The sequence below is a fragment of the Pseudorca crassidens genome, chromosome 3 (assembly GCF_039906515.1).
Source record: "Pseudorca crassidens isolate mPseCra1 chromosome 3, mPseCra1.hap1, whole genome shotgun sequence".
Taxonomy (NCBI): Eukaryota; Metazoa; Chordata; class Mammalia; order Artiodactyla; family Delphinidae; genus Pseudorca; species Pseudorca crassidens.
The window spans coordinates 120,647,957-121,224,672 of record NC_090298.1 but is presented as its reverse complement, the minus strand read 5'-3'; the positions used below and the strand labels follow the sequence as shown (position 1 = coordinate 121,224,672).

The 576,716-nt window shown below is 39.5% G+C and overlaps 2 protein-coding genes, 1 non-coding gene and 1 pseudogene across 6 annotated transcripts; 3 read left to right on the top strand and 1 right to left on the bottom strand.

Annotated features, from left to right (window-relative positions):
• Positions 1–199,413: 199,413 nt before the first annotated feature.
• Positions 199,414–477,914, bottom strand: KCTD16 (potassium channel tetramerization domain containing 16). Of its 2 annotated transcripts, XR_010942156.1 has the most exons (4): positions 477,208–477,914; positions 475,686–476,825; positions 208,747–211,882; positions 199,414–208,215 (listed from the first exon to the last, which is right to left on the bottom strand). XR_010942156.1 is itself a non-coding variant. In XM_067732138.1 (3 exons), the coding sequence occupies exons 2-3, from the start codon at positions 476,515–476,517 to the stop codon at positions 211,428–211,430; spliced, it is 1,287 nt and encodes a 428-aa protein (XP_067588239.1). In that variant the 5' UTR covers positions 476,518–476,825; positions 477,208–477,914; the 3' UTR covers positions 199,414–211,427. The 2 variants fall into 2 exon arrangements, 1 of the variants encoding a protein (XP_067588239.1); XM_067732138.1 differs by having other exon boundaries at positions 199,414–211,882.
• Positions 477,915–508,187: 30,273 nt separating this feature from the next.
• Positions 508,188–522,690, top strand: YIPF5 (Yip1 domain family member 5). Of its 3 annotated transcripts, none has more exons than XM_067732134.1 (6): positions 508,188–508,406; positions 508,925–509,044; positions 516,903–517,075; positions 517,929–518,074; positions 519,847–520,028; positions 521,768–522,690. In XM_067732134.1, the coding sequence occupies exons 2-6, from the start codon at positions 508,935–508,937 to the stop codon at positions 521,928–521,930; spliced, it is 774 nt and encodes a 257-aa protein (XP_067588235.1). In that variant the 5' UTR covers positions 508,188–508,406; positions 508,925–508,934; the 3' UTR covers positions 521,931–522,690. The 3 variants fall into 3 exon arrangements, with proteins under 3 accessions (XP_067588235.1, XP_067588236.1, XP_067588238.1); XM_067732135.1 differs by lacking the exon at positions 508,188–508,406 and adding an exon at positions 508,470–508,622; XM_067732137.1 differs by lacking the exon at positions 508,188–508,406 and having other exon boundaries at positions 508,925–509,040.
• On the top strand, positions 509,052–516,896 carry LOC137221827 (low molecular weight phosphotyrosine protein phosphatase pseudogene; annotated as a pseudogene).
• A 3,444-nt stretch (positions 522,691–526,134) lies between the features above and the next one.
• Positions 526,135–526,238, top strand: LOC137222822 (U6 spliceosomal RNA). The gene has a single exon (XR_010942613.1). It is a non-coding gene; the product is annotated as a U6 spliceosomal RNA (small nuclear RNA).
• The last annotated feature ends 50,478 nt before the right edge of the window (positions 526,239–576,716 follow it).

The window sequence follows — 576,716 nt, the reverse complement described above, 5'->3', positions numbered from 1 at the left end:
GTTTTAATTAACAGATTGATACCCAATGTGATAGGCCTCACATTAATGAAAAGACTGATGTCCAAGGAGATAAGGGCAAGGATGCACACAAGCTATTCAGTGAGAATGGAAAGAACGTAGGTAAAAAAAAAAACAAAAAAAGATGGCAGAAATTGCAAAATAAGTAACATTTATAATGCTAGTTAAGAACATCAGTCATTTCTTAGTTTCAAAATTTTTCACTCTCTGTGTATATTCTTGTACCCTTTCCCAAATGGGTGCTTATCAATGTAGAAAGAATAACTGAGATAGTATTAATGGCATTCTGTTCCAGCGCCTCCTTGGGAGCAGGAAGAGGACAGGGAGGCATTGCATTAATAATGTGGGAGAAGAAATGGGAAAGAGGAAGGAGGTAAAGGCTGTTCCCTGGGGTAGCCTTCCATCTCCTGTACCTGCTGTCTGCATCTAGGACACAGGAAATCCACAGGAATCTCCTGATAATGCCATTACTCTCGGCACTCTACAAACATTATTATTATGGGGGAAAATGACTCTCCTTGGGGGAGTTATTTTTGTCCATTCATTGAGCGTGACTAACAGAAGAGTTACAGAAAGAATACCATCAACTAAACTGAAGCTGCTCAATTCTCTTTGGCCATTAGACAGACATCTTCCTTTTTTGGCACAGAATAATCTGCTAATAGATGGAAAGTACATTACTCTTTGAAGGGGGGGTATGCCTTTCAGGTATGTCTTTCAGATTTTCCCATTATAAAAACATAATGTAGCACTCTGTACAAAGTAGCTGCTAAAAATTAATACTAAAAAAAAAACTGAACATGTCAAGAGCTATAAGACCCACATCAGAAATTCTAAGAAATCTGCTTCAGTCACAACATAGGATTATAGCTTATATTTCATCATATTTGTGACCTTGACCATCATTATGTAACCAAAGGAGGTAGTTAATATTATTTTCCCCATTTTACATATGAGTACACTAGGCCATCCAGGTCATAAGCTGTGGAGCCAGGATCTGAATTTGATTCCACTGTCCAAGTCCTTAAACACTATGCAGGAACATAGGCTTCATGATCAAGAAAAGTTTTTTCAAGTCACTACTTGGGACCAAGATGGCTTTGAATACCAAAATAAGGAGTGGGTGCTTTATTCTCCAAGCATTTGGGAATCACTGAAGGTATTCAGCAAAGATGTGACATCATTAGACTGATGCTCTAAAAGGATTAATGTGAGTACAGTATACAGAATACACTGAAGGGAGAAAGAAGAGATATTCAAAAAAAGTATGAAATCTACCATTTATTGAGCACCTTTTAAGTGCCCGGCACATGCTATCTAATTTAATGAAAGATATAAGGGCCTGGCATAGAGCAAAAGCAGTGGGATTCAGGCTAAGTGGACAAGCATACAGAATATACAGTAAGTAAAATCAGCAGGATTAGCAATGAGAATCAGCATTTGACACCCAGAAACTTCTCAAACAGATTTGCAGTAGCTCATTTCTCTTACCTATAACATGAAGAAAGGGTGATAGTGGCAAGATTCAAAGGCACTGGGGAAACAGGACACCGTGCTGTGAACTAATCAGCCCTATTGCTGACAAAAGCTGTCATGAAATGAAACTAGTGTTGTGGGTCAGCCTTGGCCAGGCTCGGTCTGCTTCAATCACAGCCTAGGATTATAGCTTGTCTTTCATCAATCAGTAAACAGCATTTATTGGGAATTCACAATATGTATAGCGCTGAACCTGCTGTATATCTCTTCTAATAAGATACTCAGAAAGTGGCAAGTAGCACATATTTATTGTGAGACATATATATATATATATTTAATAATGTATATAGCTCCACAAGGATATCTATATAAAACTTCAGAGCTCACCTCAAATTCCCTCAAAGAGATCCTTTTTGCTTGGATCTGCACATGAATTTTGCAGCATGGGGGCTTTGAACAAAATGTTCAAAATTCCAAAACTTCATGAATAACTTTGATGTAAAAGATTTTTGAAGCTCACTGAGCTGAACACATTAGAAGATTTCATTTACTATTTCCATTTTAGGGTTGATCCTAATTTACTAGAAATGCTGGCACAATGTCAGTCAGTCTCTAGAAATTAAGCTAAATTCTCCTCTGATGGTTTCTGTTGCCCACAAGATCCCCAGTACCAGCTCTTTCCAGCGTAGTACAACTTCTCCCTTCCACAACGTTTTCTAAGGACTGAAAGTGTAGAAAGCAAGATGCATTTCAAGTAGAAAATTCAAATGTGAGCTAAGTTCTAAAAGAACAGGTGTCTTAGATGAAAGATAAGGGGTTGGACTGGGTATGGGAAGAAGTGAGTCACTGGGTTTGATTAGAGAGGAGAACAACAGAAAAATGGCACAAAAAAGGAAATTTTCTTTTTAGTAACTATGTATTTTATTTATTAACTGTGCTCCAGGGGTGAACACTTAATGCTTATATATTACTTCCAGGGCCTCCGTGACCTGTTATTTGGAAGACATCAAAAAGCTGGTTCTGCAACACAATGGCCTTTCCAAGGTTACAGGAGTTAGTTTTACATGGGCCAAAGATCAGGTGAGAAAATGCAAAACATGTAGAGAATATTAAAATGCTTAATAAATGAGTCTGACACTTAACAGAATTTAAATGTCCTGTGTGTATCATCTATCACCTTTCATGAGAGAAAGTTGCAGGTGTGCTAAGTACTGGATATACAAACTCAAATTAGAAAAGTCATTTCTTTCAAGGGGCTTATGGTTTTATGTACGGATAGCAAGTTGTGGAATGGACAATAAATAAATCTCTTTAACTTACTATTATATAGAGGTACGTGCTAGAGGAGCACACAGAAAGGATATAACATAACATTCAGGAGATCAGGGATGCTTCCCAGAAGAGATGAAATTCAGTCTGAGTCCAACCAAAGTGATTAAAGAACTGGGGAGAGTCATGCAAGATAGAAGGAGCTTCCCAATTTTGATAACTATTGATATCCTGGAACAAAATAAACCCAGCGATGCGAAGGCTTTCTAAACTCTAAAAATGATGCTCATTTTGATGGCTTTCAGTTCCACGACCTTCAAGAGAATTCAAGCATGCTCCTAAAAATACTTGTGTCATACAAAGAAGATCTCCTTACTACCCAATGTAAAGGAAACATACCTCTATCACAGTCACCTTCTATTAACCTTTCCCATTTAATTTTCTTTACAGCTGATATCACTTTCTGTAGGTCCTTTAGCTATTTACTGTCTAACTACACTCACTTGAACTCAAGTCCAAGGGAGCAAGGATCTTGCATAACTTGTTCACCCCTCTAATCGCAGTGTCTGGAACAGTCCTGGTCATATAGAAGTTGCTCAATAGATGCTGGTCAGATGAATGAATGGTTGCCTTCTGCACCAGCTGGAACAAAGGTTTAGAGCATCTGGTGTACTTGTGCCCTGGCATTTCTAGCAGCATATAAATAGACCACATTTCTGGATTTTAGGGAAAACTGAGTCTTAAAGCAACATCAAATTATCTATTCTGTCACATTAGAACTTTTTTTTTTACATCTTTATTGGAGTAAAAATGCTTTACAATGGTGTGCTAGTTTCTGCTTTATAACAAAGTGAATCAGCTATACATATACGTATGTTCCCGTATCTCTTCCCTCTTGCGTCTCCCTCCCTCCCACCCTCCCTATCCCACCCCTCTAGGCGGTCACAAAGCACCAAGTTAATCTCCCTGTGCTATGCCGCTGCTTCCCACTAGCTATCTATTTTACATTTGGTAGTGTATATATGTCCATGCCACTCTCTCGCTTTGTCACAGCTTCCCCTTCCCCTTCCACATATCCTCAAGTCTATTCTCTAGTAGGTATGTGTCTTTATTCCTGTCTTACCCCTAAGTTCTTCATGACATTTTTTTTCTTAAATTCTATATATATGTGTTAGCATACGGTATTTGTCTTTCTCTTTCTGACTTACTTCACTCTGTATGACAGACTCTAGGTCCATCCACCTCATTACAAATAGCTCAATTTCGTTTCTTTTTATGGATGAGTAATATTCCATTGTATATATGTGCCACATCTTCTTTATCCATTCATCCGATGATGGACACTTAGGTTATTTCCATCTCCTGGCTATTGTAAATAGAGCTGCAATGAAGATTTTGGTACATGACTCTTTTTGAATTATGGTTTTCTCAGGGTATATGCCCAGTAGTGGGATTGCTGGGTCATATGGTAGTTCTATTTGTAGCTTTTTAAGGAACCTCCATACTGTTCTCCATAGTGGCTGTACCAATTCACAGTCCCACCAGCAGTGCAAGAGTGTTCCCTTTTCTCCACACCCTCTCCAGCATTTATTGTTTCTAGACTTTTTGATGATGGCCATTCTGACTGGTGTGAGATGATACCTCATTCACATTAGAACTTTATTGCAGTGCGAGTATTTGACAAAATACAATCACTGTCACTGTGTTAAATAATCTTATGATAGCAATCAATGAATCCTGTGCAAATATCGTAAGTCCCAATTGATGAGTTTTATACATAGAGACACATCTTATATGCTTACCTATCTTATATTAGAACAGATAATACAAAGAAAACTAACTCAGTTTTGTTGAGGAGTTATTATGTTCAAACTTTTAGGTAAAAGAATAATTACAGCATGATTTAAGGGCTTTTATAAAACAAATCTACATCTTTTTGGAAGACCCAATAAAATTCAGAAGCTTTTTCATTTGTAGACCTGCCTCATGGTACAGGAACAGATTAGAACCCCAGTGAAATAATATTCAATTTTCAATTGTCCAAAGATGTTACCATCTTCCTACACACTATTTCAGTGGTAATCATAGCGATAAATCATAGTTGATGATTAAAATGTATCAAGGCTCACAGCAGGTCAGGCCCTGTGTATAGGGAGCATTCCTATTATCCTCATCACTGCTTCATTGGTGCGTAGGTGTTACCATTATCTCCATTTTGTTGTGAGAAGACTGAGGCATAGAGAATTTTGTCCTGAAAAGTCATGGAGCTATCAAGTGTCAGGACCTGTAAATATTCCATCACTAAAGCTAAAGTTTCTGGATACTAACACCTAACATACTTGCATTTTTCTTTTCAAATGAAAAATCTACTCATCTAATTCTTAGCTAGTTGCTTTATAATTCATATTAATTTTTGTTATTACTAGCAGCCTGTCTGTTTATCTACTTTATCATAGATTTAAGTGTATGAAGAATCCATTCTAAATTCATTTTCTATTGAGCTGGAATCTCACTCTCATTCTTGAGGCTCCTGCGGGGAACTCTGAAGACACAGTGAACATGAAAATGACAGACACCAAAGAGCCCTGATTGTACCTCAAAGCAATTAAAGATCAGAAGTCCTACTCACAACTCTTCTCTTGATGACTTTTCTTAACCAGCAGGTGCTATCCTACTCATATTATGTCATGAGTGAGTTATCAGATAGTGTGATATGTTTTCTTCTAGCTGTGAATGCATCCTCACAGATAAGGGGAAAGCGTTTTGTTAACCCACTTAATACTTTCTCTCGTTTGCCCTCCTCCCAGGCTCCGGTGATACTTCATACAAATAATGACTTAAAGTGATAGTGAGATCAATAATGTTCAACTGATCCAGCTTTGAGCTCAAACCTGTTTGTTAAAGAAGCCATTTGTATGCAGTAGAAAGCTCAAGAACATCAGCCTTACACAGACCTTGGTTCAATGGTGGCCCTGCCTTGTACCATCTGTATGTCCTAGAGCAGGTTGGCTATTCACTTTGACCCTCAGTTTCTTCTTCTAGTTTAAATACATACATACATACAATTTATACCTATTGCTGAAGGGTTTTTTTTAATTTTAATGAAAAAATTTTTTAAATTAAAGATCATGAAAGTACAGTGTTGTCCATGAAATAGGCACTTAATAAATAGTAATACACTTTGAGGACACAGCCAAGAATAACCTCAGAATGAATCATTACGGTAAAATTTCCATCATCTCTGACCCTGGAGTTAGTCCACATGAACCATTTACGGTAGGAGGAAAGAAAGTTGAGGGCCCAATAAATGTAGGTCTTTTCCTGGCAGACTCTAATCCCTCCTTTATTCACCATAGTGGCTTCCGCTATAAGATGTAGTCTCCTTGCTCCTATCTCCTGTGGTTGAGGCACAAATCTGACTAGAGGACAAAATCAGAGACCCAGACCAAAGAGAGCTCTTTTCCTTGGGCTGTGAACAATTCACTAATTAATTCATCCATTCTTGGCATTGAGGAGCGAGGAAACTCACACGTACCCAATGTTGTTGAGGGATAAATGGCCAAATCTAAGATCTACATACTGTTGCCAGCAGCTCCTCGACTAGTGAGTCATTAATAAGGGATGGAGGCAAATTTGAGCATCAAGATTCCTAGAATCTCCAGTGTTTTTCCATGGGTATAGCTTATTCATAAACCACCCAGTAAGAATTTGTATATTGTTTCCTTAGGGGATAAGAACTTGATAATATTTTTTTCTTTCAGTGGTATTAGAAGATAAACTATTCAGTTGTATGCATTTCTTTATTTAAAAAAATAACTTAGAACAAATCTTAATAAGATCTTATTTGGGGAAGAGGAAAATAAAACATCTCCCTACAGGCATAGCCCATGGGAAAACAAACTGGAAAAAAATAGTGAAACATTTTAAATCAGCTTTCCTTAAATGTCTCAAATAATTCAATTCAAAAAATTCATGTTCATTTCTTTTAATCATTACTTTTCTTTCAAAAAAGATTAGCCAACAGTGTTATCTCCATTGAAACAGGGAGCACTATCTGGTTTTGCAGCCTGTACTGAGTTTAGTAGAGCCAATGAATTATAAAGAGGTTGGTGACTGGGCCATATTTACATATGTAAATATGAGAACATCTTTGGGTTCTCCAACGGTGTGGCCACAAAAATCTCCATCTCCACTTCCAGAACCAAAATACTACACGGAAATGTGATTGAAATCCAAAGGCACGAGTGACAGATAGGGAGACCAGATGACCGTGATGAGAGCAAGGGGATAAGGGTCTTGCTTACAAATCAACACCAAGTTTTGAGTAGTGACAATTCTTTCTCTTCAAAGCCAGATTAATTCTGTTAGCTGCTTACACTCCAGTGGCTGCTTTTTTATGGGCCAAATAACTCATTTAAAAATTTATGGTTTATCCATTTTTAGTCCAAGCAATCATCTAGGATATAAACGTGCTTCCATAAAATATATGCATACAACCATACACAAACACCCTTGAATTAATACAAACCATGGAGAACATGCCATCCATACACATGAATTATTCTAAGTTCACTAACTCATGTGTTACTGAAGGCTTTACCTGCTGTTGAAAGCCTTCTTTGTCTCGCTCAAGCTGTACCCACTCCCTCTGCATTCTCACAGCAATTTCACTTGGAATTTCAATGTTCGAAGAATTATTAAAAACACGATGATGCAAAGACTTAACCTTACTCACCCTAAGCTGGTGCCTGTCTGTCAAAATGCCTCATTCTGTCCCATGTCACACAGAACTTCAGTCAGAAATGCCACTAAAACACTAAGTTCCACTAAAACACTTAATTTTCATAGGTTGATCTATCACACAATTTGATTCAATCTTCTTTGTACCCCTAATTTTTAACACACTGGGTGACATATACCAGAAGTTTAAGCTCTGTTGGTTGAACGGAAGAACAAACGTTAGCCTTCGGAATTTTGAGTAATTTGTATACATCACATATAGATTTATTCAAAATTAAGCTATAGACACATTAAATCACCAATTTAATATATAGATATAGCAATTTAGTATGTTAAGTACAAAGCAAAAATGATAAATAAAATTCTACTAGAAGGTCTCCTCGCTACCTCTACACTCGCAGCCCCAGGACCTTGCCACATACTCTTGCTTTGTCTTAAAGGAGTTTCCTCCTTCTCCAGTCATCTATGATCTGACTCAAAGCCCACCTCTTCCACAACATTTTCTCTGCTTGGTCTAGCTTTTGTTGTGCCTTTTCTTTGTAGGAATCTTTTTTTTTTTGGCGTTACGCGGGCCTCTCACTGTTGTGGCCTCTCCCATTGCGGAGCACAGGCTCCAGACGCGCAGGCTCAGCGGCCATGGCTCACGGGCCCAGCCGCTCCGCGGCACGCGGGATCCTCCAGGACCGGGGCACGAACCCGTGTCCCCTGCATCGGCAGGCGGACCCTCAACCACTGCGCCACCAGGGAAGCCCTGCAGGAATCTTTTTTCACAAAAGCAGGGAGGGTCATCATATACTTACGGATCTTTTCAGTTCAAAACATGCTAGGGTTTGTCTACTTCTTTATTCTCCAACCTAGGAGAAGAAGTTTAAATAACCACATCAGAAAACAAAAGGGGTGGAAGCAAGGAAGGATGAGAAGGAGGATGAACGCAGGTAATATAACCTTTCTTTTATTTTGTTTCTTATGAAGGCACCCTGCAGCTATTTAATAAAAGCATCCCCTTGCAGTGATAAATTACTTGCAAATTATATCAACCCTAAATTGCTTCTCAAAGTTTCTAGCTGCTGATGGCAGCAATGTTTTATGGAGATTTAAACAAGGTGATTTAGCAAAGGAGCATCAACTCACACTTGTACAGCCCTGAAATGATTGTTGTCGCGGCAGAAAGAGACTGAGAAATGAGGTGAACGTCCCAAATACATGATTTGTCACTTTGTGTACTTGTGCTACCTGAGTTAGCTATGGCACAAACATTAGATAGTCAAAGATATTAACCTTCATTAGATATTAACCTGCTTCGGGGAAACCTGCTTAGGGGAACATTTGCCGATATTATTTTAGGCTAAAGAAAAAAAATACTTCTATTCAGATAACTTCCGACCATAGTCTTCAGTGGGCTTTTGCTGTTTTGTTAGTTTGTTTAATGCCATGTAAAAATACTCCAAAGACAAAGGAGAGGTGAATACTCTCCTTCATTACAAAAGAGAGAAGTGACTACTTGAGTGAATACTTGAGTCTCAATTTGTCTCTGTCTCTGTCTCTGTCTCTCTGTCTCTCTCTCTCTCACACACACACACACACACACAGCTTCTTTTTCCAGAGTGACAGCCTAATAAAATTTTAAATGTTTGGTTCTACTGAACCAAAGTTGAATTGCAATCACGTGACATTTTTGTTTTAAAATGAGATGCAGTCACTGTGTCGGTAAAATATAAGAAGTATTAGACTTAGGAATCAGCTAACACAGATACCTTTCTGGACTCTTGTCTTTTGGACACAGTTTCTCCCACTTAAATAAGTAGTCAGCTATGTCTCAGGTGCAGGGACTGAGCTGCAGTAGCTTGATTCAGACCACTTCAAGAACATATGCCCATCTCTTTAAAAGTCTTTATTAACAAAACTTTCCCAACATTTTGGATTTCCTGGAAGCCCTTCAAGTGTAAGTGGCTGCTTTCATCAGAAACTGCCTGACTCATGTATGGAAGAGGTGGCTTTTCATGCTTGGGCATCTGGTGTGAGGACACATAATTCCCTAGGGAAGGCACCAGCCTGATACAGTACAGATCCCCACAGAGCAGTTTTATAATCTAAAGCAAAAATTCAGTTTAGGAAGAGGGCTGTTCTGACTAATAGAGCTTTGCAGAAATGAAGTAGAAACTTCAGAGATGTCCAAAATTCACAGATGTAGGCACTAAGTTGCTTAGTTTCACTGACCACTTGCACTTCATTCATTCATTCATTCATTCAATTAATAAATATTTTAGAGTGTCCATTACTAGTGCTATTCATTTTGTCAGACACTCTAGCAATGCAGTGGGTATCAAAAGGACAAAATCTCTGCTCATAAGCTTATATTCTGGGAAAGGAAGGAAACGTACAAATCCGATCCTTTTACATTATTATAAGTGCTATAAAGAAAACACATAGGGTATGAGGTACTATGAAACATGGAATGAAGAGAGGCTATGTTAGGTTGACTGATCCAAGATGTTCTTTAGGGGATCTGAAGTGGCTACATTTCAGCAGGGACCTCAAGAGTGACAAAGCACCAGATATCCAGGAAGGGGTTTAGGACTGAGCCAGGCTGAGGCAAGAACATGTGCACAAATTTGAGGATCTTGTAATATATTCCTGCACTTGATTTGCTAATATTTTGCTAAGGACTTTTGGCCCTTTTTCATGAGGGTTATTAGACTTGGATTGGGGTGGGTTTTTTGGGGGGGGGTGTCAGAATTATGCTGAACTCATAAAACAGAGAAATGTTTCTTCTGTTTTCTAAAAAAAAAAGAAAAATGAGTAAGACTGCTATTACTTTTTCTTGAAAGTTCAAAAGAATTCACTAGTGAAGTCATCTGGGCCTCAAATTTTCTTGGTAGGAAGGTTTGATTTTTGTTATTTATGAATTCAATATCTTTAATAGATAAAGGTCTACTGGTGTTTTTCTGTATCTCCTTGCATCTATTTTTAAAAATTGTGTTTTTCAAAGAATTTTTCCATGTCATCTAAATTTTCAGTTACTTTCATGAATTTCTTCATAATATCCCCCTATCCTTTCATTATCTGTATAATATAAGCATATAAAGCAATAAATTTCCATCTAACTGCATAGGATATATTTTGATTGTGTTTTCTTCTGATTTATTTTGTGATTAATGAGTTATTTCAAGGATCTTGTTGAATTTCTAAATAATTGAGTTTTCTATATATCTTATTGTTATTGATTTCTAATTTATTATTGTTGTGACCAAAGACATATTCTGTACAACTTCAATCATTTACAATTTGTTGAGACCTGATTTGTGGCCCACCATATAATCTGTCTTGGTGACTCTTCCATATACACTTGAAAAAAAATTGTATTCTGCAGTTTGGGGGCCATGTTTATAAGTATCAAATAGGTGTAATTATTGATAGCGTTAGACTGATTCATGCTGCTCCACTGGCCTCGACTGCTCTGGTTCATTTTTTTCACTCTTTTTTCTCCAAATAATTCCACTTGGATAATCTTTGAGCTTCTTTATCCTTTTCAGTTATGTCCAGTCTTCTGTTAGGATCTTCATATTTATTTTTTTCTAACAATTACTTTCTTTCTACTGTTTCCATTTGGTACTTTTTAATAGATTATTACTCTGCTGAAATTCTCAATCTGTTCACACAATTTGTCCACATTTTCCACTCTACTTTTTAACACAGTTATCCTAGTTATTTTAAAGTCCTCATCTGTCTCTAATTCCAATTATCTGAATCATTTTTCCATCTATTGACACTTTCCTTTCTCGATCACATTTCGTATTTTCTTGCTTCTTTATGTGTGTTATGCTTTAAAAAAAAACTAATGCTGGATACCATGTGTAGAAGAACAATAGAAAGCGAAGTAAGCAATATTACACCTAGACAAAAAGGCATGGTTCTTCTTTTGAGGTTGCTAATCTGTGATTGACCTGAGTGTGATTTTTATTGCAGCTTTATGAAGATTCAGTTCACCCTTGGCTTCAAATGTTTATTCAGGAAGAATCAGGATTTTCCCTTTAGCAGGGCTTGAGATGCTAAGTGACAATGATTCTTCAGAAATCTTCACACATAACAGCCTATCTGCCATCTCACCCCACCCCCAGATTTAGGAACCTCAAAAAAACCTGTCTCCACATTCTTGTTCTGTCCTTGGCCTTTAGCAACAACTACATTGCACATGATGAAGGAGTAGAGTGCCTTGAAGGGTCATCTTTAAACCCCCTCAAAAGAAAGAGGAGAGAATTCAGCAGAGAACATTTTAGTGAGTCTAGGCAGTTGACTAGAGATTTTTTCTTTTTTTTCAGTTTCTATGTCTTCCCATTATGGACAAATGGAAATAAGAAAGACATTTCACTTTCCAAAGTCATGCCCAAAGATTTTTTAACATCTAACATACTAGGTGCTTTGTGATCAGTAGACATTCTGCATATCTTTGTTTATTTCAGTTGAGTGCTAATGTAATTAGAACTAAAAAAAAGTTAGTTAGTAGATAAAAAGTTAACAGTTTTCAGAGCTCATCAATTTACACTATAGCCAATTTAGAGGCGTATGAACAAACAGTGCGTCCAGCAATTACAGCACAGGTGAACACACACATCCTGCATTCTTCCCTGTATAAGGGCCTTATTTTAAAATAAGTATAAACAAAGTATCAAGAGTTCCCTAGGGGCAGAAGCTGGGCAACACCCATTAGCAGTGTATTCCACTACAAGCATTCTTCATTTTGATATTGAGATCAAGGTGAGTAGGTTAATTGAAACGAGTATGCTTATGTGAACGTCAGTGAAGTCTGACAATTTTGTAACTAACTCTTTTATCTTTTGCATTTGGGGAACACATAATTCACTGTTCTTCCTCTGTCAGTTCTTAAGAGATACATGAAACCCACCTTGAATTCTCTAATAATAATACTGTAAAATGTACCACTGTCATTTCCCTTTGAAGAGTAGCTATTCCAATTTAAAGTGCATAAGAATCATAAGGTGATGCTGCTAAAATGCAGAGACCTCCGTTTCTATCCCAAGAGTCTCTCTGGGTGATGAAACTATTATATAAAGCATTCAGGAGCTCTCAGGAGCCACTGTACAGATATAGCCATTGGAGAAGTATAGAAAGCCAGTCTCTAGAGAGAGAAGGATGAAGTACACATGCAGAGAGGTATGTGGGCAGATAATCCTGTTCACATTCTAGGCTGTGATTATTCCTGAGGCCCAACTTTCCTGTCTTTGAGCCTTCTGAGATAGTTATGTAGATCCAAAGTCTGACATGGGTCTCGACAGGCAAAAATCAAAGTGTCTGCAGGGCTGCACTCCTTTCTGCTGGCCCTATGAGAGAATCCAATTCTTGCTCTTTCTAGCTTCTAGGGGCTGTCCACATTCCTTGACTCATGGCCATTTCCTCTATCTTCAAAGGCAGAATGTCACATCTCTCTCTAAACTCAGCTGAGAAAGGATCTCTGCTCTTAAGTATTCAAGGGATTAGGCAGGGTTCATCTGGATAATCCGAAATGGTCCCATTCAAGGTCCTTAATCACATCTGCAAAGTCCCTTGTGCCAGGACAGGGAACATATTCACAGGTTCTGGGGGTAAGGACATAGACATCTTTGACGGACCATTATTTTTTCTACCACAGTCAATGTCCTTGAAACAAATTCCCTTGTGTGTAGAAACTAGGTCGGCCTAAATTTCTATAATAAAAAGAGTCCCCTCCATGAACTCTCGTATTTTTTGTCAAAATTAGTGGCAATGAAATTCCTAGCTTATAAACCCAGAACTTTCTTTAATGTCTTCTCTTCGTAGCATACATAATATCCAGTTATTCACTAAATCCTGCACAATTTATCCCTAAAATGGAGTCACTAAACTTTTTTTTTTTTTTTTTGCCAATATCCTAGTTTAGAGTTTTAATTCCTTTTTACCTGCACTACAATAGCCTCCAACCTGGATTCCCTGCCTGTATCTTATTTCTTTTCCCAGCCACTCTTCCCACTGCTAATAGTATTTGTCTTTTTACTAATAATCATGTAATCACCTAATGCTACAAATTTCCTAACAAAAAGCATTTGATGACTCTTAAAGTCTTTAAGTCCAGACTTTCATAAAATGACCTAATTTAAACCATGGTGTATTAACTTTTGTTTCACTTTTTTCTTCTTCCACCCATCCCACATTCTGAGTGACCTTAAATATTTAATGAACATTCGTGGCATGAAATGCTTGCTTTATCATCTTTCATTTATGCCTGCACTATATCAGGTAGTATGAAGGGCAGAAAGATATGAAAATATAGACTAGGGAAATTTAATAAAAAGTTATTTGGAAGGAATTTGAAAAGTGGGAGAGAAATAGATACACCATCAAGGAGACTGGCAGGGCTTTCTATATTAGAGGAAGTCTTGATGATGAGACACATTAAAATACCTTTTATTAAAATGTATTCATTCATTAATTCAAATATTTTAGAATATTTACTATCAGTCCATGTTTCTAGGAAACAGCAGTGTAAAAACAAATTCTTATCCTCAACGCATCTACAGTCTAGTGGACAAATAGACAATGAACAAGTAAAACTGTTTTTTAAATATACAATTTTAGATAGACTTATTGCAATGAAGAAAATAAAGTAGGGTAAGGGGTTAGAGAGCAGGGGTTTCGGTAGGAAGCTCTTAAGATTGGGTTATAGGAACAATCTCTGAAGAAGTGACTTTAGGATCAGATCTGAATGATAAGAAACACCCCACTACATGAAAACCTTAGGGGAGAAAATTCAAAGGCAGAGCTGTGTAAGTCATGTTTTGGAAAGAAACTTAGTGTATTTGAGAAAGAGAAAACAGGACAATGTGGCTGGAACAGAGAAAACAAGGAGAAAGCAGTAAAAACTGAAATAAGGGAAGGAAGGAAGGAAAATCTAAAATGGCCTTGTTCATCGTGAAATGGACTTTGAATTGTATCCTAAGTGCAACAGGAAAACACTGGAGGATTTTAATCAGGAAATTTGCAATCCGATTTGTGTTTTAATAAACTCACCTTGTCTGCATGAAGGGAATGGATTTTAGGGATGCAAGAAAGGACAAAGAGACCACAGTAGAGGCTATAGCAAGAGTCCAGGCAAGAGAGAAGGGTGGCTGAGACAAGGAAAGGGGAAAGAACTGTGGTTAGAAATAACTGGATTTGAGACCGCTGGAGAGGCAAAAAAAATTTCTTCTGCCCTTCTAGATTTTTATGACAGGTCTAAGAATTAAATTGACATAAGATGGTTAACAGGAGAAAATCACGCAAACGTTTAATAACGTGTACATGGGAGGAACCCAGGAAAACTGAGTTAACTTGCCAAAATGCTCACCTTAAATACCATCTTCGGTTAAAGACATAAAAGGATGTTGGGGATAGTGGTTTGGGATTTCAAAGGGAAGGAAGGCAATTCACATGGAAAAGCAAACTTTGGTAAACAAATGTTTGCTGGATCATACAGAGACAATAGGACACAGAGTGGACTCTCATCTCCAGGCCCTGCCTGTGTTTTCCCTCACCACACCTAGCTCATATTCTTGGCAGGTATCTCTGGTGGTAGCTCTATTCCAGGAGCCCTCTCTATAAATTCTTTTAGGCAGTTGGGAGAAGGTCAAAGGTTTTTCCTTAGTCTTTTGGGCCTTGATTGTTTTCAACTTGAAATAATCGGCATGCCAAAGACACACGTTTTGGGGTGGCAAATTTTGCTCCCCTATAAGACATGTTGAGGATTGAAGTGACAGGTCTTAAGGAATGGAGTGTAAAGACAGAAGATAAAAGGTCTGAGGATGGAGCCTAGGGTGGCACTCCAGGGTGGCTTAAAACTTCGGACCTAAGGAAAAAGTCTGCAGAGGAGATTAGTAAGAAAGACAGTAAGGTAACCAAAAGAGTAAGAGACTGTGGTGTCCCAGAAGCCAGGTGAAGAAAGCGTTTACAGCAAAAGAGAGGGATCTGTCCTGTCAAAGGAGGCTGATACAACAAGGAAGACGAGCTTAGAGTTCATTGTTCACCTTCATAGGAGCCACTCTCTTATCAGGACAAAAGCCCTATTGGAGAGGCTTAGGAGAAAAGAGGAGGTGAAGATATGGCCTACTCTTTCAAGGAGTCTGCCTGTGAAAGGGAATAAAAATTAAGTAGTAGGTGACAGTGCACATAGGTTCAAGTGTGTCTATTTTTAACTGATATTAAGATGTTTGCATGCCTGCGGGGTTTCTGATAAGAAGCTGTATTATAATGGGGTTGACTCTACTACAAATGTTGGTAACATTTTGGATAACGCTTTTCTTCAAAGTCTGTTATTATAGTAGGCAGCACACATTGTAATTAAAATGCTGAGCCTAAATAGGAAATATGACCCTGCTATTGGTAAATGTATGAACTTAGACTAGCTAGTGAAGGTCTCTGAGGCATTATTTCCTCATCCACATCATAAGGATGATAATAATTTATTTGAGGAGGAGAAAATATAATTATATATATATGGCATCTATCACGGTTCCTGAGACACAGTAAGCACTCAGTAACTGAGAAGAGTTGTCATTATTTCTACTTCGTGCTTGACCATTAATCCCTTCTACAATCAGTAATAGGGCCTATTAGGATTTCAGTGGCCCGAAAAGAAACACTTTCTGTCTTGACTTCCTTCCCCATTATGCATATCTTATTGCAAGGCAGACCCTAATGCCTTTTCCCATTTCAAAGCACCACAGGGGTTATATAGCCAAAGGGATAGAACAACTGTGTGCCAAGCTGCACACAGAAACCGAGTGAGTTAATGTCACTTTAAACATGGTTTTCTTGTGTGTAAATTAGCTTGCAAATCTGCAAGCTCCCTACCACTAATTACTAGATTAGCCAGAGTTAACCTGCAGGGGAACAGCAGTGAGGAAGACAAACATGCACTCTTATGTGAATGTGCGTTTACATAGTTCATGCCACTCTAGGCTTGCAGAAAACAGTCCCCTGCTTCTCCTAGTTAAATCTAGTATGACATCCACAGTTTTGCACAAGAATATTAGACAACAAATTAGCCCAAAGCTGCAGTTAATCACAATCTAGAGTCAACCCAAGGGAACAGAGAACTAAACAAATAAATCTCTTAATATTTACCTCTCCTCTTAACCCAGGCAAGTTGGGCAAGATAACTTCCTTACTCAAGAAATGCTCGTTGAAATTGCAGCAAAGCAGCTTCAGTAAGAAAGTTGGGACATTCACAGTTTCAAATATATAGTCGTCTGAAATAGATATCTGACTTCAATCTCAATTCTCACTAACTTCTTGCACTGGAAAAATTTAGCCATAACAATCTTGTATGCAAGGAAGGGAGAGACACCTGATCCAAACCGGTTAAGCAAATATATTGGCACACTTAAAGAAAAAGTTGAGGAAGAGATATGGGAATATATGTATATGTATAACCAATTCACTTTGTTATAAAGCAGAAACTAACACACCATTGTAAAGCAATTATACTCCAATAAAGATGTAAAAAAAAAAGAAAGAAAAAAAGAAAAGAAAAAGTTGAGGGATCAAAGGACTGCAGGCCTGACTGGGATCCAAGAGCCCAAAGCATGTAATAAGCAACTGGTCTCTCTCTCTCAGTTCTGCTTTCCTTTCTGTACATCATCTTTAGTGCTAGCAGTCCCAGAAGAAAAAGAGATTCTTTCTTTCTTAACAGCTTGAAAGCATCCTTAGAATTGAATCACATGCCCAATATGAACCAATCACAGTGGGCCATGTTGTTATAAAGCTGATTGGCCAGGCCTGGGTCATGGGTGCAACACTGAGGACAGGATGGAGTCATCTTCACCTAAACTACACCAACAAAAAATGCTGGTGATTTCATTCCCCCAGGGAAAATCAGCATGTTGTTATTACCCTAAGGAAATAAAAATGAGTTGAAGCTAGAAAGGAAATTATAACAGATGCTCACTATTGCAAACGCTTCAACTCATAAATGGTTCAGTTTTTATTTTGTAAAAATATAAGTAACTATTATTAAAATGGTATCTACCTAATGGTATTACAAACATATGCATAAAGGATAAAGAATTGTGTTTTATTATCAAAGCTTTCTCAAAGTTATTATTCATATGTGCTGGTATTGGCCCTGACAACTGATTTACCATTCCATTACTGTAATTACAAATACATTATGTGTTATAAATTAATTATGTTTTCCTGTTTAGCAAGAAGTTCTTCAGTCATAGGAAGAGAAGTCATTTCCAAAGCCACACATTATATTACAAGCATGGTTAGAGTTAGCTTTCCAGTCACCCAAGCTCAGATATGCTCATCTCTACTTAGATGAGCAAAGAGAATTTTGTTGACTTTAAGGAGGTCAAACACCAGGACCCATCACCTATAAAACCTCTGATGATGTACCCCACATAAGGGTCAAGTACAGATACAGTTTATTTGTGAGGTATTATTTGCAGTCTGTGCCCAGATCATCACTTGAGAAAAGTTTCCTAATTCCTTGCTGTTTGTATGTGCTTAAAACAGTTCCACCGTTTATAATATCCCACAGAGGGAAAGAGTAATATCTCCACAAACCTTTCCTTGAAAATAATATACAAATTTCAAGTACAGTTAGATAGTTTAAAAAATCACAAGAGACTTTCATCCTCACTCTAACAATGCAAACAAACCCAATAATTTATAAAATCACAGTTAGCAAACAACAAAAAAATCCATCAGAGAGTTCAGGATGCAAAGAACTCTAAAGAAACTAATTCCAGAATGTAACAATTCCTTCACTGAGAAGAGATGGATAGAAACTATTAAAAAATATGAAAAAATAAACACTAGAACTGAAAAATTTGATATCAGAAATGGATAATTCATTTGGTAGGCCTAAGAGCAGGCTGAACACAGCAGAAAAAAAGGCAGAACTTGAAGATTGGTCAACAGAAATATCCAAATGGAAATACCAAAAACTAGGGAAGAGGGGGTTAAAAATCAGATGTTTATGGGACAATATCAGTTGGTCTAACACCTATATATTTACACAATATATATATTTTTGGTATATATAGACCTATATATATATATATATATAGGTCTGTATATTTAGAGTTCCAGAAGAAGAGAGAGAAAGGGGTAAACTGTTTGTACAGATAATGGCCAAGGACTTTCTAAAATGGACAAGAGACATCAACTTACAGACACAAGAAGCTCAGTGAGAATGAAGCGGAATAAAGGCAAAGAATCTCACATCTCAAATTACCATGGCCAACTGACAGAAACCAAAGACAATGAGCAAGTCATAAAGGCAGAAAGAGGAAAAATAAGATAAAAAAATTTTTAAGGTCAGCAAATTAAATCCAAAATAATTAAATGATGTTTATCCCATGAATGCAAGTTTAGTTCAACATTTGAAAATCACTCAATGTATTTTACTACAATAAAGAATAAAGGATACAAATCATGCAAAAAATTTTGATAAAATTCAGCAGACACATAAAAATTCTCAGTAAGTTAAAAGTCAAAGGAAACTTGCTCACCTGAAAGAGGGCATCTAAAAAAATCCTGAAACTTAACATCATATATAACAGTAAAATACTGAATACTTTTCTTCTAAAATAGGAACAAGGCTAGAATGACTGTTCTAATGATTTCTAGGCATATTTTACAGGTGGTGTTGCCCAGTGCAATAAGTCTAATAAGGTTGGAAAGAAACAAATCTTTGTTTGTAGATAACATGATTGAATATGTAGAAAGACTGAATGGAATTTCTAAGAAAAAATAAAACTAATAAATGAGTTCAGCAAAAACAGAATATACATAGTCAATATACAAAAATCACATGTATTTTTATGTATTAGCAAAAAATAATTCAAAATTTTTAAAAATACCATTTATCATAGCACATAAAACATAAAATACCGAGGAACAAACATAACAACAAACGTATAAGACTGGTAAAAATTACTCAAAATTCCTGCAAAAACTCAAATAAGACCTAAATAAATGATGACAAATAGAATATTCCTGAATCGGAAGATTCAGTATTATTAAGATACCTATTCTTTCTAAATTGAACTACATAAAATTAGTATCTAAATTCCAACAGCCCTTTGAAGAAGAAATTGACAGGTTGATTCTAAAATGTATATGGAAATGCAAAGGATCTCAATGAGCTAAAACACTAAACACACACACACACACACACACACACACACACCAAAAAAAAAAAAAACAAGAGAGAGACAGATGGAGAACTTAACATTATTTTATTTAATGACTTACTACAAAGCTTTAGCAATAAACAGTGTTGACTGGCCTAAAGACAGACAAATCCATGAATGGAATATTTTATAAGTAGAGAGACATTGTATGGTCAAAATATTCTCTAACAAGGTGCCAAGTCAAAATTTTTTTGCTTTCGCTCTGAATAATTTTAAATTTACAGAAAAGTTACAAAGACAGTGCGAAGAATTCATATATATTCCTTACTTGGTTGCCCCTATTGTTAACATCTTATATAACCATGGCACATCTGTCAAAATTTAAAAATAAAGGTAAAAAAACATTTGCAATTATTATTAACTAAACTCAAATCTTTCTTCAGATTTCATTTGTTTTTACACTACTGTCCTTTATTTTGTAGTTTCAGGATCCAGGTCAGGAAGCCAAATTGTGTTTAGTAATCATGTCTCCTTAGATTCCTCTGGTTTGTGACAGTTTCTCCATTTTGTTATTGATGACCTTGATATTTTGGAAGAGTACTGGTCAAATATGCTGTACAATGTCCCTCAATGTGGGTTTGTCTGTTGTTTTGAAGGTATATCATATGTAAAGTACTTTTCTCATGTCATCATATCTGGGGTACATGCTATCAACATAACATCACCTATAATATTAACTTTGATCACCTGGCCAAGGCAGTATTGCCAGGCTTTTCCAGTGCTGTTTCTCCATTCTACGCTATTCATTGGAAGCAAATCACCAAGTCCAGCCCATTGTTCAAGGGCAGGGAGGAGATTAAGCTCTACCAACTGGAGGGGGAAGTGTCTACATAAATTATTTGGAATTCTTCTGTATGAAAAACTTATTTATTTAGTTTTTATTTTGTGTACTGGTTTTATTACTAAATTGTTCCAGCTTTGGCCATTGGGATCTTTGTCAGATTTGCTCTTGTGTATCTTCAACAAGCTCCCATCCTTTTGACTTTTGAGCATGTTCTTACACTGAAGCACTACGAGAAGCACCAGGTTCATCGTGTATTTTCTTTTCTTCAGCCCTAGAATCAACAATTTCTCCAAGAGACCCAGGTACCTATTATTGGAGAATAGTGTCTAGAATCAAAGATTTGGGCACTGAATATCTTCATTGCTACTTGTAATGTCACTACTTTTAGGCTTTCTTGGTCGACAAGACTAAGACATTTATGTATGTATACTAACGCATGTATATATATGTATCTATAATTGTTTCTGGTTCTCTCCATCTGTATTAAGATAAATTAACTATATGTTAACACTAATATCTCCTACTCTAAATCCAGTACCATATAATTCATTCTCACCTCCCCTCTTGCTCGTCTGTAACTTTTCTCTCCAACAATGAGAAGTCTATCTTTCACCACCATCCATATCCATTTAATTGTTTTTTGACCTCAGTATACAAATAAGGCATTTTCAGAATTGTTTAACCTGTATTCCCATGATAAACAACTTTACTGACTAGAGTACAGTGTTCATGTTCAGTACATTTACTCTTTAGCCTTACGGTTTCTAGTTAAAAATCTATTTTCCAAAGTTACCTAAGTCAACCCCTATTTCCTCATCCCTTTCCATGAAGTCGTGTCATACATATGCAATATAGACTATTCTTTTGTCACAGTCAACATTTCATCCTGGGATTTTCTCTAACCTCCTGGTTGATTTTTAATTTAATTTGCATACATTAAAGTCTACTCTCTGGAATGTAAATTTCAGTGGGTTTTGACAAAGTCAGTCATGTATTCACCTTACCGTACAGAATAGATCCACCACCCTAAAAATTCTTCTTTGTTTTCCTTTTGTCATCAACCACTTTCCCCTCCACCAACTCTTGGCAACCACAGATTTATTTTCTGTTCTCGTAGTTTTCCTTTTCTAGAATATCTTACGAAGGCACTCATTTGATATGTCGCCTTTGGTTCTTTCACTTAGCAAAATGTACTTAAGATTCATCTATGTTTGTGTATGAATCAGTAGTTCATTCCTTTTTAATGCTAAATAGAATTCCATTGTATGATACGTATCCACTCACCTACTGAAGGACATTTTGGTTGCCTCCAGCTTGGAGCAACCAAATTATGAATAAATTATGAATTTGAGAATTATGAATAAATCTTCTATAAACATATACACCTGGTATCTGCATGAACAAAATTTACAGTTCAAATGGGTAAATATCTAGGCATGTTGTTTCTGAGTCATCTAGTAAGAACATTTTCTTTATAAGAAAATTGCAAAATATCTTTCAAAGTGACTGTACCATTTTGCATTCCAACCAGCAATATATTAGAATTCCTGTATTTTCACCAGTGTTTAGTATTGTCTTTTTTTTTTTTTTCCTTCGGTATGCAGGCCTCTCACTGTTGTGGCCTCTCCCATCGCAGAGCACAGGCCCTGGACGCGCAGCCTCAGCGGCCATGGCTCACGGGCCTAGCCGCTCCGTGGCATGTAGGATCTTCCCGGACCGGGGCACGAACCCGTGTCCCCTGCATCGGCAGGCGGACTCTCAACCACTGCGCCACCAGGGAAGCCCGGTATTGTCTGTTTTTTAATCTTTGTTATCCAATATAGGGATCTGCATACAGCAAACATGAACAAATATAATTCCGTGACTCTGATTTAAGTAAGCTGTATTGACTAGGATAAGTTAGGAAAATGCCAGTCTAAATTAGTGTCAGGAAACGTGCCTTACAAATGTTTTAAGAAATGAGATCTCATTAAGAGGAAGTAAAACCATTTAGGATAGAAATGACAAAATGGTTCACCTCATGTGATGACTTTGATCAGTTGCTAGAGGAATGCTTGGAGCTTCCCATTAAGAAGGATTCCGAGACTATATTGGGTCTCAGTGAAAAAGAACACGGTGAGCAATTAGCAACGCCTATGTTATAAGCAGACAACCAGGCACTGTAGTACAAAGTAAAACATTTTGTTTCTAAGGTCTGGACTAACTCTCTGCTATCTAATGCAGGTCCTCCCGAACAACCTACTGTGGTAGGTAGAATAACAGCCTCTAAAGACGTCCATATCTTTACCCCAGGGTCTGTGAACATGTTCTGTTATATGGCAAGGGGGAATAAAAATTGAGGATGGAATTAAGATTGCTAATCTGAACTTGAAATAGGGGGATTATTCTGGATTACTGATATGGCCCACCTGGGTCCTTAAATGTGGAAGAGGAAAGCAAAAGGGTCAGTGTCAGTTTGGTGGCATGTGGGAAAAACTTGACTGGACATTGCTGGCTTTGAAGATGTAAGAGATCATGGGCTAAGGAATGTGGCAGCCTCTAGGAGCTGGAAAAGGCTAGAAAATGGGTTCCCTAGAGCCTCCAGAAAGGAATTCATCCCCCATAAATACCTTGTTTTCATCCCCTTGTGATGCACATCAGAATTCTGACTTACAGAACTGTAATAGTATAGATTCTTGCTGTTTTAATCCACTAAGTTTGTAGCAACTTGTTACAGTGCTCATAAAACATAGATTCACCTACTTTAGTAATTAGAAAGCAGAGGTTGAACATTACAGTGTTAACTTTTTATCATAAAAACAAAAAAATTAAAGAGTTTAAAGTCTTTCAAATTCCTAGGCAGATGAGATAGTTTCTCAGCAATGAAGTCATTTCTTAGACAATTGTGGAAAAGTAAATTTAAGACTTATTCCTATTCTTTTAACACTATTTCACAACTGGTGTGGTAGAAAATAATGAGATTTTCTTGTACTACCAAATCAAGTCACCTGGAACAACTGAAAACTTCTAGAGGCATTCAGTCAGAGTGGCCTGCAAGAACAAGGACCAAACATCATTTGAGGGACACTGGGAAGATGAAAACATCATCATCTCTATCATGTCATAACTGCTCCTCTGTTGATGGAAGAAATCCATGTGTGGGGACTCAGCCTCTGCTTCCTGTATCCAGCTTTCAGAATGAGAACGGCATGTGGTCACCATTCAGCCAACCCTGCCATTCTTTTGATAACCTCTGCATTTTATTTACAACTCTGGACTGTGCCAACACATTATGAATGCTGCTGTTATTTTCTGATGGGCTCTGTGTGTTCGTGGATTCTACTGGCCTCCTATTAGTGATAAATTCTCCCTCCCTCACCTCTCAATCCACAGCTCCTCATGTTTCCCCTCCAGATGGCATTGGAGGTGAGGGTACAAGGAGGATTTTTCTCATAGCTATGAGCTGTATCCTTTTTATTAAATTCGAAATTGTACCTAGGGGAACAAAGGCAGCATCATGGATGGATGAAGGAGGTGCTGCTTTCTTCACATGTAATAGAAAATAAAGTCCACGAAGCATGCACACTGGTAAAATGGCATCTTTACAGAAACATTTTTTAAAAAAAACCCAGAATAGCCTCAAAATCATAACTGGAGGCTATGTCCAAAAAAAAAGTTATTAAATAGATTCCTAAAAGTTAAAATAAAAGAAATGGATAGAAGAGAATGAGATTACTTTTTCCTCCAACATGGCTAAAAGAGTCCTTTTAACCACCAACAGAGCCAATCAAGAATAACAGAAACATTAATGTAGCCCCAAACCAGAACTCAGGGCAGCACAGGGGAAAGCATCAGGGAAGTTGCATTCCCTTCTGGGAGGCGGGAAGGAATAAGAGGGCCGGAGGGCCAGAGAAGCATCCCACAGAGCTGTTAAAAGATACTTTCGGAAGAAAAATCATCCTCTTTTGATCTTAGAGTTCACATCCAAAGACATACACTTCTAGCTATTGAAACTTTTTGATGTTTTGTTTGTTTCTTTGATTTTGCCAAAAGTATTCAAGGAAAATCTTTTTTTTTTAACGTCCTTATTGGAGTATAATTGCTTTACAATGGTGTGTTAGTTTCTGCTGTATAACAAAGTGAAGCAGTTATACATATACATTTGTTCCCATATCTGTTCCCTCTTGTGTCTCCCTGCCTCCCACCCTCCCTATCCCACCCCTCTAGGTGGTCACAAAGCACTGAGCTGATCTCCCTGTGCTATGCGGCTGCTTCCCACTAGCTATCTATTTTACATTAGGTAGTGTATATATGTCCATGTCACTCTCTCACTTCGTCCCAGCTTACCCTTCCCCCTCCCCATGTCCTCAAGTCCATTCTCTACATCTGCCTCTTTATTCCTGTCCTGCCCCTAGGTTCTTCAGAACCAGTTTCTTTTGTTTTTTTTTTTAGATTCCATATATATGTGTTAGCATATGATATTTGTTTTTCTCTTTCTGACTTACTTCACTCTGTATGACAGACTCTAGGTCCATCCACCTCACTACAAATAACTGAATTTCGTTTCTTTTTACGGCTGAGTAATATTCCACTGTATATATGTGCCACATCTTCTTTATCCATTCATCTGTCAATGGACACTTAGGTTACTTCCATGTCCTGGCTATTGTAAATAGAGCTGCAATGGACCTTGATTCATGGAATATCTTTACGCTAATTATTTACGTGGCTTTCTTACTGCTGTTTTACATCCCTGATAAAGAAATGACAGGCATTATAACGACGTCATGAAATTTACATTATTGACCAAATATCTAGATATAGCACTTGTTACACAGTGCTCAATATTCAGAAACTTCGACTATATCTTTGTTACATCTTCCAAAAAGCAGAACACCTAGTCATTTTTGGTTGAAGTTATGAATGGGATATTATAAAGGCCTTAAAATGTAATGGGAAGGGGGAGACTTCCTTGTGTCTCATCACAGAAAGATAAAATAGGACATATCAGACAAGAAATGTTTGCTTGCAAAAAAAGTATTATCTGATATTTAACAACGTATACGTCAAACCGTATCAGTATCATCTTTCTCTGGTTTTGTCAGTTTAGTCAAGTCACATGGGATAGGCTTGCAAGAGAAAATCACAAAGACTCCGACTGGACTTACTGGTTACTGATCACTGGCAGAACGAACTTTGGCCAGTGGCTTAAACTGTCTGAGCCTATGTTTCCTCATCTGTAATATTTCTTCTGAAAATCAGTAAGAGGCACTTAATAGTTATTGAATGACTGAATGAAAAATGAATGAATAAATAAAAGAATGCATTTAGACATCAAGGTCTTCCTCCCAAAACTACTCCACCCATAACCTTCCCCATCTCAGTTGATAACCACTCTGTACATCACACTTCACAACAGATCTGTCAGTAAACATGAGGAACTACCAGAACTTGACCTCTTTCATCATCTTCATTGCTGTCACCTAGTCTGAGCCATCTCTTGGATTTCGGTAATAATCTACTAATAGATTTTCCTGTTAACACCTTTGTAATCCTATAGTCTAATCTCAGAGTGATTTGTTTAAAATAAAAGATAAACTAAGTCCCTCCTCTGTTTAAAACCCTATTTCAATCAAAATAAAAGAACTAAATTCTTACAAACCCTACATACGCTCCCTGTTACGTCTTTTATCTCCTCCTGATCTGACCCCCTCCTCACTTGGCTTCTGGAACAGAGGCCACTTTGCTGATGCAAGAACTTGCTGGGCATGCTTCTGCCTCAGGGTTTTGGCACTGGCTGTCCCTCTGCATGGAATGTTCTTCGCTATCTTTATGCTTACAGCTCCCTCATCACCACTCTTTCAAGTCTTTGTTAATATCTCACCTTTTCAGTGACGCTTGCACTGACCATACTGCCAATATTGCAGCCATCTTCTACCCCAAATTTTTCTGCTTAACTTGTTTTTACCCTTTTTAATAGCCTGAGCACTAAGCAATATACTATTTTGCTTATTTATGTTTATTGTTTGTTGTCCACTTCCCCCTGCTAGAACGCAAGCTCTCTGAGGGTTTATTGGATTCATTCCAAGAGCCTAGAATATAAGCAGTGCTCAATAAATAATTGTTGAATGAATACTAATTATTATTATTATTAATACTATCACATAGTACTCATACACAATGGTCTCCCGCTCTCTATCTTGCTAAAGGATAACAATGACCGAAAGAAAGTGCTTAGGGTACGGGAAAAATTTTGGCACCCGTAGGGAATGGAGATTGATTTTCTCCTTCCTGGCACGTGAGAATAAAGCAGTTGTCTTCTGACGCATATCTGTGGGGATTTAAAAACACAGCACCAAACAATAAGCCAGGAAGAATCCAGCTAATGGAATCAAATCACATATCAGTATCAAAATCATCTCCAGGAAAAGAAAAAACAAGGAGGAAAACATCAAACTTTTGGCATCAGGGGAGAAATCTAATAAAGAAAAACCAGTGAAAACTTCAGGGCAAAATAAGAAGCAGAACAACTCTAATTTTTTTTTTCTCCAAGTTAAAAAATATTTTATAGTATTTCTTTCTATAGACCCTGATATCTGATAACATGCATGCTTGATGGAGAAAGACCATTGTGCAAAGATCTTGGGGGCAAAGATAAATTCGGGCCCTGAAATTTCACTGAGATGAGAATTATCCAAAAGTTTTGTTGCTAATGATCTTGTGATCAAAAGAGTGATGACCAGCGTAGTTCTTGGATCAGATTCCCTGTGTGACTTTAGGAAATCACACTTTCAGTTTCCTTATTGGTCATATGGGGATAGAGTTCTTGCAAAGATAAAATTAGGTAATGTTCACGAAGCTCTTAACACAGTGCTTACGCAGCACATTTTCAGTTCTAGCATGTGCAATACTCTCTCACGTTTTGTAAAGGCAAGGCTCAGAGTCTTAAGCAACATGCTGTCAGAGCAGTGCATTCCTTGGTCTCAAGGAGCCATTCTGCAAAGCAAGTGGCAAGGGGAATGCGCTTAGTAATCAGACACTGTGGCCGGGGGCAAGCTGTATAAAAATAATCAGATTGATCTCTTCCAAATTAAATGGGGATAATAACATCCACCTCACAGGAGTTTATAGTGCAGATAATACACACAGGGGTAGTGCTTAGTATACAAGAGGTGCTTAATAAATGGTGTTTATTTTTGTTATTATAATTATGTCCACTGAATGACTATATCCTGTGACTCCCTTCCCACCTGTTTCTACATATAGATCTCCTGTCTTCATTGCTTTCACTTTTGTGAGTTGTTGCTGAGCCTCTACTGGTTCTGATTTGCTGTTAGCACTTCTCTCTTTGCTGGTCAAGAGTTTTAGCCAGAACACTCTGCCTTTCTTCTCGCTTCTTTCACCAATGCCAACACTGCTGGCAGATCCCGCAGCTTTTGCTCTAACTCCAGTTTTCACTTCATGGTCCACTCAGAGGGCATTTCTGCTCCTACTTACAAGTATATCTAATCAGAGAAATGCTAAATATCAGGAAGTATAGGTAGAACTGGATCTACTTTACTTTTATGCCCATATGAAGATTCATCATTAGTATTCCCAGCTAACATTTGTTACGTTTACCCTCCCAGCATCCATTTCCTTTTATTTTGGTAATGAGATGCTATCATACCAGTTTTCTTTCAAGGATCCACATTTCTTCCACTGTTACACTTGTGATGTGGGTGGACATTTCCACACCACCTGTGTCAAGAGAGAATATGTGACTGCTTGAATATCCACATGAAAAAGCTTGAGAAGAGTGCAAAGCAGATGGAGACAGAGCTGAGAGACTGTGTCCAAGGCATTGTTTGAGTCCCTAGATGAAGCCATACCTGAAGCTGAACCACCCGTTTGTTAATTATATCCACCAATATGTTCCTTGATAAATTAATCCATGATTTCTGTCATTTTCAAGTGTACCTTAATTCTCCAACTCTGTATAATTCCTCTTTCTCTGTTTACTGTGATATTTACGTTTTTATGAGGTCCTAATAGGCCTCTTTGAGAATCTAATAGAAGCTATGAATCCCTCCTTCACTCAAAAGGTATATAATACAGAAACACAAATGTTGCAAATATTTTCATGTTGTTCAGGACTGCCTGGAAACCCAGATGCAGAACCTTACTGCTGTAAGTATGAGGAGAAAAGAAAATAGCATAATATAGCTTTTGAGAGTGAGATAATTATTCCTTAATTATTTGGTGTTAGATTGGTTAAGATGAGATGAATTGTTTGGAGGGTAGGTGTGGTTAACGCCTTTTACAAAATCTATCAGAGCTGTATACTTGAGTCAAAGATAGAAAAACAGAGGGAAAGCTCTGAGATTGCAACCTGTTCTGCAATGGGCCGATTAAAATATGTAAAACCTATATCAGGTGCAGTATTAATTTCTGTTATTCTTGCTTTCATATAATTTTTATGGAAAACAACTAACACATACAAAATAGACAATAGTATATGAACCCTCATATACCTAGTATTTAAATCATGGACAATATTTTTTCCCCTATAACACCACCCACTTCCTTCCTCCTGTTTTTTATTCTTTATTTCCTTATTGAGGTGAAATTCACATAGCACAAAATTGACTATCTGAAAGTGAACAATTCAGTGGCATTTAGTACATTGACCACATTGTTCAATGACCACCTCTATCTAGTTCTGAAACATTTTCATCAGCCCAAAAGGAATTATGTGCCCACTGAGCAGTTGATCCTGTTTCCCACTCCTCCCAACCACTGGCAACCACCAATTTGTGTTCTGTCTCTTCGGATTTACCTATTCTAGATATTTCATTAAAATGGAATCACACAATACGTATTCCTTTATGTCTGACTTTTTTCACTTAGCATAATGTTTTTAAAGTTCACCATACTGTACCATGTATCAGTACTTCATTCATTTTTATACCTGAATAATATTCTATTCTGTGGATTTACCACAATTTGTCTATTCATTCATCATTTATGGACATTTGAACGTTTCCACCTTTCGACTATTGTGAATATTGCTACTGTGAACATGTGTGTACATGTACTTCTTTGAACACCTGTTTTTAATTTTTTGGAGTATAAAGCCAGGAGTGGGATTCCTGAGTGCATGTTAATTCTATGTTTAACTTTTTGAAGAACTACCAAACTGTTTTCCATAGTGGATGAACCATTTTACAATTCCATCAGCAATGTATTAAGGATTCAATTTCTTTACATCCTCAACCAACACTTGTTATTTTCTGTGTGTGTGTGTGTGTGTGTGTATGTGTGTGTGTGTGTATTTGTGTGTGTGTATTATAGCTGTCCTAGTGGGTGAAAAGTGGTAACTCATGGTGATTTTGATTTGTACTTTCCTAATGATTAATGATGTTGAACATCTTTTCATGTGTTAGTTTGCCATTTTTACATCTTCTTTGAAGAAATATCTATTCAAGTTCTTTGTCTATTTTTAATTGGATTGTTTGTCTTTTTGTTATTGAATTTTAAGTGTTCTTTACATAGTCTGGATCCTAAAAACTTATCAGATAGATGATTTGCAAATACTTTCACCCATTCTGTAGGTTGTCTTTTCACTTTCTTGATAATGTCCTTTACTGCAAATGTTTTTAAATTTTGATAAAGCCCAATATCACTATTTTAATTATATTTTATACAATATTTTATGTAATATTCTCACATTTATGATGGTATGATCCAAGTACTCCAAAATTCTTTTGCTCCTCATGCTTTTCATGACATATATAAGAATCTGTTGCCGAGTCCAAGTTCACGATGATTTATCCCTACGTTTTCTTCTTCTAATAGTCTTATGGTTTTAGCTCTTACATTTAGGTCATTGATGCATTTTGCAGTTACCATTTTGAGCACTTAGGTAGCAGGAACTTCACATGAATTATCTCATTAATCCTCACAAGAATCCTCAAAGTACCTTTAAGTTCTTTTATTATCTCTATTTTATAGACAAAGCAACTACGGCTTAGAGAGTTTAAGAACTGTAGCACTATTTACAATAACCAAGACATGGAAGTAACCTAAATGTCCATCAACAGAGGAATGGTTAAAGAAGATGTGTTACATATACACAATGGAATATTACTTAGCCAAAAAAACCCAAACAAACAACGAAATAATGCCATTTGCAGCAACGTGGATGGACCTAGACATTATCATATCAAGTGAAGTAAGTCAGACAGAGAAAGACAAATATGATATCACTAATATGTGGAATCTAACCAAAAAATGATACAAATGAACTTATTTACAAAACAGAAACAGACTCACAGATCTCGAAATCAAACTTAAGGTTACCAAAGGGGAATCATGAGGGGAAGTGATAAATTAGGAGATTAGAATTAACATATACACACTATACATAAACTAGATAACTAATAAGGACCTACTGTATAGCACAGGGAACTCTGCTAAATATTCTGTAATAAGCTGTATGGGAAAAGAATCTGAGAAAGAATGAATACATGTATATGTATAACTGAATCACTTTGCTGTACACCTGAAACTAACACAACATTGTAAGTCAACTATACTCCAATAAAATTTTTTTTAAAAAAACAAAAGAACAAAATGTGCCCAAGCTCACAGAGCTAGTAAGTAGGAGCCAGTAGTTGAACGTAAAGCTGTTTAACTCCACAGCCCTTCCAAAACAATTGGAAAGGGGAAACACTGGAGAGGAAAATCGATTTTTCGTCAGTTACTGCTCACTCTTCGATGTGTTCTGTGCTCCCTTCATGTTTTAAATACTGAACTAAGCAATAAGAATACACAGATGGTCTGGAGAACTTCCTAGTCTAGAAGTAAAGGTCAGGGAAAGAAGAATTGCAAGATATATTCTAGCATTTATAATGATATAGATCCTGGTACTCTGAAATTCTCACCCTGGACCTGTTCGCTGCAGTCTCTAATTGTATGGGAATTCTCTGTTTGTACCCTTTAATCATTATCCATCCTTCTTTCTCTTCTTTATGACCTGAGAGACGACCTTAATGAACCAAATCACCTGGGATCTTTTGCCCTTTCGATTCCACTTGGGTTTGACAGAATATCAGAGGTTGGGACTGGGATATTATTTCCCCTGTGTTCTTTTCTTGCTCCAGCACTATGTTAAGGCAGTGGCCACACCTCTTTATGACCTCAGCTCCTTTGGGTGGCCTGTGGTCCACACTCCAGCTCTCATAGGCACTGATAATGTTATTTCCTGCCCCTGGCTCTTCAGGTCTAGAGATGGGAACAGGAAAGGGTAATAAAGAGCACCATGTGGTTTATCCTATGATGCAGGTAAAACGAAGTTGGTGAGATGCGAGAAAACCAAACCGTTGTTTCTCTCATTGTTTCTATGGGTACTGATGTTCTGGATCTCAAATAACCAACATTGCAAGTGAGCTTTTGGAAATAAATCTGTTTGTTGGATCAAGGTTCCTCTATTATCTGCCTCTCTGCTTTTCCTTCTCTCTGCAACCTGCAGAAAAGTGTACACTGCACCTTCTCCCACAAGAAGTTGCCTTCAGAGAATGAGCTTAAAATATGTCACTATTTTATGGAGTTAGAAAAATTTCAAGCACAGCTGTTAACTTTGGGATATTAGCTGATTCTAAAATTAATAGACCTAGAAGGAAACATGATAAACACCACTAAAATATGGGAATAGAGAAAACCTTTATAACTATGAATCAAAAATCCAGAAGACATAAAGGAAAAAATAATAAGCCATATAAATATAGAACAGAAAATAAAATATCACAAACAAAGGAGAAAAATATATGACAAACCAGGGAGGGGAAAACTGAAATTTATAGTACAGATAAATGATCAATCTCTAATATATTAAAAATCCTAGCTGAAAATCAAGAAAGAATAACAACCTGATTAAAAAAAAAAAACGGAAACAGACATGTAAAGACTGTTCGTAGAAAAACATGTTCCACCTATTTATAACAATAAAAATGTGACTTAAAATCCACTAAAACGGAGAAGTAGTGAAGATGGCAGAAGACTCAGACATGGAGATCACCTTCCTCCCCACAAATAAATCAGAAATACATCTACATGTGGAACAACTCCTCCAGAACACCTAGTGAACGCCGGCAGAAGACCTCAGACCTCGCAAAAGGCAAGAAATGCCCCACATACCTGGACAGGGCGAAAAAAAAAGAAAACACAGACACAAAAGAATAGGGATGGAACTGGCACCAGTGGGAGGGAGCTGTGAAGGACGAAAGGTTTCCACACACTAGGAAGCCCCTTCGCGGGCGGAGACTGCGGGTGGCGGAGCGGGGAAGCTTTGGAGCCCTGGAGGAGAGCACAGCAACAGGGATGAGGAGGGCAAAGCTGAGAGATTCCCGCACAGAGGGTCGGTGCTGACCGGCACTCACCAGCCCGAGAGGCTTATCTGCTTCCCCGCTGGGACGGGTGGGGGCTGGGAGCTGAGGCTCGGGCTTCGGCTTCGGAGGTCGGATCCCACAGAGAGGACCGGGGTTGGATGCATAAACACAGCCTGAAGGGGGCTAGTACGCCACAGCTAGCTGGGAGGGAGTCCGGGAGAAAGTCCGGAGCTGCCAAAGACGCAAGAGACTTTTTCTGGCTAATTTGTTTCCTGGTGCGCAAGGAGAGGGGATTAAGAGCGCTGATTAAATAAGCTCCAGAGACAGGCGCGAGCTGCGGCTAACAGCGCGGACCCCAGAGACGGGCATGAGATGCTAAGGCTGCTGCTGCTGCCACCAAGAAGCCTGTGTGCGAGCACCGGTCACTATCAACACCTCCCCTTCTGGGGAGCCTGTGCAGCCCGCCACTGCCCGGGTCCCGGAATCCAGGGACAACTTCTCCGGGAGAACACACAGCGCTCCTCAGGCTGGTGCAACGTCACACTGGCCTCTGCCGCCACAGGCTTACCCTGCACTCCGTGCCCATCTCTCCCCACGGCCTGAGTGAGCCAGAGCCCCTGAATCAGCTGCTCCATTAACCCCGTCCTGTCTGAATGAAGAACACACGCCCTCAGGTGACCTACACGCAGAGGCGGGGCCAAATCCAAAGCTGAACCCCAGGAGCTGTGCGAACAAAGAGAAAGGGAAATCCCTCCCAGCAGCCTCAGGAGCAACGGAGTAAATCTCCACAATCATCTTGATGTACCCTGCATCTGTGGAATACCTGAACAGACAACAAATCATCCCAAATTGAGGAGGTAGACTTTGGGAGCAACGATATATATACTTTTTTTCCCTTTTTCTCTTTTTGTGAGTGTGTTTCTGTATGCTTCTGTGTGTGATTTTGTGTGTACAGCTTTGCTTTTACCATTTGTCCTAGGGTTGTGTCTCCTTTTTTTTTTTTTAAGTATAGTTTTTAGCACTTCTTATCATTGGTGGATTTGTTTTTTGGTTTCGTTGTTCTCTTCTTTCTTTCTTTCTTTACTTTTTTTTATTACTTTTTACAAATTTTTTTAACAATATTTTTTTCACTTTAATTTTATTTTATTTTCTCCTTTCTTTCTTTCTTTTTATTCTCCCTTTTATTCTGAGCTGTGTGGATGACAGGCTCTTGGTGCTCCAGCCAGGCATCAGGGCTGTGCCTCTGAGGTTGGAGAGCCCACTTCAAGACACTGGTCCACAAGACACCACCCAGCTCCACATAATATCAAATGGCAAAAATCTCCCAGAGATCTCCATCTCAATGCCAAGACACAGCTCCACTCAACGAACAGCAAGCTACAGTGCTGGACACCCTATGCCAAACAACTAGCAAGACAGGAACACAACCCCATACATTAGCAGAGAGGCTGACTAAAATCATACTAAGGCCACAGACACCCCAAAACACACCAGCAGACGTGGACCTGCCCACCAGAAAAACAAGATCCAGCCTCATCCACTGGAACACAGGCACTAGTCCCCTCCACCAAGAAGCCTACACAACGCACTGCACCAACCTTAGCCAATGGGGACAGAAACCAAAAACCACGGGAACTACGATCCTGCAGCCTGTGAAAAGGAGACCCCAAACACAGTAAGTTAAGCAAAATAAGAAGACAGAGAAACATACAGCAGATGAATGAGCAAGGCAAAAACCCACCAGACCTAACAAATAAAGAGGAAATAGGCGGTCTACCTGAAAAAGAATTCAGAGTAATGATAGTAAAGATGATCCAAAATCTTGGAAATAGAATGGAGAAAATACAAAAAACGTTTAACAAGGACCTAGAAGAACTAAACAGCAAACAAACAGTGATGAACAACACAATAAATGAAATTAAAAATTCTCTATAAGGGATCAATAGCAGAATAACTGAGGCAGAACGGATAAGTGACCTGGAAGATAAAATAGTGGAAATAACTACTGCAGAGCAGAATAAAGAAAAAAGAATGAAAAGAACTGAGGACAGTCTCAGAGACACCTGGGACAACATTAAACATACCAACATTCAAATTATAGGGGTTCCAGAAGAAGAACAGAAAAAGAAAGGGACTGGGAAAATATGTGAAGAGATTATAGTTGAAAACTTCCATAATATGGGAAAGGAAATAGTCAAGTCCAGGAAGCACAGATAGTCCCATACAGGATAAATCCAAGGAGAAACACGCCAAGACACATATTAATCAAACTATCAAAAATTAAATAAAAAGAAAAAATATTAAAAGCAACAAGGGAAATGCAACCAATAACACACAATGGGATCCTCATAAGCTTAACAGCTGATCTTTCAGCAGAAACTCTGCAAGCCAGAAGGGAGTGGCAGGACATATTTAAAGTGATGAAGGAGAAAAACCTACAACCAAGATTACTCTACCCAGCAAGGATCTCATTCAGATTTGATGGAGAAATGAAAACCTTTACAAACAAGCAAAAGCTAAGAGAATTTAGCACCACCAAACCAGCTTTAAAACAAATGCTAAAGGAACTTCTCTAGGCAAGAAACACAAGAGAAGAAAAAGACCTACAAAAACATACGCAAAACAATTAAGAAAATGGTAATAGGAACATACATATTGATAATAACTTAAATGTAAATGGATTAAATGCTCCAACCAAAAGACATAGACTGGCTGAATGGATACAAAAATAAGACCCATATATATGCTGTCTACAGGAGACCCACCTCAGACCTAGGGACACATACAGACTGAAAGTGAGGGAATGGAAAAAGATATTCCACGCAAATGGAAATCAAAAGAAAGCTGGAGTAGCAATTCTCATATCAAACAAAACAGACTTCAAAACAAAGACTATTACAAGAGACAAAGAAGGACACTATATAATGATCAAGGGATCAATCCAAGAAGAAGATATAAAAATTGTAAATATTTATGCACCCAACATAGGAGCACCTCCATACATAACGGAAATACTAACAGATATAAAATGGGAAATCGACAATAACACAATCATACTAGGGGACTTTAACACCCCACTTTCACCAATGGACAGATCACCCAAAATGAAAATAAATAAGGAAACACAAGCTCTCAGTGAGACAATAAACAAGATGGACTTAACTGATATGTATAGGACATTCCATCCAAAAACAACACAATACACATTCTTCTCAAGTGCTCCCAGAACATTCTCCAGGAAAGACCATAACGTGGGTCACAAATTAAGCCTTGGTGAATTTAAGAAAATAGAAATTGTGTCAAGTATCTTTTCCGACCACAACGTTATGAGACTAGATATCAATTACAGGGAAAAATCAGTAAAAAAAATACAAACACATGGGGGCTAAACAATACACTACTTAATAACCAACAGATCACTGAAGAAATCAAAGAGAAAATCAAAAAACCACTTAGAAACAAATGACAATGAAAACACGATGGCCCAAAACCTATGGGATGCAGCAAAAGCAGTTCTAAGAGGAAAGTATATACCAATACAATCCTACCTTTAGAAACAAGAAACATCTCAAATAAACAACCTAACCTTACACCTAAAGCAATTAGAGAAAGAAGAACAAAAAAATCCCAAAGTTAGCAGAAGCAAAGAAATCATAAAGATCAGATCCGGAACAAATGAAAAAGGAAAGAAGGAAACGATAGAAAAGATCAATAAAACTAAAACTTGGTTCTTTGAGAAGATAAACAAAATTGATAAACCATTAGCCAGACTCATCAAGAAAAAAACGGAAAAGACTCAAATCAATAGAATTAGAAATGAAAAAGGAGAAGTAACAACTGACACTGCAGAAATACAAAGGATCATGAGAGATTACTACAAGGAACTCTATGCCAATAAAATGGACAACCTGGAAGAAATGGACAAATTCTTAGAAATGCACAACCTGCCGACACTGAACCAGGAAGAAATAGAAAATATGAATAGATGAATCACAAGCACTGAAATTGAAACTGTGATTAAAAATCTTCCAACAAACAAAAGCCCAGGACCAGATGGCTTCACAGGCAAATTCTATCAAACATTTAGAGAAGAGCTAACACCTATCCTTCTCAAGCTCGTCCAAAATATAGCAGAGGAAGGAACACTCCCCAACTCATTCTACGAGGCCACCATCACCCAGATACCAAAACCAGACAAAGATGTCACAAAGAAAGAAAACTACAGGCCAATAACACTGATGAACATAGATGCAAAAACCCTCAACAAAATACTAGCAAAGAGCATCCAACAGCACATTAAAAGGATCATAGACCATGATCAAGTAGGGTTTATCCCAGGAATGCAAGGATTCTTCAATATACGCAAATCAATCAACATGATACACCATATTAACAAACTGAAGGAGAAAAACCTCAATAGATGCAGAGAAAGCTTTCAACACCCATTTATCATAAGAACCCTGCAGAGAGCAGGCAGAGAGGGAACTTTCCTCAACATAATAAAGGAAATATGTGACAAACCCACAGCCAACATCGTCCTCAATGGTGAAAAACTGAAACGATTTCCACTAAGATCAGGAGCAAGACAAGGTTGCCCACTCTCACCACTCTTATTCAACATAGTTGTGGAAGTTTTAGCCACAGCAATCAGAGAAGAAAAAGAAATAAAAGGAATCCAAATCGGAAAAGAAGAAGTAAAGCTGTCACTGGTTGCAGATGACATGATACTATACATAGAGAATCCTAAAGATGCTACCTGAAAACTACTAGAGGTAATCAATACATTTGGTAAAGTAGCAGGATACAAAATTAATGCACAGAAATCTCTTGCATTCCTATACACTAATGAGAAATCTGAAAGAGAAATTAAGGAAATGCTCCCATTTACCACTCCAACAAAAAGAATAAAATACCTAGGAATAAACCTACCTAAGGAGACAAAAGACCTGTATGCAGAAAACTATAAGACACTGATGAAAGAAATTAAAGATGATACAAACAGATGGAGAGATATACCATGTTCTTGGATTGGAAGAATCAACATTGTGAAAATGACTCTACTACCCAAAGCAATCTACAGATTCAATGCAATCTCTATCAAACTACCACTAGCATTTTTCATAGAACTAGAACAAAAAATTTCACAATTTGTATGGAATCACTAAAGACCCCGAATAGCCAAAGCAATCTTGAGAAAGAAAAACGGAGCTGTAGAAATCAGGCTCCCTGATGTCAGACTATACTACAAAGCTACAGTAATCAAGACAGTATGGTATTGGCACAAAAACAGAGATACAGATCAATGGAACAGGAGAGAAAGCCCAGAGATAAACCCACGCACCTATGGTCACCTTATCTTTGATAAAGTAGGCAAGAATATACACTGGAGAAAAGACAGCCTCTTCAATAAGTGGTGCTGGGACAACTGGACAGCTACATATAAAAGAATGAAATTAGAACACTCCGTAACACCATACACATAAATAAACTCAAAATGGATTAAAGACCTAAATGTAAGGCCAGAGACTATCAAAGTCTTAGAGGAAAATATAGGCAGAACACTCTAGGACATAAATCACAACAAGATCCTTTTTGACCCACCTCCTAGAGAAATGGAAAAAAAAACAAAAATAAATGGGACCTAATGAAACTTAAAAGCTTTTGCACAGCAATGGAAACCATAAACAAGACCAAAAGACAACCCTCAGAATGGGAGAAAATATTTGCAAATGAAGCAACTGACAAAGGATTAATCTCCAAAATTCACAAGCAGCTCATGCAGCTCAATATCGAAAAAACAAGCAACCCAATCCAAAAATGGGCAGACGACCTAAATAGACATTTCTCCAAAGAAGATATACAGATTGCCAACAGACACATGAAAGAATGCTCAACATCATTAATCATTAGAGAAATGCAAATGAAAACTACAATGAGATATCATCTCACACCGGTCAGAATGGCCGTCATCAAAAAATCTACAAACAATAAATGCTGGAGACGGTGTGGAGAAAAGGGAAGCCTCTTGCGTTGTTTGTGGGAATGTAAATTGATACAGCCCCTACAGAGAACAGTATAGAGCTTCCTTAAAAAACTAAAAATAGATCTACCATATGACCCAGCAATCCCACTACTGGGCATATAACCTGAGAAAACCATAATTCAAAAACAGTCATCTACCAAAATGTTCATTGCAGCTCTATTTACAATCACCAGGACATGGAAGTAACCTAAGTGTCCATCGACAGATGAATGGATAAAGAAGATGTGGCACATATCTACAATGGAATATTACTCAGCCATAAAAAGAAATGAAACTGAGTTATTTGTAGTGAAGTGGATGGACCTAGAGTCTGTCATACAGAGTGAAGTAAGTCAGAAAGAGAAAAACAAATACTGTATGCTAACACATATATATGGAAGCTAAGAAAAAAAAAGGGGGGTCATGAAAAACCTAGGGGCAGGACAGGAATAAAGATACAGACCTACTAGAGAATGGACTTGAGGATACGGGGTGGGGGAAGGGTAAGCTGGGATGAAGTGAGATAGTGGCATGGACTTATATATACTACCAAACGTAAAATAGATAGCTAGTGGGAAGCAGCCGCATAGCACAGGGAGATCAGCTCGGTGCTTTGTGACCACCTAGAGGGGTGGGATAGGGAGGGTGGGAGGCAGGAAGACGCAAGAGGGAAGAGATATGGGGACATACGTATAACGGATTCACTTTGTTATAAAGCAGAAACTAACACACCATTGTAAGACAATTATACTCCAATAAACATTTTAAAAAATAAAATCCACTAAAATACCTTATTTTAACCAAAAAGAGTGGCATAAATCAATAATCATAACAATATACTGTTATTGGCAAGTGTATGAAAAACGTTTAGACCATTTGTAAAAATGACCACAATGATTCCCCTCCCTATAGCTGCACCTCTTTGCTATGTGACTCTGCAACTCCTCCCATCAAGATATCGTTTCATTTGTGGGCTGCCCTTGTGACAGTGACTGAGTTTGACAAATAGAATACAGGAGAAGGAGCGTCAAGTCAGGTCTCTCCCAGGCCTCAAGCAGATTTCACTTGCTCTCTTTGTCCACTGCCCTGTAACCATGTGAACATGCCTGGGTTAACTTTCTGCATGAGAGACACTTGGTTTTGTCATCTCCCTTCAACCCAAACAAGAGCCTACCAATCTCAAAAGCTGACCTGCAGTTGATCTCAGAAACATGACAGTGCCCAGTCTAGAGAACAGAAGGTCTATTTAGTTGTGCCTAGCCTAAATTACCCACCTGCATAATTACGAACTAATTAAATTAAATGGTGATTCTCTTAAACTAGTGGCTTTGGGGTAGTATTTTATGCAGCACAAACTGATACAAGGAAACAGGCGTGCTCAGACATAGCTGGTAAGAGTATAAATCTTCCCTAGGAAAGGAACTCTGGCACTATCTAACAAAATTACACGTGCATTTACCCTTTGACCAGCAATACCATTTCTAGAAATCTATACTAAAGGTATACTGGCAAAAGTATAATATGAATTATGCATAAAAGAAGATTATTTAGTAGGCTGCATTTTGTTTAGGAAAAGAGAGGAAATAATATGTATGTATATAGGCTTCTGCTGGAAAAAAGAATCGGTGAAAAGATAAATCAAAAACTATTAAAAATGTTACCTATAGTGGGTGGGAGAGCTGACATGATAGCAACAGAGAAGGAAGTGAGATTGCCTGAGAGTATCATTTCATATAGAGTTTACTCTTAAACTGTGAAAATATTTTATATATTAAAAAAGGAACCAAAATAGTCAATAACAAAAATACCCTAATAACACAATAGAAAAATCATTTTGGGTCCCTTCAAAATGCAATTCTTGAACTGAATGTACAAAGTGAGATATGCACTAAGGACCAAAAAAATTTGCAAAAAGATAAAATTCATTTAGTACTTTTAAATGTAATCTGGAAATGTTTTACAGACATGGTTGGAAAATGTGAATCAATGATTATGTTAATGTAATTAGAAATCACGGATTTTCAAAATAAGAAAAAGGAGACAGAGACAGAAGTGTAAAATCAAAGAAATTAAAAACAAACTCAATATGATTTTTTCACAAACACAAATATATGTTTTTATGTTAAATATATTTATTTATACATATTTAACTGGGTTAATTAAAAGAGCCTAAAGGCAAAGTCATTCTAGGACCGGATTTTGGTTTCTAAGCACCATTCCTATTAGAATTTGAGTTCCTTGGAGAAATAGTTATTTCCAGGTCTAAAGAAGGGAAGGACCTAGATGTACCTGGGACATCTTTTGCCTGAAAGCAAGAAAATTTTCAGAGACTAATTGGATTGTATTAAACGGATAAAGTTGATACCTGGAAGGCGGTAACTCAACTGAGACAATTTGGGTATTAAAAATAAAACTCTAACTTATTGGAACACATTAATAAGTTAAAATTCTTGATTCTATAATTATACCTAAAAAGAGGAGCCAAAACCAAAACAAACACATAAAAATCCTCGTTTGCCACCAACCATTACTCTAAAAAATTATGCTTAAAGGGAAACAATTGTTTATCCTGCCTTTACAAAGGATACAAGAATTCAGGGTAACAAAAACAGTCCTAGTGTTTTGAGAAAGAGATCTTTTTCACAGATGAATTATAGTGAATAAATGTATAAAGAATTACAGAATTAGAAAATCAATGCCTAATAAAATAATCAAATTAAGAAGAAAGCATTGATGAATATTGAAAGAATTAAATAAAATGTTACTGGAAAACTGCATACTCACAAGATGTAAAGTATCAACCATAATCTTTCCAGGCACAAAGTGTGGGGAATGGGAGTTTACAATGGAGGAATCTAGCCTTCTCAACCTGAACCCAGTGATCAATCACATAATCACTATTAATTAGTAGGAAAACCATGTGTTACATGCCTCCTAACATGATGCGTTATGAAATAAATAGTGTCGGCTATAGTATTCTTGCCAAAAATTTTTTTATCTGAATTTAGTCAAACCTTTAGATCTAACATTTACAGGAAAAAGGAAAACAAGATAATGAGACAACAAGGAAATAATCAGACAAATCCAGAAAGTGGGACATTTCTAAAGGATAACAGGCTCAAATTCTTCAAGAAGTCAATGTGGCTGGTGGGGCAGGGTGAGAGGGCTGTCAGGAGTTGGGGGGGAGGAAGAGGCTTGGAGAGAGTGTTCCAGATCGAAATTTTAAGAGGTATATTATCAACCAAATGAAATGTGTCATCAATGATTACATCCTGGTTGGAACAATTCAGCTGAAGAAGTCATTTTTGAGATAATTTTGAAAATATGAGTTTATTAAGAATAATGTATTTAGATTCTATAGGAAAAATCTTTATTTTTCAAGATGCATATGATGAATTTAGACATCAAATGTTGTAAATTCTATAAATTATCTTAAAACTTCAGTAAATATATATTTATATACATATATACATGTACACACATATCCATACGCATATATGAAAAAATTGTTAAATCTAGTAGACAAATATATGGTAATAAATTTGTTCTTCTATTTCCTTAACATTTAACAATGTTTATAATAAAGATATATATATATAACAAATAGGTAATAATGAGTGGGGAAAAAAATAAGAGGGTTGTCATCTAGCACTAATCCCATGATGTCCCGTGCTAGTTATAAAATTTTACTTCTAAGGAGGTCCTACTATAGTTTAATGGTATGGAATAAGATTTAGTTTAACCCTAGCTCTATGAGCTTAGACAAATTAAGTAAAATTTCTGATATATAGTTTCTCAGTTTTGAAACCTCTTCATATAATCCATTAGGATTAAATGAGATAATACTATGTGCTTAGCAGATGGCAAGCATTCAATTAATTTTAGCTATAATCATTATCATCATCATGATTCTGCCAACTGTACCTTATTCCATTAGATATACTATTTTACATATCAAATATATAAATTAATCCTGCTGACATTTGCAAAGGTGGATGAATTTGCCAAATAGCTGAATTTAGCTCTAATTCTCTAGGCCAGTGTTTCTCAGTGTTTACATTCTGCATAAACCTAATTTTAGGAGATATTAGTGTTGACAGATGCATCACAAATCAAAACAATTCTACTGCAAACAAACAGAGATCACAAACAAAACATTCTATGCTCAAATAATATGGGAAAATATTATCTCTAGCCCTTCTCTGAGATTCATATTTCATGGTAGTATATTAGAAGCTCTTAGAAGTCTGTAATAAAGAAACCTGTGCATTTGTGTTTATCTGCATTTAAATCAGTGTTTTTAAACTTAGGAAGCATTGAACTCTTTGCATGCTGCTCACTTATTAATATTATGGAGGAAAGTGTTCTGTGAACACCTGTTTGGGAAATGGATCCATGTGAGCATCTGCATGAGGAATATAGAGTCAGCTGTGAATGAGAATTTCTGAGGGTTTCATTTTCTGGGTGTTCATTACCTACAGAGCTCTGGTATCTTTAGCTCCTAGCATCCACTAACTGTTTTCCAAGATCAGCTCTGAACTTGGATCCACAGAAGTGTCTATACTGCCACTCTCATTGCTTTTGTTTTGTTTTTTTAAAGTGTGTTAAAAATACATATCATGAGATCTACCCTTTTAACAAATTTTTAAGTGCACAATACTGTATTGTTAACTACAGACACAATGTTGTAGGGCGGATCTCTACAACTTATTCATCTAGCTTAACTGAAACTTTATACCCACTAAACAAAAACTTCCCATTTTCCTCTTCCTCTAGCCCTGGGAAACAATCATTCTACCCTCTACTTCTATGTGTTTGACTATTTTAGATAACTCCTATAAGTGGAATCATGCAGTATTTGCACTTCTGTAACTGGCTTATTTCACTTACATAACATCGTCCAGGTTCAGCTATGTGGCTGCAAACGGCAGAATTTCCTTCTCTTTCATGGCAGAATAATATTCCATTGTGCGCATAAACCACACATTCTTCCACTGATGAGCATTTAGATTGTTTCCATGCTCTTATTTTTAAGGAATTCAATATCCAAACCAGCTTCATTTCCTTCATTAATGCTTATTTTATACATACATGTATTTATTCATTCATTTTTCACTCTTTATCTGAATATCCATCATGAGAAAGACACTATGCTAACAGTTCTGACAGAGTTTAAAAAGATGCACTATTCACCCTCCTTGCCCTGAAGAAGTTTGCAATCAAGTTATTTTTGTCCAATTGATTCCCTATAAGTGTAATTTTAATTTAAGTGTCATTTTTTCTCTCCCACTATACATGAATGCATTAGGCTAACAGTTAGAAATGTATACAAAGAAAAAAAGAAAATCTAAACTCATTCCAAGAAATGACTTTAATATTGAAGTATAATCAATAGTCAATTATCCTAGCAGAATGATTCATTCTAGTTTTGTTATTGTTCGTGTTTTTTAATGAGTAGGTACTTTGTTTAATGTTTGTGTAACTGGGTCTGGGAGTTTTTCCACCCAAATTTATGAGCATTTTCACAACATGTGATACACATCCTAAATGTACTGATTAACAAAAAAAAAAGGAAAATGTACCTCCTCGCTGAATTCCAAGCTCAAAAAATAAATCCTTGAATCCATTTGCTTTCAACCAACAAGGCATAATACCTCATAGCTCAAAAAAGAAGAGGGAAAGAGTTATTTTTAAGTCTTCCCTAACATTAAATAGCATTTTTCCACTGATATATGACATAGGCTATGGGGAAGATTGGGAACAGAAATTTAGGGATTAAAAAACTTAGGCAATTTTTTAGATTCCACACATAAACAATATCATACAGTATTTGTCTTTCTCTGTCTGACTTATTTCACTTAGCATAATAACCTTCAAGTCCATCTATGTTGCTGCAAATGGCAAAATTTCATTCTTTTTTATGGCAGAGTAGTATTCTATTGAGTATATATATACCACATCGTCTTTATCCATTCATCATGAATATAACAAAAAAGCAGATGGGTATATAGAGAACAAACTAGTGGTTACCAGTGGGGAGAGGGAATGGGGGAGGGGCAATGTAGAGGTAGGGAATTAAGAGGTACAAACTAATAGGTATAAAATAAAGTATAAGTATATATTATATAACATGGGGAATATAGCCAATATTTTATAATAACTATTTATAGTTATACTCCGTTTGTGGAGTATAACATTTAAGAATTGTGAATTGTACATCAACTATATCTCAACAATTTAAAAACACCTTAGGTAAACCCTCATATGTCACTTCAGAGAAGTCACTTCCTCTCTGTATTTTTCAGTTCTATCATAAAATTGATAAAAATCTAAAATTATATTGATAAAAATTGCAGTTCAACTGCATTTTCTGTAGAGACATTTGCTACAATAGTCTAAATCTTCCATTGGTCTCACAATAAAGATATTAGGATAAGAGAGTTATTCTGCATTCAGTCTAATTCTATTGGTGCAGAATTCCACTTACAGTAGCTACTTAATGAATTCTCTCTGAATGAAGCTTTCACTGAAGAGAGAGGATTCTTGATTTTTAATTGAAATTTAAAAGCTTCATCCTGGAGTTAAAAGATGATAGTAAAAGCTGGTTGTAAAACAAAATCATAATTGGTTTCAAGATAAATAGCTTCTCATCAGCCAAATGTTTCTTGTAATGTTGGAATGTAGAAACTCATCATCAAACAATTTAATTTTCATTACAATACAGTGTACATCAGGTAGTCATGCCCTAAACATCTGAATCATATGCATCTAACCTGCATGAATTTTTATGAATATTATACTTGTAGAAAATGTTTTGAAGAAATTGGAGGTTTTCTTTTTCCAATTAAGAGAGAGAATGTTCAAGGTGTGGGGAGATTTGGGGGGAGGAAAATTGGTATACAGATATGAAAAAGCTCTTCCTCAAGTAAAAAAAATATTTCTGAGTTGTCTGTGTCTAGGAATCCTCAGTTCCCTTCTGTAATAATCGCACAGTATAAAACCAGAGTGAAACACCTGCTCTGGCAAATACAAGCTTTGCATGCAAACTGGGTCATAAATGCCTTAGCCTTCATCAGAGGAAAGGAACACGATGCCATTGAAATCTTACTACATGCCACACAGTTGACTGTGTTTTACCCCTGTCCCGTTTACAAAACAGTTCTGTGCATATTTTATATATGGAATTATAAGGATAAATAACATTGCATTTTCCTTTCTTCCCTCAGGGTCTTATTCTTAGCAAAAAATACATTTTTTAAAACTATTAGTAATACTTATGATTCCTTTTAAAGTTGGTAGAATTTCCTGAATAGAGTCCAAGGAACTAACAAGATACTGTGGGAAACTGGACTAGGATATGTGTTTGAGAAATGGTGAAGTCCAATATCACACCATCAAAAAATGAATTTAGAGTAAAACTTTTAAAGGTTCATTATAGTCTAGATATCTTTGGAATAAATCTAACAATCATCATACACTATGAAGAAATACATGTAAGTAAATTTCACATACTATGAAAAATACTTTCCACCTCCCATGAAGTGGACACAAATTGGGATGGCTGACTGATAAAATGTCCAACACTGTGTCACAACCCTATCCCTCACAGCTATTTCCAGGAATACACTCAAACTGGTTATAGGTGAAGGTGCTAACCCAAACTGATAGATTCATAGTACGCTCTTCCTTCCTCCATCACAGTTATTGGTCCAATGTGTGGGCATGTAGCCTAAGCAAAGCCAATTGGACACTGCCCAGAATTTTTCAAAATCTAGCTGGGATTAAGGAGATTCTCCCTAAAGAGATGGGAACATGAAGCCATGGACATTGCTGGGTGAACCCCCATCTACAGTAGAAGCGATAAAAAAGCTAAAGTTCAGAGATCAGCAAAGAAAGGAGAGAGGTCGGGAATGGGGAGATGTTGATCAATTCCTCTTATCTTTGATGTCAGTTCTCTCCTCTACAAACCTACACGAATTCATGTTTGACTTCTATCACTTCCAAATGAGAGCATCCTAATATGCTCAGCAGTTTAGAACTGTCTGTCAACACTGGCTAAATCAAGTGTAGGTTTGAAGCGTTTAAACAGATTTTTTTTCATGAAAACCTGGAATTTGATTCATTGTCAATAGCCATTAAAGTCACAGGGAAATCTACCATCAGGGCTGATTTTAAAAATTCAAACTATAACTCCCATTATTATCTACGTATTTTTGATTTTTTGGTACACTAATCATCTCAATCCTCCATGTAATCAAGGTCTTTTTACTTTTGTTTACTCTGATCTATATACTTAAGTGATTAGACAATTAATAATAATATGACAAATTAATTATATTATACCATTACTAGCAGCTCGTATAACAAACATTAACTATAAGCCAGACACTATGCTCTGTTTTGATTGCCTCAATACTCTTATAAGTCAGTTATTAAAATCCCATATTATAAATAAATTGAGGCATAGAAAATGTACTCAAAGTTGCACAGCTAGTAAATGTAAAAGAGCTGGGGTTAAAACCCAGGAAATTTACCTCCTTTAAAGAGGGTATATTCAAACCTAAAGCAGCGTTTCCAAGACTGATGAGTTCTGAAGTCACAAAATAGTGGAAAATTCTATTTGTATCAAATGAGGTAGCGAGAAGAATAAAGGCAGTTCACTATCATCATGTCCAGGCTGTGCTCCCATCCCCACCGGAATTGTCAAAGTGATGTTGTGGGCTTTTGTTTAAAATCTCTCTCATCCCCTACACAGCTTCTTAGTTTTCATAGTATCCCTAGTGCCTGGCATAGAGTTTAGGACACAGTCCTCATTTAATAAAAACTACATGTATGAAAGAGTAGAGTCATTAAATGAATGAATCGATAATCTAGGGGAAAACAAGAGTGGAGAACAAGAAGTGTGTAATGAAAAATGAATTAAAGGATCTGTAAAATCTGTGAAGGGCATTGCAGAAAATTAAATCCCTCCAAAAGAACTCAGAATCAGATTGTACTCCATCCCCCCACCACCACCACAAGGCCACTATCCTATTTTCCCTCCTCTTTGGAATATTGAAGAGTTCAAGGGTATCTTATTCCTACCTCCCCCTCCTCTTTTGCCCCCAGCACTTCCTTAGCTAGGAATGACTATATAGACGTAGTGTGCCTATTTTAGACATCGTTCTCTGGCTTTCCAGCTACAGGCTTCTGAAGACCTGCTTGTTTCTTGCACATTTAATAAAGCCCACAGGCAAGTGGAAAAACAGCATAGAAAGGAGGTCAGACCAAGATCCATCTTTTTTTCCCGTTTAGCAGTGTGCTTTAACTGTGATAGCTAAGCGATGAGTAAAACCTTAAAGTGCAGGGTCCTTTTCTATGTCCCTTCTTTAGCTACTTTGCCAAGAAGACATGAATGTTACACTGAGGATCTGTTCATTGCTGGACTTCTCTCCTCTTCTTCACTTGTCATTGTAGGAACTGGGGACAGAGTATTTGGGGTTGGAAGGGGGTGGGAAAAGCAGAGAAACTCTATCTAGTCCATCACTAATTTCTCAAGTGCTTACTTATTCCGAATTTTAACACAGAAGGGAATTATGTGTAAGCTGAATTAACCACTGACTCCTCTGCTTTCTGGAGACTGTTCTATTACAACAAGTGATTTTAACCTCCTAGGTCAGATGACACATTGGTGCTCTCTGCTCTCAATCTAGTCTGCATATGTGTTTTGTTTTCCTAGTATTGTCTTTAAAAATATTGTCAACATTTTTAAACTGAAAGGTTTTTTCCCCACTAAGATCAGATACACAGTAAAAATGTCCCCTTACCACTCCTTTTAAACATCACACTCAACGTTCTAGCTATTGCAATCAGAAAATAAAAGGAAATAAAAACAGACTGAGAAGGAAGAAATAAAACTGTCTTTGCAGATGATGTCTATGTAGAAAATTTGAAGGAATCAACAACAAAAACTCCTGTAACTAATAAGCAGTTACAGCAGGTTGCAGGATACGTGGTTAATATACAAAAGTTAATCACTTTTCAATACACCAGTACTGAACAAGTGGAATTTGAAACACACAATGCCATTTACCTTAGCATCCAAAAAAATGAAATGCTTAGGTATAGATGTAACAAAATATATACAAGAGCTATATGAGAAAAACTACAAAATGGATGAATTAAATCAAAGAATAACTAAATAAATGGAGAGAGATTCCATGTTAATGGATAGGAAGACTCAATATTGCCAAGATGTTAGTCTTCCCAACTTGATCTGAAGATTCAATGAAATTCCAATCAAAATCCCAGGAAATTACTTGGTGGACATTGACAAAACAATTCTAAACTTTATATGGAGAGGCAAAAGGCCCAGAATAGCCAACAATACATTGAAGGAGAAGAAGGAAGTTGGAAGACTAACACTACCTAACTTCAAGACTTACTATAAGCTATAGTAATCAAGACAACATGGAAATAAGAGACAAATAGATCAGTGAAACAGAATGCAGAGTCCAGAAATAGACCTTCATAAATATAGTCAACTAATCTTTGACAAAAATGTAAAAGCAATAAAATGTAGCAAAGATATTCTTTTTATCAAATGGTGCTGAAACAACTAGGTATCTACATGCAAAAAAAAAAAAATCTAGATACAGACCTTATATCCTTTATAAAAATGAAGTCAAAATTGATTGCAGACCTAAAACTACATAACTAAAGCAAACAAACAAAAAAACCCTAGACAATAACATAGGAGACAACCTAAATGATCTTGAATATGGCAATGGCTTTTTAGATATAACATGAAAGACACAATCTATGAGAGAAGTGATTAATAAGATGGATGTCATTAAAATAAAAAACTTTTACTCTGAAAAAGACAATGTCAAGAGAATGTGAAGACATGTCAGACTTGAAAAAAATATGTGCAAAAGACACATCTGATAAAGGACTATTATCCAAGATATACGAAATACTCATAAAACTTAGCAAACAACTCAATTAAAAAATGAGCCAAAGATCTTAACAGACACACCTCACCAAAGAAGAAATACAAATGGCGAATAAGTGTATAAGAAGATGCTCCACATACATGTCATCAGGAAAATGAAAATTAAAACAATGAGCTACCACTGTACACCTATTAGGATGTCCAAAAACCAACGCACAACACCAAATGCTAGGGAGGGTACAGAGCAAAAGGAATTTTCATTCATTGCTGGTGGAAATGCATAATGATACAGCCACTTTGGAAGACAATTTGGTAGTTTCTCACAAAAGTAAACATACCATGCCCATACAACCCAACATCACTGCAGTCCTTGGTATTCACCCAAAGACTTTGAAAACTTCTATCCACATAAAAACCTGTACACGATTTTACAGAAACTGTATTCACAAGTGCCAAAATTTGGAAGCAGTAAAGATGTCCTTCAGGAAGTTAATCAACTGCAGTACATCCAAACAATGGAATATTATTCAGTACTAAATATTTTGAGTGATCAAGCCATGAAAAGACATGGAAGAAACTCAACTGCATATTACTAAGTGAAAGAACCAATCTCAAAAGGCTACATACTATATGATTTCAAGTATACAACATTCTGGAAAAGGCAAAATCATGCAGTCAGTGAAAAGATTAGTGGTTGCCAGGGGTTAGGGAGGGCGGAGTAATGAACAGGCAGAACATGGAGTATTTTTAGGGCAGTGAAAATACTCTATAGGATACCATAATGATGGATAAAGGCCATTATACATTTGTCCAAAATAGAATGTACAACACCAAGAGTGAACTATAATGTAAACTGTGGACTTTGGGTGATTTTGATGTATCTATGTAGATTCATCAGTTGTAACAAATACACCAATCTGGTAGGTGATGTCAATAATGGGAGAACTATGGGTATAGGGGCAGGAGGTATAAGAGAAATCACTGCAACCCTCAATTTTTTGTGTGAACTAAAACTGCTCTGAAAAATTATCTTAATAAAAAGAACTGGGAAGTTTCACATACAACATTCTAATTCTCTTCAAAAATCAATCATTTTTCTCTTGATAAAACCTAGCAGTCCTTGGGAAACTAGGCTCAGAGTCACTTGCCCTTTGTCATCGAGCTTATAAGGATTTTTTTTCACACAGTAGAGAAATATCTCTGTCTCTCTCTCTCTCATCCTCTCTGTGTCTCTTAAAAGTAGGACTACAAAGGAAAGATTAAGATGGCAAAATGACTTCTTATGCCTACCTTACTTCACTCATACGTTAACCTGTTGGCCCCTATGGACTATAGAGTTTATGAGCCTTAGTTATGGATGGTAAAATGATGCCTATTCATGGAAAAAATAGTATAGGAGTCACAATGATACTGATAATAGATAACATTTAATAGAGCACTTACCCCTACTAAGTGCTTTATATACAACGTGTAATAAATACTATTATAACCTTCATTTTACAAGTGAGGTAAATAGAGGTTAGAAATGTTATGTAATTTCTCAAGGACACTTACAACTAGTTAGTAGTGGAGTTAGGAATCTAAACCAGGATTTTTTGATATCCAAGGCCATACTCTGAACAAATATGTATCCAGTACTAGCTCCATAAAATATAAAGTGTTCGACTTAAGCTGGAGACTAGTTCTCTTTATAATTTTATATTAATGATTCCTAGGACTCCTCTCAGTAAGATTTCTACATGAGCATTGAGAGTGATAGTTATCCAAGATCAGCATACATGAAAAACATAAAACGTAAGAAATAAACGCTCAACAAGTTTCCAATATTAACTCTTTTGCATGATTATTTACTGGTTTGGTTAATTCGTGTGTGTTTAAGTGGGTTGTCAACAACATCGACCTGAATTCTAACTGGCGTTTTCCAGGGCTATTGGTTCTGGGATATAACTTGATAACTTGATATGTGGTAGGATTTCTTGGGCCAGACGCCAACGGCTGAGTCTTTGAACACTACAGGTTTAGACAACTAGCCAGAGAGTGGGAAAATACATTTCTCTGTATCACTTGGGATCTTAGGAAGAAGCCGATAGTACACACAAATGGGTAATCTAAGGAGAGTCTTACATGTAGGCAGAATACTAGGAAACCATAAGGCATCATTACCATTCCTAAGATAAAACAGCAAAGTAAGGAAGCAGTTACCAGAACCTGGAGATGGAGAGAGCTCTGTGGAAACGGTCACCTGAAGCACTATAGCTCTGGTTAAAGGAAGCAGTCAGCATTGGTGATGTTATAAGAATGGACCCAGGGAAATAAACACCATCACCACACTCTTCTTCAGGCCTCCATTCTCCTACCAGTTCTTGGCACAGGCCAGAGAACCCACTGATGTAATCTAACAAGTCAGCTCTCCTAAGGCACACACAAGGTGGAAAAGGGCAGAGAGTATATCTGGAGTGGAGGAAGAAATTCAACGCACAAATCCTGGCGGAAATGACTAGGGTTTTCAGGCTGACAGACATCTTTTCAAACATAAATCAGGGCAAACCATTAAGCAACTTACATTTTACTGGGTAAGACTCTGAAATAATGAAAAATACTGTATAGAATTTTAATATAGGAATATGCTTAGAGGTCTAGTTTTACACGTTTTCTGAAGCATGAGTCACTGTTAACAATACCCCCAAACAGTGGTCTCATCCATCCCCGGTCTGAGCATCTGAAATGATAAAGAACTCGCTTATCCCTGAATCAGACAAGACTCCTTAAGTTGCAAGAGATTGAAATCCAAGTCTGACCATTGACATAACCGGAATTTCAAGCGTGGCGTTCATGCAAAGGTGGATCTGGGGGCTCAGATAATATCATCTGGTACTGTTATTATTGTTATCTTATGAGGCACAGAGAGGTTAAGTGGCCCTAGGTTATTGAGCTAATAAAATAGAATATGTACAAGTAATTTTGCTTCCCAAGTTTGTACTATGATCCACTAAAAAATCAGAAGGCACCGTCATGGTATATAAACCCTCAAGGGAAATTTTTTCAACCACACTAGCAAGCAAAGAAATAAAAATTCTTCCAATATGAGACCACTTTCAGCTGTCAAACTGGCATGTTTCAATAAAAATAATACCCAAAATTAGTCAGCAAGAAATGCAAACTCTCTTCTGCTGCTGGTGGAAGTTGTGTAAGAATTCTGCAAAATAATTTGGCGTTATGTAACCAGAGTCTCAGAAACATATATTCTTTGGAAACACATAGCCTATGGATGTATTCAAATCTATAACTGCAATAATGTTAAATGCTATGAAAAAACAAATATCAGAAACAATCTAAACATTGAACACTTAGAAACTGATTAAATTTTGAGACATCCACCCTATGGAATACAAAGCAACCATTAAAAATGTTGACACACTTTGCTGTATACCTGAAACTAACACAACATCGTAAATCTAGTACACTTGAATAAAATTTTTTAAAATAGACAAAGGACCTGAATAGACATTTTTCCAAGGAAAACATCCAAATGGCCAACAGATACATAAACGATGCTCAACATCATTAATCATCAGGGAAATGCAAATCAAAACCACAATGAGCAATTACCCCACACCTGTTAGAATGGCCATTATCAAAAAGACAAGAGATACCAACTGATGGCAAGGATGTGGAGAAAAGGAAACACTCATGCACTGTTAGTGGGAATGTAAACTGGTGTAGCCACTATGGAAAATGGCATGGAAGTTCCTTAAAAAATTTAAAATACAACTACATTCCTCTTCTTGGTATATATCTGAAGGAGACAAAATCACTATCTTGAAGAGATATCTGCACTCCCATGTTCATTGCAGCATTATTTACAATAGCCAAGACAACATGGAAACAACCTAAATGTCTGTCAACAGAAGAAGAGATAAAGAAAATGTGATATACATCTATATCTATATACAATGGAATGTTATTCAGCCATAAAAAGAAGAAAGCCTGTTTTTTGCCACAACATGGATAAATCTTGAGGGCATTATGCTAAGTGAAATAAGTCAGACGAAGAAAGACAAATAATGTATGATCTCATTTATATATGGAATCTAAAAAAGCCAAACTCATAGAAACAGAGAATAGAATGGTGGTTGTCAAGGACTGGGGGATGTGGGAAATGGGGACATGTTGGTCAAAAAATATAAACTTCCACTTATAAGATGAATAAGTTCTGGGGATGTAAGGTACAGCAATGGTGACTATAGTTAACAATATCATATGGTTAAAAGTTGCCAAGAGAATAGATCTTAAAGGATTTCAACACACATGCAGAAAAAGGTAGTTATGTGAGGTCTTGGAAGTGTTAAACTAGCCTAACTGCAGCAATCATTTTCCAATATATACGTGTATCAAATCATCACACTGTATAACTTAAACTTCCACAATGTTACAGTCAATTAGGTCTCAATAAAAGCTGGAAAAGATGTTAATGCCCTTAAAAAATAAATAAAATTAAAATGCTGATATACAATAATTAATAATACACAAATATGCTTATTTTATTTCACTGAATGAGCTAAAAAAAAAAAAAGAAAAGTAAATTGAGAGAAATTGGAATTTCTCTCCAGAGAATTTCCAAGGGGCTCACTAACCCTCCTACAGATTCTCAGCAGAATTAATTTACACAGCAGACTCCCTTAAGAATTCAATTCAGAGAAACGTGATGCCTACAAATCTCTCTAGGAACATTTCTAGGACAGAGGGTAAGCATACCTGAACTAAGTGAGGGCTCTCGGTGCCTGCCCCCCACCTTGGCAACGGCCATGATTTATCAGCTTGTGTTATGCTCTAGTGGAAAGAGCATCAGTGATAAAGGAATATCCATTCTCTACCTTGATTCAGCAGGTGGGTGTGAGAGAAAATCTCCATTAGGTCTTCACAGCTTCCTCATCTCATGTCCTTTCAGAAAAAGACATGTGGAGGCCTAAAGTAAATGACTTCTGTCTTCACTCCCATGAGATATTCCTCCATTTCTCACTGAATTTAGTTGAAAAATAAAGTCTGAACCATATTCAAGGAGACTTTTTCCCTCTGCTTTGTACTAGTCAAGCCATACAACTTGAAGCACTGTATTTTTGGATACAAAGTAACACCATGTTCATCTTAGAATATGTAAAAAATAAGACAAACTTTTAAAAAATGGAAGAAGAGAAAATAATCCAAAATCTTACCACTAATAGTATCAATACCACTTTTAACATTTTGTGTATACATTTCTAGAATTTTCCTATGGAAATATACACTTTTTTTTTTTTTTTTTTTTTTTTTTTGCGGTATGCGGGCCTCTCACTGCTGTGGCCTCTCCCGCCACGGAGCACAGGCTCCGGATGCGCAGGCCCAGCAGCCACGGTCCACGGGCGCAGCCGCTCCGCGGCATGTGGGATCCTCCCGGACTGGGGCACGAACCCGCGTCCCCTGCATCGGCAGGTGGACTCTCAACCACTGCGCCACCAGGGAAGCCCACACCTTTTTTATACCCATGAAATCACACTCTGCATCCTGTGCTATAAGGCTTTTACACTTACTGAAACAACATAAATATCTTTGCCTATCATTGCAGGATATTTACCACCCAGATGTGAATTTGTTGGTAAAAAAGAAAAGCTATGGGTTCTCAAGTGAAGAGAGCAAGAAAGCAAGAACCTTTAATGCTGCTGGTGTGCGCTGATGTCCCGATTGCCACTAAAAACAATTAGGGATGAGAAGGAAACAAGAAGGAACCTGATGTTTATTATTAACAAGACCTCTTACTAAGTACTTTACATTCACGAACTCATCCCAGTCAACACCCCTGGAGGCAGGAATGTTTATTCTCCATTTGCCATGTGAAGAAATTGAGACCCTGAAAGATTACGTGCCTTACCCAAGGTTGTGTTGCTATAAAATAGGGGCCAGGACAAAACTTGCTGTGCCTGACGCCCATCACCTTCCTACAGAATAGGAGAACCGGGACGCAAACTCAATTATGTCGATTCCGAAACTGTCATGCTATTTCCACTCTACCACTGCCTCCTGGAATTTCTTTACAAAGTTCACTTCTTCTTTTGGACAAATACCTATTGAATGCTTACTATCTTTCAGTCACTGGGTTAAGAACTGTGCATGCAAAGCTAAACTAGCCAGAAAAAGTCTCTCTCTGATGAAGCTGATGTGCCAGAGAGGAAGACAAGAAATGGACAAGTAAACAAATAAATAACTAACACTAACCAACAGGCCCTTCCACCAAAATACTCCCACAGAAAATGAGGTCCACAGTTTGGGCTTTTCTAGACAGGGTCTCTGAGTCAAAGGGCTGTGCCCTAGAAACACTAGGCATTAGGTCAGTTCAGATTTGGGGGCTTTCTTCCAGAAAGATCCTTAACTCTTTCACCTAGGGCATGATAGTGACTAATAATATTCACCCCCAACGGAGCACCTATCATGAAAGGCTTTCTTCCAAATCAATGGTCATGAGACTTTTGGATCGAAAGACAGGAAAACACAATAGCCTGTATCGTCATGGTATATTACACACCGCCTCAGAGCATGAATTCTGGAGTCAGAGAACCTGGGTTCAAAACTTTCACCAGTTACTGTATGCGAGGGCTTGGGCAAGCTCTTCAAGTATTCTCGGCCTTGATTTTTTCCTATTTATGAAATGGGAAGAACAACAAGAACAATAATATTGTAATAATACTTATCTCACAGGTCATTGTGAGCACTGAATGAGTTCAAACGTGGAGAACTCTGAACAGGGCCAGGTACGCGGTAAGTGCTTTGTAAGTGTTATTGCTATAGCATCATTACATGATGCCCCGGGACCCAGAGCATTGGACATACACCTTGACATTATGAGCACAGGAGATGAGCACATCTTGGCATCATATGGGCCTTATCACTCACTGCCTGGGTGATACTGAACATTCCCCTAAATTTATTTTTCTCAACCTTAAAAATGTGGACTTTAACAGTACCTCCTCTTGGATATTGTTTTGAAAATAATATGAAAAAAGGACTAAGCACTGAGCTTAGCATATGGTACGATCCAACAAAATGTAACTATGATTAAAGTTATAATCACAGAACATATTAGAAAGGCACTTTCCCACCCACTTCTCCAAGCTGGTCCTCTTCAGGGGACATCAGGGCCTCTGGCCTTTAATTCACTGAAACCTCCTGTGGTCAGGAGAAAAATCTCATTTGCTGTCAGGTGAGACGCTTACTATAAGTAAGGCTAAAACAAGAAGTTAAGGCATGAGAATAGTGTGTGTGTGTGTGTGTGCGTGTGTGTGTGTGTGTGTGCGCGTGCACATATGTTAAAGAAATGGATTAGCCTTGTAGTCTGAGAGTGTATCTTTCTGCTTGCAGACTTTCCTTACATTGTGCTTTCTATTGTCATACCATTTAAAAATTTCTCTGAGTATATTATAGTATCAGAATTATTTTCCTCTTTTGATTATCTGGAACTATTATGCAAAATAAGACAAGAAATGAGTTTTGCCATGAGATTTAATGTGTTGCTTTTCAGAAGTCCCCTTAACACCATGTTACACTAAACCTATGAGCCATTTTGCCAGTAATTCTCAGCCTGGACTGTTGCTTTCTTCGCTGTCTTATTATGCCAGGAAGGCATTTTCCCTTAGAGTGTCAGAGAGTCTCTGATAATTGAGCAAAGTCTACCCCTTGTTTTGCCTTTTTCATAAACCCCACATTCAGGCACTGATTCTCAAGTACAGATGCAACTGATATGCTAAAGAAGTGAATTTTACATGGAGTAATTAGACACACTGGCTCCCATGATATTTTCTTCTCACTACAATATTCATCTGCCCTTTTAACAAGGTTTCCTGAGTGCCTACTACGTACACTGCATTAGGCATTCAGCATTGACCAAGACAGGTGAGTTCTTACCTGAATGACTGCACATTTCAGTGGGGGATACTGACAATTCACAAATACACAAACAAATGTGAAAATGCTACCCTGAAAATTAAAATCTATAGGGAGTGGACAGCGTTGAAGTTTGCAGGACAGAAATATCAGGAAAGACCTCTCGGCAGAGGTAATACCTGAGCTATACTAAGATTTGGATGCTAGAAAGACACAGTAAAGTCCAGAGGGAAATGAGCCCAGAGAAAGTAGGAAGTGAAACTTCCTTGAGGTGGAAATAAATCTGGCATATTAAGGCACAAAAAGAACTGTGCAGCTGGAGCATAGGGGTGGGAAACAATGGGAAGGATAGGAAATCAGAGAAGTAGGCCAGTAGTCCTGCTTGCTCAAAGCTTAGAAGGAACTCTGGTTCATGGTGTCTTGTTTCTGTTAATAGTACAGTAGTTGGAGGTGAGAGAGAGGACAGCTACAACAGTGAGGGTACATGTGTGTCCTAGACAATGCAGTACCACTTTCTGTGACTATATGACACAAGCATAGATCAGTCTAGATTGGAGTCCACGCTCGCGGTCTCACACTGTAATCCTCAAAGGCAGGACACAGGAAACTTACACTAAAATGGGGTCCTTATAAGCCTTGGGTTCCTCACCTGCAAAACGGAGCTAATAATAATAGCAAATCAATACAAGCACATGATATCCACAGCACCAAGCTGCAACATTAAAACACATGAAAACCAAAGAGATATCTGCACTCCCGTATTCACTGCAGCCTCATTCACGATCGACAAGATATGGGCGAAGCCAAGTGTCCAATGACAGAGGAATGAATAAAGAAAAAATGTGGTATACACATACAATGGGATATTATTCAGCCTTAAAAAAGAAGGAAATTCTGCCATATGCAACAACATGGATAAACCTGGAGGACACTATGCTGAGCGAAATAAGCCAGTCCCAGAAGGACAAATACTGCAATGGTTCCACTTATATGAGAAACCTAATGTAGTCAAATTCAGAGAAGTAGAGAATACAACAGTGGTTGCCGCAAGGTGGGAGGTGGGTGATATGGGGAGAGTTGTTCAGTGGGTATAAAGTTTCAGTTATGCTAGATGAATGTGTTCTGGAGAGATCCGCCATACAACATAGTGTCTATCTATACTTACCAATATAGTATCGAGCATGTCAATATTTGTGAAGCGGGTAGTTCTCACGTAAAGTGCTCTTACCACAAGGACACAAGGAAATTCTGAGAATTGATGGCTATCTTTATTACCTTGATTATGGTGATGGTATCGTGACTGTTTGCATATGTCCAAACTCATCACATTGTGTACATTAAATATTTGGAGTTCTTTGTATATCAGTTATACCTCAATAAAGCTGTGTAAAAGGCAGCTAGACTCTTAAAAGGTGCATTTCTGGGACAATGTGGTGTTAATCTATATTTTAGTTTCTGCATTTACGCAGCAGCTGGAGAACTGCCTTCCTAGAAATCCAACCTTGTGTTCATGGCCATGCATGACTCCACAGTACATTTTCAAGGCATAAATCATTTTCTCTTTACCTTTGTTATGCTTCATAATGATGCTAGTGGCTGAAAGGTTACCAATTTCCTGGCTGTATATAGTCAGCAGGGTTAATTTTTTCAACTGGCCAGAAAATGTCAAGCCCATCAGTAGCGTTATTCACTTCATTAGCTAATGTAGTTTAATGTTTGGGGGGGGGGGTCAAGAAAAGGCACTTTTAAAGAATACCTTGGAATAAGATCAAGGTTATTATTCAAAAGGGAAATTCTCCACTTAAATTACCATCATCACTACAGCTGATTAGCTTTTCTCGGAAAATGACCCCATATGTCTGTATGTCATTTCCCAGAGAGCCCAAAGCCATGCTTAAAATAATCCTTTATAACCATTATTATATAATCATTCTAACAGCAAATATTTATTAAGCTCTTAATATGTGCAAGGCTCTGAGATGAGCATTTTAAATAAATTGCCTCAGAGAATACTCATGACATTCTCATGAGGAAGGAACTATTGCTCTCATTTTGCAAATGAGGGATTGGATGTTTCCAAACCTCTAACTGGGGGAGAGCCACCATGCCTCTGAGGCCTCACCAGTTGAGATGCTAGGTGTGAGTACAGGCACCAGCCTCGGCTGGCTCTCGGTCATGGCTTGAAGTCAAGGGTAGTGCTATTTCAAGGTTTCAACAACAGTGAGAACACATGCCAACATTTTCAGCTTCATTCCCAGCTCTGCACCAGCTTTGCATCCAGCCTTTCTTGTTTCACTCAAATCTACTTTACTGGAAAGTTAACCATCGAGAGAAGAAATACATCATTGTCCTGGGTGCTCCCTACCCAGATCCCACATGATCTAGTCCATGGCTACCTCTTGGAACACATTTCCTGAAGCCTTCCTCTCCATGCAGCTAGCTCCAGCCACCGTGGACTCTGTCTCCAGCATGTGTTACAGTGCTAGCACATAGGGGGTACTCAGTAAAATCATGTTACATGCATTATTCAATCCTAGAGTGGGAAACATTAACCTGGGATGTTACTTTTCGTCCTCTAATTAAAACACAGTGGTTTTTTTAAAATTATTTTGTGCTGTTTACTGTCCTTTTTTTTTTTTAAACATCTTTATTGGAGTATAATTGCTTTACAATGTTGTGTCAGTTTCTGCTTTATAACAAAGTGAATCAGCTATATGCATACATATATCCCCAAAACCTTCTCCCCTCTTGCTTCTGCCTCCCACCCTCCCTAACCCACCCCTCCAGGTGGTCACAATGCACCGAGCTGATCTCCCTGTGCTGTGCGGCTGCTTCCCACTAGCTATTTTACATTTGGTAGTGGATATATGTCCATGCCACTCTCTCACTTCGTTCCAGCTTACCCTTCCCCCTCCCCATATCCTCAAGCCCATTCTCTACGTCTGTGTCTTTATTCCTGTCCTGGCCCTAGGTTCATCAGAACCTTTTTTTTTAGATTCCATATATATGAAAACACAGTTTTTAGATGTTTATTTTCATTCTTACTTGAACACCACATCTAGGGCATAGAAATTAATTGAAAGACAAAGCCAGGTGCAAAATTTGCTCAGTGACTAAAGTAGAGATTGTCACCGGACACTCTAAATGAGAACTCATTTTTTGCATAATGTGACAGCAAAGAAAGTGATAATACTGACCTCAAATCAATAAGAAATAGACCTGCAAGTAAGAAATCCGCTAATTCAACATGATGCAAACTTACAGCTGCCTCAAAAAAAAAGTCAAATAATGTCTTTATTACTTTAAATAGGATTGCCAGAATACGACCACAGGGGTAAATCATTCTTATAGCATAATTCCCAGGAGAAAAGTAACCAAAAATAAAATAATAATAATGTTAGAGAATAGTATCATTTTCACAATTCTTTAAATGGGTTAGGGGAATACTCCAGCAACATTTGTCCCATTTTTTTGCTAATTATTTCTTCCCTGCTGATGTCATGGTAAGCCCTGAGCCATTAAAAAAAATGTTGTGTTTTTCAATCAGTGTTATTTATAGCCCAGTAAATCTAATAACCCAGAGCTGATACTGAAATGTCTGTCCCAACAAAGCAAAAGTGAATTCCCTGCTTTCATATTCCTGTGCTGTGAGCAGGGGCAGACCACTCCTAAGTGCCTAGAGATGGCAAAGCTCACAGGATGGGATGAACACCAAGGTTGAGTGCTCAAGGGAATGCGGGAAGAGAAACTCTCCGTTTTACAATTTTCTCAAAAGTTAGCTTTCGGAAAACAGATGGGGGAAAAGTGCCTCTGGGCTAGATCTATGAATGAACCACATTAAAAATGAAAGGGGGCGGCCAGAAAAAAACCGCAAGAAAAAAAGCAAACCCTCGTCCACTGACATGGTGCCTGTGTTTGGTATTGGGAGTCCAGCAGACCTGCCGTCGGGATGCTCTCTGCCACTTATGAACTGTGAGGCTTAGCAACATAGTTTAAACTCTCTTGGTCCCAGATTTCACCCCTGTAAAGTGAAATAATAACAATTCCTATCTCAGAAGCATTTCTAGTGATGATCAAAACACACTATTTAGGAAGAAAGTTCTTTGTAGAATAAAATGTCAAACAAGTGCTCTTTGAAGCAGTTTCCAAGGCACTGAAGAGTCACTGGAATTGATCCATTTTTACTGAAACCCCAGCTTGTGAGCTGAAAGACTTCAGGCAACTGCCTCTTGCTCTCGGAACCTTAGTTTTCTCATCTGTCAAATGGGAGTATAACAGTACCCCTGTGAGCCAGCAGTTTTCTATTGCTACCTCGCAGTCACTCTCCATACTTGCCCAGGCTGCTCTCAGCCCTGGGAGATGATCTCTGTGGAGCAGATCAGTAGGCTGCCTTGCATCTAATTTCCAGCTGGATGTGGCTAACAGGAAGCACAGATGAGCAGAAGATTCAGGGAAAGTGAGATATTGGTGTTTATAACTCTGGATCCCTTCCTATTATGTCTCGATGGCTTGCCTGCTGCTCTACCCAAGCCATCAAGTCTGTTAAGTGGTCCTCTCCTGTAACCACAGCTACTGTCTGAACTCTGCTAACTATTCCTTTCCCTTGTTCCCTCTCCAGACCTAGAGGTGGCAACACATAGCAGTGTCCGCAATAGCTAGGGTGCTTCACCATCCCCTGTTATCCTCTCTTAATTATGATCACAACTTTATAGTCACTTTATTAAAATTTCTTTAGCCCACATAAATGTCTTATTTGTTTCCTTCCAAGACCAAAACCACAGCTGATACAATAGGAAGAGCCTGTGGAAACCAGCCCTGCTGACGCAATTCTAAGATGAGGTTGCCCATATATTTGAGGAGGGCACAGATACCTTCCTTCTAAGAGGTAAACGAAACAGCAGTATTCCATGGGATGCAGTGGCATTATAATTAAATGAGTAATCACTGAAGATGGCTTGGCAGGAAGTGCAAATGGAAGACAAGGGATGAAGAGATTATATAACTGTGGCATTTAGTTTCTATGGTAACAATTGTTGATCGGGATGTTTGGGGAGCTAGTTAGTTGCTTCTGACAGCCTAGAGAGCTGACGGACCCCCAGAGAAAGAGTCAATTGGAGTCTTTAACTGCCCAGCTCATAACTCAAGTGGAAAATCAGAAAGCCTTTCTCATAACTTTGCAGTAGCGCTTTGTCTCCTATAGCCATAGGGCTAATATGTCTGTGATGGAAACCAGAGTCTGATGGTAAGTAATGCTGAGTTGGGATACCAATTAGATGCTCAGCTCCACCAGATCTTTTATGCAATGGCTCTGATGGAGAAGGGTGAGACCCTGACAACGAGAAGGCTAAATGTGGACAGAACACAGATGAGGCTGAGAACTCTGTGTCCCTAAATCTCCCTGACAGAGGCAGGTACCTCTCTGTACAAAACAATACAAGGTAAACCCTAGCAGATCCAAGGCAGAGAATTCAAGGCCCCATCTGGGAGGAAATAGCTTATATGCCAAAAGAGCTGTCAAAACATTGCCAATTTATATCCAGAGGAGTAAGTGGGGGTAGGATGCATGAGAGTAGACACTAATGGTATTAGACCAAAGATGCCAAAATATAAAACTGCATTTAGGCCACATTTTTTGATACACTCACCTCACTGGGAACAGAATGAGAAGTCTTCTTGGTTGTCTAATTAAACTAGGATTCAGGAATGGCCTAAGGCCAACGAAGTTGTTATGTCAGAACTTTCCTGGCAAACGTATAGGGGGAGGAGTCAGAAGGCTCAGGGAGATGGGAACGGTAGACCAGGCCTCATACATATACCCTCTTCAGCCATGTCCTAACCATCACAACTCCAGGAGACCCACAGGACACTCCCTTCACCAAAGTCTTAAAAATGCATCCATGAACGGGCATTGGCTTTCTCTGAAAACAGTATGTTGGCCATTCTTCCATGCTAGAGATGACTAGAGGAGTTACAAAGAAAATTGCTTTCCTGACCTCAGTGGAAACAATGGGATTCTGGAGTAGTAGAGGGTAGGGGGAATAAAAACTATTATAAGCTACACAGAGAACAGAGTGGTGGAGGGTTTTGATGTCCAGGAATAAAATGACAGTGGTTAGTGGGCTATTTGTCATCAGGCATTAAACAGACAGCTTTGAGTTCCACTTGACATACATGAGTGAGCAAATCCCAGGTATTGGTGGTGTGGTGAGAAATCCAATTCAAATTTTGGGGCTGATTATGACCTCTTACATAGTGTTCAGACCTAGGCTAATTTATAAGTCCAAACCCCCTTCCATCTGAGGACAATCTCAACAAGTGGCCTTCGATGTATATTATAAATATTCATCCAAGCATTCCTTGAGGGAATCTGTGGACATTTGCAAATGTTATGAGAGTTATTAGGTACTGACTTCATACTGAAGTTAGCTCCCTGAGACCTAAAACACTACTGTGATCTACCACTCATAACATCAGTCAGGTGATAGATGAATTCTTGACCCAAGACCATCTCCCAGTAGGTCCAGTGGGACAACTGACCCATGTTGTTTCTTCCTCTGATCTTAGAACACATAGTGGAAAGAGATGGAACAGAACTCCCAATTTGGTTCTTTGACCCACTGAGAGCTATCACGTTAAGAAGGACTCAGTGGAAGCCCCTGGAAATGTTCCCCACTCCAATGTACGCTGATATACTTTTATCCATGGTCAGGGGTGGGGACTGCAGGTGGGAGATTTGGTTCACCATCAAAGATGGTGAATGCAGAGGTGGGTATCACTACCTCATCTGCATTTAATCCACATATTTGGCCAGAGCTAATTCTAATAAGATAATATTTAAATTTACAAGCATGTGCAGATATCACACCATTAAAATCATAGCAACAGTAACAATTATGTAATTGATGTGGCATTTTCACCTATCACCTAGGAGCCATAACTGGGGTCAATATAGAAAGGAAATAAAATCATCCAATTGAATAGAAGCTTATATTGTGGAGGGAAAGGAGGGAGGCTTAAAAACATCTATTTCTAATATGTGTTCAAAGAATATGAACTCATCTGTGACCAGAGTCAATAAAGCAATACTCCCCTTGCAATGCTTAGCCCAGCAACCATCACAGAAAGACCTTCCCTAGATGGATCATCCTTCCCCTGATCCAATTAAGTTTTTAATAGTAAATAGAAAACCTAAGGAGGAGAGCAATAATTTTAGACAGATTAACTGACACAATCTAATTCTACAGAATTTTTTCATTCCACCCAATGAGAGACCTAGGAACTCTGATATTCGAGATCTATCAATATTACATAGGTGACCCACCCAAATTTGTAGAGTCTTACCCATAATCTAGAGCTAATCACTATTTCCTTCTTTTGCCCACGGACATTTCTTAGCACATTTCCTCTGATACCAAATAGCAATTAGATACTATTTTATTCTCCTCTTGGTTTCCAAATCGACAGTGGATAAATGACTTCTTCAACTAATATTTGGGATCAGTGAAGACTTTTCCCTTCCTGACCTCCTTTTTCCTAGAGGACTCTGTCTCAGGGTATTGCTGCCTCAGTCTTCCCACGTGAGTCTAAGGGGCTCAGAACAGATGACTTACTTTCTGGTGAAGCCTTGATTTCCAGTAAGTTCACTAGGAATGGAGCCTGGAATCATTTGGAATGTCTCTGAAAGCACATGTCCTTTTAGATAATCCATGACAACTCTCAGATGTGCCAAGAGTGAAAAAAGGATGGCTTCTTAGCTAGAAGGGAAATACAAAATAAACAGAACACTCAGAATCCCCAAGCTAAATCTTGTAAGGTTAAAAATGAATATAAGTTTCAGTTATCAGGGAATTCTTCCCAGTTGCTAAAGAGCACGAGCTTTTGAAATCATAGGTAACTGTTAAAAAGAGGTTTGGACAAAATCCTTAAGGTAAACATAACATCAAATGTTTCATTTATGTCTTTCTGTAGTATCCAAACAGTTCTTAAAACCTATGACCTGAGTCCCATTAGAAATTAGGAGAGGGGAGAAAGAAGTCATTTATATAAGGAGAAAAGTAGGACGCTGTTAGGGTAGAGAAAATGCTGTTCTTCTTGACTAACGTATCTATCACCATTGCCAGGCATGGTGCTTAACAAAGAGTAGGTATTTAATACATGTTGCTTGAATGAACGCATGAACAGAAGAAAAATATGGTAGGCTGAAGATTTTGGGAAGAAAATTCCTATGTACATGATTCATCATTTCCCCATAAGCTGAGCTTCAAGCCATCATGAGGTACTTCCTCTGGAAAACTACAGCTCGTCCAGAACACTTTCTTATTTTGCTTATAACTCAAAAGGAAATAAAAAGCAGACGTGCAAGATTAATTATTATTTTTCATTATTTGTTTTAAAACAACTGTGCTCCATAGCATCTTCCCCAGGATTTCACCCAGGAGGTGGTTTATTTGTTTAATATATCATTATACTGTCCAGAAGATAATCTTAGGGAAATAAATATATCTTACTGAGTGTTCCAACTATATTCCTTGGTATCTTCAAATATCTTCTCCATCCTCTTTCCTGTCTTCTTTCCCTTAATTTTTTTGCCCCTTCTTTCTTCTCCAATCCCAGTTATATGGACCCATTTTGTTCCCTTCTCTGCTTCTGTATTTGTGATAAAACATTTCCTGTCTCTTCTGCTTCTTTGATTTAAATATTATTCATGTCTCCTTGATGTGACAATTTAATTACTCTTTCTAGAAAAAAACTGTGTCTAATCTTAATTTTCCCTCCTTCCTCATAATTGGATAATTGCACATTTGGTAGCTTAATCAGTTAATTATGCATGTGCAAAACATGCCTTAATATGTTAAAGACACTGCTTTATTTCATTGTTAGCAAAAGGGATTAATTTTGGGGTTTAGAGGATTTGTGAGTAGATTACTGTATAGTTTCCACATCCTATTAATGGCACCTTGGGCCAAAGGGACTTCTGTTCTTAAGGAAAGAATGGCTTCTAATAGACAGACTTTGGAACCTAAGGAGAATTGAATGGAGCATATTTCTTAGAACTAAAAAGCCTGTGCTTTTACTGGCATGGGGGCATTGTGGTTGTTGTTGAATGGATTGTCCAAAGCAGGCACAGCTTTTGTGAAAATGGTAAACAGTGTATAGAAAATGACATATCTTATGAAGGTCAAAAAACTTGCTCAGGCCCTAATTTTTAAGGATTCCTTATTAAACTTTCATGATTGACCACCCTGGGCTCTAGAAGTTAATTGATTTTTTTTTTTTTCTATCCACCATGGGTAAAACACATTATCAGAAATTTTTAAAGAGATCCTCCCAACACTAATCCCCTGGCCTAAGGAAAAGTTCCCGTAAGGAATGGGCTTGAAGGGAACCATTGGCTACTTCACCCTTCCTTGTAGTCAGTGCATGTAAAAGTGAATTCAGATTTTGAGTACCAGGAAGCTCTGAGGAATGGCTGATGCCTCACTATGGTTATAAAAAAATCTGCCCTGACTCTATTCCACTCCTTGCTTCTTGAAGATGCTGAAGAAGATAACGGGTCAGTTGCCAACTCTGCAACTCCTCCAAATGACAAGAAGGGAAATTCTTTTCTTTTTTCTTTAAGCACAGTGAAATTTACTAAACCTTAAACACTCTTGAGCTAGTGCCTGTGTCTTATTTGTCTTTGTGTCTCCAACACTGAGTGAAGATAACCAACATGACCAATGATCAATAAATGACAAAAGAAGAGAAGATTGAAAAACAGGCAGGAAGAAATAAAAAAATGTAGCAGACAGGATGGACCCAGGGTCCAATGAAGTGATAATGTAATGACAGAAGAACACTTAAAACACAACAAGAATAACTGTTACTGCCTTCTTCAAAGGCAGATGGACCCCTACCCAAAAACATGGCTCCCATATCAAGACACGATGCCACACAGAAACACACACACACACACAAACACACACACACACACACAAGAGGGTAAGCAAATGTTTGTTACTTAACATAAATTAAGTCTCTGGAGTGAGCAGGGAAGGCCTCTCAAGCAGATGCAAAATGGCTTCAGAGAACAAGAGGAGATGTCTCAGAGTGTGTGCCCCGGTAGCAAGTCAGAAACTAACATGGCAAATATACAACTACCAAGCAAACTTGACATTCACACCAAACCCTGGGTGGAGTCCATCTGCCTCTGCAGGTGACCATGAAGACAACCCACTATAGGTTAATACACAGGAGTGCCAAAGAAGAAATCACAAGGCACTGTTTAGATAATAACTCTTGCAAGAATTCAAAGAAGTTAGTACTCTCCATGACCTGAAATCATTAGGAGAGGCACCGGAGAAAATAACATGAGTCAGACGCATTTATTCCAAAAACATCTATTGAGTCAAGCCCTGTGCCAAGCATGATGGATAGAAAGTTAATATGTGGCACAGGTTTCCTTCTGAAGTCCAGTGGTGGACTAAAAAATACATAAATAACTAATACAATAACATACATTCTATGACAATAATAAGGACCTGTATAATAAGCACTGGGGCAATAGTATGAAGTTGGTGTATGGAAGCCTGGTTGAGTTACTGATTAAAGAAAGGGAACAACTGAGAAGAGAATCAAGCAGAGACTCCATATTCATGACACGGGCTGGCTTTGTAGGGAAAGATATGTCTAGAGAGCCCAGTGGTCACTCTGTCCACTTGAGCCACCCCTCACCAAAAACCCCCTTTGAGCTCCTAGGACAGAGCTACATCTAAGAATACGCAAAATGAAAGTTTAATCTTTCACTCTCTGTAACCAAAATGTTATGTAAGGGCACATTAGTACCCTGACAATAGCCACATCCTCTGCTTATGGAATAACTACTACCTTATTGGAAATATCCTTCAATATAACAGGCATTTTAAATGCTCTCTCTTAGAACCTCTAAAACTGAAACTCTAACATCTGTGTGTGTGTTTGTACCTGTTCTCCAATTCACTCAAGTGTTCTTTTACTCTAAAGGTGATAAAAAGAAAACCAGTTCTGAAATACTCTAAAAATTTCCCACTACTGTGATCTAAACTCAGGTTCAGAGATGGTTGCTGATCATAATTTCAGGATTCTGCTCACTAACCACTTGATAATCTTACCAAATAATCATGTATTACTAAAAAATACAAAGTCTTGGCTGAATGGATACAAACAAAAGACCCGTATATATTCTGTCTACAAGAGACACACTTCAGATCTAGGGACACATACAGATGGAAAGTTAGGGGATGGAAAAAGATATTGCATACAAATGGAAATCAAAAGAAAGCTGGAGTAGCAATTCTTATATCAGACAAAATAGACTTTAGAACAAAGACTATTACAAGAGACAAAGAAGGACACTACATAATGATCAAGGGATCAATCTAAGAAGAAGATATAACAATTGGAAATATTTATGCACCCAACAAAGGAACACCTCAATACATAAGGCAAATACTAACAGATATAAAATGGGAAAATGACAGTAACACAATCATGGTAGGGACTTTAACAATCCACTTTCACCAATGGACAGATCATCCTAAATGAAAATAAATAAGGAAACACAAGCTTTAAATGATACATTAAACAGGATGGACTTAATTGATATTTATAGGACATTCTATCCAAAAACAACACAATACACATTCTTCTCAAGTGCTCATGGAACATTCTGCAGGATAGATCATATCTTGGGTCACAAAGCAAGCCTTGGTAAAGTTAAGAAAATTGAAATCATATCAAGTATCTTTTCTGACGAAAACACTATGAGACTAGATATCAATTACAGGAAAAACTGTAAAAAATACAAACAAATGGAGGCTAAACAATATGATACTTAATAACCAAGAGATCACTGAAGAAACCAAAAACAAAATCAAAACATACCTGGAAACAAATGATAAAAACACGACGACCGGGCTTCCCTGGTGGCACAGTGGTTGAGAGTCCGCCTGCCGATGCAGGGGACACGGGTTCGTGCCCCGGTCTGGGAAGATCCCACATGCCGCAGAGCGGCTGGGCCCGTGAGCCATGGCCGCTGAGCCTGTGCGTCCGGAGCCTTGTGCTCCGCAACCGGAGAGGCCACAGCAGTGAGAGGCCCACGTACCGCGCAAAAAAAAAAAAAAAAAAAAACGACGACCCAAAACCTATGGGATGCAGCAAAAGCAGTTCTAAGAGAAAAGTTTATAGCAATACAATCCTACCTTAAGAAACAAGAAACATCTCAAATAAACAACCTAACCTTAAACCTAAAGCAATTAGAGAAAGAAGAACAGAAAAACCCCAAAGTTAGCAGATGGAAAGAAATCATAAAGATCAGATCAGAAATAAATGAAAAAAAAAGAAATGAAGGAAATGATAGCAAAGATCAATAAAACTAAGAGTTGGTTCTTTGAGAAGATAAACAAAGTTGATAAACCATTAGCCAGACTCATCAAGAAAAAAATGGAAAAGACTCAAATCAATAGAATTAGAAATGAAAAAGGAGAAGTAACAACTGACACTGCAGAAATACAAAAGATCATGAGAGATTACTACAAGCAACTCTATGCCATTAAAATGGACAACCTGAAAGAAATGGACAAATTCTTAGAAATGCACAACCTGCCAAGACGGAACCAGGAAGAAATAGAAAATATGAACAGACCAATCACACGCACTGAAATTGAAACTGTGATTAAAAATCGTCCAAGGACTTCCCTGGTGGCGCAGTGGTTGAGAGTCTGCTGCCGATGCAAAGGACACGGGTTCGTGCCCCGGTCCGGGAAGATTCCACATGCCGCGGAGCGGCTGGGCCCGTGAGCCATGGCCGCTGAGCCTGTGTGTCCGGAGCCTGTGCTCCGCAACGCGAGAGGCCACAACAGTGAGAGGCCCGCGTACTGGAAAAAAAAAAAAAATCGTACAAAAACCAAAAGCCCAGGACCAGATGGCTTCACAGGCGAATTCTATCAAACACTTAGAGAAGAGCTAAAACCTATCCTTCTCAAACTCTTCCAAAATATAGCAGAGGGAGGTACACTTCCAAACTCATTCTACGAGGCCACCATCACCCAGCTATGAAAACCAGACAAAGATGGCACAAAGAAAGAAAACTACAGGCCAATAACACTGATGAACATAGATGCAAAAACCCTCAACAAAATACAGGCAAAGAGCATCCAACAGCACATTAAAAGGATCATAGACCATGATCAAGTGGGGTTTATCCAGGAATGCAAGAATTCTTAAATATATGCAAATCAATCAATGTGATACACCATATTAACAAATTGAAGGAGAAAAACCATATGATCATCTCAATAGATGCAGAGAAAACTTTTGACAAAATTCAACACCCATTTATGATAAAAACCCTGCAGAAACTAGGCATACAGGGAACTTTCCTCAACATAATAAAGGTCATATATGACAAACCCACAGCCAACATCATCCTCAATCATGAAAAACTGAAACCATTTCCACTAAGATCAGGAACAAGACAAGGTTGCCCACTCTCACCACTCTTATTCAATATAGTTTTGGAAATTTTAGCCACAGCAATCAGAGAAGAAAAAGAAATAAAAGGAATCCAAATCAGAAAAGAAGAAATAAAGCTGTCACTGTTTGCAGATGACATGATAATATACGTAGAGAAACCTAAGGATGCTACCAGAAAACTACTAGAGCTAATCAATGAATTTGGTAATGCAGCAGGATACAAAATTAATGCACATAAAACTCTGGCATTCCTATAAACTAATGATGAATAATCTGAAAGTGAAATTAAGAAAACACTCCCATTTACCACTGCAACAAAAAGAATGAAATACCTAGGAATAAACCTACCTAAGGAGACAAAAGACCTGTACGCAGAAAACTAAAGACACTGATGAAAGAAATGAAAGATGATACAAACAGATGGAGAGATATACCCTGTTCTTGGATTGGAAGAATCAACATTGTGAAAATGACTATACTACCCAAAGCAATCTACAGATTCAATGCAATCTCTATCAAACTACCATTGGCATTTTTCACAGAACTAGAACAAAAAATTTCACAATTTGTATGGAAACAGAAAAGACCCCGAATAGCCAAAGCAATCTTGAGAAAGAAAAATGGAGCTGGAGGAATCAGGCTGACTTCAGACTATACTACAAAGCTACAGTAATCAAGACAGTATGGTACCGGCACAAAAACAGAAATATAGATCAATGGAACAGGAGAGAAAGCCCAGAGATAAAACCACGCATATATGGTCACCTTATCTTTGATAAAGGAGGCAAGAATACACAGTGGAGAAAAGACAGGCTCTTCAATAAGTGGTGCTGGGAAAACTGTACAGCTACATGTAAAAGAATGCTATTAGAACACTTCCTAACACCATACACAAAAATAAACTGAAAATGGATTAAAGACCTAGATGTAAGGCCAGACACTGTCAAACTTTTAGAGGGAAACAGGCAGAACACTCTATGGCATAAATCACAGCAAGATCGTTTTCGACCCACCTCCTAGAGAAATGGAAATAAAAACAAAAATAAAGAAATGGGACCTAATGAAACTTAAAAGCTTTTGCACAGCAATGGAAACCATAAACAAGATGAAAATACAATGCTCACTATGGGAGAAAATATTTGCAAATGAAGCAGCTGACAAAGGATTAATCTCCAAAATTCACAAGCAGCTCATGCAGCTCAGTATCAAAAAATCAAACAATGCAATCCAAAAATGGGAAGAATACCTAAATAGACATTTCTCCAAAGAAGGTATACAGATTGCCAACAAACACATGAAAGAATGCTCAACATAATTAATCATTAGAGAAATGCAAATCAAAGCTACAATGAGATATCATCTCACACCGGTCAGAATGGCCATCATCAAAAAATCTACAAACAGGGGCTTCCCTGTTGGCACAGTGGTTGAGAGTCCGCTTACCGATGCAGGGGACACGGGTTCGTACCCCGGTCCGGGAAGATCCCACATGCCACGGAGCGGCTAGGCCTGTGAGCCGTGGCAGCTGAGCCTGTGCGTCCAGAGCCTGTGCTCCGCAACAGGAAAGGCCACAACAGTGAGAGGCCCGCGTACCGCAAAAAAAGAAAAAGAAATAAACAACAAACAATAAATGCTGGGGAGGGTGTGGAGAAAAGGGAACTCTCTTGCACTGTTGGTGGGAATGTAAATTGATACAGCCACTATAGAGAACAGTATGGAGGTTCTTTAAAAAGCTAAAAATAGATCTATCATATGATCTAGCATTCCCACTACTAGGCATATACCCTGAGAAAACCATCATTCAAAAAGAGTCATGTACCACAACGTTCATTGCAGCACTATTTACAATAGCTAGGGCACGGAAGCAACCTAAGTGTCCATCGACAGATGAATGGATAAAGAAGATGTGGCACATGTATACAATGGAATATTACTCAGCCATAAAAAGAAACGAAATTGAGTTATTTGTAGTGAGGTGGATGGACATAGAGGCTGTCATACAGAGTGAAGTAAGTCAGAAAGAGAAAAACAAATACTGTATGCTAACACATATATATGGAATCTAAAAAAATAAAAGGGTCATGAAGAACCTAGGGGTAAGAAAGGAATAAAGACACAGACCTACTAGAGAACGGACTTGAGGATACAGCAGTGGGGGGGGGGGGGGTAAGCTGGGACAAAGTGAGAGAGTGGCATGGACATATGTACACTACCAAACGTAAAATAGATAGCTAGTGGGAAGCAGCCGCATAGCACAGGGAGATCAGCTCGGTGCTTTGTGACCACCTAGAGGGGTGGGTAGGGAGGGTGGCAGGGAGGGAGACACAAGAGGGAAGAGATATGGGGACATATGTATATGTATAACTGATTCACTTTGTTATAAAGCAGAAACTAACACATCATTGTAAAGCAATTATACTCCAATAAAGATGTTAAAAAAAAAAAAAGTCGAACACAGTTCCCTCTTACTTCCCTCCCCAACGCCCCCACACACATACCATGGATCAGAACTAAAAGAATACATGAAGAGGCAAACAATACTTAGGTCACTTGCCCCAACATCCATAAGAATATAAAATAAATTAAGAATAAAGAGAGCCCCAAAATTAAATATTCTGAATACCATGAACATAGCTTAATACCAAGAATCTGACAGGAATGTTTGTTAGATTGAGACAGAAAAAAATCCAGTGGGAGTCCAGGGTTAAATCCCTTTCAACATCCCAATATTTATAAGCAAGGAAAGAAATATCAAGCGCCTCCATCAGTCAAATTCTGTCCAGAGCAATCATCAAATGGCTGGATAATCTGTGGTCGCAGTTGAAGAATGGTACTAAAAATAAATCAGCAAATTAGCAAAAGAAATTCAAAGGAGGATAACTGCATTTTCAATAATGATGTTGGAGCAATTAGACATCCATAGACAAAACAAAACCAAGAAACAAAAACTTTTCACTAAACATCACACCTTATACAAAATTTTGAGTTAACTCAAAATAGATCATAAATGTAAATGTAGAAATGAAACTATGAAGCTTCCAGAAAAAAAGCATAAGAGTCTTCTATATCTAAAACTAAAAAGTTAGATTTGACACCAGAAGCACAATCCATAAAGAAAAAAATCAAAAAATTGGGCCTGATCAAAATTGAAACCTTTTGTTCTGTGAAAGATCTTGTCAAGAAAATGCAAATTACAAACCGGGAGAAAATATTTTTAATTATATGTCTCACAAAGTTCTTTTATTTAGAAGATATAAAGAACTCTCAAAAGCCAACATTAAAAAAATCCCCTCAGGGCTTCCCTGGTGGCACAGTGGTTGAGAGTCCGCCTGCCGATGCAGGGGACATGGGTTCGTGCGCAGGTCCGGGAGGATCCCACATGCTGCGGAGCGGCTGGGCCCGTGAGCCATGGCCGCTGAGACTGCGTGTCCGGAGCCTGTGCTCCGCAACGGGAAAGGCCACAACAGTGAGGGGCCCGCGTATCGCAAAAAAAAAAAAAAAAAAAAAAAAAAAAAAATCCCCTCAGAAAATAGGCAAAATACAGGAAGAGATGTTTCACTGAAGAAGATATACAGATGGCAAATAAACACATGAAAAAATGTTCAACTATTATTAGTCATTAGAGAAATGCAAATTAAAACTAAAGTGGTATGTTAATGCACACCTGTCAGAAAAACTAAAATAAAAAATAGTGATAATACCAAATGCTAGCAAGGATGCAGAGAAACTGAACCACTCATACATTACTGGTGAGAGGATGAAATGGTAAAGCCACTCTGGAAAATTGTTTAAGTTCCTTTTAAAACTAAAAATGAATGTATCATACAACCTAACTTTTGGATGTATATCCCCAAGGAATGAAAATATATTTTCACACAGAAACTTGTACACAAATATTTGTACCAGCTTTATTTGTGATGAAAACCTAGAAACTACCTAAATGAACCTCAAGAAATTATAGTGAGTGAAAAAAGCCAACTTGAAAAGGATATATATATGTCATGATTCCATTTATATAACATTTGTGAAATAACACAATTATAGAGATAGACAACAGATTAGTTATTGCCAAGAGTTAATGGGGGAGGCCGGGTGATTGTGTCCAAAAAGGGGTGGAATGAGAGTCTCATGTTGATGGTAAAGTTAAGTATCTTAAGTACCTATTATAGTGGTGGTTACATAAAGCTACTCATGAAGTAAAACTGCATAGAGCTATACATACACATACCACACTGGAGTGCATATGTAACTGATAAAAATCTGAATAAGCTCTATGACTTGCATCAAGGTCAAATTCCTGGCTTTGATATTGTACTATGGTCATACATGATGCTAACATTGGGGAGATTCGGTAAAGGGTCACAGAAACTCCCTGTATATTTCTTTGAAACTTCCTGCGAATCCATAATTATTTCAAAATAAAGTGTTCTTTGTTTAAAGTAAATTGGAACTTTCAGTCCAGACATGATAGTATAGACCCATTTTTATCCTGCTCCTCCCCACTAAGTACCACTACAAACCCTGCAAATGGATTAAGAGACAAGGGAGGTAGAAGTCTGAACAGGGTTAAGAAGGTGAGCTGGTTTGGGACCTCAGGACTGGAGAAACAGCACAGTGGCAGGGCTTCCTGGCTCCCCCACCCAGCTGAAAGCCACATAGACCTAGTGTTTCTCAGTCCCTGACTTAGCAACCGAAGGCAGCTCATGTAAGCTCATTCCTCCCCTGGGTGGAAGACATTCCCTTGACAACATCAGGCAAGCGTAACACAAATGGCGTGAAGAATCCATTAGGAGTCTCACCAAAAATAAGCATGAAGGGAAAGCACTCTCTCTGCCTGGTCCAAGACTCCCTCTTTTGCCAAAAGATACCCAAGTGGCAAGAGGAATGAGCAAGAGAGATACAGCAGCTCAGGCTGAGGAGCCAACTTGCCCCTGTCGTCCGAAAATGCTCCTCCACCTCCCAGAGACAGCCGAGTAGGCAGATGGGACAGGAAACAAGGACCAGTCACAGCAAGTAGCCTGGCCCAGGAAGCTGCTTTGTTCTGTGGCCAAGGCTTTCATGCCCCACCAGAGATGTGGGGGCAACGGTCAGAGCTGAAAGCAGGATCCAAGTACATCAGGTCTCCAAATCTGGGAAGCCTCAATAGTAAAACAAAAACAAAAACAGACAAAGCAAAATAGAAAAAACAGACAAACAAAAGAAACACCCCACCCAAAACAACAAAAGTAACAATAACAAAAATAATACAATAATACAATTAGAAAATGGGGAAAAGAAATGAACAGCTATTTAACTGAAGAGGACACAGAGATGGCAAATAAGCACATGAAAAGATGCACAGCAACATTAGCTATCAGGGACATGCATATCAAACCCTAATGAGATATAAATGTACAGCTATCAGAATGGCTAAATTTAAAAAAAAAAAGTGACAATACCAAAAGCTGACAAGGCTATAGGGAAACAGTCACTTATACACTGCTGGTAGAAGGTAAAATGGTGCAACCACTCTGGAAAACAGTTTGTTAGGTTCTTATAAAACAGAGCATACAACTACCATAGGATCTAGCAATTGCATGCCAAAAGAAATAAACCTATATTTTCAGAAAAGGTAAATCTATATTTACCTTTTAGGTTTATCCAAGAGAAATAAAGAGAAATAAAACTTATATTTTCAGAAAAGGTAAACATGAATGCAGCTTTATTCATAATAGCCACAAACTGTAATCAGTCCATATATCCTTCAACAGATCAACAGTTAAATTATGGTATACCCAAGCCACAGCAATCATCTAAGAAAAAGAAATAAAAGGTATACAAATTAGACAGGAAGAGGTAAAATTGTCATTATATGTAGATAACCTGATTCTATATACAGAAAACCCTAAAGACTCCACACAAGATCTACTAGAACTGATAAATTCAGCAAGGTAGCAGGATACAAGGTTAACATTCAGAAATCCGTTGCCTTCCTTTACGCTATCAATGAAATACCAGAAAGGAAAAGGAAAAGCACAAAAACAGATATACAGATCAGTGGAACAGAACAGAGAGCCCAGAAATAAACCCACACACCTATGGTCAATTAATCTTTGACAAAGGAGGCAAAAATATACAGTGCAAAAAAGACAGTCTCTTCAGCAAGTGGTGTTGGGAAAGCTGGACAGCCACATGTAGATCAATAAAGTTAGAACACTCCCTCACACCATACACAAAGATAAACTCAAAATGTTTTAAAGACTTAAATATAAAACAGACACCATAAAACTCTTAGAAGAGAACATAGGTAAAACATTCTCTGACATAAATCATAGTGTGTCTTCTCCCAGGGTGATAGAAATAAAGCAAAAATAAACAAATGGGACCTAATCAAACATAAGCTTTTGAACAGCAAAGGAAACCATCAACAAAAGAAAAAGACAACCTACGGGATGGGAGAAAATATTTGCAAATGATGCAAACAACAAGGACTTAATTTCTAAAATATACAAACAACTCATACAACTCAATAACAAAAAAGAAAAGAAACAAACAACCCAGTCAAAAAACGGCAGAAGACCTAAAGAGACATATCTCCAAGGAAGACATACAGATGGCCAACAGACCCATGAAAAGATGCTCAACATTGCTAATTATTAGAGAAATGCAAATCAAAACTACGATGAGGTATCACCTCACTCCAGTCAGAATGGCCATCACCAAAAAGTCTACAAATAATGCTGGAGAGGGTGTGAAGAAAAAGAAACCCTCCTACACTGTTGGTGGGAATGTAAATTGGTACAGCCACTACAGAGAACAGTATGGAGGTTCCTTTAAAAACTAAAAACAGAGTTACCATATGATCCTGCAATCCCACTCGTGAGCATATATCCAGAGAAAACCATAATTCAAAAAAATACACGCACCTCTATGGTCACAGCAGCACTATTTACAATGGCCAAGACATGGAAGCGACCTAAATGTCCACTGACAGACGAATGGATAAAAATGTAGTATATATATACAATGGAATATTAGTCATAAAAAAGGATGAGATAATGCCATTTGCAGCAATGTGGATGGAGTAGAGAATATCATACTAAGTAAGCCAAATATCATATGATATCACTTATACGTGGAATCTGAGAAAAAAGATACAAAAAAAGACTTTAAAAAGGCAACATTACGAAATCAGGAATGTGGAATCCCCCCCAAAATTTCCCTTTACTGTCATTCTAGTGGTGTTTCAGGAGGGAATTAAATACACTCATTTGGTAAATTCATTACAGTAGTCAAAATGACCATCAATTTATTTTCATAAAATAAAATTTATTGTGTATTTTTTAAAAACTGCATGTCAATCTGCAAGTATCTAAATAAAAACGTCAATTTAAAAAGTTGATGCAAGGCCCGTCATTAAAGTAGAATTGAAATGAACTCATATGGGAATTTTCAAATATGCTGCTTTTGTCCCAATCTCTCCTAAGCTCTGCAAAGCAAGATGATCCTGAATGGCAGCATGGATAGTGGCTTTCTTTTGATTTTTCTGTTCCCAGTTATTTGAGTAATAATACATCTGTGCAACAAACAGACCCACAGACGCTAGATGCAGTTACAGTCCTCTGTAAACAGGCTGGAAAGGTCAGAAAGGTGAAGAATGTCATTTTCCTCTATTTGATATACAAATTTTAGAAGATTTTTGAAGTTTAGTATGGTCTGGCAAGAAAGCTGATTGTTATTTGGTCTATTTGAAATAGCGAGATGAGAGAACATCTAAACGTGACATCTGTATCAGAAGGCTGCTTTTATCCTGCTCAGAAGTCCCTATATCATGATCCTGCCTCTCTCTTCTCTTTCTTCTTCCCTCCCTTACCTCCTCTCCCACCCTTTTCTTTCTGTGTCTCTCTGGCTTCATCTTACCCCAGTCTCCTTGCTTATTCTCTTCTAACCACCGTGCCCATTCTATAAATCCCTGAAGATGCATTCCCACCTCAGGGTCTTTGCATTTGCTGTTTCCTCAACCTGGTTACGGCTTCCATCAGTCATCAGTAGTCTGCTCCCTTCCTTCAAGTCTCCAAGCAAAGTCATCTGATCAGACAGACTTCCCCTAAGGACACTAAATAACGGAGCACTAGTTCTCCCCAGGCAACATCATCTCCCTGACTCTGTTTTTTCTTTACCACAGCTGTTAATATCAGCCATCTGTACATTTGTTTGTGTCTCCCCACTAGAATATATGCTCCTTGAGGTCAGGGACTGTGTTCACTGCTATTTCCCAACACATGGAACAGTGCCAGGCACAGAGTTGGCATTAGTAAGTTTGTGTTTAATAAACTTTGTGTAAATAACATTCCCTTCTCCTTGCTGGAACTGTTATGGATGCAAGTGGTTTCATCATTAGGTTGTATGCAGGGCATGGAATTAGTGGGAAAGGGCTTGGGATTTTAGCATCATCTTGTAACTTGCAAGATGTTTGTGCAAACCTGTCTGTCTGAAACAGGGGTGGCTCCTGTCACTGATTCACCCGCTTGTGTGGTATGGAGGACATCAGACATGAGTAAACTTTGCAAAGACGCTTGCCTTCTACATTACAAATTTTAAATTTACAAAGTGGTGTTATTTTAATTTGCATTATCCTAGACCCATGGGCACAACTGGAGGGGATATGCTGAGGGCTACATCCATAACAAAACCAAGGTTTGGGCAATACTCCTTTGGACTGTTTGATGATCATTTTGGATTTTTCTCTCTTGCACTTTAGCACAAAGTAAAAAGTGTCCTGTTTATGATTCTTAACTCCTCCTACCACCTATATTCAATCTGCATCACCTTTAGACTTTTGTGATTCAAATAATTTTCTCCTCCTCTCTCTCCCCTTCTAGAAAAATAAAAAAGAAGAGAAAACTCTTTTCCCTGGCAGCATTTGCCTTGCCACTCACCACTTAACATGTTTTCTCCCTTTCAAGGTCTACCAGCTCAGGAAAGATAGAGCTGCAGCTATTTTATTGGCTTTCTCGTCTCTGCTCCCTGATATTTACTATATTCCAGTTTCTTCTTCCTGCTAAGGTTACTACTCTAGTCTCTGCTTTTTTTTCCTGCAGGAAACATCATTTTGTCTTCTGCAGCCTCCTACTCCAGGAGATTTTTGTGAATATCATTGAGATTATCAGATGTCCAAGATGTGAAAGATGAAGACATTCCATCGATGTTCTCTTGGCTAATATACATGTGTCCCCTGGGGAACAAATTTCTTATCAAATTTCTTCACTTGTGCCTTCAAAGGACAAATGGAATGAGTTGAAACAATTATCAGCAACTCCAGACCTTAGGAGGAACAGCTGCTTCCAATAATGAAGTAGGATTTTGTTCCAAGTGATGTCACCACTAAGGATATTTCCTAGATAAGTTCCTGACTCTCTACTTGACCTCAGTGGAAAAAGACAGTACATAGGACACTAGAGTTGGGAACAGAGAATAGTTAACCTGGGGACTTAAATCAATTGAAGTTGCTTTGGGATTTCAGCCTCTGAATAGAACAGTGGTGATCTGTCACATGGAGCAATTCATTTCTCTAATAATTGTAAAGCCAAATGACAGCCATGTGTCTAACCTGCCTTATCTTGGGTATTTTCTTAAGCTCCATGTATACAGGTAAGTCCCAAAAAAGTAAAGTAACAAGAGAAAACGTGGAGCAATTCTAACCTGGGTTCTTTAGCTATTCCAGAAAAAGTGTTTTGGGGGCCTGGAATAGTTTGCTTTCTCTACCTCCTGGGACTAGAAATAACCAGTGCTAAGGCTAGATCGCAGCCAGCATTCTGCTTCAGCAAAGAGCAGACCTGTGCAGACGACTGTACACAATGCTTTCTTAATAGTTAGACCCGAGGTCCCCAGCAAGAAAGCTTCAGCCTGGAATCACTTGCACACTCATCAGCCACTTGCTAATATCATTCGTGCATCTGCATTGAAAGAAATGGTCACGAACTGCCAAATTAATACCGTCTAGGCTAGTTTGCTGAAGCTCAGCCTTCAACATCCACGAGAAAGACAATCCTGGGTTGCCAAGTGGGCAAGAGGCTTTTAAAAAGATTTACACGTCAAAGGATCAGAGAAAGAATTTAAAATGACAAGTTTCCTAAAGGCAGCGCTCTAAGAAAAAGGAGGTCAGGCCCACCCAAGACTCGAGAAAAAGCCTGTGAAAAGTTTAGTCAAGCTGAGGGGAATTTAAGGCGGTCTTGGTCAGTAGAGAGCAAGGGGAAGAGAGGGATGGGATGAGGTTATGCAGACAGGCAGGGGCACTGCTGAGCACCACGGTGGCGGGAGAGAGAGAAACTACTCCGAGTGCGGCCGGAAGCCACTGAAGGTATTGAGCAGGACAAAGAGTTATCCATTTATACAGGTACAATATTTGCTATAAAGGAAATTTACATTTATCACCAAATTACAATGTACAGCACATGCGTTTTTTTTAATTTAAGCCTCATAATCTTGATGTTACGTTGAAAAGAAAAGCCTAGGTAACTTTAATTACATGTTGATTATTTAGCTATATGGCCATTTAAATAGCATCTTCACTTTAAAGTTGAAAGAATGGAGGCTCAGAAAGATTAAGCGACTAGCCCCAAGTTACCAAGTTGCACCTCATTTCCCCGAATTCTTAATATTGAAGAACTCTGATGGTTTGCATTTTCAGTCAACCTCCAGGTCCTTGGGGATCTCACCCAGTCTCCTGACTTTAAATGCCCTCTGTAGAGTGACGACTTCACACTCTTCTCTCCAGCTCAGACCCTTCCATCATAGCTAGGTGACGGCATTTAATGTAGGTGTAGCCACTGAGATATAGAGCGAAATCTTTCAGGGGGGTTTCTGAAAAGTAATTTCCACTCTGATAAAAAGAGAGAGAGATGTATGAAGACAACTTTCTAGCCCACCTCATTCTTTCTTTAACATTGCTGGATAAGGATGTGATGGTCACTGTTAATGTGATCCTTACCAGAACGTAGAGGATGATGGAATAGAAAGATCGGGACGTGCTGGGTCTTTGATGATTATTGAGTCATAAAGCACTCCAGGATCATTGTTCTGCAGAATGTTTACCGTGTAAGAGAATATTGAATGCCAGTTGTTTGTCTCTTTTTTCTTGATTAGTCCGTCACTTTGTAGCTGAAAGCAACCTAGACCCTGGCCAACATAGTGATTAATCAGAGCCTGTGATCTGGCCAATCCAACTTTCTCACTATTCAGCATGATTATTGTATAATTTATTTACTGAGGCACATCCCAGAAAGTCCAAGTGCCTGCAATACCCAAAGTCCCCTGTGGAGAAAATAACCTCCAGGTGATTTTTTTCCTGCATTCATTCAATGAACATTGAGCATGTGTTACATGCCAGGAACTATTCTAGGCTTTGAGGATACAGCAACAGTGAACTGAACAGGAAAACATCCTTGCCTTATGGAATTACATTCTAGTAGGAGAAGACGATCATGCATGGTTTGGATTTCTAGAGCTCGCCCATACACCATTCTCCTCTTTCTGGCCATTTACTGCAACTCTTAGCAGGAAGGGCCGTGTGACAGGTTCTGATCAAGGTCTGGCTAATGTCTTGTGAGCAGAACTGACACTCCTTTCGAATGAAAACATTTCACTTTCAAGGCAAGAGACACTCTGTTCCCATGTCTTCCATGCTTGAAGAAATATGTATTGAGATGGAGGCAACACAAGTGGTCTGGATTTCAAAGTCACCTCATAGAGGACAGCTGTCCTAGAGTCAGACCCTCAGTGCACTTTGCATGACAAAGAAACAAGCTTTATTATGTTTGACCGCTGAGATTTTATAGTTGATTTTCATTGTCTACCCTAATACACTGTCCTGATAATGCATTTGACTATAAACCTTTTTAAATACTATAATTTTCCCATATAAACATAGCTTATGAGCATTTAAAAGTTTTTTTCAGCTATATTTAGGATTTATTCCCTCTCAACAGCACGCACCATTTTAATTTCAGTGTGTGATACACAGACACACATATATCGAACCAAAGTAAGCAAAGTCAGATTCTTATTCCTATCAGTCACTGGTCACAATTTCCCTCTAAATACATTCTCTCCCGTCCTGAATATCACAAGGTAAGAATTATAAGAATTCTTACATTTTTTTCAAAACAGTTCAGGGCACTGGGAGAGAGATACTAAAAAAAAAAAAAGCTAGACTAAATTGGTTGTTATTTAGAATAGAAATTGGAATCAGATGAAAAAGTGAATTTCATCCATTTGCTGTAGAATGATGATTGACTCTCCACAATGTTTTGTTTTGTTTTGTTTTCTGTGCTTTTTAATATGACTCTGAATGTCCCAGGAAACTAACTGCCCATCTGTCATCCCTGGAGATTACTCTGTTGTGAACAGTGTTCTTTTCCAGCTGTTTTCTGAGGTATTTGCTCTATAATTTTTTCACTCCTAATCATTTACCACTGTAGTCTTCCTGCAAGATTTCAAGTACAAAATTCATCATATCATAACATGTTTTTAAAAGGATTAGATTAACTCTCATAAGACACATTTATATTACTATAACCAGGATTTCCTCCTATCTCCATGAAGTCTCTAGGAAAAGGCCCCTTCATTGTAAAAACTGGATAAATTTTTCTTAAATGCTCTTCTGGAGTTTCTTGCATAAGATGTCACTTTGGGAGACTATGGGCTGTGGCTTCATGAGCATAGGGAACACACCTGCATCACCCACTGCTGTTATCTCCAGGACTCAGCTTAGTGTTGTACACAGTAGGTATTCAACAAAACATTATATACTAGCCCATCTTAACTCCCCTTAATTGATTATTTGCATAAAACCACTATAAACACACATAGCAGTGCTCAATTGTTTTAAATGAATTAAAAAGATGAATTAACATATAAATTCAGTTCCCTCTCTGAGTTGGAGATCTACTGCCATTAGTTTGATTTTATGGCATCCTGGCCCCATTTTCCAAAAGTAGTACCATTTTTTAAAATAATAAAAATTTGAATAAGAATCATGTTACACACCCCCGGAAAGACTATGATATAAACTAAAAGCCATCATAAATGATAACAGAAAATCCAGATTTATCTACATATCTTGAGTTATTTATGCCTTCATGCCTTTTTAAAAATTATTTCTTCCTTATTGCTGAAGTTGCAATGAGAGAAAAGAGAGAGCCAGAGAGACAAAGGGAGAGGGAGAAGGAGAGACAGGGAGAGAAAGAGTGACAAAGATTGCTGACAGTCAATGAATCTGGGTGAAGAGTGGGTGTTTTAGGTGTTCGGTGTACCACTATAGTAGTCAGAATAATGGGCCCTAAAGATGGCCATGCCCTGATCCCCAGGACCTGTGAATAAACAGCAAAAGGACTTTGCAGATGTGATTAAGTTAAGGATCGTGAAGTGAGGAAATGATCGTCGTTTATCCACGTCAGTCCAATGTAATCACAGGCACCCTTATGAGGTAACAAGTGAGGCAAAAGAATCAGAGAAGGAGATATGACAACAGAATCAAGAGTCAGGGCCAGAGAGAGAAGCCACATTGATGTCTTGGAAGATGGAGGAGGCCATGAGCCAAAGAATGAAGGTGGTCTTTAAAAGTTGAAAAAAGGCAAGAAAACAGATTATCTCCCAGAGTATCTCAGTGGAACGCAGCTCTGTTGACTTATGTTTGACTTCTGTACTCCAGAACTTTAAGATAATAAACCTGTTACGCCATTAACAAATTTCATTAATTTGTTATAGCTGCAGTAGTGGTTACAACTACTATTTCAGATTGTTAGAGATTTAAAAATTGTCAGATTGTAAAGCTGGAAAAAATTATTGAACTTAACATTAGCCAGTATAACATAATCATTTTAGGACAAATTTTCCAATACTTTTTCCTTAATGATACATAATTTACATGATATAAAAAGATTATAAGGATAAAATTTGATGAGTTTTAACAAAAGTATAGAATTGTGTGATATTCCTGTAAAGATACACATTTCCATCACCCCAGAAATTTTCCTTGTGATTCTTCACAGTTAATCTCCCCAGCTACTTAAGATGTTTTTGTCATTTTAGATTATTTTCCCTGTTTTGTATATGTTTTTATATAAATGAAATCATATTCTTTTCTGTCTGATGTTTTGCATTCAACAAAATTATTTTGAGATCCATCCGCATAAGCAGTTTGGATTTTTTTTCTTAGAAGTTCTGTATTATATAAATATATCAATTTGTTTCTCCATTCACCTTTTGGTAAGCGATTTGGTTGTTTGTGGTATTTAGCTACTATCAATAAAGCTGCTAAAAAAGCAGTCTCACAGGTTTTTTTGTGTGTAGGCACATGTGTGTGTAGGTACATGCTTACATTTCTCTTGGATACATAACTAGCCTAGAAGTTAAATTGCTGGGCATAACATAGGAGAGTATTTAACTTCGTAAGAAACTACTAAACTGATTCCAATTAGATGTTCCATTTTTACATTCCCATCAGCAGACACTTCAAGAAAATTTTTTTTTAATTTACTAGATAAATTTGAGATGTAACATTGTGTAACCTTAAGGCATACAGCATGTTACCTGACACATTTATAAGCTGTAATATAATTTCCATTATTAATGTTACATAACTTTTAGTACAATATTACCTATATTCATGATACTGTACAGATCTCTATGGCTTATTTATTACTCATTACAAATTTGTAACCTTAAATATGATCAGTCTTAACCTATTCCCTCATCCCCTCGTAACCACCATTTTACTCTCTGGTTTTGTTTGGTTTTTAAGAAATTTGATTTTTTTATATTCCACATATAAGTGGTACTACACAGTACTTGTCTCTCTCACTTTCATAATGTGCTCAAGCCCCATCCATGTTGTTGAAAATGGCAGGATATCCTCCTTTTTCATAGCTGAATAATGTTCCATTTTGAATATATGCCACATCTTTTTTGTGTGTGTCATCCACTGATAGGCATTTGGGTTGGGTCCATATCTTGGCTATTTTAAAAATGCTGTGATAAACACAGCAGTGTATATAGCTTGTCAAAATTCTGTTTTAAAACAGCCCATGCAGCTCAATATCATAAAAACAAACAACCCAATCAAAAAATGGGCAGAAGACCTAGGTATTTCTCCAAAGAAGGCATACAGATGGCCAAAAGGCATGTGGAAAGATGCTCAACATCACTAATTATTAGAGAAATGCAAATCAAAACTACAATGAGGTACCACCTCACACTGGTTAGAATGGCCATCATTAAAAAGTCTGCAAATAACAAATGCTGGAGAGGGTGTGGAGAAAAGGGAACCCTCCAACATTGGTGGTGGGAATGTAAGTTGGTGCAGCCACTATGGAAAATAGTATGGAAGCTCCTCAGAAAACTGAAAATAGAATTAGCATACGATCCAGCAATCCCACTCCTGGGCATATATCCAGACAAAACTGTAATTCAAAAAGATACATGCACCCCTATGTTCATAGCAGCACTATTCACAATAGCCAAGACGTGGAAACAGCCTAAATGTCCATCAACAGATGAATGGATAAAGAAAATGTGATACATATATACAATGGAATATTACCCAGCCATAAAAATGGATGAAATAATGCCATTTGCAGCAACATGGATGGACCTAGAGATTGTCATACTGAGTGAAGTAAGTCAGACAGATAAAGACAAGTATCACATGATATTGCTTATATGAGGAAGATTAAAAAAAGGTACAAATGAACTTACCTACAGAACAGGAATAGAGTTACAGATGTAGAAAACAAACTTATGGTTACCAGGGGGTAAGGGGAGGAGGAGGGTTAAATTGGAAGATTGGGATTGACATATACACACTACTGTATATAAAATAGGTAACTAATAAGAACCTACTATATAGCACAGGGAACTCTACTCAATACTCTGTAATAGCCTATACGGGAAAATAATCTTAAAAAGAGTGGATATATGTATATACATAACTGATTCACTTTGCTGTACACCTGAAACTACCACAACATTGTAAATCAACCATACTCTAATAAAAATTAATTTAAAAAAAAGAAAGGATACATTCACCCCAATGATCATTGCAGCACTGTTTACAGTAGCCAAGACATGGAAGCAACCTAAATGTCCATCGACAGATGAATGGATAAAGAAGATGTGATACATATATACAATGGAATATTACCCAGCCATTAAAAAGAATTAAATAATGCCATTTGCAGCAATGCGGATGGACCTGGAGATTATCATACTAAGTGAAGTAAGTCAGACAGAGAAAGAAAAATATCATATGATACAGCTTATATGCAGAATCTTTTTTTAAAAATGATACATTTGTAAAATGAACTTATTTACAAAACAGAAACAGACTCACAGACTTAGAGAATGAATTTATGGTTACCGAGGGAAGGGTGGGGTGTAGGGACAGACTGGGAGTTTGGGATTGACATGTACACACTGCTATATTTAAAATAGATAACCAACAAGGACCTACTGCATAGCACAGGGAACTCTGCTCAATATTCTGTAATAACCTAAATGAGAAAAGAGTTTGAAAAAGAATAGATACATGTATATGTATAACTGAATCACTTTGCTGTACACCCAGAACTAACACAACATTGTTAATCAACTATACTCCAATATGATAAAATATTTTTTTAAAAATTCTTTAAAAATTGTTTTTATTTCCTTTGGGTATATACGCAGAAGTGGAATTGCTAGATTCTATGGTAGATCTATTTTTATTTTTTTTTCCATAGTGGTTGGACTAATTTATACTCCCACCAACAGTGTATAAAGTTTCCCTTTTCACCGTATCCTAACCAGCACCTGTACTCTCTTGTCTTCTTGATGATAGCCATTCTAACAGGTATGAGGTGATATCTTATTGTAGTTTTTGTTTGCATTTCCCTGATGATTAGTAAAGTTGAGCATCTTCTCATATGCCTACTAGCTATTTTGATGTCCTCTTTGGGAATATGTCTATTTAGTTCTTCTGCCTATTTTTTAATAGGGTTATTTGTTTTTTCTTTGTTATTAAGTTGTATAGGTCCTTATATATTTTGTTTAATAATTTCTATTGACCTACCTTCAAGTTCAATGACCCTTCCTTCTGCATTTTATTATATAATCTATATTTAAACCCAATCACTGTATTCTTTAATTTCATGTTTAGTTTTTTTAGTTCTAGGATGCTTGCTTGGTTCGCTTTTAGAATTTTCATATCTCTTTTGAAATTCACGTGTCTTACTTTCACAGGGATTCCTTTTACATATTTTAATTGCTATTTTAATGTCTTAGCCCAGATATTGGAATTAGTAGGCAATCTGTGGGTTTGCTTCTATTGCCTATTTCTCCTTATAATTATATTTTGTTGACTTTTATTGTGTCTGGTAGTATTTGACACTGAACATTATAAATGATACACTGTAGATACTCTGGATTATTTGTGCTCCTCTGAAGAGTGTGGAGTTTTGTTCCCACAGATACATAGTTAAATGATGAATCACCTTTATCCATGGCAGATTGGTCACTGAAGGTCTATTCTGGATTTTCCCTTAATCCTAGGGCACAGACCTTAGTTCTGTCATGTGGTTCTTATACCTAAGGCATGATGCTATTGGGATTTTACTCAAAACCTCCAACTGTTCACTAAGGTATTAAAGCTTGATAAGGAGTGAACCCCCAACTCTTCCCAACACCAGAAAACTGTTAAAGTCTAATTTTTTTTAGCCTTCCGGCTTTTAATTTTCTGGGAGCCTCACCCCATGCATGTACACTTTAGGAGTATATTAATATTGGGGGGGAAATATATATGCAGATTGTTGAAGCTTCCACCCCCTGTGACTCTCTTCTTTTACTGGATTCCTGTTTCAATTTCTAGCCATTCTCACAACTAGGGAAAAAAATAATTTAAATGTGGATTGAAACTGTCATATTTTCTTTTTTTCAAACATTTTATTCCCTAAAATTTCTGCCAATGTTTTATCATTCTTCTGTGCTTTCAAATAACTATCATATATATCTTGTTTAACATTTATAATTGTTAATAGCAGAAATATTAGTTTAATGAAGACTACATGACGATTATTCAAAGTAAGAAGTCCTTAGGGAAACTTTTAAAAGAAATGCCTGAAATATAAAACTGAAGCAAAAATACGTAAAAATAAAAGAGACACACCACAAATGAATAGATTCTGAATCTAATCAAGTCTTTCTATCCACCTACAAGCTTACAGGAAAAAGAAAAGTAAGATAAGCCAAACCATGAGGGAACTGGTAAATTCATAATGTACAACATTCTATAGTACAAGTGACATGATTTCTCCAACAGATCAACTGCATAAAAATGGAATGGGGGGGACCTTCCAGATGGCAAAGGAGTAAGACGTGGAGATCACCTTCCTCCCTACAAATACATCAAAAATACATCTCCATGTGGAACAACTCCTACAGAACAGCTACTGAACGAATGCTAGCAGAAGACCTCAGACTTACCAAAGGGCAAGAAACTCCCCACGCACCCGGCTAGTGCAAAAGAAAAAAGAAAAAACAGACAAAAGAATAGGGACGGGACCTGCACCTCTAGGAGGGAGCAGTGAAGCAGGAAAAGTTTCCACACACGAGGAAGCCCCTTCACTGGCGAAGACGGGGGTGGTGAGGGGGATCTTTGGAGACATGGAGGAGAGCACAGCAACAGGGGTGCAGAGGGCAAAGCGGAGAGATTCCCGCACAGAGGATCCGTGCCGACCAGCACTCACCAGCCTGAGAGGCTTGTCTGCTCATCCAGCAGGGCAGGTGGGGGCTGGGAGCTGAGGCTCGGGCTTCGGAGGTCAGATCCCAGGGAGAGGACTGGGGTTGGCTGCGTGAACACAGCCTGAAGGGGGCTAGTGCGCCACAGCTAGCCGGGAGAGACTCTGGGAAAAACTCTGAACCTGCCTAAGAGGCAAGAGACCATTGTTTCAGGGTGTGTGAGGAGGGGGGATTCCTTCCCTGTCTGCCCACAGAAGGCAGAGAACTGCCTAAATGAGCTCCAAAGATGGGCGCTAGCTGTGGTTGCTTGGACACCAGAGACAGACATGAACCACTAACGATGCTGCGGAAGCCACCAAGAAGCCTGTGTGCAAGCACAGGTCACTATCCACACACCCCCAGGAGCTTGCGCAGGCCACCACTGCCAGGGTCCCGAGATCCAGGGACAACTTCCCCGGGAGAACACACAGCGTGCCTCAGGCTATTGCAACGTCATGCTGGCCTCTGCGGCCACAGGCTCCCCCCGCATTCCAATTAAAAGTACCTTACCCCTTCCTCCCCCCAGCCTGAGTGAGCCAGGGACCACTCATCAGCTGCTGCTTTAAACCCTGTCTCAGTGGGAACAGAAGCCTTAGGGCGACCTACACGCAGAGGTGGGGCCAAAACCAAAGCTGAACCCCAGGAGCTGTGGGAACAAAGAAGAGGAAGGGAAATTTCTCCCAGCAGCCTCAGCAGCAGCAGATTAAATCCCCACAGTCAGCCTGAGGTACCCTGCATCTGTGGAATACCTGAACAGACAACGAATCAACCCAAAATTGAGGTGGTGGAATTTGGAAGCAACTGTAGACTTGGGGTTTGCTGTCTGCGACTAATTTGTTTCTGATTTTTATGTTTATCTTACCACAGTTTTTAGCACTTGTTATCATTAGTGGATTTGTTCATCGGTTTCGTTGCTCTCTTCTTTTTTTAATTACTTTTTAATTTTTTTATTATAATTTTTTTTATTTTAATACTTTATTTTATTAAAAAAATTCTTTTTCTTCTATATTTCTCCCTTTTCTTCTGAGCCATGTGGCTCACAGGGTCTTCGTACTCCAATCAGGTGTCAGGCCTGAGCCTCTGAGATGGGAGAGACAAGTTCAGGAAATTGCACCACCAGAGACCTCCCAGCCCCACATAATATCAACTGATGAGAGCTCTCCCAGAGATCTCTGTCTCAACACTAACACCCAGCTCCACCCAATGGCCAGCAAGCTCCAGTGCTGGAGGCCCCATGCCAAACAACTAGCAAAACAGGAACACAAAGCCACCCATTAGCAGACAGGCTACCTAAAACCATACTGAGTTCACGGACAACGCAAAACACACCACCGGATGCCCCCCTGCCCACCAGAAAGACAAGATCCATTCCCACCTACCAGAACACAGGCACCAGTACCCAGTCCCCTCCACCAGAGAGCCTACAGAAGCCACTGAAGCAACTTTATCCACTGGGGGCAGACATGCAAAACAATGGGAAAGACGAACCTGCAGCCTGCGGAAAGGAGACCCCAAACACACTAAGAAAGCCCACCAGACCAAACAAATGAAGAGGAAACAGGCAGTCTAACTGAAAAAGAATTCAGAGTAATGATAGTAAAGATGATCCAAAATCTTGAAATAGAATGGAGAAAATACAAGAAACGTTTAACAAGGACCTAGAATAACTAAAGAGCAAACAAATAATGATGAACAACACAATAAATGAAATTAAAAATTCCCTAGAAGGAATCAACAGCAGAATAATTGAGGCAGAAGAACAGATAAGTGACATGGAAGATAAAACAGTGGAAATAAGTACCACAGAGTAGAATAAAGAAAAAAGAATTAAAAGAATTGAGGACAGTCTCAGAGACCTTGGGGACAAAATTAAACACACCAAACATTCAAATTATAGGGGTCACAGAAGAAGAATGGAAAAAGAAAGGTCTGAGAAAATATATGAAGAGATTATAGTTGAAAACTTCCCCAATATGGGAAAGAAAATAGTCAATCAAGCCCAGGAAGCACAGAGAGTCCCATACAGGATAAATCCAAGGAGAAACACACCCAAGAGACATATTAATCAAACTGTCAAAAATTAAATACAAAGAAAAAGTATTAAAAGCAGCAAGGGAAAAGCAACAAATAACATACAAGGGAATCCCCATAAGGTTAACAGTGGGTCTTTCAGCAGAAACTCTGCAAGCCAGAAGGGTGTGGCAGGACGTATTTAAAGTGATGAAAGGAAAAAACCTACAAACATGATTACTCTACCCAGCAAGGATCTCATTCAGATTCAACAGAGAAATTAAAACCTTTACAGACAAGAAAAAGGTAAGAGAATTCACCACCACCAAATCAGCTTTACAACAAATGCTAATGGAACTTCTCTAGGCAGGAAACAACTCTAGACAGGAAACACAAGAGAAGGAAAAGATCTACAATAACAAACCCAAAACAATTAAGAAAATGGTAATCGGAACATACATATCGATAACTACCTTAACGGTAAATGGATTAAATGCTCCAACCAAAAGGCAGAGACTGGCTGAATGGATACAAAAACAAGAGCTGTATATGTGCCATCTACAAGAGACATGCTTCAGACCTAGGGACACATACAGACTGAAAGTTAGGGGATGGAAAAAGATATTCCATGCAAATGGAAATCAAAGAAAGCTGCAGTAGTCATTCTCATATCAGACAAAATAGACTTTACAATAAAGACTATTACAAGAGACAAAGAAGGACACTACATAATGATCAAGGGATCAATCCAAGAAAAAGATATAACAATTGTAAATATTTATACACCCAATATAGGAGCACCCCAATACATAAGGTAAATACTAACAGCCATAAAAGGGGAAATCAACAGTAACACAATAATAGTAGGGGACTTTAACACCTCATTTTCACCAATAGGCAGATCATCAAAAATGAAAATAAATAAGGAAATACAAGCTTTAAGTGACACAATACACCAGATAGATTTAATTGATATTTATAGGACATTCCATCAAAAAACAACAACATACACTTTCTTTTCAAGTGCTGATGATCTATCCTGGAGAATGTTCCGTATCTTGGGTCACAAATCAAGCCTTAGTAAATTTAAGAAAACTGAAATCGTATCAAGTATCTTTTCTGACCACAATGCTATGAGACTAGATATCAATTACAGGAAAAAAACTGTTAAAAATACAAACACATGGAATCTAAACAGTACACTACTAACTAGCCAAGAGATCACTGAAGAAATCAAAGAGGGAATCAAAAAATACCTAGAGACAAATGACAATGAAAACACAAAGACCCAAAATGTATGGGATGCAGCAAAAGCAGTTCCAAGAGGAAAGTTTATAGCAATACAATCCTACCTCAAGAAACAAGAAACATCTCAAATAAACAACCTACCTTTACACCTACATAAATTAGAGAAAGATGAACAAAAAAACCCCGAAGTTAGCAGAAGGAAGGAAATCATAAAGATCAAGTCAGAAATAAATGAAAAGGAAATGAAGGAAACGATAGCAAAGGTCAATAAAACTAAAAGCTGGTTCTTTGAGAAGATAAACAAACTTGATAAACCACTAGCAGGATTATCAGGAAAAAAAGCAAGAAGACTCAAATCAATAGAATTGGAAATGAAACAGAAGAAGTAACAACTGACCCTGCAGATATACAAAGAATGATGAGGGATTATTACAAGCAACTCTATGCAAATAAAATGGGCAACCTGGAAGAAATGGACAAATTCTTAGAAAAGTACAACCTTCCGAGACTGAACCAGGAAGAAATAGAAAATATGAAAATACCAATCACAAGCACTCAAATTGAAACTGTGATTAAAAATCTTCCATCAAACAAAAGAACAGGACCAGATGGCTTCACAGGCAAATTCTATGAAACATTTAGAGAAGAGCTAACACCTATCCTTCTCAAACTCTTCCAAAATATAGTGGAAGGAGGAACACTCCCAAACTCATTCAATGAGGCCACCATCACCCTGATACCAAAACCAGAGAAAGATATCACAAAAAAAGAAAACTACAGACCAATATCAATGATGAACACAGATGCAAAAATCCTCAACAAAATACTAGTAAACAGAATCCAACAGCACATTAAAAGGATCATACACCATGATCAAGTGGAGTTTATCCCAGGAATGAAAGGATTCTTCAATATACACAAATCAAACAATGTGATACAATGTGGTATTAACAAATTGAAGGATAAAAACCATACAATCATCTCAATAGATGCAGAAAAAGCTTTCACAAAATTCAACACCCATTTATGATAAAAACCCTCCAGAAAGTAAGCATAGAGGGAACTTACCTCAACATAATAAAGGCCATATATGACAAACCCACAGCCAACATTGTCCTCAATGGTGAAGAACTGAAATCATTTCCACTAAGATAAGGAACAAGACAAGGTTGCCCACTCTCATCACTATTATTCAACATAGCTTTGGAAGTTTCAGCCACAGCAATCAGAGTAGAAAAAGAAATAAAAGGAATACAAAGAGGAAGTAAAGATGTCACTGTTTGCAGATGACATGATACTATACACAGAGAATCCTAAAGATGCTACCAGAAAACTACTAGAGGTAATCAATAAGTCTGGTAAAGTAGCAAGATACAAACTTACTGCACAGAACTCTCTTGCATTCTTATACACTAATGATGGGAAATCTGAAAGAGAAATTAAGGAAACATTCCCATTTACCACTGCAACAAAAAGAATAAAATACCTAGGAATAAACCTATCTAAGGAGCCAAAAGACCTGCATGCAGAAAACTATAAGACACTGATGAAAGAAATTAAAGATGATACAAAAGATGGAGAGATATACCATGTTCTTGGATTGGAAGAATCAACACTGTGAAAATGACTCTACTACCCAAAGCAATCTACAGATTCAATGCAATCTCTATCAAACTACCACTGGCGTTTTTCACAGAACTAGAACAAAAAATTTCACAATTTGTATGGAAACAAAAAAGACACTGAATAGCCAAAGAAATCTTCAAAAAGAAAAACGGAGTTGGCGGAATCAGGCTCCCTAACTTCAGACTATACTACAAAGCTACAGTAGTCAAGACAATATTGTAGTCGCACAAAAACAGAAATATAGATCAATGGAACAGGATAGAAAGCCCAGAGATAAACCCACGCACCTATGGTCACCTTATCTTTGATAAAGGAGGCAAGAATATACAGTGGAGAAAAGACCACAAAAATAAACTCAAAATGGATTAAAGACCTAGATGTAAGGCCAGACACTATAAAACTCTTAGAGGAAGACATAGGCAGAACACTCTATGACACAAATCACAGCAAGATCCTTTTTGACCCACCTCCTAGAGAAATCAAAATAAAAACAAAAATAAACAAATGGGACCTAATGAAACATAAAAGATTTTGCACAGCAAAGTAAACCATAAACAAGTCTAAAAGACAACGCTTGATTGGGAGAAAGTATTTTCAAACAAAGCAATTGACAAAGGATTAATCTCCAAAATATACAAGCAGCTCATGCAGCTCAATATCAAAAAAAGAAACAACCTAATCCAAAACTGGGCAGAAGACCTGAATCGACATTTCTCCCAGGAAGATATACAGATTGGCAACAGACACATGAAAGGATGCTCAGCATCACTAATCATTGAGAAATACAAATCAAAACTACAGTGAGGTATCATTTCACACCGGTTAGCATGGCCAACATCAAAAAATCTACAAACAATAAATGCTGAAGAGGGTGTGGAGAAAAGGGAACCCTCTTGCACTGTTGGTGAGAATGTAAATTGATACAGCCACTATGGAGAACCGTATGGAGGTTCCTTAAAAAGCTAAGAATAGAACTACCATGGGCACCCAGCAATCCCCCTACTGGGTATACACCCTAAGAAAACCATCATTCAAAAAGAGTCATGTACCACAATGTTCATTGCAACTCTATTTACCATAGCCAGGACATGGAAGCAACCTAGGTGTCTATAAACAGATGAATGGATAAAGAAGATGTGGCACATATATACAATGGACTATTACTCAGCCATAAAAAGAAACGAAATTGAGTTATCTGTAGTGAGGTGGATGGACCTAGAGGCTGTCATACAGGGTGAAGTAAGTCAGAAATAGAAAAACAAATACCATATGCTAACACATATATAGAGAATCTAAAAAAAAAGAAAATGGTTCTAACGAACCTAGGGGCAGGACAGGAATAAAGATGCAGACGTAGAATGGACTTGAGGACACGGGGAGGGGGAAGGGTAAGGTGGGTCGTAGTGAGAGAGTAGCATGGACATATATACACTACCAAATGTAAAACAGATAGCTAGTGGGAAGCAGCCGCATAGCACAGCAAGATCAGCTCGGTGCTTTGCGAGCATCTAGAGGAGTGGGACAGGGAGGGTGGGAGGAAGAATCAAGAGGGAAGAGATATGGGGATATATGTATATGTATAGCTGATTCACTTTGTTATTCAGCAGAAATTAACACTACATTGTGAACCAATTATACTCCAATAAATTTGTTAAATAAATAAATTAAATTAAATGACCAATAACAAGAAAAATTTGTTCCTAATCACAAAAAAAAAAAAAAAAAATGGAATGAGGGCTTACAATATAAAAGAGACCAAAGACCCATAACAACCAAATGTTATAACTGGTCCTGGTTTTATAGTCTGATTTTTAAAAGTAACTATAAAAGAACATTTTTGAGATAATTAGAGAAATTTGAACGTTGACTGGGAATTAGATGATATTAGTAAATTATTGTTATCTTTCTATGTAACAATGGCACCGTGGTAATGTTGGCATAACTTTCTCAGAAATGTGTCCTGAAATATTTAGTAGTAAAATGATATCACATCTGAAATATGTTTTAAAATTTAACAGGGAGTAGAAACATGAAACAGCATTGAAAAAAAGTTTGATGTTTTATGATATATAAAGTTTTTGTTATTTTTTTATTTATTGTATTACTGTTTTAGGTATCCTTGACATTATTTATTAAACATAAAACAATATCTGCATAAGAGTGGATTCAAGACGTTTACTTAAGCCAGGAATGGAAGAAGTGTAGTATGTACGTCACTACTCCTGCGTTCTGTGCCTATGGAAGACACTGTGAAATGATGAAGACACTTTTCCTAATAAGCAAGGTTAGCTTTCTCAGCCAAGCCCTCTGGACAGCTAGAAAACAATGGATTGACGCTAGCATGAAGGATAAAACATCCCTGCAAATGTCCCTTCATTCCATTTTATTTTTTCTCTTTCTCTCTCTAAGAACCAGCCATTTTCTCTGATTTTTCCATGAAGTGTTTAAGATGAGCACCTAAGAGTCTACAGGAGAGGAGAAGGTTGTGGAAGATAGGACTAGAGCTCCCTGATACTCATTTCACACTTTGGACCCACAGATACCTCTTGTGTTGAGCTGGTGGAGAAATAAATTGCAACTTGTATTTCTGATTGACTGTACAGAGGACAGCTGACCTGAGGAGTTCTCTGGAACCACAGAAGACTTTGGATCAACAAGAAATAGTATTTTGTTGTATTAAATCTCTGATATTTGAAGGATCTGTTGTTACTATTGACCTGCCATTAAGCCCAGACTAACTCAATAAGGGGGTGGGTAGAAATGTCAGTAATTTTATATATGAGATGATCAAAAATGTGGTGTTTAAAAACTGTACACTACATTTTTCCTGATAATAATAACAGCCATTTATTGGTACTTTTATGTGTTAGGAATTCTTAGTGTTTTCGAAGATTATGTTGTATTCACTACATGAATTACATTCATAAAAAACCTAAAAGGAGGGTTTTGCATTTTACACACGAGAAAATTGAGGTTCAAAGTTAATAAATAATTTTCCCATGATCATGTAGCTAAGAGACAAGGAAGCCAGAATTTCAAACGAAGTCTGTATAATTTGAAGCCTGTGCTCTAAACCACTGTACTGTAGACTCTGGGGGTAGATATGGGACCTTATATTTTTACTGTATCCTCCAGTGAACTCGGTAAAAAATAGTAAGTCCACATTTTATTCAGCATGAGTTGAATACAATGAATAAATACATTCTGATGCAGGAAGTGAAGAGGACAATTTGAGGAAATAGATTGGGTGAGGAAATTCCACTAATAACAAGTTTTCTCTCTTCCATATTTTAAAATTATTCGTAACATGTTGGAAGTTGCTGGTGTACTACTACATTGCCAAGTATACCTTGCTCTTAAAGGGCTTATAGTTTAAACAAGCAATATGTGTGTGAAGGTGAACAGGGAATTGGGAATCTTATTACTTATGCTGCTTACAAATATTTGTTGAGTATTACAGGTATTATAGTAAGAGAGTCATGGCTAATATTTATGGAGCATTTTATAATGAACCAGGCAAGGTTTTCACATACTACCTCATTTAAAAGCCAAGTAGAGCTATGATAACAGTACTACTGTCATCCACATTTTATAGATGAGGAACATGAGTCTCAGGGAGGTTAAATGACAGATGATGTAAGTGGTCTAAACACTGATCTAAGTCCAGATTTCAAGTTCTTAACTACTATACACTCTGTCTTCACAGGTGTCCTTCCTGCTTCTCTCTGCCATCTAAATCAATGGCAAAATGTTTTGTTAAAAAGAGAAAGATTTCTGGTAGAAGTTGGATTCTGGTAAAAACCATGAAAGTTCTTGATTTTTTCATTTTTAGAAAGTTATCTTTTTCTGAAAAAGTCAGTCCTTGGCATTTCCTCTTTGGCCAAATTCATGGCTTCTTCTAAAAATTCTGAAAACTATGTCTGGGTTTCCAGAAACATCTCAATGGAGATGAGCAAATTTTAATAATTAAGGTTCCCATATGATGTAGAGAATTTGGGGCTCCTCTGACAATTAGCTCAGCAAGACCAAGACCTATATAAACACTGACAGTACCTTCCCAATCAACTTGAGCTTTGGCCAAAACCTTTCTTCAGCATCTGTTGTCCAATTCTGACCTTTAGAAAGATCGGTTGCAAGCAGGAATAAAAGACTTAAATATAATACCTATGAATCATAGCATCTTAAACTTAGAAAACACTGTACATTATCATCTAGTCTAACTCTTTCATTTCACAAATGACAAATCTGAGAGGAGGAAATTTGTGACCAAAATCTCAATGGCAAATTAACATTTTTTTTTTTTTCTGAAACACAGTGCAGTGCTCTTTCTACCTCATCATAAGGGAGGGATGGGGAGATGGACTGTTTAAAGAAGGCAAGGTAAGAAGGTGATTATCTATATGAGGCCATTCTTATCAGAGGACTGAACAATAGGTAGTAAGCTTCAGTTTAAGCATTGGAGGAGTTCAATCAGGAAAAAAACACTCCAGTTATTCAGGGTAAAAATATTCTGGAGATGTCATGTATAGCGTGGTGAATATATTTAATAATACTGTATTGTATACTTGAAATTTGCTAAGAGTTGATCTTAAGTGTTCTCATCACACACACACAAAATTGTAACTATGTGAGGTGATGGATATGTTAATTAGCTTGACTGTGGTAATAATTTCATAATGTACACATATATCAAAACATCATGTTACTAGAGATTATCATACTAAGTGAAGTAAGTCAGAAAGAGAAAGACAAATACCATACGCTATCACTTACATGTGGAATCTAAAATATGACACAAATGAACCTATCTATGAAACAGAAACATGGACATAGAGAATAGACTGGCGGTTGCCAAGCGGGAGGGGGGTGGGGGAGGGATGAACTGGGAGTTTGGGATTAGCAGATGCAGACTGTTACATAGAGAACGGATAGACAACAAGGTCCTACTGTATAGCACAGGGAACTATATTCAATATCTGATAAACCATCATGGAAGAGAATATGAAAAAGAATATACATACATATATATGACTGAGTCACTTTGCTGTACAGCAGTAATTAGCACAACTCTGTACATCAACTATACTTCAGTTAAAAAATAATAAATAAAACTATACAACTTCATCAATTCAAAAAACAAAAAAATCATGTTGTATATGTTAAATATATACGATTTTTATATATTAGGTATATCTCAACAAAGCCCAGAGGAAGAAAGAAAATAGAAGTACAGTGAGGCACACACATACACAAAAACCCTTCTACCGGAAGTAGTTAAATAAAGAAATAGATAAGGAAAAAAGTTAGAGTTTCCTTCTCTATAAGCCTAAGAAATTCAAGTGGTTTTCACCAACGTAAAATGACATCTTTATAATCCCCTCCATAGTCAATCAACATTCATTCCTTTCTTCATAAATATTTATGTAATGCTCTTGATCTCCCTAATTGCTTTTCAGTTTAAAGAAGCAAACAACACAGAACAGATACCGGTCCTCATGAAACATTTTAATAGGGGAGAAAGGTTCTTTAAAAGTACACACATCAACAAGATAAATGCACACTGTGATGTTATGAAGGACAAAATAAGGCAATGGGAAAGTACATGGGGAGGGTCCAATATATAAAAGGTCTTCAAGGAAAGTCTCTTGGGTTGGGATCTCAAAGACATAAACATGACAACTAGGGAAAGAGTCAGAGCAAAGGATTCCAGCTAGAAGGAACAGCAGCTGCAAGCAGAGGCAACTTGTATCCATAAACAATATGGTTTCAGGGGCAGCTAAGCAAGAAAATGATTTTCCCCTGGACTCAGCAAATTCTGCCATCCTCACCCTGGTCTTTCAATTTCCCTACCATTATCTGCTTACGTTTCTAAATTTTCTTTTCTCCCCCTGAATTTCTTTAGGGCTTTTATATAGATGACCATCTGGTCCAACTTAAAACCTCTAAGGAGACTCTAATCTTTTAATAATCACCAGAGAGATCCTCTGTAAACATTTAATTTCAGTACTTCTATACTGATCAATCTGATTTCTGACAGAGGCAAACAGCCAATATCTATGTGTGCGTAGACAGATGGAAAATAAGTGTCTAATATCCTACCCAACAGAGAGTCTCCTCAGTAATTCCCTGACCACCATACCCATGTGACAACAAGAATAAGCACTTCGTGATACCTGTGCCGTGTTGACAGAACACACTGATTACCATAGTTAGTGTGCATTGCCAGTATGCCAGCTTTGATTTTTCACTCTGACAGGCATTTACTACTATATATGGGCCTGTTCTAGGTACCACACAGATTTACGGATCAAAACTAAACTTATGGTTCCTTTTTTCCTTCAAGATTATATTTTTCTCCTCTGAGGGTAGAAAATGGGCTTCATATTCATGGCTATTCACAGCAACCTCTACTTTTCCTCTTTAGCATGTATGTTAATTGTAATATAATATCCTTGTGCATAATTATTTAATATTCTGCACTAAATGTTAAGTTCTTCAGGGAATAGGGGGCAGGTTTGTCCTGTGCACCATTGTATTAAGCATCTTTCACAGTGGGTAACCCATAATAAGTGCCAATCAAATCTTCTTGTATATATAAATAAAGAAATTAATTAAAGTGTATTCACAAGCTAGAAGGGTACTAGTCTGTTTGGATTTGGGAGAGGCAAGACATAAACTCATGAAATGCTTAGGAGGTGAGGCAGTATTCACTCATTCAGCCAATATTTGAATAACCATTACGTGATTGGCATTATGCTGGGGATAGATTATTGAGTAAAATCAGGAAAAGTCTTCAGTTTTACTGAGCTGAATTTCTGGTTGTGGATCCAGATGCTAGTCAAATAATCACACAAAACGGAAAAATAGAACTCAGACAAACGCCATGAAGTTGCTGTATAGTGATTCATTTAGATTTTAGGAGCTCTAAGCGAGGGACTGCCAAGAGAAAAGTAAGGACAATTGACCACAGTCAGGTAAGTATAGCTTTGATTTGCTCCATTACTGTTATTAGCTTCCTCTCTGTCCGTGGCCACAGGCAACATAGAACCTGTTAGCACATCTCAGCCAGTGAGACACTCTTTTCAGGCCCTACAGCCCACCCTCCTTTGGAACCTTTCTTCCTGACTGGTATCATGCTCCCTCACTCCTGTAATCTACCTCTTCATCTGGTCCCTTTGCATAGGTATCACATTTGGACAGTTAGCTTGGTTTGCTCGCACCCTACATCTAGGTACCTCCTCCAGTATTAATCCATCCCAGCAACCAATTTGTAGCTTAAAATCCCAATCTCCTGGTTTTTGTTTGTGTTGTAGGGGAATTGTGCCTTGTGTCATATACTTCCCTGCCTCTGTACCTGTATATGCTCTTCCACCCACCTTCCACCCATTCTTCCCAGCTTCTCCAAATCCAACCCAAATGCTTCAGCTCTATTTCAAGTCTGACGTCCTTGAGGAGGTTTCTGATATTCCATTATCTCTGTACTTTGCAGTTTTCTGTTACTTTACTCAGAAGTAACAGAACCACTTCCTGCTCAAAACTCTCTAGTAAGCTTCCTTTTCTACTGAAAATAAAACCCAAACACCTCACTATGCCCTGAAAGGCCCTGCTCGAACTGCCCGTGCAGTCCTCTCTGATGACACTCAGTATTTGTTCATCACCCCCACTTACTGATCATCTGCACACTGGCTTTCTTCGAGTTCCTAAAACATGTCAACCTCATTCCCACCCAACAGCCCTGGAGCTTGCTATTCCCTTTCCTGCAGAACCTTCTTGATATTCAAGAACATTACCTGGGCTTCCCCGGTGGCACAGTGGTTGAGAGTCCGCCTGCCGATGCAGGGGACACGGGTTCGTGCCCCAGTCCGGGAAGATTCCACATGCCGCGGAGCAGCTGGGCCCGTGAGCCATGGCCACTAAGCCTGCGCGTCCGGAGCCTGTGCTCCGCAACGGGAGAGGCCGCAACAGTGAGAGACCCACGTACCGCAAAAAAAAAAAAAAAAAAAAAGAACATTACCTGCCTGGCTACTTCCTGCCAGACTACAATTACCTGCTCTGAGAGATCGTCCCTGGGCATCCACTTTCAAGTTACTTCTATCTCACCCTTGTCAATCTCTATTAAATTATCCTCATTTATCTTCTCCATGGCTCTTACCACTCTCTCAAGATACCTTGTTTACTTATGTAAGTATAAATGGATACTCTAATAAGTACCTAACCAGCTGATCTTCATTACTGAGTATGAATGCATTTCTATTGCACCTGGCCACTTACTCCTTCTTTGAACATAAGCATCTATTGGTACTTCAAGTTCTTTCTTCTGAGGTCTCTTCAATATTCCCTGCAGCCCTTCTAGACAGAAGTTAAATCATCAGCCCCTCCCCCGTGTTTTCATGCACAATTTTTCCATGCAGCATATTTATATGCTATGTTCCTCAACAAATTCAAGGACTACAGGCCACTCAATGTCCTTCAATCCACTATCAAAGCAGCTAGCCAACTTTTCACTTGTTGGATTTTCTAGAAGGACTCAGACTCAAGGGTACTGTGTTTCCCAAACCGAAGAAATATCACGTTAAACCCTGACTGGTCTCCTTAAAGTAGCTCTCTCTTAAGATGAAGAAGGAAGTAATAAGCCTATCCTTTCCATCCTTCGGGAAGGAGGGACACTCAGAGAATCCCCAGTGCTCTCAACAAAAATCCTCTGCTTTCATCTTCAACTGTTGACTTTTAGTTATGCTCATTGCAGGTGAGGATTTTCATAGATATGGCAGTGGATTTCAATACCACTTTTGAAATGTATACATATATATAATGACTTGCATGTCACTCTGGAGTATGGTATTTATTGTCATGGTGCTTCATCCAAAAAATTCCATTTCAACATCTTTATGAAGTATCTGTATCCAGAACTGCATTCATCATCTTTAAAAATGACTATGGGGGCTTCCCTGGTGGTGCAGTGGTTGAGAGTCCGCCTGCCGATGCGGGGGACACGGGTTCGTGCCCCGGTCCGGGAAGATCCCACATACCGCGGAGCGGCTGGGCCCGTGAGCCATGGCCGCTGAGCCTGCGCGTCCAGAGCCTGTGCTCCGCAACGGGAGAGGCCACAGCGGTGAGAGGCCCGCGTACCGCAAAAAAAAAAAAAAAAAAAAAAAATGACTATGGCATGGGAACCTACAAAGCAGAATGGAAACTAGCTGAAAACAACTGGTACAGCCATACTATTTTATAACAGATTAACATCAGCCCTCTCTGTCTCTTCCCACTAGGATCTACACCCTACGGAAACAAGGCACTTGTCTGTCTTGTTCACCACTGTGGATCCTTAGAGCCAAAAACAATACCTGTCACGGAGTACCTGCTCAGTAAATTCAGCTGAATGAATTAAATGACGAAACATTTACTATATGCCAGACAACACTGATACAAGCTTTGTGTTAAAATACACACCTCAAAGATAGTTATTGTTCTTTGTTAGATAAACGAACTGAGGTTCGAAATGTCTAAGCTGGGATTCCAATCTAGGCAGTCTGACTCGGAACACTCAACTTTCTCTATCAGGCTGTATTAGGTGCAAGGCTAATAGGTGCAGTATACTGCCAGCCCTCGAGGGATGGAACTGAGACTGACATTTCTTATATTCCAATGAAAAGAATAACACAGGGTACAGACAACTATGGTACAATGGAGAATACATGTGCAAAGAGAAATACATGTGCTGTAGAATTTCAGGATAAGGCACTATCAAATTTATTGGGCAAGACGCACTTTCAGAAAAGATTCTTAAAGTTGAAGGCTTCTCAGATTTCTCTGAAAAGATGTCTTTATTTTCAATAGCTATAGATGGGGAGTGAAAACATTCTAAGAGAATGAAAGGGTAGGGATGGAGTGAGAACAAAAAGAAGAGAATCAAGAGAAAATATAAAGCCAAATCCATCAATCCTGGTAGCGGATCAGACATTGTAGATAAAGAGAAAGAGGAATTGACTATTGATATAATGATTTAAGAGCTCCAAATTGACATCAGGAAGACAAAGGAAATGTTACCACCATTAAGAGAAATAGGAGCTTGGTGATGCTTTGGAACAGAAGCTAAAGGGAATATGACAAGAGTCTGGAGGATCAGATGCATAAATAAAAGGACTAGCTAGATAGAATCTGGGGAGCCCACCCCAGAGAGTGAGTTTCACAAACTTGTAATGGTCCCAAATAGCATCTTTCAAGAGATGGATCTCTGTTCCAGAAAATGAAGAAATCAGTTAATTATGCTCTTTCCCCAGAAGGATAATAGGTGGTAATAGAGCCGAATTAATCTTTGGGGTACCCAATAGGTCTTTACCATTTCTGGGCCCTTCATTATAATGTTTGGCAGATATACACAGACCACGTTTGACTTCTTGGTATCTGGTTGCCTTCAGGTTATACACAATTTTGGCCTTTTATATGTGGCTACGGGAGATGCTCCCTATAAGATGAGTTGAGAATTCCCCATCCTGCCTGTGGACAATGTTAAATAGACAGAGGCAATTCTCAAACTATATTTATATCTATAGCTATGTTTATACCTGTATATATTATTCTCTTCCTAAAATACTGAACAGGAATTTATTCCCCAGAATGTTTGACTCATTTGAATATGTCAAAACATAGAATAGTTCCAGCATCACCAAGGACAGAATAAAAGAAATATATCTAGATTGTATTTTAGGATTCACCTCAGGATTTCTAGTTCCAGAAATAAAATGATACTTGTGGTGCTGGGTTCTCAGCTCAAAGCTTAACTGTTCAAATGGGAGCAGCTACCCTTCATCAAGTTAAAAAGAGATTTCAGCATGCTTACAGTTTATTTGAAGGATATAAGTAGAAACTTTGGAAATTTTCCTGTCATTCTTGGCCTGTTCTTTGGCAATCAGCAACATTTGTCTTGTGTCTCAACTTATGTCTATAAAAACAAGAACAGGGTTTCCCTGGTGGCACAGTGGTTAAGAATCCACCTGCCAATGCAGGGAACATGGGTTCAAGCCTTGGTCCAAGAAGATCCCACATGCTGCGGAGCAACTAAGCCTGTGCACCACAGGCACTGAGCCTGCACCCAAGAGACCATGAGCCACAACTACTGAGCCCACGTGCCACAACTACTGAAGCCGCGTGCCTAGAGCCCATGCTCCGCAACAAGATAAGCCACCGCAATGAGAAGCTCGCGCACCGCAACAAAGAGTAGCCCCCGCTTGCCGCAACTAGAGGAAAGCCTGGATGCAGCAACAAAGACCCAACGCAGCGAAAAATAAATAAATAAAATTTAAAAACAAGAACATAAGGAGTAATAGCGGAAACTAAGGTTGACAGACCCCTACCTTACTTGGTCATATCAGAAAAATGAAGTGGAGCCATTGGAGAACACAAGTTCCAGCTCCATGTCTGTAAGGTGAAAACGAGAGTTTTCTCGTTCTCTGCCTACTTCCTGAGAATAGAAAGGTTATAGTGAATGCAGAACTTTTCAATCAGCAAAATAATTTCATCCACTCATTTTCCTTTTTATTTGTTCCTTCAAATATTTACTGAGTATACATTTGTGTTAGATATTGCACTACTCTCTGGGTATACGTTGCTGGGAAAAACAGAAATCGTCCCTGCTCTTATAGATTTTTCTTACTTTATATGTACAATGAGGATAATAATAGTTGCTCCATCTTAGGGTTGCTAGAACTTAATGAATTTTTAAATCACTCCATGTAAGCTGACACACCTAGAATCCTCTATAAATTATGGCTTAAAATTTTCACTTGGAGATGCTCTTTTTACCATGAAGCTTGTCACTGAGGGCTACTCAGCAATTTCTAAATACTTCAGATGGCTAGACGCAGGCCCAGACACAAGTTCAGGTACTTACTGCAGGCTGCTTGATTTCAGTTCGTTCCTATGCACAATTCTCAGGCCCTGGTGCCCCCATGAATGACTCAATGCATGGGGAAGGTATATCCCCCTCAAACATTCCTGCCAGCTTCATGGGGGTGCGTGGCCCCTGCAGCAGCTTGGAGTGGTGGCAAATGAGGCAAATTCCACCTCAGGGAAACTTGCTAAGGAAACATGGCTGCTCCACTTCCAGAGGAAGCAGCTAACTTTCCACCAGCAAATCTCCAGGAACTTGGATGGAAAAGGGAAATGTGGTCAGCAGCACCCTTCCCCACCAGCCTACCAAAGAGGCTGGGGATGGAACCCCTGTGCTGCCAGCCCTCTGGTTGTCTAGGGCCCTTGTGCTGGGGTGTGACAGGCCACCTCAGAGGGCCAATTAGCAAAGCCACCAGGTCTGGTTTGGGAAGGATCGCTGCGGTAAGCCTGCAGGAGTGTCAGGGGCCGCTTCCGCAGGGTCTCACTGCATGCACCACACTCTGTCAGCTCCTGCTACTTGAAAGGAATTGGAGCAGGTGCTACGTTAATATTTATCATTCCTCCTTTAAACAGCATTTGATCTGAGAGTGTGAAATACCAGGCACAGAAACTTTCCCATGAGCCAGGTCTCCGGCGTCCTACTTCTCTCCATGACTCCCGCTACCTGAAATCTGGAGCCTAGAATTTCCAGTTAATTAGTTCAGGACTTGCCCATTCTGAACCATCACAGTGAGAGTGATGAAATGCCCATTTTCTGATAGGTCTATTTGGAGTTATTTTCTGCTGGTTCTTATCAAGGATACTACCTTAAACTTTAAAGAGTGTGTATTAGTTTCCTAGGAATGCTGTGACAAAGTACCACAAACTGGGAGGCTTAAAACAGGGGAAGGGCTTCCCTGGTGGCGCAGTGGTTGAGGGTCTGCCTGCTGATGCAGGGGATGCAGGTTCGTGCCCCGGTCCGGGAGGATCCCACATGCCACGGAGCGGCTGGGCCTGTGAGCCATGGCCGCTGAGCCTGCGCGTCCAGAGCCTGTGCTCCGTGACGGGAGAGGCCACAGCAGTGAGAGGCCCGTGTACCGCAAAAACAAAAAACAAAAAAAAAAAACAGGGGAAATGTATTCTTTCACAGGCCTGGAAGCTAGAAGTCCAAAATCAAGGTGTCCACAGGGTCGGTTTCTTCTGGGGGCTATGGGGAGAATGTGTTTCATGCATCTGCCCTGGCTTCTGTAGTTCCCAGAAATCCTTGGTGTTACTTGGCTTGTGGTGTCATAAGTCCAATCTCTGCCTCCATCTTTACAGGGACTTCTCTGTGTGTTTCCTCTCTCTTTGTCTCCAAATCTCTCTCCTTATGAGGATACCCGTTATTGGATTTAGGGCCCACCCTAATCAAGTATGACCTCACCTTACATCTGCAAAGACCTTATTTCGAAATAAAGTCATATTCACAGATACCAGGGTTAGGACTTCAACAGTTTGTTTTGGGGGAAACCATTCAACCCACAACAGGGTAGGATGAAGGAATAGCCAGAGTTCTCTTCCGTACTTAGACAAGTTTCTTTGAAATGTTTCCTGGTCTTCCATACGATGAGTATGTGGTGAAGCTAGAGCCAGAATTCAGAGTCATGCTATCTACTCTGTGACCAGAGAAAGTTATAGGAAAATGGTACAGTCAATTTTCGTTATTCATGGTAGTTAAGTTCTATAAACTAGTCACAAATACAGAATTTGCAAATATTAAAACCACTGCTCCTAGAAGAAATACAGGGTTAGGTTCCTGTGAGCTTCTGGTCACAACATTTTTGTCAACTGATGAATACATAGGCTTGTTTTTTGTGTGTTTGTGTTTAGAGATACCTTATTTCATGTGTAATGTTAATTCATTAGCTTTGAACTCACAGCCAGCAGTACTATATCTCATATCTGAACAAAGCTTTTCTAACACACACATTTTGTCCATAAGTCACCTCACAACCTACTTGTACTTAGGGACACTAGACAGCACAACGCTTGGAGTCCATTTTAAACAGCAAAGTCACCAATGGAAAGCTCAAAAAAGTGAAAAACACAGAACTCAATAGACTCAAAAGGAGACTAACTTACAGTATGAGAGTGAAACAAAAAGGCAGAGTATAACTGTGTTCAGCCTCAGTTGGGAATGTGTACGTCAAGCAATTTAAATCTTTTGCTGCTCTTCGTATGTCTGCGTGTGACTGTGACAGCACCATGGCTATTGATTTTAGATTATAAGTAAATTATAGCAAATAGGAAAATTTACAAATATGGAACCTGCAAATAATGAGGATTGACTGTTTATTGCAGCCAGTCCCAGTAGCTTTCATGTAGGAAGGTACACAAATCAGCCGCAGATGCCAAAATAAATGAATTGATTTTAGGATTTCAAACAAATTAAGTAGGCAAATTCATAAATATGGAATCTATGGATAATGAGGATAGAGTGTATATTGCAGCCATTTCTAGCAGGTTTTGTGCTGGAAGTGCAGTCTCTCATCTGCAGATGCCAAAATGGATGGAGCCTCACTATCGGAGAGCACCACAGTATTACTGCATGTCTTGGTGGGCGCCAGGCTAGATGGATCCAGACCAAGCCTTGGAAGACCCATCCCCATCAATAACAATCTTGAATAAACCCTAGATGATACAATCTACATCAGGAAGAAGGACAGGGGAAAGAGACCCTGAATTTGACTGACTTTACCTATAAATATAAAAGTAATGGAATTACCTAGATTAATCAGAGTTATCTTTTTCTGCTGACAGGTAAGAACAATGGATACCCAATATGGGTACATATTGGATACCCAATATGTTGGATATTGGATACCTAGATTAATATTGGATATTAATATTGGATACCTAGATTGGATACCTAGATTAATCAGAGTTATCTTTTTCTGCTGACAGGTAAGAACAATGGATACCCAATATGGGTACATATTGGATACCCAATATGTACAAATGTGTGCCTAATACCTAGTCTATGCCCTGCCATATAATAGGTGTTTAGAAGAAATATCTTTGACTGTAGGTGTCAGTGAGCATGTCCTTGAGAAAATGATATTTAAGCTCATACCTGAGGGTGAGCTAGCCTCACAGTTTAGAAGGAAGTGGTATTCCCAGCAGATTGACCAATGTTTGTGAAGTCCAGGAACTAGAGAGAACAAAGTGAGATAAAGGAACGGAAAGTTTAGAGCGACTGCAGTGAGTATGCAAGGAGGAGAAAGTTCAAAATGGGCCATAGCAGCAAAAAATCAAAACTGTCGGTGTCAGCAACATTAAGCAGTTTGGCATCAGAAGTGTTTCCTTTATAACGGAGTGAAATATCAACTTCTTCAAAATCCAGCTACTTAAATGAAGGGCAGCTTGATGTAAGGTAGCAATTCTTCCATGAACACCGAAGTCCCCAAGACCCTGCTAAGACACCCATGAGCTCAAAACTGTGTTCCTGATAATACTAAGACATTATTTGCCTTTTTCACTGGCTTGACATTTGTACTGAAGGTGCAAAAACAATGGTGAGAAAATTACTCGTGCCTTTGTACAAATCAAGTCACTGGCACCAGCCTGTCCTAATAGTTAACTGTTATATACGTTACCATCACACACTCAAAAAAAAAAAAAAAAAAGGCCAATTTCCAGCAAAGAATATTCTTGTGGAAGCAGTATAAATGATTAAATTTTTATATTTTAATCTTGAGTACACATCTTGTCAATACTGTATGTGATTAAATGATGGAATGGGAAGTATGCATGAGACATTACTGCCGCATAACAATGTATGATGATTGTCTTGAGGAATAATGTTTGTGTGAGTGTTTAACTCTAAGTTGAACTAGTTAGACTTTTTTCCATGAAATGTAAACTCTGGTTGTTCAGACTCGGAAATCTGACATAAAAATATTTTCTTGAGAATTTCTTGAGAAAAATGAAGTAAGCCTGGCACTTTAAGGAAAACAACTAATATTTGTTGTTAAAGATAAGATCTGAATGGAAAATGAGAGTTCTGAAAACCTTGTGTCTGCAGCCATAAACCTGACAGCTTCCCAATACATAAGAACTCTTCCTCTGGCATTATAGTGCCATTAACAGATGTGATTTTTTTGGTACTGTATAATAAAATGTGACAATATTTGAAAAATCCTCATAACAGTGAATCAATATTTTTCAAGTAACCATGGCATGAAGTCATAAAATCTTACAGTTGTAAAATATTCATTCAGAATGCAGGAATGCCATTGTATCACAATGTAACAGTGTACAAAATTGCACTGAAAAGCGTTCAGGTTGCATATCACAACAGATCTCTGAGAAACTATCACTCGTTGAGTGTTGGTATAGCATCAAAATATCCACAATTATCTACAAAGGTGATTAAAATATGTCTTCTTTTCCAACCATGTATCTCTGGGTGGTCAAATTTTTTTCACACTCTTCAACCAAAATGTCACCTTGTAAAAAATTAAATGCAAAAGAAAATATGAGAATCCAGTTCTCTTCTATTAATCCAAACACTAAAGAGATATTTTAAAGTGTTTAAGAATACAACTGTTCTCACTAATTTTTTTGTTTTGAAAAATGATTTTTTAATTAAAATATATATTGATATTATGATATAATTGGTTTATTAATGTTATTTTAAATGAAGTGGTAAATAGTATTTTAAAATTTCCTCAGTTTTAATAAAGGTGTTTTAAAAAAATTTCCTCAGTTTTAAATTCTAATATGGTAAACCACAGATATAAATCCCATGAACAAAAAGATCTCTGGGGTCCTCAATAATTGGGATCCTAAGGCAAAACATTTTAGAACCACTGATATAAGGGAAAGAAAATGGACTTGATAAAGTCAGTGGCCTGGACTCCCCTTCTCCTGCATCAGTAATTAACAGTGTGCGCCTAGATAAGTAACTGAGCTCTCCAATGCCAGGTGCTTCTTGCATACAATAAGAGTAATAATAATCATAAATGCCGATAGGGTCACTATAAGGATAAAGTGTACGCATATATGAGGAGGCACTTCGTACCCTCCAAAGCGCTATACAAACGTTAGTTCCTTACCACTACTCGTGACAATAACACTTTGTACTAAAATGTGACAAATCACGTTAATAACAATTACCTTTCTGTGATAAAAAACGAAAACATGGATCAGCTAAATCATAATGCAAAACATTTTTATCTCATCCCTAGCACAGGTCTATTTGATTGGTTTTCATTATTTTTTAAAGTCTTTAGAAACCTCAGAAATTCTGATTACAGGTAAGACCAATCTGGAAAACGGTTCGTAAATAATTATTCTGGAGTGCGTGTGGATATTGCAGCAAAACGCAGGAAAAGACTCACGATGATCTGAAAGTCATGTACTAGTGTGGCTGCATGAACCATCTATGAGATCCAAATTAAAACACAAAGATAAGATACTCTGGGGCTTCCCTGGTGGCGCAGTGGTTGAGAGTCCGCCTGCCGATGCAGGGGACACAGGTTCGTGCCCTTTTCGGGAAGATCCCACATGCCGCGGAGCGGCTGGGTCCGTGAGCCATGGCCGCTGAGCCTGCGCGTCCGGAGCCTGTGCTCCGCAACAGGAGAGGCCACAACAGTGAGAGGCCCGCGTACCGAAAAAAAAAAAAAAAAAAAAAGATACTCTGATCACTTACTTCCTGCTGATATGGTAAAAAAAAAAAAAAAAAAAAAAAATTCGTGTCTGAAGAAACTTTAGCAGCGCTTTTAACCAACATCTCATCTAAAGCTAGAATCTCTTCCCAAAACCTCTGACCATTTATCCAGTCTCTACTTAAATACTTCTAGCAGTTGGAGATACAACACCTGATACAGCAGTTCATTTTATGCATTACAGTTTTTTCAACGTGCACATGTAATTAAACAAAAAGCTAATGATCTTTCTGAATTTCTAACGAGTTCCCAAGTGATACTGGTGTTGCTGCTCAGGGGCCACACTTTGAGAACAGCTGACCTAGGTAGGGGTCTCACCACAATTCCTCACTCAGCTTACATGATAACATGTTGTGAGTTACATGCAACTGAATTGCAACATAGCCCGTTCATAGTTTTGAGGCTGTTTGGATGGTGAACTCTGAATAACTGTTTGTTAATAGGAGAGCAGTAGTGTGAATAATCCACTACCAGGGGTAATCCAAAAGCCATTTCAGCTTGGTTTTGGAAGGTGTTCAAGTCAGATTTTAATTTTGCAAGAGCACTGGATTTGCCCTCCTAAATAGGTTTTTTGCTGAGGCCAATGTTAAAACTGAGTGACTGTTTCCTCGGTAAACACGTGCTTTCTGCAGTGGGGAAGGCAAGCCAGCCAGCCTGGCGTGCTGGCCATGGAGACAAACTTGACACTCATTAATTCACAAAGCAGACAAAAGATAACTGAGAGCTGAGTCCATATAAGAATTTTAAAACTCATAGTTCCTAAAAATATGCATGAAGTTTGGGAAGATTTGGGGAAAACTCATCAGTTCTTCTTTCTATACAGATTAAATTTAGGTAGCTTATGGAATTCAAACTATTTCCCTTGTACCCTGTGTTCAACCCGTACACACACGCACGTGCGCACACACACACCCGTGTGAGTGTATATGTTTATGATTTTGCCTTTAGGAGGTCATAAAAGAAAAATACTTCTCAAAAGCTCACAAATCGCATTGCTACAACTGATAGGCATGTCAACGTTTATGGTGAGAGGTAGTCATAATCTATAAAAGTGATTTCTGAACTTTAGCTTGTGGAGAGGCTGAATCAGAATAACCTGAGAACCTAAACAAAATACAGATTCCTTCCCCTCCACCCCACAGCTGAAACTCTGTGTTCCTAGGTGTCTTTATATAGACCTAACTCCCTGCACACACAGCCCACCACGTCACACCTCAGGTGTGCTCTGTGCACTGCTCACCTCTTTCCTCAGGTGTGTCCCTTGGATGCTGGGGTGGTGGACGCTGCTGGGAATCATGAGGGATTTACTGCCCCATGGGGAGAACCATGGACCAATGGGAGCCTGGGGGGAGCACATCAGTGTCTTCCTTCTTGCCTTGCATGAACTGTCCTGAGAAGCAATCTGTGAGCTTCTCTGAAGACAGCCCTTCCAAGATGGAGCTCAGTCCCACTTCAAACCAAGTGGTTGCTAACTTGGTCACATGGCTTATATTGGCTCATTGGTTCCCACACCTTCCCTGCCTCACACCCCTTCTCCTTCAGTCAGGATCCCTGGAGTTGCATCCCCTTCGTAAAATAGTACCACAAAAGCCTTTTCTCAGGCTCTGCTTTCTGAAAACTCAGGCTGAGACAATATGGAACTTCCTAGCTCCAAGGTACATACAAAGGGCAGTGCTGCTTTTAGCTCCTGTAGGGGGTGGAGCAAAAGGGGAAGAAGAAAGCTAAGAAATGGAATAACTAGAGGATTTTGTTTTGACTTCTTTACAACTATTTCCAGCAAAAGCCCTCCTGTGCTCTAAACCGTTCAACACAACCATTGCCACAGCTTTGTAAACAAAGAGGGGCACAGGTGGAAACAGGCAAATACTGAATGGCCTGGTTTTTCTTCTAGGGAAGTTCTCCCTCTTGGTCTGCCTCCAGGCCTGAATAGAACTCACCGTCCTGAGAATCCAGTCTATTGAGGCTATCCCTTGTAAACGCCTGCCAATGAAAAGAGGAACATGAGCCTCTTGAAACCAACCTCAGAACTAACATGACCCTTCCAGGCCTCACTCCAGGTGGAATTTAAAAGCCATGGCTATTTCCCCAGAAATGAAGCAGTCTGGGGAAGGTGTGGCTCAGGTCCAGAGCGAGAAATGAGCAGGTGTGCTGCAAGAGACAGGTTCCCAGAACCTTCTCCAGGCAAACAAAATTAACATGTGTTTCCTTTCTTCTCTATCCTAGGAAAATCTGTCCAACAGACCCAGAAAAACAGAACAGATAAAGGGAGAATAGCTATTTCAGAAATCCTTAGAAAGCTTGTATCTATATATGCCGAGTGAAATGTAGAGCTGAAGCATGTCTAAATAATACAAGCTCCAGAAACATTGACCTGGAATAAGTATTTAGATATGAAAGCACTAGATAAGTGCAGTTTCTATTGCATGTTCCTACACTTACCGCATTTGATAGCATGTGTAAATTCACCAGAGTTCTCCATAGTCATAACGATCTTATGTGAGCTACAGATCAGATAAATGGAGAAATTCTAATATGGCCACGCCAGGGGTAGAATAATAATAAAGACCCTTTGTGTGTCTGGGTGTGTGCGTATCCAAAGTCCATACTTATTTTTCTGAATGAACGTTTACTGGGTTTAAAAATGGATGGTGGGGGCTTCCCTGGTGGCGCAGTGGTTGAGAGTCCGCCTGCCGATGCAGGGGACACGGGTTCGTGCCCCGGTCCGGGAAGATCCCACGTGCCGCGGAGCAGCTGGGCCCGTGAGCCATGGCCGCTGAGCCTGCGCATCCGGAGCCTGTGCTCCACAACGGGAGAGGCCACAACAGTGAGAGGCCCGCATATCGCAAAAAAAAAAAAAAAAAAAAAAAAATGGATGGTGGGCTATTACGATATTACAATTCAGAAAACACATATTAAGTTTGGATAACATGGCAAGTACTATGCTGGGATTACTTCACAGTAATACAAAAACATACATAAAACATAATCCCTCCCATTTTACAGTGAAGAAACAAAGGCTCTGAGAGGGTAAGTGATACAGTCCTGTTCACAAGGTTAATGGGGTAGCTACTTGGACTTTTGTTCCTTTTGATTCTAAGTTTACAGCTCTTTCCTCCACCAACGTGCTCCCACTGAATCCCAGACCCTGGATTCTACGTTCAGTGCCTCCAAAAGTGAGTAACCCTGCAACCCTGCTCTGCCTTCCGCTCAGGATTGCCCTGAGGCTTTATAATGGAAACCCACGGAGGTGATGACCAAGTATCCATCCTCCTCCTTAGGAAGTGTCCCTTCCTAAGGGACGGACCCTGCCCGTCCATGCCCTTCTGGTTATAGCTGATTCATCTGTAGGTAAGCAACTAACTCAAGTCAAACTAACCAGTTCCATTTCCTACAATGTCCGTACCCTGAACCAGATGGAGTCAGACTCTTTTCTTTCTGGAGATTGAAGACATACAGGTAGAAAACTCAAAAGCTACAGACACTATTCTTTGCTCCTTGAGGAGACAAGCCAGGCTGCAGTAAGAGAGAATGAAACTGACTTTGGAAAGAAGCAGTGCTGGGAGTCAGGGGGAAAGACTTGGCAGCATTTGAGTTCCGGGATCCATTTGTTCTGGTAGCTCAGTTGTCTATCTGCCTTTTTCTCGTGTATTTTATTCAACCCTTTCTCCAATTCTGTGAATTAATAAATTTCCTTCTTGGACTGAATTTAATTCAAGTTTCATTCCTCTCACACACAATCAAAAATAACTTAACCTAATACAATACCCAATGAGAAAACAGACCAAAAACACCAAGTCATTTATGAATGTACATACTTATTTTACTGGGACTCGTTTTTGTGACCACATTGGACCCTCACTTGCTATCTGACGCACCCGGTCTCCGCCTCGTCTACCCAGTGGAGGCCACACGCCTTGCCTGTGTCTGTTCACACCATCTGACAGCCACAGGACAGTGCTTCCTGCTCCCTCAACAACCTACTCAAGCTGCATTTTCAGGGCCATCATGTTGGGTTGAGAAAAGATGTCTGTTTTGGCTCTGATGACAGGATACATACCAACTGCTGCTATTCCTGCCTGGCAACTTCCTAGGAGGTCCAGATATAAACTTTGGAACAAGAAGGTTTCTCTCCTATCCTTTCGAAACTGCTAAAGCCTAGAAAGGACAGCTCTGTGGATGGGGGCTGAGGAAGGGGTTATCTTATGTTAGATCCCTTAGATGCAAGCTTGAAATAAGGTTTTGGAAGGTCATGATTTATGGAGAGAGGGCTTTATTAGAGATCTCATTGATTCCCATAGTTCAGGACCCTTAGATGCCATTCCAACCTTGCCGCCCTTTAGAATAATTAAGCCCACCTTGTTCCTGATGACTAAGTGTTAGCCTCTGATACTCTGGAATCCTATTATCCCCACAGCTACCAGGAATCTCGGTTCTGTACCAGAATCTTGTACTGTCAGTCCCCGCCTATACAGAGAGCCCCCACTGAGATTCTGAAGGACCACATGCTGCAGGCACTGTCTTCCCCAATGTGTTCTGCAACACTCTGGTAAATGGAGTGTGCTCAGGGTCATCCCCAGGATACGACTGTCTGGTGGGTTTTCTGTTCTCATACAGAAGACTCATTCTAGCATGCCATGCTCTCATCTCTTCCGACATGTTTCTGCACTGTCTGCATGGCAATTCTGCATCTCTATACCATTTACTGTGGGATGCCACTTTAACCAAGCTTCTAAGGCTTATCCTGGAAATGTATTAGGACCAGCTCTGAGCGTCCTAAGAGGGTGCAAAATCCTGTGACATGGGAGAGTGTTCCTGCATCAACAAGCTCTCCATAATCCAGTTCAATGTTCTCCCCACCTTAATTCTGCACCCTCGGAATCCAACTAGGCCTCCTCTGTACTTTCAGTTAATATATGACAGCCAAATCGTGTGGCCCCTTTGGCATATAATTCCTTCCACACCTTAGCAGATTCAGCATTTGTTACCATCTGCCTCTGGTAATTGGCCTGGTAACCAGGAGAGACGGAAGACAAGGCAGATCATAAAGACCAGCATTATCTTGGAAGGCACTTGTCTCATTTGAGATTTCTCTTTAGCCTCAAGCTTCAGGCAGGGGTTGGCAGGCAGGGTGAGTTCTATCTTCCAACAAGGGGAAGTGGGACACTTCTGCAGGCACAGAGGGATCAAGGGCACCTGGAAGTGCAAGGTGCTCAAGACTGTCTACCGAGGTATCTTTATTCCAGTCTCAGGACCACACTCCTCTATGGGCCCTGACTTGTCATAGGAGACCTGCCCAAGCTGAGAACTTCATCTCTCTACAAAGTTCTGTTGATCTCCCAGTCACGTTATCTGCATAGCCCTCAGCTCTGCTGCCCTCCAGCTGCAGGCGATAAAGGTCTCTTCAAATGCTGCCAAGGAGGACTTCCGACCCTCATGCGTTACTTGAAAATGGGTATTGATGCTCCTGGGCTTACCTTTTTCCCTCTTGAGGTATCAGTGATGGTCCACACAATAGGATCATTATAATTAGTATCTTTCTGCATCTTTCAAATGCTTGAGATACTGCATGAGATGGTGTGCTCCTTCCTCTTATATTGTACTAGTCCGCGGAGAGTCAAAGTCTTAGCTTAACAAGTGCACTGTAGCTTCGTGTAGGGGTTGCTGCTACTCTACCTGCCACCAGTGACAGTGTCCTCATCTCTAACTGGTGGTGAGTGATCCAACTCCAAACTCACTCCCAGCAAGCTGCTTCCTAGGACCACTCCTGCTATCAACTCTCATAGGCAGGTTCCCCAGAAGCAGAAACTGAAATAGGAATTCAGGGGCCATATTAAGAGAGTACCCATTGGGTTTCCTTCTTTTTGAGATCACACAACTTTGTGTTGTTGCTTCTCTGTACTTATCTACTTAATTGCCTCCTTCTCTACCATTCTCTTCTTATTCTCTCTCTCAATCTCAAGGCAAACTTTCTCTATTCCTGTGTGCACATAGCCAAGAATGCCAAAAAAAAAAAAAAAAAGTTTAAACCTCTTCTCTTCAAATAACAAGTGGTCTTTTAAGTATCTCTAATTTCTAATTTCAAATTCTAGACTGAGAAAAAATCTGATTTACCTAGCCATGGTTAAGAGCCAATCAGCTATGGCCATGGGAGATCGAGAGGGTAATGTGACACCTCAACTTACTCTTGCAAGTGGCAGGAACTTACCAAGAGAAGAGAATGATAGGTTAAGCAGGCACTCCAAACTTCAACAAGACATGTGAGAGATAGCACAGCATTGTAAAGACCAGTAGAACGGAAGCTTCCTGAGAGAAAGAATTTTTTATTTTCCCAGCACATATAAAATTACCTAGGTCATAGTAAGTTGTCAGTAAATTTCTGAAGTGAACAAGTTAAGAAAAGCCTGATGTTAGAAAGATCTGTTTTACTGTCCTAGGTCTGTGCATTGAATTCTGGCTCAGTTTTCTTGTCTATGAAATAGGGATAATAATACCACCTATCTTACAGGGTTATTTTGAGGGTGAAGCAAATATTGACGTCATTGCATTGACCACAGCTCCAAGCACATAGCAACTGTTCAGTAAATGAGAGCTATTATTAACAGAAAGTCAGGCCAGGACACAATAATGGCTACTGAGAAAAAAGAAAGCTTACTTGGCGATGGCTTCTGCAATGAAAATGAACCATAGATGCAGAGTAATAATACATTCCGAGGGAAAAACACATTTTCCTTTTTTGGTGAATTGAGACAATAATACAGATAAGTAATTAGAGCAGAACGAAAGGTAGTCATCCCTGCAAAAGCAGATCCTTCCAATTGGTCACACACACACACACAAAAATTAACTAAAAGCAACAGTAGCAAAAGCAGCAATATCAATAAAACCATTAGCATAAAACTCTCTTCTGACAGTGCCACCTCTAGAGAACCAGTGGTCTCTGCCTTACCTTCTCCACAAAAACTGTTACATGTTCATGGAGGAGTGATTGGATGAAAGGAAACGTACTCTGGATGCTACATCTATACTGTGCAAGTAAGAGGCCCTTAGGATACAGGAAAGAGAGTCTACATTTGAGCTCATCACGGCTGTAATGAAGGCTGTGTCTAACTCTTTCACCTGCTTTTTTTTCCCTTTTCTCCCCGCCCCTTGCAAACAGCACAGATGGGGAGGAGAGAAGCAGATGATTCAAACTGGTACATTATGTGGGCACAAACAAGTTAGGGAAAAACATCTTTGCATGGTGAGAAAAATTCCACTCTTTTCTTGGGAAGTATCGGAAACCATGGTAACCAATATAAATGTAGCCAGTGCATTGTGCATTCTCAGTCTGAAACAATAAAAAACAAACTTAATCTGTTTTTTTTAAAAAGTTAAAAATAAATGTAACTTGGACAACAGACTTCAACAAGCTTCTTATTCCCTCTGCCGAAAATGTTTGCAAAACGGGCATTTTGAAAGAGAAAGAGCTATTTAGATTTAGTTTGTCTAAATATATACATATATATACATATATATGTATACATACGTGTATATATAGCACACGTATATTATATAGTATATAGTAATGCATATAATTATGCTATATGTTATATCATACATTTTATTTTATACATTATTATATAATATAAAATAGTATTCTATTACACATTACATAGTATATGTGCATGTATATGCATAGTATATATGTACATCCCCAGGACTGGGTTCATGAAACAAAGTATTATTAAATAATAATCACATAATTATATATTAATAAATATGAATGGATTAATAAGCATATTTAATGTAAAATCCATATCATTCAATAATACCATGTTTCTGGAAAAAACTTGGCACTGAGAATATGGTAATACATGGACAAATATAATCCTTGTCCTCTTGGGGCATATAGTCTGGTGGGGAAACAAAGATATTAGTCACATAACCAAAGAAATGAATACATAACTACAAACAGCTCTAAGTTCAATGAAGTGAAAACACACAGTAACATGAATAAGTATGACAAGGGATCTAATTTAGGTGGGGGGATAGGAAAGTTGTCTAGAAAAATAAGGAACTAGCTTTGACAGCATGAAAAACAATTGTGTGCATTGTTTTGAAAACAGTTGTAAAATATCTCAAGGTGCAGAAAAAGATATTCAATTAGTAGAAGAGTGAGAAGACAGGCTGCTCCCTGACTGGGCCTCATTAGAGAAAGCAAGCTGAGGGATCAATTATTTCTATTAGAGGAAGGAGAAAAGTTATACCAGGTCTCTGTTGCAGCATGGAAAAACTCTACTTGAATACTTGGAAAACATCGTCAGAATCATTTGGCAATGGAACAAGCTGTTGATGGAAGCAACTTCCCTGGGGAAGCCAGAGGTAGTGAAAGGAGGAAAAGTTACTTGAAGAAATACTTTTTTCTCACACCATAAAAAATCTATTTTTTGTCTCAGGACCATGAAAGTCCTGTCCTGAAATACCGCCCCAAAATGCCAGGCAGACCCATGAGCCAATTAATTAAATTGCTCTGCCACCTTGCTTTTTTCCATATCTTGGTTTTAGATCTCAAAGCCCCAAATAAACTTTAACCGAAATTCCTCTCTTACGAGGAGGTATTATTAATTGCATTTTCTGAACAATAAATGAAACAAATGATTTGTGGGGGTCATTCAATATAGTTGTTGGCTGGTCCAGAAACTGAGCTTATATATTTGAACTCTGATTTGTAAGTATTAGCCAAGATTGTATTCCATGCCCTATACTGGGAACTAAAAACTTAGTGCTTAAGAGAGAAATAAAATAAAGCAAAAACGGCAACTAAACCATACACTTGAGAAATTATCTTCACATTATGTGGAGATTTTCACATCCTGAAACAGCCTGTTTCCTACCTTTAATAAGTTTGAGTTTGCTGTGCTCAGCATAATTGGACACAGCTGTCTGCATTTTCTGCCAGGGTTTGAGAAAAAATGGAGTTATTATTAGAGCTTGTTATAGCAACCTGCCTGCCCAATGTAAATCTTAAGATTCAATTGTTTATTGGTTGTGAATTTTCCATTGTAAGGGCACCTAGGAAGTGTTTTCTCTAATAAGAGTCTGGAAAAATGGGCTGGAAAGTTCCCAGTATCCAAGAAGAAAATTAATTGTTTGACCCATCCATAATGTCAGAGTCAAAAATAGAGACATCAGACCACACAAAATTGGGTGGTCCTCCAAATGAATAACTTCAGGCAGCAAATTCCAGGACTTGCAATTGAAGGTCAGGATGCTTTAAGTCAGAGGTCTTTGTAAAAGCATGACTTCTATAAAGGAGTGGGTATGAAATCAGTCTTGGTTTGAGTTTCCCAGAAGCACACGCTGAGATAAGAATTTGAGTATAAGTAGTTTATTTGGAAGACAGAGAATGCCAGCAGCAAAGACAATGGTGTCAAAGGGAAGACAAGACAGAGAATAAAGGGCCATCATTTAGCCAGTTACCACGATGAGCAAATGGAGCTTAACCTCATGGGAAAACTGGGAGATTTCGTTAAAAATGCTTCATAACTATTCGACCCAAACGGCAAGGGAGCTGGGGTATTTATACAACGACCCCTGAGGCTGCTCCCAGGGGTATTAATTCATTGGCATTCCTGTCCTGCCATGTGTAGAAGTGGTACCAGCTTCAGTGACTTTGGAGAAAGCCCATGGGCAAGAGACACACAGATATTGGCAATGGAAGTCAGCTAAAATGTACTAGAAGCTTAGAAAGAGAAGATTGGGGGCACTAACGGAGACCTCCTCAACATTCTTTTAAGTATGGCTCTTCCATACAATGAAAACTTGGAGGCTAAAATGCCAACTCCACTAAATTGGTAATAACTTCCAGGAGTACTAAGTGGAGGGGGATCCTAAGGCAGATGGATAAGGATACTATAACCCACTAAAGATGCCTGCCATGGGCAAGGTAGAAAGAATCAGCACATAAGCCATGCATGTTCCATCCTTGATCTCCATTAGGAGTCAGTGAACTTTTTCTGTAAGGGACCAAAGTAATACGTCGGTAAATATTTTAGGCATTGCAGGTCACACGTACAGTCTCTGTCACACACTGTCTTTGTTAGTTGTGTGTGTGTGTGTTTGTTTAACAATTCTTTTAAAATGTTAAAGCCTTTCCTGGCTTGTGCGCTATACAAACACAGGCTGCTGGCTGGATTTGTCCCGGAGGTCATAGTTTGCCAACCTTCTACCTACAGATTAATAATTTCTAAACTTCTCCTGTATGAAGACCCTTTTTTTTTTTTTAAATTTATTTTTATTTTTATTTTTTTGGCGGTACGCGGGCCTCTCACTGTTGTGGCCTCTCCCGCTGCGGAGCACAGGCTCCGGACGCGCAAGCTCAGCGGCCATGGCTCACGGGCCCCGCCGCTCTGTGGCACGTGGGATCTTCCCGAACTGGGGCACAAACCCGTGTCCCCTGCATCGGCAAGTGGACTCTCAACCAGTGCGCCACCAGGGAAGCCCCCCCTTTTTATTTTTAAAAAAGTATTTTTAACAGCCAGGCTACTACAAAATAATCTGTGTGTTTTACATTACGTTTCTTGAAATTTATATTTTAAATATGATTGTGACGGTCTTAGAAACTTTAGCTGCTCTCCCATCCTGCCTGGGAGGTTCTTGGCACACAGACTGAAATCTACGTACCTAGTTCAAATGCTTAAGTTTACAAAAGAGGAAACTGAGACCTAGAGAGAAAAAAAGACTTGTCCAATATCAAATGCTTAGTGGTTCTTCAACCAAATATTGTTTAGTGGGTGCTAAGGTCCTTATTAACTCAGAACACATAAAACTATAGCAGAAAATCCAAACTCCATTATACATAAAGTACAAATTGGGTCCTTCTAGGAGCCTAGAGGAAAGAAGAATTCAATGCAGGATGAAAGAATAGGGAAAGGCTTCATGAATAAAGACTCTCCCAGGAAAGGAAAAATCACTTTTGTTTTATATTAATTCAACAAATATGAACTGAGCCCCTAAATTGTGTCAGGTACCATGTGGATGGAGGACACAGCATTCCAGGGTACAGGTACCATAAAAGAAATGGAAATGAATGCAGTGTGTTTCTGCTTTAGGTGCAGATTCATTAACATCCAGCAAAATGCTTTGCACATAGTCCTCAATTAACTTTTCAATGAATGAACGGTTCAAATAGCAGTTTGGGCTCAGAGAATGTATCACAACTGCAGTAACTCATATGCATGAGGAATAGGGTCCTTTATGTCTTTTATGTGTCCAAGCTTTGTAAATCTGTTAAGTTTTTAGTGATGCCTGGGACCTGGAAGAGCAAACTCGTATTCTCAGTCCGTAATATGATACACAAAGAACACAACCAAGTAAATCTATCCTCACTCAGGAGGAAAGTCTGAGCTATCATTAATCATCCTTCACTTTCCGAAGGTCTGGCCACTCCTCAGCAAATCTAAGGGTAGAGTAAACTTACATAGTTGAGAAAGCTAGCCAATGCGCCCAGTTATGCGGAGACCAAAACCTCAGTACATCAGCAGCAGCGATTCATAACCAGTTGCAAAATAATGAGGGAAGGAGTGACAAGACTGCCAAGACCTGTTGGGCAAGAAGCCAAGAACACTCAACCCACTGAGCTCAGCAGAATATGGAACAAGAGATTCCATATTCCTGTGGCTTTCCTGGAAACAAGGAGCTGTCCAACAGGCCAATCTCTTTAAATACTTCCATCAGCTTAACACGCAGCACCGTCCGGTGTGGGGTATGTAACACATGACACACTTAATTGCTTCAACTAAATAGTTCTGGAGTACTATTATCAGAAAGCAAGTGGCCTCGGGATATGGGAGTGTTTAATAATGATTAAATCTCATTATTATGATTATTTTAGTGGCATACGTACAACAAGCATGTGTTATGCTCACAGGCTCTGTGAATCAAGGATACAGGCAAGGCACAATGGGGTTGCCTAACCCCTGCTCCACAGTGTCCAGGCCCTTAGCTGGGGACACTAGAATGGCTGGGAGTGACACAAACACTCAGGACAGGAATCTTTTGAAGGATTCGTCATTTATATGTCCGACAGCAGAGCTGGGACATCCTGGTTACCAGAGGATAAGGGGGGGGGAGGGATAAATTGGGGGATTGGGATTGACATATACACACTATGATATATAAAATAGATAACTAATAAGGACCTACTGTATAGCACAGGGAACTCTACTCAATACTCTGTAATGACCTATATGGGAAAAGAATCTAAAAAAGAGTGGATATATGTATACGTATAACTGATTCACTTTGCTGTACACCTGAAACTAACACAAGATTGTAAAGCAACTATACTCCAATAAAAAATTTTAAAAATATATTATACGGCAACTATACTTCAGTTTTAAAAAAGAAAAAAAAGGGAAGTTGTGTTTGTATGTGTGTGTTAAAAAAATATATAATGTATGGCATAAGTGGATGCCCAGTTAATGGTAGCTGAAAATCTAGACACTTAAAGACGTGAACAATGGTAATAAAGAGAAAAGTATTCAATTTCAAAAAAACAAAAACAAAAAAACTAGCATCAGGTGGGACAATTAACTAGAGGCACCTCCACATGGCTTCTCTAGATGGTTTGTGTTTCCTCACAGTTTGACATCGTCAAGTTAGTTAGATATCTTTCCTCTCGGTTCAGTGGTCTGTTAACAGATGTTCCAGGTAACAGGGTAGAAGCCGCATGGCCATTTATGGTTCAGTCTTGGAAGCCACATAATATCACTTTCACCAAACTCCCCAGATTCAACGGGAGAAGATATAAACCCACACCTTTCCATGGGAGGACTGTCAAAGAACTTGTAGCCATGTTTTAAAACAACTACATCCATTATTATTATCTGATTTTTATAAAATGGACTCAAATACTAAAAGACAGCAGAACATAGTGGCTAAATGAGTGCTGGGTTCAAACACCGACTCTCTCACTTCTTGGTTGTGGGTGCATTATTTCACCTTTCTCTGCCTCAGTTTTTTTCCTCTATAGAGTAGAGGTAATAATTACTATACCTAATTCATGAGATGGTTGCAAGGATCAAGTGAGTCAATAAAGTTATTAGCGTCTGAAACAAAGAAACTCTCAGTAAACGTTAGCGATTATTATGCATGGATTCACTTATCAAATATCAGCATAGTGGACAACACTTCCCACTGTGGCTGTGACAGTATCTAGGGATACAAACATGAATAATAGATTCCTGATACTCATGAGCTCATACTCAAATTAGAGAGGGGACTCATTTAAAAAAATACAGAAACATCTGATATGCATACATCCAAAATAATATTGTGTAAGGGGGAAACATTGATTGTGGAGTCAGAGACTAGAATTCTTTTTTTTTTTTTTTTTTTTTTTTTTTGGCAGTACGCGGGCCTCTTACTGTTGTGGCCTCTCCCGTTGCGGAGCACAGGCTCCGGACGCGCAGGCTCTGCGGCCATGGCTCATGGGCCCCGCCGCTCCGCGGCATGAGGGATCTACCTGGACCGGGGCACGAACCCGTGTCCCCTGCATCGGCAGGCGGACTCTCAACCACTGCGCCACCAGGGAAGCCCCCAGTGACTAGAATTCTTGACCAGAATCTGACACTTTCTAGCTGTGTCAACTTCTTAATCCACTAAACTTTTCCCACCCTTATCTTTTCTTATCTATCAAGTCAGACGAGTACAGCATTTTCAACCCATCTCGTAGGATATCATACAGATTAGTGAAATAGAATTATAAAAGTGCTTCACAGACTATAATATAAGTCACCATCATTGACCAGGCAATGAATGCTGAACCCTACATGTTGGGATTTAATCACCAAGGGAACAGTTCTGCAGAGGGGCTCCCATATCCTGTCCCCAAACTAATTTCACATAAGAGGATCTATAGCATGGCAACATTTAAAATCCCATAGTTCAGTATGTCTATTAGTTAAAAATGTTTTTTACCTAAATATTTACAAACTATGTCTCTCTTCTGTCACAGACCAGAGATTTAATCTAAGTTCCAAGTTGAATAATTTGCTATGCAGAAGGGGATGTTACGAGAAACATCATTGAGTGACATCATCAAGTGAGTCACTTGAGAGACGGCAAGTCTAGTTTTTTATTTGTGATCAGTCATAAGAGATAAGTAAATCCCAGAATGTGGTTCCCTGAGAGTGATGAAAAATAAGAATATTTTAAGTTTACATCTTTTTATTATAAAGATGTAAACTTGCAACATTGCTGTCCTGGAATAGAAAGGAATGCGACTTGAAAGGAATATACTGTTATTTTGCAAGCAGGTATTTTTGCATCTTGAAACTTTTACATGACATGTGACTATGAAGAGAGCTTTCAGAATGTTTGCTCAAAGTAGGAACTGGTCTTGGATGGGCTTGTGCATATTTCTACTTATGAGAAGGCAATGGCAACAAGTTCAAGTCCTTACTGTATATGATACAAGAGTACTATATGGGATGGCTTTTAGCAGGGAGGGAAGAGACTCAAGGTGGAGACGACAAGATGAGTAAAAGGATAAAAAAAAAAACCACATAAAACCAATTTCAAAAAAAAAAATGATGACAGTATTTGTTCACTGATGGATATAGGAGGAAAGAGGGAGGAGAGTCCCAGATTCTCAGCATCCAAATTAAAAGTCTTGGAGATAGTGTCTACCAGGTGGTTGAGGAAAACACTGGGATCTCAGGAAGAAGTGCTAGAAAAAGTTATAGATTAAATTGTCATCAGCCTAGAGATGAGGACTGAAGTGTCAAGACTGGATGACTTCACCAAGGAGGACACTATGGGAGGAGAGAGTTCATGGAAGTACAAGAGATCTTAGAGAGAAGGAAAAATCAAAAGAGCTACTAAAGCTGCAGAGGAATTAATCACAGAGTACGGAAGAGAAGCAGGGTAAACCTAGGGTGCCAAGGGTGGAAAAGATTTCTAAGATATTGAAGGGATGACTAATAATATCCTAGGTGACAAAGAGAAGAAAGAGAGTAAGGAAATAGAATACCCCTAGATGTATTATTTTCAAAAGAATTATTTTAGTAGAAAAAGCTTGGAAGTTGAGGCATATGTGTGTGAAAATAAAAAGGATGCATCATGTGTAGACTACATTCTCAAATGAGGGATTTAGATAAATTTTCCATCTGAGGAAAAGGAGTGAGTATAGATAACTGAAGTTTCAAGGGAAGGAAAACATAACTGATGAATCAAACACTGAGAGAACCAGAAATTGTAATTGATGGTGATCCCTTAATTAGAAACAAAAAAGAAAGAAAAGAGGAAAGATAGTATAATCTGGGATATAGAGAAAGGGATGTTGGGGAAATTCATACTGAATTATCTTGGTCTTCTCAGTAACATGTTCTGAGGTCCTAAAGTGATTAGGAATGGTCTGGAACACATGCTATGTATACTGTCACAGCTACAGATTAACAAACGATTACAGATTTTTGTAAAAACATGTTGTGTATGTAGCATGTGTGGTGTGTATAGTATATAAAATATAATGTAATATAACAAATGTGTATGTATATTACAACATATTATAAAGTACCTTAAAACACATAACAGACAAGCACTAGTACCTTGTTCCTCACTTTTATGAATATTTCATATGAAATTTTTAATAGGGAAAATTTCCCATTAGGAATTGAAATATGAAAAATAGAAGGAATCAAGGAATGTTTGCTAAGAAATCTTCAGGAAGGAATGGAATGAAGGTAGAAAGAAGAACTATTGATGACTTCTCTCATGATAAAGAAGGCTTTCTGGAGAAGAACTGAAGGACTTCTACACTAAATTCCACTTCCACTTTCTAAATGAGATGAGGAAAGGTAGGATTGCACAACAATGATGGGATGGTTAAGATGCAGGATTTCCTCCCAGAGAACAGGACAAAAAAAAAAAAAATCAGCTGAGTTTCTCCCAGTGAAGCAAATAGAGGAAATACTCCTAAATATAAATTGCAGGTTAGAAAAAGAGAATCACCTTGAAAACAGAAATCACAGGGATTCCTCTCCAACATAGCAAACAAACAGAAGAGCATTTTGAAGAATTCTGATGTGTGTTCCCAAAAAGATTCAAGAGGACACTTTATCTGTGAAAGTAGAGCTAAGCATTTATTTTTTTTTAAATATTCTAAAATCAGTAAAGATTATATAAAGTTTTTAAAAATATCGAGATAAAAAACAGGTTAGATACTTCCCATAAATTAACAATTTACATGATAAATTTGAGATGATGATAAATGATGCCACAAAATATTAATATGATAGGAGAGATGAGAGAAAAAGTAAATGTAAACAAGAATCCCAAAAAGGAGATGGAGAATAGAAGGATAAGATAAAGATAATAAAAAATAATAAAAGAAAACTTCGCTGAGTTGAGGAAGGACACAAATTTGTAAAATGAACAAGCTCTTTATGTACCATAAAGTACTATAAGTATAAAGTATCATGAGTATTATATAAAATGCATATAGATCAAAAAATCTTTTGTGATCACTTAATTTCAAGGACAAAAAAAAAAAAACCTCACATATAAGTAGCCAAGAAGAAAAAGCAGCTACTCATACAGCCCCAAAACACTCTTCTTGAAAAATAAATTACCTGAAGATGTATAGCAGCCTTCCAGAGATAAATCAAAATGAATATCTCCAAAAGGAATGGTTATTATATGAGACTGCACTGTGTGTAATAAAACTAAATTAAACAAGATAACATTGAAATAATTTTTGTCAATCTCAAGTAATTTTAGGCCTTGGTACATCATTTAACAGCTTATAACTAACAATAATTTGGGGTTAAAATCCAAACAAACATTGGGGTTATATGAACACTGAGAAGACAGCAGGTGGAAGGGAGAAGTAATCTTACACAGTCAACAATTTTTTATTTCAGTATAGATTTTGGTAAATTAAAAAATTCAAATGTATTTTTTAATTTAGAAGTAACCACAATTAGAATAAAATACGATATAACCTATTCCACAAATTTGGGGTTTAAAATATAGTCACATGCCTTGTTTTTCCAGTTAATTGCTCTAGCCAACAAATGTCCCATTGTCAGGAGGTTTGGTAGCTCCCTTTTGAGACTTTCTTCTCTCTCCAGTAATCTACAGAGCCTAGGGACTTACTCACACCCAAGAGGACTAGTCTGAAGGACATACCTAATAGAGAATGCCCTGGGGTGAGATGTGTTGACCACAGCTATTCCTCCTCACTTCCACAAGGCGTTGCTATTGAGGAGTGGTTGTTCACAATCTGAAAAGTACTCTGGCCCACCACTGGGAGAATTATTTATGGATTCTGATCACTGCACCAGCTGTCCTGATGCTTCAATGAGTATGATCCAGGCAGGACTGGGCAGGAGTACTCCTGGCTTGGGCTCCTAGCGTTATAGCTCTTAGCACTCAGCTCTCTGGGCTTTTATAACCACCTCCCAGGAAACCATCCCCACCCTCCTTGGGAGTGATGATACAGAAGTTTCCAGGCCACCTCCTCCTGGACTCAAAAACACATCCCTCTTCCTGGAGAAAATTATTTTAACTGTTTTAAAGGTCCTTTTAACATCTAGTTTCCTTGGACAAATGAGCTTCCCAAGTAACCTCCTATGGAAGATCCCCTCAGCAACTCCAGGGAGCCTTAAAAATCGGAGGGAGCCACCTTGAAAGACTCAATGTTGGTGTACGTCTAAGGGTAACTCTCCAAGTGACCTGAGATGATGCTTCGTTCCACCCTTCAAAGAAAGAAACACATATATGTACATTTGCTATAGTCCTACTTTAGATGTATATGCCTCTCAAATTAATATAATGAAAGAAAAAAGTGTGTGTGCGTGCGTGCATTTGAGTGTCACATGACAAAAGATATGGAAGGAGAAAAGGCATCATCAAAAAAGAAAAATCTTAAAGTAAGATGACTGTAATAAGGCTATAGTTATCTGCTATCTGACTGAATATAAATGAATTAAATCCCCTACTAAAAGTAAAGGGCTTACAGGTAGGGGGACTAGGACCCAAATAAAGGAACTTACAAAGACATATCAAGGGGAAAAACGTGGGCTGGCAAAATAATCGAAGTAGGATTTAAATCAAGGTAAAATTTTAAAAAGAAGTCATTTATATTGACAAAAGTTAAATATAGGGTAAAGAAATTAAAGATGTGAGTCATGAACCTTCAAGTAGGGAATACAGAATTGAAATACAGTAATCAAAACTGTCAGAATTATAGAAAAAAATTGTCAGAAACACAAAGTGGGAAATTTTAATATACCACAGTCAGCTTTTGACAGAACAAGAAGAAAAAATAATATGTGTAAACAATATATAGAAGTTTCAAACATAATACATGATTATGCATACAACAGCTTTTTACAGACCAAGAATCCACCTTATTTTCCAAGGATTATGGAACATTTACCAAAATTGGTTACATTCTGTGGCATAATAAGAACTGCATAAATTCCCAAAGGTATAAATTGTATACCACTTTCTCTAATAACAACCCAATAAAGGTAGAATTAAACAATAAAGTATAGTTTTGAAATGTATCAAAGAAAACTTTTTTAAAAAGAAAAATCAAAACTATAATTATGAGCTATTTATAAAATAATGAGAATAAGATTACTATAATATAGGAAATGGCTAAAAGAAAAATTCATACCTTTGAATCAGATCAATATTTTAAAAGAAATGACAGGAAATAAACTAAACTTTTAACCTCAAGATTTAGAAAAGGAACACTATAACTCATTTGAGGAAAACTATAAGAAAACTGTTAATTAAAATTAATCAGAAAAGTACATTCGAACAAACAAAAGCATAGAATTGATATATGAGTCTAAGATGTGGTTTTGGGTGGGTGCAGGATCTCAGGTCTGGTGAAATCAATAAAAGAGCATGAAGAAAACAGAGGAAAATGTGGCAACACATATTGAGTATTTGGATCTTTTTCTATTTATCTAGATATCTATTACCTAGGTACTTATTCTGTACAGAGGCATATACATATAAAGTATATAGGATTAAAAAAAACATGAAAAATTTAAAGAAAATAGGACAAGTCCTAAAACAAAAGTACCAAAACCTGCCTAAAAAGAAAAAAAGCAGATGAACTGAAAAGAATGACAACATTGGGAATAACAGAAAAAGATGTTGAATAATTGCTTGTAAAATTAGTGACTTGCTTAAATGGCTTTATAAGTGACAACAATTGAATATTTAAGACAGGGATAACTCTCACTTCCATCACCTCTCCGATACACCATGGGGGCAAATATACAACATTTCACTTTTTTATTTCATTCATAAAATATATTACAACAAAATCTTACTGATATATTGAACTAGATTAAAAATATTTAATAAAATGTTAGTTAATTAAAACTACTACTACATTAAAATAATAGAACAATAAGATACAAGGTCAGTCAACCTAGTCAAAACTTGAGTTCACCATTAATACTAGCTTTGTGAACTTATGACTTAACCTTAAGGAGTCTCCATTTCCTCAAATGTAAAATATTAACAGTACTGAATTAATAGAATTGTAGTGAGGATTTAAAAAGATAATACGTATGTGCAAAGAATTTACTAATATTTATTGAGTGTATGTGGGTAAACACTCAATAAATATAATCTTTTCTTATTGTTAGCTTTTCAAACATATTTACCTGAAGAATGCAAAAAAGATTTAGTACTAAATGTGTACTAATACATTTCATCACATTAATAAGTCAAAGAATAAAAATTATGCGACCATCTTGATATATTCTAAAACAGCACTGATAAAATTTAAAGTGTTCTTCATATAACACTGGGTCCCCAAAATTAGAGATGTACAAGAGGCATTTTATAAATTGAAAATTTATTCATGAAATAGAAAAAGGGAAATGCTTCTTAACTACCTTCTGCTTGAAAATAAAGTCATTAAGTGAGCATTCCAATACTTCTAAGAAATCATCTAAAAGCAACAAAGAGAATGTGTACATTCGATTCTCAGATAAATATAGTGACAGCTAAGCCTCAAATCTCAAGATGTGTCAAAGGACAGCTAAAGCCATGGAGAGAAAGCAGGAAATCATGCAGGGAATATATGGAACAAGTTCCTGGCCTCCAATAGCCAATGTTTTGAAGAACACTCCTGAAGGTAAGAGGAGACACACATTATGCAGTGCCTGAATCCTTGGTCTACACCTGTCCAAAGGGGCACATGGTCTGGTATCAGAGGTTTCCCCAACTGAGGCTCCAATCAACCAGCCAGAGGAAGCAGCACATACATAGAAACTCATCACATGAACAAACGACATGTTCAGAAACTAGTCTACATCTTTGGAAGCAAAGAAGGTAGATGTTTCATTCTGAGCCACCTCCCCTCTCCTTGGTCCAAATTAAACTACTCTCAATTGTGAATCATTGCTAGAGAGAGATAGAGAGCTAAGTGACCAAACACTATTGGCCCCCAAAGCACCAGACCCAAATTTTAGAGGGAAGTTCTACCAAATATTTGGAAAAAAATAATTACAATGGTGTCTAAAATTTTACAGAACATAGAAAAATAAGACAAGTCTCTAAATAATTTTAATTAAGTGAACATACTTTGATACCAAAAGTTCAAAAATAGACAATCATTAGAGAAATGCAAATCAAAACTACAATGAGGTATCACCTCACACCGATCAGAATGGGCATCCTCAAAAAATCTACAAACAATAAATGCTGGAGAGGGTATGGAGAAAAGGGAGCCCTCTTGCACTGCTGGTGGGAATGTGAACTGGTACAGCCACTATATAGAACAGTATGGAGGTTCCTTAAAAAACTAAAAATAGAACTACCATATGATCCAGCAATCCCACTACTAGGCATATACTCTGAGAAAACCATAATTCAAAAAGAGTCATGTACCACAATGTTCATTGCAGCACTATTTACAATAGCCAGGACATGGAAGCAACCTAAATGTCCATCGACAGATGAATGGATAAAGAACATGTGGCACATATATACAATGGAATATTACTCAGCCCTAAAAAGAAACGAAATTGAGTTATTTGTCATGAGATGGATGGACCTAGAGACTGTCATACAGAGTGAAGTAAGTCAGAAAGAGAAAAACAAATACCATATGCTAACAAATATATATGTGGAATCTAAAAAAAGAAAACGGTTCTGAAGAACCTAGGGGCAGGACAGGAATAAAGATGCAGACATAGGGGATGGACTTGAGGACACAAGGAGGGGGAAGGGTAAGATGGGACGAAGTGAGAGAGTAGCATTGACATCTATACACTACCGGATGTAAAATAGCTAGCTAGTGGGAAGCAGCCACATAGCACAGGGAGATCAGCTTGGTGCTTGTGTCCACCTAGAGGGTGGAAGGGAGATGTAAGAGGGAGGGGATATGGAGATATATGTACACATATAGCTGATTCACTTTGTTATACAGCAGAAACTAACAGAACATTGTAAAGCAATTATACTCCAATAAAGATGTTAAAAAAAAAAAAAAAGAATTCCTCCAGAAAATTAAAAAAAAAAATAGACGGGGTCAGTCTATAAACCAATCTATTTATAAATGTCATCTTAAAACCTTATTAGCTGACAGAATTCTGCAATATATTAAAATAATTATGCACCATCAGTAAGTGGACTTTACTCCAGAAATGCAGGTGTAGTTAAACCTCAAGGCATTTATTAAAATATGCAACACATCTAAAAAGAAAATTTATGTTTATATTCATAGAGGCTGAAATATTTTTTATAAAATTCAAAATAGAAAGATTTTTTTTAAAAAAAATAGGAACAAATTGCTACTTCCTAACATCATAAAATATGTGCCTCTCAACCCCAAAGTCAGCATCTCACATGATGAGAAATTACTTGAGGCATTCTCAATTAAAATCAGGAATAAGACAAAGGTGTCCATAGCCACCATTATTATTTAACATTGTTCTGGAGGATTAAAACTGCAATTAGGAAACACAAAAACTAGAGATACAAAAAACAAAAACAGAAAGGAGTTAAAATTACCATTATTTGTAGAGGATACTATTGCAAACAATGAGGCTATAAGCAAATTAACTGGAAAACAATTACAAACTAAGAGAATTGAATAAAGAGACAATATATAAAAGAAATACGAACAATAAAGAGGCAAGAATACACAGGAAAATTTTGAAAAAGAAAAGTAATAAGGGAGACCAGCTCTACAGTATATAAATTCAAATCTTAAAAGTAAAATAATCAAAGCACTATAGTACTGCTAAATGACTAGAGAAAGTTTTATAACACTCTATTTTCAAGGTATTAGTTACTGAAGAAATGTTCACTGAAATTCCCAGATACTATTTGAACAATTAGTAATTATTCAGATAAAGTTAATGCGCACGGTTGGCAAGGGTTTAGAGAAACAGGAAATCTCATGCTATGTAAAATTGATACAAACTAATTATTACCTAACACTTTAAATTTATACAGTTGAATCTCTTGTACTTCTATTTGTAAAAACAAAACCAAAAAAAAAACCAGTGTTTAAGAACTAAATAGAGATGTACTCAAATGTACTAGAATACTCATCACACCATTATTTAAAATGGTGACAGGCTGATCCAATCAAAATAATCAACAATAGGAAATAGGTAAAATAAATTCTAATACTTACATAAAATAGATTATTTTGTAGTCATATTTGTGTAAGCTACTGAATATGAAAAATAAAAAGATAGAAATTCAGTTGAAAATGTGCAAAGAAATGAACAATCTGTAGGTAGGAAACTGCATATGGATAACCAAAACAAAGACTTTCTCAAATTTACTGCCTTTAGAATATGTCAGATTACATCCATCAGATTTTAAAAAGTTTCAAGATTTGGATTACATCTAGATTTAACATGGGGAAACGATACTCTCAAGCACTACTTATGGGAGGCTTAACTGATACAGGTGTTCAAAAAAATTATCTGATATCACTTGTAGAAATTCAATCTGCATATGCCTTTTGACTGAGAAATGACACTCCAGGAACAGAGCCCAGAGATATTTTTGCTCAATTCCATAAGGGAACACGTTCAAGGATACTCCTCACAGCATTGTTTATAACTATAAAAGGTCTACCAACTGAGGAATGGAAAAATAAAGTGTGAAGGATGATCATTATGGATAATATAAAGCAGTTAAAGGCAGTTAGAAAGAAACATGCAGAGAGAGAGAGAAATCTTAAAGTATAGTGAATGAAAAAAACTAGAAAGGTGCCTGGTCTTAAGTAAATTATAATTTCAAAACTTTGGAAAACATACAAAATTTTTATTTTATTTTATAACATTTGTTTTATAAGACTATTCACATGTCTAGGGCCATATATTAGACATATAAAGAGAGAGTGTCTATATGAATTGAGGGAGGAGTGGGATATAATGTGAATGCAGGGCTTCCCTGATGGCACAGTGGTTAAGAATCCACCTGCCAATGCAGGAGACACAGGTTCGAGCCCTGGTCCAGGAAGATCCCACATGCCACAGAGCAACTAAGCCCACAAGCCACAACTACTGAGCCTGCACCCTAGAGCCCGCGAGCCACAACTACCGAAGCCCATGCACCTAGAGCCTATGCTCTGCAACAAGAGGAGCCACTGCAATCAGAAGCCCTCACACTGCAATGAAGAGTAGCCCCCCACTCGCCGCAACTAGAGAAAGCCTGCATGCATCAATGAAGACCCAACACAGCCAAAAATAAAAAATAATAAATAAAAAAAATAAAAGAATGGGAATGCAGATCAGTAATGACAGGCCCTGCAAATTCTGAAAATGATGATGTGCCCTGAATTCTCTGCACCAGAGGCTTAAACAAAATTGGAGAAGTCATGATGCAGAAGATGATTTAATGCCATTAGAACATGTGTATAATATAATTTAAATAATTTTAAAAATCAAAATACAAAACACTATATATAGATTATCTCACTTTTGTTTAAAATATATTAAGAATGAACAGAACAAAAGAGTAACAGAATGTTTACAACAATGATAACTGAGTTGTGAGTACTTTTCATTCCTTTTTTCTTTCTACTTTTCAGATTTTTCGCTGTCTACTTAAAACCTTTGATTACTTTTATAATGAAAATAAACAGTAACTGTTAAGGAAAAGAAAAACAAAACAAAACAAAACACGAATGAGCAAAAAGCGGACAGAAAAGAATGCCTCATTTCAAATCCTAGCTCTCTAGTCTATTAGCTCTGTGATCAGGGACTTACATTTTAAACCTCAGTCTTCGTATCTGAAAAATGGGTGCAGCAATGTACTCATTACACCTCAGGATTGTTTTAAGGATTATACAAGGTAGCACAAGTGCAACTATTTATATCCCCAAAATCTAAGGGTGTACGGGTCCACAATTCTTTACCTGAAATACCTGGAACTGGACATGCTTCAGAATTCAGAATTTTTCTGTTTGAAAGACATAATAGTGTAGAAATATATGTTACATGCCATCCCAAGTAGGGTCGAGGGAACCATCTTGTAATTATGTTTTTCTTCAGTAAAATATTAATCTTCTCACTAAGAGACAAAGTATGTAAGTAGTCCCAGGTCAATTCAGGTTAAGGTGTTGTTGACAAATTATTTCAAGCTACATCAGGTTTTGCCACCAAGTAAATTACAAAACCATTTGATTTTCACATTTTTTGGTATTAGATAAGCAAATGAGACATAATCTTATTGTCTTGTCCCTGTGAAATTAGAACAGAACTCGGTATTTTTACATAAATGTATCTAGCTAGAGACCTAGATGTTTCAATAAAATTGAAAATAGAGTTTATTTCAGAATTGGAAGTTGGCAAGTAGATTGGGCAAAACTTGGAGGTGAAAAATATAGCAGGTGATAAAGGGAACACAGCTGAGAGGGAGGAATTAGACCCTTGATAAGAAGGACTTGATGGCCTTAAGGCTGAGACCAAGTTAATTGGGGGTGAAGAGAAATAACATCGTGCTGAGGGGGGATTTTCAGAGTTCCAAGCCTTGGCTGGGTGTAAAAATCAAGGAAGTTGATTCTAGGTTTGCCACTCTAACCACTGTTCCCCAGCTCTCCCAGCCATGCTTAATGGTGCATTTATCCTCCCAGAAGTGAATCCTGGCTTCTCCGTTGAGCAATGTTGTCAACTGTTGCAGCTGCCAAGCCAACAGATGGTGTGAGCGTGTGTCACCAGCAGCTTCCAAGTGTAAAACTATAGTCATTTAGATGTTTTCTGTGTACACCCATTTCCTCATTAATCTTCAAGTGCAGCTGCAAATGGGTAATTTCCATGTGAAACATAGTGGCACTCTGGCCACCTTCATTCACATACTTTTGGACCACGTGCCATATCCCCAGTATTATGCTACAACAGGAGGTGAGCGAACAACACAGGACAAAGTCCCTCTCGTATTTTTCTCTCATTATTTAGTGATTCTGTGTTTTATCTCACCAACTATACTTAAAGCTTTTTAAGAAAGGGCGCTATACTCATTTTTTTTTATCCCAGAGAACACAGGGCATCACTTATCACAAAAGAGTTAAGGAATGTTTCTAGGGGGATGGTGGAAAAAGGGAAATGTTGGTAAAAGGGTACAAACTTTCAGCTCCAAGTTGAATAAAGTGCAAGAATCTAATGTATAATATGGTGGCTATAGTTGATAACACCGTATTGTGTAACTGAAAACTGATAAGTAAAGCTTAAATGTTCTCACATCATATATATATATATATATATATATAGTGATGGATGTGTTAATTAACTAGATGGGAGAAGAATGCTTTCTCAATGTAGACATATATCAAATCATCACAATGTATATTTTAAATATCTTACAATTTTATTTGTCAATTATACCTCAGTAAAGCTGAAAAAAGTAATTCTTAAGTTGATTTAAAGTCAAAACTAATTTGTAAGAAGTGCCTACATTCCCTCCAAAAAAAAAGAAATAGGCACACACACGTACAAGACAGAAACAAAAACAGAAGCTGAAAGAATGACTCTACAAACTGTAAAGCCAAATATAAATGGTTACTGAATTGTTTACTACTTTTGTTTTGTAATCACTATTAAGAAGAACAAGTGAAAGCTGTAAATCTATTCATTAATTCTTACCTTGAGGCCAGCAAGAGTCTCAAATTAGAATCTATGTCACAAATGCCTCCCTTCTCCAATTTATCTGAGAAGTTCTGACTAAATTAATCTCCCTCAAGTACATACCCAATTTCTCCAGCTTAAAACAATAAAGAGTTTCTACTACCTATATAAAAATATTTTTTAAATCACTGTCCTAGCAATTTTTCATTATCTCGAGCCATACTGGCCTCTAATTACAGGAGAGAGAGCCATCTCTCATTACTCTTCTAGTTGATCCCTAGGCACCATTTACCAGGCAGTTGTTCACTCCTCTACTGTCAGCTGCCATTCCTTTCTGTGCACATAGTCTTGGAACACGCTATTGCTTCTGCCTATGCCAGTTCCTGACATCTTGGAGGTCTCTACTCCACCAGCTCCATGAGTAAACAAGTGACCCAGGCCTGGCCAATTACAGAACACCTTCTTCCTAGCAATAAGCATCGGTTCAGTGACCCATGAAGGACCTTCGCAGGAACTTTTTTTTTTGAGGTACAGTTGACTTACAATATTATATTAGTTACAGGTGTACAGCATAGTGATTGAATATTTTTATACATTATACTCCATTTATACTTATTATAAAATAATGACTATATTTCCCTGTGCTGTACAATATATCCTTATTGTATCCTTAAGAGGTACATAGTATCTCTTAATCCCCTACCTGTCTCTTGCCCCTACCTCCTTTCCTCTCCTGTCTGGTAATCACTAGTTAGTTCTTTATATCTGTGAGTCTGTTTCTGTTTTGTTAAATATATTCATTTGTTTCATTTTTTAGATTCCACATAAGTGATACCACAGAGGATTTGTCCTTCTGTCTGACTTATTGCATTAAGCATAATACTCTCTAGGCCCATTCATGTTGTTGCAAATGGTAGAATTTCATTCTTTTTTATGTCTGAGTAATATTTCATTTTTTATATATATATATATATATATACACACATATATGTATACATATATATATATATCACATCTTCTTTATCCATTCATCTGTTGATGAACACAGTTTACTTCCATACCTTGGCTCTTTTAAATAGTGCTGCTATGAACGTCGGGGTGCATATATCTTTTCAAATTAGTGTTCTGGGTTCTTTTTTTAATATATACCCAGGAATGAAACTGCTAGATCATTTAGCAGTTCTATTTTTAGTTTTCTGAGTAATCTTCATATTGTTTTCCATAGTGGCTGCACCAATTTACATTTCCACCAACAGTGTACTAAGGTTCCCTTTTCTCCATATTCTCGTCAACATTTGTTATTTGTGTACTTTTTGATGATGGCCATTCTGACAGGTGTGAGGTGATACCTCATAATGGTTTTGATTTGGCTTTCCCTGATGATTAGTGATGTTGAACATCTTTCCATGTGCCTGTTGGCCAACTGTATATCTTTTTTGGAGAAATGTCTATTTAGGTCTTCTGCCCATTTTTATTTACGTTTGGGTTTTTTTTGATATTGGGTTGTGTGAGCTGTTTATATATTTTGGATATTAACGCCTTACTGGTCATGTCATTTGCAAATAGTTTCTCCCATTCAGCAGGTTGTCTTATTGTTTTGTTGATGGTTTCCTTTGTTGTGCAAAGGTTTTTAAGTTTAATTAGGTCACATTTGTTTATTTTTGCTTTTGTTTCTTTTGTCTTAGGAGACAGATCCTAAAAAACAATGCTACAATTTATGTCAAAGAGTGTTCTGCCTATGTTCTCTTCTGGTTTCAGGTCTTATATTTAGGTCTTTTGTCCATTTTGAGTTTATTTTTATGCTAAATGTGAGAAAAAATGTTCTAATCTCATTCTCTTATATGTAGTTGTCCAGTTTTCCCAGCACCGCTTACTGAAGAGACTGTCTTTTCTCCATTGTATGTTTTTGCTCCTTTGTCACAGGTAAATTGACCATAGGTGTCTGGGTTTATTTCTGTTCCATTGATCCATGAGTCTGTTTTTGTGCCAGTATCATGTTGTTTTGATTACTATAGCTTGGTAGTACAGTCTGAAGTCAGGGGATGTGATACTTCCAGCTTTGTTCTTTTTTCTCAACATTGCTTTGACAATTGGGGTCTTTTGTGGTTCCATACAAATTTTAAGATTATTTGTTCTAATTCTGTTAAAAATGTCATGGGTATTCTGATAGGGATTGCATTAGTTCTATACATTGCTCTGAGTAGTATGGACATTTTAACACTATCAATTCTTCCAATCCATAAGCATAGGGTATCTTTCCATTTCTTTGTATCATCTGCAATTTCCTTCAACAACATTTTATAGTTTTCAGAGTATAGGTCTTTTACCTCCTTGGTCAACTTTATTCCTAGGTATTTTACTCTTTTTGATGTAATTTTTTTAAATGTAAAAAATTTTTTTGGCCATGCCATGTGGCATGTGGGATTTAAGTTCCCTGACCAGGGATCAAACCCATGCCCCTTGCATTGGGAACACGGAGTCCTAACCCATGGACCTCCAGGGAAGTTCATGATGTAATTTTTAAATGGGATTTTTTTTCTTGCTTTCTCTGATAGTTTGCTATTAGTGTGTAGAAAAGCAACAGATTTCTGTGTGTTAATCTTATATCCTGCAAATTTACTGAATTCATTTATTAGTTCTCATATTTTTTGGGTGGAGACTTCAGGGTTTTCTATATATAGTATCATACCATCTGCAAATAGTGACAGTTCTACCTCTTCTCTTCCAATTTGGATGCCTTTTCTTCCCCAGAGTCTTCTGTTGGGACCTTTGGGAAAAAAGACACACACTTCTCACAGAAGTACTATTTGTAACGCCCATGTAAGCCTAGAGCTGTCATTGGCTTTTTTTTTCCCCCCCACAAAGGCACCCTGAAATTAAGGATTTATTTCTTAAATATTCCTTACCTGCTTGAGAAGGAAGTTTTTATGGGAAAGTAAAGAGATGAAACAAAGCAGTGTCATGACCATACTACCTAAACCCTAGATTGTCTGATGCTAGATCCTTGATCTACCCAGTTAAGTGAGCCAAACAACTTTTTTCATGGTTTATTAATTAATTCTAATTGGATTCATTTCATAAGTACCAAAAGACTCCTAATACAGTGATCTTTATTGACTTGAATTTGAACCTTGAGATGAAAACAATTTGGAAAGCACAGGCTTTCCAAAGCATGAAAACCCAAACCCCAGCCTATTCGCAATAAAAATAACAGTAATAAAAATAACTAATACTTCTTGGACTTCCCTGGTGGTCCAGTGGTTAAGACTCCGTGCACCCAATGCAGGGGGCCCAGGCTCTATCCCTGGTCAGGGAACTAGATGCTGCATGCCGCAATGAAGACCTGGCACAGCCAAATAAATAAATATTTTTTTAAAAATAACTAATACTTCTTGATCTCATATTATATGCCAGGCATCAAGCCAGCCCCCTTACATCATTGTCTTGTAACCCTATACAATATTAGGGATGCCCCCACTTGGAAAGTGGGGAATCTGAGGCTCAGAAGTTGAAAAACTTGCTAAAACTTACAGAGAAAGGAAGTGCTAGAGCCTGACTATGAACTCAGGCAATGTAATTCAAGTTTCTCTAATTTTTTGTGGCCATTGCAGAAGAGAAATATCCACTGCCTCTTAATCTTTCTATTTCTGAGCAATCAGATGACACTGAGAGCCCCTTTATTAAAAAATAATAATAATAACTACCACATTCCTTCCGTTCCCTCTTGCCTTTAATTTTAAATATTTTAATCAATCCATTATGAGTGATTATGACTGCTTTAAAAAAAACTCCATTTAAAGAAATAAGGGAATATGAAAAGGAAAAAGAGAAAAGGCAACGTAGGTATCTTTGAGTCCAATCGTCCAGTTTAGCCTGACCACTAACAGCTTAATGAATTGTGTTTTGTTGGTGGTGCTGGAAAAATTAGATCATTAAACACACAAATCTGAGATCAGAATTCTCACAATTGCTGAGTCATCCTATATCATGAATCTAAAAGAACCACCTAAAACTATTTGCCTAGTTCAGCAACTCCTATAATTTGTTTACTCTGTTTTTTATCCCCTACTTCAGTTACAATAGGTTAGGCGATAAAATAAATGTGCTATGTAAATCTGGCAAGAAAATATCCCAAATAGTATATGACAATTAAGAACTCTGATATCATTTTTTCCATTATTAATTGTCCTTTCTTTTCAATATAGGCACTGTATTGCTAGATACTGTGATCCCTGATAGCACGGATCATATTCACCACTGTAACAGTGGCTACGACAGTAGCCGGCGCAGAGGAGTCACTCACTATGTATACGAAGGAAAAAAAGACTAAGTGATATCACACTAATGATAGCCATGAGCTGTCCAGCCAAATCATCCTTTCTCTGATACGGCCATCAAGAGACAGTTTGTGCCATTTGCTTTCTTTGTCAATTTCAGAGAATAAAAACACACTGAAATATCCATTAATTGCTATTTTTAGCTTTTTAAAGATTTTTTTTGAAGTAGAGTTGATGTACAATATTATGAGTTACAAGTGTACAATATAGTGATTCACAAGTTTTAAAGATTATATTCCATTTATAGTTATTATAAAATATTGGCTATGTTCCCTGTGCTGTACAATATATCCTTGGAGCTTATTTTATACATAATAGTTTGCACCTCTTAATCCCCTATCTTTATATTGCCCCTCCTCCCTTTCCTCTCCCCACTGGTAACCACTAGTTTGTTCTCTGTATCTGTGACTCTGCTTCTTTATTATATTTACTACTTTGTATTTTTTAGATTCACATATAAGTGATATCATACAGTATTTGTCTTCCTCTGTCTGACTTATCTCAGCATAATACACTCCAAGTCCATCCATGTTACTGCAAATGACAAAATTTACTTATTTTTTGTGGCTCAGTAGTATTCCATTGTGTGTGTGTATACACACACATATCTATACACATACACACACATACCACATTTTCTTTATCCATTCATCTATTAATGGACAGGTTACTTCTATATCTTGGCTATTATAAATAATGCTGCTATAAATATTGGGGTGCATGTATCTTTTCAAATTAGCATTACGGGTTTTTTTCAGATACATTCCCATGGGTGAAACTTACAGTAATTCTATTTTTAGTTTTTTGAGGAAACTCCATACTGTTTTCCATAGTGGCTGCACCAATTTGCATTCCCACAAACAGTGTAGGAGGGTTCCCTTTTCTCCACATCCTCACCACATTCATTATCTGTGCTCTTTTTGATGATAGTCATTCTGATAGGTGTGAGATGGTACCTCATTGTGGTTTTGATTTGCATTTCTCTGATGATTAGCAATGTTGAGCATCTTTTTATGTGACTGTTGGCCATCTGCATTTCCTCTTTGGAAAAATGTTTATTCAGGTCTTCTGACCATTTTTAAACTGGGTTTTTGGCTTTTTTGACATTGAGTTGTATGAGCTGTTTATATATTTTGGATATTAACCCCTTATTGGTCATATCATTTTTGCTGTGCAAAAGCTTTTAATTAGATCCCATTTGTTTGTTTTTGCTTGTTACTTTGCTTTGTGGGACAGACCTAAAAAACTATTGTTATGATTTACGTCAAAGAGTGTTCTATGCTTTCCTCTAGGAGTTTTTGGTTTCTGGTCTTACATTTAGGTTTTTAATTCAAATGGTCTAATCTCATTCTTTCAGTTTTACCAGCAGTTCAGTTTCCTCAGCACCACTTATTGAAGAGATTGTCTTTTCCCCACTCTATATTCTTGCCTCCTTTGTCATAGATTAATTGACCCTAAGTGTGTGGGTTTATTTATGGGCTCCCTATTCTGTTCCATTAATCCATGTGTCTGTTTTTTGGCCAGTACCATACTGTTTTGATTACTGTACCTTTATAGTACAGTCTGAAGTCAGGGAGTGTGATTCCTCCAGCTCTGTTCTTCTTTCTTAAGATTGTTTTGGCTATTTGGGGTCTTTTGTGGTTCCATACAAATTTTAAAATTATTTGTTCTAGTTCTGTGAAAAATGCCTATGGTATTTTGATAGGGATTGCATTGAATCTGTATATACTATGGTCATTTTGAGTAGTATGGTCATTTTAACAATATTCTTTCAATTCATGAACACAGCGTATCTTTCCGTCTGTTTGTGTCATCTTCAATTTCTTTTATCAGAGTCTTACAGTTTTCCGAGTATAGGTCTTTTACCTTCTTAGGTAGGTTTATTTCTAGGTATTTCATTCTTTTTGATGGGGTGGGTAAAATGGGATTGTTTCCTTAATTTCTCTTTCTAATGGTTCACTGTTAGTGTATAGAAATGCAACAGATTTCAGAGTATTAATTTTGTATCCTGCAACTTTACTGAATCTACTGGTGAGCTCCAGTAGTTTTCTGGTGGTATCTTTAGAATTTTCTATGTATAGTATCATGTCACCTGCAACAGTGACAGTTTTACTTCTTCCTTCCCAATTTGAATTCCTTTTAGATTCATATACAGTTGGAAGAAAGAATACAAAAAGATCTCATATAACTTTCATTCAGTTTCCCTCCCAATGGTAACATCTTACATAACTATTGTACAACACTGCAACCAGGAAATTGATGTTTACAAAATCCATCAAGTTTATTCAGATTTTTCCAGCTTCATGTCTCATTGTGTGTATGTGTGTGTACTTAGTTCAATGTAACTTTATCTTACATATAGATTCATGTGGCCATTACTTCACTCAAGAGACAGACCATCCTATCAAAAGGATCCTTGGTCCTACCTTTTTACAGATACTTTCTCCTTCCCCATTCTATCACTGTGCCCAATTCCTGGCTGCCACTACTATGTTCTTCATTTCTACAATTTTATTATTTAAAGTATGCTATACAAATGATGGATCATGCAGTAGATAATTTTTTGAGACTGACTTTTCTCTCAGCATAATTCCCTTGAGATTAATCCAAGTTGTAATATAGTTTTTTGGTTTCTGGTTTTTTGCTGTGTTCCATGATGTAGATATACCACTGTTTAACTATTCATCCACTGAAAAACATTTGAGTTGTTTTCAGTTTTTGGCTATTACAAATAAAACTGCTATGAAGATTCATGTACAGGTTTCTGCAGGAACTCAGTTTTCACTTCTCTGAAATAAATGCCTAAGAATGTACTTGCTGGGTCATATGACAAGCAAATGTTTAGTTTTGTAAGAAACTACCATATTCTTTCAGACTGGCTATACCACTGTACATTTCAAGTAGCAGTGTACAATGTGTTAAAATTTATCCATACCTTCACCAGCATTTGGTGTTACTAATATATATTTTTATATATATTATAAATTTTATAATATATATTTTTATATATATTTATAATATATATATTTATATAAAAATATATATTATATATATTATATGTATTAATAATATATATATTATTTTATCCATTCTGATAGATATGTAGTATCATCTCATTGTGGGTTTTATTTGTATTTCCCTAATGACTAATGATGTTAAATGTCTTTAATTGCTTATTTGCCAGCTGCATATCTTCTTCAGTGAAATGTCCATTAGTGTCCTTTGCCTGTTTTCGAATTGGATTTTTTTAATTGTTTAGTTTGAGAGTTCTTTACATAATCTAGATATAAGTCCTCTGTTAGATAGGTGATTCGTAAGTATTTTCTCCCAGTCTATAAATGTTCTTTTCAGTCTCTTAACAGGGCTTTTTGTGGAGCAAAAGTTTTTAATTTTGATGGAGACCAATTTATCAACGTTTCTTTTTTATTGAATTTTTGTATGTCTAAGAACTAGCCCTAAGTCCTGAAGATTTTCTCTATGCTTCTTCTAAAAGTTTTAGTTTCACATTTATGTCCATGGTCCATTTTCAGTCTTTGTATGAGTTTTGAGGTTTAGTCAGAGGTTCTTTTTCCTTCTTTTTTTTTTCCTTCCCTTTCTCTGGGTATCCAATTGCTCCAACACCATTTGTTGAAAAGATTATCCTTTCTCCATTGAACTGGTTTTGCACCTTTGTCAAAACTCAGTTTGGCATATTTGTGCAGGGCTATTTCCAGGTCACTCCACTGACCTATGTGTCTATCCCTCTGCCAGTGCCACACTGTTTTGATTACTCTTTGTAGCAAGACCTACCATAGGGTAGAGTGGTTCTCCCACTTTATTCTTTATCATAATTAATTTAGCTATTTTAGGTCCTATTTCTTTCCATATACATTTTTGAATAAGATGGTCTATTTCTACAGAAAACTTTGCTGAGATTGATAGGACTTGGATTAAACCAATAGATAAATTTGGGGAGAACTGACAACTTCACTATCTTGAGGTTTTAATTACTTTTAAATAATGTATTGTGTATCCGTTACCTATAATGAGAGGCTTTTTGATTTCCCCAAACTCTAGAAGAATGAAACTGTCATTACTACATCAAGATGAGTATCTCCAAAACAGAGCGGTATGAAGAAAATCAACTTTGTTACAGCCAGCCAATCAAAAACTTGCTGAACTCAGGTCATGGGAATGTTTGGCCAAACCATTTCTATTATGAAAAAGCACACTAATTAAATACCTCACCTTTTAAAAAGCAGCATAAGAGGTTTCTCTTGAATGCAGAAAGAGCTAAGGGTCAACATATCATTTATATTTCTAAAACCCTGTATCTTAAAGTGGTTAAAAGAAAGAGAAAGCTACTAATATGGAAACATTTATCTTTTAGCAGGAAAAATATTAATTTTTCCTGCCTCTTTTCCCCCAATAAAACGCAAAAGATTTTTAAGTAACTTTTTTTCAATAACCTAGGGAGAAAATGCTTTAAAATATCTCTATTAGCATGTATACACACTGATATTTTTCACACATTTGTTAACGAAATACCACATAATGCATTCAACTGTTTTCTCTCATTTTGGAATCAAGGAAAAAACTGAAATTGAGTCAGATAACTAGGGGATAAAATAATACGAGTATATTAATATAAATGAAATATTATACTGTTAAGTAAACCACTGAAAGTATTATTAAGTAGCTGTTGAAACAATCAATGTAAGTGGTGGCATAAGGAAATTAGGTTTGATATGGTTTGGATAGACACTACAAGCAAAATATCGAAGGACCACAATTACAGTTACCACATACAATTTTCCCAGATCTGGTCCTTTGACAAGAGTTCAGGGGCCCAGATTTCAATATCTTCTGGGATAGAAAGCTTTGTTTACTCATACAAGCACTTTAAATCTTCAGATTCAACATCCCAAACAGAGTATTATTATATGCACATGAATATACTTCTGACTCCTAATTTCCTATTTCAGTTATTGAAATCACTATCCAAATGCTTGCCCCAGCCAGAAAACTTCGCATCATCTTTCACCATCATCTTTCACCACCCTCATTCAAAGACTGACTAAGCCACACAGATTCAAATTCAGGGTGATGAACTGTTAGCCCATGATCCACATTTTCCTAGAAATGTGGGGGGTTTTTTGTTTTTGTTTTTGACCCACAGGGTGTTAGCCCACACAGTCTTCCGCAGTTTAAAATCCAAGAGATTTTGCATAGAAATCTGGGTGTCTGACTTCTCTTGAAGAAAAATCAGATTTGACAGCACTGGGTCTGCGCTTCCATGGGAGAATATTTAGCTGCAGGTGAGAATGGCGGCCCTCTCTAGATAAGACAAGAATGTGCCATTTTTCACAGCTCCCTCCTCCCCCTATGGTCTCATACCTAAACTGCTTCATACATTTATATTGTCTACCTGGACAGGGTAGGCATTTGAGCTTGAGGCCCCTGTCAAAATGTACTGATTTTCTTCTGTTTCTTCCTCATTGCCACAATCTCTAAATAATCTCCCATCTGCAGTAGTCCCCCCATTCTGCACATCCTTCACACACCACCAGAATTCTGTTACTATATACTTCCATCAAGATTCACCTCTTCTGTAAAGTCTTTCCCAGGCAAAAGTGATTGTTTCTTTGTGCTCCTGAAACACTTTTAAAATGCTTTTTGACCTTTTAAAATAGCACCAAAAAATTAAATAAAATAAAATACCTAGGAATAAACCAGACTAAGTAGGTGAAAGACATATGCTGAGAACTATAAAACATTAATAAAGGAAATTAAAGAGAATTCAAAGGAATGGAAAGGTATCCCATGCTCTTGTGTTGGTAGAATTAATATTGTTAAAATGGCAATACTACCCAAATCAATCTACAGATTTAATGTGATCCCTATCAAAATACCCATGACATTTTGCACAGAACTAGAACAAACAATCCAAAAATTTATATGGAATCTTAAAAGAATGACAATTGCCAAAGCAATCCTGAGGGGGGTGCGGGGGAAGAAGCAGGAGGAATAACTCTCCCAGACTTCAGAAAATACTACAAAGCTACAGTAATCCAAACAGTATGGTATGGGTACAAAAACAGACATACAGATCAATGGCACAGAATAGAGAGCCCAGAAATAAACCCACACACCTACGGTCAATTAATCTTCAACAAAGGAGGCAAGAATATAAAACGGGAAAAAGACAGTCTCTTCAGCAAGTGGTGCTAGGAAAGCTGGATAGCTGCATATAAAATAAATGAAGTTAGAATACACCCTCACACCATGCACAAAAATAAACTCAAAATGGCTTAAAGACTTAAACATAAGACATGACACCATGAAACTCCTAGAAGAGAGCATAGGCAAAACATTCTCTGACATAAATCATACCAATGTTTTCTTAGGTCAGTCTTCCAGGACAATAGAAATAAAAACAAAACTAAACAAATGGGACTTAAACTTACAAGTTTTTCCAAAACAAAGTAAACCATAAAAAAAAAGACAACCTACAGAATGGGAGAAAATATTTGAGAATGCTGCAATAGACAAGGGCTTAATCTCCAAAATACACAAACAGCTCATACAACTCAACAACAAAAAAACCCAATTGAAAAACGGGCAGAAGACGTTAATATACATTTCTCCAAAGAAGACATACAGATGGCCATTAGGCGCACGAAAAGATGCTCAACATCACTAATTATTAGAGAAATGCAAATCAAAACTGCAATGAAGTACCACCTTACACCAGTCAGAATGGCCAACATTAAAAAGTCTACAAATAAATACTGGAGAGGGTGTGGAAAAAAGGGAACCCACCTACACTGTTGCTGGGAATGTAAGTTGGTGCAGCCACTATGAAAAAACAATGTGGAGGTTCCTCAGAAAACTGAAAGTAGAATTACCCTATGATCTAGCAATCCCACTCCTGGGCATATACCAGGACAAAACTGTAATTCAAAAAGATACATGGGGACTTCCCTGGTGGTCCAATGGTTAAGACTCCATGCTTCCACTTCAGGGGGCAGGAGTTGGATCCCTGGTCAGGGAAGTTCCGCCTTCCGTGAGGTGCAGCCGAAAAGAAAAAAAAATACATGCACCCTTATGTTCATAGCGGCACTATTCACAATAGCCCACACATGGAAACAACCTAAATGTCCATCAACAGATGAATGGATAAAAAAGATGTGCTACATATATACAACAATACTACTCAGCCATAAAAGAAGAACAAAAGAACAAAATAATGCCATTTGCAGCAACATGGATGCAACTAGAGATTATCATACTAAGTGAAATAAGTGAGAAAGAGAAAGACAAATAACATATGATATCACTTATATGTGGAATCTAAAATATGGCACAACTGAACCTATCTACAAAAGAGAAACAGACACACAGACATAAAGAAGAGACTTGTGGCTGCCAAGGGGGAGGGGTGTGGGGGAGGGATGGATCGGGAGTTTGGGATTAGCAGATTCACACTATTATATATAGGATGGATAAACAACAAGCACAGGGAACTATATTCAATATCCTGTGGTAAACCATAATGAAAAATAATATAAAAGAATATCAGTATGTGTATAACTGAGTCACTTTGCTGTACAGCAGAGACTGGCACAACATTGTAAATCAACTATACTTCAATTTAAAAAAAACAAAAACAATGCTTTTGGTTTCCTTGTGAAAAAGCTTTGCCCACTCAAGTTTACAAAAATATTCTGTTTTCTCCTAGAAATTTTAAAGTTTTAGCTTGGACATTTAGGTCTCTGATCCACCTCAGTTTTTTTTAATTGTATATTTTTCAATTATGGAGTAAAAGTTTGGTTTCACTTATTTTGATCAGTATATGAGGTAAAATTTATAACCAAAAAGATACCCATTTTAAGGATACTGACCGATGAGTTCTGATTATCTTGTGCTGATGTAAATACCATTATAATCAAGATAAAGAACATTTCCATTATCCCAAAAGTTTCCTTTGCAGGCAATCCTTCCCATCAACTACTTATATTTTATCCTGTGTTCCAGGTATTCATAGTAAAAGTGGAAATATACCACTTACTGAATCATTGCCAGAGCAGGACACTCCTAAAATAGTATATTCCTATCTTTATTACAGTATTTATCACAGTTTAACAATTATTGTTTTACATTCTGCCTATTTCAATTAATGGACCTCCTGAGGGGATGAACAGTACACTAGAACCCCTAATATAATTTTTGATGCATTATTGGTGCTGAATAAGTGTCTAAATGTCTACGATTACATAAAAGATGAATAGATCTACTCTTCCAAAACTGTCCTCAGTTGTCCATGGCTAGGTTTGATTAATATTCTCATCATTTCTCATTAAAATCAAATAATTTATCAACAGTCCATTAAAGGGCTTCCCTGGTGGCGCAGCAGTTGAGTCCGCCTGCCGATGCAGGGGACAGGGGTTCGTGCCCCGGTCCGGGAGGATCCCATGTGCTGCGGAGCGCGGCTGGGCCCGTGAGCTATGGCCGCTGGGCCCGCGCATCCGGAGCCTGTGCTCCGCAACGGGAGAGGCCACAGCAGTGAGAGGCCCGTGTACCGCAAAAAAAAAAAAAAGTAAAAAAAACAGTCCATTAAAGAAGGGGCAACCTTTACTAAGCAAAATGTGTAAATTCCCACAGTACAAATTCACCCAGTCTCTCACACCGGTCCAAAGGGCAGGTTAGAAACAGAAACAGACTCATAGAGAACAGACTTGTGGTTGCCAAGGGGAAGGGGCGGAGGGAGAGGAATGGACCGGGAGTTTGAGGATGGTAGATGCAAACTATTACATTTAGAATGGATAAACAACTAGGTCCTCATGTATAGCACAGGGAACTATATTCAACACCTTGTGATAAAACAAAGGCACTAAATTACTGGATCCTGAAGTAGTTTTTTGTGTATATTCCAAAAGCTCTTCAAAAATATCTCCCCACCAGAAAAAGATTCCCGGACATAAAAAAAATACTCCCCAAACATATCCCGCCTGACTTCAATAATCTACCCTGACTTTCCAGTTGTCATGTCCTTGGGCCTGATTTTAGGACCTTGGATTTCCTGCTCCCTAATGGATACTTCGGGTTTGGGTTGTGTATTCTGTCACATATATAACCCTAAGATTTAGTTACCGGTCAAAGAGGTTGCTTACTAAAGAGATCTATACAAAAATGAGGACTAGGTCCTGGCAAAATGTTTACACGTCTTTTCAATATATTCTCCTTTGACTCACCTCTGGCACCCCAAACGTTCACTGTACTGCCCAGGTTAACTCCTTATCTTCCTCTTGCTACATCCATAGGCCCAAATCCTGGAGATTTCCAAATCACCAAATGCAAACCTCGGACTTCCTCAGAGACAACTTATTGTGGATTCCACTGCAGATCATATATCCCCTTTCCACCCCCTCCTACCTCAACTGAACCACCACGTATTTACGTGACATAGACACACCGGGCTAATTCATTGAGAAAATCGGCCAAAACCTTTTTCTTTTGTTGGCTTAATGTAGGTTATCAACAAACAGCTGACTGACTCTTCACTTTCTATTCAGCTGGTTTCTCCCTGAGTAAGTAGACCCAGCCTTTGATCATTTATTTGCTATGCAATGATTTTGAAAAATGCCTTGCTATTTAATTCTGACCTGTATATTCCTCTCAGGTGTGCCAAGAGAAGGGCTGAGCTGGAGCTGGGGCTGGGGTTTGGAAAGAGCTGCTTTGGCAGAAGAAGATACATGTAGGCAGGTGGTTGGCAGAGAGTGATGCTACCCAGCTGGCTGTGTTTGAATGGAAAGGTGGGTAGGTCTGGCTGTCATCGCCAGGGTTTGTTGGCTCTTGGTCAAAAAAGTGGGTGGAATTTTTAATACCAGAAAAGGCCAATCCAAGATGTGAAATAGAGACATAGATACTTGTGTGGGAGCCAGACGTGGACTCCACCAAAGTCAGTAGGCTGTGGAGCAGGTCCAGGTGGTCTGGAGGGAAAGAAACGTGGGCAGAACTCTACCCATGAAGAGCATTTATGGGGGTATTATCTTGATGAGTGGGCAAGTGGGGAGATTACATCATGGCACACTGGAAAGCACACAGGACTTTAACAAACCTGAATGCAAGCATCACCTTGACCAGCTTCAGCTTGGTCAGGGTATTTTATTTCTTTTAATAGCATTTTTTTCAACTACTGAATGACAGGGTAAAGAACACTAGCTCTTAAGGTTGCGGAAAAAAATTCACTGATACGCTGTATGCAAATGTTTTGTAAATGATATGATGTTTGCAAACAGATGTTAGGTGTTGTTATTTGGCACGGGCATAAGTAATTGCCTTTTAAAATGGAGGTTCTAGAAGAAATAGACAATTCAACAATGATTGCTAGAGATTTCAATATCCCATTTTCAGTAATAGAACTACTAGACAGAAGATCAGCAAGGAAACAGAAGACTTGAATAACAGTACTAACTAGACAGCTATAGAGCACACCACCCAACAAAAACGAAATACACATTCTTAAGTGCACATGGAACAGTCTACATTATAGACCACGTTAGGCCATAAACTAAGTTAAAAAGTCTCAATAAGTTTGAAATCATAGAAAGTATGCTCTCCAACCACAATGGAATAAAATTGGCCACCAATAACAGAAGAATATTTGGAAAATTCACAACCAAATGATACGTAAATATATTCCTAAACAACCAGTGTACCAAAAAAAATTAAAAAGGAAATTAGAAAGTACTTTTATATGAATGCCAATCAAAACTTAAATGATTCTAATGAAGCAATGCTCAGAGAGAAATTTATAGCTGTAAAAAAACACATTAAAAAATGTGACATCTCCACGTGACACTGTATAGAAAACCCTAGTCTCCAAAAAAAAAAAAATTAGAATGAATTTAGTAAAATTGGAGGATACAAGATTAATATACAGAAATCTGTTGCTTTTCTATACACTAATAATGAACTATCAGGAAGATAAAGCAAGAAAACAATCCTGTTTAAAATCACATTAAAAAGAATAAAATACCTAGGAATAAAGTTAACCAAGGAGGTAAAAGACCTATGCTCTGAAAACTATAAAACATTAATGAAGGAAATTGAAGATGATATGGTGTGTGTGTGTGTGTGTGTGTGTGTGTGTATATATATACACACACACACACACACACACAATGGAATGTTACTCAGCCATTAAAAAAAAGAATGAAATTTTGCCATTTGCTACCACGTGGATGGACCTAGAGAGTATTAGGCTTAGTGAAGTAAGTCAGAGAAATATAAATACTCTACATTATCACTTATATGTGGAACCTAAAAAATAAGACATGAATGTATTCAACACAACAGAAACAGACTCACAGATATAGAGAACAAACTAGTGGTTATCAGTGGGGAGAGGGAAGGGGTCAGATGGGGTAGGAGATTAAGAGATACAAATTACTATGTATAAAAAGATAAGCAACAGGGATATATTGTACAGCACAGGGAAATATAGCCAATATTTTGTAATAACTATAAATGGAGTACAATCTATAAAAATATTGAATTATGTTTTACATATGAAATTAATATAATATTGTAAATCAACTATACTTCAATAAAAGAAAAAATAGGAAGGGAGGGAGGCTGGGAGGGAGGGAAGAAGGAAGGGAGGGAGGGGAAGAAAGGAAGGAAGACAGAGACATCTTGGCTACTGTGAATAATGTTACAATGAACATGGTAGTACATGCGTGTCTCTCTTCAAAATAGCCAAGACGTGGAAGCCAACTAAATGTTTGCTACATTGACTGATGGATGGATAAAGCTTATGTTAATGCAGAATCAAATGGATTCTGTATTTAAAAGTAAGAAAGAAAAAATATTCTGAAAAAAGGGAGGGAAAATTGTTAAAGATGCATAAATAGTGAAAAAGTGCTCTCTTAGTATACCAAAGATTTAATAAAGGAAGACTAAAAATACTCATTGTCCTAAGAAAAACCTGTTTTCAGCTAAACTGGAGTTGGTCAAAATCACGTGCTCTTAAGAGAGACATATTAATCTTTTGAAAAATACTGACACTATGGATTATAAAGGATTTATTGCAAATTTACAAAGGAAAACATGTTTTTGCAACATCAAAATATTTAGCCAATTCATTAAACTATTTTGTCAGTGAGGTTGTTGGATACTATTCATAGAAAATGGCCAGGTGAGCAAGGGCAACGCTGAACTATATTCTAGCACCAAAGCAATGTTGATTGTACAATATTTTAATAAAATTGCAGAGTATAGAACTATGCCTGGGTGCTTATGCTATCATCATTAGTAAAACCAGGTGCTAATTAATCAACATTTATGCCACAATGACTGTAAAGGGTGTGGTAATTGCAAGTAGAGTTAGAAATAGACAGCAAACACATACAAAATATCCAGTACACGCTTGGCAGTCACCAAATGTCTAATGAATGGAATTAAATCCAGTCAATGAGATAAGACATATATATAAATGTGTATATATATATATATATATATATAAAGATGTAGATTATAAATGTATATATAAGTCAATGATATAAGATAAATATATACATTTTTTAATACAGGAATTTGAGTTAGACCAGAAAAGCTTATCCAGTACAAGTGGGATTCACGCTGATCTTGAAGAACTCAGGCTCTTTAAACACGTAAATAGAAATAAAGAAGAGAGAGGAATAACGTGAACCAATACCCACTGCGGCATTGGCATTGCATGGTCAGGGTGCAACAGCGACTTAAACTCTTTTCACAATACAACAAGAGATGCCTCAAGTTGGCCTTGAGTAGAAGAACATATGAGCCTTCAGGACTCAGCCCTTCTTAAGATGCAACTAGAGGCAGGCTAGGAAGCCACTCCTGGTCCTTTCCCCTTAGCCATCCCCTCTATTCTAGAACCCTGGGTATTAGAGTCATCCTCAGAATTCTCACTCACAGAGGAGGCGGCCCCCATAAAAGTAAGCCTTATTTTAAAAAAGTCCAAGAACCCTAGAACCTTATGCACTGCAGTTTTAGCATCTTACAAGTCCTGGGGATTTCCTAGAATAAACAGATACAGCTGACCTACAATAACTTGGGAAATGTCACCCTCCTAATAAAGTCCAAAGACTGCTGGGGGAAATGCTATGTGTCATCTCAAGCTCCTTACAAAGGGTTGTACATTAACAGCAAATCACCAACTACCTCATCCTCCCATGCACATCAAGAAGGATGGCTTTTGGTGTCAATCTTTTCCAGAGTTCTATATTCTGTAATGATATTCATGGAAAACATCTCTAATCATTTCCTGACACTCAGATTTTTGGTGAGAGAATAGTGAAATTCCTGCCTTTGAAGACTCCGAGCTGTCTAATTTCCACAGAACATTACAGAGTCCAGGTTTTCCCTTCAGGGCCATGAAAAGCTTTAGGCAGCAAAGATAAGGAGGATTAGCCAGAAGGTCTTAAAACAATTAGCAGCAGTAATGAAATGAACAAAAGGAAGGTTTATAAGTTATATGTCTGGGCATTCACCTTATTAGTCCTTCAAGTAATTTTCAAACCCCTCAAGATGATAGATAAGTTGGAAGAGAATCCTCCAAGGCTTTACCTTACCTATGTGGTTTACTTCATTCTGTGTTATCATCAAAGCCTCTACTACCTCAACACAGGTTAACTTATGTATCCTGAAGGAGCACCTCCTAAGCCCTTCCTAAACAGTAAGAACCCTGCTGGGGATTTCAGATAGGAAGGCTGATAGGGCTCAGTGTCTGTCTTCAAACAGCTTACCGTGTAACACGGGAGACAAGTAAGTCGGTGCTGGGCTAGGAAGCAGCGTGGGAAGGGCCTCCATTTCAGTGGGTGACTTGAGAGCACAGACAAGCCGGACCAGGAGGAAAGCGTGAAACAATGAAGACGTGGAGAAGGGAGGGATATCCGAGCTGAGTAGGTAAGGTAGCCAAAGAAAGATGGAGAGAAAAGGGAGGAAGAACTAAATCAGGCAGAAGAGGCCGCATGTGAAAGTGCAGGTGGCGATGGTGAACCTCCTGCATTTTGGAAGATGTGGGAGTTCTGAAAGGCTACATTGTAACTGCGAAGAGAGGGCTGGAAGACAAAAAGCCTGGGAGGTAATGGAGCCATTTATGGAGGGAGGGGATATGAGAGAAGGAGCAAGTTGGGAGGAAGATCGGCGTTGTAGTGATTATGAAGAGTTCAGTACCGAGAGACATCATTTAACAAAACGATTTGAATATAAAACGTCTTTCCTGAGGCTAAACTTAATATTCAATTTGTTCTATAGAGAAACAACTTTTTAATTTCCTTGGGGCTATTGGTTTCGACTTCATAAAAGTATTAAATTCACTGAAAAGTGTAAGTATAGCTATTGTGTAGTATAGTTATTGTAAATCTCCTGTTCTGCTTATATTGGCAAGCTGTTTTACAACCATGTTGACTCTTAAGAAATAATTATGAACTGTTCCTCATGGGGTTTGTTAATTGAATTATTGACTGGTGCTGCACACAAAGGTCAAAAGCAGGATTTTCTATGCACAATACACACTCATTTCCATTGCTTGGACAGGACAGAATTATTTAGGTGTCTATTACTGCAATGGGGATCTACCAAGGAACTACAACTTTTAAATGAAAAAGAGTCATTCAGGCCAATAGATCCACAAGGGAAACTGATATTCTTCTCTACATTTCCCAAAGACACAAAAGCACAGAGAGGAAAGGTAATTGTTTTGAAACCATGTGACATGTTGAGATTCTCAGAGTTTATAAGGTGTTGCTATTATTGTAGTTTTGGTGCATTGAATTCAATAAGAAATGAAAAAGTTACACAACCTATATGATAAAGCTTTGATGGAGTTCAGTGAAGACACAACTGCCTCCTAGCTAGAGACCACATGTTCCTCTGTGTCAAGAGCAGCTATGCATCATGTATAAAACCAAGGTCAAATGTGCAGATTTCATGCTAATCATCTCCCAAGAGATAATTTCGTACAGTTTTTAGAGGGAAATTGGCCTCAATTTGTTATTTTTTTTAAACAAAAATGTCAAGCTGCACATGTTTGAGTTTATCTTAAATTTGTCTGAATAAAGCAATCCCTCCAACATATTTCCTCATTTTGCAACGTCAGATGTCGCTTCCAGCTGCAAGAAAATGTATCCTTTATGCTCCTTTATGCTCTAAGCAATTTAGAATGTTTACATCTGTAGCAACAGTAGCTCCAGGTGGAGTCCAGCACCAAGAGGTGGTTGTTTCTATGCACTATTGGACTATATCAAAGACGGCATTGTCACATAGGTAATGACTGGCTTTGCATGTGGGGCCCAACATTTCAACAGAGCCTTTATTATTCATACCAGTCTGGCTTTAGTTCATCTTCCATAGACATTCCAGATTAAACTTTCTTCATTATCATTATAGAACTAGACGAATAAGTGGCACATCTGCTCATAAAGTAGTTTATTATCGGTTCTGATAAGGTTTGGGATGAATAGAAAAATAACTATGGAGGAGACAAATGCACCCAGGTTTACGCCCATTGTGAAAAGCAAGACTAGCTATGCTTTCTCTGAAAATCCATGGGTCTCCCCACTCCATTGAATGGGGAATTATTACCTAATGAGCTGATACAGTTTATCATGGCGGAAAAATGCAAAACAGACAGGAATCAAACCAAAGCAAATGCATAGAACCCTGGCATGTGACAAGAGCCTAATGAACACCTTATATGGTTCAATTCAATTTCCAGCCCATCCTTCCGGAAGATAATTTGAAGATCTGTAAATGTTTTCCCAACAATCCCATATCAGATATTTCTGATGCAGAACAAGCCTGTATAAGTAATGTTATGATGTTGATGATGACGAAGACATCAACACGTTACTGCTGTCCCATTCACGTGGGGTTTACAATCAACCTTCTCTATTACTATAAGGCCCATGGTATCCACCTCAGGACTAGCACCAGGCCTACACAGTGTGAAGAGTCTCTGCCACTTCTGAAACAGCTCTGCCCGGGCCTATGTTCATGCAGTTGTTGGCATGAACAACAACTGACTGTACCTCCCATTTGCCACAGCCCAGCTGTAGAGCTTAGTGAAGCTGAGGGCATAGGTATGAACGTTTTCCCTCCAATACAATCTGCTGTAGACACTTTTTTTTTTTTTTTTTTTTTTTGCGGTATGCGGGCCTCTCACTGCTGTGGCCTCTCCCACTGCAGAGCACAGGCTCCGGACGCGCAGGCTCAGCGGCCATGGCTCACGGGCCCAGCCGCTCCGCAGCACGGGGTGTGTTCCCGGACCGGGGCACGAAACCCCGTCCCCTGCAACGGCAGGCGGACTCTCAACCACTGTGTCACCAGGGAAGCCCTGCTGTAGACATTTTTTAATGCTAACACATTTAAATCGATATAATCATTTTTGCCAGCTGCAAATATTCAATTGTATGTATGTATCATAATTCAGAACCTTCCAATCTGTATGCCATGAATGGGCTTCAGATATGCCTTCAGATATTGATCTCCTTGGTCCTCAGGGCAGCCAGGTAGAACCAGGGGCTGCTCAAAATACAGGTGTATTAGAGTCATTTTCTGATGGCACTCCTCAGGCTTAAGCTTTGTGAAGACAGCCATTAACTTCCACTCTTTTTAGATAGTTATGCTCTTTCCAAACGTTCATTATTAGAAGCAAATCATTGTAAACATTGTTAGGCACATATATCTTCTCAGTTGAGGGATCTGGTAATAGAAATTTAGACCCTTGTATTTTCAGCAGGTTTTTAAAGGCTGCAAGAAAAAGACATGCATAGAGTTTTATTGCAGAGATATGTGGAAATGCAGAGAAATAGTGGTTGTACCTCCATCAGCTGCATTTCCTTCCTTCCTAGGCCTATGAAATTCTCAGGGCAGCAAGCATCACAAACAACAGTCAAGTTCATTTGACACCACTTGGAGTAACAATTAGAACGGAAGGGACCTGTTTCACTGGGCTTACTGGGATTTATACATCCTAAAATAGAGCTATTGTCAAACTAAGACAAAGGAAGCTGGCTTCCCTCATGTTCAGCTCGAACATGGTTGCTTTGAGCCCGTATTTGATCCAAGGTACTAGAGGGGGTTTCACTTACATTTCCCATTGCTGTGTGTGTTTTGCATGTAGATGTGCGAGAGGAAGAGAAAAACAGACAGGTGAGCAGACAAAAAAGACAAGTAAGCCACATTTTCTAAGGAACTTGGCTGAAGTTGAAAAAGATTAAGTTAGAAACCGAAAGAAACATCCTTCCAAAAGTAGGCATTACTAGCCCCATTTTACAACAAAAGATAAATGAGGCTCAGAGAATAACAAAACCAGCAAGTTTTCAAAGCAATCATTGCCTCAAAATCTCACGTTCCTTTCTTTAAGCCAGCACTACCCTCCAGAAATAAACTATTAGCATAGTCTGCTTACATGCCAATTTAGGAATGTATGGTTAAAAAAAAAAAAAATGCATTTTGATGTAGATGAAACTTGATCTTTATAAACCAGATAAGTTCTCCATATTCAGTGTGAAGGTGCAATATACACGTTAGTAGGGAACCATCGCAACCGATTGCCAAGACAGATCTCTATGAAAAACGGTTACCTTATGATTACCCGCTGACCAGTCTAAGTTCTGGGAAAATATTTGCCAAGAATGTCCCCAAGATGCATATATAGCTCAGCACCATGTACTATAGCTTGGTTCTTTTGTAGGGCTTATCATTCTTACACAATCAGACTGCAGAAAGGTTGCCAATATACAGACATAGAATCAACTGGGTCAATGACATCTTGATGTTAAATTCTGTAGAAGCTGATTAATAAACTAGGAAGTTGTAGTAAGTTATTGGGATGATTAAAATATAATTTTATGCATCATTGGTTTGAACAAAATAGATGCTGCTTCTGAAAGGAGCCCATCATATACATCCCTGAAAAAAATCTGAAAAAAATCAGAGCTTTGCCTCCAATGTTAAATACATTCATTTGAAAAATAGATCTTAGATGAGCTAGACATGCGTCGATACTCATTTTATCCTGTATATAGTTAGCCACTTGTTTTCTGAATCAACAAAATAGTCCAGATCTGAACTTGTTCCATTATTAAACTCTTAAGGTCATTTTCTTCCACAGATATTGCTTTAGGTCATACCCTGGGCATACAACAAGGATGCAACAGTGAGCAGGATGTATATGGCCTCTGCCTTCAAAGAGCATAAAGTCGAGATAGAGAGATAAACAGGTAAAAAGGCAACTACTACACATTGTAATAGGAAGGCTGGTTGGAGAACAGCAAGCATGGTGGCCCCTAACCTAGACTTAGGAGGAGTAACATCTAATCTGATCTGACAAAAGACTTAGGTGACGGATGATCTGTAGGGAGAACAGTATGTGAAAAGGTCAGGTGGTTAGAGAAGGTATACGTTCAGGGAACTGCAAATATCCAGACGTAGCTAAAACACGGTCTACATGGGAAATGGTGTAATAAGAGGTTGGAGAATTAAGCTGTAAACAGATTGCAAACCCTACACAAATTAAAGAATTTGAACTTTATTCTGAGTGCAATGGAGGGTGGGGTAGCTGTCATGGTCCGAACGCGGGTTGGAAAAGAATTTCCAGACACAAAGCAAAATGGAAAGAAGATAGAATTTATTAGAGGGAAGGGCTGCTGCCAGAACAGCAGGCCGACTTCCTAGTAGTCTGGGAGAGTTGAGCCCAAACATGTGCTACTGATCAGTTTTTATAGCCAGAAAACAAAAGGAATGGTCCAAGGTGGAAATTTCCTTTACTGATTGGTCGAGGCACATACACCTTCCTTCTATAGGTCGGGAGTGGGACAGGCCAGATGCCTTTCCTTATTTGGGACAGGTCCCCTTGCCCAGGTGGGCATTGCCCAGGTGGGCTCAGAAATTTCCTAACCATCGCAACAGGGTGGGGAGGGTGATTAAGAGTCCAGTAGGGGTGTAACATGACCCTTTTTCAGGCAGGGTCGCCCTTTGTCCTTGAGGCACCCTTGTCCTTGGAGCACCACAGTAGCCAGATAAAAAGAGGCCCGGCTAAATTTGAATTTAAAATAAACAATGAATAACTATAGTGTGTCTCAAATATTGCCTAGAATATGTCACACTAAAAAAAAAAAAAAAAATCATTGTTTATCTGAAATCCAAATTTAACTGGGTGTCCTGTATTTTTATTTGCTTACTCCGGCAAACTTAATAGGAAGCCACTAAAAAAGTTTAACCAGGGGAGTGACGTGATATAATCTGGGCCTTAGGAAGATACCACTGAGTGTGATACAGAAAACAAATTTCATTTTTTTTTTAATCTATGAGAGTATTTTTGAGCAGCTACCTTATATACTAGACAAAGCTTTAGATAAAACAACACACTTTCGTGATACCAGGTGAAACTTAGAGCAATGTCTCTTGAGCAGCAAGCTCCCTGTTTTTGCCAAGTAATTCCACCTATATTGATACTGAAGAGGTAACCGAGTGACTGTGGAGGAGAGTAACACTGACTGTGGAGCCAGAGCACCTGGATTCAGCCTTTGGCTTTCTCTAGGCATGAACTGTGCAACCCTGACCATGACATTCAACCTCTATATCCCAGGGTGTGTGAAGTGGGAACATAATAGCACTTTTTGCAAATTATGACCAAATGACAATCAAATACAAGTAAAGCCTGACACGGGAAGAAATGCCATGAAAGCATCAACTCTTGCTGTATTCATTGACTTTTTTTTCTACAAGCAGAATCATTTTAACTTAGATAAACTTACCTAAAATAAATGGAAAACCGATTTTGCTTACCATGAATATAAGGTAATTTAAAAACTAAATACAGCAGCAGCAACAACCACCAATCATACTGGACTTATTCTTTCATAAAATAGCAATGAAACATTTTAAAAATCTAACCGTTGCATTTTACAGAAGAGAAAGGGATTTGTCCCAAGGTCTCGGGGTGGCTTAAACACACAGCTGGGAATTTATGCTCTTTAACAAATACAGAGATTTCTCTAATATACTTACGGTTGCCCTATCCTATGCCTCTAGCATACACCCTCACCGAGTTGTGTAGCCTTGAACCTCCAATGATTCTAAAAATCTTGTAGCTCCAGTCTCACCACTTGGTTTCCCATCTCTGAACCTTTCTTTATTGTTGCCCATCTCTCTCTCCTCTCACCTTTCCAAAGTCCTTTTTCCCTCAGCTCTTTTTTTTTTCTGCGGTACGCGGGCCTCTCACTGTTGTGGCCTCTCCCGTTGTGGAGCACAGGCTCCGGACGCGCAGGCTCAGCGGCCATGGCTCACGGGCCCAGCCGCTCCGCGCCATGTGGGATCTTCCCGGACCGGGGCACGAACCCGTGTCCCCTGCATAGGCAGGCGGACCCTCAACCACTGCGCCACCAGGGAAGCCCTTCCCTCTGCTCTTAAGGGTGGGTGAACTGGATGAGAAGCAGAGTTCTCTAATTAGAGTTTCTACGGTCATGGGAGACAGGCCCCCAATGGAGAAGTTTCAGAAGCTTCTAACACACACTCTCTCTCTCTCTCTCTCTCCTACATCTGTCTCTCTCTCTCTCCTACATCTGTAACTCTTTATATCTCTGGCATGACCCCAGGGTCCAATACCTCTCTTAGCATTGGGTCCCTTCTCTTTTCACTTCCTTTAGCTCCTCTCTTTACTCCCTCTTTTGTTCCTCTTTAGTTGTTTCTATTTCTGAACCTCTGGAGGCAAGGAAAGTAGGAAGTAGACTCCATCAGCAGGCTTAATGCAAAAACAGACAAATATTTCAATTGCTAAAAATCAAAATATTTGCTCATGTGCCACCTAAAATTATCCTGCCTGACACATTTCAGAAACCTCTGCCATAAAGAATTCTGTCCTGAAATACAGGGAAAAAGAGAATCAAACACAAACAAGGAGCAAACAGCTGAAGCCCCAGTCATCTGACACTAAGAAAGCAACACCTGTCCCAGGAGCCAACACTGATAACCAAGGACAAAGCTTTTACTTTTCCCTGGCAAGTCTTTACACATGGAGTGATGATTTATGAGCTCGCAGAATAAACAACGCCCTGATAATGCCGACGCACAAGCCTAGCACCATTTGCCTTCCCACATCGATTTGTCAGATTTTACAAGTCAAGGCGGCCCTCATAACGATTTTGATAAAACAATGTGATTCATACCTGGATGGCTGCAGAGAACATTTAAAATACAAAATCCATTTAGTACCGATTAGCCTTAGAACATTATGTAATCTGTCACAGTGGCAGATATCAGCGAGAACATTTTTCTCTTTCCTTTGCAACAGTTTATCAATCACCCTTGCTCCTGACAAACCCTTAGGAGGAGAACATTTATCAGGAGGTATTAGAAGACTCTAAAAATAAAAGCTGAAACTCGTGTTTTACAAGGAGAATACCGGCTGATTGTAAAAATTAAGAAGAGCCTGTTTAGGGGCCATTTCACTGCAGGCAACAGGAGAAGGTGAGCTTGCAGAGTGCTCTCGAGTAGAGGGAAGGACCCTTCTGGAGACTTGCTAAAACTTGTAAAGTGCAGAGTTGAAGGAGTTAACACAGTACAGTGATTAACACCTGGCTTCCAACAAGACAATGGAAATGCATCGATAATTCAGGGCTTTTCAAACTTTCAAATGTCCCAGAATTCAGGTTACCCAGGAGTCAAACAAGAAACAAAAGTCTTGTATGAGGAATGATAAGATTTAGTGCTTACACAATATTATGCTAGTCATCTTGAAAACGGGGCGGGAGGCGCATTTCACAGTGAGAGCAGCAATCTGCAAGTCCTACAGCTCAGTCCGTGTTTCTACTTGGCCCGTCCTTTAATTCCACCAAGGCCTTTATTCCACTTTTGGGAAAACCGTTTTCCGGCGTGGCCTCCAGGAGCGGAAAAACAACGTTTCTCAGTGCTGGCAGCATATTAAAATTACTTGGGAAGCTTTAAAAAGGAAGCACTAAAACGCACCCCAAAGCTAGCTAAATACTTTCTGGTGGTGCTAGTTCCCAAACCGGCCCCCAATACACAAAGGACAAGAAGAGACCTAAGAAAGAGGCAGACAACTCCAGACTGTGGTAGGTGTCAGTTTTAAGAAGAAAAGCAACTTACATTCGAGACTTGTTGTGGACGCCGCGAGACGAGTCGATCTCCACACCTACCCACCAGCGTCTTCAAAGTTTATAAAGACTGCTTAAGTGGTTACCCTCCAGGTGGTTTCAATACCTCAATGCTCTCTCTGGGCTGCCTCGTTGAAAAAGGCTTCACCTGTGGGGACGGTGGGTGGGGCTTACATTCAAAGGACGGGGGTGGGGGGTGGGGGTGAGTAGCCTCTGATCGCTGGGGTCAGCCTCAAGGGGCAACCAGCAGTCCCAACCTCTCTAGGGCCCCCCCAACATCTTACCCCTGGGGACCAGCTCTTACCATTTTACTCGCCCCCCTGAACGGTCAGCAAGTGGTTTCATTAGCACAGTGGTGGCTCCTTTGCTGGCTGTTTGGCTGCATCGGACGCAGATGCCACAGCAGGAGTATAGGCACATGTAAGAGAAAATACAGATTATGACATTAATTCCCAAAATAAGTAACATTTTTTTTTCCACCAAAAGCCCCGTGATCCCATCCATTGACTTACGAAGTCCCCTAAGCTGGAAGTCTGATCACTTAAGGTATTCACTTGTGTCCTCATGTGATTTAATAAAGATGATACGTTAGCAGCCTTATCAAGTATAAACACACAACACTCTGGATAATGGCACGGGTGAATCCCTGCAAGGAAGTAATAATGTCTAAGGCCAACTATGATATCGTAATTTATAGTAAGAAATACAAATTTGTCTTCAGCCCAGTTTCCGGCACAGAGCTCCTAAAATTCTTGGAATTTCCTAATTGATGGGGGGGAATGGGGGAAGGAAGGTGTCTTTCATTATGTTAATGAGATGACTATTGGACCCTACTTAAGGGTGAGGTGCTGGTTGCCAGGGGAACCAACCACTGGATGAAAGGTCTGGAAGTTTCAGTTCCACCCTCTTGACCTCCAGGGAGGGGAAGAGGGGCTTGAGGTTGATTTAATCACTAATGGGCAAGGATTTCGTCAATCATGCCTATGTAATGAAGCTTTTATAACAGCCAAAAAGAATGGGGTTTGGAGAGGTTAGTGAACACATGGAGATTTGGGGAGAGTGACAGACCTGGAGAGAGCATGGAAGCCCTGTATTCTTCCCACATACCTTGCCCTAGGCATCTCTTCCATCTGGCTGTTTTTGTGTTGTAACCTTTTATAATAAACCGGTAAATCCCGTAAGTAGTGTTTTCCTGAGTTCTGTGAGCTGCTCTAGCAAATTAATTGAACTTAAGGAGGGGGTCTTGGGAGCCTCTCATCTATAGCCGGTGGTCAGAAGTACAGGTAACAACCTGCACTTGCAACTGGCATCTGAAGTCCAAGGAGGAGGCTGGGAATCTCCCATCTATAGCTGGTCTGTCAGAAGCATGAGCACAGGTAACAACGTGGGCTTGTGACTGTCATCTGCAGTCTGAGGTTGGGGGGGTTGGGGGTGGCAGTCTTGTAAGACTGAACCCTCAGCCTGTGGAATCTGATGCTGTCTCTGGGTAGATAGTAACAGAATTGAGTTGAATTGGAGGAGAGCCCGCTGGTGTCTGAGCACTGTTTATTAGTGTTGCATATCCCTTACTCTTGTTGGATCATCCTATTTTGGAAGACAGCTTTTCTTATTAGAGACATTTCGGTGCTCAGTAAAGACAGGTTTGCCAGCTATCATTTAAGGCTTGTTGGGTGAATGTAGTAAGGGCTTCTATGTGTGTTGTCATGTCCTGCAGGCCAGTGTAGAGGACAAAGCAGCCACATGATCATACCAGTGGAAAAGAGAAGGTGCCCACCTAGCGTTGATGAGAGGAAGGCTGGTAATTTTAGCTATGGTGGAGTGGATTCTCCCCTGTGGCCAGGGAAACCCAGAATGCAAGCTGTTCAACCACTCAGGTAGAAGCCAGGACCAAAGATCTGTGCCACACAACCATTGGGTCCCATGTAGGACTACCCAGTAAATACCTGGGCGACACAACCAGCCAGTGCCAAACCAGTCACTAGCCTTTAGTGGGACAGAATGACTACACAGTTCCAGTGATATCCATCATGCCACATCCCTAGTGCAATTGGGCTTGTTCTGTTTAGAGTGATTTTTTTTCTTCCCAACTTAGGGGTGCCAGATGCTCAAATGTCCATAACATGGAGTGAGCCACATGAACCCATCTCAAATCTGAGTGTAACTACCTGTGGCTCTGAAGGTGATATTTTTAGGACCCTTCCAGTCAGCAGTTTGATGGGCTGCCCATGTAGTTTCACTGACAGAAAAAGAATACCCATGCCCAGTGTTATTGATATTGTGTGCCACAGGCCAGGTTTTTGGAGCAATGTTGGTAATATCAGATGAATTAAGAGTACTAGTCTTAAGTTTTTCTTCCTTAGTGTATTGTTTTATGGCCTTCTAATCTTCTGCCTGGAATGGTGATATTCACCATGGCAATCCTGAAGTACTGGAAAGTTTTAAAATCCAAATCCTCTGGTCACATTCAACACCAATTACATCACAATCTGTGGGGATAAACCCAAGCATAGTGTTTTGTAAAGCTCCCCAAACGATTCTCATGTACAGCCAAATCAGTGGACCAGTGGTCGAGACCACTGCATCTCAACCTTTATTGTGCATATGGATGATTCAGGGATCTTATTTTTATATAGATTCTTATACAGTACATGGAAGCTGCACTTCCAGCAAACTCCCAAGTGATGCTTCTGTTGCTCCTCTGAGGACTGCATTTTGGGTAGCAAGAGAGATCCTAGAGGAATAAATGCAAACTACTTACGTATCCATTTAAAGCCCCCTGTATTCATCAGAAAAATAAAATTACATGCTTGGCCTAGAGAGCTACAAATTTGTATCTCATGAAGAGCTCTCTAAGACCTATAAGCTCTTACTTAGCACATTCCCATGTACTTTTCTACATCCTTCCTCTTAGAAGATACAGAAAATGGGAAAATGAAGGATGACTATTACAAGAGCAATTTGAAACCATCATTTGGTGTCCAGTCTTACATCCTGCCTGGATCCATCCACCATTTCCCTAGAGGGAAATAGCAAAATGTTCTATGTCACTAAAATGTGGAAGCTATGAGCAACCCAGTCTAGAGACTTGAGCCCCAAGAGCTGCAGACTATAGGAACCATGCTGTGAGTCTCCCCTTGTACATGGCCTGAGAGTCTGACTGAGCTTAGAAGCTGTCCCAACTCATATACTGTAGTAACAGCAGAATTTGGTGTCAGAAAATCCTTAAAGTATATAACCATGGTGGGAAGTAGCTGAGAACAGCCAGCTCTTCAATACTCTTAGTAGATATTTCTTGTAATTATCTCCCTATTTTGATTTTCACACTAATCATCCTTGTCCAGACTTCTTTTTGTTTTAAATCCTAAGACTACTCTATCAATTTCCTAATTGGCCTCCCTATTCCATTCTCTTCTCTGCTCCATTTCATACCCCAAATTTCTATGCAAGTAATGTTACTAGAAGACAGCTTTCATTATCATGCCATATTTAGAAATCATTAATGGTCCCCACTGCAAGTAAAGTAATCATTGTTGGATGACTCCAGTGGGTGAACCTCTGAGAAACCCACAAGCATGCTCTAAGAGCGTAACCAGCTACTAAGCTTCCAATGCACAGAGGACTCAATGTTGGATTAAAACTATACCGGCTACTGAGAAACCCCAGTAGGAACAAGCACAATGACCACCCAGATCCTGGTTTCTAATACTATTCTCCAGTGAAATAAATTACATCTCCTAAGAAATGGCTAATTCTCAGGCCAGGGCAGGGAAAATGCAAGATGAGCCTAGAGCATCTCTTAGCATCTCTTAGTGTGTAAAAGTAAAGAAGTACTCAAAAATCAAAGGATGGGAGCTTGTCAAAGGGCCACACGAGCCAATCTAAAAGCCGCCAATGGCCAGAGGTGGAACAATTGAGCAACAAAATAAATCATGAACACAGTATCATATTACAACACAAAATATAAAATAAATATACCTGAATTCATGCTGATATAAATGAATGAATGGATGGATAGATAGATAGGAAGATACAATTGGAGAAGCAGCAAATCTTCCTTACAGAAGAGTTCCAAATAATTTATGTATAAATACCAGGAAGTGAAGCTTATCACCTCTTTCCCACCTCTTTGAGTATGGCTGGCCTTAATGACTTGCTTCTGAAGAATAGACTATAAGACGGGAAAAAGCAACTTTACAATGCAGAACCTGGAGAACATTATCTTGGCCAGAGAATCAAGATTAACACCACCAGTAATATTGTAACCAAGCAGGACCCTATGAGGCCTTCCCAGGACATACCCCTGCCTCCCCATGTCCTCCACCTGCCTTTTGTCTGTAGAAGAAATTTAGTCAAAGAATAAATTTAATCAGAGAAGTGAGAAAATGCAGAAAGAAATGGAAACAGTCAAGCAAAACAAAATAATAGTTCAGCCATTAAACAAATTCAAGAACTTTTAGTTCCTCCTCAAGGGCTATAGAGAATATTCTGAGCCATGTCCTTTGAGCTGTTTTGCAGATACTGAAACCCCCACCAGGTGGAAGAAGTTAACTGTATGCTGCCTACAAGCATGTAGACCCCAGATGGGTTGAAACTAGGAAGTTGATGATGTTGACTCCCAACTACCCCACCACCAATCAATCAGAAAAATGTCCATGAGCTGATCACACACCCCACAACCCCCTCCCTCAACCTGTCTTTAAAAACCTTTCCCTGAAAGTCTTCGGGGAGTTTGGGCCTCTTAAGCACCAGCTACCTGGACTCCTTGCTTGGTGGCCTGCAATAAACACTGCACTTTCCTTCACCACACCTGGTGTCAGTAGATTGGCTTTACTACATGCAGGTGAGGAGACCCAATTTTGGTTCAGTAAAAATAAGTCATGTTCACAGCACTTACCCTGAGGTGATGTAATGAGAAAGGCACTTCATCTCTGTGGTCTTCTCAAAAACTCACAACTTCAGTCTAACCAGGAGAAAAATATCCAACAAACCCAAACTGAGGGTTTGGATTTGTCAGAAGGAAAGACACTGCACAAAATACCTGACCAGTAGTCCTTAAAACTGTGAAGGTCATTAATAACAAGAAAAGACTGAGAAACCTTCACAGACCAGAGGAGATTAAGGCTATATGCAAGTGGTGTCTTGGATGGGAACCGAAAACAGAAAATGGACATTAGTGGGAAAACATGTGAAATCTGAATAAAGTGTGAGTTTGGTCAATAGCAGTGTAACCATGTTGCTGTCTTAGCTGTGACAAATGTCCTGTATGATAATGTAAGGTGTTAACATTAGGGAAAACTGGGTGAGGGGTATATGGGAACTATCTGTACCATCTTTGCAACTTTTTTTAAATCTAAAACTATTTTAAAATTCAAAGTTTCCTTCTTTAAGAAAATACCAGCCATGTCAGAGACAACACTCTTCACCTTAATTAGCCTCCTCCCCACCTGGACTCTGACCCTGAAGCAGCTAATAAATATGGAAGGAGATGGACCCAAAAGGAGAACAAGTTTTACAGTTACACAGAGCCTGGCACATAAAAGTTACTCAAATTTTTATTAAAGAAAAAAAAAATAAAACAGAATTAAAGATCGTGCAAAGAGTTGTGGAAAGAAGGTGTAGAGTTGGAATAGACAGTCTTAAACTGATGTCACTGAGAAGATGGAAGGATAAAAAACTATACCACAGAGAGAAAGTGAATTGTGCCGTCAGTTCTCTGTGAAAATTGAGAGACGTTTATTCTAACTGGAGGGTTCAGATCCATTATCTTAATACAGTCTCACAAGAGTATCTGGACAGATGTGAGTATTTCTATTTCATAGTTGAGGAGACTCAGACACAGGAAGGTTAAATGCTTTACTGGATGTCTTCTTATGTCCTTGAAGAAAGATGTGAGCAGACGGCAATGAAGGTAAATGTGTTCTAGGCCCACAACTTACTGATGAAACATAAATGACATACAATCTCCCATCTCTAACACCTAAGGATTTATTAATTAGCAAGTGTAGAAGCTGCCAGATTGTGTTGCTCTAAATGACAATGGGCAGGATCTATGCGTTAACGTTAGCAGAGTGTTAAACCAATCTGGCTTTTGAAGTTTGGAAATTCTTTAACAAATTGAATAAATGTGAATAGGATTACCTAACAAAACAATCTGAATGCCCAGACTTACAACCATCTGCTGAGCCAAAATTCCTAAACCTTCTCTAGATCACAACTCAAACTCAAGCGTTAATTTTACCGTCTTCTTTTGTACTGAGTATCTCACCAGTAGGCTGTTGGGATCTCTCACAAGTGTGACACACCTCTTTGGGAGGAGGGAGAAGGGCAGTGCACAGGTGGCAGGAAAGCTCCCTCTAATGTGGTGAGTATCAATTCTGCTGCTCCACAAACCAGTGCCGGATCTCCACATTGTCCCTATACCTCTCCAGAAGGCACCTCCTTGGCAAGGACTTGCAGAGATGATGCCAAGCAAAAGGGCTCATGCAATGGTGGTCACCAGCTTTGAAAACTCTTCAGGTTAGCTGGCACTCCAGTTGAATCTATTTTTAAAAATCTCTTTTGAGACCAGGTACACTTCCTAAATGAAAGAGCCCTGAGTTCTAAAATTAAACATTGTCTGTTCTGGCTTGGGTCTTCTCCTCTATGGGTTAAAATGTTGCCCTCTTTTTTATTGTCATTTTTGTCTAGAATCTCATCATCATCATCTTCATCATCACCACCACCACCACAATTAATCACAGCAATATTTTACCGAGCTTCTGCTCTGTGTGAGATGTTATACTAGTCAGTCTATGTGTATTATCTCCTTCAGTCTTAAAAAAATGTTCCTATGGGGCAAGTACTCCTATTATTAACCCCATTTTTTGCAGAGGGAGAAAACAAGGATACCACCAGGAAATAACAGGACCCTGATTCAAACCCAGTTTCAGAGGCTTTGCTCTAACCATTTGGTGAATGTGCCTTCAGAGTTTAGGAGAAAACTTGTATGTTCTGTTCCTCATCTACATTAGGTTAGGTTAGATTAGATTCCTTCTCGGGGTCTTTCTGACTTTGACATCAGAACGTAAACTCCACAAGGGCAGATTTCGTCTTCTTTCTTTCTTTTCATTTTCACTGCTGTGTCCCCAGAGCGGGACACATGCCTGGCACAGAATGGGCACTCAATAACTTTTTATGGAACAAACAATTAATAACACTCTGTGGAAGGAGTAAAATATATTGGGAAATCTTGAAACTTGGAGTCACACAAACTTTACACTTACCAAGTAAATTAATTTTAGGCAGATTACAAGATGTCTCTGACCTAAGAAAACAAACATAGCAATTCTTCCTCTTGAGGACTAATGAGAAAACCTACACAAAACCCCAGAGTTGGCACATGATGAGACTTCACAATTGCCACCTGTCAACAGAAGTTTCATTTCATTGCCTGTTTCTGTCTTCTGACCAGTTTTCTTATTAGAAATCATGTAAATGAATTCAAATTAGCCCCTCAATAAATCTGGCTCCATCATTCATTGGTCGAACCCCTTCTGTGAATATTCAGCAGATACAGTTGGATTCTAGTTCCATAAACAGAAGTAGCCTCACCAGAATCATCGGGAGAATCTGCCTGAATGGAGGTGAGAAGCCCGAGTGATGACTGATCAGCGGAGAGCAAAGACGGGTCGGCTTTCATTTCAGGCAAGTAGGGACAAGGGCATTCGTGAGAAACAGAAGTTAGTGGTTTGGAGGAAAGAGATATTACAACAGAAGGGATCATTATGGTTGACATGCTTCTACTGTAAAGTACTGCAGAGAGTAGGCTCTTACTTTTATTCCTCAAAAACGAAGCACCATGTGCTAGTTGGAATTCTCTGTAGACGTCTGAGTGTGTGTGTACGTTCCAGTCCAAGCTTTTGGCAAATGAAGAAAAAGTTTCAGCACAGATCACAAGACCAATGTTCTCCAAGGAGGGAAGAGAAAGCTAAAGTTTCCACAAAGCTCTTTTGTATTGCTAAGTATATCCAAAACTATTTGCCTTCTCCTGCTCCAAGAATTTTCTGTGTTCTTCTCAGCACCGGCACAGCAGACCTGGAAACCAATTTCCCTGGGGCCAGGGGCTGGCACTGAAGTTGATCAGTGTAATCCAGGTTGCATATCACCAGGCAGTTTGTGGACTCCCAACAGATGTTGCAAAAGGCAGTCCAGATTGGCCCTCCTTTCCCTGGCAGCTTTCCCGTTTGGTCTTCTGAGGTCTGATGCTTCCTTGCAGTACACGGTACCTGCAGAGCGGATGTGTTAGAGAGGGCTATTTTTCTAAGCTAACTCCCCTCTACTGTTTGCCGATTAAATCCCAGAATGTTCTCTGTAGAGGCTTCTCACCAAGAGGAGGGAACAGAACTTATTCAAAGCTGTCTAACATCTGACAATTTGAAATTATGCATTTGCCTTCCCTGGAAAGAAATAATAAAAGTATTTTATTTCACACCGAAAGTTGTTCAACTATGATATACAAGAAGGGGCACAAAATATGATTTACCTATGGCTGAAAATACTGAAGTTGGTCTTAACTACATTTAAAGGTGACTTTGAGTGCCTGTAAAACGCACTAGCTATGCTATGTAAATGGTAAAAAAAAATGGTAAATGTCACTACTTTATCCAAATACTAGCTGGATGTTCTTTTTCTGTGTTGCCTTCTGATTTTTTTGCTGATATACTAGCTCCAGAAATGCCAATATATAATTTCTCTGGAAGGCATACAGTGGAGAATATTTTCCATGGATGTCTTCTCACTTCCCACCCAAAGCATTTTCATGGATACAAGACAAACTTCAGAAGAATTCAAGAAGCAGTATCTTTACCATTTCACTGACTAGCCTGGACAATTTCGGTTGTAATGAACAAAGGTTTTTATAGGCTATGTTGAGGAAGGGGGGTTACTGTAAGGATACACACAGACTGGAGCAGAAGAGTGGACTGGTCCAAATCCAAGCCAGCTTGAAGGGCTGCCTCCTGTCCTGTCTCCTCCTCTACGGCTCCATAGCCTCTACCTCATGATAACCCACCTTATCCCTGTATGATGCCTCCACCTTCTCCCTCTACTGGATCCCTCCTCTGTTCTCTACCCTGGAGCCAAATTATAAGTAGATTTACCTTATGCATATTCAACTTTCAGTTCTTCCCACATACACACAGAAGTGAGCATAAGGTGGGTGTCCTAAAACTGCTGTTCTCTCCATCACTTTCAGTTTCCAGGTGCCTCCTGTACCATGATCGTCTCATGACACCAAGTGTAATTCTAGTATTTAGAGATACATATTTTCAGTAAAACATGGCCTCTAGATGCAAGCCAACTGCTTCATCTGGTACTCTACTGAAGAAGCAACAGTCTATTCCAAAACGATAGAAAAATCATATTATATTGAACTTATCAAGAAACAGTATACTGGTCCCAAAGTGGCACCTCTGTAAGGGATTTCAAGGGTAAATTTGACTGCCTGTAACCCCAACTGCCTTTAGGTACCAGGCTCCAATCCATGACTGCACCGTACATCTTTTATGCATTCTTGTAACGCTGAGCCCTAATGCACTGCCTTCCAAATAACATCTCAGCCTCACCGTTCTCATTTCCAAATTCTGAAGGAGAATCTGATCGTCTTACCTCACTTTTTATTTCGGAAAATCATTCAAGTTTTACTGACCAGCATCAAGATTGCTTGTCCATAGATCACATGTTTATCTCCAGTCCATTTTCCTGGAGCACAGAGCCTCATGGATATGGCTGCCTGATATCAGGAATTGTAGACAGGACAATTTTCTATAAAAACCTGTATGAAAAGGCACATATGATATCATCAGCCAAAATATTTTAGTTTTTAGAAGTTTTTAATAACCCTCCCCAATAAAGTAGCAATAAGATTACTTTTAAAGGTAAGTGAGGGCTTCCCTGGTGGCGCAGTGGTTGAGAGTCCGCCTGCCGATGCAGGGGACGCGGGTTCGTGCCCCAGTTCGGAAGGATCCCACATGCCGCGGAGCGGCTGGGCCCGTGAGCCATGGCCACTGGGCCTGCGCGTCCGGAGCCTGTGCTCCGCAACGGGAGAGGCTACAACAGTGAGAGGACCGTGTACCGAAAAAAAAAAAAAAAAAAAGGTAAGTGACTGTTTATTTCATAGAAAGACAAGCAGCTCAAATCATCATGTTCAGGGGTTCCATGGCATTAGCATCTACAAAGAGAAAGAAGCTCAGGGAAATAGTAAAATGGTCTTCACACTTATAAACAAAGTAACTTATGAAATAACTACTTAATTAGCAAGCCAACGCTAGATGCCGCAGGGGATATAGGCTATATTAGACATGGAACATGCCCACAAGGATCTTCTTTTCTTTTATATTCTTTCATTTTCATTTTCAGAATTTTCAGAGAATGACAAAGTGTGTATTACAGATCAACACTAAAACAAAATAGGACCGATAGCTGTGAAAACAGAGAGAGAGATGCTTTGGGACATTGGGACTAGGGAGGTATGATTTCCAGCTGGGGAGAACCATACTAGACAAAGAGGAGAAGGAAGAGATTCCAGGCTAAGGCAGTAATAGAACAGTTAATACTGGGGCACTGAGTGAGTAAAAGAGAACTGGTAAAATGAGTTTGGATTGAAAGTATTTGCAATTTTGAAAGGCAGAAGAGGCAAGGTTTTATACCTTATCCAAAAGTCCAGGGGATGCCAGAACCTGGAAGTGGTGGGATCAGCTGCATGGTGATAAACCTGGAAGGAATGAGAAAGACAGACTTGAGAGGGCAGGAAGTGGAGGTGAGCAAACAAGTTAAGAATTTACTGCAAATTTACTTCTAAGGAACTTATCCAACAGAAACAAACTCAAGTGTACAAAATATTTATTGTATTTCTATAATAGAGAAAAGAATGAGTTATTTTGATATAAGTACAGGTGTCTTTAATATGTGAAGTAAAAAAAGGAAGTTGCAAAACAACATGTATAAAGTCATCATAATTTTATTTTTAAAAAGCAACAAAGAATACAGTAAAGCGTGAGGTTCTGGAGTTAGCTAGGCAAGGTTAGAATTGTGGTTTAATCGGTTATCAGATAGTACAACAGGGGCTACATGAGAAAATGTATGTAAAGTGCATAACACACCACTGGCTCATAATAATTCCTCAATAAATATTAGCTAATTTGTGTTTGTGATGCATATGTTGATATGGATGTATTATATTGATAGATAAAGGTATATATACATATATTTTATGGGCATAATAAAATCACGAAATAACCATTGTTAACAGTTGGGCAGTAAGGTTAGAGAAAAAGAAACTTTCAATTTTTACTTTATTCACTTTTGTTTTATTTGATTTGTTACCTAAAAAGCATGCATTATTCTTATAATTAAAAAGAAGTTGAACACTTACTTTGAAGAAAAAAGATTATATGATCTGAACTTGAACTTCAGTGGAAGACAAAAGGATACATAAAAATATCTCTAAATTGACTCAAGAGAAAACACTTACCCACTGAATGGAAACTAAAGGCAAAGAAGAGGAAGAAATTAAAGATGACATGGGTGCTTGGAAGCTGGATGCCCGAGAGAACAGCACTGCTTCCTAACAGTAGAGGGGAGGAAGAGTTGGGAAGCAAAGCGATTTGTACTCTATTAACTGATAATTCTGTAACGATTACACAACCATCCATTCTCTTTGTGAAAACTTCTCCCAGCAGGATTTTCACTCCTGTTGATGATGAACCTGGATTAGAGGGGGGAAAGTTTCTAAGGTTAGTTTCTCTTTTCTTTTTTCATCTTCAGCAGCTTTCAGTGTTGTCAGCATTCCAGATTTTGGCCATTGGAATAGGTGTGTAGTCGTACCTCATTGTTTTGATTTGTAATTCTGTAATGACATACGATGTTGAAGAACATTTCATATGTTTATTTGCCATCTATATATCGTCTTCGGTGAGGTGATTACTCAGGTCTTTTGCTCTTGTTTAAGCAGGTTGTTTATTTTCTTATTGTGGAATTTTAAGAGTTCATCATATATTTTAGATGATAGTCCTTTGTTAGATGTCTTTTGCAAACATTGCAAATATTGTCTCCCAGTCTGTGGCTTGTCTTCTCATTCTCTTGCGATTGTCTTTTGCAGAGCGGAAGTTTTAACTTTAAAGAAGTCCAGCTTATCAATTATTTCTTTCATGGATCCAGCCTTCGGTGTTGTATCGAGGGTCATTGCCATACCAAAGGCCATCTAGGGTATCGCCTATGTTACTGAAACCTTAGGTCAGGTGTTCATAAGAGAAATCCTCTATCTTCCTGAAAATATTTTAAAGAACCTAGAATGTGATTTTGACTAAAGGACAAATTCTTTTTTAATTCCAAACTTTCAAGTTTTCATATAGATCATACTGATTCACAGAATTGGTCCTACTGAATGAGGATGATTTTCCAAGCCCCACATCTTGAGAGTGACTTCTGTGTTCATCAAGTTAGTGTGATTTCAAACATCTAGATGTTTAAAAGAACATTCTGTCAGTTAGCCAGATGTTTCCAAATGTTCAGCTACTTGGCATTGTGTGTACAGCTGGTTCCAGAAACATCTAATTGATTGATGGACCCTTTTTACTTTTTATCTACATGTTGGATATCAGTATACACATCCACCTTCACTTTAACATCTTTGCTCCTTCTATGCATATAATCAAACAAATGAGGACTAAAAGTTCAGATTAAACAATGCAGGGCTAATTGTAAGTAATCAGAGATGCTACTTTAAGCCCATTAACTAAAAGATCTAGTGAAAGAACAGATTTTTCTAGAGAAAGGCAAACAAGAAATCTAATTATCAATTGCGTTTTTTTTTTTTTTATATTGCTGTCATTATAGTGTTACCTTCTGCAAGTCTGCATTCAGATTTTGAATCTTTTATTTATGAAGTGTCTCATGGCATGCCAAGTGATAGTAACAATTTCATTAACAATTTTAGGCGCCAGGTTCTTGGAGCCTAAAGTTGTCCATATAATAGACATGCAGTTGTTACACTGGAATAAACAATAATACAGGTACAGAATAAGGATCTAATTCTCCTACTGCAGTAGATGACGATACAGCTGACCTATGAAGCTATAGACCTTACAATGTGATAGATTAGAATACAGTTGATGTATAGAGCGGTAATCCTTATACTAGAGTAGTCTACAAAACAGTCAATCTGTAGAGCTATAATCTTTGCACTGGACATTACAACAAACATGAAAGAGTTAGACATTATGTGAAAAAATATAAGCAGCCCCTGTAAAGATAGTAGGATCCATATACAAGAACTGAAAAAATTAAAAGTGTATTACTCAGGGTTCGCTGGAGAAATAGAACCCATAGGATATATATAAGAGAAGATTTATTATGGGGATTGGCTCATGCAATTATAGAGGCCAAGAAGTCCCATGATCTGCTATCTGCCAGCTGGAGAACCAGGAAAGCCAGAGGTGTAATTCAGTCTGAGTCCAGTGGCCTGAGAATCAGGGGAATAATGGTTAAGTCCCCATCTCAGTCCAGAATCCCTTGAACCAGGAACACCCATGCCGAAGGGCAGAAGATGCATCTCAGCTCAAGCCCGGAGAGGTCATCAACCCTTTCTCCACCTTTTTGTTCTATTTGAACCCTCATTGGATTGGATGAAGCCCACTCACTCTGGCGAGCGCCATCTGATTCACTCAGTTCACAGATTCAAATGCTAAACTCTTCCAGAAACATCCTCATGGATGCACCCAGCCCGGTCAAGTGGACACATAATATTAACTATTACACAAAATAAATTAGAATTCTATCAACTCAGACTGGGGACGTGGGGGAAGGAACGGAGATTGGAAATATGGCAAGGTTTGATGGTCAAGAAGATTTCTAAGAGAAGGTGAATTACTACTTAAATCTTAAGAGAGGGCTTCTCTGGTGGCGCAGTGGTTGAGAGTCCGCCTGCTGCTGCAGGGGACACGGGTTCGTGCCCCGGTCCGGGAAGATCCCACATGCCGTGGAGCGGCTGGGCCCGTGAGCCATGGCCACTGAGCCTGCGCGTCCAGAGCCTGTACTCCGCAACAGGAGAGGCCGCAACAGTGAGAGGTCCGCGTACCGCAAAAAAAAAAAAAAAAAATCTTAAGAGAGGTCTTCATCTGTCTCTTCTGGCTGTGGTGTGTAAATGAAAACTAAGAATGGAATTAATGTAAGAAGGGTCAAATCTAGGCTGCCCTGGCTCACGGTTCACTGCATCTTTGCTTAAGGATAGCTCTTTATGATCCAGGAATATACCCTGCCTAGCAATTGTGTTCTTAAGCACACATTTTTGGTAATTTTCTTCATCCCTAAAAATATCAAAGCCATAAACATTATTTTTTTTAAAAAGACAGAAATAGCAAACTGTACTACCTCTTCACTCAAGCATAGGTGTTATTAGAGGAAATATATAATAAAAAACAAGAAAAAGCACTGGGGATATGATGCAAGATAGTATTCAGTCAAACACTTGTTTAAATCTGGAAATATTTTGATTTGAGAAGTTTTTGGACCCTCACTCATCTTCCTAGGGTCTGAGTTCTTTTGTTGAGGATGTCTGGCCGGCTATATATAGTCAGAATCATCCAAATGAACAACTGATGGATAGAATTTTTGCATCCATAACATAAAGCCAATCTAGGGGACCTGGACAAGAGCAATTAGTGTAAAGCTTGCTGCTCTAGGCGTTAAGAGAGACCTTTAAGGTCCATCACTGGAAATTTCATGTTTAAATCATAACTATCACTTATGGAGTTTCCAGTCATTGGCAGACACTAAGCTGGGTGCTGTAAATTAGAATTGTATACGGCTTGAGTATTGAAAAACTTGAAAAATGGATACATGCTCAGCTTAACAAAATAGCCGTAAGAATATTTTCCCATCACCTCCTTCCAACAAGGATGTGACCATCCCAGAAGATAGACATTGCCATGGTTATTTTCTCCACTTTACAGATGAGGAAACTGATACTGACGCTCAGAGACATTTACCTTTCTATCTCTCAGGGCACCAAAGCTCAGGAACAGAGATTTGTCTAAGGGCCTGCTTCTCTGACTACATATTCTACACTCTTTCCATACTTCTCTCCTGTGTATTTAGAAATGCTCTTATTAATTTGGGTTCTCAAATACTTAGGCATCAGATAAGACACATTATTTGAAAACTAAAATTTTCAAATTGTTGTCAGCTTCAATTAATATCTTATGTCCTGTTGATGAATCTAACATTCAAAGCCAAGAGAAAAGGATAGCTGTTTAGCGTAAGAAATCCCTAAAAGAAAATAGTTAGACACAAGTTTAAACACACAAACTCTACAACAATAATAAACATATTAAGGAATTATCTATGCAAACAATATCATGTTTTCTTTGCTTTTCAAAAGTCCCTTCCTTAATTGCCTGGTATGGTCCACTACGGTTAACCATCCCATTTAGATTAGCTGCTCCAGTGAAAATCATGAAAACCACTGCACTAGATTATATGTTAATAACTATGTAAATATTCCCTCAGACAAATAATAAAATTCTCATGGAGATATAAGATAGAAATTTTATAAAACAAAATATGGAGAAAATGAAGATCATTTAACTTCAATGTGGTGAAGCAATATTTTCTATCATTTAAATATCTGATCAGGGACTTGGAAAAGTATAACATAGAAGAAGTTATTAGTCATATATCAACAATAAAATAAAAAGCACAGAATAAACATTGCAGCATTCTGTAAAAAAGTATAATGATGAAGAGCTTTGAAATAGAGAATATGTAACAGATCAGTGAACTATGAGATTTTTTTTTTTTTTTTTTTTGCGGTACGTGGGCCTCTCACTGCTGTGGCCTCTCCCGTTGCGGAGCACAGGCTCCGGACGCGCAGGCTCAGAGGCCATGGCTCACGGGCCCAGCCGCTCCGCGGCCTGTGGGATCTTCCCAGACCGGGGCACAAACCCGTACCCCCTGCATCGGCAGGCAGACTCTCAACCACTGCGCCACCAGGGAAGCCCAACTATGAGATTTTTGACTGCAACCATTATGTCTTACCTCTGTATCCCCAGATGTATGGTTAATATTTTATAAATATTTGAAAAATAAAATAAATGGGATTTATAAAGATAAAGAAGTTGTGACATCTGGGAGATGGGGAGACATTTAAGGGTCAAAAACTACATTTCACCATATAAATTAAGTAGAGCATTAGAAATATCTTAGTTCCTTATTTGGGTCATCAGAAGGCAGGATACCATGTTGGGTAAAAAAGAGATTTAAACTTTGGAGTCTTAAAGACCTGGATTCAAATCCTAGCACCACCACTTACTATATGTAAGATTTTAAACAAGTTACTATGTCTTTACTTCATCATGTGTAAAATGAGAAAATATGACCACCCAGCACTGGCATCCTCCATATCTAAGAATCGTGTTTCCTGCCCTAGGAAACCCATGGGCTTAATTTTTGGAAAAGCAATTACACAGGACTACTTCATTATTCCTGGAAATTAAGTTTGATTAAAATTAGGCAAAACATATTATATCACTTTGTGGCTGTCATACCAATAACCAAGCAGAAGCCACTTGGCTTTGAAAATATAAATGACATAAATGATAAAAAAGCCACTTTTTCTAGTTGCACTGAGTAGTAGTTTGTAGGTCATTTCAGTTTATTTCTCATCACAAGCATCCCCAATACAACAATGTCTCATTAAAGCAGATCCCATTCCAACCTGAAGTTTGGCATGACCTGGGTCTTAGAACTTATCCAATGTAATTTTATTGTTAAAATTCCAGAAGGAACTTATAAATTTTTTTTCACCTAGAAAATAGTCCCACAGCAGAGACAGCTTCCAGAGATATTATAGGCTTATTACTGAAAACAGAATTGATTCCCAAGGCATACAGCCACACCACTAACATCATATACAAAATAATCATCAAAAACAATAGGCAACTGACCTAAGGACATTTAGACAAGCTAGGGAAAAGGATTCCTATAAATTTAGCAACACATCTTCCCACTTCTATTAGATCTATTGGAGAGAAAGAGTGTTCCCTGCAGTATCCCAGAAAACAGTGGCTATAAACAAAGAAATAGGGCAGATTGAAATTGGACTCCGGAGAAATTCATTTAATGACGCTTCGAGTTATTTTCAGTAAATCGGCAAATGTGTGAGTTCAGTCAATCCTTAACAGGAGACCTGATCAAATAAGGAAATATCAGTTTCTTGACTTTCATTAGTAACTCACAGGAAAGCTCTTTAATAGAACATATCACTTCCAAGTCTTTGTCTTACTGACAGATCTTCCTGCTGTCTTTTCCTTATCATACACTATCAGTTAGCCCTTGTTGAGCCAGATTCCCCTTGGACCTAAGCTACTCACTGAAGAGAAAAGAGCAGCCTGGGATGCTGCCAAGCAGGCAGCCAGGTGGTCCAGCTGATTCCAGGCTATTGATGATCACAGTAACCAACCAGACTGCCTGGGATTCCTGTGGCTGCCTTAACAGCTCAGTCAGAACTACAGAATGCCTTAGTAAAGCTCAGATGGGTAATGCACTGTGTACACAGCTCATGTGAGAAATTTCTAGAGTTAGGCTGTCTGGGTTTGGATCCCAATTCTACTCCTTTTTAGCTGCTTGAAGTTGAATATAATTTTGTAACCTAGAGCATGCCTCCATTTTCTCATCTATAAAATGAGAGGTTATAACACTATCACATGGGTTGTGAGAATTAGATGAGATGATATTTTCTATGGCTTAGCGCCTGGTACATTGTAAGGGATCAGCAAGGTTAAGATGCTTATAGAAGTAGTCGTAGTGGTTGGTGGTGATGGTGATGGTGGTGGAAGTGGTGCTCATGCTGGAGGTCATGACAACAGTAATCGTGATGATGGTAGGAACAGTTGGTAGGAATACATTATTGAAGTGCTGTGATGTAGCATTAACTGCAATGAAAAGAGTAGTGATCTAGTCAGTTAGATGAGGATCCAAAGCCCCATTCATTCAACCTTTTAAAAACACTAAGCATTGGGACTTCCCTGGCGGTCTGGTGGTTAAGACTCTGTGCTTCCACTGCAGGGGGCACAGGTTCGATCCCTGGTCAGGGAACTAAGATCCCACATGCTGTGATATGGCAAAAAAAAGAAAACCCACAACAAAACAAAACAAAAACAACAACAAAAAACAAACAAAAAACCCCACTAAGCATTCTAAGCCTTCGATAGCCTCAGACTTAGCATAGTGGTCCTTAGTACTCCTCTTGGAAGATTATGAAGGCTTAATTAACTTACTTTTTTGGGGGCCAGGCCATGTGGCTTGTGGGATCTTAATTCCCCAACCAGGGATTGAACCTGGGCCCCAGCAGTGAAAGCACCAAGACCTAACCACTGAACCCCCAGGGAATTCCCTTAATTAACTTACTGGTTGCCTATTATATGCTACATATTTTAAATGTATTATCTAATTTAATCCTTACTATGATCCTGCAAGATATAATATTATCTCTACTTTATGAACAAGGAAACTGAGGGTCAGAGAGGTTAAGTGATTTTCCTAGGGTCACAGTAGTAGGGTGTGGTAGGTAATCTGACTTCAAACCCCAAATTCTTTCCCCCAAGCTTCTACTCACAATCCTTAAGGTATGTAAGAGTGTCTAGGTACAGAGCTTGCTCAAAGCAGTTACCAAATATATACAATCCCTCTTCTCTAAGCCTATATTACCTTCGCTCTGCAGCCCCATGGAGGACTTGGGGGACATCCAGATATGCCCAACCAGCTCACTGTTACTAGTCGGGACTTTCTTGCTGCCTGTGGTAGAATCCATTTCAAGCTACCTTTGTCTCTGATGTGTTACTTCTTAAAACTTCGTTATATTTATATTGGCTTATTTCATTTTATATTTACTTTTTCTGTCTTCCTCCCAAAGTAAAATATAAGCTCCATGAGGGCAGAGACTTGTCTCTTGCTCTCATCCACACCCCCACCACCTAGCACAGTACATGACACACAACAGGTGCTTAATAACTACCTCTTGGTTGAATGGGTGAATGCATTTTTGCAAGAGCATTTGTAGACCGATGGCCATTCTTTTTCCAGGTAACCTACATGCCACGCTCTAGCTTGACAGAATGTGCATCCTCAATTTAAACAGCTCTGTTGACGTCCACCACCAACAAGAAAGGCAATGGGGAAAGTCTGTAACTTTCAGTTTAAGTAAAAATGCTCCGCCTTGACCCTGGCTCTTTAAAAATAAGGGCATGCTTTCCTCTCTCTAGTATGTTAGACTTTATTGCCCATCTAACACTGCACACCAGGCAGTTTTACATATTCCTTTTTTAAGGTCAATAAACAGGACAGAATTATATAAACAAGTCCTACTCCAAATTCGCTCACTGTTCTTTCCTACTACTAACACAACTGGATTTCAGTCTTCGGCCTTAACAGGGAAAAAACAATTCCTCTCCCATCAATAAACCTGGGCTGTGTATTTATACAGGATATCTAATGTCTTATGGACACTTTCTCCCTGTGGATCCATTTTGACTCCCAGCAGCCAGTTTACTGTATATTTCACTCAACTTGATAGAGTGCAAGTAGGTGGGTATTTTCAGACGATTTGTCAATATCAACTGATGTTTTCTTGTCACAGATAAACAGCCTCTGCCGTGAATCAATACTGTGTCGGCAATGCTGTCATAATCCTCCCTAATGTGTGTGTGGCGTATTGACAGCAGATGTATTACCCTGAATGTCTGCCGATGTGAAACAGCTTAGCTATTTGTGTGCCACGCTCCGTGCTTCTTTACAATGTAGACAATGTAGGGCATTTGTTTCAGTGGTGGCCAGGGAACATGACCGGGGCTGGTCTGCATGGACAACAGCAGACAGCTCTGGTCCATCCCATTGCAGCTGTAAGTTTCCATTGAACCGATTAGCTGAAATCCATCTAGGCTGTGTGGCTTTGATTACACAGCGGTGCCCAAAACAACGCTCTGATGTTTTCGTTCACCTCGGAGCTATGCAGTGTCCTGAACCACAGCCCTCCACATCAGCACTCTGTATATATCCCAACACAACTGGTAACATGTGAGTCAGGCCAAGATGTCCCCGGCTCAGACTTCTGGGTCAAACAGATTTTCTCTAAAGGGCTCCCAATCCCAGAGGTATCAGGATGACATCATTAATCCAAACAGAGACATCAACAGCAGGTGAGTCCAACCTGAAACCTTGATTGATGTCTTCAACAATCTCTATATTGAACAGTATTGGGCTTTGCAGTTAGACTAACCTTGTTTCTAGTCCTTTCATTCCCTATTTATGACCCTGAGCAAATCACTCAGGATCTGTTTCCTTATTTTAGAGTGAGAATCATAATAATGTAACCTGGTTGTTAAGAAAGCTTAATGAGATACTATGTGTAAAACTTAGCCTAGGGCCTGGCACTAAATATGTTCTCAAAACCTAGAAATTATTAGTTTTAAAAAATGAGCAAGATAAAGAAATGAGTAGACAAGATTTCAATGAATGGTCTGTCTCATTGCAAGATGCAGCTGATGATGCGGCCCTGACATGGAAATGAACAGCCAACCATTTATATGACTTGACGTTATGGGATAAATGCCACCCCCATTTTACTTTATACAGATGTGAGAATTTTTAATGTGCTTGAGGATAAGACAAAGAATAAAACCCTTCCAGAGTCCTATGCATGAAGGCCTGTCTTAGTAGAAATTCCTAGCTGATTGTCACTTGATACATGGTAATAATGTCTACTTAATTCACTCTGATTTTTTGTTAATAAATACACGAAAGAAAAAGAAATCCAGGCAAACAATAAACTCTATTTTTGCAAAGGTTTATGTTCCTTTAATACCACACTTTTACCAAAACTATAAATATATTCTTAGAAAGGCATGCAAATGTAGTCTTACTTTTCTCAAGAACACTGTGAGATAAGTAGATCGGGGGTAATGTTCCCATTTCTCAGGTGAGAGGAGCAGTTCTTAGCAAAGTGACTTGCCTGAAATCACGTACATGATAACGCCCTAACACCCAGGCAAGGGCAGCTGCTGCTCCAGGTTCCAAGCCTTGGAGGGACCTACATAACAAACACACACACAAAATAAATGTAAGGATGCGTAGATACCTCAGCACTCAGAATCCAGCACACAGGCCAGGACCCTGTGACCCTAAATCCTAAACATCCACCCTCCTGATTAATACCGTTCAGGCCAATGAAACATTTCTCCACCTGTCTTTCCTTATTCCCCCTAAAAAGGCAATTATGTCAAAAAGCAGTGAACCTTTGTGGTTGTCTGAGGTTGACATTGGAGACAGGGCTTCAGAGAGAGTAGTGTAGGATATGAGCTGCAGAAGTGCTCGGGTAACAGGAAAGGCAAATTAATTAACTTGTCAAATCCTTTCTTTCAAATAGTATGAAAGCAATAGATTCCTGCACAACAAAGTAGCCTCTCCCAGAGTGCCTCTGTTTTCTCACTTCTATTTGTTTCACAATTCAGAGTTCCAGAGGCATTTAGGAATTAGTGCAGTGTGCTCTTCATGGTGGCTGGGAGTATTTGCAATATTAAACAATGCATATTACCCTGAAATTCCCACAGCATGCCGCCGATTCTTCCCATGTAATTAGGTGATTGAATGTGTAGGGGTTCGGAATGAGTCTCCTCACGATGTGCCACTCAGGAAGAACCTTTGACCTTCCCCCTAACTGCCTAAAAGAATTTAGATGGAGGACCTGGTCCGGGAAGGGAACTATCACCATAGACAGCTAGAGCATAATATTGTACAAACTAGGTGTGGTAGCCGGGGAGAGACCTAGCACGGCCTGTTTGATCAAAATCCTCCCTGTGTTGCTTAGGGATGGCCCAGAAAACATTTGTTTATCAAGCATTTACTCTTTTATTCTTCCTCTGAATTGCCTTCCTTTCCTTTGAAGTACAGGCCCCTAACCCTTTCTCCTGAGTCCAGAATGACGTCTATACCTCATTTTACCTGTCTTTGCAATTTCTCACGTTAATGTGGATTTCCAGTATGTACGTAATTAAATTTGATTTTCTCCTCTTAATCTGTCTTATGTCATTTTAGTTATTTGACCAGCCAAAAGGACAAGAAAAGAAGGGGGGTAGTTTTCCCAAATATTAGTATTACAAATAGTTTAACATAAAATTATTTAATGAGGTAATTACATTTTCATAATGGAATTAAAATTAAATTACAAGTTTTTAAATTTAAAAAACTATATTTTTAAGTGTTGATGTTTATTAATAATTTGAGCTTTTACTTTTTACAAATTTGCAGAATTTAGAAAACATTTTGAAAACACATGGAAAATATTTTTTGTGTTTTGTAACTTATTATTGATACATTTTCTACGATTTGCTTTTTTGAGAAAATATAGTCAAATTGTGGACATTTTGAATACAATTATATTTTTAACCTTTAAATAGTTACTCTTGAAAAACCAAATTATTTGGAAAGATCTTGATCTTAACAGCCTTTAGTGCTTTGGCTGAAATAAATCAAGAAAAAAAATTGAGGGAATGGGTATTAATAATTTATTAGTTATGCATGTCTTTATTGTTATTACAGGGCTGTTAATAAAAAACACCCAGATATATGCAATAAGAACTAAATTCAGTCGTGTTTGATATTTTGCAGACTTTCGGTCATATAAAAGCCAAAGCTTTCCACATTTTGATTTTGTCATTATGAAAGTGAAGTGATAGAATATATTTTATTTAACGGTTTTAAGCTTGATTTACTGTCTTTGAACATTTAGACATATGGGTGCTGCTGTCCAAGTGTACTCTCGCCCCAGGCTCTACATTTTTAGGGCCTGAGTGCACAGTTACTAGCTACCTGAAGGAGGGTCAAGCCCCTCATATGTGAATCCAAGTCCAGGTCATATTTCTAGCATTCACCACTAGACACATGCACCTCCCACGTGCCAGGCCCGCTTACGCTAGGTGCTTTTTACATCGTTACACATCCAAACGTCACAGCCACTTTAGAGTCTAGGCAGGGATCCGAGGAGTGACAGATTTCTCCCAAGGCCAGTCTCACCTGGGGGGCAAAAGTAAGGGGTCCCTCCTTTGTAAAGGACCAAGAGCCCAGACCCAGGGCATGCTGCTTCCTTCAGGTGCAGTAACTAAAGTCACTGAAGGTTCTGGCAAAAGGACCACCCCCCCAACCACACACACACACACACACACACACACACACACACACACACACACACACACACGCACCTCGCCCTCTGAATCATACATTTGCACCTTATTCTCTGTCTTCCTTTAAACCAAATAATGTCGCTTGTTCTCTTAAATTCAAACCTTGTCAAACCCCAATCTTCAAACTCAAGTCAACATTTTTCTTTACCATTGCCATTGGACCCTCTGTCTTCCTACTAACAACCACTGAGCTGCTAGCCTGGATTTAGATTTAGAACTCCCAGCTTTCAGTGGAGGCCCAGCTGCTTCCTAGTCCTTTGACCTAAGACCAGTTCCCAACCTGCAGGGGCCAGGCTTCTGGGCAAGCCTGGAGCAAGTCTGTAAAAACCAAAGGATGTGATAATACATCCCTCTTAAATTCTATCTAAATCCAGATCAGACCTCCCTGAGAGATCCTTTTCTACACAAATACAAATGCAAATTAGCTTCCATTCCCCTAGGGATCTGCTCTCTGAGGGACAGCTAATCTGATAAACAAACACAGTGTTAATATGTGCTAATATATTCATGCATTTATTGCTCCCAAGTAATATTTGCATTTTAGCAAGAGCCTTGGATGCCTTGACAGGAGGTGTGATTCGGGCCTGACAGGTGTTGGTGGAAGCGGGGGTCCTGGCAGGATGGGGTGCTAGTGGATTACAGGAATCTTAAACCCCCTGTTACAAGGGGTTGCCTCTAAGCACAACTAATGCCCCAGAGTCCCAGAGTGTCTCCCACACTTGTGTTTCTCCAAAATTTACTGCTAACACTGAATTACTCATCCTCCCAGACTGGGATCATTTACTCTAAAAGTTGAGAATCCCTGGAGAGCATTTCGAGAGCCTGATAACCAAGGAGAAAGGCAACTGTGGAGCTCCTGGTGGAGGTGCTTAGCTCAGCGGCATTATTAGTGGCTCCACTTACCCCCGACCCGCCTGCCCCGAGGACAGGAGAGCTCCCTGCTTGGTAAGTGGGGCACTCAAGCCGGGGCAAGCCTGATTTCCGTCTCCAGGTCAGAATATCAGGTCCTGAGCCTCCCTTGATTCTGCCAGAAAAGAGAAATTGGGGTGGGGAGGGGGTGTTATTCCAAAGGAACTTTGTAAGTTCGTTTCATAATTGGTATCTAATACTGATGAGTGAATTTCATTTCTAAGCAGCTGTTTCTTACAAATAAAAGGGCAGTTTTTGAACAGGGAAGTGTCAAAATAATAATAATGATTAAAAATAAGGCTCAGCATTTATTAAATGTCTACTGCTCTTCTGAGGCTGTGTGCATTAAATCAATAAATCATCACACAAAAACCCATGAATCATCTCTGTTTTACAGGTTAAGGAAACAGGATCTGCGGAAAGGTGAAAAATGAAAGTGACCAGGACACTTAAGTTGAAATCCTGGCCCTACTACTTTCTGCTGTGTGACATGGAGCAGGTAACCTCGCTGAGTCTCATAAGTAATATGGAGATACCAATATTTACTTCATTGAGCTAAGAAGGGGGCTAAATGAAAGAAAGTTACAAAGGTATCTAATAAATAATACATTCACCATAAATGTTCATTCTTTTCCTCTCCTTTGCTTTACAGATAAGGGGAAAAGAGTTCTAAGGCTATTAAATAACTTGTCCCTGAGTAAGTTCTGCGTGTCTCAAAGAGAATCTAGGTTCCCTGAGCCTTCACACTGTTCCCTTTCCAGGCTTCTCACTGTCTGCTTAGCGTGGTTTCAGCTAAGTGGCTCTTTCTCCAGATTCTTCCATGTGGTCTCACAAGGAGCTTGGGTGGGAGCTGCCAAAGTGTCTCTTAGGAATAATGAACTTGCTGGTTTCCCACAAGACTTCCTCAGCTGATATTTATTCTACTAATTTTGGTGTACATTAAGTGTATGTGTGTGCTCCCACTCTACGAGACAGAACCAATCCATCTGAATCATGTGAGTTTTGTGCCTAAAATCATTATGGAACGAACTAAACCATTGTCTGAACTTCAATCAAGAAAACTTCCCTAGGGAGGAAGAAAATTTGTCAAGGCCTGTTCATCTATATACCTGTTGGGAGGTCTGAGCTGAAACTAACACCTCCCCGCCCCCCCCCCCCCCCCCCCCGCCTGCCGCCCCGCCACCACCACCACCACACACACACTTACCCACTCGTATCAGCATCTCAGCATCTCAACCTTGGCACTATTGACATTTCAGACTGGTTAATTCTTTGTCATGGGGGCTGTCTCATGCATTGTAGGCTGTTAAGCAGTATCCCCCGCCTCTAGTCCCCCGTCCAACAACCACAACTGTCTCCAGACATTGTGAATGTCCTCTGGGGGGCGGGGGGTGAAATTGGCCTCAAGTGAGAACCACTGGCTTACATGATTTCAAAGAGCCTTCTAGAAAAACTAGCCCACTAGTTTTTCTCAATGTCCACCCTTCCCCACTATCACCCAGAGCAGAGGGATACGTGGAGCAGAAGACGGATGAGACTTTAGGTCGCCAATTGTTTCTTCTTTCCCAGATTTCTGCCCTGAGACCTGGGATGGCTCTGAGTATTCAAAAGATGGTTCTTGGCTTTTATATGAGATGAGCAAGTCCCCGGGGGCCAGGGGTGTGATACTTCCAAACAGAGCTTCCTTATAGGATGACCTGTGGGTCCCAGTCAAAGCTCACCTCCCTTTTCCTATATCCCTTTTCTCAGACTAACACATAACTCTATAGCAAAAGAAGGGAGATGATGGAGACTATGAGCTTAAATGAAGGTGACTCCCTTTCATTTACTGAATAGAGTTTAGTATATGGGAAGGCTGGAAAGGAAAATTAGTAAGACAAACCAACCAACCCCTGCTCCAAAGAAATGTCAAGTTAGCAAAAGCCCATTGATTTAACTAAAATATAAGATCCACTTTAAAAACTAACCCCTCCTGAATAAGCACTACATTTTACCAGAACTTACCTGTGTAGGATGGAGTTGCAGTGGTCTTTCCCTTTCTGGTTTACACATTTTGATCTCCGGGGGTGGGGAGGGCAGTTAATTTTAATAAGTATGCATTACGTGGGTTTAGGAGGAAAAAGAGACATTTTAAAACAAACAAAAAGATCAGGCGAACATATATCAACATGATAATAGAAACTGTCACTTTGTTTTCCAAATGTTCTAAAATATACAGCATCACTTTATAATGTTTATTAAACTACTTTATTGAAGCATATTTCTTGATCATCCAAGTCAAGAAATAGAACATCATTAACCTTCCAGAAGCCCTTGTCCTGCATTCCCTATCACTACCCACCTGTTCCTCCTTGATGGGAACCACTACCATGATTTCTAACAACAGAGCGTAGTTTTGTTTGAAATATTGCATAAGTGATTTCATTCAGTATTTTTGTTTGTATCCAATCTATTATGGAAAAGTATTTAGGCTACTTCCAGTGTGGAATTTTTGCTGATATTTAACAGATAATGCTGAAACAGCACATAACACATTGACCAGCTTAAATCGGTTTAGCCTCTTCAAATAGGTTGTTGATTAATCAAACCTGGAATTATTTTACGGAGACAGCACTACCATTGCACGTGTTCAGGACAGGAGCCCTTGTCGACAGGTGACCCGGGAATGGAGAATCTTCAGTCTGCAGCGCTTACAGAATACATATTTTGCCCCCAAAGAGCATTATGAAGCGGGACGTCCTTCAAGGAAAAGCTGGCTTCCAGCAGCACATGTAGCTTATTATGGACTGATTTGAGACTAGCCAATCAGCTTCCAAGTTTGAAATTTCCCCAACCCCTTAAATTTCACCCCAGCCCTGCACTGGGAAACAGATTTGAGCTGTGCCTTCTATCTCCTTTCTGGTTGACCTCACAATAAAGCTCTTTCTTTTCTAAAACTCGGGTTCCATAGTATTGACTTCTAGGGGCGTTGGGCAGCAAACCCTTGCTTGGAAACAATGCTAAAAAGATTTCCAAGGTAGCTGTACTACTCTCTTCTCTTACCAGTAATGTATGAGGGTACCCACTGCTCTACATTCTTGCCAACATTTAGTATAGTCAGTCTTTTCAGTATTAACATTAAAAAAACCAATATTATTAATGAAAAAAATCTTTCCTAAAATTCATTTGCATAAAGTATCAGAATATGTTATAAACCAGAAATGAAAGTTACAGTTGGCACTTACATTCCCATCCCTATAAAGTTAATATATTACACCTAAATAATTGTATATCAATGTATTAATATATTATTATATAGTTTGGCATTTATTCATGTTTTGTAACTAATTTATATTCTTAATAATAATATTTTACCTATATGAATTATATATAATAAATATTTTACCTATATGAATTATATATGTAACTATATATATTTACCTATATGAATTTTATATATATATATATACACACACAGTACATACATATATACAAAGAAAGTGGAAGACAGGGTAAAATGTTAACTATGATTATAGCTGATGGTTACAATTATGGTTAACTTGTATTGTTCTTTCTGTTTATATTTAGATGCTAAACTTTTACATTGAAAAATTTTTATACAGTGTAAGAAATTTTTAAAATTTAATAATAAACATTTCTTCATTTAAGCACTTACTGGTGGTATTTTTATTGCCCACATGGCAACCTCCACATCACCTAATTTCATGGCTGCACTTGGAACAATCCACCTCTCATACATCCCTTCGCCCTCAGCATCTCCTTCTTACCTCTGAGGCTATCTCCATACATTCTACCATACCTTATAGACCAATGCTTCTCAAACTGTAGTGTGCCTGTGACACCTGGGTTCTGCTGAAATTCAGATTCTGATCCAGTAGGGGTGTGGGGGGTGGTCCTGAGATTCTCTAGCTCTAACATGTCCCCAGGTGATGCCACTGCTGCTTATCCTCAGGACAGACTTTGAGAAGCAAGCTTCCAGACCTCCCTTCCCTTCCCTTCCCAGACCCTGTTTCATTCCAAGTCCTTACTGCCTATTTTCTGCCTCTTTTCTAGGCTACTCTGAGAAATTCCAATAAGATAACCAGAGCAGAAACAGCAGTAGTGTCAGAGGGAGGGAACGATCTTAAGGAAGGAAAAGTTCATGAAGTTAGGTTAAGGAAGTTGGTCCATGAGAAACATCCTGAGGTTTTGTAGCTATGGGAGATATAATTGTTTGACCTCTTGTCATTTTGTTCCATTTCCCATGGTTTTTGCAGAAACATCCTCAGAGCTCAGCACTTGCGGAGATGTCTTTCAGCGCCTCCCTTAGGGTTCCTTGCATCTGGATCTGTGTGTTTCAGAGGCCTCTTTTGTTTGGATGATTTCACTATCTTGGAACTAAGAAAATGGGATCTATATTGCCTAAATGTCATAAACCAGAAAAGAATCAATTTCCCCATTCAAACAAGAAGACACCCCTTGTTTATGTTTGTCTTTGGTTGACATTTACTTATTAATAAAAGAGGACTACAAAATATGGGAAACAACTGCACTGAACATATTTCTATGTTATCTTGTTAACTTTTATTCTGCTATATTTCCAGCATCTCCTCAAAGACTCATAAATATCAATACAAGGTACTCAATAGCTATATAGACCCATGTGACAGATTTAAGAGGAAAACGAGAGGAGAATCCTGACCTTTTGCTCCTGCTTTTGGAAACTTCAGATGAACAAGCATATTCACTAAAAACTTCAAGGTGCCAGATGACAGACAGTGTGCACTTAATCCCATTATGAACATAGAAACTGGGCTTTGGAAAGGGACCTGCAGGTAGCAGCTCCCTGAAGAGTAGATCAAGATACTTACCATGCTACTCATTGACTTCGGCAGAAAAAAACCCTCCCTTATGCCTCAGGTACACAGACCTGGTAGTTATTAACATCTCTGTTTCCCTCCTCGTAGGCTGTCACATTTGTCAGTGTCAGGTGGCAGAGATAGTAGAGTCTATCTCCTTATTTTTAAAAACATCTGACAGTTTATTATTTCTAGGTACTAAGGGACACATTTTCCCAGGGACAAAGGGGAGGAAGAACAATTTGCTGTCAACTGTGTCACCCCCATCTCCAACTCCAGTTAGTTGACTATTTGTCCCGCTTGCCAATCCCTTCCCATCTATCCACAGTGAAGAGAAAATGGAAATTCACACTGGGCTTGCTGAAACAAAAGCTGCAGCCCTGGGTAATGCAGGAGGTGAGTCACTGGGTGTCCACTTCACCCCCTGGGAGGCCCACTGTCAGAGGGAAGGGTGAGGACAGCTCATCCATTCACAAGAACTATGGAACAACAAATTTTTTGTTTTAACATCTTTATTGGAGTATAATTGCTTTACAATCTTGTGTTAGTTTCTGCTGTATCACAGAGTGAATCAGCTATATGTATACATATATCCCCATATCCCCTCCCTCTTGCATCTCCCTCCCACCCTCCCTATCCCACCCATCTAGGTGGTCACAAAGCACCCAGCTGATCTCCCTGTGCTATGAGGCTGCTTCCCACTAGCTATTTTACATTTGGTAGTGTATATATGTCCATGCCACTCTCTCACTTCATCCCAGCTTACCCTTCCCCCTCCCCATGTCCTCAAGTCCATTCTCTATGTCTGCATCTTTATTCCTGTCCTGCCCCTAGGTTTGTGAGAACCATTTTTCTTTTTTTTTTCCTTAGATTCCATATATATGTTAGCATACAGTATTTGTCTTTCTCTTTCTGATTTACTTCACTCTGTATGACAGTCTCTACATCCATCCATCTCACTACAAGTAACTCAATTTCGTTTCTTTTTATGGCTGAGTAATATTCCATTGTATATATCTGCCACATCTTCTTTATCCATTCATCTGTTGATGGACACTTAGGTTGCTTCCATGTCCTGGCTATTGTAAATAGTGCTGCAATGAACATTGTGGTACATGACTCTTTTTGAATTATGGTTTTCTCAGGGTATATGCCCAGTAGTGGGATTGCTGGGTTGTATGGTAGTCCTATTTGTAGTTTTTTAAGGAACCTCTTTACGGTTCTCCATAGTGGCTGTATCAATTTACATTCCCACCAACAGTGCAAGAGGGTTCCCTTTTCTCACACCCTCTCCAGCATTTACTGTTTGTAGATTTTTTGATGATGGCCATTCTGACCAGTGTGAGGTGATACCTCATTGTAGTTTTGATTTGCATTTCTCTAATGATTAGTAATGTTGAGCATCCTTTTATGTGTTTGTTGGCAATCTGTATATCTTCTTTGGAGAAATGTCTATTTAGGTCGTCTGCCCATTTTTGGATTGGGTTGTTTGTTTTTTTGATATTGAGCTGCATGAGCTGCTTGTATATTTTGGAGATTAATCTTTTGTCAGTTGTTTCATTTGCAAATATTTTCTCCCATTCGGAGGGTTGTTTTCTCATCGTGTTTATGGTTTCCTTTGCTGTGCAAAAGCTTTGAAGTTTCATTAGGTCCCATTTGTTTATTTTTGTTTCCATTTCTCTAGGAGGTGGGTCAAAAAGGATTTTGCTGTGATTTATGTCATAGAGTGTTCTGCCTATGTTTTCCTCTAAGAGTTTTAGAGTGGCCTTACATTTAGGTCTTTAATCCATTTTGAGTTTATTTTTGTGTATGGTGTTATGGAGGGTTCTAATTTCATTCTTTTACATGTAGCTGTCCAGTTTTCCCAGAACCACTTATTGAAGACACTGCTTTTTTCTCCATTTTATATTCTTGCCTCTTTTATCAAAGATAAGGTGACCATATGTGTGTGGGTTTATCTCTGGGCTTTCTATCCTGTTCCACTGATCTATATTTCTATTTTTGTTCCAGTACCATACTGTCTTGATTACTGTAGCTTTGTAGTATAGCCTGAAGCTAGGGAGCCTGATTCCCCCAGCTCCTTTTTTCTTTCTCAAGATTGCTTTGGCTATTTGGGGGTCTTCTGTGTTTCTACACAAATTGTGAAATTTTTGGAACAACAGAACTTGAAAGGATAGACCAGCATCCAACTTAACCTCCTTATCCTTTGTTCTCTCTTAGGTAGGCCAGCTGTTTTCATTCAAAGACAAGCTGAAATGGTCAACTTGTGGGCACCACCAAAGCCTCCTCACCCCCCTCTTACCCTTCCCCTTACATCAGAGACCAGCTAGGGCCTAGGTAAAAATCAGTAGAGAGAAGGAATGGCAAATGGTACCTAGAAGTGTTTCCTCCAAGTTCTTCATTTACAGTTCAGATGAGGAAGCTGAGGCCTGGAGAGAAATGTGGGAGTCGGGGTGAGGGTGTTGAATAAGGGGTACTGTGGTTTATTCAACATGTTTTTTCTGTGTATCAGACATCCAAAGAGCAAACAGAATAAAAAGAGAAAAACAGAAATGCAGAGGTATGGAAGTGGAGAGGCCAGGAGAGATGGAGAGAAGAAAAGCTTTATTTGTGTGAAGGGTGCATGGAGTTTGTGATTTTTCTGTCTTGGAGGCGGTAGACTTCATTGCTTTACATCCACCAGGGATTTCCTAGGCTCGGACCGCACATTTGAGCCCAGACCTAGTCACAGACGAACAGTAAACCCATTTCCATGGTGATCTTCAAGTACATGGGATGTTTTGTCTCTTGGTACCGTATGGGGGCCGGGGGGATACAGTGAGCAAGAAGGAAGGAGAAAACAAGCTGGAGTTTGGTGCCCAGACTTTCTTTCTGGCGCTTTCATGACAAGATTTCTGAGACTAAGCAATGTGGGGTGCTCTCTGGGATTCTGAGCATTCGGAAAACCTGCCCTTCTGGGTTTCTGCTACCGACACATTGTTATTTGTGAGCCCTGGCTAGGGGCTGTCACCAGCCCCACTACTGGGATAAACACCTAAAGTGACTTGTCTCAGTGGTAGCTGCCATCAGGGCCGAGATTGACGTGGCTCTGGGTGTTTGGCAGGCCTGGGAAGGAATGCTACCTTTGGGTTGAACTTAGATGGGAGGAGAAGTGTTGTCTGAGAAGGTGGTGTTTTTCCCTATTTCCCTGACCTCATTCCAAAAGCTATGATCCTTCTGATGAAGTCCTGTTCGACTCAGTTTGTCAGACGGACAAGTTTTTGGACAGCAACTGTAAGCCTTTGCTGGCTCTTTGTAACTTCAAAGCTGAGATGGATGAAGCCTCCCAGAGACTCCCCAGGTCTCCTCAGAGAGCTCAAGGTGGAGTCTTTCTCCTGACTCACCACCACTACACTCCTGGCTGGGCCCCCTGACACACCTTCTTTTCCACGCAGGCTCCAAGCTAAGTAGAGAGGGCAGCCTCCTCGTGTCCTCATCACAGAGGCTCTTGGGAGTGTTCTCGGGATGCTTGATTTGGGGAGAACCTAGCTGCTGTACGAAGCAGAACTCATCTTTAAAGTTGCAGCCACGTTTTCCTCTTGATGTGGCTCCTTTACTGTCTGTATCATTCTGGAACGCTGGAGGCAATGTCTTTCTCTGTGACCTGCACCTGATGAAGATTCAGCTCTACAAAAGCAGTTTCTGGGGCTGCAGAAGTCAACGACTTCACAGTTTCTCAACACAGGGGTCTTCTCGCTAATTTTTTTGGAGGAAGCTCACAGCCTCCCACATAAGAATTCATAGGAAAACTCCCCTCCAAACCCCTCCACCGCTTTGGTCCATTTAAGCTCTTACCCCTGTGGCGGGCGGAGGGATAGCCCGGCCCAGGGTCTGTGTCACGGTAGTGACTATCTCTAAAGATAGATTTGGGAGGCCCAAGCAGGCTCAGTGTCTGTCCCTCAGCAATTTCAGGGGTGACTGAGCCTAAGGAAGGATTCCTGTTCGCTGCATCCTTGCTTTTCTCTTGCTTGGGCTTCAGTATCTCATGCGACTCTTTACTTTGGGTCTGTGCTAGTAGGATGTTATGGATTTAGAAGGGTTTTTCAGATCAATGCCATTACTCTTGCCAGTCATCTAGATAAGACTTGTTTAGCAGGAAGTGTCCTAGCCTGCGTCCATAGATGGGGTTCTAGGCCCAGGATCATCACACCTTCAACACATCCCTTCCCCTCTCCAGGGCTCAGCTTTCTCTTCTGTACAAGGAGGAGACTGGGCTAAATTAGCTTTTCTGAAAATGCACACCTTAGAACTAGAAGCATCCTTAGTGAGAGAAGTCTGAGAGATTCTGGGTTAAATAGAGTTTGGAAGTTCCTTTACTGCATAACTCTCAGGGCTTTAAGTGTAACAAAAAAGCACTTAAAAACTACAGGGCTTCCCTGGTGGCGCAGTGGTTGGGGGTCCGCCTGCCGATGCAGGGGACACGGGTTCGTGCCTCGGGTCTGGGAGGATCCCACATGCCGCGGAGCGGCTGGGCCCGTGGGCCATGGCCGCTGGGCCTGCGCGGCTGGGGCCTGTGCTCCGCAATGGGAGAGGCCACAGCAGTGAGATGCCCGCGTACCGCAAAAAAAAAACTACAAAGAGGGGTGTATAAAAAGGTTATATTTCCCAAACTCTACTTCATCCAATTCCCTTCATTTTTTCAGCCCAGATCATGGGACAAGTGTTCTGCGGAACATACTTCACAGCAGCAAAAGGCTAAATTATTACTAAAGCACCAACCCAAGCTGTAGAATTCCCTTTTTTCCCTGTATAATTTTTCCCTCTTGATTAAAAAACACACTGAATGTTTAGCTCTATAGGCAATACTGTAAAAGGCTAAAGAGGAAAAAGAAGAAACATATTCAGACTGTTGAAGCCAAGCTCCTCTTTAAGGTCTGCATTTTGGATAATAGTAATGCAAATGGGTAGGGATTATTAAGCATTTATTTAGTGTACTAGATACCGTGCTAAATGCTTTAATTGGATTATCTAATTTAATTCTCACAGGAACCTCATGAGGTGTCTATTACTTTTATGCCCTATTTTCAGATGAGGAAACTGCAGTTCAAAGAGGCTTGATAAACCGTGTGAGGCCACCCAACTAAGAAGAGGCAGTGGCAAGGCTTCAGATCACTGCAATCTCATTCTAAGAATTTTAAATAACCAACTTATTAAGTCTCCTTTTTTGTACCCCAATCCAGCAAGCTGCCATAACAAACCAGAAATAAACTAATTGCAATGGTAATTACCTTCCATCTAAAATTCTTGAGTTAGCATGAAATAATGTTGAATCATCAGTCTCTCATGAATACTGAAAATAGATATCTCTAACAACTAAATGTTACCAAATGATTTATTATGATTGGTGCTAAATTACAATGTATATGAAATGGAGTCATTTATGGAAACACATAAAAAATAGTTACCTATTTCTGTAATTATATTCACACAAGAATCTGAAATATAGTTTCTGGTCTGCCTTTTAAAATATATCCACAGAATGACTTTTGTAGTTTTCACCACACAATTTTACAATACTGATACCGCACCTGTATCATTTACCATACTATAAGAACTAAACAGAATATGAAAGCAGTTAATAGCAAATTAAAATTTTTATATCCATCAATGATTCCAAAGAAAACAGTTTGTTTCCACTGGCAGTGAGAATAGATGGTAGTAATTAGCATTGTAGATATTGCATACATAAATATGTATGTATATATTTATACGTTGCTCAGGGCCATTGTTCTATCATAGGCAGTTGCCTTTGGGGTGGACCAGTGATTGCCAAAACGATGTGCAATTCCACTGGGACAATTAGTAGTACTATCTTTTATCATGTTTCTCTTGCAAAACAAATAGGTAAGAAAGAAGTACAACAAGCCAAAATTTACAGTGTTACATACCAAGGTAAAAACAGTTACTGAGTTATTAGAGTCACAGTAGTTTATGTATATTTGCTATTCACAGACCGCAGACTTTTTGCTGGATAACCGAGCTGCTGGGAATTGACGACATGTAGACATGCATTCATGTGAGTCCATGATTAATGATGTTTATACTGTAATAAGCACATTCATTTTAACACCATTCAGTAAACAGATTAAAGTTTGAGCTAAATCTGCTATCACAATTACACACAAAAAGAACCTGTAAACAATTTGACATTACACTTATGTACAAGCGAACTGCATTGGAAAGGAGAAGAGGTAATTTCAGTGGGTGTCACTTGGTATGCATCAGTGTGCAACAAACTGACCCAAGTCATCAAGCACTTGAATGAGGTCAGGAAAAAGTAACATGAGCAAGGCCCCAGTAGAATACCACTCAGGGTTAGTACCAGTGAAATTCAGACTCCTTTATCTATGGTGACATCACATTCAAAGCATCCAAGATGGATATAAGAGGAGCTTGAGGATCCCTGGCAAACCGAGATCACAGGTAGCATAATTAACAGGGTCTTTATAAGCGCCGATCGAGAGCGATGCCGATACTATTTAAACATGTTGATTTAATTTGGACAAATTATTTTGTTTGTTAGATTCTACCCCGTGCTCTGCTGGTTCTGAAAGATGTGGGGAACAGGAATTCAACTGAGATCATTCATTCAATTCCTTCAGCCAACACAAAGATTCTTGATGTTACAGACTAAGTTCCTATCAGAGAAACAAGTGAGATGCCATCACTAATATAAGTGGTGACCCACTTACAGGAGATCCCATTAACAGCTTTCAATGGGACTCTGAAATAGGGCCCCCTACGTTTCTGTTTTTGTGTTTTAAGTAGGGTACCACTCCAATAATTCCTGAATCCATTTCCTTAGATCAGAAACAGGGTAATGAGGGGTCTGGCACACCCACTTCTCCACCCCTCATGTTATACACACACAAAAAAATTAATCTGTCCTTTTCTAAACTAAGCAGAATATTTTAAGCAAAATTATCCTGATTCAACATTCTCCTTTAGAATAAAAATGAATGAAAGAAAATGATAGGAGAACTTGAAGCCAAGGTTGATGTTAAACCTCCTCTTCTGCTCTAAAATTTTGGGGAAAAACAAACATTCCTTCTTCAAGTGTCCTTAAACCTAATTAGAACATGAAATTGCTACAAAATTGGTTTTCTTTCTTATGCTTTTAAGACCACATTTGCAGGGAGATTTGGGGAATAAAAAAAAGGAATGACCAAAAACAAAAAAAAAAAGGAATGACCATACTCGATAGGTTTGCAAATGTTTCTGACTGTCTGAGCAAACCTGACAGGTTCCTGGGAGGAGGAGTCTGTGCTTGGACCATCAGCTAAGACCTGGCCTGGGAGCCAGGCTGAGTTTCTGAAGGTATGGGCTGTATGCATACAAACTGCTCCCAAGGAGCACCAGGGAAGCCCTGTTTGCATAGGTTGACTTAAAACACTTTTCATAGTCTCCAAAATATGCAAAGCACATGCCTATGAATGAAAACATAACTTACTTACTGTATCCTTAAGAGTGCCCAAATTTCAGTCATTTGGTCATATGCATATAGGATGCCAAAACAGATAAGTAACATTTTCTTTCATTTAACTTTATGCTGTTCCTTCTTTGAGCAACTATTTTGGTATCTGCATAAACAGGCTTAAAGGGTTACTTGCAGGAGTCTAGGAAATGTTTGGTTATTATTACAATGTGCCCTTGAGCTTTAGTATATGTTTACAATATGCATATTAATTATTTACTATAGTTTTAAAATAATTAAACAGATAACTAGCTCCACCTACAAATACATAAGGCCACGGGGGCACCCCCCCCCCCATGAATGATGAAGTAAAATCAATGAGAAGATAGTAAATTAACCAATAGGTAGGTGAAGTACCATTGGTATGGTAATCATTGGATTTGTGCTATCATAGACCTACATTTTCTTATTCTTTTCTTCCTAAACATCATCGTGTTCATTTGGTGGGTTGTTTGTGTGTGTGTGTGTGTGTGTGTGTGTGTTTTAATGAGCAAGTTTGAAAACACATACAGTAGTCTGAAATTCCAACAAATGGTTCAAATTAGAAAGCCAGCTTTTCCAAGTTTGGCTTTTCCTTAAATGCACTTTTATTTGGTTTTGCATCCATAGATGTTAAACCTAGGTATTCTAACCATATTCTCTGTACCATAGATATATACATATACTCATAGTGGAAGAGACTTTTGGAAATTAGAATTATTTTAGACTATCTAGGAAATCAAAAATAAATTATAAGTCCCTCAAACCCAAAATTCCAAACAGTTTCAAACTAAGATTTATGTGTGTATACAAATGTATAGATATAGATATATATACATTCAGATAGATGTACACTCATATATACATATATACACAAAATTTATACATAAACATACATACACAACACACAAGTATACACACACTCCTCACACACACACACTCACATATTTCAGTGCAGTTTCTTTTCTCTAGATGACTCTCTTTTTTCCAACTTAGAATAGTAATGATGAGATGCTAGGGGCAGTCAATCATATTTGGATTTCTGACCTGTCATGAACAAAAACTGAAATTGTTTAAAAAGCCAAAAAGTAAAAATGGCAAATACGTGCATGTACACGCACACACACACATATACAGACACATTTTACTTTTCGTGAAATTTGCCCCGGTCACCTGTGAACAGCACAGCCAGCAGCTGTGGGCGCTATCCTCCTGACGTGGAAGCTATCTTACCACCGTGGGTTTCATAGGGCTCAGTACTCACTAGATACCTGTTCTACAACAAAGCCCCCGATAGGGCTTTTACCATTAAGTACAGTCTGTGGTACCCCCCAAATCTTTTTTTCCTTGATCTCCTAGGGACATGCACGTCCAGTGGAACTTGCAACTCAAAATAGCGAACAACTTGCAGGAAGGATGTCAGGCCGGAATCATCCTGGCTACCTTTTGTTTAGAGCAGAAGAAACTATAAAAAGGTGAAATCCAGAAAACAGAGAAGAGCTTATGTCACGAGGTGGTGAAGCTGTCAGCCTTGGGAGTCTAATAAACCCAGATGAAAATCTGTCTCTGCCATTGTCAGGCTAGGTGCTACCTTACCTTTCTGAGTCTCACTGACCTCATCTGTGAAAAAGAGGAGAGTAACAAGATCTACCTCATTACGTTATTCTAGGATTAGATAAGGCATAGAAAACACCTAGTAGAGTTTCTAGCGCATAACAAGTTCGTAGTCTACATTGTTTATAACTTAAAATTTAAACCATAGGGCTTCCCTGGTGGCGCAGTGGTTGAGAGTCCGCCTGCCAATGCAGGGGACACGGGTTCGGGCCCTGGTCCGGGAGGATCCCACATGCCGCGGAGCACCTAAGCCCGTGCGCCACAATTACTGAGCCTATGTTCTAGAGCCAGTGAGCCACAACTACTGAGTCTGCGAGCCACAACTACTGAGCCCGCATGACACAACTACTGAAGCCCACATGCCTAGAGCCCATGCTCTGCAACAGGAGAAGCCACCACAATGAGAAGCCCACTCACCGCAACAAAGACCCAACACAGCCAAATATAAATAAATAAAATAAATTAATTAAAAAAAATTTAAACCATAAATCTAGAACGTTGATCAGAGTTACATACAAAAATAATGTTAGCCTAGGATGCGAACTTGATCTGAATTCAAGTTCTGTATCCCAAGTTCGATTCCCTAGTAGATTATAATGCTCATCACGGTGACCTGTACACGGTATGCACTAAACAAATACCTGCTGAGTGAATGCATGAACAAATGAATAGATGAATGTCTGACTTCAACTCTCTGGGTCTTCAGTTTCCCTTGTACGAAATGGAGGTAGAATGATTGGACCTTTACTCTATCACTGTGATGTTGGTGTGATAAATGAAAAGAAAAATGCCAAATTATTTAAGATACAAACCTGTTTTGTGTTCTAATGAGGTCAGTACAAGTAAATGAAATAATGAGGCTCGGTAGCCAGGGCCTTGCTTAGACTTGTCATAGCTCTGAAAATGTGCGCATGGGGGTCATCTGTGTGGGTCTGAGGATCATATTTTCCAAGACCTAGATATCATCTTTAGTGAGGATGTTCGACCCAAAGAAACAAAGTACACAACGAGCAGTTAAAGGTGGAATTGTTGGCCTGTTCTAAGCACTCTTGCCCCCGCTTTCCTGTTTCCTTTCTGAGAGCACCTTGCTCTCTACTGTTGAAAAGCATCCTTAATCGGGTCACACGAACTCAGAATGCTCCCAAAGTGCTTCACAACAAACGCATTTAGCTGTTTTTAGGTTGATAACTTCACTGAAGTATCATTTTTCTGAGGCAGAAAAGATTTAAGTAGAAGACAGAGTTAGACCATAGGCCTGCTTCATCACTACTGGAACCCCGGAAAAAAATGACCTATTTGTCTCTAGATCTCAGCATTCACATCTGTATAAAGGGGTAATAAATAAACCCTATGCAGATTTCAGGTGGTACAAATTATTATCATTCATTTCATCCTATCCCTTGGCCCAGAAGTCTTTCTCTACATGGTTAAGAATGCCTTGGAAAATCCGAGCCAACCCTTAGCTCAGGGTTTCGCAGCCTCAGCACTATTGACATTTGGGGCTGGATGACTCTTTGTTGTGAGGGCTGTCTTGCACGTGGTGGGATGTTTCGCGGCATCCCTGGTTTTTACTTACTGGATGCCAGTAGCACCTCTCAAGCCACAACCATCAAAAATATCCCCAGGCATTGCCAAAAGCCCCCTGGGGTGCAAAATCACGCCTGGATGAGAGCCACTGCCTTAAATGCACATAACCCACGCAAATCAGAGCCTTTCCTGGAAGTGTTTCTGTCTCTCACATGTAAGAAAAACCACTGACCACTGGCTGTAGTTGAGAAAAACTGCTAGTGATCAATGTGAATTCTATGCATAGTTTAGCTTTCAAGGCTTCCTTTTTCTTTCCTTTTTTTTTTCTTTTCTTTCAGTATGATGTCACTAGTGACTATATAAATGAAAATGAGTTTGATTTTCATCCAGAAATCTGTAACGTTTGAATTTTGTATCAGGAGACCAGCTTTACTCAACCTTCTCAAGTATTGACAAACAACTGTGCTGAATGAAAAGCTGTTAAACTTTGTGACCAAAGACGTTTTCCCTGAACTTGGATAGCATTACCATGGGCACTAGCCACCGACCCAACATTGACCTAAAAATTGCACATGTATGTGTATGCAGAGACACATACACACACAGACACAATTATAAAGCAGTTCTCCTCCACTACTTAGTTGCGCATCAATCCTCTTCCATTTGTGGTGGATGCAGCCAACAACAGCAATAAGAGAGTCTGCAGTTATGTTGATTTTTATTGTGCAAGTGCAGGTAAATTAGCTAAAGGTCAATTCTAAGAATACTGACAAGATGGAAGAGGTCGCTGGAGAGAGGAGACTTACTTAATCCTCCAGTTGGCGTGTAAGCGCTTTTAGAAGGCTGATTAACAGGAAAATCACCTCCTCCCTCCCCCAGGAAAAACCCCTTGATAGTCACTGGACTGGGACATATTTTTCTTCAGGCTTTTCAAAGTAAATTCCCTAAATAAAGCAAAGATGACAGTCTAGGAACTAAAAATTCTTTATCGAATAAACAACACAATTTGTTCACAAACAAGAAGAACATTTTTTTAAAGGTTAGGAAGCTAGGGAATAAAGAGAAGTAAACTTCCCTTGGGAAGTAAAGGAGGGAAAAGAAACTGAATCAAATTTAAGATTTAAAAAAAATTCTTGGCCAAATAATCTTAATTAGTGGCAACAAGTGCATTCATTTCATTAAGCACTCTTTACTTTCCTTTCATAGTTTTTACTTAAATATTAACTAATATCATGACAAGCATGAATTTAAGCCATCTATTCTCTATTTCCCGTTGCATGTGGGAATCTGGTACATCTCCAGTTACTGTGTTACATGGATAGAAACAACTGGGTCGTTGAAACCTCCAAATTTTTTTTCTTTCTGAATAATCATAGTACGGCCACCTCTCCTAGTCAGAGCGACTGGAAAATCAGAGAATTTCATGTCCTTACAAATGGAATTTTGAAAACACTCCTTATTTCTTTTTAAAAAATTTATTCTCCCCCATGGATTTTGCTTGAAGTTTTTAGTTAATGTTGGGGTTCAGGGTCTTCAACTCTGAGAACTTCCTAGTCCTGCTTGAATCAAATTGGACACACTTAGCAATACAATGACTCAGGATTTCATCCGTGAAGTAGAGCTAACTTGACTAAACATTCCATATTCATTTTGGTGGCTTGTATGTGCAGTTACTGGAACCCCCTTTGGGGCCATACACATCATTACATTATGGATCACTCGAAAGTTCCTCTGACTCAAACTGTAAAAGGGCCTAGAAATGAACAATTTACTTTGGAAAAGGTCATTATTTTTGTTCCTTGTTGGGTATCATTAGGACACATCTCACTCAGAGATGTGCTCCCATCTACCCAGTCATAAAACTATATTGGTGTAGGTTTTCAGTTTGGAAAAAAAAAAACAAAGGCACAAACATCAAACATACACGAAAGGAAGAAAATGTTATGATTGACAGGCAGATGAAAGGGCAAACGAATTATGGCAATCTGCTCTGCCCTAGTCCTAGAATGTTCTTTGGGTCTTTTTTCTTAAGATAATGAATCATGCATGCTTTGACTCATTTGTAGTAGAAAGAAAGTGAGAGCAAGCGCCACTAGGAAGTGAGAGAAATGTTCACCTCTGCAGAGTCCTTAAAGAGCAGAGTTTCTTAAAGGAAGGTCCACAGACCATCTCATCAAAACCATTAAGGATGATAGCCCAAAATGCAGATTCCCTGGCCCCGCTTGAAGTTTCTGAGTCAGACTTTCTGGGGTTAGGGTCAAGGAATCTGCATTTTTACGCAAGTGCTGCAAATGATTTTATGCACGCTGAGTATTGGAAACACTGCCAAAACTTCTGCAGTGGAGGTCACTAGGGGAAGAATCTCCATTCCAATGTATATGGCAAGATGAGAAACACAGACATTCCAAACAAATAAGCTTTGTGCTTGCATCACAAAGCTGTGATTATTAAAGTTTAACAAACACTCTTTTCTTTCATCAGGGGAGGAGAGCAATAATCATTTCTTCTAAAATCAGAATGATGAAGGTAATATAAATCAAACCCATTTCAGCAGGTTTCATTTGGTCTAATTTCTCTGCAGATATTAATCATTGTACAGTCCTGTTCAAACGACATCTAACTCCATATTACCTCAGAATACAGAATGCTCACTCTGATTCTTTCTCTCTTGTGTTATTTTGACAATATAAAAGAAAATAAATAAATTGGAACAGTGGGCCATCAAGATTGCAAGATGCCAACAGTACCAAGACATTAAGAGAGAAATGGCCCATGCTAAACGTATAACCCAGCATGCAGATGGCAAAAACATTCATCTGCCACAGAGTCATGGGGGAGAAAATAACTCCCATCATTTTTCCTTTGAAAATTGCCATGTCACGTGAAGGTGACAAACGATTCTTCCTAAAAGCTCACAGAGTTTTAAATCTAGGAAATATCCTTCAGAAGACCAAGACAAGTCAAGTTGCACGTTATGATAGCTCGTGGCAGAAAATACCAGCACTTAAGTGTTCTGGATTGAGACACTATAAATACAAAGTTGGAACTTTGAAACTGTAACAGAGAAAAATATATGAGAATCAAAGTTTGTTTCCCATTTTGGGAGTTGGGGTCAAGTAATTTTGCAAAACACCATATATGCCTTTTCTTTGTCTCACTGGAGCATGTTTTGCTTGGCACAGACAAAGGATAATCAGAAAGGAATCTAAATCTAAAGGAATCAGAAAGGATAATCAGAGAAGCAAAAGTAATCCAGAAGCACAAACAGTGGGAACTAAGAGGACTCCAAATGAACAATACACATCTGGTCTGTGCCTATGGATAAAGGTGCCCCAAACAAGGCCAATGGAAAAGTGAAAAAATCCTTGTTAGCTCCCCTTTGATAGATGTAACCCCTGCAAATGAATTGGTTGGGGGTAGACATAGCTATGGAGGAGTAAAGAACAAAGGGAACACTTACGGTTTGTGAATTGTTCCCCTTTTAATATAATTCATCATGCATGTATTTCCAGGAAGGTAACTGTGCCTACAATTACAAAGGATAACATCACTGCAACTTTTGGAAACCACTTCACTTTCATGTTTTATAGCCATATCTCAGGGCAATTTTTTTCTTAGCAGGGGGAAGGAGAGCACACTACCACAATGACCCAACAGTTTTATTTTCCTGTCTTCCCCCTTTCCTGCTAAACACAGATCACTCCCTTTTTGACAGTGGGTAGGGGGACTTTATTTTAAATATAGTTCTGCCTTCAGAAGACCCATGTACCATAGAGAATGACCTCCCCAAGCTCAATGGATTTTAGCATTGCAGAATTTTCTAGGAGGCTACCTGAGTAGGGGCTCTGCACATATGATTCGTTATTCATTTGACCTATTTGATGCTACTAGTCTCTTCATATCAGCCCTTGTCATAACCAATATTCAAGAAGCGAGCCATATACACTGTTCTGTCCGGAAAGGAACTAAAAGTTCTTCAAACTATTTTAAGTTCAGGAAAATGGGCCTGATTCATGGTGCAGGGCCACTACAGCATTTCGTCTTCTAACTCACTTACCCAGAACTCATCTCCAACGTTGCAGGCCACACAGACCTCACTTGAACTCCACCTGAACTAGGACTGAAGATGTCCATGGACTCGGTGCCTCTGCAGAGGCACCTTTTACTGATCAGGTCTACCGTCATCTCCACACCAACAACCACACAAATGAACACCATGTTGTTGTTTCAGCTACTTGGACTATTTGGTGTGAGTGTCAGTCTAGAGCTGACTCAGATTTAAAATGTTACTGTTGTTTTAAACAGACTTGCCACCACTGGTTTTGTTCACTGGGGGTATAAAGACAGCCTAAACAGAAACAAATTCATGACAGGTCAAAGAACAGAGAAATAATGCCATGAACATTTTCTTTCGCAGTGTTTAATTTCCTATTTAAAGTATGTAGTAGGAGTAGTGTGTTGACTGTCATCTTACTAGTTCTCTAATTCTTATTAGTGTGTTTCTATCTTGAAGGCATGACAATCAGGTCTGAAATTTAAGAAAGTTGGGACTTTGGCCATTTTAGTTAGACCCCCAACTCTTTGACAGAACTTCCAGTAGGACCATAAGAATCATTTGACCAAAGTGAGTTTGGGGATATTTTCACCAAATTCAACTTCTTGGCCCATTAAGTTCTATGATCCTTTGCAGAATCTTCTATTATTAATATGATATTTTGATGTGGTATAAAGAAACACTGAAAAGAATGAAGACATACGGGTAGGCTGTACAAAGCTAGGTTGTAGTTAAGATTAAACGTCTGCTAATATACTAGTGCAAAAAAGAACACCACTTAAACTCATAATTATAATTCTCTTGGCAACTCAGCTCCCCAAATGACCTTTCTTTTCCACTTCAGCAAAACTGTAAAGTCCATTCGAACCATTAGGACAAGAAAACATTGGCTGGGTCTGTTGCCCAGGTGTAAGAATTAATAAAAATTCAGAAAGATATCCATATACTAATGGGCAATAGTAACAGGAATCAAGACAGACCTCTTACATGATAAATGTGCATCAGTGAAAGATTTCAAAAAGGAGCAATTGGTCATTATGTTTCCCTCCTACAAACATCATCCAGTTGCCTTTATTACCTGTGATACACATACACACACACACACACAGAGTAAAAAAAAAAAAAAAAATTAGTAGTACTTGGCACACAATTAATGATGGACAAATTATATTTTCAGTTCCCACTGAAATGCACAAGGAATGCTGAAAGTAAAAACTTGCCCTTTAATCGTCACTTACCACAAGTCTATGAGAAAACTATTGGTACGTTAATAGAATACAGAGTCACGTGGATGGATGGCTGTTAACAGTACCTTTTTGGCTGTGTCTATATAGGTGAAGGATATACTCAAGAAAGACAGTTCAGAAAGCCAAAGTCTTAATTTCAGAGCTTCAGTTATCTAGCTGGGTTGTTCACAGACATCACAGAAACGACAGCCAAATCCTAGTATGGACACAGCCAAATCCCAGATCCAGTTTCAAAAAAAAGAAACTGGATATAAGGAAGTAACAGTGAAGCACTGCAATTTGAACAAGTTATGAGACATTACTAGGAGGGGTGTGGAATACAATTTCCTCTTAAAACAAAAGGCTGGACGCTCATCCAAGTGCTGTGTGTTTTTCTTACTTCCACAGCTACACGGGAATGCAGAGAACTTGATGTGGATTACGTGAAAAGGCCACACGATGAAAACGTGGGCAGTAAGGACTCTGAAAACACTGCGAGAAGGAAGGTAATTCAGCTCAGGGTAGAGAAGGCTGCACATGGGGTCGTTGTGCAGTCATTTTTGCGGATTAGGGATGTTTTGTTTTTTTTAAAAAAAACACAAAGAATATGTGACTAGCTCTTCTCACCTTCTCCTAGTGCAGAGAAAGAGCAACGCAGTAAAATGGAGCCTGAGGGTGTTAATTTTGAAATAAGGAAGGTAATTTGTTGATGATGAAGGTTCTCTGATGTTAGGAAGTGTTGCCAAGAGGTTGGGAAATCTTCCCAGAAGGGTTTTAAGATAAGAGCAGAGGCTCCTGTGTCTGAAGGACTCTAAGAGGGTGCTGCTGGGAGCGGAAGCACACCTCTTAGGATGCCCAGGCCCTGGGCTCATGTGCACTGTGTGTATATACACACTTTGTTGGGCTTGTGTTGCACAAATACTCATGCATACGGAGTCAGTATAAACTGGCACATAATCGATTTGAGTGAAAAGTCATATAAATCTGCCATTCCCCCCTTACCCCATAAACAAAAGGGAAAAGGAAAATTTAAAAATTCAGACCTATGGCAATGGGTCAGATCTCTACCATATTCTCATTCAAAGGAGGGAGGTAGAAGAGGAGAGCAAAACCCAGTTTGGGATAAATGATTCCCAAGGCCTCTCAGCTATACTTATGTAGCTGGCTCTCATTATACGTAAGATACTCAGCACATGGGACCCAGTTAACAAACAAATAAAGAACAAAAAGAAGAGAGAGAGATTCTTATACTTCCACATCTGGAAAGAAATCTACCCTGTGGATTGACATGTTAAGGTGAACTAGGTAAACAGGCAGTAGTATATCAATGGGCTACTGTATTCTAACAAACGTGTATCGTTAGTTATTGTTTTTCTTTTCAGATATGAATTTCTTTTAGGAGGTTTACTTCAAAACGGTGACACGATCTGTTTCTTCTCCCACCTCCCCCGCCCTCCACTATAGATGATACTTCCGCAAAAGTTCAGATTGCCATGGATGTTTTCGCTCAGGGAACCTCTCTGGGATTTTGATCTTCAGGAAATCCTGGATGCATTTCTCCAGCTCTTCCTCAATTGAGAGCTTTTCCTTAACAGGTTTTTTTTTGCTGCTCACGTTCGACTCCCTGGAGCCCGAAGTCAGAGTCCGGAGCAGATCACTTTTCCGTCGCATCTCTGACTGCTGGATCAGTTGGACGGGGCCCTTCTTGATGGGACGGTCCAGAGTCTGGATGTTGGTCTGGCGCGTCACAGGCCCACAGATGACTGTCTCCTGGGGAGAGCTGGCCTCAGACTGGCTGTCGCAGCTGGAGCTGGAGAGGTCATTGCAAGAGGTACCACTCTCTCCTTCTTTGTCACCCTTGCCATTCTTGCAGCAGCAATCACAGTGCGAGGATGACCACCTAGATGGCTCACCTGCAAGGAAGCACAGGACCCAAGGGATGAATGCCAGGCAGCTCAGTGCGGAGTAACAACACAGCATGTGAACACACACACACACACACATGAGCATCCACAACCATGTCTTTAGAAGAAATGGGATGGCACACGGCATGGGCTGCAACAGGAGTACCCAGCAGCCAAGCTCATCGAGCGAAGCAAGTTAATGATGGCGTGCTGCATGACAAGAAATATAGTGTAATGCTTCAGCCCATGGGCACTGGAGTCAGACAGTTACTCAGCTATACCATCACTAACCTTGCTACGTTGGCATATCCCTTAAATTCTCAAAGCTTCAGTCTCCTTATCTGTGAGATGAGGATAATAATTTCCCCACTTCCAAGAGTTGTAGGGTGGATTTAGACAAGGCAAGTGAAACTCTTAATGCAATGTGTGGCATGCAGTAAGCGCTCAATAAATGCTAGCTGATTTTACTGTGGCTGATGTTAAACCCTAATCCAATGCCCCATGTTATTGCAGTCAGGTAAATAGGGGGAGTCTAGAAGAGTGGAATGACAGCTACCAGTCAGGGAGGGCTTACTTTGTGCTGGCCCCCATGTAAGCTCTGTGCATGCATCAATTCACCGGGTCCTCATGATAATTCGAAGAAATCAGTAGCTCCACTCCCAGTTTCCAATCAAGGAAACTAAGACCCTGGGAATTTAAGAAACTTGTTGTAGTTTGCACTATCTGTAAATGGCAGGGCTGGCATTTGAATACAGGTCTCCCAAATACTAGAACCAAGGCTGTCTGTAAAATTCCTGCTTCTCTTTCAAAACAATTTTCAATTGTTTTGATTTTCCATTTTCTCTGAATCCTTGTTTACCTATCCTCAGAAGTAGTTGTTACATTTTTCCTCTGAGTTATGGTCTACTTTTGTAAATGCATCTATTATTGCACATAGCATATTTTGTTATAGTTCTTTTCTACCTTAGGCATCTCAGCTACTATACCGTGAGCACCCTGAGGTGGACAAGGTGAAATGTTCCTTGTTGTCCTCCCAGAAAATAGCTCAAGTCACAGTGTAGAAATTCATTAAAATACTATCCTAATAATAACACTTAAATACCTGGATCCAGCCATACCTGAAGCCAGACCTGTCAATGAGCCTTCACTTATATGACCCACTACAATATATTTAAGCCAGTGTGAATTCCTCTCTCCCTATTTCCCTAAGTCTTGATTCATAGCATTGCGTTGAGCTATTTGGAGGCAGAGCCACTTTTCAGATACTCAGTTGGTGGCTCCCTAAACTAGGAAATCCACAATTATGGCACAAAGCAATTTCCTAAACATAAGTCACTGCTCCCAGCCTTCCACCCTTTGAACAGCCACAGTGTTCTTGGAGTCATGAACTTAATATTGTTTACTGATCATATGTTATACACTGGGTACTTCATATAGTTCATTGCACTTAAGCCATAAAAAAAAGGGAAATCAGGGCTTCCCTGGTGGCGCAGTGGTTGAGAGTCCGCCTGCCGATGCAGGGGACACGGGTTCGTGCCCCGGTCCGGGAGGATCCCGCATGCCGCGGAGCAGCTGGGCCCGTGAGCCATGGCTGCTGAGCCTGCGCGTCCGGAGCCTGTGCTCTGCAACAGGAGAGGCCACAACAGTGAGAGGCCCGCGAACCGCAAAAAAAAAAAAAGGAAATCAATCCCCTTTATAATGCTAATATTGAGGACAAGGATAATGTGGTACGTTTATACGTTTTAAAGGAGACCTAGTTTTGATTTGCACTATATCTTATACTCATAAATAATAAGTCACATGATAATAAGATCTCACTTTATTGTCATTTCTAATGTGGTCAAAGTAGAGGAACCCTAGAATGGAAACCATTAGGAAAGTTATATCCCGCCGTCTTTTACAATGCCTGCCTTCTACATAGCTAAATGATTTAAATATTTATAGCAATTTATACATTTTTCCCCTGAGATAGTAAAAAAAAAAAGTCCCTGTAAAGCACAGTTCCAAAAGTCTCTCTCACGTATACCTGCTCTTCTGAACCACTTTTTAAAATGTGACTGAGTATTCATGTACTTATATACCCATTAAACGAAAGGCAACAATCCCATTAGCTAAAAGGAATCACCACAGCAGTAATGTCCTAGTTATCTCAGGCTATTACAAACAAATCTCTTCCGTGCAACAGAGAAACTGTTCAACACGTGCCAGCTGGTAACAGAAAATAGCAGCAACAGAAAATGCTTTCTGTCTGCCAGCCCAGACTCTGAGGTGAACGTTTTTTCTCCTTCAGAAGGCAGACTTTGCCTCTGCCTCTCAAAACCTGACCATCCCTATACTAATATGACTCGATGGAAAAATGGCTCCAGCTAATTGGACCAAGGAAAAGTAATCACCTCAACCCAGAGTTGATCTAGTTTTATTTTTTATTTTTTGAGAAAAGTTCAGAAATTGAACTTAGCCTTAAAAAAAAAGAAAGAAGGGGAACAGGAGAAAGACAGAAAGGAGAAGAAGAAGGAGATGTGCTGGAGTACTCCTATTACCTTAAAACAAGACGACAAAATATTTTGGCCATAAAACCTGCTGTACCGGTCGAAATACAAGCCTGTGTTTCTCTGCCCAGCAGTTGCCTTCCCCTGAAAGTCATTCCATTCAGTGGACTTGGAGGGAAACCTTGAGGCTTTTCTAAAAGGCATTTTAACAACGCAAACACCATCATGTGAGGGAGTCCTGTGTATTCATGTGGAAAACCGCACGCAGCCCTCCAAGATCCGTCCAAGCCAAGAACCTGGCACAGATGCATTATTTCCTCCCTGGACTGCCAGGATGATCACGGATTTAAATGTCAGCTGGGATCCACCAGCTTCTAGGCAAGCAGAAGTATTACTTTCCACTTATTCTAGGCGCTATCACTATTAAAGAGAAATGAAACAAATTAATTTTAGTGGAGCTTGTCATACTACCACGTTTCAATATTTAATGAGCACGTCTGAATGTTTTACTATTTTGGAAAGATAATTCATAAGATGGCTTCTGAAGTCTACACCTTAGGTTGAAATCAAGGAAGAATATGGGATCAACACAGTCTAGCTGGAGGTGCTTCGTGAAGAGTCATTATGAAATTTGAAAAATAATCAGGGCTTCCCTGGTGGCGCAGTGGTTGAGAGCCCACCTGCCGATGCCGGGGACACGGGTTCGTGCCCCAGTCCGGGAAGATCCCACATGCCGTGGAGCGGCCGGACCCGTGAGCCATGGGCACTGAGCCTGCGCATCCGGAGCCTGTGCTCCACAAGGGGAGACGCCACAACAGTGAGAGGCCCGTGTACCGCAAAAAAAAAAAAAAGAAAAGAAAAATAATCAAACGTGAGAAGAGAACCATGCTGTTTCTTTTTTGGTAGCACTGTCTGGCGGATCACCCCCTTCCCGAGAATTTAACCACAGCAGACAGAGGTTACAAACCAGAACACAGAAAACCCTTTCGCCCTTGCAGTCCCACGGACATGTACTCACCTGTTCTGGAAAGTGTAAATACATCTATGAAAGGTATGTTCTGTAACTCTAGGTATTCTAGAATCCGCCCAATTACAGCAAAATATGATCTCCTAAATACTCTGGTACTTCAGGTTGCAACATACTTTTGCTCTCAATTTGCTGAGGTTTCAATGCTGGCTGGAATAAATCTCTCCATTTGAGGGGAAAATAGGTTAAAATTGATTAGTCAGATAGAGGGAGAAAGCCATTTCATTGCCAGAAAAGTCTGATTTATTGATATTAAAAAAGCAAAACCTCCACTGCCTTTCGAGGGGTGTATTAACTAGTTGCTGGTCAAAGAGCCTAATAGCTCTTCCTTATTTTTAAATAAACCATTGCTGAATTTGCTGGATTTCATTTTTGCTGCCTGGCACATAATAGAGGTTTGATAAATGTTTGACGATTAAATGAATGAGCCAGACACATGCGTTGAATTATATCAAGTTGATAATGTAGCAGACAGATGTCAGGCTCCAGAGTCAGGCCCTGAAATATGTCAGCTTGGATCAATTACTTTACCTCTCTGAGCCTCAGTTTCCTCATCTGAAAAATAAGGCTAGTAATAGTATCTTCCTCATAAGGGTTTTAGGAAAATTAAATGAGATAGTTAATGAAGGTAAAGATGTTTCACGGTTTGTGGCATCCAATACGCATTTCAATCAGTGTACACGTTCCACATTTGTTCTACCAGAAGCCAGACACTGATCTACATAAACGAAAAAGATCAGGAGCTTGTTAGATATGATGATTAGGTTTCCACTAACACGCTATAAAACCAATTCTTAGGTCTGGCTGGAGCATCATGTTGGGAAGAACACTGATGCTATAATTGGACTCGTCAGGAAAATGTACACCGAGCAATTCATAATGTCTGACTCTATTTGGGACTGGAGAGGAACATAGTATATGACCAGGGGATCATTTTGGAAGGAAGGTTCCTTCAAAGTGCAGTGCTTAGAATTTCACAAATGGATGAGTCTTCCAGGATAAAAATTTACTTTAGGATGCATCAGATAAATTTAAACCCAGAGCCCAGGGAAATTTGTAGTTTGGATTAAATGGTAAGGGGCAGGAAACTCAATAGCCTCAAGTCCTTAAACACTGAATCTTCCAACATTTTACAACTTGGAAAAATTGAGGACCAGTCAAGAAAATTATATGATTACACTCGCTCCCTTTCCACTGTAGCCCTAAGTCCGTACTGACAAAGAAGGAATAAAAGAGGAAAGACAACAGAATCTTTCTCCCCTATGAAAAATTCAAACCGGACTGAGGGAAGCACGACTTAGAAAACTCACAAAGTGCTTATGCATTTTTAAAAGAGGCAGTTCTGCAATCTACCCACACTTCAAATTCTCCACCTGCTAATAATGGTTGTGAACACAATGCACATCATTTACAGCAACAACTGGGAAAACTGCTTTCCCCTGTCTTCTCTGTCAATGATGTAGGAACCTGCCAGTCTGGGAGCTAGGTGGTCAGATTTAATTTATCAAGGCTGCTGAAACACTTTCTCGGTGTCCCAGATGAAAAGGCAATAATGCCCAAATTGATGCTTGTATAATTCTGCTAACCTTGGAAAAGATATTGCATAGTGGAGGTTGGGAATAGGCAGACCGTGCAAGCATCTGAGAAAAATACATCTTCCAGCTTGACAATCATCATTTCTTGCTTGTGGTTGACCTTTTCCACTCAGGGACATTTGGCCTTGAAGGGACCCAGCTGGGGATCCTCATTAAGACATGGCAAGTTTGGGCAACAGCAGACAGTTAAACCACCCGTGCATCTGCCAGGGCCAGTCAGGAAAACAGACGTTCCACCTGTTATCTGAACAGGGAGAATTTAATATAAGGAATTGGTTAAACAGATGTTGGAGGAGTCAAAGATAGTGACTGCTAGAGGCAGATACCACCCTTAGGGCTGGGGAGACAAATAAAAGAGAGGGGGTTACTAGAACCCAGATGCTGGCAAAAGGCATCCTATGGGAGGTGAGACCCAGGCATGTGAGGAGGGCACCATGACTGCTGGTCCTGGTATCTCTGAAGGAGACTGGCTCTGGGGATTACAGAAAAAAAAAAAAAAGAGAAGTGGAACCAACTGCTTCTGGGGTAAATAAAAGCTGAGTTGATTCTGATGAGAGCAGGAAGCAAATAAGGAGTCCTTCTTCTCCCCCTGTTATTACGGTCTTCCTCTAGCGCCCCCTACAGACAGAATCTAACAGGAAGCCAGCTTGGCCAATGAAGAGGGTGGTTAGCTGAATCCCAGCCTCAGCGTCAGACAGCACAGTAGAGAGGGGTGGGTTTGAAGCCGAGAGACAACAGCTTAATAACAGCACACAGACCCCGCCAGGAATGCAACAGAAAAGAAAGACACAGCTCTCGACCTGCTGGACCATGACTGCAAATGGAGGAGTTAGGGAACGGAAGTAAGAACCACCATCTCGGGCTTCCCTGGTGGTGCAGTGGTTGAGAGTCTGCCTGCTGATGCAGGGGACACGGGTTTGAGCCCTGGTCTGGAAGGATCGCACATGCTGCGGAGCAACTGGGCCCATGAGCCACAACTACTGAGCCTGCGTGTCTGGAGCCTCTGCTCCGCAAGCCGCAAGAATAGAGTCCGCGATAGTGAGAGGCCTGCGCACCACGATGAAGAGTGGCCCCCGCTCGCCGCAACTGGAGAAAGCCCTCGCACAGAAACGAAGACCCAACACAGCCAAAAAAAAAATAATAAAATAAATAAATAAATATAAAAATCATCTCAGTTCTGTTTCTGCCCAGCTGCCCTTTCTTTTACCTTAAGTGTTTTGCATCTGATCATCCCTCTACCAGCAACTTATTCTTCTGACTTCCACCTGTTCAGCACTTTTTTGTCCATCCCTTTCTCAGAGCACCTTACCTATTCATCCCCCAACCCAATTTAAGCCAGTCCTAACTTCCAACCTGTTTCTATCACACCACCACAATGTGTAACTATGGATGTGTTTCTAGGTTTGTTTAATGTCCGTTTTCCTGTGTTAAAGCCTGGGTTTGTCCTCTTCTGAATTCTAATGCACACTCCAGGGTACATAAACACTAGGCTATCAGGGCAGCAGGAAATATCTGCATGAAAATGAACGGGAGAGGAAATGGATGATGTGTACAGAAAGTAATTTTTGGTTTACAGTGTTTGTGAGAGGCAGTAAACCTTCCACCAAAAGAAAAAAAAAAAGATAGAGAAAACTGACCTGCAAAACGGAAAACATTTAGGCATATCACTGGACATTTATATGCATGTGGCAAAAACATAAAACATGCTGATCAACAGAGATAACGGCAAAATCCATCCAGAACTGAATAACTGTATATACAGATTTTCTAATTGATCATCACTCATAATTATTTATTAATATCCAAAAATTCCCAAAGGCATTATACAACTTCAGTAAAAATGAACGTTCTTAACCACTCAACTATGGTCTCTAGTCACATAATTTTCCAGTTTGGTGATGCTCAGACACCCTCCTAGCTCAGGCTTTTCGCCTGTGAGGTGTCTCTCTAAATAAAGCAATGCGATCATGTGTATAAGGCTGTAATCCTGAACTTTAACTTTCTGGTCTACTGCCTTGCTCTTTCAAGTGCTCCTTGATGACACATTTATTTCACATTCTCCAGGGCCTTTTGTCCTTCTCTTACTTTCCTCCTCTTTACTGTATTTCCTCCTTTTAAGTCTCAGCATTTTTCAGCTAAGATCATACTGAATTACTCCTGTCCCCAAAGTCCTTATTTGCCTATTTCATAGGGAGTTCTGTGGCCCATCTGATCGCTCTTCCCACCCAGTCTTGGGACTTGCTTTTATATTTTTCTTCACCAATTTTCATAAACTTGAACAAGTCCCCCAAATAATAAGTTCTGCTACAACTCCTCTCAATCAATATCTCAGAGTGTTTTATCTCTTAGAATGAAATGTATATGAAATTATTACAGGGTTTGCATGTCCCCCTTTTTCAGTAAAACCACCCTTCTTTTCCTTTAGGGAACTGCCTCTTCCCTATCACATCCTGAAGGGGCTGTCAACCATGGTGCCACGTCTGGCCATAAGGGGAGGACACATGGACCAAATGTGAACTTCCCATCTCCCAACTGTAGTGGATGATTCAGGCACGGTCAAGTAAGCCAAGCTGGGTGAATCGGAGTCCCCACTGTGACTGTTTTACTTGAACTTATGGGTAGTATCTGCCTTATGATGTGGGATGTACCAAACCAGGAGGATGGGAGTTCACTGGCTATTTTCCTTACCAGTTCGAGAGAGTATTCACGCATGAAGAAGCCAAGCAGGACAGGCAAAGCTGACAAAGAGACAGAGCCCCACATCTAGTGGTATCACGAGTTGGCCCCGTTCCCAGCATTATAATTTTACAAGCCAAGAAATTCTCTGTTGACTTAATCTAGTGAAAGGTAATTTTGTGTTACTTACAATAAAAGTCTTGAACACTATATCAAATTCATATTAACACCTTTAATTTCTGTCTAGTTTACCTCTGTCATCTTCTGAACACTTGTACAATTCTACCACTAATATTGGCCAGTGCTTTAGAGAACAAGTACTGTTAGTTGTCTAAGCTACTTTGTTGGTGACTTGTTTCTTTTCTGGAATCATAGCCTCTTTGCTACACTAGTCCCAACAAATTTGACTAACACTCTCAAGAGACATACTAAGGCAATACTGCCACCTGTTGTACATAGTTATTCCAACGATAAATAAAACAATAGTTGTACCTCCAAAACCAGAAACTTAGCATAATAATAGATATCATTTATTGAGGACTCCTATGTGCCTAGCATTGTGCTTAGCACTTTACATAATCTAATCTTCACAGTAACTCTACAGGTGGATTGTTACTCTCTTTCCTTTTTGTGGAAGACAAAACTGTAGCTCAGAGTGGTCAATTATCTGACCCAAAGTTGCAGAGTTTACATGTAGCAGATTAAGAACGCTGATGTTAGACTTCCATTCCCCAGAACTTAAGAAATAAATTTCTGGTTTTGATAAGAAAAAAAAGAATTCAAGTCGAGGTCTCTTTTAATGCAAAGCCTCTGCTCTTTTTGGTGGACATGTTATTCAATATCACGAGAATTTTCTACTAGACATATTTAAAAATACTAATAGGCCAAAAGGGTTAAAGTGTGGACTTTAAGACATGATAGTCCCAGTGGTAACTTTTCCATCCCTTTGGTAACTTTTCAAAGTAATCACCTGATCGAACAACTTGAAAATCCGGGTTTTCATAGGTTTCTAAAAAATCATTATATTTATATAAGAAATCTCAGCTCCCTTCCCCGAGTTCACTGGAAAGAACTGAAAATGACTAAATGAAGGATGAAGAGCTCTGGTACATTCCTGATGTGTGGGGTATGTCACGCCCCCTCCACCCGTCTTCTGTTCTACCCAGGCTGCCCTGGTAGCAATCAACAGTGTTTGAAGTATGCATTTAATTAGCACAGGAAAAAAAGCCCTTTGCCATTTAATTAAGATTTAATATTTGCTAATACTGTTAATTAATTTTCAACAACCAAGCAATATATGATACCTCCTCAAAGTGGGGAAAATCAAAACACAATAATATATGGCTTATGGGTAAATGCAAACATAAATGTCTATTGATTCTCCTGGTAAAAGAAAAAAAAAGCCAAATTAACCCAGATCAGTTGTCCACGAGCCAGAGTACCCTGGGAATGTTTTGAGAATCACAGATAAAATAACTGTCTTAGAACACTTACAAGTCATAAACTGCTTTGAAGTCGGAGTTAACCAGAAAACTTCAGAGGGTGAGAAAGCCAATCAGGATACAGCGCAGAACTCACTGTAGACAGAATCACAGAGTGCGAGACCTGGAAGGGACCTTAGAGGCCACTGAGCACGCTTGTTTACAATGAGGAGAGAGAAAGAGTCCTAACAATAGTGTCAAAGCCCAGTTCCAGGTCTGGAGCCTGTCTGAGACCTTGCCAGGGACGGAGCTGGGAGGGTGCAGAGCCATGCAGGCAAAATCAGACCCAAGTGGAGAGGTTTTCGTATCTGAAGAGTCTATCACCTGGGGGAAAAAAGCTCTCAGGAAGAGTCCATTATTGAGTACAGTGAAGATAAACACAGCGCAGAGCAATCTGGAGAAAGCAGATTCCTCTAATATGACCACATGCCTAATGGAGAGAGACAGACGGAAAGTCAGACAGACACTAAGTGATGCTAACACTGACCTATGCTTGCACCTACCCTATGCCGTACACAGTGCTGGACACTTTACCTGTATCATCTTCAAAACCAGTGAAAAGAGGTAAATAGTTACGGTGATGAATTCCCACCTCCTTGGGGGAAAGAGGAGGTGCATGGGGATCAAACTTCCCCAGGCGCTAGGGAGGCTGACGTTTCATCATAGAGATTTACTCAGAATCAGCATCTAAAAGGCCTGCTTTTAAACTGCATACACCCTTGATGGAAGAATGAGTCTGACACTTCCGTGTGAATGAGTTTATCACAATGCTTGGACCTGACAGAGGAAGCCTGGGAACTCACATTAGTAACGCCCTGCAAATGACATCAATGAATTATGAGCTCCAACCACATGTCAGAGGTGGTCTAAGTGCTTTACAAATATTTTTATTTTATTCTAGCAACAACACGAAGGCAGTTTCTCAACCTCGGTATTACTGATGTTTGGGCTGAATAATTCTTTGTTGCGGGGGCCGTCCTGTGCATTGTAGGCTGTGAAGCAGCATCCCTGGTTTCTCCCCTCTAGTTGTCAGTAGCACCTCTGCCACTCAGGCACGACAACTACAATCACCTTTAGTTGAGAACCACTGCTCTGTGGTTAATATGATTCCCATTTCATTAATGAGGAAACCGAATTTCATAACTGTTGACTCATTTGCCCATGAGTCACAAAGCTAATAAAAGATGACACCAGGATTTGATATTTGGCAGATTTGACTCCAAGACTAACTTCTGTTCCATCAGTATTTCATGATGCTTCAGTGAAATGATATCTTTTTGAAAGGAGCTTATTGGGCAGAGACCTAACCATTCCATTCACTATAAGTTCCAAAAGAAGGCCAATGAAAGGAAATGAAGGAAATGGAGTTGCCCTTTCACTTTTCATAAAATGAAAAGAGCACCTTATTCTCACCAGGCTGTCTTCAGATGATAACAGAAAAGAAAGATTAACAGAATTTAGCAACTCCAACTGAACATGGATCTCTGCCAATTGGCCACTGATTAATTACTCTTCTTTTAATTAGGATTTCAAAATGGGACAAAGATGGCTTTAATCTAGGATTTTCCCATATAGCCAGAGCCTATATTCCTATCATGTAATAATAATAGACAATATTAAATTGAGTGTTTACTACATGCCAGGTGCTATTCTGCACTTTCCCTGCAGAATCTCATTTGAGATTTACAGCATCCTTATGAAGGGAGCTCTACTGTCATTCACATTTTACAGAAGAGTGAACTGAGGCACACAGAGGTTAAGCAACTAAAAGGCTTTAAGAGACGAGCTGTGATGCAGACTCGGGCAGTCTGATCCCACAGTTTCCATAGTGAGGCAGGTAGTAAAGCCTAGTGGTTCAGAAACTGGGCTTTGGCGTCAAAGAAACAGGAATAGGCCACAACTCTGCTGGTGACTAGCAGTTTTTGTCATCTGAAAATGTTGGAAATAACAATACTGCTCCAGTAGGAGGGTGAGAATTTGTCTCTAGCATGATAACAGTGCCTAGAATATATTCAATACACATTGAATATTTTTTTAAAAAGATAATTACTTTGATACCCAAATTGACAATGTTCATATCAATCACAGTTGTAAAATATTTAAAGGGTACTTTTTTTTTTTTTTTTTTTTTGCTGTACGCGGGCCTCTCACTGTTTGTGGCCTCCCCCACTGCGGAGCACAGGCTCCGGACGCGCAGGCCCAGCGGCCATGGCCCACGGGCCCAGCCGCTCCGCGGCATGCGGGATCCTCCCGGACCGGGGCACGAACCCGCGTCCCCTGCATGGGCAGGCGGACTCTCAACCACTGCGCCACCAGGGAAGCCCTAAAGGGTACTTTTAATAAAGATACTTTATAGGTAATCTCCCGTTTTTCTGCTTTTCTTTCAATAGACAGTCTACCCATAGCCCAACTTCATATTACCTAACCAACGTCTCTACTTTCTAGTCTCATGGGCTATTTACCAAAGAATTGATTCCATTCGCATAATTTATAATATTTAGGAAAGCACTGCTGATGAACAGAATGATTAAGAGAAGTTTTCCTCCTCTTGGCTCTGGAGCAAAGATTGCCATACATGACCAGCATGTCATGTCTTGTTGCTCTAAGGGCAACAAGAATTCCTAAAACAGGGGGTAAATTATGTACTGTGATGATAGTTCACTATTACTCCTTTATATATGATTTGCCTTTTTTGTTAAATCATATTAATTACAAACAAATGCACAACTTCATAAGATTGCCCAACGCACCCTTCTTATAGGGAGAAATATCTTTCATTGTGGATCCCACCATTACTTTTATGGTTAATACACTTAAAACAGATATTCAAGTGGTTTGACAGATGTATCCAATAAGCAATGAATGCAATGGAGTGCTATCAACGTAAATTAGCACTAATGATTTCCAGACCAAAGGGGATGGAAAATATGATCCCTGTGATAACCACGGGGAAGTTAGATTATGAGATTCTTGAATACTACATTGCTTGGCCCCTGGTTATTAAATATATTATTCCCTTTGCATTAATAATCAGACCCTTAGTAACACACTCGATTGTTAACATTTGGAAAATACTGTAGAAAGGAAAGAGCTTTTAAAAAAGATAACTAAAAGAGTGGTATAAGAAAAAGGTCCAATTTCATTCTCCTGCAAGTGGTTATAAAGTTTTCTCAACACCATTTATTGAAGAGACTATCCTTTCCCCATTGTGTTTTTTTTTTTTTTTTTGGCTCCCTTGTCAAATTAGTTGACCATACATATGAGGGTTCATTTTTGGGTTCTTGATTCTGTTGCATTGGTCTGTGTCTATTTTTATGCAAGTGCCATACCTGTCATACTGTTTTGATTACTATTACTTTTTAATATAATTTGAGTTCAGGGACTGTGATGTCTTGATGCCTCCAGCTTTGTTTATTTATTTATTTTTAAAACCAGGATTGCTTTGGTTATTCAGGGTCTTTTGTGGTTCTGTATAAATTTTATGATTTTTTTTCTATTTCTGTGAAAAATGCCATTGGGATTTTGATAGAGGCTGCATTAAATCAAAATGGATTAAAGTATTAAGCATAGGGTCTGAAACTGTAAATCTCCTAGAAGAAAACATAGGGTAAAAGTTCCTTGACAATTGGTCTTGTCAATGACTTTTTTGGGTTGTGTAACCAAAAGCTCAAGCAACAAAAGCAAAAAAGTAAGTGGGACTACATCAAACTAAAAAGACTTTGTACAGCAAAACAACCAACCAACAAAATTAAATGGCAACCTACAGAATGGGAGAAAATATCTGAAAATCATATATCTGATAAGGGGTTAATATCCAAAAAAATATTTAAAAACTCATATAACTTAACAGGTAAAACAAACAAACAAACAAAATAAACAACAACCAAACACTCTGATTTTAAAATGGGCAGAGGAACTGAATAGACATTTTTTCCCCAAAGAAGACATACAAATGGCCAACAGATATATGAAAAGATGCCAGGAAAAGGAAGAGACTAAGGGCAGAGGGGAGTGGGATGAAGATAATTAGTTAAATTTGAGAATTCTTATGGGCCTGTAGAAATTCCAAATTGATAAATCTTGCTCTCTCCCCACATCAACACTATTTCAAATTTCCTTTTTCCATGCTTCTCCTCTAATTCTATACAATAATTCTATGTGATATATATGCAACCATATAGTTACATGGGGTGGTATGGTACAAAAGAAAAAAACTGACCTTAGCAAATGAATATAGGCTATCTTCAATTTTTTCATAAAAATAATTTATTTTACTCTTCATGCTAATCTTGTCTTTCATTAAATTGTAAGTTCCTGGAAAGTAAGTTCCCATTTGGAAGAGTTCCTGGCTGAAAATTATGCTTGTTCCATTTTGACAAAGATTTGAGAAGAGTCATGACTTAACAGGCGAGAAGAAATGAAAAAACCTAGTATTTGTATAACACTTGATAGATTATAGAACCATTTCCATTTTTTATACCTCATTTGATCCTCGCACTTATTCACTCAACACTCAACTAATATTTGACTGCACTCTTAGGCAATGGGTACACAGCTGGCCACTCGTATTTTACATTCTAGTAAGGAAGATAAACACTAAACAAGTAAAAGATAAAATTTCAGGTAGTGATGAGGGCTTTGAAGAAAATAAAACAGGATAATATGATGGAGTGAGTTGGGTGAGAGAGTTGTAATCAACAGATAGAACGGTCAGATGGCATCTCCAGAGAAGTTGATGTTTGAGCGGGAACCTATTGTCCAAAAGAAGCCAGTCTGTGAAGATCATGTAGAAGTCATTATAAGCAAAAGAAACATCAGATGCAAAGGTCTTGAAGTAGGAATAAGAATATGCAACGAACAGAAAGAAGACATGCATGGCTTGAATATGGTAAGAGAGGAAGAACTGCAGAAAACGAGGTTGAAGAGAGAGACAGTGGCCAAAATGTAAAGAACTACAAAGGCTACACTCAGGAGTTATGTAGGGCAATGAGAAGGATGGTTTAAACAGAGGAATTACATGATCTAATTTATCTTTGTTACAAGCTTACTCATGCTGCTCTCTAGAGAAGAGATTATAGGTGAGTAAGAATGGAGGTAGGAAAGCCAGTTAGGATGTTATTACAGAGTCCAGACATGACTCATGGGGGTGACTTCTAGGAACAGAGATGGAGAGCAGGGACTCTATGAGACAGATGTCCTTATTCCTGTCTTACAGATGAGGAAAATGAGGCTCAGAAAGCAAAGGATTTGTCTAGGCTTGGTATTAGATGGAGAATTTTTCTGTTTCTAAGTCCAGTTCTTCCCCCATTATGCCATGGTTGTATCAATGCTTAAGGCATCCCAATATACAGATTATTCAAATCTTCAACAATCAATCAGTTTTTGAGAGATGTCTCCAGCTTTATCCTGTACATCAGAACACTTACTTGGTTAGTCCTTCTGCTGATCTGCACCTGCCGGGGTTGTTTGGTTGACTTCACAAACTGGAAGCCTGGAGTTTAATTTCACCATCAGGAATCATTATATTGTTTGTAAACAATGACAGACTATGATAAATATGCATTCCAGTTAATTACTGCCTTCCCATGTGCCTTCTTCACTTTCTCATTTCCATCATCCTGTCACATCTTAATACCTGATTGTGCATCCTCTACAACAGGGAGAGAGAAAATAGCTGCAAACACATTGAAATGCAAGAAGACAGCCCTGCCTCCTGTCAGGTTCTTGGGAACAGAAGCCAAACCTGAAGTTCAAACACTGCTGAAAATTAACAGGTTTTCAGTGTGTTTAGCTTTATAGCATCCCTTTGGTTTGTACATTAGGTTTTTATTCAAGGGGCAGTTTCAAATAGATTTCCATGACAGCCCCACCCCTGAAGCTGAATTAAACAGTAAACCAAGTTCCATTAGGATCTGACACATTCGGCTTTTTGCTGTTCTCTCTTTCTCTCTTTCTTTCTGTTTTGACAGCAGGACCAAGGACTAGTTAGTAAACATTCTAGGATGGGGTTTCTTTAGTTATAGAACAGCAGCCTCTGCAGCAGAATTCTTGGAACAGAGAAAGAAATCTCCATATCGTTTATTTAATACCAACAATTCACATATGGTACAGTACAGGTGTTATATACATCAAGGAGCAGTACATGAGAAAGGCAGTTTCACACGGTGGTGATGAGCTTGGGCTGTGACGTCAACAAATCTCAGCGTCATTGCACTTCTACGTGTCGCTTGTGTGACTTAAGCAAGTGGCTGAACCTTGTTTTGCTCGCCTGTAAAATGGGACCAATAGCAGCCCTTGAGCTAAGATGCCTTGGTTGCACGGGCAGGCGGTATGCTGCACCAGTCATGGTACGAGACCCATGCCCCAGCCCTGCTATGGTTCCAACAATTTATAAGGCCTTGGCCAAATTATTAAAATCCCTATATTTCTCTCATCTCTAATTCTGATAGTATTATTACCCTACTTACAGCTTGCTAGGTTCTCTCTGTCAAATAAGAATATTCATGAAGAAATTTTGCAAAATAATAATAATATCACGGCATTTAACTTTGAGGTAGAATTTGTACCTTTGGTATTGTCATCATTCTTATTTTCAGCCTTCAGTTTGGTCTCATTGACACTGGATTACTCTCCTTCACAGGACAAAAGGGACTCTTGATCTGGTATTTGATTCTCTCTTTAAACTGGTCTCCTTCCATGCTCGTTACTCATTCCTTAGTGTTTGTGTATGAGGCTTCTTGCCTCATTGACTTTACTCAGATTGTCCCTTCTGCCTAAATATCTTTCCTGTCTCCTCTTCCCTTTGTCTGAGTAACTAATCAAGGAAGAGTCAGCTTAGTTGCACCTTTTCCAGAAAGTCTCCTGATCTACAGCAAGCCCAACCCAATGCCCTTAGAGGTCGAGTTATTGACCCCTCATCTGCCCTTTCACCTGGGGCACCTCTCTCCTGCACTTACAGTGCCGTGTTGTACTCTGTGAGTGGCTCCCACATCAGACTGGGTCCCTTACCAGCAGGGACCATGCTTATTCATTTTCTAACCCCATAGAAAAGCAGAGTATTTGGCACATAACGGCCACTTCACTTCACTCCCGTCAATGGAGTGAACAAAGAGACGAATCATCTTTTAATCAACTAGGCTATCTGATGACACATTCACTAAGTACTCATTACATTTAAATACACATATCCCAGTGATTACTGCCTTTCCATCACAAGTTTGTACTTCGTCTGAGCAAGCTTCATTATTTCCTTAACTACCTCACTTGAAGCTTAAACTACTTTCGATCTATGGCTATATGCATACTTTGTTTAGAAAATTCCTGCATTCCCCCTCCTCTCAGATCTTCAAACACCACTTTTGAATAAAAAGTCTGTATAGCATAAGGTGTAAGAGAATAGTGTGGGAAAGACAATTTCTAAGTGTCTATCTTTTCAAATACTCATCTGTACAGTCATTACAAGAGGCTATTTGTTTCTTTTCCCATTCACCAGGAAAAAAGAAGTGTGGTATAGTATCACAGAAAGTGTTGCCAAAATAAATTCCAAAGCCAAGATCTACCCAACTCTCGATGGATCCATCAAAAATACATTCACAAAAGAAAGAAAAAATACATTCACTAGTCAAATAAGTCACTAAATCGTGCATTAAGGAAAATGAAGCGTAAACCTGAGACCACGGCAGTGTATCTTCCTCAGCTGAATGAGAAATAGGCAAGAGAAGTTTGATAGTCAAATTGTACTGTAACGTGCCCCTAATGAGTCTAGACTGGGATACATTGGGCGTGTGCTTGTATATGTGTGTGTTTGTGTGTGTGAGGGGCGGGGGAAGGGAACGAATGGACAGTAAAAAAAAAAGCGATAGAGCAAGTCAGAGAGAAAACAGAAGTACACACCGAATTGAGAGGCAGGTTCCGTTTTCAGTCGTAGTAAATTTTAGTTAAAAGAAAAGCATACATGTATTTTAAGTTAAAATGTAAGCGTTAAAGGTCAAAAAGTCATACACTACTCTGATGCTCTCCCTATTGTTCTAAACCGCAGCACAGTTATACTTTTTTGTTTGTGCATACGACAGGAGTATATAAAGAATTAAAAATAGTGAAAATACATAAAGAATTTAAAATAGCCTATGCATATAAAGAATTATACATGCCTTTTTAGATATACCTAAAGAAAAGGGTTAAATTCCAAAAGAATCTTCTTGTTCCTATAATTTGAAGATAATGTGTATATACCAAATATTTATTTCTATGAGTAGAGGATCATGGAAGTTTGGCACAATTTTAAAATGGCATAATATGAGACATGGCAATGGCTTGCAGATTATCTGTGAATCAAGTTTGTATTTATAGTATTTCTAATGCTGCACACAAATTTCCCTTCTTTGACATTGTAGCAGGAGAATCAGGCACTGACACAGGGCACCAAGACAATTATGCCTCGAGAACTGCACCTATGTTCAGACATCCCCAGACTGATGCACTCCCATCTGTGCAAGTCCCTTTATTAAAAAGCAAAAGCTATCAAAGATTCTACTCCAATACTTAAATACTCTCTGAATATTGCCAGTCCTACCTAGAAACATCCCTTCCCCTTCCTTCACCCCACTACAAATCGTTTAAGCTGCTACAATCCCTGGCTCCCTTATTCAACCATCAAGGTCAACCCATCCTCCAAACCTAACTCTCTCCATTCCACTACTGGCTCAGCTCATCCTGCCCTCACCCCACTGCTTAGTCAGAGGGATCCCAGTCTTGTCCCACAGCCCCATACCAAATTCCATCACTGGAGTCCTCATTGGACTTCCTTCTCTGACTCTTCCCCTCTACATTGCCCTGGTCCCCAAATTACCTGCCACCACAATCTCTACCACAGCAGGAGAATGCTCTATTCTCCAGTAAAGATAGGTACGGTTGCAGAAGATGAATGTACCTCCTTCTTCTCATATGTTGCTGAGGTACCACACTCAGTAACCCAGGAGGCATGGAGATAAATTCTGGTTAAGGGGAAGGAGTCTCCTGCTTTGGAAGGGAGGGGGCCTCTCCCACTTGTATCTCTCCCATCTGCTCCAGACTCAGGGCTGTGCCCCTCCTCAATGCTGCCATGTTGACGGAAAGGAGGAAGGGCCTGCTATGAGTCACAGGGAAATGCTGGAGGTGGGGCCACTCAGACAGCAGGCAGTCTGTGACCTCGTATGATCAATGCTTGTAGCCGTCATCTCAAAACTGAAGGCTCCTGATATGCTCAAGAACCTAAGTTCCCTGAGACCAAGAGGTTGTTGTCTCTTTTATCTACCGCTGTATCTGCAATGCCTACAAGAATATTTGCACGTGCTAGATACCAACCCCCCAAATTTCAATTGAGTGAATCAACGTGTTGCACTGGCTTTGGCCATTATGTTTATTTCACCATATTCCTATTCCAGGAAAGCTTAGGTGGAGTAGTCTTTTACGGCTCTAAATTTCCTCAAAGATTTTACCAGATATTAAATGATACTTTATTAGTATCATTACTTTCTTCCTTATTAGAAAAAAATGTCAAGAAAAAAGAATAACTTTTACCTAGAGTCCTTAGTGAGAACAAACAAAGATCTGTGTGTACCTTTCTCAGAATGACAGATTCTGTATTACTGCACCAAAGAAATATACAACACTTTTAAAGGTTGCATGAGAAATATGTTCAAACGTTCTGCCTGCCTGCCAGCCAGGTACCCGTGCTCCTGAAGAACAGAGACAGTGATCCTGAGCACCAAGCATGCCTCAAATAAGGTGACAGAGCTCTGAGTGCATGATTTTATTACAGATTATATTTGCCCAGGTGCACTATGAAAGAGAATGAGAACACTTCACCCCCAGCTTGGACGCAGATGCCTGGTTGTCAACAAAATCCCTCAGATGATGAGGTGCAGGGTCCCCATCATCTCAGATAGTTGACAAGAAAAAGGAGGAAATCTCAAGCAGAAGGTGGAAACTGCTGCAGTGCCTTCAGAATGTGGTTACTTCAAAACATGGTGTCATGGTGTTGAGGTCTATGAGAAAATGGTAGCACAGTCACTCCCCGGATGGACCATTTTTGGTAGCCTGAAACTTCAAGTCTATTGTTTGTTTGTTAATTTACTTGCTATTATGAACATCTCTCCATCAAGACCATAAAAGCCCAAGCCCAATGCTCTCTTAAAAGGAATTAAAACATGGCTTAACCCAGAAAAAAGATATGACCCAGGCAAAGAAACCCCTGGTAAGGGGAAGAAGGCATCTCACACCACCAGGTTCATGAAAAGAGAATGAGCTTTGAGAGGAGCTTCCTTCTCAGAGTTGATCTATCAACGAGGGATCTTTATATATAAAATCCCAAGAATTCCCATAGAAATTGTAATGACTTTAAAAAGCTTCTGACATCTAATTAGGGACCTAACCACAAACTTTAGCATTATTTCTATGAGGAAATATCATATAGATTCAATGTTTATATAATTGCAGAAATGTGACCCATTCATAATTTGGGCACCTCCTGAAAAAGCTGGCTGAGAGAAGAATCAACATTCCCTGAATATTATCAGGGGCAGAAGATGGAGTAGTAGTAATAATAATTAATAATAATAACAAGGACACACTCTCTTAGAAAACACAAAGTTGATTTGCACCATGTCCATGTGACGGAAACAAAATATAAAGTTGGTATGGGTACTTCTAGTTTTATGAATGCTTTGATTTTATGGAAGATAAGAGTAAAGATTTTTGTTTTTTTTTTCCTTTGCGGTACGCGGGCCTCTCACTGTTGTGGCCTCTCCCGTTGCGGAGCACAGGCTCCGGACGCGCAGGCTCAGCGGCCATGGCTCACGGGCCCAGCCGCTAAGCGGCATGTGGGATCCTCCCGGACCGGGGCACGAACCCGCGTGCCCTGCATCGGCAGGCGGACTCTCAACCACTGCGCCACCAGGGAAGCCCTAAAAAGGTAATTTATACTGAAAGAAAATGAGGTAGAGACTGGTTGGATGGGTAACTTCCTCAATTCTAACTTATGCAGCAAAATAATGCATAGCATAAGGATTTAAGACAAGCATAGAGTTGACATATACATGTACGTGCTTAGGGTCTACTGATCCACCACTGATTTCCCCAGCATGGCTAGAATACCAGTTAGAACAATGGTGTGTCAATTTCTTATCAAAAGAAATCTGAGCGTTCAATCCTCCATGTCTTCTCCCCATCTGCTAAGTTTACTGAGTCTGGGTTCAATAGTACACTGAATATCTTTTCCATGAGGTCATACTGAAGTCAGAGGGGGGCCACCTCTGAGACCTTAGAGAAATGAACTCTTGCAAAGGGTTGGTACATTTAAAAATGTCAGTCCTAGTTTAAGGCCAGCCTAAAACCAGTAGCGTAGGTAGCTCCTATAGGGTATGATATTAGAATTTTGATGTAAGCACCCCTCCTCTTCTGCCCAAAATACCTCTTTCACTGGCCCGTAAAGAATTCTACCATGATGAAAATGATAACACTAACAACAATTACTCAAGGCTTAATAGTTTGTTAGTGGATTTCATACAGATATAATCACACTTTAATCTTTAACCTGTGAAAGAAAGGATTCTTTCTTCCATTTGCCAAATTAATAAATTGTGATTCACATTAATTAAGGGCCTTTCCCAAGGTTCCACATTTAGTGTGGCCTCAAATTGGGTGCTTCTGACACTAAATTCTATCGTTGTTTCTCTTAAGGCATTTTTGCTTCAAGAGTCTCCTATGAAAATCCACACACACACACAGTAAAGACAGTGAAGTGGGGAGGGGAGACTGACAACTTAGGGTGAAAGAGCTTCTTTCCAACATCAAGGTGAGAGGAAAACTAGAGAAGTGGGATATATTTCAAGTCCTTTTTTTTTTTTTTTTTTTTTTTGCGGTACGCGGGCCTCTCACCGCCGTGGCCTCTCCCATTGCGGAGCACAGGCTCCGGACGCGCAGGCTCAGCGGCCATGGCCCATGGGCCCAGCCGTTCCGCGGCATGTGGGATCTCCCCGGACCGGGGCACGAACCCGTGTCCCCTGAATCGGCAGGCGGACTCTCAACCACTGCGCCATCAGGGAAGCCCTCAAGTCCCTTTTGATGGTGAGGGGGAAATGTGGTCAGACTAGGAAGTCAAAGCATGCTGGCTGGGGGACTTCAGCGAGAGACTCTGAAGCATCTTAAGCTGCCCTGGGCACCTGGAGCCTGAACATCAACTTAGAGGAGGAGGGACATGAGCCCCACAGGGCAGAAAGTGTGAGGATACAGAGAGAAATAGCTGTCCCTGAACAATCTGTCTAGGGTGAGTTCTAATTATGGATCATCTTCCCAATGATGCAAAAATTGAGCCATGGCCGCTGAGCCTGCGCGTCCGGAGCCTGTGCTCCACAGCGGGAGAGGCCACAACAGTGAGAGGCCCGCGTACCGCAAAGGAAAAAAAAAACAAAAATCTTTACCCTTATCTTCCATAAAATCAAAGCATTCATAAAACTAGAAGTACCCATACCAACTTTATATTTTGTTTCCGTCACATGGACATGGTGCAAATCAACTTTGTGTTTTCTAAGAGAGTGTGTCCTTGTTATTATTATTAATTATTATTACTACTACTCCATCTTCTGCCCCTGATAATATTCCAGTTCTATCTTCAGGGAAGAAAGGGCCTACAGGACCAAATTCATCCCTTTAGATCCTTCTCCGCTTCCTCCCAGGTACCTCTGCCTTGGTGTCCATCTCTGGCAGCACTGGACTGAATGATTTTTAAGAGCCAATTCCCCCATCTCAGGTATGATCAGTGAGATACGTTGAGGGTAGCCTGTACCATTCTCAAATAATAGACTCTGAAGCTTGGAACTTGAGAGAAAAGCAGCCAGATTCTCCACTAACGTAGGCACTTAAAGAAGGTCCAGTTATCTTTCCTATTCTCTTGGGGTGCTGCTTGCTTTTCTCGGTTTTTTCCCCTCACTCAGCTTTCACATTCAGCTTTATCGTCACAGTGATGGGAGATGATATTTCATTTAGGTCTAGTTTTGTCACCTGATTTGGCAAATGACTAAGGTCAACTGGTCATTTTAAAATGCTCAAAGTGGACATCCCAAAGTAAACCTCACTTTTTTTTTTTTTTTTTTTGCGGTATGCGGGCCTCTCACTGTTGTGGCCTCTCCCGTTGCGGAGCACAGGCTCCGGACGCGCAGGCTCAGTGGCCATGGCTCACGGGCCCAGCCGCTCCGCGGCATGTGGGATCTTCCCGGACTGGGACACGAACCCGTGTCCCCTGCATTGGCAGGTGGACTCTCAACCACTGCGCCACCAGGGAAGCCCAAACCTCACATTTTTAAACGTGGATACTCTGCTTTCCTGTAGCAATGCTCTCTTCTTTCTCTTTCTGTTTTTCTCTTTATTTCTCTTCTTCTCTCTCCTTCTCTCTCTCTCTCTCATTGTATTAACACTTATTACATACATCTTCTGGGTGATTCACTCCCTTTCTCCCTTCCTTGATTCCTTTGGAACAAAGATTATTATGTGTCACTGGATAAAATGCCACCCTTAAGTCTGTACTGTATTTAGGTCTCATTCTTTTCCTTGTTCCTTGAGATGGGTAATTTTACATGGTATATTCAAGCTCAGATGATCTCAGAATTCACCATGTGATCAATCTCAGGGTTATGTTAGATCCAATGTTCCTCAATACCAAAGTATCTCTTGGAGGGTAAAAGGACTAATGTTTTTAAATGTGGAAGGGATGCAGCTTTCCATGCACTCTGGCCAATGGGGAAATATTTAGAACCAGCTAAAGGCTTAGATGGGAGATGACAGAGGTGTCCATTTGCAGTACCAAAGAGAACAGACCAAGAGAAATTAAGATGCTGCGACTAATACCAGTTTCCCTCCTGAATATTATCTTTCCCTCTCTCCCTCCCTCCTGAAGATTCTCATTGTTAAGGGAGATGTCTGAGGTCCTTCTCACAGTTAATGAGTTAAGTGTGCTCAGGAGAAGTTTCTCAGAATACCTGCTTCTAAGCCAGGGTGTTGAAGTGATAAAACCCTAGTTCTAAATTGCCTCGGGAAGTGCAATGCATTCATGTTCAAAGTACAAAGCCCCTCAAACTCACTTTGAAAGTTTGCTTAGAGTCTAAATAAATCAAGTTGAAAGACTTAATTATGAAATCCCAGAGCTGGTCATGAGGATAATAAAGTGCCTGGGCTTCTGTTTCAATAGATGTGTTAATATTTTAGCAGCTCCTAACTGCCTGTGTTCTATTCCACAATTCATGATTAAAGTTTGATTTTAATAGAGCTTCCAAAAAGAGCGAGATTTGTGTTTCAATGCCTTGTTACTGCACTGGTTTGTCCTTTCTAACATGTAATTAATGTCTCCCTCTTAGCCATTATCTCCTGGTGAGGCAGAACCAGCACAGACAAAGCTGAGCCCTATGGGGCAACCAATCCATGAAACATGAACACAGACACAGAATCACCAGTTGGCCTTTCCTGTGTCCTCATGTGCCATTTATCCCAAGTACAGGATTGGAGAGTAAAAATAATTTTAACAAATTAACTATCCAGTCAAAAAAATATTCTCTCTCTCCTTTAATTGGGAATCATAACTTGAGACCTCTGCAGCATTGAGAAGTGAAAGGAAGTAGGTTAAGCTGCTTTGAGACACTCTTTAGCTTCTCTGTTCAGATGAAAGATATATGAAAAGTATGAAAAATATGAAAAGTGATGGATTCTACAAATCCCTCAATAGTCTTGAAAAAGGCAATCTCTCCTACCATAGAAGAAAACTTTCTAGCTACACCTAACCTCTTTAAATGTACATGTATGAAGATATTCACCATTAGAAAATCGGAAAGATCTGATAAAAACACTGAAACAAACACAAAACCACCTGTGTGCAATTTCATCAAAAAGAGGTAACTATTTTTACTATGTTGGTTTGAATCCTTTCAGACTTTATATCATCATCTTTCCCCAACTGTAAAGATGAATCTATGACCTTCTTTTCAACTGCTTCAAGATGGTTCATTGGTTGTACCGAAAGTTTACCTTATTCCAAACAAAGGTGAGTTACTTGGTATCTACTGGGACATAATGTGATACAATAAAAGCCATTAGGAAGAAGTGGTTTCTCATTTTTCCTAAGGGTACAAGCATTAAGGAAAGGAGATTTGATTAAGAGAATATGGAGACAAATCAAAATCTTTAATCCAGGGCTTAGCATTTTGGAATCATGATTTAGCCTAAAACAGGAAGGCTCCTTAGAACTGTCATTTAAAAAATATGCTTGCTCTTGTCTCTGCTGCTGTTTTAATGCAACTGCTGATAAGAATCCACTCTTCACAATACCAGAGCCAGACCAAGCATATTTTAAAGTGGCAGGTCTAATTTCCAACTTCAGCCCCAGTATTATAAATATGAATCATCACTCAGAGAAGTAAACACCCTATAGAGGTCCTGGTCAGTAACTCATCCTTCTCAAAAAATTTCTCAAAGACCAGAACTCTGGTGATCTGGAGATCACCAGAGAGAGCTGAAGGCTCACCTCCGAGCAAGAAATGGTTCATAATATCACGCAGTCAGATCCCACACTGAGCATAGTATTAAGAAAGAAAACCTAAATTTACAAGAATCAGCCATCTCCCTTACTTTTTGTTAAAACCAGGTACCTGTAATAATCTTTAGATCTGCTACCATCAAGCTATATGGTGATCATCAGGTGAATAGTTATTTTAGAGGGAAAGGGTAATTTGAGGCAAAGAGAACAGTATATGCAAAGAGACAGGGTAATGAATTTTAGTACTATAAGTAATTTGATATGACTGATGTGTGGATATATGTGGGCTTGTCGGGCAACATCAACATGGAGAGATAGAGAAATAGAAAAATGCTGGATCAGATAGTCAAGGGCCTTCTAGTCAACGGTTCTTAAATATTGGGATCATCTGGGGGAGCTTTAAAAAATATAAATGCCTGATTCCATCTGCAGAGCTTCTAATTTAATTGGTCTCGAGTACAGTCTGGGCATCAGGATTATTAAAAACACACTAGGTAATTCCAGTACCAAGCAAAGTTTGAGAACCACTCTTCTAGGCCATTTTAAGAAGCATGGACTTTATCTAAGGATAATAAAAATATATAAAATCATTATTTTTAAAGCACAGAAGTATCATATTTAGATTTATGTTTCCAAAAGATGGTTCTGCAGGATTTGGGAGAAATGGAAGAGGTGGCAGCATTGCTTTAAAACACTTGAATACCCACATAAAAAGAGGAATTGAAAAATCAGCATACGTAGGCAATTAATTTATAACAAAGACATCAAGAATATACAATGGGGAAAAGATAGTCTCTTTAATAAATGGTGTTAGGAAAACTGGACAGCCACATGTAAAAGAATGAAACTGGATCCCTATCTTACACCATATACAAAATTCAGGGCTTCCCTGGTGGCGCAGTGGTTGAGAATCCGCCTGCCGATGCAGGGGATACGGGTTCGTGCCCTGGTCCGGGAGGATCCCACATGCCGCGGAGCGGCTGGGCCTGTGAGCCATGGCCGCTGAGCCTGCGCGTCTGGAGCCTGTGCTCCGCAACGGGAGAGGCCGCAACAGTGAGGGACCCGCGTACGGCAAAAAAAAAAAAAAAAAATTCAACTCAAAATGGATTAAAGACTTAAATTTAAAACCAGAAACCATAAAACTTCTAGAATAAAACTCACGGGGTAAATTTTTTCACATAAGTTTTGACAATGATTTTTTGGATTTGACACCAAAAGCAAAGGCAACAAAAGCAAAAATAAATAAGTGGGACTACACCAAACTAAAAAGCTTCTGAATAGCAAAAGAAACCATCAACAAAATGAAAAGGCAACCTATGTAATGGAATAAAATATTTACAAATCATATATTTGATAAGGGGTTAATATCCAAAATATATAAAGAACTCATACAACTTAATAGCGAAAAAACTGATTTAAAAATGGACAAAGGATCTGAATAGACATTTTTCCAGAGAAGATATATAAATGGCCAACAGGTACATGAAAAGGTGCTCAACACCACTAATAATCAGGGAAATGCAAATCAACAATGAGATATTATTACTTTACATTTGTTAGAATGGCTATCAAAAGATAAGAGACAAGAGATAACAAGTGTTGGTGAAGATGTGGAGAAAAGGGAACACCTGTGCACTATTGATGGGACTGTACATTGGAACAGCTACTAGAGAAAACAGTATGGACTTTCCAAAAAAACATTAAAAATATAAGTACCATAGGTCTAGCAATCCCATTTTTGGATATTAGCAAAAGGAAATGAAATCAGGATCTCAAATAAATATCTACACTCCCATGTTCACTGCAGCACTACTCACAATAGTTAAGATATGGAAACAACCTATGTATCCACCAATACATAAATGCATGAAGAAAATGTTATATATGATATATAACATATATATATAATGGAATATTATCCAGCCATGACAAAGAAGGAAATTTTGTCCCTTGCAAAAACATGGATGGACCTTGAAGACACTATGCTAAGTGAAATAAGTCAGACAGCCAAAGACAAATAGTGCATGGTATCACTTATATGTGGAACCTAAAAGAAACTCAAACTCAAGAAACAGAGTAGAAAAATGGTTGCCTGGGGCTGGGGGTGAGGTAAGTAGGGAGTGGTTGGTAAAAGGGTACATACTTTCAGCTGTAAGATGAATAAGGTCTGAGGATCTAACATAAGATAGTGACTATGGTTGATAATGCTGTATTGTGTAACTGAAATTTGCTAGGAGTAGAATAAAAATTGAACAAGATAGAACAGAAATAAATGAAACATACAATGTAGGCCAAAATGAGAAGAATGTAACCAGGAAATCTGAGAAAGCAGCAGCCATGTTTTTAACATTATATTAAAACAACAGAAGGGAGAGCTCTGTAAAATTAGAACATCCCTGAACCTCACCTCATTCTAAAAGGTCAGGAAAGATCATTTCCCACAAAAATAAGCAACATAAAATTGTTGAGCTCAAATTCTATACAACAAAATAAGAAAAGTGAGAACAGGTGGCAGAGTAACAATTTCCAAAAAAAAAAAAATTATAAGAAGTAGAAAAAAATAGCAAAATAACATACCTACAGACAATGAATACCTGTCAGAAAAACATGCATGTAAAGAAGATTAAAACTACAATCCATTATTTCAAAATAAGCTCAAATACTTTAAGAGATTAATACAAAATATTGAAGAATAACACAAACTGGAATCAGAAAAGACACAATTTAGATGACAGTGTTTATAAAAGAATAATAATAAAGAATACTTTAAGAAATAAAGGCAGCTAGAAGGAACACAAGAGTGCAAAAACACATGTCTTAACAAAAATAAAAGGTGAAAAAAGGATACTTATAAAAATAAAAAATAAGAGATCAAGAGGGTTCTAAATGAAGTGACAAATACTGAACATAAGCAAAAAATTTTTTCAACAAATAGATGATAGACATTGCTAAAGAAGAAAACTGAAGCAAGGGAACAGAGAATATGTTAAGGACTATAAATCAAGAAAATTCAATTATTTCATATATGTATATTTGACTTTAAGGAAAATAAAAGAAACATCTGATTTATTAGGGAAAGAATATTAAATTATCATCAGACTTTTTGATAGAAATACTTCACACCAAAAGAAAATGGAATATCATATTTAGGGTGTTCAAAGAAAGAAGGTATAAGGCGAGATTTTATATCTAGCAAAACTATCTTACAGGTATAAGTGGCACAAACTGTCATCAACTGTAATTACTAAGGGAATATTCTCTTGAGAATTTTCTGGAAAATCTATAATACAACAAGCTTTAGCTAACCGAAATGACTAAAGAGGTGCCAAGATAAGGACTTGTGGTTAACATTAAATACATATCTATTTGAAGTAGTAGTTTACTGCTAAGTCCATTTAACCAAGCTAGAGTTGTGTTTTCCAGAATTCCTTTCCCTGTATACTCCTAGATTAGAGTTGTCTATAACAGAAATTTGCATAAAATTTGGAAAGCAGAAGTAGAACTGTAGCCATTATTCTGTGAATGTCAGTATGGGACTCCGTGTACTACTACAGCTTACCCATGTAGTTGCTATCTACTAGTTCACCTTGTTGGTATCTGGCATCATCTAGGTCCTAACCCCCTTCAATTCCTATCAAATATCTTTCTTCAGGTTCTCTGAGTCCTCAGTCAAGCATGTGTGCAACTCTATGGCAAAGGGCACCAATTTCTTCTGCAATCACTACACTGCTGGGGTTGTAGGTAGTGAGAAACAAACATTAGACACAGATTCCCTTTGTGGGTTCCACTTTTTGCTTGCTTTTTTCTGCTTCATGTGCAGTGTTTCTTCCCTGCTTACCTACATCAGCTTCAGACCCAACACCAGACTCAGAGGAAATGGCCTTCAACAGACTTCTTCACTAGCTCTCACAATTATGTAAAACCTAACCCCCAAGACCCATCCCTTACTCCATATCATTCAAAATGGTCTGTTTCCCTGATCAAACTGATATACTTTTAGAACTAAGATTAAATGAAGTCTAGGAGAAAGAGAGAATAGTGTGCATTGATTATATACTATAATTTCTGATGTGGAGGAAAGGAAAACATATACTAGAGAAGAGCTTAAGTAAAAACCCTGAAGTTTTTAATCTGAATTGTAAGTATCAATATGAATCTGTAAGATATGTGTACATGACTACTCCAGTACCAATGAGCACTTTTACCACCCAGATTGTGATTTTGAAATACCATTTCTCACTAAAATAAACCAAACCTTCCTGGAGAAAATTAATTCCAGGTCAGAGGCAGAAAATACAGCAGATGAGCCTGGAATACCTCATCATACCTGACAGCAAGGAAGTCATCAATGACTACTAAAGTCATGTCAAAAAGACTCAGAAGACAAACTGAAGAAACTCCCACAGGCTAAAGATAGAACAATTTGAGCTTCATAATGATAATAAATGCAATAAATTTAAACTGATTATATAACTTTAAACCCATGAATTGATGATGATAATAAAAATATAGTCGGGCTTCCCTGGTGGCGCAGTGGTTGGGAGTCTGCCTGCTGATGCAGGGGACACAGGTTTGTGCCCCGGTCCGGGAAGATCCCACATGCCGCGGAGCGGCTGGGCCCGTGAGCCATGGCCGTTGAGCCTGCGCGTCCAGAGCCTGCGCGTCTGGAGCCTGTGCTCCGCAACGGGAGAGGCCACAACAGTGAGAGGCCCGTGTACCACACACACACACACACACACACACACACACAAAATAAATAAATAAAAAAATATATATATATAGTAACATCACATATGGAGGATGACAGGGAACCAATTCATTATCTTGTCACCAGAATAGGTGTACCAGTAGGAAAGAAGAGAGAAAAAATACTTGAAGAAGTAATGTCTAAAATGTTTCCAAATTTAATTTAAAACATTAATTTACACATCCAAGAACTTCAGTAAACTCCAAATAGGATAAATACAGAGATTCACATCAAGGCATATCATAATAAAAGTGTTGAAAGACAATGACAGAATGTTAAAAGCAGCATGAGAAAAATAACTCACCATGTACAAAAACTCCAATACAGTTAACAACTGACTTCTCATCAGAAACAATGGAGGTCAGAATGCAGTGGGGTGGCATAGTCAAAGTATGGAAAGTAAAAAACTATCAACCAAGAATACTATATCCAGCAAAACTATATTTTAAAAATGAAGGCAAATTAAAGACATTCCCAGGCAAACAAAACCTGAGAGAATTTGTTGCTAACAGATCTTCCTTACCAGAAAAACTAAAGAAAATTCTTCATGCTAAAAAGCAAGTGATACCAGATGGTAACTGGAATCCGCATGATAAAACAAAGAGCACCATTAAAGGTAATTATATAGGCAATTTCAAAAGATAGTATAATTACATATTTCATTTTGTTTGTTCTCTTGACTGATTTACAAACAATTACATAAAACAATGTGATATAATTGTAACATGGAGCCTATATCATACAAAATTAATGTATTTGACAATAGCACACAAAGAAGACTGGTCAGAACAAAGCTGTATTGGAGTAAGAAAATGAAACCAGATGGCAACTCAAATCCAAAGGAAGGAATAAAGAGAACTAGAAAGGGCAAATAAAAAAGTTAACATAACAAACTCAATAAATATATACTCACTTTCTTTTCTTCTCTTAGCTTCTTTTAAAGATATAAAATTATGCAAAGTGAAAATTATAACAACGTATTTTTGGTTTGCAACATATATAAACATGAAATGTATAATAGTAAATGCACAAAAATGTTGGAAAGATGGGAGGAAATGGAGCCATATAAAAGTAACACTTCTATATTTCCCTGAAGCTATGAATAAATCTGAAATAAGGCTTAGAGCAACCACTATGAAAAGAAATACAAAAAGGAATTAAAATGGTACACTAAAAATTACACTTACTACAAAAGAGGGTAATAAAGGAGAATAATATATTTTTAAAAATACTCTAGACATATAGAAAACAAAAAGCAAAATCACAGATATAAATCCAAACATATCAATAATGTTATATGTTAATGGTTTACACAATGCAATCAGAACGCAAGGATTGTGAAATGGGATATAAAATAAGATCCAACTATATGCTTTGTGTAGGAAACATACTTTAGATGCAAAGATACAAATAGTAAAAGTTTATAAAAGATATGCCAAGTAAGCAACAACCGTAAAAGACCTGAGCTGGCTAGACTAATGTAAGAAAATAGATTTTATAATAATATGAGAATATTATTCTCACATACAATATATAATGAGATTGTATATTAATTTTATATAATTAATATATAATACGAGAATTCTTTAAAAATATTATTCTCAAATAATAATATGAAAATAAACTTTAAAAGAAACAAAAATTATTGGAAATGAAGAGAGACATAATGACAAAAGGATAAGTCCGTCAGGAAAATATAACTACTATAAACATACAGTTGGCCCTCCATATTCATGGTTCTGCATCTACTGATTCAACCAAATGCAGATAAAATATATCAAACAAAAAAACAAAAAACAGTTTTTAGGAAGATCCAAAAAGCTAAACTTGAATCTAACATACTGGCAACTATTTACATAGCATTTACATTGTATTTACACCTATTTATATAGCATTAACATTGCATCAGGTATAAATAATCTAGAAGGGGGGAGCTTCAAGATGGCAGAAGAGTAAGACATGGAGATCACCTTCCTCCCCACAAATACATCAGAAATATATCTACACGTGGAACAACTCCTACAGAACACCTACTGAATGCTGGCAGAAGACCTCAGACTTCTCAAATGTCAAGAAACTCCCCACGTACCTGGGTAGGCAAAAGAAAAAAAGAAAAAACAGAGAAAAAAGAATAGGGACAGGACCTGCACCTCTGGGAGGGAGCTGTGAAGGAGGAAAGGTTTCCACACACTAGGAAGCCCCTTCGTGGGCGGAGACGGGGGTGGGGGAAGCTTCAGAGCCACAGAGGAGAGCACAGCAACAGGGGTGCGGAGGGCAAAGCGGAGAGATTCCCGCACAGAGGATCGGTGCTGAACAGGACTCACCAGCCCGAGAGGCTTGTCTGCTCACCCGCTGGGGCAGGTGGGGGCTGGGAGCTGAGGCTCGGGCTTTGGTCAGATCCCACGGAGAGGACTGGGGTTGGCGGCGTGAACACAGCCTGCAGGGGGTTAGTGCACCAGGGCTAGCCGAGAGGGAATCCGGGGAAAAGTCTGGACCTGCCAAAGAGGCAAGAGACTTTTTCTTGCCTCTTTGTTTCCTGGTGCGCCACGCAGAGGGGATTAAGACGGCCGCTCAAAGGAACTCCAGAGACGGGCATGAGCCGTGGCTATCAGCGCAGACCCCAGAGACAGGCATGAGACGCTAAGGCTGCTGCTGCCGCCACCAAGAAGCCTGTGTGCAAGCACAGGTCACTAGCCACACCTCCCCTCCCGGGAGCCTATGCAGCCCGCCACTGCCAGGCTCCCGTGATCCAGGGACAACTTCCCAAGGAGAACACACTGCACGCCTCAGGCTGGTGCAACGTCATGCTGGCCTCTGTTGCTGCAGGCTTGCCCCACATCCGTACCCCTCTCTCCCCACAGCCTGAGTGAGCCAGAGCCCCAGAAGCAGCTGCTCCTTTAATCCCGTCCTGTCTGAGCGAAGAAGAGACACCCTCAGGCGACCTACACGCAGAGGCAGGGCCAAATGCAAAGCTGAACCCCAGGAGCTGTGCGAACAAAGAAGAGAAAGGGAAATCTCTCCCAGCAGCCTCAGGAGCAACGGAGTAAATCTCCACAATCAACTTGATGTACCCTGCATCTGCGGAATACCTGAGTAGACAACAAATCAGCACAAATTGAGGAGATGGACTTTGGGAGCAACGACACGTATATATTTTTTCCCTCTTTCTCTTTTTGTGAGTGTGTATGCGTATGCTTCTGTGTGTCATTTTGTCTGTATAGCTTTGATTATACTGTTTGTCCTGGGCTCTGTCTGTTTTGGGTTTTTTTTCACTATAGTTTTCAGCACTTGTTATCATTGGTGAACTTGTTTTTTGGTTTCATTGCTCTCTTCTTTCCTTCTTTCTTTTTTAATTACTTAAAAGTTATTATTTAATAATTATTTTTTGTTTTTTATTTTAATAACTTTTATTTTACTTTATCTTATATTTTTCTTTCTTTTGTTCTTTCTTTTCTCCCTTTTATTCTGAGCCATGTGGATGACAGGCTCTTGGTGCTCCAGCCAGGCATCAGGGCTGTGCCTCTGAGGTGGGAGAGCCAAGTTCAGGACATTGGTCCACCAGAGGCCTCCCAGCTCCACATAATATCAAATGGCGAAAATCTCCCAGAGATCTCCATCTCAATGCCAAGACCCAGCTCCACTCAACGACCAGCAAGCTACAGGGCTGGACACCCTATGCCAAACAACTAGCAAGACAGGAACACAACTGCACCCATTAGCAGAGAGGCTTCCTAAAATCATAATAAGGTCACAGACATCCCAAAACACACCACCAGACGTGGACCTGCCCACCAGAAAGACAAGATCCAGCCTCATCCACCAGAACACAGGCACTAGTCCCCTCCACCAGGAAGCCTACACCACCCACTGAACCAACCTAGGCTACTGGGCAGACACTAAAAACAATGGGAACTACAAACTGCAGTCTGCGAAAAGAAGACCTAAAACACAGTAAGATAAGCAAAATGAGAAGACAAAGAAACACAGAGCAGATGAAGGAGCAAGGTAAAAACCCACCAGACCTAACAAATGAAGAGGAAATAGGCAGTCTACCTGAAAAAGAATTCAGAATAATGATAGTAAAGATGATCCAAAATCTTGGAAATAGAATGGAGAAAATACAAGAAATGTTTAACAAGGACCTAGAAGAACTAAGAGCAACAAAAAATCATGAACACCACAATAAATGAAATTAAAAATTCTCTAGAAGGGATCAATAGCAGAATAACTGAGGCAGAAGAACGGATAAGTGACCTGGAAGATAAAATAGTGGAAATAACTACTGCAGAGCAGAATAAAGAAAAAAGAATGAAATATATTGAGGACAGTCTCCGAGACCTCTGGGACAATGTTAAATGCACCAACCTTTGAATTATAGGGGTCCCAGAAGAAGAAGAGAAAAAGAAAGGGACTGAGAAAATATTTGAAGAGATTATAGTTGAAAACGTCCCTAATATGGGAAAGGAAATAGTTAATGAAGTCCAGGAAGCACAGAGAGTGCCATAGAGGATAAAACCAAGGAGAAATATGCCAAGACACATATTAATCAAACTGTCAAAATTTAAATCCAAAGAAAAACTATTAAAAGCAGCAAGGGAAAAACAACAAACAACATACAAGGGAATCCCCACAAGGTTAACAGATAATCTTTTAGCAGAAACTCTGCAAGCCAGAAGGGTGTGGCAGGACATATTTAAAGTGATGAAAGGGAAAAACCTTCAACCAAGATTACTCTAACCAGCAAGGATCTCATTCAGATTTGACGGAGAAATTAAAACCTTTACAGACAAGCAAAGCTAAGACAATTCAGCACCACCAAACCAGCTTTACAACAAATGCTAAAGGAACTTCTCCAGGCAGGAAACACAAGAGAAGGAAAAGACCTAAAATAACAAACACAAAACAATTAAGAAAATGGGAATAGAAACATACATATCAAAAATTACCTTAAATGTAAATGGATTAAATGCTCCAGCCAAAAGACACAGACTGGCTAAATGGATACAAAAACAAGACCTGTATATATGCTGTCTTCAAGAGACCCACTTCAGACCTAGGGACACATACAGGCTGAAAGTGAGGGGATGGAAAACATATTCCATACAAATGGAAATCAGAAGAAGGCTGGAGTAGCAATTCTCATATCAGGCAAAACAGACTTTAAAATAAAGACTATTACAAGAGACAAAGAAGGACACTACATAATGATCAAGGGATCAAGCCAAGAAGAAGATATAACAATTGTAAATATTTATGCACCCAACATAGGAGCACCTCAATACATAAGGCAAATACTAACAGCCATAAAAGGGGAGATTGACAGTAACACAATCATAGTAGGGGACTTTAACACCCCACTTTCGCCAATAGACAGATCATCCAAAATGAAAATAAATAAGGAAACACAAGCTTTAAATGATACATTAAACAAGATGGATTTAATTGATATTTATAGGACATTCCACAAAAACAACAGAATACACTTTCTTCTCAAGTGCTCATGGAACATTCTCCAGGATAGATCATATCTTGGGTCACAAATCAAGCCTTGGTAAATTTAAGAAAATTGAAATCGTATCAAGTATCTTTTCTGACCACAATGCTATGAGACTAGATATCAATTACAGGAAACAATCTGTAAAAAATACAAACACATGGAGGCTAAACAATACACTATTAAATAACCAAGAGATCACTGAAGAAATCAAAGAGGAAATCAAAACATACCTAGAAACAAATGACAATGAAAACACGACTACCCAAAACCTACGGGACGCAGCAAAAGCAGTTCTAAGAGGGAAGTTTATAGTAATACAATCCTACCTTAAGAAACAAGAAACATCTCAACTAAACAACCTAACTTCACACCTAAAGCAATTAGAGAAAGAAGAACAAAAAACCCCAAAGTTAGCAGAAGGAAAGAAATCATAAAGATCAGATCAGAAATAAATGAAACAGAAATGAAGGAAACGATAGCAAAGATCAATAAAACTAAAAGCTGGTTCTTTGAGAAGATAAACAAAATTGATAAACCATTAGCCAGACTCATCAAGAAAAAAAGGAAGACTCAAATCAATAAAATTAGTAATGAAAAAGGGGAAGTAACCAACTGACCCTGCAGAAATACAAAGGATCATGAGAGATTACTACAAACAACTATATGCCAATAAAATGGACAACCTTGAAGAAATGGACAAATTCTTAGAAATGCACAACCTTCCGAGACTGAACCAGGGAGAAATAGAATATATAAATAGACCAATCACAAGCACTGAAATTGAGACTGTGATTAAAAATCTTCCAGCAGGGCTTCCCTGGTGGCGCAGTGGTTGAGAGTCCGCCTGCCAATGCAGGGGACACGGGTTTGTGCCCTGGTCTGGGAGGATCCCACATGCCGCAGAGTGGCTGGGCCCGTGAGCCATGGCCACTGAGCCTGCGCGTCCGGAGGCTGTGCTCCACAATGGGAGAGGTCACAGCACTGAGAGGCCCGCGTACCACAAAAAAAAAAAAAAAAAAAGTCTTCCAACAAACAAAAGCCCAGGACCAGATGGCTTCACAGGAGAACTCTATCAAACATTTAGAGAAGAGCTAACACCTATCCTTCTCAAACTCTTCCAAAATACAGCAGAGGAAGGAACACTCCCAAACTCATTCTACGAGGCCACCATCACCCTGATACCAAAACCAGACAAAGATGTCACAAAGACAGAAAACTACAGGCCAATAACACTGATGAACATAGATGCAAAAATCCTCAACAAAATACTAGCAAACAGAATCCAACAGCACATTAAAAGGACATACACCATGATCAAGTGGGGTTTATCCCAGGAATGCAAGGATTCTTCAATATACGCAAATCAATCAATGTGATACATCATGTTAACAAATTGCAGGAGAAAACCATATGATCATCTCAATAGATGCAGAGAAAGCTTTCAAAAAAATTCAACACCAATTTATGATAAAAACCCTCCAGAACGTAGGCATAGAGGGAACTTACCTCAACATAATGCTATATATGACAAATCCACAGCCAACATCATCCTCAGTGGTGAAAAACTGAAACCATTTCCACTAAGATCAGGAACAAGACACGGTTGCCCACTCTCACTACTATTATTCACACATTTTTGGAAGTTTTAGCCACAACAATCAGAGAAGAAAAAGAAATAAAAGGAATCCAAATTGGAAAAGAAGAAGTAAAGCTGTCACTGTTTGCAGATGACATGATAATACACATAGAGAATCCTAAAGATGCTACCAGAAAACTACTAGAGCTAATCAATGAATTTGATAAAGGAGCAGGATACAAAATTAAGGCACAGAAATCTCTTGCATTCCTATGCACTAATGATGAAAAATCTGAAAGTGAAATTAAGAAAACACTCCCATTTACCACTGCAACAAAATGAATAAAATACCTAGGAATAAACCTAACTAAGGAGACAAAAGACCTGTATGCAGAAAATTATAAGACACTGATGAAAGAAATTAAAAACGATACAAGTAGATGGAGAGATATACCATGTTCTCGGATTGGAAGAATCAACATTGTGAAAAGGACTATACTACCCAAAACAATCCCTATGAAATCCCTATGAAACTTCCACTCGCATTTTTCGCAGACCTAGAAGAAAAAATTTCACAATTTGTATGGAAACACAAAAGACCCCGAGTAGCCAAAGCAATCTTGAGAAAGAAAAACAGAGCTGGAGGAATTGGGCTCCCTGACTTCAGACTATACTACAAAGCTACAGTAATCAAGACAGTATGGTACTGGCACAAAAACAGAAATATATCAATGGAACACGATAGAAAGCCCAGAGATAAACCCACGCACATATGGTCACCTTATCTTTGATAAAGGAGGCAAGAATATAAAATGGAGAAAAGACAGCCTCTTCAGTAAGTTGTGCTGGGAAAACTGGACAGCTACATGTAAAAGAATGAAATTACAACACTCCCTAACACCATACACAAAAGTCAACTGAAAATGGATTAAAGACCTAAACGTAGGCCAGATCCTATCAAACTCTTAGAGGAAAACATAGGCAGAATACTCTATGACATAAATCACAGCAAGATCCTTTTTGACCCACCTCCTACAGAAATGGAAATAAAAACAAAAATAAACAAATGGGACCTAATGAAACATAAAAGCTTTTGCACAACAAAGGAAACCATGAACAAGATGAAAAGACAGTCCTCAGAATGAGCGAAGATATTTGCAAGTGAAGCAACTGACAAAGGATTAATCTGCAAAATTTACAAGCAGCTCATGCATCTCAATATGGAAAAAAGCAAACAACCCAATCCCAAAATGGACAGAAGATCTAAATAGACATGTCTCCAAAGAAGATATACAGATTGCCAAAAAACACATGAAAGAATGCTCAACATCATTAATCATTAGAGAAATGCAAATCAAAACTACAATGAGGTATCACCTCACACCGGTCAGAATGGTCAGCATCAAAAAATCTACAAACATGGGGCATCCCTGGTGGCGCAGTAGTTGAGAGTCCGCCTGCCGAATCAGAGGACGTGGGTTTGGCAAGATCCCACATGCCGCGGAGCGGCTAGGCCCGTGAGCCATGGCTGCTGAGCCTGCGCGTCCAGAGCCTGTGCTCCGCAACGGGAGAGGCCACAACAGTGAGAGGCCCACGTACCACAAAAAAAAAAAAAAAAAAAATCTACAAATCATAAATGCCTGAGAGGGTGTGGAGAAAAGGGAACCCTCATACACTGTTGGTGGGAATGTAAATTGATACAGCCACTATGGAGAACAGTATGGAGGTTCCTTTAAAAACTAAAAATAGAACTATCATACGACCCAGCAATCTCACTACTGGGCATATACCCTGAGAAAACCATCATTGAAAAATAGTCATGTACCACAATGTTCATTGCAGCTCTATTTACAATAGCCCGGATGGAAGCAATCTAAGTGTCCATCAACAGATGAATGGATAAAGAATATGTGGCACATATATAATGGAATATTACTCAGCCATAAAAAGAAACGAAATTCAGTTATTTTTAGTGAGGTGGATGGACCTAGAGTATGTCAAACAGAGTGAAGTAAGTCAGAAAGAGAAAAACAAATACTGTATGCTAACACATATATATGGAATCTAAAAAAAAAAAAAAGTTAAGAAGAACCTAGGGGCAAGACAGGAATAAGGACACAGACCTAGTAGAGGATGGACTTGATGACACAGGGAGGGGTAAGGGTAAGCTGGTACAAAGAGTGAGAGATGAAGTGGGAATTATGTTGAGGTAAGTTTTCTCCTTCAGTGAGAGAGTGGTAGTGTATATATGGACATATATATACTACCAAATGTAACATAGATAGGTAGTGAGAGGCAGTCACATAGCACAGGGAGATCAGCTCGGTGCTTTGTGAACAGCTAAAAGGGTGGGGTAGGGATGGTGGAAGGGAGGGAGATGCAAGAGGGAAGAGATATGGGGATATATGTATAACTGATTCACTTTGTTATAAAGCAGAAAGTAACACACCATTAAAGCAATTATACTCCAATAAAAATGTTAATAAATAGTGTAGAGATGATTTAAAGTATTTAGGAGGATGCACATAGGTTATATGCAAATCATCACCATTTTATATAAGGGACTTGAGCATCCTCAGACTTTGGTATCCACGTGAGGGTTCTGGAACCAATTCCCCCATGGATACCAGTGGAGGACTGTATATGCAATGAACAGCATATCCCCAAAACATATGAAGCAAAACTTGACAGACTAGAAATGGAAAAAAAAAAATAGAAGAAAACTCAACATAGTAGTTGGAGACTTCAATATCCACTTTCAAAAATTGTTAAAACAAACTAGGAAGAATAAATAAATAGAAAACTTAAACCACTTAGTAGCTTAAATCTAAAAATCTATAGAATACTTCATTCAACAACAGCAGAATATACATTATTCTCAATTGCAGAAGGAACATTCTCCAGGATAAACATATGCTAGGCCATAAAATGTCTTGAAAAATATAAAAGGATTGAAATCATGCAAAGCTTGTTTTCAATCATAATGGAATTTAATTAGAAATCAGTCTGTGAATATTAAACAAAACATTCTTAAGAAAGCAATTGGTTAAAGAAAAGAAATCACAAGGGAAATTCGAAGATACTTTTGGATGAGTGAAAATGAAAATACAACATAACAGAACTTATGGGATTTAGTTATATCACTCCTCAGAGACAGAAATTTATATGTAAATGACTACATTAAAAAAAGAAGATCACAAATTAGTAACCTAAGATTTTACTTAAGAAACTAGAAAAAGAAAAGCAAACAATGCCCAGGATAATTCAAAAAAAGGAAATAACAAAGACTAGAGCAAAAATAAATAAAATACAGAATAGAAAGAATAGAGAAAAATCAACAAAACCAAGAGGTTGTTCTTTGAAAAGATTAAGAAAATTAACAAATATTTAGCTCTACTAAACAAAAACAGTAGAGAAGTAGAGAAGATTCAAAGTATTAAAATCAGGAATGAAAGAAGAAATGTCACTACCAACATTACAGAAATAAAAAAGGATTATAAGAAATTACCATGAACAACTATATGTCAAAAAATTAGATAATTTACATGAAATGAATAAATTCCTAGAAAGACACTAATTACTGAAACTGAGTCAAGAGGCAAGAGAAAATCTGAATAGTTTTATACCAAGTAAAGAGATGTAATCATCAGTTTAAAAATTTCCCACAAAGAACAGCCCAGGCTAAGATGCCTTTACTGATAAATTCTACCACACATTCACAGAAGTAATACCAATCCTTTGAAAACTCTTCCAAAAAACAGAAGAGGAGAGAACACTGCCTAATACAACCTAGGAGGTCAATATTACCCTGATATCAGACAAAGGTATCACAAGAAAGAAAATAACATAAAAATATCTTTTATGAATATAGACACAAAAACCTCAACAAATTACTAGGAAACCCAATCCAGCAACATGTAAAGAAGCATTATACATAGCAACCAATGCAGATATATCTCAGGAATGTAAGAATGATTTAATATTCAAACATCAATTAATGTAATAAATTACTTAATAGAATGAAGGCTAAAAACCATCTCACCATCTCAGTAGATACAGAAAAAGCATTTGACAAAATCTAATACCTTTTTTGATTAGAATGTTCAGCAAATTAGAAAAGAACAGAGCTTTCTCAATCTGATAAAGGACATCTACAGAAAACCCACAGCTAGCATCATCCTTAATGATGAAAGAATAAATGCTTTCTCCCTAAGATTAGGAAAATGACAAGATGTCAACCCCCACTACTTTATTCAACATGTACTAGAGTTTCTAGCCAGAGCAATAAGACAAGAAAAAGAAATAAAAGCCATCCAGATTAGAGAGGAAAAAGTATTGTAAAAATATATTTATTTGAAGATGACATGATCTTATATAAAAAAAATTCAAAGAAATTTAGGGAAAAAAAAACTATTATACCTAATAAACAAGTTCAGCAATGTGTCAGAATACAAGATCAATACAGCAAAAAATCTATCAAATTCTCATATAGTAGCAATGAGTAATCCAATAATGAAAGTAAGAAAACAATTTCCTCTACAATAGCATCAATAAGAACAAAACAGTCAGGTACACATTTAACAACAGAAGTGCACGGCTTGCAAATTAAAGGAAGAAAAAGGGCTTCCCTGGTGGTGCAGTGGTTGAGAGTCCACCTGCCGATGCAGGGGACATGGGTTTGTACCCCGGTCTGGGAAGATTCCACATGCTGTGGAGCGGCTGGGCCTGTGAGCCATGGCCGCTGAGCCTGCGTGTCCAGAGCCTGTGCTCCTCAACGGGAGAGGCCACAATAGTGAGAGGCCCGCGTACCACAAAAAAAAAAAAAATAAATAAAAAATGAAGTACTGATACATGCACCAACATGAAAGAACCTTAAAAACATTAGGCTAAGTGAAAGAAATCAAGTACAAGATAACATATATTGTATGATTCCATTTATATGAAATGTTCAGAATAGGCAAATCTATAGATTAGTGGTTGCCTAAGGCTTGAGGATGGGCTGGGGTGGGATATGAAATAACTCCTAATAAGTACAGGGTTTCTTTTGAGAGGAGACAAAATACTCTAAAATTAGATTATGGTGATGCTTTCATAACCACATGAATATATTTTTAAAACTTTGTATTGTATATTTTAAATGGATGACTTTTATGACATGTAAGTTTTATATAAATAAAGGGTTAAAAATAAATAACTAAAAATTAAATAATAGAATCAGCATGTCACCATTTTACAAATCACAATGACTTAATAGAAATAGGTATTAAATATCAATGGCTACTAATCACAAAATGAAAGACAACCAGATATGTGTCATCATAATCTAGCCAAGGAATCTACACTGAGTCAGATCCAGTCTCTAGACGCAGCTACTATTTTGCAGAAAATACAAAGGGCAGAGGAGCGTATTGAATTATTTGATGTGTTTACATTCAGCCAAATCTAAACTCTGAGAAACTCCATAGTTCAAACAGCCTGAGGTTTTTTTTTGTACCCTTCATTTTCTTTTTCTCTTTTTAATTTTTAAAAAATTTTCATTGGAGTATAGTTGATTTACAATGTTGTGCTAGTCTCAGATGTACAACAAAGTGAATCAGTTATACATATATCCACTTTTTTTTTCTTTTTAGCTTCTTTTCCATTGTAGGCCATTACAGAATATTTTTCATATACCCAGAGAAAACTGTATCTCAAAAAGACACATGCACCCCAATGTTCATTGCAGCACTATTTACAATAGACAGGTCATGGAAGCAACCTAAATGTCCATCAACAGATGAATGGATAAAGAAGGTGTGGTAGTACATATATCCAATGGAATATTACTCAGCCATAAAAAGGAATGAAATTGGGTCATTTGTAGAGACGTGGATGGACCCAGAGACTGTCATACAGAGTGAAGTAAGTCAGAAAGAGAAAAACAAGTATCATATATTAATGCCTATATGTGGAATCTAGAAAAATGGTACAGATGAACCTGTCTGCAAGGCAGAAATAGAGACACAGACGTAGAGAACAAACATATAGACACCAAGGGGGGAAAGGGGAAGGGGATGTTTTGGGAGACTGGGATTGACATATATGTGCTAATATGTATAAAATAGATTAACTAATGAGAACCTGCTGTATAGCACTGGGAACTCTACTTCATTGTACAGTAGAAACTAACACAACACTGTAAAACACCTATACCCCAATAAAAAATTTAAGAAAAAGAAGCCTGAGTTTTTAATAGTTTAATTGTAATGCAAAGAAAGATGGAGAAATAACTATAAAAATGCCAAGGAAATGTTTAGTATAAAAGTTAGGGTGGTTTTAACTTTAGTATAAAAGTTACAGGGGGGACCAAAGGGATTGTGTTTGGACTGGGGCTCATGGAAGGGGCTTCTGGAGTGTCTGGCAGTGTTCAATTTCTCTCACCTGGTTGTGGTTACAAAAATGTTTGCTTTAGAATAATTCATTGTCATACGTTTTGTTTTGTATAGTTTTCTACACCCATGATTTTTTAAAAAAATATGTTTCATTAATTAAATAAATAACTCTGTAAGTAGTGTGGAAAGTAGATTTTGTATTTCAGCAAAATGAGATTAAAACTAAAGAGAACAGATAGGAAGCTAATGCAAGAGCAGGGGATGTTGGGTTACGTATGAAGCTGTCTAAGAGGCAAATTAACAGGATTTGGTGACTGACTGGATGAAGTATGTGAGGAAGAGTGGAAGATGATGACTTAGAGGTAAGCATGAGATAAAGAACAGAGGAAGAGGAACCCTCTTTCTCCCCCTGACAGCCTCTGATGATTGATTTTCCCTGCCCAGCAAGCCATTCTGACTAGTTCTAGGAACAGAAACCATATTTTCTTGGTGATCCTCATTCTCGGACCATGGGGTTCAAATGACTGTCTCCAACTATAATCCAGAGAGTGCCCGGTGACCCAGGTCTGGCTAATCAAAGCATAATACGCCATCCCACAGTGATTAGTGCAAGCATGGGCACATGACCCAAGCTAGATTTGTTGGAACTAAGGGGATGAGACCATCTCTTGTTCTCCTAGACTAGGAGGTATAAAGCTTTAGATGTATTAGTGCTGTGGTTACCGTGAAATGAGAACCTGCCTAGGAGTGAGGCCAGCACAGTGGAAAACAGAGCAAAGAGATGGACACACAGAGTTCACATATATGCTCACACAGGATGTTAATGACATAGATTTAGTTCTTAGATTCTAGTCAAGTCTGAAGATAGGCTATTCCTGTACTTTTCAGTTATGGATGAGCCATTATATTCCAAATACTCCTATGTTTTAGAGCAAATTGAGTTGGATTTCTGTCCGTTGAAAATGAAAATATCTTGACTAATATAGGGCTCAAACATTAAACTGTTTCCAGAGTATTCAATTATGTAACTGCTCTAGCCCAGCACTGGCCAATAGATATATAATGTGCACCACAAAAGTCATTTTAAATTTTCTAGTAGCCACATTAAAAAAAAGGTAAAAAGAAATGGGGGGATTTAATTTTAAGCGTATGTTTTATTTAACCATATATCTATGTATATATATATGATATCATTTCCACATGTAACAAATAGTTCAAAAATTCCTATTATAATGACTTACATTCTTTCTTTTTGCATGAAGTCTTTGAAGTCTACTGTGTATTCTACTCTTACATCACATTTCAGTAGAGACTGGCCTCATTTCAAATGCTCGACAGCCACAGGTGGCTGGTGCCTATCTTAACTGGCAACAAAATTGCACCACATTCCCCATCTTTTCCCAACAGTCTCTCTGCCTTTTCCTGAGTCCCATTCATAGTATTTTACAATTGTCAAGATACCTTAAATGTCATTTTACAGATGAAGAAGGTAATAATAGCCCAGGCTGTTGAAAACAAGCTAGTTGCAGAGCTGGAATTCACAAATTGCAATAAGAAAAACTGCTATCAGTATTGAATGTTTACTATGTGTAAGTGTTGATATCGGTGGGGTAGGTTTGTTTGTCAGTTTTTGTGTTTGTGTTTGGCTATCCGGTATTAACTCCTTCCTATCTGAGAAAATTAATAATATTAAGAGACAACTCTGGTGAGCTTACTCTATGTCAGATATTGTTCTAAGAATTTTACACCTATCAATGCATTCAATCCTCAGGATAATTCTAATGAGGTACGTATCTTAACCATCTTCATTGTACCCATGAAGCACAAATGGATTAAGGACTGGGGCCAGGACTTGAACCCAGGGCATCTAGATCCCAAATCCATGCTATTAATCACTCCGTTATTCTTCCTTCACGGTCTTGTTGGAGGCAGCATCATGTTTTCCGTCATAGAGGACAAATGAGGCAGTTACTCCTTTTCCTTGTCCCTGGCAGCCTGGGTATCACAGTACTTAATTCAGCCTGGACCAACTGATTACTACCCTCAGAAATTCGAACCTTGGTGAAATGGTGTAAATATGAATAATGTATAAGTATTCACAGTGGAGACCAAGGGCACCCTAGCCAGATTGTGCCTGTGGCCAGCATTCCAAGGAGCCCAAGTCTTGCCTGTTTTCTAGAACTGAATCTATAGCCTCCTATTAATCTGAGAAGTCCTGATACATTTACAGAAAAAGTCCTTCTGCTTAAAACGGCCAGACTCCATTTTTATTACCTATAATCAAGAATGTTGATCGATAGCAGTAGGAAATGTTATTATAACCATTTTATGCAGGCAGAACCTAAATCTTCAAAAAGTTAAATATTTTCCCCAGTATTTCCTAGGAAGTAATGGGCAGAGTGGAATTTGGACCCAGACCTCTAGTCTCTTAACTACTTGCTATCCTGGGACTAGAATCGAGGTCTCCTGACCCCAAGATCAGTTTTCTTTCCATGATACCAGTTCCCTAGGCCAAAAACAATAGCCTTTTAAAGGGAGGACAAAGAGGTAAAGTGTAGTTTTTCATACAGTCCCTGAAAATTAAATCCTAAGGGGAGAACGTTCCACACTACGGCAGAGCAGTGCAGGAGATATTTAAGGAACCAGATAATTGTAATTGGTGGTTGGCAGTCAACTCCATTTGCCACCACACTAGGTCTGCCTCTTCTAAAGAGTAAACACTCATTAAAGTCCCATAGGACTTTAGCTTTAGAACAGCAGAGAGGAAGAGAAGAGTCAAGAAGTGGACTGCTTCTACTTTGGAGTCACATCCGTACAACAGGTCACTAAGTTAAAACCAAAGTTGTTTCCCTGGAAAACTAGATAGAGCAGCTCCATAAATATGCTCCTACAAATACAGCTGCTCTCTGCCCTTTGGGTGTGTGGATGGCTGAAAGCAGTGTGCCAGAGAGTGGAGTCAAAATAAAACTACACACACACATACGACAAGGTACTCATGAGTACCGCACAACAAAATCACTTCCCTTGATGCTGGCAAAAGTGTAGAGAAAAGGGAAGTCTCAGATACTATTAACAGAAGTGTAAGTCAACTCAGCTGGTTTAAAAGACAATTGGTAATATTTATCAAACTTAAATACATAGATCCCTTGTCCTAGTAATCCCATTTCTGGTAGTGTAGAAAGGGTATATGTGTAAGGATATTTATTGCAGAATTTTGTTTGTAATAGCCTAATAATGGTAATCATGTAAATATTCATTAAAAGAGGACTGATAACTACAGTGAGTTCACATTTTGAAATATAAAGCAGATGTTAAAAGAATGAGATAGTCTCTATGTGAGAACGTGAAATGTTATTCCTGATACATTGGTCTGGTGAAAAGCGAGCGGAGGAATAAGATAGCAGATAAATTAGATCAACAGACAGAGAGATACACTGATCTGAAATGACATTTCTATAAGCTGTTTCCATACATTAATTCATTAAAACCTCACAACAAACCTATGAAGGTGATACTACTGTTACATCTGATTTACAGACAAGGGTACATAGCAAATTACAGAGAGGTAAAGCACGTTAACCAAGGTCTTGTCTGTTTGGCAGAATGAAGAGGGTAGAAGACCAATTATCAGTTTTTCCTTTATACAATTTCATACGGTGTTATTTTTCTTCAATAAACTACCATTTTTATGAAGCTAAAAAAAGGAAGAATGAACGAAAAACAATAGCGTGAACATCTTTTTAAGAGAGCCAAAAAACTGTGAACCCACAGATTCTCTGTTGCTCACCTCTGGCCCCCTCCCCACCTAAACCCCACAGCACATTTCTCAGCTCCCCTCCTCACGTGCTTCCCTTTTCCACTTTGAAATGACACAATGAACTCTGCTCTTCTTATTTCCCCAGAGACATCTTTAGGGAATATGCGTTGATACTCCGACTAAAGGCACCTTTGCTTTGTTGCCTCTCACAGCATGTGCTATATTAAAAATGCAGAATGAAGTGGTTTATGTGACCTACTGAATAGTAACTACCACTATATCCAACCGTGTTATGACATGTATTTTAGATACTAATTAGGCCAGTATTCTAATCACCTCAACTAGAATGAAGGAATCGGCTTTGGGTGATGCCTGCAAAACATTATCAGCTCCTTGTACCAAATCCAAAAGGGTGTCATGTAGAGCATTACGTGAAAACTGATTGAAAAACAGGGGTGTAAGTAAATGAGATGAAGCATGAGGCCAAGAGACCTTAATCCTCCCTCCCTCTGGCCTTTTAAGAGGATTGCCATAATTCACATCAGCAATAGTGTTTCATGAGCTACACACTCCTCCCTCATTTAACATCCATGTACTGAATATTATGTTTATGAATATTGTTTCCTCTGTGAAATGTAATTAATTTAACTATTAATCCCTGCATCAACCATAAAAACATGACTACTAACATCAAGTAAAGGGAAATCACTTCTCACGCGGAGAGTGGATTCCGGGTTTGAAAATAAGAGACAAAGATCGCTCAGAAAGGTAAAGTTGCCCACGTGGTCAGCTCACTCTGCAAGGTTAATTATGTCCCAACAGTTAACATTTCTTTAAAAACCCCAGAGATAAGCCCACTGTCACAGGTGAGTAATTTCCCAGCTCAACAAACTGGCTCAGTGGATAGTTTTGTTTCATTGAAGAAAGCAATTAGTGCTTTTAGTATGCTGGAAAGTGGGAAACAATTTCACAGGTTAGTAGAGCTGAGGGCTCTGTCTACCGGTGAGGTCCGTGGGTGGGAAGAACCACTTCCCACACGCTTTCTGGGCCAGCATCATCAGCAGATGATAACGCGGCACACAGGGGCAGTGGCTTCGGGTGACAGGCTCTTAACCAAGAGAAGGCATTATTTGAAAAACCTGATGACAGCGACTACAACGACAAAGAAATAATTTACACTGCCACATTGTTTTTCATAAGCAAAAGGGCGTGACATCATATTTAGAACAAGAAAGACCAAGTTTTAAGGACTTCAAACATCATCATTACTGTAGACATGTTAACTCTACCAGGCACATAACGAAAGAACGGGGGAATTTAATAAAGCAGAAGGAGGAGGAACTTATCATGGTCTACTTGGAAAGTCAAAAAAGCTGACTGCTATGTCATACACTGGTTTTCTATTTATTTTTTAAATGTCAAATAAGTAATAATTACAGAGGTAGAAAATAAGTGGTCTAGAAATTTGATTTGGCTGGCAGACTTATTTTACTTAGCTGACATTTTAAAATTAAAAAAAAACAATTTTAAAAAATTAAAAGATGTTACATAAAAATCTAGAGTCCCAACTTTTCTTGAAAACTCAGAGAATCTGGTCCCCCTAGATCATTATGTTCTCATGCAGCAGTTGGCTTGGGAGGAGTAATGGCTGCTCCTCTAAATGGCGAATTTCAGAGCAGTGCCGACTCCCCATCGTTTCTCAATGCCAAGGATGGACATCGCTTGTTCTTTATTACTGCACTTGACCTGTAATTTTCTAATAGCAGAGAAACATTTCTCTGTTCCCAGGTCTCTATTTAAACTGTAAAAACAGACAAGTGACCAAAAGAGCCAAGTAATTTCTTCTTTTTACTCCTGCCAGGTACACTCATTTTCATGACTAGTCTGGCATTCGAGTTTGCGATACCTGCTAGAGCTCGTAAGAAGCTATGAGAACAGGCTTTCAAAGTCAGGCAGACTCGAGAACAAACCCTGGTTCTGCCACTTAATATGTTTGGCCTTGAATAAATCATCTGATCTTGCTACAAATCTGTTCTTCCAGGAGTAAAATGGGAATAATTATGGCAATAATGTCTACCTCCTATGTCAACTATGAAGACTAACTGTATGTATGTATGTGTGTGTATGTATATGCATATATTGGTAGCTAGCATATAATGAGAACATAAAAAGTGATAGGAAAAGAAAACTGAGGTAATTCAAGAAAAATTGGGCTTGACTTAGAAGATAATACATATAATAATAAAATTAGATTAGCAGATGAAAGCAATTTGGATAAACTGAAGTCTTATCAGTAACCTATTCTTTCCCCTAATATCAAGGAGATTTATACACACACACACACTCACACACACACACACAATCAGGCTTTGTTTTAGTCTTTGCTACTGGAGTATGAATCTGATCCAATACAAAACATTCTCTCTGGCCCCGGTGGACCACTGACAAATTATAGTCATGATACACAAAGTTTGTTCCAAGGAATCACTTCAGTAAGTCCTGATAACACAAGTCCGCTGGAAAAGGGTCATTAAAATGTTAAATAAAGACAGTTTCCAATTCCACTGGCTACTGGCTGGGTGACTTTGAGCAATTTACTTCTCTGAATCCATAACTTCAGCCATAAAATGGGTACAACAATTGCTTCTTAAAGGGGTTGTCCGGGAGGCTTAGTCAGCACAACGGCTATAAAGCACTTATCAACGTTCCCAGCACATAAAAGGAGTGAACACATGTGATTCCATTTACCTTTAGTCTAGTGATTCATTTGAAAAGCATCCTACTCACAGTTTAAAAAGAAAAAAAGAGACGATTTTGGTTTTATTTTTAAAAGAAAACCAGGCCAGTTTCAAACATTGATGAAATGGCACTAAGGTGACCTCAATGTCCATATCATCGAAAAGCATCTATTTGCAAGGTGAATTAGAATAACAGAAAAAAAAGGAAGTCACCACATCATCTATTGCATTTTTACTGAATTATAGAACGTTCATGGCTCCTTTTTCAGGATTAGAAAATGAGCAGTTTAAAATGATCAACATACTGAAAAAACATCGTGTAGGAAATTTAGTTGGGATTCCGAAGACATATGGTTTGGTGCTAACATTTTCCATTGCTTCGTATGTTATGGTATGCAACGCTCTGCCAAACGTTTCTGAGCCCAGGCAATTTTCCCATGATTCACTAAAGCAGGAATAATTCAAGTTAATGAGCACTTATGATCTACTTTATACAAGGTATTGTCAGAACAAAACACGATCTTTGCCTCACACGAGTGCCATGTTTCTCAAAGTGGGACCTCGGGACCACTTGCGTGAGAATCACCAGGAGAATGTTTTAAAAATGCCTATTTCTTGGCCCCTCTCACATACTCAGAGATCCCAAATTTTGTGATCCGGACCTGGCAATGTGCATTTTAACACACCAGGTGATCTGTATGCCCACTAGGTTGAAGAGCCACTCATCTACTTGCACAAACTGAGCTAAAGAGTTGAACTTGATTCCATTAGTAAACGGTGTGCCGGTGAATTAGTTAACTGTACACTAGAACGTGAAGTGCATTATAACCGACATCAACCTTAAGGGGCCATTAGTCTAACCACCTCCTTGTACTTGTGAAAAAACTAAAGCAAGTCTCTTCACCTCTAAACTGACTGACTGGGCTTCCCTGGTGGCGCAGTGGTCGAGAATCTGCCTGCCAGTGCAGGGGACACGGGTTCGAGCCCTGATCTGGGAAGATCCCACGCGCCGTGGAGCAACTGGGCCCATGGGCCACAACTACTGAGCCTGCGCATCTGGAGCCTGTGCTCCGCAACAAGGGAGGCCACGATAGTGAGAGGTCCGCGCACCGCGATGAAGAGTGGTCCCCGCTTGCCACAACTAGGGAGGGCCCTCGCACAGAAACGAAGACCCAACACAGCTGTAAATAAATAAATAAAAATAAAGTGACTAACTACTTAACTCAATTGCTATCCTACTTAAGTGAAACAACGAGTCATTTAAAAGAGAAATCCTTGAATTTTTCCTACTGAAGGAGCTAAACACGTAGCATGTATAGGCAGTGGGCTGCTACTTAGTTTTGACAGAGGTAACTTGATTAAAATACATAATATTTTTTTCTAATTTCACAATTTATAATTACAAATGTTTTGACATGATGTTAAAGTTTTATTTCATTTAATATCAGTGGTCCTGGAAGGCTACTTTGGGGCTATATGTTTGGTCTTTAGGAGGGCTATGAAACCCCTGAAATTTTATGCAAAAAAAGGGGATATTCATGCATTTTGGGAGGAGATCCATGACTATAGTTAGATTCTCAAGGAGCTATGTATCAAAACACAGCTTCAAACCACTATAGAGTGTTAACTGGGAAAGCAATATACGAAAATCTCACTCCAGAGATGTTGCCAGTAAAGATGGAGAGACCCTCGGTTTGGTTGCATGGATGGGAGCCTGGACCAGTTTCCTCATACTCTTCCCCAGGAGGGAAATGCCTCATCTCTCACATGGAAAAATCCCAGCAAACCAACTCCCACTGAAGCACTAATGACAGCTGATGGTTTAACATGTTATCTGTCTCGTTGCTTGAAATCTTTCTCACTGAACCCAGACATAATCCTTCCCATAGTTAATTGATCAGAATTGGCACTTACGAGGAAACAGTTTGCCATCCATGATTTCATTCAATCTCTCTCATTTCAGAGATGAGAAATTTGAGGTCCAGAGAAGTGAAATAACTTCCCTGAGGCCACATAGCAAGCTGGTATCACAGCCTGGCATAGTAGCCACGCCTATGGCTCCTAGTAAAATGCACCTGCCACAGCCAAACTGACAAACACAGAGACCTCGCTGTCTCTCACTCTGCCTGACCTAGCCCCACCCCTTTCCTAAGCATTGTATCCTGGGTGTCCTCCGCCATTTTGGTTTGTCAGCAATTCCTATTCCAAATGTTTCATCTTTTTATTTTAAGGAAACAGTGAGTTGTGTCCATAGAATATAAAATAAAGCCAACTAGTGACTGGAAGATAAGCTTATCTGCAAAGTAAGAAGGGAAAATGAGGTCTCTTGTGTTGCTGTTTTGCTTCGTTTTAAAAAGATGACCACACAAGGAACTTGCCCAGGGACCATGTCCTCTGAGATATTGTGTAGACTAGCTGAGCTTGTACATTTCATATTATATTTACTGTTTTTTTTCTTTTCCCACTGCTATCATTTTAGTCATCTTACAACCTCATGCATTCGTTATTCTATAAAAGCTACGCCTATCGGCTCTCTCCTCAACACATTTCCTTCTTTTCTCTTGTCTATTTCTCCTCATTTTTCTCTTTTTTTCACTTTTTGCTTTCATCTCTGGATGTTAAAGGTATTTGTGAATATGTCTTAGTTCCCTGGCAGTACATATATTCCTTGAGGACAGTGTCTATCTCTGTATCTCTGTCTACCTTACTCATCTTTGTATTCTTCATTTTCCCTTCAGTTGTTGTTCAGGGAGAGTTTGCTATCACTTCCCATCCCCACTCCCACCTTTCCTTGTAATACTTCTTTCCTTGAGGAATATCTTCTCTCCAACTCAAAACATGGTTCTCATGGTAACTGTCAATCATGGTATCCTGCCACCAGCCAAAGATGGGTGCATGACTCAGATCTGGCCAATCATAGCCTACCATTCCCCCAATGCAACATGATTGGTTAAAGGGAGGTATGTGACTCACGCTGGGCCAGAGTCCATCACAAGATTGTTTAAGCTGAGCTGTCAAATCTTGGGTCACTCAAATAAAGTGGTGTTAGTTCACTGCCTGAGGCCATGTTCCCTTGTGCTCAGGGAGGAACCTCCTGTTGCTAAAGAGAATAAAAGCAACTTACAGAGGGAAACGAAGCCGTAGGGAACCCAGCTTTCTTCTCTTCTCTGTATTCTGTAAGCTACACCAGTATCCTTCCAATAAACTCTACCTCTTATGTGAGCTTGCTCACGTTTCATTTTTGACACTGTCAACCAAATACACTCATAATGCCTTGCCCCAAATAAGTGCTCAATAAAGATTTACTAAAGAATTTTTCTTCCAAATCAGTCTATTCCATTTTTCTCATCTCTGCTTCCTCCTATTTTACCTTCCTTCCTGCCCAACTCCTGTCTTCTTTTCTGTTTTCTCCTTCAGGAGAAGCTCTTTTACTGCCACCTGCTGCAGATGTTTTCATGCAAGGTGTCAGTGGCAGGTAGCAAGCAGCAGAATACCCAATCCTGAAAAGGCATTTCAGGAAAAAAGAAATATTATTCTTGTCAACTAGTTTTGGCAGAAAGTAAAAGTTGGGAGAGGGGAGGGAAAAGACATGGTGTTCATCTTAAGAACATCCAAAACGATCATTTAGGGAACAGCATCTGCTCTTCTCACTGGCTCCTTCTCTTCCTCCAGACCCTAACTGTTGCTAATTCCACTTTCCGCTGTGCTCGTGTCACTGGTTGTGCTCTTTCCAAGTCCGTAAGCACCTTGGGAGGTTATCTCCCTTTGGAAAGCAACCACTTTCAGCTTCAGCCTCCTAGACTTGCTATTTCCCATGCTGTATCCCAACAATGAAGTTAGTAAGGCTTGAAAACAATATTGCTTATTGTTCACAGAATACATGAAGAATGGCTTGCCTTGAAATTTCAAGAAAGGTAATCCTTGCAAAATGCCAATTTGATTTAAGTCATTTACTCAGGTGAACATGGTTCCTGGAACACCCCGCCAAAACCACACAAGAATTAAAGGTCTTGTGATGGATGAGGGAGCAAGATCTAATTGGTATTTTAATAAATGTATTCTGACTCGGTAATCTACCTAGATTTATCAACACAAAATGCCCCTGTCTAAATAAAATTATCAAGTTATGGTATAAAAACAATGACAAATGCCTTGTAATTGGCTTTTATACAAGTGCTGGCATGCAGACGATAAGCAGGATATTGGTGCCTACCATTGTTTTCAAAATTCTGAGTAACAGATAAGTGACAAAGGAGAGGATGGCTGACCACCATTTTATCTATTTCAAACGGTCCTGAGTCAGAACCGGTGGAAATGCAAGCTCTGAGGAAGTTGTACGTGGACTAATGAGCTTGGGAGGATACTGCCAATTAACTCAGCATCCTTCCAGGTAGTCTAAGGAAAAGAAAAGACCTATTGCATCTATAAAAGGAGCAAGCACAGCCTTAATGCTGCCACATATCAAGGGCTAGGAACATCCCATATGGAGGTATATATTCATCTTTGTAACCTACTTTTTTGACTTCGCATTACACTACAGGTATCTTCCCATGTTATTAGATATTCTTCTTACACATGGCATCATTTTAAATAGCAACATATTCTTCTATAGAATACCATAGCCTACTTAATAAATCTCCTATTGTTGGGTATTAGATTGTTTTCTTCCTCCCACCCCGTTATATAAGCTTCTTTATCATTCACTTCGTAGACAACGATGATGGGTGAATTTGACTTTTGATGTTGTTCAGTAGCATCATTCATTTCTCCAACCAGACATCCAAATCAGACACACAGGGCTGTACTACTTGGACACAGAGCTGAGACGGACCTGTGCCACGCAATAAGCAGAAATAGCACTTGCTGAAAATTTTCAGTACAACCTGTTGTATTTTTCACGGAAATAGGGGAGCATAAATACTTCCATTTGTGGATCTGTTTGAAATTTTTAAAATGTGGATGTTCTAACTTTCAAGCTTCCTAAGTAAAGTGGGAGGATGAGTGCATGGCACACCAGTCAGATTCCCAAATCAACACACAATCAAACAGAACATTTAGATGGAAATCAACAGCTCAGAGAGTCTGGTCTTGGCTTCTCTTCCACAAACGCTAGACCACAGCCTTGATGATTATCAGCTCAGCAGAGCTAATGGCACTTTCAGAGTTTACATAATAAGCAGCCCAGAGTTTAGCCAGGCAATTTGTTTCTAATCTCACATTCTTTGCTTTGTCACTCAGAAAGCAGAGATTTTCAATGACATTTAAGAGTCAGAGAATGTGATAAGTAGATGGGGGACGTTGACTGAAATTCTACCAAGGGACTCACTCCAGGTTTTTGATTAAAGTTCTACCGCACATATAGATAAATGTTTTCCTGCCCAGGGCTTTTATGGCGAACCTAGTATCTCAGATGCCTTTAAGTACAAATGAGGTAAGATGACTCAAACCCTACTCAAACTTATTCTGGAAGGCTTCAGACCCTCCTCATCAGAGTCTCCCACAGTTTCGTCCTGGGGATCCCCAGAGTTGACTCTGATGTGCTCAAGTCTACTTACGTTTCGCATGTTTATCATTTCTGCAACCAATGTCCATGCTCCGTATGGATGTTCCCTAAGTTGCCAGTCCTAGATCTGCAAAAGTAAGTGTAACGTCCATGCAGTGATAGTGACCTTCTCTCTGTCTCTCTGCCACACCCTCTCACTTAAGCCTTTGAAAACAAATTCCTTCAGCCCTGGCTCACTCTCTTACCCTACTGGCATTCCAACCCAGTCCAAGGAGTAAGCTGGAGTACTCATGACATGTCATTCTATCTTGTTCCAGACCCTAGGCACCCATGCAAAAATACTTCCTACTCCTTTAACTAACATACAGAAGCCCCCTTATAAGTCAACCCATGCAAATAGATGCCTGCCTGACTCCCCAGGCCAACAGACTCAAACACAGCCCAGGTATGAACACAAGTGTGGGCTCAGATGAACACCCTCTTCAAACATATCATAAGTCATCTCCTTGCAGGGAGAAGCGGGGCTTGGGAGAATCATTTGATTTCACTTTGAGATCAAATGATTTGTCTGATTTTAAGACCCAGTCAGGAAACATCCACATTAAGTCATTCAGAGTTAAAGGACAAATAATTTCTTCATGTATATTCGGAACAAGATTTTCCAACTAAAAATAAGTGGCTAACACAAGCTTAGACTTGCCCTTGTGGCCTGCCACACCACAGCTGGGAAAAGGTCTGAGAAACCAGAATAACAAAGTAGAGCTTAAAACCACCAAGGAAAAGAAGCAGGGAGAGTTGCTGGAGATGCTAGAAGAGAACAGAAGCCAAAGCAGATTACACAAATCTCATTTCCTCTGCCCAAATTCTTTCCATGGGTTTTGAGATGACTTACATCAAGCACGAAATTCACATTCAGGGGGCAATCCAAATCAACGTCATGAGTGAAGTTATTGTGAGGGTTATCAGTGAGCACAAGACAGCTATTTCCCCCCAGTCTCTCTCCTTTGATAGGGTCCCCAAGAACATAGCCCTCCAGGATATATTAAGGCTGCTATAAGCAAGGTGTTTTCTCTTTGTATTTTTATCAGCCTTCAGGCAGAGGCATCAGCCACATATATGCATCTTTATAGGATACATCAGGTTCTTAAAGTGCAGCCCCTTCCCAAGGTGGAAATTAAAGTTTATTCCCCTTCCTGAGAACACCCAAATATGGATTGAGTTCTCAGTCCCCACGAGAAAACCGCAGCTACCCTGTTTTAACCATGGTATCTGGAAAAGGAACAGAGACACAGACACACACACACACACACACACACTAAGAAGAACTTCAGAGCCATCTCTGATTCCCTTCTCCCTTACCCCCAGATCTAATCAGTCACCAAGTCTTGTCAAGACCACTTCCTAAATATCACCATAATCTGCCTCTTTCCTCTCTATTTCCATAACTATTGCTTTAGTTTAAGCTATGTTAACTTTCACTAACTTACTGCAGCAGCCTCTTAACCAACCATGCCCTCTCCAGCCCATCCTCCACTTTGAAGCCAGATACTGAAGAACACATCTAGCAAGATACAGTTCTACTTAAAACACTTCAGAGGCTCCTCAAAACCTATAGGATAGGTCTGAGCTGCTTAGAATAGCATACCAGATCATCTTCTGGCCTCTATCCTCCACCCCAGCCACAGTTCTGACCACTTCCCATCGCTGGCTGCTCACTTCAGCCAGACCAGGTACTATAATTCCCAGAAACACCATGTTCTCTGCCACCACCAAGTCCACCAAGTCTGTGCATATATGGTGCCTTTTGACTGCAATGGTCTTGTCACCTGTTTCACTTCACTTAGTCCTATTTATAACTCAGCTTGAACTCAGTCCATTCCCCAACTGCTTCCCCACTTGCCCACCCTGGGGTGGCTGGGTACTGAGTGTAGCATTAGGCAGACTCTATTTCAGTTTCATGTTGACATGTATGTATATGTCTTCCCCACTAGACTGTGAACTCCTAAGGCGAGGACTGTGTTATATTGAATACTGCATCTCCAGAGCTTAGGTCAGGGCCTGGGAGATTATACTAGATAGCTCGGGCTACTATAACAAAATACCACAGCCTGGGTAGCTAAAAAAGCAGAGACTTACTTCTTACAGTTCTGGAGGTTGAGAAGTCCAAGATCAAGGTGCCAACAAGCTAGGTTTCATCCCAAGGCCTCCTCCCTTGGCTTTTAGGTACCTGCCAGTTTGCTTTGTGGTCACATGACCTCTTCTTCGTACAAGGGGAGAGAAAGAGCAAGCTCCCTGGTGTCTCTTCTTACAAGGGCACCAATCCTATCACGAGAGCCCTCCCTCATGACCTCATCTAACCCTAATGACCTCCCCAAAGCCCCACTTCCAAATCAAATTGGAGGTTAGAGGTTCCACATATGAATTTCAGGATGCACAAACATTTAGTCCATAACAGAGAAAAAATGAGCGTTCCATGAAATGTCATAATTGAGTTAACAGATGAAATCTTTGACTTCATGTGTCCATTTCTTTCAGACGATTAGGTACAATTATCTACCCATCCACTAGACCAGTGATTCTCTTTTGGAGGAGGGGGACAACTTCGCTCCCACAAAGAACATTTAGCACTATCTGCAGACACTTCTGATTGTCACAACTGGGGTAGGGGGTGTACTGGCATCTGGTGAGTAGAGGCCAGGGATGCTGTCAATCATCCTATAATGCACAGGACAGCCCCTCACAACAAAGGTTTATCTGAACCAAAATCGTTTTGCATCCCATGGTTTTCTTTAGGCCTAAGGCATGAAATAACAGAGATGCGTATTTAGGTATCACGGACATAGCAGCTGCCAGTCAAAACACTGTTCTGCAGCAACCTTTACAGTCCCCACTGTCAAAAATTTAATAGCTAACAGCAGTAAAGAAGTTTTACATTTTACAAAACATTTCAAAAACGTGTTTTCAAGTCTGATCCCCTGAAGAACATAAGGAATAGGACCGTCTAGAATACTTGGTCCCATTTTCGAAGAGGTACTTGCCCAAAATTAAACAGTCAAGAGTTTTGTCCATGGATCAGGATTTTTTCCACTGTCCCTCAAAGCTCACCGTAGGCCTATGTCTATAGGCATGGTTTCTGTTGAAAGTGACAGAAAGTGCAACCCCAAGTATCTTAAACAACAATGGAATTTATTGGCTCATAAAATTGATAAGTGCAAAGGAAGGTCTAACTTTAGGAGTGGCTCAAACAATGTCACCAGGTTCAGGTCCCTGCCTATCTTTTGACTCTGCTTTGCTTCCAATGACTGCATCCTCAAGCTCCATTGATGGCAATACGGTTGCCAACAGCTTGAGACCAATCAACACTCAGGTAAGACCAGCTAAAGAGGGATGTGTGCCTCTGTCTCTCAGCAGTGTATCTCAGTATAACTGGGTCACATGTCTATCCCTGAATCAGTTACTACGGACACAAGGATATAATGCTTTGATTGGCAAGGCCCAAGTCATTTTCCCACTCTTGTGGCTGGTGGCAAAGTGACTTTAACCCAAAACCCACTGACAAAGAGTTGGAGAGGGAATGACATCCCAGAAGAAAATTGGAGTGTAAGTAAATGCTGGTCAGCAAAACCCATAAATGTCGACTTCACTGTGATAAATAAGACTTTCCAAAGTTAATTGACTTTGTAAAAGTCTTTTTTTTTTTTTTAACATCTTTACCGGAGTATAATTGCTTTACAATGGTGTGTTAGTTTCTGCTTTATAACAAAGTGAATCAGTTATACATATACATACGTTCCCACATCTCTTCCCTCTTGCGTCTCCCTCCCTCCCACCCTCCCTATCCCACCCCTCTAGGTGGTCACAAAGCACCGAGCTGATCTCCCTGTGCTATGCGGCTGCTTCCCACTAGCTATCTATTTTACGTTTGGTAGTGTATATATGTCCATGCCACTCTCTCAAGTCTTTTATGTTGGGGGTTATGTACCAGCAAAATTCTGATATTTATTCATTTATTTATGTAAAAATCATGTACTACGTGCTTACTTTAATACAATGCCTAGAGATTTAATGATTATAAAATATCTCGGACTTCCCTGGTGGCGCAGTGGTTGAGAGTCCACCTGCCGGTGCAGGGGACACGGGTTCATGCCCCGGTCCGGGAAGATCTCACATGCCGCGGAGCAGCTAGGCCCGTGAGCCATGGCCGCTAAGCCTGCGCGTCCGGAGCCTGTGCTCCGCAACGGGAGAGGCCGCAATAGTAAGAGGCCCGCGTACCGCAAAAAAGAACAAAAACAAAAAAAAAACAAACAAAAGAAAATATCATCTCTGCCCAAGTTAAGCCCATAATCTGAAGATTTGAGTGGGATAACTTTCTATCTTCACACCATTCCTGGCTCCAGCTTTCCCACTGCAAAAATAACATGAAACAGTTTGCAGGGACACACAGGCCATGTATTCCCAGTACACTATGCAGGATAGAAATGTCATCAGTCGTCATGACAACCCATTTGGGCTCTGAGGCTATGTAGCATTTTTCATACTATCAACCAGGAGACAGATTTATTTTACAATACTACACAGCATTGACCCCACGGAGAGGAAAATGTGGATGAAATAACCAGACGGACATTGAAGGAACAATGGTTTATAATGCTTCTATTAACACCTTAAAAATTTGGAAGCAGAGCTAAGTTTTCTACAGTTTGACTTCTATAACTAGTAACTGGATGGATTGCTTTTAAACCCACCAAAGAGTCAAAGAGGTGTGAAATGTTTTTCAACCACATTTACCCACTGGGGACACTCAATAAATGTTAAGGATAGAATGGACCTACAAGATCATCTACAGTCCCTTTAGCTCAAGGATGACAACTGTGAGATCCACAGAGGAAAAGTAGAGGGCCCAAGGTTCCACAGACCTAGTGACAGATCTAAAACCCAGCTCTCCAGATTTCTCCATCGATGCTCATTCTACAACACCAGCTACTTAAACCACTGAAGACTTGTCCATTCAAAAGAGTACCTATACATTTTGTAAATTATACACTGTATATTCATTCCAAAGCCTATGATACCATTTCAGCTCCCAGTTCTCTATCCTGACCGTGCTCCGAAGATGGGATGACTCACCAGTCTCATTATCATAAATACCACAATTCCTGATAACTGATGCATTTGCTTTAATCCTTCTTATATTCCCTTATTTCCTCCCCTTCAAGGGGGTCTTGTAGACTTGTCAGGGGAAGCTGATAACACTCTGGACAGCAAACCCTGATAATACACTCCTAAAAAAATACATGTAAACATTCCTCCTCAAATCAATCAAAGATATGGTAGGCTAGTTCATAAATGAATGAATTATGTGTAATCTTCAACTTCTCCATATAAAAAAGGGGACAGAGTTTGTATTAGTTTGTGAGGACGGTCATAACGAAGTACCGCAGACTGGGCGGCTTAAACAACAGAAATCTAGCTCCTCACAATTCTAGAGGCTAAAGTCCAAGATCAAGATGTCAACACGATTGTTTCTTCTGAGGTCTCTCTCCTTGGCTTGTGGGTGGCTGTCTTTTCCCTCCGTCTTTTCATAAACTTTCTTCTGTGCATGTCTGTGTCCCAATCTCCTCTTCCTATAAAGACACTAGCTAAATTGGATAAAGGCAAACTCATATGACCTCATTTAACCTTAATCACCTCTTTAAAGGGTATCTCTAAATACAGTCACATTCTGAGGTAGCTTGACATATGAATTTGGGGGGGGGACGAAGAGCCCTAAAACTCAGTCTATAGCGAAACTGTATTCATATGTCCTTAGAACAAAGTTTCAAATCATCAGACTTTTACAAATTAGCACAAGATAACTTCTTGGGTGTTCACAGGCATGACCAACATACTGAAAGGGAAAAGATATCAGAAATGCCATTTTTCCCAACAGTATAGTGCCTAGTACCCAATCCCTAGTACCATGACAACATGCGCTGAGAACCTGGGGAACTCGACACATCATATTAAGCAGAATAAAAACCGAATGTCACAAAACTGATGAATAAGCACATAAGGCTGTTAGTGGGAATTGGCAAAGTTTGAAAATCCACTGTATTATCTAGTGCTATTTTCTATATTCCGTAAGGGAAAAAAAATGGAACTTCTCTGCAAATAGTTCTCTGAAATCATCCCAGTTAAATATGAGATTATGTGTAGGGTATTATGATGAAAGTCAAATGAAATCACGAGGTGGTACCAATCTTGTATCTTCTATAGAAATGGATTTAATATGCTAGTGTCGTGGAGAATACGTCATTTAACAGGTGCCCAAACCAAACAATTTGTCCTTTTCTAGATCTTGTGTCTCAGAAGACACTTACGAAGGCCTCTTCCTTTAGGAACCAGAGAACCAAACAACGTAAGATGACCTTGGCTTTACCACAGCAAGGCTCAGCTACATTTCTCAGTCATCTCCCTGCAGCCTCTGCTCCATCCAGTCTAACCGCAAAGTTTAATGGAAACATATCATGCTCTCTCTCCCTCAGAGGCCTTCACACATGTTAGAGCCTCTTCCTGGAATACCCTTCCCCTCCTCATCCTCACCAGGGTAACATGAGCTTTCTGGTCATGTTTGAACTGTCACAGTATCATGGAAGTATCCCTGATACCTCCTATTTATGTTAGGTGTTCTGCTAATGGGCCATCAGAGAACACTCCCCTATCATGGTACTTACCATCGTATTGATATTGCTGATTGTAGCTGTTCTTTTCTTGAGAATGTAAGAACCTTGAGAGCAGAGGTCTGGCTCATTGCTGTATTCCCAAAAGCCTAATTTGTGCCTGTTTCTCAAAGAATGCTTGTTGAATGAATGAGAGATAATAACATTGTTGTCCCAAGAACTATGTCAAAGGCTCAGTCAGTGGGAGCTGTTCGCAGCTGTAAACGTGAAATGGTCTTGTGGAAATAGTCTTTTAGGCCCATAAAGTGAAACAGGATTCAATGAAGCACAGCCAATGTAAAAACTTAAAATCAGATGTGAAACTAACCTTGGAAATCTGGCTCAAATGTTTTCATTATACGAAAGGTGAAGTTGAGACCTAGAGAGTTCTAGGAATGAGCACAGCTTAATAATGGGAAAGACGGAACAGAACATAGATCTTTTGACTTCCAGTTCATTCAGCTACTCAGTAGTGCTGATTAAGCATGTCTATGTGCCAGTCATTGGAGATATACAGGTGAATGAGAGAAGGACCTCACGCTCGTAAAGCATATATTCTGCTGAAGGAAGACAGACCATAGACCGTTAAAAAAGGAGTTACAGAGAAATGACATAATAGAGAGCTTGATGCTATATGAAGTGGTCAGGGAAGGCCTCTCAGAAGAGGTGGCATTTGACTTGAAGTTCAGGAAAGTGTCAGCCATGTGAAGATCTGGGGAGGCAAAAAAATGGGACGAAGGCTGGAACACTGAAAGAAAAGAAAGGAGGCTGAGATGGTGGAAGTATAAGGAGCAGTGAGGATAATCACGTAAGATCAGGCTGGAGGCGCAGGCAGGGGCCACAGCACGTAGGCCTGGGACACCAGGATAAGCAGTGTGGATTGATTCTGAGTGCATGGAACACTCTGAGAGGGAGTGATGCATAGATATATCTCCACCTCCAAGGTCTTCTTCACCAAAACAGTGTCTTTGCTTTACCCAGTCATCATTGTTGAACTGATGTGAACCAGGGTGAAAAATTTGAGAAATAATGTAGCAAAAGAGCCAAGGATTTGTTTCTAATGTATTATTCAGAAACAAGAGGAAGCTTTTGTAGTTGTCCATAAATATATTTGTGTTTATTCATTCCAAGAGCAATCTGACTAAGGCAGGGTGCTGAAACCGTACAGTGGAGCTAGGCCTTCCTTGCAAATTCCACCAAGTTATGGCAGCCGAGATGGTGTTCCAGTGAGGACTCTCTCCACCGGTGGGGTGCAGAGCCGGGGACTGTTTATAAAGATTTTTCAAACACTAGCCCTTCTGCTCCTGGCTTTGGGCTTTATCCCAGCTGGTCAATGTGCGGAACAGCAATGGTAAGAAAATGTAGCTGAGATCTTAATATCTTCCCTTAAACATACCTGATTATTCAAGGCCCCAAACTTCTACTTTACATTAAACATGAATTTAATGAGTTTGTAATGAATTTCTAAACAAGCCCTAAGCGAAACTGCTTTCTGCCTTATCTATTCTAGGGTTTTCAGCTCAAAATTCGGTTGGTGGAATAGAAAAAGAAAAAAAAGAACAACATTAGGAAAAACAGGGTGAAGAGTTTGGAAACTCTGAGAGCCCTGCACATGGCATTTTCCCAGCTGTCTTTCTTCTTCCCAGCTGCTCCCATCAAAGGCACGAACTTTACAGTGAAATGTCTATTGGAGGGCCCTTGGTTGCCTTTGTCAAAGGCCTTCCTCCTGTTGACTCACCTAACTGCAGGGCCAAGGGAACCAAGGTTTTCCTTTAAAGATCATCTAAAAGTCCAACTTTTGTGCCCTGCACGAAACAGTTAAATAGTGTTTGATGATAAAGAGTAATTGGTCACTTGGAAGTGGATAAGGAATGAGATCATGTCAGCCTCCAAATCCTAGGAAGTATCAAACTGTAGAATGACCCATGAGTTTCTCTGCCATATAACTGCACAGAGAGGTAGGTGGCAGATAAAGAAAAGATCCTAGGAGACGCCTGCATGGATTGGCACATTGCTGGCTTAGCTGGAATCTCCCCTATCTAAACCCTTTGTCTTTTTCTATTTCTAATAGCTTTCACCCTCCATCCCCATCCAACCATACTTGCCCTCTATTGGTTGTTGCCTAATGAGCGCTGCTGGCCAGGCTTTGTGAAACAGGTGCTGCTAGATTATTTGCACCCATGTGATGTATGTGTTATTATGGAATGAGATGAACCATAACTAGTGCATCTGGACCACAGGATAAAAAGGAGGGGAAAAATTCTTGCCTTTTGACAACTAGGGGAGAAAACGGTCACTTACAAATGAAGATGTTTTTAGAACGGATCATTGGTAAGGCACTTAAAGAGGCCCTACCATGGAGTTGATTTTTAAATCCTTTCCTCAGTTAAAATGATTAATAACTATCTGACCTTTAACGACTTTTTTTTCCCTTCTTGGCATATTGTAACAAACAAATGTCCTTCCGTGACAATAAATTTGAGATGAAGTAAGGAGCTAACCAACTGTGCTTCATGATGGGAACACATCAATCACTGCCTCCCAGCCACTGCTTAGGGCTAAAATAACTTTGGCCAAACTAAAACACTGTGTACTTGGTGTGGGTTTCCTTTTACTAGCCTGAAATAGCTTTGGGAATTCTCAGGGTACTACCTAGTTATCTAAGTAATTCTCACTGTGGTCAGGCACAAGGGCTACTATAGTCACATCATTTGTTAATGCAAGTCACCTTGTTTGTAGGGTACTTACAATACTGTTATGAGCAACCAGCTCCAATATTTCACCAGAATAAAACAAAGTATCAACCATTTTCCTACTTTTCAGCAAATCCATCCTATAAATAGAATTAAGATCAGCTTTGTTTTTCATCCACTCCCTTGGAAACTCAAAATTAACTGGGGTCGCCAATGGTGCTTAGGGCCACCAATGGCTTCCACGTGGCTACTGAGGAGAGAGAAGACTCACAGCAGGAGCAGACAGCCCTACTGTCCTGGGTCTTTCCAGTCATTTGGCTGGAGATGCCCACTGTTCCCTCTGCCATCCCAATCAATGGTGCGAAAAAACAGAGCTGTTTGCCTACAACAGCCCAGCGAAACCACCGTCATCAGGGAAGCAGCTCCCAGCAGATGAGATGCTTGCTAGAATGCTTAGCCCAGGAGCTACAAGTTCAGAGCTACCTGGTGAGCTATGAAAAGGAGAGTATCTAAGTTCCCACCTTAGCAGGATGACGCTTTGCATGCGTTACATAGAAAGGAAACTAAGACAGGAGTCCAAAGAAGAATCTTCAGGCACAATGAAGGCTTATTTTGAGGAAATAGTTACTGGCAGATCTCCATCTCTGCTTAAGACAGACGAGAGGAATGAGGTTCATACTGTGACAGCAGGGATTAAGGCATCCTGGAAAGTAATTTTCTAAACATCACAGGGTCCCAGCAAAGTCTTTTCAGCTCATGACATTCTCATTGGCCTGAATTCACCCCAATCTCCAGCAAAATGGGGTCTGTAGGAAACCATGCTTAAACTTTCTGTTGCTTTTTACCGTAATTTCCATACTGCATGTTACAGAAAAAGTACCAAAACCAAGTGGGTTTTATTTAACATGGAATATGAATTTCCAGAGACAATTATAGTAAGATGGTTTAAAGCTTAGCCTTTGGAGTTAGAAAGTCCTCGGTTTAAATCCTGACATTGGTATTTTATATCTGTGACAGTGGACAAATGACGAAACCTCAGTTTCCTCAGAGGAAAATAATAGTGTAAAGTAGTTAAGAGAGCACCTGTTGCCCCAAAGTACTTAATCGATATCAACTAAGTATTATTATTACTATTCATTTCTGAACTCTATGCATGACCCAGGAAAGATCTGGCTTAATGTGTCCCTGTTACAGAATGGAAGCTAAATGCCAGCACTCCACGATAGTGCTCTGTGCTCTGGCCGCAGTGCAGCCTCAAAACACCCTGCATCCAGCTGTGTAGATGGGATCCAGGGACTGGGAAGACACCCCTACCCCTGCCTCAAGTGAAAGTTTCCCCACCAACAGAAAGACAACCCAGTAAACCTGTCACCTCTCTACCACAGCAAGATTCATAACAGAACACTCCCAATATGTCATGAAGCCAAATTCCCCGTTCTGGCTTCTCAACAAAGAATAAGATCCAATGGGTTTGCCTACTCAATTTTCCTCTATAATTATACATTTCTGCTTTTGTCTTTGCAAAACAGGTCCAGCTCTGCCAGCTCAGATGGATCACAGTCTTAGTGTTCTTGTGACACAAAGAGGAAATAAGAGACCATGCACAAATGATGGTTGAGGGATATCCCCCATTATCAGAAGATTGACCAACCAGATCATGTACAGCTTCTCCAGATTGACAGGGGGAAGTATTCATTGACTATGAAGGATAGTCAGATAGCTGACAATCCAGATTATGGGGAAAGGCAGAACACAGCTGTGAACACGATGAAAATAATACCAATATGCATTGCTACTTATTGTATGCTTATGACTACTGGTGGGGTTGGGATGGGGGGCTCTGCCCATTTTGCTCTCCATTTCCATATCAGTCCATAAGGAGTAGCATTTTTTCCCTTCTTCCAGTGGGTGGGGTGGTTGTTACACTGAAATTTTCTAAATTCTTTTTTCCATCCTCTTTCTTTCCCCAGAAAGAAGTGTTGTTATTAAACAGATCCAGAAAAGGCTAAGACAAGTTTCAGGCTCCGATTTTTAGTGGTGAGTGAGAGTGCTGTGTGTTAAAGATTGGGTTCTACTCTCTGCCCCTTCGGGGTACACCCCATGCAGTAAGGTCCTTGGGGGGATGCACAAGGTCTATCTCCCAGGCCTAGCCGACCGCCTCACATACTGTGAGATCACAGCATGTGCACATGATGAAGTCAGTGGCCCTGAGTTTACCAACTCAGAATCAGTGTGCAGTTTAAGGAAGCCTAATCTACCCTCGTTTCCAGAACTATAGCTTGTACTTTGGTACCACTTATCAGAGAGTCCTGTATTAAGGGAGTGGCGGAGGGAGGATGGAGCAATATGCGTGGGAGGTGGGCTGAATAATGGTCCCCAAAGATGTCTACATTCTAATTCCCAGAATCTAAGAATGTGTCATCTTACACAGTATAGTTCCTAGGGTTACTGTAACAAGTTACCACAAACTGGTAATTTATTCTCTCACAGTTCTGGAGGCCAGAAGTACAAAATCAAGGTGTCAGCAGGGTGACTCCTTCTTGGAGACTCAGAGGGAGAATCTGTTCTCTGCCTCTCTCTCTTAGCTTCCAGTGGTTGCTGACAATACAATCGTTGGCCCTTCGATGGCTTATACACACATCACTCCAGACTCTGTCTCTGTTGTCATATGGTGTTCTCCTTGTATGTCATTTCAGTCTCTGTGTCTGCACATGGTGTTCTGTTCTGTGAGTCTGTGTCCAAATTCTCCTTGTCATATGAAGACAAGAGTCATTGGATTAGGGTCCATCTTCATCCAGCATGACCTCATTTTAACTTGCAAAGACACTATTTCCAAATAAGGGCACATTTGGTTATACCAAGGATTAGAACTTCAACATATCTTTTTTTTTTTTTTAATTTATTTATTTTTGGCTGCATTGGGTCTTTGTTGCTGCACGCGGGCTTTCTCAAGTTGCAGCGAGTGGGGGCTACTCTGTTGCAGTGCGTGGGCTTCTCATTGCTGTGGCTTCTCTTGTTGCAGGGCACGGGCTCTAGGCGCGCGGGCTTCAGTAGTTGTAGCTTGCGGGCTCAATAGTTGTGGCTTGCGGGCTCTAGAGCACAGGCTCAGTGGTTGTGGAGCACGGGCTTAGTTGCTCTGTGGCATGTGAGATCTTCCCAGACCAGGGCTCAAACCTCTGTCCTCTGCATTAGCAGGCGGATTCTTAACCACTGCATCCCCAGGGAAGCCCAACGTATCTTTTTAAGAGACACAATTTACCCTATAGTACATGGTAAAGAAAGACGTTGCAGATGAGATTAAGGATATTGAAATGGGCAGAGTATCCTGGATTATCCAGGTGTGCCCAATGTAATCACAAGAGTCCATAACAAAGGAAGACAGGAGGGTCAGAGGTCAGAGAGGAGAAGGCTATTTGACCACAAAGGCAGAGATTAGAGTGATATAGCCACAAGCCAAAGAATGCTGGCAGCCCCAAAATCTGGAAGAGGCAAAGAAAGTATTCTCCCCTGGAGTCTCCTGAAAGAATTAGCTCTGGGATACCTTAATTTTAACCCCTTAAGACTCATTTCAGACTCTGACCTCCAGAACTGTAATAGAATAAATTTATTCTGTTTTAAGCCACTACATTGGTGGTAATTTGTTGCAGCAGGAATAGGAACTAAATATACCAGGTGATTTTAAAAATTAATTTTCCATTAATACTTTGGGCCCTAGTTGCCTTAAAAAAGCAAAAATGAGTTACTGGTAGAATTTGAACACCAAAATTATGCCACCAACCTGTAACAACTTGGTTACACCATTCAGCTAAACTCTCTTGAGGGATTATCTCATGAACTCTTCAAAACAACCTTTTGCAGTAGGTACTATGATAATTCCTAATAAAAAAAGGCTGAGAAAATTGAAGTCAAGGAACATTAACTAACTTAGAGATGGTAAGTAGTGGAGTCAGATTTTTTTTTTTTCCCTTTGCGGTACGCGGGCCTCTCACCGTCGCGGCCTCTCCCGTTGCGGAGCACAGGCTCCGGATGCACAGGCCCAGCGGCCGTGGCCCACGGGCCCAGCTGCTCCGCAGCATGTGGGACCCTCCCGGACCGGGGCACGAACCCGCGTCCCCTGCATCGGCAGGCGGACTCTCAACCACCGTGCCACCAGGGAAGCCCCCGGAGACAGATTTTGAACTCAGACCAAAGGGTTCTCTAAGACATATTTTTCTTTATCGCTAAGTCATACTCTTCTCCCACCCATATGTAGTCAGATGGATGACCTAATTGGGCACAGGACATAAAACTTGGTCTAAAAATATGGCAAAAGTATCACATTGTCATTTGTCTTCATGCAAAAATAACAGCCACTCTTTACCTGTCCACCTAAGAGGAGGCAGCAAAAGAGAGGCCAAGTAAACATCTTCCTGCCTCAAATGCTATTGTGAGATAATCAATACAGCAAAGCCTCGTCTAAAGCCAATGCCAGTATCCAATTGTCCAGAGAAGAACAGCCTTGGGCATTGCACATGCCAGGAGATTCTGGCTTGTGCACAAGCTGACCTGTCCTGCTCTTTTGAAAACTGAATATGAGAAAATCATCTGCTCCTCTCCATTTCCGTGGGCTATTTCTGAGACACTGGAAGGTTGTCCAGCATAGACTGCAAACTCCATAAGGGCACCATGCCTGATGTCTCACTTCTGCTCTCTGGGCCTTAACACAGTCCCTGGGATAGACGTGCTCCACAAATACTTGATAAACGAAGAAGAGGGGAGTCAGATATGTTTGGATCCAAACATCAGTTCTATCATCTATCAGCTGTGTTAACTTGAGTCATTCGCTTCACTTCTCTGAGCTTGTGTCCACATCTGTGAGAGATGTAAACTCTAGGCAGCAATGACTTTGTCTTATGGAGCAGTCCGGAGCTCCGCAAGATGTGCAGCATAGAAGTTATTTCTTAGTAAGTGCCCATGATTGAGTCAACATATGAAAGGATAGACAGAGGTAAAAGCAAGCTAAACACATCTTTGTTGCCCCAAAGTGACGCTAATATTGCACACAACCATCTGTTTGCAAGTGCCCGGGAAGCCCCATTTTTCAATGCTGGTGGTAGACTCAAGGTGGCCACCAGCTAGGTCAGGGTTCTGTGGAACCAAATTAGAAGTACACTTGGAATGAGTTTACCTCCTCTTCACGTGCATTGCTTTGTGTGTCTGCTTTTGTGTCCATGCATTCTGTACATGTTTCATACCCCATGAAGAACTAAGGAGACAATGCTGGTTTGCAGTGTTTCCCTCGCCTCTGGGCATGGTCTCTCTTCTTTTGTTTCTTATCAATATTGCTGTTAAGAATTTCATGCGAGTGGTGCTATAACCCCCCATTATGACATGAAAATCGATATATGACATAAGAGTTTAAGTGAACCCCTCTTTTAGCAGGAGTGTGAGTGTGATGTGGAGGTCAGAGCAGTAATCAGAGCCCGGGCTGCCACTAAGCACCCTGGTCAAGGCATTTTGCCTCTGAAGTTGAGCTCTTTCAGCTTTAGAAGGAGGGATGCACATTGATCTTTGCCTTGGCCTACAAGGTGTCATGATATGGCTCCTACCTACCTTTCCAAACTTTGGCCAACCATTCTCTTCTCTTACTCTGCTCCAATCACACTGCTCTTTTCTCTGATCCCCAATACATAAAGCTTTTCCCACAGCTCATGGCCTTTGCACTGGTTGTTCCCTCCACCTGGAAAAACTCTCCCTGCAAATGTTCATCCCACTGGCTCCTTCTCTCTCTTCCACAGGTCTCAGCTCAAGTGCCTCCACCTGGCTAAGTCTTTTCTGATTGTTCAATCTAAAGTTGTCATCCAATTACTGTCATATGACTGTGTTTTGTTTTCTTTATAGTATTTGTGAATGTCTCATATTTTCTTGATAGTTATTTATTTGTCCTTTCTTTAGACAGTAATATCCGCCTAGGGAGGGACCTTATCTGCCTTGCCCATCACTGAATCTCCAGCACCCAAAACAATGCTTGGCAATATAGAGGGTGTTGAATGAATGATTTCCAAGGTTCCCTCCAGGTGTACTGTTCCATATCATGTTATATTATACTGCTATTCATCCCACATTGCTATTCCAAGTAGTAAAACTAGACAAGCATGCTGATGTGTTACACAAGGGTTCACATGGTGGGTGCCCTGGACAAGAGGTTCTGATACAAGTACTGTGGTTTAGAGCTCTACCTCACTGGCTGCTAGAGTGTTCTAGTTGGCTACCGCCTTCCTCCCTCTTGGGCTTTAGATCCCTTCCTTGTTCCAAACCAGTAGGGATATCACACCTATGTGAGTCAACTGTGTGAACACCTCTCAAAGGCCTCCCTCCCACTGCTCTCCCTTCTTCACTGCAAGGCCCTTGCCCCGTCCAGCTGGCACCTACCCACCCAAGAATTCTATCCCAATTTAGCCAAACTATCTTTCCCCACTTGAAACAGAACTCAGAGACACTCTTCCTGCTCAAAGCCAAGGGTGAAGTTGTATCATATACAGAAAACAAGCACAGCATTTAGAAAGTAAAAATATTGAAGATGAAGAGGTGCTGACGTCATAGCTATGTCTAGTTTACGGCTATGGCCTTCATGGGAAAAATGGGAGCAGCGCAAGTGAAAGGAAAAGGATTTGGCCTCAAATTTACAGATCCTCAGAGGAGACGTTCTAGCATCCCAAATTCCTTGGTTCCTGTCTCTACCACCGAGGTAGAATCAATCTTTAGATCTTTTCTCATGTGGAGATTTAGAAAATATGCAACTGCAGTACACTTTTGGTACTAGAAGAAAGGCAGAGGATGAGAAAACAAAATGAGTATAAGAATGTCATAATAATTGTTGCTATATTCATGAGAAACTCATTTCTATGTATGAAGTGCTGTTTGTTTATCTGATTTATCAATCAGACTAGTGAAGACTACAATGAATGTATTTCATGGACTGGACTGGCTATCAGTGAAATCTATCTTCAACATTTCGATAAAATTTCTAGCATGAGGACAATGTTCATATAGTTTCATTATCTATTCAAATGATTGCACTTCAACAATTGTACCCTAGTAATTGACAGGGCAGCCCCCCAAAAGGTAAAACATGCCCACTTAGCTCACTGAAAACTCATTCTATTTACAAATGATCAGAAAGAACAAATTACAAAAGCCAGAGAAGCCTAGTTACTGTCTTTTTATAAAACAAAAAAGGGATGTTCTGATTTTGCACTAATACTAGATTCCACATACACACACACACACACACACAAATTCCAGGAGAAAAAATTCCCAGTTAATAGTGAGCTGCTTATAACTGAGGGAAGGGAGAAAATAGCAGTAACTTAGATAACTTGAGGGCACAACATAATTTTATGTGAACCATCTTCTAAGTTAGATAACTCTGATAAAGCAGTACATCTAGGTCGTGAGTGTCCCTAAGGCTCCGTATGCACAGCACCGGTGTCGCTTTAATCTTCAGATTCTCCCTAGCGCCAGGTATCACACTCCACACATAGTAGGAATTCAGTCAGTGCTGCTTCAAGAGAATGTTCATCAGCACACTCCTCCTCTACATAAGCACACTTGCTGCCGCTTCTCTCGGGTACCTACAGTAGAGATGCAGGCTGGAGACTTTAAACCACAGGAACCGAGTGAGAATCTCATATTTTACTCGTCCAGCAAAGGTTTTTAAAAAAGTTATGCTATATAGGATATAAATGCAAGGAACTACTGAAATACACCACCAGAAACAGCATGGTTTTTTATTGCAGCCCTTTCCTAAATCTTGAAGAAATAAAAATATTTTGAAAAAAATAGTTCAAATACATAGCTAAAACAAGGAAACTGTACTGGAGTCTCTCTTTGGGGTGAATCTCTATAAACGTGTGCATTGTATGTGTGTGTGTGTGTGTGTGTGTGTGTGTATAATGTATTCAGAAGTATGTATACCAGAAGCTTACTTGTATTAACTACTCTAAACCTTTTTACAGAAGGAGGCATTTTCACATCGGGTCAAGCTTCAAAACTTGTGAACACATTTTAAAAACAACTTGAAGATACAAGATAACTAATATTTTTAGAGCTTCTGCTGAAAGGACTTAGTGGGGAATTAGCCATGAAGTAAAGAAAATTCTCACTTTCTCTTAACAATCTGCCTGGTACTCTGGCTATGTAAATTAGCATGAGCTCAAAATCATGTCGGGCTAAAATAACTCAGACTGGACATAAACATAAGAAGACTGAGGAAAAACAGGATTTCTTAAAAATGTTAAAGTGTATATAATAATAATAGGTGCAGGCAGCTCTTCTCTTTATTATCTGATATGTTCCAATGTAAATATCAAAAACAGTAGTAAATATATTACCTAATACTTTGTAAAACTATCGATTAGCAAAATACCTACTCATTACTGGAAAAAGAAAAAACGCTGAGCAAAATCCAACTGATGTGTTTTGCGGTGGGATTTCCATTTCAAGCATGACACCCAGTCAGTAAGTTCACCACAGAGCTCTTTGGATTCGGGTATTAAGAGCACAAAATAATCAAAACCATGGTTTCATGGTTCAGCCTTTTTGATTACTTTTTCATCAAACGAGCTCACCTACGGGGTTTTGTAACCAGTTGCTAGAGCGAGCACCGGGCTTTAAGGCCTCATGTAACATGTTCTAGCCACATGGTCATTTTACCTTCTTGAACCGTCTCAGTGGGAATCTGAGGCATGTTCTCCCTACTACCATGAGGATAGATTCTTTTTCATAAACTGTTTTCTCTGTGTTTCCATCAATTCCAAAATAATATAAGACAAATACTTCTGTAAAGCGAATCCAACAATGCTAAAAATAAAAGTACATAAATAACAAAGTACTGGACTGGGAGATGCTAGAAGTCAGTTTCCATCTCAGAAACTGGAAAGCAGGCTGATTTTTCTCTGACACCTAGGATCATTGATCAGCATGAAAACTATCTTGAGTCTGTTGGAAAGAAACAGAGCAATGGTTGGATTTTTTGATTTGCAATGTTAGGTTTGATCAGAAGGCCTGATGGGGATCTGAGAAGTGACTAAAATATATTATTTGGGCAAGTCATCAGTAAACAAGCTCAGAAAACCTCTGTGCTTATCTCTTTAATGGAGCCTCTGACCCTCAATTATCAATGATGCAAGAAAATACCAGTTAAGTGTTCATTTAGTCCACAAAGAACTCTACCGCATCTCTTCAAAATCAAGATCTAGGTATGTCATCTGCATTTTATTTAACTACCTAAACACAAATGTCATTGGAGGTAAATCATGAATTTTGGCCAAGGAGCTCAGGTGGTAAGTATCAGACACCAAAATAAGGTACTGAATCAAATTGTGTGTTTTCAAAAGGTGAGGCTAAGACCGGCTTTATGACTCTTAGACTACTCACTTCCTTCAGGGGAACAAAGGTGTTGAGAGCTGAAAAATAAAGACAGGACTTACACTGGGATTTCTTGGATAGAGCAGCTTCCATGTGGCTACCTCCTTCCCTTAAAGGTAAAGGAGGAGTAGGGGTGCTGCAAGGAGCCTACCTAGAGTTCTTAACACTCCCTGGAGTTTGAGAGGCAAAGGGGACTGACTTCCCATTACCTCCTCCGGTTTCCTTCCCCTTTCTCCCCTCCTCCACCCCCAGAAATCTAGAACAGGGTTGGCAAACATTTTTTGCAAAGACACTGTAAATATTTTAGGTTTTGAGATCCATGTAATCTGTACTATGTTGTAGTGCAAAAGCAATCATGGACTACACATAAAAGAATGGATGTGACTGTGTTCCAATAAAACTTTATTTAAAAAAAAGGGCAGCAGGCCAGAGCTGGCTCATGGGCCATAGTTTACTGCCACCTGGTCTAGATGCTGACAGACATCTCAGGTGGCAGAGCCTGGAGAGTGGCTGCTGCGTTGAGGTCAGTCTACTTGACCACAGCTAGATTAGCACCATGTTGGGAAGAGAAAGGCAGCCTAGAACTGCTTGAATTCTGCCCAAATGGACTACCCAGGAGGGCACTAAGACTCCACCAGGGAGATTACTGTGAAGGGAGTTGCCAGAATATAAGGTTGTAAGCAGGGAAAAGAAGTACTGAGTAGGGAGGGTGTGAATGAGGAAGAACAAAGAAGCCTGCAAGGGGTTCCCTCTGCAGCCAGCCCAGCTGGGGTGGAGCGAGGACTGCATTGAGGCCTATTTGCCCTTAAAGTGTCCATAGACTTTTATTGCCTCAGAATGCCTGGAAAAGCCTCCAGGAGCTTTCCACTCAAGGCAGGGAAGACCCTCTTTCAGTGAATAAATTTTAAAGGAAGCTTGGAAAATGAAAATAAACTTGCATTTTGATTTCATTCCATGTTATCTGATTCAATATATCAGCTCCAGAAACTTCCTCTCCCCATCCCATACATGAAAAAATAAATAGATAATTGAAGAAACTATCTGGGTTTTCAACCCAGTTAAATAATATTCCCATACCCACTTTAGTTTAAATCACTGGTTCTCAAACTTTAGCAAACATCAGAATCAGCCGGGAGGCTTCTTAAAACACAGATTTCTGGGCCCCATACCCAGATATTCTGAGTCAGTAGGACTGGGTGGGGCCTGAGAATGTGCATTTCTAATGAATCCCCAGGTGATGCTGATGTTTCCGGTCCAGGACCACACTTGGAGAACTAGCGGCTCAAGCCAAGCCTGGTTTCCAGCTCTGAGTTGTCCTCTCATGAAGAACAGGAAGTTCTAGTGTTAGCCCAACACTCTACTTGTTCACATGGGCCATTAGTCAACCCCGTTCAGTTTTCGGAGAACAGCTATGGCTACAAAATGATTCGTTTGTGTTGCCAACGCCATCCATCTCTTCTGTTACTATGGGCAATTTTTCTCAAGGAACCTGGATTTTCTGGCCTTGCCTCTTCTTTGCTCACATATGACATGAAGGTAGTTACCTACCAAGAGCAAGCATATTGAAGGGAGTTTACTGACATATTGTCTGACATTGTCATGATCCATGAGTGGCAGAAAATAGACACCCGGTAAGTAGGCAGATTTCCATCTGGCAAGTAGATGGCTGTAAGGAACACCAATGTGAAATGACAGGTAGTAATAGAAACTAGAAAGTCGATGGGAAAATTAGCTTTCCTCATTTCACATCTGCACAACAGGGGGAGCTGCCAATCACAGTCTCCAGAGAGAGAGAGAGAGGCTTATCTGGGTTCCTGACCACGTGCAAAGCCATGTTCTCCTAAGTTAAAAAAAAAACAAAAAAACTCATGGGGGGAAAAAAATAGAATCAGTCTGTTAGAAAGCTTTAAACAAATGTGGGGCTGTGAAACAAGCTGTCACAAATTGGCACAGAGAATGCAGAAAATCAATGTGAAATGAAAGCTGCCTCTCCCAACAAATAAAGCAGGCAATTAACTCTTCCTGTTCCTGCTGCAGCCTCCAAGCCATTTAAACTGTAGAATGCAGGTTGCTAGGGAATGGGCTGGTGCTTTAAATATGCAGCCTACTCTCTCCTATAGCATGGGTGGGTATGTGGGTGAAAAATAGGCACACAGGTGGCAAGGAAGAATCAACTTGGCTTTTATATCTACATACCTAAATACATCTATATATTTTATATATAGATATCGTTTATATATACACACGTATACATACATAAATGTGTATGTCTATATGTACATGTATGTATATATGTACGTATACACACACACATTAATCACATGAGACTAAGAACAGATACTTGAATCCTCAAAATTATATGTGTTGCCTAGGTTGAGTAGGAATGACACAGGAATAAGAAAGCATCTCACAAGAGTCTTAATAGTCACATAGAGAAACATACAAATTCACCACTTTAAAAAACAAATTAGAGAATATACCAATTCAAACCACCTGTATGCTTTGCTGTTCAACTCTCTCTCTGTTTTTAATGATCTACAAATGGTAACACATAAAAGGAGGTAGCTAAAACAACTACAAAAGTATTGAAAATGTACTTCTTAAAAGGCTAGGCTATTGATATAGTTCACTAATTAATGTTATAAGAATATTGCTCTGAATCAGAATATAAAGCAAATACAACAAAGATGAGCTATAATTCTGTCAACAGAATTCAAAAGGGTCATTCGTTATAGTATCAACGTATTTGTAAAAATGCAAAGTTTATCTGAACATTAATTAGTATGCTTATGTGTAAGCACAGGACCGGTCAAGACACTTGCTGCTGCAGTAACAAACAACCCCCAAAACTCAGTGTCTCCTACCCAGCAAAGGTATACTCTTTCCTCATACTATATCCAGTGTTTCTCAGCAGGGGGCGCTCTGTTAATCATAGTGATTCGGGGGCCCACACGGATGGAAGCTCTTTATGAATGTGTGTTTCCAGGAACATCAAGGAGGAAGAGAGGGAACACAGAAAACCACAGTCTGTTCTTAAATTTTCTGTCCAGACGTGACAAGTTACTTTTCAGTCTCATTGACCAAAGTTTGAAAAAGTTCATAACCTAACTTTAAAAGGAGTTGAGGAGTGAAATTTCCTGTGTTCTCAGAAAAAGTAGAACCAGGAACACGTGATAAGCAGCACCAGGACAACCACATTCATCCCCATTTCCTGCCCGGATACTGCAATGAACTCTTTGCCAGTCTGTCTGTTTCCACATAGATTCACCTTTAATCTATTCACACAACATCCAGAGACTGAAGCCTTTTTAAAAAAACATAAATCTAGTAGCCCTATCAGTTTCACGCTTTAATACCCTTTAGTGGCTCTCAGTGAACTTACAATAAGATTGAGCATCTCAACCACGGGTTATAAGGCTTTGCCTGATCTAACCCCTACCCGCATCTATGACCTCACCCTTCTATCCACTATTTGACCCAGTCAAAGCACTTTCACCACCCACCTCACTCATAGGCACATTGGTTTTCTTTACCTTTTCTGAATTTATGAAGCTTGGTCTATGTGTTATTCCTTCTGCCATTCATGACTTGGCTTTACTCCTACTCATTACTTCAACATCAAGCTTTCACTCTCCAGCCTCTCCCTCTCACAGACCTTATAGTTTTTACTCCCTAGCAACTCACATGCTTTTAATTATAAATTTATAATTATATAGTTATTTCTGTGTTTATTTAATATCTTCCTCCATCTATAAATTCCGTAAAGGAAAAGATGATGTGGTTTTGTTGTCACTGACTATACATAGCACTTAGTACACTACCTGCCATTCACTAGGCACTCAAATGCCACACGAATAAGTAACTGCCACACAATTTTACCCCTAATGACTAATAAAGATCAACAAGTCAGTTGAAACATGTGCAGCAGAAAGCCATTAATCTGGGACTCAAAGTGAAATCCAAATGTTAGAACTGAACATGCCTTTACGTCTTGTCTACACTTCAGAGTTTGGAAAGAAGATGTACATCCAGTATGACAATGATCCTTCCGAGCTACCCTAGGTAGGTCAGTTAGCGGAGTGACCATTTTCCAATGAGAAAATAGAAGCTGGGAGAAATGAAGAGACTCGCCCAGTATCATACTGCTAGTAAGGGGCAGAGCCAGAAGGTGAATGAGACACTTCTGACTGTACATCTGCTTCACTTTCCACATGCCAACCTGTCTCTTCATTCAAGAAGGTCAACCTTAGAAGTATTCATGTCGGGATGGTGTGAATGAAAGGTAAATTATTAACATAACACCTGGGCCAGATTCTGAATAGATATGCAGAGGATGATGTTCAGTCTCACTATGCATTTCAGGATCTCTGCCCAAAGGAAATGACTGGGCAAATGAAGAACTTCATTGAGGGTTCAGCTTTATAATACATTTCTCCCTGATATCACTAAGGACCTTGAAAGCTCCAACTTTAGATCATGCCACGGCATGTTTCTAAGGAGTCTTTCCAAAGTACCTGTGGTATTTGGTAGGGGTCACCTATTAAGCTATGGCCACATTTATTCAAGAAGTATATTTGGAGCACCTACTATATCCCAGAGGTTATGCATGATACAATACACCAGATCAGCTGGGAATGGAGTCAGGAGGCTTATGCTTTAATGAGCGGAAGGATTATAGTACAAGTACAGGGTAGGTCTGGGTGGAATCCCATGGGAGAAGATGGAGGGAGAAAATGAGCAGTCATTGTTGAGTGTAGAGGGTAAGAGGAAGCTCATAAAGGCACCAGCCACCTTGGAACAAAAGGAGAAAACACCAAAGGAGAGAAAGAAGAGGAAAAACAGAGAACTAGAAACACAGAAGATAAATGTCACAATTACGTCCTAGTCGTGACGGATCAACTCAATCCTGGTTTGAGAAAAACACTCTTATAGCCTGTTTGAGCTTTTCTTGTGAGTTGATTTAATGATTTAATGACCTAATTTTTAGCCACTGTAAAATGAGCTGCACTTCCAACTGCCGCGCACAGACCCTTCCAACACTAATTGGAGCTAGACTCTCTTGTCCCCTCTCCCTTCTCCCTGTGGGTTCCGACTCCAACCTTTCCCTTTTTCTTTTGAACATGTCACCATTTCCAGCTTCTGCCACGTGGGGCCCCAAATACATGCTTCTCCTTGTTCTCAAAAAGGAGATTTAATAATCAGTGTTAGGTAGTGCTGTGTTAGAAACAAGGAAATCCACCTGGCTGGGCAGATAGCCACGATAACTTAACACACACAGAAAAACGTACTAAATAGTTAGATTGGCTATGATTCCATTCACATCTATATGAAAGAGCCACATAAAATATTAAATGTGTGTAGCCACTTGCTTCAGAGATAAATGATAAGACTCATTAGTCATGACAAAAGAATTTTTAAAATATGAGATTATGTATGAATATCCTCAAGAGGTTCTATAGAAGATGACACACATTCACAGATAATCTACATTCTGGAATCCAATTTTAATTAGGTCACTGTTCCAGCAATCACCAAGACCTTTAGAAGACAGAGAAACTAACTTTTCTTTCTCTCATGCAGGGAAAAGATCAAATTACTTCTGAACTTAAAACTTTCATAACCAACAGAAAGGGCAGCTCGATACAATCAAGAGATTTTTATAAGCATATCTATACATCACACCCTGTACATATTTCTTACACTTTTTCTGGTTGTTTCTTACTTGATGATTTCTGCCTTTGGCAATCATTTATTTCTAATGACTTGTTCGCAGAGCAGAAATGTCCATTTACCCTGGGACCCTCTTAGTCTGCTGCGATAGGCAACTCCAGAGGTAACGTGCCTGTTGGGAAGGAGGAAAGGAATCTACCCTCAGAGGCTAACCTCCCATAGCTCTCAGAGGTCCTCCATGACTTCCTGTGTGGAATACCCACCTACATCTACTATTCCTCATCACTCTTACCTAGCTTTCTTCATCTGTGCAGCATTTACTATCCTTCAAACACTCACGTATAAACACACACATTCACACACATATATATGCATATACTCTTATCTATTTTATTTACCAGAATGAAAATTTCATGAGAACAAGGTCTTTGTTTAGGTCACTGTGTCTTGAATAGTACACCCCAAACATTGTGGGTATTCAACAATTATTTGTTGAATAAATAAATACTTTCCCCATGCTGCTGCTTCTCAGTGTGGCTGGGAAGAAGAGATGGAGTAAGAGGCTCAATAAATAGCTGAGAAACAATTCCATTCTACTCCAGATCATGAAGGCTGAAAATGTAAACCTACCTGAGGTTTTCATGGAGAGCTGAGACTGCATACATTAGGGTTCCAGGTTCTAGGGTTAAACCTGCATACATTAGGGTTCTAGGTTCTAGTTCTAGGGTTAAAATGAAAGTTTTCTTCTGCACTAAATGCTGGATATTCTATGGTATCCAACTCTCAAATAAGACTAAAGTTGAGGATAACAATCTCAAGAAAGGGTATTAAATTAAATTAAATCCAAGATAATATTCAGAGTGAATTAATAAAGGAAGAGGTAAAGATTTGTAATGAGAAGAAAGCAATGATACATAAGAAGTTCATTTATTTTAAAGGCTTGCTCTAGAGTTGAAATGTGGCTTATTTTCTTTTCCTGATTAATAATAAATAATGTGTTCTATGTAACATTTGACCTAAAAAAAGTGATAACAATTAATGGAGAATAGAAATGCTAGCTTTGCTGCTTACTAGCATTGTGTCCTCAGGTGAGTTATTAAACCTCTCTGACACCAGGATTGCTGATTGGTTAAATAAAGGGAGAGGGGTCACTAATGAATTCCTAATGTACAGGGTCATTGCTAAAGCACCTATTGCTTATAGGCTGGGCTGAAGAGTTGTTTGTTTAATTTTTATTGGGGTATAGATGCTTTACAATGTTGTGTTAGTTTCTACTGTAGAGCAAAATGAATCAGCTAAACGTATACATATATCCCCTTGTTTTTCTATTTCCTTCCCGTTTAGGTCCCCACAGAGCACTGAGTAGAGTTCCCTGTGCTATACAGTAGGTTCTCATTAGTTATCTATTTTACTATCAATAGTATACATATGTCAATCCCCATCTCCCAATTCATCCCACCCCCTTTCCCCCCTTGGCATCCATACATTTGTTCTCTATGTCTGCGTCTCTATTTCTGCTTTGCCAATAAGATCATCTATACCATTTTTCTAGATCCCACATATATGCGTTAATATACAATATTTGTTTTTCTCTTTCTGATTTACTTCACTCTGCATGACAGACTCTTGGGCTGAAGAGTTGTGTCCACCTGGTGGCAAAGCTATTGCTGGGTCATGTTTCAAGAAATAAAGAAATCTCCTTTTAAGCTACACCTACATAGGCATTCATGTGATTGACGTAAATTCTCACACTCCTAAATCTTTAATACCTCAGCTCTCACCACAGACCTCCATGCCTAGCCCAGGGCTCAGACGTAATTCCAAAACCTGTGGGTTGGATGATTTCCTTGCTGATAAAGCAAAGGGGTACCCAATTCTTCCTTAAACTTTGAATAAATAAGAAACACCGGGCTTCCCTGGTGGCGCAGTGGTTGAGAGTCCGCCTGCCGATGCAGGGGACACGGGTTCGGGCCTTGGTCCGGGAAGATCCCACATGCCGCAGAGCGGCTGGGCCCGTGAGCCGTGGCCGCTGAGCCTGTGCGTCCGGAGCCTGTGCTCCACAACAGGAGAGGCCACAACAGTGAGAGGCCCATGTACGCAAAAAAAAAAAAAAAAAAAAAAAAAGAAACACCATTACTCATTAAAACAGTAGATTATTACCCTGGGATATTTGTTCTACAATAGAGGAAGGAGTTCAGACTGAGATTCAGAAAAACAGAGCTTGAACCTTGACTTCACTATTAAGTATGTGACCTCAAACCAATGATTTTCTCTCAATGAACCTGTTGCTTCACCTGTAGCATGGAGATAAAAAAACAGCACCCTCATGAGGTTGTTGAGAAAACTGATAGGGATACTACATGTGAAAGTGCTTTGCAACAGTAAAGGACTCTACAAATGTAAGCTATATTAGTTGAGATGAGCCTGGTGGTGTCTTTTGTGATAACAATCATACCCCTTTACAGCTTATCAAGTACTCTCCTGTGCATTAATTCATTCAAATCAATGTAGTCTGAGTTCCTGTGATTAGTTCTAATTCTTTGAGGAATGGCAGGAGTTTTTTTTGTTTGTTTGTTTTTCCCCCAAATAAAGCTTCAAAAGCACTTTGAAAGTGTCTACTTTTATTCCTTTCTTCCTTCATCCATTATGTAATAATTGAACATTCTTACAAGCACTGTATTAAGCTAAAAATCTGGAAGATATTAAAAATGGAGATATCTTCCTTTTGTAAACACATATATTCATTCATTTAGTAAATGTGTATTGAGCATTTCCAACGGACTACAGAGTCATATAAGCAAATACAGAGTCAAAGTAAGAACTCATGTAAATGAAAGAGAACAAATGTGACCACAGTACCATAGCCCTACCACAGAGGGGTCAATAACTACCTAAGAACAATAAGAAGTACTACATCAATCTCAAATCACCAATCACTAGTCTTTTTACAATGCCTAGAAATCTCCAGAAATAAATGCTCAAGAAATTCCTCTTGCCACTAACTTCATGAGGGTATTTGGGGTTGACTGGGATTGGTTACAATGTAGCTGGAGTGCTTCAGCGGTGGAACTGCCATTCAGAATATGTGCGGTGCCCATCCTACACACTCTCAATTCAGAGGGCCTTTTAAAATCAGCTGAGAGGGAAAGTCAACAGTTATTCAGCTCTGCAGAAGAGAAGAGATTAAAAAATATTTGCCTTGCTCTTAACTGAGCTTTTCTGCCAATCCAGGAGACATACCCATTTTATCATTTTCTGTCTGTACACATTTCTAGGGTTCTATCTCTCAGTGGCGGCTAGATGATGTGAAAACCTTATCAGAACAATATTTAGAATCCCAAACAGTGATTACTAGGTAGCTCAGCCCCACTCTCCACCAATAATATTTTTAATGAAGAGCAGATGGCATGTGAAAATTTTTAAAGGCAACCTGGATGACTTTTTAAAATAAATGTCACGATGAGTCCCTACTAGACCCACATAGGAAGTGGTGGACATCCCACTTTGGGGGAACCACTTCCCCTTTGGGGAAACCTGTCCCTAACCACCCCCCCAAATGCACCACACATACCCTTACATGATTTGAGTGGAAGCAACATTTCAGTGCAATATGAGTACTACTCATGGAACAGCTGAATGGCCCAGAGATTTATATGCTTGAAAATTTGGGACTGGGGTCAGGAGTTGATTCAGTCTCTTCTGGGCGGCTGGACAATTAATACATGAACCTGAGACCTTATGGTGGTCATATTTTGTATTGTGAGAATGGGAAGCAGTGGAAATCATTTTATAGTGATGGAGTGGCATGAAGCAGGTATCTGGAGGAAAAAATAAGAGATTTACTATAGAAGAAAGAGGATTATATTTGGTCCATTCCACCCATTGTCAGTGAAGGTGGAATAATATCCCAAACAAGAACAGGGAGCTGCACACAGAAGAAGCGGAAGTGGTTGTAAAGGAAACAAAAAAACTAAATCCGTATGGCTTAACTCCAAGCATATTAAGGAAGACTATTCAAAACTAAATATAGAAAAGTAACAGATACATATGTCATGTACCTCATTACATTTATGTTTCAATGATTTGTTGATAAAATGCAATATATTGTCTTCACTAAAGTCATCAGTACCTATGAGTAAATGAAAATATTTTTCTGAATTTGTGTGCCTTGTATTTTATTGAAAAGTTATGGCCTCAATCAACATTTCCCTTTAGTGACAGCTATAATCAAGGCAAATGGTTATTTATTTATTTAATATATTTATTTATTTTTGGCTGCATTGGGTCTTCGTTGCTGCGCACAGGCTTTCTCTAGTTGTGGCGAGCGGGGCTACTCTTTGTTGGGGTGCACGGGCTTCTCATTGCGGTTGTTTCTCTTGTGGAGCACAGGCTCTAGGCGCACGGGCTTCAGTAGTTGTGGCACGTGGGCTTAGTTGCTCCGTGGCATGTGGGATCTTCCCAGACCAGGGCTCAAACCTGTGTCCCCTGCATTGGCAGGCGGATTCTTAACCACTGCGCCACCAGGGAAGTCCCAAGGCAAATGGTTTTTAAGCCCATGTATTATTATTTCACAATGAACTGTGAAGGGAGTCATGATTCATGAGCTTGCTGCTTGTTTGTTCCCAGCTGCAGACAACATCCCCTTTAGCCAAAACACAAACTATAATGCCCCACTTATTGGAATGCCAGGCTTTCAGCAATGAATTCAAAATGGAATGAGCTTTTAAATAGCCGACATAGACACCAAAATGTCTGCACTTTGTTCCATGAAAGAGACCATCCAACAGCTATATTGAATCTCACTTAAAATGTCACCTTATTTTACACATCTGATTATTTATCCGTCCAAAAGCTTTAAAGGGTAGTCAAGTGACCATCATTAGAAAGCATAAACTGGAAGCCAGAAATACAACCCTTTGAAACATTGGCCACAGTTACTATAAAACTCCATTAGTTTAGTAGCATTCAGTCTCCACACTAAATAAACAACACTGCAAATAACAGTAATGCCCACAGAATTACTGGATGTTTATAAAATCCAACTTCAGGCATTAGAAAAAGGATAAGTTATGTTCAATATATTTTGTGTTAAGATGATGGCAAAGTGGGAAATATACATTGGAAGATGTACATTCTGAGTGGAATTTTATTTTAAAGTTACTTGGAAAAATAGACCTATGTTGAAAACGTCATTGTGAGGTATTAGTATGTTCAGAAGTAATGCAGCTAGTGCTGCTGTTTCCAACAGATGTTTGATGGAGACAAGAGAGGAAGGATTTCAAGCATGGGCTGGCCCATCTCCTTTCCCACCCTCTTCCTCAGCCTCCAGTTCTGAAGCCTTACCTTTGCCTCCTTACCAGCTTTTCATGCCTGCAAGGATGCTGAAAAGGGCCTAAAATTTGTATGTCCATTACAAGGAAAGGATGGATACCCATTGTGCAAAGGTTTGAAATGAGCCAGCAGATGCTACCTATTCATGGGGGATCATGAGAGAAGGCTGTGAACCGTCTAAACTCTCCATCCTAATCCCTCTCCCATTTTATTAGCTACTACTCTGCTTGAAAATCAAACCCTGGGAGGAAAAAGTGTTATTTCTTCCATTGCAGAAGGACTAATACTTCACTAGGAGAAATCATCTTTTCATAACTGTCAATTCATAGCTGCCACATTTACTATTTTCGTTTTTCTGATCAAAGAGATGTCTACAACTCACCATTTTTCATGAATAGATTTTTACATAGTTATCATAATACTGGTTCGTAACCCAGTGTTTCACACCCTTGAGAACTGCTGCGAAGGCTTCCGGCTCAGTTGGTCTTGAAGGCAGATGATATAACTGGAACCAAATACAAGATTAGCAAGACAACCCTAGGGTGGTCACCATAACACATCTGGAAATTTCTGATGTGTGACTCTCACTCAGCTCTACGATGAAAAACTACCAGCCACAATTTGCTCGGCAAAGCGCTGATCCTGGAGCCTCATGGGCTATTGTAAAACAAAAACAAAATCTCCTGAAAAAATATTGCAGTTTCAGGAAAACAGTGTTTTCAGCTGCTGTAATCATTCTAATTACTTTAGAATGTTTCTTTTTTTTCCCCTTCACCCCCCTAGGGCCTTTTTGCCTTCAAATCAGCTACAGAAACAAAGCAATTTAGCACAGTAAAAAAGTTTATGAACACATGATGCAGTTCAATGGCATGAGAAAAAGCTAGGGAGAAAACAAGTAATCCATCCCATGAAAAAAGGTAGATCTGAATATTTCAAATAAAAGAAGCTGAGCTGGGGAGTGAATAACTCAACAAAATGTGAGACGAAAGGTCATGACAGCAGCTCTGACTGCAGAGAAATCTCAGCTCTATGAGATGGAAGACGGCAGTTTAATTCCTCAACTTGCGCAGCAAGTGCAGTTTACGGTTAAGGTGGGCAATTTTCTAAATCCTCATTTATCATTTAGGAGAGTCCCCAGGTTCTCATCAACTGTGATTTCTTCTGCTTTTCGCAAACTTATTTGTGAGACGCCAGGGAAGGTGAGATGGCTCCACTGACATATGGAAAGTGAATTTGAAGGGTTGTGCTTCTCTGCAGAGGTAATAGGAAGGAAGGGTGAGGGTAGCGGTAAATTGGCAAGGCCATTTTATCAGAGTATGGTGGGAAGACAATCTGATGCTGCTAACCAGAGAATTTTGGGTGCTTATGGTAGAAAAGAATAGTGTGCAAGATATGCACGAGTTGGACAGAGCCATGTGAGAACTGAGCGGTGACTTTATCATCAGAGTCTTATTTTCTTGAACCAAGTAGACTTCACCTTGAACAACATGAACATGGAGGGTCTTGCACTGGATACAGAGATGCTTTGTCTCCCCCATGAATACATATGTATCCATTCACCACTTGGCTATCACGTATCTGCTATACGTTGGGCATGGTGTTAGCGGTTGGATATGTGGATATGAATAAAATAAATTTCCAGTTTTCTTGGAGCTCATAGTATAATATGGGAGAAAGGCTACCTATCTACTCAATATTCATTCATTCAATACATGTGTATTGAGCAACCACCTACAGTAAGCTCAGTAAAAGGAGTCTAAATATGACGTCAAAGGAGAGGGGCATGGGATACAGGGAGCCTTCCCGGAGTTGCTGATGTCTGCGCTGGGTTTTAAAGGTGGATTCTGTATTATGGTGAACGGTATTCTAGGCAGAGGATACCACACTCACAAATGCATGTATGCATGAAACTGGCACATTGCTGGGGCATAGAATTTGTATGTGAAGAAAATGAGAAAAATTAAATATATAGACCACTTATATGACACAGTACATATAAGTGTTGAAAACACTTGGATAGTTGGTTTACTCTTTTAGCTACACTTTGTTTGATTTGAACACAACTTCCCTGGCATATTTCTGAAGGCAGTGATGCAGTGATGAGGATCTGAAGCTACAACCCCTGATTCACTCTAGCTAAAATTCTCAGTATCAGACCCTAACCATAGGGGAAAAAGCATGGGTAATCTTATTTGGCGCAGTTTGTAGGCGCTATCTTTGTGGAACTTTAAAAGGAAGAGTAAATAATCCCACATTGGTATTTTCTGTCATGCCTCTACAAAGAAATCTATCTGAAAAATTGTCAACAGTATTATCTTTGAAAATAAAATAACAGTATTTAGGACTGTAGCATGTCCCAAGTCCCCCTAAGGGACTCCTGGTCTCTAATCTCTCATGATCATGTCCTTAAAGATATCCTCCAACAGTATCTTCCAAAGCCTCCCTCAGCAACGTGCTCTGTTCGCTCATGGTCTTTATGGTCACAAAGCTTACTTACCGAACACCTAAATTCCTCTCATTACAATTCCAAACCCATCTCAGATTAAGTCCATCTTCTTCCAAGACATGAAAAATCTCTTTATTTATTAATTCCCCAGTTCTCATCCGAAGTCCAACCCAATGTGTAAACACAGCCTAAAAGAAAAAAAAGAGCCTCCTTCCTGTGACTGTCATCAGTGGAAATGCCTGTGGAGTGCAGCCGCTGAGTAGTCATAAAAATGGGAAAAACTAATGGGCAGGAGAGAAAGCATGGTTAGGTAGGGGTAAAAGTCATATAACTGTCTTGAACATTTCATGTTAAACCGAATCTCCTTTAGAGGACAAAACATACTAAGGGCAGAAAGTTCTTCTGGCAATACCCAAAGTGTGCGTGGTAAATGAATATTCACTCTGAAGCCAGGCACCTAAGAGAAAGCCCGCAATTAATACAGCAAAATCCCATTTCATAGACGCTTGCATCTTTTCCTACGATGAATTTTAGTTTAGGATCAATGCACTGTAAAAAGTCATTTAAGACAAAGCAATCATGTGTCTATACGCAGTGAAGTGGAGAGAACAGGCCAAATAATACCTTGGTCCAGCTCAATCTATGCCTGAGACATTAGCTGTTTCCTTGCATAATTTAAAAACACAAGTCTGTTCCGTGGCCTTGACCAGTGCTAAACTTCATGAAGGTAAGCTGCCATCTATGACACATGTGGGATGATTCTTTCTAATGCACTTAAAACATCTTATTTAATTTATACATGAAAGCAACAAAGGCATAGAAATGACACAGCCAATAAAGTCGGATTCTGAAGCTGTTAAAAAGAAAAAAAACACTGCAAATCAACTGTAGCATATCTGCACACATCTGAAACGAAATAACTATTTCTCTAACTTCACTACAGAAATTAAAAGCACTCTGTGATGAGCGAGATACAAACTTTCAGCAGAAGAAGAGCTGATAAAGGCTCAGATGTGTTATCAAAGAAATTTTTAAAAGAAGATTGACTTAAATCCTATAAACCACTTAATGATCTGACAAAGCGAAGAACTAGATTTGGTGTATTTTTTACTTGACTGCATACTGATTTATCCACATACACAACAGTCTCATTTCAGTCCTGTGTCTGGAATTCTTAGCTGTTAAGTTCTTGTATTACTTTTCACTACAGGTTTTTCCTACAGCTCTAACATACCTCTCCCCCACCTCCACACCAGCCTCATGGCTAGTAGAATCCCCTTCTCTGGAGAAAAAGAGAGAGGGCAAGAGAGGAGGGAAGGGCGTGTCCTTTGAAATTCATGAAAACATTCTTGAAAGTCCAAACTAGGGCTTCCCTGGTGGCGCAGTGGTTGAGAGTCCGCCTGCCGATGCAGGGGACACGGGTTCGCGCCCCGGTCCGGGAAGATCCCACATGCCAGGGAGCGGCTGGGCCCGTGAGCCATGGCCGCTGAGCCTGCACATCCAGAGCCTGTGCTCCACAACGGGAGAGGCCACAACAGTGAGAGGCCCTTGTAAAAGTCCAAACTATACTTGGAAATCTGGAGAGCTGCGGAGTGTTCAAGTTCTTTTTATTTTTTTTAAGTTTAATGCCCCCCCCAACAGATTCTTGTCAATGATATGTATGTATGGGAGAGGATACACACCACACACACAACACACATGCACACCATACGAACACACCATACACGCCATACACACACACACACGCACAACACAACACACACACCACACACTCCCCTGCATGTAATGAAAGTAAGAAAAACAAAGTCTGTATAGAAAGAGATGGGAAAGATAATTACCCAGTGAGCTGCACAAAACCGTGGCATTGTGGAACGAGAGACGGAGGTTTGTGTAAGTATTTTTCTAATCCCTATGCTCCTACTCATTCCTGAGTCTGGGGACTTACTGGACCTGAGATAACACTCTTAGCACAATAGCCTGCAAAAGACTTGTCAGTAGGATGTTTTATTAGCTATGAAAGGTCTGAGTGATTTCTGGATAATCTTCCTAGATGCCTAAACCTAGGGGAGGCTTCTCCTCTCCCTTCTTCAACTTGCAGCAACTTAAATGTGTGTGGCAGCTTGGGAAGAAAGTATTAAACCAAAGGTCATAAATTGATGAAATGTAGATTGGCTCTGGCCCCAATGCTGTAAAATCAGTAATATCACATACAGTTCCTAACTGAATATTCTGTTGAAAATCAGATCTGGCTACACTAGATCTGGGTTTATAGTATAGTTAAAATATATACAATTGCTGCCTGGTAGGAATCAGCTAGAGTTGAGCGTAAGTTGTGCCCTTTAGCCAGGATAGAAATTCACCAGTTTACCACAGGCCTCACCATTCCTTATAGTCTGACATCCAGCCACTTCACTCATGTGTAGTATATACAGGATCTCCAATAACACTTAATTTGAGGATGTTATGGTTAACATGATCAAGGAACCCCAAGGGAAAGTAAAAAGAAAGTTCAACAGGGGCTCGTTCTCCTTTAACAGAGAAAGGCTCCATGAAGGATGGCCAAAGCACCTCACGGGAGAGCTAAGATTACAGGCCTGTGGGGAAGGTGAGGTAGGAAATGAGTTGAATAAAGTAGAGCAACCACTCCCCAGACTCCACCACCTCATCCAATGTCATCCCAAATCTGAATGGGCAGGTACGTGCCTCCAAGCCTCCAATAAAGGATACTCTGCTGGATTTATTCTGTGAGCTTAAGTGGTTAACAGAAATACTGCTCCATTACGGATGGCATAAGGAGCATAGATAGCACCGTGGTCACACCAAAGCATGGATCACCTCTCATTTTTACTTTGTTAGTGACAAAAGCCCATGAGATGATGATTTCCAGTTTATAAATGTCAATATCTCACCTTAACACACAACTCAGCCTTTTAATAAGCTTCTATTAGAACGCTAAACAGACCAAGAATATTGTAGGATTTTTTTAACTGAAAAAGTACGGCTCACAAGAGGGGTTCATATTCTACTGTATAATGCATTTCACTTAAAAATATAACTATGATACATGATTCTTCTTTCAAGAATCCCGGCTGCTCTGTAAATCAGGGCCCTTAACTCATCTCCCCCTGTCCTTTTCCCTGTATAAACCAGAACCCTCTCCTTTTTCCTCTCACTCCTTTATTACACAGAATAACCCTCCTTTTCTGCATGAACTTGGGTGCCAGTTTCACGCCTGGAACCCAGAGGCTCATTTCTCCTCTGTGGAGGTCTTATCAAATCATTTTCTCTGCAAAACCAATCTCTCACTATAAGAGAATCACTAAACCAACTACCAAAATTACAACATTTTATGAATATCATTGCACATGTATTCAGTATATTCCTTTTCGATAAAGAGTGTACCTTCTATATATACAGTGTAAAATGAATACGCTTGAAAACATGTATCTATAATGAGTTAGCTGTCAACCAGCAGAAAGCTAAATCGTAAATGAAAAGAAGGGTGTGGGGGTCCAGACGTCCCAAGAGAAGGGAAAAGAATTTATAATAAGAGAAGAAAAAAGTAGAAATGAGTCAGAATGAAGAAGATTTAGCCAACAGAAAAGGTTTAATGTGGCGGTCCTAGAGAACTCCCCCTAGAAAGAGACTCTTGGGGATTGACTTCTCCATTTCCAGATGGGAACACTGAGGTGAAGTTCTCTGTAGTAAAAAACACCAATACAATTGCTGAAACAAGAATTTTCTTTCTCTCACACAACAGTAGGGGCTACACCATAAGCCCTTCTTGTACTCAGGTTTCACCCATCTCATGATTCCACCATCACTTAGGACGTTGTTCTCTTCTGCAAGGTCAACATGGCATGACATGTCATATATACGTCCTTGATCATGGGAGAGGAGAAAAACAGGAAGTCCAGGTCAAGCGTTTTCCTTTTAAGCAAGTAACTTTTTATTACATGTGCTTACATTTCATGGGTGAGAAATAGGACATCTTCCTATATATATCTGCAGAGAGATGGGCAATTGTAGGACCCAGTCATTCAACTGGAATTCTATTCTAATAGGAAAAGAAGGAACTATGCTTTTGGAGAGACTGAGCCGACTGGTGTAGATATCAAGAATGTAAGATACTTGCCAGAGGTCCTGTACTATTCCAACTAGTCTAGGGTCCAAACCAAGGGTTATGGCAATCTTCTCTGTGATATCTCTCTTCTCAAAGAGCAAGGCAAAGAATCCCACGAACTGGGAAGAAATGAGACTTCAGGAAGTGAATGAAGAGATTCTAAATGAAGGCCATTCCTGAGAAGACCATAGCTGGCCCATCTGAACGTAGACAATGCTCTTGTCAAGAACAAAGCAGTGCTGAGTTTTGCTGCACAACTGACTTAAGAGGTATTGCAGTTAAATGCATTACTGCTGGGGCGCATCACATAAAGCAGTGTGGACCAGGAGACAAGAGCCGTCCCAAAGCGAAAACCCCTGAGAAGGAGGCTTCCCATTATTTTGTGTTGGGTAGAAACCAAGACAGCAGAATCAAAATAAACCTGTCTCCAGGAAAATCATAGCACAGAAAAGAGATTGTGGTGACAAAGGCTACAGGCATATCATTCACATTAGCTGAGTAGAACTTTATAAGGAAAGAAAATAGCTATTTTTGTTTCTTGGTAGAGCGTAAAGACCACAAGACTGGCCACAGGCTATTGAAAGAAATTAAGAGTCAAAGGGATTGTCATCCCAGACTCCTCTGCTTGCCTTTCTACCACACACAGGCAAATTCCATTTTCATTAAAAAGAAATGAAAAACTAAAGGTTCTAGTGTGAGATCTCATTTCAGCAAAAGCAGTTAGATCTATAAAGAAATCGGAATTCGTTTACCTTCTCTCTTCCACTTAGTCTACACTGCAACATTATGAGGTGATGCTATTTTATCTTGTGACTCTTCCTACCATTTCAAATATTAACCTTGCTCTCCAATCTCACTCTCCTAAATTGCTAAAAATGTTAGATTTTAATGTCTTCAGAGGTTGAAGTTATAATCTCTACTACATTCCAGAGTACTCAGAAGAATGCATCAGATATCATTCATTGCTATCTCTTCCAAAGCATGAGGATGATACAGGTCCTAATTGAGAGGATGCTTCCAATCTCAATCATTTCTTACTGGAATTCTAGCATTTTGGTTTTGAAATAATTGTCATGTTATAGGCTGAATAATGCTCCTCCCCGCAAGATGTCCACATCCCAATCTCCAAAACCTGTGAATATGTTACTTTATGTGGCAAAAGACACTTTGCCCATATGATTAAGTAAAGCTCTTGAGATGGGGAGATTCTCCTAGATTATACATGTGGGCCCTAAATGTAATCATAAAGGTCCATATATGAAGGAAGAAAGAGGGAGAACACAATGTAATGACTAAAATAGAGACTGAAGGGGGATTCAAGATGGCGGAGGAGTAGGAGGACGTGGAGTTCATCTCTCTCCACAGATGCATCAGGAATGCATCTATAGATGCAACAATTCTCACAGAACACCAGCTGAAAACTAGCAGAAGACCTTGGACACTGGAAGGACTACAAAGATCCCTGCATAACTGGGTAGGACAGAAAAAAAAAGAGAGAAGGAGGAGGAGAGGAAGTGGGACAGGACCTGCACCCTGGGGCAGAGGAGCTGAAGCAGAGGAGAGATTCCCGAATTAGGGAAACCCCTCTCTGACCGGGAAATCAATTGGGACAGAAGGGAAGCATTTGAGGCTGTCGGAAGAGGGTGAAGCGACCAATGGGTGGCAGACAGGACAGAGTGAGAAATATACAGATGGCCCATACCATGCTCCAACACGCCCTGGACTGGGACGTGTGTTCACAGGTGTGCAAGGGGGCTGGGAGCTGGTGCGTGGGGACTAGAGAACAGGCCCGGAGTGAGAACTTCTGTTGGCTGTGGGGAGACGGACTGAGGGGACAGGAGGGAGGAAATCTGCAGCAGGGAATGCCTATGGAAGAAGACGACTGCCATGGAAGCAGGGCACCATTGCTGAGTCACATGCAGGGCGAGGAGCCACTATTGTAGCCCCTCCCTCCCCAAACGCTGGTGCCTGCCAATGAACAATAAAAGAAGCCCCCTCAGGACTGGCCCTCAAGTGCCGGCTGCAGGGCAAAAAAAAAAAAAAACCCTCTCAGGCCTGGCCCTCATGCACCTGCTACCGGGCACCAGAAAAGGCCCTCACTAGGGCCATATCTCTTGCGCCCGTGGCTGCCGGCTTCCCTGTGCATTTGGTGCCGCTGGGGCTCCCGCGTTCCAAGCAGTCATACTACTTCTGTACCCTGTCCTCACTGGGGCCGACCCAAGAGCTCCAAGGCAGCCTCAGGACCAGACTCCTGTGGGTGGACCATATGCAGGGGTGGGGATAAAACCAAAGCTGAACCCCAGGTATGGGGCGACTAAGGAAGAACACTGAAAATCTTTCCGTTAGCTGTACGAGCTGCAGATTAAATCCCTGCAATCAGCTAGGTAGACCTTGTGTTTATGGAATATGTGAGTAGACAGTGAGTGTTCCCACAAATGAAAATGGTCTAGCTCTGGCAGCTGTGGACTTTGGGGGCAGCACACGCAGGAATTAGACCAGATCAGAGTCTAAGTGGTCCCCACAGGGCCCACAGCAGGTCCAGAGATCAGCCCAGAGGCAGAGGAGAGGCTCTTGGGGAGCTGGAGGTGGGCTGTGTCTCATGGCATATGCAAGGACACTTACAGCTGAGACCCCAGGGAAACATAATTATTACTATTAATTTTATTATGTTTTAATGCATTCTGTTGTTGGTTCTGGCTTTTTTTTTTTCTATTCCTTTTTTCTTTCTTTTTTTTGTTTGTTGTTGTTTTAGTATTTTATTTTTTTAGTCTTTTGAGATCTTCATGTTCTATAACATATTTTTTATTTTTATTTTTTTATATATTTCTATTTTTACTTTGCTTTTCTGTTGTTTGTTCTTTTCCGTTACTTTTTTTCTTCTTCTTTAATCTATTTTTAATATTTTTTATATTTCTATTTCTACTTTGCTTTTCTGTTGTCCTGTGTTTTTTCCCTTTATATGTTATTTTGTTTTTTTAATCATTTTGATCAGTTTGTTCTTTTTTCTTGCTTTATTCTTCAGGTGGCACACTGCTTTGGTTTGCTTTTAGGTTTTGTGCTTTTCTTAGTTTGGACCCTAATTGTTTGATTTCGTTTTGGAGTCCTTCTGTTTCTCTGGTTGTTCTCTTGTTTCTGTTTTATTTGGTTCTGTTTTTGTTTCTTCTGCATGTTTCCTTGTTTCTGTTTTTGTTTGTTTGATTTTGTTTTTACCATTTCTCTGGAGTTTTGTTTGTCTTTTTTGCTTTGTTTTGTTCTTTTTCCTTAATTTATTTTCTATATACTTTTTTATATTTCTATTTCTACGTTGCATTTCTTTCGTTCTGTCTTCTTTCCCCTTTCTCTTTTTTCTTTTTTATCATTTTTGTCGGTTTGTTTTGTATCTTTGCTTCTTTCTTCAGTTGGCACTCCGTTTTCATTTTGTTTTTTGGTTCTGTGTTTTTGACAGTTTTCTTTTTAACTGTTTGATTTCATTCTTGGGTTCCTTTGTTTGTCTGGTTGTTCTCTTGCTTTTTCATTTATTGGGTTCTGTTTTTGTTTCTTGTGTGTGTGTGTGTGTGTGTGTGTGTGTTTCCTTGTTTCTGTTTTTGTTTGTTTGATTTACTTTTTACCATTTGTCTGGCGTTTTGTTAGTCTTTTCTTTTTCATTTCGTTTTTTTTTTTTTTAATCCCCTCTGTTACAGGGATGAGCAACTGGCGGGGTCTTGGTTCCTTGACCGGAAGTCAGGCCTGAGGGTCTGGGGTGGGAGCACCAAGGCCAGGACGCTGGACCACTACATAATTCCTGGCCCAAGGGAAGATTAATTGCTCTCACAGAGACCTCTATCTGAATCCAAGACCTGGCTCCACCCAACTGCCAGCAGCTCCCAGCACTGGACGTCTCACACCAAACAACAAAGAAGACAGGAACTCAAACCCACCCATCAGCACACAGACTACCTAAAGTCATACTAAGCTAACAGACACCCCCAAACACACCACCTGACACGGCCCTGCTCATCAGAAGGAAATGACTCAGCTCCACCCACCAGAACGCAGGCACCAGTCCCCCCAATCAGGAAGCCTACGCAAGCCACAGGACCATTCTCAGAGAGCAGAAGCAAGAGGAACTAAAACCCTGAAGCCTAGGGAAAGAAGACCTCAAATACTGTAAATTAGACAAAATGAGAAGACAGAGAAACACCTTGCAGGCAAAGGAGCAAGATAAAAACCCACAAGAACAAATAAATGAAGAGGAAGTAGGCAAACTACCTGAAAAAGAATTCAGAGTAATGATAGTAAAGATGATCCAAAGTCTCAGAAATAGAATACAGAAAATACAAGAAACGTTTAACAAGGACCTAGAAGAACTAAAGAGTAAACAAACTGTAATGAACAACACAATAACTGAAATTAAAAACACTCTAGAAGGAATCAATAGCAGAATAACTGAGGCAGAAGAACAGATAAGTGAGCTGGAAGATAGAATGGTGGAAATAAATGCTGCAGGGCAGAATAAAGAAAAAAGAATGAACAGAATGGAGGACAGTCTCAGAGACCTCTGGGACAACATTAACTGCACCAACATTTGAATTACAGGTGTCCCAGAAGAAGAAGAAAAAAAGAAAAGAGTCTGAGAAAATATTTGAAGAGATTATAGTCAAAAACTTCCTCAACGTGGGAAAGGAAATAGTCAATCAAGTCCAGGAAGCACAGAGAGTCCCATACAGGATAAACCCAAGAAGAAACACGCCGAGACATGTATTAATCAAACTAACAAAAATTAAACACAAAGAAAAAATATTAAAAGCAGCAAGGGAAAAGCAACAAATAACATGAAAGGGAATCCCCATAAGGTGAACAGCTGATCTTTCAGCAGAAACTCTACAGGCCAGAAGGGAGGGGCAAGATACATTTAAAGTGATGAAAGGGAAAAACCTACAACCAAGATTACTTTACCCAGAAAGGATCTCATTCAGATTCGATGGAGAAATCAAAAGCTTTACAGACAAGCAAAAGTTAAGAGAATTCAGCACCACCAAACCAACTTTACAGCAAATGCTAAAGGAACTTCTCTAGGAGGAAACACAAGAGAAGGAAAAGACCTACAAAAACAAACCCAAAACAATTAAGAAAATGGTAATAGGAACATACATATAATCACCTTAAATGTAAATGCATTAAATGCCCCAACCAAAAGACACAGACTGGCTGAATACATACAAAAACAAGACCCATATATATGCTGTCTACAAGAGACCCACTTCAGACCTAGGGACACATACAGACTGAAAGTGATGGGATGGAAAAAGATATTCCATGCAAACGAACATCAAAGGAAAGCTGGAGTAGCAATACTCATATCAGACAAAATAGACTTTAAAATAAAGACTATAACAAGAGACAAGGAAGGACAGTACATAATGATCAAGGGATCAATCCAAGAAGATATAACAATTGTAAATATCTATGCACCCAACATAGGAGCACCTCAATACATAATGCAAATACTAATAGCCATAAAGGGGAAATCGACAGTAACACAATAATTGTAGGGGACTTTAACACCCCACTTTCACCAATGGACAGATCATCCAAAATGAAAATAAATAAGGAAACATAAGCTTTAAATGACACATTAGACCAGATGGACTTAACTGATATTTATAGGACATTCCATCCAAAAACAACAGAATAAACTTTCTTCTCAAGTGCACACAGAACATTCTCCAGGATAGATTGCATCTTGGGTCACAAATCAAGCCTCGGTACATTTAAGAAAACTGAAATAGTATCAAGTATCTTTTCTGACTACAATGCTATGAGACTAGATATCAATTACAGGAAAAAAAAACTGTACAAAATACAAACACATGGAGGCTAAACAGTATGCTTCTAAACAACCAAGAGATCACTGAAGAAATCAAAGTGGAAATTAAAAAATACACAGAAACAAATGACAATGAAAACACAATGGCCCAAAACCTATGGGATGCAGCAAAAGCAGTTATAAGAGAAAAGTTTATAGCACTACAATCCTACCTCATGAAACAAGAAACATCTCAAATAAACAACCTAAACTTACACCTAAAGCAATCAGAGAAAGAAGAAAAAAAATCCCCAAAGTTTTCAGAAGGAAATAAGTCATAAAGAAAAGAAAGAAAAAAATGTCATAAAGAAAAAAATGAAAAATAAATGAAGGAAACAACAGCAAAAATCAATAAAACTAAAATCTGGTTCTTTGAGAAGATAAACAAAACTGATAAACCATTAGCCAGACTCATCAGGAAAAAAAAGAGAGAAGACTTAAATCAACAGAATTAGAAACGAAAAAGAAGTAACAACGGACACTGCAGAAATACAAAGGATCATGAGAGGATACTACAAGCAACTATATGCCAATAAAATGGACAACCTGGAAGAAATGGACAAATTCTTAGAAGAGTACAACCTTCCAAGACTGAACCAGGAAGAAATAGAAAATATGAACAGACCAATCACAAGCACTGAAATTTAAAATGTGATTAAAACTCTTCCAACACACAAAAGCCCAGGGCCAGATGACTTCACAGGTGAATTTTATCAAACATTTAGAGAAGAGCTAACACCTATCCTTCTCAAACTCTTCCAAAGTATAGCAGAGGGAGGAACACTCTCAAACTCATTCTACGAGGCCACCATCACCCTGATACCAAAATCAGACAAAGATGTCACAAAAAAAAGAAAATTACAGGTCAATAAAACTGATGAACATAGATGCAAAAATCCTCAACAACATACTAGGAAACAGAATCTAACAGCATTTTTTTTTGGGGGGGGGTACATGGGCCTCTCACTGTTGTGGCCTCTCCCGTTGCAGAGCACAGGCTCCGGACGCACAGGCTCAGTGGCTATGGCTCATGGGCCTAGCCGCTCTGCGGCATGTGGGATCTTCCCGGACCGGGGCACGAACCCGTGTCCCCTGCATCGGCAGGCGGACTCTCAACCACTGCGCCACCAGGGAAGCCCCTAACAGCATATTAAAAGGATCATACACTGTGATCAAGTGGGGTTTATTCCAAGAATGAAAGCATTCTTTAATATACACAAATCAATCAATGTGATACACCATATTAACAAATTGAAGGAGAAAAACCATACAAGAATCTCAATAGATGCAGAAAAAACTTGACAAAATTCAACATCGATTTATGATAAAACTCTCCAGAAAGTGGGGATAGAGGGAACCTACCTCAGCATAATAAAAGCCATATATGATAAACCCACAGACAACATCATTCTCAATGGTGTAAAACTGAAAGCACTTCTTCTAAGATCAGGAACAAGACAAGGGTGCTCACTCTCACCACTATTATTCAACATAGTTTTGGAAGTTTTAGCCACAGCAATCAGAGAAGGAAAAGAAATAAAAGGAATCCAAATTGGAAAAGAAGAAGTAAAACTGTCACTGTTTGCAGATGACATGATACTATACACAGAGAATCCTAAAGATGCTACAAGAAAACTACTAGAGCTAATCAATGAATTTGGTAACGTAGCAGGATACAAAATTACTGCACAGAAATCTCTTGCATTCCTATACACTAATGATGAATAATCTGAAAGAGAAATTAAGGAAACACTCCCATTTACCATTGCAACAAAAAGAATAAAACACCTAGGTATAAACCTACCTAAGGAGACAAAAGACCTGTACACAGAAAACTATAAGACACTGATGAAAGAAATTAAAGACGATACAAACAGATGGAGAGATATACCATGTTCTTGGATTGGAAGAATCAACACTGTGAAAAGGACTACACTACCTAAAGCAATCTACAGATTCAATGCAATCCCTATCAAATCACCAATGGCATTTTTCACAGAACTAGAACAAAATAATTTCACAATTTGTATGGACACGCAAAAGACCCCAAATAGCCAAAGCATTCTTGAGAAAGAAAAATGAAGCTGGAGGAATCAGACTCCCTGACTTTAGACTATATGACAAAGCTACAGTAATCAAGACAGTATGGTACTGGCACAAAAATAGAAATATAGATCAATGGAACAGGATAGAAAGCCCAGAGATAAGCCCATGCACATATGGTCACCTTATCTTTGATAAAGGAGGCAAGAGTATACAATGGAGAAAAGACAGCCTCTTCAATAAGCGGTGCTGGGAAAACTGGACAGCTACTTGTAAAAGAATGAAATCAGAACACTCCCTAACACCATACAGAAAAATAAACTCAAAATTCATTAAAAACCTAAATGTAAGGCCAGACACTATCGAATTCTTAGAGGAAAACATAGGCAGAACATTCTATGGCATAAATCACAGCAAGATCCTTTTTGACCCACCTCCTAGAGAAATGGAAATAAAACCAAAAATAAACAAATGGGACGTAATGAAACTTAAAAGCTTTTGCACAGCAAAGGAAACCATAAACAAGACGAAAAAACAACCCTCAGAATGGGAGAAAATATTTGCAAATGAAGCAACTGACAAAGGAATAATCTCCAAAATTTACAAGCCGCTCATGCAGCTCAATATCAAAAAAACAAACAACCCAATCAAAAAATGGGCAGAAGACCTAAATAAACATTTCTCCAAAGAAGATATACAGATTGCCAACAAACACATGAAAGAACCCTCAATTTCTCTTAAATCTCTATTCTCTACTCCCATTATTAGTAGTAAATTTGGAACAGGCTGCCTGGTCATTTCTTCCCCAGACTAATGTAACAGCCTTCTAGCTGGGTTGAGTGACTTTAAACTGTGTTCACACAATTCCCCTCATGAGAGGCAAACAAAAATAAAGTCATTGCCCTCCTTCTTACAGATCTTCACAGGCTCTGCATTCTGGGCCACGAGCCCTCCAAAGGGCCTGAAACAGGTTTTTTTTTTTTTTTTTCCAGTACGCGGGCCTCTCACTGTCGTGGCCTCTCCCGTTGCAGAGCACAGGCTCCAGATGCGCAGGCTCAGCAGCCATAGCTCACGGGCCCAGCTGCTCCGCGGCATGTGGGATCTTCCCAGACTGGGGCCCGAACCCGTGTCCCCTGCATCGGCAGGCGGACTCTCAACCACTGCGCCACCAGGGAAGCCCTGAAACAGGTTTTTATGATCTAGTACTTCCAATCTTTCTGTCTTCTTTTACTTACTGTTCTCCGACCAGACCCCTTGGATCCAATGATGACAATAACACAGAACTTCTTTTCCCAATCTATCACCAAACCTTTAAAGATGCAGTTCCTTCACCTGGCATGCCCACCTATCTATCCAGTAATACCTCTTCACCCTTCAGGATTTGTCACAGAGGTTGCCTCCTGGGTCACCTGAGTTCAATGTCTCAGTCCCTAAACTCTCATGGTACTTTATAACATACCAAGGGTACAGCTGTAGGCTACAGCATTTGCCATTAGAATGTATTTAACCACTATGGAATCTGCAGCCCCACTTCTACGCAATCTGTGGACTCCTAGAAAATACCACATTCTATGTATTTGTGTATCCCCCAGCACATGGCACAGTGACTGGCACAAATAGGTAATTCATACATGGTTGTCAAATAACTTCACAAATGAATGAATAGTTAACTTTTATTGGAGCCTTCCTCTATAGTAGGCATAGTGTGAATATTTTCCAACTGAATCTCAACAAAAATCCTATAAGATAGGTAATACTATGGTTTGCATGTCATAGATAAGGAAACGAAAGCACACAGGGGTTAAATAAATTTCCCAAATTTACCCATTTAGAAATTGCAGAGAAACTGAGGCAATCTGACTGTAGGACATTAGCTTCTATGCTGGAATGAATGAATGAATGAATGAATGAGAGCGCTAGCAACCTCCTGACTCTTCCTGTTAGTATCCAACATGTAAGTCTCCAGCCTAATCCTTAACCTGTCAGTGAGACAGACATATCCAATCCATCGTCCTTTATTCCCTCTTGCTTTGATAATGGGGTGAGAAAGTGAGGAGGGATGTTATTAAACAGAACATAGGTGAGAACCCATGACAGCTAGAGGGAAGAGAGGAAGGGGAGGTTTGGAGTTATTAATTAGAGTGTTAATTATTCATTAATAGTAAGTTGTGGCTCTTGCCTAGCAGCTATCCCATAAATGGCAAGACAGGAGAAAAAACAGCAATGGTTTTGATCAAATATTTCTTAGGTCTAAATTAAGAAGACAGCCTTCAAGGTGAATTTAATTCCTCACCACATTGTAAGCTTCCCTGGGGTCCATGAACATCAATGCTATGGAAGCTAAACTAAAGAGAATGTTTTTAATTGCAGCAGAGTTCAGTAACCATTTGGACTTGGTGACATATATAGAATCAGCAGCTTCTGGTTGCTGTGCTTAGTGTCTAGGAATGAGGAACATTCAGAACCCTTCCCCGATACATATGCGGGAGACACAGATAATAGATCTTCATCTTATGAGAGAGAGAGAAACAGAGGGCTCGAGAGGCTGTCATTTGGGCAAAGTTACACGGCAATTTAGTGTTTGACTCTCAAATCTCCAAACAGTCCTGAACTACATGCCTCTCAGTCACAGCAGAAATGACCAAACAGGGACAATTTCCATTATGCCGTATCACTGAAATCATTATTTCAGACTTATGGTTGAAAAAAAGTGTATTTCCAGAAATATCTCAAAAGCCTAAAATCACTGTACAATATAGAGAATTCAGGTAAAGGGAAGAGTAAATATGAGGTTAGCATGCCCATCTTGTCAAAGCAAAATGAGGCAGAAACTTTCATTTGCTACTGGCAAAAACCACTCCAAACTGTCTTAGATCCCAAAGGGACAACTTAGAAGTTCCTATCACTAAACAAAAGGGAGAGAAAGGGCAGGGCTGGTCAGAACCTGAGACTCAACTCCAGTAGGACCTTTGCATCTTTGTTTCTCAAATGATAGCATTCATGAGGAAATGGACTGGCCCCATGATTAGGACTGTGATGGATGGTTGATGGAATAATGGAGTCCTCTATAGCTTTTCAGCAACATTTGTATTTTCTTGAAAAGATGTTTGTATCTGAAGTTTAACAGAGGTAATGTCAGTAACCAAGGGAGCCGATCCAAGACATTAGCCAACTCACCTTCCCTCTTTATTGCCTAATAAATACAATTTATATTCACACGAATAAGAAACTGTGTAATACATTGTCTCCAGATAGATGCCTAAGGATCAGCAGCAGATTCTTTCCTTTATAAACAACTGTTCCTACAAGCTACAGAATTCCAAGCCTTTGAAATATGGGAAAGGCAAATACGGGGAAAAGGCAGCAGAAAGAGTATTATTTCTAATAGGACTCAGGCACATGCATGCAGGTTCCCCAGCTTAGGGAGTTTTTAAAACTCCCTACAACAAATATATCAAACACCCTTTAAACAAAGCTTTACTAGGGTGGATATGTAGAATTGTAACTAAGGGGGCTGCAGGAAGAGCAACTGCCTACCCTGAGCACATCCTCCACAAGTGGCTTTTCAACTATTAAAAGAATTTAAATATGTAAGGTTATAATGGCTTTTAAGATTATGGTGATAAAGCGTACGAGGGAGTAGTATAAAAGCAAAAGCACAAGACTGGCAGAAAAGAAGTCCAGGATTGGCACCCTTCTCTGGATGTGTTCTCTACCAAATATCCACACAGGGCCTGGGGTCTAATTCCTTGTCTGCCTCTGACAAGCCGCATCAGGATGAGTACCAGCTGAGAGGGAGTCAGGAGTCAAGGACGGTGGCTGCGAGACCTTGGAGAAGTCATTTACCTTCTCCGTGTCAGAGGTTTCTTATCTGTAAAATGATGAGGATGATCATGGTCCTTTGGGCTCCAAAATTCCATGAAGACTACGTAGACTCCATAATCTATCCAATGGAGCCACAGTAAATTCTGCCATCACAAAAGAAATAAAAGACTCTCTCGGTGCACAGCCTGCTTGCAGGTAAAGCAATCTGGAAGCCACAGTCACTCTCTTAGGCCAACAGGAATTGCATTCATTTTTCCATCAGTCTGGGTAGAACTAGAAAAAAAAATTTGCAGGCAGCTATATTTGACAGGAAGGGTCTAAAACGTCACTGTCAGGGGCTCTACCCCTCTGCCAGGGCTCCTGGCAGCCTTAGCACTAACCTCTCCTCTGTCCTCATTTTATTCCGCGGGGGACCAGGATCTTTTTCTCTCTTTTCTTCTCCTAATGTCTGCTTTGGAACTAATCTGATGAACTGAAGAGAAGTCACACTATGGCAGACATCCCCAAATATCCATCACCCACAAACTGCCTTCCTATTGCCTCCCCTCTTTGTACTCCCTACATATAATAATAATATTTTCCTTTCGACAGACACACTATTTTTACTTACTACTAACTTTAGCCTTGTTGGAAATCATGCACTTAACATGCCATGTATGTTTTCTTACAGTTCATATTAAAATATATAATTATTCAAACCGTATGTTCATCTGTGAATCACCTAAAATCATTTCACGTACCCCCAGTGGTATGCCTTTAACACCTGAAAAATGCTTTATTAGAGTATGAATGACAAATGCCTTTTACCCGGGGTATTAGGTTTAGATTGAATGAAAAATCCCTGACATCTTTTAAGCTACTTGCTATTTTCTTATAACAACGTGCATTTCAGAAGTGTCAGGGAACGGATGCCAAAGGTAAGAAAACATTTCACAGGACATTAATCTTAAACCAAAGGAATGGGAAGATCCCTTAATTGTAATTCCATACATCTTGGAGGCTGGGAGAATTTCTCCATGGCCCTGAAATAATCATACAATAATAGCGTGGTAATAATAACAGGAATGACTGCTACATACTGACTGTTGCCGGGCTTCAGAGAGCTGCCCTGTCTTCCCTTTATTTGTATGCCCGCCTGCATCACTGGATCTGGGAGACCTTTTTCATGCCTGCCCTTATTTCATCTTTAAAAACAAACAGTAGGGGGGAAAATAGCCAAACCAAGCTTGATGCACCGTGTCTCTCAGGCTTCAGCGCAAAACCCCATTTCACGCTTCAGAGCCTTGACTATGACATGGCACTCAGGTTGCCAAGCAGGGTGGGAGCTGGGCCCCAGATGAGCTCCCGCCACAGACTGACTGCGGCTAAATGGGCCCTGTGGGCAGCACGGCCACGTCCTGCAGGTGCAGAGCTGCTGTCTGGCTCCTTCTGTTTCTCAGAGGAGCAAGCAGAGAGGGGGTAATATGAGCTACGTATCCAGCACAATGGTTCCTGGGACTCACTGTATCTTCCAGGATGATGGGGCAGTTCTCAGTTCCAGCTGGCTGAAGTTTAACATCTCATTTGATGAACAGCTTGGGTTTAGGTCTCTTTCAAACAGACCAGGGTTCAAATCCTGCCTCTGCTGATGACTGATTGGTATTATTTTGAACCAGACTCTCTAAGCCTTAATTTCCTCCTCATTTGTAACTGAGACATGCAAGAGTCTCTACTTCCTAGGACCCCTTGATGATTCTGGTGGAGTGACTGTAAAGCACGGTGCCTATTGCATAGTGACTTGGTTTCCTATGACTGTTGTAACTACCTACCAGAAACACAGTGACTGAAAACGACAGCCATGTATCATCTCACAGTTTGCACAGGTCAGAAGTCCAGGGTCAGAAGTCCAGGCACAGTGAGGCTCAACTAGGTTCTCTACTGAAGGTCTCACAAAGCCAAAATCAAAGTGCTGTCTGCACTGAGTTCTTACCTGGAGGCGCTGGGAGAGAATTCACTCCCAAGCTCATTCAGGTGGTTGTAGAATTCATGTCCTTGTGACTGTAGGTCTGAGGTCCCCATTTCCTTGCTGCCTGTCAGCTGGGGCCACCCTCTGCTCCATCTAGAGCATCTAGAAATCAGCCCTTCCCAGTACTACGCCCCCCTGCCTTTCTCCTCTATTTTTAAGGGCTCATGTAATTGGGCCCTCCCAGATAATCCAGAATAATCTCCCTATTTTAAGGTCAACTGATTCATTTTAATGCCACCTGCAACTTCCCTTTGCCATGTAACTAACATATTTGTGAGTGTAACACCAGGGGCAAATGTTATGGGGGCCAAAAATCTGCCTACCATCATCATTCTATATTAATTATTGTTCATAGGCCAGCTCTACAAAGCAGCACAGTTTATGTACCATGACTGCCTACAATGCATAGAGATTAAAAACCATAATCATAATCCCTCACTTTAATCTTTGCAATAGCTCCTGAGTAGGGGAGGTAGCGTTGTTATTCCCATTCTACAGATGTTAGAATGTATTCGAAGGGTTTAATATCTGGAGATTTGAAAAGATTCCGGGGATGTGGTGAAAAAAAAAAACCAAACAGATTACTTTCCTCAGTGGGAATTTATGGCAAGGAACATTGGGGCCATAAGTCGTGGCCTCCTTAGGGGCACACAAGGTTACTCTGGGTCTCAGAGTACCTTCTGAGACTGAGATGCATGGCAGTGGCCAGTGTAGAAAGCCAGCTCTCCTGGTTGTGAGTAATGGAAATCCCCTTGACACAACTTAAAAAAGGAAAAAAAGGGTTTGCAGACTTACTATTAGAATACAAAGGACTCTCACATAACCCATAACAAAAGACTAGAACCAGGCACAAGAAAGCCTCCGAAATACAAGCAGCCACTCCTGCGATGTCACTCATCTTTACATAGATGCTTCATTCTTTACTTTTGGCAAAGCTGTCTCCTTGCATCATCCCACACCCACCCTTCCCCCAGATCCAGAGTTTACGCGTCTGCAGTTCAAGTGACCAACTTGATGAGGGCTTCTAAGTTCGAATTCTAAATTCAGGGGGGGTCGTTTAAGCCAGTTGTCCATCTCTGTTCTAATCAGCTACAACCAGAGGGCCAGTCATGCAGGACGGACATGGCTGCCAGGCCCAAATATGTGTGTGAATGTATGAAGCAGAGGGCACCTCTCAGAGAGGCAGAGATCATGAGCTGGGTAGCTAATGCCAAAGGGCATTTCTCAGCATTCTTCTCAATACAGCCAGAACTCAAAGGATCCACTTGTTCTATGTATTTTTCTGAGCAATCTCATTTCCTACAGTGAGGATCTGACTGGATCTATTGTCACCATCCATGGGATCAGGCTAGAAACTTGTGCTGAGTAGCTTTGGGTGACAGGCCTCCTTCATAGCCAGCCCACATATGATTGGTTTGCACCTCTGCTCAGTCTTTTTTTTTTTTTTTTTTGCGGTACCCGGGCCTCTCACTGTTGTGGCCTCTCCCATTGCGGAGTACAGGCTCTGGACGCACAGGCTCAGCGGCCATGGCTCACGGGCCCAGCCGCTCCGCGGCATGTGGGATCTTCCCAGACCGGGGCACGAACCCATGTCCCCTGCATCGGCAGGCGGACTCCCAACCACCGCGCCACCAGGGAAGCCCTGCTCAGTCTGTTCTGAGTAGGGCAGCAGGTTTGGTTTCCTTCCAGACACAGAGTAGACTCCTGAGAGACCTCCTTCTGGTCTACAGGCACAGCTGTATCTTGAAGCTCCATAGACTGCCGACGAATAGAGCTGGACCTTTATCGCAGGTGTTAGAACTCCAAATTCCTTATTCCTCCAATTCACTCTCTTAGAAAAGTTATGGGAATTCATGGAAACATCTCACAACCACATGATCCATTTAAAGCAAATAATGATAGTAAAGGATGTCAGGGGACATACTTACATTGCTTAAGTAATGTCTGGCACAAAAACCAGTGGTCTGGTCATTTAATATCCTTACACTCCTCTTTGGGATCTGCAGCTCAACAAGACTCCGACAGTGAGTTTTCTGAGCACTGGTGATTTCAAGCAGGCAAATCTTTGACAGGGTACTTGGAATTATAGATGTCAGCATTATTTCAGTCATGAGCCAGCTTTCCATGACTAAGTACAACAGTAATAATAGCTAATCTTCACTGAGCATTTTTAGTATCAGGTATACGTGTTTGTATGTGTATGTTCCAAGTAGGCGAAACATGCATACGTAAAAATAAATATACTAATTAAGCAGTAAAAAGTGTACCTCCTCCCATCCTAATCCCATAAATCCATCCCAAAGGCAAACTCTGTTACCAGTTTCTTGGTACACTGAGAAACTCCACTGTTCTGTCTAATTGCTATTCACATCCCACTGCCTTTTACATTACCTGCAACACAAGGATTTTTCAGGAAAATAACAGACTAACCTCAAGCAACTAATAAAGAGTACTGATCCTTATTGGTTTTGTTCCTAAAGATGCATGCAATTATGTTACCTGAATTTCAAATGGGAATAGGAAACAAGTACAAAAAGAAACATTCTGGCAACATGGGCTTAATTGGTTTCCAACTGTCTTTTTTTTCTAAACTAACTTGAGAACAAAAAAAAGCTCCCTATTGATCTAATGAGAAGTAGTAATTAAATGAATAAATAAGTACTAAATAAATAAATTGGATATTTGTAGAATACAAGACAGTTTAGAAGCCTGGCTTGAGTAAATGAATGATCTTTCTCTAACCCACCCCCTCCAGTAGCAAATAAATTAGTGGCTAGAGCAAATCAGAATGCTCTCCAATGGTAATCTTTTAAAGATTTCCTTTTCTAGAAAGAATGTCTCCCTACAAGGAAGTGTAGGTATGAAAAAGAGTCGTCCTACCAATTATTAAAAATAGCAAACAGAAATGCTCTTAGGACTGATAAGCTCACTGCTGAGTTTGTGGTCATGACAACTTGTCATCAACGAAACAACTAACAGAGACATTAAAAAAAAAAAAAAAAGAGGTTTAGCTCTGTTTTGAATTAACGTTCACCGCAGTTTGAAAGCAACCACTAATGATAACCACTAAAAGAGCCACACGTAGGATTTGTTCTTTGGAAATCATTCTCTTGTCCATATTGCTTCAAGTAAAATAAATAAATGAATGAATAAAAATAGTATGGAATTTGTCTCGATATGACTGCAGGGCTGCTGATAGCTAGCTCGCATCACCTATCAAAGGCAAGATTCATCTGTTTATCTCACTGTTTTACTTGGAACAATTCCTTTCCCAAAATAATTATAAAGCAATTACTCGCCTGTTTTCACTTTATTGGTTACTACTTTTACTCAAAGACTAGCAATTACTACATAATTACAGTACATGGTTATCTGAGCAGTCTTAACTGTGCCTACCAAGGATAAATTATACAGTCAGTGTAGCTCTAATTATGTATCCTATAGAGCATAAATATGTAATGACTGTGTAGTTACATATTAATAAGTCCCTCTTTATTTTTCAGAGCCTAGGACAATAAAAGGCCATTTGATCTACTTCCATGAGGTTACCTCTGGAGTCAAGCGCGTTGTTCCGCTTCGCTTTCTGGAAGCCGACGGACTACCATGTGCATTTAGCCCTTACCACCGGTCCTCAACCTCATCCGAGTACATCCACCAGGGCAGAGAGAAAATGGAAACAATGAGAAGTAAAACTTTGTTTCTAACCCTCCTTTTTAGCATGTGTCCTTTTTGATGGAAGCTCAGCAGCTGTGGCTGAGATTCAAGACTTGCAGGTGGAGGAGCTTGAGAGTGCCACCGCAGCCTTACCTACACATGATCACCGCATGCAAAAATGCCCCAATTCAAAAGCAGGGAAGAGGCTTGAAAACGTGCTTTTGAGCCATGAATGTGTTGTTTATAGTCTTAGGATGTTATTTTGGTTCTTAGGCTATAGTGTTGGTTCCAAAAGTGACTGTAGGGAATCATGTATCTGAAACCAAAGGGTTTAGAAGGGCAATCCTCTAATGAACATTTAAAAAATCTTCTCTGTTTAATCATGAAACCAAATTTCAAAAAAAGTTTTGAAATAAGCATGTTACCCCCAAACTAAATAAAGCTAATCAAACTGCATTACATCTGGGCTACAACACAAAATTCAACTGTACAAACAATGGAAGGGAACGGATAGCAAGGAAGAGCTTCAGGGAAGCCGAAGAGAAAAGACAAGAAATAGCTCTCCCAGGGACCTCCCTGGTTGTCCAATGGTTAAGACTCTGCACTTCCACTGCAGGAAGCCTGGGTCTGATCCCTAGTCCGGGAACTAAGATCCCCACAGGCACAGAGCGGCCAAAAGAAAAAAGAAACAGCTCTCCCAGCCACTGTCATGCTGAGGGATGGATCCTGACACGCACAGGTGAGGTGTGAACAAAATGAGGATAGACAACTTAGCAACATGCCCTCCTGCCCTTGGCCACACACCCTCTCCTGCAGCCATCGTTCTCTGAAAAATTGCTCCTTTCCTGTGTGCCCCTGATGTTCCTGGAGCAGAGATCATGCTGACTTGCCAATCATTCCTCTCATAGGGAAGAGCCTGTCACAAAGGAGGAGGAAGAGACAAGGGCAGAGAACAAACACGCATCCCCAGATAGACAGCCGACGCCACTACTACTTGGGTCACCACAGAAGACAGGCTATGATAAGTATTAGACCTATCCTCCTGGAACAATGGCCTTGAGGTCTGGATTCAGGTTAGTCCACAATAAACAGTTTTTAACTGAATAATAAGTAAATGAGTGAATGAGGAGCTCTATAGAAATTTTCAGTTGGGAGCAACGTAAATCAAAGACACTGAAAGGAATTAAGGAAAGAGAGAAGACTTCTAAAGAAACTATTACTCAGCACCCAACACTCTACATACACCCTCTTCTTTAAAATTAATTTTTATTGAAGTATAGTTGATTTATGATGTTGTGTTAGTTTCTGCTGTACAGCAAAGTGATTCAGGTATACATATTCTTTTCCATATTCCTTTCCATTATGATTTATCACAGGATATTGAATGTAATTCCCTGTGCTATACAGTAAGACCTTGTTGTTCACCCATTCTTTGTATGAGAGTTTGCATCTGCTAATCCCAGCTCCCACTCCATCCCTTTCCCAACCCCCTCCCCTTTGGCAACCACAAGTCTGTTCTCTACGTCTGTGAGTCTGTTTCTGTTTTGTAGATAGATTCATTTGTGTTATGTTTTAAATTGCACATATAAGTGAGATCATACGGTATTTGTCTTTTTCTTTCTGATTTACTTCACTTAGTATGATAATCTCTAGGTCCATTCATGTTGCTACAAATCATACACACTCTTCTTTAATCTTTGCAAGAACTCTGTGTGGTGGATATTATTATTCTTGTTTAACTGATAAGGAAGCTGAGGCCGGGACTGATGAACTCCCGGTATCCCACGCTAAGTGAGTGGCAGGGCTTGGATTTGTACTCGAGTCTGCCGGACTCAAATATCCCATGCTCACTGAACTGTGATGCCCACATCTAATAACACCTGAGAGTACTAAGAACCAAATTTAATAAGTACTTACCAGTGCCAGGTGCCTTACACACATCATTTTATTCAATTCTATGAAGTAAATCTGTTAAAGAATCAGTGATAACTCTATTTTCATTCCCAATCCACAGATGAGGAAACTTAAGGAAGTACCTTAAGGAAGTGAACTCTCTTTCCCAAGATGATATAGTAAGTACTATATCATCATGATATAATGTATGATGATGATATAAGTACTATATCATCAGCATTTAGTACTTACTATGATATAGTAAGTACTAAAGCTGGGATCAAACCCAGATCAAATAGCAAAGCGTGTGCTCTTAATTGCCACCCTCTACCACTCTTATTCCACAGAACCAAAAAGAAGAGGTGGTGCTCTGCCCCAAGGAGGTTTATAATCTAGCATGGCTCTGGCCGTCCCACAGGAATCATACCTTGTCATAGGAATTCATTACCGAATTACATGCAAGTGGTAAATGAACACATTTTTCTTTCCTTGTCTGGATCACCTTTATTTCCCCCCCCCCCCGCCATACTAGGGGATTCACCTCCACGCTCCCATAGCACCCTGAATATGGGCTTGTCTTCTTTCCCTACTGGGTCCTGATAGATTTTTAGGTCTAAAAGTGTAATTCTTATTTCTGTACCTACAGGACCTGGCTGGGAGCAGGTGTTCAACTGCTTTGGAGTGATGAATGAGTAAATGAATGAATGAATGAACAGACATAGAATTCTAGACTGGAAGGGCCTTTGGGAAAATTTATTCCAGCTACCTGATTTTACAGAATTCTTCTGGATTCAGAAAAGTGTTAAGTGACTTGACCAAGAGTAATTTCTATATAAATATGTTAACATACATACACATACATACACACACCACAACCAAGAGTAAAGTGTATAAAATGTAGCTCTCTTGGGACCAATCTTTATGCATATTTTGAATTTCTTACAGATTTTTTAGCTATATAGGCCACAGATTGTGATAAGAACACACCCTAATTTGGCAAGTGTTTTGTATCCATAATGAGATTTCTAAATGTTATCTGTTTTTAGTATATAAAGATATCCTAAGTAAAATATTTAATGTAATTGTGGCACTTGTCACATAGACTTTCCTCCTTCTATACCCCAAAGGATTACATAACCTGAGGTGGAAGTCAGCAAGGAAGAGGTTCTGTATATTTGTGTATTTTTCCTGAAAGCACTTTTTAAGCATACAATTTATGCCTCAGCAGTGAGGAATTCCTGAAATTGAAAAAGAGTTGAAATGGACACAGTACATCTGATTAGCGACCTGGTAACTCACCAGGTCAACCCAGGACCGGATGAAAATGAAAGGGGATGTCATTAATAATTAGGTCTGATACAGATGGCCAACAGGCACATGAGAAGATGCTCAACGTTGCTAATTACTAGAGAAATGCAAGCCAAAACCACAATGAGGTATCATCACCTCACACCAGCCAGAATGGCTGTCATCAAAAAGTCTATAAATAATGAATACTGGAGAGGATGTAGAGAAAAGGGAACCCTCCTACACTGTTAGTGGTAATGTGAATTGGTGCAGCCACTATGGAAAACAGTATGGAGGTTCCTTAAAAAACTAAAAATAGAACTACCATATGATCCAGCAATCCCACTCTTGGGCATATATCCAGAGAAAACTTTAATTCAAAAAATACGTACACCCCAATGTTCATAGCAGCACTATTTACAATAGCCAGGACATGGAAGCAACCTAAATGTCTATTGACAGATGAACAGGTAAAGAAGATATAGACACACACAATGGAATACTACTCAGCCATAAAGAAGAATGAAATATTGCTACGTGCAGCAACATGGATGGACCTAGAGAATATTATACTTAGTTAAGTAAATCAGACAGACAAAGACAAATATATCACTTATATGTAGAGTCTAAAATATAATACAAATGAATCCATATACAAAACAGAAACAGGGTCACAGACATAGAAAACAAACTTATGGTTACCAAACTGTAGAGGGAGGTGGGTAGGGATAAATTAGGAGTATGGGATTAACAGAAACAAACTACTATACGTAAAATAAATAAGCAACAAGGATTTACTGTACAGCACAGGGAACTATATCAATATATTATAATAAACAATAATGGAAAATAATCTGAATATATATATACATATGAATCACTTTGCTGTATACCTGAAACTAACACAATATTGTAAATCAACCATACTTCAATAAAATAATAATTATTAGGTCTGTCATGGCCCAAGCATCTTAGGACAGATAGTCACCCTACCTGTCATCATCCGAACACATTTACAGAGCAATGTTAAATAAGTTTCCAATGAAGGCGACAGGCATGGTTGGAAAACAAGTCACGTGGAAAACATTCTTGGTATGGGAAACGACAGAGACAGGTTTGTAATCTGTCACCTTTGAGGGATATGAGAATGTGATAGAAATCATAGACTTCCTGCAGACAATGTATGTACACACAAACTTTTGCCCAAATTTTGGAACGTTCATAAATTCCTTGAAGTCCATCCATAGTTTCCTGGACTGTGGAATAAGACCTTCAGATTAAGAACCCTGGCTCCAGAACAGGATTTCTAAAACTTGGCACTATTGACATTTTGTGCTGAATAATGCTTTGTCATTGGGGGCTGTCCTATGCAATGAAGGTCACACAGCAGGATCCCCAGCCTCTACCCTCTAGATGCTGTTAGCACCCCACCCCCAAATATGACAATGAAAAATGTCTCCAGGCATTCCCAAACGTCCCCTGGGGTGCAATACTGCCCCTAGTGGAGCTCACTCTTCTAGAGGTATGAACGTGAAAGCCTCACATAAAGGATAAAAATTAGGCATAACATAACTCCCCTTTGAATCTGCCTGTGCTCTTAATTCACAACAGAGATAACCATTCTCTTTACAGAGGAGAGCTAATGACACCTACTTAGGAGAATCTGGCTCCTCAGAAGAGCTCCTGGGCCCTACCGCCTCACGCCACCGCCTGACAGGTGTCGAGCGGAAATGATTCTGCAGGAAACATTCTGAAGTGTTTGTAATGAGGAGAACTTGTAACCCAAACTGTGAGAAACATTCTGGGAGGCTGTTCCAATTATAATCAGTCCTACAGAGACAGGGCATATTAAGCACCTGGAGAAGAGTAGTTTCCAATTCAGTAAGTTTATTTATGCCTATTTATTAGGCATGCACTGCATCCTCAGCATCTTCTCTCATTTGGAGACACGGGATCTCAAAGATCCATTTAGCCATAAAGTTTTGTGATTCTATTAGTGTGTGTGTGTGCGTGTGTGTGTGTGTGTGTGTGTGTGTGTGTGTGTGTGTGTGTGAGAGAGAGAGAGAGAGAGAGAGAGAGACGGTATATATACACACACACATATATAAAATATATATCTAGATATACGTATATATCATATATATGATATATATGTCACTTTCTGAACCTTCTGAGTCTCAGTTTCCTCTGTATACTGAGGGTGGATAACCACACAGCAAGCCCCAAATGTGGGTCTACAGATGAGCACTTGGTACCCACATAAGACGTCCCTGAGAAATCTGTTAATAGGGCTAAAGGGGAGGGGGCAGGGGCTTGAAGTGTCATTTGCCTCAAGGCCCCATATTTTAAAAAGGCCTCAAGTGTTAACTTTTTGTGCTATCACCAATCAAGCTTATATATACAATCATTCTATTTTGAACATGGGTTAAAATCAATTTGCTTAATAGAAACATTAAAAGCCACAAATTGGGCCCCCTCTTGTGGAATTTCTTCAATTTGAATATACCAGGAGCTTCAAAAAGTAGAAGCAGCTTAAATCCCTCGCTACCTAAGAGTCTCTGCTTATTATGAAAATAAATGCCTGTGTCCATCCCCTATAGGTTCTATCTCCGTAGCTCTGTGATGGATCCTGGGAATCTGCATCTCAACAAGTACCCTGGGTGATTCTGAGCTCCTGGGTGGCAGCAGACTTTAACTTTAAGCAGGGATTTAGCTAAAGAGAGGAAAAGGAAACACGTACCTTTCCCAGGATATTAGACAAAGAGGAATGCACAGAATTATGGGTGACCTGAGAAGTTAAAGCTAAAACATTTTCCTTTGCTTCCTTCTTATTCTTCTTATCAACCACCTGCTGCTTATTCTTCAAGGCCCAAGTCAAATACCACCTCCTCTGTGAAATCTTTAAGACAATCCCCTGTTCCATTAGTTATTGCAACATCCATTGAGCTGTAAGCTTCCAGAGAGACAGAGAACACCTTGGTTCTATCTTATTTATACAGTGCCTGGCACCAGACATATTTAATACATTTGATGGCTATAGTATTTTATTTCATCATTTTCTCCCTATTATAATTTGTCCCAGGAGATTTCAAATTTCAAGAGAAGGCCATAGCTTCTGATCCTACAATGAGCATAATTACATTCTGGAGCAAAACCTGAAATGAGAGGGAATTGCCAGCATGGTCAGGTGAGGGCCCTCTTCCGGGTTGCAGACTTCTTTTGTATCCTCACATGGCAGAAGAACTAAGAGTTTCTCTGAAGACTCATAAAAGCACTAATCCCGTTCCTGGGGGTTATACCCTCATAACCTAATCACTTCCCAAAGGCCCCACCTATCACCTTCAGAGGTTAGGGTTTCAGCATGTGAACTTTCGGGGACATAAACATTCAGACCATAGCAATGCATGTTTCACTGAGTAAAACTGTGGGAGATTCTAACCATGTTAAGTTATGCGGGAATTACAGAAGTATAAGACATAGTGCCTGCCTTAAAACTTTTGCAATCTTCTTAGGAAAAGTACATTCATGTATGAAACAAGAGAGCAATAAACTCAGAAAAACTGAGAATTTAATTGTGTTCTACAAGCTCCTGAGAGGGAGGTCAACAAAGGCTAAAATTTCTCCTTTCAATGTCTCAGAAGCTACAGAGATATTTCTCCCAAATGGACTGACCTTACTAGACTTAAGCTGATTTAGAAAAATAGAAGGGATTTTAATAGAGAGAACAGAACAGGAAGGGCACTCTGGGCAAGGGGAAACAGCTAGAGGGGGGGAAAAAAGGCAAAAATCAGCATGGTGTGTTACTAATACATGCCTGAGACTGGTCTGAACAAATCTGGGTAAGAGAAAGGAAGGAGCAGAGTAGAGAATGATCATAAAGGACCAACTGTCAGAAACTACAGAAAAATAGTAGGTTAAAAAAAGAAAGAAAAAGAAATGACATGTAGGAGGACACATTAATATGAGAAATGTAAGCAATATTGGATTGTACCACCACTCACCATTTTATGGAAGGAAACCAAGGACCACAGAAGGTGAGAGAAACACCATGTCAGTGGGTCTTCTGGCTAGCCCGCCATGCTTTCACTACCTGTCTCTTCCCAATGGGTAACACTCTTCCAGAAGCTTCACATTTCCTAACATAAAAACTGAGTTTGAGAGTTAGTTTGGAGATCTGATATTCCTTACATGTAAATGGCCATCTTCTGAAAATCGCTTCTGTAAGCCTCTGAACTGAACAGCAAGAACTTGGGGGATTTATTTTTCTATTTCAATGTTGTTTATATATTTGTTTTGATCTGCAAAGTTAAGGTCATGTGGACAGGAGCTAACCAGACAACTATATCTCAAATAATATGTTCAATATTGTTGTCATCTGAAAGTGCCAATCTATAGAATGGGCAGAGGGCAGGCCATAAACGTGGCAGTCATAGGTTTGTTTTCTGACTCCAGAACTTTCTACATGTGTAACACTGGGCAACTCACTTTATCTCTACAAAATTAGGTTCCCTCCTCTATAAAATTAGGTTGATAAAATCCTGGGAATGTTGTGGGGACCAAACAGGATAAGGCAGGCAAAGTACTTAATAAAGATCCAAGAGCATGTTGAGTCCTCAGTAAATATTAGGTATTATTGGCTATAATACTTTCAAATACATGGTGCTTTAAAAGAAAATTTGGAAGTTATACTTTAGAGTAGCAGAGTATGCACTGATTTGTAAGCCTTATATTAAATTCACTTAATATAATTCACTGTGCTTTCTGGTTCACAGGTGAAGTTAATTTTTATATTAACCAAGAGATAGACTGAGCACATATTTCACACCCAGCAGAGAAGGAATCCTCATAAATGACTTCATTCTATTTCAATGAGTGTATTCCAAATTTTGCAATCATAATATCTAGAACTAAGGTATTTTAATTTCAACGTATATTAAAGCTTTGTGTTTTACAGTTTATTATTGTTTTATGTGTGATTAAATATGGCAGGTAATTTTTACATAGTTTAGGGGCTCTAAGGGTTTTAACTGGTCATATAGGTGGCGGGGTAGAGAGGGGCTAAGGGTGAACTCTAGGGGGATCATAAAGTCCCTGAAAATGTATGCACATCTTGGATGCTTAAAAGGGTCCAGAGCTATTATCAGATTCTCAAAAGAGTTCATGATAATAAAAGCTTATGATCTACTGAACAATATCAATGAGAGAATGATAAAATCAATCATTTCACACATATATAATAGACTAATCATAGCAGTTCTTACATTTGGGTGTGGTACAGGGTGCAGTGGTGAGTGAGTGATGCTGACCTAAATCCTCCTCTTTTTAGTTCCGATTCCAAGGAGCCATGGCATAGCTTTCTACTGGGTTGGCCAAAAAGTTCGTTTGGGTTTAAAAACCCAAACGAACTTTTTGGCCAACCCAAAAGAAGGTTGCAAAGGCCTCTCAAACACTGGTTAGCTTCTGTTTTTCAACGTAAAAGACATTGATAAAAAGTCTATGATAGGGCTTCCCTGGTAGCACAGTGGTTGAGAATCTGCCTGCCAATGCAGGGGACACAGGTTCGAGCCCTGGTCTGGGAAGATCCCACATGCCACGGAGCAACTAGGCCCGTGAGCCACAACTACTGAGCCTGCGCATCTGGAGCTTGTGCTCCACAACAAGAGAAGCCGCGACAGTGAGAGGCCCGCGCACCGCGATGAAGAGCGGCCCCCGCTCGCCACAACTAGAGAAAGCCCTCACACAGAAACGAAGACCCAACACAGCCAAAAATAAATAAATAAAATAATTAATTAATTTAAAAAAAAGTCTATGATATATTGTGATAAAAGCAAGTTATAGAATTATTTCTTTTAGTTGCAGGATGGTGTTCATGGTACATATCTTTATATATACTAAATAAATTTAGTATTTCTAAGCAGACATCCTGTAGTACATGTTTTTATAAAATAAACTTAAATTGTGTATATATATGTGTGCATGTGTGTGTGTACTATGTATGTAATTTAAAGAGCTTAGAAAATATATTCCACTGGTTAATATGGTTATCTTTAGGTAGCAAAAATAATATATGAGGTATTCATCTTTCCTATATTTTCTCAATTATAAGTTGTTTTTCTCCATATTTTAATATTTATGAAATCAGAATTCACTATATAATCAAAATATGTATCTAATTAAGTATTTCTTTGCTCCCTCTTGCCAAAAAAAGGAAACCTCTTATTAATATATGATAAGTCTTGTAATTGCGGGAGAGTTCAAGTCAAGAAGATACAGCATGTATATATCTCTGAATTAATTAGATTCTTTTCAAGAGGCAAATATCTGTTTTATGACTTTTTTCTCTAAAACAACTACTGGGAGTTTACGTTTTTTGAGCACAAACCACCTGTTCTCCTTGCTTGGCCCTGAAATAAACCTTTCTCTGTTCCAAAAAATGAAATGAAATAAAATAAAACAAAATAAACTACCAGAGTACATAAGTTTTAAGCCCCTTACTTTTATTCCATGTTACTATTCAAATAAACTAGGTCACAGGAATGTTTATCTGCCTATAGAAATTCAGTATTTGCATATATTTGCATACTGCTCAGTATCATTAAATGTTAGTTCCTTAAACCTAGGAAAGCGCTCCAGTGGTAAAATAGCACTACCAAGAAATGCTGTAGCTAGAGGACTCTTGCTCTGCCCTCTCATATAATACATAATAATATGTACATATTTATAGAGTTCTAACCATCTGTGAGGCACTGGTGTGTGCCCTTTACATGCACGATCTTATTTAATTTTTACAATAATGACACAAGATAAGCTCAATATACTAAACCCAATTTCAAGTGAAGAAACCAAGGCTTAGAGTTTGCAAATTATGCTGAGTTGCATAGCTAGTGTGAAACAGGGCCAGAAATGCTACAGATCTCTGCCTGCCTCTGAAGCTTCATTTTTATCTATTGCACTGCTACATTTACACTTCTTCTAGCTTCACCCTCTTGACCAAAGAAATAGTATAAATGTACCTGGAAATTATTGTTTGTGGTCAACTGTGATTAAGCCAGAGTGTTCCCCAAACAGGGGGCATGAGCAATAACACAGGGCAGACCAGCATCAGGAGTTCATTCAAAGATTTCTCAAAAGCAAAGTGCTTACTGGGCTCTATACTTCCCCCAGAATGTATCAGGGTCTAAATACGGCCCACTGGGGCAGACACTATTTTCAAGGGTTCCTTCGCATTTGGCAGAAGCAGGTGGCAAACATTAGCCCTGGTCTACATTTAATTAAGATTTTATCAGGTCTGTTCTTATTTAGATTACCAAGGTTTGTACAGTTTAAAAGACATGTTACCATCTTAAAAGCTAAGTGGAATGAACAAAGTCTAATTAAATGTGATTTGCTGGTTGACTCAGTATTTATAAGCAGACAATGCACTGGCTTCAGAAGTGAGTTGCTGGTATCAGCAGAGCAGAAGACATTCAGAGAGGTTAAAAATAAATGGCTGGAAGATGAAACAAAAACCCATTAGTGCCAAGTAAGATGATTTATTTCCATAAATCATTCCAATGTTCAGATTTCATGTGTTAAAATAATTCAAAAATAATTTTGCATCACCTTTTGATCTGATATCATAGCGAGTGCTGCCATTGAAGCAGATGAAAAATTAAGGGTCTCCATTTCTTCAAAACAGGGCACAACCAAATTGCTCTATCGTAAATTTTAACATCCACAACTCAGTGCTTTGTGGGGACTGTGCTCAATTTGTTAGGTTTTGCTACCATGGAAACTGAAGAGCAATTAGCTATAGGACAGAAAACCTGGAATGAAAGCCTTAAGGACAGAAAGGACAATCAAAAGAATTTTTCAAGTAGCTCAATTTCAGGGGCGAGAGTAAGAGAGTCTATGTGTGTCACAAGTGTTTTGGGTGTGAGGTTATCAGCTGACACCACTGATTCCCTTATATTTGTTTAGCTGTCATCCTCTGCCTGTATTTCTCCTCCTGGTACCCAGTGTGAACATTCAAGTTCGCTATCATCTGCACTCCCTTCACATTTTTATCCTGATGACCTGCCTCCTTTCCTTGATATCAGTCCCTAAATTAGATGGAATCAAGGTTATTGACATTATTGTATTTTTAAGAGTAGACGTGATTATATTATGCTCCTGCTTTCAAACATTTGGCTCCTCATTATCGGCAAAATCAAGTTCAAATCCATTAGCCTGGCATAGACCTACCTTTGCATTTGGCCTTACCCTCCCTTTCCAGAGTCATTGCTGACCACCCTTTATCAAAACACTTCCTTCTCTCTCGGTACAAGGAATACCTCCCCATTCTCCAAACAGGATTTGCACTTTCATGTCTTCAGATCATTCTTCGTGTTATTCTTGCAGCCTAGAATGTTCTTTTCCCAACCTCTCCTTCTGTGTCTGGTGAAGGCTCATTGTCCGAAGCCCAAGTCCAATGTCAACTCCCTGGAAAAGCTTCCTGGGGAAGAATTACATGGTCCCTTTCTTTATCCAAATAGTATATTAATCATATCACAGCTACTGTGTTGGTTACATCATACTGTACTGTTTGTCAGCCAAGCTGAGCAGTGCCTCTGATCACTAAAGAGTAGACGCCTTGAAGGCGGGGACCCATGTCATGTCTGACCCAAGAATATACAGCACTGCACCTTGCACAGGATGATCAAGACGTGCTTATAAAAGAGTCAAAGAGGGAGAGATGAGGACAGAGAGAACAAAGACAAGGATCACAAATCTCCATAAAACGTTTTGAATGGCAGTGACGTGAGTTGCTGACCATAAGCATTCTCGCCCACGATCCACCAGACGCGCACACTCTACTCCACTTTGCAACCTATTTTTAAAGTGCATTCTACTTCAGCGGTGTCCAGACTCTATTTTTTTAGTGAAATACATTGCCTTGCTTCTTATCAATAAGTTTTTCTTTTTTTTTTTTTTTTCGGTACACGGGCCGCTCACTGTTGTGGCCTCTCCCGTTGCAGAGCACAGGCTCTGGACGCACAGGCTCAGCGGCCATGGCTCACGGGCCCAGCCGCTTCGCGGCATGTGGGATCTTCCCGGACCGGGGCACAAACCCGTGTCCCCTGCATCGGCAGGCGGACTCTCAACCACTGCGCCACCAGGGAAGCCCTCAATAAGTTTTTCTTGGATCTAGGGGTAGTCTTATTTAGCATGGAACACTTATACAAGCTCCATGCCACTCTAATAAGCAAACAAAATATCTGAGGGTCTTAGCACAAAAGCAGCCACGTGTAACAGAGGGGACCAATAATAACTGCAGTCTGTGGAAACATCAAGAGGGTTTTAAAGAAAAGAAAAAGAGAGAAAACTGAACCATCCATGCTGGTTTACCTTAAAAGAGAAATAGCATGATCTCATTAAGATATTAATTGCTTAATGCTGCAAGTAATGTTTCCTTTTCTGGACATGCTTACCCACAGCTCTGAGTACCAAGATTCAACAGCTCCCCATCAAGTGGCTGCAATTCAGAAGTCCTCATTTACTGGGAGTTTACTGCAGCAATGAGGGACAGCATGGGACTAAACACTGTACTCCTTACCAAGGAAATTGGGGAAAGTCACTAACTTCGTATAACACAGAGTTCTGCAAAAAATTAGTATGCCAGCGTGTTATAAAACTGAGAAACCTGCAGACCCGTCTTCACCTCTCCCACGGGATTTCTATCAGCTGCCTGCGTCCGGGCTACTCTCCCTTCTATTCTCCGGACAGTGCAATTACAATTAGAAAAGGAGATAGTGGGGCTGATAGATATTGGTCCGGGCTGCTAGAGAAAGAGTCTGCCTTCTCCGAATAGGGTTGTCAACCAAAATAAACATCAAAAATACCCACAAATCAGTATTTTTCAAGCTCTAGGAATCTACAAAAAATGTACTTTGAGATCCAAGAATTCTCTAGGAAAATTTTTTAATTCAGTTTTTTAACATCAGTTAAGTTTTTTGAAATAATAAAGGATGTTCTAAATTATTTAGAATACCACCCCTTTGCAACTATCCTGGGCCACGTGAGTGATCATGGAAAAAGCAGATGCTACAGAGCTTCTCACACTGGGGAAAAAGGCAATTTATTTGGCTTCTTCAACGTCCCAAATTTGAGAGGCAGTTCAATGAAGGATAACAGGTTGAAGTAACAAGATGAGGACGAGTAGAGTATTTGGGAAAAAACACTGAATTGGAAGTCAAATATTTGGGCTGGGCCATGGAGCATCTTGGTGATTTGGGTCAGGGCATTGCAACTTCCTAGCATCATTTTTTCTTCTCCTCTATAAAAATGGGGACGGGAATGGTGATGATAAAGACTATGATAGTCATAGTAATACTGATAGTACCAGCCACACCTCAAGTGTCAAATGCGTTCCTGCACCTGCAAGTGCTTTGAAGTGCTATGAAAAGAGAACACTAGAAACAGAAACATAGATAGGCCACTGGGAGATGCTGCAGGGAGAAGAGTCAGTGAACAGATTAGCAAGGGAGGGGTGGGAAGGGGACAAATGCAGACGGTGGAAAGACAAAGAGTTACAGGCATTGGAACACGGATAAAGAAATGACTTCAGGGAAAGGAATTTTCTTCTCTTCCCAGAGAAATCAGAAAAGATTTAGATGCGGAAAGTAGGTTAGGCAGCAAATATCTCCTGTGCCACCTGGGGACACCTGGAGTGTGAGAAGCTGAAAGGGCATAGCCAGAACCACTGGGTCATGGGTCAGCTCCACCATCAGCTGTATGGCAGGGAAGACATGGCTCTACTGGGAAAAAGCAGAATGGGATCTTCCTGGCCGGTCTAAAGCCTAGCGATGCTCCCAGGCAGAACCGGTCGTCCTGGAGGAGAGGCTCAAAGAAAGTAGATGCCTCCAGCCCAGGTGTGGGTCTGGGAAGGGGCAGGCATTCAGCAGGAAGAGACACATTCATTCAGCACATTCAGGGCACTCCTGAGAAAACTCATGCCAGATCTGTAAGCCTGCCGTTCCCTCTGCCTGCCATCCTTTTCCTGCAGCTCCTCGCAAGTCTGGCTCCTTGTCACCCATCCCTCTCTAGTCCCTCTCTCTGAAGTTCGGCCCATCGCATCACCTGTGTATTCCCTCCCAGCACTTTTCACAATCTGAATAGACATCGGTTCTGCATTTACTTGTTTACAGTCAGCCTCTTGCACTAGAACTGTGCTTTCTAATACGACAGCCACTAGCCCTGTGTGGCTATTTACGTTTAAATATAACACGTTCAATAATTCTAAAAATTCAGCTCCTCAGTTGCACTATCCATGTATTAAATGCTCAGTAGCCACATGAGGTTAGTGGCTACTCCAGTGGACAGCAAATCAGCCCCTAATCTAATCTGATCACACTACATGTCCATCATCACAGAAATTTCTGTTGGAGAGCACTGATCCAGAAGGTAAGCTTCATAGGAGCAGCGCCCTTACCTATTTTGTTCACTGCTGTGTTCTTGCTCAAGACAGTGCCCAGCACATATGGAGGCTCAGGAAATATCTTCCAAACAAATGAGTGAAAGAATGAGGTAATCCCCTGGCAGTTCAGTGGTTAGGACTCCATGCTTCCATTACAGGGGGCATGGGTTCGATCCCTGGTTGGGGAACTAAGATCCCGCGAGCCACACAGTGCGGCCAAAAAAAAAAAAAGAATGAGAGCCCCAAAGTCTTACATCAGTCCTAGGTAAGAATAAAACATAAATAATATAGTTGAGGAAAATGGGCTTGCAGACTGAAATCACCCAGGAATTTTCAACATCTAATTTGCATGCAGCCTATAAAAATTAATGTGTGACATGTGTGTTATATTGCATTTTCTGCTAATTAAATTTCTTAACATAATATAACTTTGCGGCCAGTCCCATACTGCAGATATTCCCAGGAACTCTCTGAAAGGAAGGTGAGGTAATAACATACTACTGAAAATTTTCTATGAAATGACTTAACATAAGAAATGGCATAAAACCAATTCACGAATCCCATGGTTACAGAAATGTGTGCTGTTAATGGGTGACAAAGAATGAGAGAAAGGTACTTACATTTCCTATGGGGCTAGGCAAGCTCAGCTTGTTTCTTCAACAAATACATGAGCATATGCTACAGGAAAGTGAGAATAGCCTGTTCCCTAAAATCCAAACTCCATGTCCTACTGTGGCTGAGAAATACAAGCTCAGAGCTGCAGGGGTGCCTTTACACAATGCACTGAATCAACCAGTTACTAGTGGGTGAACTGACGCAAGCTGTTCTGCTTCATGAAGTTAAAGATCAACAATATGAATACTCTTTTTTTTTAACAGTTTTTTTACCAATTTTATTTATTTATTTTAAAAAATTTTTTATTGGAGTATAGTTGCTTTACAATGTCGTGTTAGTTTCTACTGTACAGCAAAGTGAATCAGCTATACGTATACATATATCCCCTCTTTTCTGGATTTCCTTCCCATTTAGGTCACCACAGAGCACTGAGTAGAGTTCTCTGTGCTGTACAGCAGGTTCTCATTAGTTATCTATTTTATACATAGTATCAGTAGTGTATATATGTCAATCCCAATCTCCCAATTCATCCCACCCCACCCCTTTCCCCCTTGGCATCCATACGCTTGTTCTCTACGTGTCTCTATTTCTGCTTTGTAAATAAGATTGTCTATACCAATTTTTTCAGATTCCACATATATGCATTAATATACAATATTCGTTTTTCTCTTTCTGACTTACTTCACTCTGTATGACAGTCTCACTCTTCTGAAGGTGTTTTTTTGCTTGTAATGAAATTAATCCACTCTGTCTAACGTGGAGTCTTGTTCATTGCAGATATTCAAATCTCTGTTGAGGAAATACATCTTTTGCTATGCTCTCCATTCAGGACAGAGAGGGGTCCATGAGATGGGCTAAGGGCAGGCATGAGAAGGAATGCCATTTTAGAGTCTATCGCCTAATCCTGATACCAAGCAGGAACCTGTGGAGCTCCTGGGCACAAAAGCCTTTCTGCGTCCCCCACTTCTTGATTATAGGAAATAGGCTTCATTCAGCCTCCATGATCTTCTCTGAGTTCCAAGGGGCAGGTTCAAACAGTTGCTAATTAGGGAAGGGAGGGGATGCGGAGACAAGGGAGGAGCAGTCAAAAGAAACAATAGTGCAGCCTTGGGGCAGGGTCCTGATTCACCCCTCAAGGGATATATATAACAATGTCTTTGAGCTGTATTGCAGATACTGAAACCGCCACCAGGTAGGAGGAGTTAATGGTACACTGCCCACAAGCATATAGATCCCAGACCAGCTGGAACCAGGAGGTTGATGATGCTGACTCCTCCTTACCTCACCACCAAGCAGTCAGAAGAATGTCCATGAGCTGATCACGCCCTCTTTGAACCATTACTAGAAAACTCCTTACTACCCCCTCCAGGTCAGGAGACACAGTTTTGAGGGCATTAGCCCGCTGTGGTCCCCTTTGCCTGGCCAAGCAATAAAGCTATTCTTTTCTATTTCACCAAAACTCTGTCTCCAAGAATTAATTTGGTGTCGGGCTACAGAGGCCAGATTCAGCTTCAATTCCTAACAGAATGTCCCTTGAAGTGTGTGTCTGATTTGGAAAATACGATTTCTCCCCAAGTGAGCAAGGTGTGATCGTGTCCTGTTATCACCCTATCTCCATCTCTACCCCTCAGCCAGAGGAAAAAAAGAGAGTTCCCTCTTCCTGTTAGCCATTTATGAAGCCAGCTAGTCGCATAGCTAGAGAAATTTGGACACATCCAGCTGGGCGATTCATGCCCCAGGGCAGCTTCATCCATCTCCCAGGGTTCTCGTCAAACTCCTCTCTCTAGTTCTGCCTTGCAGATCCTGATTTGCAAGCATGTATCCCACCTGCCTTGCTTCTAGTAGATGAACAGAATGCATGAGAATTACCCAAAGCCCCCTCCTCCTTCATTTAATCTTTGGTGCTGCCCTTCTTGCCCAACAGTTTAGTCCTTTTTGGGATTTTTATAAAAGGCATCAGTGAAAGCATTATCTTACTAACTGTTGAGTGGGGGATAAGCATTGACCAGAGGCCCAGGAGACATGCATTACATCCTCACAGTGGATCAGAAACATGTTTTAATTATATTCATCTCACTCTGCACTTCATCTGTACCTCAAACACCTAGCACAGTATTTGGTATAGAACACTCATAGGACAAATATCTGTGGAAGGAAGGAAGGGAAGGAGGGAGAAGGGGAGGGAGAGAAGGGAAAGCAGGCAAAAGTGCTTCCCATCTTGGGGAGTGTCAGCTAAAATATGGCATTTATCGAAGTTCTCGAGGGCGCTGGACCACACCTAACAACACCATATAGTCATTAAGTACTTTCTGCCAGTACCACATCAGGCATTATAGAGAAACAAAAACACAGAGAAATAGGATCACTCTGCAGAAAGCTTGGCACGCTATATGTATTCCATAAACGTTGAGAGATTGAGCGCGCCACCAAGAGCTTGGGCGAGGACAAGAGTAGGAGGGGAGAGGTGGTGAGGAAGGAAATGCAGTACGCTGGGGAAGTAGGGGGAAAGGAGAGAAGGTAGCAACTGAACAATAACTGTGCAGAGAGGTCATGTAAAGCTAACGTCAGAGACTGCAAAGAGCAGTGGCTTTGGAGACAGGCAGTCCTGGATTTCACTTTGACCTCAGCACATATTAGCTGTGTGAGCTCTCCAAGCTTCAGCTTCCTCGTTTGTAAAATGAGAATAAAAGTAGCACATGCTTTTAGGGTTCTTGAGAGGAGTAAATGAGGTAAGGCACATAATGTACTATGCAGAGAACCTAGTCCTGAGGAAGTGCTCCATAAGGTAGACGATGAAGTGGAGCCTAAGTGATGCTAATCTAGGTGGCTCACCCTTCTTCTGTGGATGTGTCCAAGTATTCCTCTGGAACAATTCTCACCGGAAGACCCAGGGGATGGATAAATGGAGATGATCTCTCTTCAATGGAGAGCACTGTGCTAGCATCACTCTTGCTAACCACCAGGAAATCGGTCTACACGTTCTAAGCGCCTCTTTGCCCAGATTCCAGGGGCCCTAAAAAAAGTGAGGGGAAGGAGACTCATCTCAATGCATCTCAGAGAGCAACCTTTGGGCCTTCCACCATCAGAACCCAGGCCTGCCTTTTCAGCTCATTTTCTATCACTCCTATACCTGAGCCACCAACTTCACTTGAAGTAGATAGTTTTCATCCTATGTTTCCCCGTATGCCTGCATATTCCAATGAAGAAGTTGGGGTTAATGTCATGCTACCCCAACTGCCTTAACTCTACATGGGGAGGTCAGGATTGCTCTCTCTAAGAAGATGGCATTTGAGCAGAGAGCTGAATGATGAAGAGAAGGAGCAAGTCTTGCCAAGATCTGGGGGAAGGACATTTCTAGGAAGCAAATTGTTAATGTCTACAAATGTCTAATATGGCATACAAGTAGTTAAAAACTTCATGAGAAAAATCCAGACACCAAATATATGCAAGATATAAACAATGTACATAAAAGAAACTGTAAATATTAAGTAAGTGCTGGAAGAAATAGTTCATGCTTCCTACTAATCATGGAATTTCAAATTAAGGCAACTTTGCTGTACTATTTTACAGCTAACGGATTAATAAAATGACAAAAAAATTCTTAAAATCATAGCATACGACTGGGAAAATTCTGGTGAAATTGGTATGTTCACACCCCTTGTGACATAAAAAGTGTGTACTACCTGTTTTAGAAAACAACATGAAAATAATTAGAAGCTCTAAATTTTTTTATAGCCTTTGCCCCAATAATTCCACTCTATGACCCTTATCCTGGAGAAGTGTGCCTACAGCTAACAATGCAAAGATGTTCATTACAGCTTTGGTTATAATCACAAATACTTGAAATTGAAATGTCCGAAATTAGACTAGAAGTAATTGAATTACGATACATCAATCTATGCAGTATTATGTAGTAGTCACTAAGACAGTAATTATGAAGACAATGAAGTAACTTGGGAACATGGTTGTAAACATTATCTGAATAAAGCAAAATGTAAAGGTATATACACAATAATGATTACCATCACGTATTAATATGAATACCGACACCCACCCACACGGACTTCTTTCCCTTCTTGAGTTTCACATAACTTTGAATTTCCCAGATCTCAGTAACCTTCCACAGTTTTCCAAATATAAGGGACATGCGTGATTGTGTGTGGGTCAATGTGTGTATCGGGGTAAGTGAAGCAGGTTTCAAAGGGCAGAAGGGAGTATATGAATGAAAGACGATTCATAACATGCGAACAAGCACTTTCTTTCTCGTAACTCTTGCAGAACAGTTTGTCTTTTTCATCTAGAAGAAATCATAGAAACAGGCTTACCAAAAACCTGGCAACGTCTTTAATTTAAACAAGTGGGAAATTCCCAGAGCTTTAAATGAATGCCCTGGATGGAACCAGAGCCTAGCAGTGATGACCAGTCAAGCGTGGGGCCAGAGGCAAAGAGACTTCTGAAGTATTTTCAGGCTGATAGAAGCAAAAGATGGCATTAGGGGAATCCACAGTGACAGCTTGCTTACTAATTCACAGCATGAAAATGCAGATGCTCTTCTTGGCTTCCAAGTTGCCTCGTTCTTTCACATCATGTTCCAGTCATGGAATAGCCGACTTTGTGGACTGAGGTGCAGGCCTGCATACACCTTCATGATTTGCTCACATCCATACTGCTGTTACAGGTGTCAGAGGATGAGGTCAGCGGCTGTGCTAGGAGCCTGCTCTGTCAGCATCCCAGCTTCTCCAGCACCAGCAAAAGGGAAGAAGAATTAGAACTTCTCAGAAACAGATTTTGTAGCAGCTCTGCTTTTGCAAGGGCCAGTGCACAAGACAGCCTGTCTTCCCAGATTCTGTCAGTGTGGGGATGCCACGTGGTCTCACAGGAAGGTCCTTTCAGCTAGACGGATGGCATCGGACAAGTGGCACCTCCGCTCTGTGCCTCTGCTGGTCCTATTGGAAAACAAGGGCAAACCCTGCCCGACACAGGTACTGAAGCATTTCACCATTGCAGCTTTTACTTAATGATGGATTTTCAGGTTCTTAAAAATCGATGGCTCCCATTTTCTAAGAAACATCTCCATTTTCTCAGCATGACCCTTCAGGATCTGGACCCTCTCAACATTCATTTCCTACCATGCCTTCACCCTCCCACTCTGTCACACACCTACTGTGGTTGATCATATCAAAGAGCCGTTCCGACTTTTGTGTTTATGTATTGGTTTTCTTTCTGAGGAGATTCTTCTCATTCTTCATGACTCAGCCAGATGGCCACTTCTTCCATGAAGCCTTCCCTGGACTCGGCCCTTGTTCCTCACCCTCACATCCAAACCAAAGCCAGTCTCATCATAGAGATCTTTGTTTCAGCCCTTTCCCATGCCCCATATCATCATCGTGTGTGTGTGTGTGTGTGTGTGTGTGTGTGTGTCTTCTTCACTAGAACCTGAGCTCCTTCAGGGCCAGGCCTGCCTTACTCATTTCTCTAACCTCTAGACCTTTCTTAGAGTAGTTTTCCAATAAATGATTGTTGGACAAACAAATAAAAGTAATTTTCATATGTAGAGCCCTCCAGGGTCCTCTCAATGGCATTACTCCCCTGCCTTCCACCCATGCTGGCTATAAGCTATTTACTTTCTATAGGTCTGGACCACATTTTCTCAAAGTCTTTAGCAGTATCATGGACACACTAAGGGCTTAATAAAGATTAGTGGTAGTATAATAACTTCTGTTGAATGCGACCTGCTCCATCATGGGAATTAGTTCTGGGGTGAACACTCTGGAGAATGCAGAAGGTTCACAATTGCACAAGACTGGCAAAATGTACTGCACGAGAAGAGTAATTCAGAAGACAGTTTCCGGAATTGTACTGCCAGATTCCTTTTGTTACATTCCCTTCAATACCATGTGAAATTCGGTAAGTTATCTGACCTTTCTAAAACTTGGTTTTCTATAAAACAGGGATAATATTAACTTCCATAGCATTCCCATTAAGATTAAATAAAATTAAGGAGGTAAAACATGTATCAACGTGATACACACTTGGCAAATGAAAGCTATTATTGTTGTTAATGCTGTCACAGGGTAAGTTAATAATAAAATAGTTTTTGCCATAATGATAATATTGAAAATTTTAATGATCTATCATTGTATATATTTAGATTAGGTGTCATCACCCATTTGTCATTTAATCATTAAGTCTACTCTAAGGTAGGTTTTCTTTAAAAAGCATTATCACCGCACTTTCTCAGAAAAGGAAACAGAGTCAAGTGATTTGTCAAGGTCAGCCAGCTTGAGCCCTGAAACCAAGTGCTGACATGTCTCCTCCACCGGGACACCACCCTAAATATGGCCCAAGAGTTTGGACTTTGAAGATGGATCAGAGGACGCTTTAAAGCGACTCTATCAATTCAACTCTGAAAGGGGATTTGTAAACCCAGTCCCATTTTGGATAAACCCTTCATAACCACACTTCAAAGAACAGGAAGTCTGCTGTCTAAACTAGTTTCCTTCAACCTCTAAGGGATTCCTTTTTATGCCAGTGGCTTTCTAAGGCAAATAGATTCTTGTTTCGTGCTGAATTGTATATTTCAGTAAACTGCTAAAAAGTGTATAGCTTGAGGTCCCTGAAGCCAAGAGCAGACTGTGGGCTGAAGATAACCCCCAAAATGTACACTCTCTAAATTGCAGAGTGGAGTCCATATATAATACAAAGGGGAGATGGAGGAATAAGGTGGAGCCAGATGTGGCAGACTGATGGCATTGATGGACCCAATTCTTCACCTCCCGTGAGTCTGGACTCAGCCACATGACATGCTTGGGCCACTGGGACATTAGCAAACATGATGTGAGCAGAGGCATGAAGATCACATACACATTGGGGTGTATTTCCCTTTTGCTCCTCTGCCTTTGCCAAGAATGCATCCAGAGGAGACTGCAGGAGGATGAGACACTGAAGCAGAACTGAGTCGCCCCAGTCATCATCCCAGCCTGAAAAATCGGAGACCAGCCAACATTCTGCTGACCCCCATAGACACCCAGAGGCTCACAGAAAGAATGCAGCTGAGAAATGCAGAGCCATCAGGTCACCTGCAGCTGCCCACACGCAAACGAGATGAGTGAGCCCAGCCAACACCAGAACAACCACCTAGCCGACTGCACACTCTTACATGAAATAAAGCCTTATAGTTTTAAGCCACTGAGATTTAGAGTAGCTTCTTTTGCAGCATTATTATGGCAATACCTAACCAATACACCAGGGACCAAGCGTAGAACAGAAGAGAAGAAGAAAAGCTGCATTACAGTAGCAAATATCTGTTTATTTTTCAAGATTTTTTGACCGGGGAACTCGTAAGTAGACGCTCCTTCGGCACAACTGCCCAGTGATTTCAACACTATGGAATAGTCACTGAAATCTTCTAATATTAACGACATTATCCTGGACGTCCGAAAGTACATAAGGCAATTATTTTAAAAAACTGCACTGGTTAGGAAAAAAGTGCAAATAGCCATTATAACACATTTACTGACAGGTTTTCCAGTAACATGAGCAAACAGAGATCTGGCCCTTTCTTTGAGGAATGTCAAGCGTTAGTCTTTTAGTGTCCCCCACTGCTTGTTGGGCATATGAGTTTATCTCGAAAGGAATTCTCCAATTTCTTGCCCAACTATTTAGAATTCTGAGAGATACACACAGGACAGACATTAAGGGTCTTGTGAGTCAATGAGTAGCTTTTAACTTAACTCCCTACTTTCAGTATAGTATTTCAGCATTGCCCTCTGCTGGGTTTGTTGTCTCTGAGTCCAAAGCCTCTCATTTATCTGAAGAACACCCTCCCTGTGCCTAGCAGGGTGAGGAGGGTAGGTTACTTGGCTGCGCAAGGTGGGTGATTCACTGGGTAGCCTAACCCTACGCAGGCTTTCAGAGGATGCCTCTGTTTCCAGCCCTTTCCCTTTGGATGTCCTTAGCAACCCGGAATCCTCAGTCCCCCTGGGCCTTGCCAGAGTCACAGACTCAGCCTCTTCTTGTCTTTCCCTCCACGTAGCTTCAGCTGCCTCCTCTCCACTATGTCAGTTATCTCTTGCCCATCCACCTTCTAACTTCCAACACGTTGTTGACATTTCTCATCTGGTACCATCTTCCGGGCCACTCTCTTTGTCCTTGTAGTTTTATGCATTTTATTCCTCTTTTGTCATGTTAGGGGTGTTTAATAGGGATCAGAAGGGGGGAAAACCTGTGCGTCCAATCTTTTACCAAAAGGCCTTCTCCTTTAATATGCACAAGCTTCCTCTAAGAATTCAAGCATCTTCTTCTAGACGTGGTGGTCCGTAGGTCACAATTACATATGCTCTCAGGATAGGAATTATTCTTTAACCTCAAAAGGCACAGAGGAGCTTTCTTACTTGCTTCCTAACTAGAACATAAGGGGCAGGAAAATTTCAGTTTGAAAATAAAAGTTGAATTCAACTACACCAAAGCATTCCTCTTCTTTTTTCCAGTAAGCTCTGGGACTCTCCTACTGCTCCCTAAGGATAGAGAGTACTCTAGGATGTTGTTAGGATTTTCTCAGACGCTTTTTCTTTTCCTCTTTTTTTTTTTTTGCAGTACACAGGCCTCTCACTGTTGTGGCCTCTCCCATTGCGGAGCACAGGCTCCGGACGCGCAGGCCCAGAGGCCACGGCTCACGGGCCCAGCCGCTCCATGGCATGCGGGATCCTCCCGGACCAGGGCACGAACCCGTGTCCCCTGCATCGGCAGGCGGACCCTCAACCACTGTGCCACCACGGAAGCCCCCTCAGTCTCTTAATGATATAAAATTCTCAGACTCCTAATGATACGATATCACTATTGGTGAGTGACAGTAACATCGTACCTTCAATTAGAGACCTCAAAGTCTTCAAGTCTGTAAAGAAATGGACAGACCCTCCACTCCTCCCCCTACCTGAAAGGATATATCCCATCTAGGGTAATACATTGTTTGCCAGGTGACAGCTCTCATTCATTCTGCTCCTGGGTGATTATATTCTCCCTGCTTTGCAACCTATGCTACATTCTCCTGTGTGAATTAGATGAAGACTTGAAGTCTTTTTGCATATTTAAGTAGCAATCGGCACATTACAGAGGGCTGATAAAGACCAACGCATCGAAAGGATACTGCTGTGTGTTACCAGAACAACTAGTCCAGCCATGGTGCTGTTCTCTGTGGTCTGATTACTGTAAAAGTTTGAGGAGCTTTTTTCAGTTTAAAGCAAGAGTAATGACAGGACCGTGCCAGGGTTATAATCAATACCTCAAGCAACTGAAACAGCCCCAGGAACTCCATGGGGATTCAATACACTTTTGGTAACCCATGAAGACTCTCTATGCAATATTCATTGTACAAACAGTGAGTCCTCTCTATGCAGTATCCAAAGTTGAAACCCTTAGATGTGACTCCATGGTTTTGCTTATGTTTTCCTTTCTTCCTAGAATGCCTTTTACTCTCTTTGCACAGAAAAGTTCTCTGGCTATTTTAATACCTTACTTAAGTTCCACCTACCAAGGCCAATCCTCTCTAATTTTCCTCACTTTGTGTTCCTACAACACTTCATTCATTCCTTTGTTATTGAACTTCCCCTAGTTTATTGCTACATTTTCTGTCCCTGTGTCTGGTCTATCCCAGATCACGAGCCAGGGAGCAGAACATGGAAAGGAAGGGTCACAGAGAGGCTAAAAAGTATAGGCTTCTGGATCACACCAGCCCTTGAATGGAATCCAGGTCGGCCTCTTACTGCTTACTTGGGATGTGAGCCTCAATTACCTCATCTGCAAAATAAGGATAATAACATACATAAGGGGCTGGTTATAGATAAGTGTCACAAAGTATTTTAAGTGTTTAGCACTTTGCCCAAAATACCATAAGCTAGCATCAGGAAACATTATCTAATATTGTTATTTTGTTCTTAAAAGCAGGGATAACGTGTTAGTCATTTGTGCAGCTACTATAGCATATACAACGCCTGGTGCGCAGAAACTCTAAGTAAATTTTAAATGAATAAATGAAGGGATAAATGAGCAATCCTGTAAGAATCAGAATGTTTTTATAATCCAAGTAAATAAGTTGTAGATGTCTTTTTAAAAAGTGATTGAACTATGAACTATCTGTGTGGATTTTCCATATTATTCTAATAAGCTGAGTATCTTACAAATGGTGACTTTATTTTTCCCTCTTGATGTTCAGCCTACTTCTGCGGCCTTGGTGGATTTAGAATGGAAGCAACTACAGCTTTGCTGGTAGTTTTGAAGCCATGTAGTATAACACACAGGAGAGACACTAAAGCCACTCATGAAAATTTCAACCTCACATCGTTCAATTTCTTTGGACTTCAAATGCCCTCATCTCTAAAATGGAATGACTACGAATTACACCTGGCCCTTCCGAGGGCTGGTGGATTGAACATATGATATATGTGAAAGTATTTTGCCAACTGGTGAGACCTATGCAAATACTTCTGTCTGTGTGTTTGTTTATTTCATTGATTGTTTATTTGTAGAAGCTTATTTCTTGGCACCACCTGAAAATTCCTATCCAACTTCACTAATATCCACATTCCTCCAAATATATCTAACAGATTGACTCAAGGCCACCAACAAAATCTGTTCCTGTTTTTCGTGCGTAAGAGAGCTTTGCGATCTTCCGTAGTAAAACCCAAGAGGGCCAATAAAATGTTTTCATTGACTGCAGTGTCAGTTTTAGATGCTGCAATGGTTCCAAACAAGAGTCATCTTTTAGCACTCTGTTGTGGATTTACTTTTTATGGTCCTGGGATCTAGGGGGGTAAATATGGCCTCTGCATTAACACTAACCTGAAGAGACAAACCACTCAAGAGGACCATTTCATCTTTATGCTTTTCCAACCCTGGAGCCATAAATCCTATCAGCCTGCAGAGAGGAGGCATCCTAAAGATTACAGTGGCACAGAGGTGCTCTCTGAGCGAACCAAGCTAATAAAAATTCAAGTTCAAAGTCACTGGGTAATCTAAGACATGCATTACACCCGCCCTGAGCCAGTTAGGGCCGATCTGCCAAATGGATGTCAGTCCGATGAACAGCCAGGAGAAAGTAAATACCTCTCAGATTCCCCTCCCCTCCCCCCAGGGTGTCAGCATTGTAGAGTGCACACAATATTTCAAGTAAATGTGCCTTGGAAAGCGCTGGAGGTCTGAAAAAACTTTTCTGAGTCTCCAGGCTGGAATACAGATGGGTGGCATATTTACAGTTCATTCACTGAACAACTAGGTGCGGATTAAAATCACTATGGCAACCAATCTGAACTAAGAATGATTGGCATCCATGAATCAGACAGTAAGAAATGAGATGCTGGTTCAAAAAAGAAGGAAATGAAAAAATGGGGGCAACAGCAAAGGTCCTCCCAGCCAGAAGACTCAGGAAGATGAAAATTCTTTTCACAATGAAACAAGACAGAATGATCCTAAAAAAACAGGCTGGCAAAGCCCACGGTAGGTCTTAAGCTGTCTGGAGTAGCCAGGAACAGCAGGACACACACTTGAGGCTGGATGAGGGAGGGCCTTGCTGGTCAGGCTGCAGAGTTTAGAGTCTCTCTGTTAGGCTCTTAGGATCCACAATCAGTTTTCACGTTCATCATAGGATGACAGGAAGAAATGGATGTTGCGTCACTGAGTCTGGCAGGAGTGCACGCTCCCTGCCTGGGGCACAGAACAGAAGATTCTCCCCTTCCCTCTTTTTCCCCATCCACACACTCAAATCACCAGTCAGCAAGTCTGCTGGCCCCAGGGGATGGTGACCCCTGAAAGAAATGGGACATAGATGGATCCTGGAACTATCCTTTCTTCCTCTTCCTGGGCCTCTAAGTAAGATGCATGAAGAGATGGTGTGTGATTGCCTGGTGAATTCACAACTGCATCCACACCTTTCCATGAATTATCAAACTTGTCTGAGTGTCACATTAACGTGTGACTTTAATATTACCACTGGCATAACTCTGACAGTGTTAACACAGGCTAAAATATGAGTAGAACTTTCCATTCGTCATTTCTTCCTTCTGCAAATATTTACTGAGTGCTGGGCTAGGTGCTTTGGGGATGAAGAGATAAAAAGCACCATCCTACTTTCAATTTTCTCACTTTCTAGGTGGGGAGAGAGAAAAGTAAACTCATTTTTTCAGACAGTGCTGTCCTGATAAAGTGTGAAACTAATTTTTTGTAGAGTTAATCCACCAGTATTAAATAGCACATGCCCTGTGACCCTGAAATCTCAGTGTTTGGGATGCATCCTGAAGACATACTCGCAGAAGTTCACTAGGGATCGTCACTGCAGTGTTTGTAAAGACAAGAAGCGGCAAACAATCAAAGTGTTCGTAACTGGCAGCCTGGGTAATTATAATTTATAAAACATCCATAAAAGAGAATTACTCAGCAGCTGTTTAAAAGAACGAGGCAGGCCTGCATGCATTCATAGAAATATATCCAAAACAGAGTAAATAAAAGGCAGAGTGAAAAAGATTGCCTAAAATATGGTCTTTTATGTGATTTCTTTAAAATCCATGTTTATGTTTAGTTTCATGTGCATCAGTAATATGCAAAATTTACGTTTTAGGGAAAGAAACCCAAGAAACTGTTAACTGATTATCTGTAGAAAGAGGGATTGAGGTATGTATATAAAACAACAAAAAATTATTTCAAAATACAGTGTGGCAGCTGTACACAGCTCTATAGTGGATACCATGAAAACACAAGGAAGGGCTCTTGAATTCTAATGGGAAAGAGTCAGGGACACCCAATAAAGCTCTCTAAAAAGGTAAAAGTGGGAGAGAGGGCCAGCGTTATGCTCGGAGGAGCAGGCAGAAAGGCACAAAGGTATTCTAGAAGAGGATCTTTGGAGAACCACCGAACTTTCCAAGCAAGTAGGTGTACATCTCTCAGAGCAAGCAGAAAGGCTCAATTGGAAACAATTTCCAAATTCCATAAATCACTAGAACATGTGCTCTTAGGTCAGGTCACCAGTGTCACACAGTTTTAGAAACCATGACATACTTCTGTCAGAGGAAACACTATCACGCACAGACCCAAAGGCCAAAACTGCCGCCAAGCTTCCTGCTCTAAATAGTTTCGCTTCCATAAATAAGCTCAAAATGGATGGTTTAATTCCCTCTTCCCTCAAAACTCCTAAACTTCCTCAAAACTTCCTGTGAACTCCTAAACGATACTGAATTTAAGCATACCCTAAACACTTCAAAAATGTCAGGGCTGACCATAACAATATATTGAAACTATGGGAACAGGAAAGCTTTTGATTTTAAGTACAATTTATCTATTTTATAGAATCTATTACTGAGGTTAAAGATTCTTTGAAAATTTTTTATTGGAGTATAGTTGATTTACAACGTTGTGTTAAGTTTCTGCTGTACAGCACAGTGAATCAGTTATACTACATATATCCACTCTTTTTTAGATTCTTTTCCCATATAGGTCATTACAGAGTGCTGAGTAGAGTTCCCTGTGCTACACAGTAGGTCCTTATTAGTCATCTATTTTATATACAGTAGTGTGTATATGTCATTCCCAATCTCCAATTTCTCCTTCCCCCGCTTCCCTGGTAACCGTAAGTTTGTTTTTTACATCTGTGACTCTCTGTTTTGTAAATAAGTTCATTTGTACCACTTTTCAAAGTTAAAGATTTAAAAAAATATTTTATTAAAGCCTGTTTTCTGAAATTCTTTCTTGGGATAATATATTTTCCAAAAGATAACGAGTTAGGCCCTGGAGGCAGATGAACAGAACTGGATTTTTTTCTTTCTTCTTTTGAGTGAATCTAAACTGATTTTCAAACTAGGTAAAAGTCTGGCTTAGAAACATCTATAGAAATCTCCTAGCCATCATCTACTGTCAAGAAGAGAACAGTGGGGCTTCCCTGGTGGCGCAGTGGTTGAGAATCTGCCTGCTTATGCAGGGGACATGGGTTCGAGCCCTGGTCTGGGAAGATCCCACATGCCACGGAGCAACTAGGCCCGTGAGCCACAACTACTGAGCCTGCGCGTCTGGAGCCTGTGCTCCGCAACAAGAGAGGCCGCAATAGCGAGAGGCCCGCGCACCGCGATGAAGAGTGGCCCCCGCTTGCCACAACTAGAGAAAGCCCTCGCACAGAAACGAAGACGCAACACAGCAAAATTAATAAACTCCTACCCCCAACATCTAAAAAATAAATAAATAAATAAATAAATAAATAAAATAGTTGGGTAGGAAGATATCACTCTTCATAAAAAAAAAAAGAGAACAGTGGAGGTACTGAAGTTAGGAAGCACAATTAGTTATAAGGTCCAATTTGATCCGTGACACAAGTGTTCCCATTTCAATTTTAATATTTCGAGTCATACTTATTGAGTGGAGTTTCATAAGCTAGATGGTAGAATACCTCAACTCATCACAAATTTACACTTGACAGAAAAGACAATAAGCATTCAAAACACTCAGGATGTATTTGCTCTTCTACTGGATAATTATTTTCTGTTTTTCTCCTGCCAGTCTCTGACACCCATAATCTCTGATCACATTGACATTCTATATTTATTTACTGTTACTCTCTCAAAGCTGATTACTTTATAGACTTTATCATCATAGATGTGGGCATCCATCTTAGAGAGGAGGTTTTTGAAGGAAGGTATCCCATGGTAACTGATGGGATAAAATAGTCACATATTTATACCACTTGGTGTCTTTCTTTTAACAAGTGCAAAACATTTTATAAAACAGAATTGACTTTATGGATGGCCTTAGGTCTATGACAGAACAGGACATTTAACCATATCATTAAAATAACCATATGAAAAACAAATTTTGTTGAGTCTCTTATTATTGTCATTAAATACCATTCTGAAAGGTCTGTCTAAAAAAATGAAATGGAATACACATAAAATCATTTGTACACCATGAAGCCTCTACACAAATTCTTTTCTTATCGAACAAGCATTTATTGAATGCCTACTGTGTGCCAAGCCTTGTTCTACACATTGGAGCTGTGACAATGAACAAGTCATAGTTCCTAAGTTCATGGTCTTTACAGCAGAGGGGAGAGGGGAAACAGGCGAGTCAAGAGGCAGCTATGACACAGTGTGCCAAGGGTTTTCATAGGGAAGGTACTTGGTGCTCTGGAAGCTCCTGGGCAAGGAGCTTCTTCAGGATGCATTGCCCATAAACGCCTCCTGAAGGCTGGCATGTTCAAGCTGAGACTTGAAGGAGAACAACAAAGAGCTAGGCTGAAAGGAAAGAGAGAATGAGAAAAGAAGGAAGAGAAGAGTGCTCCAGTCAAAGTGAAGAGTTTATTCCAGGGTCCAGAAGTGGGAGAGCAAACGACATGCAATTCAGTGGGCTGTAGCATGGAGTCTAAGATGGGAGAAGAGGACGTGGGGAAGGAACACGAGGAGATGGAAACAGAGGGCACGAAAGGCCTTTGAATGCTGTTGAAGGGCTTAGACCATATCCTGAGGGCGATGAGGAGTGAGTGCAGAACCTAGATCTCCCACTGCACACAGGGAGGTTCACCTGGAACCAAAGAGGCTAGAGGAGTCCACCAGAGACATCTCAACAGGAGATGGTGGAAGTCTGGACCACTGTAATGGGAGGCGTGAAAAGAACTGTGTGTGTGTGCGTCTGTGTGTGTGGGTGTGTGTGCGCGCGTGCGCGCATCTAACATAATCACCATCATTTTTCACCCAAGTAGTCAAAGGGAAGCAATCTGGTCTATAAATGCTGCAAATACACCCATGGATAGCACACAAAAGCAGTTTTTTGGGCCAGTGCATTGAAAGTCCAATTAACTGGTCACTGCTGGGAAATGCAATCACTGGATAGCTTCATAGGTGGAAATTCAACAAACACATTGACTCTCAGGCTGCTCAGGGAATACCAGCTGGAGTCTGGGGTCCTCTTTAGCTACATAGTGGCAAATGTAGGAGACGGAGGGCAGTTGAGAGAGAAGACAGTCCTGTCTCATGGGACCACTTCTGTATAAAGCATTCCCAAACTTCAACCCATGGGAAGAGACTGACTTTGGAAGCAGGTAAGAAACAAAAGTCACACAGACCTTGTTTGTCACTAATGTGGAGAAGCAAATTAGAGCATTAACCTAATATCGTGAATCCCTAAACACAGCACTTTCGTTTCAACAGTGGTGAGGCCTTACATACTATTTTACATGAGGACATAATTATAAACTGTGAGTGAAGCACCTCTACAACTTGCAGTTGCAGGTGAAACTCCTATAGGATCTATTAGCAGGTACAGGACAGACTGAAGGACTGCACTGTAGGTAAAAGAATAAATGTCTGGTTACTAAAAGCTTTGTGTGGAGTGTGAGGTCTAGAGACAGATGACAATTCTCACTGTTCTAAACTCTATTCAGGAGAAAACAAAATTTATTAGTAACGGAAAGTAAAGAATAAGGCAAAATGCAGACATGCTGAGGCTCTGTCTGCCCTGGTCATCTGGGAGACAAGGAATGTCAAATAAAGAGGCTTTTAGTTACTTAAAAAAATAGGCAAGGGCTTCCCTGGTGGCGCAGTGGTCGAGAGTCCGCCTGCCGATGCAGGGGACGCGGGTTCGTGCCCCGGTCCAGGAGGATCCCACATGCCGTGGAGCGGCTAGGCCCGTGAGCCATGGCCGCTGAGCCTGCGCGTCCGGAGGCTGTGCTCCGCAACGGGAGAGGCCACAGCAGTGAGAGGCCCGCGTACCGCAAAAAAACAAAAAAACAACAAAAAAAAAAGGCAAAATGGCAGTCATACAAAGCCCAAAGAAGAAACTAAATGGACATAAGCTCAGAAACCAAAGAAGAAGTAATCATGATGTGAAAATCCAACCAACATGGCTGCTTTGCCCACAACAGAGCCTGAGAAAAAGGTGACAGAAAGGTTCTTGGTCACCACAGTGACTATGGTAGATGATAATCAGCTTTATGGTTGAGACACAGTTTACCACACGGACCCATCGCCTGGACCAGTGGTTCTCAAAGCAGGGTCCCAGAAAAGTGCTCCAAGTGCTCCAAAATGTGAACCCTTTCTTCATTTCATCAGCAAATGGCACACTCTTCCAAATACTTTTGTTTATACGTATAACTAAAGAATAACCTACTGATAATCTACTGTGGGAAATAATTAAGGATTAATAAAATTAACCCACGATTAGTATTTAGGGGCTGGAGGTTACAAATTACATTGCAAATTGCAAAGCCCCTGTTCTGCACGTGTACCTACAGAGAGCTGGAATTGCTACAACGTGAAAGTAAAACACTGCACTGTCAGTATGCTAAAATATTTACTGAGTGCTTACTATGTGCCAACTGCAGCGCTTAGCTCGGTGATATAACGGTAAGCAAGAATGGCATAGTCTCTGCCTTCCTAGAGTATATGATCTGTTGGGAGAGTACATCAGTGTTATCTAAGTTGATCATGATAGGTTCTGGCCATAGATGTGTCATGTTCGGTAGTCCTGAGCCATCAGTGGAATGCAGGACAGTGATTCGTAAAACTGTCTGACCATCAGAATCCATGGGCCCCTTTATAAACATTCACATTCAGGGGCGCTGCCATAAACCTACTAAGTCTGAATCTCTTGGCAGAGGTTCTGGGAATACCTATATTTAACGAACTACTCAGGTACTTATCAACATTAAATTTTGAGAAGCACTGGGAGAAAACTCACCATGGTTAGAGAAAATATATGAGTATTTTCAATCCCTAAGTGTATCTAACAATAATGTTTTGCTCACCAGTCTCTCATCTCCCCTCATGATGCTGATGCAAGACTGCCCTGATACCAAACTTAGTTCTCTAGTCATGCTAAAATAGACACAGAGCCCTAATTTCTGCTTTTGTTGCTTGTGCTTTTTATCCATATTCTAAAAGTTTTATAGTTTCAGGTCTTAAGCCTCTAATCCATGTGAGTTAATTTTTGTGAATGATGTAAGATAAGGACCCAACTTCATTCTTTCGCGTGTGGACATCCAATTTTCTTGACACTACTAAATGAAGAAATTATACTTTCTCCACTGTGTATTCTAGGCACCCTTGTTGAATATTAACTGATTGAACATGCATGGTTTACTTCTGGGCTCTCTATTCTGTTCCACTGGTCTATATTTCTGTTCTTATACCAGTTCAATACTGTTTTAATTACTTCAGCTTTGTAACATAGTTTGAAATCAGGAAGTGTAATGTCTCCAGCTATGTTCTTGCTCAAGATTGCTTTGGCTATTTGGGGTCTTTTGTGGTTCCATATGATCTTTAGGAACTTTAGTTTTTTTCTATTTCTGCAAAAAATTGGCACTGGGATTTCTGATAAGAAATGCATTAAATCTGTAGCTTGTTTTGGGTAGTAGAAACATTTTAACAGTATTGTCTTCCAATCCATGAACATGGGATGTCTCTCCATTTATTTGTCTTATTTTTTTCATCAGTGTTTTATAATTTTCAGTATACAAGTATTTCATCTCTTTGTTAAGTTTATTCCTAAGTATTTTATTCTTTTTGATGCTATTCTAAATGAGATTGTTTCCTTTTTGAATAGTTCATTGTTAATATGCAAAAACACATCTGATTTTTGTATCCTGTAAATTTATTTAATTCATTTATTAGTTCTAACAGTTTTTTGGTGAAGTTTTTAGGGTCTTCTACATATGATACTGTTGCGGAAACTGGATATCCACATGTGAAAGAAAAAAAATTGTTCCCTTACCTTACACCACACACACACAAACATCAACTTAATTATATTAAAGACTTAAATATAGAATCTGAAAGTGTAAAACTTCTAGAAGAAAACAGGGGAAAAATTCATGAATTTTGTCTTGGCAATGATTCCTTGGATATGACACTGAAAACACAGGCAACTAAAACAAAAAGAGACACGGGACTACATCAAGCTAAAAAGCTTCTGCACAGCACAAGAAACAACACAGTGAAAAGGTAACCTATAGAATGGGAAAAAAAATATTTCCAAACCATGTATTTGATAAAGGGTCAACATACAAATATATATGAAACTCCTATAACTCTAGCAACAAAATAAAACAAAAACAAATAATATGATTTAAAAAGTGGACAAAGGACTTGAATAGACATTTCCCCAAAGAAGGCATACAAATGGCCAATAGGCAAATGAAAAGATGTTCCACATTGCTAATCATCAGGAAAATGCAAATCAAAACCACAATGAGATATCTCCTCACACCTATCTGAATGGCTGTTATCAAAAACAAAACAATTAACAGGTGTTGTCAAGGATGTGGAGAAAAGGGAACTTTTGTGCACTGTTGTTAGGAATGTAAATTCATGCAGCTACCATGGAAAGCAGTAAGGAGGGTCCTCAAAATATTTTTTAAAATAACTGCCATATGGTCCAGAAATCCCACTTTTGGGTATTTATTCAAAAGAATTGAAATCAGGATCTCAAAGAGATACCTGCCCTCTCATATTCACTGCAGTGTCATTCACAGTAGCCAAGATATGGAAACGATCTCAATGTCCATCAATGAATGAATGGATAAAGAAACTGTATATACGTACAATGAAATATTATTTGGCTTTAAGACAGAAACCCTGTGACATCATGGATAAACCTGGAGGACATTATGCTAAGTGAAATAAACCAGTCACAAAAGGACAAACACTGCATGATTCTACTTATATGAGGTATCTAAAATAGTCAAACTATATATAGAGAGAGTAGAATGGTGGTTGCCAGGGACTGGGGGCCGAGGGGAATGCAGAGTTGTTGTTCAACGGGTATACAGTTTCAGTTACACGAGATGAATAAGTTCTAGAGATCAGCTGTACAACATTGTGCCTGTAGTTAACAATATTGCACTATGCATTTAAAATTTGTTAAGAGGATTGATCTCCTGTAGTGTTCTTACCAGAATAACTAAAAATAAACATCTTTTAACAACAAAAATGAAAACAAAATAAAAGTAGGACAAGGAGTGCTTTGCCCAGAGAACTAGTCAGACACCTCCTTTCTGTCTATTGCCAAGCTAGTTCTATGGCTCAGCTTCCTATGAATGGGCTGCGAAGAATATAACTGACAAGGACCTGATTATTTCTGAGGAGTAAAGATACTTCATTCATTTAGTTAATAAATGTTATTAAGCGGGTTGTGAGCTAACACTGTGCTAGGCTTTGGATTTAAATTACAAGCAAAATCAGACATCATCCTTGCTCTCACACTGGAAAGACAACCATATGAATAAATACATAATTACACAATAACGTAAGTCCTAGCTATAAAAGGAATACAATTTTAGGAGCTCAATTCTTGGAGGCTATATTTTAAAAAGAAGCTTTACTAGACTGTCGGGTCAGAGAAGTCCTACCTGATTAATTTATTCTTAAACTGAAACCAGAAGGATGAGCAAAAAGCAAGTGGTTAAAGGAGAAAAGTGGGGAAAGTAATGCAGATAGAGAGAGTGCTGAGTGCAAAGGCTCAGGAATAGGATGGAAAAGGATCCTTTGATGTACCAAAAGAAGATGAGACAGACCTGAAAGACTGGGCCAAAACTCCTAAGTGAAATACATTAATCATTTCAGATCCACTGTTCAGATATAGTCTCTAAAAATAGGAACCTATGGCTAGGCGTCTATAAATAAGCCTATACCTAAAGCCTTCATGTTTGTTACCATCATTATCATCATCGTTGTCATCATCATCATCATCATTAACAATTTTTGAGCACTCACTATAGGCCATACACTCTGCTAAGCAGTATCTATAGCTTATCTCATTTAATCTTCACAATGACCCATGAGGTAAGGGCTGCTGTTATCCTCATTTCATGTGTAAGGTACATTGAAGTTAAGTGATTTGCCCACATCCACATAACTACTAAGCAATACAGCTAAGATTTTAACAGAGTTGCTCTGATTCCCAAGTCCATGCTTTACAGTATGTGTGGTGGCCATGAAAATGTACCTCACAGAACTTCAAACACAGGGAGCAAAACTGACCAAGGGTCTCAGCTGCCACACTCTGAAATCCATCACTGTGCACTACAGACTGAAGGCTTGTGTACCCCCCAAATTCATATTTTGAAACCTAATCCCCAGTATGATGGTATATGGAGTGGGACCTTTGGGAGGTAATTAGGTCATGAGGGTGGCGCTCTCATGAATAGGATTAGTGCCCTTATAAGAGAGACCTGGAGAGCTCTCTCACTTCTCCCAGGTTAGGACACAGCAAGAAGATGGCCATCTATGGACCAGGAAGTGGGTCCTCACCAAACACCAAATCTGTCAGCACCTTGATCTTGGACTTGCCAGCCTCCAGAACTGTGATTAATTGCCATCTAGGCTATGGTAATTTGTTATAGCAGCCCAAACAGACTAAGATGCTGTGTTTGTGCACTGAGTCAACACTTTCATAGGCTGTCCCCAGCCCAGGACTGAGAGCAGCAGGCATATTAGGGCAGGCCAATTTCTAGGGGACATCGGGCTTTAGCTCGAGGACTCCCTGACAGCCTTGCAAAACCTAGGACACGTCTAACCTACTCTTTCTTCCTCTAATTGTTCTCCCAGCCTTTTCCAGCCTCCTCCCCGTTTCCTTTCTGGGGGATGTTTCCCTAATGAACTTCCTGTACATTCTTGCCTTTTCTGGCATCTCTTACTTGGAGGACCCTGACTAAGATGGTATTCAATAAAACATTTATACAACCAAAAAAGGCTACTAGAAAGCAAAAGGTCTCAAGGCTTTTCAGCACTCTGATTGGTCCACCATTACAGTTGGTTAGAGCACAGTACAAAGGTTACAGATTTTAATCCACTTATTTTCAATCTATTCTGTACTATCTATCTCAGTCTCTCTGGGACAGTCTTAGTTTGCACCTGTTGTTGACATAATAGTCCCTTCCTTTCCTCTCAAAATGTTATCCAATGAAATGATGATGTCTGGGATTCACTTCAAAATAATAGTAGAGGTGGGAGAAGTTGATGGGATGTGAGTGAGGCAGGATTGGCCAATGCATTGATGGTGTTGGAGCTTGCTGACGGGTTCAAAGGAATTTATTATATTATTCTGTTTACTTTTATGTAGGTTCAGAATTCTCCATAATTAAATGATAAGGGGGAGAACTATACTGCTTCATAAAATACATTATATCATCACCCTACCTCTAACCCAGGCCAGCTACCAATCTGCTCCTCTGGTCACAAAGAAGACTCAAGAACACATGCAAGATTCAGTGCAAACCCATCCCCATTCTTGGAAACTCAGGAGTTCAGAAGGTTTTTAAACATTTTCATGTCTTTTTGTTGTTGCTGCAAGTGATAGAAATCCAACTCACAATGGCTTAAGCAAAAAATACAACACTTTGGCTGCATAATGTTAAAAAAAATAGTAGGTAACTTTAGGCTTGGGTGGATTCAGGGACTTAAATTCTGTCACCAGGAATTGGTCTCATGACCCCCTCCCCTCTTTTTTCCTATGATGGTAGACTTGCCTTTCATGGTGGCAAGATGAGTGTCAGTTCCTCCAAGTTGATGCCCCATGTCCTCAGTACACATCTTTCTCAATTGCTCTAGAAATCCTAGGATGAGCTCTGATTGGACCAACTTATATCACACACCATCTTTAAGCCAATCACAATTCCCAGGAGAACGGAATATGCTGATTAGTCAGTCCTGGGTTGACTGTCCAACTATGGATGTTGACAGTTGTTCCCACAAAGACTAAGGGAAATGATTATTCCACATCAGGATGCACTTATCAGAAAAGAGAAATGGATGCTGGGCAGGAGACAGAACAGGTGTCCACCAAGTACCTTCTTTTCTTCCTAGGTATCAACTGCTTAATCATCATGGAAGTGAGTAGCAGACTTTTTTCCTTCGCTAAGGAAGCATGACTTTAAGTTTACTCAAAAACTCAGGCTAATAAAAAATTCTACTTACAGAATTATTCTTATCCCTTGAGATTCATTATAAGTGATACAATTGCAAATCCTCCAAGTAAGATTTATATTGCTCTTACTCTTCCTCCTTTTTTATCAGCAAAGAATTTGTTTTGATTTACCTGTATTTTTAAAAAATAAAATGAGATTGGATTTTTACCCCACTAATTAGGTACAATACGCAGCTAATTGTGTAGCAAGGACAGAGTTAAGAGCAGAATAAAGGGGAGGTTTTTCAATACATGTATTATCCTTTTTTCCTCTGAGAAGACATGCTTGAAACTGAATTTTAAACACTTCAGCAATGGTGAAACAAATTAATGATGGCTCAGGCACAGAGGTGTTGCATGTTATTCATGATCTTGAAATTATTAATGTCAACACTGAGCCATTATTACCACATATTGCCAACAGAGTAATTAACACATCTTATCTAATAGAAAAAGGCCATCAAATCAAACTAAGAAGTAATTAAGTTACATAACTACACAGCTGAGGCAGAAAGATGCAGGTAGCTCACCTAGGCAGTTCTGAATAGCTAAGCATGGTGATTTCTTATTTACTGTCTAGTTTACCATTGCTAAGTCACTTCACTTTGTCGTGCCTCAATTTCTATGTATCATGAGGAGATCAGAACAAAGTCATTACCAACCTCTAGTGTTCATATGAATTACTTAGGGAGCTTCTGAAAAATCTATCTTCCCTGGTCTCCCTTGAAGACATTAATTCACACGGTCTAGAGTGGAGACCTGGAATATATACAGTCTTACCCCCAGGTGATTTTAAAGTCGGTGATCCACAACTCACATTTTGAGGAATTCTAGAAAAAAAGATTTTCAGAAGCCCCTTCCAATCTTAATGATCAGTCATGAGATCATTGGCTTTCCCAGACATGGTAGAGAGGTTTTGTCAGGAACTGACATTCGTTTACATATGGAATGCCCATGATCCCCATTATCTGCTTATGATCTGACCCTTCTCTTCCTTGAAACTAGAAAAAAAGTAAAAAGCAGATGAAGAGAAAAATAGCCATTTTCAACTTTTAAGAACTGTCACTCAGCTCTGAAATTATTCCCAACCATAATACTTATGTCCTATCCTAGATAGTAAATGAGCCCCACAGAAGAAACCATAAACATGAGGAACAATTTATAATTTTAATGAAACTAAGAAAACTCTTCCTCCAAATGTATTTTCCTCCAAATGCCTTTTCCCTTTCGCCCTCTGATGGCACAGAGTGGGGACTACTCAGAGAGAATGCACATGGTCTCAAACTTTAAAAGTTTACATTTGCTTTAAATTAGAAGCTACTGGTATCCCAAGATTTACTGAAGATCTGAAAATGGCTTTCAAGAATGTACCCAGGTTTTATTTATCAGATTGTGAGACTTAATCAATATTTTGCTCATCTGTACTGCCCAGGCTAATAGGTCATTGCGCTCAGTGCAGCATAGACACAGTATAAATACAAAGCAAAGGGTGGGGAGAGAAGCTCTTGGTCAATTGAAAGGTATAATTGTTTAGTTCTACCAGTGAAATAGACAAATATCATCATAAAACATTTATAAATTTACTTATACATTCATATGTAAAATCACCAACAAAAAAATAGTAATTTTGAAAAACTCTATTTCACTCTTATCAAGTCACACCTGCACCTTTGACACTGATGTCTTAGGGACCGTCAGAGCTGCTTCTTGAGTCAAGCAACACAGTTGTCCAAAGCAGTGTTGTCACTGCCATAAGAGCTGTTTGAGACGGAGTTCTGTTTGGGTCAGCATATGATGAAGTCCCTGGGAGTCTTCGCTTAAGCCGTGACATGACATTCTCACAACATTGGCAGTGAAGCTGAAGAAGTGTTCCAGAGGAGAGGGTACAAGAAGAGTCTAGAAGTCAGGCTTGTTCAGGGACTTGGAAGACTTCGTGAAGTGCACGCTGTTTAAGCAGGCCAGCTCCGGCCAAACGTATCAAAGGCACAGTCTTGGCGGAACACTGGTCACAACAGAGCTATCTGAGCTAACCTTTAACGTACTGGAACAGTTTTACCACCTTAGGGAACCCAGGTGGAACTGGAAATAAAAATTCAATCTTAACTTGTAGTATCTATGACTCAGGGACGTGCAGAAGCACACTTGGGGTTTGGTGACAGAGAGGAGACCTACCACCACTAGCAGTGTGAAGCTGCATAAGTTATTTTCTATGCCTTGGTTCCTTCATCTCTAAAATGAAGACAAATTATCAACTTACGAGTCAGAATCAAAGGGCGTATTGTATGCAACACTTATAGCCCAGTGACTGGGCACAAAACAAGTGTGTAATTAAAAGTAGATACTATTATTATTTTAAATATTCATTTATTCATTCCAATAAACATTGATTAAGCACCCACCACATATCAGGAACTGTCCTATATCACAATATTTCTACACTTTAATTACTAGAATATCATTTTATTTTAGTCATTGCTATTAGCTTAGATTTTCTGTTAAATTGACTTACTTCAGCACCCACTTTGCCTCCCTCTAAACATCACCTCTGTGAAATCACAGGTTTTATGTGCTAGTTTTATTTTTTCTAGTCAACATTAACATAAACATATCACAATTAAAAATTTGTAAATGTTTACCCATGAACCATCTAAAATCATCAGTGGTGGGCACAGCTCACTTTGGAGATGATCAAGATAGTGTCTCTGTCCTCTAAGAGCTTTGTTCCTTTGCCAAGCAATTCTGCAACTACGTATAGGACAGGCGTACGCACTTGCTAAGAAGCATTTAGGAGCTGGCTGTCAGGCAGGGCCAATGAGACGCACGGCCTGATGGAAAGGTGACCGCAGGGAAATAGTTCTGAATGTGAGTGGGACTCACAAAACTGATGGGCCAGCCCAAGATTCCCCTTAATGAATCTGAAAGTGGCAGGGTAATACAATTACCTTCCTCTAACAGACAGTATCTTCTGTGGCACCCTGAAAATCACATTATGCACGCAGACCGGTCTCTGCTGAGAATACATTAGCCCTAATGAAATAAACCCATACATTCTTTCAGCATCACCTGGCTGTCACACAGACTTCCCCTTATTGCATTATACGATAGTCCCACTGGCAACGTACTGTGAACAAGGTGCCATCAACATCAACCAAGTGAGATCAAAGTCTGAAGCAAAATATATACAGAAAATTTTCCTCTTAGTCCCTCGCTGCAAAGGGAAAGTACTAACAAAAGCTCAGAGCAGGCAACTCAGGGCTGTGCCTTTGATCTCTCTTTCGAGGCTGGAAAGAGATTCGCAGGAATGGCCACGCAAGGAGCCTCCTTCTTCCATCTCCCCAACCCAGGGCTGAAGGAAAGCATTGCAGTCAGGAGAATGGGTCACAGCCAAAGGGCATCCATGCCTTCCCACCTCAGCATGCTGGGAGACCAAGACTTCCCCCAGACTATGTGTTCACTCATTCAGCCAATAGTTGTGGAGCACTATTATTTGCCAAGCATGGAGGTAGACTCTGGGGACATACAGATGAATGAAACCCCACCTCTGCCCTCCTGGATTTCATGCTGTAGTAGGAGCAACACACAAGCCAAAACGTAGTTGTAAATCTGGGTGACGCGTGCTAAAATAGAAATACCATGTACAGTGGGGACAGGGTAATGGAGTCAGGCGAAGGAGCCCCTCGGTTCTGCCCTAGCAGCTAAGAAGTCCAGGAAGGGATCAGAGAGAAGAAGGCACTAGTGGGGATTCGAAGGAATTTTCTTAGTGGGAAAGGGAAGGACATGGAAAAAAAACAAGATTCCCCTCAATGAGCAACTTCTGCAGATGCTTCTCAGCATGCTGATAACTCCACTGTAAAGAAGTTCTCCTAACTGAACTTGACTTTCCCAATGTACCTACAGGCTCTATTTTCCTCTGCAAAATGTTCAGGCGATGCCCAGGGAAGTGCTGAGGGCTTAAAGCTATAAGCCCCAGGCATTTCTGACCTCACACATTGATTGTACTGTTTGCTTACCAAGAATCAGTGGCTTTTGTCCCCAGACTGGTTAAAGCCAGTTTTATACTTGCTGTAATGACCTAGTTTCGTTTAAAATTACACAAGTTAGTAAAATGTAAGAACAAAAGGAACTGCTTGTATGAAAACTAAATTAATTGTTTTGGGAAGGCTCCATAAGGGAGAATCTCTTTAAATAAAAAAAAAAAAAAATAGCCTGGGAAGAATTTACCACCCACTACAAAGTCACAACAATTATGGGTGTGGTTTAATTAAGAAAAGCAAATGGTGTAGCCATCCTTAAGAAATGGCCTTAGTGTTAAATCAATCGTTAGGGAATTAATGTAAAAATGATGTATACTTTAAGTTAAAATAAAATATTAAGGTGTGCATAGTTCATCTTTTATGATTTAAAAAGTTAAATAAATGACCAACCCTGATCCATCAGGTTTAATACAGTAACTGGAGCACAAATTCACATTTTTAATATAATAATTAGGTTCTAGCTTTGCTACTGACTACCTGTGTGGTGTTGTACAGACCTTTAATCTTTCATTCCTCAGCTTCCTTATGTACTAAACTGGGAAATAATATTACCGACCTCACAAAACTATTCTGAGAGATACATCTGCTAATGAGTCTAAGAGCTTAGATTGGCACATAGCACTTAATAAATGTATTATTTTGGCTTTAATTATCATCATTATATTTGGGATGAGGTTGCAGGGAACTGCCATTTCTACTTTATGTACTTCACTGTTTAAAATTTTACAACAGCAGTATATAATTTATGCTTAGTAAAAATAAAGATATTTATACTTTGGAAATAAGTCAGGAAAAAAGGTCTTTCTAACATAGATGAATAAAAACCTTCAGAGTCCATTAGGAAAATTGTTTCAAAAGGAGGAACAATAGGGAGATATAACAGATTTGCTCTTTTCACACAGTTGGATTCGTTCAGGGATGATGGTCCACAGCAGAACTGACTGGAAGAAGGGTTCAGGGGAGGATGTGTAGATGAGACCCTAATGTCCCCAAATCAACCACAGGACGGTAGGGGCAGCACACCGGCCTTCACGCAACATTTGTCAGGACACCGTGGAATATCACAGTGTGGAAGTGCTTGTGTCTTGAAAATACCTGTGAATATTAGAAACCCAGAAGGACAATGCAAAATGCAGAACAACTAGTCTAATAAATGATAATGATTAGACCTTTCCATTAGTCACAAAGCCCATCACGGTCTTTAGAACACACCCCTGCTGGCACACCTCTGCAATTTACCACAAACCTACTGAAGCTTTAGTAGCACAGAAATCTAGGGTGAAGGATGAAGGATACAGACAAAGAGGTATAGTTTGGTCCTTTTAATTAGCCCACCAGCATTTCAGCATGAAGTTTCCAAGGTTTAAATGTTCTGTTTTTCAGTGTGTGTGTGTGTGTGTGTGTGTGTGTGTGTGTGTGTGTGTGTGGGCACTCATGCATATGTGTTAAGAACAGTTTGGCAAATAAATATAACAAAAAACCTATGCGTATTTAAAAAATAGCTTCTCTATTTTTAAGAGAAGGGCAACTAAGTGAAGAACAAAGCCAGATGCCTTTCATCATAATTCCATCCTCTAGTCCTTCCTGTCTCTACCCTCTTGTCCCCAGAGAACAAGGCCTAAGCGTCTAACCCACTAGCTGGATTGCAAACCGAGATCTGGGCACAGGGCACCTCTGAGTCTGTGGTCCCATCTTTCACAACAGTTTTGTTATTGGGCTGCCTGACCTACCTCTCCTAAACCAGAGTAGAAGGTACACTTTTGTAGCTCGTTACCAAACACATAGACTCCAATAACAGCAGATGACATCGTCAAAAACGTGCTAGAAATTTCCTGTGCCTGGGCTTTCATTACTCCCAAGACAGTTATGCTTTGTCTCAATTCGCTGGGGTTGAGTGTTCCCTGATATTCCAAAGAATTCATGTCTCCCAGTCACAAAAAAAGAAGAACAATAACAAAGTACTTCCATTACCACCCAAATACTTTGGGGTCCAACTATAATATCTGTATGAACCATCTGCGTCGATTAACAAACCTGCTAAATGTCAAATCTCTTTTGTTCCCAGTGAAATGAAATTGAAAGGGAAATTATTGAAACAATTCCAGTCTCTGTCAGATTCTTATAAATGGGTGTTTAACTACATGGTGCCTGATATTAGACTTTCTAAGTCAAAATCCACTATTTACCTCTGTATAATCTTAAGCAAATTAACTGATCTGTAAAATGCAGAAATAGTAATAGCATCTATCTCAATGGGTTACTGTGATGACAAAGTAAGATACTACATACCAAACACTAATTCCAGAGCCCTTTCAACAGGACCATAATTGACAATGCCAGGCATAGTGTGGGCTTAATCAACGTTTATTACTACTATTACTATTACTACAATCACTACTGAGAGACAAAAATACTTCTGGAGGCTCGGAATATTCCAGACTGACTACCTGCATGGATCCGTTTTATCACATACATTTTCATCTTGCCACTATAAGGATGTCGTAATCATAAAGAAAGCAGCCATCATTCCCTGGTTCCCAAACAGGGGAGGTTAGTACTGTTTATAAAATTTAACTACATCTTGGGCGCCATTAAAGTAAAAGCATTCATAAATGTGAAGCAGTTACTCCTGTTTACATAATTAAAAAAAAAACAAAACAGTACTGCAGTTTCTAAATTCTGATAACAAAACCTTATGGTGCGTTTAGTGTTTTTCATCTCCCATCGCAGGTGACACTCTAAGGCTCATTCATGCAACGAGGGCCCCAAGACCATCCCAGTAAAACGTTAGCTCATCTACAGCTTAAGACACTGCAAACAGGCTGTGTTTGGCAGAAAATCTCTGTTGGCAAAAGTTGAGATTTTATGAATGGTTACGTCTAGCAGCAGATGGATGCTATATGAAACTGACCCATTAATGCTCATGTGCTGTTTAATTTCAGTATATTTGATATTCCTGCTTTTTGTTTTCTACGGATCTCTCATCTCATCACAGCCATACGAAACAAAACCCTAAACATTCCCACTCACTTTCCCCATCAATTCAAAATGGTTTGGTCAGCTTTTCCCAGTGCCCTGAAAACACCCTGTATACGGGCTATAACTATACTGCCATTATTTTCATACCTTTTTTTCTGAACTCCTCTTTCATTTCTCCAACCTTCCACTATCATTACCACTCTTACGTTTGCTACCTACAGGGGTTTTTTTTGTTTGTTTTTGGGGGGTTTTTTTTAGTAGAGAAAGTTCTATTACAGGGTCATGCAAGGAGAACAGGTGGCTCATGCCCTCAGAAAACCCCAAACTCCCCAAGAGGTTTCAGAAAAGCATTTTTAAAGGCCAGGAGAGGGAAGGGGTTCACAGGGTATGTGATCATCTCGTGCATAATTCTCTGGTTGATGGTGAGGTAATAGGGCAGTTAACATTATCAATCCACCAGCGCCAGAAGGTCTGGGGGGCTACTGCTCATGACATCAAGTAGTTAATTTCTTCCATTTGGTGGTGTTTTTAGCAACAGAAAAACTCAGGAAATATGCATGAGATACTATTATCTTGGTACTTCAGAGAAGAGCTACAGCAGAGGATATGGGGGAGGGATCTGTCCCAGGAAGGCCCCATAGGGTACTGCTCAGATTACGTGACTATCACCAACGACTGAGATTTCTGAAATTTAAACCAAATTTATTTCTACTGGCAATTACCGATTGTTACTACATGAAGTATTTTGATCACTGGAATATCCCCACTGAAAGAGTACATTTATAAAATACTTCACGAAAAATTAGCAGATAGATTGAGGGCATTTGCATTATTTCATCTGTACCACATAATATGAGATTAAATAGTCTGGGATTATCTAGACTTCGATGTATTTTCCTTAGTTGCCACACTTCTGTAAAACAATATTTAGGATATTTTTGCGTAAAAAATTAAAATATCAGATTAGAAATGCCCAATTTTCGTTTTCTACCTCAAAAAACATGAGATAGTCTTTTTTTTGAATTGGAAATGCTTTCTTTTTATTAAAATTATTTAATACACTTTAGAATAGTTTCAGATTTACAGAAGAATTTAGAGAGTACAGAGAGTTCCCATATGCCCTCTACCCAGTTTCCTCTATTATAAACATTTACATTAATATGGCATTATGTGTCACTATTTGAGATAGTCATATACTAAACTGTACACAAAGTGCTAGATCTTTATTTCATTCCCATTATGAAATTTTATCTTAACGTTAGTGAATAGCAATATCCTGGGCTAAAGCTTGAACCTATATATACTTGTTTTATTTTTATTATTTATTTATTTAACATCTTTATTGGAGTATAATTGCTTTACAGTGGTGTGTTAGTTTCTGCTTTATAACAAAGTGAATCAGCTATATATATACATATATCTCCATATCTCCTCCCTGTTGTGTCTCCCTCCCACCCTCCCTATCCCACCGCTCTAGGTGGACACAAAGCACTGAGCTAATCTCCCTGTGCCATGCAGCTGCTTCTCATTAGGTATATATTTTACATTTGGTAGCGTATATATGTCCATGCTGCTCTCTCACTTGGTCCCAGCTTACCCTTCCCCCTCCCCATGTCCTCAAGTCCATTCTCTACATCTGTGTCTTTATTCCTGTCCTGTCCCTAGGTTCTTCAGAACTATTTTTTTTTTTTAGATTCCACATATATGTGTTGGCATACGGTATTTGTTTTTCTCTTTCTGACTTACTTCACTCTGTATGACAGACTCTAGGTCCGTCCACCTCACTACAAATAACTCAATTTTGTTTCTTTTTATGGCTGAGTAATGTTCCATTGTATATATGTGCCACATCTTCTTTATCCATTCATCTGTCGATGGACACTTAGGTTGCTTCCATGTCCTGGCTATTGTAAATAGAGCTGCAATGAACACTGTGGTACATGACTCTTTTTGAATTATGGTTTTCTCAGGGTATATGCCCAGTAGTGGGATTGCTGGCTCATATGGTAATTCTACTTTTAGTTTTTTAAGGAACCTCCATCCTGTTCTCCATAGTGGCTGTATCAATTTACATTCCCACCAGCAGTGCAGAAGGGTTCCCTTTTCTCCACACCCTCTCCAGCATTTATTGTTTGTAGATTTTTGATGATGGCCATTCTAACTGGTGTGAGGTGATACCTCATTGTGGTTTTGATTTGCATTTCTCTAATGATAAGTGATGTTGAGCATCCTTTCATGTGTTTGTTGGCAATCTGTATATCTTCTTTGGAGAAATGTCTGTTTAGGCCTTCTGCCCATTTTGGATTGGGCTGTTTGTTTTTTTGATACTGAGCTGCATGAGCTGCTTGTATATTTTGGAGATTAATCCTTTGTCAGTTGCTTCACTTGCAAATATCTTCTCCCATTCTGAGGGTTGTCGTTTTGTCTTGTTTATGTTTTCCTTTGCTCTGCAAAAGCTTTTAAGTTTCATTGGGATCCATTTGTTTATTTTTGTTTTTATTTCCATTTCTCTAGGAGGTGGGTCAAAAAGGATCTTGCTGTGATTTATGTCATAGAGTGTTCTGCCTATGTTTTCCTCTAAGAGTTTTAGAGTGGCCTTACATTTAGGTCTTTAATCCATTTTGAGTTTATTTTTGTGTATGGTGTTATGGAGTGTTCTAATTTCATTCTTTTACATGTAGCTGTCCAATTATCCCAGCACCACTTATTGAAGAGGCTGTCTTTTCTCCACTGTATATTCTTGCCTCCTTTATCAAAAATAATGTGATCATATGTGTGTGGGTTTATCTCTGGGCTTTCTATCCTGTTCCATTGATCTATATTTCTGTTTTTGTGCCACTACCATACTGTCTTGATTACTGTAGCTTTGTAGTATAGTCCAAAGTCAGGGAGCCTGATTCCTCCAGCTCCATTTTTCTTTCCCAAGATTGCTTTGGCTATTCGGGGTCTTTTGTGTGTCCATACAAATTGTGAAATTTTTTGCTCTAGTTCTGTGAAAAATGACATTGGTAATTTGATAGGGATTGCACTGAGTCTGTAGATTGCTTTGTGTAGTATAGTCCTTTTCACAATGTTGATTCTTCCAATCCAAGAACATGGTATATCTCTCCATCTGTTTGTATGATCTTTAATTTCTTTCATCGGTATCTTATAGTTTTCTGCATACAGGTCTTTTGTCTCCTTAGGTAGATTTTTGCCTAGGTATTTTACTCTTTTTGTTGCAGTGGTAAATGGGAGTGTTTCCTTAATTTCTCTTTCAGTTTTTTCACCATTAGTGTATAGGAATGCAAAAGATTTCTGTGCAATAATTTTGTATCCTGCTACTTTACCAAATTCATTGATTATCTCTAGTAGTTTTCTGGTAGTATCTTTAGGATTCTCTATGTATAGTATCATGTCATCTGCAAACAGTGACAACTTTACTTCTTCTTTTCCGATTTCAATTCCTTTTTTTTTTTTTTTTGCGGTATGCTGGCCTCTCACTGCTGTGGCCTCTCCTGTTGCAGAGCACAGGCTCTGCACGCGCAGGCTCAGCGGCCATGGCTCATGGGCCCAGCCGCTCCGCGGCATGTGGGATCCTCCTGGACGGGGGCACGAACCCATGTCCCCTGCATCAGCAGGCAGACTCTCAATGACTGCAGCACCAGGGAAGCCCTCGATTCCTTTTATTTCTTTTTCTTCTCTGATTGCTTGGGCTAAAACTTCCAAAACCATGTTGAATAATAGTGGTGAGTGTGGACAACCTTGTCTTGTTCCTGATCTTAGAGGAAATGGTTTCAGTTTTTCACCATTGAGAACAATGTTGGCTGTGGGTTGGTCATATATGGCCTTTATTATGTTGAGGAAAGTTCCCTCTATGCCTACTTTCTGCAGGGTTTTTATCATAAATGGGTGTTGACTTTTGTTGAAAACTATCTCTGCATCTATTGAGATGATCATATGGTTTTTTCCCTTCAATTTGTTAATATGGTGTATCACGTTGATTGATTTGCGTATATTGAAGAATCCTTGCATTCCTGGAATAAACCCCACTTGATCATGGTGTATGATCCTTTTAATGTGCTGTTGGATTCTGTTTGCTAGTATTTCGCTGAGGACTTTTGCATCTATGTTCATCAGTGATATTGGCCTGTAGTTTTCTTTCTTTGTGACATCTTTGTCTGGTTTTGGTATCAGGGTGATGGTGGCCTCGTAACTACCTACAGTTTTTGACTTAAGACCATGGGTGGAAGTATAGTTATTAAAAACTTTCTTTAAAGGCTATTTAAGGGATATAAATGGGACAGCTTTTCTTAAGAATCCAAAGAAGTTTCTTCTGCCTTGTCACTTCCCATTACAGAGTTTCGCTGTCGTGTTTTATAGTGAGCTTCAACAGCATTTCAAACTCCATGAGAAGTCCTAGGGAAAGCGTTAAACAGGAAGGCTTCACTCCCCTTTCCAATGGAGGTTCCTCCAGCACTTTGCCCACAAGCACTGTCTTACACTCTCCCTTTGTGGAAGACACCTCATTTGAAGGAGAACAAAATCAAGACAGAATTTTTTCTTCTTCTCTTCTAAGTGCTCATTCTGAAAAAATCAGATTGTAAACGTATTCCATTTTGAGGACATATCAGTACAGTGAACAAACTGAACTAAGCACCTAAAAGAGCCTTGGCTTCCTTCTGCAGGTAGAAGTGGCTCTGGATTTTCTACGTGAAAAGGGCTTAGGACAGCAATCTGATCGAAAGGGTTAGGAGACTTATGTTGAAGCTACACTGAGGTCACTTTCATTTCTACTTCAGGTGAATATGCTTAATCAGGGTGATGAGTGCTAAGGATGGTGGACATCACCAGTGGGGCTGACATAGTTCAGCAGCCCTTGGCTCAGCCCCTGTGCACACAGCAGAAAGACATAGGGAAGCAGAAGCCCCAGTTCCCACCCCTGTTAACAGAGACAACCAAGTGCAATGCATTTCCCTCTCCTGTGCTTTGGGATGATTTGGTACAGTCTTAACTAAAAGGGAGCAGACTGAATATGTTTTTGTGAACCATCTAGTAAAGTGCCTGGCATCTAATAGACTCTTTATAAATATTTGTTGAATAGAGTTGAATCAGAGAGTCTTGGCAGAAATCTGTGGCAAGTGGCTTTAACAATATGTATGTTAATTTTTTTTTGAAACAACTTTTTTATTGGAGTGTAGCTGATTCACAATGTTATGTTAGTTTCATGTATACAGCAAAGTGACTTAGTCATATATATATGTATACATATATATACTTTTATATACACTTTTCAGATTCCTTTCCATTATAAGTTATTATAAGATATTGAATATAGTTCCCTGTGCTATACAGTGGCCCTTGTTGTTTATCTGTTTTACATATAGTAGTGTGTATCTGTTAATCCCAAACTCTTTTTCTGAGTGTGTACTATGTGCCAGGTAGTATTGACTAAGTAGGAACTCATGTAATCTTTATGACAATCCTTGACTTGGAAACTACTATTGTCTCCACTTTACAGGTGGGGAGACCGAGTCTCAGAAAGAACTGGCATTTTAAGAGCCTTAGGCAAATCTCAGAAGACCTGGCATGCCCACATCTAAACCAATCAATGGTAAGGGAGGTAGAATTACCGTGACTGACTTGGGGTAGGAAAGATGAACCTCCACTGGACATGAGGAAATCAATCACAATGCACCCTACACTATTATTATTATTATTATTATTATTATTATTATTATTATTATTATTATTAACATCTTTATTGGAGTATAATTGCTTTACAGTGGTGTGTTAGCTTCTGCTCTATAACAAAGTGAATCAGTTATACATATACATTTAAAAGACCAAGATGCCACTGCTGCAGCCTTGTGAGGAAGAATGTGCAGTGGCACTGTGGGCAGTGTATTCTCCCACTTCCCAGAGCTGCCCCATGGGAATAAGCATTAGGTAGAGGTAGGAGCAAGAGTAGGAGAAAAAAAACAAAAAAACCCTGAGGTCTTTTAGTGCATTTAAGTTTTGGTAATTTGCAATTTTTTACCAAGCAATTTAGTATGTACCTTCACAGCCACATACAGTGGGAAACAGAAAAAAATACAGCCACTTCTAACTCTACAGCACTAAGTTTCTGGAACTGCTCTGTATGTTAAAGATATCAGCCTGGAACAGACTTGAACATCCAGTTTTAACCATTAGGATGACAAGTTTTTAAAAGACAAAACTTTCATTTCTGCTGGCTTAAGACAAAACACATTTGGGAAAGAAGAAAAAAATTTCATAAAAGACCAAAAAAAGATTTCACAAATTATTTCTTAAATATACATGATGACACCATGCAGAACTCAAAATAAATTAAACTGCACTGTATACAAATTTTCCTGTCCTCCTCTCTCCTCCCACCCTTCTTCTGCTTCCATGCTACTCAGTAAGTTCCCAAGGAAATAAATTCTCCCAAATAACACTGTCGCTGCATTTTCCCACTAATCATATCCCCAAATGGTCCACTTCTTTTAAGATTTCCTTTGGAGTTTCTCAAACTTAGAGCCAGTGTGTGAGTTCTTCAACAAGCCACACTTTGTGGATTGGCTAAGCAGATGTGTCGCCTCCAGGACGTACCTCTGAGGTCTCTTCTGCCATCTGGATCCAGACCTCAGAGGATTAAGAACCAATATTTTGACCCAAAACAGTAACAGAAGTTTGTCTGATCTCAGGACTCTGTCATCAGGATTACAAATTGACCTGGCCCATTTCCCAATCTAACAAGGCTTGGAAGACTCAAAGATTACCAATGAAGGCTTCATTCAAAATATGCCAAGAACGTGTCAACCCACATCACACGTCCTGGGTTTTACAAGCAATTGGCTTGACTATGAACCACTGCTATCTTTTCTGCCTGGAAAAAAAAGAATCTGGGGAGATTATGAATGTCGTAGGTCTCCAGTCAAGAGGATGTTACTCTGGGTGGGTATCTATCCTCCTGGAGTTGTAGGATGCATTGATCAAGAGTTTCAAATGTAGGTATTTGAAGAGTACATAAAGTGCTTTGGGCAGTTTGGCACAGAACTGCCCATTAAACACAGCAGTGAAGGAGAAGGTATCGATTCCTCCTAACATTTCACCTCCTCTCACGAATAAGTGGCTTGTTTCAGAGAAGAGGCAGTGTGAAATGTGCTGAGAAATGTGGCAGTTCATCACAGCAGCTAGAGGTCAGCACCAGGATGAGATAAGCCAGCATGTGACCCCAATCCCAGCATTTACAATCCCTGTGATCGTACTCCCTCTTTCCATTGTAAGTTATAACTTATTATAAGTTATTACTCCCTCTGGTTCCCAGTCTTCTCTTCTGTGGAAAAGGGACAATGAAACCTATCTCAAAGGCCTAGGATGAGAATTCAATGAGACCCCATGTGAATTCAATGAGACCCCATGTGAAAACTGCCCAATGCTAAGTAGTGCTCGATATTGGCTAATTCTTCCATGTGAAAAAATAAAAGGGGCGGCAAGGGAAGGGGGAGCTGTCACACTTTGTCCTTTTTTGCTTTCACTATCTTTCTTCTTTATCATTTGCTTTCACTATCTTTTTCTTTATTTCTTTGTCACACTTTGTCCTTTTTTGCTTTCACTATCTTTTTTCTTTATCATAAGTTTCTTTCTCCCACCCAACTCCATCCCACAATTTGAGGATGGAGACAGGTTTATATCTCTTTGTGTCTCATTAGGATTTTCTGTTGATTTGAGTGGGCCTCAGTATGACAGATATGTAGATCATAGAGAGGGTATACATATATGAATATCAACATTAAGATATGTACCTCCACAAATGATAAGTCAAGGCATTGTCAGTGAGACCAGTGGAAGATGGGATTTGCCAAGACCCCAGACCCCCACCAAATGGAACTTGGGTTTCCTATAGAGGTGATGTCAGCCTGGAATATCTGGACGCTCCAGCAATTGAAGCAGCTCAGTCATAAAAAGCAACACCTGCCCACCAGCCTCTGGTGGGCTAAATTTTGCTTGTTCAAATTAGAATCTGCCCACTGAGCCAACAGAAATAAAGCCAAGGGATAGCAAATTTCCTCAGGATATATGCTTACCTGACTGGTTGGCAGTAGCCATTTTCAGTGCTGTGTGTGAAAGTGTCACTGGGGACCATCTTGGGTGTGGGACCAGAATGTGAGCATATATTTTAAGTGTACTGACAGGGGGGTGGGTTGCTATGATAGAAAGATAAAGGTCCGTGTCCCGGGCAAGCAGCATAAAGGCAATTAAAATATCAGAGAGCCTAACCTATTCTTCTAACTAGTACTAATGCTGCCCTGCTTCCCCACCTAAACCTGTATCTTCTATTATTCCCTTCAGACTAACAGGTACACAGCAGTGAGCTTGAGAGGCAGGAAGAGTCTGCTGAAGAACCTGAGCCAGGCGGACCATCTGTTGGCACGATTAACGCGCTGGTTAACATTCCGCTGTTCCTTCAGAGCGTGGCCGTTGCATCCGACACATCACCTTTGTTCAGCTACCGTATGGCTGGGCCAGGATTGGCAATGCACCTCCATCCTTAACAACACTCGGGGGCTCTTGGCAGCAACAGCCATCATGACTGGGGGCCGTTCCATGAGCTCACCTTAACATAAATTAGTTCTTAAAATGGAAAGGCTATTTCATCCAAATCAATTCAGCCTGCATATACTGAGTGCTGAAAGCAGCATTATACATCAGTGTTGAGACATCACAGAGAAATGGGTTCCAACGCTGCCTCTACCATTTGCAAACAGCAGAATCTTGGGGAAGCTATTCAACCTCTCTAAGCTTTCCAGGCTGCATTTTAAAAATGTTGCCAATTAAATGAAATAACGTATACTGAGCACACAGCTTGGCTCATAGTAAATGTTTAATAAGTGACAATTATGACTCTAAAGTTGGCTCAGAGTAAATGTTTAATAAATGACAATTATTACTCTAAAGTCACTGAATGGATACTGGGGGCAGATCTACAGGAAGACAAGACACTGACCTAGTCCTTAAGGAGTTTAGTGGAGGAGGATGCTGAAATAAACACTTAAAACTATAATAATGCAGTTGAGAGCAAGGCCAGGCCCTAATGGAGTTATGAAGACTGGGTGATGGTAACTCAAGAAGGGATTCATTCCAACTCAGGAGACTGAGTAGGTTTCTATGGAGAAGATCACACTTGATCTAGGATTTCAAAGGTGAATAGAATTTAAAGAGATGGTTATGAGAGGAAAAGGATCTTAGACAGAGAAAACTGCGCAAGCAAAACATGAGACGTAATGACGGAACTATAGCAAGTAGACCTGTGAGGCTGGAGTGCGGTTATGGATAAGGCCCGAGAGGTGGGCTGTTGTCTAGTTAGAAACCTCTGGATACCACACTAAGGAACCGGGCTTTATTCTGCAAGCAGTAGAAAGGCATCAACTGTTTCACGGTAAAGAAATGATCTGCCTAGACGAGATAAGAGGGGACAGAATTTGTCTCTGGCTCTGGTATGTGTTAAGAATAACTGTGTAACTGAAAAGGTTTGCCTACAGCACAGCAAGGAAATTCCTAGAAGGGAGGAACTCTGACATAACAGCTGGAGCATCCAGTGCTATCTGGGGGCCTTTAGAAAGGTTGGTTAGCAAACAGGTGAGACCTTGAGGGAAAGAGGAGTTGCAGGTGAGCTTCATTAATGCTAACAGTTGTCCCTACACCACCAGGCAATCCCAAGGCAGGTCCCTGCAGCTCAAGTCAAACAGAGAATTGAGGGTGTCATGTGAGTAGTTTGGGCCAAGGGAAAGTCACTCAGTCCTAATAGGTTTATATCTGCTGAGGAGTTTGTAAAGGCCACTGCCCGGTAAAGCCAGTCCCAGTAGCAATCACTGGCGTAAAGTGGGCTGTGAAGTGGATCCACCCTGAACATAGCTCCAGCCGTGGCAGTCAACTGTGGGGAAACAGAGAGGGCAGGATAAGGCTTGCCACGGCTGGGCTGCTGGTTGGGGACTGTCAGGATGGCTCTGGTTGGATCTCCTATCACAGCAGCCACAGCTGCAAAAACACAAACTGCTATGACTTCCCCCTTCCCTACAATTTTTGCTCCGACCACGTACAGGCTAGAGAATATTCAGAATGATTTAGGATGGAGCTGAGCTGCTGCATTCTCTGATCCAGCCCTAGAAAAGTGCAATACTTATAAACTCCTAGCAAGGGGGGTGTGGTTATAGTTATGGGAATCTCCGTAGAATCGTCACCTGCTGTTGATATAGGCAATGATAATATAGTGATGACAACAGATTTCTTGGGGAATCTGCTGAGGTCCATTTGTCAAAGAACTTACACTGACCACCTGTATTCATTTGTTAGGGCCACCATAACCAAATACCACCACAGACTAGATGGCTTAAACAACAGAAACTTATTGTCTCACAGTTCTGGAGGCTAGAAGTCCAAGATTAAGGTGTCGGTTAATTGAGTTTCCCCTGAGGCCTCATTCTTTAGCTTGCACGTGGTCACTTTCTCACTATGTCCTCACACGGTCTTTCGTTGATGCTCATATGTACCTGGCTTCTCTCTGTAGGAGCAAATCTCCTTTGCTTGTACTGACACCAGTAGGATCAAATGAAGGCACACCCTACCAACCTTGTTTTACCTTATTTACCTCTTTAAAGGGACTATCTCCAGGTAGAGTCACATTCTGAGGTTCTGGGGCTTAGGGCTTCAACATATGGATTTTGGGGAGGACACTGAGACAGGAAGGAAGGGAGCAGGGCACAACGATTAAAAGAATGAAGAGGGGGACACAGACATTGAGAAAAACAGGATATGACAAAAACTGGTCTGGACAAACTAGGCCCAAGATAGTGGAAAATTTGACTTCCAGGAGACCTTAAGCCTCATTTTATGCTCACTGTAATACATCAGAGAAATGACACATCCACCAGCACCATGACAGGCGCCATGACAGTTCTAGGGCCAACCATGAAGGGCCAAAAAGTGGGCAGTGGCCCAATTCCTGGAAGTCCCTGCCCCTTCCCCAATAAGGTAAGAATATTCCTCCCACTTGCTAGCATATTAAATTACTCAGCCCATAAAAACAAACCACCCCCATACCCCGGGGCTGCCCTCACTTTCTGAGACGATCCAAATTCTGCCTGTAGAGTGTATACCTCTGAGTAAACTTGCTTTTGCTTTTCTTTGGCTTGCTCTTGCATTCTTTCCTGCATGAAGCCAAGGACCCTCACTTGGTGGACCATTCCAGGAACTCGCCTGAGACCTGGGACATGACCATTCTCCCACTCTCCATTCTCTTGCAACAACACCATTTATCCCATAACACCACCTATGCTGGTAGGTCCTCCTACCAAACAACTCTCACCCTATCTCAGGATATAGTTTATTAAAACCAGGCAAACACTTGCCCCAAACCAGATACAACAGAATCTTCCTCCTAGGAATTTGGGTGTGCCTTCATCTGATCCGACTGTTGTCCGTACAAGAAAAGGAGATTTGCTCCTACAGAGAGAAGCCAGGTACATATGAGCATCTGGGAAATACAATGTGAGGACATAGTGAGAAAGTGACCACCTGCAAGCTAAACAATGAGGCCTCAGGGGAAGCTAAATTAACTGACACCTTAATCTTGGTCAGTTTGATCTCTTGCTCTACAGAGCTCTAAATGCAGAGTTGCCTACATGCTGGGTGAACTAGACAGAGCAGGTGACCAGGAATTAACATTGAGGTCTACTAGCTCAGAAAAGAACTCAGGGAAAAAAAAAATAATAAATTTGATTTTCTCAGTGGCTTTGAGGTTCTGTTCCAGTACTTCAAGAGGATCTTTGGCCATCTTTATTTGAAATCCATTCATTATGGTTAAAGGAAGTAACCACAAGATTGGGGGTGGGACTTCCCTGGTGGCGCAGTGGTAAACAATCCGCCTGGCAATGCAGGGGACACGGGTTCAATCCCTGGTCCGGGAAGATCCCACATGCCGTGGAGCAACTAAGCCTGTGTGCCAGAACTACTGAGCCTGCGCGCCTAGAGCCCATGAGCCATAACTACTGAAGCCCGCACGCCTAGAGCCTGTGCTCCACAACAAGAGAAGCCACCGCAATGAGAAGCCCACACACCGCAACAAAGAGTAGCCCTCCGCTGGCTGTAGCTAGAGAAAGCCCGTGTGCAGCAATGAAGACCCAAGGCAGCCATAAATAAATAAATAAATTTATATTAAAAAAAAAGATTGGGGGTGACGGGGATGATGGTGATGTCAAACAAGACTATATCAGATTAAAGTGCTGAACAGTGGCTCTTTAACACCAGGGTAACCAGATTAATCACTTGCCTTTTCTCTGATGATCCCCTGGGATGAAGATATCAAAACATCTCTATGTAGACCCTTCTAGCATTTCGCCACCCTATTATGCAAGATCCTGTCCTTCCTAGTAGTCAACAGCATCTCCATTGCTTTCATTTAGGATCACTTATTCCAGCTAATGTCTTTACTCACAGATACAGAGGAAACTGCTTTACATTCTCAACATGAAAATACATCCCATCCTCTTCTCTGCAATCAATTCAAATTCCTTTAGCCTTTCCTCAAAAGAAACAATGTCTGTTCTTTTAAGCTCTGCGTACTTCTTGGCTTTTTCATATCCCTTTTAAGGGTCCCTGACCACATCTGGACTCCCCTATAATGAGGGTCAGACCAAAGCTGAGGACAGTGAAAAAATGACTTCGAGACACCGTGTGACAGGTTTTTCATATTGCATTTCAGGATTATGCAGCCCTTTTCCTTCCCCCACAAGAATAATACACTAGCTAGTCACATTCAACTTCTATCTAACTGACACCCTGGCCTTTTTTTTTCTATCTAAACCAAGTCAGTTTTTATCCTCACATAATTTGCTTTGTTCCTTTAAAAAAGTTTTTACTAGAAGGCATTTCATTTAGGTCTTTCATTTGCTCTTTTATTTTTCTTTTGTGAAAACAGAAAATTTAGACCAAAAAAAAAAAAGAGAGAGAGAGAGAGAGGGTTTAGATTATATAGCCTAGCAGTGGTAAACTGATAACTATTGGCCAAATATTTCCCATAGATGAATTTTCTGTGAGAGGATATTTTTAAGCGTGTTAAGGCTGCAATGCCTTTAGGCCAGGTGGACATGCTCTCTCCAATTGCCACAGACCTCATCTCTACCATTTGTATTATGTTCTTTGCCCAGGCCTCTAATGGTGTTTGAATTTAAACTCCCAAAACCAACCAACTCGTATGAAAAGAACGTGGAGTGGAGAAATTGCTTCCCATTGTCACAGAGCTATTTAGTGGAAAGCCTGAACCTCAACCTGGAGCTTCATTTTTATCACTCAGCCTAGTCCTTCCATCAGCATGTTTGTCTTTTTGGCTCATTATAATGGCCAGGGAAAAAAATTAAGTGATGAAGAGTTTTAGGTATTTCAACTGGTATTGTTGATGCCAAGCAAACAGGTGCAGATCACTCTGAAATAATGAGCATAAAAAGCTCGATCACGTTTGAAACTTATTTTTGACAAGAGGCTGAACCTTGGACCATTCCCATTACCCTTGCCACACAAAGGCCCAGACTTCTATTTCCATCTCTGAATAATCCCTCCCCACCTGGAGGCCCTAGAGAATCTTAAAATGCTAACTGGGTTTTTAACATATCGTAAGGGATTTAACAGACATCTCAGGGGCCTATAGAGCACGCTTTGCTACTACTCTACAGGAACAATCACTTCCAAGACTAGGTAACTAACAGTCAGTTGAAGCTTAGAGGGCTTGCACCTGAAATATAATTCCAACGACATTTGCAGAAGAAAAAAAAAAAGAGTTAACTAGAGAAAGCCAGCTACCCTTCTGTGGAAAGAAAGTTTGCTTTTCTTCTTAGGTCTGTTCTTTTTGACATGTCAGTCAAGGTTGCTAATGACCAGCAAACACATGCCCTGTGAGAGGAGGCACTAATGCTCTAATTAGGCCACGTATATAGCAACACTAAACAAAACAGCGGAGAGGAACAACCAGATGAACGATCGAGAGAGGTAATTAGGTTTCCCCTCTGCATATATAGAAATGATTTCCATATTCCACAACATCCCACTGCTCATTCTATAGACTGCACTTCTTTTCCACTGGTTATAACCAACCCAAAGGGATCCAAATTAAAAGAGACAGAACAATGAAGAAGGAAGAGGTGAGTGGGTTTTTAATCATTCTGTCTGTATCAAATTATGAAAAACATTCTGACCTTCATATACAACTGTGGCATAATCTCTCATGTTATTTGAGGACATGTTCTATGCACCAGAGCAACCGCTTTCACTGAATATGAGAATCTCAGACCCAAAATCAGAAAAACAGCTTTTACAATTAAGTTATTCTTTCCTTGATACTGTATTTGAAGTACGATAATAAGTATTCCGAAAGCTAGAATCATTTGGGCTGATCCTAACCAGAAAGAAAAAATAGTGGGTGAAGATTTATGCATTTGTTAACAGGTCCAGAAATAGCCTGGGAGTAAGTGAAGCTGCAATCCACCAAAATGTTTATACTCTTAAGTACACAGGTCTTCTCTACCAAGGACGGAACCCAAAGCCATGGATGAGGGCCATCTTTTACTCCCTGCCATGAAATCCTCCTTTGTTTCTGTCCTTCATCTTTCATTTCATTCAAAAATATTTATTATGCACTCACTGTGACAGCATACATTCTTGTTTTGAACTCATTTCTCTGTCTTTCTTTTATTCCTTTTTTCCCTTTTTAATTTTTTTTTCCCTGAAGCCTGCCCAGAGTCTCTCAAAATCATGTCACTGCAATGATACTATTAAGGGTCCCAGCACGTGACCTCTGCGCTACCCTAAATCTGCCTATCTCTTCACTTTTTATAGTGATGAGTGTGCTTTCGGGTCAGAAAACCTGGGTTGGAAGCTCTTCTGTCTTTAGCTACTTGCTCTTGGACAGGTTATTTAAACTATATGTGTCCCAATTTCCTCATTTTTAATATGGGATAGTAATAAAATCTACCTCAGATTGAATGTATAAAAATTAAATGAGAAAATGTCCTCAGAGTACTTGGAGGAGTGACAACCACAGAGTAAGTATTCAATAATGAAACCTGTGATTATTATTAGAGACAACAATAATAAAATAAAATAAAATGAAAGATGAAATAAAATAATGATTTTGAGATTTATGTTTTCATCTCTGTGAATCCTAAAAATATCTAAATCTTCAAAAGCTACTATGTTGAAGATCCAGAAAAGAGAGTTTTTGATGGGCAAACTTCTGGACATTTGGCTATCAAGGGACACTTCAAGATAATTTTCATTCATGGAGTAATTTATAAAGTGGTGATTTCCATGCTGTTAATAATGAGAGAGCTTTATTAAAAACACCCTCGTCACTGGGTCAGGCCTACACTGTGCAAGTACATTTTCCTAAGTAAAGATGGATTCCTAATCTACTAATATGGTGAGTATTTTCCAAGCATCTACTATGTATACAGAATTATTCTGGAAACAAAGAAAGACAAGCAAAACATAACTTATGCTTAATATCCCCCCAAGGAACTTAGAGTTTTGCTGAGGAGTCAAGACATATACTCTTGTATGGCTTAAGAATTCATCATCTCTTTTCTTACCTACTTAAACAGCCCACAACTGATCTTACCTCTGGCCTTACTCCCTTTCAGTTCAATCTCCATGGAGCTTTGATGGAATTATTTCTCTACCTAAAATGCTTCCTTCAGAAAAAAACACACCTCCTCTACATCACTTGCAAGGTCCTTCACCATCTAAGTGATTCTATCTTCCTTGCTCATCTTGCCTCATCCTCCTTTACCATATACTCTGGTCAAATTCCCCACCATTTTCTGACTATGATTTGTCCTTACTCTGTGGCTGCTGCGTATTCCACTTGGCCTATCTTTCTTCTGTTTCCTAGCAAACTTCTGCTTAGTATTTAAGATGCAGTATCTAATAGTATGAAATCCTTTGGGAGAATTCTCCCGTTTCACCCAGCCACATGGCATATTAATTACGAGCTTAGATGGCCGTACTATTCACCAGTGTTGGGTCCTCACTAGTGGGATATATCTCCTTCATCTCATATCCCCTATAATAACCATGATATCTGCCATGGGTTAAAAGATCAGTAAGTATTTATTGCAGGATTGAATATAGAAAGTCAATTATTACTTACATATTACATATATATAATACACTACACTGCAAAATACCTTGTGGATTACAACATGCTTCCTGCTACATTATCTGAGTGAAATATTACAAAGATATTTGTGCCCTATTTGACAGTACAAGTTGTAAAAGGTGGGTATTCAAAATCAGCAGCAGCCTTCAGGATAGGATGCAATGGTTTGAGAAAAGAGATACAGAGTAAGGACTGGAAGGGTGACAGTGAAGCAGAGATATTCTGTGATGCCAGACATAAAATAACCAGATCTATTTGGTGAAGGAGTAACTGGCAATTATCAGGAGCCCAAGAGACTTACTTCCCTACACTTTCCAAGTCAGTCCATATCTTCTTTGATTCAATGCTCTTCCATTTGAGGGGCTGAAAAAACTGTTCTGGCACTGATACAAGCACACGCTCGGGTCATATCTGAGTGTGGCCGAGTGGTTTCATTATAGTCGACCACAGCCAGTAGGCTTGACTGGTTTAGAACACTGCAGTGATATTGATCATGAAAGAATCTACGTTGATTTCTAGGATAGCCAGCCATGAATGGTTACCGACCAGTTTTTCTAGGCTGAAATCCCTTTATGTATCCATGTACAATGAAACTTAATTTTGTGCTGACAATACCAGCATTATAGATTTCTTATTTCTCTGTGAGACACATAAATACCTGTCCTTGTATTTTTTGTTATTGTTAAAAATCAAATTTTAATTTTTGTATTATGCTTAGTTGTAAATACCTTTCCTTTCCATGTAATTTCTTTTTCCCAAAACCTCTGTCTCTTTCTTTTTATTATTCTAATCCCAGCATATGCACATGATTCAAAACAGTAGGCCAAGGGACATGGCTGTAAAAAATAAAAGTTTACCTCTTCTCAATATTTGTAAGGTGGAGAAACAAATGGGGCACTTTTATTTTTCAGCAGAGGATTCTAGTGAATCAGATAACCCACAACTGACATGTGAATGCTTTGGTCTTAGAAAATGAATTCGTTGGAATGAGGACATTCATATTTTATTACAACATACCTCTCCGTAAAGATATTGATATAGCCTAACAGCATGTTAGGGAGGCCATATAATGCAGTTGTTAGGACCAGCTATGTGACTTTACACAAGCGACTAGCCTCTCTAAACCTCATACCTAATCAATGAAATGAGAATAATAGTGTAATAAAAACATCAACGTCAGAGGCTTATATGAGAATTGTGTGATATAATTTATGTGAAATGCTTAGCATACCAAATTTTTGCTATTATTTTTATCACCTTTCTCTGAACTCAATATAAAACAAAATGAACCATTTTCATTCCAATATGTAGACAGAACTGCCCCCATCCCTCTCGTAAAAAAAGTACTTTCAAGCAGGCACAGTCTTGGATGACTAAAAATACGAAAATTCTCCTCTGTTTGCCTGGTACTCCTTCCCCACACCTCTTGTGCCTTCTGTTTCCTGTACTCTGGAGTCCTTGGTCTCATAAATGCTATCAAGAGAAATGGGCCCAGACCTCTCCTCCAGGTAATCTTCTTGCTAAACCATAGGCAGAAATGGTATTCTCCTTCTACCTGTTATACAGGAAACAAATAAAAGCCACTCGCCTTACCCTCACATGCCCACTGCTTTCCAATGAACCAAGATCTAGCTTCAAAGGACAGAGCTTGGCTTTCAAAGGAAGCCAGGAGAGGTCCCAAGGAGACTCACTCAGGTAAACTTCTCTCTGTTAAGGTCTAACGGTACCAAAGCAGTAAAAGATCTGATATTACCTTTTAAAAAAGGTAATATAATGTACCTGACATAAATGCACCTGGATTTTCTACCCAGTCTCTAGTTTCATTGATAGAAATACCCTTCAAAGGCATAATCAGCAATATTGTCCCCAAAGTACAGGGCACTAGCTGACTTGTTTCTGCAATTGTGTCTGTCTGAGCACTTCCTTTCAGACAAAACACAAAAAATAAAGTGATAAAACTAATGGTGGATGTAACTAGTTCTCCTTTCAAACCTAGAGGGCAGCTGGTAGTTAGGCAAGTGGCAAAAGAAAAATGAAAACCGACTGGAGTACCCATTTATACGTGCAACATCAAAATACAGCATATACTTCCGAAAGCAAAGATGAATTTAGGTCTGCGCGATCACCCATCACCCATGGGCAGAGGAAACTAAAACCAGGGTGAGAAAGACAGAAAGCAGACAGTACATTTAAGATCAGTGGGACCTCTTCCTTATCTGAAGTTTGGCCAAACTATTTTCATGTGGATCATAATGTGTCATTTTAACAGAACAAGGCTGTCAGCAAAGCAGGGGTGGATCCTCCTGATGAATGGCAAAGTGGTCTTGCTTCCATTCTTGGCCCTCTTTGGGGAAGGGACTGAAAAAGGTTGAAGGTTTCTGCCGAAGTCTTAGTGATCCATTGCTAGGATCTCTAGGCAACACCAAATAGCTCAGTGACAAGGGAAAGAAAAATGCATTACTCCATTTTATGTATGCATAACATTCTCTTTTATGCCTTGCTTCTCAAGAGAATTCTGCCTTAACCCGCTCCATTCCTGAGACTTCATTGTGCTGATCAGAATATTGAGTAAAAAGGAAAACTAAAAGAACACTGGAGAGACTAAACGGATCTACATAATAAAGAGGAAGGTCAGGAAAAAGGACTTAAGAGAAGGGCCAGAGTTGGGGAGAGACCGAAGTACAATGGGGAGCATTCGTGACAATGAGAGAATATTAGAAAAGGGAAGAAGAATTTTTAGATATTTTTCAGTGTCATACAAAACAACTGCCCTGTGTCTGCTTTGAGAGACTCATCAAATAAAATTTTTATGCTTGTTTGGATATTAGACTGGTATTGCAGCTGGGCGTTAAAAATGCTAACACAGGGCTTCCCTGGTGGCGCAGTGGTTGAGAGGCCACCTGCCGTTGCAGGGGACGCGGGTTCGTGCCCCGGTCCGGGAAGATCCCACATGCCACGGAGCGGCTGGGCCCGTGAGCCATGGCCGCTGAGCCTGCGCATGTGGAGCCTGTGCTCCGCAACGGGAGAGGCCACAGCAGTGAGAGGCCCGCGTACCGCAAAAAAAAGCTAACACAGTAGCAAACAAACTTTCAAGGAATTATGTCCCAGAAGGCATCTTGAGACGGTATGCACTTGTAGGCACCATACTAAGCACTTGTCAACATGATCTCATTTCACCATCACAACGACTGGGTATCTATACCCAGGGCTGTGTGTCCAATAGTCATCACCATCCCTTCACTTTCCTCCTTACTGGCAGAGCTGGCCTCCCACTCTAGAGGCTGAACGTAGCTTTTACAGACACACAATTCCCAAGCCTTCTTTGCTTCTCGACATGGTAAGTGATCTAAACCTGACCAATGTGATCCAAAGAAAAGTAAGCTAGGATGGAATGGGGAGACCTTGAAAAGGTTTTACTCCATATTAAAGGAGACTCACTAACATAAAATCTTCTTCAACATACATGGTATACCTATACTAACACACGTATGTGGAATCTAAAAAAAAAAAAAAAGGTTCTGAAGAACCTAGGGGCAGGACAGGAATAAAGACGCAGCCGTAGAGAATGGACTTGAGGACTCAGGGAGGGGGAAGGGTAAGCTGGGACGAAGTGAGAGAGTGGCATGGACGTATATACACTACCAAATGTAAAACAGATAGCTACTGGGATGCAGTCACACAGCACAGGGAGATCAGCTTGGTGCTTTGTGACCACCTAGAGGGGTGGGATAGGGAGGGTGGGAGAGAGACGCAAGAGGGAGGGGATATGGGGATGTATGTATATGTATAGCTGATTCACTTTGTTATAAAGCAGAAACTAACACACCATTGTAAAGCAATTATACTCCAATAAAGATGTTAAAAAAAACACAAACATACGTGGTATAACTGGATATATCTGAATCTCTGCAGTCAAGTTGGGACCATGACCAGAGTCATCTCTGATGTGATCAGTTGAAATATGGAAAGCACCTGGGTCTTCAATTGCACCACTAAACCAGTCCTGAACTTCCCAGGTTTCTCAACTTCCTCACAGAGGTAATAAACCCCTTATTGTTTAAGCCTCTTTTGGTTGCATTTTTCTCTTTCTTGCAGCTAAAAGCATTCTTACTAACGTAGCATTTAAATCTAAAAGGTGTACACTTATGGTTCTACACCTCATGCATCAATACAAGTATTACTAAAATGTTTTAATGGAGGAGAAAAAGAAGAGAATGTCACTTAAAAGTGATACGAGGGGGAACTAGAATGAAAGGGAATACTGATCTGACACTTCCACCAGCATCTCCCAGGCAAATTCCCACAACCTCATCTTTAATCTTATCAGATTTAAAGCATCTCTTGAGTTCAGGTGATCTGAAGCGACGTAAAATTACAGAAGTCATGTCCCCAATCATCTGTCTTTCTCTGACTCTTGAATACATGGATATAGAATCAATCATTCACGTACACAGATTTTATTCTAATTTAACTATAAGGAAGACAATTCACTTAGAGTTCTTGCCCTGGCACAAAAGGTGGGAAAGGGAGTAGGGAGGGAGGACAACCATAGAAAAGTGGAAAATATTCCATTAGCTTATTTTTCTTGATCTTGACTTCTCAAAACATTTGCTTCCAAAGGCCATTCCTTTTCCATTTCTAGGTAGATTTGTTTTGTTTTTCTGCCAAGCAATCCAAATGCTCCAGAGGATGGTGAATTCTCCAGCTGGTTAGTTACAGCAGTTTACAAGTCAAGCACTTAGAATGCAATGAAATTCTCCAAAGAACTGTTGAATTTTCTGAAGGATTTCTACAGCAAACACATAGCTTTAAAGTTTGCTTGTTTTTATTATGTCTATAGAACACTTTTACATTTCTAATCCACTGGTCCCTTGGAGAACTTAAAAACAAGGGGAAGGCAGTACGTGTAGAAGAATGTTTTGATTGCCAAATACTCTCTTTGAATGGGAACTGCCAACATGTCTACCTGTGACAAGAAGCCATTTCTTACACAATCTCTCTGCTCTAGTAGTTCACATAAATTGTCTGTTCAATTACTTATTCATTCATCCATTCAGGTAACAAACGCTCATCCAGCACTGTACCAAACACTTTTGGTGGCTCTCCAGATCTCCTGGGGTCCCTTTTGCCATTTCTAAGTTCATTCTACTTTGGTGTACTTTTGCCTCCAATTCCTTAGCTGCAAAGGTTCTTTGGAGAATTTCCCATAGACAGCTGGAGCTGCCCTGCACATAAGAGCAGAGGGACTCAAGTGTCTATGAGTTTTCGTAGCCGTATTAGTTTCCTATGGCTGCTATAACAAATTACCACAAACTTAGTGGTTTAAAACAATGCATATTTATTACCTTACAGTTTTGTAGGTTAGTAGCCAGGACACAGTTCTCACTGGGTGTTGCCAGGCTGTGTTCTCCTTGTGGGGAGAATCCATTCCCTTGCCTTTTCCAGATTCTTGAAGCCTCCCACATTAATTGGCTCATAGCCCTTCTTCTTCCATTTTCAAAGTTAATAATATCACTTTTCTCTGTCTCTTCTTCTGTCATACATCTCTCTCTGATCTTAGCTGGGAAAGGATTTTTAAGGATTCCTGTGACTAAGATTGGGCCTCTCTGGATAACCCAGGATAATCTATCTTCCTATCTAAGAGTCCATAGCCCTAATCACATCTGCAGAATTCCCTTTGCCATGGAAGGTAATATAGTCACAGGTTCCAGGGATTAGGGCATGAAAACCTTTGGGGACCATTATTCTGCCCACCATAGTGCCCCATGATTCACTTAGTCAGTGAGGGGCAGGTACGACGATTGACACCTCTCCTATCTCAGACTGGGAATGCTGAGGGATGATTTACTCTCCAGAGTCCCCTGAAGCATCAGGTCACCTCTGCTGGAGTTTGCCTCATCCTACCCTTCCTTGGCTTCTCCTACTTTCTTGTTCTGCTTTCCCCAATCCTTTACCAGTTTCTCCTGGGAGAACTTCCCTAATTAATTATTTGAGCACAAATTATCATCTTGGAGTTTGCTTCTAAAGAACTCTACCTAAGACAAGAGCCTGATATGTGCTAAGAAGCATGCCAGGCACTGGAACAACACAACAGGGGCTGGTCAGGAGACTTATAAACTAACAATAATAACAATAATATTTTTAAATCGATCATTTATTGAACCCTTACTATATGTCTGTCACTTTATCACTTCCTTGGATAATATCAGTTCATTTGCATAAATTTATATGATATGTGCCATTCTCCATTATGCTCCACTTATATGTAGGCTCCATCAAGTCAAGCACCATGCCTATCCGTAAGAATTTACATAGCCCCTCCCACATAGCAAATGCTCAACAAATGGTCAAGCACCATGCCTATCCGTAAGAATTTACATAGCCCCTCCCATATAGCAAATGCTCAACAAATGGTCAAGCACCATGCCTATCCGTAAGAATTTACATAGCCCCTCCCACATAGCAAATGCTCAACAAATGGTAGTTGAATGAGGGACTGAACAGTACAGATAAAGAAACTGAGGTGTGGAGAGGTTAAGTTAGTATATGTACACTGTAAATAATGAAGCAGTGATTAGAACTCAGTTCTGCCAACTCCAAAGCCCACACTCTAACTGTGCTCTTTTGCCACCTAAATCTACCTGTTCAATCCAAAAAGAACACAGGGCTGAAGACACTACATAGGACAAATTAGGAAAGGTTTCCTTTGTTCTCTCTAAGTTCCTACCCTGAAGTGAAAGTATTTATAAAAGGATTCCTCCACAACTAATGGCCTTAAGACTCTGATGAGGAAAAAGCATATTTGTGAGAAATTCTATGAATTGTAAATAGATGTGCAAAATTTGAGTCAGATAATCTGATAACATAGCATGTAAAGAAAAATCTCCCCCATAAGAAAAAATAATGTTCATGTGCAAACATGCCCACACATACCCAGAGAATTAAGTATCTGGGATTGTGAGTGTCATTAAACATCTCTATGCATCTTAGAAAAGATACACCTTAGACATTTAGTTAAAAAGCAAGCTGCATCCAATTATCAAATAATTGATAAACTGGACTTCATTAAAATTAAAAACTTCTACTCTGCAAAAGACAATGTTACAAAATGAGAAGACAAGCCACGGACTGGGAGAAAATATCTGTAAAAGACACGTCTGATGAAGAACTCTTATCCAAAATATACAAAGAACTTATAAAACTCAACAATAAAAAAACAAACAATTCAATTTAAAAAATGGTCCAAAGACCCTAACAGACACTTCACAAAAGAAGATATACAGATGGCAAGTAAGGATATGAAAAGATGCTCCAAGTCATGTTATCAGGGATATGCAAATTAAAACCATAATGAGACACCACTACACACCTATTAGAATGGCTAAAATCCAGAACACTGACAATACTACATGCTGACAAGGACATGGACCAACAGGAACCCTCATTCATGGCTGGTGGGAATGCAAAATGGTAGCCACTTTGGAAGACAGTTTAGTGGTTTCTTACAAAACTAAACATATTCTTACCAAATGAGCCCGCAATTATGCTCCTTCGTATTTATCCAAAGAAGTTGAAAACTTACGTCCACACAAAAACTTGCACACAGATGTTCAGAGAAGCTTTATTCATAACTGCCAAAACTTAGAAACAACCAAGATGTCCTTCAGTAGGTGAAAAGATAAGTAAACTGTGGTACATTGAGACAATGGAATATTATTCAGCACTAAAAAGTCATGAGCTATCAAAGCACGAAAAAACATGGAAGAAAATTAAATACCTATTTCTAAGTGTAAGATGTCAATCTGAAAAGGCTACAACTATAAAAGGCTACAACTGAAAAGGCTACAACTATAAAAGGCTACAACTGAAAAGGCTACAACTATAAAAGGCTACAACTATAAAAGGCTCCCAACTATACAACATTCTAGAAAAGGCAAAATTATGGAGATAGTAAAAAGATCACTAGTTGTCAGAGGTTATGGGGAGGGATGAATAGGTGTAGCACAGAGGATTTTAGGGCACTGAAAATGCTCTGTATGATACCATAATAATGGATACATCTCATTATATATTTGTCCAGTCCACAGAATGTAAAACACCAAAGACTGAACCCTGATATAAAGTATGGACTTTGGGTGATCACGATATAGATTCATCAGTTGTAACAAATGTAACACTCCAGTGGGAGATGTTGATAATAGGAAAGTTATACATGTGTAAGGGCAGGGGATATATGGGAAGTCTCTGTACTTCAGCTCAATTTTGCTATGGACCTTAAACTGATCTAAAATAATAAAGTCTTAATTTTAAAAAAGCAAGTTGCACTGAATTACAGAGTTATCAGCCTATCTTCGACGGTTATCAATTGAAAATAAGTCAATAGCTGTTTAAAAATTCATGATAATCTGTTCCAGGTTATGCTGTCATTACTTTCCTTTTAGTGTCAGCAAAAGAAAAATAAGATATGACATATTGGTATTCATTCAAAAAACACAGCAGTTTTAATTTAAGAGGATACAGGGTTTATATTCTAGTTAAATTACTAGACAATCTCCTAAGAAACATTCAACATTATATGCAAAATGTAATTGGCTTCTCATTTAATTACATAAAAACTGACTAATGAAATGGATATTTTGTTTCATTAAAATATGCTTTTGTGGTAAGTTCATCATCGAAATTGGCATGGACCTAAAGGTAATCAGTATTCCAGGTGCAGACTACTGAGTAGGCTACCATCTTTCTTGCTGCATATGAATGTTTTTGAAAGTCTTTATAGATGGATCAAGCTTCAGTCAAAATTTTAAGATACTTCAAAATAAAATTTCAGCAATGGTTGGGGTCAGACATGACAAGAATATAGCATCAGTGCATTTTTATAAGAGCAGACCTTTACAAACAAAGATTTAAATTTCTAGAAAAGCCACAATAAAAAGTTACGGAAACAATAAACATGGACCATTGGAGAAATGTTAAAGAGCAGACATCAGCATGGCTCCTTAGTTCATAAAGGGAACAAATTAGGGGAGCGGCTAGTTGTGGAGATTTGAGCATTACTGTAACAATTTTTAAAAGCTTGAAAGAATTAGTATAAGACTATAAAATTAGACACTCTGGAAGAAAGCCACAGACTATCTCATAGCGAGAGGAAAACCTTGGAGAAAAGGCCACACAATGAAAGAAAAAAAGGAACTCAAGTGATCAGAGAGTAACCTTAGCAGAAACAAGAGTCGGATTTGAATGCTGTGAGAGCTGTAGGAAGTGAGGCCAGTAAAGAGAGATAGCCAAGCTCCTAATGAGTTCAGTAACACCGTGCATGGAACTTGGCCTTCACTGTCACCAAGCTTCTGTTCAAATAGGCAAAGGCATTTTATGACCTGAGCTTCACAATCTGAGGCCAACCTGGGCCCCTGGTCACTGCTGAACACTGGCCCTTCCTGGGCAGCATGGTCTCTTCTAAAATATGTGCCGCCTAGGAGTCCAGTTTGCCCTTTGGATCCAGACTCCACAGAGGGTAAACATTGGGCAGAGATCACTGGTTACTCCTGAGGAGTGGAAAGCTGAGAACTTTCTATTGAATCTGAATCTTCCTGCCTAACTCTCAGCCTCTTCTCTCATTCTGCTCTTTCCATTGATGAACTACTTTGTTCTTTTTTTTTGCAGTACGCGGGCCTCTCACTATTGCGGCCTCTCCCGTTGCGGAGCACAGCCTCCGGACTTGCAGGCTTAGCGGCCATGGCTCACGGGCGCAGCCGCTCCGCGGCATGTAGGATCTTCCCAGACCGGGGCACGAACCCATGTCCCCTGCATCGGCAGGCGGACTCTCAACCACTGCGCCACCAGGGAAGCCTTACTTTGTTCTTTTTATTTCACCTCTTTCCTCTGTAATGGTAGCTTTCAAATCCCTAGCTTCACACTGAAACGCCAAACCAGCATCTAAATTTAACAAGATTTTTATGTTACCTCAAGCATAGTGTCATCAAAATCGAATTCTTGCTCTTTTCCACCCAAAACAGCACTTCCAGGGCTCACCTCTATCTATTTCTTCTATTTCACCCTTGTGAGGTCCAGGCCAAGTCTTCATCTTAAATCCTAACGGCCAGCCACCTTTGACGAGGCCTCCCCATCTCATAGCTGAGCTATAACAAGATTTCTAAATGAGTTTGACCCTCTAACCCATCCTATATAGAACAACCAGACCCAATTCAACCAAGCTCTGCTCAGTAGTATTCTGGATTATCCAGGCTTCCAATTCTAATTCATTACCGCAGCAAGGACAACTTTACCATATCCCAAAATACCATTACCCTGAATTGGGCTTGAAAGACGCTGCCAACATCCCTCATAAACCCTGTCCTCAATGAGCTTACAATGCAAGTGCTCCTAACCACTGTTGTGTCAAATATCCTGTCAGCAATCTAATGAAGAGCCCATGAACTCTTTCGCATAATAAGGTTTTCAAATTCATAAAATAAAATACGTAAGATTATAAAGGAAACCAATTATATTAAAAATAGTTAAGATATTCCTTTAAATCTATATGGAAACATATGAGCTCCTTCACTGATGGGTCAAATAGCCAGATTTAGCAGCAGCCTAATAATTTCCCTAAGTTTGAATAAGTGATCTTACACAATTTCAAGAATCTGAAATAACTGATATGATACAAAAATATTTATAATGGGCTTCCCTGGTGGCGCAGTGGTTGAGAGTCCGCCTGCCGATGCAGGGGACACGGGTTCGTGCCCCAGTCTGGGAAGATCCCACATGCCGCGGAGCGGCTGGGCCCGGGAGCCATGGCCACTGAGCCTGCGCGTCCGGAGCCTGTGCTCCATAACGGGAGAGGCCGCAACAGTGAGAGGCCCGCGTACCGCAAAAAATAAAAAAATAATAATAATAATAATTGTGGTTCTGTCTGAACAGATAGACAATTGCTTGACATGAGGTCACAGTTCAAGGGAAACTGCGTGCAATAATTCAAACACTCAAGGATGACTTCCAGGGACATTAGCTGAAATTACTGAAGGTGAAAACTACTCTTCTTAGCAGACATCAAGAGAAAATAAAAACAGAACTTTTTTGGAAGCAAGTGTCTTGGTAATGTACATAACCAAAAGAGAAGATTTCACATCTGTCGATAAAGAATACCATTGATGGATGCTCAGAAGGAAAGATCTTACTGATATAAAAGAGCAAGAGATCCTTGAAAAAGAAGTAATTATGGAAACCGCTTTTCCGTGGACATTTATTATTCCAGTAATTGAGCAGCATTCAGGCACACTGACTTGATGATAAACATGTTTAAGATGGATAAAGTAAAGAATACTTATGATTATAAGAGGAAAATTTCAGTACAAAAAATAACAATAATCTTAATGGATATATTTTAGTATATTTCATCCATATAGTTCACACAGAAAATGTTTCCAAAAGGAAAATTTATGGTAAAGGTTTTTATTGTTTGGTTTTATATGCATAATAAATGTTCATTGAAAGTTTCCATTTGGATTTTCTTTTTTTTTTTTGCGGTACGCGGGCCTCTCACTGTTGTGGCCTCTCCCGTTGCGGAGCACAGGCTCCGGATGTGCAGGCTCAGCGGCCATGGCTCACGCGCCCAGCCGCTCTGTGGCATGCGGGATCTTCCCGGACTGGGGCACGAACCCGTGTCCCCTGCACCGGCAGGCGGACTCTCAACCACTGCGCCACCAGGGAAGCCCTGGATTTTCTTTTCATTTCATTTATTTTTGATAGCTCTCTTAATTTTATGGTACAAAATGCATTTGTAGAAACAAAAGTACAATTTACAATTTTTTGCCAATTGGAAATAGTGCTCAGTATTAAGGGTATTTTAATGTGTCACCAAAATCTGGTAACCAGTTAGGTCTTAATAAAGGGGTTGCCTCATCTTATCTGACCCTCATTGAAACATGTATTATTACCCTCAAGTTACAAAGAGACTGACACTCCAGGTAGCTAAGTGGATTTTTCCTTTCCTAACATCTTTGGCTCAAGAACATAATGTAGAGGAGTAAAGCACCAAGATAGAATCAGTAGAGGGAATGTGTGTGGCATTGTCCAGTCTTGGACCATAGGTATCCCTCTCCTATCAGAGAGTGTTTCCTAGGCAGACAAGGGAAGGGTGATGTGAGACCAGTGATAAGTAATCTCCACAGACAGGTAAAAAAAAATTAATGACAGGCACCTCACAGCCTTACAACTCAGTCCTCTTAAATCCTTAGCAGATAGGCACTGGAGATGATCCCTGAGATTTGCTCTCATGGGATGGAGGAACATTAGCTATCCTAGGGTGAAATGCAGCAAGATGCAGGTGCGGGCACATTCCAGTTCCCATAGGAAACTGAAGGAAGGGACAAGCAATAAATGAAAATTTTCTTCATCTTCTACAGCACTCTGATTTACTATCACTGTTAATTTTTTAAAGTAACCAGTAGTGATGCCATGAATAAAGGGGAAAAAAATGCATCCGTGAAATGCCTTTTCGAAGACTCCATTTTCAACAAAGACACTCTCTAAAGACATGATGTGACTCACTGGAAAAGTAAAGGACAAATTAATTATTTGATTTATTGACTACTTTAAAGACATTCCTTTTTTCTTCACCTGGATTCAAAGGCAGATAGCAAACATGTTCAAATCCGAAGCACATGACATACCCACAAATAACCAGGGTCCGCTGACCATCTGAGAACCAACCAGGCATCATCGTAACCACCATGTGCACAATGCCGTCCAGACTATCAAACCATGTTTTCACATCTGGTCAGGCGGGAGCTCACAGCAACCTGGTGAGCCCTATTTAGTTAATTTTTGCTGTTATCTCCATTTGCAAATTTGTAAACTGGGTTTAACAAGTTTAAGTAACTTGTCCAACTTTTCACAACTAGAAATTGGCACCATCAGAATTTAAAGCACGCTTTTCTATCTCCAAGCCCAGTATTCTTTCTCCAGAGCAATGTTTATGAAAGTCTGATTCAAGAGTCATTTGCAAAGGATCACTAGGATATTAGCCTTAAAAGGGTAAATTCTGAAACCTCACCCCAGGCTGCCTGTACCAGAATCCGTATAGTAAGGAGCTATTCATCTGTACATTCAGTAAGTCCCTGGAGTGATTTTATACCGGCTAAAGTTTAAGAAGTCTGCTCTAGATCTTCATATGGTGCTTTTGTCTTAATAGTATCAAAGATTATTAAAGTATAACCTTAAGAGTTGATCTAGCAATTGAAAGCATGGAATATGACATCAAGCTTCATAGATTGGGATCCTGGCTCTGTCACTTATGAGTTGTTAACTTTGGGCAGATTACTTAATCTCTCTGTTGCCTTAGTTTTTCTCAACTGTAAAACAGGGTTGAGGTAAGGTGTGATGGCCATGAGAAGACACCTACAGACTTCCAGCCACAGGGAGTATAACGGATCAATCGACCAAGGGCCCTGGTCCCTGTGCTCTGAAATCCACAGCAGTATTTGTACCAGTGCCCCACTTCACACAGGCTTCTCCCTGCCAGTGACAGCACAGGAAAGGTATTAAGGCAGGCCTTTTTCTGGAAGACACAAGACTCCTTAATGGCTAAATTGGACTCAAAGACTCCCCCATAGTCTTTCCTAGCTTTCCCCAAACTGATGGCAATCTCATCAGATCCTTCCACCTAAACTTCCTTCCCTTTCTCTCTCACTTGAGGTGAAACTTGGAAATAGAGACACAGATGTAGGGAACAAACGTATGGACACCAAGGGGGGAAAGCCGTGGGGGAGGGGAGAATGAATTGGGAGATTGGGATTGACATATATACACCAATATGTATAAAATAGATAACTAATAAGAACCTGCTGTATAAAAATAATAATAATAAAATTTTAAAAAAGAAAAAGCCTAGCAGGCCTTCTAGCCTCTTCCAACTCACTCCCCATTTTCCCTCACAGGCATTTTCCCTAATAAAATGCTTGTCTGTACAACCCTGCCTTGGCATTTGCTTCTGGAAGGACTTAAACTAATACATAAGGATAAGGGAGGTAAATCGTAAAATGTATTTAGACTAATACCTGATACATAACGAGTGCTCAGTAAACAGTCGACATACTATCATCATTACTCTTACTTCTGCTATTACTACTGTCATTATTGCAATTATCAGAGGAAGTAGATTTTTTTCCTCACCACTAAGTGAACTCACCACCACGATATCATTGATTTGATTCTGCGGAACTCAGTTTATATAAAAGGACTTTGCAGATATTCTTAAAATTAAGAATTGAAAAAGAAGCATAATTCTTCTGTGTAAAGCTATAGAGTTAAAATTAAATGACAAACTCTAAAGCACAATGCAGATGTGCATTAGTTATAACATCTGTTTCTGCACACCCAACCCTCAGGACAATGTTCCCAAAAATGATAGCGGAAATTACAATGATGTCTCTGCTAGAGAATCTCTAGGCCAGTCCAGACCTATATATGTACCTGAAACTCACTAAATTGGTAATAAACTCTAAATATAATATTTTATTGGGGTGAAAGAAAGAAGATATCTTTCCTCACACACTTGTGATGTATATGATATTTGACCATGATTCCAAACAAAGCAACCAGAAACATAAAGAAATAGAGCTATCTAAAAATAAAACAAAACAAAAATCCCCAAACCTTCAGGTTTCATATCAAATTGGGCCTGACAATTGGCGATGACTCAAAACAAAAAAGAAAACATTCCTGTCCAAAACATCAAGTGATCATGCCAATGATTTACATCCTTTATCAGAAAAAGAAGTCGTTTATTATCACCATTAGCAGATGGCTTGAAGGAAATAAAAAAAAAAGACTAGTAGGACAGCCACGACAATCATATGCTTTCCACTTAGGCCTGTGGTTGAAACGTAAAAATTCGGTACATCTAAAAATTGTTCTATCTGGTATTCTGAGTTTTGAAGAAATGGATAAAAACTTACAAAGGGATTGGTCCTTTAATAAAAGGTTTGCTGCCACGTTAGATCAACCAAATACCAACTACAAAATACTACTACTGGAATCCAAAGCCCTATGTTTGCAAAATAGACAGCAGTGTAGTTTTTCATACTCCAGTAGTTTTATATTTGTGGGGTTCCTGGTAGCACATGAGAACATATATGCCATGAAAGTGTTTTGGGTAGCTCCAGTGAAAACTCCATGGTATATCTGTGCTATGCTCAGAAAAATAAAAAGCCACTGAGTTCCAACATACATATTTAGAGGGTACACAGCATATTAAGGCCCCTTGGCTCTAGAGAAGCCAGATGGGGGAAAAAAGGACCGTAACAGGAGGCTGCCAAAGAGGAAGTGGGAAGGGTAGGAGAAGACATGGAAGGAGAGAACACTAAGAAAGTTGTAAGCAAAAGGTTCACTTTGAGATGCTTTCAGCCAGTTAAAGATGGCTATGCCAACTACTTTACATGTCAGACTTTGAATAAAATGTTAAAGTATTTGTTCCCTTATCTTCCTTTTTCTTCTTATCCCAAAGGTGTTGAGGACTAATTTTAGGCTCTCAGATTTTCTCAAGTGCTGAACAGTCACCCTGCCATTTGCAATAGGCCGAGAGACTTGCCTAAATCTCTGATCTTTCTTGGTTCTCAGGAAATGTTTCTTTTGTGATACAGCTGCAGTAGCAATTACACATGACTCCTTGTGGAGACCTTCTTCACACCATCCTACAAACTCCCCTCCGGTGGGGAGAGACTCAGTGTTTTGGGAAGCAATTTTGTCTCCAAGTGTATCTATCACCTCCACGCCTCTGGTGGCAGCTGAACAGTGGTGGTTTATGTGAGGTGCTTCTGTGATGGCATATTTCAGACGATTCCTCAGGGATTCTGGCCCTGACACTCAACCCTGAATCCTGAGCAAACCAGTTTATGGTGAGAGCTATGGAAGAGGAGAGAAGAGCATTCATAACTTAAGAAATGCCTCCCCTCTTCTAAATTCTTTTCTTCAAGCAATGTTCTGTTTTTAATTCTTAGCAATATTTTTCCTTAGCTATAAAGATGTTGACATTAAAAAGTGTACCTGATATACTTTTTACCTTAAAAAGCAATCTTTTTTTAACTTGAAATCTGTTTCTTATTTTTTTAATAAGTAACAAAATAGAGTAGGTAGCAATTAGTAAAAAAAAGAAACATGGCCTGTCTTTTGTATATGCCATTCAATATTACTGGAGAATTGCACTTACTATACCTGTCAGTGCTAAAATCAGGGACAATAAAAACTCAGCATAATTCACTTACTCCCCTGGATTCAAGGGAATTGTCACTGCTAGAGATTTACAAAACCAGCCTTTGAGCTTTCCTTCTCACACAAAATAGGCTACTAAGCCACACTGTGAAGTGGGAAACGTTTCTTTTCATAGCTTTCCATCCTTCTTTCAACATCGCCTACAGAATGGATAGCTCTTGTTTTGCCTTTTTATAATCAATGCCTTCTTCTTATGTTCATAGAACCTCAAATTTCCTGGGGGACTTACTCTTTCCTCACTTGTATTCCCTGTTCTATCAAGGGCTAAGCCTACTTCCTAGGTCTGGACAACCAGAATAACAGTCGATGGTTCAGAGACGGGAATAAAGCCCAACCCAGGCCAATCGATGAGAACCTCCAACTTCCAATTACGATTTTGAAAAAGATACTCTATTTGACAGAGTTACTTTGAGGAAAAATGATAAGTCTGAAGTCACTAGTGACCTAGTTACTAGTTACTGGCCACATCATGGGAAGAATCTGCCCGAGAATGAAGCCAACAGAAACTGGGACTTCCCTGGTGGTCCACTGGTTAAGACTCCATGCTTCCACTGCAGGGGGCACAGGTTCAATGTGTGGTTAGGGAACTAAGATTCCACATGCCACGTAGGGAGCGGCCCCAGAAAAAAAAAAGCTATACAAGCCATGAAAATGAGGAAGACAGATCCCTGGCTACATAATTTGAGTAAGTGAATGTAGCCATTTATGAAGCCATATTACTCCTAGAATTTTAAATATATTTCTTTCCTAGTTTAAGTCAAATAGTGTTGGATTTCTGTGATCACAACCAAAAGAGTACTTCCTGATAAAATCTAATACCTACTGATTTGTCTCCCACATAAACAAAGCTCTTATATATCCTTCATTTGTTAAGGGACATATATTTTCATGCCCTACAAAGACACGGTGTTCATAAAGCCAGCCTCCTTTCCATTTCCATCAAGGAAATATAGTTCTCCATTTTTGTTTTTGTTTTCTCTTAGTTATGATCTATGCTAATGATTATCTATTGAACTGATTAGAGTTACGGCATAATTGGCTGAAAATAGTTGGCTGTTGCACTTGCATCAGTCACATGTGTTGAAAGCAGTATGTAATACGGAACTTCAGGCATAATAATGGAACTGATTAAGAAGGTATTTTTGACCAAAATGACAGAGGAAGTACGGGGAGGAATCTTCTGAGTTGTTCAGTGTGGAGTAAAATATGGTTTACGAGGTGATGGCTCCAGCTACAATGCAGTAAGCTCATTCCATACTTTCTCTAATTACAATTAAAATTCCTGGATAGCATGTATAAGGCCCCTATCTGATAACACTAAAAGTAAATAATAGAACTAGGAGCGTGACCAACATGGTACAGACATTCCTGTGTTTTTCCCTCCCATACCTCCGAGCTTGAACTCCACAAAGTCCTGAATCCCAAGACCATGCAGCAGATGCAATCAGGAGACACTTCAAGAGAAATTTCCTTCTTCTCTCTTCATGGCCAGAAAACCAGGAAGATGCCCCCATGTGGGATGGATATGTGGGGGGAAGACTGGTTTAATTTAATATTTTTTACTCTCCTGTGCTGGTCCCAGGCAAGGCTCAGTCATGAGACAATACTCCTGTGCAGATTTTTGGATAATTGGAAAGGATATATTTCTCTATGACCAGAGGAACTGGGAAATGGGGTCTCTGTGATCTCAAGTGTCTTTCTTCCTTCCCTCTCCTTCCTCTGTCACCAAGTCAGTCACAGGACTGGCTACATAAAGATAAGATAAGCAGAGTTCCGAATAAGAAAAATTACCAGCGATAATGAGGGACATTACAAAATGATCAAAAAAGGGTTAATTCATGAAGAAAATATAAAAATCCTAAATGTATCTGCACCTAATAACATATTCAAAATATGTGAAGCAAAAATGAATGCAACTGGGGCTTCCCTGGTGGCGCAGTGGTTGAGAGTCCGCCTGCTGATGCAGGGGACACGGGTTCGTGCCCCGGTCTGGGAAGATCCCACATGCCGCAGAGCGGCTGGGCCTGTGAGCCATGGCCGCTGAGCCTGCGCGTGCGGAGCCTGTGCTCCGCAATGGGAGAGGCCACAGCAGTGTGAGGCCCGCGTACCGCAAAACAAACAAACAAACAAACAAAAACCAGATATCATGATTGTTTAAAAAAAAAAAAATGAATGCAACTAAAAGGACAAGTAGGCAAATCCATAATTATACTTGGAGACTTCAACACTCATCTCTCAGTAATCAAAGATGAAATAGAAAGAAAGTCAAGAAGGATAAAGAAGTCCTGAACCACAATATCAATCAACTTGACCTAATTAACATTCATAAAGCACTCCACTTAACAATAGCATAATACATGTTCTTTTCAAGTCCACATGGAATATTCAATGAGAGAGACAATATACTGGGTCATAAAAACAAATTTTAATAATGTTTTTAATTGAAAAAATGAGAGGTATTATTCTCTGATTGTAACAAAATCGAACCAAAAATCAATAACAGAAAGATATCTGAAAAATCTCCAAATATTTGAAAGTTAAAAACACACTTCCAAATAATCTATGCGTCAAAGAGTAAGTCTCAAGGAAGTTAGAAAATATTCTGAATTGGATTCTCTTTGCAGGTGGCCAAGATAACAGAGTAGAAAGACCCTGAGCTCACCTCTTCTCATGACCACACCAAAATCACAACTATCTGTAGAACAACCATCAATGAAAAGGACTGGAACCTACCAGAAAATATTTTGAATTGAATAAAAATAAACGTATATCATATTAAAAGTTATGGGATGAATCTAAAATGGTGCTAGAAGACAACTTATATCATTTAATGTTTCTATTAGAAATGAAGAACACTCTCAAATGGATAATTGAAGTTTCTAGCCTAAGACACTAGAAAAAGAACATGTGGAACTTAAGCAAGTAGAATGAAGTAAATAACGAAAATAAAATAGAAAAAGAGGGGCTTCCCTGGTGGCACAGTGGTTAGGAATCCGCCTGCCGATGCAGGGGACAAGGGTTCGAGCCCTGGTCCAGGAAGATCCCACATGCCACGGAGCATCTAAGCCCATGTGCCACAACTACTGAGCCTACGCTCTAGAGCCCGCGAGCCACAACTACTGAAGCCCGCGCACCTAGAGTCCATGCTCCGCAACAAGAGAAGCCACCGCAATGAAAAGCCCGAGCACCACAACAAAGAGTAGCCCCCGCTTGCTGCAACTAGAGAAAGCCCACGTGCAGCAACGAAGACCCAACGCAGCCAAAAATAAATAAAATAAAATAAATTTAAAATAGAAAAAGGAAAAACAGAAAACAAAAAAAATCAATAAAACCAAAAGCAGCTTCTTTGAAAAGATCAAACAAATTGGTAGAATTCTGTCCAGATTGACAAAGAAAAAAGCAGGAAGGCACAAACTATCAATACCAGAATATATCACTACAAATTCCACAGACATTAAAATAATTATAGGGGAATTCTAAGAATGACTTTATGGCCATAAATTCAACAACATAGATGATGTGGACCAACTGAAAGACACACTACCAAACTCACTCGAGAAGAAAGAAATAATTTGAATAGCCCTATATCTATTTTAAAACTTTAATTCATAATTTTAAACTTCTAACAAAGAAAACTCCAGGCCCAGATGGTTTCTCTGGTGAATTTTACCAAGCAGGTAAGAAAATAATAATAATACCAATTCCTCACAATTTCTTCCAAAAAACAGAAAAGAAGGGAATACTACTCAACTCATTTTATGATGCCAGCAGGACTCTGACAACAAAGCCAGACAAGGACAATATAAGAAATGAAAACTACAGACCAATATCCTTCATAAATACAAATATAAAAGACCTCAACGAAATATCAGAAGTCAGATCCAGCAATATATAAAATGAAACTCAGACTAAGACAAAGTAGGGTTTATCTCAGAAATGCAAGGCTGATTCATTATGAGAAAATAAATCAATGTAATCCATCATATTAACAGACTAAGGAAGAAAATGACATTAATCATGCCAATAGATAAAGAAAATTTTTTGGTGGAATTCAATATTAATTCACAGCAGTAAAAAGTCTTAGCAAACTAGAAATAAAAGGGATCTTCCTTAACCTGATTAAGGATCTGTATAAAAACATGAAGCTAACATCATAATTAATGATCAAAGAATTAATGCTTTCCCGCTAAACTGGGCACCAAGGTAAGAATATCCACTTTCACCATTCCTATCCAACACTGTATAAAAGCCCTAGTCATTGAAATAAGGCACAATAGAAGAAATAAAATACATACAAATTGAAAAATAAGTGAAGCTGTCTCTACTCACAAGCAACATCACTTGTCTGTATAGAAAATTTCAGGGCATCTACAGAAAGCTCCTGGACCTAATAAGTGAGTTCAACATGTTTGCAGGATTCAAGGTCAATACATTAAAATAAATCACATTTCTTTACAGTAAGCAACGAACAATTGAAAATGAAAATTTGAACAGATATTTCAAAAGTTCCAAATAGACATTTTTCCAAAGAAGACACACAGATGGCCAACAGGTACATGAAAAGATGCATCAGTAATAATCAGGGAAATGAAAATCAAAACCACAGTAAGATACCACCTCATACCTACCAAAATGGCTATTAGCAAAAAGACAACAAGTAACAAATGTCGGCAAGGATGTGAAGAAAAAGGAACCCTTGTGCACTGCTGGTGGGAATGTAAATTGGTGTAGCCACTATGGAAAGAAGTATGGAAGTTCCTCAAAAAATTAAAAATGAAATACCATATGATTCAGCAATTCCACTTCTGGGTATTTATCTCAAGAAAACAAAAACACTAAATTGAAAAAATATATGCATCCCCATGTTCATTGCAGAATTATTTATAATAGCCAAGATATGGAAGCAACCTAAGTACCCACTGATGGATGAATAGATGAAGAAGATACGGTAGCCATATGCAATGGAATACTACTCAGCCATAAAAAAAGAACAAAATAGTGCCATTTGTGACAACATGGATGGCCCTTGAGGGAATTATGCTAAGTCAGCTAGAGAAAGACAAATACCAGATGAGCTCTCTTATATGTGGTCTCTGTTTTTCAAAAAGCTTATAGATACAGAGGATTGGTGGCTGCTAGAGGCAGGGGGTGAGGGGTAGCAGAAATGGATCAAAAAGTTTTTAACAATGATGTTCATAAATGCTCATAAGAAAACTATTAGAATTTAAACACTATTGACATTGCAATAATCATACTTACAGGGTTCTGTTATGCACATACATTGGGCATGCTTGGAAAGAGGGAGAGAAGGAGGGAGGGAGGGAGGGAGGGAAGGAAGGAAGGAAGGAAGGAAGGAAGGAAGGAAGGAAGGAAGGAAGGAAGGAAGGAAAGAAGGAAGGAAGGAAGGAAGGAAGGAAAGAAGGGAGGGAGGGAGGGAAGGAGGAAGGAAGGGAAAGCAAGCACATAGGTGGGCAAGCCTGCCAGATAATTCAAAACAAAAAGAAAGAAAAAGAAAACCAAAAATTGTGTAAAATACTCCAAAACATGACATACTTAGGGATAAATGTAACAAAATATTATGTGCTACATCTGTTGCTGAAAACTCAAAAACACAGATGTAGGAAAGTAAAGAAGAATGCAAATAAGTGAGAGATATACCATGTGTGTTGATTGGAAACCTCAATATTTTAAGAGTTTAATTTTCCTCAAATCTCCCCCAAATTGATCTATGAATATAACACAACTGCAATAAAAATTCTAGCAGGATTTTTGTTGCTGCTGTTAGAGATATTGACAAAGCGGTTCTAAATTTTAATGAAATGCAAAGGAACTAAAGCGGCCAAAACAATTTTGAAAAATAAGAACAAAATTGGAGGACTCATTTAATTTTTCAAACACTTATTATAAAGTTACAAAACAAGACAGTGTGGTATTGCTGAAAGGACAGTTAAATAGATCAGTGGAACAGAAGAGAGACTTCAGATACAGACAATAGAAATTGGTTTTTGACAACAGTGCAAAAGCAAGTCAATGGAGAAAGAACAGCCTTTTCAACAAATGGTGCCAGATGATGGAACATCCATAAACAAACAAAAAAAAGATAATGGTAATCTCTACTTATACCTCATACGTTAAATAAAATTTAACTCAAAATGGATCCTACACTTAAATGGAAAATATGAAACTATTAAACTCAGAAGATCTTTGAAACCTTGGGTTAGGCAAAGAGTTTTTAGATACATCAAATCACAACCCATAAAATTAAAAATTGATAAATCTGACTGTATCAAAATTAAAAACTTTTGCAAAAAACTTCTGTAAAAAAAACAACAAATGGAAAGACTAACTACATACTGGGAAAATAGAGCCACAAATCATATATCCAACAAAGTACTAATATCCTGAATGCATATATATATATATATATATACACACACACACACACACACACACACATATATAGTATTCACACACATGCACACATAAACCTCAGAACTCAACAGAGAGGCAACAAATAACTCAATTAAAAACTAGATTAAATATTTTAACAGATATTTCCCCAAAAAAGATATATATATGGCAAATAAGCACATGAAACGATGCTCAACCTCTTTAGCCATTAGGTAAATGCAAATTAAAAACACAATGAGATATCACTACAAACGTACTAAAATGGCTAAAATCTAAACACTAACCATTACAGGTACTGGCAAAGTTGCAGATAACTGGAACTCTTACTCTGGTGGAACTGCAAACTGGTATAATTACACCGGTAAATAGTTCAGCAGTTTCTTGTAATGTTAAGTACATACATATACCCAGCAATTCCTACTTCTGGTTGTTTAACCATGTACTTCTAGTTATCTACCCTAGAGAAACACCATCTTATGTTCACACAAAACTTGTAAACAAATATTTATAGCAGCATTATTTTTAATCACTGAAAGTTAGAAACAACCCACTTGTCCTTCAGGGGGTGAATGGATAAACAAACAGGGGTGTAGTCATGCAATGGAATGATATTCAGAAATAAAAAGATACGGACTTCTAATGCAGTCAGCAACATGAATGAATCCTAAACATACTATGTAAATGAAAGTAGCCAGGCTTAAAGATGAAATACTGTATGCTTCCATTTATATGATACCCTGGAAACAGCATGACCAATTCAGAGGTCAGAAGTTGCTAGAGGTTAGTGATGGAGGAAGGCCTGGACCACAAACGGGCAGCACGTAATTTTTTGGAGTGATGGAACCGTTCTGTATCCTGATTGTGTTGGTGAATTTGTCAAAATTCACAGAACAATATACCAAAAAAGAAAAAAAATAATTTTACTGTACGTAAATTTTGAAAAGTAAAATTTTTAAAAATCTGGTTTATCATGCTGGCTCTGCCATTATCTTGCTAAGTGATCGCAGATACTCACATCATCTCTTTGAGATGCAAGTTTCTTAGATGGAATAGGAGGGTGTTGGTCTAAATTCTTTTCCAAGTTTAGCCACCTGTGATTGAAATTATACAATGCAAATACCTGTCTACTCTCTAATTAAGCTTAGTATGCACTCTAGAAAGGGAAGTCATTCTGCAGTTTATGAGGTTTTGGGTTTTTTTCTCAGTAAGGCTTCCACTCAGCCCAAAGGAGCCTTATCACAGTCATCCTCAGCAGCAGCAGCGTCAACTTTGAGCTACGTACACTGCCTGAACTCACACGATAATTCAATAATTCCAGACTAGGAAGCCCACCAAATAACACGAAGAACTATACAATTGCAAATTATTATTTCTGTCCTACAGCAAACTTTCCAAAGAGAAATAAAACCCTTAGGGGAAAAACACAGAGTGAGTTTTTCAGCCTCAGGGAAGGATATAGAATCTATGGATATATAACAACACTGAACAAATGATATTAACTCCATCATTCAGAGCTTTGCTTCACACCCTGTCATTTGCACTGTGGATTAAACACAGGATACGACTGTCATCATTATGTAATTTCTTGCAACACTGCTATGTTTTAATTACACAGATTATGGAACAGAATATAAATAGGAAACAAGACCTCTCCTTCCAGGAAACCAGAACCTATTAATCAAAAAGGAACATTTCCAGGTCTCTGCCAGATACAGAAGGCTAAGAGAAAGGGGCAAATTCCTTGAAAAATGAGGATCACAGTAATTCCATTTCTAAGTACCTATCCTAAATAAACCACATGCAAAAATATTCCCTGCAGCATTATTTATAATAGTGGAAAATTATAAGTAATCTGTCTACCATTAAGAGGCTGGCTAAATAATCTGTGATATAATCATATAATTCTAAAAGCAAATAAATGAATTAAAGATACATACATCAAATTGATAATTCCCTAAGAAATATTGAGAGACAGAAATAATATTGTAGAACCATGTCATTTCCTTTTTCAAAAAGACACACACAACAGTTCTGTACATCATCTATAGATATATATTAGAATTATTTTGAAGAGTACACACCAAATTCATAACAAAGTTGACTCTCGGAGAAGAGGCTGCTACTGGGTTTAAAACAAAAGAGCTTTTAAGAAAAAATGTATTCACGTATTTTTTTGTATAATTAAAAATTACTTTCAAACAAAGGATGCAGTGAACACTACCAAAGAGAGCTAGTTCATCAGGACATTGACCCAAGGTCAACTTAGAAAGATCCTAAAGACACATCACCTAGTGAACCAATGTCAGAGGATAGCATGCTCAGCCTTGCAAGAAAGGCTTTGCTCACCACCCAGCCTATTTTAATCTGGGAGCCGCATTTTAGGAATTAGGAGTCCATGCTACATTGTTCAACCACACAGTCCTGAAATGATCTCCAACATTACATTTTCAAGTCTTTTGAGCAGATCATGATTTAATTTCACTCCCACCACCCACCTGACTCGCAGCGTACATCCTTCACCACCTAATGGCCCCAAAGCACAAAATGACACATTTATTTTTAAATTTAGAGTGAATGAAAACTAATTTTGTTTGAGAATACCATGATACCTTTTGGGATAATCAGGAGGACCCTGCGGTGTCACAAAAGCAGAACTGGGAAAGCATTGGCTTGTATCGTTGCCATGGGAATATGCCTTCTACAACCATCCAGTTCTAGAAAGAGCAGGAGACGGGAGAAATCTCGTAAGGGCTGTAAATAGGGCAAGGCAGAGTCACTAAGTAAATAATAGCAGTGGGTCAGAAGCTTTGCCTTCCCCTGTCTGTCCCGGCAACATGACATGAGAGGAAGGAAGACAGAGAATCTGAACTGGTTATCAGATTGCACTGAGTCCACTCTGCTCAGGTCCATTTTGCAGAATTACACGCAGAGGGAGAAGGAGGGACGGGGGTGGGGGTGGGACTGTTATTCTCTGCAGTTGCCCAAACCTGTCACTGACCAACTGTGTGATTACAATGCAGGGGGTCCGGAGCTCCGCTTTCCTTTCTGCTGTTAAGAGTATCAGCCCCTCCACGGAGGTGTATTATGTTTCCCAATTTTAATTTTAGCATCTACACTTTGGCAATTTGTATTTAAATGTGTTGTCAGAGAACTTCCAGAAATCTTTAATAGGAAGACCGATTTGCATTTTAATATGCTGCTAAAGAATCTGAAAATATCTTTTTTTAGTGTGAATACATATTACCAGAGGAATGGCCACACTTAAAGAAATTATAATTACCTGGGTACAATTTAAACAGAGCTGGCTTTCAGAAGCCCTGTGGTTTTGTTGGACTTTGCTAAAAGTTCCTTGTAAAACAGAGAGTCGGAAAGAAAAAGGAAACCTTCTGATTGATGAGACTTTAAAGGTAGAATTGATACCTTCAAAAGTACAGAAATCCAAGCAGAGAAGTGAGTACACAAGGGTTGAGGTAGGTTAGTTAAAAGAAAGGAAGGTCGTCTGACAGAGGAAACTGGAAGATAGCATTTTCCTTGCTGTCCCTTGCCCGTGCCTCACCCGACCCTTTCTTCTCGGCTGAAGTCCCAAGGCTGAATTCAGACAGGTCACGTCCCAACAACATGTAGAGCAAATGTTTCTGCCCACCCTTCTCATTGACTATTTCATAAGCACAATCATTATCCTCGACTGTGGAGAAATACTGATGAGGTCACGACCTCACATTCAGAATAACAAAAAATATTATACATCCCATTCCTTCTGCCTCCTCATGCACAATGACTCTGGGTTACCTTGTCTTAGCAACCTCTACACACTTTTGCAACTGTTAATTGCTGCACTGTTAGAGTGACCTTTAACCTTCCCAAGCCACCTGTCTCCTACACATTCTTGCTCCCTGAAGACTTCCTACCATAAATGCCACACGCTCTGAGCTGGATTGAAGAAGGAGAAAAGGGGGAGGAGAAGGAGGAAGGGACAGAGGAGAAAAAGAAGTAAAAAGAGGATGATGAGAAAGATAAGGAGAAAGAGAAAAGAAGGAGAAAAAGAAGGAAAAATTAAAAAAAAAAAAAGGAAAAATTCAGAAAGTCTGTCTTCTGGAAAACCTCTTAACGTTTCTCCTGAAAATGCCCACGTGGTTTTAAATAACTAATGTCTCCTTTTATTGAATGAAATTCCCTTTAGAAGCCCCCAGATGAGTTTATTTTGCAAATGGTGCTTTTGTGTTGTTAAAAAATAAGACAACCGGCCCAATAATGGGATTGCTTATGCTAAGCCCCGCATCAAATGGAGACTTAATTGAGTTTTTGGCTCTGCCAGAAATGGAATCTCAAACCAGCCAATCAGGAGACAACCGATGAGTACTAGTTAGGTCATCTACCTGTCAGACCCCTGCCATCCCCTAAAAGAAAGTCACCTTGCCGTAAACAACCTGCTTTTTTGTCTAGTGTAACTTCCTGCTCCTTTCTGGCTCTAAAGTCATTTTGCACTGCCCTTCAGAGCTCCTTCCTATTGGCTAGATTGGATGTTTCCGATTGGACTGATCTTTGCTCTAACTTAAAAATTTTTAATATGCCTCAGTTTATCTTTTCACAGGTCTGGGGACAAAAGAGGGAACCCAAGGAGACCCTCGACAGCCCTCAGAAGCGATAAGCAACAACAGCAAAGGTACCTGCAGAGCCCCTGGAGTCACAGCTTTCTTGCCTCCTCTAGGTAAGGTCCCTCAGATGCTCCATCCACAGCTAATGTGTTGGGAGCTTTCAGACTTTGAGCATTTCTTTACCTACCTGGGTCCCCAAACTGGCAGGAGTTGGGCTGGATCTGACGTAGAAATCAGACTGTTTCCAGTGACAGACTGGGTCCGAATTAGAAACAGGGTAGGTCTGACTTAAGCTGGACTGTGCCCAGAGTGAGGCCTTAGGTGAACAGAATTTTGTCTGAAAGCTGAACAAGCAGGTCAAGCTTACCAAAGACAATGGTGAATTACAGTGGTCACAAGCCATTCCAAAGACGCAGAGCTCTAAATCTAGAACATAGGAATTTCTTGATTTCCATCTTAAAGATCCTCTTCCTGATATAAAAAAGCAAACTGAGGATAATGTAGTGGGATGGGAGGGTCAGCCTCCATATCATTCAGATTGCAAAACTATTCTTTGAAAAATTTTAAACTGAATTTGTTTACAAATCAAACTTTTACAAGACCAGAAACGTGGCTCTAGAAACGATCCAAAGCCCACCTACCCTTTTGTGAGTCCTCACACCTCCCCTGTTCATCTCACAAGGCTTGCAGATATTGTAAAGCATCTTGACTTATGGAACAAAGTCCTTCTTGGTGAAACTTGCATTCTTTCTCTGTGCCTTTTGAGATGTTAAGTATTCTACCTGGTCTTCTCTAGGAACCAAGGTAATTTTTATCCAGGGAAAAGAAAAGGAAAGGCTATTTTGCAGACTAGGCCTATGAAACATCTTAAAAGTTTCTTTCACAAATATTAGTAAAAAGCTTTAGCCCTCTGAGCAAGTAACCTCAACTTATTCCATCTGTCAGAAACACAATTTGAATCCAACTGTTCTTTTACAAACTAGTGAGCTTTGCATTATCATACTCATCTCATGGCTAAAATCTTAAAATGAAAGCTGTAAGATCTCTTTTTGTGTCTATCTCTATGTTTGTGTATATCTATGTATATATGTTATAGATGTGTGATGTTTTTCTATCTTCAGATGGTATTACCAAAACTAGTTTGCAGAGTTTTATTTAATTGGCTTAAAGACAAACAAGCATTATATAAATCAAGTCTACTCACAGAAATATAGAAATTAACCCAAACTTTTTCCAAGTCCATGTGATCTAGGATAATCTTCAGTAAATAAAAGCCAGTTTAGGTTTGTTGATTTAATTAAAGCAGGCATGTCTTTAGAGTTATCAACATTAAATATAATACTTTTATTCTACCTAAGTTTACTAAAAGTTAAATAAGCTTATGTTATCTCTATTACAGAATCTGTCAGCAAGAAAGATAACTTAAGATGATAATTAGCTGTTTAATGTCTTGTGAGATTTTCATGACTAATCTAAACGTAATTGTTAAGAACAAATGAATTGGGGCTTCCCTGGTGGCACAGTGGTTAAGAATCAACCTGCCAGTGTGGGAACATGGGTTTGATCCCTGGCCCGGGAGGATCCCACATGCCACGGAGCAGCTGGGCCTGTGCACCACAACTACTGAGCCTGTGCTCTAGAGCCCACGCTCTGCAATAAGAGAAGCCACAACAATGAGAAGCCCATGCACTTCAAGGAAGAGTAGTCACCCCTCGCCGCAACTAGAGAAAGCCCGTGTGCAGCAGCGAGGACCCAACGCAGCCAAAAATAAAAAACAAACAAATAAATAAACAAATAAATTTATATAAAAAAAGAACAAATGAATTAAATAGATGTAAGTGAAAGCTTGTAAATAAACTTTTCAACAATTATGCTTTACAGTATGTCTACTTTAAGTAGGTTCCAAAGTCTTTTGGGTAACTTGAAACCTTAAAGTTATATTTAGCTAAATTAAATAATTGATATTCATTAAATATCTACATGATTTTAGATAAAATCCTGAAATATTAACTACTGAACATAGGTTTATCCACTTTGTCTTCCTTTTACAGAGGAACTAAAGAGATTTAGGTATATTAGTAAACATGGCTTGTGAAACACTGGAAAATTTACTATGAAGAAGAACGTACTTATAGAAATTATGAAATGCATTTGTAAATTTGTCAATCCACAGAATTCGATTGTAACAATCAATCCACAATTGCTTACCTCTCAGTTTTCACTAGGAATTTAGGATTCTACAGGTTAAGAATTCTAATCAATATATATAATTAAATCTACTTTGAAATAATTAATCACATGTAATTGAATGAACTGATGAGGATGATTATAAGTTTTATAACTTTTCATTTGAAACAGATAGTTCTTTAATGGTTTATATTTCCAGATTTAAGGAAACCTTTTTTCTTAAGCTATCTATGACTTACAGCAATTGGATAAAGTATACCTTTGTAAACAAAGATGAAACAGTTACTTTTTGCACTACCTGACCCACCAGAATTCAGAAACTCTTGAGTATTTTTTTTCATGGCAATATAGTTAGATATCTGCATAAGTTCAATAAGAATCTGTTCTCCTTGTAATGAGACACCACTGGAAACATTGGTTATATTGCCAAGGCTTTAGGTGGAATGCCATATTTGAGAATATGTGTAGAATCAGATATGACCAGACAGCTTTAAAGAACTAAGGTTGGCTTTATGGAGTCAAAAAAGCCCCTTGAAAAAACAGGCCTGGTACCTTGCTTACAGGGTTATTAGCAGCCTTAATAGGTGAGTAAGGAAGGTCACTTCCTGGCAGGCTCAGGAACCTCAATATATTTAGGGGACCTTGGGAAGAGAGGACTTCATCCAAATCTACAGGTATTGCAGGTGAAGTCTGGTGGCAAGTCTGATGCCAAGTTCTTGGCTTGACTTCCTAGCTTTGAGAGGCTTTTAAGAGTTCAATCTTAGATTCATAATGAAAAGCACCAACAAAACAGACTTAAAAAGAGCCTATATAGTCCATCATTATTCTTGCTGCACTTATGTAAATAATCAGGCCAAATTTAATGCAAACCTATTAGTTTTACTGTGATGATCTTTGGTAAAAATGGGGGTGATTACAGAGGAAAAATTATGGTTGCATCTTCACAGATATTTGATTCTAATCCTGTTCATTATCTTTGAGGTTTTATTATACACCTAAAGGTTTTGCTATATACCTGTAAAGTGGACTGAATCCTAAATTCTTCTTGTTGCCTCAAATACCTAGCTAATTCTCCAAACCAAAGTTTCCAATTTTCTCCCACCCTTCTGATTTGAAATCACTAAGAACAAAAACTACTTCGAACTTCCTTGGAAGGGACCATACCAGGTCCTTCTCACTATTCAGGTGGCAGCCAAACTTCATATACTTGAATCTTGGGTCCATATCTCCCAATTAAAAAGGGTTCCATCAGACTCTTAGAACTGCACAACAGCTAAAGATCTAAAATTAAAATTGATTAGGGAGGTTCCTCCCCCAAAGCAGTTAACATCTCAAAATAAACAGCTTTCCCAAGATCACAGACCAATAATCTTCATTTCCAAAATGAAACCTTCATTCCTTTTCTTTTTTGCTACTTACGTTTTTTTTCTCTGTTAATGCACAGGAAGACACTGTTCCTTAACTCCGGCAAATATCTTCTGCAAAAGCAATCAGCTGCCCAGCAAAAATTCCTAGACTCTCTGACCAAAGCTGTTGATAATAGGATAGCCCTTGACGATTTTTCAACTGAGAATAGAGGTGTTTATGCTGTGGCCAATTTCACTTGCTGCACTTGGATTAACACTTCCAGGGAAGTTGAGACTTCATTACATGAGCTCACTGAACAAGCCACTTGGCTTGAGAAAGTTACTCCTTCAACGGGGTCTTTTTTTGACTTATTTTGATACTGACTGGTTTGGACCTTGGGGACCATGGCTCCAAAGTGCACTCCAGACATTGGGAATTATCCTGGTTATAATAATCATAGTAGTCTCCCTGCTGTGCTGTATTTTCTGAAAAGACTTAAATGCATGTTCATAGCCACTAGCCACCAAGCACATAATCAGTCTCCTCAAGAAGAGAACTTTGGAAAAGGAATGACCAATGTAAAGAATGTGAACCTAAAGTCATGATCTGTGAATACCACACAGAGATTTGGCAAAAACTGCAAGAACTCCAGAGTGGTAGCTGGGAGTAGAGCTAATGCCTTAAATTTCTGATACAGTCTCTCAGTTAGGCTGAGAGTCTGATCTAAAGGGGGAATTGTTAAAAACAAGACAACAGGCCGCAAGTGGAACTGCTTAAGCTAAGCCCCATGTTACCAAACTAAGACTTAATTACAGTTTTAGCTCTCCCAGAAATGGAATCTTAAACCCGTCCATCAGAAATTGCTGGATCAGCACTCGTGAAGTCATCTGCTTGACAGACCCCTGCCATCCCCTGAAGAAAAGTGACCTTGCAATAACCAACCCACTTTTTTGTCTAGTATAACTTCTTTTTTCCTGCTTCCTTCTGGCTATAAAAGTCTTTCATTTTGTATCGCTCCTCAGAACTCCTTTCTATCTGCTAGATCGGATACTGCCTGATTCACATTGATTTCTGCTCAGATACACTCTTAAAATATGCCTCCGTTTCTCTTTTAACATTTTAACAGTTCAGAGAGATACCTGTTACCAAGTAGAAAAGTAAACACTCAAAGTCACGTTAGCTTAAATGGATCACTACAGATCTGTCACTTGAGGGAAAGAATGGAATCTACTTTGACAAACTGCCTCTTTCTTTTGCCTCCGCCACTGGCCAGGCTCATTGCCCGTGGGAATCTTGCGTGGAGAATCAAGGGTACGTGAGAAGGACAGCAACGACCCATTACAAACAATGTACAGTGATGGAAAGCAGGATGAAATACACAGAAACAGATACAGCCATAGCTTCGGGATGGAAACTCTAGGAAGCACCCATTCATTTGTTCAATTAGTATTTGTTGCATGCCTTCTGCATGTCAGGTAGAAGAGCCTCACACAGCACATGTGTTAAGACAAGACAGGATAACTGAGAGCAGCTAGCATTTTTTTTTTTTTTTTCCAGTATGCGGGCCTCTCACTGCTGTGGCCTCTCCCGTTGCGGAGCACAGGCTCCAGACGCGCAGGCTCAGCGGCCATGGCTCATGGGCCCAGCCACTCTGCGGCACGTGGGATTCTCCCGGACTGGGGCATGAACCTGCGTCCCCCTGCATCGGCAGGCGGACTCTCAACCACTGCGCCACCAGGGAAGCCCAGCAGCTAGCATTTTAAAGTGCTTCCTGTGGACCAGCCCTGCCCTAAACGCCTTCCATTTATTAACTTACTTAACCCTCACACTAACCTTCTTAGGCAGGAGCAATTATCTACAGTTAATAAGCAAGGAAGCTGGGACACAGAAGATTTAAAGAAGGTATTCAATGTCACGCAGCCCATATGTGGTGTAGCTTCAATTCAAACCAGGCCGCCTGACCAGAGCCCACACTTTTGCCACTGAGTCAATCTTATCCTTCTCTGAGGATCCACCATCTTTGGCAAAGGCTTCAAATCTCTCCTTGGGCGTGATGACGAGTTTCATGAATCATCTACATTTTCTTGCATGGCTCACCTTGTGACCAGAGAAACAGATTTTACGATGAGTGCATGCCAAGTATGTATGTCAAGAAACACAAATCAGTGGATTAAAATTCTATGGGGGAAATTCATACTTAATAAGGAGGAGATGGACTAAAATATCATTGTTGTAGAACAGGGAATATAAGTCAGCAGAGAGATTAAATAAAGAATTGATTCAATCACTTCTTCCCAGAGATAAGCACAGCATCCAACCGCTGGCTGTTAAAAAGAAACAACAACTAGAAACCTTGAGTCCTCAGCTGGGATTATGCTTTGCGCACACTGCCTGTTAAGCATGACACAGAAGCTGAAATTTTACACACTAGGTGGCCAATTACAATAAATTCATTTTTCTGTTACAGATTTTTTTCCCCAAGAGGGAAAAAAAAAAACCTACTGAGGTGGGGAACGGTGTCAGGTCAAAGCCTTGATATTCTTTTATTAAGATTTTTTTAAAGCCCATTAGATTCTCAGGCTTTTGAAGCGATTGTGCAGTTTTTGGTAAAACATTACCCAAGTGAATTATTTATAAAGCTGCAGGAAACTGCAGACTCTGGTGAACAAATCTTCTTGATGTCCTCATCTCCCGCAGGGCTGTTTTGGTGTCACCCTCTGTTCCCTCCTGAAGATATTCTGGGCTCTCTTTGGTTATGGCTACCCATTTGCCTCAAAAGGCAGCCCAGCTTCCAAAGAGAAAGAAGCAAAGGATGGGAAGAAGGTATCCAATCAAGATGTCCCTCTGGGGCTTCCCTGGTGGCGCAGTGGTTGAGCCCTGTCCAGTCTGACAGACTGGTGAGGAGAGATTAGACAGTAGCAAAAGAAGAGTAAGACAATGGACCCCTATACATATACGTATACATATACAGTTGTTTTCTAAATGGAGCCTAAACTGTTAATGTCTGTCAGTCCCCAAAGGTTCCTCCCAACCCTTTAGAGTCAACTCATTAAAAAAAAAATCTATTTCACAGTCCCAGGAACGTACATGGATTCTTTTTTCTTTTCTTTTTTTAAAATAATGTCACTGTCATCAGACCATACAAAAGAATTTGAATCTGCACCATTGTAGTTTTCCTTTTTCATATATGAAGCCCTTTTTGAGGTCATGTAACTCTTTTGCATTCTGTAGGAGAAACACTTGAAGCACTGGCATCAGATAAATCTAGCTTTGAATTCTACTCCCATCACTGGGTGGACTTAACACTTCTGAACTCGTTTCTTCAATGTGACAATAGAGATAACAACAACTACAATTTAGAGTCTTTGTGAGAACTGGAACTATTATAGCAAATCACAGCACCTAATACATCTTAGCTATTTAGGAACAGTAGCTATTATGATGATGGTACATTCATTCAACAATATTAAAGAGCTTTCTGGGAACCAACAACTGTTTCCAGCACAGAGGATAACTTCATGGATTCCCAGTCTTTGTGGAGACTATATATAGTCTTTAAATGATTAGTATTTATACTAATGTTGAGTGGAGCTGGTGGCAAGGGACAAGAGTTTGTTTCAAGATCAAGGGTTACCTTCTTAGTTGCACTGTTTCCTGACAAAGTGCTATAACAAGATCGTATAGTCCCATGCTCTCACCTCATAACATCAAAATCAAGTGGTGGTATAGTCATTGTCTATCTGAACAGAGAACTCCTTAGGGTGGGGGGGAAGGAAACTATCAGTGGAACAGCAGGTTATCGCATTGGTGTGGAGTGGTTATTGTTCTGCTTGTTGTTGTTGTTGAAACCATCTTGCCTGCTTGTGATTAAGGTAATAATGTTACTCCGTGCTCATGTTCTGCTTTGGAAAAAAAATGTAAACAGACACTTCTGACACCTACAGCATTCTTATAAGTAGATAATTATCTCCCTATACCTGTTGGTTTGGTATAGCAATAGATTCCAAGCCATCTCCTCTCACTGAAAATTAGAACACAATTCAGTCTGCTATGTTTTTATTCCTCCATAGTAGGAAGGTAAGTTTGCAAAGAGCTGGAAATTGTACATCTCTGGCAAGTAAGAAAAGCAGGGATTTAAATGCACGATTTCCAAAAGGAAACTTCACTCATCTCACTATAAGTGACTGAAATTGTATGAAATTGTATTTAGTAAAGATGTGTCTTAAGTTACTTGGTAAATATGGTCCTCAATATTAAATGTATATGAATTTTGAGCAAATTAAACTTTTAAGTACACAAGGAAAGGTATGATATTTAAAGTCATTCTATTGTTAACTGTTTTTAATAAATAAAACCATAATCCTTTTCTTTTATGTAAATTTAGATTTACAAATGTATTAACATTTTGAGAGTCAAAATCATCATATTTATAAAAGTTAAAAAAAAAAAACTCTTACATATTACATGCATTTGTTCCTAAATTGTGATATTCTGTTTTTAATTTTCATCTTTAACTTAAGTATTCTCCAGGATCATATTCCAACAATAAGCATGCATAATTTTTATAATGAGAAAAAGCTGATAAATAAAAGTAATATATACACATTTATTTTTCTAAATTACTTTAATTTAAATTAATTTCACTTGAATATTTTCTAATAAGTGTGAATCTTCAAGGTAGGCTCAGAAACAAGGTTGGGAATCACTGGTCTGATCCAGCTTCTTAAATGTCAGTCATTTGTACATTAGTTTCATGGGTTTTTGTCAAAATCTATGTATGACTTTCAGCATATATATTTTAAATCTTATACTTTTTACTTCAAAAGTTTAATTGAAAACAAAATTTTATATCCCAATCCTAACTGGTAAATGATCATAATTTGCCATGAAGAAAGGAAAGCATAGAAGGAAATATAACTAACATAACATTAAATTCCAGCCAAATATCATTTCTTGTTCAAAGGCTCTGATCTTGAGGTTTGTTCCTTTCCATTTAAAAAAAAAAGGAAGATAGGCAGGGGTTTGAGGGGGTTAAAGATAATCTGACACCTAACGGAGAGTTTCTCTTTGTAATAATTAGAAATGGTAAAATATTCATGTATTCTATTACTATTTGTTATGTAGAAATGCTAAAGTAAAATTGAAAAGCGAATTGCTATGAAAGTGTGAATCTATATTATTTAATCTTGATTCCCTTGCCACCTACAAACATCTCCTGCATGATTATGTCTCTCATGCTTTGAGAACCATTGGTCTAAGCCAGCTTGGGCAAAAGAAGTAACAGTGCCTTATAAAAGACCTCTAGAATGAGAGTTCACAGTTCTTCTCATATTCATTACAATGATTATCAAGGTGGCCATACATCCCAGTTCAGAGGGTGTCCAGTCCAACTTTACACTGTTGCCCCAGCATAATCATTAATTGCATTCCCTTTGACACTCCAATGTGTCATGATTTGGGACGATCCATTATTGTTCATTCAACTGCCCATCCTTTTTTGAGCACCTACTCTGGAACTTCCTCTGTGATAACGCTGGAAATACAAAGGTGAGTAATATAGTTCGCAGCCCTCAAAGAGCTCACAAACAGAAGATCGAGGCAAAGGATGGCTTATAATGTCAATACAAAGCGATAAGGTCTGTGCCGTGTGCTTTGGGATCACAGGGGAGGATGATAGATAAATCAAAGGGACACTGCAGTTTCCTCAGTGTCAAGGGCAAGAAGATGAGCTAATTAGTAATGAAACCATGGATGAATCAGCTCCAGAGAGGCAAGTAGGTCTTTCCTTTATAAAACAATGTTTTACTTTGTGCTCCTGAGTGTTCAGGGAACTGGTGTGGTAAGGATTAAAGTGGGAAGAACACATACAGTTTCCTACTTATATTCTTTCAGTGGGTGTAAGGCATGAGAAAACCTGCGCTGCCTGGTTGAATCTTATGTAAAGACAGATAAAAATGTTCGCTGAGGAAGGATATTCTCCAAAATCCCCTAGTTTCAAAACATGAACCGGATCATGTTACCGCCTTGCTTAAAACCCTTCACGGTTTGATCACTGCTCTCAGAATAAAATCCGCTCTGCTTCCCAAGGCCCACAAGCTCTGCCCTTCCTCTGCAGCCACATATCCTGCTCTTCTCACTCTTGTTCACTAAACTTTGGCCACCTTCCCATATGCCAAATTCTTTCCCACTTGAGCTCTTGTCTTCACTTTAGCTGCTCCCACTACCTGGAGCACTCTTCCTCCTGCACTTTAAAAGTCTGACTCATTCTCATGTTTCAGGCCTCAGTTCAAATGTCAACCACTTACAGAGGCCTTCCGTGATCCATCCATTCCCACCCACTTCATCCAGCTCACCATGTTTGCCATCTTCGTAGCACCGACTCAGTGTATCTGTTTCTTGTTTCTTGTTTCTTTCTCACGAAGGGAGAAACATGACTCTAGTGTTCCTTGTGTCTAGCACAGTGAGCAGTAACGAAATAAGTGTTTAATAAATAAACATTTGTTAGCTTGATTAATAGACAAGTTTGGGGGCATAAAAGGAAACAGGGTCAAGTACTTATTTAATCAAAGTAATTCATTTTAGATCTTAAAAAATAGTCATGTTCTGTCCTCACTCAGCTTTGGGAACAGAAGAGCTAGGAAAGAGGAGGGCTGAAGTCTGGATTTCCAGACATGTGGGGTTTCGGTGAGGCTGAGAAAAGGCCAACTAGTAGAAGCCTCCCCGTAAAGACGGAAGAAGAAGATGATTCATCCCTTCAGTAGTACCTGCCAAGGGATGAAATGAGTCTGCATCTGCAGTGAGGCTGCAAGGTATTTTTACACTTTGAATATCCATTTCCAGATTATACAAAGGACTTCCCAGGTGACCTTGAGTAAGCCATTTAGGTAAGTTTCTGTGTTACTTAAATGAACCATCTCTATGGAGAGAAGTGAGGAGGCCTGTTAATTTACATTTGTAAAACACTTTGAAATCTCTGGATGAAAGAATTTCTGCAGAGAGGTACAAAGGATGAGGTAGTATGTTGGGTCAAATTTTACCCTTTTACAGAAGCAGAGAGGGAGTAGGCAGGCTTGAGGACACCTAAGGGCAGCCTCCAGCATATTATTTTTCAAATTAATCTTCTAAGAAAACTCCCTCCTTTCAAGACATCAAGTGTTTTAATCACACATATAAGTTATTATTCTAGCAATTATTTTCCTTCACCATTTCTGTCCTAAAATCCCAGCTTTGTGTAAAGGGAATCTTTAGGGGGATTTGCTTGTGACGTTTTCCCTCTAGAATGTTTTCTTTAGTTTGTTCATTTTTACCCTTCAGTGATGTCAGGTCCTAAGCATGACAGTCTTTGTTGCTGAGCTGACTGGGACGCAAATGAGGTCATTTCATCAAATCTTGACAGATGTTTACAAGGTACAGTCAGAGACGAGAGTAAGTTTAGGAAAGAGAAAAGAGAGAGAATTTCAAAGAAAGCTGCCAGTCTATGAGTTAATTATATCCGTTTATAAAAATGGTATTAATAGTTACTTAAGAAATAATACCAATAGGATAGTACATTTTCTGAGGGTAATGATCTCTTTCAGCAAGGTAAATACAGACTCAAAGATAAGACATGAATTGTGAAACTGTCAAGACAAAAGACAGAGAGATACACAGCAGATGAAGAAGCAAGGTAAAAATCCACCAGACCAAATGAAGAGGAAATAGGCAGTCTACCTGAAAAAGAATTCAGAGTAATGATAGTAAAGATGATCCAAAATCTTGAAAATAGAATGGAGAAAATACAAGAAACGTTTAGCAAGGACCTAGAAGAACTAAAGAGCAAACAAACGATGATGAACAACACAATAAATGAAATCAAAAATTCTCTAGAAGGAATCAATAGCAGAATAACTAAGGCAGAAGAACAGATAAGTGACCTGGAAGATAAAATGTTGGAAATAACTACTGCAGAGCAGAATAAAGAAAAAAGAATTTAGGACAGTCTCAGAGACATCTGGGTCAACATTAAATGCACCATCATTCAAATTATAGGGTTCCCAAAAGAAGAGAAAAAGAAAGAGTCTGAGAAAATATTTGAAGAGATTACAGTTGAAAACTTTGCTAATATTGGAAAGGAAATAGACAAATCCAGGAAGCTCAGAGAGTCCCATACAGGAAAAATCCAAGGAGAAACACGCCAAGACACATATAAATCAAACTATCAAAAATTAAATACAAAGAAAAAATATTAAAAGCAGCAAGGGAAGAGCAACAAATAACATATAAGGGAATCCCCATAAGGTTAACACCTGATTTTTCAGCAGAAACTGTGCAAGCCAGAAGGGTGTGGCAGGACATATTTAAAGTGATGAAAGGGAAAAACCTACAACCAAGATAACTCTACCCAGCAAGGATCCCATTCAGATTCAACTGAGAAATTAAAACCTTTACAGAAAAGCTAAGACAATTCAGCACCACCAAACCAGCTTTACAACAAATGCTACAGGAAATTCTCTAGGCAGGAAACACAAGAGAAAGAGAAGACGTACAACAACAAATGCAAAACAATTAGGAAAATGGTAATAGGAACATACATATCGATAATTACCTTAAATGTAAATGGATTAAATGCTCCAACCAAAAGACACAGACTGGCTAAATGGATACAAAAACAAGACCCATACATATGCTGTCTACAAGGGACCCACTTCAGACCTAGGGACACATACAGACTGAAAGTGGGGGGATGGAAAGAGATATTCCATACAAATGGAAATCAAAAGTAAGCTGGAGTAGCAAGTCTCATATCTGACAAAACAGACTTTAAATAAAGACTATTAAAACAGATAAAGAAGGACACGACATAATGATCAACAGATCAATCCAAGAAGAAGATATACAATTGTAAATATTTATGCACCCAACATAGGAACACCTCAATACATAAGGCAAATGCTAACACCCATAAAAGGGGATATGAACAGTAACACAAAAAAGTAGGGATTTTAACACCCCACTTTCACCACTGGACAGATCATACAAAATGAAAATAAATAAAAAAACACAAGCTTTAAGTGACACATTAAACAAGATGGACTTAATTGATATTTATAGGACATTCCATCCAAAAACAACAGAATACACTTTCTTCTCAAGTGCTCATGGAACATTCTCCAGGATAGATCACACCTTGGGTCATAAATCAAGCCTTGGTAAATTTAAGAAAATTGAAATTGTATCAACTATCTTTTCTGACCACAACGCTATGCAACTAGATACCATCAATTACAGGAAAATATCTGTAAAAAGTACAAACACATGGAGGCTAAACAATAGGCTACTAAATAACCAAGAGATCACTGAGGAAATCAGAGAGGAAATCAAAAAATACCTACAAACAAATGACAATGAAAACACGACAACCCCAAACTTATGGGACGCAGCAAAAGAAGTTCTAAGAGGGAAGTTTATAGCAATACAATCTTACTTCAAGAAACATCTTAAATAAACAACCTAACCTTACACCTAAAGCAATTAGAGAAAGAAGAACAAAAAACACCCCAAAATTGGCAGAAGGAAAGAAATCATAAAGAGCAGATCAGAAATAAATGACAAAGAAATGAAGGAAAGGATAGCAAAGATCAATAAAACTAAAAGCTGGTTCTTTGAGAAGATAAACAAAATTGATAAACCATGACCCAGACTCCTCAGGAAAAAAGGAAAACACAAATCAATAGAATTAGAAATGAAAAAGGAGAAGAAACAACTGACACTGCCGAAATACAAAGGATCATGAGAGATTACGACAAGCAACTATATGCCAAAAAAATGGACAACCTGGAAGAAATGGACAAATACTAAGAAAAGCACAGCCTGCCAAGACTGAACCAGGAAGAAATAGAAAATATGAACAGACCAATCACAAGGCCTGAAATAGAGACTGTGATTAAAAATCTTCCAACAACCAAAAGCGCATGTGCAGATGGCTTCACAGGCGACTTCTATCAAACGTTTAGAGAAGAGCTAACACCTGTCCTTCTCAAACTCTTCCAAAATATAACAGAGGGAGGAAGACACCCAAACTCATTCTACAAGGCCACAATCACCCTGATACCAAAACCAGACAAAGATGTCACAAAACGAAAACTACAGGCCAACATCAGTGATGAACACAGATGCAAAAATCTTCAACAAAATACTAGCAAACAGAATCCAACAATACATTAAAAGGATCATACACCATGACCAAGTGGAGTTTATCCAAGGAAAGCAAGGATTCTTCAATATATGCAAATCAATAAATGTAATAAACAATACAAACAAATTGAAGGATAGAAACCATAAGATCATCTCAATAAATGCAGAAAAAGCTTTTGACAAAATTCAACACCCATTTATGATAAAAAAAACTCTCCAGAAAGTGGCCATAGAGGGAACCTACTGCAACATAATAAAGTCCATATATGACAAAGCCACAGCAAACATCATTCTCAATGGTGAAAAACTGAAAGCATTTCCTCTAAGATCAGGAACAAGACAAGGATGTCTACTCTCATCACTGTTATTCAACATAGTTTTGGAAGGTCTAGCCACGGCATAACAGAGAAGAAAAAGAAATAAAAGGAATACAAATTGGAAAAGAAGTAAAACTGTCACTGTTTGCAGATGACATGATACTATACATAGAGAATCCTAAAGATGCTACCAGAAAACTACTAGAGCTAATCAATGAATTTGGTAAAGTTGCTGGAAACTTTACCATTTACAAAATGAATGCACAGAAATGTCTTGCATTCCTATACACTAATGATGAAAACTCTGAAAGAGAAATTAAGGAAACACTCCCATTTACCATTGTAACAAAAAGAATAAAATACCTGGGAATAAACGTACCTAGGGAGACAAAAGGCCTGTATGCAGAAAACTGTAAGACACTGTTGAAAGAAATTAAAGATGATACAAACAGATGGGGAGATACACAATGTTCTTGGATTGGAAGAATCAATATTGTGAAAATGACTATACTACCCAAAGCAATCTACAGATTCAATGCAATCCTTATCAAATTACCAATGGCAGTTTTTACAGAACTAGAACAAAAAGTCTTAAAATTTATATGGAGACACAAAAGACCCCGAATAGCCAAAGCAGTCTTGAGGGAAAGAAATAGAGCTGGAGGAATCAGGCTCCCTGACTTCAGACTATACTACAAAGCTACAGTAATCAAGACAATATGGTAGTGGCACAGAAACAGAAATATAGATCAATGGAACAGGATAGAAAGCCCACAAATAAACCCACACACCTATGGTCAACTAATCTATGATAAAGGAGGCAAGGATATACAATGGAGAAAAGACAGTCTCTTCAATAAGTGGTGCTGGAAAACTGGACAGCTACATGCAAAAGAATGAAATTAGAACACTCCCTAACACCTTGCACAAAAATAAACTCAAAATAGATTAGAGACCTAAATGTAAGACTGGACATTATAAAACTCTTAGAGGAAAACGGAGGAAGAACACTCTTTGACATAAATCACAGCAAGATCTTTTTTGATCCACCTCCTAAAGTAATGGAAATAAAAACAAAAATAAACAAATGGGACCTAATGAAACTTAAAAGGTTTTGCAAAGCAAAGGAAACTACAAACAAGATGAAAAGACAACCCTCAGAATGGGAGAAAATATTTGCAAATGAATCAAGGGACAAAGGATTAATCTCCAAAATACATAAACAGCTCATGCAGCTCAATATTAAAAAAACAAACAACTCAATCAAAAAATGGGCAGAAGAGTTAAATAGACATTTCTCCAAAGAAGACATACAGATGGCCAAAAAGCACATGAAAAGCTGCTCAACATCACTAATTATTAGAGAAATGCAAATCAAAACTATAATGAGGTATCACCTCACACCAGTCAGAATGGGCATCATCAGAAAATGTACAAACAACAAATGCTGGAGAGGGTGTGGAGAAAAGGGAACCCTCTTGCACTGTTGGTGGGAATGTAAATTGATACAGCCACTATGGAGAACAGTATGGAGGTTCCTTAAAAAACTAGAAGTAGAATTACCATATGAGCCAGCAATCCCACTACTGGGCATATACCCAGAGAAAACCATAATTCAAAAAGACGCATGCACCCCAATGTTCATTGCAGCACTATTTACAAAGCCAGGTCATGGAAGCAACCTAAATGCCCATCGACAGACGAATGGATAAAGAAGATGTGGCACATATATACAATGGAATATTACTCAGCCATAAAAAGGAAAGAATCTGGGTCATTTGTAGAGATGTGGATGGATCTAGAGACTGTCATACAGAGTAAAGTAAGTCAGAAAGAGAAAAACAAATATTGTATATTAACGCATATATGTGGAACCTAGCAAAATGGTACAGATGAATCGGTTTGCAGGGCAGAAGTAGAGACACAGATGTAGAGAACAAACATATGGACAACAAGGGAGGAAAGTGGCGGAGGGGTGGTGGTGGTGGTGGGATGAATTGGGAGATTGGGATTGACATGTATACACTGATGTGTATAAAATGGATAACTAATAAGACCCTGCTGCATAAAAAAGTAAATAAAATTCAAAAATAAAAAAGAGTCATGTACCACAAAATTCATTGCAGCTCTATTTACAATAGCCAGGACATGGAAGTTACCTAAGTGTCCATCGACAGCTGAATGGATAAAGAAGATGTGTTACATATATACAATGGAATATTACTCAGCCATAAAAAGGAACGAAATTGAATTATTTGTAGCGAGGTGGATGGACCTAGAGATTGTCATACCGAGTGAAGTAAGTCAGAAAGAGAAAAACAAATACCGTATGCTAACACATATATATGGAATCTAAAAAAAAAAAAATGGTTCTGAAGAACCTAGAGGCAGGACAGGAATAAAGACGCAGCCGTAGAGAATGGACTTGAGGACATGGGGAGGGGGAAGGGGAAGCTGGGACCAAGTGAGAGAGTAGCATGGACATATATACACTTCCAAACGTAAAACAGATAGCTAGTGGGAAGCAGCCACATAGCACAGGGAGATCAGCTCGGGGCTTTGTGTCCACCTAGAGGGGTGGGATAGGGAGGGTGGGAGGGAGACACAAGAGGGAGGAGATATGGGGATATCTGTATACGTAGAGCTGATTTACTCTATTATACAGCAGAAACTAAGACACCATTGTAAAGCAATTAAACTCCAATAAAGATATTTAAAAAAAAGAAAATATTCTGTTTGATACATAAAAGAATGAATAGTCTTAAATAGCATAAATGTTGGTGAAATTGAAACATTGGCGTATAGCTCAATGAATTAACAGAGATGTACATACAGTCAAAGCGAAAACGTGGTTACAGATTATCTAAACATTCCCAGGAAATCTAGGTCTTACAGAGCTCTTCCAGCTTGGTGGGGCTGACAGATGATGCTGTGGCATCCCAGGTGAAATTGGTGGTCTCAAATACTGCACAATTCATCATGATAAGCTGATTTCCAAGAGTCTAACAAGAAACTATGCCTAAACTTCTGCTGATTACTCCATGGGACGAAGAGAAGAGAAATGGTTTTTTGAAACAATTTTAGGATTTGCAAACTTGAAACAAATATATTTGTCTTAGTGATTCACTAGCCATAGGCGTCCTCAGTTGCACTGGTCTTACCTGGCAGATAAAAAATGCTTAGTCTTATGATTCATGCACATTTATAAAAAAGTTTTTCCTATAGTTCTCTGAAATTGAGGCTCCTCTGCTGTGGTGATGGCAGGAATGTTTTAGAATAAAAACAATTCCTTGAATTCAATTGTTCAATATTGTACTTTGGGGGACATGGGTAAATAATACACACACCTCTGCCCTCTAAGAACTTACGATTTGGGAGGGATGCAGACACATATATAAATAACTCAAATAAAAGTAGAATGATAACAAGATATAAAAAAATCTTAGTGATTATGATCTACATATTCCTTTACAAAAGGCAAAATTTTTGCCACACTGGTCACCTTGCATATTCTGATCTCTCACTACTCCCCAGTCAAAGACTGTTAATAGCTTAGAGATTTTAAGATGTCAATAAACACCTTCTCAAGTTCTGTATGGAAGATGCTGATCACACTCATTCCCTGAGCTTTTGTTTCACCTAATATATCTAATCCCATTGATGGCTCATATTCTCCACACGCAGTAGCATTAAAGTCCTAAAATTCTAGTAAATAATGATTTTCCTTTAGCAGCATGATGAATGACCCCAAAACTTCCCATTTTGGTCACTATACCTCTCAGGACTTCTTGTTGCTTTTGTAGTGTCATTAAGAAGGTGTTCCTGGGCTTCCCTGGTGGCGCAGTGGTTCAGAATCTGCCTGCCAATGCAGGGGACATGGGTTCGAGCCCTGGTCTGGGAAGATCCCACATGCTGCGGAGCAACTGGGCCCATGAGCCACAATTACTGAGCCTGCGCGTCTGGAGCCTGTGCTCCGCAACAACAGAGGCCGCGATAGTGAGAGGCCCGCGCACCGCGATGAAGAGTGGCGCCCACTCGCCACAACTAGAGAAAGCCCTCGCACAGAAACGAAGACCCAACACAGCCATAAATAAATTAATTAATTTTAAAAAAAAAAAAAGAAGGTGTTCCTTTTCGTTTATCCGCAGGGCAAGTCAGGCAGACAGACTAGCAGTATTAAAAGACCCCTTGGGGACTTTTTGGAGGTCACAGTTGCTTATCTCCCCTGATACTGTCCTTCTTAATGTAGCACAGGTAATAATGAACTGTGGATGTAAATTTATTTTCTGTCCCTAAAAACTAACTTATGGATGATTCTGTTTGCAGAACCCTAAAGAGATTTACCGCCAACTGATACTCTGACAATCTTTCTCTTAGCACAAGACTTTGCAATCTCCCTGATCATTTGTGTTTTTTTTTTCAAGTGGGAAAAAAGAGGCCCACAGAAGTCAACTGTTTTGATCGAGATCATAGCACTTAGAGTAATTGAAGAGTTGCTTTGCTTTTAGACTGCAAATCGTAGGAAGAATGTGATAGAAGAGATACACAGAATGTAGAATGCGATGTTCATATCTCTGCAAAGAACCACCATTGCACTTTTTTCTTCTGTCTAAATAAGGCTGTACCTATTCCCACAGATAATTCCTGGTCAGTGAAGCACAGAGTTTGAGAAAGGGGGCATCTAGATCTGAAATGCCTGGATTCAAACCCAGACAATAGCAACATAATGACCGTAATCTCATTTTATCCAGTGGAGGTTTGAAAGCATCCCAGTACAACTTGTGGAAGCAAAAAATGGATGAAGTACAGGCCTGGCATATACAGCATTATTATCTCCCTGGGTGATTGTAAATGAGCCAGGAACCCACTTCTAGAGATCTACTTCTGCCAATAATTATCTGGATGACCTCAGGTAAATCACTTAATTTCTCCAAATCTCTATCATCTGTGAAAGAGTCAGACATTCTCTAAGGTTTTTATTTGCTCAGAGTCCTATGATTTGTGTAGGGTGTCCTCTTTGCTAAATGTTGATAGATTTATATGTCCCTCCATTGTCTGAAGCAAAATGAAGTGATTTTAGAATTGAAATCACTCTGAGCTCCAGGAGCTACACTTTTTCCAAAGTCAAAAGTTATTTGGTCTGTTCCTTCAACATCAGAAATTAGTTGCAGCAAGAGTCAACACATTCAAAGAGGAAGAAGTTCTTCTGGTTGGGTTGCCCTCTTACTCTCAAGGAAAGCACTTTCCAGATAATGTGGTGAGTGTTAGTATATGCATTTGCCAACCATATAGGTTTTGTGCAGAGACCTACCCAGGCCTTAGATACACAGGTCCATAGGGAACAAATCGTTACCCTAGAGATGCCCACAATCAACTGCCTACGTCTTCCCTGAGTCACAGGTGAGATCAATGGTGATTTAGTAAAAACACAGCCGACAACAATCCTTTTTTTAATCTCTGAATAAAAACCCCAGAGACCTTTACATGAAACAACAGTTTTTTAAAGCTCTAAGTATAAAACATGCTTCCAGATTTCATTAGCATTTAATTTGGTAGCAGTAGATGTATTTTCCCCCTCTTTGAGAGGCATTTAATCTCTCAGGGTCAAGTACCTTCAAAGAGCCACCATCTCAACATGTAATAAAAGACAGATTTTTAGGGGAGGAAAAAGCCTGTTATAAGTTCCTCTCCACTCAACAGGTATAACATCTTGACAAAACTACAAAAAGATGCCCAAATGGTCCTCTTTAAAAAAAAAAAAAAAAAAGATTCTATTATTTTCTATAGCCACATGTGTGCAACAAGTTCATTTTTGAACCAAAAAAAAAAAAAAAAGGAAGAGGGATTCCAAGTACTGAAATTATACAAAGTTTTTCCCTATTTTTGAAAAAGGAAATAAATTTGATAGACAACCATCTTGATGAAGAAACTTGTATAAAACACCAGTTTTGTGCTAGTGACAATTCCGGGGACTACGAGCACAGAAAATATCCTAGTCCCTGAAATGGGGTTCATTACACTACTCTCACTATTTTTATAGAGGTTTGAGAATTATCATAATAAAAAAAAGTATATTGATCCCCAGATTCCAATATTACATGACTAGAAGAGAAGTGATATATGACATCTTTCTGTAATATATAATTATATATTATGTAAATATGTAATACCTGTAAGTGGTAGGGTACAAGGAGATAATATGCTGGCTTGGGGATAACAATGAAAGGGGGTTCAGAGTGGGACATGGCGAGATGACCATGGATCTTCAAGCATAAAATATCCTGGATGGAGCTGTGAACCCTTCCCAAATGGATACATCTAAATTACAATACTCTTAACTCCATTCTCTTTATTAAGAGAATTAGAAATGGCTCCAAGCAGGTCTGGCTGTAAACAACAGGTCATAAAAATGATCTATTGAGCTCCAATTGGTCATTGACCAAATGAGTTCCTAACAGTAGAGACATCAACTCCAAGTGAGGACAGAAAAGAGGGAGAACAAGGGGGTGGGGGGAGATGGGGGAGGAGTAAAACAAGACAAAAGAAGATGAGAAAAAAGAACCTGCTTTAGGCTGTGACAGCCATTCTGTAATCAGAGTTAGAGATAGTTCCAGATGGATGAAACTTCCCGGACACTCAGCCTTTGCTCTGAGACTTGCCTAATGTAGCATGATCTAGTTGCATGCCTTTTCCAGCAAAATGTTCCATCATGGTTTTCTGACATGAGCCTCACTAACACCCTGAAATCCAAAGAACTCAGTAGAATGATTCTTTGTGATCTGGTTGAACCCCACTGAGAGAAAAATTCACCTCTGAGACTGCAGATGCCAATCGTCACCCTAGCCTGTACTAATCAAAGGTGAACGCTCTTGGCTCTTTTAGTTTTTCTAGGGAAGTGACATTTCCTATTTATTATTCATCCACTTTAAGTTTTCATGAAAAGCATTAGGCCACCTGTCCAGTGTTTGCACCTAAAGAAAACTGACACACTAAAAATTAATAATGGCAGGTTGAAATATTTGTAGATTTTCTAAAAAGGCAGAAAAGAAAAAAAAATCAAGATTAACTCTGATTTGGCTTTCGGTAGCTCTCTGCATAATGCTATTTACTAGAAACTATTTATGCAGACTTTTGCCCACCCAAATAAATGGACACTTGGATTTAGAAAGATGACGAATGGGGTAGTGGTCTCTTACATTTTAAAAATAAATTAATGATAGCATTTTTCTAAACAAAGACTTCTCCTTTTTTTTGCTTAAAATATTCAATTTGCAAAAACTAATTGAATAGATTAGCTTTTCAGGAATAGATTTACTACCTACACTATACTGATAGATCCATAAACTACAAGCAGCCAATGGCATGTCAGTATATGTAAATTGCATATGTACATGCCACTTTGCATAGAAATTCTTAAAGTCACCTCCAGCTAGAAACTGACTGCATAAGTGGTCAGGAAACTCTTGGAGAAAAACCAAATCTTTGGGGGTTGGAGAAGAGGTTTAAAATGTCACTTTTCACGGCTGTCTTACTCAAAATTTATCACCATGCCCATTTTAGTTATAAAATAACACCGAAAGGGCTGTCTTTTGTTTCTGCTACTTGCAAATCAACTATTCAGTTCTGTTCAAATAATAATAACAATAATAATACAATAATAGCTATCATTTATTTAGTGTTTTACCAGGCTCTCAGGTAATAATGAACTTGTAATATCTCATAATGTTCACAAGAAGCCTATGATGTTGGTAAAATTATTACACATGAGGAAACTGAGGCAAATAGAAATTATATAATTTGTCCAACATCATGTAGCAGTGAACAGTGGAGCTGGGGTGTGAACTTCGGTAGTTTGGCTCCAGAACTCCCTTTTAAACAGTATGCTCCTTCACTACCTACCCACAAGTGTTGATTTAAATATAGATTTGTCACTCAAAACTCTTCAAGCTTCACCTTAATTAACCCTCCCTGATTTATCTCTTATATTTCAAGACTTCTCCACACAGATCACAGAATCTGGCCAAACTGGGAATGGCCACTTCCCCACACACCCTGCACTTTCCCCCTTTCCAACTTTACTAATGGTATTTCCTTAATGCAAAATGCAGTCACTTATGAAGAGCAGAAGGGATTGAAACCATTTTACATTTTATATACAAATTATATAACAATTATATAAAGGCTAACATTTATCAAGCACTTACTACGTGCCAAGAACTGTGTGAGTCCATTTACAGAAATGTATCATGAATGCAATTGGGTGAAATGACACGTATGGTTATTGTTACCCCAATGTTCCAGATGAGGAAATCAAGTCTCAGGGAGCTTAAGCATGCTGTCTAAAACACCCTACCTAATAAGTAATAGTCTCAGCCTAACTCCAAGTCTGCCTGACTCCAGGGAGCAAGGTTTAAACCATACATTCTAGGCTACATCTATCCCAAATTCTAATTTCCATTATAGTTGTTTGAAAATAAATTCGATATCTTCCTATAAACTGTATACTTCTTAGAACTAAGACTAGATATTGTATCTCTGCCCCACTCCCAACACACACACAGTACAATGAAGTAAGTAGAGGCAAAGTAAGAAAGTGAAGTAAGTAAAGGCAAAGAATTCCAAAGCAACATGTCAATTGTGCGACTTCTGGGATACAGAGTCCCTGAGAGGAGTTCATCACCCCCACCCCTTGAAGCACCACCTCTGCTAAGTGTGCATTACTGTTGCCACGGGTAGACTGACATGGCAGCAGACTATTGCAGAAAGAGCCGGTGCACCATGGGTCCTCTTCCGTACAGCTATGCCAGAAACATCTCCTCGATGCAAAATCTAGCCTTGGTTCCAAGAAGCATACAGTTTAGTAGGAAGACACGGCTGTGCCAGAAATACACCAGGTGGCAATGGCTCACAACCCCTCACCTTGCTGTGAATGCTGTGCAAAGGGCTGTGGTTTGTGAACACATTGGAACCCACTGTTAATTCAGGCTTCTCAGAGATTATAAAGCCCCAGAGACTGTACAATTAGTTAAAAATTTTTAAAGGAGCATGTTCCCAGTGAGATTGCTTGTATTCCCAGTTACACAGCCAGTGGTCAGTCTGATAAATAGGTATGTAAATTAAGGAAAGTTACTTAAAACATATCAGAGCCAGAAGATATTAATAAATCTGATTGTGATTCTAAAAATGGGCAAAGACTCGAGTTATCAAAATGCGGGACCACTTCTAATTTTATCTGATCCATTTGGTTATGTGTTGCTTCTTGACAATGATATCGTCATGACGTGACAACATCAGTCCCTGTGGTATCATAGAGAACTAGCACAGTGTACGAAAAGAACACCAGACTCAAACTCAAGCGATGTGGATTCAAGGTCAGGTCAGACTGTCACTTAAAAGCAGAGTAAGCGCGAGGAAGTTATCTGGTTCCTGTGAGCCTTATTTTCCTATGTAAAATGGAGATGGCCTGACGTACTGAATTTGTATTCTTAGCACAAAACCCACGAGGAATACTTTGCCATTTGTAAGGTCTATAACATGAAGTGTACTAATAAATGGGGGCAATATTGTAGCCAACATAAAGACATTATGTGATATACATTTTTTATTTGATTATAAGAGAGAATAGGCTTTTTTCTCTCTACCTCCTCCTTTTCTTCACACTTCCATTCACTTATTTAATATTTTTATAGTCACAAATATTTACTGAGTGCTTCAAATGTGCCAGATGCTGTATTAGGTGTTGGGAATATAGGGACAAACTAATCAGATGAGATACCTTGTGGGGCAGGGGTGGGGGATGACAACCAGTGAATGTGTAAATATATAAATAAATAATTTCAGAGGAGGGCTTCCCTGGTGGCAGTGGTTGAGAGTCCACCTGCCGATACAGGGGACATGGGTTCGTGCCCCGGTCTGGGAGGATCCCACATGCCGCGGAGTGGCTGGGCCCGTGAGCCATGGCCGCTGGGCCTGCGCGTCCGGAGCCTGTGCTCCGCAACGGGAGAGGCCACAACAGTGAGACGCCTGCGTACTGCAAAAAAAAAAAAAAAAAAAAAATTCAGAGGATGAGAAGTACTATGAAGAAAATGATAATAATTACAAAAGAACTTTTTGAGGCAATAAAACATGGTCTGAAATCAAAATAGTCAAAAAGAGTCTCTAGTATAAAAGAAAAAGTGGGAAGAATAATCCAGAAAAAGAGAACAGCAACTGCAAGTTCTAAAACTGAAGTATGTCTCTTGGCATGTTCAAGAGACAGAAACAAGGCCCTTACAGAAGCAGCATAATGAGTGAAGAGGAAGGTATCATGAGGTAGGTTGGTCAGGCAATACCTATAGGAAGGGTCTTGGAGACTGTGGTAAAAAAAAAAATTTAGATTTTAGTCTAAAGGCGGTAAGTAGCCATTGGAAAGTTTTAATTAGGAGAGCAACTTAATCTGATTTGCATGGTCAGGACCTTTGATAAGACCAAATAAAGAGGCAGAGCCTATTAACATTATAACACTGAATTTTTTGTTAAGAGAAGCAGGCAATATTTAGCTTTAAAAAGGTTCTTCCACTGTGGAGATTAACAGACATCTCAAACTCAATATTCCAAAATTGGGAACTCTCCTGCAATCTTCTCGCTTTCAGGAATGGTCACTATATGCTTCCCGTTTCCAGAACAAAAATCAGAAAGTCATCTTTGACTCATCCAGTTCATCAGCAAAGCCAGAAGCCATTTTTCTCACCTTCTCCATTGCTACTACCAAGGCCCAAGTCATATCCAATATTGGGCAAGTTCAATAAACAAAGTGAGGTGGGGTTGGGGGAATAACACATAAGTCAGAGGGTGTGAAAAGGGGAGATGAGTAGGAAAAGAAAAAGAAACTTGGTAGGAGCTAGAGCACTATGATGGGACCTGGTCAAGGTTCAATTACCATTTTGTGACTTTGTTTTATTTGAGTGGATATGAAGGTAGCATAGAAAATATCCTACATCCAATTCTTCCTAAGTTAACACAAACCAAGTATTTAAGACTTTAATAAAAAATCAAACATGATCAAAGTTCTATATTATCCATTTTATTCCATTATATTTTAAACATTTTGAAGAAAGAATTTGTTTGAATATTCCCAATATTTTGCTCTTTAAATGAATGTCTAGTGGATGTAACTCAAAGCCAAATTTGGCTTATTTTTATCCTAATGACTTCTGCAAAACAGTCGCCATTTATTCATTGAGCAAATGGACATAGTCTGATGATTTTTTAATGCTACCTGGAATTATATTCAGTGCCTTTTCAATAATGCACTCCAAGGCATAAACTTACAAATCCTGATTTGTATTGAAGATTTCATATTAAATTAGTCTTCTCTGTGAACATAATGACAGAAAATGGAGTACTCAACTCAATGATACGAAGCCCAATGAGGGTCATCTCTCTGCCCAAACATCACCTGACCTCTGGAATATAGCATCCTCATTACCACATCATTCCCCTGAACAATTCAATGGCTCCCTCACTGTCCTTGGGACGAAGACCAGAATCTTTAAAGTGGCCACAAAGCACTGCAAGGTCCGGACCTTGCATATCTCTCAACCCCATCTGATGGGCCACTTCTTCCTTGCTTCTACCTTCTAGACCTTCTGGACTTCTTTAAGGTTTTTGAACATGTCATTCTCCCTTTCACCTCAGAACTTTTGCAGATGGTAGTCCTTTGGCCTGGAATACTCTCACTTCCTCCATGTATCTTGCCAACCCCTATACTTCAAGTCTCATGGCAACTGCCACTTCCTTGAGCATGTTTTCCCTAACCTCTCTGACCAGGTCAAATCTTCCATCCTCTCATTATATATTCCTGTAGAAACATAGTCCTCTCCATGAAAGTACCTATCACAGTTGTGAAGTCACATTGATTGGTTTGATTCTTTGATTAATTTTTATCTCCCCCACTAGGCTGTGAGCTCCTCAAGGACAAAGCTTGTAGGTATATTTGCTCTGAAATTCCCAACATCCAGCACAGTACTAAAACCAAGCAGGACCCTGTGGGGCTCCTGGCCATGGAAGCCTGTGTCCCCCATTTCTTGGAAATAGATTTCAGCCTCCATGACCTTCCCTGAGTTCCAAAGGGCAGGTTCAAACAGCTGCTAATCAGGGAAGGGAGGGGATGCAGAGACAAGGGAGGGGCAGTTAAGAAACAATAGTGCAGCCTTGGGACAGGATCCTGGTTCACCTCAAGGAATATACATAACAATATCTTTGAGCTCGTTTACAGAACTAAAGCCCACAACAAATGGAAGATACTAACTACTTGATGAAGCATTCTTCAGAGATCAGGAAACCACCTGAGGCCAGATTAAAGGAACCACAGAAGCTCATCAGGAGATCACCTGAGGCCAGATTAAAGGAATACAGGCCTTTTATCAGCAATCCCGCCCTTGAACCAATGCTATAAAACTCACCAAATTCTCCAGGGTAGAGACACAGTTTTCGAAGGGTGTGAGCCTGCTCACTCCCTTTGCCTGGTGAAGCAATAAAACTATGCTTTTCTACTTCACCCAAAACTCTGTGTCTGAGATCTGATTCGGCACTGGTGCACAGAGGCCAAGTTTTCAGCTTCAGTACCAGGCCCATTTAAGACACTCGGTAATTATTTACTAAATAAGTAAATGGATGAATACATGTTAAGATGAATAAATAAGCAAAAAAATCACAATTCAGGTTTTTGAGGGTCTCAATCAGCTTTTAACAGAATAATCATCATTATCTCCCCATATCCTGAGCTTTTCTAATCTTATCATTATCCCCATAGTTCACAACCTGATGACGTGCCAAAATAATACAGTAAGTCCCCTACATGCGAACGAGTTCAGTTCCAATCCGAGAGCACATTCTTAAGTCCAATTTGTCTGTCAGTCCAACAAAGTTAGCCTAGGTACCCAACTAACACAATCAGCTATATAGTACTGTACTGTAATAGGGTTATAATACTTTTCACACAAATAATACACAAAAAACAAACACAGAAAATAAAGAAAACTTTTTTTCTTTTTTTTTTTGTGCAGTATGCGGGCCCCTCGCTGTTGTGGCTCTCCCATTGCGGAGCACAGGCTCTGGAAGCGCAGGCTCAACAGCCATGGCTCACAGGCCCAGCCGCTCCGCGGCATGTGGGATCTTCCCGAACCAGGGCACGAACCCGTGTCCCCTGCATCGGCAGGCAGACTCTCAACCACTGCGCCACCAGGGAAGCCCAAGAAAACATCTTTAATAGTACAGTACAGTACCTTGAAAAGTAAAGTAGTACAGTACAACAGCTGGTGCTTCTTAGCAGTACCAGCTATATCACCACTGCTTTTATGCTTGCTTCCAGACATCCTGGGATTGAAATAAAGATTCTGTACTACTGTACTCTATACAGTATGTACAGTAAAGTACACAAAAGCACAACCACTTGTAGAGGATGCATTCACACGACAATGTACGCCAGACACGTGAACTAACTTACGTGATTGGACATGCAAACTCACATACACATCTTTGAAAGTTCACAACTTGAAGGTTTGCATGTAGGGGACTTACTGCATTAATAAGGCATAATTTACACATGATTCTGCTTTCAAGGAGCTTCTCTTTCACTATTACATTTCATTTGATTTATTGATAAAGAATATGAAATTCAAAATGCCACATACTTAACAAGACACAAAGTTAAGGCTACAATTCTAACCACACCAAGGCTACTGGCAAATCTGAAAAGGGAAGGTGAAGAAATGTGAATTGGGTCCAATTCTGCAGGCTCATTGGGAAAGATATCGAAAAATGAGTTATCTCTCCAATCCCAAACAAAAACACAGATTTAATTTATTAAAGGGGTTATTTTGTTAAAATTGAGATAGACTGGGTCACATACCCCCCTGACCAGAAATTGTGTTTGATATGGAAGCGTAAAAATGGAAAAGAAGCCAATTAGTCCAATTCCATGGCTTGGACAGCAACCCTCACCACTTTCTCCTTCATGTACCTGTTTTGTGCTTATTCTTTATATTGTGCAATTATCAACTTAACAGAGACTCTCCTATCCTCTATTTGTCTATACAATGCAGTTTAGCATTCTATTACTCAACTGGCTCTCAATGTTTCCTTTATATACTTTCAGTCTCACAAGTAAAATAGAAATAGGCAGGAACTATGTCTAAACACAGTTTGGTGCCCCATACTCAAGGGTCTTACAGATCAGTTGACCTAACCACCTCTTTCTAAGGAAGTCACTGGGCACAGGTCAATCCAAAAAAAAAAAAAATGACTAAGAAGCTTAGCAGAGATTTTGAGAGTGTTGTATTAGAAAGACAAAAATTGAAGCCCTGAGTCCACCAAGAAGGGGGGAGACCTGGAAATTCTCCATGCTTTGATTTGGGTACCTCAAAAGGTACCCAAAATAAATAAATAGATCAATAGATCAACCTTCACAGCGGAAGTCCTGTTTCAAATTATCTCAATCTTTGAATTGAGATGTAATCCAGGACTCCTAGTGGCCCTAGCCTCCTGCTAGAACCAAAAATAAATTATCTCTGGAGGAAGACCATCTTAGACCTCACTTTACCCTGACATTTTTTTCAAATACAATGTCTGGAATTCAATAAAAAAATCAACCAGGCAGAAGAAGAAATAAGACAAAAGGATCACAGACCAAGAGGAAGAAAACAAACAATGTAAATATACTCACATGGGATCCAAGTAATAAAGTCATGAGACACAGAATATATTTAACATGTTCAAAGATTTGATAGACATAATTAGGAATTTTGACAGGGAACTGGAAACTATTAAAAAGAATCAATGGAAAAATATATAACTGAAAATTATAATAATCAAAATTAAGAACCCAATGAAGGTTTTTCATAGTACAGTAAATCCAGTTGAAGAGTGAGTTAGTGAACTAAAATATAGATCAGAAGAAAATATCCAAAATAAAATGTGAAGAAACAAAAGGATTGTTGGGGGGGGGAACCAAATCAATCTGACTGTACTGTAAATGTATGAAATAATCTCACTGAAGAGGATGGAGGGAAAAGGTGCTGACCTAAGTAACACCAGAAATACATGGATTCTGTAAAACTAAAAGCAAAAGAAATTGTACATAAGCACTTTTCTCTAGTTGGTAAAGTTGTGCCCCACACGGTACAGGTTACCAACTCTGAATTTGCTATACATGCACACTAGAATTGAACAATCATGTAAATGGATAGCAGATAGTAGGAGCAAATTTCTCACTGTTGGAAAGGGTGTTTACAGATAAACGAGGGAAGGAGCAAGAACAATCCATATGTTAACAAATTAGAGTTGAGACATCAGTATGAACCCATATTTAGCTTAATACAGATATAGATGGTTATACTATCTGTATAATAGATAGATGGATAGATAGACAGATATACATACATGGTTAGTAAACACACATTTATGTTCTTGCTATGTCAGATAAGAGAGACTAGAAGCAATGTCACTCTAGTAGCAATGAGCTCACCTAGCAACCAGATTTTGATTTCTAATACCATTATCCAATAAAAGAAACCAGGGCTCCTCAGGGAGATGGTTGATTCCAGGACTGGGGTACGAAATATTCAAAATAAGTCTGGAGGATCTTATAATACTTGAAAATAATGAAGTGCTCCCAAAAAACCCACAAAAACAAAAACCCCACAATGAGGGAGCTACGTCAAAGGAACACAGGAGCCACTGAAAGAGTTCCAAATGGTCAAAGCCAAAACATCTTGAGCAACAAAATTAAGTTTTAATACAAAGTTGCATTATAACTCAAAGTATAAAGGCAACGTCCACAACATAAATAAATGATTGAATAAAGAAACAAATGGGAAAGAAGAGACAAATCTTCCATGCAGGAGAGTTCCAAATAATTTAAATAGATATTGTGCCCTTGAGGAGGAGTATAACTCTCCACAACTTAAGTGTGAGTGGGCATAGGACTTCTTTCCAAAGAGTACAGGGTGGAAAGGGAAAAAATAAAAAAGAGTAAATTTATAGTGGAGAAACTTGACAACCACTAACTCAGCCAAAGGATTCAGGTCAACATTAAAAGTGATGTCATGTTGATAGTGTGAACCCTTGATATGACATGATAAAAATAGCACTTTACCTCTGTTGTCTTCCTCCCACAAGCCCACAACCCTAGCCTAATCATCAGAGAAACATCAGCCAAGAGGAACCTAAGGAAATAAGACAACTAAACGTAATGGTAACTTGGATGGAATCCTAGAACAGAAAAAGGACACTAGGTAAAAACTAAGTGAATCTAAATAAATTATGGACTTTAGTTAATAAAGATGTGTCAATATTGATTTATTAATAAATACTGACTGTATAAAATTATTATAATGTCTGGTGAGATTTAAAATACATGTATAATTAAAAGATGCGACAATAGTGGCACATTAGTTGGGAAGCTGGCAAATGCGTTACTGAGGTGGGGGGAAGTATATAATTGTCTATGGTTTGTATTATTTATTCAATAATAATAATGATAATGATAATAAAATTGTATTATGGTGAAATGCTTATTACTTTCTACAAAACACACCTGCTAAGAACTATATATTTTTTATAGGTAAGACTTCCATGACCCCTGTCTGTAAACTAGAATGCCAGTACATGGTCTCTAGATAAACAAGGAGTTCCTGGTTTTGGAAGTCCAAGGAATGGATCTTGCTTTAATATCTCTTAATACTTACAAGAAGTCTACAAAACAGAAAACACATTTCAAAAACCACCTTCCTTTTCAAAACAACACAAACTCTTTAGATTGCCAGCTCTGCTTCTGAATTTATAAATTCCAACTTACAACTTTTAGAGAAAGTGGGTAAAGTATGGTGTACTCATGTACCGTTCCTCTGAAGAACAGAATGGGAACCTTAAATTCTCAACTGCAACATGGTCACCATACTATATCACAGACGTGGCACAGTAAAATGAAGCAAGACATTGAAATGAGATTCTTTTCACGTTTCATAGAACATAGGGATTTGTGGGGGGGTTTTTTCCCTTTGGAGGGGTAAAGATTGAATGTAATATTTCAATCATACCCAAAAGAACGTAAGTTAATATTTCATAGCTACTTAATCCACTCATTCAGAAACGGTAATGCAAATGTTCAAATATTTATGCTTCGTAGGCAAAACATGGCACGCTGAATTATTGCATTGTACTCTCTTATGTCACTGACTTACGATTCATTTCAGATCAGGTAACCAGAAAAATCACTGTATTCAGCAGGGGAACACTAGCAATAAACTCTTTATATTCACAATCCTTTCATTTTTATTCATACACAAGCCTCATCTGCCTCCTTGAATAAAATTAAAATATCCACCAACGTCAGTGATTAAGGGATTAGTATAAAAAAATGTGAGTTTAATTGATCTGATTGCAATTTCCAATCTACATTACGTACAATAATTCAAAGGCGCTTGTAAGGAGTGATTCTAATGTAATATCCTGTTATTCTCAGACATGAGTCCTTCAACGTAAAGTCTCCACACCAACCATAATAAAAATTGTATGTTGAGTTTTCAACCCCACCCTTTTTTGTTTTTGTTTTTGCGGTATGCGGGCCTCTCACTGTTGTGGCCTCTCCCGTTGTGGAGCACAGGCTCCAGATGCGCAGGCCCAGCGGCCATGGCTCATGGGCCTAGCCGCTCCGTGGCATGTGGGATCTTCCCGGACTGGGGCACGAACCCGTGTCCCCTGCATCGGCAGGCGGACTCTCAACCACTGCGCCACCAGGGAAGCCAACCCCACCCTTTAATGCTCCTGAAAAGTGTTTTGAGAGCGTAAGTAAGGTCAGAGAGGAACTGCATTATTTGGAATGTTTCTTACTCATTTAGTTCCCTTCTTTCTACTCTCACTATCCCCAGGCTATCAAAGTAGAAAATCAGGTTCAGACAAAAGCTTAAGACCATTCAGAGTGAATTTCAGAGTTAAGAAGAGGACCACAGGTACCATGCATGACTTGAGAGAGGAATCTGTCTTGTTCTACATTGTAGTAGTTTCAAAGTATGAAGAATAAGATACAAGGATGAGAGCTCATCACCTCCCACTTCCAACCCCTGTATACACCAACCCAACTGTTCTCTTCAGAGATACATTTCCTCTTTTATCTCCTCACTAGCCTGAACAATCTAGTAGCATTGAGGAACATTTTAAAACCATATACTGTCATCAAGTACCCCTTGATATGAAACACTGAGAAGGACACATCACCTCTCTGGTATCCTTCTCAATAATGTGTAATCTCAATCTCATTATCATCAGACATCAGACATTGAGAGGCAAGAGTCAAAGTAACTGATCAATACTCTTCAAAAGTGTCAAGGTTATAAAAGACAGGCAAAGACTGAGGCATTGTGACAGACTGGAAGATACCATAGAGACATTACCAAATGCAACATAGGATCCTGGATGGGATCTTCTAAAAGAAAAAGGACATTATTGGAAAAAACGGTGAAATCCAAATAAGTTCTGTACTTTAGCTAATAGTATTGTACTAAGGTTAATGTCATAGTTTTGGTAAATGTTCTATGGTTGTATAAAATGTTAACATAAGGAGATGATGAATGAAGGGTAGACAGGGCTTTGTACTACTTTCTCAACTCTTCTTTCAGACTTAAATTATCTCAAAATTTTAAAAATTAACTGTTAAAAATACAATGCAAAAAAGTTAAAAGAAAAAAAAACAAGAAAAAAGAAGTTAAAAGCACCATATACTGTGATGAAGGAAAGAGATTCTAATTTAAAGAGACACTTAGGAAGTTTCAAAACCACTAATTCCTCAGAAAATATGAATTATTCATGTGAAACCTTTCTGATGCACAGAGTCAGAAGACGGCATAATATGATGGTTAATAACATGGACTTTAAGATCAGATATATCTTAGTTTAAAACCTCATTTTACCACTTATTAGCTATGCGTCTAACGACACATTACCTAATGTCTCTGAAACTCAGTCTTTTCTTATGTAAAATTGGGGCGTGAATAGTACCAACTTCATAGGATTGTTATGAAGATTAATATACGTAATGTTCTTAGCCTATGTCTAACATACAGAAGGCATTTACTAAGTAGAAGCCACTAAGGTTATCCCAGAAACTGGCACTATTAACTCTATTCATCTCCAAAGTTTAAGCCTTTCCTTTCACCTGGAAAGATTAATAATTTCCCCATTTCATTCAGCCTTATCTAAATCTTATCCATCCTTCAAGTGCCAATGTGATCTCAATGCCTTCATAAACCTCTGGTAAGTTCTCAACCCCCAATCTTGCTTATGATTTATGTATTGTGTCGTTATTATTCGCTATCGTTTTATGTGGTAGTCACGTTCCATCATTTAGACTATAAGATCCTTGATGGTAAAGACCATCTTGTTTCTTCTTATATCTTCCTTGGCATCAGTGTTGACTAGGCATTCAAAAAGGCATGGTAGCTCATGATTACGCTATTTTTAAAGGTTTCTAGGGGAATCTGGTGACAACGTGGATTTAATCACTGGGAATTTAGAGACCTGTCAAAACAGGATTTGAAGAGGTAAACATATCCTTAAAAGCTCTTTTAAAAAAAAGAAATAAATGTCTTTCGGAATTCTCTTCACTCCAAATGCAAAACTAAATTAGATTCTTCATTACTGATTCTGGGGTCTGTCACGTGTTTTTGTCTTGTAAAGAAGACACTTTAAAATAAAGTCTCTCAGGGGCATCGATAGACACAATTCTTTGGCTGTAATCCATTCTCTTAGGAAATTTACCCAAAATTCTTAATAACTTCCACATTGTTACCATGACCAAACACGCCAGGAAAAGCACATCATTTCTTTTAACAATTCCCTTATCCAGCATCGTGGTTTCCTAAGTGCTTTTAAGTGCATTGTTTTAACTGATTCTCATAAAAACTTTTAGGGGCTGTCTAGAGAAGTATTATCCCCAGTTTGCAGATAAGGCAACTGAGGCCTAGCCCAAAATCACACAATTAGTAAGCCACAATTTAAGATTCTTGTCTCATTCAACAAGCATTTATTGAGTGTCTCCCATAGGTTTCCTCTGCCCTGTGTGCTCCCTCAGCCCCACATGCTTGCTCCTATCATAGCATTGCGCTCATCATGAAGGACTGCAATTGTCTACCTACTTGTCTGAATCTTCCCCTGGACCATAAGCCCCTTTCAGGCAAGCATCTGCCTTGCCCTAGATGTATCCCTAGTACCTAGCCCCCAAAAGGCACTCAGTAAACACTTATGGAATAGATGAGTGGGGATAACTTGAAAAATGATAATGAAGGAAGTGCTAAAGGGGCTCCAATTAATTGTTTTGGATGAATGCAACTTCTATCATCCTTTTCCAGATCTCAGCATCTTAAAACCCAATTCTTCTCAACTGACAGCAAGGCTGTTGGGAGATTAAAACGCTGCACTCCTGAGGAAGAAGCAAAGCCTATCACTGAGATAAGTCAACAAGACCAGGTGATCACGGAGAAGCATGAGATGAAGCCTGGTTATTGTTCCACTCTCCAAATAAAGCTGTCTACCTGGACGAGTTTCAATCCTGACTATGTCACACTCCTTAGGCAACTCTCATTTCCTCCAAAGAAAAGGACAGAAGTAACAACCTCTGACTTCAAGTTACCAAACTAAAGGGAACTAAAGCTCCTAAATGAAAAGAAGAGGAGCTCATGGACCCCGGGGTGGTGAAATACTGAAATGGATTCCCAAGGGTCGCTGAGAAGTCAACCCCTGAAAATCTTCAAGAAGACAATGGAAATCTATGTGAAATATGTGCCTTCCTGAGTCCTTCTCAGCTGTAGCATCCTCTGACCTACTTCTCTCATTATCCTGCATTCTAAACCAAGATTACTGCTACTGCCTCCTTTTAGCAATCCACAGCCATCTGGCTGCACAGTCCCCACCTTCGGAATCAGAACCACGAAACACTTGCAGAACTTGTGGTTTTTCAGAAAGTTGGCAGAGAATTCGTTCTCCATAGTGATGGTATCAATTTCCCCATGTGGGAAAAACGCCAGTTGCTAGTAACAGTATCTGATGCTAAGCAACCGGAGTGGTTCCGGAAGGCACTTCAGTATCTGAAAAGAGTACCAAACAGGAATCTGAAGACACGGTTCTGGGCTTGACCCTTCCAAACACTTCCATGTGACCTCAGACAAATCACTCAGTTTCTCTGATGCTCTGTTTTGTTTTTTTACCTCTAAAGCAAGCATCGGCCCTCCCAGAGCCTGTATATTAAGTTCTGCTCTGCTACTGACAACTGTCACTGGGGGTGGATGAGGATGGGGGTGCATGATTAAGAACGCTTGACAACCACAGAGCTTTTTCTTCCAGACTAATTAACGGTGTGGCTTGTTTTTTGTTTGTTTTTTTTTTAATTACTATTTTTCTCCTCTTCCAGAAAACTTGGAAAACCAAAGCAACAGGATTAAGGGAGACGGTCTGGGTCAACACTGAGGGAAAATAGGTATTAATTAAAATCAAAGACTTTGTCTAGAAAAGGGTAAAGAATAAGAGAAACCATTTGTAATCACTAGTAAAACAAAAATCACCAAAGAAAAATGATATGAAGTCACATTTATGTTTAACCTGCTCTAAATAAAAATAACCAACAGATAAGTTCACTGTTTGGACCATCTGTATCTGAAAAGCATAAGTCTAAATCCTGACACCATCTGCTCAACTGAAATTTAGTACTGTATCAATATACCAAATTACAATTATGATAGCAAGGACAGCAGCCTCGTGGTGTAGGATCTAAATAGCGACCATTCTTGAATGGGATGAGAAAACAGAGCCAAACCACCGTGGTTAGAAATTATTTTAGTGTTCTACGTTCACCCCAGTTAAGACCCAATAGAGGCACGTGACTGGCAAAGCCAAGCAACCAGACTTTCATAGAAGAAACGTTCAGAGTAGGGGCCCAGAACACCCAAGAACCTCGGATGGATGAGAAGAAACAATGAAGGTGGAGGATCAAAGTAGAGATTCAATAGTATTTCCATCCATCTAGGGCTAGTCACTGGTACCTGGCCACCTGACCTACTTAGTCATGGGGCATTTTTCAGTGGGGAACAGGCAAGCCATTAAAACAAAGTTCAGCAGTGAGATAGCCACTGCCAATATGACAAATCCTTAAAGTTTGAGACTTTTAAGGTCACCTAAAGCCCTTACTTTACAAATGAGGAAACTGAGGCCCACCAGGTTAAGCAACTTTCCCAGGTCAACACCCAGTTAGTAGCAGAACAAATCTCCTTCCTCCGATGACGCCTCCTAGCAGCTAAAACCATTTGCATATACCTTCCCTTCCTTACCAAAAAAAAGTCATGGGCTTTTCAAGCTGCTCGCCCTGATGGCTTTTCTAAATGTCCCTGCTACCTTACTATCCTACAAGCAAGTTTCTCTAAGAGGGTATCTTGCATAATCTTCAGCTCTGTTTCACAAAATATGAGGTGTTCATATTTTATATGATCTCTACATCACTATGGGAGAGGTACATCCATGATTTTTAGATAAATGTAATTAATAACATGATCTCTATCACGCTTTGTTCTGGACATACCAGACCACCCACCGGTTTCATAAAATTCCCTACAAAGTTTCATGCCTTTGCACATGTGGTTCCCTCTGCCTGGATTGCCCTCCCTCCATTCCAGACCCCCATCTACCAGCCCAAATCATGCTCTACTCCAAAGATCCAACTCAAAGGTTCCCTCTTCTTCAGAGCTATCCCTGACTTCACCCAAAAGGCAAAATTGATTTCTCCCTCTACATTTCAATTGTGTCTCAGATACAGCATCTATTCATTCTCTGATAATTAGTTGTATTTGTGTTTGTATCTTTACTAGACTAACAGCACCTCATGGGCAGAGACAGGGTTTTCTGTCTCTTCAGCATCTAATGGTGCCTGGCATGCAGGAGGACCTAATTAAATGTTTTACTGTCAAATGATATCAATCCTATAACAGAGTCATTGCTAAGATCTATGCCATTTTTCTTTTTCTAGAATCCATACATTAACAATGACCTTTTGGTATAAAAATTTTCATGGTCAGTAAGTACTGGGTCAGTACTACCCCAAAGCATGCAGTACTTTGATGAAATTTGGGGATACAGAGAAAGAATGAGGGTGTTCACAATATCAAGTTATTTAAACTTTTATGGTGGGTTTTGTGCCTTTTAAAATTAGAATCAGACATTTTAATGTTTCAAAGGCCTGAAGGTATTTGGAAAGGTATTTATTCCGTTAGGTATAAATTTTCAATAGTGAATCTCAAAAGACCTCTCTGAAGTTTGATAAGAAATAGTCTATTATACTATAATTTTCTATCCAAAAACTAAATAATAATAATAATCTCTCACTTCTGTAACAATAACAACAATAATAAAAGCTAATATTTATTGAGGGCTTACCATGAGCCAGGCACTTTGCTAAATATTTTATATTCATCATTTCATTTAACTTTCTCAGCAACTCCATAAGGTACATACTACCATCATTCCCATTTTATAGACGAGGAAACTGAGGCATCAAGGGTTTAAGTATCTGTGTACACAAGGTCAAACAAGAAATAAGTGGTAGAGTAAAGGTTTGACCCAGTCAGACTGACTCTATGGCTCCTGCTCTAAACATAAACCATGGAAACAAAGAGCTCAGCAAATTTACTGAAGAACCTTGGGCCAATGAGGAAACAGAGGACTTTATCCTCTCTTAGCTGTGGTCAGAGGAACTACACCCTTGTGAAAGGGAGTAGAATTTGCCCCCAAAATAAGTCTCTTTGGCAAAAGGATTATTTTAGGCCGATTATCTTCAAGAAACAGCAGACACAGGAAAAGCTCTAAAAACTTAGAAATTACCTTTTTGAAAGATACATTTACATAAGGGAAATCTCCATTTCTAAGGGTGTCTCTCTCTCTCTTTACCAGGAAGAGGATTATCAAATCTCTTGAAACTCTTGTCAAAGGAGAAAGCAAGGACTTAAATCTGCATAAAATCTTATAATTGTATATTGTGCTTTGCCTGATAACTGCCCATAACTGGCTCCACCCCGCCTCATCTTCTTTTGTCTTTAGCTGAAGATGGTATTTAAGGTGATGGGTTGGGCCATTTAAGGAGTTACTCAGTTTTCCTGGGTATCTCCCATGTATACAGAAGGTATACGTATTATTAAACTTTTGTTTGTTTCCCTCCTGTTAATCTATCTTTTATTACGGAGGGGTCTCCGCCAAGAACCTAGAAAGGTACAAGGAAACTGACTTTTCCTCCCCTGCTCGGGAGAGGCACTAGAACCTCCAGAGAAAGGGGAAGCATGAGACTTTTAACCCAGAGGAATAATGGATTGTTAAAAGGTTGAGATCCCTGAGTCAGGAGACTAAGATTTGTGCATAAAAACAACATGATCACCCATGCAAAATGATTCCCCCTAAAAGCATACACTGAGAACATTTTATCCCATCAACTGGGTGTGCTTGTGTACTTTCATGGGATAGAAATTGAGCTGGGCTTCAGTGAGGCTAGTGTGCGTATTTCCTGGCAATCATTTATTTATTGCTTATTGGACAGCTTTCAGCTTTTATCCAGAGGAGACAGAGTTAGTGATGTACTCCTGTTTTCATCAGGAGAGAAAGGAAAAGGCTGAGGTCCCTTTAGGGAGAGACTGGTTTCTTGCCCATCTCAGTAACTCATTTTTGATCATAATAACTTTTATCTTTGGAAAAGGGATGGATTCTGACGCATACGGTTTATATATGTATTAACTTCTTTGTACACTGCTTTATAGATGGCCAAATGTTTTCCTGTAGACATCATCTTCTTTGAGCCATATAACAACCTAGTAAGGTCAGTGGATTTGTTCCCATTTTTCACAGGAAAGCCTGACTCAGTTGTACGCTTTGGCTCACAAAACGGGTAAGTAGCACAAATAGGATATAAGAGTCACTGTAGCCTGATTCCAAGTCCTGGATCTTCCATGGAAGAGCCATTTATCTTTGTGGTTTGAGTGAAGCTGCTTACAACCTACCTCACTGGTTCAGCACCTCTCATGCTACCTAAATAGCTTGTGATCCCTGGGATAGAGAAGGTGTCACGGTAAATAGGAGCTATTTGAGCCAAGACAGACAGAGTGGGGGAAAAAATGAGTGAAGCTTTTATATATTACATTTCTCACAAGAGAGTGAAATCCTGAACTTTCTCTTGTGGGGTGAGGTTACGGAGCAGCAGCTTAAGAGATGGCCACAGTGTCTACCAAACAGGGAGGTCTGAACAATTCATCTTGACTTTTGAATTTGGAACATCCAAAGGAAACATCAAAAACAAAAATAACTCATTTCCTCCCCATTACTGAGACTTGGCTATAATATGGTACCTGCTTGACATCAGATAACTGGGAATGCGAATGCTTCTGTACAAAATCAACCTACAATAATTGAAGATTATATTCTTTAGAATAGATCATATCCTCCTGCTGTTATTTATTTATTTAAATCTGTTTTTGCCTAACCAGAAAATATTACGATTCTGTTTTAATCCTTTAAGACTTTTGTCTAATAAATACTATGGTTTCCTAGTTGCAAAGCAGATACTGCAGAGATTAAATGATGAGTACTAGCGGGCCTCTCACTGTTGTGGCCTCTCCCGTTGTGGAGCACAGGCTCCGGACGCACAGGCCCAACCGCTCTGCGGCATGTGGGATCTCCCGGACCGGGGCACGAACCCGTGTCCCCTGCATCCCCTGCATCCCCTGCATCCCCTGCATCCCCTGCATCAGCAGGCGGACTCTCAACCACTGCGCCACCAGGGAAGCCCCTAATTAGCGTTTTCAAATTCTTCCCCTTCTCTCTCCCCTTCCCTGGGATTGACTGCCAGGACAGGAAAGGATTTATCACAACCAGATAAAACCAGCCAGCACAATTCAAACACCTGGGCAATTCTGCCTTATCTTCCTAGGTAAGCTGGGTTTCTTTTATGTTCATTATCTGTCCTGTTTACGGAAGATCTAAAGGGTGTAAAACAAAAAAAACGTACTGGAACAATGGATTCCATTTAAAGTGCAAATAATGTAATAGCACAGTCCTTTAGGGATGGGACTAAGACAGAACCTGAAGCCATTATCACTAAACTCTTTGTTTTTTACAATAAAATAAAATAAAAACGGGGTGGGATGGGGAAAAGAAAAAAAACTTGAAGGAGGGCTGACATGCAAACTTCACACATCTCTTTGCTTTCTTCTGCTTTTTCTCTTTCCCAGGCTTAGGGAGAAAGCTCTGATAGATAAGACTCCCTGCTGGCTATAAAATGCAGCTGGAAACAGAGTTGACCTTGATGGTATCAAGCCCTCACAATGTAGATTTCAAGATACTAAGAGAATGAATTTAAGATGATAGAATCGGAATTTCTCCTGGCATTTTAGAAAAGTGACAAAGATCACAACCTTCGTCTCCACCTATGCCTACAAAAACAACAAGAGCAAAGTTAACTTTCACAACTGATGTCACTGTGCTTTATTTAATGGTTGATACGGCTTCCATTATGAGACTGGAGGCCCACTCAAGCTGGAAATATGGCGGGTACCTGCAAAGCACTTATCCAAATTGGGAAGACACAATTCTACAATGATTGAAAAACAATTGCTCTGCCTGAAACAAAGGTTCCGTGCTTTCAATCCGGCATGAAAAAATAGCTACAAAATCTCAGGGTATACACATGAATCTATATGTGATATCACTGAGCAACCTGGGGTTCCTTTAAACATAATCTGCGAAAGCTTCACTTCCCAAGACAGTAGCCACCAGTCACATGTGGCTGTTGAGTACTTGAAATATAGCAAGTGCAACTAAAGATCTCGAATTTTACATTTTATCTAGTTTAAATGATTTTAAAAATTTAAAAACTCAAGTCCTGAAAAATATTCAGAAATATCCTGAAATGATATTTTTGATATATTGGGTTACATAAAGCGTTTTATTCCAATTAATTTTACTCTTCTTTTTACTTTCTGTCACGTGGCTACTAGAAAATGTTAAATTACATACATCGCTCACTTAATGTTTCTATTGAAGAGTATTGCTCTAAAGACTGCAGAATCTACCTTAGGGATAGAATCTACCTTAGACCTAATGGAGGAATCCACTTGAAATTCCACCAAAAGGTGTTTATTTGCCAGAAAGAAAAAGACTAGAAGCTTGGTCTTCTGGCAGCACAGTCACATATCACATGGAGGATGAGAGCCCAGGTTCTAGAAACCCATGTCTTAGATGTGAATCCCAGCTCTACTTTTTACTAGCTTTATGACCTGGGGCAACATGCTTAGCCACTTTGAGCCCATCATTTTGAGTGTTCAGACAGTGGATCTAATATATTTGGCAAGTAAGTGCCCAAAATATATTAGCTATTACTATTGTTGTTCTCATTAGTAGAAGCTTTGTTACTTGAACTCTATTAGGAATTATCTAAAATCCAAACATGAATTTAAGAAAAACTGTGATCTTATGGACCATATATACGAATCTGTAACAGAATAATAGTCTATCCTTTGGCAAACCATCAAGTATCAAGAACATTCAAACCTGAGAATAGCTCCCTCTTCTTAATGTAGATTTCATGATATAGTTGGAAACCTTTTATCTTTTCTTTTTGTGGTACTTCCATTTCTGGAACACCCTTGTAGGGAGCAAAGGTACAGCCGAGGATGGGGAGGACCTTGTCAACCTCATAATTCAGCCTAATGCTAACCTTACAGGCAGTATTCATGGCTAGTGATTTATATATGAATTTGCTTATCAGTCTATGTCCTCCACTAGAATATAAGCTTCACAAGAGCAGAAATTATGTTCACTCTGAATCCCTAATGCTTAGAAAATATCTGGTAGATAGTAGATGCTCAATAAATATTTATCAAATAAATGAATGAAGATAAAGACTCAGTAAACCATGTAGCTGAAAGGAAGAAATTTATGAGAATGGGCCCATAAACATGTACACCAAATAATACAGTCAGATACCACAAAGTGTTATACAAGCATCAAACAACAGTGATGTGAATTTAGGCAACACTAAATCAGCAATGAAAACAGAAGGAAGACACTGATAAGAATGAATTGTGGTTACTAGGTGCCTACAAGTCTCCCCACCACGTAGGATGAAGTCCAGCAGCTTAGCATGTCACATAAGGACATTCACTATCTACTTTCTATTTAGCTCTCTATACGGAGCCTTTGTCTGCTCCCTGCCCTTACATTCTAACCATGAGGTTCAGGAAACAAGCCATGATGAATCTCATTTCCATGCCTCAGCACCTGCTTGTCCTTCTGCCCATAATGCTATTCCTTGTATTGTCTGCTTAATAAATTCCTCATTCTTTATGACTTTGCTTAAGAACTGCCACCGCAGGGAAGACATTCCTGATCATTCCACACAGAATTAAGTATTTATTTCCTCTTCTACTTTTTCCCAATACCTGTACCACTTCTATATTATAAAAGCAATCCCTATGTTCATACATAACATACCTCTTAAGTCATGTATAAAGATCTGGTTGCAAAAATCAAACCATAGATTCACACATTACATGATAGGTATACCAAAATTAGAAAAAAAGTAAATTCCTAATTACACCTTTCATTTTAGATAGTATCTTTGAAATATAGTTCTTATAGTTAATACTTTTTTTTAAATTATGATTTCTTTTTCCTTCCGAATTGAAAATTCACTCAACTGGCTTAAATCCAATGATATCCACATGAGGCTAAAGATTTGCCTCTTTCAGCATGCCTAAAGATTTCCATCTTTGTCTCAACTACATTAAGTTTATGAGATACATGCGTCTTATCACCAATATTAGCACTCTCACTCGCTATTTTCTACTCATTTTTTATAAGATAATAAGAGCAAGATGCAAGCAAATATTCAAATAATTATCCAAACACTTTCATACTGGCAAAGATGACAATGCAGCTGAAACTGAATTCTGCAACTCCTTGCAATACCTTTCACCCTTGTAGCCCCGGGACATGGAACAGTGCAGTGCACTGGTGTTTAGTAGGTGCTTAATAAATCTGTGTTGGTGAATGACAGATTTGGTAGGCAAATGACACAAAGCATTTGACATGCCTCGGTCCCTTTTAATTAACCATAGCATAGAGGCAGGGAAACATACCAAACATAAGCCATTATGTACATTATGTGGGTAAAAGAGATGCGTCTTGCAAGCCAGATTAAAATCCCAGTACTGATGCCTCCTAGGTTTGGGATCTTGGACTTATTTACCAACTCTTGGCCTCAATTTTTCTTTCTAAAATGATGATCACAGATTTGTTATGAAGTTGAAATAACTTAATTCTTGGTGCTATCAATACCCAAACAGATGATCTCTGAAAACTCCCAACTCCTCTCTTCCAGTAGTCACATTTTCCACCCTCCCTCAGCCAGCTTCTTCCAGGGCCATATCCTGAATTATGTCATTATTAATTGCTTGACCCTCTGTAAGTTCAACTACAAACATCTCACCATCTCCTCCTAGCTTTCTGGCTGATTTTCTTCAGTACTAGATTCTAACAACCTTTGAGTCCACAGAGACCTTCAATCCATTGATCCTACACCTCTTTATTGTCCTTCATCTCTTTCATGTCCTTACTGCATTTCTTACCCAACTTAAATTCAGTAGTCAATCATTTTAATAACTCTCTTGTTTACATCTTCAACTCTTTTGCCCCCATTTTGCAAAACCTCATACTTCCTGGTTAGGATCAAATCTGAGTCTGCTCCCCACCTGCAACCATACAGCTGAACATGGCTGGAGAAAAATGTACAACCATGCTGAATGATCTCACTTTAAATTCATGGCCACTTACTTCAAGTGAGTCCTTAATGCTGCTGGTCAATAACTTTCCCTATTTCACTCACCCCCCCCCCCAGTACTAAAGAACTATTTAAACCATCTATTCTATCTTCAAACCGCACTTACTTCCTTCCCCATCCTCAGTCTTTCAGCTTCTTATTCTACTGAGCAGACAGAAGCAATCCAAAGAGAACATCAACAAGCTCCCACCAAAGCATACCAACTGTGTCTGTACCCATATACTCTATTACTATTTGTTGTATATATACATATACATATATACACACACATAAATATATGTGATTGTATGTACATGTACTATTACTATATCTATTACATATCAAGTCTGTATTCATACATCTTATTACCATGAATGAACTGACAAGGCACATAACAAAGAATAAACCCTATATGTACTCAATTCCATTCCTTCTTACTTATCCAAGGATATCACTCTAGCTATCTCTCCTCTCTCTCCTGTATTGTTGATTTTTCCCTAACCCTTGAATGCTTCCGACCAGTAGACAAATATGTTGTTTCTTCTACCATCTTAAAAAAATCTTTTGATCTCAGTTTCTGTTCTACATCTAATTTTTATATTTCATTTTATAGAAAAGATCTGTACTCTATGGACAACAAATATATCTCAGCAATTAAAAAGAATTTACAGTCTTAAGAGTCAGACAGACTCGACTGAGTCTGAATCTTCATTTTATTTTTTACTAGCTGTGAACTTGGTTAAGGATCTCCCAAGGTCTCAGTTTTCTCATCTGTGATATGGAAAAAATAATCCACAACTCCTAGAAGAGGGAACCCTCTTGCACTGTTGGTGGGAATGTAAATTGATACAGCCACTATGGAGGTTCCTTAAAAAACTAAAAATAGAACTACCATACGACCCAATAATCTCACTACTGGGCATATAGCCTGAGAAAATCATAATTCAAAAAGAGTCATGTACCAAAATGTTCATTGCAGCTCTATTTACAATAGAGGAGATGGAAGCAACCTAAGTGCCCATTGACAGATGAATGGATAAAGAAGATGTGGCACACATATACAATGGAATATTACTCAGCCATAAAAAGAAACAAAACTGAGTTATTTGTAGTGAGGTGGATGGACCTAGAGTCTGTCATATAGAGTGAAGTAAGTCAGAAAGAGAAAAACAAATACTGTATGCTAACACATATATAGGGAATCTAAAAAAAAAAAATTGGTTCTGAAGAACCTAGGGGCAGGACAGGAATAAAGATGCAGATGTAGAGAATGGACTTGAGGACACAGGGAGGGGGAAGGGTAAACTGGGATGAAGTGAGAGAGCAGCATGGACATGTATACACTACCAAATGTGAAATAGATAGCTAGTGGGAAGCAGCCACATGGCACAGGGAGATCAGCTCAGTGCTTTGTGTCCACCTAGAGGGGTGGGAGGGAGGGAGATGCAAGAGGGAGGAGATACGGGGATATACGTATATGTACAGCTGATTCACTTTGTTATAAAGCAGAAACTAACACACCACTGTAAAGCAATTATACTCCAATAAAGACATTAAAATATAATAATCCATACCTCCTAAGGTTGTTCTAAAAAGAGAACACTGTAATATCTACACAGCACTTATCACAGTGTCTGCCGTGTGATTTGTGCTCAATCAGTGGTATCTATAATTTTAGAGAACAGTTAAATGAAGAAAAACAAAACCCAAAAGATATGGGGAAAAGCAAGAGGCTACACTTCCCCATATCTAGGGTTTTAGGATTTTCATCCAGATTCAGAAGGAAAAGCAGTTGTGAGGGTCAACCAGTTTCAGTAACAAGAATGAATTTTTCTTTTTAGTTTTTGTTTGTAATCTTGCTGTTATATATGTCTAGACCTCTAAGGTATAGAAAGCTGCTAGTAACATAAAATAGTTATACCAATATTATATTCTTAAGGAACTCTCCTCAAATTCAAAACTAGGCAAGCCTGTAAGAGAAGAAGTCATTTTCAGTATACTTCATGATTTAAACAGAGTTTCAGGTTAGTCATAGGTTCATGCTTAAATGTGCCTTTTCTCTGGAGACTAAGAATGCCTGTCAGAGCATCTGGATTCATCTTCCATCAGACTACCTCACTCATTTCCATTTTGCTAGATTCAAGAAACAGAACTCGCAAATATGCCTTTGAATTTTTTTTTAATTTTTAAAGACTTTATTAATTTAGTTTAGGTATTTCGTGGCGTGGAGGAAGACAAGGATAAGTCTTTCCTATTCTATTTCAAATGTTTTTTGATGTCTTTTTGTACTGTGAAATCTTGTGCCTTTTCATATCCGTGGTACCTAAGAAATCAAATTCTTAAAAATAATGCTGTGTAGGAGTCTCTGGGAGAAGAGATCATATCCCAGAAGTTTTGTGTGGGTAACTGAGGACAGATTTGCAGATTTCAGCCCAATCTGGTTTAACTTTTTTTTAAGCTGTATCATGGGAAAATCGTGTTCATAAGGCTTGAAGTTTGAAGGGGAGAGCGAAAGAGAAATCAGTCCTGTCCAGCACCTTCTGCCATGCCACCCCCTGGGGGAGGCTGTATGTGGGCTTCTCACTTAATCTTGGGAGTCGGTTTCCTTGAAGAGCTGCTTCTGGCAGTTCAAAAAAGACAGGACTGCCATCTGGTATTTCGGTGGTATTGCATGACAGTCAAGAGTGCTGGAATTGGGGTCAGGGCAGCTGGGATTTGAATTCTGCTCATAGCAATTATGAGATCACATAGCAGTAACTTGGGTCTGTGGTGTAGGGAGAAATTACTTTCAAGTTCAGCCCCATCACCCAGCCTTGATGTCCATCAGTCCACCCTCACCTTCATGCTTGAGATGAGTGAATGAACTTTGCTCAAACTTAATGCTACAGAAATTCTGAAGCATCCACTAACAGTGACCTTGAGCAAGGTAAATCTCTCTAAGCCTCAGTTTCCTACTGTAGAGGCTTCATGAGGACTACATGAGAAACACTTGACATGATACCTGACATCAAGTTCACATATAAAAGAGCTATGATTGTGGTTAGAATCTCAGAATTTAAATATATGCCACTGCATACCTGTATTTTGTTTCTTTCTGCTCAGGAAGACTTCAGCAGCAAATTAAGACAGTAATCATTTGATTACATTGCATCTGGTTGTTTGGAAGAAAACTTGTTTTCCCATAAAAGGAAGCAAACTACCAAGGCAAATCACAGACTATAAACAATATGAAAATACAGCTATGATAAAAAGAAAGTGTTCCTGCTGTTTTTATACAGGAGAATATCACTGGTATGAGGGGTTATTTGCAAACACCCCCAAAACAGATTTTTTTTTTGTTTACAATTAATTCTTCATGTTAGGATAGAAAGCACCATCTCAACCAGAGGTTTTACCACAGTCCCTTAAGCTCTTTGGAGGAAATATACATTAATAAAATAATATACTAACCTCAGCCTTTATTCCCAATATATAAAACAACTCCAGACTACCAGGTGCAAACATAAAAAATCTGTTGTATTGACCATTTTCCATGCTTTCCTTCAATAGCAATAACTCCCATTGCTTGTGTTGTTACAGAGAAAAAAATGTAAAGTAGACAATTAAGGCAACTTTCTCTGTAACATACCAAAGACAGGGGTAAAATTAATTTATTTTGCTCTTTACCTTTTTTAATAATTGCCTGTCTCCAGTCCATCCTTCATTTTGAGTTGTCCTGAGAACTACACATAAGTCAATGAAAATTTAAAAAGTTGAAAGGAATACACAGCTAAGAACCTGGCCAAAAAGATAAAAAGCTAATTTTTCAAAAGACAGAAATTCACCATATGTTTAGAATGTCCAGGTTAGAGTTTTCAAACATCTACACTGGGCCCTAGGTTTCTTGAATTGCCCCAAGGGCCACCGCAAAATAAAAAGGGGGGAATAGGGAGGAACATCTTACTCACACCCAATTCCTACTTCAATCAAAAGAGTGTCACTTTGAAAGATTCTGTGTGGTGGCTTCTACCTAGAACTTCATTTAAAGCCTGGAGGCTGTGAGAGGAAACTGAATCATGAAACCATGAGATCCCCCTACCTCCCAGGATGCTCTGATTTTATAAACCAAGTTGGTACTTTTCCTAGAGTAAAAGATACGCTTCAAGCTCCCATCCAGCGTTACAGTTTACGGGGCTCAATAAGGAATTTATTTTTATCCTTTTAACCAGTACCTTCAGACCATAGGTGGCATGATCATTACACAAGTAAAGGAGACCAAAATAGACCCAACATATCTTTGATTCTATGCTACTCAGTGTTATGTGATAATAGTGCTGGTGCTGCAGTCCCATTAAAGCCTGTCTTTTTTTTTTCTTTACAAATTTATTTATTTATTTTTGGCTGTGTTGGGTCTTCATTGCTGTGCGCAGGCTTTCTCTAGTTGCAGTGAGTGGGGGCTACTCTTCATTGTGATGTGCGGGCTTCTCACTGCGGTGGCTTCTCTTTGTTGCGGAGCACGGTCTCTAATCACACAGGCTTCAGTAGTTGTGGCACACGGGCTTCAGTACTTGTGGATCGCGGGCTCCAGAGCGCAGGCTCAGTAGCTGTGGCGCACGGGCTTAGCTGCTCCATGGCATGTGGGTCTTCCTGGACCAGGGCTCGAACCCGTGTCCCCTGCATTAGCAGGCGGATTCTTAACCGCTGCACTACCAGGGACGTCCTGCCCATCTACTTATTTTGACCATGAGTATCCAAATGCTTTAACAACTTTCTAAATGAGCAGATTTAATCTCTCTCTTTGTGGATGGAGTTACCTTTCCTTAAGACATTCTCTACGTGTTCACTCAAGCTAGGATAAAATCTGCCTTAACAGCAGACATCTAATCAAGCAACAGTCACTTTACATATGTCATATTATTTGCTAGTTCGCGTCCTATGAGTTCCACCATACCTGTTATACAACTGAGGTACCTGAGGGTTGGAGAGGGTAAGTGATGTATCGAAGCCAGTTTCCCCACTTCTGTCCACATCTTGTATTCTTTCAGGATTTAATTTGCCCTTTTCCATTTCTCATGTTTGTTTCCAGTACACTAGCCAGAGACAGATTATATAATATTTTATGTGTGTGTATATCAATATCTATGTGTCTATAGATCTATATCTATATCATCAGTTGCCTTCACCATGAGAGGGAATCCTACTATTATAATTTTACATGGTGGGGAAGGGAGGATAAAGAAAAAATAAGTTAGTGCCTCCTATGCTCCACACACTGTGCTAGGTGCTACGCATACATAAGAACAGGACAAACAGAGTTCCTAGCTCCTGCCCCCATGAAGCTTACAGTCTACAGAGAGAGAAAATAAACAAGTAAAGCAAGCAAATATTTACACATGTAAACAGTGCTATGGTGGAAACACGGAGCTCAACGGAGAATGACAAAGACATTGGCTACTTCAGCTGGGATGGTGACAGAAGGCCTTTCCAAGGAAAACCCATTAAAGCCTGACCCAGAAAGGCAAGGAGTAGAAGGAAGAGTTCACACATGCAGTGTCTCAAGGTGGGAAACAGACCGGCCTATTGTAATAACTGTCAAAAGGCAGTGTGACAGCGCTGTGGATAGACCAGTGCCTGCAGAAGGGGCAGGAGAAGTAAGCACACCAAGGGGACTACAGGAATGTGTCACGTGATGCGTTTTCCCTTTCTCTAAGGTCACATATGGTATTAGTCCGTAGGGAAACCAGCGAGAAGCAGCTTGACTTTTGTTTGTGAGTGGGCAAGATCAGCTCCATGAGATCCATATTCTCTCAGTTTCTTCTTCTGAATCCAAACACACCTATTTGTAAGATGAACCAAAAGAGCCTAGAGACGAAATGCCTGGATATTAACGAGACAAGCAAACAAGATGGCATGACCTTGGCTTAATCCTTACAGTACTGCCATGAGAGAAGCTTCCACGTTCCCCTTTTAGAGATGAGTGTTCTGAGGTATCAGGAGGTTAAGACACTCTCCCAAGAGTGCCCTGGTAGGAACGGACGGAACTGAGGTTTTTATCCAGATAGGTCTGATGCTGTTACTGTACTCAACCATATTTTCACTGTCGCTCACAGGGTGCACATCCATGGTTAAAAGTAAGTATCAGGTAAACCTGATATTTTCATTCATTTCACATTTCATTCATTTTACATTTCACATTTTATTTCTTTAAATTTTATTTCTTTTAAATTTTACTTCTTTAAAATAAAATTAACATTCTTTAAAATGTGGTGTTATGGGGAGTTCCCTGGCGGTCCAGTGGTTAGGACTCTGAGCTTTCGTTGCCAAGGCCTGGGTTCAATCCCTGGTTGGGGAGCTAAGATCCCTCGAGCCATGTTGTGTGGCAAAGAAATTAAAAAATAAAATGTGGTGTTATGAATTTATCTATTCATTCCACAGATGCTTAATGAGCACCTCCTGTGTGTTCAGCACTGGGGTAGTTACTGAAAAAGAGTTATGCATGAGATTGGCAAGGCAAATCAGTAATCCTTAACGTTAAACTAATAATCATGACACCATTTTGAGAATCATTATAAAAAGGGACTACAGGGCTTCCCTGGTGGCGCAGTGGTTGAGAGTCCGCCTGCCGATGCAGAGGACGCGGGGGCACCGGGAAGATCCCACATGCCGCGGAGCGGCTGGGCCCGTGAGCCATGGCCTCTGAGCCTGCGCGTCCGGAGCCTGTGCTCCGCAACGGGAGAGGCCACGACAGTGAGAAGCCCACGTATCGCAAAAAAAAAACAAAGTCCCCTCTCTATCCTCAAATCAATTTACACTTACCCATCACACAAGATTGAAATTACCCATTTACTAGTCTAATCTCTCCCTAAACAATGTGCTCCATGAGAACACTGACCATATGCTTCTCATCCACAGGTGAATCCCTGGAACTGCGTGCAGCCTCAGGTGCACAGTAGGTGTTCAAAATATATTCTAGAAGGAATGTATAAGCCAACCATTGCAGAGATGTTTAGGAACCTAACACACACAAAAGCAAAGGCATAGCAACATCCCAGGGCCTGGCATGTATTTGCATGGCCAGAAGGTAGCGATCAGAATTCTGTACCAGCAACAGAGGTGGGATGGACTCTGCCTATTAAAGGAGGTCATTCTGATGAAGGGAGGCACCATCTTGGTGTAAAACTAGATCACACATCAGGCTATGTTTTCTTTTTTGTCTGTGTAAAAGGATGCCGATGATGAAAGGCTGGAAGGGCCTTCAGCTTCCAATCCATGAGGCCTGTGCACATTGTGAATCACTTCCCTGGCAGATTGTGGAGAAGTACTAGAAAACCGTGAGCATGAGGACTTTGTGAATCAGGATCTCAATTCTTTGCATACAGATAGGATATTTGCTACCTAACGCATCTGGACAACCCTACAAAAAACAGAAAAGGTACTTTACATAAGACAGGTCCTCAGTGAGTATGAAGCAATCAGATCTTCCCAAATAAATATTTTACATTACTGAGCATCCAAAGACCTGAAAATGGCCTTTAAAATTTTAAAGCATCACACATTATAGCATTAGCCATTACTGCTCCAGACCACAGGAGGATTTATCCAGAAAAGCCAAGCAACTCTGCTGTTTTCTAAGGCATGCTTTTCTCACGCAAATAGGAATGAACATCGTGCTATTTCACGGCAGCTTCCCAAGATGTACAACTTCACACAGGTTATCCCTCTGTTTAAAGAAAAAAAGAGATTTCACCTAGTTGGCTAGAAAGCAAATTAGTGCAAACGGAATCTTATTTTCCATTTGCATTTTCAGTGTAAATGTGCAAGCACGTGCCCATAGGAAAATTTCTCCACCTGACGTAACTGAATGCTTAACACCGTAAGAAAATGAGCCGTGATGCCTGGCCAGTGCCCGATGCGCTTCTCATTGTTGGCCAGCTCTTCCTCTGTCAAGGGCTCTGCAACATTTCCCCAAGTCTGGAGTACTCCCTTGGTTTTGATTTCATGCCTCTGCCACACTCTGTCATACACCCCATTTCCCTTATCCCAGTCACTAGAATTTCTCTGCTGCTCCACACACAGAAAGCTCCCTTCACAGAAAAATCACCGTTACCAGAGCCTAGCTCTCCTTTCCTCTATGTAGTGGCCTAGCAGTGTCAATCCACAGTCTACAATATTGTCTAAAACACAACATCCAGCAGCCCCAAAGTCCCTTGTGCACCAAGTGATATATAAAGAATGGGTCACCTCCTATTTTCATCAATGTAACTAGTTCACCATCACATTATATCAGATACACTCAGAATAAAAGGTCACTGTCAACGGGGGTGTGGAAATTATTAGAACTTTCTGCTTCAGAATGGGATAGATGAATGAAAGTAGAAAAGTATGAATTTCTTCACATGGGGCAGCTTTTGACCGGGTCACACAGCAACAGCCCCCATTAGCAGTCTTGTTTCCATTCAAAGCCACACAGAACAGCTACTCATGGTGTGAAGAAACATGTCTTGTTTTCATTTCTGGAGCAATTTAAATGATCTTATTGTCGGAGGTGTACTCAGTAACCATTTTCTGTCACCATGAAGGAGAATTCTCTCTAGGCTGAGATTCCTAAAAGGTTATTCTAATTCTGCAGTGACTGAATATATAATTTAAATTATATTCTTAATTTTCAATGCTACCACATATTCTCCCAGGTTCTGAAAAACCACAAGTTGAAAATAAGGTAGGGAGAAAAGCCATTATTAATGACTTGCATTACGGAATAGCCAGGGGGAAGAAAAGAGTTACTGCAATTGGAAGCTTTCTGAAGGGTTTACTTTTATGTTTATTCAGATTCAATTAAAATCAATAGCTTGAATTTCCTCTTTAAAAGTTACTTCTAGATGTTTTTGTTTGTTTTTTTTAACATGCATAGAATCAACAGACTGAACAAAGTATCCAAGAGGACTATTATAATCAGGTAAGTTTTTTATAGGAAGGACCTGTATCTTGTCATGTCAGTATTCTCAGAGGTCCTTGAAATTATTTATTAACATTTCCATAGCATTGCCTGGGTGCCAGGTGCTGTCATCAGCACTTTATATGTAGCAACCTATTCGATTCTCGTAACAACCCTATGAGGCAAGTACCACTGTTACCGTCTCCATCTTCCAGGTGAGGAAACTGAGGCATGGAAGTCAAGTGATTTGCAGGTGATCAAACAGCTAGAAATTCAAACTCAAGCAGTGTGGGCTCCAACACCCAGGCTCTAAACCACCATGTTATGTTGCCTCTGGCATTAAGGAATGATCGCTAACGTGGTAAGAAGGGAGGGAAGGAGGAAATATCGATAGAATCCTTTAGCAGTAAGAAGAAGGCAACCTGGTCAGCCTCACAGCACACTTTGCATTCTAGCAGAGCTCTTCTCCTATTGAAGTTATTCTCTCAATTTTGCAGCACTTTTCTGAATCCCAAGTCCCTCCTAGGGTTGTTCCTTAAATGCTGCCCACCCACCCCCTCCCAGCTTCAATTTGCTCCTACTTAGGTGAATCAACTAAAAGGAAAGCACAGGAGACTTCGCTGCTGATAAAGTGTTTTTCTCAGTTCCCCAGAGCTAGAATCTTTGTGCAGGTGTTAAGAGCAGAGCATCTTTCAGGGAGAATTCCAATTTGTATGTAAAGTGCTTAACCCTGAGAGGGCAGACAGTAGAAGCAAGAAGAACTACAATTCTGCAGACTGTGGAAGGAAAACCACATTCACAGAAAGACAGACAAGATGAAAAGGCAGAGGACTTTGTACCACATGAAGGAGTGAGATAAAACCTCAGAAACACAACTAAATGAAGTGGAGATAGGCAAACTTCCAGAAAAAGAATTCAGAATAATGATAGTGAAGATGATCCAGGACCTCAGAAAAAGAATGGAGGCAAAGATCAAGAAAATGCAAGAAATGTTTAACAAAGACTTAGAAGAATTACAGAACAAACACCTAGAAGAATTAAAGAACAAACAAACAGAGATGAACAATACAATAACTGAAATGAAAAATACACAAGAAGGAATAAATAGCAGAATGACTGAGGCAGAAGAACAGAGAAGTGACCTGGAAGACAGAATGGTGGAATTCACTGCTACAGAACAGAATAAAGAAAAAAGAATGAAAAGAAATGAAGATAGCCTAAGAGACCTCTGGGACAACATTAAATGCAATGACATTCATATTATAGGGGTCCCAGAAAGAGAAGAGAGAGACAAAGGACCCGAGAAAATATATGAAGAGATTATAGTCAAAAACTTCCCTAACATGGGAAGAGAAATAGTCACCCAAGTCCAGGAAGTGCAGAGAGTCCCAGGCAGGATAAACCCAAGGAGAAACATGGCGAGACACATAGTAATCAAACTGACAAAAATTAAATACAAAGAAAAATTATTAAAAGCAACAAGGGAATAATGACAAATAACATACAAGGGAACTCCCATAAGGTTAACAGCTGATTTCTCAGCAGAAACTCTACAAGCCAGAAAGGAATGGCATGATATACTTAAAGTGATGAAAGGGAAAAACGTAAAACCAAGATTACTCTACCCAGCAAGGATCTCATTCGGATTCAATGGAGAAATCAAAAGCTTTACAGACAAGCAAAAGCTAAGAGAATTCAGCACCATGAAACCAGCTCTACAACAAATGCTAAAGGAATTTCTCTAAGTGGGAAACACAAGAGAAGAAAAGGACCTACAAAAACAAACACAAAACAATTAAGAAAATGGTAAGAGGAACATACATATAAATAATTACCGTAAACGTGAATGGATTAAATGCTCCAACCAAAAGACACAAGCTTGCAGAATGGATACAGAAACAAGACCCATATATATGCTGTCTACAAGAGACCCATCTCAGACCTAGGGACACATACAGACTGAAAGTGAGGGGATGGAAAAAGATATTCTATGAAAATGAAAATCAAAAGAAACCTGGAGTAGCAATACTCATATCAGATAAAATAGACTTTAAACTAAGAATGTTACAAGAGACAGGGAAGGACACTACATAATGATCAAGGGATCAATCCAAGAAGAAGATATAATAATTATAAATAAATATGCACCCAACATAGGGGCACCTCAATACATAAGGCAACTGCTAACAGCTATAAAAGAGGAAATCAACACTAACACAATAATAACGGGGGAATTTAACATCTCACTTACACCAATGGACAGATCATCCAGACAGAAAATTAATAAGGAAACACAAGCTTTAAATGACACAAGAAACCAGATAGATTTAATTGATATTTATAGGACATTCCAACCAAAAACAGCAGACTACTCTTTCTTCTCAAGTGTACACAGAACATTCTCCAGGATAGATCACATCTTGGGTCACAAATCAAGCCTTGGTAAATTTAAGAAAATTGAAATCATATCAAGCATCTTTTCTGACCACAACGCTATGAGATTAGAAATCAATTAGAGGGGGAAAAAACACAAACACATGAAGGTTCAACAATATGTTACTAAATAACCAAGAGATCACTGAAGAAATCAAAGAGGAAATCAAAAAACACCTAGAGACAAGTTAGAATGAAAACACGACGATCCAAAACCAATGGGATGCGGCAAAAGCAGTTCTAAGAGGGAAGTTTATAGCAGTACAAGCCTACCTCAAGAAACAAGAAAAATCTCAAATAACAATCTAACTTTACACCTAAAGGAACTAGAGAAAGGAGAACAAACAAAACCCAAAGTCAGCAGAAGGAAAGAAATCATAAAGATCAGAGCAGAAAAAAATGAAATAGAAACAAAGAAAACAGTAGCACAGATCAATAAAACTAAAAGCCGGTTCTTTGAGATGATAAATGAAATTGATAAACCATTAGCCAGACTCATCAAGAAAAAGAGGGAGAGGACTCAAATCAATAAAATTAGAAATGAAAAAGAAGTTACAACAGACACCGCAGAAATACAAAGCATCATAAGAGACTACTACAAGCAACTCTATGCCAATAAAATGGACAACCTGGAAAAATGGACAAATTCTTAGAAAGGTATAACCTTCCATGACTGAACCAGGAAGAAATAGAAAATATGAACAGACCAATCACAAGTAATGAAATTGAAACTGTGATTAAAAATCTTCCAACCAACAGAAGTCCAGGACCAGATGGCTTCACAGGTGAATTTTATCAAACATTTAGAGAAGAGTTAACACCCATCCTTTTCAAACTCTTCCAAAAAATTGCAGAAGAAGGAACACTCCCAAACTCATTCTACGAGGCCACCATCACCCTGATACAAAAACCAGAAAGAGATACTACAAAAAAAGAAAATTACAGACCAATAGCACTGATGAATATAGATGCAAAAACCCTCAACAAAATACTAGCAAACAGAATCCAACAATACATTAAAAGGATTATATACCATGATAAAGTGGAATTTATCCCAGGGATGCAAGGATTCTTCAATATATGCAAATCAATCAATGTGATACACCATATTAACAAACTGAAGAAGAAAAACCATATGATCATATCAATAGATGCAGAAAAAGCTTTTGAAAAAATTCAACACCCATTTATGATACAAACTCTCCAGAAAGTGACCAGAGAGGGAACCTATCTCAACATAATAAAGGCCATATATGACAAGCCCACAGCCAACATCATCCTCAATGGTGAAAAACTGAAACCATTTCCTCTAAGGTCAGGAACAAGACAAGGACATCCACTCTCGCCACTATCATTCAACATAGTTTTGGAAGTCCTAGCCACGGCAAAGAGAGAAAAAAAAGAAATAAAAGGAAAACAAATTGGAAAAGAAGAAGTAAAACTGTCATTGTTTTCAGATGACATGATACTATACATACAGAATCCTAAAGATGCCACCAGAAAACTACTAGAGCTAATCAATGAATTTGGTAAAGTTGCAGGGTACAAAATTAATGCACAGAAGTCTTTTGCATTCCTATACACTAACAAAGAAAGATCAGAAAGAGAAATTAAGGAAACACTCCCATTTACCATTGCAACAAAAAGAATAAAATACCTGGGAATAAACCTACCTAAGGAGGTAAAATACCTGCACTCAGAAAACTATAAGACACTGATGAAAGAAGTCAAAGATGACACAAACAGATGGAGAGATATACCATGTTCTTGGATTGGAAGAATCAATATTATGAAAATGACTCTACTACCCAAAGCAATCTACAGATTCAATGCAATCCCTATCAAATTACCAATGGCATTTTTTACAGAACTAGAACAAAAAATCTTAAAATTTGTATGGAGACACAAAAGACCCAAACAGCCAAAGCAGTCTTGAGGGAAAAAAACCAAGCTGGAGGAATCAGGCTCCCTGACTTCAGACTATACTACAAAGCTACAGTAATCAAGACAATATGGTAGTGGCACAAGAACAGAAATATAGATCAATGGAACAGGATAGAAAGCCCAGAGATAAACCCACACCCCTATGGTCAACTAATCTATGACAAAGGAGGCAAGGATATACAATGGAGAAAAGACAGTCTCTTCATTTAGTGGTGCTGGGAAAACTGGACAGCTACATGTAAAAGAATGAAATTAGAACACTCCCTATCACTATACAAAAGAATAAACTCCAGATGCATTAGAGACCTAAATGTAAGACCAGACATTGTAAAACTCTTAGAGGAAAATGAAGGAAGAACACTCTTTGACATAAATCACAGCAAGATCTTTTTTGATCCACCTCCTAGAGTAATGGAAATAAAAACAAGAATAAACAAATGGGACCTAATGAAACTTAAAAGCTTTGCAAAGCAAAGGAAACTACAAACAAGATGAAAAGACAACCCTCAGAATGGGAGAAAATATTTGCAACTGAATCAACAGACAAAGGATTAATTTCCAAAATATATACACAGCTCATGCAGCTCAATATTAAAAAAACAAAGAACCCAATCCAAAAATGGGCAGAAGACTTAAATAAACATTTCTCCAAAGAAGACATACAGATGGCCAAGAAGCACATGAAAAGCTACTGAACATCACTAATTATTAGAGAAATGCAAATCAAAACTACAATGAGGTATCACCTCACGCCAGTTAGAATAGGCATCATCAGAAAATCTACAAACAACAAATGCTGGAGAGGGTGTGGAGAAAAGGGAACCCTCTTGCACTGTTGGTGGAAATGTAAATTGATACAGCCACTATGGAGATCAGTATGGAGATTCCTTAAAAAACTAAAAATAGAATTACTATATGACCTAGCAATCCCACTACTGGGCATATACCCAGAGAAAACCATAATTCAAAAAGACACATGCACCCCAATGTTCATTGCAGCACTATTTACAATAGTCAGGTCATAGAAGCAACCTAAATGCCCATTGACAGATGAATGGATAAAGAAGATGTGGCACATATACAGAATGGAATATTACTCAGCCATAAAAAGGAACGAAATTGTGTCATTTGTAGAGACGTGGATCTAGAGACTGTCATACAGAGTGAAGTAAGTCAGAAAGAGAAAAACAAATATCGTATATTAATGCATATATGTGGAACATAGCAAAATGGTACAGATGAACCGGTTTGCAGGGCAGAAATTGAGACACAGATGTAGAGAACAAATATATGGACACCATGAGGGGAAAGTGGCTGGGGGTGGGGTGAGGGGGATGAATTGGGAGATTGGGATTGACATGTATACACTGATGTGCATAAAATGGATAACTAACAAGAACCCGCTGTATAAAAAAATAAATAAAATAAAATTCAAAAATTCTAAAAATAAAAATTAAAGTGCTTAGCCAAGCACCTGAAGAACTCAGCGGAAGTTAGGAAATGCCATCATTATTACCAATCACACCAGAGCAATCACACCATCATTGCTCTCTAGTTCTGTTAAGAGAGAATGTAATGGTATATGCAAGACAGTGGTACCTATGACCATAACAAAAGTCTGCAGTGGGCATTTAGTTTCCTTCTTTGAGAAATATTTATGGAGTGCCTACATTTTTGCCAGGTGCTGTGCCAGGTATATCATGATGAAAGTGACCGACACAGTTCCTACCTTCACGGAGCTTGCAGTCTAATGTTACAGAAACAGTTAAATAAGAAAGTATAATACAGTATTATTTGTGCCACAGTAATGGAAAGTAGGATCCTATGGAGCAAAGATAAGAGGTGCCTAATCTAGATATGGTGGGCTAGAAAGGCTTCCCATAAAAGGAACCTCTAGATTGGGACCTGAAGTATGTAATCAAAGCAGGTGAAGGCACAGTTCCAGGCAGAGGGAACATTATGTACAAAACTGAAGAAGCAAGTGTGTAACAGCATTGAAGAGCTAAAAGAAATGGGGTAGAGCTGAGGTTAAAAATGTAACGGGTGGGAGGGCAACAGAAGAGGCTAAGGACAGAAGCAGAGGTCATTCCACCAAGAGCTGTGATTCATGTTAAGGAGTGACAATGGTCACGCTCACATTTTAGAAATCTCACCATTTTTGCAGCAGGAAGAAGAGACCCAAAGGGGACAACACCAGACGTGGGTGGGAAGGACAGTTTCAGTTTCTTTGCAATAATCTAGAAAAGCAACGCCAGTGGGCTTGGTAGCATCAGTGGAGACGGGAAGAAATGGACGGATTAGAGACGGATGAAGGAAAAGAACCAATAGGACTTGGAGACTGAAGAAATGGTTAGGGAGAAAGAAGAGCCACTCAGGTTTTATTCTTCCCTGGGGAACTGGGCAACTGATGAATCCATTTACTGAGATAAGGAACACTAGGAGAGAAGAGGTTTGAGAATGTGCACGATGAGTTTAGTGGAGATTCCGCACAGTTGAAAGAATCCCAGAATACAAAATCAGAATAGTCAGGAGGCAAACTTTCCCACTCAGAATGATTCTTCCTCCCAGTCAGCAGGAGCCAGTGCACATCTTGGTAGGTTCACTGCACCCCTGATGGTAGCCCAGCCTAATGACAAGAACAGCAGTGGAATACTAGATAGTTCTTGGATGACTAGAAGGAAAAACTGGAGCCTCTTTTACTGCCTGCTGTATCGTCAGAATCAACTTGAACAATGGAGAGAACAGATCCCAATTGCTATTTGTCCATATGATGATCATGAAAAAACTAACAGGGCTTCCTTGGTGGCGCAGTGGTTAAGAATCTGCCTGCCAATGCAGGGGACACGGGTTCAAGTCCTGATCTGGGAAGATCCCACATGCCGCGGAACAACTAAGCCCGTGTGCCACAACTACTGAGCCTGCGCTCTAGAGCCCGTGAGCCACAACTACTGAGCCCACGCACCACAACTACTGAAGCCTGTGCACCTAGAGCCCGTGCTCCACAACAAGAGAAGTCACCGCAATGAGAAGCCTGCGCACTGCAACGAAGAGTAGCCCCCAGTCGCCACAACTAGAGAAAGCCCACACGCGGCAACAAAGACCCCAACACAGCCAAAAATAAATAAATAAAACAAATAAAAATTTTTTAAATGGAAAATTTTATTAAAAAAAAAAAAAAAGAAAAACAAACAATAAGGAGAGGTCCCTCCCTTGCCTCCAAAGCAGATAGCATTTCAATCTGTCAAAGCAAATTAAAAATGGACCTGCCAACGCTTGTGAAGTTTTCTTGCAAGAAATTCTGAACCTGAATCTGATCAAGCCTTAGAATCTGATGTTTAGCTCTAACAAATTTACAGAAAATACAGGGGTAAGAAAAAAATGTGTCAATAAAATCACAGAGATCACAGAGATGGATGAGTGAAACCCAGAGTGCCAGACATTCGCCATGACAAATAACTTGGTTTCTTCAAACAAACAGATTGAAAAAGAAAAGAAAGAAAGAGGGAGAGAGAGAAAAAGGGAGCAAGGGAAAAGGAGGGAGGGAGGGAGAAATTAAAAGAGATTTAAGATTTTTGCCACTTTGTCATATATGTCATATGCAATATTTTTTTAACTTTTTTTTTTTTTTTTTTTGCAGTATGCGGGCCTCTCACTGTTGTGGCCTCTCCCGCTGCGGAGCACAGCCTCCGGATGCGCAGCCTCAGTGGCCATGGCCCACAGGCCCAGCCGCTCCATGGCATGTGGGATCCTCCCAGACCGGGGCACAAACCCGTGTCCCCCGCATCGGCAGGTGGACTCTCAACCACTGCGCCACCAGGGAAGCCCTATTTTTTTAATTTTGAAAGAGAAAATAAATAGCAATAAAAGATAATGGATGGACCTCATTTGACTCTTGATTCAAACAAGAGTTTGACAACTTTAAAAATAATATTGTGAGAAAATCAAAGAAGTTTGAACACCAACTAGATATTAGAAGATATTAAAGAATTATTAATTTTGTATGTGATAATGGTATTGTTACGTATCTTAAAATTCATTTTATTTTAGAAACATATAGTATAGTGTTTGTGGATGAATGAAATGACTGACTTCTATAATTTGTTTCAAAAGAATCCAGTGTAGACAGAGGAGAAAGTAGGTAGGAATATATATGAACCAAGATGAGTCTTGTAATAATCTCTGTAATTTTTGGAGCTGGGTTTCTCTACATTTGGATGTGTTTGAAAATTTCCATACTAACATGTTTTAGCTGACTTGCCAAGAAACGCAGTATTTGAGGAAAGCTAGAGCAAAGACCAAAGAAAAAGAGCAATAGTCAGCTATGATGCAGAGACGGAGCATCACCTCCAGATTTCTGAAGAACTGTTTTCTGTGCATCGGACTGGCACTCTCTTCTATGCCCAGTCACTCCTCTCCATGGTTTGTGTTTGGAGGTGTTCCAAATGGAGCTCTGTGGCACATTCTCAGCTATTTCTATCTCTAATTTCTTTGGTAAGATCTAAACCTCCTTAGACTATCAAAACCATTTGGTCTTCTCTTTCCAATCGTATACATACGTTTTTAATATATTGAGGTACTTGGGGGCAATCACAGAGATCTCCCCCTTTCTGCCTACATATTGACACTTCTCTTGCTGCCAAATTCATTCAGGATGCCAGAGACCTAGGAAGAAATGATTCAAATCATCTCCTACAAGGAACTGGGCTCAGGTAATATACCTTGTTTGGCATGAAAGTGAAAACGGCATAATAGGATATGTTACTAACACGCTTATATCCCTGTTACCTTGAGCCCAACGGTCGGAGAACAGCATCTTAAAGAGACAAGAAAAAATGATACCCACTACCCCTTTCTTCTATCATCATCATCACCATCCAATACCTGCCCAAGCAGGGTCTAAACCAACTTCATGATGAAGTCTTATACTTAGATTATGCTATATATTTAAATTATAAATTAACAAGGCTCAAGTCTTAAGAACACTCCCTTTGGGATACAAAGTCACTGGATCCACAGTTATTAAAAGGTTTCTTATGTATAAAATCCTCTGAAAAAAGTAACACCATGCCTTGAAAATATTCTAAATAAAATGACAGAACAGAATTTTTACTGACGTCGTGATTATGGCATAGAGAGAGAACTTGAAAGCAGGAATGACTAAAGGAAGAGGAACAGAGAACATCTTAGATGGAAAAGACAGAAAAACATCACAGAAAGAGGAGAGGCAGGTGTGGTAAAGACCAGACCCTCCCAGTTTGGACTTCATTGTTCCGTGGCTTCATTTTGAATGTGCCAATATCATATTTCCATGGACAGTAAAAATTGAAGCTATCATTGGTAACTTTTGAGGAAACAGGAAAAAAAGAGCTAGAATCATTTCAAGATAGATGCTTTTCCACCTGTTTTCCTTTAAAAACACACCCTCTTATGGAAGCTTTTAAAATCAACTGGGTAAGTTATTCACAATGGCCAGAACCACCATTTCTTCCCAATACAAGGTCATGCAGCTGAATTCTAAGTGAGAAGTCATTTCCTGATCTACTTTTCTCCAACACTCCATCTCAATCAACCACCCTGAAGATATATACTGCGTATAAAAGGAAATTAGAAACTTTTGTGGAAACAACCTTTTACATTTAAGAAAACCAAGTAAAGAGAAAAAAGGTTAAAATGCACCTACAAGCAGGAATCTGTTGAAAAGGCAATGAATTGGTACCTCCATAATTCACAGAACTCATAGTTTATGTTTTTGGATCTTACGAATTAAACTCCCTATTTGTGGTCATGTTATCACAGTTCTACTAAAGGCAAATGCCTTTGAATCTGAATGGTTTCAGGCATTTGTCTGAAGTAACTCACTCATGAGTAGGATTAAGGAAATGTACTTAATTTTCTCCAACCAAGAGCAAGCTTCCCTAGGGCACTGGAAGAGGGCTAATAAGAGGTTCATTTATTTCCACGCACCTGTGATTTTGTTCCTAAGCGGTGTGAATGGCTATTGAGTTCAATATCAGGACTTCTTGTTGCCAAATTACTTAGCTCTCATTTCATCTAGAGGTGAATCAAGAAGGCATCCTCTGATGTTTATGATATTGCCTTCCACATAACACTTGGAGAGAAAACAGAGGGAATTATTTACCTAGTTGGGTGAGAAAGGTGGAAAAGTACCTTCTCGTTTTTTTTAATTAAAATACTTTGTGAGGCAATCCTAGGACAGACATTTCTTTACTTCCTATATCACTCACGTTTTTTCAGTTGCTGATAAGTGAATCATAATCCACAGTATCTCACATATTTTGGTGAGTAAGCAACGTAGACAAACACCTTTCTTGCTGCCCTTTTGAACACACACAAACATGGGTTGACTTTAACTGTTCATAGTTCTGCAACAACGAAACAGTCAGAACTGCCTGATGTTGACCATCAATTCTAGGTCCACATGAAGACTGAATGAGCCAAGAATCTAACCTGTTAATAATTGACAGATTTCCCAATGTCCCCTTGGAAAATCTGGAAGAAAATTAGGCAAACAGAGGAAGAAGGGGTCTTTCCCCATGACTGTCAACCACCATATGCAATGTATTAATTTCTTGCTGTTCATTTTTTACTGGATCCGGACAAAGTGACGCTGCATTATCCCTTGGTTATTAGAAGAGTCTAATTGCTTGGAGTTAATTACTTGGACCTAAGAAGTTTGTCACTACATATCTATATCTTTATCTACAGATATTTTTATAACATAGGAGGAAGTCGAGTCCCCCGGCAAAGAGCATCTTTTCTGTTAGTTGGTTGGTTGGTTGGTTTCTTTGAGGTTGGGGGAGGTGCTCACCAGAGACACACACTGCCCCTTCGGACCTGGCTGGCAGGTGGTGGCTTCTGGGCTCCACATCCTCTGCAAAGCGAGCGGTGGCTTGGTGCTCACAGTTGGTCGATTGGCAGGGCTCGGAGCGTCTTTGCGTACAAGCAACTCCCTGCTTTAGAGCACCTCCTGTAGTTTTGTCCCATTAACCTGAGCACAGCAGGTTGACGAATTTGGTTATAGAGGCACAGTTGGCAGCTTCTAATTAAATAATTATGCCTAAGCAGCTGCACGGAAGCTGTCATGCACCTTAGAAAGACAGTAGCCAGTTTTATGGATCCTAAGACAGAGGAAGAGTTAACACTTAGCTCTGGTTGTTACGTACAAAGGGCAAGTATATCGTATGCAGTACATGTGCTGTGCAATATGAAGTTGCTGTACGTTTGTGCTAGCCTGTCCATGGAGTGACAGAGAGCAAACCTTGGCAACCTCTCAGCAACCCAAAAAAGAAAGAAGCGATTATATGATCAAAGAACAGAGTCTGTTGAGAGCAATCTAAAAAGGACATAGTGTTATATGGATGAGTCTTTGATGAACACAGAAATGTCACTGAGCTAGTAGGCAAATACGCTCAGGTTCTGGGTATCATTTAGATGAGCAAGTGATTAGAATCAAGTGTAGTCTTTTTGAGGGGCTATGGTTGGTAGGTTTTCTTTTATTTGACTGAAGCTTCTTAAGAGGCTGTTTTCAAATATTAGAAATTGGAGAACAAGGTAAATATCACATACCAAGATTTAAACTCTATGATGCATGTTTTCCCCAAAAAGTTAGAAGATATTTATTCTACAGAATCACAGATAATGTCACCCTCCTTTGTAGAAAGCTAAAAAGCTAAAGCCGTATCTCTATACTAGTGGAAAATTCACCAGAAGGAAGAAAGCAGAATCTGGCAACTAAGTTCCAACATAGAGGAAGGTACAGATTACAGCTAAAGGCCATAGGTAGGGATACGGGACCAAATAATGCTTGTTCCAACACATGAGAACGCTACTGAACTGCTGGCTGATTTCATTTTTCTACACAGGCTCTTCTTTCTACACAATCCATTTGTCTTCACTTCCAAAAACCAAACGTGTGATGACCCAGTAGAGAGCAACTCGGCTTCCCACAGGCCTTGTCACCAAGGTTCCCAGCACCATCTCCAAATGAATAAACACAACTGTAGGCAAAAACGAGTCCAGGAAATTCAGTCGTATCTTTATGTGTAAAGACATTAAGATATTTTAATCCTCAAAATTTATGGATTTGCCTTAAAATAAGAACAGAGAAAAACTGGAAACATATTTCTTATGGCATTCACTTCACCCAACTCCCAGACCTGTTGAAAATCAGCAGTTCATCAAGCACTACACTTTACAGATTGATTGATTGTTCTTTCAGAGATCAATGGCTTATCTTTAGAATAATGCCATTTCTTAAAATAAGGCATTCTGTACAGTCATTTAAACAAATGGACTGACCTCTAACAAACTCTTACTTTAAAGGCACAATTTAAAGGTACAATTGTTTCCTTTCTTTTTTCCCTTCTGCTTTCCTTTTATGTCAGTGACTCTATCACCTCAGCTATCTGAAGACGACTGCATGTGACTGACAATTCTCAAGGATTCATTCCTTTTAGATGACTCCTAAATGAAGCTCGACTTAATTACGCCTGCACTGCAACTCACATCTCAGTACAAACTGCTAAGGAATCAAATCACAAAACTGTAAAGCCTAGAAAAGCAAATTTCAGACTTGGGGTCGGGGGGGAAGGGGGTCTTTCGTCAGTCTATGCTGCCATCTAGCCAAGATCATGTCGTTCAGTGCAACATCCATTTGTGTTTTCAACGCCCCCATGAAAGCCAGTCTTCAGCAACCAGCTTCAGAGACCCCAAAGTTAGATAAAAGAATAGAGAGCAGCACTTCAGCCACTCTGAGTCTATCAACCTCCTGTGGACCAACAGCTAAGTTCTAATGTTCTTATGTTCACAATTCAGTATCTGACAGAGCCATACATGCCTGTTTTCATTCCACATATTACCTATACCAGTATCATTTGCATCTTGTGATTTTTGAGGCCTTTAAATGTTCTGTGATTCTTTAAATATTTTTAAATATTTAAATAAATATTTAAATAAATATTTATATAAATATTATAAAATAAATATTTTATAAATATTTATTTAAATAGTCTGTGACTGGAAAAACAAACGTTGTCTTAGGTAAGACATGAAAGCTGACTATAACCTCTAATCTTCTAGCTGTACCTCAAGGGTTAAAAAAAAGAACCAAAACAGTATTCCTTAGACATAGACTGAACATGCAGACATATATTTCTGTTAAGAGGATCCATACACATGAAAAAACAAAAAGAACCCGTGGTACTTACGATAGAAGACGTACTCAGTGTAACTTGACCAGACCTTGTCATCTGTGTATTGGTTGACAAAAGATGCTGTCACTGAGGAGTTACAGGCCACCATGTGGAATCCACATTCTGACAACATATCAAAAGCCCTTTCCAGATGCCTGAATTTGAGATAAAATCTGGAGGTGTATCTTTCTGGGGCTCTGTCAGGGTCTCTGCTCTCATTCAAAGTTTCTCCAAAGACCTCCTTTGCCAAGGAAATCCTTCCACAAACCAAAATCCGGGGAACTCTCCGAAACTTGGCATCCGCCTGCCCCTCTCTGCCCATGGTGCAGGAGCCCCTGTATCCCACAGTAATAAAACCCCACTTGCGGTCAGCAGGGAGTAGCGAGGAAGGGGGGCATATTCTCGTGTCACTTCCTTGGGAGGCATCTTCAAAGTCACTATGGCAGAATTCATCTGGGCTTTGCTTGATTTCATCAGGGGTCAGGAGTTTGACCAAGTCTGGGAGCTGGAAGTACTCAGCTTCCCTTTTCAGTCTTCCCCTTTCTGGAAAGTGATCAGGCAGGACCACCTGCCTGTCCCTGAGATAGTCCAGAATATAACGGAACAGGAATCCATCTCTGTCAATGAAAAACCTTCCCTTGGAGTCCTTGGCTAGATCGTTAGCTGTGTCTCTCTTTGGGGAAAACATTTTCCACAGGAGGGAATGAGGGATGCTTATTAATGTGGAATGGCGAGTGAAATAAACTTGACCCCCAACATTCAGCTCCACAACCTCAGGGAAGGAGTTGGGAACCGCAGCCCCTTGTTCTCGAGGATAATAACGACTACAGTTTCCACTCAGAGCCATTGTCCCTTTCTTCTTCTTCTATTTTGACGTGAAGGTGCAGTTCAATGGAGTCAGAGCCTGATCTTTTGCAAACTTGTAAGGGAGGGAGAGGACGCTAACTTGTTAAGAAAACGGCCTTCTCTTACCTAGTTTTTTCCCCAAGAAAGCAAAATTTCAAAGACTCCACAGGTGAAGTGATGCTGCAAAAGTAGTTTAAACCCTGGCAGGTGGTAAGCTATTACTTCATGGAATATAATTAACTCATCTGCATCCAATCTTCCCCCAAGCTCAGTAGGCAAGGCAGGCCAGGTCTCCAGTTACTGAGAGGTCTGTGTGAAGGAAAAGAGAGAAAATTATTTCCTCAATCCCAGCATGAGTCAGAAAAAAAGAGACCACTGGAGAGAGAAGAGGGAAGGAGAGAAGCAGGAAGGGAGGAAGGAAGGGAGGGAGGGAGGGAGGGAGAGATTATTTTACATAAGCAGCCCTGGAACTACTGATTTCACCCATTCTTCAACTAAATCGTAGCTTCTCTCAAGCTATTTTTTGTCTACGTATTTATCCATATTCCTCTGTCTCCAGCATTTAGTATTAAAAACATTTCTATTTGATTTCTGCATTAAAAAGGAATATGCAATTTTCAACTTCTAAAAGGGAATTTTTTTTTTTTTTTTTTCTGGCTGGACAGGAAAAGTAATAAGCCTCGGAACTTACCTTAGTGAGTGCTGGAAACAGCTCTTGCGCAGAAATACCCATTTGCAAAGCAGTCGGAATCCACAACCACACAGAGTCTGGAGCTTGTCAAATCCCAAAGAGGTAAAGGACAGAGGTATCAATGAAGGGTGCCAGAGAGATGTGCTCTTAGAAAATAATCATATATATATATGTGTGTGTATATATATATATATTTAAAGATTTATATAAATGTACATTTGTGTATAGATATGTATATATTCACTTCCAATCTCAAGTTAAAACAAGTCACAAAAAAGTTAAACCGTGACAAGAGGTTGTATTGAAGAAGCAAAGCAGAGAAAAATATTCATCCAAAGCTTCTCCAGGAAAAAAAAAAAAATCAAACCTTTGGAAAGAATCCTTAAAACAGAAGAGAGTTGCAAGAGGTACTGGGACCTAGAAGCTTTTCAGAAAGCCCAGAAGAAGAAAGAAAGACAGATGTGCCCTGCTGGGGTCCCAGGTAGCCACCCCACCTGCCGGCAAGGGCAAGCGGGCTCCCATGTTCCCAGCCAAGTGGGAGCCGGTGGCCGCCGCAGCGCCGAAATGACGACGGGGGGCTCGGGCTCGGGCTTCTCAGGCGGCGGAGCTGGGTGGTTCCACAGTTCCTAGTGCAGTTCGGATGCTGTTGTTTCAGCAGTGCAGGCAAGAAACCATCCAGGGAAATGACTATTACATCATCTTAAAGGAATATGGCTTGGAGAAAGCGGAGGCAGCTCCGAGTCACGTCCGCCTCGCTGACAGGTCGCCAGGACTGCACGAGGACGCCGCGCTCCGGCCGTGAGCACGCGACTCCTGGGCGCTCTGGGCGCGGGGCGGGGACGCAGCGCTGCGCAGCCACTCCCCCCCTCCCCGTCCTGTCCGGAAGTCTGGAGTTTACAAGGGTCTTTGCTTTGCCCTTTCCTCCTGTCTTCAGACTTCCACCGCCACCACCATCCCCCAGAAACAAGCCCCCAACCCAGTGGTGAGACGAACACAGAGATTTTTCATTAAAAAAATCAACAAACATGCCCGTCGCACGTGCACTGAATTTCTGCGGAAGGGCAAATTGCCCCTCTAAAGCTTGTTTTTATAAAAAATTTAAAAAAAAGGAAGGAAGGAAGGAAAGCACACCCAACGACCCCCAATATTCAAGCTACAAAGTAGTTCTTTTTTCCAACCAAAGAGGATGAAACCATGTTCTCTCAGATGCCTTCACCTGTTTTTTCCCTTCTCCATCCCTCTGCCACCCCACCACAGGAAATAAATAAATAAATAATAAATACATACATGCATAGGTACAGTCTCTGGAATTAATGATACTCCTTCAAAAGAATCCACGAAGCACTGGTACCCTCAGAAAACCCAGGGTTTATATCAGTAAGTCATGAGCTTAGCTTCCATGTAAATTGTGACCTGCAACCTTTTTTCTGGGGCTGTTTCCATACAGAGCATCTCTTTGGATGTGCCCCCGCCCCCTCCCATCTCATCCCAAGAGGATTCTGGTGGAAGATTCGCCTGCAAAGAGACATTTTACTCCTGTCCCACAGGGTTCCCTTAAGTGCATCATTAGAGTTTCAGGAAGGCATTTCCAGGGCAACCTAATCCACTAACAAAGTGCTTCCAGTTGATCCTGCCAGTCAATAATGGCCCAGCCAACAGCTTACAGTAAGTCAGCCATTTCCCCTTTCAAACACCAACGTCTTAGGACTCACATTCCTAATGAGAATATAGTACTTCATCTATGAATAATATATGTGAGGCACACTCCATTCCAAACAATTGCTATTTTTAAAAAATGAAAGCCAAAACTGGAGAGGAAAGTATGAATTAGATAGATTTTATGGGATACCCGTGTTTATGGCCAACTCTTGCCCCAAGAATTAGCTTGAAGATAGACTCAGCGGTAGCATAAAATAATTTCTAATTTAACACTTTTCTTTCACTAAGAACCGGATTACTGAACATATTCAGAGTGTTAGCTAACACTCCAACGCCTGATTATATTTGACTTTGTTTCTTTAACGAATGTATTAACCTGTTCTGCCCTCAATCATTGGGATTTTAATACTGGACCAATCAAGGATGTGTCTGTTATTTGATGCACTCATATCGCCATCTAGTGTTTTCAAACTATCAGTGCAATCTGTATCTGGCAACTTACCTGAACCAAAAGTTAGATTTTTTTTTTCCTTTATTTTAAGGTTTTTATAGTGGTTTGAGTATTTCCAGAAATGTTCTGTTCACCAAGATGACAAAGTAAACATTTAGTTGCCATCTGGTTAAGGGAAAAAAGTAAGTCTGAATCTATACCTATTAAGTACTGGTTTTGGTTGTAGTTAAGAGCAAATTATTTTGTCTAAGAGAGTAGGCCAGTACGCCATGACAATAGCTTTGGAGATTAGATATTAAAATATTTGGGGGGCAGTCTGACAGGAAGTGAAGAATGGGAGGAAGAAAAATCATAGTCTTTTAAAGATAAAAGGAACTTGTGAAATGGAATCACCATCTTGTCTTAAAGATACGGAAACTGAGTACCAGAGAGGGAAAGCACTTCCACAGGGTCACACAGCTGTGGAGTAGCAGGGTAGGGGTTAGACCACTGCGTATTCAGAATGATCAATGTGCTGTTTTTAACCTTATGGATTCTAGAATAGGGATGGAGAAGTGGCAAGCAAAGAAAACAAGAAGAATTTCAAGATTATTACACATTTGAAAACAAAAGAACAAGTCATTTAAAAGAGCTTTTAGCATTAAGTTGAGTTGAAAGGCTAAAATATTTTTACCATTTAAAAGTAGAGTAATCTGAATTTCAAAAATGAGGAGCTCTGTTTATTTGTCTGGGTTCCATAGGGTAGGCAACTTTTTTTTTTTTTGCGGTACGCGGGCCTCTCCCGCTGCGGGGCACAGGCCCCGGACGCGCAGGCTCAGCCGCCATGGCTCACGGGCCCAGCCGCTCCGCGGCATGCGGGATCTTCCCGGACCGGGGCACGAATCCGTGTCCCCTGCATCAGCAGGCGGACTCTCAACCACTGCGCCACCAGGGAAGCCCTGAACCTTCTTTTTGAAATGAGATTACACACACAGAGACACATTCTGAGGACTGAAAAAAATAAAACATAAAACATTCACCACACGACCTTAACCTTGTGACCACACCACCTGAAATGCACTCTGAATTCGTATTTCTTAATATATTTTAATGAACACTGTAACTATCCCAGGCTTTACACACTTGTATTGCTGTATGTTGTTTTGTGCTAAAAAAAAGTTCATTTATTATAATAAACTGTTAAAAATAAACAACTGTTTTGCCAGCCCTCTTTAGGCATATTTACTTTTTTAATCTACCTGGAGCCTCAAGAAATTGAGAGGTTCTGGACCTCTCATCTTTTGAGAGGTCAGGGGTTTGAGTCAACATTGGCCCTAAGCCTATTCATGTCAGGTTCTGTAGAGCACAGGTTAACATCTGATCCATACTCTTTCTTATTCCTTTAGTCTCTGGGATACAAAGGCTTGAGAAGTGGGCTTTGAGGAAACAAAGCAATACACCATATAGAGAGATTTAAATAGTGCTAGAGTAATCGAGTATGTCCCAGGGTGTCTCAGGAAGGCTGTCAGTAATCCCAGCTGTTTGGTGCCTGAACAAGAGGCAAGAAGCCAAGTCTAAGCAGTTAGTGTGTTCCTGTCCTTCGTGTCAGCAGATAACGCTGCTAGTGTGATTATTCTTTTCTGGCAGCTTTCCGCTGAAACACTGTGGGATGCCACACTCAGCCCGAAGGCTGAACATCCAGCAACAGATTTCTCTTAGGGGAAGAGCGAGGAAGAATGTTCCATCCTGTTCCTTGTAATATTCAAGCCCACAGCACATGAAGACACGCCATGGGTAATTTGTGGTATTGATAAAACGTGTCAGCTTCTGTTTCCTGTTCCCCACTTTCACACACCCGCAGAGCTGAATGTTGAAGAGTCTATTCTCAAAAGGACAATTTTAATTTTGGAATAATGGGATCACTTCCCATAGCCTCACCCCCTAACACATCCTTCAGTTTCCTCTCCCGTCAAGCACTGATAGCTTTTATGCTGACTGTCTTTGATATAAGGGAGGGAATTGATCTCATAAACTTACTCATACTAAGATGCAGTGCACTCATTGTGTTACATGCCCCCAAGGACTCCTGAATTAGCACCATCATCTTAATAGCTACCGTTTATGGAGGGCCAGCCACAGTCATTACCTCTCTCCCTGACTGGTGGTGTAACAGCAGACGGGAGACTCAATGTCTCTGAGCCAGGGTAAAATGGAGAAAATGAGAAGACCTGCCTCCCAGGTGTGCTGGGCTGATAAAATACTATGATCTGCATGTTGGACCCCTAGCACGTTCCCTAGCTCTAGCTGATGCTTAATAAATGACAGCAGTATCCGTGATAGTGGTAGAAGCAGCCATATTTGTTGTTAGACTCAAGCTGGGGCACAAAGAAGTTACAGAAGATGCCCGAAGATTGAAATTCACTTCTACTTCCAAAATCATTCATCTTCCCACTGTGAAGTTTTAGGTAAAGATCATTGCTTGGTATAAATGTATTTCTTAATAATGGGGGGAATTTCAGGCTTTGGTGAGGGGGATGGGTGGCAGAATGGGGAACTGAGAATAATCAATACCACGATGGTTAAAAATAGAAATTCCACTATCTTCTGCCAGACAGGGTTGTATTCCTGGTACCCTTTCATCCATTCCGCACAGATTTACTAAGTCCCTATGTTGTATGCAGCACAGTGCTAGGTACTTAAGATACAAAGCTGAATTCAGTACAATCTCTGAACTCAGACACTCACGAACACACTCACACTCAAAATCATAGCAATGGAAGACAAAGATTAAAAGGTTCTAGATCCTTGAGTACTGCCTCTTATTTGCAGAAAACGATGCCTGCTGCTGTATTCAGCTTTGGGTCCTACATAGTTCACATATGGCTTGGACAAACCACTTAACTTCAGGTGGCCTCTGCTTCCATATCTATAAAATGAAGCTGTCCCCCCTTATAGAGATATTGTGACTGATGGCAAAAGAAAGATAAAATACGGCTGCCAAATCTTCAGAGACATACTGGGAAGTAACAGAGGAAGATGGCAGCAAACAGCAATCTCTCTTGTTAAAATAAAGCCTCACAAGAAAGAATTGGGATTAGACTTGTGTAATTTTAAAGTTGGAACAGGAGACCCTTCAATATCATCCACTGTACCCACAGCTCCACCCAAAAGTTTGAGGTAATAGCAAACATTCAGTCAAATCACTTCTCTCAGGACGTCTCCCTGAAAATAGTCTTGAACTTGACTCCCAAAACATATATAATAGCTAAAGCTGTTTGTACCACCATGGAGACTCTGAAAGGAAAGTCTGCCGAATAAAGTTCTTCCAAGTGAACTCATTTTGAGATCTGAGGGTTTTTTTAATTTTATGCTGATCTGAAAAGCAAGTATGGACTGCTCTTCACATATGAAGGTGACATCTTTTCTTTTTCTTCAAAACAAAGAAGCTTTTCTGGAACAAATGGTCCAAGTTAGGAGTGCACCATTTGATCATGAAGTTGAGTGAAGCCAACTCCACATATGTGTTTTGAAACTGTGATCTCATCGGCATGAAACCTAACCAACAGAAATATACTCGTCCTTAAAATGGATTGGAGAATGGGTGTGTGTGTGGGGGGGAGAATATAGCTGCCCAGCTATCAAACAATTGGTTCCAGCAAATACATAGACAGTATTTTAGGCATAACCATAAAAAACAAAAGAGGTCTACCCTGGCCGCCCGTACAGTCCTACTCCAAGAAACCTGCTTAACCGTGCTGTGTCATTCACAGTGTGATGCTCATTATATATGTTGTGTTATGCATGTTGGCACCAACCTTACTATGTTTGCTACACATTAGGCAACATATCTCTTGGTAAAGGAGTAGTGTAATTTGTAAGCCAGTAATTGTCAATCTTTTATCTTCTACCACGAAACCCATCTTTCAAACGACATCTTGGTCACCTTTCCAAAATATGCAACAGACAGTAGCAATAGCAAATCCACAAACGCTTAGGTGTTAAGTTCAAACACACTTATTTATTTAAAAAGCAATCAGTCCGAAATTGCAATAACACGTCAGTGGTCTCTAGAGTGCATTTTAATGTTTTTCTAAATAGTTTTATATACGCATACATGGAATTTATTGAACTCCCTGAAACAACTTGTGGGAAACGGAGTCTGAAAAGCCTAGTTATAATGAAAAGGAACAGGTTTTAGAATCAGGCAGAGCAAGGTTTGAAAGAGGTACCTACCAGCTGTATGATCATGAGCTAATCACTTTACCTCTCTGAGAATATTTGCCTCTTGTATATAATAAAGATAGAAGAATCCACTTTGTGGAATTGATGTAAAGATTAGAGATAATATTCTGCAAGTGCTTGGCACATAGCAACTGTTCAATAGGTGAAGGGCAATGTGATTATATTTATGCTTCGCTCCATCACCTCCTCTCCCTCTTCCTCCACTTTCTGCCTGCACGCGATGCGTCTGTGTGAATGAGTGGGTGGGAGGGTACCACATTACTTATTCATACTGGTGGTGTGACTGATCCCTTTTCTAAAAGTCTGCTTCTCCCTGCAAGGAGTGGGATAGGATAAAGGAAAGGGATACTGGGAACTCTAAGCACAATTGTCCTAGGAGATGGATAATTTGTTCATTTAGGGCTTCCCTGGTGGCGCAGTGGTTGAGAATCTGCCTGCTAATGCAGGGGACACGGGTTCGAGCCCTGGTCTGGGAGGACCCCACATGGCGCAGAGCAACTAGGCCCGTGAGCCACAACTACTGAGCCTGCGCGTGTGGAGCCTGTGCTCCGCAACAAGAGAGGCCGCGATAGTGAGAGGCCAGCGCACCGCAATGAAGAGGGGCCCCCGCTTGCCACAACTAGAGAAAGCCCTCGCACAGAAACCAAGACCCAACACAGCAAAAATAAATAAATTAATTAATAAACTCCTACCCCCAACATCTAAAACAACAACAACAACAAAAAAAACATAGTTACCTGCCTTAGAAAGTAGCTATACTTTTCAAAGAATGATGAATAGAGGAATGCTCATTCAGGACATCTCCCATCATTTTACGTTGATTCAGCAGTCACTTTGGTGTAGCCATTGTTTGTAGAAGGCATTTTTCACAACTAAATCCAAACATGTCATACTCGTAGGTTGAAATGAATCTTACCAATAGCATCTGCACACAGGGAAAGCAGGAAGAGAGAAGGGCAAAGACCAAATAACAAATGGAAAAATTTATCTCAAGGAACAAAATTGAACTGTTTTATTAGAGGACTTGAGAAATCAAAGCTGGGAATTTCAGGCATGCTCTGAAATACCACTTTGATAGCCAGCACACTTTTCCCCTTGCCTTTGAGTTATCTACAAGAAATCCAGGGATCATTTTTCATTCATCTTCATAGCCCCCAGCAGCTAGCACAGGATCTGGCGTCTGGAAGGTACTCAATTAACGTTTGTTGAATTTAATTGCAGGAGCGAGATTGTTTTCTCAGAATGGCACAAAAAGTGGTATATTAAGAAACTGACAGGGTCGTGTCAGAATGAGCTGTTCGTTGGTAGTTGATTTCAGTTTAGCTCTCAAAACATTGAGTTCTCCATGCTGTCAACTAAAAAAAAAAAATACACAGCCAAAAAGTTGAGAATTACGTTTTGTTTTCTGGACAAAACTGAGCACTTCAGCCTGGGACGCAGCCTCTTAGATAGTTCTGAGGGACTGCTCTGAAGAGGTAAGGGAGGGAGCCAGGATACATTGGAGTTTTTGCAACAAAGACCAGGTAGTGGAACTTCAAAAGATTACTGTTAATTAAAGAAAACCAGACATCTCAAGTTAATGAATTTAGCACTTTTCTTTTATGTACGGGAAGATGCAAAAATCTGGCTCCTTGAAATCATTCCTTTGATATGCACCTTAGCTATCTGGGGCCAGAATCCTGCTTTTCTCCATCCTGAATCCCTCCAGGTGCACAGCTGGGGGCTGCTGCACCACATGGGGGCGGCTGTAGTGGCTTTATGGCTGCAACATCCTTTGTCTACTGATATGGCAGGCGACATTTTTCATTCACGATGCTACTAGGGACTTTTGCATTTGGTCAGGACCCAGAGAAATCAACTAACTGCAAAAACGGCCGTTCTTAACTCACCCCTGCAAAGAGGTCATCCAAGTACCCAGTGCCCAGTCCAAATGGAGTGGAAAAAGGAAGACCATTTACACCCTTGGAAGAGGAAGACACCACAAAGTTTTTAGTTTCAAAATTGCACTGACACCAGTTTATTAAAATATTCATGTCTGTGTTTGTGGCCAAACAAACTAACACATAAAACACGCTGACTGCCAGACATATTCACCTACGTTATCTCTTTTAATTCCTACAACAATCCTAAACTTTTGGTATTGTGGGGAGAATAAAAGAGCTTCCAAGAGGTTAAATAATTAGCAAGAGGTCACACCAAGCTTGTCTGATGCCAAAGCCCCCTTTTAACGACACCAAATTACTTAGGCATAATTCCTTGTATTAAATATCCTCAGTCTGTGTCTAACATTTGGATTTGCTCACACAGAGCAGCATACGTTCCTAGCATAGATCACCACTGTATCCCCAATCCTAGTTCTGTGCCTGGCACAGAAAAAGCACTCTGTAAGGATTTGTCAGAAGTTTGTTAGAATGAACAAGTGAATGAATAAATCAACGTGTGAGGGACTTCCCTGGTGACGCAGTGGTTAAGAATCCGCCTGCCGGCCTTCCCTGGTGGCTCAGTGGTTGAAAGTCCGCCTGTCGATGCAGGGGAGACAGGTTCGTGCCCCGGTCCAGGAAGATCCCACATGCCGCCGAGCGGCTGGGCCCGTGAGCCATGGCCGCTGAGCCTGCGCGTCCGGAGCCTGTGCTCCGCAACGGGAGAGGCCACAACAGTGAGAGGCCCGCGTACCGCAAAAAAAAAAAAAAAAGAATCCGCCTGCCAATGCAGGGGACACGGGTTCGAGCCCTGGTCCAGGAAGATCCCACATGCTGCAGAGCAACTAAGCCCGTGTGCCACAACTACTGAGCCTGTGCTCTAGAGCCTGCGAGCCACAACTACTGAAGCCCGCATGCCTAGAGCCCGTGCTCCACAACAAGAGAAGCCACCACAATGAGAAGCCCGTGCACCTCAACGAAGAGTAGCCCCCGCTCACCACAGCTAGAGAAAAGCCCGCGAGCAGCAGCAATGCTCGCAGACCCAACGCAGACTATATATATATATATATATATATATATATATATATATATATATATATATATATATATATGAGAATAAATGAACAAACTATCAACTGGGACAAATGGTGTCCAGAAATTTTAGCTGGAAACAACAAGGTTCTGATCTCATGTGGTGTGTCTAATTGTCTTTACTCCTGAAATTTTGGTTCCAAATGGAAAACTGATTCCAACCATGAAAAAGGGTTCCAAAGAGGAAAAACTAAAAGTTTTTCATAACAGCATCAAAGAATTGGCCCTTCATGAATCCACAAGGCTGAGTACTATAGATTTATATGTTTATGTTCCAGAATTTAGAAGCTTTTAGAAATAAGAAACTCCTTTGGAGATAAAGCTAAAAATCCCAGGTGTTTTTTTTAAGTGCTTAGATGGTGAAAAAAAAACGTGATTTACTTAAAAAAAAACCTTGACAAGGTACCAGTCAATTCTAATCCCATCATTTTATGCATCAGTCACTCTGCATCCTTTCCAAAAATATGCGTGGAGTGGAGTGTGGAGTTGGAAGTCCTGATAATGAGTAGTTCATACAGCTATGTTGTTGAAGTACCATCATATTGAACACAGAGGCTAACTTACCCCTAGATAGGATATTAAATAAAATCTTAAATTAAGATGGAAAATTAGAGAAAGGGCTAGGGATGGAAAAGGAGTTGGATTTCTAATTTGCACCAAAGACTGTAAGCAAATGCATTTCTCTTATTGCCATTTTGCCCAAGGACATTTGTGCCTATAAGTCGAAAGAAAGAAAGAGAAAGTAACTGTCCAATGAAAGCGACGGATGGGATGGAGTCCACTTTGAGAACATCCACTTTGGGTTTCACAATAATAACCCCCCATTCCCAAAAAAGTTCACCTGCAGAGGTACTGGCTAATCAGAGTCCAGATAGAGTCCTTCCCCAGGAACCCCATTAGTTAATGACAACTAAGTTTGTTGAAGTCCAACAAAAAAAAGCTTTTGAAATTCCACTTCTGCTTATTATCATTCATTTACTGAAATTTTTACACGTCTATTTGTACAAAGAACTATGTTAGACACTGTAGAGGATGCAACTATTAATCAGACAAGAGAGTTGCCCTCAATAAGCTGATAATACAGTAGGACAGAACAACTTATTCTGTGTTCAAATTGGAGATAGATAACTGATGCACAGAGAGTGACGGTTGCTCTTAAAAGAAATGGAGAAAGTTCTATGAGACAGGCACAGAGCTAACCAAAAGGAAGTCATTTTTTGAAACTCTGAGGAACATCATGTTAGCACAAAGTGCCCATTAATAAATTATTGATGGGCTAAAGAAAGTGCTACCTTGCATCCCTACACGTTTACTGGGCATGAAGTCGGAGGCACTCGTTTAGAATTCATTTAGAACTGCCCCAAACTGTGCTGATTCATTAGAGTCCTGATGCTCTCAGAAATATTTTTGTAAGCCCATGACAGCACTAGTCTGTACAGCTCATTTGTATTTGGTTCTCAGCCAACAAGGGCTAAGAGCCATTTGTGTGGTCCTCCACAGTCATTTATTTATTCCACCAGATCCCTCTTTCTGCCGTTACTTGTGTGGCAGTGAACACGTGGGTTCAAGATGGCTGACCAAAGGAATACAAGTGATCGTGCTGAGGATGCCACCAAAGACCAAGGAAGATACCGGATGGTAGAAAGCAGGCTTCACCGCCAACAGCTCCAAATGCCTTCAAGGAGATAGTCTAAGAAACCCAGATCAACACACAATTGTTGCCTGGTAGAAATCCTTTGACATTTTGAAGGGCAGTATAAGCCTCCGTGCAGCCTAGAAAGATTGCCCAATAACAGTATGAAGCATAAATAGAAGAAATCTATGGCCAGGGGCATATCACAAATTCAGGAGACTTCAGGGGAAAGAAGAACAATTGCCAAAGTATGACATCAGTAGCACATCCCCAAGGACGTTGCAATAATCCCATAGAGCACCCATTTAGTTAACATAATTATATCCGGGAACAGATTCCCACAATACATGGGGTATGCCTATAGTTTCAGGCTGGGGGGGTGGAAGTGGAGGACAATACAAAACACTATTTCTATTTCAGATACCCCAGGAGCCCTGTCATTAAGGATATCCTGAGGGCTTGGGGAGGTTGACTTTCTGTAAACAATAGCAATTCTTTAAGGCAATTGTGTAATACAGAGGAGATCTAATAAAAGAACATGAGTTACTTTTTTTTTTTTTTTTTTTTTTGCGGTTCGCGGGCCTCTCACTGCTGCGGCCCCTCCCGCCGCGGAGCACAGGCTCCGGACGCGCAGGCCCAGCGGCCATCACGGGTCCAGCCGCTCCGCGGCATCCGGGATCCTCCAAGACCGGGGCACGAACCCGTGTCCCCTGCATCGGCAGGCGGACTCCCAACAACTGCGCCACCAGGGAAGCCCTGTAACTTTTTTTAAAATTTTTATTTCTTTATTTACTTTTGGCTGTGTTGGGTCTTCGTTTCTGTGTGAGGGCTTTCTCTAGTTGCACCGAGCCGGGGCCACTCTTCATCGCGGTGCGCAGGCCTCTCACTATCGCGGCCTGTCTCGTTGCGGAGCACGGGCTCCAGACGCGCAGGCTCAGTAGTTGTGGCGCACGAGCTTAGTTGCTCCATGGCACGTGGGATCCACCCAGACCAGGGCTCGAACCCGTGTCCCCTGCATTGGCAGGCAGATTCTCAACCACTGCACCACCAGGGAAGCCCAAGAACATGAGTAACTTCTGTTCAGCACAAAAGGACAACCTTATGAGTAATTTTGGTCACCTTGCATTACTGCAAATAAAAGTTGCCTGGTTTATTAACCTAACGTTCACAATTTGGGGATGGGAAGGGAAAGAAACCTACAAAGAAATACTAAAACAAAACTTAAGTAATAAAAATGATTTTTTCCTACAGAGGGAAGCATTCATGCATTATGGTTAAAAGTGGGGGCTTTGGGATCAGGCAGTTCTGGGAACCAACTCCCAGCTCCATCATTTACCAGCTGAGAAAGTTACATTAATTTTCTAGTCATGATTTTCACATCTGTAAAATGGGAAATAATTGTAGTTCCTTATGGAGATTTTGTGAGAACCAAGTAAGAGAACGCCTATTGAGTACTTAGGACATCACCAGCTCATAGTTAGTGTTCAACAAATGTAACTTTGGAGCTTTTTCATGCATTTTTTTCCCCAAACTGTTTTAGATTATCTCCCTAGAGCAGAGGGTAGAGGCACATCGTTAATGTTGGCCAGTCCTCATTCTGTGCCCCTTACAGATTGGGAGGGAAGGAATCAGGGCAGTTACACAGATCTCCTCTGGGGGTGCAGAGCCTCACTCAGAGATGATTGGGGTGGGTCAAAAGGCACCATATGTCAGTGTCATTATGTTATTTGCCTGAATAATAACTCTCTACTTGCCAAATTATCAGTTTCACCATCCCTGGCCCCTTGAAGCTCTAGCCCTTACTCCTCATTTATTACGGGTCAGTTGTCCGAGCATGGTTTCCTGTACACGGGATGTTTGGGCAGAAATCTGCACATTTTTTAAGTTCTCTTTTTTCCCCCCTATATCCTCCTGCTTGTTGACTTGATTCAGTCTCAATGGTCTGTCACCACTGTGCAAATGACTTCAAAATCTGAACGTTTGGTTTCCAGCTTCTATATACGGAATGGGCATCTTCACATAGACCTACCAGAACCTCACATTCAAGTCCAAAGCCAAATATCTGTTTGCCACTCCCATTCGTTACATTCTACCACATTCTCTGAGTTAATGGCATCAATGGCCTTCCTCTACTTTCTAAGTGAAAACCCATTACCTGATTCCTCCCTTTCCATTAGCTCCTGATACCCAATAGGCAAATCTATCCACTGTATCTCTACTATAAATCTTCCAGGTATCTTTTCTTTTCCATCCCCATCTGTTCGACCCTTGTTCTTTACCTTTTACCCAAATTCATTTGTTCAACAAATAATTACTGAGATTTACCGTTGGCCAGATGCAGCATTCAGCTGTAAGCTCTATGTGTTGGGGACCCAGAGGTGAACAGGTAAACATGGCCCTTGCCCTCATGGAACCTTCATTCTACGCAAGCAGTTCACACCTTAAACAAGTAAATAAATAAGCAAAATCATTTCAAATAGTGATGTGTTATGAATAAATTAGAATGTGGTGATATGAAAAAAATGTCTTGGGTCGGGGTGGGGTTGGGAAGACAAAGAGAAGAGGATGGGACTCTGCGTAGATGATACGTGAGCTAGGGCAAGAAGCCAGCCGTGTGAAATTCTCGGAATAGCATATTCTAGGTGGATGGAATGGCAAGAACAAAGGCTCACATGTCTGAAGTCAGACTAAGCTTGGCATGTTCAAGGAACCAAGAAAGCCAGTGAGTTGCAGCAGAAGTGAGAGCGTAGGTCTGAGAAGCACACAGGGGTCAAACCGTTCTGGGGATCATGTACTACGGTAAGCATGTAGATTTCATTTTAAGTAGGGTGGGAAGTCATTGATAGGTTTAAAGTTAGAAGCCATGTGTTCTAGTTTACTTGTTTTTTAGAGTTGACGGTTGGCTGCTCTGGAGATAATGAATTGTAGGGAAGCAAGATTGGCTGTAGGGCAGAATAAAGACAGTGTTGCAGGAATCCAAGCAATAGATATAGTGGCCTGAAGTAGGGTGGAGGGAGGATAAAGGAGGAAAAACTGGTGAGGATTTTGGACACATCATCGAGATGCTGGAGGCAGTACTATTACACGCATCTGCTGATGTTCTCCCTCCTTCCAAGCTTTTTCATCTCAGTTCATTCAACACAAAGCTGACAGTGTCATGCTTCTAAAGATACCATCCTTTGCCGAGATATCTCAATTGGCTCCCCACTGTTTATAAAATAAAGTCCAAAGTCGTTGGTATAGATTCAAAGTTCTATGCTATTCGGCCCTATAGAGAGATATACAGGGGGACTTGGAAGGAAAGGATAAAACAGTCCCAGAGCAGTTCAAAAGTCCTTCACAAACAGTGCTATTCACAGAGAGTGGTGCTAGCTTTTGATGTGTGAAGAACAGCATTCACAACTCTTTAACTTCTCTTAATCTGAGAGGATCTGTCCTAAATGGAAGGGCCACAATGCGTCAACCAGTGGTTGTGATTTAGCTTCCAAGGGAAGAAATAGGGAAGTTTTAAGAACTAGAAGAAATGTAGTAGCCCCTTAGAACACAAATAAATAAAGTAATTAATTGATTTTGTTATGAACCTTGACTTCACCCATTCCCCTGAAATATAGTACCCAACTACAATCGATTGAAGGAATACCTCACAACAAAATCGAACGGTCAAGTTATCATGCTTCATGTTAAACATATGATTTCCTTTCCTCTCTGCCTTAAGCAAGTATTTCTTGGAAATTGAAAATTCACGTCAGGATCTTCAAACCAGAGTTGAGAAGTCACAGTATTGACAATTCAGAGAAACAGAAGGGGGCAGTGTTACCAGACGCCTGCACCAACGTGAGGCCTTGAGGAAGAGAAAATGAAAGTTGCTCTGAGTAACCCTGCTCATACCCAGGATCCCAAAGAGTCTCAGTTTCAGTTGCTTGTTTCTTTCCACTTGCTAAGTCTCAAGGCCCCAAACCAAGTTAGCAATGAGGCCCACACCTTGGTCTACCACTTCTCCATGTCCTGCCAAGTCTTCTTGGCAGAAAATGACCACTTCTCTCTGAGGTCTCAAGAAATACGAGCCCAGCTCTATCTTTACAGTAGTTTTGAATGATTTTGCCTTTTACAGAATGGATGGTAAAAGAACTTCATCTGCATTGACCACAGGAGAAAAATACTCTGCATTTAACATGCTAGCATCAGACAGACCCAAAAGATTTTTTGCACTTCTAGGAAAATAGAGATATGCAACTTGCAGCTATATACCCAGAGACTTACTCAAAAACATTCACTGAATGCCTGGTGTAGGTAGAAAACCAGAAAGGAGAGCGTTCCAAACTTTGAGACAATTTAGCAGACAAGTCTAGAGACAGCTCTACGCAGGAAAAGGCTGGCAAGTGCCCCCGAAAAGAGAGGTAAAAATTCTTAAAGGAAACTGAGGAAGAATTCAGCTGGCTGTCATCAGAGTTTAAGGCGAGGGAACAGGAGAGGAATTAGAGGAAATATCCTGACTAGACAATGTTGTCATCGCACCTTAAAGAACAGTAGATATAGAAAAACAGAAGCTAAAGGTACTAGGCAGAAGGAAAAAATCAGTTCAAAAAGTATATATGTGTGTGCATGTGTGGGTAAGGAGGCGTGTAGGCATTGGGAAAAGAACAGTGAATGATCCAATTTGGCTGGAGCAAAAGACACCTGTGAAGAAGCAGAGTGGGAAAGTCTCTGAGGAGTTAGGATATAAATCTGTAAACAATGCATCCTCATTGAGACTTTTTGAGCAGGAATGACAGAAACAAGGTTCTCAACAACAGCAACTTCTACAAGGTTCTAAAGAGCTCATCTACCCTCCTCCCCACTGTCACCTTTCTCACCTCTCTTAGCTGGGACCTACCACTCAATGATCCCCATCAATAGCCCCACTGTAGGGTATGGCTTTGACATTGAAGTTCTAATCATTCAGTTTTTACAATACTTTTAGAAAATATTTCCCTCCCTACACCAACTATGGAAGAAAGAGAAATTAAGGGAAAAGGTGTTCTATGATTATTTGGCAAAAGTGAGGAAATGTACATGTGTAATGTACCCATTGAGAGACAATCAGTGAGGCTCACCTACAGCAGAGAGTAAAGATGCTTTCTGTGTGTTGTGGAGTGTGCGTGTGTGTCTGCTCTTTCATTCCTTCAACAAATATGGTTGATGATCTTATTTGCAAAGCAGAAGTAGAGACAGAGATGTAGAGAACAAATGTATGGATACCAAGGGGGAAAGCGGGGTGGGTGGGAGGAATTGGGAGATTGGGATTGACATATATACACTGTTGGTACTATGTATAAAATAGATAACTAATGAGAACCTACTGTATAGCACAGGGAACTCTACTCGATGCTCTGTGGTGACCTAAATGGGAAGGAAATATCCAAAAAGGAGGGGATATATGTATATGTAGAGCTGATTCATTTTGCTGTACAGTAGAAACTAACACAACGTTGTAAAGCAACTATACTCCAGTAAAAATTAGTTAAAAAAAATACGGTTGAGCATATTCTATGCACCAGGCACCACTCTAGACATTAGGGATATGGAAGTCGACCCCAAATAGCCAAAGCCCCTTCCTTCATGGAGCTAGCATTTTAGACAATAAGCATATCAGATGTCAGATGATGAGAAGTATAATGGATGGTGAAAAATAAAGTAGGGTGAGGAAGATACCAACTACCGTGTTGCAGAGGAGGGGTGTTAGTAGCAAAGGGGGCAGAGGGGACGAGGAAAGAGGTGAGAGAAAAGTGTGTTCTTTAGTAGTTTAAGCTTAAAAGCCTTTTTCCTGGCAGGTGAACTATAGTAGGGAATTGATTATTGACTCAATAATCAATAGTAATAATAATGTATGTAATAATAGATACCATCTATTATTGTCTATAGTGACTGTCACTGTAATAAGCAATATTTCTTTTACTCTTCACAATAAACCAGTACAACTTATTAACGTGATACTCTTAGGTGCAAAGGAATTGAGGAAAGAAGAAGGAATGAAGGAAAGAAAGAAGAAAGAAAGAAAGAAAGAAAGAAAGAAAGAAAGAAAGAAAGAAAGAAAGAAAGAAAGAAAGAAAAAGAAACCAAGGCTCAGACAAGTTAAGTAGCTTGCCCAGATGTTCCTCCTCCTAGGTACAGAGCATGGATTTGAATGCAGACAGTTTGACTCCAAAGCCTGCACTCTTAACCCAGACACTGGATTGGGATACAGAAATAAATAAGTCAGGGACTCTGTCTTGGAATTGCTCATAGTCTAGTAAGAGAGACAAACTCATAAACAAATAATTCCAGTGCAATGGTAGCAGTTGTAATCAAGGTATTATAGAGTTAAGGAGATGCAGGGGAAAGAGTGACTAAGTGCGTGACTGTGGGTGGGTGGGGGTCATCCAAATGTGTACATATTCATTTGTGTTTATGTAATTCATGGCGCTCTGTGGGCCTGGTTACCCGCAACGAACCTGCAGTTCCTTCCAAAGCCTCTTTCCGGTGGATTTCCCCCTCTCTCTTCACGGGTTGTGGTTTCTCAGCCTCATCCTGCGTGCAGTAAGTAGCTCTGACACAGGGCCGTGTACAGTCTTTAGACCCATTCTGGAGAAGGAAGACAAATAAGATAGCAATCTATTTAACCTCAAAAAAGAGTGAGGAACTTGACAAGCAGGTGAATTAAAATGAGAAGACCACTGCCATATTAGAATGGAAGAAAAACAGGAGAGAATGCTGGCAGCCCACAAGAAAACCCCAAAGACCACTGGGCATTGTGCAGGTGGCTGACAGCGTCATCACTCAGACAGGAAAACTTTATTCCATGAAGTCCTCTTTACCTAGCGCAATTTGCTTTCAAACACTGAGTTCTTAACCTAGGTCCATGCATAGACTTCACAAATTTCATGAATCCCATGAGGTTGTGTATAAAACTCTATATATCTGTTGCACATTTTCTAGAGATGCCAGAGAGCTCATGCAAATTTCAAAATAGTATGCGTTCCCCAAGCAGGTTAAGAACCATGCATTAAATACTTTCATAACTGTTACTCCAATAGATTCAAGTATAACTAGTGTCTGGCATCATTGAAAGTCTCCTAAAAGTCTAAGTGAATGCTTTTAGGCCATTGGTATTCGTTATATTTATAGAAATGCTTGCAAAAGTGTGCTGCCATCAGATCACCACATATAAGTATAAGGCTTTAACAAGACCTCAGAGCTTGCCTTTGATTATGTTGTACATAGCTGCCCTTTTACCTTCCTTTTGGCATTTCTGTGTAGGAGGATTAGCTCTTCGAGGTTTTAATTCAGTACTAATCTTCAACCTTTGTGTGTATGACTGGGGGCCGGGAGGGGGGAAGAATATTTGATAGAAAAGAACAGTATCACATCACCCATCTGATGTTTTCAAGCTATATGATCTCCCACCTGCCCCTTCTCCACTGCTTACCCCTATTCCATCCTTTACTGATGCTGCCCAATGACAAAATTGCCAGAGGTGGAAATGTCCTACCTACTAACCATCAGCCCAGCCACTTTTGGTTAAGTCTCCTTTAGGGGTTAAGAAAGTTTCAGGTTAAAAAGCTCACCTCCAGATGCATAACTCTACCAGAAAAATGAATCATTAAAACCAGCTTTAACGATGTTCTCATGGACCTTCTATTGAGAGGCACAAGAAAAAAGAAAATCTAACATGAGAATTTGACCTCGATGATTCCCTACTGCCAGTAACAGTAAATCTAAGAGTGACACAAGGCAAATATTTATTAGCTTTTCTTTTGGAAGTACCAAATGAAAATTTGCAGAGAAGGATCACATCAACAGTGAAACCCAGAAGAAACCTTAATATTTGGACATGTTCATTATCAATCAAAACATATGCCTAACTTCTACATCAAAGCAGCCTCGCTGCTGTGACAAGGAGCCAGCAACTTATAATGACTGCTGATTATCAGAGCCTCTTGTCTACCCTAGTGAAAAACAACTCCAGATACATCAGATTTCAGCCCAGCTACACGCATAAGCTAGACTCAGAGGGAAAAGTGCCATTTACTAAGCCAACCACAGCCCCTTCCGGTGGGTCCGGAGGGGTGGTTACGGAAGCAATGACTCGTACATATATCTTTTCATGAAATCACAGCCTGAGGTAGAAGAACTTCTGGCAAATATATTCTAAACAGGGCTACTGGTTGGTGCTCAATATATACCCTCCTTCTCTAACCCATTTAGCCCAACTTACAGATATATGGAACCTAAAGGATAGTTTTTACATGCAAAACCAAAACCTTTACAAAAGATTTAATTGACAACCTGACCTGAGGTTGTTAATTATGAAGTAATTCAGAGAAGAACTGCCAAAGAGGAATTGTAATAAACAAATAAGTAATTAAAAAGTCTACCTCTCACTAGCCTCCGGTCATTCATGATTCAGTAAACACATCTCATTTCACATCTTTATCTGTGTTCTATCAACAAAACTGAGATCTGAACGAAAGGGGGAACCCAAGGAATGTTTTATTATAGCTATAAGAATAAACAACCCACCTGTCTCTTTCTTTAGTTCTTACCTTTGAAACTCAACATTTTATTTGAAGAAAAAAAATGATATCACAACAGACTTCAGGATTAAGATCTACTATTTTTCAATCTCTCCCTGTTAGGAAAAAAAGTTAGTTCCAAGAATGAGATGAAAATGAAGACTGAAATATTATCTGAAATTATGCATTCAATATGCATATAACTATTATTACAATAATAAGCCAGGTCAATGCATTATGTCATTGACAGGTAGAAAATTGTCATGAATGATTTGTAATATCAGTAGCTGACAGTCTGGGGGGAAAATGAGTTTAAAACAAAAGAAGTTTCATCAGATTTCTCCAATAAACACATATGATGATTTGTGTTTTATTCTTTCATGTTTATGTGTACATGGAACTTAGGAACTGAAAAGTCTTAAGGAGTCCTTTGCCTATTTGATGAGTGATTATTTGAACCAGGTTTGTCTTGCCCAATGACACTGTATGCTCCACAAGGGCAGTAATCACATCTGCTTTTGATCAGCACTATAGCGCATCCCCAGCATTGGCACAGTGCCTGGCACATAAGAGGTGTCCAGTAAAGACTCAGAATGAATGGATGAATTGATGTCTCACCATTACAGTTTTTTTCCTGTATTTTTCAGTTGAGGAAATTGGGGCCAAAAAAATAGCTGAATATCACACATCTAGTGGAAAAATTGGCTCTGGAATGATTCTTCCTCTTTCCAACTCATTAATGAGAGCTGCCAGTTTGTGCAATTTTTTTTCATCACTACATTAAAGTATGGCAGTTCTAAAAGAAAATATAAAAAAACTCTTACCTTAATCACTTTTTCCAAGATACTAAAAATTTAACGTACGCTTGATATATTGCCTTTGACGCTTTGGCCGTTTATTGGGAGTGCCTTGAAGAGAAAATGTGGACACTTGGAAGAGAGCTTGGTACTTGCTTAAGCAAACTGGTTAAAAACCTCTTTTGATGTTTTTTGAGATAAAACATTTTCAGAGAGACTTAGCAGCTGTGTTTTTTTTCCACTGCAAAACTAGAATGTTACTAAAGTTCTTACAAATAAAATAGTCAATGCTTATGATGATGAATAGCTCTGACAGCATGGATAATCTTTTCTAAATTTTTAATCGTATTCTCTTAGACTCTGAACAGGGACCATTGGCCATTCTTTTTTTAAAAAAATCAGTGTCTAACACAAACTTGATACAAGAAACTACATATTTATATTTTTTCTTATATATCTATAAACTTAGGTGCTAGTGTAAGTCCTAATTATTAAGCATAAGCTAGGTTGGTCAAACATGTCTTTCCTGAGAGTGAGCATCAGGCATTGACATAAGGGATGAATTCTTCTGTTTCTTTTGTGGGTTTCAGTTTCTATACATGACAAGCACTCTCCCTTATGATGCAATCGGAGAAGAGGTTCTGGAGCTGGCCCAGCTGGGTGAGAATCTTGGCTGCACTACTTACAAACTGAGTCTCTGAAGACCAGTTATTGCGTTCTGTTCCATGTACACCCAAGCACTTCTGCACCTCAGTTTTTTCATCAGCAATTGTAAGGATTCATTGAGCATATATGTAAAATTCTCAGCACAGTGTTTTGTACAGTCACTAAATTAATGTTAGGTTTTTAAATTATTCAAACCATTATAAGCAAAAGGTTTTTAAAAATAATAATTTCACTTACATATTTGTTCCTAGAGGGATAAACACAGCCTCCCACTCTCCCTTCAAAAAAAAAAATAAATAAATGTGAATGGGCATGGGGACCACCCCTCACCACAGCTCCAAGTTTCTGTGGTTTCGGCGGTATTGATGCCAACTTTGTTCCAAGTGTGGGCATATGACTCACTTGGGCAGATCACTCAGAGCATTTTGTGCTCCCTGCCACCACGGTTATTTCAGCGACAAGCATGGGGCTCAATCAGAGCCAAAGAGATGTTGGTTGAGGATTTTATATGATTGGGAGATATAAAATTGTTTGAGCCCCTGGATTCAAACATATCTGAAGCTAGCTGTACCCTAGACTTGCCATCCATGGAGGTAATGAATTCTTTCTTACAATGCAATTAGTTTGCACTTAATTTTTTAAATCTGCAATCCAAACTCATACAAACTTATAGAGAAGAGGTGTCCAGGAAGATATCACAAAAAAGATGTAGGTGATATTTAAAAAGGTGTTATAAAAGGGATTGAGTGGGTATCAGAGAGGCAAAATAATGTTCTGGTTAAGTGCACAGGCTCTGAAGCCAACTTCCCAGGTACAAATCCTGTTTCTACTGTTTAGCACCCGTGTGACTTTGGACAAGGCATATACCTCCTTGTGCCTCTATGTCATCCTCTGTAAACTGAGAATAGTAATAGTTTCCACCTTGTAGGGCTGTTTTGAGGATTAAATAAATTAATATATGTAAGACACTTAGAGCAATGCCTAGCATGTAACAGGTGCAGATGTAATGCAAGTTTTAGTTATTATTTTATCATTATTCTTCAGATCTTAAGTAAATGGTGATATAGTATTTCAAAGAAAAAAAGGGGGGGAAATGGCTGTTATCAGGAGATTTTTCTGTATACAGAAGAAGCAACTAATGATTTAAAAGAGCCTCTTTTAATTATACTAATGGCCAACAAGTATATTAAAACATGCTGAATATCACTAATCACTAGGGAAATCCAAATCAAAACCACAATGAGATATCATCACACCTATGACAATTGCTACCATCGAATAAACAAAATAACAAGCATTGGCAAGGTTGCGGAGAAATTGGAACACTTGTACACTGTCGGTGGGAATATAAAATGTATCCACTGTGGAAAAAGGTATGGCCCTTTCTCAAAAAATTAAAAATAGAATTACTGTAAGATCCAGCAATTCCATGTCTTTGTATATATCTGAAAAAATAAAATCAGGGTCTCAGACAGATACGTGGTCATAGCAGCATTATTCACAATAGCTAAAAGGTGGAAACAACTCAAGTGTCCACCAATGGGTGACTGGTTAAACAAAATGTGGTATATACATGTAATGGAATATTACTCAGCCTTAAAAAGGAAGGAAATTCTGACATATTTTACAACATGGACGATGTTATGCCAAGTGATATGAACTAGTCACACAAAGGTAAATGGTGTATGATCCCACTTATATGAGGCATCTAAAGTAGTCAAATGTACAGAAATAGAAAGTAGAATGGTGCTGGCTGGGGCTGGTGGAAGGGGGAGTGGGGAGTTGTTTAATGGATGCAGAGTTTCAGTTTTTCAAGGTAAAAAAGTTCTGGAGATTGGTTGCACACAACGTGAATATATTTAACACAATTGAACTGCATACTTAAAAATGGTTAAGATGGGCTTTCCTGGTGGTGCAGTGGTTGGGAGTCTGCCTGCCGATGCAGGGGACACGGGTTCGTGTCCCGGTCTGCGAAGATCCCACATGTCGCGGAGCGGCTGGGCCCGTGAGCCATGGTCGCTGAGCCTGCGCGTCCGGAGCCTGTGCTCCGCAACAGGAGAGGTCACAACAGTGAGAGGCCCGCGTACCGGAAAAAAAAAAAAAAAAAAAAAAGGTTAAGATGATGAATTTTATGTTACATATATTCTACTATAATTTTAATTTTTTAAATGAAAAAATGTAAGTAATTTGTTGCAGCCCTATCGGTAGCACAGTGCCTGATGCAGCTGGTACTCACTGAAATTGAATGAATAAGTGAATGATAATGCAATAAACCTAATGACAAAATGCATGATGGGTAAGGTAGTTCAAGGAGTTGAAATGTTTGTGGAGTAAAATAAAATCAAGTATCGAGTGCTATGAGAAAGATTTATGATGAGGATGAAAAGACAGACCACATAGTAAACAGTATAAAGCATGGAATCGAAAGATATTGGTCCTAATTTTGATTGATTAATTAATTTATTTTTATCGTTTATCAGATTTTTACTGGGCACCTCCCATTTGCCTGGCACCATTCCTGTTCCTCAATGAACAAGACTGCTGTGCCTTCATGGGTCTTATTCCTACTTGGATGAGACAGCAATATTGAATTCCAGTTCTAGCTGGATGTGTGACACCAGACAAGTCCCACAAGTTGTCTGGGTCTTAATTTCCTCATCTGTAAAATGAGATGCATGTGGTGGAGGGGACAGACGGATACTTCCCCTTCTTACGTTTCAAAAGATGTGAAAATTAAACATAAATATGGAATGAGGACATAAGAAGCCACTAGGGGGCAAAATGAGCATAGCATAAATACTGCTGATGTGAAATTCTAGAAACAAAAAGGAAACATCCCTGTTTGCATCACGAAAAAAATAAACAGCAAATGTTGTATATCATTGTAGGCAGAGAAAGAGCTCTAAAGAATAGTTATCCAAATGTGCTTTATTCTATGAATACAGTATTTGATTTAGAGACCATGTTTTTCTGAGGAATAATGACATGGAAGCAGAATACTTCATTAGTAACTGAACGGCATTGCTAAATGCACATAATGAGACCATGTCTAGAGAACCAAGACACCAACCCATATATTCAGTCTTGAAGCAGCCCTTTAATCACATGTCAGGATCTAATACATGTTTAGAATTCTTTTATTCTCTTTCACTTCATTTCTTCATTGCTACTAATATGTACCAGTCCCTCTGATTAAAAAAGAAAACATATGCTATTGTTTTTTCCACTTGCCTGCCATTGGAAGTGGTAGTTTTAAAACATATAAAAAAATCTTTGACAGTTTTCTACCAAAAGTTGGAGTCTAATATATATATAAAACAATAGATAACCAGAACACAGGACAATTGTCTTTGGGAATATGACAGAATTTAAGGAAATAAATTGCCAAGGGATTAGATTAGTGCTTCTATGGATTCCCATTGGTATGGATCTACTCGACCCTGACCTGAAAAGAAAAAAACAGAAAAGGTTCTCAAGATATGCAATCCCTTGGTTTCTAACCCCATGCACACTAATGCTCAGAACTAGAGAGTCTTGGAGATAAAGACTTCTCAGTTAGGGGTGTCGTTCTCACTGACATCCATCGGCAGGTTCCTATAAACTTTCCCCCAGGCAGCAGGTCTACAGATGAGAGACTTTTCCTGGCATGGACCTTCCAGTTCACAAATAAGGAATGGCAAGCTCAGCTGGATGGAAACTCAGTAGTGACTTCATCAAGCCGGAAGTACTGGGGAACAGTAGCATTTCTGAAGGCAGACGACTGAGGAGGCCTAGCTTGCAGCTAACCTGCAGGCGAGATGGGAGGACAGGACTCTTTCAAGCTTAAGACACCAAGAGGCAAACACAGAGTCTGTTGTTTATAGTGACTGGTACATGGTAGATTCTCAATACATACTTGTCAAATAAATATATACATAGCCAAAACACAGCGCGATTCTATGCCCTAGTGTTGGGATCCAAAGTATATTTAATATGACCTCTACCCTAACAGAGCTTCTGATGTAATTAGATGGTTACAATTACTCACTTATTTACCATCTCATCTTTATTTGTCATCTATCATCTGAAAGTCACAGAAAGGATACAATGATGAACCTGACACTAACCATGTTACCAGAATTGATCAAATCCCTTGTTCTTATCACCTTCTATTCACCCTGTTGGCAAAGGAGTAATCCCTCCTTTGACGATTGACACTGGACAGACAAGATCAGTTTATTAATCACATACACTCACAGTCCCTGTAGGGACACCACAACCCATGCAGGTCCATGTGGACATTGCACTCAGAATAGAGTGAGCCCACAGGGGCTGTAGGAGGCAGACTTTGTAGTATTAGGAGGGTGAGATGATCCCTGGTTCCCATGGGGGGATATGCTTGGTTTGTTTGAATAATTTCAACAACTTATAGGAAGGTAAGACCAATTAGGTTGAGGACCAGGTGGGGTTTAGCTGGTGTGGCTGGTAGAAGAGCTAGCCAGGTGTGAAACCTTTCCTGCTGGGTAAGAGGCATAACTAGCAAGGCCAGAGGAACTCATGGCCAAGCTTTTGGAGCCCAATCAGGGACAGAAATGTCAAGGCATCAGGTGAAACTCAGGTCTTACAATACATCTCTTCACTTCTCTTGGCCTCAGATTCTCACTTGTAAAATCAGAGGGTAGAGAACAAATGATACCAAGGTTCCTGTTCGTTTTAATTCTCATTATGGGAAGCCAGTCAAACCAGAGGTGTTTTGGTCATTTTCTGAGGCACTTGCTGTCCTGATTGTCTGCAAAGACCAGTCTATTTTTGTTCATTTTAGGGATATCTCAGTGAATTCAGGCTAATCTCCCAGGCTCCTCTCAAAATTTTCATGTGAAGCTGAGACATTTAATTTCCAGGGAATGGGAAGAGGGGTACATTACAACATTTAGTATAGAAGTCAGTTTTGGAATTGACAGGAAGAGCTTTTAGACAGTCCAGGAAAGAAAAGATATTTATAAACCTAAAATCAAAAATTCTTTTAAATGATGTTTATCTTTCTAAAATAAAATCTTAGCAAGAGACAATAACTATTTATATTTTCTTCCAGAGGGAAAAATTCATTATCTCAGACAGGAGGGGTTTTGTGATATTCATTAATTTCTGCAGATTTAGGACTGCAGGGGAAGAGTCAAAACATCTTGATGGCTTAATGTAAAATCAAAAGGCAAAAATGTGTTTGACTTCCAGATCTAAATTTGCAGAATTTAATGAAAAATAATAAGTTTGATTTCACATGCCTCTGATTGTTTTAAAATGAAATTATCTTCATTTAAGGAAAAGAGTTTAATTAGCATTATAATTAGAAGTCTTAAGAACAAAACATCGTACCTAAGTACATGAAAACAATATGGTTAAGATATAGTAAACTGCTCTCTCTAGCGACCATAATAGTAACCATTCTTTGCTCAAGGAATATGCATTCTCTGACATTTAGAAAAAAATTGAAGAAAGTAAGAATAATGGTAAAAGGTGTATGCTGCTTCACACAGGCTTCAAGATAGGAGGCTCTCCCACCTGGCTACCTGTCTAGTGCCCAGTGATTTATCTCATACTCAGGCGAGAGACTGCTATTATCAAGACATTAAGGTGAAAATCAGATAAAAATGAAAAATCAGTATTTTGTAGCTTGGGCATGTATACTCCAAAAGGCAAGGTACAAAGTTAAAGCAAGAATATTTTAAATTTATATTTAAATTTATCTGGCTTAAAGCATTCAGAGCACCAATATCTAGCCCTGGAAATACCGTCTTATAATAAAATAGAGTTGAATACGACATTTGTTATAACAGCAGAGTTAAACTGTAATGATAAACATGGTAGCTTGAAGTGTCTATAACTGAGAGGGTCAGGAAGAATCGTAACAGAAAAATATAAAAAGTGGACTGCCTAAGGAAATGTAATATATTACACTTGCAGTAATTTCTGGACTTTTCTCTCATTGAGTATAACAAAACCTGATCCCTTCATGTTTTTAAAAAACATATATTAAAATTTTCATGGCAGTTGTTTTACTTGGCTAGGACACTGCCATTTTCTTTCTTGGTAAATAAACATATTTTCTGCAGCATTAGCCATCTTATGCACTGCCTCCTTATAAATTAAATTCCATGTATTGAGGAAAGAGAAGAGAAAAAGGCATATAAAGCAGAAAGATGAACACATTTTCTTTAGTGCTTGAAATACCATGAAACACATCAAGAAAATCAAATATGGATAGCACACTATAATTTTCAAGCACAACTGCTCTAATGTACGAGTGGTTCTTAAACCAATAGTGTCTGACCTCAAAAGATATTTGTGAGACTAAAATTTACAATGCAGACAAGCCTAATTTGGAGAATCCGAGGCAGAAGGTGAAGAAAGCATATTTTTAATACATTCCGCAATATCAAAAGGCCAATTATAAAATAATACAGAATCTGTAGGGAGGCATCAGAATGAATGTGTGTAACTGATCTCAGAGATACATAGTTGGTTCAAGCCTAATCATTATAGCTTTTAAAAAAGTCCATTTTGGTTGCTGACAAAGTCTTATTGCTTCTGTAGCTATATAGTTTCAGCAAGGATAATAACTGCAAACATTCACTGAGTATTTAGTTCTTAGGCATTGATACTTACGTGCATTATCTCATACAATCCTCCTAGCAACCACATACAACAAATACTCTTATTATCTTGCTCTTACACATGAGAAATATGAGGCACAAAGCCTTTAACTTACTAAAGGTTCATGGCTAGTAAGTGGTAGCGGATGTAAATCTAGGCAGTCTGCCTCCAGAAAATGCATCGTTTACCACTATACATTATTAACTAAATTACATGACTAACATAAGGTAAACTTGAACACTAGGTGATTTGTCATGTGCCCAATAAGACTACAAAAAAATTTTTTTTATCAATTTGAACATATACACATTTGAGGATATAGATATAATTATCAACTGTCTAACTGCAATTTTAGCATATTATATATATATATATAAAATCACACATTAGGCAAAGTAGTATATTCATTAGAAATATTGCCTTTCTCCCTATTCATACTTGTAACACAATGACAATACAGTCTAGCGGTTTAGCACAAGGACTCAGGACCCAGACAGTCTGGGTTCAAATCTCAGGTCTGCAAGTTATTTACCACCCTGTTCTCAGTTTTACCAAGGGAAAAATAGAGAGTAGCTATCTCATCAGGTAGTTAGGAAAAGCAATTGAGTTCAAAGGTATGAAGTGCTTGGAGCAGTGCCTGGCACATAGTAACTATACCTAGGTGGTAGCTGTTACATTTCAAATGCACCTTTGGCAGGAGGGGCTCTGCCATCACTAGAGCCCAGTCCTCTGATGCTGTTTTTTACATTATTTCCCCTTCCGTCTAAAGTAATTGAGATATAGAACTTCTACTATTATCACTGAAATTCTTATTCCAGACCACAACATCCATTCACCTAACATTAGAAATGCTATTTAAGGGAGTATGTGTGGGGGTTTCCCTGGTGGTGCAGTAGTTAAGAATCCACCTGCCAATGCAGGGGACACAGATTCAAGCCCTGGTCCAGGAAGATCCCACATGCCGCGTAGCAACTAAGCCCGTGCACCACAACTACCGAGCCTGCGCTCTAGAGCCCACGAGCCACAATTACCGAGCCCACGTGCCACAACTACTGAAGCCCGCGTGCCACAACTACTGAGCCCACATGCCACAACTACTGAAGCCCATGTGCTTAGAGCCTGTGCTCCACAACAAGAGAAGCCATCGCAATGAGAAGCCCGTGCACTGCAGTGAAGAGTAGCCCCTGCTCACCGCAACTAGGGAAAGCCTGTGCGCAGCAACAAAAAAGACCCAACGCAGCCAAAATAAATAAATAATTTTTTTAAAAAAAGAGGGTATGTGTGAGCTCTACGATGGAAATACTTACAGTGTTGCTTTAAAAATTATCTTTAAAAGACTTTTTTAAATAAAGCACCATGAGGCACTTGCATATTGAAGTCAAAGTCCCAAGAATAAATATTACATTAGGGTTCAATTTCATTGCCTTTTGAAAATCAGTTATTTCCAAAAGCATCCAGTGTTGTTACAGGTAAATGTCTTCACAAAACAATAATTTATTGTTCAAAGTAAAATAATTGAAATAACAGTTGCAGAATTTGATGAGGAAACTCTTTTCTAAGGGATAAAGGATAATTTGGGGGAAATATAATTGTCATATTTGGGTTATATAATTAATATTCAGGGATAGTGAAAACAGATCTTGGGCACTTACATTGTTTTTACCATAGTTATCAGGTTTCATAGTTATTATGCGTAACTTGACACGATAAGCACACCACTGCCAAACCCCCACTCATTTGGTGCTTGTGGATATAGCTGAAAGTAGGGGAAAAGTACCTATGCTCAAACCATAATTTCCTGGCACAATTCCCTATGACATATTTTAGCATAGAACAGAAGGGAAAGAAGACAGCTCCAAGATATCAAAGCACAATTTCACTGCCATCATAAAAGGAGAGTTTTCTTGTACCTTTGTGAAGAATGTAAAAGTGTTAGTGTGTAGACTAGCGTGATTAAGAGATTAACTATTAAGAGATACTGCTCATGATTAGAATGTTCTTCCCTTTTTTGTTCCAAGTTTAGTGACGACATACTAGGTCCCAGGGAAGGACTGGGCAGCTGCTCCAAACCCACTTTATATTCTATTATCCCTTGACCTGGTTGAGGCTTTCTATTCCTAATAAAGCCAGCTCAATGACTTTAACAGAGGTCAGCACATTTAACAAGTACTCAGTTTCCTTTAATATACTTCTCTGGAGCCTATCATGGGGGGGGGGGGCGGGGGCGTCGTGGCGGGTATAACACCAAAAAAAAAAAAGTTTCCAAAAAGAAAAAGCCTACCTGACTAGCCATGAAATTGACTGATATTCTCAAAATCCCCAAGCGGCTTCTGCAGGATACCAAACAAACAATAAGGAAAATTTAATCATGTAACAATTTTCTTGCTTGGCTTCTCATTTGGGGCAGGGGTTGGAGAGGAAAGAAAATCCAGTAAACAGTAATTGCTTTCAGGAACAGAAGCAGAATTTGAGTAATATCTTTATCTAACAATTCATTCCTAAGCAAGTAATTTTTAATGCTCATATTCTTGTATTCTATTCAAATTTGAGAGTAATATCTCTTTCGGACAGGAAAAAAGGGAAACATCAGAAGAAACAAGAGAGACTAGAATTCTTTCAGTAAGATCACTAAGTAGATGAAGCGATAGATTATTGCATATTTTTGGTAACTAGAAACTCCGCTTCCTAGATAATGAAGCTTAAAGAAAGTACAACCATATAATTTATCAGCCAAACTGGAATATTTCTGAAAATGAAAAGGGGACAAAATTAGTAATTATGTTGGAAAAACAGGCATAACATAGGACAATGGGGCTGTCCCCACCAAATCAGGATATAGTCATTCCACCTAGAATTCTGCAGATTGTACCTACATCAATAAATTCTAAAATTATTTTTAAAAGGTGGTAAGTTAGATAGTTGCATGAGCAATTTCAGAAATTCTTTGATGGAGTAGAAAACCTCAAAGGGTAGCTGCCTGTTCCTCTCTAGCGTACACTCCTTGGTTTTTTGGTTTATGTCCTTTTGCTACTGTTATTTTTGTTTGAAGGCAAGTGTGTTTCTTGCTATCTATTTTATTTTTCCTTGTTTGTTTCATTGGGGGGGGGTGTTTGTATGTGTGTGTGTGTTGAGAGGCTCTTGCACGCTTTCACCCAGACACTCGGTCTACTAAGTAACTCTCGCTCTCAAACAGCAACTAACAATTGCTGCGCCTGCGCCTTTCTGCCTCCACCGCTAACTAAACCGCCGGAAGCTTTTCCCTCTTCCCATTGGCCCGCTGCTGGACTAGTTGGTCGATACTGCGCATGCTCCATATCGTACCCTCGTTCCCCCGCCCCCCAACTCTCTCCATTATACGCCCCGGGCGCAAAGTCGCTAACACGCCTGCGCGAGCGGGCGTGCCCCGGAAGCAGTTCTTTAACCTGCTGACACGTAGCAACGGGGCTAGTACAGGGTCCTTAGTTGAGTTTGGGGGGTTACTGGAGGCTGCCGGAGCTGCCGGAGCTACCGCCGCCACCGCCTCCGCAGCCGCCGCCTCCGCAGCCGCCGCCTCCGCAGCCGCCGCCTCCGCCTCCGCTTCCGCCGCCGCCTCCGCGTTTGGTGAGTGCCCAGTTCCGTGGCTCACTGTTTGGTTTCTCCCCGCACCTGGGCAGCGCGGCTTGTTGCCGCCTCTCGGCACCGCGCCCCGGTCCTTTCGCTCAGACCTTCCCTCCCTTTCGGGCCTTGCTTTGACGAGGCCCGTGCAGGAGTCTGCGCTTTCCTGGCCGGCCCAGGCCTTATTTTGCAGGAGGCTGTCGTGTTGTCAGCTGTCCAGAGGTGAGGAATCATCTTTGTTGTTGTTGATATTTTAGACCCCACGAAACTCCTCCTCCCACGTTCCTGCCCCGAACCCAAGGCATATCAGCTCCTTGAAGTGGAAGTGTCTTCTCGGGCCTCGACTTAGAGTCTAGACATTTTTTTAGCACACTCCACCCCCGACCCATCTTCCAGATGCTGCCCCCCCAAATTTTAGAAGTTATTTACTGCCTTCTGAGGGTATTTGCTTAAGTAAAGTATCAGGACAGAATTCAGGGAGGACCTTGGGCCTAAGCAGTCTTTGCTGTTTCTTTTTATTGCAGATCATTTGCAATGGCAGGCTTTGACAACTTAAACACGGATTTCTACCAGACAAGTTACAGCATCGATGACCAATCACAGCAGTCCTATGATTATGGAGGAAGTGGAGGACCTTATAGCAAGTAACTTTTCAACTTTGCCCGTTTACTTAGTTGAGATTGCATTGAAAGCATGTACCCCGAATGTTTGGTTCTGCCTAAGAGTGAATGTGTGAACATGTTCCGTATCAGGAACGTGACTTTTCATAATCTTTATACCTCCGGAGAGATCTGTGACACTTGTTTGGGTTGGAAGGGATTGCCCTATTTAGGGTTTGGTATCTTATGCACAATTTTCAGGTGCGCCATGAGTGGAAAAATAGATTCTAGAAGAACCTTTTTCTAGTGACAGTATTTGTACATCATTTAAGATACGGATAGAAGTTTTAAGTACCTAGAAGATAGGCTGTTTAGGTCACAAGACGAGTTAAAAATTAAAGTCTTTTGACAGCTTGTTTAGTAGCTAAATCAGTCCAACTTTCAGACTTTATCAACTGTTAACTGAAAGCACTGAGTGACACTATTGAACAGTGTAAGCTCCATACTATGAATCATCAGGTGGTTTTCATAAAGCAGCTGATAATCACTTTTATTACTCCACACACCAAAACTTTATGATCAGTCAGTACACACAAATTGCCGGTTACACACTGAAGTGAGGGGCACTCAAAACCTTTCATCCACGAACTGTTGAAAAAACAAAACCAAAACTCTGTTCTTTTTATAGTTCATGGTGTTTGTGGCAAAACACTTAAAGCTTTTTACCAATCTCCTCTAGGACATCATATTCTTAGTTTCTTAGGTCCTTAAAGTTAATCTTATCAGCCTGCCATCCAGTGAAGGCGTTTCCTATACCAGGCCTACTTAACCTTTTTTAGATAGTCCAGGACCACTTTGAGAATCTTAGGAAAACTGTGGGCCTATTTCTGAGAAATATATGCACGCAAACACCCACAGTAATGTGCATATAATGTCCAGACAGTTCGTGTGTTAGATGTCCATCTATGGACTCTGAATTAAAAACCTAATGAAGATTGTCCTAGGTTGAGGGCATGGAAAGGGTGCGTATCCAAACTGAGAGAAACATTAGTACTAGAATGTGTTTGAATTAATAAATCTGAATGAAAGTGCCCAAGAATTTAAAAAAGCAAAAATCAAATTCAGCCCCACAGTATCATTTGTCTTGTATAGGCCATACTTTTTACAAAACAAAACTCCTTGAATCTGCTTATTTTTTGATACATTCTAAAGCTTCCCCCCGCTCTAAAATTCAACACATTGGACAATGGGAGTGAACATGTAAATAATGCTGTCTGTGAACCACTTTTTTTTTTCTTTTAAATTCTCAGTTACATGCCATTGAAGATTTATCTCTTTTATCAGTTAATTGGGCAGAATTGGAAAAGTCATGTTGAGAAATTTCCACTCATTTATTTACCTAAATATGTGTTTCTTGTGATTGTTCAGTGTATGACAGGGCAGATGAATATAAGATTGGTCAGGGTGCTGCAACAGGGGTTTGGAAAACCTGTCTCTGTATGTGGGCCTGTTTTTAACCAAATGATATTGATGTTTGGACTCAACAGAATTATTCCATTTAGATTGCAGCCTCCTAGCTTTATCTGTCTCTGCCTTTCTTTCCTATGTTTCTTTCTTTCTGTCCATGTTTGCATCTCTTAAAGGTGTGACTTATCTTTTCTTTACACTTAGCATCTCACTTCAGTTCTCCACAGAGCAGAATATCTAAAGATATTCTCTTGCTAACTATTCTCACAATTCCGTTCCAACCAAATCATGTACCACTAAGCATTGCTTCTGTACTAGTGAAAAAGTTTCATTCCAGGTGCTTATATAAACATTACTGCCAGTTAATGAATGTGAGTTTATAGATGATGCTTAGGAAAATAAGAAGCCTAATGTGTTAGCAGTAATGACTGGGTTTCTGAACTTTATAAAAAAAAAAAATTGAACTCCTCTATATGTACCTATATGTATTGTTTCTGCACCCTAGTGACATTTTTATGTCCGTGTCAATTTATCAAATAACGTTTTGTTTGTTACGCCAACTTGGTAACAAGGATCAGCTAACTTTTATCTCTCTATTGATGAAAATCTAGGTTCACATAGCATCTGACTTGGATTGTCTTCAGATTTGACTTGACTTATTATTAGTCCCTAGTTCTACATTTGCCCTATGAAGTCAGCTTTAACATTTTGCATAATTTCCACTCTGGGTACTGTACATTCATACAACAAAAAATAAACCCAAATAGTAAAAGGTCGTTTGATCTCAATCTGTCATATTGGACAGGTTCCACATTGTATTCTAGATATGCCTATAAAATATTTAGTAATACCAATTACATATTTTTTAAAGTCTTGAAAGCTAGTATTTTTTCATCTTCCGAAATAGCTAATAACACCTTTATGGACTATGTAAGGGTTTTGATGAACTTAAGTAGTCAACCCAGTATATTAAGACGCTTTTTGTCTTTGTTGTTGATACTGAGTGCTTCTGAGAGTATTGGTTTACATCTGCTGCTTTTCCTGCTGTAAAAGTGTTGATTTAGACTATAAAGGTCATGTCTACCATGCGGTGTTTTAGTTTAAAACCAACAGGAGTGAGTCAGGAATTTTCCTGAGCAGATCCTGCCAGAAAAGAAAAATTGTAAAATTCCACGGTGTTGTCTTTGTCACCTTATATCCTGAAGAAGGAATGATGGTGCCACCTTTAAAGCTCTTATTGCAGTGTTTCTTTTCCTTACATGAAATTTATGGGTCTGCATCAGTGTTTCTGAAGTGTGGCCTGCAGACCCAGAGGGTTCTTGAGACCTTTCAGGAAGACGTTAAGGTCAAAACTATTTTTGTAAAAATTCTAAGATGTTATATACCTTTATAGGTGTGTTGAGATTTGCACTGATGTTGCAGAAGTAATGACTGGTAGAACTGCTGTTACCCAAATATGAGGCAAGACAATGGCATCAAATTTTTCTAGTAATCGTTGTATTCTTCATCACACACTTGTTGGGGGGGGGGGGTGAGGGGAATCATTTTCACTTAAGGATGCCCTTGATGAAGCTGCAAGAATTATTGTTTTATTAAATGCTGATCTTGACAACACACATTTTTAGAAAAGTCTGTGTGACAAAGTGGGAAACAGTCCTCAAGCACTTCTACTTCATACTGAAGTACAATGATTATCTCTAGGAAAAGCCCGTGTACAATTTGAGTCACAAGTTGATTCAGCCACTTTTTTGTGGAAACCGTTTTTATTGGAAAGAACATCTGACAGACAAACTATGGTTATTCAGACTTGAAAATTTTCTCAAAAATGAGTGAAGTGACCTGTTACTTCAAGGAAAACAATTGACAGTATGTGTGGCCAAAAATCAATTTCAAGTTTTCAGGCAAAAATGAGGATTTTGGAAAACTTGTATCCATCATTGTGAACTTGTCAGCTTCCCAATAATTAACCATTTTCTGATGAGATCAGTGATATTAACAAAGCTGATTTTTAAAAATTTATATATATATTTTATATTAAGTGTGTCAATATTTGGAAGAGCTGCATAATTCATACTAATATTTTCTAAATGAGCAATGCATGGTGTTACAAAATCATACATGAATAATAAAGGATCCAATTAAAGTATAAGACAGATCAGTTTATTCTAATACAACAGAGTTCATTAGCATTGTTTCTATCTCCATGTTGCAAGTTAAATTTAAAAAACTACCACTTTGCTTTGCATTTTGATGTATCAAAAAGAATATTCGCTCTGTGCACGTGGGAAGATGAAGATGGCCGAACAGGTGACCAAGTCAGTGCTGTTCATGTGTCTGGGTAACATCTGTCAATCATCATTGCAGAAGCAGTTTTCAGGAAACTTGTAACAGATCAAAACATTTCAGATACTTGGGTCATTGACAGTGGCGCCGTTTCTGACTGGAACGTGGGCCGGTCACCAGATCCAAGAGCTGTGAGCTGCCTAACAAATCATGGCATTAACACAGCGCATAAAGCAAGACAGGTTACCAAAGAAGACTTTGCCACTTTTGATTATATACTATGTATGGATGAAAACAACCTGAGAGATTTGAATAGGAAAAGTAATCAAGTTGAAAACTGCAGAGTGAAAATTGAACTACTTGGGAGCTACAATCCACAGAAACAACTCATGATTGAAGATCCTTATTATGGTAATGACACTGACTTTGAGACTGTCTACCAGCAGTGTGTGCGGTGCTGCAGAGCCTTCCTGGAGAAGGTTTGCTGACCTGGGTCCAGTCCTGCTGTGGCCCAGGCTCATCCCACAGGCCCGCATTCTCAGTCAGGTGTCACAGTGTCACCATTCCCTAGCCAAGGCTGCAGCCCTTTCTTCAGTTAACTCACTGTTTCTTACCTTAAAAAATAATTGTAGATGGAAATCGGTTGTTGTATTTGGCGGAAGAATAAATAAAAATTTTTGATTTAGACAGTTTATGGGGTAAGTGTTCTTAGACTAGTTGAACCTCCCACTTTGCCCCAATTACAGAAATAGTGGAACAAACAAAATAGTAGAGCAGCAAAATAGAGCATAATGAAGTAAAACATCACTGTAAGGCCTATCAGCATCTGAGCCCATTGGCACTTCAAGAATCTGCACTACCTCTTCCCTCTGTGTGGATGGGGCCCCTGCCCTGCACTCCCTCTTGATGTCAGGGCCTGATGTCCAGTGATGTTGGCAAGAAGTGTTCATATATGCGCAGGGTGCACACTTGTGCATTTACAGGAGAGGAAGGAAGAAGATTTGTGGGATTAATCTTCAGCACCTTCACTCCTTAGTTTGTGTCTGTCTAGTTGATTTCATACGGAAGTCAGCTTAAGTGTTCCGGTTTGAACCACTTTGCCTCTGGAAATGTAATTATGTCTGGGAAGAAGGACACTTGTGTGCTGGTTTACCTTAGGGTCAGTTTGGGGATGGCGTCTGCTTTTACATGCATGTAATTAACCTGAATGTCAAATTTAGATCAGCTTAGGTGGGAAAAAAATAATAAGTGGGAAAAAGTCCTTGTATGTTGGAATGCTTAAATATTGATATGTTAAGTATTCTTTTATCAGTGCTTAGTTTATAGGCAAATATAGGTAATTTCTGTGCACTTGGAGATAGGTGATCTAAAATTCACATGAATATATGTCAGAAAAGACTGTTTTCAAATAAACTGGGGAAATTACAAAAATACAACTAAGGTAAAAAAAAAGAATATTCATGATAATCTGGAAAGGTTATTAAAATACTCTTTTCCAACTACAGGTCTGCAACACTAGATTTTCTTCAAATACTTCAACTAAAACAGTATATCACAACAGAATGAGTGCAGAAGCAGATATAAGAATTTGCAGCTGTCTTATATGAAGCCAGACATTAATGAGATTGTCAAAAATAGAATACAGTGCCACTTTTCTCAGTAATTTTTTTAAATAATTTTTTCATAAAAATGTTTATGCTAACATGTAATGGATTTATTGTTACTTTAAATGAATTAATAAGTATTTAAACATTTCTGTTTTAATTTCTAAAATAATAAATATTGATAGATATAACCCACATAAAAAATTTTAGGAGTTCTCAATAAATTTTAAGAGTATAATGGGTTCTAAGATCAAAGACTTTGAGAACCACAGGTTTATGTCATTCTTGTTTTTTCTGTTGCATACACATTGATATTCTCTCTCTTGCTCTCTTTGGAGAGAGAGAGTATAAAATGCAATTTGTTTATGCAGATTGTAGAAACCTCCATATGGAGCTTTTCTAGCTCTTTCATAAACTCCAAGGTGGGTTTATGATGCATCCTAACAGAGATCAACACAATAGCATATTTTACTAAATCAGAAAATGTGAGTTCTTGTCCTAATTCAACCAGCTAGCCCTGTGGAAACTCCGTGTGTGTGTGTGTGTGTGTGTGTGTGTGTGTGTGTGTGTGTGTGTGTGTGAGTGAGAGAGAGAGAGAGAGAGAGAGAGAGAATAGTAATCAAGATCCTTGCATACCAGAATGACTGGGGAAATGCATGTATAGAAAAGGATATTATGGCTGTCTCTGTCAGGTAGGATTTGAGGGTAATTTTTTACTACAGTTGTTATAAGAGCTGGCTATTGGAATTGAAAAGTCTAGTTTTGAATCCTGGCACCACCATGGACAAATCATTTTAACCCAAATATGTTTCCACATTTTTGTAATGGAGAGGATGATAAAATTGACCTCCTAAAGAATTGTAGAGAGAATAATGTGAGATAATTCACATTAAAGACTTAAAACAGTGTTTTACATGGTAATATTCAAAAGGCTATTATTTATGTTTTTGGAAATTTTCAGTAGTTAATATATACCCATGTATTACATATGACATTTTAGAATTAATGAATTTCAACAAATAATAAATATACAGGATTTTTAAAGGTGCAAAGGTACAAAAGTTTATAACCTGAAAATTAAGTCTTTTACTTCTCCTGTCTCTGGGTCCCTTTACCTATATAATGGTGTATATAATGTACGTGTGTATATATATACACACATGCACATAGATATGCATACATATTCTAAAAAGCATAGTCACAGTGGGTGCATATGGTATATACTATTCTGAATATTAGATTTTTTCTTCCCCACTGAATATTTCTTGATTATCATTTCTTAACAAGTACAGACAAAACTGCCTCACACCTTTAAAAAGGTGCAGAGTAGTCTGTGCCTATATCACAGTGTAGTTACCGATAGCTGTTTATATTTTGTTTTGGTTTCTACTTTTTGCTATTAAAATAATGCTGTAGCGAATTCTATATTTTATAGCTAGAAAAATAAATAGTATTTTTTTAAGCATGTATTGGACTAGCGTGGTAAGTCATGAGAATGAGAGCTATGTGTAGTTGAACCTTCATCTTTGATTTGCTTTTAATCAAGATGTTCAGTTAATTTAAAATTAGATTTAATTTTAAAATCTCAATAATGAGGTCATTAGATTTTTTATATTTTTCAAAAGGGAATTAAAAATTTTTAAAGATAATTAGACTAAAAGATCTCTAAGCCTTCTCAGCTCTCATTTTTAAAGTAGCTTACTTTTACAATAGTTACTTTACTTCTTTATTTCTTACCATTGATAGCTAAGTCATATTTTTCTGGAACATAGTAAAACAGGTCTTTAAAAGATATTGCTTCAATATCCTTCTGTTCCCTGTTGTTTTCATCACTAAAAAAGCCATGGTAAGGTTTCCTTCTAAAATGCAAGATTTGTTATAGTACATAGCAAAGGAGACAATAGGTATACAATTACTTTGAAAAATTAAAAGCACTATTTAGATGCAAGGTGTGCTAATAATGTTTGTATATTCAGAAAGCTTTCACAAAAAAAGAAGCTTGATTTTTTTCCACTTTTTGAAATTGATGGTTGTTCTTAAAGAGATTTACCCACTTGCAAAAAATAACATACTACAGAGAAGAAAGAAGAATGATTTTATACTCATTCATTCTCATGGAGAGATCTGAGTTACAGTGGAAAATTAACGTAACGTGCAGTACGAAGTCTGTCATCCTGAGTTTTTATTCATAGTCTTGGGCATAAATTTTATTTCACAGCTATCTTTATGTATGCTCACTAAAGGGGAAAGTACAAGAAAACGTTTACGTTTTCATTTGTTGACCTCCTGATGTTTAAAAACTTAATAGTTTGTGAAATGCTTAAGCACTGCATAAGTGAGTTTTAACATCATCAGGAAAATTCTCTATAAAATACAGACAACTTATTGTAGATAATCAGCTTGATCTTAGTAATTAATTTCAACCACCGTTTATAAAAACTGGCAAAGAGATATCCTGGGAATTGCATGACTAAGATTTTCTGCCTGTTGGGAATATCAGTTTGGGGCGTTGACATAATTCTGAGAAATGTAACTTACTTTTATTGTAGACAGTATGCTGGCTATGACTACTCGCACCAAGGCCGGTTTGTCCCTCCAGACATGGTGCAGCCACAACAGCCGTACACCGGGCAGATTTTCCAGCCAGCTCAGGCGTATACTCCAACTACGCCTCAGCCATTATATGGAAACAACTTTGAGGACGAGCCACCTTTATTAGAAGGTACGATTGGTTGCAACACTTGATAGTACTCTATAGTACCCAGCTGGTCAGTGAAAATAAATCTTAGTTTGCAGAAGTTACCCTTTTCTTTGAAAGAATAATACTGTTGAAAACAGTTTTCTACTAAAGTGACTCATTTTGAACAGAGTGTATATGAAACCACATTGAGCCAGGAGGACCAGATTTTTAATAGATCTTTATAAAGTGATAATAAAGTATGTCAGTATATGAGCAGAGTAACTTTTACTTCAGATTATTATTGAAATTCTATCAGTGGAAGAAATGAGAGGAAATAGCGTGGTATTGATTATTCTGCACGGAAATAAGCTGACAGAGCTAGTAACATCACTGAAAAGTATGGTGTTTTTCAAATTGTATCCCGAAACACAAAATGCAGTAGTTCTAAAGTGTTTCTTGTTTTTTGATCAGCTACGCTTTGAAAGTCTAGTGAAAGCTATGCATACTCTCCTCAGAAAAAGGCACACACATGCAGAGAGACGTAGTTTTGTATACATTTTCACAGGAACTCCAGTGTTCCTGAAGCCTCAGGTATAGAGTCCCTTACTGTTAACACTGTCCATATATTCTTTGCTATGCAGACATAGCAGAGTGTCTGTTTCATCATGTCCATACCTGTTTCTAACATCAGACCAGAAATTGGATATTTGTGGAATAACCACCATAATCAGTAAAGACTGATATTGAGGACTCACCAAAATAATATCATCTGATATTGCTAGATCACTCCTTTGATATTGGTGGTTTCATTTTTTCTCCTGTTAGAACATAGATTCTGGTAAACCAAAAGTATATCACAAATCCTGATTGACTTCCTTATTTTCTTTTTCTTTAGAATTAGGTATCAATTTTGATCACATCTGGCAAAAAACACTCACAGTGTTACACCCATTAAAAGTAGCAGATGGCAGCATCATGAATGAGACTGACTTGGCAGGACCAATGGTTTTTTGCCTTGCTTTTGGAGCCACATTGTTACTGGTAAGATGTTAGTTGCAACTCTCAGTGTGAGATTAAATGTTCCACCAAGAGCCTTTATTGAGACTCTGCTTATACAGTCAAGTCTTTGATGTGTCTTAAATAGTATTGAGTTGTTTGAATTTGTACCTGTTCATTACTTCTCCACTGATAATAGATATAGTGTATTTAGAAATCATTTCTTGTTTCACTAAGTGCTTCAGTTATTAGGGAAAAAATATTAATAAATATCGTATGGCTTTAGTCTCTCATCAAAATTCCTTCCTTTCAAAAACTGACAAAACTTTTAGCTTATTGCTATTTTTTAAAATTTCATCATTAGGTGGTGTTTTGTTGTAGCAATGCTGGTCTTCTATATATTATTTTAACATTTAATGAATTGAAACATTAAAGGCAACAGGTTTTAGTCCCTATCTCCCATCTCCCTAAGAATGTTAAAGCATATTGAAAATGAAAAGTTGTAAAGATAATCATTACTGTTTGTTTTATTTTATGTCATTTCTGAATTAGAAGAGGTAAATGACATAATGGATCGAAGATGGACTTTTTAGTCAGAAAAACTGGGCGTGAACTCAGTGCTCCTACTCTACCCTTGAGCAAAGTCATTTCATCCTTCACCTCCCTCTCATAGATAATACTATGCTTCCCACCTAACAAGTTTGTTTTGGAGATTAAGCAAGACAGGTTATGTGAGGATACTTTGAAAAGTTTAAAGCACTGTATAAGTATAAGGTTTTATTATTACTATATGAGTGCGTTAGTGAACTCAGCTGAGCCCTTTTAAACTTCTGCACTCTTACTCAGGTATTTACAAACAAATATTGATTCTAACAAAAATCCCAAGTATTTTGCTATTTAATGTAATCTGTGGAGACATTCTCCCAATTGAGTTTTATATGTCAAACATCTGACAAACCAGGAACTTTTTAAAGGCTTCTCTGTGGACTGATTTTAGTGATAGCATACCCTGAATACAATGTTTGTTCACATAGCTGGACTAAGAATACTAACTACAATTAAGCTAACATTCACTGCCCTAAGACTGTTCAGTGCTGTCTTTTATAAGAGCAGAATCTTTAAGGTTTGTGTTTGTTTGTTTGTTTGTCAGAGAACTGTATAAAGCAACCAACAATTTGGAAAAACAAAGAAGAAAATATATTCCATTATATTCCTCTTGCCCAGTTATTAACCACTTTTCTTTTCTCCTCCCCTCCTCACAGAACCCTGGCTTCCTGCTTATCTTGGCTTCCTTTCTCCTAATTCCTCTAACACCCATGTAAAGTGAATAATGAGATTATTTCTGCTGTTAAAAAGATTATAGCTACATCTGCCAATGAGAATAAATTGCTTCAGGGCAATTTTGATGGAATTTGGGTACTTTCAAGTGATACTAGTTACTATCCAAACATCTGAATGGCTTTCCATCTTGTCTCTGTAGTTTATTTGCTTAAAATCAGCCAGATTTATTTTTAGAAATCTACTACTTTAGGTGATCATACCATGATTTTATATCTTTGTTGAATTCTATGCCAAGCTCAAATGGTAACTAGAAAATGAAAAACAATATCTGTGTGTTGGGAGGTGGATATTTTAAACTTCTTAAGAAGGATATAAAAGCCAGTCTGCTCACTGTTTTACTTCTCCGTATAAAGAATAGGTACCTTTGTGGATTTTAATGCTCACAAGTTGTATATCTTCTGTGAGTGCCATTTCAGGTGAAAGAAGCCAAAAATAACTATTTTGCCCTTAACCTGTAATCTTTTCTTTACCCATAGGCTGGCAAAATCCAGTTTGGCTATGTATATGGGATCAGTGCAATTGGATGCCTAGGAATGTTTTGTTTATTAAACTTAATGAGTATGACTGGTGTTTCCTTCGGTTGTGTGGCAAGTGTCCTTGGATATTGTCTTCTTCCCATGATCCTGCTTTCCAGCTTTGCAGTGATATTTTCTTTGCAGTAAGTGCTGGTCTTTATTTTGGGGGTTGATTGACTAATTCTGTGTAATAGGATTTACGTCACCATCAGTTTGAGATAAATCACTGATTCAACAACATATTAGATAGTGCCTCTTATATGTGAGGACTGTGTTTTATATTTCTCAGTGATGAATAATGGAAGTGAGAATAAGTTTAAAAATCTTTTATACCATCTCTCTTTTACCTATGATAAAGAATTTAGTTTTTTGTGTACTTAGCAGTGTCCATAAACAAATTGAACAGTGGTGATTGTTAACTTAAATACTGCATGGAAAAGGTCAAGTTGTTTAGAATTATACTTACCCTCTCTTTGGGGGTATATACCATATACCATATGGTATATCTTTATACCATATCTGACTTCTTAAAGATATCGGGCAGGGCTTCCCTGGTGGCGCAGTGGTTGAGAGTCCGCCTGCCGATGCAGGGGACACGGGTTCGTGCCCCAGTCCGGGAAGATGCCACATGCTGCGGAGCGGCTGGGCCTGTGAGCCATGGCCGCTGAGCCTGTGCATCCGGAGCCTGTGCTCCACAAAGGGAGAGGCCACAAACAGTGAGAGGCCTGTGTACGACAAAAAAAAAAAAAAAAAAAAGATATCGGGCATATGCTAAGTGGATGAATAATAAACACATATTCTCTCTTCAGCAGCTTTTTAACTAAAAATGGAGCATTCTTTTTATGGAAGAGGCTGTTACAAGCCTACCGTGTTGTCAGATGTACACAGCTTTAAATATGTGTTATTTTAAAATAATATTTTAGGTAAGGTTAAAAATAAAGGTATAGGGCTTCCCTGGTGGTGCCGTGGTTGGGAGTCCGCCTGCCGACGCAGGGGACGCGGGTTTGTGCCCCAGTCCAGGAAGATCTCACATGCCGCGGAGCGGCTGGGCCCGTGAGCCATGGCCGCTGAGCCTGCGCGTCTGGAGCCTGTGCTCCGCAGTGGGAGAGGCCACAACGGTGGGAGGCCTGCGTACCGAAAAAAATTAAAAAAACTTAAAAATAAAATTAAAAATAAAGGTATAAGTACAGCTAATAAAATTACTTCTCATGGCCAGTGCACAGATGCTCTCTCAACAGTTCAAGCTCCTCCTTGTGGCTAGTGCTGGACGACCAAAGATTGAGCTTTGTTACACTTTGAAAATGAAAGTTTAGGAGAAGAGTATATATCACCTATTTGGTAGTAGAGATTTGGCAGGATGATGGCCTCACAGTGTCCCTGCTTCACTCTTCTCATTTGTTAAGATCGATACATTTACATTCAAATTTTACACACAGTATTTTCTACTGAAACAGCGTTTTCCCACCGGAGTTAGTTTTGCAACCGGGGGACACTTGGCAATGTCTGGAGACAATTTCAGTTGTGAAAAACTGTGGGAGGCATGGATGCTCCTGGTATTTTATGGCTGGAGGCCAGGATGCTGCAGTAACTTCCTAACGATGGACAGATACACCCCCACAGCAAAAGCGCATCCACCCCAAATGTCAGTGCTGCCAAGGCTGAGAAATTGTGCTTGATTAAGGAGCAAGATGTGTTATAGATGAGCTTTTTATCACATGAAATAATGGAATTCACTGTGAGGTACATTTCAGTATTTGAAAAACATCTTGATTATTTCTGCGGATATCTACATGTGGATTTTTAAGTGCTTTTTTAAAACTTATGTAACTAATCTCATCTACTGTTTCTCTCCCCTCGCCCTGTTTTTCCTTGTCGGCTACAGAGGAATGGTAGGAATCATTCTCACTGCTGGAATTATTGGATGGTGTAGTTTTTCTGCTTCCAAAATTTTTATTTCTGCATTAGCCATGGAAGGACAGCAACTTCTAGTAGCATATCCTTGTGCTTTGCTATACGGAATCTTTGCCCTAATTTCTGTTTTTTGAACTGAATTTATCTCGGATGTGGACATCATTGGGCCAAATAGCAAAAAGGACTTTGAACTCTTAAGTTGGACCAGCAAAGTGCTACAGTACAACTCTCGTGCAGATCTGATGTTTGACTCTTGGAGCAATGGAAGTAAATACGTATCTTTTGTTCATTTTTATAGAACTTTTGAATACTATATTGGATTTACCTGCAGTATGACTAGGTTTAAATGTTTGTGCTAATACAAATAAGAAGTGCTATTTCTTTCGTGTTCCTGCAGCCTTAGAAAAACAGCTCTTCTCCTTGCTAACATAATGTTTTTGATGGATTTTTATCAACTGTGGGAAACTAAGACTTATTGGAGAAATATTTTCCAAGGAGTTAGGAAATAAAAATTACCTGTATTCTCAAGTCAGGTGCAGTTGAAGCAAAAAAGTGATCCCAATGTAAAGTTTTATGAGTTTGCACTTCAAAAGTTTGACAGTCCTCTAAATTATCTCATGGAATTTTAGCTAAATTCAGCGATACAAGTAGTTCACAGTCTACCTTATTGTAGATGTGAAATGTGAACATCTCTTCAGATACTAGCATTAACTAAACCACAGTGACCTAGACTCTGCATTAATGCTCATAATTTGATCTCCATGTTTCCCAGGAAAAAGAAAATCACTAACCTTTTTTGCGAAGAATATTTAAAATGTCACAGTTTCAGTATTGCAGTTTCAATGTAAAGTACGTTTGATGCTTATTAATTAAAATTTTCCCAGTTGATTTAAAGTGTGTTGTTGAGTTTACTTTTGCTAACCCACTGTTCTCGATGTTCCATTTTCTTTAACTAGGGTCTGGTTTTAACTTGTATTCCCAATTTATTTTAAGCTTTAAGAATAGTGGTCATCTAGTATAGAATCAAAAAATGAGATTAAACAAAAAGTAGTTTGCTTTGAGTTACATTATTTCCTTGTGTTGAATTTATTTGGTTAATATTGTCATGTTCTCTTGTCAGAAAGTCTGTAAGAAAATACCATATCTTGATGATTGGCTTTTTCTGGAGCCAGATTCTGATTTTGGACAAAGCTCAGTTATGAGAAAGATGCCATACTGGGAGGGAAAATGTTGCTTTTTTTTTTTTTTTTTTTTTTTAAGAGGAGGCTTTCAGACTAAATAAAAAGAAATGCCACGCTGACATATTCATGGTTCTTTTTTAGAGCTAGTGTTCAACCATAAAAGGTTAAAATAATAAAACATACTTCTTACAAGAAGATCATGATTTCTGATCTCTGGAATTACATAAATTTGTTTTCCTTCATTAATATTTAATCTTCTGGAGGAACGTACTCACTAGTAATTAGCTATTGGCTGGGTTTTTAAACTTACCAAATTGTTTTAGAATATTTTTTATTATAATCCTTGGATAGTATCTTTTTTGCCTTTTTCAATTCATTTTATAAGTGTAAACAGTTCTTCCTAAGGTAAATGTAATGGGTGCCTTCTGTTAATATCCAGTTCTTCCTAATGAAAAGGGTAGATAATGCTTTGGGAATTAAAATCTCCCTCGGTTAGTTAGACTTAAGACCATTAATCTTCAGCTAAATTCCCCAAATGGATCAAACTGTTTTCTTATTTTTTTGCCTCCACCCCCAACAAAATAATTTTTAGTTTAAATCAAAAATGTAGAGATTTTTGTTGTTAGTTGTCTTTTATTTAACCCCAAAATGATTAGTTGCAAAACTATTTTATATTCTGTCAGAATAGGTATACAGTGGAATTGCCTTTGATATGAGTTCTCAAGTTTGCTTGTTTACATGAAGAGTCATGCGTGACCAAAATTTCTCTTTTATAAAACTCTCTCATCAAAAATACAGTATATGTAGCCATATTTGTGCATACTTTAAAAACGGACATAACTGTGTCTCAGAAATACGATGTGGTAATGTTTTTCTCTAGCATCGGAATAGCTTTCTGCTGCTTCAGCTAAGTACCAGGAAGAGCATATGGTTTGCTTTTAGGTCCATTTTATACCCAAACCATGGATGTACCTTTAAGTACTGAAGATGCTCTCAGCATCACTAAAAGCTTAACCCAGTGACTGTCTCTGAGTAAACTCTTTGTGAGTGGATTTTTCAGGTTCACTCACTCAAGCGAGTGTGTTTATGCAAGCATGTATGCCAAAGACATGCAGTTGATTTTACATACAGTATAAACGTATATTTTACAACTTTGCTGTAATACGTTTACCAATGGGTGTTTTCAAGAGCTGTATAAGAAAGCTTATAGAAATAGGCATTCTTTTGCCAGATAAAGTTATGCAGATAATGAAAAATTCTGTAAATCTTTAAACACTGTCCTTACATACTGGTCATCCAATCAAAGAGAATTTTTTAAAATGTATCTAATGATTTGACTTGGGGTGGGATCTAAGTACTATGCATATGACATTTTGCAACTATAATAGGCATTGCTCAACTCATATATTCCAAAACTAAGTGAGGACAGTTATCTCTGTAATGTTATAGGATACTCAGACCCAGTCATGAAGAATTATGGGAAATCAAGATGATATTTGGAGATCTGCCTGTTGTCATATAGAGCATATCTAATGTAATGACTTGAACAATTTGCTTAACTTGCCGTGTGGGAGAAAAAATTATATATGACACAGTGCTTAGCCTGTTGTAAAGTTGTGCCAAAAGTTTTCCAAAAAAACGTAACTCGGTGTAGATCATCACATGAAGAGTACTTACCAAAGAACAGCACTGGGCCTTCCTTCAAGACTTTAGCTAGAGCAAGCTTCCTACCCAAACAGTAGCCCCAAGTGAAATCTGTCCTCACAAAGTATCCACTGATTCATTCTGTAGTGTCAAATTCCAAATCACCAAATGAACTCAATTATTGTAGATCTCAGTTTATTTGGAAATGAAAGCTAAAGTTATTCCTCAAGCAATGTATTTGTATCTTAATAATATGCTTGTTTTCAAAGTAACTTTAAGAATGAAGCATTTAGTAGTAGGCAAAAACACAAGTACTTTTTTAGTCACAGTAGTTAATGAGAGTTTCTTGTTTTCTTTTTAGGATGTATTTAGGATTTGGGGGAAGGAGTGGCAATAACAAGATGATCAGGGTCTATTGGAAATGCCCTAAGGAAAAATTGGTTCATGTGCTTTAATGAGTAGATAAGTATGATCTGTCATTAGCTTGTCAAGCATACAGTGTTGACTTTCAAACATCTTAAAACCTGTCCTCACCACTTTCTCCACAATCTAGGCTGTTATTAGTTGACACCACCAATGAAGAAATCACTGACTTTTAATCAGTTCTACTTCTGCCACCATCCAAATTATTGAAGTTTGAATTTTAGTGCATTAGTAGTAGTACTTGAATTTCAATAAGTTACTTTGTTCATGAATAAATACCCAGTTTGTAACTGGGCAGTACGTAAAAACAAACATTAAATATTAAATTACTGATTTCTAGAGATTGGCAGATTACCTAGTCAAGTGTTTTATATTATTCTATTCTATTATCTTGGAATGGTGACCATAAAACCTGAAGAATGAAGTCAAGACAGTGTGTAGTTCTGACTTTTGCATCACAGATAGGAATATTTCTTCCTGTGCATGAAGTTCCTAGTCTAGTTAATAAAGAACATTACCTGCTGATGGAGCACAATGTCCTGTGTTTGTGCAAATAAATTAAAAAGATTACGTACGCAAATGAGGACTAATTAAATACAGAGTTCTCCTAATTTAAAAGCACAAATACTTCCTTGAGCACATTAGGTTCTAAAAATCGAATATTACATTTTTCATGAGTTTTATTAGGCTTACCTTGCATATATAATTTTTTTTTTTTTTTCTGAAACTACCACTAAATATGGTGATAGCTTGTAGGGTGATGAATTACGTATTAAGGCGTTATAATCGCTTTTCAACACTTGCAGCACAAAAGAAATTTTAAATATGAGAAAACAAAGGAAGTACTCATAAACATTTAAGATGCTTGTAAATTTATACCTAGTTGGCCTACTCTGATTCTCTTAAAAATAGAGAAAACAACATGGTTATTTCATTTTTTTCCCCAGGTAATTACAGTTCAAACGAATGTCTTTGTAAAATTTAATGACACATTTGCTTGTAGGTTTCAGTTTTGTGATTTTTGATATTATAGGACTTGGTAGCGTCTTTTCTCTAGGCAGTCAATGATCCTAAAAGCCCTATTATTTTAGTGCTTGCTTCGGCAGCACATATACTAAAATTGGAGCGATACAGAGATTACCGTGGCCCCTGCACAAGGATGACACACAAATTCGTGAAGCGTTCCATATTTTTAAGAGCTAAATGTAAGGCCAGACGCTACAAAACTCTTAGAGGAAAACATAGGCAGAACACTCTGTGACATAAATCACAGCAAGATCCTTTTTGACCCACCTCCTAGAGAAATGGAAATAAAAACAAAATAAACAAATGGGACCTAATGAAACTTAAAAGCCTTTGCACAGCAAAGGAAACCATTAACAAGACCAAAGACAACCCTCAGAATGGGAGAAAATATTTGCAAATGAAGCAACTGACAAAGGATTAATCTCCAAAATTTACAAGCAGCTCATGCAGCTCAGTATCAAAAAAACAAACAACCCACTCCAAAACTGGGCAGAAGACCTAAATAGATATTTCTCCAAAGAAGATATACAGATTGCCAACAAACACATGAAAGGATGCTCAATACCACTAATCATTAGAGAAATGCAAATCAAAACTACAATGAGGTATCACCTCACACCGGTCAGAATGGCCATCATCAAAAAATCTACAAACAATAAATGCTGGAGAGGGTGTGGAGAAAAGGGAACCCTCTTGCACTGTTGGTGGGAATGTAAATTGATACAGCCAGTATGGAGAACAGTATGGAGGTTCCTTAAAAAACTAAAAATAGAACTACCATAGGACCCAGCAATCCCACTACTGGGCATATACCCTGAGAAAACCATAATTCAAAAAGAGTCATATACCACAATGTTCATTGGAGCTATATTTACAATAGCTAGCACCTGGAAGTAACCTAAGTGTCCATCGACAGATGAATGGATAAAGAAGATGTGGCACATATATACAATGGAATATTACTCAGTCATAAAAAGAAACAAAATTGAGTTATTTGAAGTGAGGTGGATGGACCTAGAGTCTGTTATACAGAGTGAAGTAAGAAAAAGAAAAGCAAATACTGTATACTAACACATATATATGGAATCTGAAAAAAAAAATGGTTTTGAAGAACCTAGGGGCAGGACAGGAATGAAGATGCAGACATAGAGAATGGACTTGAGGACACAGGGAGGGGGAAGGATAAGCTGGGACGAAGTGAGAGAGTGGCATGGACATACATACACTACCAAATGTAAAATAGATAGCTAGTGGGAAGCAGCCACATAGCACAGGGAGATCAGCTCAGTGCTTTGTGTCCACCTAGAGGGGTGGGATAGGGAGGGTGGGAGGCAGATGCAAGAGGGAGGAGATATGGGGATATATGCATATGTATAGCTGACTCATTTTGTTATACCGCAGAAACTAACACACCACTGTAAAGCAATTATACTCCAATAAAGATGTTAAAAAATATAAAAGCCCTATTTTAATTTTCAAAATGGGAATGTTTTTATTTCCTTTTATGATTACATATCGTTATAGTAAAAAGTAGTATTTCTCTTCAGCAGTAAATAGGAATGTATTATTGATAAGGTGTTTCAACGTGGATGACCCTTGAAAAGATGCTAAGTAAAAAAGCCAGTTGTGAAAGACCACATATCAATTGATTCCATTTATATGAATTTCTGGGAAAGACAAATCTCTAGCGATAAATCAGTAATTGCCTGGAGGTGAAGTGGGGATTCACTGCAAATGGGCAGGATGGAACTTCTTGAGCGCTGATGGTCGTGCAACTGTACGTTTATTAAAATCATTAAAGTGTACGCTTAAAATGAGTAGATTTCATGATATGTAAATTATGTCAAAAATTCTTTTAAGGCATGGGGAGAGAATGGGAGGAAGAACAAACTGCTGGAACATCTGTATTTTTAGAGTTCAAGAGAAGAGTTTTAGGATGGACTTTAATAGAGGGAAAAACAATATAGTACTTTTGCCCAGAGAAAACAAAATGAAGTAAAACTGCCCTCGCCTCAGATTTCACCCCCCACATAAGTCCCTTCAAATAGATTGGTGTGCATTTTATCAGACCATACACACAGGTTCCCTCTTCCCCTCCCCCTTTCCCCCAGTGGCTCCTATACATACGAATACACACATACATGTGCCTTGTTTTAGAATTAAAATTCATAAAACATAAAATTTATTTTAACAAATTTATAAAGTGTACAGTTCAGTTGCTTTAGTGTATTCACGATGTTGTACAAGTGTCATTACTATCTAATTTCAGAATATTTCCATCACCCCTAGAAGACACCCTATACCTCTCAATTCCCCACCTCCCAGACCCTGGCAACTGCTATCTGTTTTCCGTCTCTGGATTTGCTTATTCTGGACATTTCATACAAGGAGAAGCATAAAATGGGGCCTTTTGCTTCTGGCATCTTTCACTTTGCATATTGTTTTCAAAGTCAACTTCTTTTTTTTAAGCAATCTATTATAAGCATCATTATGTATGTTGAACATTGAAATTTCATTCTTTTTAATAGCTGAATATCATTATTTGAGTGGTTAAATTTACTTCACCAGTTCCCTACTGTTGAACAATTGGGATCTTTGTACCTTCTTTTAAAAATTGTAAGTAGTGCTGCATTTGTATTGGCATCTTTCATCACTGGAGTGTCACATTTGCTTCTAACAGTGCTGAGGTTGATCATTATTTAAACTCAGAGTTTAAATTCTGAGAATTTCAATAATTTTATTCCCTAACAGTTTTGTTTAATGTGAATATAGTTTTCTGTGATTTGTTGAAACATGCAAGTCGTTTGTACAGGCATTGCTCTTTGGTTCTCAATTATCTCAACATTTTTATTCTGCTCTTAAGCAGTGGAATATGAATACTGCTAAAAGTATGATGTCATACCCCCACCTCAAATTATTTCTGCATTAAAATGGAAGATTTCATTCAAAGTGAGATGCTTTTTTTTTCTTGCCCATTTAGAAGAGTCATTCCAACAGCATTTTTAGGTCAGTGTTTTTATATAGCTTTAAAAAAAATGTTTGAAATGTGCCCGTTTAAAATTTCACCTTGAGTGGGTCTGTATGCCTATAAAATTTAGTCATTTCAGGACATCCTTGAACATTTAACTCTGCTGTGCTTTAAATTTTTTCAATATTCATCCCTTGAGATAAGAGTAAATGTATAGTATGATCTGACAGTGGCTCAAATTAGGCCTTGTTACCTAATGTGTTCCTATTTAAATTCTCAAGAATTAAATTTTATCACAGCAGCAGTTAAAAAGAAGCCTGAAATCAACATCTCCAATTCAGATATCTGCAGAAATCAGTTACATAAATTTTTATTGAGCTTTAAGTGTTGAATTTCTTAATAAAATGATTTAAAATGCATTCCTTCTGCTTTTTTTTTTTGTCTTTGTGTTTGAGGGCATTTGTTTGCTTTGGCATTCTATTTATAATGTTCTATGCCTGTAATAATGCACTTTTTAAAAAACACTGTTTCTGTCCTGTTTAAATGTGGTACATTTTAATCACTACATGAGCATTCATATTGACCAACATACCCTAGCTTAAATGCCAGTTCAGATACTCCTTGGATGTTTATGTCTGTCACAAGGTCATGCTTAACCAGACTCAATTTTTATCATCTCTTCAGATCATATTCTATTCTGATACTGGTCTAGGTCACAGTCTTCCTAGTGGGATAACGTGGCTTTGGCTTTTTCTGTAAAAGATTCAGTCATTTCTATGGTTTAATAAAAGATTGAACTGCATCTCCAATGAGGTGAATGGTATTTAAATGTGGCTATCTTTGATCATCTACTTTGAACCAAAATTAGAATTTATTTATTTATTTTTTACATCTTTATTAGAGTATAATTGCTTTACAATGGTGTGTTAGTTTCTGCTTTATAACAAAATGAATCAGTTATACGTATACATATGTTCCCATATGTCTTCCCTCTTGCATCTCCCTCCCTCCCGCCCTCCCTGTCCGCCCCCCTCCAGGCGGTCACAAAGCACTGAGCTGAGAATTTAATATTTGACCTGAGTCACACTGATTTCCTGTTTTTTATTTTATTATATCACAAAAATAAGAGATCATCATTTATGAACAAACCACGGAACCTCTGTCTTAACCAGGACCCAGCTAGAGGCAGAATGGGAATTGAGAGTATGAAAGTCAAGACTGAACTGAAGTTGATAGAGGGGAGTCTGGAGCCTTAAGAGAATCAGCAGGGGAAAGGTTGGAGAGTTTGTGCTAGGGAATTTGTTTTAATACTTATACTATGTCATATAGACATCAATATGAAATTTTTAGTGTATCAAAATAAAGCCTACTTACATGGTGTAAAAAGCAGTGAGTACTACCACATGTAAGATAGATAGCTAGTGGGAAGCAGCCGCATGGCACAGGGAGATCAGCTCGGTGCTTTGTGACCACCTAGAGGGGTGAGATAGGGAGGGTGGGAGGGAGGGAGATGCAAGAGGGAGGGTATGTGGGGATAAATGTATATGTATAGCTGATTCACTTTGTTCTAAAGCAGAAACTAACACACCATTGTAAAGTAATTATACTGCAATAAGAATGTTAAATATATATATATCAGTAAACCAAAATAATAAAAGCAAAAAAAAAAAAGTGAGTACCAAAAAAGGTAAACAGTGGAAAGGTATGTTAATTCTTTAAATCAATTTTATAATGAAACTCAATTCTAAAGCAGTTTTTAAATATTCACGTAACACAAGGTAATTCTGGTGATATTCGATAGTTTGCAAAACCTCTCAGAAATCCATTTCAGCCTTAAGGTTAGGGAATTTTTCTAGCCACTGATTTAAATTGCTCATGCTGCAATTAGAGCTTGGGTCTTCTTATTGTCTCTTTATGGGAGATGGGATCAGGTCACCCTCCTTTAAGACTAGAGCTGGGGAGCTGTGGTCCCTGATCAAGATCTGGAAGAGAGTATCCGTGGAAGAGAGACCATTCTAATGGGCTTCATTTCATCTCTTCCCCGGGCTCAGCATGCTCTGGCTGCTGGTACTGCTCCAAAAATCATTTTTTCCACGTTGGCAATTATAATATTCTGATTCAGAGCAGAACCTATGAATCCGGACAATTAAAAAGCTATAGAAAGTAGACAGTTTTATCAGCATTTTAAAGAGGAACAATATAGCTACTGCCCAGGGTATAGCTTCTGTCCTTACCACTCTGCCTCTACCCTTTTGTCGTCTCACCCAGTCTTCAGTTTATGTTTATTCAAACTTTAACTGACTCTAATATAGAAATGGAAATGAGATGTATTTAGCATTTTGTGCATATCAAAGTTTTATGTTGCCTATTCTCAGTTCTTTAACAAAATAAATGAACTGAATATTTCATCTCTAAGTGATGGGGAAAATATTTTGGATATCTTTTTGCAAGGGATGTGGGGAGGAATGGGCCCTTGCTTTGAGGTTTTTCTGGTTCAATAACTGGGGGAATGTTTCCCACCCTTGTTCAATGAGCTTTCCCCACTGAATGCAGTCCCAAGCCATTAAGTGCCTACTGTGAGCAAAATCCTTCTTTGGCTTCCTCCTTACAAGCTGAGTTTTCTCTGCCTTAATGCTTTTCTCTCAACTGATTTTCTGATTGCCTTTGCACTCTTCTCTAGATCCCTTCCAAATTCTTCACATCTTTCTTTCATTGTGTAGCCCGGATCGGGACGTTCATGTTTCATGTATCTGATGACAAGTAAATAACAGTGACCCACATTTACTACTTTTTGTGTGGCTAAGAATGACATGTTTCTTGCACAATTTTGAACTGAGAACTAAGAATGAAAAATACATATCTTAGCATTAGCCTTGCTAATAATTTGTTGAGACCTTGATTGTCATTTTTGAGCTTTAGTTTTCTCTCTATAAAATAAAGTTGTATTAGATTCTTTGACACATTTCAATTCTGAAATATATATATAACTTTTACACACAACACTTAATTTATATTGTATATATTATATATAATGTTATGTATTAATATATAAAATATATAAATATACATGTAGTTTTTGAAGTAATAAAATCTCAATTATATTTCAGAAGAATATATATAGTCATCTATATATGTGTATTCATATATATATGAAAGTGTTCCCTATATATCTTCTAGTTTTATCAGGCTATGTGAAAGTATATATGGAGTGATTTCTTTGTTAAAAAATAAGCATAGCACACACACACATTTGTCACCTGGCACAAATATTTCATTTAACTGAGAGAATTGATAACTAGATGCTCTTTTCCAGACCTCTTGAATTGCTTGGAATTTTTAACTATACCTTAGAAAGAAAATATGATTTTGCCCCAATAACTCCGAATGTAATCTTGGCTTTTAAATATTTTGTCCTTCTAATCTAATTGCATTGGAAAATATTATTAAGCAGGCACGTTTGATATTCTAACATTAGAGTAGTTCCTTTTTTTTTTTTTTTGGTTCATCAGGGCTCCTCTCAATCTTATAAAAATAACCTAATTCAAGGTACCAAGGACTTTTATCTGTATTATTACTGGCCTCCTGGGGTATTACATGACTCTTCTCAAAAAGTCCAGTGGCCATTTCCTTAGTTCAATAAGTAATATGTCTTGGACAAAATATAAGCTGTGGTACTCTTGAGGAAAGCAATTATGTCCATTTCAGCAACGTAGGAAATACAGGAAAAACCAGCATGGCTCTCTAAAAAGGTAATGCCTATGGAGGAAAGGGTGTTTTAGGGCTTCTTTCTTAATAATTTGATTTTTATACTTATTATAATGCAATAAGCTATAAGATGCATGATATATGTAGTAAGACTTAAAAGTATAATATAATAAATACCTATGTACTGTACTTCTAGGTTGAAATGTAAAAACATTAAGTATAGTTGAAATACCCTGTGTATATTCTAATGGTAGCCCATGTCTTCCCAGCAGAAGTTACTAATATTCTGAATTTTAGGCTTATCATTCTCAGCATTCCTTTATATTTTTACTACATGTGTGGCTATTCTATATTAATATTAAGTAATTTACATATTAATTTTAAAGATGAAGAAATAGAAGTGCAAAGGGGTTGAGTAACTTGGACAAGGTGTACACATTGCTGTAGGGCTGTGTCTGTCTAATTTCAAAATCATGTTCCTTCCCATCTACTCTGCAACTTCAAAACTTCCAGGAACCTCCAAAACATGGATAATAGCTGTAATTAGCAAATCAGGTCTCAATTTATGTTACCATTTTGATTGAAATATTTTAATATAGAAATTAACAGCTGTATACATTTTTCTTTTTCATTATAAAAGATAAATAGACAACACAGTGTTGTAAATAAACTATACCTAAATTTTAAAAAAAGATAAATTGAGATTAAAAAGGAAAGATCATATAATACAGAAGGGTATTTGGGGAAAAGTAAAAAGTAAAATTCATTAATTCATTTTTTTCCTCTCCTCCCCTATTTGCTCTCTCCTTATTTCCCTTTCATTTTTCTTTTTATTAAATAAATGTATTTATTTTATTTATTTTTGACTGCGTTGGGTCTTTGTTGCTGCACGCGGGCTTTCTCTAGTTGCGGCGTGTGTGGGCTACTCTTCATTGTGGTGCGCAGGGTTCTCATTGCGGTGGCTTCTGTTGTTGCAGAGCACGGACTCTAGGCACGTGGGCTACAGTAGTTGTGGCACACGGGCTCAGTAGTTGTGGCTTGCGGGCTCTAGAGCGCAGGCTCAGTAATTGTGGCGCATGGGCTTAGTTGCTCCGCGGCATGTGGGATCTTCCCGGACCAGGGCTTGAACCTGTGTCCCCTGCATTAGCAGGCGATTCTTAACCACTGCACATAACATAAATTTCTAGCCCCCTTTCGTTTTTCTTTCCTTATTTTTTCTCTTTTTGTCTCCCTCCCCTTTTGTGTGTGTGCTATAAGAGCTGCTCAGAATAGAAGAGAGAGCCGTGCCTGCCCAAGAGTAGAATTAAGATCCCAGAGAACTCAGGGTACTCTTGTTGACCAAACACAGTGGGAATCTCAAAGCAAGCATAAATTCTGTTAATGGATGAATTTTTTAGTTTCCTGGCATCAAATCAATGTTCAACAAGTGTTGTTTACTGCGTGGCAACCATGTGGTGGATTCTGTGAGAGAATGCAGATGAAAACACCTACCTCTGCCTTCAAGGAGCTCACAAGCCAGTGAAGTTCTAACGATCAAAGCAAACTTGAAGAGTAAAGAGAAAGCCGAAGTAAACTCATGCAGGGGAGAGACTTGGTAAGCTCTGTCACCATCACCTCACATCCTTCATTAAGATGCAAATTAATCAATGATATAAATTGTCAGTTAAATGATGCATTTGATTAGGCGATAAGTTTTATTGACTTCAAGGTAAAACAACTTGACAAAAGCATAATTACTCTTTGTGTATTTGGCTTCAAAGATGCATTTTAAAATGCTTTGCATAGTGAAATCAACACTAAAATGTACTTGTCACATGCATAAAATGTACTTGCCAAGTACCACACCAGATGTTTCACATGCATATCTCATTTAAAGATTACAACAATTCAATGAGGCAGGTGTTATTATTGTCACTGTTTTAGATTATTTTAAAATTTCAAAGTATTTGCCCAATTGTTATACAGCTAATAGTGACCATAGTCGTGATTTGACTTAGAGAGTAGTTAGGAAAACTTGAAAACATGGTGACATTTGAAAAAGATCCATGCTGCCTTATAATTAACATTCAATCCTACGGACAAACTAGAAAAAATATATCACATACACAGCATTGTATGAACTGATAACTAAATTAAAGTTTTGCCTCTTCTCCCAAAGGGCTTTTTTTTGGCAACAAATCAGAAGCTGAGCTCTCTCTCTGAGGTTTGGATTAGTGACTTTTGGTTTGGTCTGAAATGAGCTAGAGATGTCTGCCTCTAGTTCTAAATTCTAGATTATATGAGAACATGAAGCTCTGTCCCTACTACGTGTTACTTTGTTTAGCAGGCTCCCGGAGGATTCCTCTGGGCTTGGCAGTTAGGTTGTATATGCAGTTACATATATATGTTCCCTCACATGGAGGGCCAAGCAGGAGAGGAAGCTACTTGCGGGAAGTGCAAAAAATCAGATTCTACCTCTGGCTCCGCTCCTAACCCATGATATGACTTTGAATAAAGTTGTTTTATACTGCCTTTAAAGTGGGGATTAAAAAATGGTTTCTCTTCTCACTTCACTGGCAGATCAAAAGAGACCGTTTATGTGAAATGGCTTTACAGAGTTCAAAGGGGTATGCACATGCAGGGCGCTATTTTTTAGAGAACAAACGTAGATGTATGCTCAGGAGCTGGTTATCCTGTGGGCGGGGGGAAAACCAGAGCCCAGGCCAGATCGACTGAAGCAGGGGTAGGGCCTCGTTCACACTAATTCCAAGAGTAGGCTAGTTCAGCTGTATCCAAAATCCCTCACAAACTCTTCTCCACATTTGAAAACCTATTTGTCAGGGGAAAATATATTGGTTAAGAGCTCAGGCTTTGTAATCTGAGAATCTTGTGGAAATGTCCCCTCTCGGCCTCGGTCTTCTCATCTGCAGGACAGGGATAACTACAGCATCTGCTCATGAAGCTCTGTGGATTAACTGGGCAAAAGAATGCTAAGGACTTAATCTGGTGCCTTGTAAACTGAAAGCAGGCCGTAGGTAGTAGGTAGTGTATTTTACCATGGTCAGTAGTAGTCTCAGCAACAGTAATGCAGAAATATGAGGAGGGGACTTGGACAGTTTTTTTCTTACACTTGTGAATGGAATTACTTGGGACCTAATTTGCTTGTATTATGCCTGAACAGTGGTCTTGCATACAATTTTCTTTCTTTTTTTTTTTTTTTCCTGAGTGAGGGGTTATTACTTAAAAAAAAAAAAAAACCAGTCATCTCTAATACAGATTTTCTCCTTTTGTGCCATATCTGTATTTCCTTTCATTTACATATAATTCACTATTAACTGGACCTGGGGAGAATCTATGACATTTAAATGATATGAATCTTGACCATGGTTTTTGCCCTGTGGCACAGATTCACAAAGTCACATAATGTTTGTACCTCATTACAGAGACTGTTTTTTCAAAAATGCATTCAGTGTTTGCATACTAGTTAACATTTCCTTAATGAGATATATTTAATTTGGCTCAAATAAAACAAGTGCCTGGTTACTCAACTCGATATGCACATCTGAACATAAGTTTGATGAGGTTCACTATTGGAATTTTCTTTTTGTCGTGGAGGTTTATACAGTTGAAGAATAACATGAATGGTTGAAAGTCCTAAAGCATAATTTGAAGGAGTGTGAAACAACCCATATTTATTGTAATAGCACTTGGGCAATATCTCATTTCCACTTAGCTTCAGTGCTATAAATAATTCTAATTTGTTTGCCTTGTACACTTATTGGATTAATTACAGTAGAACAAGCTAAGTGATATTAATGTAGCAGTTGGCTAAACTTGATGCAAACACGATAATTAAAATGATTATTTTTTAATTTCTCCCCTTTTCAGTAGTTTAATAAGCTGAATCTAGTGTTATAAACCTTAAAGAATTTGATTTGAGAATCTCTAGGCTCTTCTGTCAATGTGTTTTCATTGTTGATAGTGGATTTCAGTGTATTGTTGGGAGTTTCCTTCAGAAAGGAAGCATCTGGGTCCTGCCTCCATGCGATATCTGCTTATTTAAAAAGTGTATTGTTTCCGTCATTCTTGCAGCACCATGGGATAATCACGTGTTTCCATTTACACACCCAAATCGATGCTGGTAACACACATAACGCACACACGCCTGCACACACACAAACACGCATCCTTGATAGAGAAACCGTTCCCTCTGGCATCAGTAAAAGAACATATATTTATTTCAACATGTCCTCCAACAAGCTATTTGTTGCCTCAGCATTACCCAAGGCAAAGATTGTCCTCAGCTGCTCCCCCATCCCGTCTCTCTCTTGTTGCTACATGTTTGATTATATCGGGAAAGGTACTGTTTCTGTTAATGTATAAGAAGAAGGCCTCTGGGAAGCAAGGAAGTGAAAAATGGTCACTGCCAAAGGTATACTCCTTTCATCCTAAAAAGGTTGCCTGAGCCACTCTTGGTCCTCCCATCATGTTCCTGTGCTGTTTGCCAATTAACTTTTCCCAGTGTGCAGGGGTCACTGATCTGGACAGCATCCTTTGGTTTCCCCTCCCATTGATTCCTAGCAGAGCTCTTATAAATGCACTGTACTTGCTTTTTGGTTTTCCCTCAGTGGCTGGGTTGCTTGGTGAGAATTTGATGCACAGGTTTAAACAACCTCTTTACAAAGTGGAGACAAAGCAAAAATAGAAGGGGGAAAAGTACACTCAAATGAGCTAGAACGAGAGAAAACTTTAGCTCAAAGTTTTTAACTGAAGTACCTTGATTTTTGTTGCTTTCGAGAATTTTAAAACAGAGAACAACTGAGAAATGGAAATCGTTTCTTCCCTCTGTATGTCTCAGAAGGATTTTCTGCTTCATATCCGACTCTGAATGGCTCTCTCTGTAGTCTACATTTAAAATGTCAAGTAATTTCACCAGGCCTTTAGTAAATAAGGATTCAGCTGGCAATTGGAGAAGCTTATCATCTGCAAGTTTCTTCAATATTCCCAACACTTTTTGAAAGAGGGAACATTCCTCAGAACTCAAATCTGGGCCCTTGATTTTCTATCTTTACATCCTGCCCTCCAAGGCAGTTCATTTGCTCTTACAGAGTCAGCTCTTGCCTCCATGTTAGACTTACCCAGATCTTTATCCCAAACACTAACCTCTCACCCATGCTCAAATCCCTATCATCAGCTGCCTGCTGGACATTTCTTTTTTTTTTTTTTGCGGTACGCGGGCCTCTCACTGTTGTGGCCTCTCCCATTGCGGAGCACAGATTCCGGACGCACAGGCTCAGCGGCCATGGCTCACGCGGAGGGCCCAGCCGCTCCGCGGCATGTGGGATCCTCCCGGACCAGGGCACGAGCCCGTGTCCCCTGCATCGGCAGGCGAACTCTCAACCACTGCGCCACCAGGGAAGCCTGGACATTTCTTTAAGATGTCCCGTTGTCAACTCCAACTGAACATATGCACAATGAATGGAACTCATCTTCCTTCCTCTCCCCTCTGCTCTGATAGGCAGCCTCTCCACAGTCCACAATTCTTTCTGTCTCTCTCTCAGTCTCTGCCTCACCTATCCCTCTCTCTCTCACAGCAGTTCCAGTAATGATCAAAACTGCGGTCATTATTTGATCTTCTCTCTCCCCAGCTTCTTACATCTATGTACTAGATAAGTCTTCTGCATTCTTTCATGCCTCTCCTCTGCCCCCTTTCACTACAATTCTGTAACTGATCATGCAGGTTTACACAAGCATTTACTCAACCAGTGGTTATTAATCACCTATGCCTTGCCAGGCACTATAATAGGCACACTGAGGATTTGATGTTAGGAGAGAAACTGCCATGGCAACAATCATAGCAATTATCCCCTTACAACGCTCTCCTACTTGGTATCTTGGAAGCCGGTGTCTCTTCCTCTCCAGTCCACTTGTCCTCAAGTTAACCTTCCCAAATATAACTTGGATAATATTTTTGTAAATATCATGGATTTAACTATCAGTAAGTCTGTTCTATATATTTTATGACCTAAAACCTTTAGGAATCTTCATGTAGAGCATCATAAGCCACCCAGCTGCATTTAGAATCATGGCTGCACGTCCATTAGCAAAATGGAAGACCATCTCGCCTTCATCTGCCAGCCTTACTTCTCCCAGACACTGCAGGGGATGAGGGCAGGCGCTTAGAGCCTCATACTGCCAGAAGCAAGACACTCTGGGGAAGACTGGAGTGCTCAAGGGCAACGAAGCCCATGCGTCAACTTCCCAGTTGAACAAGTTAGCCCCAGTTAGTGCCGAAGCCACTGTCAGTGCCCATAACGCCAGCTGTATTTCTGAAAAACATGTTCGGAAGATTCGTAAACAGATTAATGCAGCTAGACCACACTCTGCTCTTAGAACGTCAGGGAGATCCTCCCTGATGAAATGACATCCATTTCTTTATGCTTAAATATGTCCTCTTTTATGATGATTATTACAGAAGCAGCAGATGTTATAAAGCAAGCAGTACGAAAGTATATGAGGTAGAAATGGAAAGTCCCTCGTGTGACCTCTGCGCCCACAGATTACCAGGCGTGAGGAGAGAGTGCTGCACTGCTACTTTCACTCAGCTTTGCAGTCTTCCTGGTCATTGTGACACCTTTCCTTTCCCAAATACCTCCGGGACAAAAGTAGAAATGAAAAGCCGATATAGCTGGCTCATTTTATCCCAAATTTCTGCTCTCAGTGGCATTCCCAAAAGTAGGAGAAAAGTGGAAGCCACGGAGGGTACTCAGGAGACCCTTCAGTGACCACAGAGTTCACCACCACTCCCAGGCCTGGATGCCGGTCATTACGCTGCAACACACACCATCTGAGGTCTACACTACTGGTGTCGATGCTCTTTGACCACTAGGTGGTTCTGTAACCTATCGGATGCGATTCCCACTTGCTGGCTGAAGTGAAGAACGGAAACATTAGGGTAGAATCCTGTCCCCACGCCTTCCGCATTTGTTTGTCTTAATTTTCACCCACCCCTCTCTGTCCAAAGAGAATCTGACCACAAAGCCAGCATGCACAATCTCACTAGGCTGCTCTGTTGGGGAAGAGAAGAGGGCCATTTCCTCCACCAGGCCAGGTTCGGGCTGTGAGGCTGCAGGCTGTTTTCTACATGTGAAGATGAGTGGAACTCCCAGGCACTCTGTCCTGGTTGCAGCAGGAATGGAAATTTCCCTTACCTGATGGCTCCACATCTGCTGCATTCATTTATTTAACACACACTTACTGGTGCCTATTATTATATGCAGGGAACCTTGCTGGGTCCAGAAGCTAGAGATATACTGGGGTATCTAGTCCTTGAGAGTTTAACAGTCATATAGGAGCAACAAGCAAGTTGCTTGCCCAACACCCATTCTCCCTTCGCTTGGATCTCAATCTTCCCCTGGGAGCACCTCTCTTCCCTCTCTCCACCCATGGGTATCAGGTATCTGACTCCACCTCTGACTTCCTGGTGGGGCATCTGACTCCCTCCTGGCCTGAGCACTGCATCCCCCCCCCCCCCACACACACACTGATTGGTTCAGGGACAAGCATATCACCTGATCCAAAGAGATGCAAACTGGGGAATTTTGCTGGGACTATTGAGAAACCAGCTTTATCTCCTTTTATCCTGGTCTTGAACCTGGGAGTATGTAAGCCTGAATCTGTTGGCAGCCACCTTTCCATCACATGAACTCTGAGAATGAAGCTAGTGTGGAAGAAAGCAGAGTTAAGAGATAGAAAGAGATTGGGCCCTGATGGTGTCATTTGAGCCCTTGAATCAAAACATGCCTGAAGCTAGATCTACTGAAGTGTCAGTAGATTTCCACTTTGCTTCATCTTGTTTGAATCACATTTTCTGTCACTTGCACCAGATGTAATAAATGATATATATGTAATAATATAAATAATAAAGAGATAACTACAATGCCATGTGGTAGGTGAGTGATCTGATAGAAGTTAGTATAAGCTGTTATGGCAATAAATCGGAGAGATAGCTAACCAAGACGCAGGGATGGCTTCCTTAAGAAGTTCATTTGTTTAGAAACTAAGAATTGAGCACTATATTAATTTCCTGGAGCTGCCGTAACAAAGTACCACAGACTTTGGCTTAAACGCTAGATATTTACTTTTTTATTTGCTTATTTTCTCTCAGTCTGGAGGCTAGAAGCCTGAGATAAAGGTGTTGGCAGGGTTGGTTTCTTCTGAGGCCTCTCTCCTTGGCTTGTAGACAGCCATCCTCTCCTTGTGTCTTCATGTGGTCTCCCCTCTGTACCTATCTGTGTCTACTTTTCTTCTTTTTATAGGGACACCAGTTATATTGGCTTGGGGCCCACCCAAATGACCTCATAATTCATGCTTTAAAAATCCTATATTCAAATACAGTCACATTCTGAGGTACTGGGAGTTAGGGCTTCAACACACGGATTTGAAGGGGATACGATTCCGCCCATAACAAGCACCTAATTTGGATGCAAAGACAAATAAGAAAGGATTATTGCTATCATTGAGCATACAATCTACATAAGACTGCAAAAATAACCATAATACATAGCTAAATAAGTGAAACATATACATTTATTGAGCACACTGCTAGAAGCTGTGGATTTGTCATTTCAGATAAGACACTATGCCTGTGAAATCACCAGTATTAATGGCGATAGTGTACATTTCCGGTCTTTGACGAAGAGGTCACTTCCAGGTAGTGTGGTATTTGAAAACACTTTGAAGAATGGTAGAATTTCAGTAGAGACAGCCAGGGTAGATGTGCCACATTCCCCCACATCACCCAAACAGACTAAGTCACTGCTTACCATCTCTTTCCAACCTTCTTTCCCATTTCAGTGCATCACACCATTTTAAGATTTTGTTAAATGCTTTTTTTAAGGGTAACTTTTACTTAATGATTCCTTTGATTAGTTTGTTGTTCCTCATTTGCATTCCATTTCTGTCACTGTCAAAAACTGTAAAAACTCTGAAATGTTTCCCTGTGTGCAAGCTAAGAAGTAAACCTGCCAGAGTTTCATGGATGTTGACAGGTGACTCGAGACTGCCGGGTAAGAGATGAAGGACAGTTTTTTACTCATGGCCTTTGTTCACATCAAGAAGAGGGTCAGTGATACCGGCTCATGCAGTGGGGTGTGTTACAGGAGAAGAACCTTGAGTTTAGGGAAGCCAGATCTTTTATAATATGAGGTAATCATGCATGTTCTTTGCTCTTGAGGGAGACACTATCTCTGTCTTACAAGGCTGTTCACTATACAAATATCCTTCAAAAGACAGCCTGGAACAAAGGGGCAGTGAGGGCCTTGCTTGCAAGATGTGCAGAAACCCAAGAGGCCCACAGGGAATTATCTTCCAATAGTCATAAGCAGCTTTGGCCAAACAAATTTCCTACTGCTTTCATGATAAATAAGTCCCAAGACATCTATGTGTGGAAAGGTTTCACCGGGTCTTGGATTTAGACTCTGGGTTTTCCACTTTTCTGTGGTTTTGACGAGTCTAACCACCCATTCCGCAATTCTCTCTCTCACTTATCAGCAAATATGTTATGCTCTCACCTTTAACTTCAGCTATTCATCATATCTTTCTTCAAATTTCTCTAAAATATAGTAACTGATTTTACCACGGGTCAGCAAATCTTGGCCATTGGACCAAAGAATAGTTTTTACATTTTTTAAAGAATTGTAAAAGACAAAATAAAACAAAAGCAGAAGAACATGGACAGACACTGCATGTGATCCACAAAGCCTGAAATATTTACTTGGTGGCCCTTTACAGGCAAGGTGTGGATGACAACCATGTTCTAAACCTTCAGAAATGCTATAATAATTGAGCACTGTCCTCTTCCCTCCCTCTATTCCTTAACTATTTAGGTAAAATCATGGAAGGTTTAGGGTTAGCTATTGAGTCAGGCAAAATTTCTCTGATGATATATATATTCATTGCATTTTATTTCCTTCATAATAAATCAGGTTTTATTTTCCCTCTTCTCCCTCACATATGTCTTACCATCACCTGCCCTGTGCACCAAATGCAACAACCCATTATAACAAGTAGTATTTATTATATGTTTCAGGCAGAGTCCCAAGCACTTTATGTACATGTTCCTACTTAATCCTCATCCTGACCCTTTGAGGTAGTTACTGGTATCTTAATCATACAATAAAAAAACCGAAGGCACAGTTTGGTTAATAACCTATCCAAGATCACGCAGCTTCTAAGTGGCAAATTAACAAGTATATTTTACTGCTCTGTCCATCAGTAGTGTCTGCCTTTTGAGGAGCAGTGATCTATTGTGACAGAAGCCTCCGCTGGCCACCAGCAGAGCAGGTGAGATGCTGACAAGATACAGGAGGAAAGATAAGAAGGACTCTTACATGTCAGGACTCCCATTAGGCACTTAAAAAAAGTCACTTTGTTTAGTGCTTGACAACAAAGGTGAAAAGGCTTTTTCCATTTTTCTACAAGAAGAAAATGGAGCTCAGAGAGCCCCCGAGATTTGCCATATACTAGAGCTAGAATTTGAATGCATATTTGTCTGAGTCAAAATTAATCTGTGAAATTGGTGCTCTGTCATTTGGAGGAGCAGCTGTCAAGGGCCAGCAGGCAGCTCCTTATATAGTTTGTTGATCATGTAGACTGGGTTTAAGCAAATGTTTATAAAGCACCCACTTTATAAGTAAGATGCTGGATGCTAGTGATACAGAGCGAAAACAGGACCCAACTGCCTCCTTTCTACAAGTTCTTGGTTAAGACATTACATGATTTAGGAAAGAAACTAGTATTTTTCAAATGTCGTACCTTGCACTTAAAGCTGGCTTTCTTACATTTTTGGGTCACCTGTTTGTTTTCTGCCAGTCAATGACCTAGAGCTGATTAGAAACAGGATTTCCCACCTTGCCTTGGGAGATAAGTGGATTTCTCAGGGGAGTTAATTTTCTTTAGAAGCCATCAGTATTTTACAAATATTTTCTTTAGAAAAACTTTGTATGTCTATATTTACCCACATCATCAGGTAGATGCAAGTAAATTCCACCTCAAATATTTGACAGATATTTTATTGTCTCTGTGTGCCAGGTGCTGTTCTAGATGCTGAGGAAACATTAATGATCAAAATACAATTTTTAAAGTGCTTTCATTAACTCTGGTATTCTTCCACAAAATTCATAACTTCAGTTTAATCATGAGAAAATATCTGATAAACCCCAATTGAGGGACATTCTACAAAATATCTTATCAGTATCCTTCAAACCTATTAAGGTCATGAGAAACAAGGAAAGACAGAGAAACTGTCACAAACTGGGGGAGATTAAGAACCATTATGACTAAGTGCAATGTGGATTCTGAAACAGAAAAAGGACATTAATGGAAAAACTGGGGAAATCTAAATAAAGTCTGTAGTTTAGTTAATGGTATTATGCTGATGTTAGTTTCTTAGTTTTGATAGATGTACCACGGTTTTGCATAAGATGTTAAGATTAGGGGAAGTTGGGTAAAGGGTATACGTGAATTCTCTATCCTAGCTTAGCAGCTTTTCTATGAATCTAAAATTATTTCAACATAAACATTTTTAGAAAATCCATGCCTTCACAGAGATTAAATTCTCGTGGGAGAAGGAAAACAAAATACAGTAAGTAAATTGTAAGTCAATATCAAGACTGGATGATTTTGAAAACTCTCAGACACTCTAAATGGCAAAAGATACTAAAAGTCAGAAACAGCTGCCCAAACAGCGGTACAGAGAAAAGGCTGAATGTGTGACTGTACCTTTTGTTAAAACCTCAGAAAGACAAAAAGATCAGAGTATTTAATCACAAAACAGCCCTTTTGCTAGTTTGTTCATCGTGCATTTTTGACATTAAATTTTTTTAAATTTGGATTTTTAAGAAAGTATCACATTAAAATATCATTTATCTCTATTACTGAGTTTTGTGGCCCCCCCATTCCATTTTGCCCAAGGCGAGTGCCTCACTCACCTCGCCCATGTCCTGGCACAGCTCACCACAGCCCTAGCGTTATTATCCCTATTTGACAGGTAAGGGAACTCAAGCATAGACAGGTAATGCAGGGCCAGGCAGCAATGATGTCGTCAAGCCAGAATCCAAAATCTATGTACTAACACTATACTCTACTATACCATCTCTTCCTTATACTGATAATTCTTAAAGACTATTTCAATATGGCCCCAGACAGCAGAATTTGGTGATTCTGTTACCTCTACTCTCACTGTATTACCTGAATATGCAGCTTTTCACTACCATCATCTCCAGCAGAGCTTCCTGACTGATCACTAACTGGGTGACCTCCACGGTGAAGCAGATCATCACACACTGGACTTTTTGCTGCAGTATCAGTTAGTAACCCAGTTCTGTAACTCCACGACTCTTCTATGAAATAAGGGGCCTAGACTTCCTATTGCCTATTTTTCTCCCGGTCTCTTTTATGTGAGCTGTTTAGTTGGCTATAAATCAGATGGTTAAAGTAACAGTGTAGTGACAAATAATGTTGATTGTGAACCCCTAATCACTCCCAGAGAAAAGTTCAGGTCCAAAAATTGCTTTGGCTTATTATGGCCAGTCATCAAGAACACCAACAGTACATAGCATTTTTCAGTGTACTGTGGAAGGATTGCATTTTTTTTAACACAGAACAAAATAACATAACATTTTCGTTTAGAGTAGAAGAGAAAAAAAAAATGCCTAGATTGTTGTTAGGGAATCATAGCCATAGCCATTATCCAAGTGGCTCCTACATCCTTCATGGTTAGTGTGACACATGGTCAAAGCATACACAAGCATACTTGAAAAGATTCTCAACCCAACCCAACCTTCCACCTCCCAGAACATCCACGATTTCTTCCCCACCTATTGACTGCTTTCTGAGACTCTTAGAATATGAAGCCTTTCAGTCTACAATAGGAGTTAAATCTAGAATGCCATACTCCTGGAAGAAGGAGCACACAGTTTAAATTCACCTCAAATTCTAAATGGTATCTATTAATCCTTTACAAAGAAAAGGAGAAAAATACGGAAGTTGGGCTATATGGAGTCCAAATCGTAGGCTAGGTGCTGACTTCCTTCAAATCATTGTCTACTGCTCTTCTTATAAAAGATGATACTGCCTGAGAGCATTGGAGTTGTAACCACATTAGTGAGGTTTGCAAAAGGTTCCGGCAGCACGTTCTTTGCTGAAATATCACAATAATGTGCAAAAAACTTTTGCAAGGTGTGAGACGTTCACGGGCCCATGTGGAATTAGTGAAGAACCCTAGAGAAGCCTCAGATGATAATACTGCTTTTGTAATTGTTAATCCAGAAGGATCCAAGTTAAGACCTTGCCAACTAGGGCCTGTCACAATTTGGAGGTAAGGATAGAGAAAAGAAAGTTCCCTTAATCAGAATTACTGTGAATTGGGCTTCCCTGGTGGCGCAGTGGTTGAGAGTCCGCCTGCCGATGCAGGGGACACGGGTTTGTGCCCCGGTCCGGGAGGATCCCACGTGCCGTGGAGCGGCTGGGCCCGTGAGCTATGGCCGCTGAGCCTGCGCGTCCGGAGCCTCTGCTCCGCAATGGGAGAGGCCACAGCGGTGAGAGGCCCGCGTACCACAAAAAAAAAAAAAAAAAAAAAAAAAAAAGAATTACTGTGAGTCTTTTACCTCCAATTAGATTGCTCCCATGGATGGCTTCCCTTTGCCACTGAAGGAGGCTGACCTCTCCGTGGCCTATGATGTTCCGCTTGACTGGCTGCAGCCGGCCTCTCTAACCTCAGCTCACGTGACTGCCCAGCCCCTCGTTGGTTACTCTTAGTTCTCAAGCACTCGGCTTCTTTCCTGTACTTGGATCAGCCTTTCTACAGTTCTTCCCTTGGGCCACTCCTAGTCATCTTTCAGATAGATACCAGCTATCAAATATCACTTCCGGGGCTTCCCTGGTGGCGCAGTGGTTGGGGGGTCCGCCTGCCAATGCAGGGAACGCGGGTTTGTGCCCCGGTCCGGGAGGATCCCACGTGCCGTGGAGTGCCTGGACCCGTGAGCCATGGCCACTGAGCCTGCGCGTCCGGAGCCTATGCTCTGCAGTGGGAGAGGCCACAGCAGTGAGAGGCCCGCGTACCGCGCAAAAAAAAAAAAAAAAAAAATATATATATATATATATATATCACTTCCTCTGGGAAGCCTTCCCTGATCTCTGGGACTATTCTAATGCCTTCCAAGTAGATATACTCACACTACCCTGCCCTTCCTCATCACAGTGTAGCACACTTGAATCATTATTTGCATAATCGTTTATGTGATGCTTACCTCTGCCACCAGACTAAAAGTTCCAATGGAACAAAGATTTAATCTTGTTAACGATTACCTATAAAGACCTAACACAGTGCCTAGCACACAGTAGATACTCAATAAATATTTATTAAGTGGATGAATGAATTAAAGGTAGTTTATTTGATCTGGAAAGATTCTTGGAGAGCCTAGTCCAAAAACCTAATTTATAGAGGAAGAAACTAAAATCTCAGGAAATTTGCTGTCTTGTCCAAAGCCCAACCCCAAAGCAAAATTAGCGCTAGAACGCACATTTCTTCACTTTCTCTGTACTTTTTTTTCCCCCTGTCCTGATGGAAAGTTCATAGTCTAGTGATTCATCACACTGGAGGGAATAGCAATTCCTGGCAAGTTCTTCAGGACCTTAATGAACTCGCAGGTTTGTGTTTTATTTAATATTCACTTTATTTAAAATGAGTCCACAGTCTATGTTTATTTCCCCATTTCTCAGTTAATTGTCAAATGTTAATTGTCATGAAGAAGAGACAATGTGGCAGTTTGGCAAGGTTCTACTGAACTAACGAATGTTTAACAGGATCACAGATGGAGTCATTTGCATACAGGAGATATTTTTTTCCAGGGTTTTGTCTCAATTAAAAGTTACAAGTTCAAACCAGGTTACCAGTTCCAACCAAAAGAAGTTTCCACATTTTAGAGCCTGAAGACATGCTACTCTTTCTTCAATATATTCCCTTTTTCCTTTCCCACATTTGACAAGCTAAGAAATATTTAATAGTGATGGCCTTCTTAAGTAAAACAGAATAGCTACAAAGTTCTTCATGCCTGCCCCCATCGATTGGACAGGCAGCCGATTTTAAGGGTCCAACAAGAAGAAACATTGGTTTAATTTCTTATGCAGCCTATAGTAAGATCTTATTTCAGGTAAACAATTGAGTGCCTTCTTTATGCCAACCACTGTGGTCAGTGCTGGGGTTGCAAAGATGAATGAGGCATGGTCCCTGCCCTTGAGGAGCCCCAGAAAAGTAGGGGAGAGAGACACACAATCCTTTAATTCCCATACAAAGTGCTAAGTACAGGAACAGAGGTGTAAAGAGGATGCTTTTCGAGGCTGGAGGAAAGATTACAGAGATTACTTTTTCTCAGATGAAGCCTTGTGTGATCCAAAATTTAAAGCATGGGCAGGAGTTACCCAAGTAAAGAGAGTGGAAAAGGATCTCTAAGCCAGAGTTAGAGTGAGAAGAGGGGCATGGATTGTTTCGTGTAAAGGAGACAGGCTGAGCTATCTCAGAAGAGAATATACTGGTAAAATAAAAAGGGTAATAATAATAAGCAAAGCTATTCTGAACTGTCAAGCCCCTGTAATCTTCAAGGTATATTAAATTAGCGCTCCCCCAAACTGATTTGCATTCCATCTTCACAGTTCTCCTTGTAATTGATTGCATGCTGCCATTGCTATTATTAGCTTAAGATTCTTTTAAATCAACCTATTTTAGCTTCATCCTAAGCAAGATTATCCATTAAATCAGTGATTTTATCTTAGTTATATTTTTCTAATACTAACTAAAAATAAGTACATAACTATTAAAATATAAAAATGTGTTCCTTCTGGAATCATCTTAAATATAACCAGGGGCATACACACATCACCTTGGTTAAAAGATTGGATCTTTTGGTTAAAAGATCTTTTAAGCAATCTTTTTGGTTAAAAGATTGGAGTAAAGAAGAGGCTGGCTAGTCCATGAGTCCAGCTCATTGGATTGATTTGATTAAGGAGGGCAATAGGGAGTTCAGTACAATGCTGAGTTTAAGGCATGATTCCTACCATCCAGGTGCTCAGTGACAGCTTGGTTTAGTTTTCCTGTTCATAACTTAATTACATTGCTATGGTCTGAATGTTTGTGTTCCCTCAAAATTCATGTGCTGAAATCCTAATGCCCAGTGTGATGGTATTAGGATGTGGGACCTTTGGGAGGTGCTTAGGGCATGAGGGTGGAACCCTCATGAAAGGGATTAGTGACCTTATAAAAGAGTTCACCCCTTTCACCATGTGAGGACACAGTAAGAAGTCTGCAACCTGAAGAGGGCCCAAACCAGACCATGCCAGCACCCTCAGACTTCTAGCCTCCAGGACTGTGAGAAATAAATTTCTGTTGTCTATAAGCCACCCAGTCTGTGGTATTTTGTTATAGCAGCCCAAATAGACTAAGACAAACAACAACAACAATAGTAGCAGCTACCATAGGATCAGTCCTTGTGTGTGTCAAGCACTGCACTTGGTACTTTACCTTCCTTTGCTTATGTAATCTTTACAACCCTCTATGAGATAAGTTTGATTGTTACACCCACTTTAACAGGCTCACAGAGGCTAAATGTCTTGTGGGAGTTCTGACCTTTTGTTTAAGAGAAAAGATCACAAGAAAGCTGCCCCATGTAGTTGAAAGAAAGCTTTGTCCAGACTCTGGAGGCCAGGGCTTTGGTCTCAACACAGCCACTGGTTCACTGTGGACTTCAGAAGAGTCTATTAAACTCTCCAGGCTGCAGGTTCCTTCTATGAAGTGTTTACGCTCCATGATGTCTAAGATCATTTGTAAGCTGGAGACTCTTTCTAGGTCTGTTTCTTTATCTGTAAAGTAGGGCTAATAATACCAACTTCATAGGCTTATTGTGAAGATAAAATGTAGGTAAAGTCCTAGCCAAGGTCTGAGACATGGTAAGAATACAATAAATGGCATTATAAATAAATACACTATTAACCATAATAATCTTGAGAACCACCCTGATGATTTTCAAAGTGGATAATTCATCCACAGATAAGTGAGACTGAATGAATTATACCACTATATAGAAATGAGTGTGCTATCTGCTTTTCATTTCAGGCGGACAGTTGGGTTTCTCTATGCTTCTGTATCTTTAAGTCAGAGACTAATAACATACTCTTCCCTGGTGTGGTAGTTGGTCTCCAAGATGTTCTCCATGATTCTACATGCCTTTGGTAGTCCCTCCCATGTTGAAATGGGGTGACTTGTGTAACCACTGAGATATTGTGGAAATGCTGTATGACTTCTGAGACTAGGTCCTAAAAGACATTGTAGCTTCTGCCATACGTTCTCTTGGATTCCTCATGAGGACACTCAGGCAGCTCCATGGAGAGGCCCCTGTGATGAAGAACTGAAGTCTCCTGTCAGTCAGTGAGGAACTGAGGTTTTTACCCACCGGCCACGTGAGTGAGCCATGTGGCATGTAGATCCTTCAGCCACAGTCAAGCCTTCAGATGACTGAAGCCCCTGGCAACATCTTGACTGCAACCTCATGAAAGACCCTGAGCCAGAACCGCTCAGCCAAGCCACCCCCAAACTCCTGACCCCAAGGCCAAAGAAAGTCTGAGATAATAAATATTTGTTATTTTAAGCCTCTCTGCCTCAGGGTAATTTGTAATGCCGCAAGAGATAGTGAATACAAATGAATCATTGCAAAGATTCGAGAAAATATTTTAATTGAAAGCATATAGCCACATTGGTATAATCTAATTCAAGCCCTCAAAGAGCTATGAATGCTCAAAGGGAAGGAATAAAGAAGGGGGAGAGGAGAGGCATGAAAGAGAAGGAGACTGTAGGCTGCAGGACAGAGGTCTCTAAGAGCATCTTCTCCCTAGCAGCAAAGGACAGCAGAAGATTTCACCAGGCATGACTCACCAAGTTTAGGGACTCATTTAGAAGCAGCATGGATGGTGGTAAGGGAAATGCATCTGCAAACACATCAAATCCACCAAAAGCCTTTTTCGCAGTCACAAAGTCCAAGGCAATAGTTTGGAATGGATCTCATTTGAATAGCCGAAGCTTCATCTCACCAGCTATTTAGTCCTGATTCCTTATGAATAATAAAATGTGTTAGAATCATTTTCCACTTAGCAACAACTATTCATGAATGGCCAGTGTTACTATTCATGCTTCTCTGTTAAAAACAGGCCTATTTTCTTGCTTTCTAAAAGTGAATTGTATACTGTGAGCATGGATTTGGAACACAGCAAAACCTGGTTAATTCTGTACTACTTTATACTGTGCCAGTTTGTAATAATGCCTCTTAGGAAACTGACCTGAAGATACAATGCAAAAGATACTTTGAGGACGGTGGGGAGGGAGGAATTGCAACTTCTTCCTTTTTCTTTCAGCTCCTGTCTCTACTGTGTAATTGAGTGTCCACTGCCTGGTTTGCCCTTGTCTATTTTGTCCTTGTGAATACCATCCCTGGTCTCCTGGTTTGAAAATTACTTTCCCCTAGAATGCTTTTGAGGAAAGCGAGCATGCCTGGTGTCTAGTCCTGGTCAGTGTTCTCTCTATCCCTAGCAACTTTACTCACCCTTTTTTATGGAGGATCTTTTGGCTATAACCTCAAAGCCCCATTACTGTCGAGGCTGTTGTGTATGGCCAACTTGTCGTGTATGGGGATAATGAAGAAAAATTCTTCTCAATTTAGAAATGTCTCCTATTCTTCATTTAGATTTCAATTTAAATATTACCACCTAAGGCCTTCCAGGACCAATCTGTCAAAAGTGGATTCTTCCCAGTTACTCACCAAAATCCTCTGCATACGCCTTTCCTACCATTCACTATAACCTGTCGTTGCCTTTATTTGCAAATCTTAGGGGCAGCCTGCATGAGTTCTAATCCCAACCCCATCATGTGCTGGCTAAGGGGTCTTATGCAAGTTATGTAACTTTGTTTTCAAAAAAGTTTTGCATCAGTAAAATAAGGAACTCAGAGAATTGCTGTGAGGATTGAAGGAGTTAATACGTGTAAAGTACTCAGCATGGTGCTGGGCACATATTAAGTGCTATATAAACACTAGCTATTGTGATTGGCCCCCTCTCTAGAACATGAAAGGCACAAAAACAGAGGTCTTGTCTCTCTCATTTTCAGAGCCCCACCCCAAGCACGTGGCCTGGCCCACAGGAGATGCTCTGTTACTAGCAGTTAACATGGAAACCCGAACATTGCTTTTCTCAATGATTTCTAAAATCCCCATCGTGAGAAATTTTTCAGTGTCATTTTATTTTCTTGGGTCTGCCTGCTGCCACTTTATTCAGGCCCTCCCCTCCCCTTCCCCACCCCTCCCTTCCCCTCCCCAAGCCCTCCCCAACCCCTCCCCCACCCTCCCCTTCTCTTCTTTGTCTCTCTCCACCAGATGCAGGTGCAGACCCACACATCTTATTGTTTACTTATGTAGGACAATTTCAGCTTTCAACTCCACCTTAGACTATGCTCCCAGTCTTTCTTTGCAGATCCAAAAGCAGGCCTTTTGAGGAGATTATCTATATCTATATTATATAACCATTATATTTATATATAATATATAAAACCATGTGTCATATATATATTAGCCATCAAAAGCATTCCTTTCTTCCCTTTGTACATGACTTCTTTTGATTTTAAAAAAGTTTATGTTAAAGAAAATTACATGAAAAGACAGAAGATTAGAAATAACAGAAATATATATTAGAAAATATATATCTATATTATGTATTAGAAGATACAGAAAATTAGAAAGAAAAATATAGTTTAAACACACCCACAGACCCACCACATAATGTATATAATCACTGTCAATGTTTTGGTGTATTTCCTCTGTTTACTTCCAGACTTTGCATCTCTTGACGGCTCTGGCTTCTGTGCATGTGTGTATGTGTGCATGAGAGAGAGACAGAGAGAGAGACAGAGAGAGAGACAGCAGAGGTATAACCAGCCATATTGCATCATGCCCTTTTCATTCAAAACTGTTTTTTTTTTTTAAACATTTATTTATTTATGGCTGCGTTGGGTCTTCATTGCTTCGTAGGCTTTCTCTAGTTGCAGCGAGCAGGGGCTACTCTTTGTTGTGGTGCGCGGGCTTCTCATTGCGGTGGCTTCTCTTGTTGCAGAGCAAGGGCTCTAGGCGCACGGGCTTCAGTAGTTGTGGTGCGGGGGCTCAGTAGTTGTGGCTCATGGGCTCTAGAGCACCCGCTCAGTAGTCGCGGCGCACAGGCTTCGTTGCTCCGTGACATGTGGGATCTTCCCAGACCAGGGCTTGAACCCGTGTCCCCTGCATTGGCAGGCGGATTCTTAACCACTGCGCCACCAGGGAAGCCCTCAAAACTGTTTTTAAAAGAAGTGTCATATTCATTTACCTGTCCCACAGGTGTAATTGAGTAGCTATTGGGCAGCAGGCACCAGACTGAGGCTGCACTGTGAGTAAGACAAGGCTTATCAGATCCCAAAGTTTGATCTCTTACTACTTACCCACCCAGCCTCCATCTGTTCAGACTACTGATTTGTGAAGCATTTAAAGCAGTACCCCAGGAGCAGTTTACTGTATAAATTCCACACGGGGCCTCGCATTAAAACTGCAGACCTATATCTTCCAAATGTACTCCGGTTACTGCAAAACTTCAAGGTTTACATGGAAAGTGTTTTTCCTCCTCCTCGTAATGACTGTGGACTTAGCACCTTTTCCTCCTTCCCTCTCCCAGTGATGGGTACCTCCAAATTCCTGCCACTAGAGACAGTATTTCTATGAAAACACCAAATGAGTCCTTTTGTAGACCTGGGAGAAAAATCCACTGGCATGTATACACTGAGTCACTGGGAGTGCGGTTTGTGTAATACTAAGTTAACTGAGTTGGGCCAAATTTCTCCTCAGAAGCTGCAGTGGTCGATACCCCCAAGCAACAATGCACGGAGGTCACTGTTACAACTCAGGAAATGTATATCAGATTCCGTTATCTAGGTACTTCAGAGAGGAGCTAAAGCAGAGGATGTGGGGGAGGGGCCTGTCCCGGGAAGGCCCCAAAGCGTCCTGCATTTACAGCATCTCCTGACGCACGGGGATGTTGTAGAATGCTTCTCCAGCTGTCTCTTCAGTGTTGTAGATGTTTAGGGGCCAGGCCTTGGAGGTCAGCCACTCCCAATTCAGACCTTGGCCCTGTCGCTTACCAGGTGTGTGACCCAAGGTGACAAGCTTGTTTTCTCTGAGGTGCTGCTGTCTGTACCTCAGAGGCTCTTCGTGAGGGTGAAATAGGATAGGGCGTTTCAAATGTAAGCCCAGAAACTCACACAAAGGGCGGGCCCAGCAAACCCTGGGGAGCGAGTACTGCAAGGCATTTCCTGTGGGCTGGTCCCTGCACAGGCTGAAAGGCCGTGGTTTCTGCCCTCTACAAGCTCAGCCACATGAGGGGAAAAGATGACCAGATAGTCACGTGGTAAGTTGTGTCATCCCCACTGGAAATGCAGGCCTGACTGGGAGCCATAACCCCAACCTGGCCCCTCAGGTCTGCAGCAGGGGCAGCTGGACGCTACTCCTGGGACAGACGCTGCCCATCTGCAGCCAGTCCAGTGTGGACCCTGCCCACAGCCGGGGTGGAAGCAGCTAGTCAGCACCACAGGGACTCTGCCTTCCTGCCACTGACAGAGGAGGTTTGTTGTCTTTCTCTGTAGAAGACCCACTCCTTTTCCCCTCCCTCATCCCCACAGAGCCTAGACTCTGCTTGGCAGGAAAACCTTCCTACTCACTGCTCAGTCTTAAGCGCCTTACTCTGTATAATTTTCCCTGAGTTAAGATGGCTGTTTACCCAGAGCATCATAGGGGAGACGAACTCGTACAACCTGAGGCTTAGAGAGCACCTAGTACCGGATGACAGGGAACAAGTTTTGTTTGATGGAGTCGCCATTTTGACTCCCCCGTAACTTGAGAGCACGTTGCACAGAAGTCAGTCATTTAGCCAATCAGTGAGCCTGTCCAAGCACCCAGCACCCACGTCTCATCACGTCGTTGTTAGTTCCTGCTCGCTAACAGAATTTCGCATTGACGGTGAGAATGGATACGTTAATTTTTTCCACTGTAGTTCATGTATTTGAGATGCAGATTTGTATATTTTTGTGGTGGGAAAATATTTGGAACTGCCTGCTGTGTTTTCACTGGTATTTCCTGTGAATCCCTTGACTCTTCCCTAAACTGGACCACCAAGCTGAGAGATTGCCTCAGGAAGGAGGAGACACAGCAAAGGCTTTTGAGTTTTTAAAACTGTGTGTTTGCATTTCAGATTGTAGGATCTGAGGGGGCATAGAGAAGTTAGGAGCAAAGCTTCCTAGCCTTCCAGACTAGAAAGTTGCTCCAATTAAGAGCAGGTGAGGAAGAGAGTGAAGTAGGGAAGCTTAGACTCAAGGATATATCTGAAAAAAAAAAAAAATGGCCCTTTAATCTTTCTTCCCCTTCGACCCCACCCTGCCAACCTATGCCCAGGTGGATGAAATTCTACGAGTGGCTGACAAACCAGCTTGGTTTGGGAGATCTAAGAGAAGAGAGGAGCTGTGCCCTGCTTCTGGTTTTGCTCCGGGAAAGGATGAGACCCCCGAGAAGAAATAGCTACATGGTACTTGTAGGAGGATGGACCCAGGACAGAAAAGGGCAGAGCTTCTATGTGTGGCTTGAGAAGAACAGGACATTCCCCACACACCTGGCAGGGCTCAGCAATCAGATAGAGACAACATCAAAGAAGCCCCGGGCCAAGAACAAGCCCACCCAGCAGCCCCTTGGGACCCGAGGGACTGGGATCAGGTGGGGCTGAGGGTATCAGAGGAGAGGAAAACGGAGCAGGTAAGCCTGTTCCACAAAGCCTGGGTGCTACGCTACGCCTCCCCCAGGAACACAGATACCACTCTCGAAAGGAGGGGTGCACCCTGAATTGACTGATCCTGGGTTTCATGATGGAAAGAGGCTCTTAGGAGGAATTACGTTATGGAAAAATAGTTAAACTTCTTGCTCACTGGAGTTTGTGTACTGAGATTCCTACCTGCTGTACTCAGCGGCATTTATAAATTTAGATAATTACAATAGCTTTGGAATATCTTCTGTGGATGTCAGGTGTCTGGTATTGCTCTATATTGCATAGCTTAATGTGTGTGGGTTGGTGGGGGAGTACAGCCTTGGATTCTCTTCTTAGAATAATGTTTTTAAATGTATAAAAATACAGGCTTACAAAGGAAATCAAATAGGGAAATAAAGTTAGCAAAATATTTAGAAAACAAATTTCTGATGTAGTAATTATGTGATTCTTTACTCATGCACTAAATAACACGATCTAGCAGTCTAATAAATATAATATCAAAGTGGTGGTAAGTATATACAATATTAACAGACGCCTATAGCAAGTAATACGAAAAAGTCTGATTTGTACTGATGACAAGAAACAGGTTGTTTATAGTACTGTGGCTTATTACCTACATGCATAATTAAAGATTCATTTTAGTTAAAGGTTAATGAAAATAAAGATAATTTTTCCCATCCAAGTTCAAAGATCTCCTGGATTCTACCCATGAACTCTTGAAATCTTCAGACCCCTGTACCATCTAACTTTTTTTATTGACCAAAGATTTCATCTGAACCTTTCAAAAAACCCCACCAGACTCCATGTGAGAGAAAAAGGTCGAGGGGGGGGGGTGCGTTGCAGAGACAATATCACCTAAAATAATTTCCTGTTAACAAAGTGTCCAAGAGATTTAGGGGTAGTCAGGTCTCGACAAACCCTTCTGCATTCATTATCACCCAAGATCATAAATTGAGGAGATCATAATCCTAGGTGAGTGTTCGGAGTATAGACAAAAATATCCCAGTTGGCCAGGGGCTGAGTTTTAGATAAAAACTAATTCCCTGGCCTTGTAAGCGGGATAAGTTTCTTAAAGATAAGATACTTTGTTCCCCAGTGTCCCTAGGGCAGTAACTAGAAAATGGCAGTAGTTGACAAATGCTGTTTGGATGAATTAATTAACTGATGGATCAGGCAAAAACATTGAATTTCGGTCTGGGCAAAGTGATGAGCACCCAAGTGTCATTTGCTTAGCAGCAACCTTGGCAAAGAGAAAGGGCTTGATTAAAGTCAGCTAGTGTTATTTTTACTTTATAAGGCATTCTTTCTGTATCCTAGTATCTAGCCTTGTAGCCTTAAAAAACGAATGTAGCTTTCCAAGGGGCTTCTTTATCTCTAGGGTTTGGATAGGGATTAGGTAAAAATAAATGGCACAATGAGCATGAAGCAAATAGCACAGAGGCTGTATAATCAGTAAATGCACAATAGTTGGTATTGTTACTATGATCTGATGTAGTAAATGTAGTAGTTTTATTATTACTGTTAATATTACTGTTAATAATATCAAGGTATTGAGTCCAATTTAGTAATGTATTGGAATCACAAGAAGAACATTTAAAAATACTTATTCCCCAATATCTCACTGAATCAGCATTTCTGGGGAGGGGCCCAGAATCTACCTTTTGAAAAAGCTGGCCAGGGATTTGGAAAGGAAGTAAGGAATAGGAAATTGGAGCCCAGAGGGAAACCAAGTTATTATTGTCAACATATTAAAACATTATTTTAACGCAAACAGTGAGCACTTGTCAAGGTTTCACGTATTCGTGGGAGAATACAAGAATACATTTAATGTATTCATGAGAGCACTACAAGAATGACAAAGCAAGTTCCACAGATGATATGAAAAACTGGGATTTTATAGGGAGTAGAAAAAAATAAGTGAGGCTGAGAATAAGAATGCTCAATTGGTTACAAAACCGGTGAATGTCCTTTAGGATAATAAAGCCATAGATTTCTGGATTATTTTTTTCTACCAGATGGAAGAGAAAAACATTGTACTTGATCATTTTTCTGTAAGTTAACCTCTAACTCAACAGAGTTGTAAAATGACTGGTTCTTAATCAACAGTAAATAGAAACTCAAAAAAAAAAATTGATTCTCAAGTAAAAGGTCATTGTGGGCCCCTTAATTGCATCTGCAAAACGAACACATCAACCCGACTGATTTCCTTCACCTTGAAAGTCTAAAGTACTTACATATACTCAGGTATAAAATACAGGCCACGATTTGTATGTGATGTCATATTTTGGTACTGGGAAATGAAGTAACAATTATTCCTTGCGCCACCCCCTCAGAAATAGTTACTATGGGTGCAGGGCAAAATGGGTAAGGGAGGCCAAGCATATGGTGACAGATGGAAACAAAACTTTTGGTGGTGAGTACCCTGTAGTGTATACAGAAGTCTAAATACAGTTCACCCTTGAATAAAGCGGGGCCTAGGGGTGCTAACCCACCATGGATCATGTAGTATTGTATTACATATTTTTTGAAAATTATCCACATACAAGTGGGCCTGCACAGTTCAAACCTGTGTTGTTCAAGGGTCAACTGTATAACGTCCACACGAAACTTATATAATGTTATCTATGTGGAAGTAAAAGAATGGTACAAATGAACTTATTTACAAAACAGAAATAGAGTCACAGATGTAGAGAACAAACTTAATGGTTATGGGGAGGCAGGGAAGGGGAGTGGGGAGGGGTAATTGGGAGACTGGGATGGACATATACACACTGCTATATATAAAATAGATAACTAATAAAGACCTACTGTATGAGCACAGGGAATGCTATTCAACACTCTGTAATGACCTATATGGGAAAAGAATCTAAAACAGAGTGGATATATGTATGTGTATACCTGATTCACTTTACTGTACACTTGAAACTAGCACAACATTGTAAATTAACTATATTCCAATAAAAATTTAAAAAATAAACCAATATTACCTCAATTTAAAAAATAAAGAGATAAAAATCAAAATGAAAAAAGTTACTGTGAAATATTCTCTAGTCGTCCTGCTCTGATGCAATATCTCCTTAGTTTTCCTATCCTGCTGTGATCTGAGGAGTGACTGGAGGGTTCTACCTTTTGCTCATTCAAATCATCACCACGCCGCTGCCTGTTGATGACACCTGAAATCCTACCATTTGAGATTCATTTCCTGAAGCCCTTACTTTTTGTCTAAAGTCTTTCTTTCTTTTTTCAATGGAAAATACCCTGAAAGGGAATGTTTGTGGGGACTAAGACAGCAGTTGTTTAAATATAGCTCTTCTCTGACCATGATTCCAGCAGAGACTTAGCTTTTCCTCATTTCCTTACAGTGAGCAGTATCTTTTTCCTCCAGAGATTTAGAGAAGGGAGGGGAGAAGAAAGAACCAGCTGGAACTCTCCAAATGTTGTGAATCTGATACCATGAATGAGCTTTAATCACACAGGGGTAAGAAGCTGAGAATTTGGGTACTTCACACAGATGCCTTTAATGTACCTCCTAGCAGACGTGCAGGGTCTGACTTTCCTCGTTTTACTTTGTCAGTGTTTTCTCTCTACTGTATGGAGGATTGAGATGGTAGGGACCACGGAAGAAACATGAAGGAAGAGGTGGTATGTGTATACATTGGCTAGATACATTGTTTTGTCTGCCCCTCATTTCCACATTACATCCCTATACATTGTTCAAAGTATTCCACCTGTCACAGTTGATTTGTTCAGAGGAGACATGTGACTTGCATTAGCCAATCAGAACAGTCTTGGGTATTTTGGACTTGAGTTCTAGATAATAAAGTCATTTTCTCCTGGAGGTAAGTGAAGCTCTTAGCCATAGAGCTTGAGGAATATCAACAGCCATGCTTCTACTATGTGAAAAAGCCTGCAGGCAGTAAGACAAGCAAAATATATAAAGAAAGAACAGAAATGGAATTTGAAGAGAAAACATTCAACGGTGTATGATCCCAGTTCCAGCTGAGACACAGATTCACCCACTTCTTAGGTTCTACAGTGGCCTTGCAAGGTCACGTGAGTGCCATAAATTATTCCAACCCAAGGCTAAATCAATGGTAAATTCCTTTAGAACAGGAAACATGTCAAGGCTAGTCACATGATTGTCACTTAGGAAAAAAAGAATATTGAAAAGAAGTTTGGAGAGTTTATCAGGTAACAAGAAGACAGCATTTCTAGTTCCTCCTGTGGCCCAGAAGGGACCACAATGAAGAAAGCAAACCAATTTAATGAGTGAGAAGCTAAGCTGAAGATAAACCAACTGTATTTCTCAATGAATCCACCTTACTTTCTGAAGAAGCACATTGGAGGAATATGTGTGATAAGAAGGTGAACCTTGAGTGATGAACTGTTTTAATATTGCCCTTCAATTTGGGAAAAGGTGACTACAGGCTTGCAAGCTCACCGTCATCTAGTTACTGTTTAGAGGATACAACTCAGGCCAATCAGAGCCTCTTTTCTGGGGATGTGGAATTGGGACAGAGAGCTAGCTTAGGTCTGCCTGGGGTGCTGGATGCATACATGTCAAATCAGGAGTTGGGTACAGCCACATTCTGCCTGCCATGGGACCAGAGGTTCCAAGGAAGCTGATCTGTTAAGAAAGAGCCAGGATCCACGGAAGCGACTCACACAGAGAGGTGGAGTTCTGAGGGTTCTGGCTCATAGCTTCAACCCCTCCTGACCACCAAGCAACTCAGGCCATCTCGTGCCATCCACAAGACCCTGTTGTAACTGGAAAATAAATCCTCATCTGGAAGGTAAGGCAAGCAGAGTTGATTTCTGTTACTTGCCACCAAAAGAATCCTAATACTGCCGGCAAATGTCTTTCAAGATACTCTCACGAAAGGCAGTTAAAGTGTACTTGCATTGTTGAAATGCCTAGAAGTTATCTAAGTTTCCGTGGGGCAAATGTTGGTGTGTGCATGTAATTCACTCCAATGTAGTACGCTACAACTAAGAGGCTGAGAATTGCCTCATGAGAGGTCCCGCAGTTTTGGAAATGTGCTACCTGCTCTGTTTCAACAACTTCATTTGCATTCAAAATAGAAACCTGGAATTCAGATTAAGAGTGATCTCTTGCCCCTCTCTGTCACTTTATAGAGCCCAAAGTGAAGATACGGGTCTGATTTTCAACAACAGTAGCATAACAATGACAATAATAATACTAATAATCATTTGTTTTGTGGCTTACGAAATGCTTTCACATATGTTTTCTTGTTCCGTTATTTTCTACTCACCCTCCCAGAAAGAGGTGATGTGAGGCAGTCGTTATTAGCTCCATCTCACGGAGCAGGAAATTGAGTTAGAGAGATGAAGTGACTTGCCCAGGTCAGTGTGGCTGAACAGTACTGCTGGGGCCAAATTCAAACCTTCTGACCTGGGGTCTGGTGTTTTCTCCAAAACCCTGTGTTGCTAGGAAAAATGCTCTCACAGAGCTACACGGGACTATCCACCCAGAGGGAAACAATGTTACAGGAGTGCATCAAACAAGGTAACTTACCTTTTTGCAGAGCAAGGAGAACCTCTTTCCCAGTGCACAGAATGGCACTGTGCCAGAGCACAGAGAGTGACACTCACCCCTCCAGAGCCTGTGGGTCCCCACAAAATCACCTGGGTGCAAAAGAAGTTCACATGACTGCAAAGGACTTAGGACAGTGTTTGGTGTATCATGAGCTACATATTTGGCTGGGTGAATAAATGAGTGAGTGAATGAATGAATGGATGAATAAAATGGGAAAAAATGTATTAGTCTATAATCTAGGAATATATATATGTATACACACACACACACACACACACACACATATACACACACACACATATATATATGTTTTTGGTTTTTTTTTTTAGCCATGTGGTTTGCGGGATCTTAGTTCCCCAGACGGATTGAACCCAGGCCCTTGACAATGAAAGCACAGAGTCCTAACCACTGGACCACCAGGGAATTCCCAATAATCCAGGAATCTTAACCTAAAAAGACTATGCATAGGCTTCAGAGGACCCATGAAACACTGAAATTTGAAAAAAATTTCTTGTATTATGTGCATTTTTCCGGAAAGGGGGTCTGGGTTTCATCAGTCTCAAAGAGCTGGCTGAGACAGAAGGTTAAATATGACCGGTATTAATTATAAAGGGAAAAGAAAATGTTGTAGAAGAAAATTCTCCCTTTTGTGACCAAATAGGCACATTGCTAGTATGTTTTGGGATCGAGGAATCAAGCCCAGCCATGTTTGATAAGGGCTGGAATTAAGAAAGGTTATTTGGGTCACTTTTTTTGGCATACTGAGGGAAGATCAAATCAATGAGAGAGTTACTTAGGATGGTATTGCACAGAGAATGCCTACAAGTTAGGCCATTTCCACCTTGGTTGCCGAATCCTGAACCAAAGTTTGAAATGAGATAGTAGGATTTTGATTCAAGCTTTGTTTCATTCTTTTTGGCCCTCATTCTTTTATTCTCAAATGTGGTGAGACGCTGAACTGTCACACAGATGAGTGATGCCTGTTTAACACACTGTCAGCCTAACTCTCAGGGAATTTCCTCCAGGGGAGCATAAGGCAGTCGAGGGTCCTTTGGGAAATCTTTCCTCATTCCAGATGTTAAGTATAAGACAAGATGTGTTCTAGTGTGTCATTGAAGGCAAAGACTCTGAAGAGAATGCAAAAATGAAAAATCCTAGCTAAAATCAAAGTTCCTTCATCAGATCAGAGGCATCTGACAGATGTTTAAGTGTCAGAATAAGTGCTGACTTTTTTCTCTTCTGTTACCCTTCAAGCATGTCCACTCTAGACCCCTATTGTCAGATTAGGTGAATAGCTGGAAAGTAACAAGAGGGTTCATTAAAGAAGCTTAAAAGAGAATGGAAAGCATTCTCATCATTCTTAATTGCCTTATCACATTTTCCTTGTCGCAAGGGTGTTTTGATTGAAACTTCTAGTTTAGGCGTATTTGAAGATGTAAACTCGTATTTATCATATTTGAAATCAAATGTATGTATAGTATTAAATGTATTAGATGATCGTATTATCTTTCCTCTTTGAGTCTCAAATTCTATTTTGAGAATTTAAATTCAAGCTTTCAACATTTTAGAGTTGAGAACAGGAAGTAGAACAGAGGATGTATCAATATGAGGGCATTTTTTTCTTGCAAGTGGTATCCCATAAATTCGGTGACAAGCAAAATGAGAATGATTAGTTTATAGATATAAATAATACAAGGGTAAGGCTAGCTTCAGTTATGGTTTCATCCTGGGTTCAAGCAATATCACCAGCCTTTCTTTCTTTCTTTCGTTCGTTCTTTCTTTTGCTTTCTTTCTTATAGTGACTCAATTCCCAGGTTCCTCATAGTAGCAATATGGCTGCATCTGCTCCAGCTCCTGCTTATTCTCAAGTCACATCTAGTGAAAAAGAGAAACTGTCTCTGCTCAAGGACTGCCAGCCAACATTTTATTGTATCTCATTGGTCTGTTAGGTTCATGTGCTCATTCCTGAATCAATCACAATGATCATGGGAATAAGAGCCACTGATGGGCTTCAGTTGAAGGAGAAGTGAAGTGCATGTCCTGTGAGGTGGGTGCAAGGGAAATTCCCTAGTTCAAATTAGGGGCTTTATCCAGAATAAGCAGGGATGGATTTGGGGAAGGCAAACAACAGTGGTCTACTCCTTTATTCTAATAATTAGATTACTAACAGGTTTAATAAAAAACAAGAGGCCTAGAATCCAGCACCCAGCACAATGCATAATATATGCTGGTTGGCTCAGTCAGTTTTGGGTGAATGAATGAATGAATCAATGAGTTACTAAAAAATGTGTCACACCCCAACACATGTTGTACCTCCAAACTCCAGGGGAGGTAACAAGTTCTCTGTGCTGTCCTCTTGGAGTCCCCCTCTTTCATTTGTTGTAAGATGGAGGTCAACTTCCTCCCCAGTTCTTCCACAAATGGCCAGGAGAAGAGGCCCCATGCTCCCTGCAGCAGCAACAAGTTCCCTAAATCTTTTCAGCCTCACATCCTTTATACCCTGGAGGGGATGAAGGGCTAATTTTCAGTGGCTGCCCTTGCCAGTCCTGTGGAGTACCTAGTACACAGCGTTTTATTCTTGGCCTTGGGGGGCCCCAACCAGAACCCAGATAGAACGTTCTATCAACATGGTGTTACGTATACTTCAACACATTCACACATACAGAAGAAAATGCACACATAGAGAGGAAAAAGAAAGAGAAAACCAAAGAAAAAAAGAAAGAAAAAGTGGATCCTGCCAGCTAGAGCTCAAAGATGGTACCTGTCAGCTGGGATGAGGCAGAAGGAAAGCATATAGATAGTGCCCACAGGAAAAAAGAAAAGAAAAGAAAAAAAAGATTAAAAAGCGTAACGTTTTTTAAAAAAGACGTTTTTTAAAAAGATGCCTCCACTGCCTAGAGCTTGAAGATGGTGCCTGCCAGCCAGCAGGCCCCTACATGTGTGCTGAATTAGATTCAGACCGACACCTTACGATGAGCAAATGAGCCTCCTTCACATGAAGTCTGGGCTGCTCTCCATAGGCTGCCTCTTCACTGAGCCCTAACTGGGTGAGTTTGAGCGTGAGCCCTTTAAGAGCTGTTTTGTTGCAGGAAGGGGAACCCCCTTCCAGGGCCCAGAGTGGGCTCTAGTCTAACACTGAGCAATGAATTGTCCGAGGAGACACATGTGCTGACAAAGCAAGAGACTTTATTGGGGAAAGGTGCGCGGGACGGAAAGAAGCAGGGTCAGGAAACCCAGGAGAATTGCTCTGCCACGTGATTCGCAGTCTCGGGTTTTATGGTAATGAGGGTAGTTTCCGGGTTGTCTCTGGCCAATCATTTATGACGCAGGATCCTTCCTGGTGGTGCGTGCGTCGCTCAGCTAAGATGGATTCCAGCGAGAAGGGTTTTGGGAGGTTGGTAGGATATACGGACTGGCGTCTCGTCTCTCCTTTTGACCTTCCCTGAATTCTTTCGGTGGGCGGTAGCTTGTAAGTTCCGCGTTCCTTACCAGGACCTCCTGTTGTAAGGTAACTCCTGCAAGTGGTTACTGTCGGGCCTGGCCAGGGCGGGAGGATTTGGTCAGTGTTTCCCCTAACAGTTTCCCAGATGGGTATAGCCTTGCGGTCTCGTGGACAGAAGCCCTGTTGGTTTTCTAAGCTAGATGTTTTGGGGGACTGTCTCTCAGGACCAGGTCTTGAAAGCTGGGTTGCTCTATGCGGGGTTCAAACTCTGTTCCACAGGGAGAAGCTCTGGGTTTTCAGTTCCCTCCTGATTGTGGGTGGCCGTGCCGGGGACGGGGTTTTTGGCGAGATTGTGTCCCAGCCTGTCCTGTTTGATTTGATGTAGCTGCAGATTCGCAGTTTCCATGGGAGGAGGTGAGCCCAGGCTCCTCCTGTGTCACCATCTTGAACCAGAATCTCTCTTTCTTCTCGATATGGGACTCCCTTCTTCTCCTGCCCTAGGACATCAGAGCTTCTGGTTCTCGGGCCTTGGACTCAGAAAATTACACCAGAGGTCCCTCGATTCTCAGGGTCTGAGACTCAGCCTGGATTATACCACTGGCTCTCCTGGTTGCATGTGGCAGATCGTGGGGCGTCTCAGCCTTCATTCATAACACTTGAACCAATTCCGATAATAAGTCTACTCTTTTTTTTTTTTTTTTGCGGTACGCGGGCCTCTCACTGTTGTGGCCTCTCCCGTTGCGGAGCACAGGCTCCGGACGCGCAGGCTCAGCGGCCATGGCTCACGGGCCCAGCCGCTCCGCGGCATGTGGGATCTTCCTGGACCAGGGCACGAACCCGTGTCCCCTGCATCGGCAGGTGAACTCTCAACCACTGCGCCACCAGGGAAGCCCTATAAGTCTCCTCTTGAATACACCTCTATCCTGTTGGTTCTGTTTCTCTGGAGAATCCTGACGAACACACTGCCATTATAAAGTAAGGCAAATCTAGTGAATTGAAACAACACTCATTTATTATTTCAGAGTTCTGTAGGTAAAAAATCCAATGGGTTTGGCTGGTTTCTCTGTTTTGAGTCTCAAAAGGCCAGAACCAGGTGTCAGCAGGGTATGTTCCCTCTTGGAGACTCCAGAGGAGAATCTGTTTCCAGGCTCCTTTGTGCTGTTGAGAGAATTCAGTCCCTCACAGCTGCAGGACTAGGTCCTTGCATTCTTGATGGCTGTCAGCTGGGGCCTCTCTTAGCCCCTAGAGCTCACTCACCAGTACCTGCACGGAACCTGCCATATCTCAGAACCAGCGATGGCGGCAAAGCCTTCTCACACTGTCCGCATCTCTCTGTCTCCTCTTCTGATTTTCAGGGCTCCTGTAATCACATTGGGCCCATCTGATAACACAGAATCATCTCTCTATGGGAAGGCCAACTTACCAGTAGCCTTAATTCCATTGCAAAGTCCTTTTCGTCATGTTAGGAGCAAAAGCCATGGAGACCAAAGTCCTGCCTACCAGACTTGGTATGTGTTACCTTCTAGAATGTTAGAATGCGTTTATGCTGACTCCAGCATTGTATAAGAATTTCCATTTCCTCATTCTCCTCAAGCATAGGTCGTCTCAGTCGAGCAATGAACATTGCAAAAAAACTTTACATATGGTAGGTGAAAAGCCATCTCAGTGTTGCTTGAATTGTGTTTCACAGACTATTAATGAAGTGGGATTTTAAATCCCACTTCGTGAAATGGTCAATATGCTGTAATGCAGAGATCCAGACAGACAGTGGGGCCGGCAGCTATGCAGTGGGAGTGTAACGCGGTGATTCTCTGCCCCGCAGCTGGGCGTGGAGGAGGTGCAGCTTGGAATGGCAGCGGGCAGCCTGAGCAGATGGGCAGCAGCTGAAGCTATCAAGAAGCCATTGCAATCGATGGTAAGTTCACCAGGACTGCTTTCGCCAAGTGCTGGTGTGTGTTTTGACACAAAGCCCGCAAACCCCTGTCTTTTTGTTTTAGCATCTTGTGCCAAATGTGCCATAACATACTTCACAGACTATTTATTTCTCACTTAAAAAACAATTGATGCCAGATTCAGGTTGCTTTCCAAACAAAGGATGTGAGGACCAGAGAATTTAAACTGCAGGATGACTGCTGAAGAAAGAAAAGACAAACATACTGAGAAGGCAAAGCAGAGCAGGGCTTTTGATGGTCTGACATAAACTTGGTAAGATAAATACATGCATTGCAGCAAAGTCCTGTATTTTATACATAGAGCTGATTTCATGAAAAAAATGGTGATACTCATTTCAGAGACTAGAAAACTACACATAGATTTGGATTTTATCTACACATGTAGCTAGGGAAGCATTTGGCTCAAATGACCTGGATTAGGTAACAAAAAGGCTATGAATTCAAAGCCTTTACCTTGGATTTTCTTGTACGGACAAAGTGAATGGAAAACTTGGTGGCGGCTGTTATTTTAAACCCTGCTGATACATTGTTTGAAATATCAGACCAAGGTTCCTAGCATGGCGATTATATACACATACTTTGCCTTTTGGCAGTCCGCAGTTTGCGTTACTATAACTAATTCATGAGCAGCCAGTATTCATTTGATGCATTAATTTGACTTTACTTAGGAAAAAGGTAACAGAAAAATGTCCGCAACTGTGTTAATCTTGTAGGGGTGGGCAATGACTGGAGGGGGGCTCCCAGAAGGCACATCATATTCTATTTCCAGAACTGAGTATTAGTTTTACATATATGTTCAGTTTGTGAGCCTGTGCACTTAGGACATATGCACTTTCCTGAATGCATGCTATAATTAAATAAAATATATTAAAAAAGAAAGGTGCGTGGCAGGGGTGGAAGATTCAGTTTGGCTACATTTCTGAGTTGTGGCAAAATCTCCAAAATTACAGATGGTTGTAGAAAGTAGTTCTGTCAATTCCAGAGATTACAAACTTGTGGTCTGCATGCCAGGTTCAAACCCACAGATGTGTGTGGGCTATGGGCTTAAACAAAAATTAATTGTGAACCATTAAAAATTGAGAGGCTTTACATCAAAATGTAGATTGCAGGATTCCTTTGAAAAGTTAGCGGATCTTATAGCACTTCGCTTACATTGTCACATGGCAACAATCTGGGGGAACAAAGTAGAAGCTGCCTCCGGTACACAAGGCCTGTGCTTTCCACTTCGTCACAGTCTTCACCACTCCCTGTGGTCCCTCTGACTAACTATGTGACCTCTATTGCCTGTTAGCCAATCTAGTTGAATGTGCAATTACTGATATTCCGATGGAAAATTACAGTGGGCCTCACAGACCCAGATACCTGGTAGCTTTTTGATGTGGAGTGAGGTTTGGTTTACAAAGGACACAGTGAAGTATGGATCTGGTCATTGTATGATTAACTTCTAGGAAGTTAGTCTGAGTGGAGAATCTGAGTCTCTCGATCGATCTGTCCAATTTGGGCTCTGTAGACACAGACAAAGTCTTCATCACAGCCCACCATCCATATGGTCTGAAGACCACTAAGTGTTGCTTTTGAACTAAAGTCAGAGGAATGAATTCCAAATGAAGCCAGTGCATATGTTTGGAACAACCGCAAAAAATAGATTTTCAGGTTTCAGCTGTGGTCCTTTCATTAATCACATCTCCAATCCCTGGGAGGTAAGGCTCACTTGAAAATGAAGTGAGGCAAGACTTGGAATTGCTGTGGTTTGTGCTGGCGCAGTCCGAGCAGCCTGCCCACACAGATCTTATCAGAAGAGGCGAATGGAATCAGGATGACTGTGGAAAGAGAGCCTCAGCGGAGTCAGCTGCAGACCTCAGCCTCCTCCGTCAGAATCAGGGAACCCAGGGACACAACCTGAAAACACAGATCCTGGCCGTGGGTCCCACTAGAAAGGCAATTACAACTCCAGGGTGTGAGGATGACGACCCATGCACTGGTCATCTGTGTTCTTGCAACAACGGTTTCCTGATGTTTTTAGCTAATGTGTGAACAGGTCCCAGTTAACAGGTCCTAGTCGTTGTCTCCTTTACAAAGACAGTGGGCGTTAGAAACGAGCAGATGCCTGCAGATGTGACTGAAAAATCTCTCAAGTCCTGTAAGTCCCAGGATTTGTCTTCGTTTGTGAGCTATTTTAGAGCTGCTGACATTTTCAAAAGGCCATCCACATGGCATTCGCGTTCCTGTCCTATCTTGGTTTTAGAATAACGTGGATTTTATAGGTATTTTTTTAAAATTTTTTTATGTGGGCCTTGCTAGATTTTTAGTTCTAAGATGGGCCTTCTCCAAATGGTTCTAGGGTTTGGAAAATGGGAGTAGTGTATGGTATGCCTGAACGGAATTCCATCTTGTCATTTGTGCCTGCTGTCTGAGAGGCCCCACTGAGGGGGACAGAAAAGAGGCGCTTTACCTAAATAAAACTCTTGTGACTGGAGAGGTTTAGTAGTGAAGCACTGACATTGACATTCCTTGGGTCATTTAGACGCCGGTACACAGAGAATCAAGTCACTTGCCCATGGTCCCAGGACCAGTTAGCAGCAGGAATGACACTAGAACCCCAAACCTTTAGTTAAATCAGGCTTTTACCAAGTAAAGTTGAGAAGTAAAACAACCATCTAAATACTTTGGCCCAAGGACCATTTGGAGTGTGTCAACAAGATAAATATTTCTGCAGAAAGTGAGGATTTCTATCTATCAAAATACATGTTTCCAAGTATCTCCATCTTTGGTGTCAAATATATCACAGCAATTCTATTCTTTCTTTCTGTTGTCATGTCGGGGTTAAGTGACTATTCTTTGCATTAATCCAGCACCAAAAACATCCTACCTTCACCTCCCTATAACCGTACTTCTTACCCTGTGTTAAAATAGTCTGATTATTTGTCTGTGTCCCCACTAGATGGTAAGCATGGAGGGCCTGCAGCCCAGGGTTGTGCAGAGCTGGTCACGAAAAACAGTTGTCAGATTGTCAGGAATTTTGCAAGCCATTTCACAACAAGCTAGCAGCTTGAAATCCTCCATGGGGGAAGTATTTACACCATGCAAATCGGCACATGGTACAAATCAGAGCTTCCTCTACCTCCACAGAGCCAGTTTTCAACATTTTCCAGCATCCCTGTGGTCAGAGACCTTATTTGTTTGGTCCATCACCACATCCTCAGTTGTGGCTGGTCCATAGTGGTACTCAGTAAACGTTTGTTAGAGGAGTGAATGATACTTGAATGAAAGGGTGAGTGAGTGAAGGTGTCTCTCGGTTTCTTTCCCATCCTGATTTCCTATAATTTACTGAAAGCTAGTATGGGCATTGCACGGGACTCCCTTAGCAAAGATTCTAGGTCCTAGGAGAAACTGGAAGTCCTTGGCCCTTGGAGACAAGTGAATCTGGATTTGACTCCCAGCTCTGTCATTAGCAGCTATGAACTATAGGCATGTGATCTTTCTTCTCAAAGCCTCTAGGAATTTTTTTCCTCTTCTATAAAAAAAGCGTAATAATACAACTTGTGGTGTTGTCATGAGGGGTAAAGATAATGTTATATAAGGCACCAGTGCACAGACACATAGCCTCTGTGCAAAGTCACTTTCTTGGACTCATATCACAAATACCAGGCACGTTTTCCTGCAGGCCTCAGATACTGCCCATCACACATTCGGCTTTAATATATTCAAAGCAGCTACAATTATCCAAAATTATTTGTTTACTTATTTATTGTTTGTCTTTTGTCAAGAAAGTAAGTTTCAGAGACCAGGGTCCTTACCTGTCTGCTTTGCTGCTCTGTCTCCAGTGCCTTGAATGGTGCCTGATACACATAGTAACTCTTGATAAATATTCTTTGAATAAGTAAATGAAAAAACAAATAAATAAATGATATTATTATTTATTAGGTGATGGTCTATAGCATTGCTCAGAAACTACATCCCACAGACCAAATCCAGCCTGCCACCTATTTTTTTTTTTTTATTGGAGTATAGTTGCTTTACAATGTTGTGTTAGTTTCTGCTGTGCAGCAAAGTGGATCAGCTATACATATACATATATCCACTCCTTTTCGGATTTCCTTCCCATTTAGGTCACCACAGAGCACTGAGTAGAGCTCCCTGTGCTATACAGTAGGTTCTCATTAGTTATCTATTTTATACATAATAGCGTTTATATGTCAATCCCAATTTTCCAATTCATCCCCCCGCCCCTTTCCCCCCTTGGTGTCTATACGTTTGTTTTCTATGTCTGTGTCTCTATTTCTGCTCTGCAAATAGGTTCATCTGTACCATTTTTCCAAATTCCACATATATGCGTTAATGTACGATATTTGTTTTTCTCTTTCTGACTTATGACACACTGTATGACAGTCTCTAGGTCCATCCACATCTCTTCAAATGGCACAATTTCATTCCTTCTTATGGCTGAGTAATATTCCACTGTATATATGTGCCACATCTTCTTTATCCGTTCTTCTGTTGATGGACATTTAGGTTGCTTCCATGTCCTGGCTATTGTAAATAGTGCTGCCTAATTTTAAAAATAAAATTTTATTGGAACATAGTCATGCCAATTCATTGATGAATTGCTATGGCGGCTTTTACACTGCAGCAGCAAAGTTGAGTAATTACAACAAAGATCATATGGCCTGTAAAGCTGAAAAGATTTACTACCTGGCCTTTTATAGTAAAAGAAAAAGGCAAAACTTTGCCGACCTCTGATCTATAAAATCATCGTGGAAATGTACTAATTTAAAGCTCAGAAAATTGAAGAATTTCCTCAGCATCGCTAAATAAATTGGTGGTGACAGGGAAGAGGAAATGGGTCTCAGGGCACTGAAGTATAACATCCTAAGACCCAAGAAGATGAGGAAGGCACCAACCATCCCCCTCCTCCAGGCAAAACATCTCAACTCTCAAACAGATGAATGTCTGTACCGTTTCAACATATCTCAGTACAAATCTCTTTTCTCTGAGTTTGGATGATGATTATATTTTTCCATAGGTTTTTTTTTTTTTTTTTTTAAAATACTGGCACCAAAGGAAAATATAGTGAGCTTCCAAAGGGGAGGGTGAAGTTTGAGATGGCAACAGCATTGCAAAAACACGCCCGGCTGAGCTCCAAACTCTCATCATGACAGCAGTATCTAATTATTGCACTAAACTTTGAGAAACCTGATATTATGCAAATAAACTCCAGCTGCATTTTATGACAGCACATGCAATTTTTATAAAAAATTTAAAATCCTTTTTATATGGAAAAAAATCTTTCTCTTACACTATTTAGAATTCACCAAAGATACAGTCTCATAGAGTCTAATAGCTTAATGCAGTACAAATGTTGGAGTACATTGAAATGCCCCTTTACATAAAGAATTCTGTCTTTCTGGCATATGTAATATTTGCTGCTGCTTGCTGTTTGGAGGCGGTAGGAGGGCTGTAGAACTTGCTATGGTCCTGTGGTGACGGTGGTGGTGGTGGTGAGTGTTCCATTTTTCAAGGCAGCAATATATAACTTGAGAGTTAAGGAATAAGAAGGAGTTAGCTACGTAAAGGAAGGCAGCAGTGTGTTCAGGGCAATGGGGGAAGTCTTTGCTAAGGCTGGAGCACAGGGAGCAAGGGGGAGAGAGACCTGGGAAGATGCTGGGAGACAGGGGAGCTGATATCTATAGAGTGCTTATTAAGTGCCAGGCACTGTTGTATGTACTGTGCATGTATTAACTCATTTCATCCACACAACATACCTGTGAGGGAAGTGCTATTATTATCCTTATTTTATAGGTGAAGAAATGGTGAAAAAAAACACCTGAAAAAAAAAAACTTGCCCGGTGTCCTATAGTTAGCAAGTGGCAGAGTTGGAATTTAAACTCAGGAATCAGGCTCAAGAAGTCACACTCTTGGGCTTCCCTGGTGGCGCAGTGATTGAGAGTCCGCCTGCCAGTGCAGGGGACACGCGTTCGTGCCCTGGTCCGGGAGGATCCCACATGCCGTGGAGCGGCTGGGCCCGTGAGCCATGGCCGCTGCGCCTGCGCGTCCAGAGCCTGTGCTCCACAACGGGAGAGGCCACAACAGTGAGAGGCTCGCGTACCGCAAAAAAAAAAAAAAAAAAGAAGTCACCCTCTTAAACAGTGGAGCTGAGGTTAACTGTCCAGGTTCTTGAGAGCTTCCTTGTATGCGATTCTCAGAAGCATCTAGAGAACTATTAGAATTAATAAGGAAATTGAAAAATGTTACTGGATACAAGCTCAATATACAGAATCAATTGTATTTCTTTTGAGCAGCAAGAAGGTAAAAGTAAACAAAAATACTATTATCGAGTGTTGTACAGCTGCCTTCTGAAGTCCGGGGGAGGGGCAAAGTAGCTAAGAAAAATCCTGTTGAAGTAGATTGGGCCTTCACTGAGTCCATTGCTACTATTCTCCAAAGAATGGAAGCAGGACAGGGGTCAAGAGAGATTCTGAGGTATGTAGAAAGCTGAAATTCTGACTGGAAAGTAAAAAGAACTCCTGAGTGACCCCAAAAGCTGGCAGCCAGGCTGTAAAGCAAAGTGAGATCTCCCATCATTCAGAAAAATGGTGGTTCAGCTCTAAAGTATAAAAAAACCTTTGGTATCTGCTAAGGGTCTGCCCTTAAACCTTGCTGGATGGAAAGTCCTAATCCCTCCCTTACAGCTGTTTAATCAATGGTGAGCAGAATTTAAAGTGGCAATAAACCAGACCCAGTTTACCTACAGATCAATCCCCCTTACTGTCAGCCTCTCAGAAGTGATATGGCCTTTTCTAGGAATTAATAGTATTAACTTCTGTTTCTGCTGTCTTTTAACATACAAAAATTTGACACACATAATGGAACAATAAAATGTAATCCATGGTCAAAAGGGAAAAAAGACAATAGAATCAGACCCAGAAATAGTTACGTTATTGGAATTCTCAACTGGAACTTTAAAATAACTGATACATATGTTAAAGGAAAAAAACTATTAAAAAAAGAGGGCTAAGTAGAGTTATACACAGTATTCATAGGTTAGATGACAAAATATTATAAAGATGTCCTTTATAATTGTTCTATATATTCAATGAAAAATTAAAATCCCAGCAAGTTTTTGTTAAAACTTTCCAGGCTGATTTTGAAATTTGTATAGAAATTCAAGGGACCAAAAATATCTCAGACACTTTTAAAGAATAAGACAGTTGGGAGAACTTACTTTATCAGAAATCAAGACTTATTTTTGTTATGTAATTATTACAATGTGGTATGGGCACCAGAATGAACTAATAGTCCAATAGAATAGAGTCCAGAAAAAGACCCACATACATGTGGACATGAGATTTATGACAACGAAATTCTTATACACTCCTAAAGAAGGTGTAATTTAGTTCAGCTTCTTAGTAAAACAGTTTAACATTATCTAGTGAAGCCAAAGTTACATGTGTTCTATAATTTGGCAATTCCCACTCATAGGTTTATACTTAGGGTTGCCAGATTTAGCAAATAAAAATGCAGGATGCCAGTTAAGTTTGGATTTCAGATAAAGAATAAATAAATCTTTAGGTAGACTCCATACATTATTTTGGACATACTTATAGTAAAAAAAAAGTTTATTGTTTATCTGAAATTAAAATTTAACTAGATGCCCTTCATTTTATCTGTCAGTCCTAAATATACTCCTCAGAAATGTGTGCACAGACACACCAGGAAGCAGGACAGGAATGTTCATGACATTATTTGTAATCACCAAAAGCTGGAAACAGCCCAACATCCATCAACAGTAGAATGGAAAAGTAAATTGTGGTATGTTCATACAATGGAACATCATGCAACAATGAAAAGAGATGAACACTAGCTAGACTTGACAACATAAATAAATCTCAGTAACGTAATGTCTAGAAAAAGAAACCAGAGACCACAATCATCCCTACTGTAATTACATTTGTAGTCAGTTCAAAAAAAAATAAAAATGAGAGAGAGGGAGAGAAAAAGACAAACTAAACTGGTGTTTAGGAAGGTATGTGTAGGTGGTAAATTATAAAGAGATTTTCGTGAAAGCCAAGATAGTGGTTACCTTTACATAGAAGAAGGAGATCATATCTGAGAGGGGCCTGAAGCTGGTTTCTGTAGTGCTGGCAAAATTCTATTGTTTGATCTGGATGGTGGTTACCCAGGTGTTTGCTTTGTGTGTTACATTTCACTTCAGGCAGATTTTAAAAAGGAGTAAGAATATAATACATTCTCTTACTACCTCTTCTTGTAATAAGTGCTTTGTAATTCTCTTTCTCTTCTATCCTGAAATGAAATTCATAGATAGTATAATTTATTTATACACATAATATTAACAATAGCAAAAAATTAAAATGTCTTAACTACAATATAGAGAAGAAATAAACGTAATTTACTATGAAACACTATGTATTTTAATCTGCTACATGCTCAGTCCTATCTTCACTTGAAGACATAAGGAAGTAGTTGTGTGCTTACCTCTGTATATTGAATCATCATGAATGTGACAGGGAAGTTGTACTGCTGATTCAAATACCATGAGATTTTTCTGAAATGGGTGAACAGCTCTTGGTAATGTTCAGGAGAAAGTAAAAAAGAAAACAAAAGCCCTTCCCTCAATTTGCATTGCTGGAAAATTGCTTTATATCAAAACTGTACTGAAAAAACCGCTTTAAATTTATGTGAAAACAAAGATTCTGTGCTAAGGTAATTATAAATAGATTTCTCAACTACAGGATTGTTCTTTTAGAAGATGAAAAATCTTGCAAATTTTGGGACAGTTCTCCCTTATGCTGACTTGCCAAAATCAGCAGGATGTCTGGAACCTCCAGCTTCCCTGAATGCAAGCGGTGCCCTCCAATCATTGTGTAACCAAGACACCACTAGAAATTTCCAGAACACCCTTTAAAGAGCTATACCATCTCCGCTTAGAACTACTAGCCCAAATCTTTGACCTTGTGAAACTGTTAGAGTAGCCAGAGTTGCCATAGAACTAGAGTCCTAAATTTTTGTCAGTAGCTTTATTTTATTGCATTTCTTAAAAATTTCATTAAACGGCAACAAAATACATGCAGATCCATTATGAAGGAAATGGCCATCTGGAGCTTTATCTGGTAGCCTTAGAGTTAACTTAGAGAAATTCAACTCTCACTTTGTCTTTCAACTTTTGTGATGCCCAAAAGAGAGGCGAAAGGGAGACATAGATTGTACAGAGCAGCAGGCAAAGTCAAAACCATTGTTTTGGGGAACTAAGAGAAATGACAGAGCCCATCTAATGCCCTCTCCAACCATCCGCTGCCTGATCGGACTTCCGCTTTTCTGACCTTCTTGTCAGAGACCCAGTTGTTTCTCACTTTTTTTTTTGGAGGCAGCTGTTTTTGGAGCCAACCAGCATCCACCTACGAGTGGACAGGAAGTCCTGCCTCCTTACAGGACTTCTGAGGCTTATAATTGGCAAGGGACTGGTGAAACAGGATGGGTTCTCGTTCTGACCGGTAGCTCCCAGGTAGGACTTTTAACATTTCTCATAAGAAATGTTATCAGTGTCTATCACTGTTTAATCATCTGGGAAGTTTGTTATTTATTTCTCAGGTACGCTGAGTTGGAATTTGCTGTCTCTGCCTACAATAAACGGTAGTTAGAAATATGCTTGATTTGAAGGAGAGTAGGCCCTGGAAAGTTTTGCCATTTGGCGATGGTGGTGTGAAGGAGGGCAGGAGGAATGCAGATAGGAAAGGAAACTGAGTTATTTTCTAGCATGTTAGCTGGTTTATTTTTGAGATCCAAGGTTTCTCTGTTGGCTTATAAATGCTTTGAAGAAATTTTGCTTTTTCTTCCTTTGCAGAGAATGAAGTTCAGGTCTAAGAGGTTCTGTTATGTATTGCTAAATAAAACTAAATGTTACCTTTACCAAATGCTTTCTGAAAGCTCTCAGATCTTATACAGGTTGCAATTATATACCAGATTGTCAGCTCCCTGAGTGCAATGTCTGATTCATCTTTGTAGCACCCTTATTAGCTGAATACAATTTGTTGAATACAGAAACTAATGAACAAATTTACCTCCAGACATTGCAAACATGGGGAGCCCATTAATTTGGCAA

Coding starts and splice junctions, on each gene's coding strand:
- YIPF5 (XM_067732134.1), top strand. CDS start 508,935: ATGGCAGGCTTTGACAACTTAAACACGGATTTCTACCAGACAAGTTAC. Junction 517,076..517,928: donor CGAGCCACCTTTATTAGAAG/GTACGATTGGTT, acceptor CTTTTTCTTTAG/AATTAGGTATCAATTTTGAT. Junction 518,075..519,846: donor TTGGAGCCACATTGTTACTG/GTAAGATGTTAG, acceptor CTTTACCCATAG/GCTGGCAAAATCCAGTTTGG.
- KCTD16 (XM_067732138.1), bottom strand. CDS start 476,517: ATGGCTCTGAGTGGAAACTGTAGTCGTTATTATCCTCGAGAACAAGGG. Junction 211,883..475,685: donor CACTGAGTACGTCTTCTATC/GTAAGTACCACG, acceptor GCTTCCTTGCAG/GTGAGCCATCTAGGTGGTCA.